At 47.9% G+C, this 494,748-nt stretch overlaps 1 protein-coding gene and 1 long non-coding RNA gene across 4 annotated transcripts; one reads left to right on the top strand and one right to left on the bottom strand.

Moving 5' to 3' along the window:
• The first annotated feature begins 28,942 nt into the window (after positions 1-28,942).
• ca8 (carbonic anhydrase VIII) lies at positions 28,943-136,647 on the top strand. Of its 3 annotated transcripts, XM_038809435.1 has the most exons (11): positions 28,943-29,079; positions 29,343-29,487; positions 30,278-30,504; positions 31,011-31,202; positions 37,665-37,789; positions 41,597-41,692; positions 64,326-64,388; positions 77,197-77,245; positions 77,361-77,473; positions 97,617-97,783; positions 134,537-136,647. In XM_038809435.1, exons 3-10 carry the CDS (start codon positions 30,429-30,431, stop codon positions 97,749-97,751), a joined length of 849 nt encoding a protein of 282 aa, XP_038665363.1. In that variant the 5' UTR covers positions 28,943-29,079; positions 29,343-29,487; positions 30,278-30,428; the 3' UTR covers positions 97,752-97,783; positions 134,537-136,647. The 3 variants fall into 3 exon arrangements, with proteins under 3 accessions (XP_038665363.1, XP_038665365.1, XP_038665364.1); XM_038809437.1 differs by lacking the exon at positions 31,011-31,202; XM_038809436.1 differs by lacking the exon at positions 97,617-97,783.
• A 69-nt stretch (positions 136,648-136,716) lies between these two features.
• LOC119972553 lies at positions 136,717-284,262 on the bottom strand. The gene is made up of 4 exons (XR_005462076.1): positions 284,152-284,262; positions 205,209-205,269; positions 139,891-139,993; positions 136,717-137,231 (listed from the first exon to the last, which is right to left on the bottom strand). It is a non-coding gene; the product is annotated as an uncharacterized LOC119972553 (long non-coding RNA).
• Positions 284,263-494,748: the final 210,486 nt, after the last annotated feature.

The following is a 494,748-nucleotide window of genomic DNA, read 5'->3' as shown; positions in this document are numbered from 1 at the left end:
CCAGTAACAGTCCCTGGAGAGCTCAGGTGGTGGTCGTCAAGACCGGGGGAAAATTCCGCATGGTCGTCGATTATAGCCAGATCATCAATCGCTTTACGCTCCTAGACGCGTATCCCCTCCGCAGAATTGCAGACATGGTAAACCAGATCGCCCAGTATCGGGTATTTTCCACGGTGGATCTGAAGTCTGCATACCACCAGCTCCCAATCCGCCCGGAGGACCGGTACTACACGGCTTTCGAGGCCGATGGCCGCCTCTTTCATTTCCTATGGGTTCCCTTCGGCGTTACTGACGGGGTATCGGTGTTCCAACGAGCAATAGACCGAATGGTAGACCAGTACGGGCTGCGGGCCACGTTTCCGTATCTGGATAATGTTACCATCTGTGGCCATGACCAGCAGGACCACGACGCCAACCTCCACCGTTTTCTCCAGACGGCCCAAAAATTAAACCTTACATATAACAAGGAGAAATGCGTGTCAAACAGACTAGCCATCCTTGGCTACGTTGTGGAGAACGGAGTCCTGGGCCCCTCCCCCTTGGTCCCAAGGCCCTCAAACGGTGCTTGGGGCTCTTTTCGTACTACGCCCAGTGGGTCCCCCAATATGCGGACAAAGCCCGCCCACTCTTCAAGGCCACACTATTTCCCCTGTCTGCTGAGGCACGCCAAGCCTTCAGCTGCATCAGGGACGACATCGCCAAAGCAGCCATGCGGGCGGTGGATGAATCCACTACCTTTCAGGTTGAGAGTGACGCCTCAGAGGTAGTGCTAGCAGCCACTTTAAACCAAGCAGGGCGGCCTGTTGCATTTTTCTCCCGTACCCTATCCGCTTCAGAACTCCGACACTCCTCAGTCGAGAAGGAAGCACAAGCCATCGTGGAGGCTATCCGACACTGGAGGCACTACCTCGCAGGTAGGAGGTTCACCCTCATTACCGACCAACGGTCGGTCGCCTTCATGTTCGACAGCTCGCAAAGGGGCAAAATTAAAAATGACATAATTCTTCGGTGGAGGATTGAACTCTCCACCTACAATTACGATATCAAATATCGACCGGGGAAGCTCAACAAGCCCTCGGATGCCCTATCCCGCGGAACATGCGCCAGCGCGTAAATCAGCCGCCTAAAAGCCATCCACGATGACCTCTGCCACCCAGGGGTCACCCGGCTCGCCCACTACATCAGAGCCCGAAACCTGCCTTTCTCCAATGAGGAGGTAAAAGCGGTCACCAGGGACTGCCCGATCTGTGCGGAGTGCAAACCGCACTTCTATAGACCAAACAGGGTCCACCTGGTCAAGGCTTCTAGGCCCTTTGAACGCCTTGCGATCGATTTCAAAGGGCCACTCCCCTCCACTAACAAAAACATTTACTTCCTTAACATTATTGACGAGTTCTCCCGATTCCCCTTCTCCATCCCATGCCCCGATATGACCTCCCACACAATCATTAGGGCCCTGCATAGTGTCTTCACCCTGTTCGGTTACCCCAGCTACGTGCACAGCAACCGGGGTGCGTCCTTTATGAGTGACGAGCTGTGTCAGTACCTGCTTGACAAGGGCATCGCCTCGAGCAGGACTACCAGTTACAACCCCAGGGGGAACGGACAGGTGGAGAGGGAGAACACGATGGTCTGGAAGACCGTCCTACTGACCCTCAGGTCCAGGAAGCTCCAAGTTTCCCAATGGCAGGAAGTCCTCCCTGACGCGCTCCAAGCAATTAGATCCCTCCTGTGTACAGCTACCAACCAAACCTCCTACGAGCGGCTCTTCATTTTTTCCAGGGGCACTACCACAGGGGTATCACTTCCGGCGTGGCTGAGGACGCCAGGCCCGGTTCTCCTAAGGAAGCACGTCAGGGCGCACAAGACCGACCCCATTGTTGAAAAGGTGCGCCTGCTTCATTCCAACCCACAGTACGCATTTGTTGAGTTCCCGGACGGTCGCCAGGACACAGTATCCCTCCGCGACCTGGCACCCGCTGGATCCAGTCCCCCATCTACCCCCACCGAGGAACTCCTTTCCCCGCTCCCTATGCGGCCGCCCCCTTGCGCCCCCGATTCTGCGAGCTCACCCCACCAGTCCCGAGTGCCAGCACCAGACCGCACCCGCGCCCCCAGTCTCCATTCGACCAGGAGGTGTATGAGGCTCGGACAAGACTCGCCCCGGAGCCGGCTACCGTACCCCAGACCTCGACGCCCGCCCAGCCGCCGCAAGAGGCTGCAACCCCGGTGCTCCACAGATCAAAACGGACAATTCGTCCACCGGACAGACTGACTCTTTGACCCATCACCCCCGCCGGACTTGATTTTTTTAACAGGGGGTGAATGTGGTGAATGTGATTCACACTATATATAGTTGCCAATATCACTCCATGTATATCTGTTCGTTATCTACCCGTTGTAAGATCAATGCTGTATATAGTTGCCAATATAACTCCGTGTATATATGTTCACTATCCACCATTGTAAGTGCAGGTGCACTATCCGACCACCAGGGGGAGTCGCTCTGGGAGTACGTGAGAGTTTGTACTGGGCTCCTCCCTTGGCTCCTCCCAGGACTCCTCCCCCTGGGACCGATGTATAAAGATCAGTGCCTTAGAGCCAGCCTGCCATTTCACCTGAAGTTCAACGACGAATAGGCTGGCTCTATTGTAAGTGTATTAAAGCCTCTGTTCAGATCCAACTACACGTGTTCCCTGAATTGATGGTTCCATCACACTGTGCTACCCTGCCGCCCTCCATGGACCATGCTGCACACTGGGGAGACGTAGTCATGGAGAAGTGGTCAGCTCAGAGGCAGGTGTGGGCATTTCACCTGGGAATGTTGGCAGACCCAAATTTTTTTTTGAACAAACATTTTATTGAGGCATTTATGGTTTTATAACAGCAAAATATATAAATACAAATGTAAATATGATTCAGTGCTAACACCCCTCCAACCAACAACCATACCCCGCCAACCTAGCTTATAGACACAATCCCCAAGACAGTCCATCTCCTCTCGCTGATCGCTCCTAAATTGAACTAACTCCCTCTGCCCCCCTTTATTCCCTAACCCCCTCCCCTTCTTGAATCTGCTGACAGTTTAGTTTTCCCCGAAGAAGTCAGTAAACGACTGCCACCTCCGAACGAATCCTGACATTAATCCTCTCAGGGCGAACTTGTTTTTTTCAAGCCTGAGAAACCCGGTCATGTCGCTAACCCATACCCCCAATTTTGGGGACTCCGAGTCCCTCCAGGAAATAAAATCCACCTCCGGGCTACCAAGGAGGCAAAGGCCAAAACGTCAGCCTTGCTCGCCCCCTGGACTCTCGGGTCTTCCGATACTCCAAAAATCGGCACCTCCCGACTCGGTACCACCCTCGTTTTCAGCACTGTGGACATGACATCGGCAAATCTCTGCCAGAATCCCCTGAGCTTCGGACATGCCCAAAACATGTGAACAGGTTTGCGGACCCTCCTGCACACCTCGCACACCTGTCCTCTACCCCAAAAAACCTGCCCATCCAGGCCACCATCATGTGTGCCAGGTGAACCACCTTGAATTGTATCAGGCTGAGCCTGGCACATGATGAGGATGTGTTGACTTTACTCAGACCATCCTCCCACAAACCTGCCTCTAGCCCCTTACCTAGTTCATCTTCCCACTTGCACTTTACCTCCCCTACCTGCAGTCTCTCCCACTCCATGAGCTCTTTATAAATTTCTAAGATCTTCCTCTCCTCCACTCCCATTTTTGGAACTACCTTGTCTTGTATTCCCTGTGGCGGTAGCAGCGAAAAGGTCAAAACCTACCTTTGCACAAAGTCCCTCACCTGCAGATAGCGAAACCCATTCCCACCTGGCAATTCAAACTCCTCTTCCAGATCCTCCAAACAAGTAAAGCTCCCATCGTTAAACAAGTCTCCCAGTGTCTTTACTCGCTGTCTGCCACCTCCGGAACCCCCCCATCCAACCTCCCTGGGACAAACCGGTGATTGTCACAAATTGGAGCCCACACCGATGCCCCCTCCACTCCCATATGCTTCCACCACTGTCCCCAAACTCTCAGAGCCGCCACCACCAACGGGCTTGTGGAGTACCGGGCTGGCGAGAACGGCAGAGGTGCCGTTACCAGTGCTCCTACATTTGTGCCCTTACATGATGCCGCCTCTACCCACTCCCACACTAACCCCTCCCCCACTACCACTTCCTGACATGGCTATATTTGCCCAGCAGTAATTCCTAAAGTTCGGCAGTGCCTGCACCCCCCCCCCCCCCCCCCCCCCCCCCCCCCCCCCCCCCCCCCAGGCTCCGCTCCAACAGCACTTTCCTTACTCACTGTCCGTCCACACAAACTCTTAAATCACCGTATTAACCTGCTTAAAAAAAGCCTTTGGTATAAAAATAGGGAGACACTGGAAAACAAACAAAAATCTCGGGAGGACCTTCATTTTTATGGTGTGTACCTTCCCCGCCAGCGACAAGGGAGCATGTCCCACCTCCAAATATCCTCCTTCATTTGCTCAACTAACCGACCCAGATTTAATTTATGTAGCTGCTCCCAACCTCATGCCACCTGAATACCCAAATAGCGAAAACTCCCTCCCACCACTTTAAACGGCAACTCCCCCAGTCTCCTCTCCTGCCCCCTTGCCTGGATCACAAAAACCTCACTCTTACCCATGTTCAATTTATACCACAAGAACCGGCCAAATTCCCCTAAAATCCGCATAATCTCTCCCATCCCCCTAAGGGTCAGAAATATACAAGAGTAGGTCGTCCGTGTACAACGAGACCCTGTTCTCCTCCCCCCCCCCCCCCCCCCCCCCCCGGACTAGCCCCTTCCATTCCTTTGACACTCTCAGAGCCATGGCCAATGGCTCTGTAGTGTAGCCATTTGGGATGGCCACTTTCAACATATAAAATGGACACGCTCAGAGCATACAGAGAAAAATGGACAATGCAAAGTAAACAAGCAGGCACAGAACTTGAATTTATATTTAGCAGACAGACTGCAGACAGAACCAAAACTCTTGGCCGATTTGCACATTGATGGCCCATCTCCGATAAATAAAAGACTAGTGCTCAGGTAGCCGATACCGTCCCAGACATTCCGGCACCACTACCTCAGCAAGAAGGTACAAACAAAGCAAGGCCAACAGCCACTTAGGACACGCCCAGCCATCAAGGCACCCGCCCCTTTATTGGCTCAGATCGATAGCGGTGATTGAGAAGCTGCCCAATTGATTGGGACCAAGTTTAAGGCCCGCCTAAAAGCGCGTGAAGCCCCCCCTCCTCCCCCGAGTATAAGAAGGAACCCCCGCCATGTGTTCTCTTTCTTGGAATCGGCTCTCATCTGGAGAGACCCCTCCACCTGCACTACCAGAAGCAAGTTCAAGGTCAACACTCGCTACCGGATGGATGATCTTAGCTGTACTCCTGCTACTTCTTCGAACCCAACAGCCTCAGATCCAAACAACGGCCACTGTTCCTCTGACCTAAGTGGGCACCCGAAGTTAAGTATAGGTGTTAGTGATAGACGTAGTTTAGCCTGTAGTGTTATTGTGCATGAGTAAATCATACTGTGTGTAAATGAAGTACCATTGACTTTGAACTAACTAACTGGTGCATTGGCTTTTTGATCGGTATTCGGTTGAACCTTGTGGCGTTATCGAGAGATACCTGCCAACTCTGAAAGCATATTCATAATTAAGATTAAGAAAGGTGACCTTATTAACTGCTATATTTATAGCCACAATAGAGAGCAACAATAGCCGAGGCAAAAAACAGTGGGGAGAGTGGACATCCCTGTTTGTCTCTCAGTGTAGTCTAAAGTAGTCCAAACTCAGCTGGTTCAAAGAACAAAGATAAGTACAGCACAGGAACAGGCCCTTCGGCCCTCCAAGTCTGCGCCGACCATGCTGTCCATCTAAACTAAAATCTTCTACACTTCCGAGGTCCGTATCCCTCTATTCCCATCTTATTCACGTATTTGTCAAAATACCCCTTAAACATCACTATCGTCCCTGCTTCCACCACCTCCTCCGGCAGCGAGTTCCAGGCACTCACTACTCTCTGTAAAGAACTATGGGCGCGATTCTCCGCAAATGCGGCGAGTCGTAAAGGCTGCCGTGAAACTGGCCGTGTTTCACGGCAGCCTCCGCGCCCCCTCCCAGGACCCGATTCTCCCCCCTGGGCGGGGCTAGCAGCGGGGCCCCGTGAAGCACGGCATCGCAGGCTTAGCGACTGTCGCTAAGTCTGCGCGCCAAGCGTCATGCCGGCTGACGCGCATGATGACGTCAGCCGCGCATGCGCGGGTTGGACGGCTCCAACCCACGCATGCACGGATGACGTCATCATGCAGACGCGTCAAACCCGCACATGCGCGGGCCGTCATACCCCTCAGCCGCCCCGCGGACTGATCCTGCGGGGCGACGGAAGAACAAATAGTGCGCGGGTATCGGACCCGCTGCCCGCAATCGGTGCCCACCGATCGCAGGCCCATGCCACCCTTGGCACGGCCGTGGTGCCATGGTTGTCCGGGACGGGCACTTTGCGGCCGTTTTCACGAACAGTGAGAGCAGGTGTGATCGCGTTTGTGAAAACGCCGTAAAGGCCTGGGAACTCGGCCCATCAGCCTGGGGAGAATCGCTGTTTGCCGTAAAAAACAGCGAGCAGCGATTCGTGTCGTGGGGCGGCCTGGGGGGGGGGGGGGGGGGGGGAGAGAATAGCGGGAGGACGTGAAAATTGTCGGGAAGGCCCTCCCGCTATTCTCCGACCTGTCGTGTGCAGCGGAGAATTGCGCCCTATTTTCTTTCATAGAATCATCGAATTCGTACAATGCAGGAGGCCATTCGGCCCTTCGAGCCTGCACCGACCCTCCAATAGAGCACCTTAACCTAGGTCCCCACACCACCCTGTAACCCTGCCTCACCTGCACATCTTTGGACTGTGGGAGGAAACCGGAGCACCCACACAGGCACAGGGAGAAAGTTTAAACTCCACACAGGGCAGTTCGATCCCAGCCCTGGATCACTGTCCGTGTGGAGTTTGTACATTCTCCCCGTGTTTGCGTGGGTCTCACCCCCACAAACCAAAAAAGATGTGAAGGGTAGGTGGATTGGCCACGCTAAATTTCCCTTTAATTGGATAAATTTATATATTAAAAAAGCAAACACCAGACAGTCACCTGAGGCCGGAATTGAACCCGAGTCCCTGGCGCTGTGAGGCAGCCATACTAACCACTGTGCTGCCCTGGTCAGTATTAAAGTACAACCCCCTTAAGAGTGGCTGCACAATTGCCACTGGCGCCTGGTACAGCAACCGGACCCAGTCTACAAAGCCCTGCCCAAACCCAAACCACCCCAGGACCTCCCACAAATACTCCCACTCCACCCAGTCGAAGGCCTTCCACGTGTCCATAGCGACCACTATCTCCACCTCCCTCCCCTCAGAGGGCATCATGATGACATTCGAGAGCCTCCTGATATTGGCCGTTAACTTCCTGCCTTTGACAAATCCCGACTGGTCCTCCCCTATCACCCCCGGAACACAACCCTCCATTCTCGAGGCAAAAATCCTAGCCAGCAATTTGGCACCAACATTTAATAGGGAGATTGGCCTGTATGACCCGCATTGTTGTGGGTCCTTATCCCACTTCAAGATCACTGAGATGGAAACCTGTGATATTGTTGGGGGAAGAACACCTCGCTCCCTTGCCGCATTAAATACCCTCACCAGCAGTGGATCCAGCACCCCAGAAAATTTCTCATAAAATTCCAGTGGATAAGCGCCCGATCCTGGGGCCTTGCCCGACTGCATGGCCTCCAACCCTCCACTACTTCCACAATCCCGATCGGGTTACCCAGGCCCTCCACCAACCCTTCCTCCACCTTCGGAAACTCCAAACCCTCCAAGAATTGCCTCATCCCTTCCACCCCAGCAGGAGACTCCGACTCATACAACTGCCTGTAAAATTCCTTGAACACCCCATTCACCCTCTCTGGGTGCAAGACCGTGTTGCCCCCTCTATCCTTCACTCTTCCTATCTCCCTGGCCGCCTCCCTTTTCCTGAGTTGGTGTGCTAGCATCCTACTGTCCTTCTCTCGATACTCATATACCGCCCTCCTGGCCTTTCTCATCTGCCCCACTGCCTTCTCTGTGGATAACAGACCAAACTCCATTTGCAGCTTCTGCCGCTCCTTCAACAGTCCCGCCTCCGGGGCTTCAGAATACCTTCCGTCCACCTGGTGTATTTCCCTGACCAGCCTATCCATCTCTGCCTGATCCACCTTCTCCCTATGAGCCTGTATCGAAATCAGCTCCCCCCTAACACCTTCTCTGCCTCCCATACCGTTGTTGCTGAAACCTCCCCTGTGTCATTTATCACCAAATAATTTTGGATGGCCTCCCTCATCCGCCCGCACATCTCCTCATCCACCAGCAGTCCTACATCTAATCTCCAGTGCGGGCGCCGGCCCCCCTCCTTGCTCACCCGTAAATCCACCCAGTGTGGGGCATAGTCCAACACAGCAATCACTGAATACTCGGCATCCACCACCCCCGCCAGCAAGGCCCTATCCAAAACGACATGGGAGAGAAAAGAAAATTCCTTTGCCCTTGGTCATCCGAACCTCCACGAATCTACCCCTCCAATCTGTTCCATAAACCCCTTTAGCTCCTTTGTTGTGGCTGGCACCCTCCCTGTCCTCGAACTCGACTGATCCAGCCTCGGATCTATTACCATATTAAAAGTTGCCCTCCATGACTCTATGTGAGTCTTCCCCAGCACCCGCCACATAAACCCCACGTTGTCCCTGTTTGGTGTATAAATATTTACTAATACCACCGGCCTCCCCTCCAACTTCCCGTTCACCATAATGTACCTACCTCCCGAGTCCGCCACTATACTCCCTATTTCGAGTGACACCCGCTTATTGATCAAAATCGCTACCCCCCTAGTGTTAGAGTCCTGCCCCGAATGAAATACCTGCCCGACCCACCCCTTCCTCAGCCTAGTCTGATCCACTATCCTCAGGTGTGTGTCTGTAGTATTGCCACGTCCGCCTTCAAATTCTTCAAATGCGTGAACACGTGAGCCCTCTTGACCGGTCCATTCAGCCCTCTCATGCTCCATGTGATCAGCCTGGTCAGGGGGCAACCCGCCCCCCCTGCCGCGAATCAACCATCACCCTTCTTAGGCCAGCCTCCAGCCCGCGTCCCGTGCCTCCTCAGACCCAGCCTTGGCCGCTCGACATTGACCTCCAATTTGTCTCCACGTGCCAGTCCCTCACCTGTCAGCAGATCAATACCCCACCTCTCTCCCCCCTCCAATAACAAAATAATCATCCCAACCCCCCCCTCAACAAACTGGTCACCTGTTTTCCCCCCACTGCACTTCTGTGAGCTAGCCTGCCCAGCTAGCCTGGTGGCCCCCACCCATGGTGCCAAGCATCCTGCCCCCCACTGATCTCCCCCTGCCACGCTCAAACATGCATATGCAAACATTGTAATCCCCAACAAACACAAAGAAGAAAATTCCACCCACCATCCCGTATTAAAGACAAAGTTAACCTGAATACAAAACTGAGCCACGTCCCAAAACTTAGTGCAAAACAACACATACAAAATCCAAAAAGAAATTTAGCAGCATAATAAGAACACAGCTACTCGCCCCCAAGTTCAATGTCCTCCATCACCTGCCAGTCCCCTGTCCTTAACAAAGTTCATCCCCTCATCTGGCGATCCAAAATAAAGTTCTTGGCCCTCAAACGAGCTGGGTACAGTACGCCAAACTTGACCCCCTTCTTAAAGAGGGCCGATTTCATTTTATTAAAACTCGCCCTTCTTTTAGCCAGATCCGCACCCAAGTCCTGGTAAATATGCAGCTCGCTATCTTCCCATTTACAGCTCCTCGTCTGTCTGGCCCATCTCAAGATCTGTTCCTTGTCCAGGAACTGGTACATTCATACCATCATTGCCCTCGGCGGTTCATTCCTCAGCGACTTCCTCATCAGTGCTCTGTGCACCCTGTCCACTTCTAAGGGCCGAATAAACGCACCTTCCTCCAGCAGATTCTCGAATATACGCACCACATATGCACCTGCATCCGATCCCTCGCTGCCCTCCGGGAGGCCAACGATCCTCAAGTTCTGCTTGCATGACCTGTTCTCCAGATCCTCCATTTTCTCTTGCAGCCTCTTCTGGTGGTCCTTCAACAACCCCATCTCCGCCGCCATCGCGGCTAACTGGTCATCATGCTCAGCAACCGCTTCTTCCACCTTCTGGATCATCTGTCCCAGGGCTTCCAATCTCTGCTCCACACGGTCAATCCCCGTCTTAATCGGATCCAGGCATTCTTTTCTTTGCTGAGCAAAGCTCTCCTGGAGAAAGTCCACCAGCTGCTCCATTGACCACTGGGCCGGCAATTTCGATCCTTGACCCTTCGCCATATTCTCCTGTGCTGCAGACTCCACTCCCTTCTTCGACCAATAAACTCTCCTTTTCAGACCACTTCTGGTCGACAAATCCATACACTGTGGGAAATCCTATTCCTCTACCTCATCACCTCCTGTTTTGTCAATCAAATCCCCCATAAATCGGGGAAAAAGGACCCAAAAGTCCACCGTGAGCGGGAGCTCCCATATAAGCGACCACTCATTCCATGGCCGCCACCGGAAGAGACAGACTCAAATTTTTGTATCAAAATGGGGAGGATGATTGAGGATTACATTGGGTTCAATAGGAATGGAGAGGTCTCACCGTCAGTGGTATGGAAAACATTGAAGGCAGTAGTGAGGGGCAAGGTCATCCCATGTAAGGCACAGGTGGACAGGGAGGCAAGAGAGGAACAGCAGCGGTTGAAAGAGGAGATTTTGGAGCTAGGTGGAAGGTGCACGGAGGATAAAATGCTTAGTCTTCTGGTGAAGAGGAAGGAGCTATAGGCGTGGTTTGAACTTCGGTCCATGGTAAAGGCGGTTTGGCAGTTGAGCGAGGGGAGCTGTGTATGAGTATGGGGAGAACAAAGAACAAACAAAGAACAAAGATAAGCACAGCACAGGAACAGGCCCTTTGGCTCTCCAAGCCTGTACCGACCATGCTGCCCGTCTAAACTAAAATCTTCTCCACTTCCTAGGTCCGTTTCCCTCTATTCCCATCCTATTCATTTATTTGTCAAGATGCCCCTTAAATGTCACTATCATTCCTGCTTCCACCACGTCCTCCGGCAGCGAGTTCCAGGCACCCACTATCCTCTGTGTACAAAAACTTTCCTCGTACATCTCCTCTAAGCCTTGCCCCTCACACCTTAAACCTATGCCCCTTAGTAATTGACCACTCTACCCTGGGAAAAATCCTCTGACTATCCACTCTGTCTGTGTCCCTCATAATTTTGTAGACCTCTATCAGGTCGCCCCTCAACCTCCGTTGTTCCAGTGAAAACAAACCGAGTTTATTCAACCTCTCCTCATGGTTAATGCCCTCCATACCAGGCAACATCCTGGTGAATCTCTTCTGCACCCTCTTTAAAGCCTCCACATCCTTCTGGTAGTGTGGCGACCGGAATTGAACACTATACTCCAAGTGTGGCCTAACTAAGGTTCTATACAGCTGCAACATGACTTGCCAATTCTTATACTCAATGCCCTGGCCAATGAGGGCAAGCATGCCATATGCCTTCTTGACTACCTTCTCCACCCGTGTTGCCCCTTTCAGTGACCTGTAGACCTGTACACTTAGATCTCTGACTGTCAATACTCTTGAGGGTTCTACCATTCACTGTATATTTCCTACCTGCATTAGACCTTCCAAAATGCATTACCTCACATTTGTACGGATTAAACTCCATCTGCCTTCTCTCCGCCCAAGTCTCCAAAAGATCTAAATCCTACTGTAAGTCTCCAAACAATCTGAATCCTGCTGTTGGCCAGTCCCTTTTTGGTGGGCCAGCTCCGCCAGCAGGCATCTGCAAGAGAGATTGTTCGGGTCAGGGATGGGATGGGAGAGCTGGTGGTGACACTGGAACAGGTGAACAACATTTTTGAAAAGTTGGACAGGGATTTGTATAAGTCAGAGCCGCTGGAGGATGAGTCAGTATGAGGGAGTTTTTGGGGCTATTGGAGTGTCCTGAAATAGGAGAAGAGTAGAGGGCAGGATTGGAGGAGCCAGTGGGGGTGGAGTAAGTGCAGGTGGCAATAGGGAGATTGCAGATGGGCAAGACACCAGGGCCGAATGGTTTCCAGGTGGAAATATGTAAAACGTTTAAGGGTAAGTTGACCCCGTTGTTGATAGAAATGTTTGAGGACGCGATGACCAGGGGTGCATTGCCACAGACAATGGGTCAGGCATCCACTTCATTGCTGCTTAAAAAAAACAAGGATCTGGTGGAGTGTGGGTCATACAGGCTCATATCTCCGTTGAATGTAGATGCCAAGATATTGGCGAAGGTGCTGGCGCTCAGAGTGGAGGAGTGCCTCCAGAAGGGGAGGATCAGACGGAGTTTATAAAGGGCAAGCAGTTATCGTTGAATGTGCGGCAGCTGTTGAATGTGATGCTTTCTCCGGCAGGAGGGAAGGAGTTGGAGGTGGTGGTGGCATTGGTTGGGGAGAAGGCATTTGATCGGGTGGAGTGGAGCTATCTGCAGTGTTGGTGAGGCTTTGGATTGGGCCTAGGTTTATGGCATGGGTGAAATTGCTGTATAAGGATCTGATAGCACGTCTGCACACAAATTAGATCCGAGCTCTTCTGTGGGGATATATTAGGACTGCTTAGGAGATTTGGGGCACTTTTGGGCTACAAGCTGAACTTGGGTAAAAGTGATTGTTTTGTGGTGTCTTCTCCAGGGGCGGGAGTCAGAGTGGGGGGTTGCCATTTCGGGTGACAATGGCCCACTTCAGGTATTTGGGAGAGAAAGTGGTCCGGAATTGGGCCCGGCTTCGTAAGTTGAACTTTACAAGTCTGGTAGGCAGGGTTAAAGCGGATCTACGGAGGTGGAATAGTCTTCCCCTGTCGATGGCCAGTCAGGTGCAGGCGTTGAAGATGAATGTTTTGCCGTGGTTTTTATTTTATTCCAGTGCCTGCTGTTCTTTTTGCTGAAGTTGTTCCTTAAGGGGGTGGATAGGTTGGTTTTGTCGTTTATTTGGGCAGGTAAGGTGGCTATGACTCTGGTGCTTCAGAGAGGGTGGCAGTCGGAGGGGATTGGGCCTTCAGAACTTGTACTATTACCGTCCAACAAATGCGAAGAAGATGTGCGGTTGGAGTAGGGAGACGGAGGCTTTGTGAGTGAGGATGGAGGCAGGGGGGTTGCAGTTGAGGCCCTGGCAACTGCGCCGCTCCTGTTTACCCCAGGTAGGTATTTGGGGAGTCCTGTGGTGGTGGCCAGACTGAAAATATGGAGGCAATTTTGGCAGCATTTTAGGTTGTGGGTGGGGCCAAAGTTGATGTCAATCTGAGGGAACCAAGGGTATGAGCCTGGGAGGATGGAGGTGAGGTTTTGGGGATGGGAGGAAAGAGGGATGATGGAGAGGAAGGATTTGTTTTTGGAAGGGTGGTTTGCCATTTGGGGGAGTGGGGGGTGAAGTTTAGATTCCAGTTTGGGGAGGGTTTTAGGTACATGCAAGTGCGGAGCTTTGCGAAAAAGGTATTTCCAACCTTTCCAGTAGCACCTTCTATTCGTTGCTGGAAGAGCTGTTGTCAGTGATGGGGTTGGAGAGTGGGCTCATCCCGGCAATTTCTGGAAAGATTTTGGAGAAACATAAGATGTCTCCGGAGGAGGTTAAGGTGAAATGGGAGGAAGAGCTGGGGATAGTGCTGGAGGAGGGATCGTGGTGTGATGAGCTGCGGAGAGTGAATGCCTCAACCTTGTGTGCGAGGATGGGGTTGATACAGCTAAAGGTGGTACATAGAGCATACCAGACAAAGAGGATATTTGTGAGCGGTGTGGGAAGAGCCCAGCTAATCATGTACATGGTCTGGTCCTGCCCAAAGTTGGAGACATTTTGGAGGTCGCTCTTCAGCATCATGTTGATGATCAGCATGTGGATTTGGAGCCAAGTCCCCTGGGGGTCATATTCAGGGTGTCTGACTTGCCGGAATTGCAGGTGGGAGCGGGGACAGATGTTTTTGCCTTTGCCTCGCTGCTTGCTCACAGGCGGGTTCTGTTGGGGTGGAGGTCAGCTTCTCCATTCTGTGCCTCAATGTGGCTGGGGGATCTAATGGAGTTCATGTATTCAGAGAAGGTGAAATTTGCCTAAGAGGGGCGAATGAGGGGTTCCACAAGAGATGAGTTTGTTTATTCTGCATTTTTGGAGAACTAGTTACTGTCAACTGTTCAGGTGATGGGGGAGATGGGGAGGTTGGGGGTTGGGGGGGGGGGGGGGGGGACCGGGGTTTTGTGTGGGGTTTATTTTTCTGTTGTAACATTTTTCAATTGTTAAAATGTAAACAATTTGAATAAAAATACTTTAATGTCCTCAACTTGGGCTTCCCAGGTGTGAAATAACCAGATACATTGTAACAGCACAATCTTCTCCTAATTTAGTGTCAAAAGGATGTAGCCCCTTTTTTGTCCTTAAAGGAGGATCAGCTAACCATGTCCACATGTTCTGGTCATGTCCACGATTAGTGGGGTTTTGGACCTCGATACTTGAAATATTATCAAAAATTGTGGTGGTCGAAATATTACCGGGGCCTTTTAAGGCAATTTTTGGAATGTCGGAAATACCAGGACTAATAGAAGGGAAAGGAACGGATGTGGTGGCCTTTGCCACACTGATTGCTCAGAGGCAATTTTTTTTAGAATGGAAATCTGATGTTCTGCCAAAAGTATCGACATCGACAATTTGGGGATCTTGCAGAGTTCCTTAAAGTTGAGAAAATTAAGTTTCCCTTTTGTAGCTCAGATGGGGAATTCTGGACGAGAAGGAAGCTGTTCTTGTCTCTATTTACAGATCTATTTGTTGCCAGTGGGTAAAGTGAGGGGGTAGGGGAGATGGGATAAGGGGGAGGGAAAAAGGGACAGGTTTAATGGGAATAAGAGAAAGCATCTCAAAAATTAGGAGGATCGTATTTTGTTTATTTTGTTATTGATTGATTGTTTGTATGTTGTGTACATCCTTATTTGAATACAAATATTTAAAAAAAGAAATGTAAAGGGTGTCGTTGGAATTTGGTTTTCTGCATTTACAAGGGGTATTAGCACATCTTTAAAGGTAACAAGTCCCTGCTGGTTTCTGAAGCACAGAAATTCCTTTAGTATTAATCATGACGAGTCAGGCATGTCAGGGTAAAGCCTTCTTCCATTGTAAGAATAAAATATAAATTTTATAATGTAGCCAGGTTGAAGTAGAGATCTATTTTTTTCTTCCGGCCTTCTGAATGCGATAAGGTACAGACAAATAAACAAGCCAACTGCGATCGTACACTCCACACTCCACAAGAAATAACAAATGTGACCAAAACAGAGTCCACAGATTTTTCAACTACTACCCTGTCGTCAGTAACACTGTGAATCAACCAATCTCACTGAAACTCTGTCTCTCTCATAAAGGATTCTAGTCTTCACCTTCAAAGACCTTGCCGAGTACAGTGAGAGCTCGGGACGCCATTTCTAAATGGCATCCCAATCTCTGAGGTCCTCGAAGTGATCCCTCACCACCCCCTCCCACCCAATATAAACGCACCAAGGGGCAGCACGGTGGCGCAGTGGGTTAGCCCTGTGCCTCACGGCGTCGAGGTCCTAGGTTCGATCCTGGCTCTGGGTCACTGTCCGTGTACAGTTTGTACATTCTCCCCCTGTCTGCGTGGGTTTCGCCCCCGCAACCCAAAGATGTGCAGGGTAGGTGGATTGGCCACGCTAAATTGCCCCTTAATTGGAAAAAACTAATTGGGTACTCTAAATTTATTTTTAAAAATATATAAACGCACCATGGAGGGTCCCCAGCCCCTGCACAATCGCGCATGCACAAAAAATGCCAGATTGGCACCTTGGCTGTCCCAATCTGACACCCTGGCAAGGGACTATGCCAGCTGGCAGTGTTACCTGGGCATCACCAGACTGGCATCCAGATGGCACTGACTAGGTGCCTAGGTGGCACCAGCAGTGCCAGAGAACCACACTGCCCAAAGGGCATGCAGCTGGAGGCCTCCAATCCCCTGGAAGACCCCCATGAGTGCTGTTCTGCCTGGTCTCCGTTTGTGGGGACCAGTGCTCATCCGAGGTCTCCAAGCCGAAGGGGATGAATCCCAAAGCCTCAGGTACGTCAGGAATCTGCACATTAAAGTGAAACTAATATGCAGGTTTGCAAAAAGCAATCCCGCCAAAATGGGTGGGATTTACATTGCAACTTCTCGCAAGATCATGTTGGATAGCCACGTCACCAGGGGGTGGGGTGTGACATGAGGCCCCTCAAAAAGAGAGAGAGCGCAGGGCCCCCGAAAGTGTATGTCCGCCTCTGGCTGGTGGGAAGGGCTGGAAAATCCTGGCCACAGCATCAATTTTCGCATGTACACAATAATGTTAACAAATCACTTCATGGCCTCATCACTGCCTAACTCTAGAATCTCTGCCTGGCCTGAGATATGTGCAGTTATCCATTTTGGGACTTTTTTGAGTATCCCCAATTTTAATAACTCAGCTATTGGTGGCTGTGCCTTCAGCTGCTGATGCCCTACAGTCTAGAACTCCCTGCTTAACATCTCCAGCTCTCGTTCCTCTTCTCCAGCTCTTTGTCTGGCTGTTTTCATCCTTAAAATAGGTCTCCGAGCTCAATCCTATTATGCCTGATTTTCATACGTGCAAATATCAAACATCAGAAACCTTAGCCAGGAAATTTCTTAGAGCTGCTTCCACTCCCCTAGGGTCATTTTGCCAGGAATGTGGCAAAAACCCTGAAGAATTTCCCACAAAAGCCTTGAATTTCAACACAAGCTAATGGAGATCTCATTAAGGCATGTTTGCAATGGGGAGTGGATGGAAACACAGGCTGCCTAATTTCCTGGATCCTGGTCAACCAAGCTCTACTGGTGGTAGCCAAATCTTGTTTAGAAAATCTATCCTGCTGGATACACACGTGGATATTAGGCAAGCTGTCCTGAGAGGTTCGGATTGTGTACAGCTTTGGATGCTGATTCCAGGGAGTGGCAATAATATTCGGGCATTCTGCCATAGCTGCTGGCTTTATAGTGTTGTTTATGCTGCCAGAGCTTTGGGAGTTGCCCAATGGAATTTAACGTAACGCAAATGATTAGTATGTGGACTATATGGTGAGTGCTGTTGTCTCAATCAGCTCGTGCAATGGACCAATACTCAAAAACATAATGAATGATATAAGGATATGGGAACAATGCAAACACCTCTGCTTGATCTACAAGTGTGACCTTGAGCTTCAGGTCATCTGTCATTTTAATTCTCAGTCGTCGCAGAATAATAAAATGCACGCAGCACAGAAGAAGGCAGTTTGGTCTCTCATAGCTTTGCCAGTGCTCTGAAAGAGCAATTCAGTTAGTCTCACTCCCCACCATTTCCCTGGAGCACTGCAAATGCTTTCCTCTTCAGATGCTTATCCAACTCCATTTTGAAAGCCATGATTGAATCTGCCTTCATCAGCCTCTCAGGCAGTGCAGTCTGTGGTGATCCAACACTGTGTAAATATGTGCGTGCCTGTATTAGGGGACGTACAGCAGTACCTGTATTACAGGTTTGTCGGTAGTCCCTGCCGGCTAGCTCCGCCCACAGGAAGCAGTATAAATATGCATGAGTTCTCCTGAGCTGCCATTCTACCAGCTGCAGTCGAAGGATAAACATCTCATGGTAATAAAGCCTCTCTTGTACCGATTCGAGTCTTTGCGTGCAATTGATAGTGCATCACAGTCCAGGTCCTAACTATTTGCTGCAGGAAATAAATTGCAACATTTCCTTCTACTCTGTTAACATGTTTATTTCAGGTGAGACAGTGGTGATAGAACTGCAGCATTGTAAAAGGCTTCCTACCTTGCAATTTTAGATTCCCAAACGTTACCTGGGTTCTGTGGGTGCAAGTTCTACAACTGCAATCAGCCCTGACCAAAGTGAACGGGTCATTAGTGTGGTGGGGTTGTATAGATAAAAAGCTCTAATTATCACGTGTGTTTTGTTGACAGGTAGAATATTCATATTTTCTTACAGGCGGTCTGTGTGGAAATGCCGAAATCAGTCACAAAACATCAAATTGAATATTAATGTAGATCTCTTTATAAAGACTCAAACATATGCTGTAATACATCCATTGCTGTCTGACCTGTTCCCTGTATGTCTGTTCTCAGTTAACAGACACCGGGACAGAGCCTTCAACCTCAAATGGATAAGCAGGAAAGTGGGTAGGAGGTGCCTACCGGCTCCTCATGACATGGGAAACAGGCCAGTTGCCTGCGTGTGATTTCATGGCAGCAGACTGGGTAATAGCCCAATGCTCCAAACAGGCTTCGAGGCCCACCCCCAATTACTTAGATATACACCCTCCATGAAGGTGGCCTAGCAGCTGTGACCATTTTTAATTTAAAAGTTATAAAAGTTGAGGTGCCCTCCATCTGGAGGTGCCCTCTCTCTCTCCTATCTGAAATGGCAGACTGAAGCTCCATTTGTGTTGGAAAACCTTTCATTGGCTCTCCAGCTTTGAGAATCCACCAGCCACCCTCAACTGGCCAATTTAGGGAAAATCACTGCTGGATGACTGTTCCCTATACAGTGTGGGGTGTGATGCACGATCAAACACTACTGAAGCGAGATTGTAGTCCAATTGAAGGCTTTAATGAACAAGTAGTTACCCCAGCAACTCCGGTACAGAATGACTGCTGTGGGTGAAACACAGACTATTATGCTCCGCCTGCTGGGCGGAACCAGCAGGCAGGTTCCAGGACTCATACTACAATATAAGGTACATCCCACCTAGGTACCGCGATACCCCTAATATAGCCGACCACATTCACCCCCTGTTTAAAAAAAAGTCCGGCGGAGGAGGTGGCCTTGCTTTTAAAGTGGTATAGGTTATAGCGGTACCCTTTGGTGCCTTTACATGCAATACACATATTTACAGACAGTTATTTACAAGTTCATTTTACAATGAAACTATTAGTCGGTCGGGGGCCCTGGTCGTGCTCTGCGATCGTCGCAGTCCGGGCGGCGATGCTGGCGTCGGTCGGGCATCCGTGGCTCTGGGAACATGTTGTCTTCAGCTTCATCGCATCTGGATGGGGCCAGTGGGAGGACGGATCCTCCTGGGAAGGGGACTGCGGTGGTGTGCACCGGTGAAAAAATGGTTGGGGTTGGGGGGGGGGGGTGAGGGTGGGGATCCAGCGGGGGCCAGATCCCGGAGGGAGGCCGTGTCTTGTCGGCCATCGGGGTGCGCCACATAGGCGTACTGGGGTTAGCATGGAGGAGATGTACCCTCTCGACCAGTGGGTCCGACTTGTGGGCCCGTACGTGTTTGCACAGTAGGACGGGTCCTGGGGCTGCCAGCCATGTTGGGAGCGGGGTCCCCGAGGAGGACCTCCTAGGGAAGGCCAGGAGACGTTCATGAGGTGTTTTGTTGGTAGTAGTGCACAGTAGGGATCGATGGAGTGAAGTACATCGGGGAGGACCTCCTGCCATTGGGACATTGGAAGATTCTTGGACCGTGGGGCCAGTAGGATGGCCTTCCAGACTGTCTCATTCTCCCTCTCTACCTGCCCGTTTCCCCGGGGGTTGTAACTGGTCGTCCTGCTGGAGGCAATGCCCTTGCTGAGCAGGAATTGACGCAGCTCGTCACTCATGATGGAGGACCCCCTATCGCTATGGATGTCGGAGGGGACACTGAACAGGGTAAAGATGCTGTGGACGGCTTTAATGACGGTGGCAGCCATCATGTCGGGACAGGGGATGGTGAAAGGGAACCGGGAGTACTCATCAATCATGTTTAAGAAATACGTGTTGCGGTCGGTGGACGGAAGGGGCCTTTTGAAATCCACACTGAGGCGTTCAAAGGGGCGGGAAGCCTTCACCAGGCGCGCTTTCTCTGGCCTGTAGAAGTGCAGCTTGCACTTCGCGCAGATTTGGCAGTTTCTGGTTACGGCCCTGACCTCCTCGATGGAGTAGGGCAGATTGCGGGTTTTAACAAAGTGGAAGAACCGGGTGACCCCCGGGTGGCAGAGGCTGTCGTGGAGGGTCCGGAGTGGGTCTACTTGTACACTGGCACAAGTGCAGCAGGATAGGGCATCAGGAGGCTCATTCAGCTTCCCGGGATGGTGCAAGATCTCGTAACTATAGGTGGAGAGCTCGATCCTCCATCGTAAGATCTTATCATTCTTAATTTTGCTCCGCTGTGCATTGTCAAACATGAAGGCTACCGACCGTTGGTCAGTGAGGAGAGTGAATCTCCTGCTGGCCAGGTAATGCCTCCAATGCTGCACAGCTTCTACTGTGGCCTGGGCCTCCTTCTCGACGGAGGAATGGCGGATTTCTGAGGCGTGGAGGGTGCGTGAAAAGAAGGCCACGGGTCTGCTCGCCTTATTGAGGGTGGCAGCCAGAGCTATGTCTGATGCGTCGCTCTCGACCTGGAAGAGAAGGAACTCATCGATTGCATTCATCGTCGCCCTGGCGATGTCTGCTTTGATGCGACTGGAAGCCTGGCGGGCCTCTGCCGATAGGGGAAAAACCGTGAACTGGATTAGTGGCCGAGCCTTGTCCGCATAATTGGGGACCCACTGGGCGTAATAAGAATAGAAGCCCAGGCAACGTTTCAGGGCCTTGGGGCAGTGGGGGAGGAGAAACTCCATGAGGAGGCGCATGCGTTCGGGATCTGGGCCTATGACTCCATCATGCACTACGTACCCGAGGATGGCTAGGCAATCAGTGCTAAACACGCATTTGTCCTTGTTATAGGTTAATTTAAGTATTTTTGCGGTATGGAGGAATTTGCGGAGGTTGGTGTCGTGGTCCAGCTGGTCGTGGCCACAGATGGTGACATTGTCGAAGTACGGGAACGTGGCCCGCAGGCCGTACCGGTCAACCATTCGGTCCATCTCCCATTGGAAGACTGAGACCCCATTTGTGACACCAAAGGGAACCCTTAGAAAGTGGTAGAGCCGCCATCTGCTTCGAATGCAGTGTACTTGTGGTCGTCCGGGGCGAATGAGGAGCTGGTGATAGGCTGATTTAAGGTCTACTGTGGAGAAAACCTTGTATTGCGCTATCTGGTTGACCATTTCAGATATGCGGGGGAGAGGGAACGCGTCGAGCTGCGTATACCTGTAGATAGTCTGACTGTAGTCTATGACCATCCTATGCTTCCCCCCGGTCTTTACAACCACCACTTGAGCTCTCCAGGGACTGGTGCTGGCCTCGATAATGCCTTCCTTTAGTAACCGTTGGACTTCCGACCTAATGAAGGTCCGGTCCTGGGCACTGTGCCGTCTGCTCCTGGTGGCGACGGGTTTGCAATCGGGGGTAAGGTTTGCAAACAGGGAAGGCGGGTCGACCTTGAGGGTCGCGAGGCCGCAGACAGTGAGGGGGGGGGGGGGGGGTATGGGGCCGCCGAATTTGAACGTTAAACTTTGCAGGTTACACTGGAAGTCCAGTCCCAGGAGTGTGGCAGCGCAGAGATGGGGGAGGACATAGAGTTGGAAGTTATTGAACTGCACGCCTTGGACCGTGAGGTTGGCTATGCAGTACTCCCGGATCTCCACAGAGTGGGACCCAGAGGCCAGGGAGATCATTTGTTTAATCGGGTGTACAGCGAGGGAGCAGTGTCTTACCATATTGGGATGGATGAAGCTCCCCGTGCTCCCAAAGTCGATCAAGCAGGATGTCTTGTGCCCGTTGATGAGTACCAACATCGTAGCGGTTGAAAGCATTCGGGGCCGGGACTGGTCCAGTGTCACTGCGGCAAGTTGTGGCAGAAGATGAGCGACCTCGTCGGGCAATACACGGTCACCCAAGACGGGGTCCTGAGATGTTATCCAAGATGGCTGCCCCATGAATCGCACATGGCCTGTGAGGAGAGGAATGGCAGCGGGCCTGGTTCACCTGTGGAGACAGTGGTGGCCAACCGGGCTTGGCATACTGCCATGAGGTGACCCTTCTTTCCTCAGCCTTTGCAGATTGCGGATCGGGCCGGGCAGCATTGCCGGGGGTGTTTGTTTTGCCCGCAAAAATAGCATCGGGCACCCCCCCCCGCGGGGTTTTCTGGCTGCCGCACTGCAGAAGCTTGTGGGGAGTCTAGGGGTGCTGGGGTGCTTTGGAATTGGCCACGGGTGGGATCCACCCTGTCCATGTGGGTACCGCGCGGTTGGGAACTGTGGTGAATGTGTAATATAAATTCACACTGTGTATCACTGTGTCCCTGTGGGCTCCATCTGTGAGCCGTTGTGCGGCTCTGCCCACAGGGGGAGAGGAGGAGCATGTACAGGGCTCCACTCTTGGCTCCACCCATGGCTCCTCCCACAACCGGAAGTATAAAGTGCTGCGGTCTTGCAAGCCTGCCTTCAGTTCATCTAGTCACAGGCAGTCTCAGTTGTAAGTCAATTAAAGCTACAGTTTACTTCTATTCGTGTCCTTGAGTGAATTGATGGTCGCATCAGGAATGTAGGCCTGGGCGTTGCGGGAGACTACATCTAGGGAGTGGGCAAGTTTCTGTGCCTCTTTAAGCCCTAGCGTGTCGTTTTCCAGCAGTTGCTGGTGGATTTTAGAGGACAGCATGCCCACAACAAAAGCATCCAGCATTAAGAGTTCGGTGTGGTCATTGGCTGAGACTTGTGGACAGTTACAGTTTCTACCTAACACTAACAATGCGCGGTAAAAATCGTTCAGTGATCCAGTGCGGACGTAGTGCACTTTTAACAAAGTCATTGTGTCCTCGAAACCGTCCGCGTCTTCGATAAGCGTGTAGATTTCTGGGCTCATCCTTGAGTGGAGGGCTTGCATTTTCTATTCCTCTGTGGGGGTAGTCGGTGCCATCCTGATGTACCCGTTGAAACATGCCAGCCAATGTTTAAAAGTTGCTGCTGCATTTGCTGCATGGGAGTTGATTTGTAGACACTCTGGCTTGATGCGGAGAGCAGCCATTCTTCAGTTTTGTTCATTAAATTCATGCACGATCAATCACTACTGAAGCGAGATTGTAGTCCAATTGAAGGCTTTAATGAACAAGTAGTTACCCCAGCAGCTCCGGGACAGAATGACTGCTGTGGGTGAAACACAGACTCTTATGCTCCGCCTGCTGGGCGGAACCAGCAGGCAGGTTCTGATGGAACCATCAATTCACTAGACACGCGCTTTAAGATATGAACAGTGGTTTTAATCTACTTACTACAGAGCCAGCCTGTTACCCGTTGAACTCTCGATGAACTGCAGGCTGGCTCTGGACAAAGGTATTTATACAGTAGTCCGGGGGGGGAGTCGTGGGCAGAGCCAAGGGTGGATCCCTGTACAAACTCCTGAGCATTCCCAGAGCTACTCCCCCTAGTGGTTGGATAACGCTACTGCGCTTACAATGGTATTGGTAAATACAGTGTGAATTACTAAGTTACATTCACCACAATCACCCCCTGCAAAAAAATCAAGTCCAGCAGGGGTGGTGGTCTACAAAGTAAGTCTGTCTGGTGGTCGAACTGTCCACTGTGATCTGCGGAGCACCGGGGTTGCAGCCTCTTGCGGTGGCTGTATGGGTGTTGTGTGCTGGGGTACGCCGGGGACTGGGGGCGCTGGGGGCTGGCCGGCGCGGAACTGGTGGAGCGAGCTCGTGGGCTCGGGAGCGCGAGGGGGCGGCAGCATGGGGTGTAGGGTGAGGGGTCCTTCTGTGGGGGTAGAGGGTGCACTGGGTCCGGCGGGTGCCAGATCCCGGAGGGATACTGTGTCCTGACGGCCGTCAGGGAACTCGACAAAGGCGTACTGGGGGTTGGAGTGGAGCAGGCGCACCTTCTCAACAAGGGGGTCGGTTTTGTGTGCCCTGACGTGTTTCTTCAGGAGTACGGGGCCCGGTGTCCTCAGCCATGCCGGAAGTGAGACCCCCGTGGTAGTGCCCCTGGAAAAAATGAAGACCCTCTCGTGAGGGGTCTGATTGGTCGCTGTGCATAAGAGGGACCTAATAGCGTGGAGCGCGTCTGGGAGGACTTCCTGCCACTGGGCGACTTGGAGCTTTCTAGACCGGAGGGTCAGTAGGACAGTCTTCCAGACCGTCGCGTTCTCCCTCTCCACCTGCCAGTTCCCCCTGGGGTTGTAGCTGGTAGTCCTACTCGAGGCAATACCCTTGTCAAGCAGGTACTGACGCAGCTCGTCGCTCATGAAGGACGAACCCCGGTCGCTGTGCACGTAGCTGGGGAAACCAAACAGGGTGAAGATGCTATGCAGGGCCCTAATGACTGTGTGGGAGGTCATGGTGGGGCACGGGATAGCAAATGGGAAACGGGAGAACTCATCTACGACGTTTAGAAAGTAAACATTCTTGTTAGTTGAGGGGAGTGGCCCTTTGAAATCAATCGCGAGGCGTTCAAAGGGCCTAGAAGCCTTGACCAGGTGGGCCCTGTCTGGTCTATAGAAGTGCGGTTTGCACTCCGCACAGATCAGGCAGTCCCTGGTGATCGCTTTTACCTCCTCGTTGGAGAAAGGCAGGTTTCAGGCTCTGATGTAGTGGGCGAGCCGGGTGACCCCCGGGTGGCAGAGGTCGTTGTGGATGACTTTCAGTCGGTCAATCTGCTCGCTGGCGCATGTCCTGTGGGATAGGGCATCCGGAGGCTCATTGAGCTTCCCGGGTCGATATTTAATATCGTAGCTATAGGTGGAGAGTTCGATCCTCCACTGAAGAATTTTATCATTTTTTACTTTGCCCCTTTGCGAGTTATCAAACATGAAGGTAACCGATCTTTGGTCGGTGATGAGGGTGAACCTCCTACCTGCGAGGTAGTGCCTCCAGTGACGGACAGCCTCCACAATGGCTTGTGCTTCTTTCTCGACTGAGGAGTGTCGGAGTTCTGAAGCGGAGAGGGTACGGGAGAAAAATGCGACTGGTCTCCCTGCCTGATTTAGTGTGGCTGCTAGAGCTACCTCTGAGGCGTCGCTCTCAACCTGGAATGGAGTGGATTCATCCACCGCCCGCATGGCCGCTTTGGCGATGTCCTCCTTGATGCAGTTGAAGGCCTGGCGTGCCTCAGCTGACAGGGGAAATCGTGTGGCCTTAAAGAGTGGGCGGGCTTTGTCTGCATATTGAGGGACCCACTGGGCGTAGTAGGAGAAGAAGCCCAAGCACCGTTTGAGGGCCTTAGGGCAATGGGGGAGTGGGAGTTCTAAGAGCATATGGTCCAGGTCTGGGCCCAGGACTCTGTTTTCACCGACATAACCGAGGATGGCTAGTCTGTTTATGCGGAAAACGCATTTCTCTTTGTTGTAGGGTAATGTTTACTTTCTGTGCCGTCTGGAAAAAATGGTGGAGGTTGGCGTCGTGGTCCTGCTGGTCATAGCCGCAGATGGTGACATTGTCCAAGTACGGAAACATGGCCCGCAGCCCGTACTGGTCCACCATTCGGTCCATTGCTCGTTGGAACACCGAGACCCCATTAGTGACGCCGAAGGGGACCCGGAGGAAATGGAAGAGGCGGCCATCGGCCTCGAATGCCGTGTAGTGGCGGTCCTCTGGGCGGATTCGGAGCTGGTGGTATGCAGACTTCAGATCCACCGTGGAAAAGAGCCGATACTGGGCAATCTGATTTACCATGTCTGCAATCCTGGGGAGGGGATACGCGTCGAGGAGCGTAAATCTATTTATGGTCTGACTATAGTCGACAACCATGCGGAATTTTCCCCCGGTCTTAACGACCACCACCTGAGCTCTCCAGGGACTATTGCTGGCCTCTATAATCCCCTCACTGAGAAGCCTTCGGACCTCTGATCTGATAAATACCCTATCCTGCAGGCTGTATCACCTGCTACGAGTGGCTACGGGTTTACAGTCCTTTGTGAGATTGGCGAAGAGAGGAGGGGGGGGGGGGGGAGATTCGCAGCGTAGCGAGGCTGCAGATGGTGAGTGGGGGCAGGGGCCCGCCGAAGCTGAGTGTGAGGCTCTTAAGGTTACACAGAAAATCTAGGCCTAATAAGAGTGGCGCGCAGAGGTCGGGCAAAACGTAGAGTTGGAATTTTGAGTAGCTAGCGCCTCGGATTGTGAGTGTCGCGGCGGTGCGCCCCTGGATCTGGACAGAATTGGGGGCCTGAAGTGAGCGAGATAGTTTGCCGCACGGGGAATACGGGGAGCGAACAGCGACTTACCAGGTCTGGATGTATGAAGCTCGCCGTGCTCCCGGAGTCAAAGAGGCATGGCGTGTTGTACCCGTTGATTTGGACCTCTGCCATCGAATTTCGCAGATGCTTCGGGCATGATTGATCCAGGGTGACTGCGCCGAGTTGTGGGCCGCGTGACGAGCGCCCGGGGAGAACGTACTCTTCCGATGAGTTGTCCGAGCGTGGAGATGCAGGTCGGGGTGGATGGAACGTGGCGGGCCGCGAGGAAGATGGCATCCAAGATGGCGGCCCCCATGAGTCGCACGTGGCCGGCCGCGTGGTGGAGGTTTGCCAAGATGGCGGCCCCCATGGATCGCACGTGGCGGGAGGGGGCGGGGTCGGGGCATTGGCCGCAGCGTTTCGGGCCCCGCGGGTGTGGGGAGCAATTACTTTGTGCTGCTGGGGAGTTGGAAGCTGGGGCCCTTATTGCGAGGCACACTCTCGCGTAGTGGCCTTTCCGCCCACAGCTGCTGCAGGTCGCGTTGCGGGCCGGGCAGTGCTGCCGCGGGTGCTGGTTCTGGCCGCAGAAATGGCAGTCTCGAGCAGCATAGTGGCTGGCTGGAGCAGCATAGTGGCTGGCTGGGGCAGCATGGTGGTTCGGCGGCCGCGTGGCACAAGCCTGGGGGAGTCACTGGTCGGGGGCCCATGATTGGGTCGCGGGGTCCGCGGGGAACACGGTGAGGCTGCGGAAGGAGACCTCCATCGTGGTAGCAATTTCCGCAGTTGTTTCTAAGTCTTGGGCCCCCTTTTCCAGCAGTCGTTGGCGCACATAATTAGACCTGAGGCCCGCTACAAAAACATTGCGTACAGCAAGTTCTCTATGTTCAGCCGCGGTAACCGCTTGATAGTTACAGTCATTTAATAGATTATTGAGCTCTCTTAAAGATTCAGCGAGTGATTCTGTAGGCCGCTGGCGGCGAGTCGTGTACACATGGCGTGCGTAAACTTCGTTAATGGGCCTTACATACATCTTATCGAGTATCGCTAGCGCTGCAGTATATGAACCGGCCGAGTTTAGTTGCATAGAGATTCTGTGGCTCACCCTCGCGTGCAGTAGACTTAACTTCTGTTCCTCTGTTGTTTCGGCTTTGCTCGCTTCTGCCAGGTAGGCCTTAAAGCACCGCAGCCAGTGGGAGAAGATTTCTTTTGCCTCTGCATCCTGTGGGTCGAGTTCCAGGCGTCCAGGCTTGAGGGCTGATTCCATGATCGATCCTGACTGTTCTTAAGTAGATTAAATTGATGGAACCATCAATTCACTAGACACGTGCTTTAAGATATAAACAGTGATTTTAATCTACTTACTACAGAGCCAGCCTGTTACCCGTTGAACTCTTGATGAACTGCAGGCTGGCTCTGGACAAGGGTATTTATACAGTAGTCCAGGGGGAGGAGTCGTGGGCGGAGCCAAGGGTGGAGCCCTGTACAAACTCCTGAGCATTCCCAGAGCTACTCCCCTAGTGGTCAGATAACGTTACTGCGCTTACAATGGTATTGGTAAATACAGTGTGAATTACTAAGTTATATATATAGAACAGTACAGCACAGAACAGGCCCTTCGGCCCTCGATGTTGTGCCGATCACAGGTTCCAGCACTCATAGTACAGTATAAGGTACATCCCACCTAGGTACTGCGCGATACCCCTAATATAGCCGACCACAGGGTGCAACCCTCATTTGATCCAACCCAGGAACATCCTGCCCCAGGAATCTACAGGCTGGCCAAACCTCATATTCAGCTGCTAAATGTCCCTTTGCCTTCCAAAGTTCTGACAAGTCCAAGGTTCCTCTATCACACTGATACAAGATTAAAGGACTCACCCATGCTGCCAAAAAACACCAGCAGCTTCGCTGAAATGCTGTCAAGTTTCAGTTTTCCGAAACAATTTTGCTAAAATCCTGGACCATTTCCTAGTGTAACTGAAGCCCAGTTTCATCCAGCAGATAGCTGCCTAGTGTTCCTCTGCCCCATTCCCCTCTCCAGTATTGCTAATTCCAATTGATGCACTTTACATGCTATCTATTTTTGCATTCTCAGCTATTAAATGGCAAGGGATAAAAAATAAATATGCAATTAAAATAATAAAATAAGATAGAGGCCACTAATTTCCATTAAAAATAAATAAATTTAGAATACCCAAATATTTTTTTTCCAATTAAGGGGCAATTTAGCATGGCACATCTTTGGGTTGTGGGGGTGAAACCCACACAGACATGGGGAGAATGTGCAAACTGCACACGGACAGTGACCCAGGGCCGGGATTCGAACCCGGGTCCTCAGCGTCGCAGTCCCAGTGCTAACCGCTGCGCCTCATGTCACCCTCTTTCCATTTTTCACAGAATAATTACTCAGTTATGGAATTCAACAGCCAAAGCACCAGGAAAGCACTATTTAATACAAATAGTATGCAATTTAGTTCATTATTATCAGCCAATGGTAAGAGGTTTGTCAGAAAGTAGCCTTCTCTGACTATGTACTGAAGATAAACAAAGTGCTTTTTGGTGACAGCAACACTATGGTGCATTAAATTAAGATATGTGTGTGCCTATGAAGGAGAGAGAAGGTACTGCTGGAGTATCATTGATGTTCAAGTGTTTACATATACGTTACCTGGGTTATTGGTGGAGTCATTTAATGAATAACATGTTAGGCAGCACAGCCAGATTGCAGATTCCTCACAGTGGGAAGTTTCAGCTTCCTCTTAACTGTGGAAATCAATGAGCTTGCACACAAAGATTGTGTGAGTTGATAGCAGAAAGGCCAAGTGTTGGCAAAAACAGGTGCACGAGTTAAACAATTCACATCGCCTAGTTGAAGTGGGTTGGTAAGTAAGATAATTCCAATGAATTTCATACAATTCTGGCACAACTGTGCTCTGCGAGTCCTTTTCGCTTTAGCTGTTGGAAGCAGCAATTCTTGAGTGGAACCCAGTCACTGACGTGGATTATGTATAGTGTAGTTAAATCAGAAAATCATTTGCACGCTGAAAATTTCAGAGTGTAAGATGCTGTGTAAACTCAGTGCAAGATATCATAGTACGACAGCGGATGAAAGATTAACAATTGTGACATATTTGCTAATTTACAGTTTATGGAAAGATCTCGGATACGTTCTGAGTATTTTTGGTAATCTTTTGCGAGGTAGAGACTTCAGTTTGATAACGTGACTGCTAGACTTCCTGCCGGGGAATTATTCATCTAACGTTTTGCAGCGAAGAGGAAGTCTTCTGAAGGTAAGCCCTAGGTGAACAAATGCCGTTTGACTTGTACAATGTTGTTCTGTAATTGGGCTAGAAATCCGTAAAGGGTAATTGTTCAATCATATTTCTTAATAAAATATGCTGGTTTACAAAATAAAAAGACTTGTGGTGGGGATATATACTTGGGAGAGTAATGTTGAATTTGGTTGCATCTTTGTTTCTTTTTGAAACTTCGCTTTAAGATTATCGACATTAAATTGCATGATGCGCAAACTTACTACCACATTCTGTATCTGCTAGCTAAATGGGTCGATCTGATCAGCGACCACAATACAGCCTATTTTACTCTCGTTTCACTCCAATGGCCTGCAATCTGTTCAGTGACACTCGTTCCCCCGCCACTAACATCGCCCGACAACGAAGTCTCGGGTTGAACCCGTTAATCTGCTGGAAGAGTTAATAAACCTGGCAGATTTGAATGGTTGCACGGTTCCACCTACTTTGAATGCAACCTAGAAAAGTGGGAGGAAAAGAGCCATATCTGTGCTTGCTGTTGTCTTACTGGTGGGGTGGTGTGGGGGTTGCAGTTTCAAAGTACACAAACTCCTTTCCCATTAAGTTGCACCGTACTTGGAAACGCTTTAGCGACTGAAACGGGAAGCCTGACATTTCTGCTTCTCCCAAGGTGACAGATAACGTGCGGCCCTGTTTGTTTTGCAACTCGCCCGGAATGCTGTTTCCGCTGCGTTGGTTATTTGTGTGAGTTTGTTTGAAATCTCGATTGGGGCCGTCCGTTTTATATCACCATAAATGTTTTGGCTAGGGCACAGCACAGAACCTTGGAGCCAGTCTGCAAAGTGCAGCTTGGATTGTTTCCTGCGGGTGCCTGTCAATCGGTGAAGGAGCCGGACACGCGCGTGCGCGCGATCAGCGGCCGGCAGCTCGAGCCCGCTTCATTGCTGCTCCCCATCCAGATGGCTGACAACACCTTCATTGAGGAAACCCACATTTATGGGTATAAGGAAGGACTGGAATGGGGATACGAAGAGGGTGAGCTTTTTAACATTGTTTTTTAAGAAGTGTGAAAATGAAACGATTCTCTGGCAAGATTTATATTCATCTTCTTAAAGGAACTAGGAGTAATGACGTTTCCACAAAGTTATACCAGTTTTAAAAACCCTGAGGCTTGTTTCTTTTGGCGAGGGAATTATTGCAAACAGATATGACTGTCTTTTTAAAAAATCAATTTCAATTTGGTAGCTAGTCCCTTCAAGGGTATGTGGTAAACTCTGGTTGAGAAGGTTGGCGTGCTTATTCACAAGTCACATCTGAGATGCTCAACTAATGTAAGGAATAATTAATTGTAATCTGGCATCTTGCAAGCAGTCGAGCTTTTCATGTCACCTGCTTGAAATGTAACCTGCAGAAATGAAACTTTGCTTTTTGATTCAAAATTTTCATGTTTAATATTCTTAAAAGCTGTCAAAGTTATTATGGTATCGTATGGAGTGCTGAGCTGAAAACCGACACACACCATTTCAATTGCTCTATTTTAGGCGTGGAATGGGGACTATTGTTTCCTGAAGCTAATGGAGAGTATCAGTCTCCTATAAATTTGAACTCGAGGGAGGCAAAATATGACCCTTCATTATTGGAATTGCGTTTATCACCAAATTATGTGGTTTGTCGGGATTCTGAAGTAATTAATGATGGTCATACCATTCAGATACTACTGAAGTCCAAATCGGGTATGTAAAACAAATATGTAAGTTGTGCAGTGGATTATGAAATGTTTGCTTTTGCGTATTATCTCACTTTAATGCATTGTTTATTCCTGTCAGATTGAATGAATAAGCACTTGTTTATAGTGCCGATGTTCAGAAGCCTAAACTGATGTTTATGACACAACATAAACAGAAACTTCCTTTTCATACTCTTTGTAGTCAGGTCATAACAATGTTTACTGCTTTTTATAGAATCCCGACAGTGCAGAAGGAGGCCATTCGGCCGATCGAGTCTGCACTGACCCTCTGAAAAGGGATCCCAACTAGGGTCAGGCCCCCACCCTATCCCTGTAACCCCACCTAACCTTTGGACATAAAATGGCAGTTTAGCATGGCCAATCCACCTAACCTACAGCAAGGAAACTGGAGCACCCAGAGGAAACCTATGCAGACACTGGGAGAACGTGCACCCTCCAGACAGTTACCCGAGGCCGGAATTGAACCTGGCTCCCTGGTGCTGTTGGGCAGCCGTGCTAATCACACTGCCACAATGCTGTCCAAGCCCTCAGTTGGCTAGACAACTAGTTTGTGATGCAGATCAAATGTGGGTTCAAGTCCCGTACTGGCTGAGTTTGGTCTTGACTGCCCGTCTTCTCAACTTTGTCCCTTGCCTGAGGTGTGGTGATCCTCACGTTAAATCACTACTCGTCAGTTAGTCAGGGGAGTGCAGCCTATCATCATCTGGAACTATGGCGACTACTTTTACATGTAAATTGGAGTCTAGAGTCTACATCTAACTTTTTACACTAGAGTTGGTCTGAACAGACACATTTGACTCTTAATCTAAAGCTGTCCCATTGTAAGATGGCACCAACTCAGCACGTATAATTTATAGTTTTTGATTTGTCAAGTGAATATCGCTTTCAGAAGCATCTGGACTATGAAATGGTACTTAGGCTTGTGTTATGACACATCTTGTGGCTTTTCAGTCTCTATTAAAATATTTGGAACAATATAATACAGGGGGGGAAAAAAACAAACATGCTCTACAAACTGAAAATTAATAGGATCATCTGTGACGATTGTTAAGGTCCAAACCAAAATATGAAACAAAAGGTTTTCACTGTTAATTGAACCTGATTCACTTAGTGCTTTGCATCTTTTACACAATAAGTACACAATTTATAAATGGGCACTTAGCCTCACTCGCTTGGAGCACAGATCAGTCCTCTCCATTTTTTTTGTTGTACAAAAATATTGACTGGAAAATCAGAAGCATGTGAATTGGGTGCACTTGCTTCAACACCTGATTCACCAATTCATTCTTTTCACCTTTCACTATTTAATATTACCCCTTATTATTGGCAAAGCTTGTTGAGTTTCTCCATACAGATTGCCATTTCTGTTGTACACATTGTTAGTCATTCATTGTGAACTCTTCTGCCCGATGTACTTTTGAAACAAATTTTAGAGTACCCAATTTTTTTTTTTGCAATTCAATTTAGCACAGTCAATCCACCTACCTGAGCATCTTTTTTGGGTTGTGGGGGTGAGACCCACGGAGACACGGGTAGAATATGCAAACTCCACATGGACAGCGACCCGGGATCGAACCCGGGTCAGCGGTGTCATGAGGCAGCAGTGCTAACCAGTGTGCCACCCATGCACAGCCAATGTACTGTCGGTGCACCGCATTACTTCACTTGTGATACCACTTGTTATGTAATGACAGAATTAAAGAAATGTACAACTGCAGTAGTTACCAATCTTTTTTTTTAAAAAGCAAGGCCTGGAAATGCTTGTTGTTTTACCACTGGAATTGGACAAGCTGAGATTTCTGCCTTTCAGTCTGCCTTGTACTGACATCATACAAATTCCTTAGGAGGCAGTATTATTAGCATTTCAAGAGGCTGGTGCCCACAGTATTTAGGGTACTTGTGTATTCACCTCTCGGAGAATCTGAAACTTCTTGCAGCTCCATACGGAAAGGATGGGGTGGGAGGGAGAGTCTGATCTAGCTCGAGAAGAATTTCCTGTTCTGAATTAGTCATTGATGTCGTTGCCATTTTTTAAATGGAGGTTGTTTAAATGCAGCTGTTGGGAAATTATGTTGGGTACCTTGTGCCTGTTGTATGGCAAGCTTCACTGCATCAAGAAGAGGTATTGGTCCATTAATCTGGTCTTTGGGACTGGCAGGTTTACCTCGCAAGGTGCACGATGCCTTTCATTGTCCATCTCTCTGAAGTGACCTTTGTATAATGGATGGAAATCTATTGGGTTTGAGTTCTTTTGCAAACCTCCCCATCAGCTAATGTGTATAGTTTCCATGCCAATTTTTTTTCCCACTTCCAAGTTTTCTTCACTTCCCAACAGCACTCAATAATACCTAACATTTGCTTCTGGCAAGGATCATCAAATGACTGGAAACCGTACTTTCTGTTTGAATGTCCAACATGACTTCTCTGAGCCTTGCCTTAAGCATGATCCCTTCAAACCCAAGACCGATTTAAGATGAATCTACTTGAATTTTTTGCTTTTGATTTGTTCTGTTTAAATGACATGCAAATTTTGAAAGGGGTCGCTCCCTCATACCTTGCCTCACTGATAAACAAACCCAACATCACAATGCTATGATCTGCTAGTGTCAACGACCTGAGATATAGGCAAATTAAATAAGAATATGTATTAAAATTTTATGTGGCCCCTGAGGCTCCACAGTGAATATCTAAGTGATACACAAGGATGAAGTAACCCAAAGGCTTGGAGCCAATATTATTCTTGCGTTTGTTGATTCAGCACACGGCCGCTACCATCTAGAACAGGGGTGGGCAAACTTTTCCGTGCAAGGGCCACATTCAGAAATTCACAATTTTAAAGGGCCGCATAGTATATTAAGTAAAATAATTAATATTTAAAATAGCCAAAATAAAAGGTTTTTAAAGAAAAAAAAGCAATTAATTTTTATTAATTAATATTTTAAAGTAGAAACTTCACATGAAACACATGTTGTGCCGAGCAATGATCACCCTACTCAAGTCAACGTATCCACCCTATACCAGTAACCCAACAGCCCCCCCCCCCCATTAACCTTATTTTTAAAAAAAATTTTTATGACTTGATCTTGGTGGGCCGCATAAAGACCTTTGGCGGGCCGCATGCGGCCCGCGGGCCGTAGTTTGCCCACCCCTGATCTAGAAGGACGGGAAACGCCACCATCAGGAGGTTCCCCTCCAAGTCCCTCATCATCCTGATTTGGAAATATATTGTCATTCCTTCACTGTCGCCAGGTCAAAATTCTGGAACACCCTCCCTAACAGCACTGTGGCTGTACTTACACCTTTGGGACTGCAGCTGTTCAAGGAGGCAGCTCCCCATCTCCTTCTGAAGAGCAATTAGGGATGGGCATAAATGCTGTTCCTGTCAGCTATGTCCACATCCGGTAAATTAATTTAAAAAAAATGTCCGAGATGGATCTGGGACCATCTTGCTATTTAATTTTCCAACTGATGGAATGGATTCATTGACTGTCAGGAATACATATTTGATTTCAACCTACACGTTAAAAGAAGAATTAGCAGCAGTTTGCAAAATGTTGCCACCAAAAATAGTAAAAAGCAAGAAAATCTACTTTTGTGTCACAGCACCTGGTAAGAAGCAAGTCAGGAAAGAAAGAACTTGCCTTTTATTTAATTTATTTTAAAAATGCTTTTATCAGTTACAAAGCCAAAGCTCAGTGGACAGGGGCAAACCCCCAATCAATCACCCTGCCCGCTCCAAACACCAACCCAAAATGAATCCAATTCATGGGCCCCACAAGAGAGACATACCAGATCCAGGCATTACACCTGACCTCCAGCTTGATCAAGTGATGAACTTGCATTTTATAATACTTTGCAAACATTTGAGCATGCAAAAATGAAAGACCAGAAAATATCAGCTGGGCTCATTGTGCATTTTTTGTTTCTGCACTACATGACCTTAATCATATTCTGTAATGCTCACCCCTTTCAAATAACGAGCGAGACTCCAGGAAGTACCTTTTTACAATTAACTTGATTATATGCTTATAACTTTCATTCAATCCATTTAGTCCAAATATAATTAATTCTCGCATTATTTTGAAAATCTCTAAGCAATGAGAGCAAGAAACAACCATCTGGCACCTTGACCCAGTTCTGCCACTCAATACATTCATGACTGATCTTCTGCCTCAGCATCACCTTTCCCATCTATCCCGCCCCGTAGTCTTTGAATCTTTGAGAGACCAGAAATCTGTGTCTCAGCATTAAATATATGTGCTGAAGGCTATTGAGCAGGAGAAATAGTTGGGTACTGCAACAATGGAGCATCCACAATCCTCCACGATAGAGAATTCCAAGTATTCACAAGCATTTTGAAAATGCTGAAATTTCCCACCACCCATGTTAAATGATCAATTTAAGACTGTGCCCCCATATTCAAGATTCCCGAGCTTGGAGAAACGACTGCTCCCTTGATGTCTACGTTTACTTTTAAAGAAAAGATCCCCAATTATATTGTGGTAACTAAATGCCTCTTAAATATATGTTAATCTTATAACTGCCCACTTAACCTTTCTCCGGACACTATAATCTTCCACATGAGGGGACTGAATCTGGATACACTATTCAAATGAAGGCCTGGTTCAAAGACAATACAGTAATTTTTTTTTGTATTTGATTGTCCTGGCAAGACATCAGCATTTACATATAATTTGGATTACTTACGTGACACCAGTATTGAACCTTCAGCAATTTATGTACCACAGTACCCAACTATTTCTCCTGCTCAATAGCCTTCAGCACATATGCTGGTGTTGGGCTAAGTCACATGGCTAACATTATATATTTGATGGCACTTGCAATACCTGGACCAATTTCCTCCATTGCATCTATGTCCACATGTTGGATCTATTTTTCTCATCCCAAGGTCTAAACACTCTCTCAAATCATTATATCTTCTATGTTAACTTGCCTGACGCCTGCATTCAGGTGAAGGTGGTGAAAAGCAATTTCCCTACACAGGAAAATGATTCCTATGCTGAACCACTATCGTTATTAATAACCTTTTACCTGTGAGAATGGAATAATTCCTTATTAAATCCAAGTCGCCCTTCTAATATCAAGAACTGAATCTTATTAACTACATTTATGTTTACACCTTATCAAGGTGTTCCAAAGTTATTTTACAATCAATTAATTACTTCTACGGAGTGTTCACTGTTTTTATGGAGGCAAACATTGCAATCAGTTTGCACAAAGCAAGGGCTCAAAAACATTACGTCTGACTTTATGGCCTTGTTAGTTGATGGACCACTGTTTGACCAGGACACTATCTTTGCTTTTCCTAAAATGATGCTGTGGTTTCCGAAGTTCATCTGAGTTGTCTTTTAGATCTTCGTTTAGTGTCTCATTCAGAAGAAAACTCTTGACGATGTAGTACTCCCTAAAGGAGCATCAAGCATTTAGGTTTGAGTTCATAGAATTTACAGTGTAAAAGGAAGCCGTTTGGCCCATCGAGTCTGCACCGGCTCTTGGAAAGCGCACCCTACCTCCACCCTATCCCCGTAACCCCACCCGACACTAAGGGCAATTTAGCCTGGCCAATCCACCTAACCTGCACATCTTTGGATGTGGGAGGAAACCGGAACATCTGGAGGAAACCCACGCAGACACAAGGAGAAAGTGCAAATTCCACACAGTCACCCGAGGTCAGAATTGAACCTGACTCCCTGGAGCAGTGAAGCAATTGTGCTAACCACAATGCTACCCTGATACCCGTGCTGATGCTATCCAGAATCCAATCAGAAGAAAACTAATTATGGGCAGTAGCAGATGAAAAATCAAATTTCTATGACCCAATTGGTACAAAACATAACTCCCTATCTTATCTTACTATCCAGGTTGAGTTATCGCACAATATTTCTCATTTTTGTGTTGTCAAAAGGAGGAACCAAACTTATTAAAGTGGGACATGATAAACCAGAAGAGAATTTGTTCTGGCTTTACAAAAGTTCCACATGGTTAATGAGAAAAGTGGTGTACAATTTACAGTTTAAATTCTGAGCTTAATTACCTGGTCTACTTTTGTCACATTTTGATTTTAAAGCTCTTAATTAATGTGCTATTTTTAACTCTATTTAATGTGGATGAGTGCAGGGACTGCATTTTCCTTTGTCCTAGCCTACTTTCTAGGCCACTTTATGACCTTCCTTTATCCTAGCCTACTTTCTAGGCCACTTTATGACCTGAAAAATGTAGCTTATTTTGAGTGTTTTTATGCAACTTCGAATGCTTTCGATGTATTTGGTTCAATTAATGTTTATGAAGTATTTTGATTTGTGTTCGCGTAAGGATGACTACTGTAAATTAAGTTCAGTGACTTATTTATTTATATTTTGTGCATAATCTGATATCCGTGGACAATTAAAATTTTACATTTATAGCAAAGTATCTTGGTCTGTTGCAGTTTTAACTGGTGGTCCATTGCTTAACAATCATGAATATGAATTGCATGAAGTTCGATTTCATTGGGGTAAAGAGAACCAGCGTGGCTCTGAACATACTGTTAATTTTAAAGCGTTTCCCATGGAGGTGAGTGCTGATCAAAGGTATATGTGAATTGTTAGTGCAATGCTGGAAGTTTTTGAAAACACCCCTTTGGTAATCGTATTGTTTTCCCAGTTGAAAATAGAAGTATCAAATCCCCAAATGTTTTTTCATATGTTTGTGGGGAGTCAATACCACGGGCTGGATTCTCAGCCCCGCCACATTTCTGTTTCACTCCGCCGGCGGGATGCTCTGTTACACTGGCTGGTTAATGGGGTTTCCCATTGTGGGGCAGCCCCAAATCATCTGGAAACCCCTGGGCTGCCAGCACAATGGAGCATCGCCGGTGGAGAATCCAGCCCCATGTCTTTGCTTGTTACTAGTGCTGAGTGCACGTTTTCTCAACTAGTCTTGAGGAATTAGATACTGAATTCTGGGTAGCTTTGTAGAATGTTATAAACCTGGGGGCAGCACAGTGACGCAGTGTATAGCACTGCTGCCTCACAGCACCGAGGACCCAGGTTCGATCCTGGCCCCAGGTCACTGTCCCGTGTGGAGTTTGATAATTCTCCCTGTGTCAAACTCTATGACATGTAAAATAATGGAATTAATTATTGGTAGTAAGCATGAGAGTCTGTAAAATATGGATTGAGAAGAGGAAGGACCTGATTAGCCTCTTTTGAGAAAGTGATAATCCAAGTGGATTATAAAGTTCTATGACATGGTGTACCTAAAGTTCCTTCTGATAAGAATACCATGCCTCTTCCAGATACTACAATAACTTGTTAATTAAAAAAAAAATTAGAGTACCCAATTCATTTTTTTTCCAATTAAGGGGCAATTTAGTGTGGCCAATCCACCTAGCCTGCACATCTTTGGGTTGTGGGGGCGAAACCCACACAAACACTGGGAGAATGTGCAAACTCCACATGGAAAGTGACCCAGAACCGGGATCGAACCTGGGACCTCAGTGCCGTGAGGCAGCAATGCTAACCATTTGCGCCACCGTGCTGACCCAACAACTTGTTAAAAAATGAATATTTCCCCAGGTGCTTCACAGGAGCAATATAAAGCAAAATATGACGACATATCCCAAGATATTAAATCAGATGACCAAATCTGGGCAGAGGTAGGTTTTAAGGAGAGTCTTAAAGGAAGGAAGTGATGTAGAGAGTCAGATGGGTCATGGTCATGAGGGAGTCGAGGTCGGGGCTTAGGCAACTGAAGGCATGAACATCAATGGTGGAACAACTATAATTGTGAATGCACAAGGAGGCCAGAATTCGAGGTGTGCTGATATTAAAGGGTTTTGGGGCTAAAGCGGATTACAGATTGGGAGGGGCAAGGTCATGGAGGAATGTGAAAACAAGGATAATCAAGACATTGCTTGACTGGAAGCTATATAAACCAGTGAGCTCTCGAATAATAGGGGAAATAAAATTTGCTACGAGTTAAAACATGGGAACTGAGTTTTGGGCGAAGGCTATGGAGAATAGAGTTGAGCAGACCAGCCAGGTCTGCATTGGAGTAGTCAAATTTGGAGGCAACTAAGTATAAATGAGGGTTTTAGCGACTGATGAGCTGAGACTGGGGCAAAGTTGGGCAATGGTAGGTAGTTGGAAATAGGCGGGTGTTGTGGTGTTTGGAATACATGGTCTGAAGTTCATCTCTGGCTCATCTATGACAGCAAAGTTGTAAGCAGATATTTGCTTGATGTCCGATTGTTGCCAGGGACGGGGATGGAGTTGGTAGCTAATGAACAGAATTTGGATTGGCCTGAAAACAATGGCTTCAGTATTCCCAATGTTGAATGAAGGAAATCTGTTCTCGTCCAATAGTATTTGTTGGATAAGTGGTCTGAATTTGGCAACAGTGGCAGTGTCGAGAGCGGTGATGATGGGATGGAGCTCTGCTATCGGAATACGTGTGAAAACAAATGCTGTGTCTTTCAGATGATGGAGATGCGAAATAGAAGGGGGTCAAGAATAGTGGGCATCGCGGCACAGTGGTTAGCACAGTTGCTTCACTGCTCCAGGGTCCCAGGTTCGATTTCGGGCTGGGTCACTGCAGAGCCTGCACGTTCTCCCCGTGTCTGCGTGGGTTTCCTCCCGGTGCTCCGGTTTCCTCCCACAGTCCAAAGATGTGCGAGTTAGATGGACTGGCCATGCTAAATTGCCCTTAGTGTCCAAAAAAGGTTAGGTGGGGTTACTGGGTTACAGGAATAGGGTGGGGGTGTGGGCTTGAGTAGGGTCTCTCTCCAAGAGCCGGTGCAGACTCGATGGGCCGAATGGCCTCTTTCTGCACTGTAAATTCTATGAAGAATAGATACTTTAGGGGACGCTAGGGCAAGTAATTCTCTGGCTGTGATCAGATAAGAATGAAATCAGTTCTACCTAGCTGGATGGCAGTGGAGAGTTATTGGAGGAGGATAGTATGGTCAGTTGTGTCAAAATCTGTAGACTGATTGTGAAGGGCAAGGAGGGGAAGTTTACCATTTTTCGTAGTCACATAGGTTGTTTGTGATGTTGATAAGAGGCGTTTTGGCACTATGGCAAGGGAGAAAACCTAATTGGAGATATTCAAACATGGTGTTCTAGGAAAGATGGGAATGGATTTTGGAGATGATGACAATTGAGGACAATGCTACTACGCCTAAAAGATTCTAGAGAAGGGCAGCACAGTGACCTAGTGGTTAGCACTGCTGCCTCATGGCACCAAGGTCCCAACTTCTATCCTGGCCCTGGGTTGCTGTCCATGCGGATTTCTCCCCGAGTGAGTGTGGGTTACGCCCCCACAACCCAAAAGATGTGCAGACACGGATGCTTTCTATGGTACATCTATAAAAATTGATAAATCATTGTGGACCTGTCAAATTGTCTGAGGAAGTAAAAGCGTGTTGTGCTTTCTTAGTCGTAGCGTTTTGCGTGGGTTGACCAGGACAGATTGGTGATATTTACACCTAAGAAGCTGTCGACCATCTCCACCTCAGCACCATTGATACAGATGGGTGCGCGTACGACACTGCTTCCTGAAATCGATGACCAGTTCCTTTGTTTTGTTGACATTGAGGGAGAGATTGTTGTCATTGTACTATGCCACTAAGTTCTCTACCCCCTCCTCTACTCTGACTCGTCAATGTTTCAGATCTGATCCACTACAGTCATGTGATAAGCAAACTTGTAGCTGGAATTGGAGCCAAACTTTGCCACACAGTCGTGTATGTATAAGGAGTATAGTTGGGGGCTAAGTACGCAGGCTTGCTGGGCCCCGATATTGAGGACTAATCATCGAGGAGTTGTCATTGTTTACCCTTGTTAATTGTGGTCTATGGGTCAGGAAGGTGAGAATCCAGTTGCAGAGGGAGGAGCCAAGTCCTAGGTTTCAGAATTTGGATATTAGCTTGGGTGGGATTATGGTGTTGAAGGCTGAGCTGTCGTCTATGAATAGGAGTCTGATGTGGTGTCCTTGTTGTCGAGAAGCTCTTGGGATGAGTGAAAAGCCAGGGAGATAATGTCTACTGTGGATCGGTTGTGGCAGTAGGCGAACATGCAACTAAATTATTTGTTGGCTGATCTCTTGAGCTGCTGAAGCTTGACACTCATTCAGAAACAGTGGGGTCAACACTGGTGTGCTGAATTTCAGTTGCAATAATGATACGATTAGGTGGTTTTATTCTCTACAGATTTTTTGATTCAAATATAAGATTAAAGATTCTGATTTTCTTTTATCTTCAGTTCAGTAGACAATATGTATGCTAAGTCTTTTTCTTAAGCAATCTAGGTTAAAAAAAGCAAATGGACATTGAATTTATAATTTTTTAAACTTGCATTTCTGTAATTTTTATATTCTCAGCTCCATCTTATCCATTGGAATTCTACTTTGTTCAAAAATATTGATGAAGCTTTGGGGAAGAAAAATGGAATCGCAATCATTTCCTTGTTTGTCCAGGTAACTTTCCATTATCGACCAGCATACTATTTACCCGCGGCCTAGATAGTGAGCTGAAGTAGAAGACAGAGTGCTTGGCTGCACTTGGTATATAGTTGCAATAAAGTAACTAAGTGACTTTTTTGACATCTGGTGGCAGATCACCCGATGACAGCTTCAGCTGGAAAATGCTGCAAAATGTGGGAAATAGAAATGTTAAAATGTTTGGGATGAGGGGAAAAACTGAGCATGAAATTAGCGAAGTACTATAATTTGAACAGTCCATTGGCAAATGCTCCTGTGCAGGCAGTGCACAAATTGGCCCATTTAAATTGGCATGTAAGTGCAGCCAGACAAAAAGGTTTAAAGGGATTGCAGGCTTAAACAAATTGCAGTTGTGGATCAAAAGAAAAGGCGACAATGTTGTTTTGGAGGCCAGAATTGGAGAAGCACGGTTATCTCGAAGGGTTGTAGGAGTGGAAGGAGATTACAGATGCAGGGATGGTTAGGTCATGGACATATTTGTAAGCCAGGATAAGAATTTTAAAATGTTAACCATTGGAATATAGATAGTTGCAGTGGGCTGCCAGAGTTTATTTTTCTTTTAAGGCTCACTTTTGCACAGACTAGTTTTGTACTACAGTAGATGTCCGTCTTTGCTGGTGTTTATTCTGTGGAAGCTACCAAGCAAAACTGAATTGACTGCACCAAAGTAGGCACCACAATTAACTCTGCTGTACAGAACAAACCTGATAATTTCAAATCAAGATTTGGATGCCTTAGAAAACAGGTTTAAAGACAGATTTTTTTTTCTGCTGCACATTTGTTGAAATTTGGGTTTAGGCAATCTGAAGTAATTCCTGATTTTGGTGAGTGGAATCTATTTCTTTTGGCGAGAGGTCCATGTGATTTACATGGTAGTAGGGCTTGAAGGTGTGGAGATTAGAACCTGTATTTGAGCAAAAGGACAAATGTTTAGAGAAAAAAATGGAATTGCAAGAATTTCCGAAGTGATCATCATTTGTTCAAAAGAGGAATCGGATACAAATTTGAAGGGAATTTTACAAATTAAATACCACAAGCTAACACTAAACAAAAATACATCTGTCAGCATCCACTACGCCACTACGTGACGTGAATGCCACAGTGGATGAACAGAAATTGTGGAAGAATTAACTTGCACACCCCAAAATAAATAATGAGCATTTTATTTTATTGTTTTTAAAATATTTTATTAAGGTTTTTGAAAATGTTTCCAACAGTGAGATAAACAATTACATCAACATGGTAAAATCCGCCCCCCCCTCCGGAATACTGCATCTGCTGACATTTTAATTTTCCCCGAGAAAGTCGACGAACGGCTGCCACCTCCGGGAGAACCCTAACACTCTGAAGGCAAAGTTTATTTTCTTGAGGCTGAGAAACCCAGCCATGTCACTAACCCAGGTCTCTTCACTCGGGGCTTTGAGTCCCTCCATGATGAGACCATCAATTCACTAGACACGTGTTTTGAGATATGAACAGTGGTTTTAATCTACTTACTACAGAGCCAGCCTGTTACACGTTGAACTCTCGATGAACTGTTTGGCTGGCTCTGGGCATCGATATTTATACAGCAGTCCAGGGGGAGGAGCCATGGGCGGAGCCCTGTACAAACTCCTAAGCATTCCCAGAGCTACTCCCCCTAGTGGTCGGGCAACGCAACTGCACTTACAATCCTACGGTCTCATATATATATCACAGTGTGAATTACAGAGTTACATTCACCACACTCCACATTAACAAGATCCGTCTCCGGGCTACCAGGGAGGCAAAGGCCAAGACGTCGGCCTCTTTCGCCCCCTGAACTCCCGGATCTTCCGACACTCCAAAGATCACTACCTCCGGACTCAGCACCACCCGTGTTTTTAGTACTGTGGACATTGCCTCAGCAAAATCCTGTCAAAGCCCTCTTAAGCTTCAGGCATGCCCAAAACATGTGGACATGATTTGCTGCGCTTCCCGCGCACCTCGCACACCTATCCTGTACCCCGAAAAACCTGCTCATCCTGGCTGGTGTCATGTGTGCCCGATGGCCTACATTAAATTGTATCAGGCTAAGCCTGGCGCATGATGAGGAGGTATTAACTCTGCATAGGGCATCCGTCCATAGACCTGCCTCTACCTCTCCTCCCCCTAGCTTGCCCTCCCACTTGCCCTTGAGCTCCTCCACCGGAGTTTCCTCCGCCTCCGAAAGCTCCTGGTAAATATCCGATACCTACCCCTCTCCCACCCAGATACTGGAGACTACTCTATCCTGTATCCCCCGTGGCGGCAACAGCGGAAAGGCCGGCACCTGTTTTCTCAGGAAGTCGCGCACCTGCAAATACCTAAACCATTCCCTGCTGGCAATTTAAATTTATCCTCCAAAGCTTTCAAGCTGGGAAAGCTCCTGTCTATAAATAGATCCCCCATCCTTCCAAATACTGCCCTTGGCCAACTCCGGAACCCGCCATTTATCCCTCCCCCGACTGCGCTCCAGCAACACTTTCTTCACTTGCGGGGTTTTACTCGCCCACACAAAGCCCAAAATAATCTTATTCACCCGCTTGAAAAAGGCCTTGGGGATGAAGATGGGGAGGCACTGAAAGACAAACAGAAATCTGGGGAGTACCGTCATTTTCACGGTCTGTACCCTCCCCACCAGTGATAGCGGGAGCATGTCTCATCTCTTAAAGTCCCCTTTCATTTGTTCTACCAACCGGGATAGGTTTAACTATCAGCCCTTTCCAGTTCCTACAGGCTCTTAACCCCATGGCCAATGGCTCTTATGGCTCTTATGGGAGAGGAGGCACCCTTGCCTTGTCGCTCGGTGTAGTTCAAAATACCCTGATCTGAGCCGGTTCGTACGCACACTCGCCTGATAGAGCAACTGCACCCAGTCAATAAAGCCCTCACCAAACCCAAACCTTCCCAGCGCCTCCCACAGGTAATTCCACTCCACCGGATCAAAAGCCTTCTCCGTATCCATCGCTACCACCACCTTCGCCTCCCCGCCTTCTGAGGGCATCTTAATAACATTTAGAAGCCTTCGAACATTGGCCTTGAGTTGTCTGCCCGTAACAAATCCTGTCTGTCTTCCCCGATCACCCCCGGGACATAGCCTCTATCCTTGTGGCCAATACCTTAGACAGCAGTTTGGCATCCACATTCAGTAGAGAAATCGGCCTGTATGACCCGCATTGCTCCGGATCCTTCTCCCGTTTCAGGATCAATGAAATCGAGGCTTGCGACATTGTTGAGGGGAGGACTCCCTTCTCTCTTGCTTCGTTAATGTCCTCACCAGCAGTGGGCTCAATATCTATGAAAACTTCTTATAGAATTCCACCGGGTAGCCGACCAGCCCCGGGGCCTTGCCCGACTGCATGCCCACCAGTCCCTCCATTATTTCCTCAATTTCAATTGGGGCTCCCAGCCCTTCCACCAGATCCTCATCCACCCTTGTGAACCTCATCTAATCCAGAAATTGCCTCATCCCCTCCACCCCAGCCGGGGGTTTCAACTCATATAATTTACTGTAAAAGTCCTTAAACACCTCGTTCACCCCCGCTGGGTCCAGGACAGTATTACCGTCTCTACTCTTTTTATTTTACCTATCTCCCCGGCCACCTCTCTTTTCCTGAGCTGGTGCGCCAACATCCTGCTTGCCTTTTCCCTGTATTCCTAGATCGCGCACTTTGCCTTCCTCAACTGTTCCACGGCTTTCCCAGTCAACAGCCCAAACTCCACCTGTAACCTACGCCACTCCCTCAGTAGTCCCACGTCCGGGCCTTCCAAGTATCTCCTGTCCACCTGGAGTATCTCCTCCACTAATCTATCCCTCTCAGCCCATTCCACCTTTTTTCTGTGGGCCCGTATTGAGATTAATTCCCCTCTGACTGCTGCCTTCAAAGCTTCCCAGACCGTTGCTGCAGAGACCTCCCCGTATCATTTGTTTCCAGGTAGTTCTGGATGGACTTGTTAACCCTACCACAGATCGCGTAATCTGCTAGCAACCCCACTTCCAGTCTCCACAGCGGGTGTTGCCCTCTCTCCACACTAAACCGTAGATCCACCCAGTGCGGGGCATGATCCGACACTGCAATTGTCAAATACTCCATATCCACCACCTAGCGCCCTGCTCAGAACAAAAAAGTCGATGTGAGAGTATACCTTGTGGACATGTGGAAAAAAAGGAAAATTCCTTTGTCCTCGGCTGTGCAAACCTCTATGGGTCTACTCCGCCCATCTGTTCTGTAAAACCCTTCAATTCCTTTGCCGCAGCCGGCCTCCTCTCTCCCTGTCCTGGATTTTGACCGGTCCAATTCCAGATCAATGACTGTGTTGAAGTCCCCTCCCATGAACAGGTTATGTGACTCTAGGTCTGGGATCTTACCTAATACCCGCCTCATAAATTCCACGTCATCCCAATTCGGAGCATATATGTTCACAAGTACCACTTGCACCCCTGTCAACTTCATACTCACCATTATGTACCTACCCCCAGTGTCTGATACGATGCTGTCCCGTGTTCCCAGCTCTGCTTACGTCTCCCTTATCGGACTTTGTCATCTCACACGGCCACTTCTTCTGCTCCAATTCTCCATACATCGGAGGGGGATTTCTCCTTACTGTCTCACTCTTCACTGATAAAATCCGAAAAAAAAACGGGAGAAAAAGGTCCAAAAGTCCTTTATAGACGGGAGCTATCAAATGTGTGACCTACTCCTCCATGGCCGCCACCGGAAGTCTCATGAGAATTTTCTATAGGGAGTAAGAAATTAACTTTAAAAGTAGCAGAATATAATTGAAGCTGGACCAATAAAACATAACCAGCATAAATACACCAAACTCATCAACATTTTCAGTCATACACACTACCTCTTTCCCCCTCTACCACACACCACACTAAAATGAAGGCTGTGACCACTTCTCATGGGGAGACACAGTGGTTAGTACTGCTGCTTCACCGAGCCAGGGATCCGGGTTCCATTCCAACCGAGAGTGACTGTGTGGCGTTTGCACATTCTCTCTGTACCGGCGTGGATTTTCTCCTGACCCATGATGTGCCTGTTAGGTGGATTGGTCATGCTTAATTTCCACTGGTGTCCAAAATGATAGGTGGGATAACGGGGATAGGGCGTGCACTTGGGTGGGGGGCTCTTCTGAAAGTTGGTGCAGACTTGATGGGCTGAGTGTCCTCCTTTTGTACTGTAAGGAGTCTGTGATTCTAACTACAACTCGTCACGCAAGCTAACTGAAACTTCATTTTTGGATTATAATGGAACCAACAGCTTTGACTTCACGAAAGCTTCTTTCACTTCATTGTCTGCATTTTCACATTCTTCTGACCAATGTCATGCCTGTTTGACACATAGCAACATGTATAAAGTCTTCAATCGTGTTGCTAAATTTGGTACTAATTTACACTAAAAACTACCTTAATTGTGTCACATTTTGAGGACGTGATTCTTCTAAGATTGCTGACATTTCCTTTGTTTTTGGTCTAAATTGTCTTTGCCGACCAATATGATCAAGGTAACTAATAAATGACTTGGAAAAAGTCACATTTTTCCTTAACTCTCAGATTGTGGCTTTGTAACCGCTTCAGGTTAACTTCCAAATTTTCCAAAGTGTTCCTGTTCACTCTAATCAGTGACGATTGTGTCATCTAAATAATATTGCACTCCATTCAATCCATTGAGAATTTGATCCATGGATCTTTGACAAAGAGCAGGAGCAGATGCTATTCCAAAAGGAAGTCTACTGTAATGAACCAGACCGTTGTGCATTATGAGGGTGAGAAGTGGCTGTGAATCAGCAGCCACATTGATCTGCAGATATACCTGTGAAAGATCAATTTTACTGAATTTCTGCCCTCCAGAAAGTCCAGCAAATTGGTCTTCAATCAACGACAGTGGATAATGATCTACGCACAAAGCTGTGTTAATAATAGTTTTTAAATCTCCACAAATTCTGTATGAGCCATCTCCTTTAAATATAGGAATGATTGATGTTGCCCAATCACTTGTCGCAATAGGTTCAATGACTCTTGTCCTTGCTATTCTTTCTAGTTCTCCAGCTTTAGGCCAAATGTCACATGATACAGTTCTAACTTTGAGACATTTGGGTATGCTGTCTGGCTTCATTTTTAGGTGCAGCTCAACTCCAGTCATTTCATTTGATTCATTGTCACATGTCCCAAAGTACAGTGAAAAGTATTTTTCTGTGTCCAAGTCAATGTACACAATACGTCCATAGTAGACAAAAAAAGAATAATCGACAGAATGCATTGACAAATGGTACATCGACAAACATTGATTGGTTACAGTGTGGAACAAGGGGCCAAACAAAGCAAATACATGAGCAAGAGCAGCATAAGACATTGTGAATAGTATTCTTACAGGGAACAGATCAGTCTGAGGGAGAGTCGTTGAGTGTAGCTGAAGAAGCTGTTCTTGTGTCTGGATGTGCAAGTCTTCAGACTTCTGTATCTTCTGCCTGATGGAAGAGTCTGTAAGAAGGCAAAACCTGTGTGGGAGGGGTCTCTGATAATGCTGTCTGCCTTCCTGAGGCAGCGGGAGGTGTAGACAGAATCAATGTGGGGGTGGTAAGCTTGTGTGATGCATTGGGCTGAGTTCACCACACTCTACAGTTTGGTGATCTTGGGCCGAGCAGTTGCCATACTAGGCTGTGATGCAGCCGGATAGGATGCTCTCTATGGCATATCTGTAGAAGTTTGTGAGAGTTGATGCAGACAAGACGAATTTCTTTAGCTTCCGTAGGAAGTAGAGACGTTGTTGGGCTTTCTTGACTGTTGCATCAACGTGAGTGGACCAGGTCAGACTATTGGTGATGGTGACCCCCAGGAACTTAAACCTATTGACCATCGCCACTTCAGAGCCATTGATGCAGACGCGGGGAGGGGGAGGGGGGGGGAGAGTGGGGAAACGGTGTTGTGTTACGCTTCCTGAAGTCGATGATCTGTTCCTTGGTCTTTCTGACATTTAGAGAGAGATTGTTTTCGGTACACCCAGCAACCAAGTGATTTATCTCCCTTCTCTCGTCTGATTCATTGTTGTTTGAGATACGACCCACCACAGTTATATCATTCGCAAATTTATAGATTGAGTTGGAGTTAAATCTTGTCACACAGTCATGTGTATAGGGAGTACAGTGGAGGACTGAACACACATCCTTGCGGGGCCTCAGTGTTGAGGACTATTGTGGAGGTGGTGCTGTTACTGATCCTGACAGATTGCGGTCTGTTGGTGAGGAAGTCAAGGATCCAGCTGCACAGGGAGGGGTCAAGTCCAAGATTGCAGAGTTTGGTTATAAGTCTTGTCAGGATAAGCGGGTTGAAGGTGGAACTGAAGTTTATGAACAACAGTCTTGCACAGGTGTTCGAGTGCTGATGGTAGAGTCAGGAAGATAGCATCTGCTGTGTACCAGTTACGGTGACAGGCGAACTGCAATGGATCGAGACCGTCTGGAAGGCTGGCGTTGATCCGTCTCGTGACTAGCTGCTCCAAGCATTTCATGATAACAGACGTCAGGGCCACCGGATGGTAGTCATTGAGGCAGGCTACCTTGTTCTTCTTTGGTACTGGTATTATGCTGGTCTTCTGGCACAGGGCTAAATCACTGGCTTTTAAAGCAGACCAAGGCAGGCCAGCAGCACGGTTCAATTCCCGTACCAGCCCCCCCAAACAGGCGCCAGAATGTGGCGACTAGGGGCTTTTCACAGTAACTTAATTTGAAGCCTACTTGTGACGATAAGCAATTTTCATTTCATTTCATTTGAAGGAGGTGGGGAACGTGGAGTGAGGTGTTGAAGATGTTTGGGGCAGCAGGGTAGCATGGTGGTTAGCATAAATGCTTCACAGCTCCAGGGTCCCAGGTTCGATTCCCGGCTGGGTCACTGTCTGCGCGGAGTCTGCACGTCCTCCCCCTGTGTGCGTGGGTTTCCTCCGGGTGCTCCGGTTTCCTCCCACAGTCCAAAGATGTGCGGGTTAGGTGGATTGGCCCTGCTAAATTGCCCGTAGTGTCCTAATAAAAAAAAGTAAGGTTAAGGGGGGGGGTTGTTGGGTTACGGGTATAGGGTGGATATGTGGGTTTGAGTAGGGTGATCATGGCTCGGCACAACATTGAGGGCCGAAGGGTCTGTTCTGTGCTGTGCTGTACTGTTCTATGTTCTATGTCTGCGAATACACTCGCCAGCTGGTCTGTGCAGGCTCTGAGTGCTCGCCCAGGGACTCGGTCGGGGCCCGTTGCTTTTCGCGGATTGACTTTCAAGAAGGCAGCTCTTGCCTCTTGAGGCTGTAATAGTGAGTATGGGTGTGTCCAGGGCTGTTGCGGGGGGGTGGCACTGATGCATTGGCTGACTACTCAAAGCAGGCATAGAACTTGTTCAGTTTATCAGGGAGGGATGCTCCAGCCCCAGATATTCTATCTGGCCTTGCTTTGCAGCCTGTGATCTTGTGTAGGCCCTGCCATAGTCGTTGTGGGTTAATGACGCTGGCCTGGGACTCTAGTTTGATGCAATATTGTCTTTTGCATTCCTGATGGCTTTCCATACATTGTACCTGGATTTTTTGTATTGGTCAGGGTCATCAGATTTGAACATCACCGTCCGGAACTTCAGCAGTGAGTGAACCCTTTGGTTGAGCCAGGGTTTCTGATTGGGAATACTCCTATTGTCTTCTTTGGTACACAGTCCTCGACACACTGATGAAGTTTGTGACGGTGGTTGCGTATTTGTTCAGTTAGCTGCCACGGCCTTAAATATGGACCAGTCCATAGAGCCTAGTGAAGCTTCGCACACCTTCTCTTACTACTTCAGAAGTTGCTCTTTGAATCCACTAATTGATTGACTTCCTCAGTTGGGCCTAATCTTTGCCAAACATGCACTGTCACATAGAGCAGGAAAGTTTCCACAGACAACTTGAAAGAGGCAACTTTGACTGCCCATTTGCTTCTACTTTCACCATAATTCATCCTTTTAAAGGTATGACCTCTTCAGTGTATGTCTTTAGGATCACATTTGATGGTTTTTAGGCAAGTGCTTCAGCTTTTGATAAATTGTATCCAGTTCAAGTGACACTGTTGCTGCTTGCATCCACTTCCAATTTAAATTAATAATCTTCAAGTTTTGGATACGTCCAAAACTATTGTTGATTGCCCTGCCTTGACAAAACACCTAGCTTTAAATCTTGTAGCAGCGCAGTTCCATTGTCTTTTGAGTGATCCTCAGCTTCATCCACTAATTTGTAGACATGACTAGATTGTTAACTTGTATTGTTCTTCCTGCACTATCTTGGTGTAGAAGACATTTTCTGCGCCAAGCATACTTGGGCACTAGGGCCCTTGCCACAATTCTTGCATGTATTTGATTTACTCCAGGAGTGTCCAACCTGTGTACAATGGTGACATGGTTGCACCGTTGCAGTCTTGTTCCTTGAGGTATCCATTGTTTTGGATCTTTGCTCCAGCCCCTATCTGTAAAGCTTCTCTCATTGCTAACTCCATAGATGTGGCAACTTCCGCAGCAGCTTTGAGTTAAATCGTTTACAGGAAGTAGCTTCCTCTGAACTGTTTCACTGCGTAACCCACAAACCAGTCTGTCTCGAAGAGTGTCATTCAGTGTTGTACCAAATTCACAATATCTAACTAATCTTCTTAAAGACGATATAAACTGGAAAATGGATTCATCTTCTTCGTTACTGGTGGAATCTTAACCTTTCTGCAATCCATAACGGCTTAGGAGAGAAATGTCCCTCTAAAAGGTTCATTGATTTACCGAAGGACCTGTCCCTTGGTTTTGCTGGGTGAACAAGATTCTGTAGCAGCATAAATATTTTGTGGCCAGCTGAGCCAAGAAATGTTGCAAACTTTTAGGTCCTCCGGTATCTGATTATCTGTTTTAAAAACAATTGGAGACTCTCTTTTAATGAATTTCATGTTTCATAATCTTTGTCAAACAACTCCATAATACCCGTTTTTCCCGCCATTTTTGGATTCTGGCTGCTAGGATCTACATTTCTTCCCTTTCGAGTTTGTGTTGGAAAATATGGCACCAACAATCCCTTGGTACTGAACATGCCTGAGTACTTCGATTTTTCTATGCAGTTGTGGTCTGTGCAGAATCGGCAGACTTTGAAATCCTCATTCCCCGCAGCCCATGTCGCTTTGCCACTTGTGCGTTCCCTGCAGCCAAGATCCCACTCACTTCAATCCAAGCAAGTCTTTCCCAACTGTCAGTTATCTTACTCACATTTGCTGTCAAAAACTTTTGTTAAGCCTTCATCGGCATTGCTTCGCCCGATGTCTGTGTGTGCATGAGTCCGATTCTAAGAATCATCCGTTGATCTCAATGTCATCCCACAATTTTTGACAAAATCTTTCCACCAATTTTTCTGCCTCAATTCTCGTTGCCAATTCTATCTCCTTTCCTGTTATATTTCTTTGTTGTGGCGGAGAGGAAAGATATGGAGGTGCTCGTACTCTGGATTCTTGTAAAACATGGTGTTATGGGCCAGGGTTTAGAGAACCCCAAAGTGTATCATGGAATTCACCTGACCCACAACTTTTAATAGATTGTGCTATGGGGAGCACATGGCCCACTCTACAGCAGAAATGGAAAAGTATTTTTTAAAGCAAAACCATGTTTATTCTATGAACTCAAGTTAACCTTTTTAAAACGTACAGTGAACATCTTAGCAACCATCAATTCAAATACAACCCCCAAAGAATACAACACAAAGTAATCCTTTAAGCTTTCCTTTTAACATCCATAAGACTTTTAAAAAACCCTTTAAAACACAAAGATCAGGTTTAAATTCACTATTGAGAGCAGTTATTAGTTATAAATCACCAAAGGATCGATTTACAGTCTTTAGATTACAGAGAGAGAGAGACTAATACACCTTGGCTTTTCACAGTAACTTCATTGAAGCCTACTCGTGACAATAAGCGATTTTCATTTCATTTTCTAGCTGTGACTGCAGCTGTCCAGCTCTGAAAATGAAACTAAAATACAGCCTGCAGCAAACTGCCTAAAACGAAAGCAAAAAGCTGACAGACAGCCCAGCTCCACCCACACTCTGACATCATTGATAAACCCCATTTCTTAAAGGTACTCTCACATGACGATGGTGAGAGGTTTATTAAGGGTGTTGCTCATACAATCATGATGATCTACTCAAAGCCCACGCAAACACTTTGCTGTCGTCACTACATATAAAAGACCAAGAACCAGCAAAAAATGTATTCCCAGATACATAGCACAAACATTAGATATAGTTTTTGTGACTTGAGCAACATTTGTTAAATAATCCCCAGTGTGCTAAGAATTACGCTGACAACCAATTTATGATCATCGGTGGGGCTCAGTGTGGTGCATCTCTATGTACTGGAAGCCAAATATTAGGGTCCTGTTTTTTAAATTTATTTTTTGCAGGATGTGACTTCGCTGGCTAGGCCAGTATTTTTTGCCCATCCCTATTTGCCCGTGAGAAGGTGGGGGCGAGCTACCACTTTGAACTGCTGAGGTCCGTGGTGTAGGTTCACCTACTGTGCTATTGGGGCGAGAGTTCCAGGAATTTGACCCAGCGACAGTGAAAGAATGGTGATATATTTCCAAGTCAGGATGGCGAGTGATTTGGAGGGGAACATCCAGGGGATGGTGTTCCCATGCATCTGCTGCCAATGTCCTTCTAGATGGTAGTGGTGATGGATTTGGAATGTGCTACCTAAGGAGCCTTGGTGAGTTCCTGCAGTGCATCTTGTAGATGGTACACACTGCTGTCACTGTGCGTCGGTGGTGGAGGGATTAAATGCTTGTGAAAGCAGTAATAAACATGCGGGCTGCTTTGTCTGGTGCTGTCGAGTTTCTTGAATGTTCTTGGAGTTGCACTCATCCAGGCAAATGGGGAGTATTCCATCATGCAAGTGTTTGGTGAGTTCCTTTGTGAAGTTCAGAGGACTAAACACAACATGGGCATAACAACAAATACAGTAAGGTCCCAATAAATCTAATCCCAGGGTATCTGTACAAATTCTTATTGGTGATAGTTGAGGAGGTCCATTCCATTCCTACAACCTTGTGTATCTCCCAAGTGCTGTCTACATCAAAAACAACAGATTCAAATGCCAAATGAAAACATGGTAAATCAGTACATGTGGAAAGTGTCGTTATTCAATTAGTTCGCACCTTCCAATGAACTGACCTTATAAAAGACCGGAGCTTTGCATTGACAAATGTCGAGGGTTAACTCTGGGGAAAGTGTCTCTAATCTTGTATATGCTTGGCATGCTGTCTTTGGACGCGTGCAATGCAGTCCCCATCGTTAATGGCACATGTTTTTGTCGGTTTCATGCTGCCATGCAAAATTCTGGCGTTTCTCTCTGGCCTTTTTTCTCCTTTGGTTCGGGAGACATTGGTGGGAAAAACACACAGGCACTTATTATAGGTTTAGCCATGTTTGCAGTATTTGAATGTCCTTTTCACTCTGAGATCCTGATGTCGAACAAAGACTGCTCAGCGCTCCATGGTTTTTGGCTCTTTTATGGTCGAACTGGAGTGTCAGCACAGTTATATGACAAGTTACGATGAATTCAGCCAATCCAGGGTTGCAGTGCGGAATTTTGGCTTATTACAGGCAGCATTCTCTGGGATTTCCTATTCTGCTATAGGGACTGGTTGACAACTTTGATGTGACCAGAATTTTGTGTTGTCTGTGTTTCAGTCATCGTGGCGCACAGGGTGTGATATCAGCAGACACATGGTATGAAATTTGGGGCAGAAAAATATGAAGTGCTGCATTTTGGTAGGGAGAATGAATGGATGCGATAATGGCATTATTTTGATAGAGGGTGTAAGAGCAGAGTGACCTAGAGGTCTTCATATTTTTGAAATTGAGAGGAGAATTTCAAGACTTTTAAAAAGAAGCGTACGGTATCCTCCCCTTTATAATAGAGACATGGGTGGAATTTTCCATTCCTTCCAGCAGTGGATATCATAGTGGATGCGGGCACTTAATTCTTGTGGGGGTAAAAATCTGTTTTTTGACAGGATGGATGGTTGTGTTTTCGTTCTCCTGGCTTTAAGATGGGTGAGGTGATTCGACCTTCCCAAACATCAATGTTGGGAACCCAGTTGGCATGCATTAGCACCTCATGCATACTAATGAAAAGGCTGATGGAATAAAGTTTGCACTCAAAATGAGTTCCCTACCAGTGAGAATTTAGAGCATGAAGTTTTACCATTGTATACTAGTGTGCACCTGTCGAGATTCACCCCTTCTGACACTTGAGGCCCATAGATGTTGGTTTCTTCTTGGAGACCTCCCATAACCACTCATTATTGAATGCAATTAGCACATGCTGTGCCAATTCTGGACAAGGGAGGTAGCCAAAGGCTGGACGTTTGAGGGGCTGGGGGTGGTTTGTACCAGCGGTGATGCCGAGTGAGTGTCAGGAGAGTCTCTTCGTGGGCAGGGTCGGTGTTGACAGTGTGGTCCTCACGGGAGAACGCCGGATATTTGTGATGAGAAGCAATAGTCGCAGTCAGAGTTGGGAGTGGAATACGGTACGGTGGCACATCCTGGATGAGTGGTAAGTGAAAGTCTTATTTTGTGGATCACTGAAGTATACACTTCAGTAATGGAGAGGGATAGGTGTGTGCAACAGGGCAAGGTTTACAATTGGGGGAAGGGTACATACGATGCTGTCAGACAAGAACTGAAGTGCGTAAGTTGGGAACATAGACTGTCAGGGAAGGACACAAGTGAATTGTGAAACTTGTTCAAGGAATAGGTACTACGTGTCCTTGATATGTATGTCCCTGTCAGGCAGGGAAGAGATGATCGAGTGAGGGACCATGGTTGACAAGAGAGGTTGAATGTCTTGTTAAGAGGAAGGAGACTTATGTAAGGCTGAGGAAACGAGATTCAGACAGGGCGCTGGAGGGATACAAGATAGCCAGGAGGGAACTGAAGAAAGGGATTAGGAGAGCTAATAGAGGGCATGAAAAATGTTTGGCGGGTAGGATCAAGGAAAACCCCAAGGCCTTTTACACATATGTGAGAAATATGAGAATGACTCGAGTGAAGGTAGGTCCGATCAAGGACAGTAGTGGGAGATTGTGTATTGAGTCTGAAGAGATAGGAGAGGTCTTGAACGAGTACTTTTCTTCAGTATTTACAAATGAGAAGGGGCATATTGTTGGAGAGGACAGTGTGAAACAAACTGGTAAGCTCGAGGAGATACTTGTTAGGAAGGAAGATGTGTTGGGCAAGTTCCTTGAAAAACTTGAGGATAGACCAGTCCCCCTGACGGGATATATCCAAGGATTCTATGGGAAGCAAGAAATTACATTGCAGAGCTGTTGGCAATGATCTTTTCGTCCTCATTGTCAACAGGGGTGGTACCACGGGATTGGAGAGTGGCGAATGTCGTGCCCCTGTTCAAAAAAGGGAATAGGGATAACCTTGGGAATTACAGGCCAGTTCGTCTTACTTCGGTGGTAGGCAAAGTAATGGAAAGGGTACTGAGGGATAGGATTTCTGAGCATCTGGAAAGACACTGCTTGATTAGGGATAGTCAGCACAGATTTGTGAGGGGTAGCGATTGCCTTACAAGTCATATTGAATTCTTGGAGGAGGTGACCAAGCATGTGGATGAAGGTAAAGCAGTGGATATAGTGTACATGGATTTTAATAAGGCATTTGATAAGGTTCCCCATGGTAGGCTTATGCAGAAAGTAAGGAGGCATGGGATAGTGGATTTGGCCAGTTGGATAACGAACTGGCTAACCAATAGAAGTCAGAGAGGTGGTGGATGGGAAATATTCAGCCTGGAGCCCAGTTGCCAGTGGCGTACCACAGGGATCAGTTCTGGGTCCTCTGCTGTTTGTTATTTTCATTAATGACTTGGATGAGGGAGTTGAATGGTGGGTCAGTAAATTTGCAGACGATACGAAGATTGGTGGAGTTGTGGATAGTGAGGAGTGCTGTTGTCGGCTGCAAAGAGACATAGATAGGATGCAGAGCTGGGGAAGTGGCAGATGGAGTTTATCCCTGAAAAGTGTGAGGTTGCCCATTTTGGAAGGACAAATATGAATGCGGAATACAGAGTTAACGGTAGGGTTCTTGGCAATGTGGAGGAGCAGAGAGATTTTGGGGTCTATTTCATAGATCTTTGGAAGTTGCCACTCAAGTGGATAGAGCTGTGAAGAAGGCCTATGGTGTGCTAGCGTTCATTAGCAGAGGGATTGAATTTAAGAGCCGTGAGGTGATGATGCAGCTGTACAAAACCTTGGTCAGGCCACATTTGGAATACTGTGTGCAGTTCTGGTCGCCTCATTTTAGGAAGGATGTGGAAACTTTGGAAAAGGTGCAAAGGAGATTTACCAGGATGTTGCCTGGAATGGACAGTAGGTCTTACGAGGAAAGGTTAAGGGTGCTAGGCCTTTTCTCATTAGAACGGGGAAGGATGAGGGGCGACTTGATAGAGGTTTAGAAGATGATCAGGGGAATAGATAGAGTAGACAGTCAGAGACTTTTTCCCCGGGTAGAACAAACCATTACAAGGGGACATAAATTTAAGGTGAATGGTGGAAGATATAGGGGGGATGTCAGAGGTAGGTTCTTTACCCAGAGAGTAGTGGGGGCATGGAATGCACTGCCTGTGGAAGTAGTTGAGTTAGAAACATTAGGGACCTTCAAGCGGCTATTGGATAGGTACATGGTTTACGGTAGAATGATGAAAATTAAATGAAATGAAAATCGCTTATTGTCACGAGTAGGCTTCAATGAAGTTACTGTGAAAAGCCCCTAGTCGCCACATTCCAGCGCCTGTTCGGGGAGGCTGGTACGGGAATTGAACCCGCGCTGCTAGCCTGTCTTGATCTGCATTAAAAGCCAGCGATTTAGCCCAGTGTGCTAAACCAGCCGGGTGTAGGTTAATTTGTTCTTAATCTAGGACAAAGGTTCGGCACAACATATGCAGCTGACCTATGATCACCAAAAATAGATTATGCAGATCTGTGTAAGATACCCTGGCTGCTTGCCTAACTTGTGCATCTTTTGAGTCACTCTGAGATCCTCAAGGGTTCAGGGTTGGCTAATTGGTGATAAGGCCACCCCCAAAAGACATGGCTAATGATTCTTGTTTGGTCGCAAGAGTGCTGCAGAGGAGAGGTACAATGTGGCTCATTCTGCAACATGCTACTTGTTTGAGCAGATCATTGGCATATTGAAGATGCGTTTCTGATGTCTTGCCTAGTCAGGTGGCACTTTCCAATACCCTTCCCAGAGGGTGTCTCATTACTATGGTTTTCTGTGCTCCTCACAACCTGGTGATCCAAAGGGAAACGAGTTGCCAGATGGAGGAGCTGCACATCTCCTCTGATGAGGAAGACAATCGACGTTGAAAAGGATGAGTTTGATGAATACTTGACAGGACAGATACACACATATTTGAAATTTAACTTTAATTACAAGTACATCTTAATGTGCTACAATGGTTTCATTAACACACAAAGTTCTTGTTAAGAACACATTGGCTGGGATTCTCCAACCCCGCGCTGGGTCGGAGAATCACCGTGGGGGCGCGTGAATTGCATGCCGCCGCTCCAACACTGGCTCGCTGATTCCTCGGTGCCGATTTCCGGGTGCCCGTGGGATTGCTGCTGTGCCAGTCGGGGGCCGTTGAAAGCGCCCCCCCCTCCCCCACACGCCCAGCGATTCTCTGGGTCTAGACAGATCAAGTGCCCGTCGAGTTTGGCTGAGTCCCACTGGCGGGGTTACGTATGGGCCCCCCGGCGGGAACTCTGAGTTCTGTCACGGTGGTCAAACTGAAGGGGGGGGGGGGGGGGGGGGGGAATATGACCCTGGGAGGGGTGCTCCACGTGGCCTGGCCCGTGGTTGGGGCCTTCCGATCAGCGGGCAGGCTAGTTCCGTGGGGGCCTATGCTCCTCTGCACCAGGCCCTTGTAGGGCTCCGCCATATTGCCCAGGGTCCGGCGCGGAGATGGGAACCCACGCGCATACGCAAATTCGCATTGGCTGTGGCATGCATGCGCGGACTCGTGCCGGCCCTGGCGCGCATGCACAGACTTGCCATGGCCCGCCGGCTTTCGGGCACCTGAGCTGCGGACACCACTCCGGTGCCATACTAGCCGCCCAGGGAGGGGTGGATAGCTGCCAGTTGAGGCCCATTGACGCCAGAATGGCTCGCGCATTTTTCACCCTGGTGTCAGAGCTTGGCCGCAGGATTTGAGAATCCCGGCCAAGGTCTCTGTGGTCAAATACACACTCTGCTGGGAACCCAAGTTAGTGTCTACGGTTTCCTCTGTAGAATCCCACCCAGATGATTGCCACACGAAAGTTTCCAAACTCCACTCCCAAAAACACACTTTAAAATCTTCTCTCATAATCATGTTTTCCAGGTTTTACAAATGACATTTTAAAACAAAACTTCAACTCCACTTTTAACTGCGAATCCGGTCCAGGAGTTTACACCATTCCTTTAGGATTTATTTGTCTTCACCAGCTTCTAAACAAGCTCTGAGATCCAGCCACTGACTTCCATACTTATTTTAACTTCCATTCCATGACTGTAGTAACAGCTCTCAGATCTGAAAATCGCTTTGGATGTCTTTCTGGTGTCTCTGCCTTCCCCTCAACTCTGTCTTTACTGAATGGATCTCTGTTCTAGTTCAGTCTTTCTGGAAACTTAACTTAATTTCTCTGGTTTCCTTAACAAGCTTCATTGTTTGGTTTTTCTTGTAGCAAAAGAGAGAGGTGTTCATCCTTTAGCCTTCTAAGCCAACTGCCTCTATTACAACTGAAAGCAGCCTTCTCGTGCTTTACATATCTCCAACTGCTCTCAAATTACCTAAACTAAAACTGAAACAATTTTTACTGTACGAGGACCTCTAGACCACATGCTTCTGTTTTTAAAATTTTAAAAAATTTTGTACACCATAGCCCTCTCTAAGCACAATAGAAACCCAGTTGGAACTGTAATTAATACCACACATACACAACACCTTTGTCCAGCATGAATCTAACTATAGATTTTACCCTACCTGGCACAGAAACAGTAAATTAAACACATCTAAAACTATACCTTATGTTTACCAATACAAATATATAAATCCTTTAAAACTACCTTGTTTTTCTAACGCATCACCCCCCCCCCCCCCCCCCCCCCCCCCCCCAACCCACTCCTGTCTGGGATTGCTACCTGATGCTGTGGGTGATCTTGTTCTGCAGAAAGATAGATGGACAGGCTGCAAGCAGAACAGCTGCCAAAGCAAATATCATGCATGTCTTTTGTGTGTGTAGCTGAAGCTATGTAACAGCTGAAGTCATGACTTGCATAGGATGTGACCAGAGAGGAATATGTAAAGGTGTGTATGAGAGCATCAGTGATGTCCCTTGTGCTGGTTGTGTGAGAGATCTCTGTGAACTGTAACCATCTGAATGCCTGATGGCATTATAAGAGTGAGGAGAAGGTTAACTTACCCTAGTGGATGTAATTAATAATCCACTTCCTGCCTTGGAGTGTGGTCCCATTCTGGGAGGATTTTGGTGGTGAGATTGCAGGACCCCTGGCTCCCATCATGGAGGTGGAGGACCTCCTGCTGGTCCTCGACTGCAAGGCGGTGTTGCCTGACACTTTTCACAAAACTTTGAGGCACAATAATTGTCTGGCTCCATCACACCCTGGGCTACAGAGTGAATGCGTGGGCGAGTGCCTTTTAACTATAGTGCCCGGAATTGTGACATAACAGCAAGGTGGACAAATCGCAGTCTGCCCCAGCACTCAATATGTTGTTCATTTCTGAATACGTAATGAGCGAAAAGCAGACTACTTGACTCGGCAAACCAGCTTGCCAGCCAGTGGGAGCTGGGCCACCTTTCCCATCTGCCGCTGCACTTAGCCTCCAGAGTGGAAAATTCTGCTGGTAAGAGTGAAAAAGCAAAGTTATGCTAAACCTTGGTTAGGCTCCTGCAGGAAAACTGTGGCTATTCCTTGGCATCATGCTTTAAGATGTCCAGGTCTGAGAGTGTGTCAGATGAGATTTACCAAGGATGAGCGGCTGGGGAAGTTGAGGCTGTTCTCCTTTTAAAGCAGAGAAGGAGAAATTTGGTAGATGTTCAAAATCTTGAAAGGTTTTGTGCTAGTAAATACGGAGAAACTCTTTTCAGCGGCACAGTGGTTATCACTGCTGCCTCACAGCGATAGGGATCAGGGTCAATTACGACCTTGGGTGAATGTGTGGAGTTTGCACATTCTCCATGTGTCTGCATGGGTTTTCTCCCATAGGCCAAAGATTTGCAGGTTAGGTGGATTGGCCATGCTAAAACTGCTCCTTTTAATGTCCAAATGTTTAGGGGGGGTTACGGGGATATGGCAGGGGAATGGGCCGAAGATTAGGGTGCTCTTTTGGAGGGTCAGTGTAGTGTCGATGGGCTGAATGGCCTTTTACACTGAAGGGATTCAGATTGGTTAGACTTAGACTGCCTTAGACCTGAACCTGCAGAGCTGAGGCGAGCCAGAGGAATGGAAAATCACGTGGAAACATTACTTTTTCTGCTCCTTCACCAGTTAGCGACTGAATCAGAACTTCGCCTAGATGTCTGCAGAAATCAGACCTTTGGCTAAATGGCGGCAAAATGCTTGCTCGGCCTCTTAATCAGAGCATGGTGTGTGGCATAAGGAGCTCTAGAACACAAACAACTTAAGGTTTTGGTGAGACCACATCTAGAGTACTGTGTACAGTTTCTGTCCCCTAATTTATGAAACTACATCATTGCATTAGTCAGTTCAGCGAAGGTTTGCTCGACTGATTCCTGGAATGAGGGGTTTATCCCATGAGGAAAAATTTAATTAGTTGGGACTGTATCCGTTGGCGTTTAGAAGAATGAGAGGCAATTTTATTGAAACATGTATGATCCTGAAGACACTTGATAGGGAGGATGTTTTCCCTTTTGTGGGAGAACTAGAGGACACAGTTTAAAAATAAGGGGTCTTGCATTAAAGACTGAGATGAGGAGAATTTGTTCTGAGGATTGTGAGTCTGTAGAATATGCTTCCCCGCAGTGGTGGAGGCAGCGTTATTGAATATCCTTTAAGCTTATTTCAACATCTTGATTGACAAGGGAGTCAAAGGGTATCGCGATAGGTTAATCTTGAATGGCAGAGGTGGCCAGAAAGGCTGAAATATCTTCTGCTGCTCATATGTTCATATGCATGAGTCGATCTTTGCGATTTACAAAGAAGCAAGTCATGTAACTTGGCTAACAATACTTACCCAGAGGTTTTGAAAAGTAAGATGATGTCCCTTAGTGTCCAAAGATTAAGGTAGGGTTGTGGGGGTAGGATGCTCTTTCAGAGGGTTGATGCAAACTCGATGGGCCGATTGACCTCCTTCTTCACAGTATGGATTCTATGATGATATGTTCCATGGGGCATTCTTCACAGCAACTCCTTGACCAGAGTCCAATTGCCAACTAATATGCACCCGTTTCTCATGCAATCTAAATTGCTGTTACCTTTGGTATTCTTGCATCTATCTTGAGTTCGAGATGAAAAGCTTCAACAGCACGTATTTTTGTCAGCAATACTCAAATTTTCTACTACCAATCGTCTAAATTTATATTTGGTATAAAATAAATTTTATAAAAACACGTTATTCATGTTGAGAATCTGCTGAATATGACCCCGCAATACTATTGGTCTTAATATAAATGTTTGAAAAAGGAGCTCTGTGTCAACTTCAAAAAATATAGTAAGAAGTCTTACAACACCAGGTTGAAGTCCAACAGGTTTGTTTCAAACATGAGCTTTCGGAGCACTGCTCCTTCCTCGGGTGAATGGAGAGGTATGTTCCAGAAACATTTATATAGACAAATGTCAGAGATGCTGGACAATGCTTGGAATGCGAGCATTTGCGGGTAATCAAATCATTACAGATCCAGAGAGAGGGATAATCCCAGGTTAAAGAGGTGTTAATTGTCTCAAGGCAGGGCAGTTGGTAGGATTTTGCAAGTCCAGGCCAGATGGTGGGGGGTGAATGTAATGCGACATGAATCCAAGATCCCGGTTGAGACCGCACTCATGCATGCGGAACTTAGCTATAAGTTTTTTTTGCTCGGCAATTCTGCCTTGTCGCATGTTCTGAAGACCGCCTTGGAGAACGCTTACCTGGAGATCAGAGGCTGAATGCCCTTGACTGCTGAAGTGTTCACCGACTGGAAGGGAACATTCCTGCCTGGTGATTGTTGCACGATGCCCGTTCATTCATTGTCGCAGTGTCTGCATGTTCTCGCCAATGTACCACGCTTCGGGACATTCTTTCCTGCAGCATATGAGGTAGACTACATTGGTCGAGTCGCACGAGTATGTGTCGCGTACCTGGTAGGTGGTGTTTCCACGTGTAATGGTGGTATCCATGTCGATGACCTGGCATGTCTTGCAGAGATTGCCCTGGCGGAGAAACTACGACATCTTCTTTGCAGCCTTCAACACATCATCAATGAAGATGAACATCTTGCCAGGGTCATCCCCACACCCCCACTACTGGCCTTCAAACAAGCGCGCAACCTCAAACAAACCATTGTTTGCAGCAAATTACCCAGCCTTCAGAACAGCGACCATGACACCACACAACCCTGCCAGGGCAATCTCTGCAAGACATGCCAGATCATCGACATGGATACCACCATTACACGTGGAAACACTACCTACCAGGTACGCGGCACAGACTAGTGCGACTCGACCAATGTAGTCTACCTCATACGCTGCAGGAAAGGATGTCCCGAAGCGTGGTACATTGGCGAGACCATGCAGACACTGCGACAACGAATGAAAGGGCATCGTGCGACAATCACCAGGCAGGAATGTTCCCTTCCAGTCAGGGAACACTTCAGCAGTCAAGGGCATTCAGCCTCTGATCTCCGGGTAAGCGTTCTCCAAGGCGGTCTTCAGGACACGCGACAACGCAGAATTGCCGAGCAAAAACTTATAGCTGAGTTCCGCACGCATGAGTGTGGCCTCAACCGGGATCTTGGATTCATGTCGCATTACATTCACCCCCCACCATCCCGCCTGGACTTGCAAAATCCTACCAGCTGTCCTGGTTTGAGCCAATTCACACCTCTTTAACCTGGGGTTACCACTATCTCTGGATCTGTAATGATTTGATTACCCGCAAATGTTCACATTCCAAGCATTGTCTGGCATCTCTGACTTTGTCTATATAAATGTTTCTGGAACATACCTCTCCATTCACCTGAGGAAGGAGCAGTGCTCCGAAAGCTTGTGTTTGAAACAAACCTATTAGACTTTAACCTGGTGTTGTAAGACTTCTTACTGTGCTCACCCCAGTCCGAAGCCGGCATCTCCACATCAAAAAATATACTTCAGTTGTGTCACTGACCTCCAGTTCTGAAAATATTCAAGGCCATTATGTGTAACATGTTGAAATATTATTAATCAAACCAATATTGAATTATAAGGCTACCTAATTGTTGCTGTATGAATAATTTTAAGTTTTTCTAATTATTTTCATATCCTGGATGCCAAAATGGCAACGGTGCATAAATACTTATTTTTGTGTCTCTTAGATCGGAAAGGAGCACTTCGGCTTAAAGCCTGTCACTGACATCCTTCAGGAAATTCAGTACAAGGTAAGTTATGAATCATTTTTTTCTCTGGAATAAACCAAAACATATTTGCATCACTTCTAGCGACTCAACATCTGTATAACCTAAATAAGACAAAAGAAGATGACATAAACTGGCTTTACGTATGTTTGTATTCCTAGACCGAGAAAGTAAAGCAATATTTGGTGGTCTAAAAATAACACAAAAAGTGATTGACACATTAATTTTGCAAGTAAATCCAGCTTCACTAATGATTCACATTAGAAGGCCTGTCATGCACGTGCTGTATAGTGGCGTACCATAATTGTTCACATAGCTTAAATGAATGTCCAGGATACTAATATACATAATAATAAGCTCTCTTTTTCAGCCATCTGCTCCCCCACAGATCAGAAGATATGATCTGTTGTAAGCTCTATTCAAAATTTCACTGGCGATAGTGGTTCAGCTGCTATCACTTTATCTCTTCATCCATTGAATCCCTACAGTGCAGAAGGAAGCCATTTGGCCCATCAGGTTTGCACCGACCCTCCGAAAGAGCACCGTACCTAGGCCCATTCCCCTGTCCTATCCCTTAACCTCATAATCCTATGTAACCTGCTCCTCTTTGGACACAAAGGGGAAATTTCTAGCATGGCCAATCCATCTAACCTGCACATCTTTGGACTGTGGGATGAAACCGGAGCACCGCCAGGAAACCCATTGATGAGCCATCAATCGAACGCGAGACGAGTTGCTGTACAAAAGTTAGGCTTTAATAAGCTAGAAGTTAGCCCTGCAGTCGACTACAGTAAATGGACGACCGCCGGGCGTTCTGGGTATTTATACCTCGCTCTGAGGCGGGGTTAACTCAGCCTCTCGACCAATCGGGGAGCTGTCACATGACTGGTCTCCACCAATCGTTCGAGAGGCACATGGCTGACCAGGGCCAATGGTAAGCCAGTGTTCTGCACCAATGGCAGACAGCTATGCAAATCATACCACCACATTCACCCCTTGCGGAGAAAGAAGCCGGGGGGGGGGATCAACGAGAGCCGGGGGGGGGGGGGGGGAAGAACTGGTGGTATGATTAGCAGCCAGAGAAGGGAGAAAAAAAAAATTTGGCTTCCCACTGGCCCAGACAATTAACAATAGTACATATTGTCCATACAAGGTCCATGGAGTTGTTGAAAATTAAATAGACTCAATCAGCCTTTTCGTTGCCCGTGACGTCCTGGCAGACCGCTGCAGAGGAGTTGGTGACGCTGATTCAGCCGATGGTGGTGGTTCCGCTGATGTCCTGGAGTCCGGGAGTGATGGTCCTTGAACAGTCTCCGTCACCCGGTCTGCTGGTGGAGACACCATGGATGGGGAAGGGGTGGCCTGGGAGGGGCGCTGGGGGAAAAAAAACAGGGGTGGGTCTGTGGTGAAGGGGGGGGAGGGCCGCACGCCGGCGAGTGCCAGGTCCCGGAGGGAGACCGTGTCCTGCCGACCGTCTGGGTACTCCACGTACGCGGGTTAGCGTGGAGTAACTGGACTTGTTCCACCAACGGGTCGGACTTGTGCACCCGCACATGCTTCCGGAGCAAGATGGGTCCGGGGGCGGCCAGCCATGTCGGGAGAGGGGATCCGGAGGACGACTTTCTGGGGAAAACAAGGAGTCGTTCATGAGGTGTCTGATTTGTTGTGGTACAGAGGAGTCAGCGGATAGAATGTAGGGCATCGGGGATAACCTCTTGCCATCGGGAAATAGGGAGATCTCTGGACCGGAGGGCCAGTAGTATGGTCTTCCAGATGGTACCATTCTCCCGCTCGACCTGTCCGTTACCCCGAGGGTTATAGCTGGTCGTCCTGCTAGAGGCAATGCCCCTGTTGAGCAGGAATTGACGCAGGTCGTCGCTGATAAATGAGGACCCTCGATCGCTATGTATGTATGCGGGGTAGCCGAACAGGGAGAAGATGGAGAGGAGGGCCTTAATGACGGACGATGTGGTCATGTCGGGGCAGGGAATGGCGAAGGGGAAGCGGGAGTATTCGTCGATTACCGCCAGGAAGTAAATATTGCGGTTGCTAGAGGGAAGGGGCCCCTTGAAGTCAATGCTGAGACGTTCGAAGGGGCGGGATGCTTTGATCAGATGTGCGTGCTCGGGGCGGTGGAAGTGCGGTTTGCACTCTGCGCAGATGTGGCAGTCACGGGTTACTGTCCTGACTTCCTCGATGGAGAAAGGCAGGTTGCGGGCCTTAATGAAACGGTAGAAACGGGTCACCCCTGGATGGCAGAGGTCCGCGTGGAGGGAGCGGAGGCGGTGGCGCAGGTACCGCGGGACAGGGCATCAGGAGGCTCATTGAGCTTCCCAGGACGATACAAGATCTCATAGTTGTACGTGGACAACTCGATCCGCCACCGTAAGATCTTGTCATTCTTAATCTTGCCCCTTTGTGCATTATCAAACATGAAGGCCACTGACGGTCAGTGAGGAGGGTTAACTTCCTGCCGGCCAAATAGTGCCTCCAATGTCGCACAGCTTCGACTATGGCCTGGGCTTCCTTTTCCACAGAGGAGTGGCGGAGTTCGGAAGCCTGGAGGGTTCTGGAGAAGAAGGCCACGGGTCTGCCCGCTTGGTTCAGGGTGGCCGCCAGAGCTACTTCTGATGCGTCACTCTCGACCTGGAAGGGGAGGGACTCGTCGATGGCGCACATCGTGGCCTTTGCGATGTTCGCTTTGATGCGGCTAAAGGCCTGGCAGTCCTCTGTCGACAGCGGGAAGGTCGTGGTTTGAATGAGGGGACAGGCCTTGTCGGTGTAATTGGGAACGCATTGGGTGTAGTAAGGGTGTTGGGGAGAGGGAGTTCCATCAGGAGGCGCAAGTGTTCGGGGTCGGGGCCTATCACTCCGTTACGCACTACGTAGCCGAAGATGGCTAGACGGTCGGTGCTAAACACGCACTTATCCTTATTGTAAGTGAGGTTAAGGAGTTTTGCGGTTTGGAGGAATTTTCGGAGGTTGGTGTCATGGTCCTGCTGGTCGTGGCCGCAGATGGTGACATTACCGAGATACGGGAAGGTAGCCCGTAATCCATACTTGTCGACCATTTGGTCCATCTCCCGTTGGAAGACCGAGACCCCATTTGTGACACCGAATGGAACCCTAAGGAAGTGGTAGAGGCGCCCATCAGCCTCGAACGCGGTGTACTTATGGTCACTCGCGCGGATGGGGAACTAGTGATAAGCGGACTTAAGGTCCACAGTGGAGAAGACTTTGTATTTCGTGATATCGTTTACCATGGCGGAAATACAGGGGAGAGGATTTGCGTCCAGTTGCGTAAACCGGTTGATGGTCTGGCTATAGTCGATGACCATCCGGATTTTCTCCCCAGTCTGGACCACCAGCACTTGGGCTCGCCAGGGACTGTTGCTGGCCTCGATGACCCCTTCCTTCAGCAACCTCTAGACCTCGGACCTGATGAGGGTCCGGTCCTGGGCTCTGCTCCGTGTCGCGACGGGTTTGCAATCGGGGGTGAGATTAGCAAACCAGGAGGGGGGGGTCCACTTTGAGGGATGCGAGGCTGCAGACAGTGAGGGGGGTATAGGGCCGCCGAATTGGAAGGTCAAGCTCTGCAGGTTGCACTGGAAGTCCAGTCCTAGGAGTGCCGGTGCGCAAAGGTCAGGGAGGACAAGGAGTTTGTAATTTTAAAAAACCTTCCATTGGACCGTGAGGTCCGCGATGCAGCAGCCGGTGATGCGGACGGAGTGCGAACCTGAGGCTAACCCGATTTTGTGTTTTACAGGATGGACAGGGAGCGCGCAGCGTCTTACCGTGTCAGGGTGAACAAAGCTTTCCGTGCTCCCGGAGTCCAGCAGGCAGCCCGTCTCGTGGCCGTTGAGGTGGATCAGCGTCGTTGTTTTGGCGAGCGTGCGTGGCCGTGACTGGTCGAGTTGAATGGCCGCGAGCCGTGGAGAAGAACCATCGGCGTAGTCGTCGTCGGCCGAATAGTTGCTGGCAGAACCTTGTGTGCCAGTCCAGGATGGTGGTGCTCAGGATCCGCACGTGGAGTCGGGGTCCCAAGATGGCGGCGCCCAGGACCCGCACGTGGAGTCGGGGCCCCAGGATGGTGGCACCCTGGACCCGCACATGGAGTCGGCGCCCCAAGATGGCGGCGCCCAGGACCCGCACGTGGCGTCCGGGGCCCAAGATGGCGGCGCCCGCGGGACCTTCGTGCTTGGTGGGGGCGGGGTTAGCGGTGCCGGCGGGCCGATCGGAGCGGCTGAGAGCGGGGGCAGAGAGACACGCAGGGGCCCGGGGGCGGGGGGGGGGGAGAGATTTGCGCGGTGCACTGGAAGGGCCCGGAAGGGCCAGGATGAGAGGGGGAGGCGCACAGGGGCCCGGGGCCGGGGGGGAGAGATTGGCACGGTGCGCTGGAAGGGCCCGGAAAGGCCTGGAGGGAGGATCCCCGGTCGCTGCGCGGTACAGAGCGACCGATTTGGCCTGAGGTGGGTCGGGAGCGGCGGATGGCGGTGGGGAAGCGTGCCAGGAGGCCCAGGGTGCTGCAGCGCGGCTGGGGACATAGGCGCGGGCATTTAAATGGGCGACCTCCAGGGAGGTGGAGAGAGTCCGTGCCTTAGTTAGGCTGAGGTCGTCTTTCTCCAGCATCCGCTGGCGGATAGCGGCAGACTGCATCCCAGCCACGTAAGCATCTCTAATCAGAAGTTCCATGTGCTCCGTGGCTGAAACTTGGAGGCAGGAGCAATTCCTCCCCAGGACAGCGAGGGCCTGGTAAAAATCATCTAATGACTCACCGGAGAGCTGTTGTCTGGTAGCCAGCAGATGTCGGGCGAATACTCTGTCCATTCAGCTTAACCATGGCCGCATCGTAATCTTTTTCCTCCGCAATCATCGCGTACCCACGCTGGAGTGGAGGATGTGAAGCTTCTGTGCCATGGTGGGGGGGCTGTTTGCGGACGCCAGGTATCCATCGAGACATGCCAGCCAATGTTTAAAGATTTCTGAAGCGTTCTGAGTTTGCGGGCTGATGCGGAGGCATTCGGGCTTGATCCGGAGCTCCATCTTCAAAATTCTAGTTTATTAAATTGATGAGCCATCAATCGAACGCGAGACGAGTTGCTGTACAAAAGTTAGGCTTTAATAAGCTAGAAGTTAGCCCTGCGGTCGACTATAGTAAGTGGACGACCGCTGGGCGTTCTGGGTATTTATACCTCGCTCTGAGGCGGGGTTAACTCAGCCTCTCGACCAATCGGGGAGCTGTCACATGACTGGTCTCCACCAATCGGTCGAGAGGCACATGACCGACCAGGGCCAATGGTAAGCCAGTGTTCTGCACCAATGGCAGACCACTGCCAGTGTTCTGCACCCATGGCAGACAGCTATGCAAATCATACCACCACACCCATGCAGACACTGAGAAAATGCAAACTCCACGCAAGACAGTCACCCAAGGCTGGAATTGAACCCAGATATCTGGTGCTGTGAGGCATCAGTGCGAACCACTGTGCCTTCGTGCCACCCTACAGATTGAGTTCAAATCCTACCCCAGGGCTTGATTATAAAAGTCATGGCTGACGTTCCAGCAGAGTACTGAGGGAGTACAACATTTTCAGAGGTGCCATCTTTCAGATAAGATGTTGAGGCCCCATCTGCCCTCGGGTGGATATCAAAAAATCCCATGGCACTATTTTGAATAAGAGCAGGGGAGTAATTTCTGGTATCCTGGCCAATATGTATCCTTCAATAACTTAAAAAAAACCCCTCAAATTATCTGGTCATTATCACATTGTTGTTGCGGAGCTTGCTAGATGCTGCTGCGTCTCTGATATTGCAACGGTGAATACGCTTTAGAAATGCTTCAGTAGTCCTTTGGGACATCTGGTGGTTGTGAGAAGTGTTCATATGAATGCAAGTCTTTCTGATATTTTATATAACTTCCATAATCTCAGGATATTCCAAAGTGCATCGCAGCTAACAAGTACCCTTGAGGTGCAGTTACTGTCTCAATACAGGAAATATAGCGGCCAGATTTGCACACAGCAGAGTGTAGCAAACAGCAATGTGATATTCACCAGCTATTCCTTTTTTTTCTATTTTAATGTTGCTTGAGGGATAAATGTTAGCCAGAATTTCCCAGTTCTTATTTGAATGAGCGTCATGGGACCTTTTTATTAACAAGAGCTGTAGAAGTTAACAATGGTCTCCTGGGACACATTCTCCAAATATGTCTTTAAATAAACTGGGTGCAGAAAGTTAGCAGAGCATGAAAGTATTGTGCTTGTTGTATGGGAGATGCGCATTAACCTGATTGTGCTACTGATTAATGACCAACTGGACTTGTGGAAACACTAGTTGTTTGGAATTACCTTTGACCGCATGGAATCATAGCAGGAGATACTGGCTGCAGGGATTCCTATAAATCAGAAGAATTCGAATGCCTGTCATTACACTGTTATTTTCCAGGGTACAAATTATTTAAGGTGTTTACCAAATAAACAAAACATCACTGGGTCAATCTGTATGTAGGTTGCCTGATATTCCCTGCGCTAATTTAGAAAGAGGTGTAGAAGTTGAGGACTATTAACCCAGCAAAGCTATATTTTGATTGAGATTATCTTCAGGTTAGCTTGTTCTGTCACTTTCTTCTTGATGAGCCTTGGACTGAGCTTACCTTTTTCTGGTAGCTGTGCCTGGGGTTTTAAACAGCTTAAGGACAGGGAACAGTTTGACTGTGATGTATTTCTTTCTTTCTTTCTCCTCCAACACAATGTGATATTAGAGCACTGAATGTTACATTCATTACGCTATTTTGTTTGCAATAATCTCAATTCCAGCTGTTCAGCTTTAAGATGTTGCTTACATACGATTAAGTGATGTGACAATAGCAGACAAGACCCTCTGATCTGTTCAGCCTGTCCTTCACAAGTAACACTTATCATTAAAAGCTATGTACTCTCCTGGGAGAAGCAAGTAAATGGATAAATACTGGGCCAATTAGGAAAATGTCCTCCGGAAAAGGTCTTCAAAAGATGAAGAATTTAATATTGATTTTATATGAAAGAATAAGATGTGCAGTGGTAAAAGGTCAATTGGAAAAAGTGCACTATTCAAGCCCAGTGGGAAGCTGGCAGAATTTAAATTCTGCCAATTTTACATCCTTCACTCGTTTGAACTGTATTGAAGAGAATAATCCCTCTGGTTAAAACACAGGGCCGATTGAACGTTTAATCATAGCACATGTCACAACAAAGCTTTTACCTTGATCTCCGCAAATGTATATTTGCCAGCAATGCCATTGGGTAGCAATTAGTTTAATTTTCCATCCTCTTGCTATAGTCCTGTGATCTTTCTTATTGTGAGGAAAAAAATACACTAAATGTGAGTGACAGTAAATTGTAAGCAGTGACATTCCTAATTAGACTATCATATGTGATTCCAATAGGGTGCAAGTGGGTGCACTCCAGCATTCAATTGACACTGTCCAGAAAGGAAGAACACAGGTGAAAATTGACTGGAAAAAGTACACTGTTATCAGAATTAGGCAACAGTACAAAAATGTATGAGTGAAGTTAAATTGTGAAAATGATATATTTCAATGGGCAGAATTTAATGAAGATCCTGGGAATGGGAAACTTGGCAGGTGGGGAGAAACTCTTAATCACAGTGCTGGGTTCAAAATGAAAAATTAAATCAGTGGTGTGGCAGCCCTCGCACCATCCCAAGGTGGATTCCTATCTGTACTACATTTGAAATGAAAGCATTATATTTAAGTTCTACCTTCACGATTACGTCCACAGAGCATGGGAACCTCATGGCATCTGCTTCATGCTCATTTAATGGTGACGTGCACCACTCAGCTTTGTGCTGTTCTGCCTGAGGTGAGCGGTTGTCTTTGTTAATCCTTGTCGCGCAAAGGAGGGGAGAGGGAGAATGGCAGCTTTGTGGAAGCCTGGGATTGGCAAGGTCGAGTTGGGGGATGGGGATTTTGGGTGCGGATATGGAGGAATTCAAGACTGCTTTGAGTCTGTTCAAGTTAATGGGTGTCAGGCTGTTGGGATGTGTGCAGTGCGAAGCTGCCTTGAGTATGGGGCAGTCAGTGAAGATGAACAAAATGAGGGGCCTGAAGTGTGGGGTCAGTACTGTTCACATTTGGGTCATGTAGCTCAAACCTGGTGCTGGCTAACAGAGGGAACATTCACAGTCACCGGAGGGATTTCTTTTTGGTATGGGAAGCGGTACAAGCTGAGGTATTTGGAAGTCTTGTCGTGCAGCTCACAAGATTTAATGCAAACGGTAAAGATGATGCAGGGTGGTCTCTTATCAGTGGAGGAATCTTAATGGGGAGTGTGATAGGCTATGGGGTGTGATGACATGCACAAGTCCATGATGACAAAGTCCAGGGTGATGGAAGAAGCTGAAAGGGAAACAGTAGAAATGCGTGCAGTGATTTTGAGAGGTTCGAGGGTGTTGGGAACACAGTCGAAGGTGACGGTGAAGGGTGTATGGCCATGGGTTGCAAATAGCGTCACTCAAAATCCAACTGTTCATGTCCAAAAACTTGATTGCAGTTGCCAGATTGCAGGTTGAAGTGTGAGGATTCCCATGAAGGGTGGGTTGAATTTTTGGTGTGGACAATTGGAGTAGAAAATCAGCTACTGTTTGGATGAAACCCATGGCCTTTTCCGCACTGTTCACTTGTTGGAGCCACTGTTCCATTGCAAGGGCAACTTGATCTGCTCGGAATATCTACCAATCTCTGCCAGCCTCTACTACCCCTACCCACAGAGCTACTACCTCAGAGCCTGCATCCTTTGTATGCGGATCAATACTTTTCATTGTACCTCGGTATACGTGACATCGCAATCTCTACCACCTTGAATAGCAAGCATACATCTGTCAAATGCACTTGCTATAATGACTGTAGCTCAGGTTTTAAAATTTTTTTTAGAGTACCCAATTCACTTTTTTCAATTAAGGGGCAATTTAGCATGGCCAATCCACCTAGCCTGCACATCTTTGGGTTGTGGGGCCAAAACCACGCAAACACGGGGAGAATGTTCAAACTCCACACGGACAGTGACCCAGAGCCGGGATCGAACCTGAGACCTCAGCACCGTGAGGTAGCAGGTCTAACCCACTGTGCCACCGTGCTGCCCTCATAGCCCAGGATAATAACTGGTCAATGGGCGCGCCAAGTGGGCATGTCAAAAGTCGATCATGACTGAGATCTCGATGTATTCCATCGTTAGAGGCCCTTAACATAATGTGAAACATAATCTGGTACAATTTTCTTGACACTACATAGAGTATCTGCAGAGCCTGCATGTCCCTCTGTCCCATAAACTGGCAATGAACATTAAATGAAGACTGATCATAAACACACAACACCATAGTCGTCTATGCAGAGATATCGGGCATGATCCAACGAAAAAGTTTTGAAGTGTGGTAGTGAGTGGGAACAGCTGGGTGTTTCCCGACGGCCGTTCTGGTGAGGCCATCACCAGAATGATGCAACACGGGCTTCACGCTGGGAAAGACTGTCCTGCCAGCTGATTCACCTGGACCGCACTGGGCAGCTCCCTGCTAACGAGGGGGAGCAGCTCTTAAACCGATCCCGCAGAGCAAACCAGACAGCATGCAGCCATGTCACTGCGCAGACCAGCCCCATGATTCAGAGGTGCTGACCTGGCCAAACTGTTGGACAACGTGTTGGAGTCCAGACGGGATATCCTGTCTCTCTTCGCCCCCCTCCGCCGTCTAAGATAACACTTCTCGGTGGGCCCCCAAGGGGGTCGTAGGATTAGCCACAGGGCAGCCAGTGCCGCAAGGGAGGCAGTGGCATTGAGGGTCAGCGCAGGCGGTGTCACCAGGAGGACTGTCACCCATTAAGAAGCGAAACTACCTCCATTGGGCCACGCGAGTGAGATGGTATCGGCCTCCTGGCACTCCCACAGGATCTCCGTCTGATGGTGCCGGTCCATCTGGGGTGCCCCAGGCTCTCCAGATGACACCCGCCAGTGGCATCAAAGGCCACAACGCGTGGTGAGCAGCAGGCTTCCTCCATCTCTGATTTGCCTGCCAGGGACATACTCGGATGTAGTATCAGTGCACGGAAGACAAAGAAAATTGAGGATGACTGAGAGGGCACTGGGGGGGGGGGGGGGGGGGGGGGCAGCACCATCAGCTGAAGTTAGGATTGCTATTGTAAGCCATTAACAAAATGGGACATGTGAGACCTCTGTCACGAACTGTGGGCCGGCCTACACCACCAGCCCTTCAGGCATGGTGCTCCTGGGTTAGCTCACCCCCTCCCACATGCAGATGATGAGTATCAGCAGACAGACAGGAGTCGACTATGGTATAGATTGAGGAGCACCACTACCCAGCTCACAGCAGGTTATCATCACTCTCCTGCCTTGGAGATTGACCCGCTGACTGTACCAACACACTCCAAGCACCCTTGAGTGATATAACATAGACTCTGGGATGGTGGAGCAGGATGATTGGTAGGTGGGGAAGGAGAGGTGGATCATGTGGGGGGGGTCTAGTATAGATGGTGGGATGGGAAGAGGTGTTGAGATGGTGGACGAAGCCACATCCTACGAGAGGCGAGGATGAGGGTCTCCCTGTCCTTCTGGGCATGCCGGATCTGTGCCGCTGCCTGTCTCCCCTATCCTCCAGCCACTCCTGTGGGTCCTCGCTGCGCTCAACCCCCAGCCCTCCTGGTTCTGCTCCTCCTGTCCTCCTAGTCTAACTAGGTTGCATGTTCCTCCCCACCTCCAGCACATCACTCCGCTGATGTGCCAGGTTGTGAGTGGCACAGCAGACCATCACAAAAGTGGGTGACCCTCCGGGGATGCAGTGCACCATGAGAGCAGTCGAGGGTTCGGAACCACATTTTAAGCAGTCTCGAGCACTGATCATTGACAGCCCAGGTGGCCACACGGGGCCCATTAATCGGGTGTCCGCATTGGTCTCCAGCCTTGGTACTGGCGTCATTAGCCAGGACCTCAGTGGGTACATCTTATCCCCCAAGAGCCAAGCAATCATCCTGGGGTGTCCTTCGAAGGCGCCGGGGATCTCCGACTGCCCCAGGATGTAGCTGTCATGCACAGTCGCTGGGCAGCATGCATATACGTGCATAAACTTTGGGTGGTGGTCATACGTAAGCTGGATGTTCAGGGAGTGGAACCCCTTCCTGGTAATGAAGGGTGCCCCAGGGCACCCCCCCCACCCCCCCACGTGTTTCCCTGGGCTGTTGGTGCCCCTGGGCTGACTGCCCATTTTCCAAGATGTTTACTCAGTTCTTCCGATCCCCACAGCAGCAATTTTGCTCGCTTTGTGTTTTTAAATGGATGTGTTGGAAGGGCTCCCGTGTGACCGCTTGCTGGGGAGCCAGTTAGATCACGGGAAGCTGTTAGACAGGAGGTCCTTCCCGTTACTAGGATGGAGATTGGAATTAATTGATGATTCTTGGTTTCTCGGCATGCAGTAGCAGGATCCTGATATCACCAATGGGAGCGGGCCGGTTAGATTGGAAACCGATTGGTGCCTATCACGGTACCTGATTTTGGACTGGTGCAGACTTTATTCAAAGGCAGCTCCACGTGTCTGCACAGAATAATAAAAAGCACTAAGCTCCTTTTGCACTAGTTTTGAGGGCAGGGCCTATCTGGCAAATCAACAATCATCTGATGTACCGGCTTGAGCAGTTGGGTAGTGAGATGATGGGAGAGGGTCGATTTCAGCCCCTCAAATATTACTTGTGTGTAATTTGACTCCCTATCTTTTGGCTAAAAATTTGATCGTGAAGCCCGACATTTATACCAGTGTATACAGTATCATGCAGTATTTACATGTAACAGTGAATTTTGTAAACACATCTGGATCATCAAGCGCTGGCAAATTTTCCCTACCACAACACCTTGGTGTGAACTTGACATCATTAGCTTAATTGAAATCTCCCTGCTGATTGTGTTGTCTTTGGCATGCATCCACTGGGGTCTGAGGCTTTGGGGACTCTCTCCTACTTAGCATGTGCTGCTCAGGTTCAGAGAGCAACCTCCTTGGTCATGCCTGCTGGAGTCAATGGGGCCAGTGGCAGAGGAGAAGATGAGGCTGCTAGAGTATCCAGAGAGGAAGCCATGGGGGCAACTGGGCTCCTCCTCCGTCTGGGTGCACAATAACACCTCCTTGAGACCATGAGGAGAAAGAGGTACATGGAGGGAGGATCTTCCAATGGAAAACTGGCCATTTCACACAACTGCATGTGTTTTAAGTGCCTTCTGTCAACTCCTTCAATTTTCTATGACTCATGAATGTTCCCTCTTGACACAAGTGGAAGTGGCATCCATGTCTGGCTGTGCCATCGGGAACGGAAAGCCAATGATTCAAATTCTGCCTAACATGAGATTCAATGAGGAAAATGCCTTATGAACTTGGATTAACTTCCAATTATGAATCAGGAACTTTGTTGGAATGCCAGTTTAATTGGCTTGAAAAGAATAGGTCAAAATTTTGGAATGGTAGGCACGATCTACCGGCTGTTCACGCTGGTAGGATATTCCGGTCCCATGCCAGCGCACGGATTTCTCGGCGACGAGGGGTGCAGTCATTGGGAAATTCCATTGACGACAGTGGGATCGGTAAATCCTGCTGGCGGTCCACCTCCGCTGCTGAAAAACACGCAGCGGAATGGTCAGTAAATCCCGCCCGATATAAGGCTATCTATAATTTTCTTCACTTCGCTGTACTGTGCAATTATTCTTCATGGATATCAAGATTTTCTTCTTGCAATTCTTACAATAAAGATTATTATTATTATTATTATTGTTATTTTTGTTTTGTTTAGGGAAAATTGAAAACCATACCATGTTTCAATCCTAATACCCTCCTTCCTGGTAAGTATTTTCTCCTTCATCATATTCTTAGTGTCATTCGGGATATTACACAATTCAACAGGATATTTGCGTCTCTTTCACGTTTCTAATTTCATAATTTTTGTCAATGTTTTAGATCCACTCCTTCGAGATTACTGGGTATATGAAGGTTCTCTGACCATTCCTCCATGCTGTGAAAATGTGACCTGGATATTATTCCGATACCCTTTAACAATCTCTCAGCTGCAGGTACATAATGGACTTCATAAAGTTTGTCTCTGAACATGAAAAACTTTGAATGTCAGTTTTTAATGTCTTTCAAGTCAAGGTGACAGCCTTTGAATCCATACTGGCAGCAGAATCCTAATAAAAGGTCAAAGATGAAATGATAGTTGGCTTCTATCACAAATCGATCAACAGGAGTCTGGTAACCAACTCGATATGAGACAAAATGACTGCATGTATTTTCCACTTTGGTCTAGCTGTTAAATGCCATGGTTTGAAGTTGTTTAGTTAAAAAGAAAAGTTATTTAACCTGAACATTTTAAACACATAATTAGATATTTGAACTAAAAATACTCATACGACTATTATGTTGTCCAATTTTACCCAGGTTAATTTTATTATTAATTCAGCACAGTTTGCTTAACTATGTAATATTATGTAAATGCACAACATTCAGGTGTAAAATATATCCACATTTGAAAGAAAGAACTTTCATTCATTGATTCACTCATTCATGTAATGCGCGTCCCAACCACAGGACATCCCAATTACTTTTCCTTCAATTAAATACTTTGTAGTCACTGTTATAATTTAGGCGGCATAACAGCCAATTCTGCACATGGTAAAGTTATACAAACAGCAATGAGATAATGAACGGATGTTGACGTGAATGATCCGATATGGGGAGGAGTGGAAAATTACTCAACTTAAATCATTGATGAGCCGTGGCATCCTGAGAAATTCCTGTGCATGCAAAGCTCAACAACCCCTCCAAACTTGCTCCGCACTCTGCCACGAGACTGTTCAGTATCCCCTCTTCTGAAACCATCTGGAATTCCTGGCTCCAGTTCAGCTGATGTAGAAATAGTCAGAAATATGGGGAGGGAGGTGGCTGTTTGTAAGGAGAGAGTAAGCTGGGATGGGGGTAAGCATCGTCGGGGGTGGGGGGTGAGGAAAGGGGAGAGCATTGGTGGGGGTAAGCATTGTCAGGGGGGTGGGAGCAATGTCAGGTGGGTGAGGGAGGGGTGGCTGTTGGGGGGGGGGGGGGTGGGGGAGAGGTGAGCATTGTCAGGAGTACATGAGATAGGATGAGCATTGTTGGGGGAGTGGGGGGTGGGCGGACGGCTGTGCTGTGTGTCGTGACGGGCTCTGCAAATCCATGAACTGAATACAGACCATAAGAGGCGCATTCATGTTGAAAAAGGGGTCTTCACTCTGCTGTAGTTACGCTTTGCTAGCCAATCTCTGACTCTGTTTGTCACTGGATCAAAGCTGGAGCCAAGGACCAGAAGCTTCTCAAGGCTCCAGCCTATATAGGTAAGTCAAGTGGGCAGCTTAAATCACAATCAGTGATGGACATTTCCGTTATGCTGCTGATTGGAAGATCACAGCCTATATGTTTTAATGAAGTTGGTTATGGAGTAAATATTGGCCAAGACGCCAGGGGGTAACTTTCTTGCTGTTCTTTGAATGCTGTCACAAGTTTTATGATCTTTGGGGAGGGCAGGTGCTGAAAAGAGTAGTGATGGTTTCTGTAAAGACATGACGAGAGTTCTGAAATTTGGCAGTAGGAAGAAATCAAATTAATGCGACCATATTCCCTCATTAACTTTACATCAATAAAATTACCAAGAAAACTGAAAGTTTACAACAGAGAAGGGAAGTATTTGGCCCATCGTATCTATGCCAACTCTTTGCCTCCCGAACAGGTGCCAGAATGTGGCGACTAGGGGCTTTTCACAATAGCTTCATTGCAGTGATAATGTAAGTCTACTTGTGACAATAAAGATTATTATTATGTTGCGTTCTATGCACTCTTGTTTCAAAGCAACTTTCAACTGAATTGAATCAAGCATGATATAGATTTCCAATTATCATTAGAAATGTTTCAGCACTGCTGCTTCACAGCGCCAGGGACCCGGGTTCAATTTCAGCCTTGTGTGCACTTTTTCCTGGTGTCTGCAAAGGTTTCCTTCAGTGCTCCGGTTTCCTCCCACTGCCCAAAGATGTGCAGGTTACATGGAGTTATGGGGGTTGCGGGGGGTGGGTAGGGTGGTCTTTTGGAGGGTTCGTGCAGACTGGATAGGATGAATGACCTCCTGCTCTGGAGTGATTCTATTTGTACAGTACTGTGCCTGACCCCTTCCATATTGAATTCTGGCATCCAGACATTATCTCAATTGGCTTGGATTTCTGAATTCAAGTTATTATCATATTGTTTGTTTGTCAGCAACAGGTCTGCCCCCTTGCTCTTTCAGAATATCTGCCAGAAGGCTTACCACTCTTGTGGAGAGGCTATTTTCCTTTTTTAATAAAAGAGATGGCACTTAACGTTTCAGGCCTATCTGCCTGCTGTCTAGAGAATGTATAGGGCAGCATGGTAGCACAGTGGGTAGCACTGTTGCTTCATAGCTCCAGGGTCCCAGGTTAGATTTCCGGCTTGGGTCACTATCTGTGCGGACTCTGTACGTTCTCCTTGTGTCTGCGTGGGTTTTCTCCGGGTGCTCTGGTTTCCTCCCACAAGTCCTGAAAGATGTGCTCTTGGGTCATTTGGACATCCTGAATTCTCCTCCTGTGTACCCTGACAGGTGCTGGAATGTGGTGACTTGGGGCTTTTCACAGTAACTTAATTGTAGTGTTAATGTAAACCTACTTGTGACAATAAAGATTATGATTATATATACTCCTAAAACCTTGCCATAATAAGGTTCCAGCATGGTCATAATTGTCTTCTGGTGTTTCTGTCCAAGAGCATGTAAGGGAGTGTATGCCTGTTGCCTTGAATTATGAGGTGATATTTGGTTTTGGTTGAAGCTGTCGATGCTATAACTCCTGACAGTTGCTCCATGCCAGAGCACCTTTTAAAAAAAAAAAAAAAAAATGTTCTCCAGGATGTGGGTGATGTGGAGTAGGCACTTCCTAGTTGCTCTGAAACTACAATGGTGATGGAGAGAGTGGACATCAGGTCTAGTAGTGGAGCATCAATCAAACCAACTGCCCTGTCCTGGAGTGTTGCTGCAGTTTCACCCATTGAGATGAGTAGTATGTATTCCATTGCAATCTTTTATTGAGCTTGGCAGTGGTCAGGATGTGAACTATTCAGTTACCTGTGTTTTGAAGCCATTGTGTTGATATGGCTGATTCAGTTTCCATTTATCTTGTGGTCAATGGTCCCCCCAAGGTGGTGATGGTGGAAAACTTGACTATAATGGTGCATAGGAAGATTGACAATAACAACATATATTTCAGTGGAATTACCATGTTAACCACCTTGAGATGATTTACGAAGAGTAATATAGGGTGGATCAGTGACGGTGTCAGTTATTATGCTTGTACCTGTTGAGGTTATTGATTAACGGCGGTGTGTTATATACTCTTGGATAACACAGGCTGCAACTTGATGCACCTTTGACCAAAAGATACTCCAGACTTTGAAGTAAGTTCAGTGTGATTTATTGAACCATTAGCACAGTTCTCTGAGTTTGACTCTCCTGCTAATCTTGCTATTGTAACTCAGTCTAACTAACCAGTCTGCTCTAAGCCACATGATGGGTGTGATGCTTCTGATCTGCCCATGTCCTACTTTAAGTGTCGCCTGGTGAAAGAGACAGAACATGTGTGCCCTGTCCTTTTATATGGGTTGTGTAATGCCACCTCTGGGTGTCTTGACTGCTCATTGGTTGTGTCCTATTGCACGTATTCATTAGCTGCATGTTTGCATATCATGACATCTCCAGTGCTCCCTCTAGTGTTTACTTAGTTGCAGTATATTTACGTTAGCCCCTTGTGTATGTACAGTGATGCATATCACCACAGGCGGTGTTTCATTGAATGATGGAATTAGTGCAAGAGAATTTACTAATTTTCATCCTGTAGGAGCTTCTACAAGTATATAAAGGGAGAACAGCAAAAGTAATTGTTGGTCCCTTGGAATATAAAATGGCAGCTATTATAATGGCGTTAAGGAAATTTAATGGAAACTGAATCAGATGGGCCTTTACTCCAGAATTTAGAAGAATAAGGGGGTGATCTTGTGGAAACTAAGATTCTGGAATGTCTTGACAGGGCAGATGCTGCAAGTCTACTTCCCCTGGCTAGAGATTCTAGAATTGGGGGGGTCATTCGAGGCATTTCTAAAGGAATGGAGACAGAGTTGGCTGCAGTGGACTGGGAAAATAGGTTAAAAGTTAAGAATGGTAGATAGTTAAGGAAACATTTCATATCTCTCAGCAAAGATGTGTACGATTGAGAAAGAAAGATGCACCATCCAAAGCAAACAAAGAAAGTTAAGGATGGTTTCAATTTGAAAGAAAAGGCATTTGTGAAGATTAGTGGTAGATCAGAAGATGGGGAAATTTTAAAAACCTGCAAAGGATATCGGAAAAAAATCAGGGAGAAATTGGAATAGGAGAGTAAAGTAGCAAGAAATATAAAATTAATAAGTATCAGCTTCTACAAGAATATAAAAAGGAAGAATGGCTGAAGTGAACATCTTTGCCTTGGAGGGTGAGACTGGGGAAGTACTAATGAAACCAAGGAAATGGCAGAGACATTGAACAACTATTTGTATCTGTCTTCACGGTGGAAGGCACAAAAATATCTCTGTAATAAATGTAAAAAATCAAGGGGCAAAAGGGAAGGAAGAATTTGAAACTTCACTGGAGGAAAAGTATGAGGAAAACTAATGGGACTAAAGACTGACGAGTCCCTGAACCTGATATTCTGCATCCTGGGGTCTTCAAAGAAGTAGCTGCAGAGATGGTGAATGCATTGGTTGCAATCTTCAAAAATTCCTTAGATTTTAGAGACGTCCCAGTGGACTCATAAACTGCAACTCTAACACATTTATTCAAGAGAAGAGGGAGACATAAAGCAGGAAACTATAGGCTGTAGCCTTTCAGTGGCCATTGGGAAAATGCTGGAATCCATTATTAAGGAAGTAGTAGCAGGACATTTAGAAAATCAATATACAATCAAGCAGAATCAATATGGTATTATGAAAGAGAAATTATGTTTGACAAATTTATTTGGTGTTCTTTAACAACCAGGATGGATAAATGGGAATCAATAGATATAGCGTGCTTGGATTTCCAAAAAGCATTTGATCAGGTGTCATATAAAAGGTGATTTCACATGGTAAGAGTTCATGGTAATAATTAATATATAAACATAGACTGAGGACTGTCTAACTATCAGGAAACGAGTCGGGCTAAATGTGTAATTCTCAGGTTAGCAAACTAACTACTGGAGTGCCACAGAGGTCTGTGCTGGAGCCTCGACTTTCTACAATCATATTAATGACTTTGGATGTTCATGTTAATGTTAAAAATCATGAGTGGGCTGGGCAGAGCAGATGGGGAGAAACTGTTTCTGCTTATAAAAGGATCGAAAATGGGAGGGCGCAGATTGAAAGTGATTTGCAAAAGAAGCAAATGTGACATTTTCAGAGTGGCTCGGGTCTTGAATGCATCGCCTGGGTGTGACGGAGGTTGGTTCAGTCGACACATTCAAGAGAGCATTAGATTGTTCTGAGGTGCATTAGATTGTTCCTATTCAAGTAATCATGTTGAGGGGAAAAGGCAGGCTAATGGCACTGTCATAATGCTCGTTGGAGAGCTGAAGCAGACACAATGGGCTGAATGGTTTCCTTCTGTGCCCTAACAATTCAAGTTTGCTCACAATACAAAGGTAGGAAAGCAAATTGTGAGGAGGATGCATAGTCTATAAAGGATATATAGATAGGTTAAGTGAGTGGGTGAAATGTTGACAGATGAATTATAACATGGGAAAATGTGAGGTTGTCTGGTAGGAAGAATAGGAGAACAGGATGTTATTTTTAAAAATATTTTTATTAAAGGCATTTTGCATATATACATAAAAATATCAGAAAACCATAGATACAAAAACAAGCCAACCATGGACACTGATACCAAGCCCACAACTCTGCCTGTTCCCTTAGTTTCCCACCCAAAATGAAACCATAAAAAGACAAAAACAAACCTTAAACCACCACGCTGATCCCTTAATTCACTTCAAAGAAGTTGATAAACAGTTTCCATCTCCGGGTGAACCCTTCCTCTGCTCCTCGTGAGGCAAACTTAACCTTTTCCAAGTGCAGGAATTCTGCCAGGTCGCTTACCCACACCTCCACCTTTGGCAGCTGAGTCCTGCCAAGCTCAAAAGAATCTGTGTCCGGGCTATTAGGGAGGCAAAGGCCAACACATCGGCCTCTCTACCCACCTGGACTCCCAGCTCTTCCGACACTCCGAATGTCGTCACCTCCGGCTCTGGGTCACCCCTACACCTAGACTCTTGTACGTAACATCCGAGAACCCCTGCCAGAACCCCCTCTGCTTTGGACACGCTCAAATGTGATTTCCCCCCCCTTCACGCCTGCAAAGGACCGGCTCATCCTAGCGACCATGGGCCCTATGCACCGCCTTAAATTGGATGAGGCTTAACCTCGCACACAACGAGGATGCGTTCACCCTCCACAGGACTTCTTTCCACAGTCCAGCCCTTGTACCCTCACCCAACTCCTCCTCCCATGCGTGCCTGATCTCCTCCACCAGTGTGTCTTCCCTCTCCAACAGCTCTCCATAATGTCCAAAGCTCTCCCCTCCCAATGTCATAGAACATAGAACATAGAACAGTACAGCACAGAACAGGCCCTTCGGCCCTCAATGTTGTGCCGAGCCATGATCACCCTACTCAAACCCACTTATCCACCCTATACCCGTAACCCAACAACCCCCCGTTAACCTTACTTTTTTTATTAGGACACTACGGGCAATTTAGTATGGCCAATCCACCTAACCCGCACATCTTTGGACTGTGGGAGGAAACCGGAGCACCCGGAGGAAACCCACGCACACAGGGGGAGGACGTGCAGACTCCACACAGACAGTGACCCAGCCGGGAATCGAACCTGGGACCCTGGAGCTGTGAAGCATTTATGCTAACCACCATGCTACCCTGCTGCCATGCTACCATCTTCGGACAACTTATCTTGCAGCACCAGAGGTGGCAGCCCCGGGAAGGACAGCGCCTCTCTCCTTACCTGCAGGACCCAGAACCCATTCCCCTTAGGCAATTGATATATCTCCTCAAGCTCCTCCAAGCCTGTAAACTTATTCCCTACAAACAAGTTCCTGAAGTACTCCAACCCCACCTGCTGCCACCTCCGGAACTTCGCATATACCCCGCCACCACAAACCTATGATTGTCGCATATCGGCGCCCATAGAGACATGCCTTCTAACCCGAAATATTGCCTGCATTGGTTCCAGACTCCAAATGTGGAGACCACCACTGGGCTCATGGAGTACCAGGCTGGCGAGAATGGGAGGTGTGCCAACAACAATGCCCTCGGATTTGTCCCCAAACTGACCCTTCCTCCACTGCCCATTTCCTGACCATTACGATGTTCGCAGTTCAGTAGTAATTCAGCAAACTTGGCAATGCCAGGCGCCCCCTACCCCACACCCTCTCCAAAAATGCCCTCCTCACCCCTAGGATTTTCCCCGCCTGCGCAAACCTCTCAATGATCCCATTCACCTTCCTAAAAAAAACATGGGAACAAAGATGGGGAGGTTTTGGAACACGGGCAGCACCATCATTTTAGCCACCTGCATGCGCCCAGCTAATGACAAAGGCAACACATACCACCTCTAAAAGTCCGATTTCATACCCTCCACCTGTTGCCTAAGTTCAATTTATGCAGCTAGGCCCAGCCCCACGCCACTTGTCTCCCAAGATACTGAAAGCTCACACCCACCACTTGGAACGGCAATTCCACTAGCGTCCTCTCCTGCCCTCTAACATTAATTGAGAACTCCTCACTTTTCCCCATGTTCAATTTATACCCTGAGAAATGGCCAAATTCCTTCAGGGTCTTTATAATCCCATCAAAACTCCCCATCAGAGATATATATAGCAGCAGATCCTCTGCATACAACAAAACTCTGTTCTCGACCCCTCCTCTATCAATTCCTCTCCAATCCCTCGATGTCTTAAATGAATTGCCAACGGCACTATTGCCAGAACAAAAAAACAGCGGGGAGAGTGGGCACTCCTGCCTCGTCCTCCAATTCAACCTGAAGTACCCAGAATTCATCCGGACACTAATCATCACTGCCTATACAGCAGCTGAATCCAATCCACAAAACCCTGGCCAAACCTAAACCAGCCCAGCACCTCCAACAAATACGCCCCTTCAAACCGATCGAAAGGCTTCTCCGCATCCGAAAGGCATCTCCGCATCCGTTGCCACCACCACTTCTACCTCTTGCTCCTCAGGTGGCATCATAATGACATTCAGCAACATGCGCACATTTGTCGATAGCTGTTGCCCCTTCACAAACCCTGTCTGGTCCTCTCGTATCGCCCTGGTGCACAGTCCGCGATGCTAACACCTTCGCAATCAACTCCGCATCCACACTTAACAACATCGGGTGGTATGACCCATACTGTTCTGGATCCTTAACCTTCGTTAAAATCAACAAAATGGATGCCTGCGACAATATGGGGGAGCAACCCCCCCCCCCCCCCCCCGACTCATTAGAAATCCTCACAAGCAGGGACCCCAGTACCGCACAAAGCATCTTAAGAATTTGGCTGCAAACTCACCCGTCCCAGTGGCCTTCCCCACCTACATCGAGCCTATGCAGTCCATCACCTCCCTCAGCCCAATCGGGGCCCCCAACCCCTGCACCTTCTCCTCCACTCTTGGGAACTTCAGCCCATCCAAGAACCGTCTCATCTCCTCCCCAGGCGGAGGCTCTGACTCGTAAAACCTTTTGTAAAAGACCTCAAATACCCCATTTTCCATCTTTGGGTCTGTCACCATCGTGCCTCTCTCATGCCTAACCTCTCCAGCCTCTTCGTTGCTGCTTGCTTCCTCAGTTGATGCACCAACATCCTGCTCGCATTTTCCTCGTACTCCTACACTGCCCCTCTAGCTCTCCGCATTTGCTCTGCCGCCTTCCCCATGGACACCAATCCAAACCCCATGGAGCCTCTGTCTCTCCTTTATAGTGCCTCCTCTGGCATACCGAGTACCTCCGGTCCACCCTCAAAACCTCATCCACTAGCCTCAGTCTCTCCTCTCATTCCACCCTCACCCCCATTAACTAGCCCAACCAGCTTGCATGGTGGCCCTTGCCTGGGGCCTCTGGCTACCCTGCATCCCACCCATTCCGCCCTTCAACCCCCCATCCCCCTCACACGTACAAAAAAAAATCAAAAGACACGGGCCTTCTGATGGTGGCACGTAGGTGAATGTCTCATGTTGGGCGGCTCCTGCTCGAGGCTCTGGGTTTTGGATTTTAATGCCTGGTTTCAGAGGCCGTTTTTGAATAAGCTGGTGCAGGAAAGCATAAGCAAGGTGGGCAATGTCTAAGACCCAGAAGAAAGCCGCTGGGAAGAAGGGGGCGAGCGGAAGTTTGCCGTCAAGTGAACAGGTTAGCCCGGCAGCAGGACCGATGGCTGAGGCTGGATCGCTGGGTGGTGCTGCTCTCCTCACAGTGATAACCGTGACCGAGGTGATGACCAGAGAATTCAGAGGCAGTTCGCCAAGCACATGGAGATGCTGCAAAAGAAGATCATGGCTCGATGAAGAATGGGAGGAGGAGGCGATTGCCCCAGTGAAGACGGCAATGCCGAAGACAGCCGAGGTACGGGAGCAAGAAGAGAAATTGAAAGGGGTGTAGGAGGCTCTGTCGCAGCATGTGACCCATTCACCTCGATGGGTGAGGAGCTGCAGAGGGCAGCGGAGGCTAACAAAGGTTGAGGCGGCAGAATTTACGGATTTTGGGCCTGCCTGAGGGGGTGGAGGATCCGAGACCGACTGAGTACTTTGTGAAGATGCTGACATGTGAAGATGCTGACATGGGGAGGGGGAAGAAGCCTCCTGATATGAGCTGTACAGGGTGCATTAGTTGCTCAGGCCCAAGCCACCAAGGGAGGCTATAATTTGCTTTCACAAGTTTCACGTCAAGCTGAAGTTCCTGAGTTGGGCAAAGCAAAGGCGTGATGGTAAAGTGGGAAGGAGTTGGTATTCAAACATACCAGGACTTGACAGTGGAGCTGGCGAGAAGGAGTGAGGGTTTCGGACATGTGAAGGTGACACTCTACAGTAACGGCGTGCAGTTTGGCGTGGTCTACCTAGAGAAGCTGAGGGTGACCTACAACTTGAGGGACTTCTACTTTGAGTCAACGGAGGCAGCTGAGGCATTCGTGAAGGCTGAAGGATTGGGACTGAAATGAGGGACGGGACTGGGATTGGGACTTGGACTGAAGGGAGAGGAGCTGTGCTTAGCCTTTATCTCTAGTTTTGAGTTGTATTTTGTTCTGTTCGTGGGGGTACAGCTGGGTTTTTCCGTTGGTTGAATGGGAAAGGGCAGTTTACCTTTGTTATAGCCTACAATTGTTTACAATTATATTGGGCTTTGGGGTTATAGCGGTTTTCTGGGGCACAGTTTTTGCACTGGCTTTATTTGTCTTTGTTTTCAGGGACTGGGTCATGAGGAGGGTATTGGGAGGAGGGGGGCCTCCTCACTAGCTAGTGAATTGGAGTGTGGTGGGGGAGGGGCAGCAGTCATTGGAGTCAGGTCGAACCGGTTTTGGGCCTCAAGAGATGTGAAAGGTGGGGGGGGGGGTATGCGATCGATACTGTGAGGATCAAGAGGAAGTGGATGAGGGGGAATCTGTGAGCGGGAGGAGGGTTTGACAGTAATAAAGGGTGGGATGGGCCAGGCCCGAAAGGCAGGGCATGGGGCTGTGATGATGGTGCGTAGGAGGGGTGGGGAGGGTTTAAGACTCCCGGTCAGAATAGTGACATGGAACGTGAGGGGGTTAGGGGGGACCGTTGAAGAGATCGAGCTAAAAGGCCGACATGGTGATGTTTCAGGAAACCCACCTGAGGGTGAAGGATCAGGTGAGGCTTAGGAAGGGTTGCGTGAGTCAGGTTTTCCGCTCTGGGTTCGATAGCAGGGCTCGGATGGTGGGGTGTGTGTATGTAGCGGTTTCGGTGGCCGAGAGAGAGTGAGGTTTCAGATGGAGAAGGTGGTGACGGACCAAGGGTGCAGGTACGTGACAGTGATGGGGGTGGGTGGGGGGGTTAGAGGGGAGGTTGGTGGCACTGGTGAGTGTTTGTGGCCCCAACTGGGATGATGCAGAGTTTGTGAAGAGGGTGATGGGTGCCCTCAGATTAAAACCCACGAGTTGATAATGGGGAGGGATTGGAATATGGTGCAGGAACCGAGGATGGATAGGTCTGAGCCTCGCACGCTGGACAAGTCAAGTGGGGTGAAGATTCTGACTGGGCTCATGAGGGAGATGGGAGGAGTAGACCGGTGGAGGTTCTGACACCCGAGGAAACAGGAGTATTCATATTACTCCCTCGTACACAAGGTGTACTTAAGGATAGATTTTTCATGGTGGGGAAGGTGCTATTGGCTGGGGTTAGAAGGTTGGAGTACTCAGGAATAGTGATTTTGGAGCATGCTCCGTATTGGTTGGATATGTTTTTGGAGAAGGGGATGGCCCAGAGACCTGGTTGGAGAATGGATGGGGGTTGTTAGCAGACTGGAGCGTTTGTGATAAGGTCAGGAAGGTGATCGAGGATTGCATGGGGAGGTTTTACGGTCAGTGGTTTGGAAGGCTCTGAAGGCAGTGGTGAGGGGGGAGATGATCTCGTTCAGAGCTAAGGTGGACAAGAAAGAGCTAAAGGAGCGCCAAAAGCTGATGAGAGGAGATTCTGGAGGTAGATGGGAGGTAAGCAGGGGACCTGGATCTGGGTCTTTTGGCCAAGAGGAAGGAGTTGCAGGCGAGGTTCAAACAGTTGTCCATGGGGAAAGTGGTGCACCAGTTGAGATGGGTGAGGAGGGCGGTTTATGAGCACTGGGCAAAGGCAGGGGGTATGTTGGCAGGCCAATTCCGGAGCGAGGCAGCGGCGGGGAGGTAGTTTGGGTAGGGGATAAGATGGAGAAGCTGGTGGTGGTCCTGGAGCAGATCAATAAAGTATTCAGAGTTTTATAAGGATCTATGTAGATCAGAGCCACCGGGGGAGGAGATGATGGAGTTCCTGGACATGTCGGAGTATCCGAGGGCTGGGTGAGGAGGATAGAGCAGGTGGAGGGGCCGGTGGGGGGAGCCGGAAGTGAAGGAGGCAATTGGGAGGATGCAGGAAGGGAAGATGGCGGGCCTGATTGGTTCCCAGTTCACCTCTATGAGAAATTGAAAGATAAGTTGGCGCCACTGATGGTAGGAATATTTGAGGATGCGATAGGCACGGGTTCTTTCTGCAAATGATGGGGCAGGCTTTGATTTTTCTACTAAAGAAGAATAACGATCCAATGGAGTGTGATTCGTATAGACCCATATCCCTATTCAATGTAGATGCCAAGATATTGGCAAAGGTACTGGCGTCAAGATTGGAGGGATGCCTTCCGAAGGTGATTGGGGAGGATCAGAAGGAATGGCAGGCAGTTGTTCTCCAATGTGAGGAGGTTGTTCTGTCCCCGGTGGAGGGAAAAAAGACTGAGGTGGTGGTGGCACTGCACGCAGAGAAGGCATTTGATTGAGTAGAGTGGAGTTGCTTAATGGCAGTATTGGAGAGATTGGAATTCGGTCGAGGTTTGTGATATGGGTCCGGCTGTTGTGTAAGGAACCGATGGCGCGTGTTCGCACAACAGCATGAACTCGGTGCTTTACACTGCACAGTGGTAAGGGGGCAGGGGTGCCCCATGTCTCCCCGGTTTGCATTGGCTATAGAGCCCTTGGCCATTATGCTAAGGAGCTTGAGCTGTGGAAGGGGATAGTGGGGGGAGGGGGTAAGTGGTGGAACATAGGGTGTCCATATACATCAGTGATCTGCTTTCCTGTATCTTGGAACCAGGCATGTCAGTGGGGAGTTTAATGAAGCTGCTCCAGAGATTTGGGATGTTTTCGGGGTATAAATTGAATTTAGTCTCCCAGCCAGGGGGGGGTGGAGGGGGGGAGGGGGGGGGGGAGGAGGGGTGGCTGCCATTCAGTTTAGGGAAACCCATTTTAGGTACTTGAGGCTGCACGTGGCCCAAGATTAGGGAGGGCTCCAAAACTAAATTTCATTAGTTTGGTGGGGAGGGTGAAGGCCAATCTGTCGAGGTGGGACAATCTCCCTTTGTCATTGACAGGCTAGGTGCAGGCAGTTTTTATGTTTTGCCACGATTCCTGTTTCAATTCCAGTGCTGGTGTTGTTATCGAAGTCGTTCTCCAGAGGGGTGGACATGCTGATCATGTAATTTATCTGTGGCTGGAGCAAGGAGGGGGAGGGGGGGGGGGGGGGGGGGGGGGGATGCCCGGTGGGTTAAGATAAGAGTCGGGCTCATGCAGAGGGTTGGGGTTGCGGGTGCTGGCAACCGCTTCTGATGGCTCCAGGAAAGTTCTCAGTGAGTCCGGTGGTGGTGACAGCATTGAGGATTTGGAGGCACTTTAGGCAACATTTTAAGCTGGGGGCCGGGTCAGGGGGGTTGTCGATTTGGAGCCGTAGGTTCGAGCCAGGAAAGATGGATGTGAGGTTTCGGAGATGGGATGAGAGGGGGAATCAAGGAAATTAAGGACTTGTTCCTTGAGGGGCAATTCATGAGCCTGGAGGAGTTGGGAGAGGATTTAGCGCAGGAGGAAGGATTTGGGTACCTGCAGGTTCGGGATTTTGCAAGAAAAGTTATCCTGACCTTCCCGATTCCGCCGACCTTGTTGCTGGACGCGGGACGCGGTGCTATCCGCGGGAGGCTGGAAAGGGGGGGTTGTTTATATTGGAGGATCCTGGTGGAGTGCAGGGTGTCTATGGAGGGGATTAAGACAAGTGGGAGGGTAAGCTGGGGGGTGCGTTGGAAGAGGGCTTGGGGTGTGAGATGCTGCGGAGGATGACTTCGTGTGCGCGGTTGGGGCTGATGCAGCTGAAAGTCGTGCATAATGTGCACCTCACAAAGGCAAGGATGAGCTGGTTGTTCCAGGGGTGGAGGATGTCTGTGAGCAATGTGGGAGGGGCCCCGTGAACCATGTTGTTATGTTTTGGCCCTGCCCGAAGCTGGAAAGGTTTTGGAGGACGGTACTTAGCACAATCTCGGGGGTCTCGTATATGGATGTGGAGCCCTGTGCCTAGAAGCCATATTCGGGGTGTCAGACCAGACTGAGTTGCAGGTGGGACCGGGGAAAATGTTTTAACCTTTGCCTTGCTGATCATTCGTAGGCAGGTCCTGTTGGGTGGAGGTCATTCTGTGCCTCGGCATGGAGGGGGGGAATCTGCTGGAGTTTCTGACCCTGGAGAAGGCAACATTTGAGAGGGGTGGGGGGTGGCACAATATCTACAATTGTTGGGGTTTATTCATGATGCATTTTTGGGAGTTAGTTACCATTGACTGGGGGGGGGGTGGGATCGGGTAGAGGGGGGGTTTCTTAGGTTTGGGTGGGACTGTTTCTTTTTATATATTGTTGGGTTTTTCTTGTTTTTCTTTATGATGAAAACTAAGAAAATATGGCGAATAAAAATATTTAAATGAAAAACAAAAGGGACACTCGCCCTCTCCGCTGCCCTCACTTTAACCTTCGCCTATCCACTCAACGTGTGTGCCCACATTCTATACATAACCCAAACTTCAATTTCCTCATACACCTCCCAGTCCATTATCTCTCATAAAGTCCTTCACCTCCTCCGGCGAGTCAAAATAGAAGTCTAGGTTCTGGTGCGTAACCCACAGATGAGCGGGGTACAGAACCCTAAACCTTGCCTCCTTCTTGTAGAGGACAGTCTTGATCCGGTTGTAACCAGCCCTCGCTTGGCCAACTCCGCTACCAGGTCCTGATAAATACACAGCTCGTCTCCCCCCCCCCCCCCCCCCCCCCCCCCCCCCCCCAATCCTCATGTGCACTTCTTAGTCTGCCTTGCCCACCTCATCATCATCTCTTTATCGAGAATATTATGCAGCCTCACCACCATCGCCCCCGGCTGTTCCGCCACTTATGGCCTCCTCAGGGCCTCTGTGCTCTGTCCACCTCGAGCGGGTGGTCAAAGACCCCTTCCCCCATCAGCTTCTCTGATATGTTTGCCACCAACTTAGCAGCCTACGCTCCTTCAATACCCCCGGGTGTCCCCAAGATCCGGTGATTTTGCCTCCTGGAGCGGTTTTCAAGATGCTCCACCTTCTCCCTCAGACTTTTTTGGCTGCTCGTCACCATCCCCATCTCTGCCTCCAGCGAGGTCAGTCAATCCTCATGCTCCCCCACAGTCGCCTCCATTTTTTGGATTGCCTGACCCTGTGTCCCCGCCTCTGCTTTAAATGAGCAATCGTGCCCTAAGCGGCTCCACCACCGTAGCCAGGTCCTCTGAGGCCTCCTACCGTTGCTACTGGAACTTTCTGTTGAGAAATTCCACCAGCTGCTCCATAGACCACTGGGCAGGCAGCGCTGCCCTCCTATTCTCCGCCATCTTCTCCTGTGTCACACCTCTATTATTCTCTCATCAAACTGCTGCCTCTTGCTCATTGCACCCCTCGTCCGATAAGCCATAAACCAGTCCTGCAAGAGGAGTATTACATTCCCTCAGTACTCATGCACCTTTTGCCATCAAACGCCACTCAAATCGGGTGGGGAAGGACCAAAAATATCCACCTCAAGCAGGAGCCACCAAATGTGACCACTCTCTCTATGGCCGCCACTGGAAGTCTCGAGGGGGATATTATTTGAATAGAGAAATTGACTGTAGAATTCTGTGGCACAGGGACCTGGTTATCTTCAAATGTGAATCACAAAAGATTAGTATGGTGGTACAGCAAGTAATTAGGAAGACAAATAAAATGTGAGCCATTATTCTATGTGGAATGGAGTATAAAAGTAGTACAGTAGGAAGTGTTACAACACCAGGTTAAAGTCCAACAGATTTGTTTGGAATCACTAGCTTTTGGAGTGCATCAGGTGAATGAAGAGGATGGTTCCATAAATACATATATAGACAAAGTCAGTGATGCAAGATGATAATTTGAATGCGAGTCTCTGCGGGTAATTAAGTCTTTACAGGTCCAGAAGGTGCGACTGGAGAGAGGGATAATCACAGGTTAAAGAGGTGTGAATTGTCTCAAACCAGAACAGTGGTAGGATTTTGCAAGCTCAGGCCAGATGGTGGGGGGGGGGGGGGGTGAATGTAGTGCGACATGAATCCAAGGTCCTGGTTGAGGCCGTACTCGTGCGTGCGTAACTTGGCTATCAATTTCTGCTCGGTGATTCTGCATTGTCGCGCGTCCTGAAGGCCATCTTGGAGAAAGCTTACTCGAAGATCAGAGGCTGAATGTCCTGAATGCTGAGGTGTTCCATGACTGGAAGGGAATATTCCTGCCTGGTGATTGTGCATTATGTTTGGGCCCTCAGTTGGACCGATCTAGATCAGAGTTTCTGATCCCATCTGGGATGGCAAAGGCATTATTGATTTTTACGGAGCAGATTTGGTTGGGGGAGGGGGAGGGGGGGGGGGGGGCAGACCTGTGGCAGTTTTGCATCGAGTGATAAGGATTTTTCTTTTTCCTCCCATGTATATCAGATTTGTTCTCGGATTGACTTTTTGTTGTGGGTAGGCCTCTCCTTCCTTGGATGAAGAGGGCAGGTTACTCGGCCATTGTGATCTGAGCCATGTTCCACATTTTATGGACTTGGTATTTCATCCGGGTCCCCCTCCATGCCCACCCAGGAGATTGGACATGCATTGTTGGCAGGCAAAGGATTTTGCGAGCACATTTCCTCTGCCATTAGGGAGTACATTATGTTGAATAAGAGTGATTCTGTCTCACCTATGTTGTGGGAGGCCATTAAGGTGGTCATTAGTGGGGTGGGGTGGGAACATAATCTCCAGAAGGCACACCAGGAAAGGATTGGGAGGGTGGAGCGACAGAGGCTGATGGATTCCATCCTTGAGGTGGACCATCAGTATTCACTTGCCCCTACACTGGAGTTACTGGCGAGTAGGAAAAAGCTGCAGATGCAATTTGAGTTACACTCAGTAGTCATGTGGAGAGCCAGCTGCAATGTTCAAGGGGGACATTGTGTGAACACTGGAAGAAAACCAGTTGGCTTTTAGCGCATCAGCTGAGGTGGCAGGCTTTCTCCCAGGAGATTGTGCAGGTAAGGGGCTCAGGTGGCAGTTTCGTTTCTACCCCATTGAAGGTTAACACTGTATTTGAAGCCTTTTTATCTAATCTCTACAGATCGGAGTCCCTGGAGGAGAGTTTGCTCATGATGCAATTTTTGGATGGGTTACCCTTCCCAGGGGTGGAGGGGAAGAGAAAGGAAGAGTTGGAATCCCTGTTAAGCCCTGAGGAGATAATGAAATGTATTGGTTTAATGCAGTCAGGTAAAACTCCGGGCCTAGATGGGTCCCCCATCAAGCTCTATTAGAAATATGCGGGGCAGTTGACCCCATCTCATTGTTGAATGCCAATGTCGGCCAATGTACATCAGTTATTAAGCACCGTCCTCTTTCCTCTCGCCAGTGCCCGAACCGGAGGTGATCGTCTCAGTGGATGCAGAAAAAGGTGCCTGATGGGGTGGAGCGGGAGGTATCTCTTTGAGATTCTGGGATGGTTTGGTTTTGGGCCAAAGTATATATCTTGGATTCGTCTTCTGTACAGGGCCCCTACGGCAAGTGTTTGCACAAATGCCTTGAGCTCTGGTTACTTTCAGTTGAGTACGGATACGAGGCAGGGCTGTCCATTGTCTCTGCTTTTGTTTGCTTTGGTTATCGAATCACTGGCCATATCATTCAGATCTTCCACTGATTGGAGGGGGATAAAGTGGGGAGGGAGGCAGCATAGGGTGTGCTTGTATGCAGATGATCTTGTTCTTTATATTACGGACCCAGTCTCTGCCAGGAATGAGATAATGAAATTGCTTGGGAGCTTTGGCTCCTTCTCTGGGTATATATTAAATCTGGACAAGAGTGAATACTTTCCCATGAATCCCCCAGGGAGGGGAGCAGATCTGGGGTTCTTGCCTTTTCGCCGTGCCAGATCTAGCTTTCGTTATCTGGGTGGCCAATGATTGGGCCTCGCTTCATAAATTGAATTCTGCTAGTCTAGTGAATGGGGTTAAATCTACTTGCAGAAGTGAAATAGCCTCCATTTGACCTTGACGGGCAGGGTCCAGGCTGTTAAAATGAATGGTCCTCCAAAAGTTTTTATTTCTTTTTCAGTGTCTCCCATATTTTTCTCCCCAAATCTTTCTTTCAGAGTCAACAAATTGATAGCTTTTATTTGGTGGGCAAGGCCCCAAGGATTTGTGGGGCGTTTCTTCAGCAAGAGACAGTTGGGTGGCTTAGTGTTACCCAATTTGTTATTTTATTACTGGGCAGCTAATTTTGAGAAAGTACTGGGATGGCTCAAGGAGCCGAAGTCCATATGGGGCAGATGGAGGTGAGCTCTTTTAGTGATTCTAGCTTGGGGGCCTTGGCAACTGCCTCGCTTCTGTTTTCCCCTGCACAATCTGCCTCCAATCCGGTACTAGTGTCAACTCTGGGGGTTTTGAGGCAGTTTAGGCAACATTTTAAGCTCTGCTCCATTTCATTGTTAGCCCCTATTTGTAGTAATCATCTCTTTGAACCAGCAGGTTTAGACTCAACGTTCAGGTCATGGGGTGTGTGTGGGGGGTGGTCTGGGGAGATTTGTGCTCCTGTTTGTGGAGAGTAGGTATATCAGTTTTGAGCAACTGTTGGCCAAATTCCAACTCCCAAGGGCTAATTTATAATTTATTTAGGTACTCCCAGGTTTGTGCTTTCTTGTGTATGCTGTTTTCTTCATTCACCTTCGTGCGCTCTCTCTCTCTCTCTCGAATCTTATCGCTGGCCAATGTGGGTGAGGGGAAGATTTATGGCCAGGTCCTGTCAGTGGAGCAGGCTCCATTGGATGAGGCGAAGAGGAAGTGGGAGGGTAAACTGGGTCAGGTTTTGGATGGGGGAGACGTGGAGTGAGGCTCTTCACAGGATAAACTTTGCTTCCTCGTGTGCTGGGCTCAGCTTGATTCAGTTCAAGGCCGTGCACAGGGCAAATCTGACCAAGGCGAGGACGTGTTTTTTTTTTCTTGAAGGTTGAGGATAGTTGCAAGGATTGTTCTCTGTTTGAGGGGGATGGGGTGAATCATACCCACATGTTCTGATCGTGACCTAAACTTGAAAGATTTTGGGTGTCCTTTCACACAATGTCAGAGATTCTTGGTATTGATCTGGAACCTTGTCTGCTGGTGGCCATCTCTGGGGTTTTGGACTCGACGGGGGTGAAGGCAGAAGTCCCCATCTTTACCTTGTTGATAGCCCGGAGGCAAGTTCGGCTGGGGTGGAGATATCCTACTCCCCCAGTGTCTTGGCCTGGTTGGGTGACCTAATGGAGTTCCTATATCTGGGAAACGTCAAGTACATCATTTGGGGGTCGGTGGAAGGGTTTTACTCAAGATGGCAACGATTCATTTCCTTTTTTCAAAGAGTTAGCCACCGTCAATTGTTAGGGGTGTTTTCTAGTTGTATATTTGAAGATTTGAGTTGAGTATTGATTGTGTTATTTTTGCATTGTATCTTTATGTATTGGTGGTGTAGTGTGGTATTTTGTAATAATAACATTTCTTCAACAATTAAAAATAAATAAAATCAGGATGGTGATGGAGCACTGCAACAACACTTGAAGATCAACGCGATTAATCGACACCCCGTTCATTAAACATTCATTCTTCCACCACCACACAGTGGCAGCAGTGTGTACTGTCTACAAGATGCACTGCAGCAACTTGCCAAGTTTCCTTCGTCAGTACCCTCCAAACCCCTGATCTCGACCCCTGGCAGGGCAAGGATAGTAAATGCATGGGGACCCCACCAACTGCAAATTCCCCTCCACTTCACACAATTGTGCCGAGGAACTATATCACTGCTCCTTCGTGGTCATTGAGTCAAAATCCTGGCATTCCGGACCTAACAATCCTGTGCTTGCACTGACACCACATGGACTGCAGCAGTTCAAGAAGCTGACTCACAAAAGGCAGTTGGGCGATGAACGATGAATTGCCAGCTTACATACCCTGAGCAAATTACAACAAACCTAAAATAACCCAGTCATTTATAAAAGTTGTGTTTTCTTATCTAATTGCATTTTGCATCCTAGATAGAAGAGTTTAGAAGGGTACGGTCCCACATAAAAGGAGCAGAACTACCTGAAGGATGCGATGGGATTTTAGGAGACAATTTTAGACCGACACAGCCTCTCAGTGACCGAATCGTCAGAGCTGCATTCCAATAAGAAACTGTAATAGTGAACGGAATCAATTTAAGGTAATCATAAAGCCAAATGTTTCTTTCTGCTGTATAAACAGACTAATAATAAAATTTGTGGATCATATAAATATGTAACTGTGAAGTGGCAGCTGCCGTGCTATAGATTTATCGAAATTTTTGAAAAGATTTGCACTTTTAGATGAGTTTGAATACACATACCGCAAACGTGATTGCCTTTAAATTAAGCAACAATACATTTTATTCCAAGATCACCCTGTGGGGAAAAAACAATAGACTTACATTTATACAGCACTTTTCACGACCAGCAGGTATCTCTGCTGCTTTACAGTCAATGCAGTACTTTGAAGTGTAATTACTGTTTTAATGGGGGACATTAATTTCAACATTGCTCGGTTGCTAATTTGCCTCCGCAAACTCTTTGAAACTACTATCTGATAATGATGAGATAATCTGCATTTTGTGATGTTGAATGAGGGGTAAATAATTGCCGAAATAAAATGCTAAAATTGGCTCGATAAGTGAAGGGACACCAGGATATCTCCTCATCTTTTCTTCTTTGAATAGCCTCATGGATAAATCCCCCCCGCCCATCAGCCAATTTCTTTGCTGCCAACTGATTTCTTAAACCCCACCCCTACAAACCTCCTCCATCCTTACCTCAAGTGTAAAGAGCACTTTGAGTTCTTGGTCACTAACCTCAAGACCAGGTGATTAGCTACCTTTGCTGCTTCACTCCCTTCCATTAGCCCACCTAGCCACACTGCCACTACAGATCCCTCTGACCCTCGCACTGAACTTGCATATTTCTCAGTTTCTTGGTCACCCCTCATGCCATCTTTGAACTCATCTCATCCATGAGACCCACCACCTGTTCCCCCGATTCTCTTCGCATGAAACTGCTGACCACACACCCTCCCTACCTGGTCCCAGTTTTGGACGATCTTTGCTGACAGTTCTCTCTTTTCTGATACTGTTTCTTTCTCCTATCTGCCAAGTTAGCCCATCTCCTCAAAGAAAATCAACCCTTGAGCCCACCTTCCTTGCAAACTGCCACCCATATCCTTATTTTCCTTTTCAAAGTCCTTCATTTTGTCATTGTCTCCCAAATCTGTGCCCATATGTTCCAGAACTCCCATGTTTGAAAACCTCCACAACAATCCCCCAGTCAGGTTTCCATTACTGCCTCAGCACTGAAAATGCTTTTACCAAAGTCAAATTATGTACTGTCTGTGACTGTGACAAAGGTAACTTTTTCCTCTTGATCTTTCCCAATCTGTCAGCTCTGGAATTCCCTCCATAAATTTCCGTGCTCCTCTCTCTTGCTTCCTTTAACATACTTCTTAAAACCCTCTGGCTGTCTGCCAGAATAACACTCGTGTAGTTTGGTGTCCAATTTTACTTCATAATGGCTCTCCGAAAGAGCTTGGGATGTTGCATTGAATTAAAGGCACTGAAGTTGTTGTTTGGAATCCATATTTATTTTGTTAAAATAGTATGAATAAATTTAAATTAATAATTTTTATGCACACTGGAGCAGCAGTATGCCTTTTGTAACATTAGTTGTGTATGCTGATTTTATGCCCATGGCCATGAAATTCTGCATGAACATTTTATATAGAGCACATAAATTGCACACTGCTTTTATCCCTTTGCCACCACCTACTAAATAGGTAATTCAGTCCTGAGGGAATGTTATCCAATTTTGGAAATCAGGGCATTGTTATTAAAATAGAAAAAGTGATTATTAATGAATAGAAATCCCAAATACACTAGGGGACTTTGTTCTATAGATTTTTTTTGTTAACCTTGTGTCCACTGGACTCACTTACAATAACAATTTTACAGTTGGAAATGATGGTCGCGATCTACCGGCCTTGTCGCACCCGACTCGGGACCTGAAACCTTACGAGATCTTGCGAGGCATCGTGATCTGGATATCGCCTTCAATGGGCATGATCCAGATTTTCATATTCAAATGAGTAGTTCATCTCGCTTGAATATATCTGCGCAGGAGTTAGGCTTTGTCTAACCTGCCGTGGTACCGTTTAGCACTGGTTTCCACAAACATGGACCAGGCATAATGGCACTGGGAGGGGGGTTCGCCCAGGCGATAGGAAGACCCTGGGTGGTCGGGCTCTGGACAGGATGGTACCCTGACACTCCTAATGCCATCTGGGTGCCCAAGTGGCACTGCCAGGGTGCACAAGTGACACTGCTAGGCTGACATGGGCATTGCGAGGCTGGGTGTGCCAAGGTGCCAGGTTCTGTGCCAGGGATTGGCTCCAGAGGTGCCCTGTCATATTGAGATGCAGGAGGGGGGAGTTGAGGTGTTAGAGGACCCCTAATTGGTAAGTTGGGACATTTTTAGGGTGGTGGGGGAAGGGCAGCAGGGGATCTGGAGACAGTGGTGTGGAATCGAGATATCTGGGCACCATTTAAAAAATGGTGCCGCGATCTCTTCCTGCAATGGCGAGCTGAGCTCCTCCGTGCAGGAAATTAATCTCAGTGCGGCCGTTTAATAGCAGGATCGCTCTCAACGCTTCAAGCACGGGGAAACATCCCGCTAAACACGTTGAAAACGGGACTCTTTTTGTTCATTAAATCGTGCCAATTGTTTTAGTTACAGTCACTCCACTCAAAGTAATCCATTATTGTACATGAAGTACTTTAATATTTTTGGAAACTGCACTATATTTTAATTCCGGTGACATGGAGGTTGCTAGCTAGAAGAAGAAATAAGATTGGTACGATTTAATCACATTGTGACTGGTACGGATCTGGTCACACTCATTAAATAGCGGGAAAGGCCAAAAGTGAGATTTGCGCCGGGCGTGTTTCAGTTTGCCATCTAACCGGTCCGTTCCTGCTGTCGATTTCCGGATCAAACCCAAATATGGCGAGGATATCATTAACCCCAATTTGCATTAATTTCAATGTCATTAGCGAGATTGACGTCGAAAGTAACGGCCTCTCGGGAATTAACCGGCTACCCAACGAGAAGTCACATGGGTATTGTATCGTACTCTTTTTTTTTTTAAAAACATGAAGCTGATGCAATGGCTGCTGAAGGGAACTGAGTTCAGTAAACATTTGCATTTTCAGATGTGCAGCTTGAGGGCAATGGAGGGGGAGGGGAGGAGACTGGGATCCAGCAGACCTCTGACTGCTGACTTCCCTTGGATGTTCCTGCATCCACCATCAGCGACTGTGTGTTGCCCACCAGATTGTGCCCTGAAAACCTATCCACTAATGTCGCTCACTGTGTGTCTCTCTGCTGGTGGAAGGTGGGGTTTATAGTGGTGACGCCTTGCTGGTGGTCTCCTCTGACCTCTCCTCTGAAGTGGTTTCCTGGGTGGCAGGAGAGGGGGACAAATCCGGATGGCCCGGCCCCATCAGATGGAGATCCTGCGAGATGATGGATATGTGGTCAGTGAGAGGGAAGGATCATTTAGCCTGACATGAACAACTCACTTGAGACAGGTCATCTGGGTGAAGGGACAGTGGGTATTTACCTCTGTGGCACAGGCCAACTCCGCTGTCAGTGACTACTCTCTCCTCGAGCAACCCCTTGATTTCCAGGGGCTGAGGACTTTGATCTCTGGAACCCATCCTCCCTGGGCATTGTGAGCCACACGCTTGATGGATTGGAGGGAGCCTATAGCAGGTGGCTTGTGTGGACACCGCAACTGGATATGAAGGGGTTGTGCTGGTGGGTGCCAGGGGGTGCTGAGGAACCAGCACGAAGATAGAATGTGGGAAGGGTGCGAAGTGTCAGCTAGTGATTTGTTTGTGGTGGGGGTGGAGGAATCGATGCCAGGAGAGAGATGGTAACTTACCCTCTTATCTTGGTGGAGGGTGTTGGTGATCTACCGATATGGCGCGCTGGTGCACCTTGTGGTGCTGCCCGTACTGACAGCCACTGTCACTTCCTACCAAACTCCAACACCCTCAGGGGGAATAGACTGCCCTATCTCTCACTGGTGTTGAGGAACCTGGCCAGGTTGGCATCGCCAAAGCCAGGAGCAGGTCTGCATGTGTTGACTGGGAGTGAGTGGTGAGCGAGCAATTAAAAATAAATCCCCTAATTAGCGGCGAGATGCTGAGGAGGAAGTCTGAAGAATCAGATGGCAAAACATCAATAATTGCAAGAATGGTGGCTCATTTTCGGCACCAAGTGCCATTGAATACAGGCCGCAATATTGGCACTGCAGGCTTCGAGGAACACCCCTCCAATCGTGACCAAAATGACACTTCAAAATGTTTCTATTAATGTGTCTAAAATGATGGTGTGTAACTTGGAGAGAACTTCGAAATGGTGATGCTCCCATGCACCTGTTGCCCTTGTCCTTTTAGACGCCGTGTTAGGGGTTTGTGAGTGTGATATAATGAAATTATTTATATTCCTTGGTTTGTTCGATACTTTCCTATAGTTGTCATGATGTACTGAAATGTTCTAAATTTTTGGTTTTTTGATTTTCCATGAGGAAGATCGCAAACCGAGCGGAATAGTACATTGGAGCATGCAATTGATTTACATGCCTCCAGCCAGCCACAGGTGCCAAACGGGACTCAAATGCAACCCACCACTTGTGTGAGGGGAGGAAACCAAGTAGCAATGCATAAGGGCTCACATTTTGGCAGAGACTCGATGGGCTGAATGGCTTCCTTCTGTGTTGTACTGTTCTAATCTCTTCATTGCGAGAACATGCTGTCCCCACATTGAGTAGATGAAACTTTGGGGATTGTGTGAACACGGATAGTTGGTAATGAACCCAAATGTCTTGTATTCCTCCTTCTGTCTCCACCAAACTATAAATGTGCACATTGTTTGAGTAGCCTATAGGGTTTGCTTTCAAGAACTCGGTGTATGTCATAGGACCCCAGTTTGAACATTACAAATGGCCTCCTGCCTGAACAGACATAAGCACACATTGCAGAACCCTGCACAAGAGGATAGTGGCTGGAATTTCAGCATAATAAGGCATAGGTGATGGGTCACTATTTGTTTAATTTATGTTGGTTGCCGTGGGTTAAAATTGAAGGTGGGAGTGCAGGTTTAAAAAGGCCACAGAGGAAAATGGGACTCTGGGTTTTTTGTGTTAGATTATTAAATTTTTAAAAACCTACATTGAATCGACCACTATTGTTAGTATTTTATGCAGCTTCTTTTGGGACAGTAAAGGTAAAGTCGCCAGAGTCCCAGATGACCATAAACTGCTTTCCCCTTGGTGGTGGGATTAACCTGAGGATCACTACACCTCAGGTGAGGGCAAGGTTGAGAAGGTGGGCCTTCATGAACAATCTCAGCAGGTACAGGAATTGAACCCGCGCTGCTGGCCTTGCTCTGCATCACAAACCAGCTATCTCGCCAAGTACAAGAGCAATGAAAAGCATGCAGGAAAAATGAGTAACCTTTTGTTAGATATCAGTGAATATAGTTATGAAGAAACAGTATTTTCATTGGAATGGAGAAGGTTAACAGGGCATAGAAGTTTTCAGAGTTCTGAAAGCTTTTAAATAGATTAGGAGTGAAATGTTTTCATTGTGAATCAGTAACCAGCAGTCAAAGATTCAGGATCATCATTAGAAACATGATAGGAGCATGTTATAACACTGTTGCTTCACAGCGCCAGGGAACTGGGTTTGATTCCCGGCTTGGGTCACTGTCTGTGCGGAGTCTGCACGTTCTCCCCGTGTATGCGTGGGTTTCCTCCGGGTGCTCCGGTTTCCTCCCACAGGTCCCGATAGATGTGCTTCTTAGCTGAATTGGACATTCTGAATTCCCCCTCGGTGTACCCGAACAGGCGTCGGAGTGTGGTGACTAGGGGATTTTCACAGTAACTTTGTTGCAGTATTAATGTAAGCCTACTTGTGATAATAAAGATTATTATTATTTTTTAAAAACCAAGGCGTTATTAGTGAATATAATGCTTCATGACAAGTATCCATTAAGGTGGAGACTTCACTGTCTTTTGAAGGGAAGTGGATAAGTGTTTAGCAAGGAAGCATGTACAATTATATTGAGACATGTAGAAAAAGTGAACTGCAGTTGTTTGCTCTGGCACCAACATATTGTACAGCATGGTGGGACAGTGGTTAGCACTGCTGCTGCTTCACAGAACCAGGGACCTGGGTTTGATTCTGGACTTGGGTGACTGTCTATAGTTTCTATGTTCTCCCTGTGCTGCCTGGGTTTCCTCCAGCTGCTCTGGTTTCTCCCCACAGTCCAAAGATGTGCAAGTTAGGTGGATTGGCCATGCTAAATTGCCCTTTCTTGTCCGAAGGTTTGGTGTGGTTATGGGGATAGGGCCTCGGTTAGGCTGCTCTTTCTGATGGTCAGTGCAGACTCAGTGTGCCTAATGGCCTCCTTCTGCACTTTTGGGATTCTGATTGTGCTGTCATGATGCAAAGTTAGTAGTAGAAATTTTGGTTCATATTTGGTTTTTTTGTTTGTGTGCATGCAGATGTGTACTCTGTTCGCAATGATCAAACTATGAACTAATCTCAGTGTTTCAATTTAAAACAGAATTTTTATTTGTCGATGTCCTGAAACTAAATGAAGTATTTGAAGATTGTGAACCTGTTCTTTTTCGAAAAAGGAACTGATGTAATTTATGAATGCTGGCGTACTTTTAGACAAACTACAATAATCCTAGTTCTATCCTTACCTGTAGGAGTGGGCAGATACCTAGATCTGCATGTTTATAGGGTGGCACGGTAGCACAGTGGTTAACACTGTTGCTTCACAGCCCCAGGGTCCCAGGTTCAATTCCCACTTGGGTTGCTTATCTATATGGAACATAGAACAGTACAGCACAGAACAGGCCCTTCGGCCCTCGATGTTGTGCCGAACAATGATCACCCTACTCAAACCCACGTATCCACCCTATATCCATAACCCAACAACCCCCCTCCCCTTAACCTTACTTTTTAGGACACTACGGGCAATTTAGCATGGCCAATCCACCTAACCCGCACATCTTTGGACTGTGGGAAGAAACCGGAGCACCCGGAGGAAACTCACGCACACACGGGGAGGACGTGCAGACTCCACACAGACAGTGACCCAGCCAGGAATCGAACCTGGGACCCTGGAGCTGTGAAGCATTTATGCTAACCACCATGCTACCGTGCTGCCACTAAGTGCTGCCACTAAGAGTCTGCATGTTCTCCCCGTGTCTGCATGGGTTTCCTCCGGGTGCTCGAGTTTCCTCCCACAAGTCTCGAAAGACATGTTGATTAGGTGAATTCGACATTCAGAATTCTCCCTATGTGTACCCGAACAGGCGCCGGAATATGGTGACTAGGAGATTTTCACAGTAACTTCATTGCCGTTAATGTAAGCCTACTTGTGACTCTAATAAAGATTATTAATAATTATTATATTTAAATATGCAGTGCCATTTCTTGTATTCCAATCTCAATAGCTTAATATTTCCCAATTTCTGCAGTCCTTTCCAGTCCCGCAAATCTCCGAAAACTGCAGCCATCTTACTCCTGGCCTCTTGAGTATCGCTAACTTTAACCACAGTAAAATTGGTGGCTGTGCATTCAGTTACTTCGATCCTAAATTCTCGAACTCCCTCCTTCCATTTTTCTGGCTCTCTACTTTGCTTTCTTCTTAAGACAACCCTTAAAATCTGTCTCTTTGACCAAATTTTTGGGCATCTGACCTAATATCTCCTTTCATAACAGGTACTCTTGTGAAGCCTTGTGACATTTTATTGTGTTAAAGGTGCTCTATAATACAAGGTGTTGTCGTCGTCGTCGGCATCTGCGTCTGTCTGAACCTTGAGTGGCCATTGGACCCTCACTGGATGGTGATCCATTAGGTGGACAGAATAGAAAGGGAGAAACTCTTGGGAGAAAGGATTGAGAACCAAGAGCACTGATTGAAGGTGATTGGCAAAAGAAGTAACACTACATGATGCACTCCCTGGGAACGTTGTGGAGGCGGATTCAATCATCGCTTTTGAAAGACAATTAGATAATTAAGCTAAGCCCTGAAAATTTCTTCAGGATTCTACGTTCCTGGAACACATAGAACAAGATGCATGATTAGACCGTGGGGGGGTGGGGAGGAGTGAGAGGGGGGAGTGATAGTGGGTGTGGGGGGGAGTGAGAGTGGGGGTGAGGGCGGTGTGAAGTGGTGACGTTGACATCGAGGCAGGATACGTGGACTTCCACGGTAGCAGAACTGGCACGACACCTGGACAGATTCAGTGACTGTTAAGGGGCTAGCACCAGCACCACGTGGAGCACAAACTATTCCAATGAGAAACTGTGCGGGATCCGCCAGGTTTGCCATTGACACTCAGGAGGCTAACGAGCTGCAGCCAACAAGATGGCAGCAAGATGCGTGTCCCCATGTTTTACAGACTCTGAGCTTGAGATCCTTCTGGACGCCATGGAGGAGAGGCAGGCCACCCTGTACCCCGGCCGGGGAAGGAGGCTGCTAGCCCTGCCTGGCAGCAGGTGGCAGAGTCCGGTCCAGGAAGAAACCGCATGACCTCCTCAGGGCGGCCAGGGTGAGTAGGCAGCACTGCCCCTGCCCCCCACCCCGATGTGGGCCACTGATTTCCCATCACAGCTGTCTCCAACATCCTCCACTATCCCAGAGGTACAGAGGCAATTCCCAGAGGAATTTGTCCAGTGAATCTTTGGTGCATTCCATATAGGGCAATTATGTCCAGCTTTGGGTTAGGAGAGAGAAACAGCATATACTCGGGTATAGATTCAACAATGCCCTGATTAAATTGTAGAGATATTTCTTTACTGTTGTCTTCCATCCCTTATTTTAAAAAGCTAACGTAGTATTTTCCTTTTTAATTGCTGGCCATTTGCCTTTGATTTATCTGCAAGGACACCCATATCATCCAGAATGCAAATTCTTCTGGTAGTTCAACATTCCAAAATATATCTTGCTTTTATATTTTTCCTACAAAAGTGGATAGCTTCACATTCTACCTTTATCACATTCCATCTGCTTTGTTCTTGTTCCTTCACCCAACCTGGCTCTGGACAGAATTCTCCCATCTGTCATGTGCGGCATGCTAACTTCTGTGATTAATGTATGCGGGCACCCAGATCCCCTTTTACCACAATATTCTGCAAGTTCTCTATTATGGTAATCTACTGCTTTTCTATTCTTCCTGTCAAAGTGGACAATGTCACAGTTTCACACGTTATCCTCCATCTGCCAATTTTCTGCCTACTCACAAAACCTATCTATATTCAGGGCAGCACGGTAGCATGGTGGTTAGCATAAATGCTTCACAGCTCCAGGGTCCCAGGTTCGATTCCCAGCTGGGTCACTGTCTGTGCGGAGTCTGCACGTCCTCCCCGTGTGTGCGTGGGTTTCCTCCGGGTGCTCCGGTTTCCTCCCACAGTCCAAAGATGTGCGGGTTAGGTGGATTGGCCATGCTAAATTGCCCGTAGTGTCCTAAAAAGTAAGGTTAAGGGGGGGGGTTGTTGGGTTACGGGTATAGGGTGGATACGTGGGTTTGAGTACTTGAGGGTGATCATGGCTCGGCACAACATCGAGGGCCGAAGGGCCTGTTCTGTGCTGTACTGTTCTATGTTCTATCCCTCTGCAGACTTTGTGGCCTATTCACAGCTTGCTCTCCTGCCTATCTTTACATTGTCATAAAAGTTGGCTACAATGTACTCAGTTCCTTCAACCAAGTCATTAATATAGATTGTAAACAATTGAGGCTCCAACCCTGATTCCTGTGGTACTCCGGTAGTTACAACATGAAAGTGAGTTATTTATCGCAACTTTGTTTCCTATTAGTACTACACTCCTGTATGCTTCACCCGATGCCTGCGTCTATGTATTTACATTGTGTATTTTATGTTTGCCCTATGTATTTTCTTTTCATGTATGGCATGACCTGTCCGAACTGTACGCAGAACAATATTTTTCACTGTACCTCGATACACGTGACATTAAACAAATCCATTCCAATCCAGTTAGCCAATTCTCTCTCTGAGTTAATATATTATCCCCAGCACCATGAACTCTTGTATTGTTTACCAGCCTTCTGTTGCACCTTATCAAATGCATTTTAGAAATCCAAATACCTCTGCATGTTTCCACTTTATCCATCTTAGGAGTTACAGCCTCCAAAAAGCAGGCTTGTTGAACATGACTTCCCTTACTCAAAACCATGTTGACTGTTCTTAATCATATTATGATTTTCCTAGTGTCCCATTACCATTTTGCTAATGAAATATTCAAGCAATTTTCTTACTACTGGTGTTAGGCTAATTGGTTTATCATTCCCCATATTCTCCCTTTCTCTTTTCTTAAGTATCCAGGTTATGTGTGCTTCTTTCTAATCCTGAGGAAGTGCTCCAGAAATTGGGGAATACATGAAGATGAAAACCATTATATCCACCATTTCTGCCGTCAGTTATTTTACATTCCGATGATGCAGGGTCATCTTCTCCTAATTGCAATAAAGATTGTCTACTTTTGACAAGCTCAGATCAGGAGTGTAATGGGAGTGCTCTCCGCTTGGCTGGATGAGTGGAGGCCCAGCAAGAAGTTTGACAACATCCAGGACAAATCCTGTTGATCGACACTCCATCCACCAAAGCTCACAAGTGGCAAAACTGTGTACCACAACTTGACAAAGCTTCTTCTGCAACACCTTCCAAACCTGTGACCTCTACCACCTAGACTGAAGAACAAGGACTGCATGGAAACACCACCCTCTGCTATTTTCAGTCCAAGCCAAACATCATCTGAGGTGACCTGCATCATCTGACTTGGTTCCTTCAATGTCACTTGGTCAAATTCATAGAACTCACCAACCCGGTATCCTGTGATGTCACTCTTTGATTTTTTTCATTAAATTTTTTTGCTGTTGATTTTTGAAGTTTCGGCCCCCAGCTCTCTTCTCTTGCATCTCTCCCCACATTGGCCAGGTCACCTTGTCTCTCTCTTCCTCAACTGCCCAGGTTACCTCACATCTCCCTTCAATGCCACCTCATCCTGCCCTTTTCCTCCAGGCTGCACTGTGCCTTTAGGCTGCCTTGCTCTGTCCTTCCTCATAATGCCCAGTGTCTTGGAACACATTGGAAACAGGAACACATTGTGCCATAGCGCCACCATTGGTGAAAGGCCTGCAACAGAGTTGCCCAGATTTTGGATCGAGGTGCTCAACTTTATTATAGAGAAAATAGGATGATAAACCTTCAGCCTCCACATGTGCACATTTCATAAATTCATGAGATATTGGAGCAGGATTAGGCCATTTGGCCCATCGAGTCTGCTCTGCCATTCAATCATGGCAGATCTTATCCTGGTCTTAGCTCCACTGTCCAGCCTGTTCTCCATAACCCTTCAATCCAATTAAAAATCTGTTTAATTCCTCAAATTTACTCACTGTCCCAGCATTCATTGAACTGGGAGAAGTAATTTCTCCTCCACTCCATTTTTAAGTTGCTATCTCTTATCCTAAGACAATGACCTCTTGTTCTAGAATGCCCCACAAAAGGAAGCATTCACTCCACATCTACTTTATCCATACCTTTTATCATCTCGCATACCTCAATTTGATCTCCCCTCATTCTTCTTGAACTCTAGAGAGTAAAGGCCTAAACTGTTCAATCTCTCTTCATATGACAAACCCCTCATCTCTGGAATCAATCTAGTGACCTTCCTCTGAACTTCTTCCAATGGCGCTTCATTTTTCCTTAAATAAGGGGACCAAAACTGTGCACAATACTCTAGGTGCGATCTCACCAATGTTTTGTACAGTTGCAATAACACTTCCTACCATTATACTCTATTCCTTCAGCTAGAAATGCCAACATCCTATTTGCTTTCTTTATTACCTGCTATATCTGCATGCTAGTTTACTGCGACTCATGAACAAGGGCCCCCAGATCCCTCTGCAACGGAGCATCCCAAAGTCTCTCCTCATTTAGATAACAAGTTGCCTTCCCATTTTCCGACCAAAATGCATGACCTCACACTCATTAAACTTCAACTGCCACATTTTGGCCTACTCTCTTTATATCCATTTGTAAGGTTCTACCTATCTATATCCATTTGTAAGGTTCTTATTTCCTCATTGCAACCTATTCTTATTTTGTCTGCAAAAATAAAACCTTCTATCCCAGTATCCAAGTCACTTATGTAGATTGTTAATAGCTGGGGCCCTAGTACCGCACCCTGTGACACCCCACTAGTTACATCTTGCCAGAAAAAGACCCATTTATCCCAACTCTGTCTTCTGTCTGTCAGCCAGTCTTCTATCCAAGCTAATAAATTACCCCTATTCCTATGTGATCTAATCTTGTGAATTGACCTTCTGTGCAGCACCTTATCAACATCTCCGGAAGTCCAGATACACTACATCTACGGGATCACCATTATCCACTTTGCTTGTTACAAGGAAATCTGTAAATTGCTGTCAGAGATACTTGGATCTCCACAGATGCATTGTAACAGTGTTCACTGAGATTTGATGCAATTTGGGATCTTTGGGTGCTTGCTCGCGAGAAAGCTATGACTGGTGCATTCAGGATTAAGTGAATGTTTAATTGCCTGATCATTACTGCCAAGCAACTCTTTTGACCTGAAAAAATAATTTTTAAGCTGTGGAATGTGCTTCTGCAGTGGTTGCTTAGTGTTGGTGATTTAATTTTTTTAAACTTTCGGGCTGTCTCTTTGATATCTCTCTCTCTTGGTTGCATCTGGTTTTTTTTGCAATATTTATCCTACTTTCTGTACAGTTAAAGTTGCTGATTAACAAGTAAAATCATCTGTACCTATCGATATCAATTTTGGTACAGGTGATTTTACCTTTTAAATTCAGTTACTGAGAATTACGATTGCCACAAACTTGCACTAATTCCTGTAGCTTTTATTGAGAATGTTGAACAATACATTTTCAATCACAGTGGCCAATCTGTGACGACTGTAGGTTGCTTAGAAGAGATCTGTGACTGAGAACTTCCTGTGTGCTTCACCGGGATTCTTTCTGTCATTGCGTATTTCTGCTTGCTTTCTTGTGCACTCCATGAGTGACTTTTCCAGGGGTTTTTAAACAGAATACAGGTTGTGAAAGAACAAGTGTACAATTCTCTCCTGAATATGGATTGGTTCATTGGGTGCTTAATCACCTGTTCATTGGTTAGCATATTCTTAAATTGCCTTCCATTGGATTAGCCGTATATGCACTTTTCTCTGTCCCACTGTTATTACCTGTTTGATTTCGATTAGTTTGCTGTGATTAACCGTTCTGTTTCAATTCAGATTGACCTTTTTGCTGTAAATTGTTCTGTTCAACACACGTTCTTTTCAATTCAGCACATATCACTATTACACTCATTCTATATCCACATACTAAGCACTGCTGTGATCTGAGTCTTTTAACCTTTCCTTTAAACTGGGCTTGGTTTTTACTTGATCTATGAACCAGACATGGGAACTAGTTCTGTGACCAATCCTGCACTGATTGCTTTAGGTATGCTTGTGGAGATTTTCAAAGCTCCAGCCAGTTAAGGTGCAGGGACAAGTGAAGCAAATTTCACCTGATGTTTCAAAAAGTCACATGATTCCAGAGAGGCCGCTCCTCCAGGGAAAGCCAGTGACCATTATGGGTTGTGCCCATGTGCGCTGCATGCTGGTCAACTGGATAATCAGTTGACCCTGGAACAATGAGCGTAATTCTCCGGCACAATGCGCCTGAAAAGCAGCTCAGCTCAGCTAGAGACCCTGCTCCTGAGATCTTCCCGGCTTGCCATGCCTCACGAGATCCAACACGATCTTGCTGGACGTTGCCATGTAAATCCCGCCCACAATGGGCAGGTCATTTTTTGGAAAATCTGCATATTAGACCGAGGCAGTAAACCTCACTTCAATGTGCAGATTCCCGAGCTACCTGAGGCTTTGGTATTCAATCCCTTCACCTCAGACACTTCAGGCGAGCGCCGTTCAGCACTTGTCCCCACAAACGGTGCGAATCAGAAAAGCTCCAGATCAAATCTGGAGTCAGGCAGGGCTGCCCACTCTCCTCGGTCCTGTTTGTGTGCTGCATAGAACCCTTTGCCGAGTCCATCAGGAAGGATCCGGGTATAAAAGGAGTGATGATCCCAGACAGCGGAGGCGTGTAAGTCAAGGCCTCCCTGTACATGGACGACGTCGCCGTTTTCTGCTCGGATCCCACGTCTGTACGCAGACTCTTGAATGCCTGCGATCGTTTTGAACTGGCCTCGGGAGCCAAAGTAAACCATGGCAAGAGCGAGGTCATGTTCTTTGGGAACTGGGCCGACCGGTCCTTTGACCCCTTCACCGTCAGGTCAGATTACCTGAAGATGCTGGGGATATGGTTCGGAGCGGCTGGGACGTGCACCAAAAACTGGGAGGAGCGCAATGCCAAGGTAAGACAGAAACTGGGCTGGTGGGAGCAATGCTCCCTCTTCATTGTGGGCAAAACCCTGGTCATCTGGTGAGGTACACTCGGTGTTACTGCACGTAGCGCAGGTCTGGCCCATTACCCAACCCTACGCCGCAGCAGTCACCCGGGCCATCTTCAAATTCATCTGGAGATCCAAGATAGACCGTTTTCCGAAAGGACACCATGTACAAATCTCTGGATAAAGGAGGGAGGAACGTGCCCAACGTCGCCCTCATCCTGATGGCCACCTTTGTGTGCAGCTGTATCAAGCTGTGCGTGGACCCCCGGTATGCAAACACCAAGTGTCACTATATACTGAGGTTCTACCTGTCCTCGGTGTTACGAAGGATGGGCCTGGCCTCATTGCCGCTGAATGCTGCAAGTAGTTGGACCGTGACGTACCACCTGTCCCTCGTGGAAATTTTTTTGAAGAGAAACACCTTTGACCACAAGGCAATGAAGCAGTGGTCAGAACGTAACGTCCTCGAGGCCCTCGGGGAAAAGGAGACTGTGGAGGACGTTGGATGGCTCCCTGAGCAGACTGTCAGAGTCATCTGGCAGAACGCCTCATCACCAGAACTTACAAACAAGCACCAAGACCTAGCTTGGCTGGTGGTGAGAAGGGCCCTCCCTGTCAGAGTTTTCATGTACACCCGAAGGCTCAGCACGATTGCACGCTGCCCTCGGAGTGACTGTGGGGGAAACGAGACGGTCACCCACCTTGTGAAATGTGCCTTTGCAACGAAGGTCTGGAGACAGAAACAGTGGTATTTGTCAAGGTTCATCCCGAACAGCTCTGTGACACAGGATTCTGTGCTCTAGGGACTGTTTCCAGGGACACACACTGAGACAAACATCAACTGCTGCTGGAACAAAGAAAATTACAGCACAGGAACAGGCCCTTCGGCCCTCCCAGCCTGCGCCGATCCAGATCCTTTATCTAAACCTGTCTCCTATTTTCCAAGGTCTACTTCCCTCTGTTCCCGCCCGTTCATATACCTGTCTAGATGCCTCTTAAATGATGCTATCGTGCCCGCCTCTACCACCTCCGCTGGTAAAGCGTTTCAGGCACCCACCACCCTCTGCGTAAAAAACTTTCCATGCACATCTCCCTTAAACTTTCCCCCTCTCACCTTGAAATCGTGACCCCTTGTAACTGACACCCCCACTCTTGGGAAAAGCTTGTTGCTATCCACCCTGTCCATACCTCTCATAATTTTGTAGACCTCAATCAGATCCCCCCTCAACCTCCGTCTTTCCAATGAAAACAATCCTAATCTACTCGACCTTTCTTCATAGCTAGCACCCTCCATACCAGGCAACATCCTGGTGAACCTCCTCTGCACCCTCTCCAAAGCATCCACATCCTTCTGGTAATGTGGCGACCACAGCTCCACGCAGTATTCCAAATGTGGCCGAACCAAAGTCCTATACAACTGTAACATGACCTGCCAACTCTTGTACTCAATACCCCGTCCGATAAAGGCAAGCATGCTGTATGCCTTCTTGACCACTCTATCAACCTGCGTTGCCACCTTCAGGGTACAATGGACCTGAACTCCCAGATCTCTCTGTACATCAATTTTCCCCAAGACCCTTCCATTGACCATATAGTCCGCTCTTGAATTTGATCTTCTAAAATGCATCGCCTCTTATTTGCCTGGATTGAACTCCATCTGCCATTTCTCTGCCCAACTCTCCAATCTATCTATATTTTGTTGTATTCTCTGACAGTCCTCCTCGCTATCTGCAGCTCCACCAATCTTAGTATCATCTGCAAACTTGCTCATCAGACCACTTATACCTTCGTCCAGATCGTTTATGTATATCACAAACAACAGTGGTCCGAGCACGGATCCCTGTGGAACACCACTAGTCACCTTTCTCCATTTTGAGACACTCCCTTCCACCACTACTCTCTGCCTCCTGTTGCCCAGCCAGTTCTTTATCCATCTAGCTAGTACACCCTGAACTCCATAGGACTTCACTTTTTCCATCAACCTGCCATGGGAAAACTTATCAAACACCTTACTGAAGTCCATGTATATGACATCTACAGCCCTTCCCTCATCAATTAACTTTGTCACTTCCTCAAAGAATTCTATTAGGTTTGTAAGACATGACCTTCACTGCACAAAACCATGCTGCCTATCACTGATGTCTATTTTCTTCCAGATGTGAATAGATTCTATCCCTCAGTATCTTCTCCAACAGTTTGCCTACCACTGACGTCAAGCTCACAGGTCTATAATTCCCTGGATTATCCCTGCTACCCTTCTTAAACAAAGGGACAGCATTAGCAATTCTCCAGTCCTCCGGGACCTCACCCGTGCTCAAGGATGCTGCAAAGATGTCTGTTAAGGCCCCAGCTATTTCAACCCTCGCTTCCCTCAGTAACCTGGGTTAGATCCCATTCGGTCCTGGGGACTTGTCCACCTTAATGTCTTTTAGAATACCCAAAACTTCCCCCTTCCATATGACAACATGACCTAGAGTATTTAAACATCCATCCCTAGCCTCAACATCCGTCTTGTCCCTCTCCTTTGTGAATACCGATGCAAAGTACTCATTAAGAATCTCACCCATTTCCTCTGAGTCCACGCATAAATTTCCCTTTTTGTCTTTGAGTGGGCCAATCCTTTCTCTAGCTACCCTCTTGCTCCTTACATATGAATAAAAGGCTTTGGGATTTTCCTTAACCCTGTTAGCCAAAGATATTTCATGACCCCTTTTAGCCCTCTTTATTGCGCGTTTGAGATTCGTCCTACTTTCCCGATATTCCTCCAAAGCTTCATCAGTTTTGAGATGCCTCAATCATATGTATGCTTCCTTTTTCATGTTAGCTAGTCTCACAATTTCACCCGTCATCCATGGTTCCCTAATCTTGCCATTTCTATCTTTCATTTTCACAGGAACATGTCTGTCCTGCACGCTAATCAACCTTTCCTTAAAAGACTCCCACATTTCAAATGTGGATTTACCCTTAAACAGCTGCTCCCAATCCACATTCCCTAGCTCCTGCCGCATTTTGTTATACTCTGCCTTTCCCCAATTTAGTACTCTTCCTTTCGGACCACTCTTGTCCTTGTCCATGAGTATTCTAAAACTTACGGAATTGTAATCGCTATTCCCAAAGTAATCACCGACTGAAACATCAACCACCTGGCTGGGATCATTCCCCAATACCAGGTCCAGTATGGCCCCTTCCCGAGTTGGACTATTTACATACTGCTCTAAAAAACTCTCCTGGATGCTCCTTACAAACTCTGCTCCATCTACGCCTCCAACACTACATGAATCCCATTCAATGTTGGGGAAGTTAAAATCTCCCATCACAACCACCCTATTGCTCCTACATTTTTCTATAATCTGTCTGCATATTTGTACCTCTACTTCATGCTCGCTTTAGGGAGGTCTGTAGTAAAGTCCCAACAATGTTACTGCACCCTTCCTATTTCTCAGCTCCACCCATATTGCCTCAGTGCTCGAATTCTCCATCGTGCCCTCCTTAATCACAGCTGTGATATCATCTCTGACGAGTAATGCAACTCCTCCACCCCTTCTACCTCCCTCTCTATCCCTCCTCGGTGAAAGACGCTCTTTGGTCTGCCCGAAACTTGCTGATCTTCCAGTGCAAAGAATTGTCCTCGACAGTGTTGCAGACTGGCACATTCCAAGGTCCAGGACTATGTGCGGAGGGATGCACTCAAGCTTGGGGTAGCTGCCGCCAAGGCGCAATGGGGAAAGACCACTGTGGAAGGTCTTACCAGCAAATGTACACCGAAGGGTGGGTAACAGCGTAAATGAAAAATGAAAATTGCTTATTGTCACGAGTAAGCTTCAATGAAGTTATTGTGAAAAGCCCCAGTCGCCATATTCCGGCGCCTGTTCGGGGAGGCTGTTACGGGAATTGAACCATGCTGCTGGCCTGCTTGGTCTGCTTTCAAAGCCAGCGATTTAGCCCTGTGCTAAACAGCCCCTCGGTCCAGGTCTTCACTACTCCAATGTAAATATTTAAGAAAAAACTGTTAACATGAAGGATATGTGTGTAATGTCATCCCATTTGAATTGAAGAAAGACAAGTGAATGTGTAAATTTGATGGAAATGTACAGTCAAGACAATTTGAAATGTTCTGTAATGTTTATTAGAGATTTTATGAATAATGTATATTTTTTGAAAAAAAAACTTGTCCCCACAAACGGGGACCAGAGGGAATTGGCACTTGTGGGGGTCCCCCAAGGGATTGGAGGCCCCAGATGCATGCCCTTTGGGCAGTGTGGTGCCCTGGCAGTGCCACCTGGGAACCCTGGCAGTGCTTCCTGGGTGCCATCCTGGAACTGCAAGGTACTCCGCTGCCATGGGCTCTGGTAGGGTGCTAGGTTGACATTTTCTATGTGTCTGGCATTGCCTGGCAGGGGTTTTTGGGGGGCAGGAGGCTGCGGGATGGGCCGGGGACCCTCCCATTGTGTGTTCTGGCTTGGGGGTTGTGGGGGGGGGGAGGAGGTTGGGGATCGCTTTGGGGGCATTGGAGATCGGGATGCCATTTAAAAATGACGCCCGGATCTCTCGTTAGCCTGCGAGCTCTGGCGAGCAGAACACCCCACTGTACAAAACGGGGCTATGTGCGGCCTCAACTGCACTTTGTTCAGGCTCCTTTATTCAACGCGAGTCGTGTTGAATAACCATGTCTTTCGCGGCACTGCAAGCGCTGGGAAATGCGCTCGCTAGGGGACTTTGTGCATGATTCTCCCCAAAGGGAACAATGTCTTAATAGGCCTCTTATCTGGAAATAATTGGCCTTAGTGGGCTACTGGTTGCTTGCAAAGTGCAATTGCGAGGCTCATTGCTTCCTCCTCTGCTCAAAGTCACCACAAAAGCCCTGTTGAAGGCTGGATCATAAACTGGATTTGAGAATGCCTATGCCCAAAAGCCTGCAGAAACAGGTGGGTAGCTGGGGAGTAAACTTCCAATGCTATTCCTTCACTGACTGTAAAATCAGTCAGTATTGTTATGTTCTATGTTATGTTCTTATGCTTTGGCTGTAGTACAGATGCACACACAACAGTTGGTTCTTTAACTAGTAGAATGATTTATTAACAAGCACGTAGAAAGACAACTAACAAACTATAATACAGACATCTATAAAATAAATGAATTTGGTGAATTCTCCTGGAGCTACTCTTAGTGCGACTATCCTCTTGTAAGACTTGCTCCCAACTGATTGATATATCGAGTCACATGGTAGATCTCTAACGCCACCAACTGTTTCAAGGTCATGTCGATAATTACATACATAGATAGACAACTATATACAAAACTGTGCACAGGCATATCACCACATTCCCCCTCCCCCCACCCCCTCCTTTGGAGGTGCTAAAGTTTACATGCAAATTTAGCTGTGCTTTACAAAACATGATTTGCGTTATGATTTTAAACAGGTCAAGTGTACAAATATAACTGCTTTACAGAACATGACATAGATCATAGAATTTACAGTGCAGAAGGAGGCCATTCAGCCCATCGAGTTTGCACCGGCTCTTGGAAAGAGCACCCTACCCAAGTTCAACACTTCCACCCTATCCCAATATCCCAGTAACCCCACCCAACGCTAAGGGCAATTTATCATGGCCAATCCACCTAACCTGCACATCTTTGGACTGTGGGAGGAAACCGGAGTACCCGGAGGAAACCCACGCACACACGGGGAGGATGTGCAGGCTCCGCACAGACAGTGACCCTAGCCGGAATCGAACCTGGGAACCTGGAGCTGTGAAGCCATTGTGCTATTCACAATGCTACCGTGCTGCCCAGTCTGACATGTCTGACGATTTTAAACGTGACCCTTGTGCACTGCTTATTACATGTTCAAAATGACAGCGTCCCGTTTGTCTCTTCAGCCTTGACCGGATACACTCTTGTTTCAAAATTCGGAAGACCAGGAGCGGAATTCTCTAATAATGGGGCTATGTCCAGGGTGATTCTCCATTTTGCAGGGGGCTAGCAGGGCCCCAGAGTGCTCCTCACAGCTCCGGCTGCCGATACAGGACCCTGCACTTCCGGCCGCGGGTCCGTGAATGCACATGGCGGTCGCCTACGGCGGAGGCCCCGCGCAACATGGTGGACCCACACCGCGGGCCGCTCCCGACCAATATAGCTTCCCCCGAGATCATGCGTGCTCGCCGATTGGTGGTCCCCGATTGCTATCCTGGCCATCCTGGAGGCCCCCCGGGTAACGGATCCCCCCCCGCCCACCACCAGGGCGGCCGCAGACTGAGTCCGCAGCCGCCACTCTTAGCTCCTGCCGGCGGGAACTTAGCCAGTTGTCGGCGGAGAATCACTACGGGGTCTCTTTCAATTTCCCTCGACTGGCACAGCGTCGACTGCGGGTCTGACCCCCATTCTCCGCCTCCGTGCCGAACATGATTGCGGCACGGAGGCTCGGAGAATCCCAGCCCAGTTTTCTGGCTGGTCTTTTTTTGCGTCACCAATTGTTTTGAATCTTTTGACGTGATGCTTCCTACTCCATCTCCGTGTATGTTCTTGCATGTTGGGCTTCTTGTCAATGCTTGTGCCTTCAATGTTGCGGGTGCTGCCCGGTCGGCCATCATGCTAACACAGCGGTTAGCACTGTTGCTTCACAGTGCCAGGGTCCCAGGTTCGATTCTCGGCTTCGGTCACTGTGAGGAATCTGCATGTTCTCCCTGTGCCTGCATGGGTTTCCTCCAGGTGCTCTGGTTTCCTCCCACAGGTTCCGAAAGACGTGCCGTTAGGTAATTTGGCCATTCTAAATTCTCCATCTGTGTTCCCAAACAGGTGCCGGATTGTGGCGACTAGGGGCTTTTCACAGTAACTTCATTGCAGTGTTAATGTAAGCCTACTTGTGACAATAAAGATTATTATTATTGTGTCCTCAATCCTTCTCTTCCCCTTCCTTCTCTTCCCCTTCCACTCATTTGAATGATCCGCTGATTGTGTCTCCTTTTCTTTTTGAGTCGAGTGGCATCCTTCTTGCTGTTGGACTCTGCCATAGGAGTAGCTGGTTCTGGATCCCTTGTTGCAATGGCTGCTTCTGGATCTTTTCTGACAATAGCTAATTCTGGGGCCTTTTGCTGAATTGAGGCGTTTTGGTTGACCATTGTGCTTGTGCTCGAACACTGCAGGATGCTCAACTGGTAGGGAATCCACTGTCGGCATACTTTTGGATGCTTTCGCAGTTGCAGGCAAGTCTGCGATTTCAGGAATTATCTGTAAACCTTTGCATTCCTGTGTCCTAAATGTCCTCAAACTGAGTGTTGCTTCTGCACTTTGCATTTCAGCCTCAATTGGCGGCACATCCTCATCTGATATGACCATACATATCTCGTCTTTTGTTGGAGAACTGGACGAAGATGTATCCATCTGTTCTTCTTGCAAGTCTTCTGGCAGACTGGCCTAGAATATTGGGGAATCCACTGCAGGAACCATTCTTTGGGCATAGGACAGGGGTGGGCAAAATATGGCCCGCCAAAGGTCTTTATGCGGCCCACCAAGATCAAGTCATTAAAAAAAAAAAAATTTTTTTTTAATTTAAAAAAAAAAAAAATTTTTTTTTAATTTAAAAAAAAAAAAAATTTTTTTTTTTTTTATAAGGTTAATGTGGGGGGCTGTTGGGTTACTGGTATAGGGTGGATACGTTGACTTGAGTAGGGTGATCATTGCTCGGCACAACATCGAGGGCCGAAGGGCCTGTTCTGTGCTGTACTGTTCTATGTTCTATATGAGGCGCCCAGAATCATAACTGGGTGAAGCGCCATTTTTGAAAAGTAGAGATAAAGAGGGCTGAAGGCAGGATGCCGCCGGGGGAAGCGCTGAGGTATATGCCGCACGCTAATTGGTTACAACCGGGACTATTAATACTATGCGGCCCTTTAAAATTGTGAATTTCTGAATGTGGCCCTTGCACGGAAAAGTTTGCCCACCCCTGGCATAGGATGATTCATCCTATGTCTCTGAAGCCAGTTTCTCCAGAATGGGGATTATTTCTTCAGTTACCAGTCTGTTCACAGTTGATTTGCTCTCACCTGAGTGACCTGTCATTGCCTCTGCACACTTCATCTTAGAGCTTTCACACTTATCACTGTCCTGCGCAGATTGGGTGCCCCTTGTGACCACCTCGTCACTATCAGCAAAACAATTGAATAGAATATTTACAGTTCAGAAAGAGGTCATTCAGCCCATCGAGTCTGCACCAGCCCTTGAATAGAGCACCCCACTTAAAGCTCCCACCTCGACCATATCCCAGTAACCCGACCTAGCCATTTTGGACACTAAGAGCAATTTAGCTAGGCCAATCCCACATCTTTGGACTGTGGGAGGAAACCGGCGCACCTGAGGAAACCCACGCAGACACAGAGAACTTGCAGACTCCGCACAGACAGTGACCCAAGCCGGGACTCGAAACTGGGATCCTGGAGCTGTGAAGCAACATTGCTAACTACTGTGCTAACATGCCCCCCCAATAGTGTTTCATACTGCCGGATATCTCGAGTCACATGGTAGATCTTTATCGCCACAAGCTGGTTGGAGGTCGCATCAATAACTATATGCAAAACTGTGCACAGGCATATTACCACAAGTATGCTAGGCAGATAGGGTATTTAATGGGCACATTGCTAAGGATTCCCATTGTAAATGTTTAGAAGCTTCACTTTTACCCATGGGCTTATGCGTCATTAATCTCCCAATTGAACCCGTAGGTGGGAATGAGATGTCAAAGGGCAAGAAGTGGTAGCCTGGCATGTGCAATTGTTGATAACGGGGAGGAAATTTCTGAAGGCTTTGGGAGAAGGGGTGGAAAGCACAGGCCAGGGAATGCAAAGGTTTACTTGTGGGGCCCAAATGTACACACCTGCTACTCCCCTACTTGAAATTTTATTTTTAAATTATCATTTTGGGTTCCTCGTATTGCCAGGTTGGCCTCTGGGAACACAATGGTTCCCCTCTGCAGGTCTCTGGTGTAATTGACCATTGACCCTGATTACTGAGCCCATTCTGCACATTTATTGAAGAAACCTGCTGTCTATTGCCAGACACTGACATCTCCTCCGTTGCACAAGCTGTTGAGAACTTGACTGTTGCTAAATTCTTCTTGCTATTTCCAATCCATCACTCATTATGATATCCTCTCCCTCACTGCCAAACTTTGTAGCCGCACCTCCACAAACACTATCGTCAGACCCAGAGAATCATTGTGTAAATTGAAAGGTGGTCTCCAGGTAACCTGCCCTGCCCAGTGGTCTCAAACTGTGGGCTTTATTTCACACACAGTTGTTCATGCCCAACTTACTTTTTAACTGTGTTATATGCTCAGTTCTATCCTTACTACTAAACCTCCTTTCGCTGCTGCATGGTGTCTTCGCTCTTCTGATGTACCTTGAGCTTTTCTAAAAAAAAGAGTAAGGAATATATTCAAATACAAAATCAAATACAAAGGTAAAAGAACAATGTATGATCATAGCAACCATTTATTTACCATTGCCATGCAAAAATGGAAACCCATGGAATTCAATCTCCAACGTACGAGTAAAGGATTATATTATAACAATTTAATTTTGATTTACTCTATCACAGTAAGTCTGTGTGATATTACATGTGCCATAACTTGAGCAACACCATAGGCGATCCTCCAGTATAATAAATAGATAAACGTTAAATAACTTGTTCGCAGTTGGTCATGCATGAAAAGTAACATTGTTGCATGTTTACTTTGTGCAACCATTGAGAATTTTCTACATCTGTGCTTGACTATTTATTCGAGCTGGTGTGTTGACCGCTTTAACTATGTTAGCTTGCTTTGACTACATCAAATTTCACCCAGTGAGCTACATATCAAAATCTGTTTTTTCAGGAATAGTTGTGTATACCTAAAAGTTGTCCTTTCTCTTTCATATGTATTTAGCATGAGAATGTGATGTGTGTCAGAATTAAGAAAAAAATTTAGAGTACCCAATTTTTTTTTTTCTGGCACATGCGGTAAACATCGTTTGCATATTAGCGGGCTTGACTTGATATTTTCCGGGGCCTCCGTGATTCTTCTCCGATGGGCCAATTTCCCGACGGCGCGGTTCACTTGTGCTTTTAAAAATCGGGAAACCGATGTGACTGATGAAGGAGAGAGAGGAGTTGGGACACATGGAGGAACAACTGTGAGCTGCCGGGCCGGACACTGGTGGGCTGACTGGGATGGGAGGAGAGATGAGATGACGAGGGGGGAGGCACAGGCCGAGTGGCCAGTGTGACCACCCACGGGACTGGGGCAGTGGCCAGGCATGGACCCGCATTAATGCGGACAGTTTGGAGCGCACCGACTGACCACTCACCTTGGCCCCTGGTTCTGCAAAGTGACACCGGCCATATGAGTGCCCCCACCCTTGTATCCCAAATTCTGCCCCCCCTTCAACCTGGCTGCCACCCACTCACGGCCCACCCAGGGCAACACCATCAGTAGCCCCTACGGGGACTGCGGTGCATACCCCTGGTGGGGGCAGTGCCAGCCGACAGTACCCTTGGCATCAGCAGAATACTGGAGGGCATTAGGGTCAGAGGCCGCCATGGTGCCGGCCACCACTGGGCCGATGAGGCGGGGGGGGGGACCATGCAAGGGCAGAGCCCGTGGTGCCAACTGGGGCCATCATGTAGCCATTGGACCTGGTTGGGCATGGGGTTCGCACCATGCTAATATATTGGCCTTTCACTCCCTTCGGACAATGGATATTGGAATTCAGCCAACAATGGTGACCTTCCTGCAAGTCGCTGTAGTCCTGGGGGATGCTCTGTGGCTGAGCCAGCTGGAGCTGTTCGAGGAGGAGGAGAAAGCTGTAGTAGCGGAGTGTGCCGCAGAGGGACAAGTGGCAGTGCCCAGTATGGAGAGCGAACCACTCAAAAGACGAGGAGGAGATGCCAAGGAGCTGACACATGAGGCCACAGGTGTACCGGAACTGCCTGTCATTCGAGGACCTGCCGGGTATGCCATTGAGGACTCCAGCTGGGGGGTTGGCTCCTGGATGACAGGGGTTATCCACTATGGCCGTGGCTGATGACGCCTCTCTGGAAGCTACAGACCGACATGGAGACCCGCTACAAAGGCTCGCATGCAGCAAACATTAGCGTGATCGAGCGGTGCTCTGGCCTCCTGAAGATGCGTTTCAGGTGCGTGGATCGCTCTGGAGGGGCCCTCCAGTATTCTGCTGAGAGGGTCACCTGCATCATGGCGGCCTGTTACGCCCTCCACAACATCGCGCAGCAGAAGGCGATGTGCTGGAGAAGGAGGAGGAACGTCTGGCCTCCTCTGATGAGGAGGATGTGGTGGAGGATAAGGATGGGTGAAACATGGGGCCCAGGCAAGCATGGAAGTCCGCACGACACATGCGCCAGGGCCAACGCACACGGGATTATCTGATCGACTCCAGGTTCACCGACTGAGTGTGTGTGTGTGTGTGTGTGGGTGGGGGGGGTGGAGCCCAGGTCGCCCACAGGGTCTGCTCAATCCCCTTGCCCACCCGAGCTACTGCTGAGACCCGCCTGGACGGCAGATAGTTCCTCGGGTCTGCCTGTCCTCCGACCGTCCGCCCCTTTGGCAGTTCCTACCTCCACCTGCTGTACCGGAGCAGCTGTATAGTGAGTACTAGATAGCATGCCAGGAGCCTCTTCATTAAAGTGCCTGACTGAGGGGAGTGTCTCTGGGACGGTGGAGGGTGTTGGAGACAGCTGTGATGTCAAATTACTGTCATCCTCCGTCCCGAGATCCGGGGTCTCCTGAGTCTCTGGCGGAGGGCTGGTGTCAGAGCTGCTATCCCCGTCACTGCTCGGCTCATGAGGGTGGTGTGGCGGGGAGGGGAGGTTGACACATGTGTCAGAGGGAACCGCAACAAAGTGGGGTCTCACTTCCTCACCTGCAGCCGAGCCCCGCCTCGGCAATTTCCCGTTCCTCCGGGCTGCCAACTGCGTCCAGGGCCCTCTGCTCGGGGCCGCAAGACCGGGATCCCCTGACCATCTTCTCCCACAGCGATTGTGCGCAACCTTTTCCTGGCTGGGGGGGGGGGGGGGGGGGGGGGGGGGGGGGGGGGGGGGGGGGGGGGGGATAGAAAACAACGGTGTTAGACAGCCTGACTCATGCAGCCCAGGGTTTGGGCAGCTGGTGGCCTCAGTGACCAGGGCACCCAGCCTTTGCGGCCATTATGGGTACTGGCATGTGGGGCAGGGTGGGGGTTTGGCCGCCTTCCGGGTTGGGGGGTTAGGGTATGTGGGACGGCGGTTAGTCCCAGTGCTGGCTAGTCACCCTGGACGCCCTGTGTAGGTTGTGCAGTTCTTTTCTTCACTGCTGGCTGATCCGGACTACGTTGCTCAAGGCGCTGACCACCTCTGCCACCTGCGCCCAGATAAATGAACGGCGGTGGCTGGCTGCCTCTTTCCCGGGCTGGGATACAGGATCATCTTCCTCTCCGCCATGGCGTCCAGGAGGGTCTCCAGCTCAGTGACCGTGAAGCATGTCATCTTGTTGGCTGGGTTGGTGTGTATAGGGAGTCAAGTGTGTATACGTGGCTGCAGCTTGTCCGCCTCCTGTCCACACATTCTGTGTTGGCATCGACACGTATGGAAGAATTCTCCGATCCCCGACGGCGAAATTGTGTTCAGCGATGGGGCGGAGAATCACTGATGATGACAAAATTGGGGGCGTTGCCGCTTTCACAATGTTCCGCCCCCTGAAAAGCAGCATTGTCTAAGAGTACGCCGCATGCCGTATCCACAACCTCCGAACGTTGGCTGAAGCCCGCCCCGCGGTGCTCTGTCCCCGACTGGCCGAGTTCCTGACGGCGTGGGTCGCACGCCATAATAAGGCTATGGGCCAACGGCTAGCAAATGGGATTAGGTGGGCAGGTCAGGGCCTTTCATGCATCAGTGCGGACTTGATGGGCTGAAGGTCCTCTTCTGCAATGTCATATTCTGAGATTCTGTGACCATGGCTGAGATCCTCTACATGTCCCAGTTGCTGGTGAACATTACCGAGACACTGCAGAGCGTGGCCCAGTCACAGAAGAGCATCGCTGCAGGGGTCGACACCATGACTTAAACAAAGGGGAGCCTCCAGATTTCACAAAGCCAAATGACTCAGGCCTCTGGAGATCACCGCAGCTGCCATCCATCCCATGGGCACCGTCGGAGAGGGAAGTGCTGGAGTCCAAATCGGAGCTTTCCACAAAGGAGATGATGGTGGTCTTCAGTTCAACTGAATCCCCTTCCTCCTGACACTGACGCATTTTTTTCTTTTTTCTTTTTTTTAAATTTAGAGTACCCAATTATTAATTTTCCAATTAAGGGGCAATTTAGCATGGCCAATTCACCTAATCTGCACATCTTTGGGTTGTGGGGGTGAAACCCACGCAGACACGAGGAGAATGTGCAAACTCCACACGCATAGTTACCCAGGGCCGGGATTCGAACCCAGGTCCTCCGCACCGTAGCCAGCAATGCTAACCACTGTGCCAGGTGCCACCCTACACTGACATCTTAAGCGCAGTGGGCAGAACAGGGTGGCATGGCGACGCCAAGGACCAGTATGTCACCACCCCTCGCCCCCTTATATACACACACATACCAGGCTCCATGCCCTCCAGAGGACGGTCCTCTAAGGACATAAAAGGCTACAGGGCATGGAAAGCAGCAGGCTGCCTCCACGTCTGATGTGCATCCTGGGAACACACCTAGATGGCACAGTAGACCACGAAAAATAATCTTCACAGGGGGCCTCCCTGACCAGCTCCCCCCTCCCCCATCCTTGGGCACAATGGTCAAGTGCCCCAATGCAGACAGTGTTCATTGGACGGGTGTGAGCCCACTGAAAGCATAAAGACAGGAGTCAAACTTTGGCATAAACTGAGGAGTAGCGAGTTATCATCGCTCTCCTGCTGTGTATGTCATGCATCCTGTTGAGATCCTGGAAAGGTCCGTATTTGGCGCTTAGAAGGATCCCGTGGCGTAAAAGTTCAGGGTGACCGTCACCTTGACAGCTACCTGGAGCGGGTGCATGTCCTCAAATGTCAGGCGCTGCCGGTACCCACGAGGCTGAATGCATTGCCTCCTTCCCACCTTCTCCTCAGCCTGGTGGGTGGCCAGCTCTTCATCCTCATCGGCTTGTTCCTGTTCCTGTGGGGCAGGTTGCAGGGTCCTCCCAAAACAGCTCCTGCTTGTACAGCCTTCATGCTGTACAACCTTGCACCCATTGCTGCCAGCAGAATATCGGTGGCTGGTGTTACCCATGCCAGCAGTACGTTCCGTGGCCTTTGTCTGGCATCCTCCTGTAGGGGCTACTGTGGGCATCGCCCTTGGGTGAGCTGTGCGATGTCCTGCTGACGGGTTGTGGGAGAATGGGGCTGTTGGTGGGGTGGACTGCAGGGGTGGTTTGGTGGGGGCACCCATATGACTGAAGTCACTCTGCACAACCATGGGATACAGTGGACGGCCAGTGGGGTGCGCAACAGGATGGCTGCCTCGCAGGCTGTGGCAATGGTGGTGCTTGCCTGGACACCCCGGGGCGGACGGGGGGGGGGGGGGGGGGGAGAAGAACCCCCCCCCCCGGCAGCCCATGGTCCCGACTCTGGGAACATGTCCTACCTTCTCTCTGTCTCCTTCAGCCACGGTGCCTGTTTCCTGATTTTTAAAACCAAGGTGAACCTCGCCATCCCTCCTGGCACACATGGAGTATCGTGAAGGTCCCGGAGAATACCGGGCTGGGCCCGTTAATGATATGCAAATGGCGTTTACTGTATGTGCGGAGCAGAATGCATTGAAGCTGCTGTCATAGTATCATAGAATCTCTGCAGTGCGAAGAAGGCCATTTGCCCCATTAGGTCTGTACCAACCCTCTGAAAGAGCACCCTACCCCTCCCTGATCCCCCTAACCCCACCTAACCTGTACATCCCTGGACACTAACGGGCAATTTTATCATGGCCTCACCTGCACACCTTTGGACTGTGGGGGGGAAACCGGAGCACCCAGGGGAAATGCGCAAAGACACGGAGAGGAAGTGCAAACTCCACACAGTCACCTGCGGTCGGAATTCAACCCGGGTCCCAGGAGCTGGGAGTCAGCAGTGCCAACTACTATGAGGAACCAGAGCATGGCATGCCGTTGGGCGCTTGGCGCCAGCCACTATTTTCGTCTCCCGTACGATTTTCCACCCAATTGTGTTTCGGCAATTCAGCGTCGCTGGACAGAAAATTCCGCCCCTGAGCTTTGAAGGGAACATTAGGGAGGCCGTACTCCGGTGCCCTCTCCTGATCCACACATTTACCCTTTTCACAAGAGGATCAACAGTGCTGAAGCTGAGCTCTTTAATGTTTGATGGTTGGCTGCTGTCTCTCTGGTGCTGAAGCTTCTAAAGTTCAGGCACAGTGTTCAGGCGTCAAAACTTCCTAAGGTGCTATGCATTCATCATCCTCTGAGGCCTAGCACCTGTACCCTGGAGTAGGCACTTGAGAGTCACAGAGTGCGAACTGCTTTTGCAACTAATGAGGCTAATTTGTCATTTGCGATAACCTTCGGCTGTGCAGCCGGAGACTGGTCACAGTCAAAGGGAGTGAAATTGAATTTCAGTATTGAACCACAGCAAGGTTCTGTCCCGGAAGTGTTTAGTTGGACAGACGGGCAGATGCTCCTGCCACAGGCCAGCAGCCCTTAACTGAATGCCAGAAAATGGAAATAGCTACTCCCCCTCCTCACTTCCCCTCGGTTGTCATTGCGTCAGATTCACTTTAAAAATAAAAAGGAGTACTAAATGGCACCCGCCTGATTTCTCGCTGGTGAGCTGGCTAATTCCTGGCAGGTCGCAGCGTTTGACTTCAATCTCACTCATGAGATTGAAATGAATGCAAATCAGGGTTAATGATAAGTTCGCCATTTTTGGGTGTGATCTGTAAATTGCCAACGGGAGCAGGCCGGGTGAATTGAGAAGTGGTTTATGCCCGGCGCGAATCTCGATTTTGCCCTTTCCCGCTATTTACCTGGCACGTCCAGATCTAACGAGGTAGTTGAATCATGCCCAAAATCAGCATATTCAAATGATCCATTAGACTCATTTAAATATACATTCCACGGGTTCATTCGGCACCAGGGACTCGGCGGCTGCACCTGTGAGACCTCGCCAGCGAACTGTTTAGTACTGGTCCACAGAAATTTGGACCAGCTTTAACGGCACCTGCGGGATCACCCAGGCCATTGGAGATCCCCAGGGTGGTTGTGGACAGGGCAGGGTGGTACCCTGGCTCTCCCTCTGGCACCTTGGCACTGCCAGGGATTGGGCATGGGGGGCCTTATCAGGTAGCGGGAGGATTCTCGGAGGGCTCCCCTAGGTTCAAGGTTTGGGGGGACGGGGTTAAAAACAGAATGGGGGTCAAAGAGGGGGGGGGGGGGGTCTTCAGCTTGCCAGCGGGAAATCCCTCCAGGTGAGGCCTCGGCGGAGAGAATCCCCGCAAAGTCAAAAAAAGAAACAAAGCGCTGTTGAATAAATGTGCTATTCAGTGGACTTCAACTCAAGCCCACTGAGTCATGCCCGAGGTTTAATTGGTTGAATCGGTCTGCTCTTAATATTGTTAGAACTAATTTCTCAACCCTGATTGCTCTTATGCCCTTAAAGCGAGAAAAATGTTTTGGAATTTTAATTCTACTGAAGAGAGAAATAAGGTGGTGTGGGCTGCATCAGCCCCAGCATTTTATCCGTAGCTTAAAAAAAAACCTGTACTTTATCCAAAATATTCAAAAAATACAAAAACATAAATAATCTGGGGAACATTCTCCTCAACTCAGTTTTACAGTCTGAACAAGTTTTACCCTTCTTCACCACTCCTCTCCTCTTTGTCCCCCCCCCCCCCCCAACGCGACGAACAGCTCCTCAAACATGGTCACAAACAATCCCCACCGTGCCTCAAAGTCCTCTGCTGAACCCCTCAATACAAACTTAATCTTCTCCAACCGGAGGAAGTCATACAGGTCCCCTAGCCAGGCCACCACACCCGGTGTTGTTGTTGACCACCATTCCAGCAAAATTCTTCACCAGGCAACCAGAGAGGTGAAGGCCACAACATTGGCCTTCCTCCCCTCCATCAGCTCCGGCATTTTCGATACCCCAAAAAGTGCCACCACACGGTCTGGCCCGACCTCTGCCCCCACAATCTTTGCGAGCGTCCCGAACACGCCCTCCCAGTATCACTCCAACTTCTCACACCCCACAACATATGTGCGTGGTTTGCTGGTCCTCGCCCACACTTCTAATATTCGTCTACCACCCCATAAAATAACTCATTCACCCTCGCCTGAGTCATGTGTACCCTGTGTACCACCTTAAACTGTATCAAACTCATCTTCGCACATGAAATCAAATTCACCCAGCGCAACGCTTCACTCCACGCTTCCCAACCTATCTCTCGCCCCTAACTCCTCCTCCCATTTCTCCTTGATCTTCACCACTCATGTTTCCCCCTGCTCCCCTAGCCACCCATATATATCCCCAATCCTACCCTCCCCTTCCACGTTCTAACAGGGCCATACTTTTGCAAGCCGGTAAACCCTTACACACCTTCCATTGCGAAGGTCCCTCACTGTAAATACCTACCTAAATTCACTACCCTTCGGGAGCTCTACCCTCTTCTGCAGCTCTTCCAGACTTGCAAAACTCTCCTCCCATAGAAATCCCTCGCAGCCACCCACCCCACCTCTCTGCACTCCTGTACATTACCAGCACCCGTGGTTCCCACACAACGGTGTCACCAACATCCCCTCCATCCTAAAGCGTTTCCTCAGCTGGTTCCACATCCTAATAGTGGGCTGTACAACCGGGCTCTCCATATATCTCCTTCATACCAGCGGTAGCACTGCCGTCACCATGACTCGCAGGCTAGATCCCCTGTAAGACTCTTCCTCCACCCTAATCGATTCTGACCCCTCTCCTTCCCATCGCCTCACTTCCTCCACACTCGCTGCCCGATAGTGGTGCAGCACGTTCGGTAACGCCAGCTCCCCTTTCTGCCTCTGCCCTGTAGCAGAGCTCTCCTTACCTTTGGCACCAAATCCGAAATAACTGCGTCCAGCTTCCGGAAAAAATGCCACAGAAATAAAATTCGGGTATGTCTGGAATACACTCATTCATTTTCACCATTTGGACTCTCTCCCGCGCCCCCGCCCCCCCCCCCACCCCCCCCCCCCCCCCCCCCCCCCCGCGCCAGCGTCAGATACAATGTATCCCACCTCCTAAAGTCGTCCTTTATCCCGATATACCTGATATACCTCCTTTATATTTGACAAACTTGTGAAGCCTTACAATCACTGCTGCGATTTTCAAGCATTTTCTCTTTCGTTTCCGATTCCAGCATCTGCAGTAATTTGCTTTTGTCCTCCTTTATCCCCTCCATAAACTTTGTTAAGTTCTATTTGTGCATCGTTGTCCACTCCTCAGTCTCCTGGATCCCCAGATAAATGGCAACACCCCTAAATTATCTCCGCAACCTGCCTCGTTCACCGGAAACACCTCGCGTTTGAGCACGTTCAATTTATGACTGGGGAGGCACATGGCACAGAGGTTAGCGCTGCTGCCTCACAGCTCCAGGGACCCAGGTTCAATTCTGACCTCGGGTGACTGTCTGTGTGGAGTTTGCACTTTCTCCTCGTGTCTGTGTGGGTTTCCTCCGGATGCTCCGGTTTCCTCCCACAGTCCAAAGATGTGCAGGTTAGGTGGATTGGCCTTGCTAAATTGCCCTTAATGTCCAAAAAGAGACACACGGATAGAGTGGAGGCTTGGGCTTAAGTAGGGTGCTCTTTCCAAGGGCCAGTGCAGACTCGATGGGCCAAATGGCATCCTTCTGCACTGTAAATTCTATGATTTATTCTAAGATAACCCGAGAAGGCCCCAAACCTCCCCAATAAACCCACAATTCTCCCCATACTCTCCAGCACGTCTGACACATATAACAGTAGGTCGCCCACATACAGCAACACCTGGTGCTCCCTACTCCCCCTCCTAATCCTCTGTCACACTGCTGGCCCACTGAGGGTCATTGCCAAGGGCTCTATTGTTAGTGCAAACAGCAGCGGCGACAGCGGACACCCCTGCCTCATTCCCCTATGCAACCCGAAATTCCGTGACTTCAACTCATTGGTTCGTACGCTTGCCACCGGAGCCACGGGCAGCAGACACCCCCATGCCTCATGGTTTGACCCAAATCCAGGACCTCAAACAGGTACCACCACTCTACCCGATCAAGTGCCTTCTCAGCGTCCCTGATGTCCTCTGATGCCCGTCCTCTCGACGGGGTCGTGGTCACATTCAATAGTCGGCATATTACTCGAGAGTTCCCTCCCTTTGCGAAGCCCGTTTGATCCTCTGCAACCACCCCCAGAACGCATTCTTTCATCCTCCGCACCACTAACTTAGCCAACACTTTCAATAGCTATATGGGCCTGTATGACCCACACTCTACCGAGTCCTTCCCTTTCTTTGGTATTAGCGTAATCGTCACCTGTGTCATTGTCTCGGCAGCTCCCCCTTCTCCCGTGCCTTGCTAAATTCCCCCAGCAGGTGTGGTCCCAACTCTGCCGCAAACTCCTTATAAAATTCCGGCAGGTAACCTTCCAGCCCTGAGACCTTCCCCGACTTCATCCCTCTTATGCTATCCATCACCTCTCTCAGCCCTAAAGGCTCCTATAGGGCTTGCCTCCTTTCCTCTTCCAGCCATGGGCATTCCAGCCCATCCAAAAAATGCCCATATTCCCTTTCTCACCCCCCGGATTTGCCCTGTACAAGTCATCAGAATAGTCCCTTAACGCATCTTTATCCTTCCCGGCTCCGACCTACCTCCCCCTTCCCTGCCCGTACTGTCAGGATTTCTCTGGACACAACCTGCCTGCATAGTTGGTGGGCTAGCATGCGGCCCGCTTCTCTCCATATTGATACTGCACCCCACTTGCCCTCGTAGCTGCCCCATTGCCTTCCCCATCACCAACCTATCAAACTGGCCCTGTAACTTCTTTCTCTTTGCCAATCCCTCAGTAGGGACGCTCGAATACTTCCGATCCACCTTGACTATCTCGCCCAATAATCTATCATACTCCTCACTCCTTTTCCTATCTCCGTGGACCTTGAATGAGATAATCTCCCCCCGAACCACCACCATCAATACCTCCCAGAATGTGACTGTCGATACCTCCTCATTTTGGTTCAACTTCACGTACTCCTTAATCACTGACTGCACCTTTATTGCAGAACCCCCTTCCACTAACAGCCCCGAATCTAACCTCCATCCTGGCCTCTTCTCCCGCTCTGGGCTACGTCGAACCTCCAACTAGTGCGGCGTGCGGTCCGAGATTACAATTCCTGCTTACTCTACCCCCACCGACACTTCACGGCTTACCACAAAAAATTAATTCTGGAGTATACCTTGTATACCTATGAGAAGAAGGAGTTTTCTCTCCCTCCCTGGGTTCTTAAATCTCCAGGTGTCCACCATACCCATCCATTCCATAAATCCTTCCAGCCTTCCCATTGACCTGGGGCTCGACCTGTCCACCCTTGGCTCCAACACATAATTAAAGTCCCCTTCCATAATCAACTGATGCATGATCAAATTCGGAATCTCTCCCGGCAACCCCCTCGCAAACCTTACGTTGTCCCAATTCAGTCTGTATACATTCACAAGCACCACTGACGGCCCTTCGAACACCCCACTCATCATCACGTGTCTCCCACCAGTGTCCCGCACTTAGAAACCCCGAGTGAAATGCCTGACCCACCCATCCCTTTCTCAACCTAACCTGACTCATCACCCGGAGGGGGGTCACCTGCAGAAAGACCACCCCCGTCTTCAAACCTCTCACCTACAGTTTCACCGGATACAGATGGCCAAACCTGATCTGCCGACGATAGAGAGCCGTCTTGGCCTTGTTAAACCCAACACTTCTTTTTGCCAGCTCTGCTCCAATGTCCAGGTATATTCGGACCTTGTTCCCCTCCCTTCATAGTTCCGTTTCGCCCTGGCCCACTGCAGGATCTTTTCCTTCTCCACAAACCTGTGGAGCCTTACAATCACGGCCCGCGACAGCTCCCCTGCTCTTGGCTTCTGCCTTAGATACCTGTGAGCTCCATCTACCTCTGGGGCCTTGTCCAACACCCTCTCCGCCACCAGCCCCGCCAGCATCCTCGAGAAGTATCTCGTAGCACTCGTGCCTTCCACACCTTCAGACAGGCTGACGATATGCAGGTTCTGCCGTCTAGATCCATTTTCCTGCTCCTCCACCTTTGTTCTTAATGACTTGTAAAGGTCCCCCAAGAGCCCCAGCTCCACCTCCAATGCCACCACCCGATCACTGAAGTCAGAAATCACCCTCTCCATCTCCCGATCTGCGGCCCCTGTGCCGCCAGGCACTTTTTGACTCTCTCCATCGAGCCTTTCAGGGGTGCAACCGCTCCTTCGATGGCCTTCGATCGGTCCTCCTGCATTTCCTTTCTTTGTTAGCGGATCTCGTCTTTGATAATCAGCATCAGCTGCTCCATCTGGGGTTGTCCAACATGTGACCCTCCCCCCACCGCCATCTTTCCAATTGTTGCTACACCACAGATCTCTGCCAATGCCTTGGCCAGGTCTTTCACCTGCCAGGTCTGATGACCAGCAGACATGCCACTCCCGGGGCGGGAACTTCTCCACACCTTCAATTTAACATTCCTGTCAAAATACTTCCATTTTCGGGTAAAAAGAGCTCAAATCTACACCTTCTTTGAGCCGGAGCTGTCCTGTGTGTGACCACTCACTCCATGGCTGCCACTGGAAGTCCATTTTATCCATAGCTGATGGGGAAGTGTTGACATGCCATGTGATGCATAGCTCCTGAACGCTATGGGCGAGATCGTCTGGCTGTTCATGCCAGCGGATGTTTTGGTGCTGCTGGCGGCGCACCACTACTGCAAGTATCCCGGTTGCATGGGTTGGATTCAATGGGAAATCCCATTGACAGCAGCATGACCATAAAATCCCATCGCCAGCCAAGGGTGCCCCCCCCCCCCCCCCCCCCCCCCCCCCCCGCCTCTGACAAACACTCGCTAGGGAGGCCAGAGAATCTTGCTCAATACGAATTATGTATTGTATCACAATGATTGTTTCAAACTCAGTTGGGCTGCACAACGATAAAATTATTGTACTGAGTAATTTGTCAGACAGGAATAGTACAGTGGTAAACTCCACTTATATGATGGAACTGTTTTCTTGTTATGCCATATGTCTGATCAGTCAAATGAACAGAGTGAACCTTCTCCTATGGAATTTCTCAGGCATGAATGTCCCATTCTCTTTTAACAGGGTGAAGACAATGAACCCACAGTATCCCACTGTATGAGAAATGGATCTTTCTGAAGCTGCTGCTCCTTCAAATACAAAGCATGTTTTGTGTTGCCTTCTATAATTAAAGCAGTCTTGAAAAGCAGCTGTGGCAGTTGGCTTGTTCTCATAGCCCTGTTAAATATTCCAGAAAAAAGAGCTGATGCACAAGAACAAGAGTTCATTTTAGGTGCCCCATGCTTCACACAATTTTTGTAGACTGCTTCTGCATTTGCCTTTTGTAAATTTGTTGAACATTTTATTGGTGCAAAGGTTTTGTCATGTATTTCACATAATTTAATAGTGATATGTGTTTCTGAAGTTTTTTGAGTTTGTGTTTGCTAGCTCTGAACTGCTGGAAATAGTTTGACTTTACATACTGTGGTTTAGGAGCATTAAAAAGGAAAATGTTTGCTCTTGGATAAAGCAGTGTGACTTGAAGGTTATCTACATTACTGAATAAAACTGCATTGTTTGTTGGTTCTTACAAAGATTTAAGTAGACAGTTGGTCTATCCTTTACAAGGCAATTGTTTAATTTGGCTATTTCTGAGCATGCTACATTTTGAAGTGTTATTTTCTGATGAGCTTCATAAACTGCAGTTACTTTAAATTTCATGTCCATCTGGAAGAACATATATTTCTTGCATTTATCTTTTATGAAAAGAAAGGGCTTCTATTATGAATGTGATATGTGGATTTTGCTCAGTTCTGAGAAACTAAAACTAGTCTGAACAGCATTATTTGGAAAAGTCTTGTACATTAAACCAATCTGCCCCTGAATTGTTGCAGAAATGCCCTCCTTTACTGTGAAGTTTGCTTTAAAGTAAATGTTGCTGAATGTGTTAGATTAGTCCAATTTCTCTATATAATGCGTAGTTTCAATAAGCTTTGATCATTTGTGCATTATTTAACGGACAGTGGAACTGTGAATTTACTCGTGTGTTCCAAATATAAATCCAACTGAAGATAAACAATGTTACAAGTGCAATCATTTTTAATGCAGTTGCATTCCAAATATGTTAGTGAGCTCAATGTGAAGAAAATTGAAGCAAAATGCTAACACAATTTAAAGTGAATCTCTGAAACTTTTGATGATAATTCAACTCATGACATTTATGTAAAGGTAATTATGTTTCTTCAATGTACTGAATTTAAACCTTTGAATATGTAATCGGTCTATATAACAGTTCATATTTTTGTTGTTCCTCCATTCTTTGCATTTCCCGTTTTATGTTTCCTTTGAGTACTAATTTATTTTAATTTCACTTTACTTTTTCCTCCCCATTTGGTTGTGCAAAACATACATTGTTAATGCTGTTGACAGAGTCCTGCTGTCAGATCAATTGGCTCCAAACTAGTGCTGAGCAATTTATCAGAGTTTCTACTAAATTTAACTGTAATTCTTATTTTAATTCATCGTGATCATTTTGGAATCTTTGTTAAATTACTTAGCCACAGAGAAAATAATTATTCTAGTATTATGAAAAAGCTTCAAGTTTAATAAGACCTCGCAGTTGAATATAACTGAAAGTTACAGGATAGATGATAATGGGATATTGCATTCTGCTGAAATATCTGAATGATATCTCTGTCACATTTTAACTAGTGAAGGACTGCACAGTTCAACCAGTGAAACAATAATAATTAATCTTTAACTGATCATGTATCCTGCTATAAATGTTAAAACCAAACTTTTAATAGTTTGTGTGGAGTTCAGTTTTGTATATTCTTGTGGCTAATATATGGCAACATTTGACAAGGCAATGTTCAACTCAAATATATGAAGTATTTGACTTATTTGTTTTAAATGAAGCTATGCTTGCCACACAAGAACTGAAATTGAAATAATGCTTTCCCTTGTTATGTCGAAGTAATTTCAATGAAAACTCTTTAGATTAACATTCTTGGTACTGCAGATAAAGAAGATAACGTTGGTGTCATTATCTTGCAAATTGATGTCTGAGTTCTGTGTTCTGGTACAAATTTTTGTAATGCAGTAAGACATGCTGTGAAGACAATGTCCAAAGCTAACCGCGAGTATTTCCAAAACTGAAAAATAAATAACTCTTTATGTGAATATATTGAAACATTTCCTATCTGTAGAATCTAGGAATTTTTCCTTATCAAAGCTCTGTGCTGCCATTGAGCCTTTGGTTAACTATTCGTGTGTTGCATTTTAAATTAACATTAAATGTAATATATAGTATACGTTCAATCAGACAATCCCCTTTTGACTGATTTGTCCATATTCAGTAAGGTTCTTGTGTGAATTGGATCCTGTACAGTGGCAAAGTTAAGATGTCTCATTTGTAAAATGAGACTTTAACCAGCTTTTACAATACAAAAACACTGGTTTGTTCTCCACATTAGTGCAACAATTCCATTATGATTTTTAAAAAACTATTATTTATGGATGTTATTCTTGCTGTGAATATATAATTTATATTTTACATCCTCAATTAAAACTCCTTAAGGTTTTCTCCTCTCAATAATATCTTGGTGTTTTTAGCATTAGTAACTGTTGCCAACTCTCAGGGGACATGTATCTGATTTTCACCATGGTTGTGCAAGAGAGTAAATCAGTTCAGTGCGAAAAGGCACCTTGACACATCTTGCACCAGTCACATGTTTCATGTCCTAAACTTCTGTTTTTTTTGTAGATACTTCCATTGGTTCTGCAAGTAAAAATGCAAATTACATACTTTAGATGATGAACTCAATGCATGGGGACAGGTCATATTTTGAAAGAGCACGTCATCTAAAAATAAATTCAACAGGTTGGTTTGGTTCTCTGTTCCTTCACGTTGGTGGGATTCTCCATTCCTGCTGCAGTGAATGAAGATATGAAGATATGGAGATTTGGCTGAGTTCCAAATTCTCCCTCCTTGCTGGCAGTGGAAGCGACGTGGACTCTGGAGAACCCCAACCAGAATCCTGCCCAATGTCTACAAGTCAAGGAACAGAGAACAACAAAAAAGACCTGCAAAACCACTGAAAATATTTTCAAAATGTCTACTGTTGCCATCTTCATCCTCCTTTCATACAGTTCAAAACTTAATAATAAAAATCTTTAGTACTAAAATGGCTTTTTGAACATGAATTCTAAACAGTGTCATGAATTAGATTTTCATAGGAACATTTCTCTCTGCCGACCTGGCACTCTAAAGGGGCTGGGACTTAAATTCTATTGTTTCGGGAACTTGTAATAACTTTTCTGCTGATATGTAGTGTTAGTAAGCCTTGAATGCACATGCGTTACTTTGAATAACAGTGCCCAGAATTCAGTTTAAAATATGCCCGCAATATGAACAGGGCTTGGTTTGGGAGAAGATATGGGAAACAAAATGCAGGATATGAGCTGTGGTTTGTGACGTGGAAGATCAGAAGCCAGTCAGGTTAGATAAAGCAGAATGAAAAAGGCAGGAATTAAAGTTAGAGCAGCAGAAGAGCTGTGGTTTAGTTAGAGACAGATGATGGAGAAAATCTGAGGTCAGAAGTTCAGGTTGCGAATGTTTGAAGCAGTCTGGTTCAAACGGAGATCATGGTTGAGTAGAGAAATAGAATTCAGGAAGTAGAATTTATGATGGGGGATGAAAGCAGCAGCTTTGTTTTTTTTTATAATGTTAAATGGAGGAAATTGTGGCTTATTCAATACCACATGAGCAGTCTGATGGAACAGAAGCAGTGAGTGTCAAGGGAGGTGTGGTTAGTAAATGTTTGGAAGGTTACTGCAAAGTGTTGAGATGGTTGATTATTATGGCTGTGGGGAGACAAGAAACACCTTGGGCAGGATTCTCCCCTACCCGGCGGGGAATCCTCTGCACCTTCAAGGGCTAGGCCCACCCCGGAGTGGTGCACGTCACTCCTCGGCGCCGGGACCGGCGGGGAAGGGGCTTGGCACCATGCCAATCTGCGCGAGTTGGCGCATGAGCGGGAGCGCCAGCGTGTGCTAGCGTCGTCCCCGCGCATGTACTGAGGGCTTCGGCTCTGCATCGGCCACAGCGGAATGCCCCCGCAGCCGATGCGGAGGAATAGAGTGCCCCCATGGCACAGGCCCACCCGTGGATCGGTGGGTCCCGATTGCGGGCAAGGCCACCGTGTGGGCACCTCCCGGGGCCAGATACCCCCGCGCCACCCCTCTTCCCCCCCCCCCCCCCCCCCCCCGAGAACCCCGGAGGCCGCACGTGCCGCCAAGTCCTGCCGGTATGGATCTACTCTAATTAACGCCGGCGGGACCGTCAAAAAAATGGGCGGCCCGTTGCGAGCTGGAGAATCGCCGGGGGGGGGGGGGGGGGTGGGGGCGCTGCTAGTGGCAGCCAACCGGCGCACCGTGATTTGCCGGGTTGCCAAAACCCCGGCACCAGAGAATTCGGCAGCCGGCCTGGGTGGGATTCACGCCTACCCCCGGCGATTCTCTGACCCGGCGGGGGGTCGGAGGTGATTACAGTTTCCCTCACAGTACTTTACCTAATCTGGTACTTTAAAGTCCCATCCTGTTGCAGCATAAGAATACAGATTTTCTTTTATGCTGTTGGTGTGGAAAGCATTTTTTTTTTCCAATCTTGTGTTCAGTATTGAGGAAGAAATTAGAAGTTCAGTCGCAGATGTGCTGTAGAGGCATACCACTGCAGCAATATGCCACTGGTCACACACACTACAGTGTTGCAGCAGAAGAAGAGAGCATTCAGATGTGTGCCCCACATATACTGGAAGATTGAATCAGTGCTATGCTGTCCTCGCACTCTTATGTGACACCCAGATTCCAAATCTGGACCATGTAGGTACTTGTATATCACTCCTTGGTGTGGGACTACAATATGGGTCTTGTACTTGCCTGAAACTATACTTGAAGGGTCGTGATAGTGATTGTGGAAAGGATGTTTCATCTTGTAGGAGAATCTAGATCCAGGGATTACTGTTTACGAATAAGGCGTTGCTCCTATAAAACGGATGGAATTTTTTTCTTAGAAGGTCCTGTGTGTTTGGACCTCTTGCCTCAAAAGGTGGTGCAAGTAGAGTCTTTGAAATTCTTAAGGCATAGATAGATTGATTCTTGATAAGCAAGATGGTAATGGGGTAGGCGGGATGCAGATTTAAGGTTACTATCAGAAACATTATTGTCGCAGGGTCAAAATCCTGGAACTTCCTCCGAAACAGCACTGTGGGTGGATGTACATTGCTAGCGGTTAAGGAAGGCAGCTCCCAACCAGCTTCTCGAGGGAAATTAACGCTCATGGGCAATAAATGCTCACCTAGCTAGCAATGCTCACATCCCATAAACAAATAAAAGCTTCACTGGCCATTGCTACAACCATTCAAATGAGGTGGGCATACCAAATTTGTGTGTTGACCACCTCGAGTCTTGCGGTTATCCAAATTCCAGTCCAATAGATTCAAATGTCACCTTTTATGCCGGAGACCATTGTATCTTCTACTCCTGATGTACAAGAAACATTTTGCAAAATTAGTGTCACAGACTTATCCCTCTAGTGCATATTGTATCTGGCCCATTGTGTATGATTTTGTAAAGTTGTTTGCTAAAGAGTTGTTTTCTGCTTCCAAATTGTATCCCATGGGTTCATACACCACAGGTGAAAATAATGGGGGTAATGTTTAACTTTAATGGAAAGCAAAATTGAACAGAGTGTACAATGGACGTTCAATCAGATACTCTCCCTGTTGAGGTGGAAATTCACTCTCCAATATCTTTGTAAAAATCAGACATTGCATCAAATCTCTATCACTTTGTGAACCTTCTTTTGCTAATGTATAATTAGCATTTAGTGACAATCTCATCAAAATTATGTAAAAAACATTTCACTTGGATTCAAATCTCTTGTGTCAACTTTGAAGCTTTTGAAAATTAGCTTTTTTTCTCTTTCAGTGATAGTTTTGGGGATCATAACTATTAGAAAATTGAGCTCTTGTGATTGATCTACACTATCTTTGTTCTCAGGAGAAATTCCGAACAATTTTGAATTAATTCAGTCACCTTTCCTTGATCTCATTAAATGTGACCCAGAAGAAGTTGAAAAATGCTTTTATAATTTCATTATATCCAATGACTAGGGCTTTGGGTTTAATTTCCAAAATTGCTAAACCATCTTATTCTTTTGTCGATTTAATGATATAATGGCTGGGATTTCCCAGCCCCACCGTGGTGGGATCTGCTGTGGGGGATGTGGCTGGCCAGCCGAAGGTTGCGTTCGGTGGGACTGGATGATACGGACTGGGTTGGGCCAGAAATTCCCACTGAATATTCTGTTACTACCAGGTGAGAAGGGGTGAACTGGTCCTCCTCTATTCAACCTGCTTGGTCAGTCGCAAAAGAGATTTAAGTGTATTTTTAGCAAGGATATGCCATTTCCAAATCGTAATGTATTTAACCATTTAAACTGCGAGAGGTAAGCTGCCAAGCAAACAAAACTTTCTTGAGTCTTAAGAGCAAATTTGTGAGCCACTAAACCTGAGAAAAATAATAAAAACGTGACATCAAGCATTCGACCCTTATGCTGTCATTAGGACCTACACACATGCACACGAGGTATCAGAAATAAAGCTAGTTGGAGTCCAAATAAAAAGTGGTAAAAGAATGTATGGTTTAGCTTGATTGTCCAGGTGGTGTAGATTTTATCATTGCTGATGAATTGGGTTGGATGTGGTCAGATGTAGAATGTGTTGTAATCATTACGAGATCTTGGTTTGTTGGTAGGATTGGTTTCTTAAACGAGGCAACTTGTTTATTACAAAAAAGAGAGGGAGAGAGCCTGTTTCCTCTGTTGAAGCCTTTCTTGATACCGCCTGTGTTGCAATTTACTTGTAATTTATCTCTAGTGACTGGATTGCTGGATTTGGCTGATATTAGCTGTGATTTTCTGGGCCTATTTGCTGTGGGTACAAATTCCGTTATGGCTGCTAATTTTCACGAGGGCCAGAATGGGATTTGCGGCGGCAAGTTTAGGTTCATGCCCAGAGAGGCATGTCATAACCATGATAACTAAATTTAAATATTATAAAATGGCTTAATTTCGTTGCTTCCGGCATCATCAGATACCCACGGCAGCGGAATTCACTACTGGTTTCCAAAAATGGAACCCAGTTGTAATGACCATGCTGGGGCCTCTTGGGTGAGTACAGTCCCTGGTTGGTGAGGGACATGGTCAGGCAGTGCCAACTTTCCGGGACAAGGTTAGCATTTCCCGGGCAGGACCTCGAGTGAACGCCATTTGGAGGGGGGGGGGGGGGGGGGGGGAGATGAGCGCTGATGAACCATTAATTTGGAGGGAGGGGGTTACCCGAACATTGAGAGGTGGAAGGGGAGGTTACTCCTCAGTCTTCTGGGGTTAGGGGTGTTTTCCTTGTCTGCCATGGGCCTCAATCCGTGGGGAAGGGGGACCTGGGGCTGGATTCTCTACACCCCAACGGCGAGAATGCGTTCGGCGCCGGGGCTGAATCCAGCATGAAAGCGGGCCCGGCGCTGGTTCCGCGATTCCCCGTCCCCGAGCAGCAGCGTACTCGGAGTACGCCGCGCTGAGAATACACCACCTGAGACCATTGCCTGAGGCCCGCCCCCCTATTCTCTGTCCCCAACCGGCTGAATTCCCGATGGCATATTTCTAATGTGGTTCTGTCGTTCGGGAAACTCACGAGGCTGTTGCAGACCCTGTCTGGCCGCCACAGTCGGGAGCGGGCCGATCGGAGTGCTGGGAGGGCCTCTTTCGGGACTAGGGGCAATGTGTGTGGCTGGCCCGGGTCGGGCGAGCGGCCGATCTGTGGCACTATTTCTGTGGTCCAGGTCCGCGATCTGAGTCCACCATGGAGCACGGCGCAGCCGCTGGAGGCCGCCGCCGTACACATGCGCAGCCTCTGACCCGGAAGTTTAGGGGGCTGTATCGGCAGCTGGAGCTGCGAGCTCCACAACAGCTGCCTGTTAGCCCCCTGTAAGGCTGTGAATCTGTGGCCTTTTGACCCCAGTTTTCCTGGCATAATAGAGCACAGTTTTCACCACGCTGTGGGGACATAACCCCAAAAACGGAAAATCCAGCCCTTTGAGATCGGGGTGCCCTTTATAAATGGCACCCTGATCTCTCTGGAGCCATGTTCTATCAGTCCTCGTCCCGCCAGAATGAAGGCGCAACGCACGGCCCCTGATCTTTTTTGACAGAATGCTTGAAGATGTGGAATGGAATGTGGCTGTGTATCTGGGGAGAATTTGTCACTGTCATTTGGCAGCAAAATTCTGCCCACTGTTTCAATATCCAATACTTTTTAATGTCTCTTCCTTAGACCATTATGAGTTTTGATGGGTGTCTGGATTTTGGAAAATGTCTCTCTTCACATTTCCCGGCGGGGGGGGGGGGGGGGAATTTGGTTGTTTCTCACCTTCACTGTGGAATGTGGCCTTGCATTTTAAACAATTTGCTCTGTCTCACTTCAAATTGCAAAATTTCAAGTCAGTTGAAAAATCATGGGCAGGATTCTACATCTGACCAGCCCTGGTTTCCTGCATGCCATGCCACTGCTGGCTGTGAGATTCTTCGTTCCCTCAGCCGGCCAGTAGGGTTTCCCATTTTGGCCAGCCCACACCGGCGGGAAACCAGCGGGAGTGGGTGCATTGCCGATGAAGCGGAGGATTCCGCCGGCGGAGAATCCCGCAGCATGTTTTCAAAGGGACATAGCTTATGTGTTTGTTTTCATTTGCAAGCTGAAGCATCTGGTTTGTAAGAACTTTCACATTTCAACATGGGGTAGTGCAGTACAAGTTAATTTCAATATTGATTTCTCCCTACTGTGAATGACATTGAACAAAATTCTATTGATGTTGGACAGCTTGCCCTTTTCTGGAGACTAAGACAGAAATGACTGGACGGTCAGAATTTATACAATGTTAGGTTTGGTTCACAACAGTGAAGGTAACATTAGCTTACGGTAATACTAAGATAATATCCAGTTTCAGCTGATAAGTTGAAGGTAATATTCAGGCCACTTAATGTCAGGCATTGACAATTTTCAAGAAAAAGCCCACGCCTTCAATACAATTATCACCAAGTTTTCAACTACCAAAAATCCTTGGGGGTCACCACTAACCAGAAGCTTAACTGGAGTGGTTATATCAACACAATGAGAGCAGACTGGAGGTAGGGTTTTTACAATGGGGGGGGGGGGGGGGGGCAGCGGGATTGGGGATGGGTGCATTGTGGTTATCCTCTGATGGATTTAAACCCTCTGTCGGCTTCTGCGCCCATGTCAGGATAGACACAGCTGTCAAAACATTTCAGCTTAATACCACTTAAGCCCAAAAGTCCCTTCACCAACAGCACACTGTGATTCCATGTATGAAATATAGCTTGCACTGCAGTGACTCACTTGACTTACCCCGGCTGCACCTCCCAATACCACCTACTAAAAAGAGTAGCAGCATTGTCATAGACCATAATACACAGGAGCAGAATTAGGCCACTTGGCCCATCGAGTCTGCTCTACCATCCTCATTTTCCTGCCTTCTCCCCATAACCCCTGATCCCCTTATTAATCAAGAACCTGTCCATCTCTGTCTTAAAGACACTCAGTGATTTGGCCCACATAGCCTTCTGCAACAAAGGTTTTCACAGATTCACCACCCTCTGGCTGAAGAAATTCCTCCTCCTCTCTGTTTTAAAGGATCATCCCTTCAGTCTGAGGGTGTGCCCTAAGTTTCTAGTTTTTCCTACTAGTAGAAACATCCACTTCATGTCCACTCTAACCAGGCCTCGCAGTATCCTGTAAGTTTCAATAAGATCCCACTTCATCCTTCTAAACTCCAATGAGTCCTCAAACGCTCCTCATATGGCAAGCTCTTCATTCCAGGGATCATTCTTGTGAACCTCCTCTGGACCAGCACATCACAACCTGACCAGCCTGACAGAGGAAGTTAAAAAGGACCTGCAGAGAGGGAACACGCTCCCACTCTCCTTGGCAGGGAGAGTGCAGTCGACCAAGATGAGCATACTGTCCAGGTTCCTCTTCCTGTTTAGATCCATCCTGATCTACATCCCCAAGGCCTTTTTCAGTTCACTGGACAAACTGACTATGGTGTTTGTGTGGGGAGGGAAGAACGCAAGGATCCCAAAGAGAGTACTGCAGAGAACGAGATCCATGGATGGCCTAGCCCTCCCAAACCTGCAATGTTACCACTGAACAACGACTGCGGAGAGGGTAAAGGGATGGATAATGGAGCAGAATCCGAGTGGGTGCATGTGGAGGAGGGCTCCTGCAGAGGGACCTCCCTCCTGGCCCTAGCTACGGCGGCACTCCCAGTCCCACCCAATATTCAACAGGCCCAGTGGTGTTAGCAACACTCGGGTCGTGGAACCAACTTCGACAGCATTTCGAACGAACCAAAATGTTCGGCAAAGCCCCTATCTGCGACAACCACAGGTTCACACCTGCGACTATGGACGCCACCTTCAAAGATGGAGACAGGACGGGGGGACACTGCCAATTAGGGACGTTTACACCAACAACAGACTGACAACGCTCGAGGAACTGACACAAAGATTCCAGTTGACTGGGGGGAAATGAACTAAGGTACCTACAGGTCAAAAGTGTTCTATGAAGGGAAACAAAGATGTACTCATGACCACCACAAAAATCACTGCTGGAGGATCTGCTGAATGCAGACATCCTAGGGAAAGGAAACTGTGGTGACATGTATGGATCACTGCTAAGGGGGGGCCAACACCCAGTTGGACGAGGTGAGGGAGAAGTGGGAGGAGGACTTGGCATTTGAAATAGGGTGAGGACTTTGGAGCAAAGCATTGTACAGGGTCAACTCCACTTCCACATGCAGAAGGATAAATAAGCCTAATGCAGCTAAAAGTAGTACACAGAGCTCACTTAACCAGAACCCATATGAGCTGGTTCTTCCCAGAGGTGGGGAATAGATGTGAATGATGCCAAGGAGGCTTGGCCAACCATGCCCACATGTTCTGGTCTTGCTCAGACTTGTTGGGTTTCGTACAGCCTTCTTTGAGGCAATGTCCAAAGTGTTGGGGGTGAGCGTGAAGCCGAGAATGGCGGTCTTCGGGGTATCAGAACAGCCAGAATTTTTCATGGGAAGAGGGCCGACACCCTTGCCTTTGCCTCTCTAATTGCCTGCTGGAGAATCCTGCTTGGCTGGCAGTCAGCAAAGCTGTGGACTGGCTGTCCAACCCATCGGAATTTCTTCAAATGCAGAAAATTAAATTTGCCGTCGGAGGAGGGCTTCCACGAAACGCAGGAGCCATTCACTCGGTTGTTCCAAGACCTGTTTGTAGCCAACGACTAAGAAGTTAAAGATCAGGAGAGAGTAGAGAGAGTAGCCATGGCAAAGAAAGGAAGTGGGGGGGGGGGGGGGGGGGGAGAGGGGGAGTGGGAGGGAGGGCAGGGAAGCACGGAAACCAGCCATGCCCAAAAAAAGAAATATGAGAAGCAGTATCACACCAACATAATGGGAGAAAGGTACAAGTACAAATAAATGATACAGTTGGGGCGCGGGAAAGGATAGGAGCAGAGGAAACAGCCGGAATCAAATAACTAATGGGGATCGAAAAACGGGAAATCGCAACCACCACTGCAAATAATACAAGAAGAATGACGATGTATGTATGTAAATAATTGAAACCAACCTATGTGTAAATAGGTTTCTTTATCCTCTGTTTATATACCACAAAAAACTAAATAAAAACATTTAAAAAAAGAAGTTCTGGCGAACGTTTATCCCTCAATTAACACCAACAAAAACAGATTACCTGACTATTCATCTCTCTGTGGGATCTTGCTGTATTTAGTTGGCAGGTTGACTAATTCCTTTTTCATTGCAGCCCATTTTCTGCAAGGAGACCTAAAATTGGCATTTGATCCCTTATTTATTCACGTTAAGGGATCTAATGCCTGTTTTAGGTAGCCAGTTGATTACCTATAAAATAGCTCAAGGATCTTGGAATCATGGAGACTGGCCCCCACAATTGGACTTGTTCTCTACAGCTTTTGATAATGCGTCTATCGGATTTTTAAAACTCTTGCGCTCAGGAACCATTTTCTTTTTTTTAAAATAATTTTTATTGAAATTTTTTGAAAAATATATATCAACAAAACAATATAATAACAATAACAATAATAATAATAAACACCCCCCGGCACCCGTAACAACGCATATAACAAACCCCCCCCCAACCCCAGTAAACAACAGAATAAATTAACAATAAGCAAATTAACTTAAACACTATCCCCCTAAACCCCCCCCCCCCCACCTTCCCCCCCCCCCCCCCCCCCCCCCCCCCCCCACCCCCCCGGGTTGCTGCTGCTGCTGACCTAGTACCTTATCGTTGAGCCAGGAAGTCGAGGAAAGGCTGCCACCTCCTAGAGAACCCTTGTACCGACCCCCTCAGGGCGAACTTGACCCTTTCCAACTTAATGAATCCCGCCATGTCATTAATCCAGGTCTCCACACTCGGAGGTCTCGCATCTTTCCACTGCAGCAAGATCCTCCGCCGGGCTACTAGGGACGCAAAGGCCAAGACATCGGCCTCTTTCGCCTCCTGCACTCCCGGCTCCACCCCAACCCCAAATATCGCGAGTCCCCAACCTGGCTTGGACCCTGGATCCCACCACCCTCGACACCGTCCCCGCCACCCCCTTCCAGAACTCCTCCAGTGCCAGGCATGCCCAGAACATATGAGCATGGTTCGCTGGACTCCCAGAACACCTGACGCACTTGTCTTCGCCCCCAAAGAACCTACTCATCCTAGATCCGGACATGTGGGCCCGGTGCAGCACCTTGAACTGGATGAGACAGCCTCGCACATGAAGAGGAGGAGTTCACTCTCTCCAGCACGTCCGCCCATGTCCCCTCCTCAATCTGCTCCCCCAGCTCCACCTCCCACTTAGCCTTCAGCTCCTCTACCGACACCTCCCCCACCTCCTGCATTACCTGATAGATGTCAGACACCTTCCCATCCCCGACCCACACCCCTGAAAGCACCCTATCCCTTACCCCCCGTGGGGGCAGCAAAGGGAACCCCTCCACCTGTCGCCTAGCAAACGCCTTGACCTGAAGGTACCTGAACATATTCCCCGGGGGGAGCTCAAACTTCTCCTCCAGTTCACCAAGGCTCGCGAACCTCCCGTCAATAAACAGGTCTCCCAACTTCCTAATGCCCGCCCTGTGCCACCCCAGGAACCCACCATCCATGTTCCCTGGGACAAACCGGTGGTTCCCCCGCAGCGTGGCCTCCACCGAGCCCCCCACTCCCCCCCTGTGTCGCCTCCACTGCCCCCAAATTTTGAGGGTGGCCGCCACCACCGGGCTCGTGGTGTACCTCGTTGGAGGGAGCGGCAACGGAGCCATTACCAGTGCCTTCAGGCTCGTGCCTCCACAGGACGCCATCTCCATCCTTTTCCATGCTGCCCCCTCCCCCTCCATTACCCACTTGCGTACCATCGAGACATTAGCCGCCCAATAGTACCCAGAGAGGTTGGGCAGCGCCAGCCCCCCTCTATCCCTGCCCCACTCCAAAAAGACCCTCCTTACCCCCGGAGTCCCATGCGCCCAAACAAATCCCAGAATGCTGCTGTTCACCCTCCTGAAAAAGGCCCTCGGAACGAAAACGGGGAGGCACTGAAACAAAAACAAAAATCTCGGGAGCACCGCCATTTTAACGGACTGTACTCTACCCGCCAACGACAACGGCAGCATGTCCCACCTTTTAAATTCCTCCTCCATCTGCTCCACCAACCTAGTAAAATTGAGCTTGTGCAGAGTCCACCAGCTCCTAGCCACCTGAACCCCCAGGTACCTAAAACTCCTCACTGCCCTCTTTAGCGGGAGCCTACCAATCCCCTCCTCCTGATCCCCCGGGTGAACGACAAACAGCTCGCTCTTGCCCAGGTTCAATTTATATCCCGAGAAACTCCCCGAACTCAGCCAGAATCTCCATCACCTCCGGCATTCCCCCCACCGGGTCTGCTACATACAACAGCAAGTCGTCCGCATACAGCGACACTCGGTGCTCCTCCCCACCTCGCACCAAACCCCTCCACCTCCTCGACTCCCTGAGAGCCATGGCAAGAGGCTCTATTGCCAGCGCAAAAAGCAAGGGGGACAGGGGGCACCCCTGCCTCATCCCACGGTGGAGCCTGAAATACTCGGACCTCCTCCCATTTGTCGCTACACTCGCCATCGGGGCCTCGTACAGCAACCTCACCCATTTAATAAACCCCACCACAAACCCGAACCTTTCCAACACCTCCCACAAGTACCCCCACTCAACCCTGTCAAAGGCCTTCTCCGCATCCAATGCCACCACAATCTCCGCCTCTCTTTCTGCTGCCGGCATCATTATCACATTTAGCAGCCTTCGCACGTTAGTGTTCAGCTGCCTCCCCTTCACAAAACCCGTCTGATCTTCATGTATCACCCCTGGCACACTGTCCTCTATTCTAGTGGCCAAGATCTTCGCCAGCAACTTGGCGTCTACATTCAGCAGTGAAATCGGCCTGTATGAACCGCACTGCAAGGGGTCCTTATCACGCTTCAGGATCAGGGAGATTAGTGCCCGAGACATCGTCGTGGGCAGAACACCCCCCTCCCATGCCTCGTTAAAGGTCTTGACCAACAGGGGGCCCAGCAGGTCCGCATATTTCTTATAAAATTCAACCGGGAACCCATCCGGTCCCGGCGCCTTCCCGGACTGCATGTGGCCAATCCCACTGACCAGCTCCTCCAACTTGATCGGCGCCCCCAGTCCCTCCACCTGCTCCTCCTGCACCCTTGGAAATCGGAGCCTGTCCAGAAAATTCTCCATTCCCCCTCCCACCGCCGGCGGCTCCGACCGGTACAGTTCCCTATAGAAGTCCCTAAAGACCTCATTGACCTCTACCCCTTGCCGCACCACATTTCCATCTCTATCCTTCACTCCACCAATCTCTCTAGCCGCGTACCGCTTACGCAGCTGGTGCGCCAGCATCCTGCTCGCCTTCTCTCCATACTCATAGACCGCTCCCTGCGCCTTCCTCCACTGTGTCTCCGCCTTTCTGGTGGTCAATAAATCAAACTTGGCCTGCACGTTACGCTGTTCCCCCAGCAATCCCTCCTCCGGGGCCTCCGCGTACCTCCTATCCACACTCAACAGCTCCTACACCAGTCTCTCCCTCTCCCCCCTCTCCCTATGGGCTCGGATGGAGATCAGCTCCCCCCTAATCACTGCCTTCAGAGCCTCCCACACCATCCCCACCTGGACCTCCCCAGTATCATTGACCTCGAGGTACCTCTCGATGCATCCCCGAACCCTCCTACACACATCCTCATCAGCCAACAACCCCACGTCCAGACGCCAAAGCGGGCGCTGGTCCCGTGCCTCCCCCATCTCCAGATCCACCCAGTGCGGAGCATGGTCCGAAATCGGGATAGCTGAATATTCGGCCTCCTCCACCCTCGGGACCAGTCCCCTGCTCAGAACAAAGAAATCAATGCGAGAATAAACCCTGTGCACATGGGAGAAAAAGGAGTACTCGCGAGCCCTCGGCCTCCCGAACCTCCAGGGATCCACTCCTCCCATCTGGTTCATAAACCCCCTCAATACCTTGGCCGCCGCTGGCCTCCTGCCTGTCCTTGAACTAGAACGATCCAGTAGGGGATCCAGCACCGTATTGAAGTCCCCCCCCCCCCCCATGATCAAGCCCCCCACCGCCAGGCCAGGAATGCGGCCCAACATACGCCTCATGAAACCAGCATCATCCCAATTTGGGGTGTACACATTAACCAACACCACCCTCTCCCCCTGCAGCTTACCGCTCACCATCACATATCTGCCGCCACTATTAGCCACAACCTCAGACGCCTCAAACGCCACCCTCTTCCCCACCAGGATCGCCACCCCCCGGTTCTTCGAGTTGAGCCCTGAGTGGAAAACCTGCCCCACCCACCCCTTCCTCAGACGGACCTGGTCCGCCACCTTCAGGTGGGTCTCCTGGAGCATGGCCACGTCCGCCTTCAGCCCCTTCAGATGCGAAAACACCCGGGCCCGCTTAACGGGCCCATTCAACCCCCTCACGTTCCATGTAATCAGCCGGATCAGGGGGCACCCCGCCCCCCTCCCCTGTCGACTAGCCATAACCCATCGACTGCTCACCCCTGGCCATCATCCATTCGGCCCGTTTCCCACGGCGATAGAACCTCACCCCGACCCCCCCGAACTCCTCCCTGGCCAATCCAGCAGCAACCCGGTATCCCCCCCCCCCCCCCCCCCAGGCTAGGACCCCTCCTAGCCGCGACTCTCCCTCCACTGTACTCCCGTGAGCCAGCTGACTTCTGCTGACCCCGGCAGCTCCCGCTCTAACTCCGGCCCCTCCCGATATGAGGTCCCCCCTCCTCCCCTGCATCAGCTCCTGGGCACTGCTTCAGCGCGGGAAACCCGGTCTAATAGCCACGCCCCCCGCCACCAGCTCCACCCCCTCGTCCCGCAGCACGGGAAACCAGAGAAAAGCCCGCGCTTTCACACTGCCCCACCCCACCAACGTAGCTCCCAAACCGCAGTCTCCACCCAACCACCAACTCCGTACAAACAAAGACACAGATCAACCACAAACCCCAGTACCCCCCTTAGAACACGAAACCATAACCCACATCGTCTGAAAGCGAGAGAAAAAACAAAAACAAACCGAATAACCCGCTACAACCTAAACAATTATACATGAATAGAGTAGAAAAACTCCCACAGCCCCCAATCTTTAGTTCAAGTCCAGCTTTTCAGCCTGCACAAAGGCCCACGCTTCCTCCGGGGACTCAAAGTAGTGATGCCGGTCCTTGTAGGTGACGCGCAGGCGGCAACATGCCGAACTTCACCTGCTTTCCATGGAGCACCGCCTTCATCCGGTTAAACCCGGCTCTCTGCTTGGCCACCTCTGCACTCCAGTCCTGGTAGATACGCACTATCGAATTCTCCCACTTACTACTCCTCGCCTTCTTGGCCCATCGGAGAACACACTCCCGGTCACTGAACCGATGGAACCGCACCAGCACTGCCCGTGGGGGTTCATTCGCCTTAGGCCGCCTGGCCAGCACTCTATGGGCCCCCTCCAGCTCCAGGGGCAGATGGAAGGATCCTGCCCCCACCAGTGAGTTCAACATCACGCCACAAAGGCCGGCAGGTCCGACCCCTCCAACCCCTCCTCGAGGCCCAGGATCCGCAGGTTCTTCCTCCGTGACCGAAGCTCCATCTCCTCAAACCGATCTTGCCACTTTTTATGAAGTGCCTCGTGTATCTCCACCTTCCCCACGAGGGCCGAAACCTCCTCCTCGCGCTCAGAGGCCTGCTGCTGCAACTCGAGTATCGCTGCGCCCTGGGTTGTCTGGGTCTCCAGCAGCTTACTCGTCGTCACCTTTAGGGATTCCAACAACTCCCCTTTCAGCTCCGTGAAATAGCGCAGAAGGGCTGCCTGCTGCTCCTCAGCCCACTGCCTCCACTCCTCAGGGGCTCCACCAGCCGCCATTTTGTCCACCTTCCCCCGCTTTTCCAGGGGAGCTGCTGCCGTTTTTCTCCTTGCCCCACTTCGAGTCCGAACCATAAATCCCGGGGGGTTTTGCTCCAGACCCCTTTATCCACCGGGAATCGTCGAATCAGCGCCGTTTGGGGCCCTTAAAAGAGCCCACAAGTCCTTTTAAAGTGGGAGCTGCCGAACGTGCGGCTTAGCTCCGCATAGCCGCAACCGGAAGTCCACAGGAACCATTTTCAATTATACATTTTCAGCCACGTTTCAAAGCCATCAATTTGAAATATACAGCAAAGTAGTATTTTTAAATTGCTTTTTGTTTGATAATTTGGTTCCAATTAAATGCATTATACATCCAAGGAAATGCCATCTGATAAATTGTCTTGGATTTACAGCTTGTGTTTAATTGGGAATTATGTCCGATTGGTACTTAGCATAATCTAATTTAATCCATTTTTAGTCTCTAATTTTAATTTTCCTTTGAATTCTACTTAGCAGTTTTTCTTCAACCTCTAGTAGAGTTCTATTTCCCTTTTCATACTAAAGCTGGTCAATAAAGGATTACATTTTTTTTAGGATTTCAACAAAAATTCATTTTCTTGTATATAAATAATTGATCGAATGCATTGATTAATTTGTAATGATCTACTTCTGAATGTAAATACTTGCTTTCAAATTCTTTAATTTCCTATCCAATTTTTATAATTATTCAGTGATCAATAGTTTCACTCAGAAATGGTTTCACTGAATAAATAAAAGGTCTCGTCGCACCCGACATGGTTTTGGGTTGAGGGGCTGGATTCTCCGCCCCCCCCAACGCTGAAATCGCGGCTGGAGCGGAGGCGGAGAAAACATTTTCCCGCAAGAAATTGGGACCAGCACCGGTACCCCGGTTCTGCAGGCCCCTGGGACCTTTCTGGGGCCATTGCCAGAGGCCTGCTCCACCATCCTCTGCCCCCGACCGGCCGAAGTCCCGACGGCGTGGAACTAATGTACTCCAGCTGGTTGGCATACTCGCATGGCGACTGTGGACTCAGTCCATGGCCGCCCTGGTCAGGGGCGGGCCGATCGGAGGGCGGGGGGGGCCTTATACGCGGCCACTAAATGCTTGTGCAGGTGTTGAGGGTCGGGCGCATGGCAGATCAGGGGGTTTCTTTTTTGGGTCCAGCTCCGCAGTCCGAGTCCTCCATGGAGCATAGCGAGTCCGCCACTGTGCGCATGTGCGACCTCCGACCCGGAAGTGCAGGAGCCCGTATCTGCAGCTAAAGCTGCTAGATCTACGCCAGGTTCCTGCTAGCCCCCTGCAGGGCCAGGAATTTGTGTCCCTTTAATGCCAGTTTTTCTGCCGTAAAACTCTACCATTTTGATGCCAGCATGGGGGACATAGTCCCAATACTGGAGAATCCAGCCTGTGGTCTTTGAATCTCACAAAAGGCCTCCATTGAGAATTGCGACGTTCAGAACATCTCAAGGTCCTGTGGAGTCTAGCGAGGCATCGCGTTCAGCGGGCTGTGCCCGGGTACTGCCTTGGCATGTCCTGTTTTCTTCCCACCCACCATCACCCGGTGGCTATACTTACCTGTGCACCCCCGGTGGGTTTCCTTCACCTGGTTTACGTTTTTAAAAAGCATCACATCGCAAGGGGAGAAATCCAAATGTGGGGAGCAATGTGGCGGTGAAGCATTCTAATTATTTTAAAATTTATTGAAATTATATTCCTGACCTTCCTGAGTGGGAATCTCATTATGTCGCTGGTGAAGGGTGGGAAGAATTGGAAAATGAGATCTAGCTAGCACGATTCTCAATTTCTGAGCCTTGCAATATTTTGACAATGTCGACATCGCCATTTGAATTTCCAGTGTACGCGGGTGTAAAATTGCGACCAAAGAGTCGACAGAGAGATAAAGACAGATAAAGTGAATGGGCAAAAACTTGGCAGGTGGAATATAAGGAAGGTAAATGTGAAGTTATGCACTTTGGTAGGAAGAATAAAGGAGCTAAATATTATTCAAATTGAGAAAAACTGCAGAAAACAGCAGCACAGAGGGTTTTGGGGGGTCCTCATGCATAAATCACAAAAAGAAACTAGCATGCAAGTTCAGCAGGTAATTGGGAAGGCAAAAGGAATGTTGGCCTCTATCGTAAGGGGAATAGAGTATTAAAGTAAGGAAACCTTGCTAAAACTATACAAGGTAGATAGACCACATCTGGAAATGCTGTGAACAGTTTTGCCCCCCTTATCTAAGGGAAGATATACTGGCATTGGAGGCCATCTGGGGAATGTTCTTTAGGTTGATCCTGGGTATGGAGAGATTTTGTTAAGAGGAGAGTTTATGTAGGTTGGGTCAAAACTCTGTTGTTTAGAAGAATGAGAGATGACCTTATTGAGCCATATAGGATTCTCCGAGAGCTTGACAGGGTAGCTGCTGCGAGATTGTTTCTCCTTGTGGGAGAGCCAAGGGCCAGAGGGCATAATCTCAGAGTAAGGGGTCACCGATTTAAAACTGAGATTCGGAGGAATTTCTACTCTTGAGGGTAGTCAGTCTTTGGAATTCTTTACTAAAGAGAGCTGCAGAGGCTGGATTGTTAAGTGTGTTCACGGCTGAGATAGACTGATTTTTAATCAATAAGGGAATAGAGTTATGAGGATAAGGTGGGAAAGTGGAGTTGAGTGTAATCAGATAAGATCAGTCATGATCCCATTGAATAGCAGAGCAGACTCAATGGGCCGAATGGCCTACATCTGCCCCTATATTTTATAGTCTCGAAAAGAAAAGTTTCAAATGGCTTTATTGTCCCAGTGTAGTGAGACATATGGAGATAAGGGATGAAATTCTCAGTGCCCATATCCTGCGGGCTCAAATCAGATAATGGCTGCTAAATCTCACGATAGGGCATGCTCCTGATTTCCATGAATTTAAATGTATTTAAATATCATTAAATGGCTTAATGTCAATGCTTCCAGATGCATTGGATGTGTGTCTCCCCATGCAGCACGGTGGTGCAGTGGTTAGCACTGCTGCCTCCCGGCCCGAGGTCCCAGGTTTGATCCCAGCTCTGGGTCACTGTCCGTGTGGAGTTTGCACATTCTCACCGTGTTTGCGTGGGTTTTGTCCCCACAACCCAAAAGATGTGCAGGGTAGATGGATTGGCCACGCTAAGTTGCCTTTTAATTGGGAAAAATGAATTGGGTACTCTACATTTATTTTTAAAAAGATGTGTGTCACCCCACCCCCACCCACCAGCCGGCGTGACATCACACCAGTGGGAATCACAACTGGGATGACCATACTGGGGGCATGGAAGTGAGTATAGCCCCCGGGGGTGAGGACTGTGGCCGTGCAGTGCTGGGAGAGCCCTGTGTAGCCCCATTGGGGGGGTGGGGGGTTCCCTTGCGTGTGGAGGGGGGGATCAGAAGTGCCAGCAGAGGTGGGGGAGGGATGGGTCACCCCGATGCTTACTTGGTGTAGTGGGGGGGAGGGGAGCCGATCTTCCAGTGCTGGGAGGGGGTTGCGGATATTCCCTTGAGAGCAAAGGTCGGGGTGTGCCCCATGTTGACTGGGTGTCCTGATGTTTGTGGAGGTGTCCCGATCTTTTTGGGTGGTGGGTGGGGGCAGGGTCTTTAAGTTTACTTCCTTGATGTTCACTCTGACAAAGGAAGGTTCAGACATGGAGACAACTTCAACACGCTTATTAAACTATTTACAATTCTCCTACTCGGATTCGTCACTACTGTTAATCCTTCTATAGCTACGCAGACTGACGAACCAGTCTGCTACAATCCAGGTGGTGGGTGTGATGTTGAATCAACCCTGTGTCTGTACTCACCGAGTGTCTCCACTGGAAAGAGGAACATCATGTGTGCTGTGTGCTTTATATATGGGTTGGTGTAATGCCCCCCTGTGGTAGTGTCACCTCTGTGTGTATCGTGAATGCCCGTTGGTCGTGTCCTATCTTACTGACCTATTGCTTGAGTGTCTGTGTGTCATGTCTCTGGTGCTCCCTTTAGTGTCTAGCTAGTCTACGTGTACTTACATTAACCACTTGTGTATCTACAGTGATGTATATCACCACAGGAGTCTTTAAGTTTACTTTGATATCGGCACCCTGATTTCGGAATCCTGGCTTTGCAGGCGTGTTTTAGCTCCCTCTCACTAGCTGGCTGCGATCCTCGCCAGCACTTTGAAATTGCACAGAGTGCTGTTTAACCTGGCTAGGAAGCTGCCCAGTTTCACACAGCTTTTCTCATCTGATCCAACACTCTGGGTGAAATTATCCCCAAATTGCACAAGGTGCACATCTACATCCATAATTACCCAAACAATTTGTACAAATCTGAACCATGCGAACAAAGTGTCTGCATCAACTCGAGCATTTCTATTGAGGGAACATCAGTAGGGTAAGTTTCCCAACAACAAAGCTTTTCAGAGATGTTTAGCAGCAGCTGTCGCCCTTTTGATCAGGAATCGTTACTTCCATTAAACCCCACTTAGATGCATTCACAGCTGTAAAGGGAGTTCGATAATGCACTTTTCCTCTGCTTTTTAGCTATTCACACAAGTATTGAATGAATAAGTACGATGACTAATTTCTGATGACTGTTTTCTTCCTATCTGCCCTGAAGTGAGGCACTTAGTGCGTCTGTCTTAGCCAAGTTTAGGACCCAACTTGTTTACTGTGAGTTACAAAGATATCCATATCTGGTTATACTGATGCAGCAATCTAATATGTTCCACCACCAGGCTTTCTCCTCAATCCTCTTCAAGTGACTGACAGCTGTTAAACCTGGCACTGAGTCAAATGAGTTGTTTAAAAGGGGGATTCAAGCTCTGTCAACCCTGCAAAGTTCACATTACTAATATCTGGGCGTTTATGCCAAAATTGGGAGAGCTGTTCCACAGACTAGTTAAGCAACAGCCTGACATATACTTATGGAATCATACCTTACACACACTGTCCCAGACGTCAATATCCCTGGATATGTCCTCTCCCACTGTCAGGACACAGCAGAGTTGGTGGCATAGTGGTATATAGTAAGGAGGGAGATGGCGTGGGAGTTCTCATCATCAACTCTTGATCTCATGAAGTCACATGGGATCAGGTCAAACATGGGCAAGGAAATCTCTTGCTCACTACTTCCGCCTGCACCCCCCACTCCCCCCTCACCTCAGCTGATGAATCAGTGATCCTTCATATTGATCACCACGTGGAGGAAGCTCTTTGGGTGGCAAGGGCAAATAATGTACTCTGGATAAGGGGACACATAAGTAACAGGCAATGAGATCTGCAACAAGAGACAATCTAACAATTACCCTTTGACATTCAATGACATTACCATCGCTGAACCCCCACTATCAACATCCTGGGGGTTACCTTTGATCAGAAACTGAACTCGGCTAGCCATATAAACACTGTGGCTGCAAAAGCACGTCAAAGACTAGGAATCCTGAGGCAAGTAATTCACTTCCGTCTCCCCAAAACCAGTCCACCATCTACAAGGCACAAGTCAGGACCAGCCTCCCCGAACAGGCGCCGGAATGTGGCAACTAGGGGCGTTTCACAGTAACTTTATTTGAAGCTTACTTGTGACAATAAGCGATTTTCATTTTCATTTCATTTCAGGAGTGTGATGGGATACTCTCCATTTGCCTGGATGAGTGCAGCTCCAACAACACTCAAGAAGCTCGACACCATCCAGGACAAAGCAGCCTCTTGATTGGTATCACTTCCCCAAACACTCACTTCTTCCACCATTGATGAACAATGGCAATCCTGTGTACGATCTACAAGATGCACTGCAGGAACTCATCAAAATTCCTCAGGGAACACCTTCCAAGCCATCCTGACTTGGACATATATCGCCATTTCTTCACTGTCACAGAGTCAAAATCGTAGAACTCCCAACAGCACTGTGGGTGTACCTAAGCAACAGGAATTGCAGCGATTTAAGAATGCAACTCCACCACCACCCTTCAAGGGCAATAAATACTGGCCTAGATAGAGATGCCCACATCCCGTAAATGAATTAAAACAAAATCTTCGGCCAGAAGTATTTTCTAAAAAAGATTTTTTAATTCTCCTTTTTCACATTTTCTCCGAAATTTACACCCACCAGCAATAAACAATAATCAGTAACAAATATGTCAATCCCCATATCAATAACAACGATCCCATCCTCCCACCAAACCACAAATATTAGTCCGCATGTTCACGCAAACAATTGACAAAAAGGAATCAGGAATCACCCATAGTCGCCATTAACACACACAGCACCCTTCCCCCCAACTCTCCCACCCACACGCCCCAACTAATGTTCGATGTTATCCAGTTCTTGAAAGTGCATAATGAATAATACCCATGAATTGTAGAACCCCTCCATTCTTCCCTTCAGTTCAAACTTAACCTTCTCAAGAGTCAAGTATTCCAACAGGTCCCCCCGCCATGCCAGGGCACAGGGTGGAGAGGTTGATCTCCAACCTATCAGGATTCGCCTTTGGGTGATCAACGAGGCGCAGGCTACAACATCTGCCTCCGCACCCGTTTCCAACCCTGGCTGGTCCGACACCCCAAATGTGGCCTCTCGGGGGCCCGGGTCCAGTTTCACGTGCACCATTTTAGAAATTACCCAAAAAACCTCCTTCCAGTAACCCTCTAGCTTTGGACAGGACCAAAAACATATGAAAGTGATTAGCCACCCCCCCCCCCCCCCTCCCCTCCCCGCAACGCTCACACACATCTTCTACTCCTTCAAAGAATCAGCTCATCCTCGCCCTCATGAGGTGTGCTCTGTATACCACCTTCAGCTGTATCAACCCCAACCTCGCGCACGAGGTGGAGGCATTCACTCTCCGGAGCACCTCACACCAGAACCCTTCCTCCATATCCTCTCCCAACTCTTCCTCCCATTTTGCTTTGATCCCTTCCAGAGGTGCCTTCTCCTCTTCCAAAATAGCTCGGTAAACCGCTGACACTACCCCCTTCTCCAGTCCCCCTGCCGTCAGCACCACCTCCAGCAATGTGAAAGCCGGCTCCACCGGGAAGCTCTGTATCAACTTTCTGGAAAAATCTCGAACCTGCATAAATCTAAACATTTTCCCCTGCCCCAGCCCATACTTCGCTTCCAGCTCCTTCAATCCTGCAAACCGACCCCTAAAAAACAAATCTTTTAGTGTCTTAATCCCCTTCTCCTCCCATTTCCGAAAATTTTCATCCCACCTCCCTGGCTCAAATCTGTGGTTTACCCGAATCGGCATTTCCCTTGACCCTGCCCCCCAACTCGAAGTGTTGGCTAAACTGCCTCCAAATTCTCAATGAAGCCATTATTACCGGACTCCCTGAGTACTTCCCCGGGGCTATCGGGAGTGGCGCTGTTGCTAGTGCTTTCAATCCTGACCCCCTGCACAAACTCTCCTCCATTCTGACCCACTGGGAATCAACCCCTCTGACCCAGCTCCACACCTTCTCCACATTCGCCGCCCAGTAATAATACATCAGGTTCGGAAGACCCAAACCCCCTGCCTGCCTTCCCCTCTGTAGCAGCAGGGTTCTAACTCTGGCCACCTTCCCTCCCCATATGAACAAAGTAATCCTTCCCCCAATCTCTCTACAAAAAGCCTTTGGCAGTAAAATCGGCAGGCATTGAAAAATAAACAGAAATCGCAGCAACACGTTCATTTTAACCGCCTGTACCCGCCCGCCAGTGACAGAGGGAGACCATTCCACCTTGCCAGGTCAGCTTTCACTCTCCCCACCAAACTAGAAATGTTGTACTTGCGGAGACCCCCACCTCCCCCACCCGGTCAACCTGCACCCCCAGGTACCTAAAGTGAGTCCCTGTCCTACGGAATGGCAGCCATCCCACCCCAGCCCCCACCCCCGGCCGATACCCCACAAAATACTCACTCTTGACTATATTTAGTTTGCACCCCGAGAAAGACCCAAACACTTGAAGCAGCTCCAATATTCCCCCTATCAACACACTCGGTTCTGATACGTATAACAGCAAGTCATCGGCATATAAGGACACCCTGTGCCCTATCCTGCCCCCGCACTATTCCTTTCCATACCCCCAAACTTCTTAATGCGATGGCCAATGGCTCAATCGCGAGTGCAAACAGCAGGGAGGACATGAGCTGATGTTGTTTGTGCGGACACTTGCCCTCGGCTCCTTATATAGTAGCTTTACCCAGTTCACTCGGCCAGAAGTGTTGAGTGGATGATTCCTCTCGGCCCTTTCCTGAGGTCCTCAGCATCAAAGATGCCAATCTTCAGCCAAATCAATTCACACCATGTGGTATCAAGAAATGGCTGAAAGCACTGCATTCTGCAAAGGCTACAGGCCTGACCACATTCCGGCATTCGTACTGAAGATTTTTGCTCCACAACTATCTGTGCACCAGTGCAGCTACAGCATTGGCATCTACCTGGCACTGTGGGAAATTGCCCAGCAATGCTCTGCGCACAAACAGCAGGACAAATCCAACCCGGCCAATTGCTGCCTCAATAGTTTGCTCTCGTTCATCAGCAAAATAATGGAAGGGGTCATCGACTGTGTTATTAACTTGTACACACTTAGCAATGACCTACTCACTGATGAACAGTTTGGGTTCTGTCAGGGGCAATTGGCTCCTGACCAGATTACAGCCTAAGTCCAAACATGGACAAGAGAGCTGAATTTGAGGTGAAATGAGAGTCACTGCCTTTGCGATCAAGGCACCATTTAATGAGTGTAGCATCAAGAATCCCTAGTGCGGTGGTATGATTAACATAGCTGCCTGCCATTGGTGCAGAACACCGGCTTACCATTGGCCCTGGTCGGTCATGTGCCTCTCGACCGATTGGTTGAGACTAGTCATGTGACGGCTCCCCGCTTGGTCAAGAGGCTGAGTTAACCCCGCCTCCAGGATGAGGTATAAATACCCAGTACGCCCGGCGGTCGTCCATTTACTGTAGTTGACCGCAGGGCTAACATCTAGCTTATTAAAGCCTAACTTTTGTACAGCAACTCTTCTCGCGTTCAATTGATGGTTCATCAATTTAATAAGCTAGAATTTTGAAGATGGAGCTCCGGATCAAGCCCGAATGCCTCTGCATCAGCCCGCAAACTCAGAACGCTTCAGAAATCTTTAAACATTGGCTGGCATGTCTTGATGGATACCTGGCTTCCGCAAACAGCCCCCCCACCATGGCACAGAAGCTTCACATCCTCCACTCCAGCGTGGGCATGGCGGCCTACGCGATGATTGCGGAGGAAAAAGATTACGACGCGGCCATGGTTAAGCTGAATGCACAGTTTCTTAAACCGGTAAACAGAGTATTCGCCCAACATCTGCTGGCTACCAGACAACAGCTCCCCGGTGAGTCATTAGACGATTTTTACTAGGCCCTCGCTGTCCTGGGGATGAATTGCTCCTGCCTCCAAGTTTCAGCCACGGAGCACATGGAACATCTGATTAGAGATGCTTACGTGGCTGGGATGCAGTCGCCCGCTATCCGCCTGCGGATGCTGGAGGAAGACGACCTCAGCCTAACTGAGGCACGGACTCTCTCCACCTCCCTGGAGGTCGCCGATTTAAACGCCTGCGCCTATGTCCCCAGCCGCTCTGCAGCACCCTGGGCCTCCTGGCATGCTTCCCCACTGCCATCCGCCGCTCCCGACCCCCCTCAGGCCTGCGCCGCGGGACGCCCCGACAAGTTCGCGGGGCCCCGATGCTATTTCTGTGGGTTCGCTAAACATCCTCGCCCGCGCTGCCCGGCCCGTTCCGCCCTCTGTAAGAGCTGCGGGAAGAAGGGCCACTTTCCGACGGTCTGCCAGGCCAAATCGGTCGCTGCTGTAACGCGCAGCAACCGGGGATCCCCCCCTCCGAGCCCTTGTGGGCCCTTCCAGCACACCGCGTCAATCTCTCGCCCCCCGCTCCCGGGCCCCTGCGCCCGGCCTGCGCGCCTCCCCCTCTCCTCCGGGCCCTTCCGGGCCCTTCCAACGCACCGCGCAAATCACTTCCCCCCGCCCCTGGGCCCCTGCGCCCGGCCTGCGTGCCTCTCTGCCCCCGCTCTCAGCCGCTCCGATCGGCCCGCCGGCACCACTAACCCCACCCCCAGCAACCACGAGGCCCCCACGGGCGCCGCCATCTTGGGCCCCGGACGCCACGTGCTGGTCCTGGGCGCCGCCATCTTGGGGCCCCGACTCCACGTGCGGGTCCTGGGTGCCGCCATCTTGGGGCCCCGACTCCACGTGCGGATCCTGGGCACCACCATCCTGGACTGGCACGCAAGGTTCTGCCAGCACCTACTTGGCCGACGACGACTACGACGATGGTTCTTCTCCACGGCTCGCGGCCATTCAACTCAACCAGTCACGGCCACGCACGCTCGCCAAAACAACGACGCTGATCCACCTCAACGGCCACGAGACGGGCTGCCTGCTGGACTCCGGAAGCACGGAAAGCTTCGTCCACCCTGCCACGGTAAGACGCTGCGCGCTCCCTGTCCATCCTGTAAAACACAAAATCGGGTTAGCCTCAGGTTCGCACTCCGTCCGCATCACCGGCTGCTGCATCGCGGACCTCACGGTCGAATGGAAGGTTTTTAAAAATTACAAACTCCTTGTCCTCCCTGACCTTTGCGCACCGGCACTCCTAGGACTGGACTTCCAGTGCAACCTGCAGAGCTTGACCTTCCAATTTGGCGGCCCTATACCTCCCCTCACTGTCTGCAGCCTCGCATCCCTCAAAGTGGACCCCCTTCCTTGTTTGCTAATCTCACCCCCGATTGCAAACCCTTTGCGACACGGAGCAGATGGTACAGCGCCCAGGACCGGACCTTCATCAGGTCCGAGGTCCATAGGTTGCTGACGGAAGGGGTCATCGAGGCCAGCAACAGTCCCTGGCGAGCCCAAGTGCTGGTGGTCCGGACTGGGGAGAAAAACCGGATGGTCATCGACTATAGCCAGACCATCAACCGGTTTACGCAACTGGACGCGTATCCACTCCCCCGTATTTCCGCCATGGTAAACGATATCGCGAAATACAAAGTTTTCTCCACTGTGGACCTCAAGTCCACCTATCACCAGCTCCCCATCCGCGCGAGTGACCGCAAATACACCGCATTCGAGGCAGATGGGCGCCTCTACCACTTCCTTAGGGTTCCATTCGGTGTCACAAATGGGGTCTCCGTCTTCCAACGGGAGATGGACCGAATGGTCGACAAGTACGGATTACGGGCTACCTTCCCGTACCTCAATAACGTCACCATCTGTGGCCACAACCAGCAGGACCATGACACCAACCTCCGGAAAGTTCTCCAAACCGCAAAACTCCTTAACCTCACTTACAATAAGGATAAGTGCGTGTTTAGCACCGACCGTCTAGCCATCCTCGGCTACGTAGCGCGTAACGGAGTGATAGGCCCCGACCCTGAACACATGCGCCCCCTGATGGAACTCCCTCTCCCCAATACCTCAAATGCTGCCTGGGTTTCTTCGCTTACTACACCCAATGGGTTCCCAATTACGCCGACAAGGCCCGTCCCCTCATTCAAACCACGACCTTCCCGCCGTCGACAGAGGCCTGCCAGGCCTTTAGCCGCATCAAAGCGGACATCGCAAAGGCCACGATGCGCGCCATTGATGAGTCCCTCCCCTTCCAGGTCGAGAGCGACGCATCAGAAGTAGCTCTGGCGGCCACCCTGAACCAAGCGGGCAGACCCGTGGCCTTCTTCTCCAGAACCCTCCAGGCTTCCAAATTCCGCCACCCCTCTGTGGGAAAGGAAGCCCAGGCCATAGTCGAAGCTGTGCAACATTGGAGGCACTATTTGGCCGGCAGGAAGTTTACCCTCCTCACAGACCAACGGTCAGTGGCCTTCATGTTTGATAATGCACAAAGGGGCAAGATTAAGAATGACAAGATCTTACGGTGGCGGATCGAGTTGTCCACGTACAACTATGATATCTTGTATCATCCTGGGAAGCTCAATGAGCCTCCTGATGCCCTGTCCCGCGGTACCTGCGCCAGCGCGCAGATAGACCGCCTCTGCTCCCTCCACGCGGACCTCTGCCATCCCTGGGTGACCCGTTTCTACCATTTCATAAAGGCCCGCAACCTGCCTTTCTCCATCGCGGAAGTCAGGACAGTAACCCATGACTGCCACATCTGCGCAGAGTGCAAACCGCACTTCTACCGCCCCGAGCGCGCACATCTGATCAAAGCATCCCGCCCCTTTGAACGTCTCAGCATTGACTTCAAGGGGCCCCTTCCCTCTAGCAACCGCAGCATTTACTTCCTGGCGGTAATCGACGAATACTCCCACTTCCCCTTCGCCATTCCCTGCCCCGACATGACCACATCGACCGTCATTAAGGCCCTCCTCTCCATCTTCTCCCTGTTCGGCTACCCCGCATACATACATAGCGATCGGGGGTCCTCATTTATGAGCAACGAGCTGCGTCAATTCCTGCTCAACAGGGGCATTGCCTCTAGCAGGACGACCAGCTATAACCCCCGGGGTAACGGACAGGTCGAGCGGGAGAATGGTACCATCTGGAAGACCATACTACTGGCCCTCCGGTCCAGAGATCTCCCTATTTTCCGATGGCAAGAGGTTATCCCCGATGCCCTACATTCTATCCACTCACTCCTCTGTACCACAACAAATCAGACACCTCATGAACGTCTTCTTGTTTTCCCCAGGAAGTCGTCCTCCGGATCCCCTCTCCCGACATGGCTGGCCGCCCCCGGACTGATCTTGCTCCGGAAGCATGTGCGGGTGCACAAGTCTGACCCGTTGGTGGAACAAGTCCAGTTACTCCACGCTTACCCGCAGTATGCGTACGTGGAGTACCCGGACTGTCGGCAGGACACGGTCTCCCTCCGGGACCTGGCACCCGCCGGCGTGCGGCCTTCGCCCCCTTCACCACAGAACCCCCCCTGTTTTTTTTCCCCCAGCGCCCCGCCCAGGCCACCCGTTCCCCATCCATGGCGTCTCCACCACCAGCCCGGGTGACAGAGACAGTTCAAGGACCATCGCTCCCGGACTCCAGGACATCAGCGGAACCACCACCATCGGCTGAACCAACGTCACCAATTCCACTGCGGCGGTCTGCCAGGACGTCACGGGCAATGAAAAGGCTGATCGAGTCTATTTAATTTTCAACAACACCATGGACCTTGTATGGACAATATGTACTATTGTTAAATGTCTGGGCCAGTGGGAAGCCAAACCCTTTTTTTTTTCTCCCTTCTCTGGCTGCTACTCATACCACCAGTTCCCCCCCCCCCCCCCCCAGCTCTCGTTGATAACTCCCCCCCCCCCCCCCCCCCCCGGCTTCTTTCTCCGCAAGGGGTGAATGTGGTGGTATGATTAACATAGCTGCCTGCCATTGGTGCAGAACACCGGTTTACCATTGGCCCTGGTCGGTCATGTGCCTCTCAACCGATCGGTTGAGACCAGTCATGTGACGGCTTCCCGATTGGTCGAGAGGCTGAGTTAACCCCGCCTCCAGGGCAAGGTATAAATACCCAGTACGCCCGGCGGTCGTCCATTTACTGTAGTCGAACGCAGGGCTAACATCTAGCTTATTAAAGCCTAACCTTTGTACAGCAACTCGTCTCGCGTTCAATTGATTGTTCATCACCTAGCAAAACTCAAATGGGAAATGAGGAAAACTCTCCACTGATTGAAACCATACCTAGCAAAAAGGAACATGGTTCTGGCTGTTGGAGATCAATCATCTTAGTTTCTGAAGGTAATGTCCAAAGCCCAATCATCTTCATCTGTTTCATCAATGTCTTTTCCTCCATCATAAAGTCAGAAGTGTGGGTGTTCATTGATGATTGGCCAACACCATTTATGACTCCACAGATACAAAAGCATTCCATACCCATAAGTAGCAAGACATGGACAGCATTCAGGCTTGGGCTAATGGGAAATACTATTCATGCAACACAAGTGCCTGGCAATGACGATCTCCAACAAGAGAGAAACCACCATCTTCAATTGGTAGTTACATGTGCATGTGGGCTCAGTGTTCACCCTGGTTTGCCACTTGATTTAATTCGCTATTGCTGAAAATTCATGTTAGGAGCTGGTATTAAATTGGACCAACACTGTCAGTGCTGCAGAAGAAGCACTGCTGTATTCATCAGAGCATTTGTGCCAAAATGTCTCATCAGTGATACTTCACTGAACTTAGTTCTGAGGGAGCTGTTGATGAAATGTCAGTGAGCTCTGCTAAAACCTTTGATGGTACAAAGGACGGCAGTTTAGCTTCAATGCTCTCACCTGGGGTGGGATTCTCCAATAATGGGGCTATGTCCCCACGCCTGCGAAAATACGCATGCAAACCACTCTGGAGGGGCCCTGCACTTCCGGTCGGGGGTTCACGCATGCACATGGCAGCAGCCTATGTCGTCCACCCCATATGACATGGCCGACCCACATCGCGGACTGGCACCAATAAATTAGGCCCACGCCAGATCGTTCACACCCGTGGATCGGTGGCCCCTGATCAATAGCCTGACTATCCTGGAGGCCCCCCTGGTCAATGATCACCCACCCCCCCAACCAGGGCAGCCGTGGACAAAATGATCCTTCCCTCTCACGGTTTTGAAGAGGAAAACTTAACGTCGCCTGTGCGATATCTCATTGGCCAGTCAGGTAATTCCCAGGAGGCCGCTGCATTCAACTTCAGTCTCGCTAATGAGATAGAAATGAATGCAAATGAGGGTTAATGATATGCCCTCCATTTTTGGGCGAGATCAAGAACTCGCCATCGGGAGCAGGCCAGGTGAACTTCAAACTGGTTTGATCCTGATGTGAATCTAGATTTTGGCCTTTCCCATTATTTACCCAGCATGCCCAGATTCGTGCCGGACATAAATTGGTGGCGAATCGTGTCTATTGTTTCACCTTGCTAGTGAATTGAGCTTTTTGCAAACCAAAAACTCTTATTTGCTCAGTCCACAGATACCAAGTAAATCGGGCATTTTAGAAATGCCTGTGGATTCATTGAGTTGTATAGCAAAGTCATTGTTATACAGCTGATCAATGCACTGTAAGACTATGTTTTCTGACATTGAATCCATCTGTCATTTGACAGTTTCGTTTAAAAGCAGTATATTTCTTTTCAGTTCTTTGGCCTTCTGCTCTCCAAACATTTCTCCTTATGACTTCAGTGTCACACAGCATTATCCTCAACAATCGTCGTATATTTCTATTTTACTTCAGGAATTACCTGTGCCATGCAGTAGGATCTTTTAACATCTGCAGTAATTGTGGATTTCGTTACTGCTTTTGCACCGAGTAAATCACTAGCCTTTTGCTCAAAAAATATATGTTGCTTCTCTGACAATTTATGCTTGGTAATTAAACATCTCTGTAATTTAGGGCAGCACGGTAGCATTGTGGATAGCACAATCGCTTCACAGCTCCAGGGTCCCAGGTTCGATTCCGGCTTGGGTCACTGTCTGTGCGGAGTCTGCACATCCTCCCCCTGTGTGCGTGGGTTTCCTCCGGGTGCTCCGGTTTCCTCCCACAGTCCAAAGATGTGCGGGTTAGGTGGATTGGCCATGATAAATTGCCCTTAGTGTCCAAAATTGCCCTTAGTGTTGGGTGGGGTTACTGAGTTATGGGGATAGGGTGGAGGTGTTGACATTGGGTACGGGGTAGGGTGCTCTTTCCAAGAGCCGGTGCAGACTCGATGGGCCGAATGGCCTCCTTCTACACTGTAAATTCTATGTAATTCTATGTAATTTGGGTGGGATCAGAGATTCATAGGTCAGTATTTGTGCATAAATTACTGATTGTTGTTGAGCTATGTCTCCCCTTTTAGTACAAAAAGAAACAAGGTTCAAGTCACCTTCTTAATATTTGCGAAAATTCAGGTTTGTAATTTCTCTTGCTCTTGAAACAGCTTTACTACACTTTGTGTAAAGAAGAACTTATTTAGCCCTAAATTTACATTATGTGCTCATATACTCCCATGGTATGCTGTATCTCATCAAATATTTGCTTAAATGGAAATTAACCAGGTGCATCAAGTTCAGTGCTCATTGTAGGCTTGTTTGCGCCCACTCGGTCAGACAGGACTAAAAGTCCAGATCCACATCTTTCATTTTGCATACCGAATTTCCCTGTGATTTTGATATCAAGGCCAACATGGCAGTGAAAGCTAGCTACTGCAGTTAACAGCACCGGCAATGCCAGAAATAGACAGCACATGAGAGAAATGGAGAATAAACAGGGCCACCTCAAAGGCTGCTACACAAAATCAGAGCTCATGATGCAGGGGATCACACATTAGCATGGGTAGTGGATTGGATACCTAACAGGAAGCAGAGGGTCGGGATAAATTGGCCCGGGCCCTCAATATCCAGGCCCCCCAAGAAACACCCGCCAAGGTCAGCTCAGGCAACAGGGCTTGGAAGACAGCAGGCCACCTCAACCTTAGCTGTGGATCTTAGGGATGCACCCATACGTAGTGGGCGGGGGAGGGAGAGTAACAAATTATCAGCACTTAGTGGGCACAGGTGAACCTAGGCACTAGTACAGATAAGTCACCATTGTAATGTTGTTCTTGCACTAAACATCACTTTGTTAATGCATACAGTACGTCCACACTGCAATTTCATGTCACCGTGCTCCGCGAGACATCTGCGCACACTTAGTGCATCATCTCTGTAGAGTGTGAGAAGGGCAGCTCTAAGTCTCTCCCACCACTCATACTGACGATGTAGTGAAGCTGCTCTGCTGCTGGCAGTGACCCCCCACCTCCTCCCCAGCCTCCTCCCCAACCCACCATCCATGGAAGGTAACACCTTCCCCCATAACATCAACGCTCAGGTCTCTCATGTCTGCCACTCATCCCTAATGATGAGGATCTCACGGACTCACAACACGTGCTGAGAGAATCAACTGGTTCGGACAAGGCTTAGGTCTCTAGTTCAAGTTAGCATTATTTAGACCCACAGTCATCGTGTGTTAGCTAGTTAGAAGTAGTTAATAAAATTGAGTTGAACCTTCATCTGTGTTGGAAGTGTCTGTTCATCTCTCAAGCCTACACAAGACAACACAACAAGCGTATCAATGGGAAGAGAATAACCAGGGAAAGAGTGGGGCAATCTGTGGGTGGAGCCAGAGGACACTGATAGGGTGTTGAACAAATACTTCACATTTGTCTTCCCCCAAGAGAATGAGGAGGTAGTTATGGAACTTAGGGTGAGAGACTGTGAGGGCCTTGAACAAATAGGGAGTGACAAGTTATTTGAGGTGTTGGTACGCTTAAAAGTGGACAGATCTCCAGGTCCGGATGAATTGTGTCCCTAGTTGCTGTGGAAGGCAAGGGAAGAGGTTGCATGGGCTCTGACCAAGTTTTTTAATTCCTCTCTGGCCACAGGGTAGGTGACAGAGGACTGGAGAACAGGAATGTGGTTCCACTATTTAAGAAGGGTTGCAGAGACAAGCCAGGGAACTACAGACCAGTGAGTCTCACGTCATTAGTTGGGAAACTATTGGAGAAAATTTTGGAGGAGAGAATCTATCTCCACTTAGAGAGGTACGGTTTGATCAGCGATAGTCAGTATGGCTTTGTCATAGGAAGGTTATGCCTAACAAATTTGATTACATTTTTTGAGGAGGTGACCAGAAGTGTCGATGAGGGTGGTGCAGTTATTGTAGTTTATATGGATTTCAGCCAAGCCTTTGACAAGGTCCCACATGGGAGACTTATAAACAAGGCAAATGCACATGGGATACAGGGTAACTTGATAAAGTGAATTAAAAATTGGCTTAATTGTAGGAGACAGAGGATGATGACAGACGGCTGCTTTAGTGACTGGAAGCCAGTGTCCAATGGTGTACCACAGGGATCTGTGCTGGATCCCCTATTATTCATCATTTATATAAACGATATAGATGACAATGTGGGGTGTAGGATCAGTAAGTTTGTGAATGACACAAAGATTGGCCGGGTGGTTAACAGTGAGGTTCAGTGTTTTGGGTTACAGGAAGATATCGAGGGGCTGATCAAATGGGCAGATAAGTGGCAGATGGAATTTAATCCAGAAAAATGTGAGGTGATACACTTTGGAAGGAGTAACGTGACAAGGAAATATTCAATGAATGGCCTGACACTGGGAAATTCCGAGGAACAAAGAGACCTTGGCGTGTTTGTCCATGGATCTCTGAAGGTGGGAGGACAGGTTGATTGGGTGGTGAAAAAGACATAGATTACAAAAGCAGGGATGTCATGATGAAGCTGTATAGAATGTTGGTGAGGCCACAGCTGGAGTACTGTGCGCAATTCAGGTTGTCACATTACAGGAGAGGCCTCTTCTGCCTTTTTTTCCTGTGATACTTTGGTTCTGTGAGCCTCATGATAGTCCCATTCATTGGCAGGACACGTTCAGCTCTCTGTCGGACAGGAGTCAGTCGCTGAGGATGAGAGGAGCTCTGTCCTCAATGCAAGCCATCATCATTTTCCTGTAGCGTGCAGCTAATGGTTTTAGCACCCTGCCCATAAATGTAGGAAACATAAGGAGACCATCCCGCAGGCACCAAATTATATATAATATATTAATCTTAATTATCACAAGTAGGCTTACATTAACACTGCAATGAAGTTACTGTGAAAAGCCCCTTGTCGCCACATTCCAGCTCCTATCTGGGTACACGGAGGGAGAATTCAGAATGTTCAAATTACCTAACAAGCTCATCTTTCGGGACTTGTGGGAGGAAACTGCAGCACCCGGAGGAAACCCACGCAGACACGGGGAGAACGTGCAGACTCCGCAGACAGTGATCCAAGCTGGGAATCGAGCCTGGAACCCTGGTGCTGTGAAGCAACAGTGCTAAACATTGTGCTACCGTGCCACCCAGTGTGAGGCGATATCAGAACCCATGGTGGGAGAGCTCTTCACTCCCTAATCCTGCTCATCCACAAACCGAGATGCTGTGAGGACATCCCTAGCCCTTCACCCCATGAGGGCCCTGGCCATCATTCAAGGTCCTTCCTCCTCCTTATCCGCTCATTGACCCTCGCTGCCCTCCTCCTTATCTGAGGAGATGTGACGCTTCTCCATCTCCCCCTCATCCAGCTGCTCTCCCCGCTGCAGTACCAGATTTTGCAGCAGACCACTATGATGTGGGACATCTCTGGGGGTTGTACTGCAGAGCACCCCCCGACCGGTCCAGGCACCAGAACCGCATCTTCAGCAGTCCAATTGCCTGCTCAATCAACGCACACATTGATGCATGAGCCTCATTATAGTGAGTCTCAGCAGGTGTTTGTGCCCATGGCTGGCATCATCAGCCACCTCCATGTGGGTACCCTTTGTCCCCGAGGAGCCATGACTCCAGCTGTTGCTCTCCCTCAAAGTCGGAGAGGGTGTGGTATCCCTTCCGGCTCATAAATGGTGCCCATGTCACCATTGCAGAGTCACATCTAACATCATTCACCCTGTGAATACTATTTTCTTTTTGAGCACCAAACACAGTTTTGCATTAAATTCTTACTTAAGAAGTTGGTCTTGTTCTTGGCAAATTAAACCAGAATAATGTGTTAGTAGCAGTAAAGTGATTGATTAGAGTAAGAGCTGTGAGGAATCTCCTTCTGAAACAAATGCTAAATGGTAGTAATTAAGTGAGATGTATGTCAAACATCATTATGAAGTAATTCTAAAATTAGCCTGGAGTCTTAAATCTCATTTTTACAGCAAATTAAATCAGTGTATGGATCAATTGAATTTGAATTAATTAACTCTACTCCATTTCTCTCTACATTTATAAACCTCAAAGTCAAGCTGGTTGGATGGAAGCCATGAAATTTCTGCTCTGCCAAACATATGTAATAAAAACCACATTTCTTCATTATGAGTATTAATAAAGACTGTAAGGGAATTAATGGAGGTTTCTGGAACAGGGCGTTTTAAGTGATTTGTAAGTTGGAGGATAAATGTGAAACAGAAGGACATTCTATCAATGGCACATGTGTTTAATTAATATCACAATGTCTAATAGATGATTACAATATGTTAACTGTTACGAGAGTGAGAAAAACACAACTAACCCTTTTGAGCGTTGTGAATATATAAAAATGTTATTGATACATTTAAATGGAAGCATTCAATTTAGAATATGTGTCAGCTTGCCATCAAACAAATTAAGTGAGGAGGTGGCAAGCAAGTGAACAATTTCAGCCATTGTATTGCCCTCTGTGTATTTTCAATCATTCCCAACTTAAAGAAAATTCATTCTTGGGATGTGGGCTTCGATGGGTAGGCCAGCATTTGTTGCCCATCTCTAATTACACTTCGGGAGGTGGTGGTGAGCTGTCTTCTCTGTTTTTATATAAATTGAGAGTACCTACTTATTTCTTTTCCAATTAAGGGGCAATTTAGCATGGCCAATCCACCTAACCTGCACATCTTTGGGTTGTGGGGGCAAAACTCACGCAAACACGGTTAGAATGTGCAAATTCCACATGGACAGTGACTCAGGACCGGGATTTGAACCCGGGTCCTCAGCGCCGTAGGCAGCAGTGCTAACCACTGTGCCACGTGCCGCCCTATGAGCTGCCTTCTTGAACCGCTGCAGTCTATATGGTGTAGGTACACCCACAGTGCTGTGAGGGTGAGAGTTCCAGGATTTTGACCCATCAGCAGTGGAGAAACGGCGATATATTCCCAAGTCAGGATGCTGAGTGCCTTGGAGGGCACATCCAGATGCTGGTGTTCCCATGTATCTGCTGCCCTTGTCTTTCAAGGTGGTAGTGATCATGGGCTTGGATCGATTTGTCTGAGGAGTCTTGGCGAGTTCCTCAGTACATCTTGCAGATGGTACACCCTGCTGCTACTGTGCATCAATGGTGGAGGGAGTGGATGGGTGTCTTCTTGAATTTGTAGATTTGTGTAAATGTGTCACCATATTCCACAAGCCACAGATTAATGGGTCAGAGGGCGAGAATCTGCATTAACATCTCCCTGGTTTGTTTTTTTTATTTAAATGCAGTTTAATTCTTTCTAACTTTGCAGAGGTTTAAGACACAGAAAAAGTAGCTCTGTGGCATGACAGCGCCACCATCTGTCTATACAAGTTACATCTAGACAAACACTTTATGTAATTTTCTTAATTTCCGTTTCCATATTTATATCATAAAAATAGGGTTAAAGCATGTCTCACTACATTGCAAGTCTATTTAATGATTATAAATCATTAACAGTTATCAGCAAAACATTGACAACCAAAAAGAAACTCAAGCTATTTTATCTAGAGAAAACGACTACTGGAGTGATGATTCATTTAATGTACATTTGAACAACTTTCATTACAGTCAGGTAAGAACTAACAAGACTATCAAATTATGGAGTAATTTATTGTAATGATATAGTAATAAATGGATTCAGCCTATAAAAGTTTCAAACACGAATGTCAAATTGAAATGAGAAGAGTATGGGCGTGCAGATAGTGGTCTTCCTTCCTTCTCAATTACATGTTAGAGTTTGGTGAAGCCATGGGCTGGATCCTCCCAAAATGAGACTATGTCCGCACGCCGGCATTAAAACGGTGGAGTTTTACTCCAGAGATTCCTATAAAAAAGTTGACCTAATTCAATGCCCTGCAGGGGCCCGGAGTAAATCTCTCAGCTTTAGCTGTGAATATGGTCACCTTCCGGTTCGGAGTCCGCGCACGTGGACGACGGCGGCCTCCAGCAGCCACGCTGAGCTCCATGGCGAATTCGGACCACGGAGGCAGACAGAAAAATGAGACCCCCCCAATCAGCCGCCCACTTGAGCATCTAACCCCGCAGATCTAATCCCCAGCTACCTATACAAGCCCCCGTCCCCGATCTCCGATCCCCCCACCTCCGATCAGGGCAGCTGCGGACTGGGGTGAGCACAGTAAGAAGTCTTACAACACCAGGTTAAAGTCCAACAGGTTTGTTTCAAACACGAGCTTTCGGAGCACTGCTCCTTCCTCAGGTGAATGGAGCGGTATGTTCCAGAAACATTTATATAGGCAAAGTCAGAGATGCCAGACAATGCTTGGAATGCAGGCATTTGCAGGTAATCAATTCATTACAGATCCAGAGATAGGGGTAACCCCAGGTTAAAGAGGTGTGAATTGTCTCAAGCCAGGACAGTTGGTAGGATTTTGCAAGTCCAGGCGGGATGGTGGGGGGTGAATGTAATGCGACATGAATCCAAGATCCCGGTTGAGGCTGCACTCATGCATGTGGAACTTAGCTATAAGTTTTTGCTCGGCAATTCTGCGTTGTCGCGTGTCCTGAAGACCGCCTTGGAGAACGCTTACCCGGATATCAGAGTCTGAATGCCCTTTACTGCTGAAGTGTTCCCCGACTGGAAGGGAATATTCCTGCCTGGTGATTGTCGCATGATGCCCGTTCATTCGTTGTCGCAGTGTCTGCAGGGTCTCGCCAATGTACCACGCTTCGGGACATCCTTTCCTGCAGCATATGAGGTAGACTACATTAGTCGAGTCGCACGAATATGTACCACGTACCTGGTGGGTGGTGTTTCCACGTGTAATGGTGGTATCCAAGTCGATGATCTGGCATGTCTTGCAGAGATTGCCCTGGCAGGGTTGTGTGGTGTTGTGGTCGCTGTTCTGAAGGCTGGGTAATTTGCTGCAAACAATGATTTGTTTGACGTTACGCGGTTGTTTGAAGGCAAGTAGTGGGGGTATGGGGATGACCTTGGCAAGATGTTCATCTTAATTGATGATGTGTTGAAGACTGTGAAGAAGATGTCGTAGTTTCTCCGCCCCAGGAAAGTACTGGACGACGAAGGGTACTCTGTCAGTTGTGTCCCGTGTTTGCCTTCTGAGGAGGTCGGTGCGGTTTTTTGCTGTGGCGCGTTGGAGCTGTCGATCGATGAATCGAGCGCCATATCCCGTTCGTACGAGGGCATCTTTCAGCATCTGTAGGTGTCTGTTACGCTCCTCTTCGCCTGAGCATATCCTGTGTATACGGAGGGCTTGTCCATAGGGGATGGCTTCTTTAATGTGTTTCGGGTGAAAGCTGGAGCAGTGGAGCATCGTGAAGTTATCTGTGGGCTTGCGGTAAAGCGAAGTGCTGAGGTGACTGTCCTTGACTCGCATTCCAAGCATTGTCTGGCATCTCTGACTTTGTCTATATAAATGTTTCTGGAACATACCTCTCCATTCACCTGAGGAAGGAGCTGCGCTCCGAAAGCTCGTGTTTGAAACAAACCTGTTGGACTTTAACCTGGTGTTGTAAGACTTCTTGCATAGATTTCCTACAGTGCAGAAGGAGGCTATTTGACCCATCGTGCATGCATTAGTGCTCCAAAACTGCACTCTCCCTATGCCCGCTCCCCTCTCCTATCTTGGTAACCAGGAGCTTTAATCATGGCCACCTAACCTGCACATCTTTGGAGACTAAGGGAAAATGTAGCATGGTCAACCACCTAACCTGCACATCTTTGGACTGTGGGAGGAAACCGGAGCACCCGGAGGAAACCAACGCAGACATAGGGAGAATGTGCAAACTCCGCACAGACAGTCACCCAAGGCCAGAATCAAACCCAGGTTCCTGGCTCTGTGAGGCAGCATTGCTAACCACTGTGCCACTGTGATACTAGACATTTACATGGGAAACTAATAGTTTTATATTTCAAAGCTTGCCATAGTTATCTTCTATAATACAGTAAAGCTTGCATTGGACCCACAACTTCATTATAGAAGCACAAATTAGGAACAATATGATGTCGAAATTTGTAAATTGCATTTCAATATATACAAATTGAAGTATTGTAGTAACAAACTCTTGCTCTGAAAAAATAATATTGTGACATAAATTAAGGAACTTTCTCAGAAAAATAGTCTACATTGCTAGTCTAATAAGTAACCTAATATAGCAGCAATAGTTTGTGACCCTTATTCATCATTGCAGGAACCATAGGCACAAGATTTGTGGCAAATCTTATTTATTCTGTCTGGCTACACAAGTTAAGTTGACTATATTTGACTTTCTATAATGTAGGACATAGATCTTCCAACAATTTTTCACATTTGGAAGCATATGGAAATGATATGCGTAATTAAACCTACACAGTTCAATTAATAGGACCCAGTAGAAGACTGCTTCACAAAATGGTATGGTTATGAGGCCTTACTCACAAATTACAACATAATAATGTAGAATATTGTAAGTAATTTACAAGAAAATTATTTAGTTTTTATTTTCCCAACTACAATAGGGAATCACTGCAGGCGTGATTTGACGAACAAAAAAACAGAGTCCCATTTTGGGCATGTTTAGCGGGGTGTTTATTGGCACCTGCTGTGCCGAGAACAACCCCGCTGTCAGGCGGGACTTTTTTTGGCCATGGCGAGGAATATCCCGCTGCGGCCACATTTAGCTTCATTTCCTGCATTGCCGGTAGAGATCGTGCATGATTTTTAAATGCCGCCCCATTCTTCCTGATTTCTGAACACACCCATCGCGGCCTCTGGACCCCCCCTTCCCCAACTCCCTAAGTTATCTGCTAGGGAGTCCTCGAGCCCCCCTAATCCCACCTCAAAAGAGCAGGGCAACACCGGGCTCGATCCTTAGCAGTGCCAACCTGGCACCCGGGCACCTTGGCATTGTCAGCCAGGCATCACCACCACCATAGAACCCTGGCCGTGCCACAAGAGTACCCTGGCACTGCCACCAGAGCACCCTAGCAGTGCCAGGGTGAGAATGCCTGGGTGGCAGTGCCAAGGTGCTGGGCTGGCAGTGCCAAGGTATCCAGGTGGCAGCAGGAGTGCCAGGTTTCCATCTTGCCTGAACCCTGACCACCTGGGGTCCTCTGATGTCCTGGGAGACACCCCCCAGGTACTGTTATACCTGGTCCACGTTTGTGTGGACCAGTATTAAATGCTGCCACGGTGAGGTCTCCCAAGCGTGGGTGTTCGATCCGTGCCTTGGAGGTCTCCGGTGCAGACATATTTAAGTGAGGCTAACTGCTCACTTCAATATGCAAATATGGATCCCGTCCAGTGAGGCTGAAATCCAGATCGATATGCTTCAAAAAAATCCCACTGGTGGAAAATTCCATCCTCTGTCCCTATTCCTCAATTCCACAACCAGCAACATTAGTTTCTTGCTCTCAACCCTAACTGTTTCCCTTAATGTCTTGAAAACTTCAATGAAATCATCCCTCAATCTTCCAAATTCCAAATAACCCAACCATAGGTGGGAATGTTCTAGCCATTCATAGTGGCCTTAATTTCCTGTCTCACCGCCGACGCAACCCGGCCAAAGATTTCCTGGTAGTGAGGGGCCCATTCAGCGGGAAATCCCCCCCCCCCCCCCCCCCCCCCCCTTGAAACAGTGGGATTAGATAATCCTGCCACCAGCCAATGGCGGTTTGCCTCCGCATAACATGTGGCTGGTTGGGTGGAAAATGCTTCCCGTGGTTTATCTCCTCATAACTTAACCCTTGGAATCCAGGTGTGATTCAGGTATAACTACGCTGCACTCTCTCCAAAGCCAGTGTATCCTTCCCAAGATGTGGTACCTGGATCTACTATCAGTATTCCAGATGCATTATAACCAGGGCTTTGAATAGCTGAAGCATGACTTCCACCACTTTGCATGCTATTCCTCTAGATATGTAGGCCAGTATTCCATTAGCCTTAAAAGAAAATATTTTCTGTACCTATTCATGTCATTTTAGTGATCTGTGTACCTGGATCTCCATTCTCTTTGGACATCCACTGTTCCTAGCCTTTTGCCATTTGAGTAAGATTTGAACCTTTGAGACTAGGGAGTTCTGGATTCAAGTCTCACTCTAAAAAATGAGCACAAAAATCAAGCTTGACACTCGATTGCAACACTGAGGTGGTGCTGTATTGTTGAAGGTGCTGTCTTTTGGATGAGACATTAACCCAAGGCCTGCCAGCCTGTTAGATGGATGTGAAGTATTCCAGGGCACTTTTGAAGAAGCGAAGAGTTTTCCCCATGCCTTGGCCAATATTTACCCTTTAATGAGTTCTGCAGAAACTGATTATCATATTATTTCACAAGAATAAAAGCTTGAGGAGTAAGAATAAGTCACTTGGCGCTTGCTCCATCTTTTGATAAATGGCTGATCTGATTGTGGCCTCACCTCCACTTTCCTGCTGCCCCCCCCCCCCATAATCCTTGACTTCCTGTTGATCAAAAATCTATTGAACTGAGCCTTGAATATATTCTGTAACCCAGCCTCCAGTGCTCTGTGGGAAGACAATCCACAGATTGAGAGGGAAAGAAAAATCTCCTCATTTCAGTGTTAAATTTTAAACATTGATTCCGAAAATCATGTTAGGAGCCTATATGTTTCAGTAAGGTAATTTCTCATTCTTGTAAACCTTTCCTCGTTAACTAACTCCTTTGTTCCAGGAATCAGTTGAAGGAACCTTCTCTGAACTGCTTTCGATGCTATTATATCACAGTACTCCAGATTCAGTCTAACTAAGGCCCTGCATAGCGGCAGCAAAACTTCCCTACTTTTATACGTGATTCCCCTTGCACCAAATACCATGGGCGGGATTCGCCGTTAGCGGGATCCTCCACTTCGCCTGCAGCGCACTAACGCCGGTGGATTTCTCGACGGCGTAATGGTGGCCACAATGGGAAACCCCATTGTCCGGCTGCCGGGACAGAGGATAAAATAGGTCTGATGGGATGGAGAAACCCCCCCATTTGTCTTTCTAATCACTTGCTATACCCTACATGCTAACGTTTTGTTCTTCATGTACCAGGACAAGCAGATCCCTCTTGACTGTAGAACTTTGCAGTCTGCCCATTCGATTAGTATTCTACTTTTCTATTCTTCCTACCAAAGTGAACAAATTCACAGCTTTTCCACATCATACTCCATCTGGCAGATTTTTCCCACTCACTCAACCCATCTAACTCCCTTTGTAAGCTTTTTATGACCTCTTGTTGATTTACTTACCACCGATCTTTGTGTCATGAGCACATAGAAACATGGAAAAAAATCTGAGCAGTAGGTGGCCATTCGGCCCTTCAAGTCCACTCCACCATTCTTTCTGATCAAGGCTGATCATCCAACTCAATAGCCTAATCCTGCTTTCCTCCATATCCTTTGATCTTCTTTGCCCTAAGTGTTATATCAAACTGCTTCTTGAAACCATATAATGTTTTGGACTCAGCTACCTTTGGTAATGAATTACACAGGCTCACAACTCTGGGTGAAGACATTTCTCCTCATCTCTGTCCTAAATGGTCTACTCTGTATCCTCAGACTGTGACCCCTGGTTCTGGATACCCACTATCGGGTTCATCCTTCCTGCATTTATCCTGTCCAGACCAGTTAGAATTTTATAGGACCCCCTCATTCTTCTGATCTCCAGCGAATCCATTACTAATGATTCAGTCTCTCCTCGTACATCAGTACTGCTATCCCAGGAATCAGTCTGGTAAACCTTTGCTGCACTCCCTCTAGATTAAGACCATCCTCCCTCAGATAAGGAAACCAAAACTGCACACAATATTCCAGGTGTGGCCTCATCAAGGCTCTGTATAATTGCAGCAAGACACCCCTGCTCCTGTACTCCATTCCTCTCATAATGAAGGCCAGCATACCATTTGTTTTCTTTACCGCTTACTGTACCTGCATGCTTACCTTCAGTGACTGGTGTACGAGGACACCCCGGTCTCGTTGCACATTCCCCTCTGCCAATTTATGGCCATTCAGATAATAGTCTGCCTTCTTGTTTTTGCTACCAAACTGGATAACCAAATTTATCCAAATTATACTGCATCTGCCATTCATTTGCCCACTGACTCTACTTGTCCACATCACACTGAAGGATTTCTGCATCCTCCTCACAGCTCACCCTCCCACCCAACTTGGTCTTATCTGCAAATTTGGAGATGTGGCATTTTATTCTCTCATCTAAATCATTAATATATATTCTGAATTGTAAAGGTCCTAGCACCGATCCCTGTGGTACATCAGTAGTCACTGCCTGCCAATTTGAAAAAGACCAGTTAATTACTTCTCTTTGTTTCCTGTCTGCCAACCAGTTTTCCATCCATCTCAATACACTACTCCCAATCCCATGCACTTTAATTTAACACACTAATCTTTTGTGCGGGACTTTGTCAAAAGACTGCTGATAGTCCAAATACACCACATCCACTGGTTCCCCTTCATCAATTCGACTAGTTACATCCCCGAAGAATTGCGTAGATTTGTCAAGAACGATTTCCCTTCATAAATCCATGCTGACTCTGTCCGATCCTGTCACTGTTTTCTAAGTGCTCTGATATAAAATCTTTGATAATGGATTTGAGAATGTTCCCCACTAATGACATCAGATTTATTGATCTAAAATTCCCTGCTTTAACTCTACCTCCCCTTTTAAATAGTGGAGTTACATCAGCCACCCTCCATCTGCAGGAACTCTTCCGCAGTCTATAGAATCCTAGAAGATAACCACCATGCATCCATTATTTCTATAGCCGCCTCCTTCAGTACCCTGGGATGTAGATTATCAAGCCCTGGGGATTTATCAGCCTTCAATCCCATCAATTTCCCCAATACTATTTATCTACTGATATTGATCAGCTTCAGTTCCTCCTTCTCATGAAACCCTGCATTCCCCAACATTTCTGATATCTTATCTGTGTCCTCATTTGTGAAGACAGAACCAAAGTATGTATTTAGTTGCTCCCTCATTTCTTTCTCCCTTATTATACATTCCCCTGTTTCTGACTGTAAGGGACCTACATTTGTCTTCACCAATCATTTTATGTTCATATAGCCATATAAACTTTTACAGTCACTCTCCATATTATGGTTGCTCAATCCCAAGGGTTCTCGCACAACTAGATTGCCAATGATTCCATTCTCATTACACAGTACCCAGTCTCGGATGGCCTGTTCTCTGGTTGGTTCCTCAACATATTGATCCAGAAAACCATCCTGCATACACTCTAGGAATTCCTCCTCTATGGCATTGTGACTAATTTGATTTTCCCTATCTATATGCAGATTAAAATCACCCATAATTATAATCATTCCTTCAGCACATGCACCCCTAATTTCCTTTTTAATGCCATTCACAAAAATATCACTGCAGTTTGGGGGTCTATATATGATGCTCACTAATGTTTTTTGCCCCTTGATGTTTCTTAGCTCTACCCTTACAGAATCCGCATTGTTGGAGCTAATATCCTCCCTCACTATTGTGTTAATTTCCTCCTTGACCATATTTAACGATAATCTTCATCAGTGTCACAGTTAGGCTTACATTAACATTGCAATAAGTTCCTGGTCGCCACACTCCGGTGCCTGTTCGGGTACACAGAGGTACAATTCAGAATGTCCAATTCACCTAACAAGCACATCTTTCGGGACTTATGGGATGAAACCGGAGCACCCGGACGAGACCCACGCAGATACGGGGAGAATGTGCAGACTCCTCACGGACAGCAATGCAACCCCACTGCCTTTTCATTTTTGTCTGTGATTCTGAATACCCCTGGACATTCAGTACCCATCCCTGGTCACCCTGCAGCCATGTCTCTGTAATCCTGACTATGTCATATCTGTTCACGTCTATTTGTGCGATTAGTTCATTCACTTCATTGAAATTGCTTCACGCGTTAAAGAACAAAGCCTTTACGATTGTCTTTTTAACATTACTAGTCCCGCTCCCAATATTTTTCACTGTGTCTTTGAATCAGGCTCTTGGTTTATCTGCCTATCACTTTTCTTATTCCTCTTTCTGTCTTTTGTTTTTGTCCTTATTTCCTCCTCCTCTGACTCCTTGCATAGGTCCCCATCTCCCTGTCATATTAATAATTCCTCCCCAAGCACTCGAGCAAATACTTCCCCCCCTAGGTAATCAGTTGTCATCCTGCCCAGTTGTAACCCGTCTAGTTTATACTGGTCCCACCTCCCCCAGAACCGGTCCCAATGCCCAGGACTGTGAAACCCTCCCCCTCACACCATCTCTTCAGCTACGTATTTATCCGATATATCCTGATATTTCTATTCTGATTAGCACGTGACACTGGTAGTAATCCTGAGATCGCTACCTTAAAGATCTCAACATTCTTCCTATTTCCCAATACTTTGCTTTTCGGACCTCATTTTATTCTACCTATGTCGTTGGTACCGATGTGTACCATGGCCACAGGCTGTTCACCCTCTTTCTCCAGAATGTCCTGTAACCACTCCGAGACATCCTTGACATAAGCGCCAGGGAGGTAACATGCCATCCTGGAGTCTCGTTTGTGGCCACAAAATGTCTATATATTCCCCTTACATTTGAATCCCCTTTAACTATTGCATTCTCACACTTTTTATTCCTCCACTTTGCAGCAGAACCAACCACAGTGTAACAAATTTGGCTGCTACTGCTTTCCTGTGAGAGGTTATTCCCCTTAACAGTATCCAAAGCGGTACATCTGTTTTGCAGGGGAATGGCCAGCTCCGAAACCTGGACTTCCAGGAGCTGCAGCTGGAAACACTTCCACTGCACATGCTGATCCTGGGCACTGTTCCCGGTCTCCCACACTCATGTTACTCTCTTCTTTTTGAATACTGTAGAAGCTCTTGGGCACGGTTTAATCACCATGTTGCTCGAGGCGTGGATCTGCGCGCGCTGGTTAAATAGCAGGAAAGGGCAAAATCAAGATTCGCACCAGGTGCAAATCAGTTTGCTACCTAACTGGCTCCCGATGGCGAGTTCCGGATCATGCCCAAATATGACGAGCATATCATTAACCCCAATATGCATCAATTTCCATCTCATTAGCGAGATTGAAGTCGAATGTAACAGCCTCCCGGGAATTCGCCCCAGTGAGAAGTCACGTGGGCATCGTTTCGTACTCTGTCTTAAAAACATAAAACTGCCGCAATGGCTGCTGAGGGGAACTGAGGTGAGGAACCATTTCCATTTTCTGGCATGCAGCTTGGGAGCACTGGAGCTGCTATGCCAATGCTTGGAGGGGTGTAGGGGACCCCTCAGGAGGGAATCAGGCTTGTTCGGGGGAGCTGAAACGTTCCAGGTCGGTCGTTGGCCTTGGGCTGGGGAATAGGGGTGGGGACATTGAGGGGCTTTTCGTCTCTGAGACAACTACAGTGGCTGCCTGTCTGTCCAACCAAACACCTACAGGAAAGAGCTCTGTTTTTGATTATTGGCTGAATGTCGCTTTAACTCCCTTTGACTGTGGCATTAGTTTCACAGCTGAAGGCTATTGCTGATAAGGAATTAACCTTGTTAGTTGTGAGAGCACTTCACAGCTGCAGGTTGTGTTTGCTGCTTGCTCCTGCTTGTGGCTGCAAATACTTGGAGGCTGCTGTTGCTGTTTCCTTCCTTTTTTGCAGCCGGAGAGAAGGACAATTTTTTGTAAGATACCTGGGTGTTAGAACACCAGGCTCTGGGGGCCATATGCATTCAAAAGGCAATCCGGTTGAAGCAAGAAGATGCTGCAGGACCTGATGTGTGACATTGTTCCAAATGGGCCACCTGATAACGCTGTTGAAGAAATGCTTTTGCAGATTGCTGATGCTTTTGTTGCTGGTGTGGTGAGTGCTGCGTGCCATCGAGGGTTAAACACGCTGGAAGTCAATGATGTTCAACTGCACCTTGAGCATCAGTGGAATATGTGGATGCCAGGATTTGGTTCCGGTCAGATTGGGCCGTGTGGGAGGGCCTGCACAGCTGCGGCTCCTGGATGGAGAATAGCACTGATGGATCAACCATTTCCACAACAAGGTTCTGGACATGATAACACATTCTCAGGCTTATCCTCCATTTCTGTTGAGGGGTGATGCCTTGTGTTTGTTTATTTTTGTGAAAATTAGCTGATATTGCTTTGTATTGGTACCAATATGGAACGGTGACTTTTCCTTGTTTACTGGTTAGTGTGATATATGGAATGTTACATAGTTGATTTTCAAATCTTTGTTAATGTTGACCGTTTTTGCCAATAAAATATTACTCAAGTAGATTCCCATGAATTCATGCCCTGTCTCAGACAATGATAATTGCACCACATTCCAATCAAACTTTGAAATCTGAACAGTTTGGAAATATAGAAACAATTCGAAGAGTAGGCCATTCGGCCCTTCGAGCCTGCACCACCATTCAATATGATCATGGCTGATCATGCAAATTCAGTATCCCACTCCCATTTTCTCTCCATATCTTTTGATCCCTTTAGCCGCAAGGGCCATGTCCAGCTCCCTGTTGAATATATCCAATGAACTGGCCCGAAAAGCTTTCTGTGGTAGAGAATTCCCCAAGTTCACAACTCTCTGTGAGAAGTTCTTCCTCCTCTCAGTCCTGAATGGCTTACCCTTTATTCTTAGGCTGTGACCCTTAGTTCTGGGCGTCCCCAACATCAGGAACATTCTTCCTGCATCTAGCCTGTCCAGTCTGATCAGGATTCTATATGTTTCTATGAGATCCCCTCTCCTTCTAAACTCCAGTGAGTACAAGCCCAGTCGATCCAGTCTTTCTTCATATATCAGTCTGGGAATTAGTCTGGTGAACCTTTTGAAGGTCCAGATGCACAACATCCACTGGTTCACCCTTGTCCACTCTACTGGGCACATCCTCAAAAAATTCCAGAAGATTTGCCAAGCACGATTTCCCTTTTGTGAATCCATGCTGACTTGGACCGATCCTGTCCCCACTTTCCAAATGTTCAGTTATTTCATCCTCAATAATTGAATCCAGCATTTTCCCCACCACCGATGTCAGGCTGACTGGTCTATAATTCCCTGTTTTCTCTCTCTCTTTTTTTTGAAAAGTGGAGTTACATTAACTACCCTCCAATTCATTGGAACTCTTCCAGAGTCTATAGAATGCTGGAAAATGATCACCACTGTGTCCACTATTTCTAGGGCTACTTCCTTAAGTACTCTGGGATGCAGAGCACCAGGCCCTGGGGACATACCTGTTTTTTAATTCCATCAATTTCCCCAATATAATTTCCTGACTAATAAGGATTTCCTTCAGTTCCTCCTTCATGCCAGACCCTCTGTCCCCTAGTATTTCTGGAAGGTCATTTATGTCCTCCTTAGTGAAGACAGATCCAAAGTAATTGTTTGCATGACCTCTGGAAGTGTCAGAACCATACAGACAGAAGCCAACAATCAAACACTCAAGAGCTGGGCTTCAGCACTGGGGATATCCTATGTGGATCAGGGGAGGACACCTTAGCATAGTTTCCTTAATTGTCTTGACAGAGGGCCAGTGTCTCGGGGCTCCTGATGTGGCTGGGGGTGAGTTTAAACAGCAAGGTTCTCCAGCACAACTGACTCACTGGATGGCAATCTGACAGAAGGTAGGACACGTCAGAGTGGGGAGGCTTGGGGGATTTGAGGGTCCAGGATGGAATCCCTAACTGATTGTTGGTCTCTCTCGTTCTCCAATTCCTTACAGATACCAAAATGGATGGTGGTGTCGGTCCCGCAGAGGATGCCCTTGCGGTGATGCTTTCAGCCTCGGCGGCCATATGCTGGAGAAGGCCACAGCGTTAACACAGACTGGAGGCACACACCATGTGCAGGAGGTCACCACACATCAGCCATCAGGCTGAGGGGAACCCCAGAGGGCGAGGCCAGCGATGGCCCAAGGTGTACAGGCATTGTTGGTCATTCGAGGAGATGACAGATAGCATGTGCCGCAGGAGACTCCATCTCAAAAGAGTCAGTGCGGCCTCTGTGCTATGTCCTCATTGAGTTGGCACCCCGTGGAGGAGGACACCCGCTCCTATTGGCCGTGAAGGTCACCGTAGCCCTGAACCTCTATGCCAACAGTTTGTTCCAGGGCTCGAGCAGGGACCTATGCAGCATTTCACAACCTACAGCCCACAAGTGTATCCGTGAGGTCACAGATGCCCTGTATGCCCAGGCAGCTGACTATATCAACTTTGAGCTGCACCAAACCCATCAAGATACCTGGGTTGCAGGATTCTCTGCCATCACCGAGGTGCCCGAGGCCCAGTGGGTAATTGATGGCACACATGTCACTTTACGCACACCAGGGCAATAGGGAGCACCCTTCAATAACAGGAAGGGGTTCCACTCACTGACTGTACAAATTGTGTGTGATCACCACCTCCGGATCATGTGCATGTGTGCACATTTGCCAGGGAGTGTGCGTGACAACTCCATCGTGTGACATTGGGAAATCCCATGCACCTTCGTCATCCCCAGGATAAGGGGTACCCATTGAGGTCCTGCTTGATAAAGCCAGGGCGGAGACCGAGGCAAAAACCTGATATAACAAGACCTGTGCTATCATTAAGTGGTGCTTTGCACTGCTCAAAATGTGGTTCCGATGCCTTGACCGCTCTGGTGGTGACTACAGTACATTCCCCCAGAGGGTCTCCCAATTTGTGGTGGTCTGCTGTGCCCTCCACAACCTGGCACAGCAGTGGAGCGGCATGCTGGAGGAGGAGGGGGAGGAGCCGCAAGAGGATCAGGAGGGTGGAGGACATGTGATGGTCAGTGTCTAGCATACCTGGAGGACCAGGGAGGCCCTCATCCTTACCCGCTTCTCATAGGACGTGGCTTTGTCCGTCAGCTCACCCCCTGCACCCCCCATCCCCTCCTCGCCCCCATTCCCCTCCTTCTTCCCCATTCTTCTCCTTCTCCCCCATTCTCTAACCCTCTCACCTCTCCCGAGTACCGTGTTCCATGCCCCAAGGGTCTGTGTAACATCATCGCAGGGTTATGGGTCTATGCAGCACTGTCAGCAGACCAATATACAAGGCAGAGGATCACTCACTGTGAGGTAAGCTCTGGTGCTCCCCAATTTAGGTCAAAGTCTGACTCCTGTCTTTCTGCTGACAGCATGCTCACACCCATCCTCTGAACAGGGTCTGCATTGGGGGTGTTTGATCTTGGACCATTGCCCCCGGGGGGTTGGGGATGCGGAGTACGACAGGGGGCGGTGGTGCAGGCAGGCCCTCTGTAAAGATTACGTGAGAGAGGCTTTAATAGTGAATATTGGACATTTCAATTCCCCCTACCTACAGACTGTGACACCTCCAATTCTCCCCCTGCCGAGTGCCCACTCAGTAATCCTCAATTTATAGAATTTACAGTGCAGAAGGAGGCCATTCGGTGCCACACAATCATCACTTCTGCGATTATAGCCTTTGTGACTCCTCCAATTGGCTATGCATTCACTGGAATGTCGATTACAACCCCTCCTTAATCTCATGGCCGTGTCTGAGCTGAGTCCTGGGATCCAGCAGACCTCCGACTGCTGAGTACAGGTCATGATGTCGCCATTACTGCCGGCACAAACATTCCGCCAAACTCGCCCAAAATTACACTCATAATCATTTCTGTGTGAATTGCGCCCTTTACCTTTGCTATTTTAAAAATCTCTATCTAAACTTATTTTACATCTCAATCTTCTGAATTAAAGAAATGAAATGAAAATCGCTTATTGTCACAAGTAGGCTTCAAATGAAGTTACAGTGAAAAGCCCCTAGTCGCCACATTCCGGCGCCTGTTCGGGTGGGCTGGTACGGGTATTGAACCGTACTGCTGGCCTGCGTTGGTCTGTTTTCAAAGCCAGCGATTTAGCCGTGTGCTAAACCAGCCCCAAAATGTAATCTCTCACGACAATACTAATGTTATCCTTCACTTACAGACTCCTTTTCCTCGCTTCCTATGTTTCTAGAGTGTCAAATATATAGAGGGATACAACACAAGAAAGTGCTGAGTGTTTTGGCCAAGGTTAGTATCATGACCAGTACAGGCTTGGAGGGCCGAAGGGCCTGTTCCTGTGCTGTATTGTTCTTTGTTCTCTTTGTTCTAATCTTGAATATTTAAATCTCAGCCTTGGTCATCTTGCAACCTTTCTCTTCAATCAGGTCATACATATTTATTTCTAATTGCTGTTAATTCATTTGTTATGAATGCTACTGACATTCAGATGCACAGCCTTTAATTGTGACTTCTTGTCATGGGCTTTTCACAGTAACTTCATTGCAGTGTTAATGTAAGCCGACTTGTGACAATAAAGATTATTAAAAAAAATTATTGCAAACTCAGGCCTTATCTGCTGATGCACTGCTATATGCTTTGCCCTTTTCTGTCACTTTGGTTATCATTACCCTTATCACTACCCTGCTCTATTGCCTTGTCCTTTTTCTTTACTTTACCACATCTCTCTCCTGATCCCTCCCATCTCCACCATTTAGTTTAAACCCATCATTGCTGCCCTAGTTATCCAACTTGCCAGAACACTGGTCTCCGCAGGATTGAGGTGAAGATCATCCTAACAATATAGCTCCCTCTATTCCACTGTACTGACCGTGCACCATGAATCAAAACTCATTTCTCCCACAACACCCTTGGAGCCATGTTTTCAACTCTTTAATCTTATTTAATCTCTACCACTTCACTTTTTGTACACGTAGTACCTGAATTCGCCCTCTCCCACTGCAAGTTCCTCTCCATCCCCGGGTAGTGGCTGGATTCTCCGCAGCCTTGCACCAAAATCACGTTTGGCGCGGGGGCGGAGAATTGCCGTTTATGAAGAAATCGGGACCGGCGCCGCTGAAGATATTCAGGTCACCAGAGAATCGCTCGGGAATTGCTTGTGTGCGAGCTACACGGCGAGGCTAGGGGCCATTGACAAAGGCCCCCCCGCGATTCTCCACGCAAAACTGGCCGAATTCCTGACGGCGATGTTCTAACCATGTATCGGTCTCAGTCCGTGGCCGGCCTGGTGGGGGCAGGGGGTTCAATCACTGGCGGGGGGGGGGTGTCCTCATGGATGGCCAGGGGAACGATCGGGCGGCACGGATCCGCAGGTGTGCGCGATCACGGGGAGGACCTACATTTTGGATGACGGTCCGAGTCCCGATCGGAAGTGCGGGGCCCCGTATCCGCTGTCGGAGCTGCGAGGAGCACTCCGGGGCCCTGCCAGCCCCCTGCAGATGGAAGAATCACTCAGAACTTTCTTAAGGAAAGTCCAGAGCAAAACACCAGCGTTTTTACGCTGGCGTGGGGACATAGCCCCATTATTGGAGAATCCAGCTCAAGATGTCTCAAACTCCGGCAGTGAACAGGCAACACAGTCTCGCTCTGACTCTGCTGTGAACTGCAACTGTCCCGTGACTGTACTCTACACCATTACCATTACATTTCTATTTACTCCCCATAGCCTGAATGGCTCCCTACACCATGGTGCCGCGGTCAGTTCACTCACCCTACATGCAGGTCTGCTCTTGTCCATATAGGCTGCCAGAACCTCAAACCTGTAGGACAATGGCAAGGGCTGAGGCCTCTCCCCTTCTATCTTCTGGATCCCCGTATCTCACTCGCACCCTTCTGTCTCAGACTATGGACCAAGCCGGAAGTCTCTGGACAAAGGGGTGTTGCTGCCCTCTGGAACAAAGTGACTAGGTTGCTTTCTCCCTCCTGATGCATTGCAGTGCCTGTAGCTTGGACTCCGGCTAATTAACTCTGAACCAAAGTTCTCTTGAACCATAGACTCTTACTACAGATAGAGTTGCCATGGATCACACAGAATCCACTAGCTCCCACGTAGTGTAGCTGCAACACATCACTTGCCCTCCCATCTGTATCTGGATTCACACGTAGTCCAGATCGGGCATGGACAGCTCCTGACCTCATTACAGCCTTGATTCAAACATGGACAAAAGAGCTGAATGCCAGAGATGAGGTGAGAGTCACTGCCCTTAACATCAATGCAGCATTTGACCGAGTATAGCATTAAGGAGTCCTAGATAAACTGGAGTCAATGGGAATCTGGGGAAAACTCTCCGCTGGTTGGGGTCATACCTGGCACAGAGGAAGATGGTTGTGGTAGTTGGAGATCAATCATCTCAGCTCCAGCGTATCACTGCAGGGGTTTCTTGGGGTAGTGTCCAAGGCCCAACCATCTTCAGCTGTTTCATCACTGACCTTCCTTCCATCATAAGGTCAGAAGTGGGGATGTTTGTGGATGACTGCACAATGTTCAGCACCATTCACTACTTCTCAGATAATGAAGCAGTCCATGTCCAAATGCAGAAAGACTTGGACAATATCCAGGCTTGGGCTAACAAGTGGCAAGTTATATTTGTGCCACACAAGTGCCAGACGATAACTATCTCCTACAAGAGAGAATCTAACCATGTTTGTCACGCTCTCAAACTCCTCTAGAAGTTTCCAGCATGCTCCCTTCTCCCTGTTACATCAGGACGAGTCTTCAAGTGTCCTTTTGAAAGTTGTTTTACTCAAACTTCCAGCAGCGAGGCACACTCTGGCCAATCCCTGGTTCTTAAGCCTCTACAATTTCTGTCTCTTCAAACAGAAACTATTTCTCACTCGCATTCTGCTTGGGACTAACACAACTGTCTTTTACCCTCTGTTTCTCACAGGAGAGTCTCTCTCTCTTTCTCTTTCTCCAGAGGGTCTCAAGTCTGCAAGTGTTCAGAAAGATCAGCTGTCCCTCTTTTGTGTCATGGTGTGCAAACTGGCACTTGATCTTCTTTGTGTTTCAGTCTGGGCCTCTCTCCCAGTGCAATTTGTCTTTGGGCAGAGTTTAATATGGGCCGGAATTCTCCAGCCGTCCACTAGTGGCGGGATTCTCTGGTCTTGCCGGCAGCGCAGCCCCACCCATGAGTTTCCTGGTGGCATGGGGTGGCTTCAATGGGAATTCCCATTGGTAATGGCGGAAGCAGTGAATCCTGCCCACCAACCAATGATGTGCCGCCTCCCATTGCAGAGAAACATACGGCTGGGAGGCTGAAGAAACCCACCCATGATTTTGTCATTCCCCCATTCCAGGACAGTCTGTTTCACCTTAAATTTAAAGGGACAGTTTAAAACAATACTGTCTCAATACATTTTGTGCTCATAACCGTAATGATAAAGGTATTTAATAAGGCGGAAATAGAGAACCTATTTCCTCTGGTGGGGAGTATTCGAATAATAGAGTGTAATCTGAAAATTAAAGCAAAACATTCTGGAGGGAAATTAGGAAGCACTGTTTCATACAAAGGATAATAAAAATCTGGAACTCTTTCAAAATCTTTGGATGCCAGGACATTTGGAACTTTCAAGCTTGAGGTTGAAGGATTTTTTTGTTAGGCAAGGGTATCAAGGGATATGGTTCAGGTGAATGATTCTGAGATACAGGTCAGCCATGATCTAATTAAAAAGGCACACAGTGGGCTCCTTTTGTTCCTAATTAATTTTGAAATGCAGTCATTATTTTATGTCTGCAAATATGACAGTCAGTTTGCACACATGAAGTTCCCCCAAACAGTAAGATAAATGGCCAGTTAAACTGTTTTGATGAAGTGAGTTGGACACCAGGAGAATCTGACCAGCACTATGGGATGTTCATGTACTCCCAAACTGGCAGGCAATGCTTTTGTATACATCTTGTCCAAACGTCTATGCCTCTGACAATGCTACTATCCCTCAATACTACGTTGAAGAAGGGCAGCACGGTGGCCTAGTGGTTAGCACAACCGCCTCACGGCGCTGAGGTCCCAGGTTCGATCCCGGCTCTGGGTCACTGTCCGTGTGGAGTTTGCACATTCTCCCCGTGTCTGCGTGGGTTTCGCCCCCACAACCCAAAGATGTGCAGAGTAGGTGGATTGGCCACGCTAAATTGCCCCTTAATTGGAAAGAATAATTGGGTAATCTAAATTAAAAAAAAAAAATACTACGTTGAAGTGTCAACCTGGAATACTCAAGGTTTTAACTTAGAAGCAAAAATGCTGCAATTGGAGCAAGCTTATTCCTGTAATGTTTATTATTATTAATAATATAGGTAAATACCTGAGATTATTTTCTTATTGATATCATTTATGGCACAGACCGAGAGGTTTCAGATAATTATTACTGTAATTATGTCCATGGGAACAGGGAGCAGAATCTGAGGCTATAAATTGGAGTGATTGCTAAAACACTTATTTCCAGTAGAGGGCAAAAGAAGCACATGCTTCTAAATGGGCTATGAGTGAAACCCCTTATTTATGGAGACTATTTTTGTTGCTAATTCTCATGCAGTCCATATATTTCTCTCTTTCATTTCACCCAATTTGCTACTTGTGTTACTAATGCTTTCCTGAAAGTGAGGGCTTTAAACACAATTAAGATGACAAAATAAATGTAATTTATAACACGTAAAGATAAAAAATATACAATCTTTGTTAAAAGGGAGTAATTATAACATACGTTTAAATAGCTGAGAATATTTATTTCAGTAACTACACAGCATGGAATTCTTCACTGTTGTTACAGATGTACTTACGCTGACCATATAGATTTCCACCATTAACTACTTGAATGAATTATGCAGCATATTTAGCATTTTGATTGACTGCTGAAATGAGATGGTTTACTGGCCATGGTATGGAACTGCACTGAGCTCTCACTTCTGAATCAAATGTTTTGTGGGATGTGAGCTTTTCAGAAGAATTCGTTTTCTGCAAAAGACATTTTTGATCTGTGTGTTAACAAGAATTATTTTTTAAAATTGCTGCAGCTCGACCAGTTCTTTGGCAAGAATAAATTAGCAGCAGAGAGGAAGCAGTACAGCAGCAAAGGTGTGTGGGTGTAATGTCTTAACCATATGGTAGTAGTCTTGCAACATAGTATGCTTTTAGACACCCACTTGGAGAATGGAATGATGTGAACAGGCACCGTCATGCGCTTAACGCATCAACTATTCCTTATTTGCATATTAGCTTCACATGTCTTTGCAATGCCCCTCGACTTAACAAAATATGTTGTATCCAAAAAATGTGGTATTACGCAACCACAGAAGTATAACATAAAAAGTTAAGCTCCAGGCTTAATAGGTAGTTCTGGAACTTGAGAAAACTATATTGAGAATAGTTTGTAAGAGAGAGCTCAATATATATTGGGCACAATTCTCCCCAAAAATTTCGAAGAGTGGTCTCCAGCAGGAAAGGCGATGGGCGCAATTCTCCGCACTTATGACGGTGCGGAGAATAGCGTGGCTCGTAAAATTTTACGGCCACGCTCGTCCGACGCCCTCCCGCTATTCTCCCCCCCCCCCCACGCCCGACTCCCGATACGAATCGCTGCCGCCGTTTTTTTACGGCCAGCAGCGATTCTCAGCTGTCCGATGGGCCGAGTTCCAAGCCCTTTACGGCTGTTTTTACGAACGGCAAACACACCTGGTCTGGCCGTTCGTAAAAACGGCCGTAAAGTGCCGATTTTTAAAACCATGGCACCGATTGGCACGGCAGTACCACGGCCGTGCCAAGGGTGCCATGGGCCCGCGATCGGCGGGCACCGATCGCGGGCAGCGGGTCCGATGCCCGCGCACACTTTGTCCCTCCGCCGCCCCGCTGTATCACTTCGCAGGGCGGCTGAGGGGCATCCCGGCCCCGCAAATGCGCGATGACGTCATCCGCGCATGCGCGGGTTGGAGTCTTCCAATCCGCGCATGCGCGGCTGACGTCATATGACGCGTCAGCCGGCGCAAACTCTGGCAAGCGGGCTTAACGAAATTCGTTAAGCCCGCGATGCCGGAGTTTACGGCGGCGGCATGCTAGCCCCGATCGGGGACCAGAATCGGTTCCCGGTCGGGGAGGGGGGGGGGGGCTGGCGTCAGACCCGCCCGGATTTGACGCCAGCCTTACGATTTCTCCCCCTCTGGGAGAATCGCACCCCATGTGTTTCCCACCAGGTGGATCAGCACAATCCAGTTCGCAATCCACCCACACTGATGGCGGGATTCTCCGTTGCCCGATGCTGAAATCGGGGCCGGTGCCGGTTTGACGCTAGTTTGTGATTCTCTGCCCCCCCCCGCCCAAACTGGCGACATCATGATGAGTGTCGCGTGCAGTCGCAATGCCGTTGGTGCCTCTTTGATCGGCCCACTCGTGATGCTCTGCCTCCGAAGGGCCGTGTCCCGATGGCACGGGACCCGCGTGGTCTGAGCCGGCATACCGGCTGCGGACTGTGTCCAGCGCTGCCACACTCGGCCGGGATCAGTGTCGCTGGCCGGGATCAGTGTCGCTGGCAGGGATCAGTGTCGCTGGCCGGGGGGGGCGTCTGTCAGGGTTGGAGGTACTGGTGGGGGGTGGTTGGGGGGTGGTCAGGGGGTAGGCTGTGGGGCCATGGTCGATGGGTTAGGTTTAGCGCACGGCTGGTGCCATGTTGCACGGCGCGCCAGTGCATGTCGTCAGCCATGCGCATGCGTGGCCAGGGACCCGGCCATTCTCCGGCCATTTTCGGCACGGGCAGTGGGTGTTTCACTCAGCGCCGCTGCTAGCCCCTCACCGGTACCGGAACCGGTGAGGGGTCAGCACCGAATTTCCTGTCGTTAAAGTCGACACATTCTACACTGGCGTCAGCAATTAGCCTCCAAAATGGAGAATCCAGCCCTTAGACATTTCTTTGAAGGGGGAGCCGGTTTTACGCCAGTACTGAGATGGGTGGGGCCTAAACACACCAGCAAGCCTGGCTTCACAGATATCAGTAACCTGATCTCTTTAAAAAGGCCACCCTGTTCTCAAAGTGTCAGTAAAGTCTACCCTCCACCAACATCTCCAGCATCGGAGCTTCAATGCCTCTCTCCACCACCATCATTGGCATCGGAGCTTCATCTGCTACGAAAATACTTTGTAGACAACATTGTCAAGTGAAAACAATATTAAGCATCCAGGTGACAGTCCACGGTGCTGATTTCTCTCTTATTCTGTTATTCTTATGTGATGCACCTTTAATAGCTGAAGCACGGGAGGTACAAGGGTACTGATTTTCAGATGGTGCCTTCTGAGATGCTTGTGGTTGGTGACCTTTAGGGGCTCAGCCCTCCGAGTGCCCAGCTGCACATTATAGCATCTTGGCTACTCTTGGGGCAGTTTGGCCATCAGGCTTCCTAACATGATGGTGGGCATAGGTTAGGGGATGAGAGGGGAGTGGCATCATATGCGCCACTCCAACTGGACCACTCCAATTCCCATGGGGCTGCATCACATCACTCCCAATGATCTACAGAAGTGCCGTTTCCTGGAGATCTGTAATCCGACTAATGTCTCTACAATAGTGATCTCAACCTTTTAAAAGTGACGGTAGAGCCCAAATATTGGATTGTGTTTTTTACGTTTATCCTGATGCTATCCTAGTCAATGGGCAAGTTGTTGTGTTCATAGAGGTGATTACATGATCCATAGAAACTGTAGAGTCTTGATGCTTGACAAGGTCTCTTTAAGTAGGTGTACTGGAAATGCCAATCTCTAAAGTGATGAATTACAAATTAATGCCACTAACATACAGGCAGCTCAGCTTTGAGACATAATACAGCAGCACCAGCAAACTGAATTCTATCTTGCATTCATAACATTGGGCAGGATTTTTGATCACCTTATCGCCATGTTGTGATTAGCACCGCGCAGGAATGTCGACCCCATGATGTTTGAAACATGCTGCACAGGTAATGGAAATATGTACTTCATTTGTTGTTCAGTTTTAAATTGAAGAGTATTGCTGTACCGATTCTCCGGTCCGCCAGCTGTGTTTCTCGGTGGAATACTGTCTGCTGCCGGGGGATTCTCCCTGCCGCCGCTTGTCAATGGGATTTCCCATTGAAGCCACCCACATCGCCGGGAAATCCGCGGAGAATTCCGGCCATGATATTTGTCATAATATACACACAAGTATATGATGGTGCACAGAAAGACATTGATTGACACACAGGATGACCAATGAACACACAGAACACAGCAGCCAATCACCAGACAGGACACGGCCACTATAAAGCCAGAGGGCACTAGTTTTCCCGCTCTCTTGGGATGCAGCCTCTGAGACAGTCAGAGCCCGTGAGCAACAACTAGAACATCCACCATGTGCTAGCAGGATAGTCTGGTCAGGTTAGCCTCACGTCTCCAGTCAACTCAGCATAGTGTCAACCCACAGTTAAAGTATGTTTAACAGTTGGTAGTTCAATAAAATAGAGTTGCATTTCAACAAGTGTTGGAAGTCTGTCTCTCTCATTGCTCTGGTAAATGCAGTCCTCGCAGACCCAGCATACCCAACGCATCAATATTCACAAGTCCAACTGAAATGTTCTAAAATTCCCAATGAAGACCTGATAAGATCATACAGATGTGACAGATGCGGAACTGAATTGTGAGGAAATATGAGGCTTTTATTTCTTGTGTTCCCCTCATCCCAAGTGTGTCGGGATAAAATAGGAATTTCAAAATTTGCCACATCAAAAGATCTGTTATTAACTAATAAAACTTTGACTATTTTATTCTCATTTTCATTCCGTTTCACTGTCTCCAAGTAGGCTACCAGTAGTCATGCTTGAATCAACACCTTCATCGCAAGCCATTTTCTTAAAACTCAGAAGGGATGAAATTGGCACTGCCAGAGGACTCACAACAAATCGACAGCTGATTTTTCATTGCGCCAGTTCTTATTTTCCATTAGCTTAGAAAATTTTCCAAGGTCTTTAGTTTCAAACCAAGTAAACTTGACAGTGACTCCAGAAAACAATTCTCCAAAGAGAGTCTGAATTGTTGTTCTGTGATCTTCAGTAAAAAGTTTGGGTGCAGTGAAAACCAGCTGCTGATTGACTATGGGCCCGTTTGCACTGCTGGCTCAGAACAAATTAATTCCCAGAGTGTCTAAATATTTTGATTAGCAGAATATCTGAGTTTCAAAGATATCCAGTTCCCTTTCTGCATTTTCCAATTCATATAAAATAGATAATTCTTGCGATTTATTTTTCCACCAGCTACTTTTTGTTTTGCATTAAAAAATAGGATCAAATTACTAGAACTTGTAAATGGTTCCTTTAAAGGGTATAATCTAACTTGCTGATTTCAGTCCAGTAGCTAAGTGCACCAGCCAGAACCACAGGCACCTAGATTATTTTAATTAAACTATATGGCAGTATTATCTGAAGCAAATTTATGCAATTTGCACTTTCTAACATTTAGATCATAAACTATAATAAAGCTAATGCTATTTGAAATGTATTTAACGTTTCAGAATAGCTTATTGTGTTTCATTGAGAAAACAAATGACAACTTTTAAACGTTAAATAGGCCTGGGTGTGAAATATATGTGCCACAGTGCTGAAAGGCTAATTAAATTGACATCAATCCATGTTAAGCTCTTCTGCATTCCTCTGAATGTTTACTATTGGAAGAGTTGTTGCAAGATGCTATGTATATTATACCAGAGGAGTAACTCAGTTTGAAAGTAGCAGTTGTTCTGTAGCAAATCTGGTCTTGATCCAGTGGAAGCTGTTGTCCAACAAAGAGACCATTAGCACATTAAACAAGAAGTATCCATCAGCCTGTTTTGATTTTCAGATTCTCATATTTGTGCCAGACTGCTTCTCTCTCAGCAATAACATTCTGAAGAGCAGTTATATTTCTGCAGAATTTATTTTACAAAACATATCATTGGGCGTGATCTTCCAGCCTCGTTACCCTCCCTCTCAAGCGTAACAAGGCCGGTGAATAGCGGGAGAGAGTAAAAACGGGAACCGCACCAGGCGGCAAACAGTTTGCGATGCAACCGGCCCGCTATTGTAGACAAATTCGGAATCTCGCCTCAGCATGGCGAGAAACCAATTATCAACACTTAAGCCCCATTTCCATACAATTAACGAGAGCCACCTGTCATCCAATGGCCTCCTGTCATTCACTGGCCTCCCCAGCAGGTGCACATGCTGGTACCGATTAATGCTCCCTTTTAAAAACGTTAACCTGATGGAAGGGCTTCAGTGGGGAGCCAAGGAGGTGAGTAGCCATCTTTACTCACAGGCAAAGAGACCGAGGGCACTGACCTTGCCATCCCAGCGCTTGGTGGGAGGTTGGGGGACCTTCCACAGGGGTGGGCCACTATGGGAGGGTGGGGGTGGAGGCACTGGGGGGCAATTGCTCACGGCACCACCATGCCAACTCTTGAATCCCAACCCCATTCCAGGGGCAACCCCTGCCCCTGCCTATCTGCCCCACTGATTACCCATAATCTCTACTGACTGCTGAGGCCTCTGGCTGCGCTGCTGAAGGCAATCGCTAATAGGGTATTGGCAATTGTCATGTGAGAGTACCTTTAAGAAATGCGTATTTATAAATGGGTGTGTAGATAAATATCTGTAGTGAGAGTACCTTTAAGAAATAGGTGTTTACTACTAGAGTGATGTCAGAGAGTGGGTGGAGCTGGGCTGTCTGTCAGCTTTTTACTTTAGTTTTTGAGCAGGCTGCAGGGTGTGCTTTAGTTTCATTTCCAGACAGCTGCAGTCACAGCCAGAAGGTGCATGAATCTCTCTCTGTAATCAAAAGACTGTAAAAAGGAAAGCTTAAAGGATTACTTAGTGTTGTATTCTTTGGGGGTTATATTTAAATTAATGGTTGCCAAGATGTTCACTGTATGTTTTAAAAAGGTTAACTTGAGTTCATAGAATAAACATTGTTTTGCTTTAAAACCTGTAGAGTGGGCCTTGTGCTCCCCATACCATCTATTCAAAGTTGTGGGTCAGGTGATCTCCATGATACACTTTGGGGTTCTCTAAACCCTGGCCCATAACAAATTGGGGGCTCGTCTGGGATAAAAGTCTATCTATTGGATTGGCTTAGTGAACTTAAAGACAGTGAGGAGTGAGCATATTGTGGTTGCTTTTCAGCTGTGATATTCTAGTTTAAGTAGGGAGTGTGTTGTGGACAATGGCTCTTTCAGAGGCTCTGAAGTTTTTGAGGGTGGAGATGGTCACACACAGTACCTTACGGACAGAGACTAAAAGTAGACTGTTAAATGTGGCAAAAGCATTGCAGTTAAGTTTATCTGACAAAATGCGAAAAGATGAGGTAATTATGGTGGTGGCTGAGCATTTAAAGTTGCCTGAGATGCAGTTTGACTCATTGGAAATAGCAAAAATTCAGTTGCAAATTAAACAAATGGAACATGAGAAATAATTAAAGCAGCTTGAATATGAAAGAGAGAGAGAGAGGAAAGAGAGAAGAAAGGAAAACAGAAAGAATAGCCCTAGCAGAACAAAAAGAAAGAGAAAGGGAGATACAAATCAGGGAAAAAAATAAAGAGAGAGAGAGTTTGAACTTCAGAAAATGGCCATGAAACATGACAGTCAGTTAAAATTGGCAGACGTAAAGGGAAATGTACGGTTGGTTGATAGTGATGAGGATAGTGAAAAAGAGCGTCAGAGTCAAAGGCTTGGTGGGGATCTATTTAAATATGTCCAAGCATTGCCAAGGTTTGATGGGAAGGAGGTAGAAGCCTTTTTTCATTTATTTTCAGAAGGTAGCTAAACAAATGAAATGGCCACAGGACATGTGGGTATTACTGATTCAAACAAAGCTGGTAGGTAGGGCTAGTGAAGTGTTTGCATCACTACCGGAGGAGATATCTGGGATGTATGAGGAGGTGAAAAAATCCATCTTAGGTGCATTTGAACTAGTGTGTGAAGCTTACAGGCAAAGGTTTAGAAATTTAAGGAAAGAATTTGGTCAAACATACATGGAGTTTGAAAGGATCAAACAGTAATTTTGATAGGTGGATAAGGGCTTTGAAAATGGACTGAAAGTATGAAGCTCTCAGAGAAATTATACTTTTGGAGGAGTTTAAAAATTCAATTCCTGATGTAGTGAGTACTCATGTGGAAGAACAATGGGGTGAAAACTGCAAGGTTAGCAGCAGAAATGGCAGATAATTATGAATTAGTTCATAAATCAAAGCTTGATTTCCGACATCAGCTTCAGCCTGTGAAGGATAGAAACTGGGGACATGAGAAATACTCAAGTGGTAGAGGTAAAGGAGATCTGATGGGAGATAATGAGGAGAGTGTACCTCAGATTAAAAAAGAAATCCAGGAGGGTGGAAAAGAAATGAAATGTTTCAAATGTTTTCACTGTAATAAACTAGGCCATGTAAAGTCACAGTGTTGGTGGTTGAAGAAAAGCACTGGGAAGGCTGATGTGGTAAAACAGGATAAGACAGTAGGATTTGTTAAAGTGGGAAAGGAAAGCCCAAGGGAAGCGAAGGAGGTGCAAAAGATTGTACAGCCTGATCAAGAGCTGATTGATAAGGTGCCAGATCTCTTTAAAGAATTTACTTGTGTGGGTAAAGTTTACTCGTGTGTATCAGGAGGAGCAGGTAAAGATGTCACAATTTTAAGAGATACGGGAGCTAATCAATCTTTAATGGTTAGAGATGAGGAGTTATGTAGTCTGGGAAGAATGTTGCCAGAAAAGGTGGTAATATGTGGAATTCAGGGTCAGAGGAGTAGTGTTCCATTATATAAGGTAAGGTTGGAAAGCCCAGTGAAGAGTGGTGAAGTGGTAGTAGGAGTAAGAGAGAACGGGAAGTAATGCTATTTCTTGGCATGAGTGGATTTGATCGATCATTTGTGAAATGGTTTTGTAGCGTGATTGCTCCACTGATGGACTTGCTGAAGACACGTCGAAAATTTCAGTGGGCAGCGGACTTTCAACAGGCATTTGACGGCCTGAAAGCTGCGATAACCAATGCTCCTGTGTTGGAGAATTACAAGGGACTCTGTGATCAGATTGAACTAAAGTATCTGACTTTAAAGAGAAATGCTGAGGTGTAGAAAAATGGACGGATCGTGCAGAGACCTTCTTGTTCAAAGAGACTGTCAATCGAGAAGGATTTCAGTTGGAGGAAAAACAAAAATGGACTATATTATTATACCTGTTTGCATGTGTTGCTTTATGAAACAAAAAAGTATATTTACTGTGTGCATTTCTTAAAGGATGGTGAAAAGGTGAAGAATGAAACCATCTTGAAGTTGATGGTTTCTTTTTTTTCCTTGGGGGGAGGTTTCATGTGAGAGTACCTTTAATAAATGGGTGTTTATAAATGGGTATGTATATGAATATCTGTAGTGAGAGTACCTTTAAGAAATGACTGTTTACTACTGCAGTGATGTCAGAGTGGGTGGAGCTAGGCTGTCTGTCAGCTTTTTACTTCCGTTTTTGAGCTGCAGGGTGTGTTTTAGTTTTGTTTTCAGAGCTGGATAGCTGCAGTCACAGCCAGGATGTGTATGAATCTCTCTCTGTAATCGAAAGACTGTAAATCGATCCTGGTGATTTAAAACTAATAACAGCAATGACTTTAACCTGATGTGCTTCTGGTAAAAGGTGTTTTAAGTTTTGTGGATGTTAAAAGGAAAGCTTAAAGGATTAATTTGTGTTGTATTCTTTTGGGGTTATATTTGAATTAATGGTTGCTTAGATATTTTAAAAAGGTTAACTTGAGTTCATAGAAACACATCTTTTTGTTTGAAAAAATACTTTTCCATTTCTGCTGTACCACACCTATAGAGTGGGCCGTGTGCTCCCCAAACCACAATCTATGCAAAATTGTGGGTCAGGTGAACTCCATGATACACTTTGGGGTTCTCTAAACCCTGGCCCATAATAAAATCGTGGTTAAATGAGCACTTGACACATGCCAAGTGGATTCCCGTGGGTAGGTGGGCAATGTAGCATGTAGGAATCATTGCCTAGCATTCCGATCGCAATTTAATGCCTGGACACTGTGTGGGAGGTAACATCACACATGCCGCAGCCAACATCCAAACACCCTGGGGATGAGACACAGCCCCCTGGTCATGACCATGGCCAAAGGGTGGGTGGGTGCCACGGGGAGGGGGGTTGCCTGGAGAGACAGGAAAAGAGTCCAGGAGTCAGCCCGCATTGCGGAAGAAAGTGATAGAGGCATCATAATGGCTGTGCAAAAAATTGTTTAATGTGCTGTATAATACTCCATTTCCGAGAGTGCCACCCCCCCCCCCCCCAACTCCACCGTCTCCAAACCCCATCCCCTCCTCACCCCCTACTTAAGCCCTCCCCCCTACCCCAGTGCCCTCAGTAATGCTCAACTGAGGCCTGGCCCTCCTAACCCTACATCTTGGTGTTTCCTGGGATTTCCAACCTGAGGTGGAAGCAGCCAGCTGCTTAACTCGTCTCGTGGCCTTCGAGGTCCTTGGCAGGTGTCCCCTGGAGGGCGCAGGATAGGGGCAGCAGAGCGTACTGTTGACATGAGTAGAGCCAGCCACCAATATCCCTGCCGGCAAGGACAGGTGATGAGGTCAGAGATCCCCCCGGTGCCAGGCGCCAAAGAGGCCAGAGATGTCTGGCAAAGTGCCAGGGGAAATAGCTGAGAGTGGGGGTGGGAATGGAGATGGGAGGAACATGTGGGGACAGGGGCTGCAAGCAAGGGCCAGCATACAGCCTAGTTGGGCATGGGAGTATTCACCATGCTAACATGTCTGCCTTATCCTGGCTGGCCTAGGAGGTTGCCCATCCTCACCCAGCACTTCGTCCGATGAGGAGGATGCAGAGGAGGGCAAGGGTGGACAGGTCACGGGGCCCAGGTAGCCACAGAAGACTGCACAACATGTGCGCCAGGCCCGGTGCACATGCAACAATTTAATCACCTCCAGGTTCGCCATCTAGAGGTCCACCGGCAGCTTGAACGTCCCGTTCACCCTGCACACAAGTTCTCCTCCCTGACTTGCACCCGCACTCCCCTTCCGTGCTTCGCACCTGCTTCACTACAGGGTGCTGGCCCTAGATTTACATTATAAATGGGACTTGTCCATGGGATGCAGAATGATGATGACCCATTTCACGATGAGTTCTGCTGCTCTGCACCGTTTGTCGAAATCTGACTCCTGCCCACGATAGCACTGTACACCATCTGCCTGGGTGATCCCTGCATGCGTGCTGGCCATTCCATCTCATGGTGTCATTGAACCCCTGGGGTGGCGGGTATGAGGATGGGGTCTAGATGGGGGTCAGGGGACCAGAGTGGGGGGGGGGGGGGGGGGGAGTTGGGTGCGGGTTTGGGTACCGGGCAATCTATGGTGGTATGGTGCCCCCATATATCTGTCCCCTGCCCAGGAGTGGCTTCCAACTGCACAGGGGGTCCTGGCCCATGTCCATCTCCAACACCTGTACCCCACACCACCGGCCTTCCCCCACCCGTCACACCCTCTTCTCCCGGCACAGCCAATCCCTCACACCCTTCAGTCAGAGGGCCAATGCAATTTGGAACATTGGTTATCAGGTGTTTATTGTGATATAAACAGGTATTGTGCACCAGCCCCTATAACTAACCTATGTGTTTCACTCAATCCAACTTAACTGGTGTTTAACTTTCTAACCTTACGTGCCATAATGCTCCTTCTTGTGGGTCCCCCAGGCAGTACATCGAAAGTGGAGGCAGCCTGCTGCATATCTCGCCCTGCGACCTGGGTCCCCTTTGTTGGCCACCCTCTGGAGCGACCAGGCACTGAAGGACCCAGCAGTCTTCCATATGTCACAAGTGTGGTGGTGCCATCCTGTTCTGCATGCCCCCCCCCCATCGCTTGCGCGTTTAATCCCTGCTATCGCCATCACCCTCCACCATCCCAGAGACACTCATCTTGACTTGGCATTTTAATGAAGAGGCTCCTGGGGCACGATCTGCTGTGCGCCACACACATGCAGCAGTACATCAGGTGAAGGTAGGAACCCCCAAAGGGGCAGACAGTCGGAGGGTGGGCCTACCCCAAGGACTAGCTGTTGACATGGCGGGTCCCAGGTGTCTGGAAAAGGGTGGTCCCATCAATGGTGGAATGTAGACAGATCCCCCCCCACAGGTGCTCAGGTGTTCATAGAACATAGAACATAGAACAGTACAGCACAGAACAGGCCCTTCGGCCCTCGATGTTGTGCCGAGCAATGATCACCCTACTCAAACCCACGTATCCACCCTATACCCGTAACCCAACAACCCCACCCCCCTTAACCTTACTTTTTTTTTAGGACACTACAGGCAATTTAGCATGGCCAATCTACCTAACCCGTACATCTTTGGACTGTGGGAGGAAACCGGAGCACCCAGAGGAAACCCACGCACACACGGGGAGGACGTGCAGACTCCGCACAGACAGTGACCCAGCCGGGAACTGAACCTGGGACCCTGGAGCTGTGAAGCATTTATGCTAACCACCATGCTACCGTGCGACAGGAGTCGCTGCACGGGCCCCATCACCTCCCCTCATGCCCCCTCAGGGTGTCCCTTGTGCTACTCCTTGGGACAGAGACGTGACCGGACAAAGCTCCAGGAGCTCCCCCACCACCAGGAGCTCCCCCACCACCTACCACTGCCAGTCCTGGAGACCCACTCTCATCTCGACTAGGGTGGCATCTTCGTGGCTGGATTGAGTGTGTGTGGGGAGTAGTGTGCTTATATGCAGCTCCAGCATGTCAGGCTGTCCAGTGCCCATCCTGACCGCAGAAAATTTGACGCCAGCATTTTTTGAAATCACATTGGTTCCACGTGGTGCCGGTACCGGCTGGTCCATTAGCATGTCCTGAATTGTTCCAGGACCGGTGCCGCTATCGAGGAAATTCAGTACCGGAGTCAGCACTGAAACAGAGAATCTGCACTCAGTAAATGGACAAAACCCTGCAAATGGATTTAAATCTGGATAAAGCTGAGGCCATTATCCACTTTGAAGCTATGAAGGATAGAATCTTCTCAATGGTGACCAGCTGGAAACAGTGGAGGTCCAAAGAAACTTCAGCACAATGTATATCCACGTAAGGTCCATTTTAGGGTCCAAGTGTGAGGTTTGGCCAAAAAAACTAGAAAGTCAAATTATTATCTAAATGGAAAGCAGAATCACGATGCGACTGGGCAGAGGGATCTTGGTGTCTTTGTTCATGAATCGCAGAAAGTCAGTGTGTAGGCACAGTATGTAATACAAAATGCAAATGGAATGTTAGTGTTGTAGCGATATGCATCACTGTACATACACAAGGGATTAATGTAAATACACCACAACTAAGTAATCACTAGAGGGAGCATCAAAGATGTATATAATAGACAAACAGGAAGTCAAGGGGCACTCTTCACAGGAACGGCAGCCAGTGAGCAGGACACAGACAGACAGCTTTCATGGAACATCTAGTATAAGCGCTGGAGAGAAAACAAACTCACACAATAAAGCATCTACTTCAACTGGAAGATTACAAGCTTTATTCAGACACAAGGAATAATACATGGTACCAGGACACTCCAGGAATGCTTACTAGTCAGATTACACAAGATACGGACAAAGAAAGATCGCAAACAGAAGAAAATTCATACCGGACATTCGACGTAGGGAGACTTCGCTTATTCGATGGAACTTATTGGAACTACACTGCAGCTGAAAAACAACCGGTAATTTAAGTCATGGAAAGAAAAATTTTAAACAAATGTTTGAATTATATATTGTAGCTAATGATTTGAGCAGGCCTCTGAAGAAACAAAAATAGCACTGCTACTGGCAGGACATGCAGCTAGAGAAAGCTATAACTGCTCTAATTACTTGAAAGGTGAAGACAACACCAAATTAGAAGTAATACTCAAAAAATTTGAAGATCACTGTAACACCAGTAACAATACTGCTTTAAGACATTCAATGCTCAGAGACCAAATTGTACAGGGCATAAGTGATACAAATCTCAAACAATTATTATCAGAACACAAAGGTTTAACACTGGAAATCGCAGATCGCAAGAAGGAAATAACATTCAGTGTTTACCTAGAAAGAACACCGAAAAAGGTCTTCTCCGCAGGTCTAAAAAATTTTAAATGGCGTCTAAGCACATTTTAAACTGTCCGGGGAACAAAAGATGCAAATCTGTTTCTGCGCATGCGCAGGAAACAGCAGCCGCGCATGCGCAATTAAAAAAAGACGTTTTGGACGCAGATCGTTGTGCGCATGCGCAGTCAGAAGAAAATCAAACACCATTTGAAGATGAATCTGCGCATGCGCAAGCAGCACATGCGCAGTTTATGAAAAAGCGCACAGTAAAGGAAAATCGATTCCCACATGCGCAATCGATTCCTACACTTTACTTCACGAGCATCATGACGTCAAAAGACTCAGACCACAGCCACTTAAAGCAAAACTGCCCGAAAATTAAAAATAAGAGTTTTAAAACTACAAAACAACATTTTTTTACCTCGAAAGACAGAACAATGCCTGACCATCAACCAGCAGTTGAAACTAACCTCCACAGCACCCTGGAACAAGCAGTTTGTACCAGCCGAAGTGAAGAGCACAATAACAAATCCGAAACAAAAAATGATGATTTGTATATTGAAGAATACTACTCAGAAATGACTGAGTTGTTCGGATATGATCATAAAAGCATCTGTGACACGGTTGAAAAGCTCAATACGACTCTACTCATGGTAGATGAATCCAACACCATGATGCAATGGCAGATCGCTGATACATTGGATGACAGCTTCCTGTCAAATACCCAAGAAGAAAATGACGCCACACAGAGAGTACTGGCCGCGTCCGTTGAGAGAGCACAGATTGACTCCACAGAGAGAATACTGCACGACTCCACACAGAGAGTGATGAAAGACTCCACACAGATAGCGATGCAAGCCTCCACAGAGAGCTCGTTGACAGACTCCAAAGTGGAAGCAACTAAAGACTCCATAGCGAAATCCATGTATGAACAAGACCATGAAGGTCTATCCACCTATCTGAGCAACCAGAAGCAGACTATGAAAGACGACCCAGCTCATTTAATCAACAAGATGTCAATGAATGTCTACCCACTGTATGTGAGAACAGTGACAATGATCACAATCGACGTACAAGATGTGCAAGATTAGAGCGAGACTGACAGATCTCAGCTCATCTATACAGAAGCACTCAATAATCAAAATAAACCTACTCATGAGTCCAGTGAGACCACATCAATTGAACCCTCATCTACTCTAACCTACCAACAAGGAAATGAAATCTTGAAGATTTTGACTCCAAACGATGATTCAAATGAACCAGAAATGACTACAGAAGAGGAGCACCAAGGAAGCAAAGAGGAATAAAATCCACCACAAATGACCACAGGTCATTCTCACAATCCTCAAAACGAAACGCTCAATGAAACATCAGATACCACAAAGGACACTGACACAAGTAACTTTGAGAATAACTCAAATTATCCACACTGAACAGTCATTGAGCGCAACAAGAGCAACAAAAACTACAAGAAGCACAACAGAAACAAGAACAACAACAGCAACAACAAAAACAACAAGAAGCTCAACAACAAAAACTATAAGAACAACAACAAAAACAACAACAAGAAGCATAACAAAGACAACAACAGCAACAGAAAGCACAACAAAAACAACAAGAACAACAATGAATTAACGACATGTACAACAAGGTACAACTCTGCACATGAAGGACAATTGAACAGCACATTCCAACACAATGACAAGAGTACAAACATACCATGGCATGACAATGAATCTCACAAATTCAATTTTGCTCCAGAACAAACAAGCACTCCAGCTTTAAAGGCAGATGACATGCTAAATCGATACCAAAAGTCCACATCAGTCAACATAAGTGGTTCAACCATTCAAACGCCTCGTGATGACTTGTTGGTTACTTAAACACAAGAACACTGACGAAATTCACAAAGAAATGGCAACATCAACATCACCACGTCAACAACAGAAGAAGAAAAAAACCTCAACCAAATAAATTCATAAAGTTGGACACATACATTTTTTATTAAGATTGGACTCATAAATATTAATTGGCTTTGTATAATCATCAATATCATCACAACTTGTACATATCATTATTTATCTACATGTTTTGTACAATTTTTTTAACAAAGTACAGGAAATACGTAAAAAGAAAAAAAGGGGGATGTAGTGATATGCATCATTGTATATACACAAGGGGTTAATGTAAATACACCACAACTAAGTAATCACTAGAGGGAGCACCAGAGATGTATATAATAGACCAATAGGAAGTCAAGGGGCACTCTTCACAGAAACGGCAGCTAGTGAGCAGGACACAGGCAGGCAGCTCTCATTAACATCTAGTATCAACGCTGGAGAGAGAATGAACGCACACAGTAAAACATCTACTTCAACTGTAAGACTACAAGCTTTATTCAGACACAAGGAATAATACAAGTGTTTACTGCAAAACATGTCCACGTGCAAATGCAACACGACTTGGACAATATCCAGGCCTGGGCTGAGCAGTAGCAAGTAACATTCGCGCCACACAAGTTCCAGGCAATGACCATCTCCAATAAGAGGGAAACAAACCATTGTCCCTTGACAATCAATGGCATTACCATCACTGAATTCCCCAGCCCGGGGGTTACCATTGGCCAGAAACTGAACTGGACTAGCCAAATAAATACTGCGGCTACAAGAGCAGGTTGGAGGCAAAGAATCCTGCTGTGAGTAACCCACCTCGTGACTCCACCATCTACAAGGCACAAGTAGGGTGTGTAATGGAATACTCTCCACTTGCCTGGATGATGCAGCTCCAACAACACTCAGGAAGCTCAACACCAACCAGGACAAAGCAGCCCAACTTGATTGGCACCTCTTCCACAAACATTCATTCCCTCCACCACTGAAGCACAATTGGAGCAGTGTGTACAACCTACAAGATGCACAGCAGTATCTCACCAAGCCTCCTTCGGCAGCACCTTCCAAACCCACGACTACTACCATCTAGAAGGACGAGAGCAGCAGATACCTGGGAACACCACCACCTGGAGGTTCCCCTCCAAGTTACTCACCATCCTGACTTGGAAATATATCGTCATTCCTTCACTGTCGCTGGTTCACAATTCTGGAACTCCCTCCCTAACAGCGCAGTGGGTGTACCTACAGGGCATGGGTTGCCAGAAAGTGACTCACTATCACGTTCTCAAGGCAATTGGGGATGGGCAATAAATGCTGGCCTAGCCAGCGACATCCACATCCTGTAAAAATGAATTTTCAAAAAGAAGTTATGCTTCAGCCCACATAAAGTCCTGGCCTGACCACACATTGAGCAGTTCTGGGCACCACACTGTAGGAAGGACGAAGTGGATCATAGATTTACTAGAATTATTCACGTACTCCCAGGAATTTAGACGGCTGAGGGTGAATTAACCAATGTTGTCAGCATATTAAGGGGCCAATTAGCATCGATTGGGAAAACCTATTTCTGCTGGTTATAACATTGGGATCATAGTCAAATAATAGAACCAGGAATTCCTCACGCTAAGAGTGATAGGAGCTAGGAACTCCCTTGCACAAATAGTAATTGATGATAGATTAATTATTAATTTTAAAGCTGAAATGGATAGATTTTTGTTGGTCAAATAAAACAAGGGATATGGGGCAAAGGTGGGCATATAGAGTTAGTTTGTAACATAATCTCACTGAAAGACAGAAGAGGTTTAAAGGGCTAAATGGCCTATTTCTGCTCCAGTGTTCCCCTCTAACAGCTACGAGACACCAGTCAGGAGTGTGATGGAGTACTGTTTATTTGTCTGGGGGAGTGTAGCTGTAAGAACATTCAAGAAACTTTCTATCAATCAGGATAAAGCACCGTACAAGCACTCTATTCCCCATCTTAAACACCCACTCCCTCTACCTCCAGCATGCATTAGCTGCAGTTGTGTGCCAAGCCCAGGATGCACTGCAGCAAGTTACCAAAGCTCATGCAGAAGCACTTCCCGAATCTGCAACCTACACCACAAGGATAAAGGCAGCAAGTGCATGGAAACGTAACCACCTCCAACTTCCTTTCCTGGTCACACACTATCCCAGCTTGGACACCTTAACTATTACTTCATTTTTGCTGAGTTCAAATATGGGAAGACCCGATAGAACTATGGGAGCACCTTCACCACATGGAAGGCAGCATTTCAAGAAGATGGTGCATGGTCGACCTCTCAAATGTCAACCAGGGATGTCGATGACGCCCATATCCTGAGAATGGATTCAAAGATGGGCTGGATTCTCCGCCCCGCCACGCCACATTTCGGCCTCGACCCATCGGTGGGATTCTCTGTTACGTCGGCTGGTCAATGGGGTTTCCCGTTGTGGGGCAGCCCCATGCTGTCGGGAAACCATCGGTGCCGGCAAAACGGAGAATCCGGTCAGTGGAGAATCCCGCCCATACTATATGCATGGCACAAAAAAATCTTCCCCTCAATTGCCTTAAGTCATTGCAAAGGGAAAAATTGTTTCAAACACAGATCAAAACCAACATATCAACGTTTACACCAAAACAGATTAGACCTTCTATCTGCAAACCTCCTACGGAATAGACATTATTTGCCACAGATAAAAGCTGAATTTAACATTAAAAAATAAATGTAATTTACGTTGACAGGAAGGGAAACAAGATAGAAGTTAAATTACTAATATTTTTAGTATTGCAGAACATTTACTTAATTTAAAATCTTCCCCCGCCCACATGCATGCTAGATCTGATATCACACAAATATATCTTGACCTATGATTTGCATATAGCATTTTCAATCTTACTCCCTCGGGTCATTTTAAGTTTTGAAGATGACGAAAACTATCGAAGACTTTCTAAATGAATTGTTTCTTTATAGGTATTTACCTAGAGCTTCACAGTGTTGGGGGAACCAGAAAGCAAAGCTAAGGTGTTAAAAGCGTTGTGGAAACTTAAAAAAATTGGACAAGGAAATTAAATAAAAGTATCGATGATGAATCGGTGGGTGGTGGGGGTTCAGTTGGTAATTAAAGCACAATATGTGTGAATTGTAACATATAAAAATAAAACCATTAAAGTTATTGACCTGTAGAAATGATAAGTAGATCACAAACTATAAAAAAATTATCATTACCCGAAAGAATGAAGGAATAAATTGTCCCGATCAGAATTTCCCTCCCACTGTCCCTACCTCATAGAATAATAGAAATTACAGTGCAGAAGGAGGCCATTTGGCCCATCGAGTTTGCACTGGCCCTTATAAAGAGCCTACTAAAGCCCACGTATCTAACCTATCCCGGTAACCCCCACTTAACATTTTTTTGGACACTAAGGCAATTTAGCGTGGCCAATACACCTAACCCGCACATCTTTGCACTGTGGGAGGAAACCGGAGCACCCGGAGGAAACCCACGCAGACACGGGGAGAACGTGCAGACTCTGCACAGACAGTGACCCAGTGATCGAACCTGTGACCCTGAAGCTGTGAAGCAACTGTGCTATCCACTGTGCTACCGTGCTGCCCACCTAGCCGATCATGAACTATTCCTTCCCAATCTGGCGTTTGCAAGTGGCTGCAAAGAATGTGTCTCAGAGCCCAGCAGATTTTCCTCCTTAAACCTAGTTGCCACCATTTTCTGAGGCTAGAAAGTAACAAAAAAAGGTCCCAAAATCAGTGCCAACAGAAGGGGAGTCCTCAGTGGGGCTTCCTCTCCCTCCAGTTAGCCCAAGCACTAGCCAGCCAAAACCTTCAGTGAGAGTGCTCCTTGCCTCCATCTCCTGCAGAACTGGCACTGGCAAATTTCTCCCAATAGCACAATTATTGCCAGGACCACAGCCTCAAACAAGAAAAATGGGGTGAGATCGGCCAAACAAGTGATGCCCTGAGGAAATCTTCTCCAGAAAGGAGAATTCTCATCATGATCTCTAAATCCAACACAATTAAGTCCGTTTTGTGTCTAGCTTTCCCTGCAGGAAGAAGGTGAATTTTTTGACTTAAAGGTGTAGAGGGTATGTGGAGAGTGTGGGAGTATGGTGTTTAAATAGAAAATCAGCCATGATCATATTGAATGGCAGAGCAGGCTTGTAGGGCAGAATGACCTCCTCTGCTCCGATTTTCTATGTTTTCAATGTTTCTATGTATTGGCTGGAGAGTTTATTTATTAAACATATAACTGTTACCTAGGTCCCCACTTTAATCTTTTCTATTTCTCCTAGTTTTGAACTCAATATTTCTTGCAATTTACTCCATATTTAATAGACTCTTTTTATGTCTGAATTTCACTTTGGTGGCAATATAAAATTTACCCTTAAATGTAACTGCTTTAAGAATAGCTGCCTGTTTGGAAGGATCTCTCCTTCTGTTCCCTTAACCCTATGTAAATTGGAAAGACTGGAACATAGTGGGACACTATGAGCAAAGGAAAAACAAAATATTTCTCACACTTTATGACCTCAGGAGGTCTTGAAGCATAGTGGGTATGATCCCTGCCTCTGAGTTCCACCCCAGGAGTTGATGACCAAGGAAGGTGTCTTCATAAAGCAGTCAAACAGGTTGAGCGTCAACTTGAAAATCCTTCCAACATGCTAATGGCTGGTGGTAAGAGTGGGAGAGACTCCTGGTTAGCCATGCTTGATGTGGAATTGTGCCTTTGAATTGTTCACATTCACCTCAACCATTGGAACAGGGGACTCAGTTTAACATCTCATTTAGAAAAGTATCAGCTTCATCTGTGTTCAGATCCTAAAGTGCGACATGAACCTACAATCTTCTTACAATCATGGCTGACACTACTATTATCTGAAACAAGCTGACTGTGGCATTCTTTGTGTTGCTTGTTTAGGATGGTTGGCGTAGTGTTCCACAAAACCTACAGCCAACCTTCTCACACTAACTGCCCTTATGGCTTCACGAGCTGTGTCCTGCATACACTGCCCCCCACCCTGCCCCAAGGTTCAGCATCACTACTTTATATAGTGGTATCTACAGCTCCCTCTAGTGGCTACTCATGGTACTACATTAACCCATGTAATGCTGTCAGTTATGATCATACCACACCGACAACCTAACAAAAATTTGTGTGCATTTAATTAGCATTTAATTTAACCATTTTTAATTGTAAACAAGTCTGATTTTTACTTCTGAATGCAAATGTTTAAGCCCATTTGTTTCAGTTAATTTCCCCCAAAATACTTACTCACCTCTTGCTCACATTATGTTCCAAAGGAGTTCCACATGATTTCAGGATTTATTCCGTTCATCTATCATCTCAGGAAGTATTAGTGCAGGATCCAATAAAATTTTAAAAGAAAAATAGGTTCTACAATTTTTCAATCCAACAATTCTCTAGCTAGGAACAGCTCCCTATTATTAGCAGGTGAGTTTGTTGGCCATGAGTCTGCATATGTCTGGATTAGCCATACAGTCATAGAAGTTACAGCACAGAAAAGGCCCTTTAATCCATCATTTCTGCGCCAGTCAAAAATAACCACCTAACCATTCTAATCCTATTTTCTAGCACTTGGCCCATAGCCTTGTATGCCTTGGCATCGCAAGTTCGCATCTAGATATTTCTTAAATACCATGAGGGTCTCCGCCTCCACCACCCTTTTAGGTAGCGGGTTCCAGAATCCCACCACCCTCTGGGTGAAGATGTTTTCCTCACATCCCCTTTCACTTGGAGGACATCTTGGAGGGCTCATGGTGCGAGGCAATATGGGTGTAGCTCAGGAATAGAAAGGGTGCATTCACAATGTTGGGGGTTTACTACAGGCCTCCCAACAACCAGTGGGAGATAGAGGGACAGGTATGTAGATAGATTTTGGAAATATGTAAAAGCAACAGGGTTGTTGTGGTGTGTGATTTTAACTTCCCCAATGTTGACTGAGGCTCACTGAGTGCTAGGGGCTTGGATGAGGCAGAATTTGTAAGCAATATCCAAGAGGGCTTCTTGAAATGATATGTAGATAGTCCAACTAGGGAAGGGGCCATACTGGACCTGGTATTGGGGAACGTGCCTGGCCAGGTGGTTGAAGTTTCAGTAGGGGAGCATTTCGGGAACAATGACCATAATTCAGTAAGTTTTAAGGTACTTGTGGATAAGGATAAGAGCTCAGCTGAAGGTGCTAAATTGGAGGAGGGCTAATTATAACAGTATTAGACAGGAGATCAAGAATTTAGATTGGGTGCGGCTGTTTGAGGGTAAATCAATATCTTATATAGATGAGTCTTTCCAACGTCAGTTGGTAAGAATTCAGGACCACTTGTTCCTGTGAGGATGAAGGATAAATATGGCAAGTTTTGGGAACCTTGGATAACGAGGGATGTTGTGAGCCTTGTCAAAAACAGAAAAGAAGCATTTGTACAAAATGATGGGAACAGGTAAAGACCTTGAGGAGTATAAAGAAAGTAGGAAGGAACTTAAGCAAGGAGTCAGGAGGGCTAAAAGGGGTCATGAAAAGTCATTGGCAAACAGAATTATGAAGAATCCCAAGGCTTTTTATTCGTATATAAAGAGCAAGAGGGTAGCCAGGGAAGTGGTTGCCAATTCAAGGACAGAGTAGGGAATCTATGCATGGGGCCAGAGGAAATGGGTGACCTACTGAATGAAGACTTTGTATCAATATTCACCAAACAGAAGTACTTGGTGAATGATGAGTCTGGGGAAGGGTATGTAAATGGTTTGGGTCATGTCAATATCAAAAAGGAGGAGTTGGATGTCTTGAAAAACATTAAGGTAGATAAACCCCAGGATCTGATGGGATCTACCTCAGGACACTGAGGGAGGCAAGGGAGGAAATTGCTGGGGCCCTGATAGAAATATTTGTATTCTCATTGGCTACAGGTGAGATCGCAGATGACTGGGGAAAAGCCAATGTTGTTCCTTTGTTAAAGAGGGATGGCAAGGATAATCCAGGAAATTACAGACCGGTGAGCCCTACGTCAATGGTACGGAAATTATTGGAAAGGATTCACTCCCATTTGTAAACAAATGGACGTATTAGCGAGAGGCAGCATGGTTTTGTGAAGGGAATGTTGTATCTCACTAACTTGATTGTGTTTTTTGAGGAAGTGACGAAGATGATTGATAAAGGAAAGATAGTGCATACCGTTTACATGGACTTCAGTAAAGCCTTTGACAAGGTCCGTTATGGCAGACTGGGACAAAATATGAAGTCATACTGGATCAGAGGTGAACTGGCTTGGTCATTGAAGACAGAGGGTAGCAGCAGACGGTGCTTTTCTGAATGGAGGGTTGTGGCTAGTAGTGTTCTGCAGGGATCAGTGCCTTTGCTGTTTGTAGTACATTTAAACGATTTGGAGGAAAATGTAACTGGTCTGATTAGTACGTTTGCAGATCACACAAAGGTTGTTGGAGTTGCAGGTACTGATGAGGATTATCAGAGGATACAGCAGGGTATAGAGTGGTTGGAGACTTGGGTGGTGAAATGGCAGATGGAGTTTAATCCGGATAAATGTGACGTAATGCATTTTGGAAGATCTGATGCAGGAGGGAAGTATACAGTAAATGGTATACCTTAGGAGTATTGACAAGCAGAGAGATCTGGGCATACTGGTCCACAGATCACTGAAAGTGGCAATGCATGTGGATAAGATCAAAAAGGATATGGCATGCTTGCCTGCATCAGCTCGAGCATTGAGTATGAACATTGGCAAGCTATGCTGCAGCTGTACACAACATTAGTGACGTGACCATCAATTCACTCGAGCCACGAGAGGAAGTAAACTGTGGCTTTAATAGACTTACAACTGAGCCTGCCTGCAACCAGAAGAACTGAGGGCAGACTCACAAGACCTCAGCACTTTATACATCCTGTAGTGGGAGGAGCCATGGGCGGAGACAAGGGTGGAGCCCTGTACAAGCTCCTCATATCCCCCTGTGGGCAGAGCCACGCAACAGCTCACCGACAGAGCCCACAAGGACACAATGATATATAGTGTGAATTAAGCATTATACATTCACCTGTAAAAAAAATCAAGTCCGGCGGGGGTGACGGGTCTACAGGTTGAGCCGGTCCGGTGCCTGAGTCGTCCGCTGGGATCGGCGGAGCACTGGGGTTGCAGGCGCTTTGGATGGCTGTGTGCTGACGGGCGGTGTGGATCTGAGGGTGGACTCCGGGGGTGGTTCGTTCAGAGCTTCGTTCCTGACCGGTGCGACGGGCGAAGGGGGGCGCAGGAAACCTGCAGGCGTGGGGGCGCAGGGTGTGGGGGGTCAGGTGAGGTGTAGTGTGAGGGGTACCTCGGTGGTGGTGGATCCTGCAGACGCCAGGTTCCGGAGGGAAACGGTGTCCTGACGGCCGTCGGGGTGTTCTATAAGGACGTAGTGTGGGTTCGAGTGTAGCAGCAGTACCATTTCTACTAGTGGGTCCGTTTTATGTGTCCGGACGTGTGTCCGGAGAACCGGGCCCGGTGTCCTCAACCAAGATGGGAGCGAAGCCCCCATGGTAGTGCCCCTAGGGAAAACAAATAATCGCTCATGAGGGGTCTGTTTAGTGGCCGTACACAGGAGGGACCTAATTGCATGGACCGCGTCGGGGAAGACCTCCTGCCAGTGGGAGGTCAGGTGATTCCTGGACCGTAGGGTTAGTAGGACGGTCTTCCAGACCGTCGCGTTCTCCCTCTCCATCTGCCCGTTCCCCCTGGGTTTATAGCTGGTAGTCCTGCTCGAGGCGATGCCCTTGTCGAGCAGGTACTGACGCAGCTCGTCGCTCATGAAGGATGAACTATCGCTGTGTACATAGCTGGGGAAGCCGAACAGGGTGAAGACACTGCGCAGGGCTCTGATGACTGTATGGGAGGTCATATCGGGGCATGGGATAGCAAACGGAAAACGGGAGAATTTGTCTATGACGTTGAGGAAGTACACATTTCGATTGGTCGAGGGGAGTGGCCCTTTGAAATCGATACTCAGGCGTTCAAAGGGCCGTGAAGCCTTTACCAGGTGGGCCTTGTCTGGTCTATAGAAGTGCATTTTGCACTCCGCGCAGATCGGGCAGCCCCTGGTGATGGCTTTTACCTCCTCGGTGGAGAAAGGCAGATTTCAGGCTTTGATGTAGTGGGCGAGCCGGGTGACCCCCGGGTGGCAGAGCTCATTGTGGATAGTCTGTAATCAGTCGTCTTGCGTGCTGGCGCATGTGCCGTGGGACAGGGCATCTGGGGGCTCATTGAGCTTCCCCGGCCGATATATGATGTCATAATTATAGGTGGAGAGTTCGATCCTCCACCTCAAGATTTTATCGTTTTTTATTTTGCCCCGTTGCGAGTTGTCGAACATGAAGGCAACCGATCTTTGGTCGGTGATGAGGGTGAACCTCCTACCTGCGAGGTAGTGCCTCCAGTGCCGTACGGCTTCCACAATGGCTTGGGCTTCCTTTTCGACTGAGGATTGTCGAAGTTCTGAAGCGGAGAGGGTTCGGGAGAAGAAAGCTACTGGTCTCCCTGCCTGGTTCAGAGTGGTGGCGAGAGCGACCTCCACCGCCCGCATGACGACTTTGGCGATGTCCTCCTTGATGCAGTTGAAGGCCTGGCGGGCCTCTACTGACAGTGGGAAGAGTGTGGTCTTAAATAGTGGGTGGGCTTTGTCCGCATACTGGGGGACCCACTGGGCGTAATAAGAGAAAAATCCCAGGCACCTCTTGAGGGCCCTGGAACAATGAGGGAGAGGGAGTTGTAAGACTCCGTCCGGGTCAGGCCCCAGGATTCCGTTTTCCACGACATAGCCAAGGATGGCTAGTCTGGTTGTGCGGAAAACGCATTTCTCCTTGTTTTATGTGAGATTGAGTTTCTGGGCGATTTGGAGAAATCGGTGGAGGTTGGCATCGTGGCCCTGCTGGTCATGGCGCAGGTGGTGACATTGTCCAAGTACGGAAACGTGGCCTGCAGCCCGTACTGGTCCACCATTCGGTCCATTGCTCGTTGGAACACCGAAACTCCATTCGTGACGGCAAAGGGATCCCGGAGGAAATGGAAGAGGCAGCCATTTGCCTCGAACGACTTGGTAGTGGCGGTCCTCCGGGCGTTTTGGGAGCTGGTGGTATGCAGACTTCAGATCCACCGTGGAGAAGATGCGGTACTGGGCGATCTGATTTACCATGTCTGCAATTCAGGGGAGGGGGTACGCATCGAGGTGCGTGAACCGGTTAATGGTTTGGCTGTAATCAACCAACATCCAGAACTTTTCCCCGGTCTTGACGACCACCACCTGAGCTCTCCAGGGGCTATTACTGGCCTCTATGACTCCCTCACGTAGGAGCCGTTGGACTTCGACTCTAATAAATACCCTGTCCTTCAGGCTATACCGCCTGCTGCGAGTGGCTACGGGTTTACAGTTAGCCGTTAGGTTAGCGAAGAGTGGAGGGGGGTCGATTTTTAGAGTCGCTAAACTGCATATAGTGAGAGGAGGTAGGGGTCCACCGAAGCTGAGTGTGAGGCTTCAAAGGTTGCATTGAAAATTGAGCCCGAGTAGGAGGGGGGCGCAGAGGTCGGGGAGTACGTACAGCTGGAAATTAGAGTATCTGGCGCCCTGTATTGTTAATGTCGCAACGGTGCGCCCTTGTATTTGAACTGAGTGCAAACCAGAGGCGATTGAGATAGTTTGCCGTGCAGGGAAGATAGGGAGCGAACAGCATCTTACCAGGTCTGGATGCACGAAGCTCTCGGTGCTCCTGGAGTCGAAGAGGCACGGTGTCTTGTATCCGTTGACCTGAACGGACATCATGGAGCTCCTGAGGTGCTTTGGCCGCGACTGGTCCAAAGTGACTGCGTTGAGTTGCGGGTAGTCGGTGGCTTGATCAGCAGTGCTGGAGTGGCCCTGTGATGACTGTCCGCGTAGGTCGTAGTCGCCGAGATGAACATCGGGTGATGGCCAAGATGGCGGCCCCCGTTGCTCGCACGTGGCGGTCGATGAAGAAGATGGTGTCCAAGATGGCCGCCCTCGTGGATCGCATGTGGCGGGCTGCGAGGAAGATGGCACCCAAGATGGCGGCCCCCATGACTCGCACATGGCTGGCCGCATGGGGGAGGATTGCCAAGGTGGCGGCCCCCATGAGTCGCACATGTCGGGTGGAGGCGGAGCCGGCAGACACGCTGCAACATTGCGGGGTCTGCGGGCCTGCGAGTTGGGGAGTGCTTGCTCTGGAAAGCGGGAGAGTTAGAGGGTTTAGATTTAGACAGGCATACCTCAGCAAAATTTCCTTTTCGACCGCAGCTGCTGCAGGTCGCATTGCGGGCTGGACAGTGCTTCCGTGGGTGTTGGGGCTGACCGCAGAAATTGCACGTTGGCGCTCCATCGTGGGTGGGTGGCCGCGCGGCGCAGGCCTGGGGCAGTCTCTGGTCGGGGGTCCACGATGGGGTCGCGTGGTCAGCGGGGAACGAGTTCAAACTTTGAAACGCGACCTCCATTGAGGTTGCTAGCCTTACCGTGTCCTCCAAGTTCTGGGCCCCTTTTTCGAGGAGACGCTGGCGCACGTAGTTAGACCGGACCCCTGCAACATACATATCACGGACAGTGAGTTCCATATGCTGGGAGGCAGTTACAGCCTGAAAGTTACATTCCCGTCCTCTAGTGACTCTGCGGGTAGTGAAAATATGTATAGACTTCATTTACAGGCCGCACGTATAGTCGGTCGAGTATAGCGAGGGCCTCGGTGTACAAGTCGGTACTATCAAGTTGTGTAGAGATGTGATGGCTCACCCGTGCATGCAGTAGACTGAGTTTCTGCTCTTCAGTAGTAGCGGAGGTAGTTGACGCAGCCAGGTAGGCCCTGAAACACCAAAGCCAGTGTAGAAAGATTTCCTTCACTTCTGCAGCCTGCGGATCGAGATCTAGTCGATCAGGTTTGAGGGCTGATTCCATGGTGGTTTTTTAAGTCTATTAAATTGATGTGACCATCAATTCACTCGAGACACGAGAGGAAGTAAACTGTGGCTTTAATAGACTTACAACTGAGCCTGCCTGCGACCAGAAGAACTGAGGGCAGACTCACAAGACCGCAGCACTTTATACTTCCGGTAGTGGGAGGGGCCATGGGTGGAGCCATGGGCGGAGCCAAGGGTGGAGCCCTGTACAAGCTCCTCATCTCCCCCTGTGGCAGAGCCGCGCAACGGCTCACAGACACAGCCCACAAAGACACAATGATATATAGTGTGATTTAAGCATTATACATTCACCACAATTAGTTAGGCCACATTTGGAATATTGCATACAATTCTGGTCGCCGCACTACCAGAAGGATGTGGAGGCTTTGGAGAGCGTACAGAAAAGGTTTCCCATGATGTTGCCTGGTCTTGAGGGTATTAGCTATGAACAGAGATTGGATAAACCCAAACTGTTTTCACTGGAACAACGGAGGTTGAGGGCGACCTGATAGAAGTGGACAGAGTGGATAGTCAGAAGCTTTTTCCAAGATGGAAAAGTCAATAACCAGGGGAGATAGGTTTGAGGTGCGAGGGGCAAAGTTTAGAGGAGATGTTCGAGGCAAGTGTTTAACACAGAGTGTGATGAGCGCCTGGAACTTGCTGCCAGGGGAGGTAGTGGAAGCCGTACGATAGTGACATTTAAGAGGCATCTTGACACATTTATTTATTTATTTTTTAATAAGTTTAGAGTACCCAATTAATTTATTACAATTAAGGAGCAATTTAGCATGTCCAATCCACCTAACCTGCACATCTTTTGTGTTATGGTGGCGAAACCCACAGAAACACGGGGAGAATGTGCAAACTCCACACGGACAGTGACCCAGAGCCGGGATCAAATCTGGGACCTTGGCGCCGTGAGACTGCAGTGCTAACCACTGCTCCACCATGCTGCCCTTTATTACATTTATTAATAGGATGGGGATAGAGAGATACAGACCCAGGAAGTGCAGGAGGTTTCAGTTTAGACAGGCATCATAATCGGCACAGGCCTGGAGGGCCGAAGGGCCTGTTCCTGTGCTGTACTGTTCTTTGTTCTTCTTTGTTCTAAACCTCCTGCTCCTTACCTTAAATCTTTAAAAAAATTCATTTATGGGATGTGGCCATCGCTGGTTAGATCAGCATTTATTGCCTCCCCCAGTTGCCCTTCAGAATGTGGTGGTGTGTTGTCTTGAACCGCTTCAGTCCCTGAGGTGTAAGAACACCCACTGTGCCGTTAGTTCCAGGGTTTTGCCCCAGCGACAGTGAAGGAATGGCGAAAATTTCCAAGTCAGAGTGGTGAGTGACTTTGAGGGGAACCTCCAGATGGTGGGGTTCCCAGGTAACTGCTGCTGTTGTCCTTCTAGATGGTAATGATCGTGAGTTTGGAAAATGCTGTCTGAGGAAATATGGCGAGTTACTACAGTGCATTTTGTAGATGGTACACACGGCTGCCAATGTTCGTCAGTGTTCGAGGGTTTGGATGTTTGTGGAAGAGGGAGAAATCAAGCGGGCTGCTTTATCCTGGATGGCGTTGAGCTCCATGGCTGCACTCATCCAGGCAAGCGGAGAGTATTCCATTCCACTCCTGACTTGGGGCTTGTAGATGGTGGACAGGTCCCTTGATCATTGATTTTTCCACCCAGGGGAAATGTTTCTTCCTGTGTAGTCTATCTATATCCCTTTTAATTATACATCTCAATAATGTTCCCCTTCAGCCTCCTCTGCTCGAAGGTAAAAACCCCAGTCTATCCAATCTATCTTCACAGTTACAACTCTCCAGCCCAGTTAACACCCTGATAAATCTCCTCGCCACCTTTTCCAGTGCTATCACATCCCTCCTATAATGTGGATTCCAGAGCTGCACACAATACTCTTGATATGGTCTAACCAACATTTTATACAGTTCCAGCTTAACCTCCTTGCTCTTAAACTCTATGCCTTGGCTAATAAAGGCAAGTATATCATATGCCCTTTTAACCACAGTATCCACCTGCTCTGCTAACTCATGGGCAGCACGGTAGCACAAGTGGATAGCACTGTGGCTTCATAGCGCCAGGGTCCCAGGTTCGGCTCCCTGATGGGTCACTGTCTGTGCGGAGTCTGCACGTTCTCCCTGTGTCTGCGTGGGTTTCCTCCGGGTGCTCCGGTTTCCTCCCCAGTCCACAGATGTGCAGGTTAGGTGGATTGGCCATGATAAATTGCCCTTAGTGACCAAAAAGGTTACGAACTCCAACAAGTCCCACGGCTTTCCTTTCAACTTCCAATATGCTGGACAAACGTGTCCCAGCATGTTGCAATGGTAACACACAGGCTTGCAAGTCTCACCATCCTCAGTACTTTCCTTCCAGGTCTGAGGAGATCTCGGAGCACTCCCAGCTACCCCTTGCTTACCTTGGCTACCTGACTCGCTTTCACTCACACACTTCCTATTATTTTCAAAAGTATCGGGGTGATGGAACAAATGTTTAAATTTATGGATTAGCTCATAAGCATCAGCCATAATTGCTGCCTGCCTAGCAGTCTTCACCCTCTGGGCTTCAACATGGGTTCTTACTATAGAAGGGAGGGAATTCTTGAATTCCTCCAAGAGAATGACCTCGATTAGAGTCTCATAGGTAGTTTCAACTCTCAGTGCTCGTACCTCCTATCAAAATTGTTCTGCTTAACCCTTTTAAATTCGACATAAGTCTGTCTCGGCTGTCTCCTTAAATTCCAATGATGGAAAGCTCAGTTCCTGAGGCTAAGTGCAGTTATTTAAAGCAAGATTAATGGTGAAATATGTAGCAGATACAAGGTTAAATATTAATAAGTACCTAACTCCCACTGTAATTTTCCTCCCCCGACCCTCTACACACTCACACTAGACAGTCAAATTCAGAGGGGGGCAGAAAGGGAAAATATGTAAATAAAAGAGAAAAGAGTCTTTCTGCTGATGAGTCCTTTGCAGGCTTTCTGCATAGTAGCCTCAGAATCATAGTCCTTGCTTTACAGCCTGTACTCACAACTTTCCTGGTGAGATAGAGTTCCTGCTTCATCAGGCTTTGTTCTCAGTTCATGACCTGCCTTTAGGTTCTGTTTTCAAGAATTCAACACCTACAGACTTATTGGAGAGAGAGAGTTAACTGAATATTCTTTGGAGAGGCCTAGCAGCCATTTTCAGTAGAGGATTTTGCTGGATCTTTCACCTCCTCTGCCAGAATAAAAAGTGAAACTAAAATGGAATCTCATGGCCCTGAGAAACATTCCAGAGGGATAATATCCAAACATAAGTCTGAAACAGGACAGCCTTCTGGAATCTGCTTATTTGAGTTACAGACTGCTTCTTGCAGGCTGCTTTGCCTTCAAGACACAGGTCTATTAAACATCCAAGAATCAAAAATGTAATACATAAGTAAAAGAAAAAGGGAAACAAGTGACTAGGCAGGGAATAAACAAGAAGGAACGGGAAGGACCCTTACAATATCTTTAAATTTATCACAGCCCTTCTCCCTGATTTCAATACCCAAACTACCCCTCTCACTGGTGAACACTGCCACAAAATATGAATTTAGAACTCTATCTACATCTCTGGCTCCACACACAAATTACTACTGTGGTCCTTAATGTGCCCTACTCTTTCCATAGTTATCCTTTTACCCTTAATGTACTTGTAAAATAATTTAGGATTTTCCTTTATTTTACCAGCCAGTGTCCTTTCATGTCTCCCTTGCAATGCTGACAGTTATGATAATACCACATCCCCCTTTTTTGGTAAAAGAAAATGATTATATCATTGGTTGTGATATTTTCTTTAACCTTAACATTTCAGGTGTGAAACTGACTATTAGCTAGCAATTATCATAAACTCACTATAATCCTATACATTAATTAATGAACAACTGTTACATCACTTAGATGAGCAAATGTTTCATTACGCAGTCATCACAAATTAAGTCTCTCTTGCGGTCTTCTTCTTCTTGTCGACCTTCCTAACGTAATGCTCAAGGTATTCGATTGCTCTGCCCCATCTTCTTGCTGTGTCTGTGCTAAGTAAGGATTTGGAAAGGCAATATCCTTGAATCTGTTATCAGGTAGTACAACATTTGAAAGCTGAGGTTGAACTTTATGCTTGACACGCAGCAATGCTCGTCTGTTTCTCCTGAACAGCGATCTCTGTTCTGTTTTTACTAAGTATGGCCTTGGTGCTACTTGTTTCAGAACTTTGCAACGTGTTGCCATCCTCCTTCTGGATTCTGAAATCATATGCAGTCACCTTCTCGAAGTTCAAGCAGAGGTTTGGTTCATTTATTGTAGTCCTCTTTTTGCTTCTTTTTTGTTGCTGTGACACATTCACGTATCTCTTTATTATTCATTTCAGGAATGGTAATCTCAGGTAATGTGCTTCTTACTCATCTATCCATTAACATCTGAGCATGTGATAATCCAGTTGACAGTGGTGTCGCTCTGTAAGTTAACAATACCAACGATATGTCTTGACCATCATCAATTGCAGAATAACTTCTTTATTATTTCTACTCCTTTCTCTGCTTTTCCATTTGACTGAGGATAGCATGGGCTGGAAGTAATATGATTGAAATTATATTGCTCTGCAAACTGTGTCCACTCCCAACTTGAGAAACATGGACCATTGTCAGGGGCAACGTTAAGTGGTATCCTATGGCGTGCAAAAAATTGAACAGGCAGTTGAATTGTTCAGCATCATCACCTCTGGAAAGTTGGAGTAATAGTCTATGACTATCAGATAGTCATTGCTTCTCAAAACTGCTCCACCATTTAATGCATAGTCGCAGAGTGGTTAGCATTATTGCCTCAGAGCACCAGGGACGTGTGTTCAATTCCCGGCTTGGTTCACTGTCTGTGTGGAGTGTGCACGTTTTCCCCGTGCCTGCGTGGGTTTCGTCTGGGTGCTCCGGTTTCCTCCCACAAGTCCCGAAAGACGTGCTTGTGAGGTGAATTGGACATTCTGAATTCTGCCTCTGTGTACCCGAACAGGTGCCGGAATGTGGTGACTAGGGGATTTTCACAGCAACTTCATTATAGTGTTTATGTCAGCCTACTTTTGACACTAATAAAGATTATTATTGTTATTAATCATAGAAAACCTGCAGTGCAAAAGGAAGCCATTCGGCCCAACGAGCCTGCATCGGTCCTTGGAAAGAGCTCACGCATCCATCCAATCCCTGTAATCCAGTAACCCACATAACCTTTTGGACATTAAGAGGCGATTTAGCATGACCAATCCACCTAACCGGCACATCATTGGACTGGCGGGTCAGTAGCACAGTGGTTCGCACTGTTGCATCACAGCGGCAGGGACCCAGGTTCAATTCCCGACTTGGACCACTGTCCGTGTGGAGTTTGCACATTCTCCCCTTGTTTACGTGGGTTTCGCCCCCACAATCCAAAGATATGCAGGATAGGTGGATTGGCGACGCTAAATTGCTCCTCAATTGCAAAAAATGAATTGGGGGAAGATTCTCTCAGCCCGGACCTGGACCAGAGAATCGCGGCGGCCGACGCAAATCGCGCTACGTCGCCCCGACGCCGGGAAGCGATTCTCTACAGAGCGGAGAATTGGCGCCGTTGGTGTCGGCGCGTTCAGTGTGGCACCGGCCGGGGGCCGCTCTACTGGGCCCCCCCAGCAATTCTCCGCCGGGTAGGGCCGAGCGGCCGTACCGAAAAACCAGAGTCCTGCCGGTGCCATTCTAACCTGCCCTGAGCCGGCGGGACCTTGGCGTGGAAGGGTCCGGGGCAGCCTGTGTGGGGGGAGGAGGGTCAGACCCCGGGGGGGGGGCCTTCACTGTGGCCTGGCCCACGATCGGGGACAACCGATCGGTGGGCCGGCCTCTCGGGCTGGGGGCCTCCTTTCTTCCGCGCTGGCCCCTGTAGCCTGACGCCATGTTGCGTCAGGACTGGCGCGGAGAAGGGAGCCAGTGTGCATGCGCGTGTTGGCACCGGTGCTACTGCTCATACACGGACCCCGCGGCGCCCAGTTGACGCCGGGATCGGCAGCTGGAGCGGCGTGTGTCGCTCCAATTACGTGCTGGCCCCCTGTAGGAGTCAGAATTACTGATCCTGAGGCCATGTTGACGCCATCGAGAAATGCGATGGCGTTAACAACAGCGTTATAGCACTTAGCCTCAGGATCAGAGAATCCCGCCCTGGGTACTCTAAATTGATTAATTGCTTGTTAGATGAATTGGACATTATGAATTGTCCCTCTGTGTAGCCAAACAGGCGCCGGAGTGTGACAACTACGGGATTTTCACAGTAACTTCATTTCAGTGTTAATGTAAGGCTGCTTGTGACACTAATAAAGATTATTTTTCGAAGGGGGGGGCCGAAACGAGATACAGGAATGTCTGAAAATGGGGGCCCTCAGCGACCCACGGCAGGGTGTATCACTTGGGTGGGTGTCGGGTAGTGCCCATGTGTTGGGGGAGTCATTGCCCATGGAAGGGATTGTGGGGGAACCATCATACCGATTTAGAGATCAGGGCACCCTTTCAAAATGGTGGTGTGGTCCCTGAGGAGTAGGTTTTCCAGTGAGTTCAGCTCCCCAGTGATGAAAATAACGTGGGCTAGCCTAGCGAGAAACTCTCCAGGGCCCAAAAAAGGGAATAACTGTGGTTAGAAAGTGGTGGAGAACTCGCCAACAGAGCTGAAGAGAAACACCCAGCAAAACCCACCACAATGACTCTTAGAAACTTTTTGGTTAAATCACATCCTATATATGCTTCTCACAGATCCAACTAAACCTTTTGAAAGTGTGAGCTGATCTTTTCTATAACAAAACTGGAGTCAATGGGAATCAGAGGGAAATCCCTCCACTGCTCAGAGTCATACCTGGCACAAAGGAAAATGGTTGTGATTGTTGGAGACCAGCTATCTTAGCTCCATGACATGATGCCAGGTGTTCCTCAGGGTTCTAGGCCTAACCATCTTCAACTGCTTTATCAATTACCTTCTTTCCATCATAAATGTATAATAAGGGACAAAGAAATGGCTGAGCAATTGAATACATACTTTGGTTCTATCGTCACAAAAGAGGACGCAAATCAGATACCAGAAATGTTGGAGAATGAAAGGTTTTGTGAGAGGAAAGAACTGAGGGAGATCAATGTTAATAGAGAAATGGTGTGGGGAAAATTGATGGAATTAAAGGTGGATAAATCCCCAGGGCCTGATAATCTGCATCCCAGAGTGCTTAAGGAGGTGGCTTTGGAAGTAATGGATGCAATGGTGGTCAGCTTCTGGGATTCTATAGACTCTGGAACAGTCCCTGCAAATTGGAGGGTAGCTAATGTTATTCCAATATTCAAAAAGGGAGTTAGAGAGAAAGCAGGGAATTATAGAACAGTAGCCTAACATCGGTAGTGAGGTCAATTCTTGAATCCATTATCAAGGAATTTATAGCGGGACATTTAGAAAGCAGTGGCAGGATCAGTCAGAGTCAGCATGGATTTATGAAAGGAAAATCAGGCTTGACAAATCTGTTGGAATTTTTTGAAGATGTAACTAGTACAGTTGACACGGGGGAGCCAGTCGATGTATATTTAGACTTTCAGAAGGCGTTTGACAAAGTCCCGCATAAGAGATTATTGTGGAAGATTAAAGTACATGTGATTGGGGGAAGTGTATTGAGGTGGATAGAAAACTGGTTGGCAGAGAGGAAACAAAGAGTCGGAATTAATGGGTCCTTTTCAAATCGGCAGGCAGTAACTAGTGAGGTACCACAGGAATCGGTACTGGGACCCCAGCTATTCATAATATATATTAATGATTTGGATGAGGGAACAAAATGTAACATCTCAAAGTTTGCAAATGATACCAAGTTGGGTGGGAGGGAGAGCTGTGATGAGGATGCAGGGATCCTACAGCATGATCTGGACAGGTTGGGCGAGTGGGCAAATCAATGGCAGATGCAGTATAATTTGGATAAGTGTGAGGTTATTCACTTTGGGAGCAAAAAGAGGAAGGCAGATTACTACCTGAATGATTGTAAATTGGGAGATGCGAGTGTGCAGAGGGACCTGGGTGTCCTTGTGCACCAGTCACTGGAGGTAAGCATGCAGGTGCAGCAGGCGATAAAGAAGGCTAAAGGTATGTTGGCCTTTTTTGCGAGAGGTTTCGATTGCAGGAGCAGGGATGTGTTGTTGCAATTATACAGGGTCTTGGTGAGGCCACACTGAGAATATTGTGTGCAGTATTGGTCTCCTTTTCTGAGGAAGGATGTTCTTGCTCTCGGGGGAGTGCAGCGAAGGTTTCCCAGACTGATTCCAGGGATTGTCATATGAGGAAAGATTGACTAAGTTAGGATTGTTCTCGATGGAGTTCAGAAGAATGAGGGGGGATCACATAGAGACTTATAAAGTTTTAACAGAACTAGACAGGGTAGATGCAGGGAAGATGTTCCCGATGGTGGGTGTGTCCAGAACCAGGGATCACAGTCTGAGGATTCAGGAAAAACCATTTTGGACAGAGATGAGGTGACATTTATTCACCCAAAGAGTGGTGAGCCTGTGGAATTAATTACCACAGGAAGCAGTTGATGCCAAAACATTGAATATATTGAAGAGGTGGCTAGATAAAGCACTTAGGCCGAATGGGATCAAAGGTTATGGGGAGTAAGCAGGATTAGGTTATTGAATTGGATGATCAGCCATGATCATGATAGATGGCGGGTCAGACTCGAAGGACCAAAAGGCCTCCTCCCACTCCTATCTTCTATATATCTACGAGGTCAGAAATAGAGATGCTCGTTGATGACTGCACAATGTTCAGCACCATTCACAACTCCTCAGATACTGAAGCAGTCCCTTTCCAAAATGCAACAAGACCTGTACAATATCCAGGCTTCATCTGCCAAGTGGCAAGTAAAATATGAGCCACAGAAGTGCCAGGCAATGACCATCTCCAATAAGAGAGAATCAAACCATCACCCCATGACATTCAATGGCATTACCATCACTGAATCCCCCACTATCAATATCCTGGGGGTTACCATTGACCAGAAACTGAACGAGGCTAGCCATATAAATACTGTGGCTACAAGAGCAGGTCAGAGGTTAGAAATCCTGCAGCGAGTAACTCACCTCCTGACTCCCCAAAGACAGTCAACCATCTACAAGGCACAAGTCAGGAGTGTGCTGGAATACTTTCCACTTGTCTGGATGAGTGCAGCTCCAACAACACTCAAGATGCTTAACACCATCCAGGACAAAGCAGCCCGCTTGATTGGCACCCTTATCCACAAACATTCAATCCCTGCCACTGTCGAACAGCAGCAGCAGTATGTGCCATCTTTAAGGTGCACTGCAAGAATTCACCAAGGTTCCATAGACAGCACCTTCCAAACCCATAACCATCTAGATAGACAAGATCAGCTGATATGAGGGAATGCTACTACCATGAGGTTCCCCTCCAAGTTACTCACTATCCTGATTTTGAAATATATCATCGTTCCTTCACTGTCACTGGGTCAAACTCCTTCGCTAACAACACTCTGGGTGTACCTACACTTTGGGGACTGCAGTGGTTCAAGAAGGCAATTAACCACCACCTTCTGAATGGCAACTGGTGACGCCCACATTTCGTAAATGCATTTTTAAAAAACTTGCTCTCCAAGTTTGGATGTCCAAGTTTGTCAAAATCCTGTGCTTACTCCTTGATTGCATGGTTTGACATGTCTACACTTGTGGTTAGATATCAAATGTTTTTCTGATACTCAGAAATGTAAAGCAAGGAAGTGTTGTGGCTCTCCAATTCTTCAATCCCTTCTTTGCTGCAATGCTTAAGGAAGCCACCACAGACTTGTTTGCAGGCATGAACATTAGGTTTCAATCAGAGAAGCTCTTCAATCTTTTGAGACAGTGTTCCTCCACCATAGTCACATAATTAGGGAGTAATCAGAGGGCTTCTGTCTGCGGGCAATGATGCCCAACCTTCACACAACAAGGAAAACATCCAGATTAGGGAAAATAAATTCTTGGGAACTGTCAAAATCCTTGGTATCCAGATCAGGGTCTAAAAGGTAGTTGTTACGTTGCCAATCTCTTTCTTGTATTGATGTGAAAAAACATGGACACTCTTTAGAGAGCAGGCTCTCAATAATCAGAATGGTTTCACTAAAGACACTATCGAACCTTATTTTATTGTAGATGGCAAGACAAGATCACTAACAACAAAATACTGAAATGTGCTGACAGCACCAGCATTGAGCTGATTATAATCAATGCTCAGCTCCATTGTGTTGGGTATGTTGAAAGGATGGATGATATATGGCTAATGAAGCAGATGCTTTCTAAAAAGCTGATGGATGACAGAAGAAATCAAGATAGACAACAAAAGTGCTGCTCAGGCATACTGAAGGTTCACTTGAAGCATTGCAGCACCGTCACTGGCAATGCAACATAGTCAATCCCACTGACAGACTACAATGGCAAGTTTAATCAAGAGAAGGCTGAAGGGCTTTGAACGAGAATGTGGATACAAGTTGCAAGAGGTGGAAGGATTGGCAACAAAGGAATCAAAGGAGAATGTCCTTCCCTTACCAGGAACATAGATGTGTAAGGCTAATAGAAGACAATGTAAGTAATGCAAGTTGCCAATATGCCCATCTAACACTCACTCATGTTCCCTTGTTTGTTGACATTATTCTCCTTCAGTACAAGTATTATTGATCTTATATATTTTAAGATATTATAAGATTTAACAATTGGGTGTATGTTTTAAATTTCTTCTCAAGATGTGGGTGACGCTGGCAAGGTCACTTACATTGCTCTTTTCTATTAGCTCTGCAAAGATGGTGATGGACAAATCAATTGAACCTCTGCATGCTTATGGCGATGGTGTTCGTACAAACTATTTTGCTAAGCAACAAAGAAGGACCCGCAGTGTCTGTCCAAATCAGGGTAGTATGTGATTTGGAGGGGAATTTAAGAGGTGATGGTGTTAATCCCATGATATTTGTCACATAATTGTATCTGCGGGAATGCACTCCAGCTGCCACTGAAAATGTATTTTCAGCAGAAACAGATAAAGGGGTTCTTTGTGACAGAACCAATAACAATTTTACAAACTAGATTACTTAAGCTTGTGAATTAAAATATTGCTGCCATTAAAAGTCGCAAAGGAATCTCTTCATCAGGAAATCGAAAATTAATTAAGGCGCTGCATGATAATACAATCAAATGACTAATTTAAAATTAGTAAATAGGTCACCAGCACAGCAGTACATTTCTATGAATAAAATTTAAAAAGGCTAAACTATAGGCTATTGCAGATGATTAATCCAAATAATGAGAGGCTGCGCTGACAGATCATTTCACATTTGCTGATATGTTAACATTAAATTCCAAATGTTTCCAGTAAAACATAACCACAAAGTGGCAGTGACATTATAATTACTATTTACAAACTGAAAGTCAGCTGATGTGTGTACCTGCTTTGATAATCTGAGGGAAACTATTGAAATTATTCAAGGTAAAATACATTACTACAAATTAAATATTTAATGATACAGCTTATTCATGAGCCTAAATCTGTTTCTTTCTCAACAACACTGCCTTTGTGCTTCTTCATTTGTTCTTGATCAGGGTTTTCCAGCCCCACCTGCCCCAGGACTAAACATTCCTGCCCAAAGTCAATGGCCCTTTGGCTGGTCCGTCAAATTTTCTGCTCCACCTGCAATGATTCCCACCATGGGCAGACCTGTAAAATCCCAGCTCTTGTCTTTTCCTTTATTGCCCTTACTCTTTTCACTTCAATAGATAAGGGGGAAGAACCAGTTAAAACCAGTTATTTGGAGGATGCAGAAAGACAGAGGATGAGCCGTTGTTACTTGCAGTTTCTGCTAGTTTCTTTAAGAATGTCAGTCGAGCTGCCATTTTGTTTCTCACAGGGGCAGGGGGAGGGGGCGTGGGGGTGGAGTGGATCGAATACTTGTGGGAGAGCCTGTTGTAAGATGCTGTGTGTAGTTTGGTAGGTCTCACAAAGAGGTTCTGAGTCTTGTACAGTTTAACAATAAATATTTATTAACTACTTACATCCGTGTACATACGTACAGCCAAGCTCATGTGAAAACACCAAAACTGAGGACTTGGCTCCTCCCTCTGCAATTGGATCCTCAACTCTCTGAGCATAGACCACAGTCAGTAAGGATAAACAAAAACACCTCCTTCACGATAGTCCTCAATACCAGGGTTCCGCAAAGCTGCGTACTTAGCCCCCTACTATACTCGCTAACACACATGACTGTGTGGCAAAATCTGGCTCCAATTTCATCTACAAGTTTGCTAATGATGCGACCGTGGTGGGTCGGATCTTAAACAACAATAAATCAGAATATAGGAGGGAGGTAGAGAACCTAGTGGCGTGGTGTAATGACAACAATCTCTCCCTCAACATCAGCAAAATTTAGAAGCTGGTCATTGACCTCAGGAAGTGAAGTATCGTACACACCCCTGTCTGCATCAATGGTGCTGAGTTGGAGATGGTTGGCAGCATCAAATTCCTAGGTGTGCACATCACCAACAATCTATCCTGGTCCACCCACGTCAATGCTATGACCAAGAAAGCCCAATGGTGCCTAAACTTCCTCAAGAAACTAAGGAAATTCATCATGTCCACATTGACACTTACCAAGTTTTGCAGATGCACCATAAAAGCATCCTATCAGGCTTCATCACAGCTTGGTATGGCAACTGCTCAGCCCAAGACCGTAAGCAACTACAGAGAGCCATGAACACAGCCTAGTCCATCATGCGAGCTTGCCTCCCATCCATTGACTCTGTCTAAACCTCCTGCTGCCTTGGGAAAACGGGCATCATAATCAAAGGTCCCTCCCACCAGGGTTATTCTCTCTTCCAACCTCTTCCATCAGGCACAAAATACGGAAGTTTGAGAACCCACACCAATAGATTCAAAAACAGCTTCCTCCCCGCTGTTACCAGACTCCTGAATGACCCTCATAGGGTCTGAACTGATCTTATGGAGTCAACTGATCTTCCTATGCATCTTCTGTACAGTTGTAACATATTTATACATAACTTATACTTCACCCGCTGTCTATGTTTATGTATTTTCGTTATGCATCCTCATGTATTTATCATATGTTCTATATATATGGTGCGATCTGCCTGGACTGTAAGTAGAACAATACTGTACCTAGGTACACATGACAGCCTAAATCTAGATTGCCATCTCCAAATCTCTATGTTTTGTTACGATACCGGACCAGACCCCAACAGTTGTTAGTTGTAAGAACTCCAAACAATTTTTTTAATGTGAGGAAAGCATACTTCACCTCAAGAATAATGACTCTGACCAACAGGTATATTTTATGTGAAGTAAGCTTTAATTGAGGGGCGGCACGGTGGCACAGTGGTTTGCACTGGTGCCTCACGGTGCAGAGGACACGGGTTCAATCCCAGCCCCGTGTCACTGTCTGTGTGGAGTTTGCACATTCTCCCCCTGTCTGCATGGGTCTCACCCCCACAACCCAAAGATGTGCAGGATAGGTGGATTGGCCATGCTAAAATTGACCCTGAATTGGAACAAAATAATTGGGTAGTCTAAATTAAAAAAAACAAGCTTTAATTTAAGTACAGAATTAACCACATTAACATCAAAGTAATTACTTTACAATTATCAGTTAAACTGTTCTTAAACACAAGGAAAAGTTTAAACTTACTATCTATACCCGCTACTATCTCTAATTAAGTAACCCAAAACAGTTCAAATGCAACTTATAAATAAAGTTAACAAACAGTAACTGGCTTAATTGTGTGGAGAGAGAGACCCATTCAGCAGCAGAACCAGTACACTTCTGCTTAACCTAGCAGCATTTGGCAAAACGCTGTTCAACCTAAAATCCTTCTGTCTTGTCAGACTAAAATGCTATGGAAAACTGCAAAACTACAGACAGACCTGGCTCCTCTCATTTATTGCATTTTCTGTTTCCCACTAATATCATCATAGTCATAGAATCATAGAATTTACAGTGCAGAAGGAGGCCATTCGGCTCATCAAGTCTGCACCGGCTCTTAGAAAGAGCACCCTACTTAAGCCCACACCTCTACCCTTTCTCCGCAACCCAGCAACCCCATCTAACTTAAGGGAAATTTAACATGGCCAATCCACCTAACGTGCGCATCTTTGGACTGTGGGAGGAAACCGGAGCACTTGGAGGAAGCCCAAACAGACACGGGGAGAACATGCAGACCCCGCACAGACAGTGACCCAAGCAGGAATCGAACCTGAGACCCTGACGCTGTGAAGCCATGGTGTTAACCACTATGCAACCATGATGTCACTGACCTACTGATCTAGGGCTAAATACACCCCTCATAAATGATCAACTCTCCAGGGAATCTCCAGAATTCATAACCATATCAATTAGCCCTCTATATGTAAACAAGTCATAAACAAGTAATTAGTTAAAATCAATCATGACCTAGCCTTTCACAACTTCATACAGATTTAGCAGACACACAGTCTGGATACCTTACCCTAGATTTTTTAATAATATTACTGCAACAAATACATACCTCAACCCAGACTTTTAATAACATTCCTGTCACAAATAAAAATATAATGACCCAGATTCTCCATTTGAGAGGCACTGGGTAGGATTCTCCGCTGTCTGACGGTGATATCATAGTTGGCAATCAGGCGGGGAATCCCTTCCGATGCCCAAATCGGGGGCTGCGGCGGCTTGACTCTGGTTTTTTGAGTTTCCGTCCCCTCCAAAATGGCATTATCATGTTGTATCCCGCTCGCCGTTGCAACAGCGTTGGCGGATCATCAACAGGCCCTCCCACGATGCTTCACCCGAGTTCTGCGTGGTTGACGTATGGTCTGAACGGCTGGGAACCCGTGTGACGGCTGCGGACTGTGCCCAGCGGCGCTGCACTTGGCTGGAATCCGTGCAGCTGGCCGGGGGTTCTTCCACGAGGGTTGGGGCGACTGGTTGGGGGGTGGCCAGGTCTGTCATGTATGGTCGCGGATGGGGGGGGTCGGGTCCGCGCACGGCCGGCGCCATGTTGTTCAGTGCGACTGCTGTAGGTCGTCACCGTGTGAATGCGCAACCAGAGACCCGGCCATTCTCCAGCCATTTTTGGCATGGAACCGGGAGTTTCACCCGGCACCGCTGCTAGCCCTTGACCGGTCCGAGAATCGGTGAGGGCTGGGCGCTGATTTTGGCATCGTAAAAGGCCTGCGAATTCTCCCTCAGGATTCTCCACTTAGGGTGGTGCCTAAGGCACACTGTACATTGTCTGACCATCCCCCTGACCCCAGGAGAAAGCGGCCCATAACAGCAGGGAGAGAGAGAGGGCCGGAGGGGGCCCACCGGAACAGGGCATTGGACCTGGTCGGTGGGCCCGGAGAATGAGTAGCCGTCGAGGCCGAGGTCAGGTCAGCATCAGAGAAACAAGTGAGCCTCCGATGGATTGTGGTGTCCCGACGGCACGTGTGGTACCCCCTCCAAAACCCACCCCATCCTCCCACTTCCCCCCCACAACACTCACAACCCTCACCCGTCAACAACCCCACTCCTCAAAACTACCCCGCCCCCTCACCACCCCAACAGCCCAAGCACCGCCACCCTCCCTCCCACCAGCCCCACCATCCCTACCCATGGCCTAATCATGCGTCATATCTTTTGTCTTGCAGGATCACCCTGTGACGAGGCTGGGCCATCGGGCTTCGCCCACCCCCAAGTCTCATCTGGCGATGAGGCAGGACCCGCTTGGCCCCATACGGAATCCCGTAAAACCCCAGAGGACACAATAGAGGACAACACTGATCTCACCGCACTGCTATCACCAGCACCATACACCACCCCAGAGACACACATCTCCGTTGGGCACTTTAGTAAAAAGGCTCCTGGGGTACTATCTGGTGCGCACCACATACATGCAGTGGTAGATCAGGTGGAGGTAGGAACTGCCAAGGGGCAGATGGTTGAGGGTGGCCACACCCCAGGGACCAGCTGCCATCCAGATGGGTCTCAGGCTTTTAGAAATGGCAGTGCCATCGATGTCGGAGATGCAGGCGCAGAGCCGGGAATTACAGGATGGGCTGTCAGCAACCATCCAGCGCCTGAAGGTGCAGTTGGAGGTGCTAACTGCCTGCAGGGGCAGATGGTGTTGCCATCCATTCATGCCACCCAGGCCAACACTGCACAGGTGGCATCTGCAGTGGAGGCCTTGGGTGTGACGATCTCAGCCATGGTGTCTGTGCGGGTGGTGCCTAAGGTACAGGACAGTGCGGCCATGTGACAAGCAGCCATGTTCCAGGTCCACCTGATCATTGCTACGGCACTCCAGAGCATGGCCCAGTCACAACAAGTCATGGCTGCAGCCATTGACCGCATTGGCCTGGAGCTGGCTGACCTCAGCGACATGGCATGGTCCCAGAGGAATATTTTTTAAAAATAAATTTAGTGTACCCAATTCATTTTTTTCCAATTAAGGGGGAATTTAGCGTGTTCAATCCACCTACTTTGCACATCTTTGGGTTGTGGGGGCGAAACACACGCAAACACGGGAATAATGTGCAAACTCTACACGGACAGTGACCCAGAGCCGGGATCGAACCTGGGACCTCAGCGCCGTGAGGCAGCAGGGCTAACCCACTGCACCACCATGCTGCCCGTCCCAGAGGAACGTTGCGAGTCGCTATGCTCCATGGCCACGAGCATGGAGATGCTGGTCGATAGGAGAGTGGGCCTCGTGGACTGGCAGAGCCAGGTGATGGCAGAGCCCCCGGAGCTTGTTCCGGCCGTGTCCTTGTCCCAAGGTGTAGCCCATGGCCATGGGGCACCGTGAGGGAGGAAGAGGTGATGGGGCCCATGTTGGTGACTCCCACAGTGGAGGTGCCAGAACATCTTAGCACCTCTGAATCCCCCCCCCCCCCCCCCCCCCCATCTCCATGGTGCATTCGCTGGGGCAGCGGGCAGAATAGGGTGCCACCACACCACCCGTGATACCCGGAACGCAGCCAGGCCAGGTCGTTGCAGAGGACTCTCGCCAAAGGGACTCAGGTCACAGGGTGGGAATCACAGCAGGCCCCCCTCCACTCCTGATGTACCACCTGCGCAACTATCCAGATGTAGCGTTAGGGCCCGTAATGCCAGAAAGGTAGGCACCAGTGAGGTTGGCACAGGTGAAGCACACAGGTCAGCGATAGGGGCTAGGGCGCAATACCTGTAAAAAGCACAATACACACATGTTCACCAACGTTCCGAACTGCCTTAGTCCTCTGTTAGAAGGATGTGAGGGATGGGCTGGGATAGGAGCTGAGGGTATGCTGGGTGGGAAGGGGCAGGGGATTGGGAGACTGCTGATATGGAGTGCAGGCGTTGGAGGTGGGCATGGGCCAATGCTCCAGGGCAGCTACTGCATCCCGCCCTTTAACACGTCCCTCCCACACTCTACACCAGACTATGTCCCCACCCCCGCCACCCCAGACCCTGTTCCCAGCCCTGCCACCCCAGGTTCGATGGGACCATGAGATGGAATGGTCAGCACACCTGCAGGGATCACCTGAGTGGACGGTGGATGATGCTACCGAGGGCAGGTATCAGACTGCATTCAATGATACAGAGCACCAGGGCCCATTGTGGAGCCGGTCGTCATCATCCTACATCCCATGGACCAGATGCTGCAAACCCAGAGTCCATCCCCTGTCGTTCAGCACATAGGGTGCACAGGGAGGGTTCAGTTGCCGGCGAGGGGCTGGGGGGGTCACTGGGTGCAGGGTGTGTGGTGGATGTGTGGGGTAGGGAAAGGACGGTCGAGACTCCGGTGGCCAGGCCTCTTAGTTCGTGAACCAGGTGGGAATGAGAGCATCACGTGTATGGCAGCACATGCGGACATATTTTGCGGCCTCCAGTGGCTGTCAGGGTCCCATGCCCTGCCCATACTAGCCCTCCTCTGCACCCTCCTCTTCGGACAAGGCCTGGTGTTCAGCCTCCTCCTCCAGCATGTCGCCTGTCTGCTGTGGAATGTTGTGGAGGATGCAGCAGGCCAGCACGATGTGCGGGACCCTCCTAGCGTTATACTGGAGGTCCCCTCCAGAACATTCCAGGCACCTGAACCACATCTTCACGATGCCAATGCACTGTTTGATGAGCTGGTGCTGTGTCGTTGTAGCGGTTCTCCGCATTGGTCTGTGGCCTCTGGATAGGCATCATAAGCCATGACCACAGAGGATAACCCCTGCCGCCCAATAGTCAGCCCCTAACCAGGGGGTGCATCTCAAGGTGTCGGGTACCATCAAGTGTGCGAGGATGAAAGCATCATGCACACTGCCTGGGTCTCGGGCGTAGACGAGCGTGATGAGCAGCTGGTGGTCACACAAGAACTGCATGTTCATCACACTCAGCCCAGAAGGTCCTAGAATGACAGGTGCTGCCGGTACACATGAGGCCTGATGGGGCATCGACTTCCCACCTCCTCCTCGGCCTGTTGGACGACCAGCTCTCCACCCCTACTGGCTGGTTCCTGCTTTGCAGGGGCCTTACTAAGCAGATCCTGCAGATACAGCCTCATGGCATCCACAAGGGCTGTGACGGATAGGCAGATGCCAACCATTCCCAGTTGGATACATAAATTAATTATCTGTAGGGGATGTTAGACATGTTAGCATGGTGGTTACTCCCGTGCCCAGCCAGGTCCAACGGGCTACATAGTGGCACTGTCTTGCACTGCCAGCCTTGCCCTTGCATGTCCCCCTCCCTTCTCCCCTCCCACTCCCACCCTGGCCACGTCGCATCCACACGCTTGGCCCCATCGATGCCTGACACTGGGGCCCTCTGACCCCGGCAGCAGTCCCTGCTGGCAGAGGTACAGGTGGCTAGTTCTACCCGTGCCAGCGGTACACTCTGCAGCTCCTACCCTGTGCCCTCCAGTAGACGTCCTCCTTGGGCGGGCCGTGTGGTGCCCTACTTGCTTGTGGGGGTCTGGGGTCTGTGGGCTCCTCGAGGGGGGGGCTGCCTTGGTGGGGGGGGGGGGGGGCACCCATACGGCTGGTGGCGCTCTGTACAGCTACAGGCCATGGTGGGTGGTCAGTGGAGTGCGCTACAAGATGGCTGCCTAGCGGGCCGCAGCAATGATGGCCTGTGACTGGAAACCCTGGTTTTGGGGGTCACCCCGGACCCACGGCTATCTCCTGGTCATGCCCCGCTACTCTCTCCAGCCCTGGCAGCACCCCCCGCCCCGCCCTACCACGTCAGCTGCAGGACTGGCAGTCCATGGTTGTGCCTTTGGGATAACGTCTTACCTCCTCTCTCACGCTCAGTAGCCATGGTGTCTGTTTCCCGATTTTAAATTTCAGAAGTGAATGTTGCCTTTGGTAATTTGTACTGGCTGATGTGGAGCGCCGATGGAGGCTTGGAGAATGCTGGGGCAGGCCCGTTAATGATATGACAATGGCGTTTACTGTATGATTTGCATGCCCATGCCGGCCTGCAGGATAGAACGTATTCACACCTCTGTCGAGGCACCGCAGCATGGCGTTCCATGCGGCGTCTGGCACCGGCCTTGATTTTCGTCACCGGCCTGGCCACCCCCCACCAGTCCCCCCAGCCCTCGCGGCCTGCAGCATGGCTCCCAGCCGACTGTGGTGGTGCTGGCCACAGTCCGCAGCCGCCAAGCTGGGTTCCCGACTGCTGAGACCACACGTCACCCACGAGGTCGGGAACTTGGCCCATCAAGGCCGGAGTATCGGGGGAGGGCCTTCGGGTAACGTGCGAACGCCATTCCAATGGCATGCAGCGCGTGATGCACGAAGCCATTTCAGAGGGGGTGGAGGATAGAAAACCGGCATTAAACTGGCGCCGCTCCCGATTTCGGCATCGGACGGGAATCTCCGCCTGACTGCCGATTACGATATTGGCGTTGGGGATCTTTTCAAAAGTGTCCTGGAAAGAAACAAAATACGATTCTGTTGTGATTTGACCTTCACCACCTTAGTGCTAATTTAATGGACTGAGTCGCCCGCACACTTTAGAACCTGTCTGATTTATGTTCCAGTGAAATCAGGGGCAGCATTCTCCCCTACCCGGCGTGACGGAGGGTCCCGGAGTAGGGGAGTGGCGCCAACCACTCAGGGGTCGCGCCTCCCCAAAGGTGGGGAATTCTCCCCACCTTTGGGGGCCAGCCCCGCGCCGGAGCGTTTGCCACCTGAAGACCGGCGCAAAAAACCGGCGCCCCCGGCAGCGGGGCTGGCCGAAAGGCTTTCACCGGTCCGCGCATGCGCCGGCAGTGACGTCACTGCCGGCGCATGCGCAATGTGGGGTTCCCTTCCGCGTCCACCATGGTGGAGGCTGTGGCGGACGCGGAAGAAACTAGTGCAGCCAGGGCACTGGCCCGGACTCTGAGGGGGGGGGCCCCGATCGTGGGCCAGGCCTCCGTGGGTGCACCCCCTGGGGTTCGATCGCCCCCTGCCCCCCCAGGACCCCGGGGGCCTGCTCGCGCCGCTGAGCCCGCCGTTCCAGAGGTGGTTTAAACCTCGGCGGCGGGAGAGGCCTCCCAGCGGCGGGACCTCGGCCCATCCGGGCCGGAGAATCGCCGCAGGGGCCTCTCCGATCGGCGGGGTGAGATTCCTGCCCCCGCCACTTCCTGGGTGGCGGAGAATCTCTGCCACGGCGGGGGCGGGATTTTAGGCGCCCCCAGGCGATTCTCCGACCCTGTTGGGGGTCGGAGAATTTCGCCCCAGGTGTGTTAAAATAAGGTGGGGAAGAGCGGAGAGTGGGAATCTGGGGTTGGCAGATTACTACGAGGCAGTGAATATTCAGAAATGTCTCTAAAATGCTATGATAGAGTTGTTTCAATGCACTTGGGCACCAAGATAACCCGGCAGTCCGGGATGAATGATCACCATATTGTCATAAACATCGCGATGACATGTTAATGTCTCAATCACATGGCTGGGGGCTAATTTTAAGTTTATTAATTGCAAACTGACAGGTACTTGCTGTGCCAACACAAAACCTGGAAAGAAAATTAGATACAGCATTAAAGTTTAGAAATTTGGCAACTCTTTTCTTCATTAGGTGTGTCCACTTTCTACTCATCCATCCATTGCATCCTGTGAGAAAAAAAAAATCATCTTGTGCTACATGAAGAGTGGAATTGTCATTCAAAGAATGACGGGGCTTGAAGGTGATGGAAGAGTATGTGAAGAAAGAACAAAGTGTCAATGAAATGAAATGAAAATTGCTTATTGTCACAAGTAGGCTTCAAATGAAGTCACTGTGAAAAGCCCCTAGTCACCACATTCCGGCGCCTGTTCAGGGGAGGCTGGTATGGGAATTAAACCTTGCTGCTGGCCTGCCTTGGTCTGCTTTAAAAGCTAGCTCTTTAGCCCTGTGCTAAACCAGCCCCTCTTTTCCCTGAACCCTTTTATATTCATCGTAGAATAGAACCACAGAATCGTAGAATTCCTACAGAGCAGAAGGAGGTCATTCAACCCATCGAGTCTGCACCAGCCCTCTGAAACAGCACCCCACCTAGCCGCAAGCCCCAACCCCCAACCCCGTAACCCCACCCAACGTTTGGGCAAGAAGTGGCAATTTAGCATGGCAAATCCACCTACCCTGCACATTTTTGGACATCAATGAGAACTAGATCCATTTTCACAAGCATTTTGATAAATCACTGCATTCTTTTCCTTGCTTCAGTTTAATGCTCAGCTCATTATTTCCACATATTTTTATTTGTATGATGCAATTTTAAGAGGAGCATTTCCATTGTTGTGAGTATATGTAAGTGTCTGTGTGTTTATATTACATATAAGTAAAGTAAGTGATGTATTGCATATAATCTCTATAGGTCTATATGTAGCATTCGCATAAAAATGTTGAAGATTTCCTTAATTTGATATTGCCAGGCAAACAACAGGGTTTCCTTTAGAGTCTACCTAATATTTATTATTGTGCTCCTCTCTTCCTTTATTCATATATTTCCATCACAAGCTCCATATGAAATATCAAATATTGTTATTGATACTTGCAAGGTAGTCTTTACATTCCCGAAGGATTTTTATATTTATTTGACTGTGTGTTTCGATGCCACATACTCTCATTAATACATTGTATGTTTCACTGCTTCCAGAGATGTAGGGCAACAAGATTTTACATGTGGATTAGTGTCATTGAACACTGATTGTGTGTGACAATTATTTCAAAGTTGTTGTAATCCTGTGTACTGTTCTATCTCAACATATATCAGACATTTCAAACAATGTCTTTGTGCTGTGGTAAAAGCTTTACCATCACTATCTGTTCATTACTGGTTATGACACAGTGCAGGCAAAACACAGATGATTGAAATAAGAGTTTAAAATGAGAAATACATCCGAGAGAAGCACTAAAATTGACAAGTTCATGCAGAATGTATCTTATGGCAAATTGAACAAAATTGACCAGTTCATAGTACGCAAACTATAATTAACTACTGTTTTCCACACAGTAAACATCTTTTCAACTACCAACACTGATAATCCCCACAGATACAATACTCTACAGGTAACCCTTAATAACTTTCCTAACAACATCCATCAGTTAAAAAAAAACCTCTTTAACAAAGACAGTGGGTGGAATTCTCCACTCCCGCGGGGCATCGCGAAGGCCTTCGTGAGCTCGGCCGAGTTTCACGACGGCCTTGGAGGCCGCTCCTCGCACCCTATTCACCCCCCTCAGGTGTCTAGGAGCGGCGTTCCGTAAATCTCGGCCACTGGGACTTGCCGCTTGCGTCAAGGCGACGCGCCGAGAATGACGCGACGGCGGCGCCTAAGTGACATCAGCCGCACATGCGCATGTTGGCTGGCTCCAACCCGCGCATGCGCGGTTGCCGTCTTCCCTTCCATTGCCCCGCAAGACATGGCGGCTTGATCTTGCGGGGCGGCGGAGGGGAAAGAGTGTGTCCCTTGGAGATGCCGGCCCGACGATCGGTGGGCACCGATCGCGGGCCAGTCCCCCCCCCCGAGCACGGCCGTGGTGCTCACTCCCCTCTCCGCCCCCCACAAGCCACAAACGAAGCTTTGGCGCCATGTTCACGACGGCAGCGACCAGGTGTGGTTGCCGCCGGCATGAACAGGTCGGGAACGTCGGGCCGGAGAATCGGCGGTTGCCGTGAAAAACGGTGAGCGGTGATTCTCCAAGTGGGGGGTGGGAGAATCGCGGGGTGTGCCAGGGCGGCGTGTGGTGAGTCGCCCGGCCCTCCAGCGATTCTCCCACCTGGTATGGGGAGCAGAGAATCGGGCCCAGTAGGTCTGCATTCCTTACAGAAACAGGTATTACTTTGACAACATCAAGTGATCTGGAGACATTCTTTAGATTGCAGGGAAAGAGATCAATACACATCTGCTTGGTTTGAATGCAGCTCTCCAACTGAAAACAAAACTGAAGCACAGAGCCAAAAAAACTTCCAGCTCAAAACGAAAGTTAAAAAGCAGAGACAGAGCGCAGCTCCACCAACACAATGACATCATTGCAACCATTTGATAAAACACACTTTTCTTAAAGGGACTCTCGCATGACACACAGCCTTCAGTTGTCCGACCCCTAATCCTATCTGCTCACTGGAAGCATAACCAAATGTGGCAAACTTTGGCATTTCATGCCACCTGGCACCTCACCCCAATATTATATTGCTCATAATTCAGGCTCCAATGACCCACTGATCACTCATTATCCGCTCTTGCCACAGTGTCTTGCAGACTGTAATGATGATTCCCCCTACCCTGCACACAGCTGATCCAGCACTGGTTCTCCGATGCCCACTCACGAGCGTCAACTAATATCCAGCTGGACACATGGATTGTGGGTTGGATTCTCTTCGGCGATTGGGCGGAGAATGGTCTCCGATGGCGAAATCGGGGCTGACGGCAGTTCGACGGCGTTCAGCCATGTTTGCACCTCCAAAATGGCATCACCGTGATGCACGGTGCGCGCAGTCGCAATGCTGTTGGTGCCTCATCGGCCGACCCACCCACGATGCTCCGCCACCAATAGGCTAACTTCCCGATGGCACGGGTCATGTGTGGTTACACAAATCATGAACCCGGCGTGGTGGATGCGGAATGTGCCCAGCGCCGCCACACTCGGCCAGGATCCATGCTGTTGGCCGGGGGGCTGGCTTCTGAGAGGGCTGAGGGGACTGGTGGGGGGTGGCCAGGGAGTGGCCATGGGCTGGGCTTTGGGCTCATGGATGGGGGGTTGGGTCCACGCACGGCCGGCGTCATATTGTACGGCGTGACCGCCACAGATCGTCAGCCGTGTGCATGTGCGGCCCGTGACCTGGCCCTTCTCTGTCCATTTTCAGCGCAGGAGGCGGGAGTTCCAGTTGGTACTGCTGCACATCGATAGGTTTTCGCACACGATTAGAGCTGGGGATACTAGGTGAGGCACACTGCACTAGAGTGCAGAAGAAGGTGCCAGTCAAAGGCCTCCATGCACAGCTCCTCTTGCAGGAGTGAGGGAAGTCACAATGGTGCTCCAGCATGCAGTAGGGAAGAGCCTGAGGAGTCACTGTTTGCGGCTTAGACTTGGAGTAGCTACAGCAGATGTGTGGACAGATGATGGAGTTCCCTGAGGCAATGCAATCACATGCTCTGCGAATGGAGGCATCCAGCGCACAGCTGAGCTCACTCATGCCAATTGTTTTGATGTAACCTCTTGCGAATTCTCCGTTCGAGCCGGCACTTAGCTGCATGAGGTGTGCACACGAGGTGTGCTTACATGTGCTTTGTTGTCATTGCCTGAAAATCCCAGAAGAGGACATCAATAGCGAGCCAGGTATTGAGTGCATCTACATTCAGTGTCCAGGATTTGGAACTCCTGGCGCAGTCGATCATAAAATTGACAGTGCAGAAAGAGGCCATTCGGCCCATCGAGTCTGCACTGCTCTAGGAAAGAGCACCCTACCCAAGCCCACACCTCCACCCTATCCCCAGAACCCAGTTACCCCACCCAACACGAATGGCAGTTCTGGACACTAAGGACAATTTATCATGGCCAATCCACCTAACTTTCATAATATATACCATATATTATGGTGCAGACAGACACTGATGGACACACACAGGGACCAATCAACATGTACAAACACCGCAGCCAATCACCAGTTAGAATACACACACTATAAAGGCAGAGGGCACCGCGGTTCCCGCTCATTCTGGGTGCTGCCTCTGAGTGTAACAGGAACTTATTCAGCCCAGCATGAACTCACACCACGTGCTGAGAGAATCAACTGGTTCGGACAAGGCTTAGGTCTCTAGTTCAAGTTAGCATTATTTAGACCCACAGTCTTCGTGTGTTAGTTAGTTAGAAGTAGTTAATAAAATTGAGTTGAACCTTCATCAGTGTTTGAAGTGTCTGTTCATCTCTCAAGCCTACACTAGCCAACACATCACTAACCTGCACATCTTTGGACTGTGGGAGGAAACATGAGCACCCGGAGGAAATCCATGCACACACGGGGAGAACGTGCAGGCTCCACACAGACAGCAAGCCAAGCCGGGTATCGAACTTGGGACCCTGGAGCTGTGAAGCAATTGTGCTAACCACCATGCTACCATGCTTGCCAGTCAGAGAATGGCAAGAAGAACACCCTGTAGCCAGTAGGCAGACAGTTTTCCCCAACCATCACAAAACAAGCATGGCTAGAGATCACAATGATAGTGAGTACCTTGGGTGAACATAGGCATGCCTGGATTAAGTATCACAAGCAGTTCCATGACCTTCTGACATCTGACAAGGTGAGTGGATCCTTCAATAGACCAGAGATTGGCATTGAAGATCTCTTAGCAGCAGCCCAGTTTTGGTGGGTCACACATATTGCACATTGCCTGTCCCATAACCAGGAGGGCTATGGGCACATGAGACAGTCAGAAGAGATGCCACTCATGTTGAAAAATGTGTACGACCACATTGGTTCAAGCCAGATTGATAAGCAACCTATGTCCACATAGGAGCACAATGCCTTTCACACAATGTCCTCTTGTTCTCACAGGTAAAGAGGGCAAATTAATGCCAGGGAGATGGCCCAGACTGGTAGTGCGAAACCACAGCTGAGGCCAGTGTGGGCCATGGAGGAAAGAGTCATGGAGATAGTGCCCAGTCATCAGAGCATTGGAGTTGCAATTAGCCACGGACAATTCATACTACAACATTTTTCATTGGTAGGGATCTTAAGTACCAGTGGAGGAGAGGGATCTGCCAGAGCTGATGGTGGGAAGGGAGAAAGTGGATTAGGGGTCATAGGAAGGGGTTGATACATATGGCTGCATGCAATGTCCTTAACCGAGAGTTGTATCGCTGCATGTCGAGCACTGGATGGTCTGGATGGTGACATGATTCTTTAGCTATTTGGGTATCAAAGGATACAACGTTCATTGTCACCTCTTGTGTTTCACAAAAGTCACAGCTGTGTGCAGCAATCCCCATGAGCCGGATCATCCTTTGTACATCAGGAGGAGGAAGAGATGTCCAAGGGTGCAGCTTCATATCAGTTGAGCACACCATTCCCCAACTCAGATACTTGCACATCGATAGGTTTTCGCACACGATTAGAGCTGGGGATACTAGGTGAGGCACACTGCACTAGAGTGCAGAGGAAGGTGCCAGTCAAAGGCCTCCATGCACAGCTCCTCTTGCAGGAGTGAGGGAAGTCACAATGGTGCTCCAGCATGCACTAGGGAAGAGCCTGAGGAGTCACTGTTTGCGGCTTAGACTTGGAGTAGCTACAGCAGATGTGTGGACAGATGATGGAGTTCCCTGAGGCAATGCAATCACATGCTCTGCGAATGGAGGCATCCAGCGCACAGCTGAGCTCACTCATGCCAAGTGCATCAGCTCTTTCCAGGAGAGATTGGCCAGCCTCATGGTGAGCCACATTTGGTATCACCGAGAGTTCATGCTTCTGCACCATGAGATTCTGCACATGGTACAAGGTACAATCAGTAGCCTGGACCAGTCCGTTCATAAAATGATCTCTTCTGCAGCATCCCCAGACCGTATGTCAGAACCAGCATCTGTGGCATGGCTTCCAGTGACCCTTCTTGCTCATGCCTCTTGAGCCTCTGCCTCCTGCTGTCTGAGGACCCTTGCTCTTGCAGCACGAAGCTGCTGCTAGCCTGAATGGCAGAGCTGCACCCATTTTATAACTGGAGGCTTTCTTCAGAGAGACATAATTTCTGTGATAGCCTGGCAGGGTGACCTGATGCCCACTTTGCTGCCAAGTATTGTTGCAGCAACTGAAGTGACCCAGAACTATTCACTCCCTTTTCTCCCCTCCTGACTTTAAGGCTAGCATTTTGAAGATGACGTCCAGATGACGTAAACAAACTATTAACGGTTTGGGATAACTTTGTGTACAGTTTCCACATCTTCATTGAAAGACAGCATTATGACTCCTTGCTGAGGACATTCTTCAAAAGTACTTCAGTGCAGCATCGAGAATATTTTCCACTCCAAGTGCTGGTTCCTCTAATGTCTCTCAACCCTCCCAAATGAACAAAAAATATGCAGATCCCTAAATTCAGCAGCACTTCAGCATCAGCATCCGTTTGCTATTTTTTCCTTTGGGCCGCCTCTGTTCGACGCAGATGGAGGCACAAACATCCAGGTAAAAGTCTCTGTGATGTAGGTCGAAGAGACAGGGCCCTCGAGTGGAAAGCAGGGCTGTGAAGCCTCTCAAATGGGGCTGCAATATTTGGCCGATCCATCACTTGACTTGAGATTTTGTTAATATTTGATACAAATCATCTACTGTTAAATATAATTAAACTTAAACCTGTTGGTGTTTTATTTTTCTGCTTAAAAACAAACTATTTTAATGATCAGTTCCCCAACCACACATTTTCTAATCTATGGGGCTATAGGTATTGCTATATAAGAGGAAAAAAGGGTCAGAATTTTTACTAGGGATGAATGCCACATACTTCACCCACATTCCAGAGATACCTGTCTATCACCAAAGTGCGGAAAATCGGTCTATTACTTTCTTAACTGCTAATTTATGAACAAAAATGTGTGGATGGGGAGTTTCCACAAAGTTAAGAACCACACACATGCTGTCAACGGCATTACATTTACAAATACCCTTTAGAAAATGTTAGGAAATGTTTGATTTCCTGGTTTCATTTACCAAGAGATTTGAGAGTGTTCAAGAGTAAAGGATCAAATGGCATTGCATTTGGTGTTTTTTGATATTTAATAAGTAATTATGTCTATGTTTTGTATTTGGCGTAATTTTACAAATGGTTCATGCCTGCCAAAATATGCAACATTGTCTATTTTCCCTGTTGCCTCTGCACATATTTATGAGGTATGGTTAAAATGTCTCTTCAAAAGAAGAAAAGGGTTTGTGGTTTAGCACATAAAAGGTTAAAAACTGGAGCTTGCTAGAGTTGAGTAATTCAACCGAAATGTTGGTGCTAAATCAGATAAAGGCTTTGTTCTAGTTTCCACTGGAAATGATGCTTTGCAAAGTTCTAATACAGGAGCTTCATTGAGAACATGAAACCAAATGGAATTACTCTGCCAGGACTTTGTTCAGTGAATTAAGAGGTTTTAGGTTTTATACAAAGCATATTTTTACAAATGCTAACTGAGCGTTTACAGAATGTTCGAGGTGCATGTGTGTTTATGTATATTATACTTATGAATTCTGATTCACTACTCTCTGGGTGAAGAGATTTCTCCTCATATCAGCCTAAAAGGTTTATCCCTTATCCACAGACTATGACCCCTAGTTCTGGACTCCCCCAACATCGGGAACATTCTTTCTGAATCTACCCTGTCTAATCCTGTTAGAATTTTATAACTTTCTATGAAATCCCCTCTCACTCTTTTAAACTCCACTGAATATAGTCTGAACCAATTTAGACTATCCTCATATGACAGTCTCGCCATCCCGGAATCAGCCTGGTAAACCTTCGCTGCACACCCTCCATAGCAAGAACTTCCTTCCTCAGAAAAGGACATCAAAACTGCACACAGTACCCCAGGTTTGGCTTCACCAATGCCCTATACAATTGCAGTTTAACATCTCTATTCGTATACTGAAATCCTCTCACTATGAAGGCCAGTTTACCAATGCCTTCTTTACTGCCTGCTGTACCTGTGAGCTTATTTTCAGCGACTGATGCACGAGGACACCAAGGTATCACTGTGCAGTCATCAGCGAATGTCCCCACTTCTGTCCTTATGATGGAGGGACAGTCATTGATGAAGCAACAAAGATAGTTGGGCCTGAGATACTACGCTGAGGAATTCCTGCAGTGATGTCCTGGAGCTGAGATGATTGACCTCCAAACACCGCAACCATCTTCCTTTATACCAGGTAAGACTCCAACCAGTGGTGAGTTATCTACCTGATTCCCATTGACTCCAGTTTTTCTAGAGCTCCTTGATGCCATATTCAGTCAAATGCTGCCTTGATGTCATGGACAATCACTCTCACTTCTGGCAGAAGCTCTTTAAACCATGTTTGAACCAAGGCTGTAATGCGGTCAAGAGCTGTATGACCCTGGCGGAATCCAAACTGAGCAACCGTGAGCATGTTGTTGCTGAGTAAGTGCCGCTTGATAGCACTGTTGATGATCCCTTCCATCACTTTACTGTCGATTGAGAGTATACTGAAGGTATGGTAATTGGCTGGGCTGGATTTGTCCTGTTCCTTATGCACAGGGCATACCTGGGCAATTTTCAACATTGCCAGGTAGATGCCAGTGTTGTAGCTGTATTGGAACAGCTTGGCTAGGGGTGCGGAAAGTTCTGGAGCACAAGTCTTCAGTACTATTGCCGGAATATTGTCAGGGCCCATAGCCTTTGCAGTATCCGGTACCTTCAGCTGTTTCTTGATATCACATGGAGTGAATCATATTGGTTTGAAGACTGACATCTCTGATGCTGGGGACTTCTGGAGCAGACCAAGATGGATCATCCACTCGGCACTTTTGGCTGAAGATTGTTGTGAATGATTTAGCCTTAACTTTTGCACAGATGTGTGTGGTGAATGTAATATATATATGTATATATGAAATTCACACTGTCTTTGTAAGCGCAGTAGCGCTATCCTACCACTAGGGAGAGTAGCTCTGGGAGTACTCAGGAACTTGTACTGGGCTCCACCCTTGGCTCCGCCCACAACTCCTCCCCCTAGTGCAGCTGTATAAATACCCTTGTCCAGAGTCAGCCTGAGTTCACTAAGAGTTCATCAACGGGTAACAGGCTGGCTCTGAAGTAAGTCGATTAAAGCCTAGATTCATATCGGAAACACGTATCTGGTGAATTGATGGTTCCATCAATGTGCTTAACTCCTCTGTCATTGAGGATGGGGATATTTGTGGAGCTTCCTCCTCCAGTGAGTTGTTTAATTGTCCTCCACCATTCACAGCTGGATGTGGCAGAGCTTAGATCTGGTCCTTTGATTGTGGGATTGCTTAATTCTGTCTATTACTTGCTGCCTAGGTTGCCTATGCTGTTTGACACACCAGTAGTCCTGTGTTGTAGCTTTACCAGTTTGCCACCTCATTTTTAGTTATTCCTGGTGTTTATCCCACAATGCTGCCATGCACTCATCAGAACATTCAAGACAACAAGGACACATCGGCAGAACTTTTCAAATATGTACAATTAATCCTATTAGAAGAATAATGTCAGACATAAAGTTAAATTAAGAGGACTTGTGGCATACATTTGGTGTTTTAATGGTTTAGAATGTTAAGAGGTGATCTAATTGAGATGATAAAGGAATTCAATAATGTCGGTAAGAGGAAAGTATTTCATCTGGTGTGGGAGAATCTAGAAAATGATACAAATAAACCATTTAGGAGTGAAATCAGGAGGCAACTTTTCACCTAGAGATTGGTCGAAAGCTGTTACCTGCTCTTCCACACAGAATTGATACTGGCTCAATGGAGATATTCAAGGTTCAGGTCAATAGTGAAGGATATCAAAGTATATGAACATAGAACATAGAACAAACAGTGCAGAAGGAGGCCATTCGGCCCATCGAGTCTGCACCGACCCACTTAAGCCCTCATTCCACCCTATCCCCATAACCCAATAACCCCTCCTAACTTTTTTTGGACGCTAAGGGTAATTTAGCATGGCCAATCCTCCTAACCTGCACATGTGGGAGGAAACCGGAGCGCCCGGAGGAAACCCACGCAGACACGGGGAGAACGTGCAGACTCCGCACAGACAGTGACCCAGCGGGGAATCGAACCTGGGATCCTGGCACTGTGAAGCCACACAGTTTTAATGGTTTAGAATGTTAAGAGGTGATCTAATTGTGCTACCGTGCTGCCCTTAAGCAAAGGTGGGTAAATGGTGTTGATGCATAGATCATTCATGATCAAATTGAGCAGTGGAATTAATAGGGGTGAATGGTCAACTCTTATTCATTTCTTATTGCTATACTCACTGCCATAGAAAGATGGGAGCCTATAGCTCCCTCAACTTGACCGAAGAGAAAATGCAGAAAAAGCTAATTCTCATGTTTCGCCCACTTTGGGCTTGGTGGGCATCTGCTGCCAGCACATTAAGGTTCATTACTTCATTAAAAAGTTTTCATACTTATACCAAGTGTGTCAGAAATTTAGTTCGCACAACACAAAGGCCATTGAGGGATGACATTCATTCATATTCAACAGCTACACAAAAACTGCCAAATGCTATCATTTACTTAAAGATTTTCTTTCATCTGCTTTACAAGACATAAGAGGAAGCAAACACAAGCTATTAGGTGAGAAAAAAGAAGCCATTTAAGCCACATTGTCTTTTGCCTGCATGTCATCAATCTTGCACTGCATATTGAAAAGTTCCAATACAAAGTATGTCATTGATTATTTAACAGTGTCAAAGTTCATCACTTTGAAATCAGACAGTAGTTCAATTAATCATCATTTTTACCAATGGTATATGTTATAACTTACAATGAATACAATGATTCTTCTCCAAATTGCCACCTGAATTCATGAAGCTTTCTGACAGGATTAACAAATCTTTTTATTTTATTGAATATGATGCCAAATATTTAAGGTAAATCTAATTTGAAGTTTAGCTTTGTCCAGCTGTGCCTCTGGGAGGAGCCCATTCTTTTGTGGGAATCAAAGCTTCAGTCAGATTCTGACAGCTATTCAGCGGCAAACATCTGTCCCAAATAGGGCTCCTCTTTTGTACAGGTTATTTGTTCAGAAACTAATTAGCCTGGATTCATCTTGGCTTTAGTTCCATCATTGGATGTACATTGTGACTTCCAGCTGGCTCATTTTCTGGGATCACTGGGGACAATTTTTGCTTTATCTTCACTGAAGATTTTGAAATTCTCTTTTTTAGTAAGAAACTAATCATTTAGCAATCAATTGCCTTAGTCATTGTGGCGACTTAAATTTTAAATCTGTTTGTTGGCCTAGCTGATCAGCGTTGGGCTCGGAAACTAATTTGTTCTTTCCTGATGCTCAGTATCTTCTTCCCTGGCTGCCCAGCTTAACGTTGAAGAGGAAATTCACCCATTTTTGGACATGTTAACTACTGGAAGATCTGTGCTCTGGCGAGGAGCTTGCACAGACATAATTCCAATTCTCTACCCTCACCTAGTGGTGCACTAAGGCAGACATTTGTCTGTTTCCACAGCTAGCTATTCCTGGAACAGATTGGAAGTCTGTCTCCAGAGGCTTATATCTGGAGTGGTGCCACTCCAGATTAAGCATGGATAAATAGGAGTTCCTCCCTCTCTTACCGCCAGCCATTAACATGTTGGAAGGATTTGCAGGTTGACACTCAACCTGTTCAACTGCATTGTGAACGGGCCTTCCTTGACCATCAAGTCTTGTAATGGGACCCGAAGTGGAAACTTTTAGCCCCAAGGCATCGGCACTACAACTGTGCCATCAGACCTCCTACAGACATAATGGCTTGAGTGGTCTCCTTCTGTGCTGCAAACAGTTATGGATCTGTTTCAGATTCCAGCATCAGCAGTAATTTGCTTTTATCTATGGAAATTTGCCTTATTATGTTTCATTCCCAGCGTCTCCTGACTCCTTGTGCTTCGTACCTGATGGACTGCTGAGGGCTGAGGCATCTTCCAGGGATCCTTGGTGTTGGCCTGAATTGTTGCTCCCAATTGCCAACCAGGTACTGATTTCTGCCGAGCGAGAGAGCGGGCCAGTCGGTTAGATAGCGGAAAAGGCCGAAATCGGGAACCACGCCATTGCCAATCAGTTTCCGATCGAACCGGTCCACTCCCATTGGCGAGATAAGGATCCCGCCACAGTGTAGCGAGGAACCAATAATCACCAATTGAGACCAATTTCCATCCCATTGACGGGAAGGACCCCCTATCAAATAGCCAGCCATGATCTAACCACCTCCCCAGCGAGCAGTCACACGGGCGCTATTTAGTACATCTTTTTAAAAACATGTAGTTGGCGGAGTAACTGCTGTGAGAATCCAAGGAGGTGAGGAGCCATCTTCGAAATCGGGCAGTCAGACTTGTCCATGGTGAGACAGTGATGGTCACTTTAACTCCCATTGACCGTAATGGCTGCTGGCTATGTGGCTGCAGACCATTGCTTATGGGGAATTGGCAATTCAAGCAATGTGAGCACTTCACAGCTCCCAAATGGGTTCCCAATGGTAGGCATGCCGCATGCAGGTGGTTGTTAAAGCCTAGCATTCTAATCAGCCCATGAGGCCTGGATACTCTGCCCGAATCCCGGAGGCAGCAGCCAACATTCAAAGACCCAGGAACTGGGTCACAGCACTGTGCAATCCTGTCGGTTGTGGCAAGGCTTAAACAACATAATGGGGTACAAAGCAAAGTCGAGTAGAATCTCTGGCAACAGCGCACACCTTCCCGATGAGCTGAATGCATTCTATGCTCTCTTCGAGCAGAAAATCTGCAAACCATTGTCAACTGCCCCAGCAGCCTCGGACATGCCCATACCCACCGCCCCAGCAGCCTCGGACATGCCCATACCCACCGCCCCAGCAGCCTCGGACATGTCCATACCCACCGCCCCAGCAGCCTCGGACATGTCCATACCCACTGCCCCAGCAGCCTCGGACATGTCCATACCCACTGCCCCAGCAGCCTCGGACATGTCCATACCCACTGCCCCAGCAGCCTCGGACATGTCCATACCCACTGCCCCAGCAGCCTCGGACATGTCCATACCCACTGCCCCAGCAGCCTCGGACATGCCGATACCCACCGCCCCAGCAGCCTCGGACATGTCCATACCCACTGCCCCAGCAGCCTCGGACATGCCCATACCCACTGCCCCAGCAGCCTCGGACATGCCCATACCCACCGGCCCAGCAGCCTCGGACATGTCCATACCCACTGCCCCAGCAGCCTCGGACATGCCGATACCCACCGCCCCAGCAGCCTCGGACATGTCCATACCCACTGCCCCAGCAGCCTCGGACATGCCCATACCCACTGCCCCAGCAGCCTCGGACATGCCCATACCCACCGCCCCAGCAGCCTCGGACATGCCCATACCCACCGCCCCAGCAGCCTCGGACATGCCCATACCCACCGCCCCAGCAGCCTCGGACATGTCCATACCCACTGCCCCAGCAGCCTCGGACATGCCCATACCCACTGCCCCAGCAGCCTCGGACATGCCCATACCCACTGCCCCAGCAGCCTCGGGCAGCCTCGGACATGCCCATACCCACTGCCCCAGCAGCCTCGGACATGTCCATACCCACTGCCCCAGCAGCCTCGGACATGCCCATACCCACTGCCACAGCTTCCAAAGTCAGATCAACCTTCTTGAAAGTGAACCCTCGGAAAGCAACGGGTCCTGATGGAGTCCCTGGTCGTGCACTCAGATCCTGCGTGGACCAACAGGCGGGCGTGTTCACGGACATCTTCAATCTCTCCCTTCTCCGTTCCGAGGTTCCAACTTGCTTCAAGAAGACCACCATATATCAGTGCAAAAGAAGAACCAGGCAATGTACCTCAATGACTACCGTCTGGTGGCCTTGACATCGATCATTATGAAGTGCTCACCAGAATGTGCCCCAGAAGCCTGTCCACTACTTTGGCCCACCACGTGTGCCTCTCCGCTGGTGGAGGATAGAGGTGACAGCCCTGACACGTGATGGTGGCATCCCCAGACATTGCCTCCGAGTTATTCTCATGGGAAGCTGGGGGAAGGGGCGACCCTAGATGGGCCGGCACTGCTAGGTTGCCATCCTGTGGGAGAATTGACATGTGGTCAGTGTGAAGGAAGTATCATCAACCATACATGAACAAATCACATATGACAGGTCACCTGGGTGGGAGCCGACGGATCCTCACCTCCACAGCATAGGCCAATCTCGACGTTGGTGACCGATCTGTCCTCAGCAGCCCCCGCTACCTCCAGGGGCCATTCCTCAAAGGGGGTGAGGACCCTGACGACCAGTACCCCACAACCCATCTGGGCCCTCTCCCGTTGGTTGTGGGCCAACTTCTCCTGCAGGGACTGAGAGGGGCATTATAAGCCGCACACGTCATGCATCGTGGTTGGGGGGGGGGGGGGGGGTGCTGGTGGGGGACAGGCGAGTGCACCATTGCTGGACATGTGTGGGTGTGCCAGTGGATGCCAGGATGTGCTGGGGCATGTGGTGGTATTGTGCTGGGAGGGGGCAGGTGTAGGGTCATTGGAGGACCCCTGGGAGTAGCAGGGAAGACCAGTGCCAGGGGGTCGATGCCAACTCACCCGTGCGGCCCAGTGGAGGTTGTTGAGTTTCTTGCGGCACTGCCTAGTGATGCAGTCCTCCTGGTCACACTCGCTGGGCTGACGGTCCCTGCCATTGCCTCCCTGGCCGCACTTGCTGCACAGTGGCTGACCCTCTGACTCCTCAGGGGAACAGCGTGTCCCATCTCGAGTCCACCGTGTCCATGAGCTGACCAGGTGGGATCCCCCAATTCTCCTTGGTGGCTTGGCTCTGTGCTGTCTGGTGTTTGCTCTGCGGGACCGGTATAAGTGCTGCTCCCTTTCATGAGCAGGGAGCTGCTGAACACAGTCCCGGCGAATCATTTGTGGCATGAAGCTTGTGGGGCCTCGATAAGAGGCCTAATTAATGTTAGGTACCGGTGACGGCCTCACCGGGTCAGCTGTTGTTAAACATATGGCATTTCCTGCTCGCTACCACACTTAGAACAAATTTGGTTAGATTACGCCCTCTATTTCGTTCCATATAATCTCACTGCTCATCCTGGTCCATGCACAGAAGGAACGCACTCAAAAATAAATTTGGATCATTGAGTTAGAACAGGTACATACAACCAACATGAGGTTCAATCTTGTGAAGTATCTCCTTACTGATGATTAGCTAACACTTCCAAACTGTGAGAAGGAGATGGTTACAAGATTAGATCATGTTTGATACAGGACATTCACATAAGGGACCACAGTGCTCCAGAACACTTGCACCCCTAGCCAAGTTATTCCACTACATCTACAACACTGTCATCTACCTGGCAATGTGGAAAATTGCCCAGATATTTCCTGTCTACAAAAAGCAGGACAAAATCAATCCGGCCAATTACTATGTCATCAGCCTGGAAGGTTGGCAGTGCTATCAAGCAGCATTTACACAGCAATACCTGCTCACTGATGCTCAGTTTGGGTTCCATCAGGGACACTTGACTCCTGACCCCATTACAGACTCAATCCAAACATGGACAAAAGAGCTGAATCGAGAGGTGAGGTGAGAGTGTCTGCCTTTAACATCAAGGCAGCATTTGAACAAATGCAGCATCAAGGAGCCCTAGCAAAACTGGGGTCAATGGGAATCAGGGGGAAAACACTCCATGATTGGCATCATACCTAGCACTAACAAAGGAGGCTGTGATTGTGGAGGTCAATTATCTAAGTTCCAGCACATCATAACAAGGTACCTAAGGGTAGTATCCTCGGCCCATCAGTCTATTCTCGAGCATCAGCAAGGTTATGGATATGGTGATGAACAGTGGTATCAAGCGGCACTTGCTTAGCAATAACCTTGCTCACTGATGCTCAGTTTCGGTTCTGGCATGATCACTCAGCTCCTGACCTCAATACAGCTTCTGGCGCAAACCTGGACAAAAGAGCTGAGCTCCAGAGGTGAGGTGAGAGTGACTGCCCTTGACATCAAGGCAGCATTTGACCGAGTATGGCATCAAGGAACTCGAATAAAACTGAGGTCAATGGGAATCAGGGGAAAGCTCTATGCTGGTTAAAGTCAAAGGAAATGGTTATGGTTGTTGGAGGTCCGTCATCTCAGTTCCGAGCACATCACTGCAAGCTTCCTCAGCCTGATGTTCTGGGCCTGAGGTCTCCGAGGAGAGGGGGATGAATCCCTAAGCCTTGGATACCGTACGAAACTACATATTAAAGTGAGACTAGCTGTCTCACTCTAATGCGCAAATTTGCTAAAAAGTGATTCCGCCCTCAATGAGCGAGATTTACATCACAACGTCTTGCGGGATCGAGTTAGATCTCATGAGGCTTTGTGAGCCGGGTAGATCTTGGAAGCGTGATCTCTCTGCTTTTATCGGCAACGCTGTCCTGCGGAAAGCTGCTTCTCAGGCGCAGCGTGGTCTTTGGTCGTGCTTTATGTTCTCCCGCCGGAAGTAATTCAGTATCCTTCACCATGTACATTTATGCACGGTGAAGAATAGGAGGGATTCCTGAAGGAATCCCACTGTCGGGTCGCCATTTTGAGCAGGCGGCCCGGTAGCGAGGTCCCGCGGCCAGCTACCTCCCACCAGCGTTGGAAAACAAGCCCGCCCCTCACATCGTGGATTAACTCCCGTCCCCATCCCGCATCATGACTCGGCTACCCACTCCAAAGCTTTCTGGGTCCCCCACCCCCCCTTCCCCAAGTAGGGGAGGTGACCCAACCTGCCCACCCGTAGAGACCTGCTGCATAGGGGGACCTCCCAAGGCCCGCTGGATAGGAGGACCCCCAAGAGAGGCCTTGGATAGGGGACTCCCTAGAGACCCGCTGAAAAGGTGGACCCCTGGAACATACTGAATAGGGGGACCCTCCAGAAACCATATAATTAAAGGTACCTCCCGAAGACCCCTGAATAAGGAGCCCCCCACACAGAGACTGGAAGAGCTGTAACCATGATGTTCACAAACACCAACCACTTCAAAGAGAGTTAAATACAATCAATTTCTAGCGCAGCACTTCAAAATCACTCAAGCGTGAAGGGGGATGATTGGAATGCACTTAATTCCCCTTGATGTGGTTGATGTTTGTAAACATTGTGGTTATAGCACTTAACATAACTTATCCATGAAGAAAGGTGAATGAAGTAAGACTAACATTTTGTTTGTGGAATCTGTCAATCACTGCCCACTAAGGGAAATGAATGAATGGCTTGCAGGTAAAAGATCTGAGGGGTTTAAACACACGTCACTGCCTTTCTTTCCATGAATGGAAACGTGGTGCTCTGCCTGAGCCAGCAGGTGTATGCTGAGGTGAATGTTGCAACGGTAAATGTTTTCACAGCTCTTGGCTGGACTGCTCTCTAGCTTCCAGATAGGGATCTCTTTTCTGCGGGTTCTGTGTGTGGGGGGGTGGGGGGGGGGAGTTACTTTAGCTAGGGGGTCTCTGTGGGAGGTTCCTTTAGTTAGGGGGTCTCTGGGGATGCCCCTTTAGTATAGGGGTCTCTGGGGGAGGATCCTTTCAGTTAGGGGGGTCTTGAGGAGATCCCTCCATTCAGGGGACCTTGGGGGGATCTCCCTATCTAGGGCGTTTCTGGGGGGGTCTCCCTATTCGGGGATCTCGGGGGATGCTGCATCAATAGGGTCTCTGGGGGGTTTACCTATCTAGTAGTTGTCTGGAGTTGTCTCCCATTTTAGGGGGGGGGGTCTCTGGAGGGGCAGTGGGAGAGGTCTGGTTGGGGAATGGTGGGCAGGTCATGCATTGTTGGGGAGGGAGGGTGGCCCTTGGGTGGACTTTAGGGAGCAACTCCCTTAAGGGTTTAACCCCATGGCCCAGCGGACCGGAGAATCACGAGGGCCCAGAGACTCTGGTGCCGGGCTGTTGGCCATTCCCTCAATACAAAATGGAGGAACACAAAGCTTGCAGGTTAAAATGGTCAATGTTTGCAGCACAAGCAGGCTGCACCAAGCCAATGTGCATTCTGTCTGCTAAGAGAGCAGACAGCACCGAAACGAACATTCCGCATACTAATGAGGCAATCTCCAGGACAGTTAACATAGTAATGGAACGATCCCAGGGACAATGGACACAAATGGGGAAGTGATTGCAACATTGTATAGGATACCAGACACCCCGGCACCAGCGGGGTTCGAAGACAAAGCACCTGAAGGCCCGCCCAGTAGCCGAGAGACAGCCTCAGTATTGGGGGGATTCAAACAAATCGATTGGGAAGAGACCCAATCGATCCCCAGCAGATAGAGCAGGGGTGGTAAAACTACGGCCCGCCAAAGGTCTTTATGCGGCCCACCAAGTCATTAAAAAAAAAAAAAAAAAAATTTTTTTTATTTATTTAAAAAAAATTTTTTTTAATTATTTTTTTTAAGGTTAATGGGGGGGCTGTTGGATTACTTACTGGTATAGGGTGGATACGTTGACTTGAGTAGGGTGATCATTGCTCAGCACAACGTCGAGGGCCGAAGGGCCTGTTCTGTGCTGTACTGTTCTATGTTCTATATGAGGCGCCCAGAATCATAACCGGGTAAAGTAATTATTTTACTTAATATACTATGCGGCCCTTTAAAATTGTGAATTTCTGAATGTGGCCCTTGCACGGAAAAGTTTGCCCACCCCTGAGATAGAGGGTCCGCCCAAAAGGGCGCGAAGCCTTGGGACCTATAAAAGACAGGTCCCAAACTTAGTTTGTTCTTATTGACCAGCCCTCCTCTCTTGACCAGCCCTCTCGACCAGCCTTTACCGAAGAAGACCTTGACTGAGAGAGAGGAGAGGTTCGGAAAACAGTCGCCAGCAAGTAAGTGTCTCACAACGATCGCTACCAGAGATAGACACTCCTGACCTCTTTTTAACCTGTACCAACCTGATGTCTGCGGACCCAGTACAGAGCAAGAGGCCTTGTCCCCTGATCCGGCAGTTCCCTTTAAGATAAGTATTGGTTTATTTAGTGGTAGGAATAGTTTAATCATCTTAGCGTGTGCATGAGTAGTTTATAATTGTATTATAATAAACTCATTTGTTTGAACTTACTAATTGGTGTATGGTTTTATTGCTTTGAACTTGACCTTGAAACTTGTGGCGGTATCTTAACGATACCTGGCGACTCCAGAGCTAAGTAACAAAACAGAGCCAAGGTGAGTGTTAAGCACACTCACCCAGAACGAGCAACAGTTAGCGGCAACATCCGACGGGACTCGATTAGAAGTGGCCCCCCCACTCCGAGAGAACCCAGAAATTTGAATTTGAAATCCAATTGGGAAAAGGAAAAACCACAAGTGTTCAAGGAGTTCAAATCAATAGTCATAATTCGGAAGTGTGTTTTTGCATGCGTAACTAACAGGGTTGTAAGGTAAAACCGAGAGATTTTTGTTGCGACAAACTGTCGGGAGTTTATAAGTCGGAACATAGTGAAAGCCGTACCCGTATTTTATAAGCATTGCCTTATTATCCCTAGTTCCAAATTAAAAGAGAGCATAGGAGAAAAAGAAATGGCCATGCAGGCAATGGGACGCCTCATGAACCCAGAGCAGTTCGTGGTCGCAGCGACCAACAGTAGCAGAGTAGGCCAGTGTCCGGTGTGGGAGCTGGAACTCAGGAAGTACCTCATAAGGAAAGGATGGCCCCTTTGGAGTGAGTTTTGTTTGAATGAGGAGACAGGTCCCGGGAGTATAGGTCATACTTGATGGGAGAACCTATCTCAAATTCATGAAAAGAAGTTAGGAAAAGCACGCAAGCCGATGGCAATTGTGTCCTGCTTGGCACAATTGCGAGGGACAGAGGAGGTCGTTCGGACGCTCCGCAAAGAATTAGAGGAAAAGAATAGAATGAGCAAAATCGAAATTTGCGATGTCGAAAAGGATAACATAGAATTAAGAAGGAAGTTGGCAGAGAAGGATAGAGAGGTGGATGATGCCAAGAGGGCACATCAGTCTTGTCTAGCCCATCTGAGCAGTTCCCAAGCCCAGTATGAGAAAGCCTATCAGGATGTGCAGCGCGCAGTTGTGATAAGAGAAGATTCAGAGAAGCAGGTAGAGGCACTGCAAAGGCAATGCTCTGACCTAAAGGCAGCTTTAAGGGCACTCCATGCTGCCACCACTGAGCAAAGGCAAAGCACAGTGGATCATGCGAAATGTAGGAAGCAGATTGCGCAGCTGCAATCTTTGCTTTCTGTACAGAATGGGTTCCAAGAGACATTTGGGACACAATTAGATGAAGAAAATGCCCCAGATTGGCAGGAATTGAGCGAAACCGCGCAGCGCTATGTTCAGGGAACATGTGCGCCAGCAGCGCAACAGAAAAGGAAAGCGCCCCAACCCCCCACAGATCAGATAGCACCCGCACCAATGAACCCAGTCACCACCCAAAGAAAAGCAACCGCAGAAGGCGCACCCGAGATCACATACACCACCCCCTTAACCGTAACACAACTAAGGGACGCGTGTGAGAAAATCACCCCATTCCTCCCCACTGCAGACCCCCACCAATTTTTCGCACGAATGAAACAGCAGGCGACCATGTCCGGCCCGGATGAGCGAGAGCAGGTTAAGCTCACGGTTTTGAGTTTAGATTCATCGGTTGTAGCAGCCCTCCCCGACCCACAGAACAATGGAGGAGGCACCCTCGAAGAGATGCATACATCTATTTTAGACGCGATAGGGTACAACAGAGGAGACGCAGTCGAAGGCCTAAATAAGTGTAGGCAGAAAAGGACCGAGCACCCCACAGCATTCGCAGGAAGGCTGTGGATTCATTTCACTGCCGTTTTTGGTGATTTAGACTGCGCACATTTAACCCGCGATAATATGGTTAAATGGACCCGCACCATAATCTCCCACGCCACAGATGCAGGACAGAATGTCTGCAGCAGTTATGACCCCTCAGAAGAGGCCCATAATGAAAAATGGGTAATGAAAAGATTGTCCCGCGCTTGGGAGCAATCTGTCCAAGGCAAGGTAAAAGTAACGACCCCAGAAGAAGCTCAGGCTGCAGCAGATATTCAGGCAGTGAGAGCGCACCAAAACCCCGCATGGGTAAATGAAGACAAGAACAGCCCCCCACAGAAATCACAAGAATGTTACAACTGCGGACAGTTAGGGCATTTTGCTAGGGAATGCAACGGCCCGCAGAAATCTCAGAGAGGCCAGCAGACAGGCACTCTGACCAGGAACAAAGCAAAGCCAATCCACAGTATAGCGACGCAGTCAGGACAGACCAATGTGGACGGAACGGACTGACGGTGTTCGGGCTCCCCCACTTGGGTCTGTGACACCCTCTGGGACCGATCTGGAAGACCGGTGGTCACAGCGAAAATTAGAGGGAAGCCCATAGAATTACTTTGGGATACAGGAGGGTCCCGCACTACCATTAATTCCTCCACTACACCACAGGCAGACACGTGGCCCACTACAGCTTCAATAACCCTCAGCGGCTTTACAGGTCATTCACAGCAGGGACACATTACAGCCCCTGTATCAATCCAACTAGGGAACATCTCCACCAGCCACCCTGTTGTTTTAGTTAATCTGCCCCGCACAGCAGAACACAGACTGGGCATTGACTTCATGAATGCCCACAGCCTGTCGTTCAATCCAGTAAATCAGTGTGTCTGGCAAATGGCGAAATTTGGCAGAGCACCCGCAACGGTCACAGTAGGAGAGTATGCGAATAGGATTTGCGCAGTAGGCGACTATTGTTTTGACCCAACCACACTTAGCACGGACAAACAGGTTAGGACAGTTTTGAATAAGCACAGGACAGCATTTGCCAGTCACCGGCACGACTGCGGCAGAATGACTGGACAAGTTCAAGTTACTGGACCTGACCCGAGACCACAGAGACTGGTCAGATTTCCCCTAGAAGCAGAGGGAGAAATTGGAAACGTTATAGAGAGCTTATTAGAGCAGGGTGTACTTAGGACAGTAGCCTCAACTAATAATGCCCCTATTTGGCCAGTGAGGAAGCCCGACGGATGGCGTATGACCATAGATTATCGGGAACTCAACAAAGTTACCCCAGCAGTAGCCCCCACGGTAGCAACAAGTCCCGAGACCATGCTTAAGCAGGGACTCCACTCCAAATATTTCACGGTATTGGACATTAGCAACGGCTTCTTGTCAATCCCATTGGCAAAGGCGTGCCAGTACAAATTACTTTTGTACTGGCCTTCACTTTTAAAGGACAGCAGTATACGTGGACATGCCTCCCACAAGGATTCCACAATTCCCCCTCCATTTTCCACCGACAGCTGGCAAATGGACTAGCAAAATGTTCCCGACCCGAATGTCTGGTACAGTATGTGGACAACCTATTACTGCAGACAGAAACCAAGGCAGAGCACATCACGCTTCTGTCCAAACTCCTGGAACTATTGCAAGACATTGGATGTAAAGTTAACCCCAGAAAGACCCAAATATTGGAGAATCAAGTGATGTATTTGGGTACAGTCATCACGCATGGCAAACGCAAGATTGAGTTCAAAAGAATTGACTCGATCGTCAAATTACCCCTTCCCCTGGATGTTTCCGCCCTCCGGTCATTTTTAGGACTGGTTGGGTATTGTCGGAACCATATCGATGGTTTTGCGACCAAGGCAGCCCCACTATCAGACCTCCTTAAGAAAGGAGCCCCTTGGGAATGGCTTCCACAGCAAACAGCTGCTGTCGACGATTTAAAGAAGGCCCTTAGCGCAGCACCCGCGCTACAAGTTCCAGACCAACTCTCCCCCTATGCAATACAGGTAGCTAGCACCGATCGGACCTTCTCGGCCGTGCTCCTTCAGGAACGGCACGAGCAGCTACGACCAGTGGCTTATGCTTCACGACTGTTAGACCCCGTGGAGCAAGGTTTCTCAGCCTGCGAAAGGCACGTGCACGCGGTATTCTGGGCAGTACAATATTTTTCGTACATTACCGGACTCAATCCCATCACCATTTTGACCGAGCACACCCCCACACAGTTACTTTTGGACGGTCGACTGAAGGACGGTTCAGTGAGCCAGATAAGAGCAGCTAGGTGGACACTTCAGTTACAAGGACGGGACATAACAGTTAAACGGACCAAGACACACACATTTTTAGCGGACAACCTACAATATCCAGGACAACCCCATGATTGTGAGATAGTAGCACCCCTACGCAACACAGGACTATTCATTGCTAAGACGCACCCCAGGAAGATAGGGAACTCAAGCCAGAGCCCCCAGAACACAGACACGTGTGCCCCCTTAAACATATATGTGGACGGTTCATCCACAGTTTTAGATGGCAAACGCATCACTGGATGTGGAATTTATGTGGAAGGTGCGCAGGGACGCTCACTAGAGATAGCACTAAAGTTACCAGGTCACTTAGGTGCGCAGGCAGCAGAGCTCGCGGCCATTGCATACATAGTGGACCACCCAGATTTGTTCCCCAGCCCAGCAGACGTATAGTCGGACAGTTTATATGTCTGTAACAGCCTCACAGACTTTCTACCCCTGTGGAGGACAAGAGGTTTTGTCTCTGCGGACGGGATGCCCCTTCCATCAGCCCCATTACTCCGCCATATCCTAGAGAAGGCAAAGGATAGGACGTATGGCATCATTAAGGTTAGAAGCCACCATCAATCATCCACCCCTGGAAATGTGAAAGCCGCAAAGATCCTGACCCACCACATCTTTACGAGATGGGGGACTCCCCAGAGGTATAGAATCAGATCAGGGATCTCATTTCACAGGACGGGTCATGAAGAACGTCCTGACCATATTCGGCATCAAACAGAATTTCCACATAGTGTATCACCCCCAGTCAAGCAGCATAGTGGAACGCATGAATCGGACTCTAAATTCGACCCTCAGGAAAATGGTACAGGAGAACAATTTGACTTGGGATTCCGTGCTCCCATTCGCTCTTATGTTCATAAGAAATACTGTTTCACCATCTACAGGTTTCACCCCACACACACTCATGACCGGACGCCCTTTGAAAGGATCAGAATTCCTTTTAGGACTCGACATGACCAGCACAGAAGTGACGGCCCTCACACACGAGAAAGCCATTAAAAAAACTAGTTGAGACTATAAGGTCTGCTCAGCTAGCAGCCGCAGTAAAATTGGGTAAAAGGAGGAAACAGAGCAAGGCCTGTTTCAACAAAAATGTCCACACCACAGAATTTCAGGTTGGGCAACAAGTGATGTTATCTGTGTATAACCCCAGCACGTTTTTGGCCCCAAAATTTTCAGGCCCGTACTCAATTTCGTACAAAATCAGCCCCTCAGTATAAGGATAAAGTACCCCAACGGTAAGACTGCGTGGTTCCATATTAACCAGCTAAAGGCTTATGGAACACAGTCAAACCACTCGCACTATGTCCTGCTAGATGCAGCAGAACACCTCGCCCCGCCCACAAGAGACACATTTCCACCCTCCCCCTCACAAACCAGTTCCTCATCGGACTCGACCTCGACTCCGCCTACTGACTTCAGACCACGCCCCGGAACGCCCACAAGCTGCCACAGCAGAGACAGTAACAATGACTGTGAAACTGAGGACAGCCAGAGCACTCCACCCTACAGCCCCCACTTCAGCGACTTCGACCCCGACTCCACTGACCCCATGGAGATCACTTACATTAAAAATCCAGACCCACACCCAAACCCACCGCCCAACTATGACGACCCCGACAACTTTCCTTCACATTTAGACCCCACGATTTGGCACAGGGACAATTCTTGGAGACTTGTCCGAAATGATGAGTGTGACCGCCGGTCACACAATGCCAAAATTGCATGCCTGATCCATACAAGGGTATGGGATCTGGGAGATGACTCTGAGTCTGACTCCCGACACGGCAACTCCTTTGTGACCCTGTTCGCAGAGGATAATGAATGAGGTGTCCAGATGATGAAGTATAAGGAACCGCTTGAGAGAAGCGCTGTCCTTTCTGATGGAACCTGCAGAATGTTTAATGTTTGTTTGTTCTATGTTTGTCTTTCATTCAGCTCAGAACGCTTAGGAGGATTGGCCACAAGACTTTCAGCTGAAAAGTTTGTGACCATCTCACATTCCTCCGCCATATCAGTTGAAATGTCTTCTGCTGAATCGATCAATGTTCACGACTTGTCTTCTGTTTACAGATGTTTTGTCCCTGACAACATTTAATCTGAAATGTCTGAAGCCCAGCTCAAGGCTTCACCCTTCACCCCACTAGGAGCATCTTGGCTCCCCCTTTTTTTTTAGGTGCCCCTCTATTCTGGGAATAGAGGCTGCAAATTCCACAATGAATACATTCTTGCCCGTTCATTCCAGGTCGCTCAGGCAGTGGAGAAACGGCATTGAGGACCCTCTGGTCAGCTAAGCTCGGATACAGCACAGCACGCCCTACCCGGGGATCCCATTCAACTCTTACCCGTCGCGGCCCATACGCAACTCATTCGACCGTTTTCATTTCTAAAGCTTAGTTTCATTTTTGTTTAAGGTAGCCCTTCGGCCGCCACTCCATATGCTATTTACATCCAGGAACATTTTGGGATGGTAAATTGCAACACTCTGCGAGACGGTTCGCACTGGTTTAAGATAAGTACATGTCTGGTCCTAAATCCGTTTTTGAAAAAATAAATGAGGGAGTCACATGGAGGTGACCATCATAAAGGGAAATTTGGAACAAGAGGACAGATATACTTAAAGTCAAGATATTAGGCTGAACACTAACAGGGGCAGCAGGGTAGCATGGTGGTTAGCATAAATGCTTCACAGCTCCAGGGTCCCAGGTTCGATTCCCGGCTGGGTCACTGTCTGTGTGGAGTCTGCACGTCCTCCCCCTGTGTGCGTGGGTTTCCTCCGGGTCCTCCGGTTTCCTCCCACAGTCCAAAGATGTGCGGGTTAGGTGGATTGGCCATGCTAAATTGCCCGTAGTGTCCTAATAAAAGTAAGGTTAAGGGGGGGGGGTTGTTGGGTTACGGGTATAGGGTGGATACGTGGGTTTGAGTAGGGTGATCATGGCTCGGCACAACATTGAGGGCCGAAGGGCCTGTACTGTTCTATGTTCTATGTTCTAATATGCTTGATCCCATAGCTTTCGGACGTTTGAGAGAGGAACCGAAGCAACAGCACAGCAAGATCCCAGGAAGAAAAGAAAAGAGAAGACAAGAGAAGAGAGAAGATGAAGAGCACTCCAATTGCTATGTTTTTAGCTATTGTGGCATCTGCGTGGTTGCGCGTGGACGCAAACCGCCTTTCCCACAGTTCAACGTTTGCTAACTTCTCCCAAACCCAGACCACCCCCAGCCCAGTCAATGGTAACAGTACCCCGACCTGGTGTACCAGATTTCTGACATGGTACTCCTTGTCGTACGTTATAGAATCACTTTTAGCAATAGCGATCATCTGTATTCTGGTCCAAACCCTCAGGATGAGGAAATGGAGAAGGAGAGCCTACCGCTCTCGTGCCTCAACAGTGTATAGAGTGAGATCCACTATTTTTGGATTCCACCAGCCCCCCGAACCCCTGGAAATGTAATCAAGTATTTATTTTTACACTCGATGCTTTGGTAAAATAAAGAGATTCTTTCTATTAATGATGTACCTCTGAGCTCGACTGCCGAGTCAGAGAGAATGAAATGTAATAATGCTGCTGTATGAATGATTAAGGATTTAGAATGTTGTAGAATGTTTAAATATGAGATGAGAGTAATTTATTGAGGATAGTTGGAGGTTCCTGATTCCAATTAATAATGCATGTCCTGTAGCCACCTAAGATGGACACTGGGCTAACAAAATGGAGAACTGCTAAGGCTGCAGGGAGAAAACAGTTTAGCCAGGACAAGCAGTTTGCAAAAGGCTAATTAGCATTCTGCACATATCGAAACCAGTTTATGGCCAGGTGCAAGATCTCAACCAAAGGTGTAAATAGCAAAACGCTTTGCATAGTAATGAGGCGATCCAGATCTGGGCCCACACAATAGCAACATTTGAGTTTGAATGGATACTTTGAGTGGACGCCCAGACGAAACGGCACCAGAAGTATCCATCACAAAAGACCCTAGAGACCGCCCCACCCATCGAGAAGAGACCCTCAGATTGGGGGATTTGTAAAATATCGATTGGGAAATGACCCAATCGATACATGGCAGGTAGAGGCCCGCCCCGAAGAGGCACGGACATTGGGGGACCTATAAAGGTAGACCCCGCACATGGTTCTCTCTGTTTTTGTGCTCCGGCTTGGACTGCTGTTTTGACTCCGACTCCAGCCTCCAGATCCTGTCTTTCATCACCGGCTGTTGAGCACCAGCCATCGTTCAGTAAGTGCCAAACGACGCTCGCTATGTGACCCCGGCATTACCTATACTCTAGCCGACTATTAGAGAACAGAAGGTGCAGAACAAAGGCCTTGTCCCCTGACCTTGCTGGTTCCTACTTAGATAAGTATTTAGTCGTTTAATAGTAGAAATAAGTATTAGTCTTTAGCGTATGCATGCGTATTTATTATATTTGTATAATAAATATTAATCGTTTGAACTTACTAATCCGTGTATAGTTTTATTACTTTGAACCTGACCTTGACCTACTTGTGAGGTGTCTAAATACGGCACCTGGCGACTCCGAGCTGAAAATACATACACAGAGCTGTAGTAGTGTTAAGCACACGGCCTTTAAACGGAGGCGTGTTAATTCACTCCAATAAACGCGTAATACACTCAAGTAAAACGTGCAACATTCCACTGTATATTCTGTCTGCTAAGAGAGGAGATAGCACCGAAACGAACATTCCGCATACTAATGAGGCAATCTCCGGGACAGTTAACATAGTAATGGAACGATCCCAGGGGCAATGGACACAAATAGGGAAGTGATTGCAACATTCTATAGGATACCAGACACCCCGGCACCAGCGGGGTTCGAAGACAAAGCACCTGAAGGCCCGCCCAGTAGCCGAGGGACAGCCTCAGTATTGGGAGGGATTCAACCAAATCGATTGAGAAGAGACCCAATCGATTCCCAGCAGATAGAGGGTCCGCCCAAAAGGGAGCGAAGCCTTGGGACCTATAAAAGACAGGTCCCAAACTTAGTTTGTTCTTATTGACCAGCCCTCCTCTCTTGACCAGCCCTCTCGACCAGCCTTTACCGAAGAAGACCTTGACTGAGAGAGAGGAGAGGTTCGGACAACAGCTGTCAGCAAGTAAGTGTCTCACAACGATCGCTACCAGAGATAGACACTCCTGACCCCTTTTTAACCTGTACCAACCTGAAGTCTGCGGACCCAGTGCAGAGCAAGAGGCCTTGTCCCCTGATCCGGCAGTTCCTTATTCAGATAAGTATTGGTCTATTTAGTTTTAGGAATAGTTTAATCATCTTAACGTGTGCATGAGTAGTTTATAATTGTATTATAATAAACTCATTTGTTTGTACTTACTAATTGGTGTATGGTTTTATTGCTTTGAACTGGACCTTGAAACTTGTGGCGGTATCTTAACGATACCTGGCGACTCCAGAGCTATGTAACGATACAGAGCCAAATCGAGTGTTAAGGACACTCACCCAGAATGAGCAACAGGGCCCGCTTAGCATTCTCCCACTGGCATGACCCCAATCCCACTGCCAGAGGGGGGCCAGAGCATAGCAGTCAGTTCGACGCCCATAGTGAACCTTAATCTCAGCCAGACCCCTGATTCTCCGCCCGATAGCAATCCGGATGGCAACCACCATAGCACGGAGAATCCATCCCAATATTTATACTTCCGATCCAGTTCAGTTTCTGGACAATGGTAATTCTCTGGATATCAATAGTGGAGAATTCAGCAATGGTAATGCCATTGAAAGTCAAGGGTCAATGGTTTCATCGAATCATAGAATCCCTACAATGATCATTTACAGCGTTCAGTGCTTTCCACCTAAAAATTTATATTTTTAACTTCGAACGTCAGGTAAAATACATTATCCTTTCCTAAATTAGTCCTTTTTTAAAATCCTGAGGGTACATGATTGGTATTATCTTGAACAGAATACTCAAGGCATCATAAATAATGCTGTGCAATCTTCGAGAACCATGTCACACTCCGAATGCACTCTGTGCATTCTGCAGAGGCAGAGTCTCAGTGCTACAAATCGCACTGCGTATTTGTGATGAATATTCCTTCTAACCATCATGATAAAATGAGATTAACGATAGCTAGGTTTGGTGGATTGTTGTTTATTAATGACACCCTGTCAATAAGCAGGTAAATTCCAATCATGACACTCGCTGGCAAAATCGCAAAAGAATCAAGTAATTTTGAAAGTGTATTCTTCAAGGAATGATGAGGAAGCAGCTGTCTAAAAAACAAGGCAAAGAGAAAAGCACTGGGAGTAAACAAGTCATGGGTTTTAGTGTTGAATAGGTCTGGAAAGAGAGCGAGTTGTGTGAGATGTAGCCATTATTACACAAGGGGTACCAAATACGATTCAGCATTCTGCCGGGAGCCTGCACCAGATTTCCCTGGTTGCTAATTAAACTTCACAAGACCCAGCCGGACGAAAGTACAAGCTGGCCTTATTTTCTTCCATGTGTCCAGCAATTACTTGAAATGAATAGGTGACTTCATCTTCTCCTCACAGCGTTTGTAATTTTAGGACAATTGCCAAAGAACCATGTTTCTCACTATTCAAAGACGTCATTCAAGCTGTGTTTACATAAAAACTACCAGAGCTAACATTCACCTGGAATATAGTCACTCTTTCTTTGAGGTCAACGGCATGCATCAAATGGTTGGGGGATTTGTGCAGCAATTAATTGGAAATTGCAGCCATCCATCATCTTTACTACATTTTGCAACAAGCAATATTCATATCCACAAAGAAATGTTTTCAAATGACCAAGGTCACTTGCAATGGTTTTCCGGAAACTTTAACGGACTGTTAACATTTCTAATCGTTTGTCAGTAGTGGTACCAAGTTTTCTCTTGTTAACTGACAACTGCAAACACAAGTGCAGAACTGAGGTGAGAAATGATGATAAACTGTCTCACAAATTGCCTTAGTCGTCTGGTTACATTGAATCAATGGTCATTTTACATCTGCAAAAATATTGTGAAAAAGCTCATTTTATTTGTGCTGAACTGGAGCAGCAGGGCTTCTTGGCTGTCAGTTCCAGGACTGAGATATATTGTTAAACTGCCCCGCCGGGAATTGGATTGAAACCTTCTGTAAATGAAGACATTAAAAGTTAAATTTGCTTTACAAGTTCCCGTACACGCAATAATAAAATCTGCTCTCATAAGGATTTGCCAGTTTTGAAAATATATTAAAATCATGGAACAATACAGATGAGATAAAAGCAAAATATTTCCATAGTAAAGGGTGTTGTAAATTTGACAGATTTATTAGCACCTGCTATAAATGTATCTATATTGAAAATGTGGAGTGAAATATAAGAATTGTGTTATTCTAAATTTGAAAAAAATAGCTAAGCTATCTAAAATTAGTCACATATAAAACACATACAACCCATTACACCAGTAAATTATGGTAAGCACTCAGTGAAGTAAGAAAAGAACATTTGCTTTTTGATTACATGATCTGTTCAAATTTGAGTATGAATTGCATTTCATGTGCTGGGAATTTGCATGTGCATTTCATTTACGAGGGAATATCTTACTGCCTACCATTTTTCACAAGTTATGAATAAGTGCAGCTTAGACTGGTGAGGGTACTGTTGTGATTTACTTATAATTATTCATATCTTTACCAAAATTCTAGTATTTTTATTGTATGTGGTAACTCATCTTTGAATGTTATAAAGATATAGAATGTACATTATGCATTACTCTAGAAGACAAATTTATGTTGTGTCACAAACCAGAAGTCTCAGCCTAAAATTTAGAAGGTACCGATGCAAAGCAAGCCTTTAATTTTTAAATTGAATTAATACCCGACCAATCTGTACTGTAAATGGGAGTGAGTCTCCCGAGAGTGTCATGCACTGTATTTAACCAAAATGATCTGTATTTCACTTTGTGAACTGCCACATTTGAATTGCAATGTAAAGTATCTTTACAAGAATCAAAATATGGTTACAGCACAGAAGGCCATCCAGCCCTTCATGTCTATGCTGGCCCTCTGAAGTTTCACATAGTGCTACTCTCTGTAGCTCTGCAAATCTTTCCGTTTTCAGCTGATGATCCAAAATTCCCTTTTGAAAGCCTCAGTTGAGCCTTTCTCTACCACACTCTCAGACAGTACATTCCAGATCTGAACCACTGACTATGCGGAAACGTTTTTCCTCACATCACCATTCCTTCATTTGCAAATTACCTTAATTCTCTCCCCTCTGGTTCTCAACTCATCTAGGAACAGTTCTCCCCATCTACACCACCCAGACCTCTCATTATTTTGAATACAATTTTGAATCAAATTCCTTCTCAATCTTCTCTTCTCCAGGAAGAACAGTTGCAACTTCTCCAATCTTTCTATGTAACTGAAATACCTCGCCCCTAAAACCATTCTCATGAATCCTTCTCTTACGCCTTCACCTCCTTCCTAAAGTATGCTGCCCACACCTTGGTGCAATGAACCAATTGATGCCATACCAGTGTTTTATACAGGTTGTCATGACAACAGAGAGTGACCTCAAATTACTTGCGGACATACTGAACTTTTAAGTAAGACACATTGAGTGGAATTCAACCAAAAAAGTAGTGGACGCGATTCTCCAGCCTTGTCGCGCTCTCACTCGAGCGAAGCGAGGCTGGTGGATAGTGGGAGAGGCCGAAATCGAGAACCGCACCGGATAGCAAACAGTTTGTGATGCAATCGGCCCGCTCCCCTAGGCGATATCGGGGTAGCCTGGCGAGAAACCAATTATCACCACTTAAGCCCTATTTCCATACAATTAACGGGAGCCACCCGTTATCCAATGGCCTCCTGTCACTTAGCGGCCTCCCCAGCAAGTGGTCACGCTGGTGCCAATTAGTACTCCTAACGATGCCCCCTCTGTGACTACTCAGGAAATGCTCCCCCACAATTGCCGGGAGGGCCCAGACTGGCGGTGGTGTGCCAGCCATTGGAATCTTCACCACCTTCGAGAAGCTTGCCCTGGAGGTGACCAGTGTGGCTGAGGACAGGGCGGTCACTAACAAGGAGACTGGCGGATGCCACAGAGGTGAGGAACCACTGGGTCTCACCCGGAGGACCTGTCAAATGTGAGTTGTTGGAGCTAGAATTACCACGGCTGCTGACACCAGACTTGCCCTCCGATAGCTCCTCGTTAAAGGATTTAAAGTGTACTCATTCCAATTACAGGGCCTCGAAAGAGTCCTGTATTGTTATTTTTTATCACTACCTTCCTGAATTGGGAATGGATAACTTGCGCGTCTGCTGCCTTCCTTGGATGTGGTAGCTGTTTCTCAGGCTCCCTCTCCGTAATTGAACCCTGATTCCCCATTACCTGTGGTCACCACGGTAGACACAGAAACTACCATGGAAAGTTGATAGGGCAGACATTCGAATGAGCCATCAACGTCACGAGTACGTGCGCTCGGCCCGAGGTTATCTAGAGTCAGCAAAGCTGCCCGCAGGGCCCGGATTGGCTTTGGTCTGATAAATGCTCGCAACCCCACACGGGTTTGTGCACGCTTGCATGTATTACCTCTAGAATTATCACAGTTATCCAAGTCACGTCATTGCCTTACTGACCCATCCCTCTCACTGACCACATGTCCATTCTTCCGCAAGTCCTCCAGCCGACGGTGCCGGCTCATCCTGGTAGCACAGTAGCATAGTGGTTAGCACAGTTGCTTCACAGCTCCAGGGTCCCAGGTTCGATTCCCGGCTTGGGTCATCGTCTGTGTGAAGTCTACACGTTCTCCTCGTGTCTGTGTGGGTTTTTTCCGGGTGCTCCGGTTTCCTCCCACAGTCCATTGATGTGCAGGTTAGGTAGATTGGCCATGCTAAATTGCCCTGAGTGTTCAGGGATAGGGATGTGTGGGTTTAAGTGGGATGCTCTTTCCAAGGGCCGGTGCAGACTCGATGGGCCAAATGGCCTCCTTCTGCAGTGTAAATTCTGTGATTCTATGATCCCGAGTGGCACCCTGTCCAGCTTCCCAGGAGACCACCGAAGAGGAGAGCTTTGAGGATGCCACTGTAATAGTCGCATCACAGCTGACATCAGCCCCTCCACCAATGCAGATACACACACCTCGGTGGGAAACGTTAATGGTTAGGCTTCTGCGGCACAATCTGGTGAACACCACACTGCTGCTGGTGTACATCAGGTGGAGGCAGGAACCCCCAGGTGAGACAGCAGTCGGAGCAGCCTGATGCTGAGCCTGTGGAAGTGGGTTACCGGAGCTAATGGAGATGATACGGTGTGGCCGGAAATTCAGAGGAAGGTGTCAGTGACACTCCAGCAGATCCACAGCCACTTTGAGGAGTTCCAGAGGCTACGGGCACAGGAGATGTTGCCGGAAATACGTGGCACCAAGGCCAACACTGTTAGGGTGGTGACCGCAGTGGAGAGCCTGGTGCATGACGTCGGCACCATTAGTGAAGGTGTCCAAGGTGACGTGCAGTTGGTGACGGCCATGGCTGTGGGTCTCTACAGAATGACTGCCTCACTGGAGGATGTCACCCAGTACCTTGGTGATGTTCTGTGGGACATGTCCCGCTCTCAGATGGGAATGACTGTGGCGCAGCAGAGCTTGTCCCAGTTTCAGGTGGGCAATGCTGAAGTGCAGCAGCGAATGTACCAGTCATTGAACAGCATCACTGACGGTGTCGACATTATAGTGTAGACCATGGGCAAAGCCAGGGTTGGCAGAGCCGGTCGACACAGCCGGGGCTCGAACCAGCTGCCTGTCTGTTCCAAAGTGAACCCCAGGGCTGTATTGGCACCGAGTGGGAGGAGGGAGCATCGGGTGCCAACCCGGCCCTGTCCCAAGGGGTGGCAAAGGTGGCCACCAGCTGCCCCGTGTTACACCCTCTGATGAGGCTTTGTCTCGAAGTCAGCACACGGGACAGTGCAGCACGGCTGTTCATGTGCTACTGACAAGTGAGCCTGGGCCCTCCGGCCTCATAGCCCCCAGACACGACGGCCAGGGGCATCGAAGGCCACGGAATGAAGTAAGCAGCTGGCTGACTCCGCCTCAGATGTGCATCCTGGGGACACATCGAGACATGGTGGTAGAGCTAGGAGGGCGAAGCAGATCGAGGACCACTGAGGGTACCAGGACATGGGGAGAGGAGGTGGGGGGAGATAGGGGCTGAGGGGGCTGGGGGTGAGGGAGGGGCAGCACCATCGTGAGGGCGGGGATTTGTCAATCACAATAAAAACCTTTGTGCACAATCAGTATGATGCCTCTGTCACCTTATTCCGCAATGCGGGCTGACCCCCGAACCCTTGGCCTATCTCTCCAGGCATCACCCCCTCCCCGTAACACCCACCCACCCACCATCCGGCCGTGAACATGTCCCCGCAGCTGCGTCCCATCCTCTGGGTGTTTGGATGTTGGCTGCTGCGTGTGTGATGTTGCCTCCCACAGTGTTCAATCACAGTGTCCAGGTATCAATGTAGGATTGGGATGCTGGGCAAAGACTCCCGCATGCTACATGGTCCACCCACCCACAGGAATCCACTTGGGATGTGAGAAGTGTTCACGTAACCATGATTGGCAATTCCCTATTCACGATAGCCTTCAGCTGCACGGCCAGAGGCTTCGGCAGTCGGTGGGGCAGACGGTAAAAGACAAGGATTGCCCCAGGAAAGGGTACACACAATTCAGGGGTTGGCATGGTGGTGCCGCAAGCGGTTGCTGCCCCAGCGCACCCCCCACCCTCCCATGGCGGCCCACCCATGCGGTGGGACCCCCACCCCAAGCCGAGGGTCCCCCACTCCCACTCCATACTGGGGTGGCAATCCCTGTGCTCCCCGGCTCTTCGCATGTGATCAAAGATGGCTACTCAGCTCCTCGGTTCCCTACAGAAGCCCTTCCGCCAGGTTCATGTTTTTAAAAAGGAATACTAATCGGTGCCAGAGTGAGCACTTGCTGGGGAAGCCACTGAATGACTGGAGGCCGTTGGACATGGGGTGGTTCCTGCTAATTGTATGGAAATGGGGCATAAGTGGTGATAATGGTTTCTCGCCCCGCTACGGTGAGATCCCGATTTCGCCTACAGGAGTGGCCGATTGCATCGCAAACTGTTTGGCGCCTGGCACAGTTCTCGCTTTTGGCCTCTCCCACTATTCACCGGCCTCGTTTCGCTCTCACTCAAGCGAAACGAGGCCAGAGAATTGTGCCCATTGTGTTAGAAATGTTAATGTTTAAGCTATTAGCACAATTATTAGAGATCCCCATGACATTACCCTTTTTATTTTGTTCAATTCTATGAAGGAGCTTGCTTTTCTATCAATGTTTATTTCTGATAATGGATGAGACTTGAGATATGGACCTATATGCTGTCAGACTTGCTAAGTATTTTCAGCATTTTCTACTTTCATTTCTGATGGCATCAATATCAGGCCCAGGCTGGCAGCGTGAATGGGGCTGGTAAGTAACAAATCTCAATGACAGAATGCTATGGTGTTCCCATAGGCCACCTGCAACTTGTTTTCATATATTTGCTAAGTGTCAATTCTACCACTGTAATAGAAGAAAATGTGGAAGTGTGTAAATTAAAGTTTGCATGTTGAGTTGATAAAATATATGAACAATTACTTATTTTTTATTGTCCTTGAAATTAAAAATGTTATATCCATTTTCTGCCCCACATGCAGTACAGCCTCATTATAGACGGAAGCATTCAACTTAAGCATGTTAAATTTGTTTCCTAAGCCTGCATGACCAGTCATTCCACTTCACACACGGGTCGGAATTTATCTACCGTTGGGATTCTCTATTCCCGCCGGCAGGCGACAGGAGTAGAGAATCCCGCCGCCAGTGAACAGCACGCCACCGAGAAATATGCGGCTGGGGGATTGGAGACTCCAGCCCATTATCAATTATTTGAATACTATTAAATAATATGACATGATAAAGCACAATATGAAGTTTTGTATCTAAAGATCCAGGCTCGAAAATCAGCCTATATCTGAACATAGATATTGGGCGCGATTACCCGAAATGGAAAGAAACAGCTGGCGTCGGAGGCCGCTCCTCGCCCCCTATCCCCCCCCGGGGCTAGGAGCAGTGTTGTGCGAATCTCGGGCGCCGGGCCCTGACGATTGCGTCAAAGCGGCGTGCCGAGAATGACGCGGCCGGCGGCACCTAAGTGACGTCAGCCGAGCATGCGCAGGTTGGCCGGCTCCAACCCGCGCATGCGAGGTTGCCGTCTTCCCCTCCGCTGCCCCGCAAGACATGGCGGCTTGAACTTGCGGGGCGGCGGAGGGAAAAGAGTGCGCCTCTTAGAGACGCCGGCCCGACGGCCGGTGGGCACCGATCGCGGGCCAGACATCTGATGAGCATGCCCTTGGTGCTCGATCCTCTCTCCGCCCCCCACAGGCCCCACACTTACCTGCCGCGCGATGTTCACGCCGGCAGCGACCAGGTGTGGTTGCCGCTGGCGTGAATCTGTCGGGGTCGTCAGGGCCGCTTGGCCCATCTGGGTCGGAGAATCGGCGGTCGCCGTGCAAAACACAACACGCCATTTTGGGGGTGTGTGGGAGAATCGCGGGGAGTGCCAGGGCGGCGTGGCGTCATTCGCCCGGCCCTCCTGCTATTCTCCCCCCCCCCCCAGCGTGGGGAGTGGAGAATTGCGGCCATTGGGCGGGATTTTTTGGCCACGCCCGCCACAAGAATCGTCACGGACGGGACATGGACTGTTAAAGGTCCGTTGACGTCGGGCAGGATTTCTGACCTCAGGACAAGCAAGGCTGAAAAATCCTGCCCATTGTGGTTGAACTAACCTTCTTCACTAGATCCAGAATGAAACCAGATTGAATAGAAAAGGCAGAATGGAAACCAAGAGTAGAGGCACAGAGAAGGGGACAATTCTAAATCTACTTACTTGATGAGCTTGCCAATTCAGTTAGAAACTTCAAACTCTGAAACCACTTTGCACTTGAATCACCCGAAATCCCTTGGGCATTAAAGTCTAACCCAGATTTTTGCCACTGAATTAAGAACGATTTTTAAGTGCCAATTTGGCTTGGGTTTAGTAGAAGTCAACAGTTCTTTTTGGGTGATCTGGTTTAATAGGAGGGTTACCAACACTATAGGATTGTCCCTGAGTCTCCAGAAATTAAAATTAATTTCCTGGATACTGCCACAAACAGGAAGAAAAAACATTTTCCTTTTTCTTTGAACACTTTTATTTATAAGTTATAACAAACCCTTGCCTGGAGCAATTGGAGGTGAGGTGACTGAATGAAATCTCCAAGAATGCGTCCAACCAGAAATGGCATCTCTATTCATGGTATGATTTATTAGAAACCTTTACATGTTAGTTAGACAATCATTAGGCATGCTCTGGAATCACAGTAGATTGTCTAGAATAGGTCATCTGTAATTATTATTTTTTTACTTTGCTTTGTTTCCCAGCATAGTAATTTGCCACTTTGCTGGCATATTTATTATAATGAATTAATAAACTAAATAATTCCATTATGAGAATTAATACTGCGCAAAGTCAATTCTTGATGCCCCTATTAGTAACTTCAATGGTTGTATTGTTAATTATGTAATTTATTTTCAAGCCTAGAGCAACCAAATATTTACCATGACATTATCCTTGTGCTTTAATTAATTATATTTTGTTAAATTATGCTTCGCTCGCAAAAAATGCATTACAAAAAAATACTGGATAACATTATTTATTGAAAGCATTAATAAATTAAATAATATCCAACTCCTTTTTTTAGTGTTTAAATGTTACAATTTTGGTAATTAATATATTTAAACAATTTTAAAATTAGTTTTGATGTATATTAAATATTCATTAATATATAATGTCATTTAGCCTCCTGTAGCATTCAAGAAAGATCAATCAACATTGCTTTTTACAAGGCACACGGGTAGGCACAATTAAGTCATTACTTATTGAATAGTTTGGAGGTTAAACAATAGCTGCTGTTAAAAATATTTAAACCTAAATAATTTCATGAGCTTATTTGACTTCAAGATGAAGAATTTAATTCAAAAAGCATAATTTATAGACATCTACTTGTGAAACGGTTCATCACACTCCCAAATAACACCTATTCAATCAAGTTGTACCACAATATTTCACACCTTGTATTAGTTCCATTAACAAATTTCAGAGAGAAAGAAGAAAATGTTGTATTTATATTGCACCTTACACAGCTTCAAGATGATCCAAAACACCATATTCAATGAATCACAGGGGTCCACCTTCCTGGCATTTTGTGGGTAGATAAGCAGGGGCAAAGTGCCAAGGGCAGTAGGGCAAAGAGCTAACCACAAAGAAGAAAACAGCTGACAGTGGGGGCACAAGTCTTAGATGTTGGGCTCAGTGGTGTTGAGGGGGAACACCCTCCACCGGTACTAGATGGGCAAGGGAGAGTAATGGGATACAGGAAGAAAACACAGGCCATACCTTCCTCACAAGATTTACCGGCAAAGAGGAACTACCTGGAGTAACCAAGACCCAGTGCCCACAGACTCTCCAGGCAGGTGGTCCCAATTATAAAGACCTTACCTCATGGCACTGGTCACCATGCTCTGCCAGTAATTGTGAAAATCACTGAGGCATTCAACTTCTTTGTTTCTGGCTCCTTCCAAGGATCAGCTGCAGACTTTAGTGGCATTTCAGAAACAGCTGCACACTACTGCATCTCACACATCACTGATGCTGGAGATGCATTTGTTTCATGACAAATGAGGCAAATAGAGTGCAATGGGATTTTCCACCATTAGTGGATTCCACAAATCCATTGCGCCAATCTGATCATCAAGGCACCCAGTGACCGGCCAGTGAGATGAGGAGAAACTACTTCTCTCTGAGGGTGGTGAATTTGTGGAACTCACTGCCCCATAGTGCGGTGAAGTCTGAATCATTAAATAGTTTCAAGAAGGAGTTAGATATACTTCAGATAAAATAAATGGGTTAAAGGGATTTGGGGACCAGGTAGAGAGGTGGATTTGAGACCAGGTCGAGATCAGCCAGAAGGGCTGAATTGCCTATTTCTGTTCCTTATCCCTATGTTCCTATTACTCAACAGGAAGGGTTTCCACTTCTGCAAGGATCAGATGAAGAAAAGCGTCCTCCATGTGTTTGAGTGTTTTCCTGGCAGCTGCCATGACTCCTTCATCCAGTGCTAAACCAGGCTGCTGCAATCTTCACTCCTTCCCCCATAGACTGTGAATAGATCCCAATGGACAAGAGGTAGCCCTCATCCCTCTGAGAAAGGCACAGAAATAGTACAACCAATGCCATCTGTTCGCTACGGCAACCATTGAGCAGGCAATTGGGTTTCTCAAATGCAATTCCACTGCCTAGATTAGTGAGCTGTCACCCTACAATAAACTCCTGTAGTGGTCTCACCCATTGTGGTACAAACATAGGTACATAAGTAATAAGAGCAGGAGTAGACCATATGGCCCATCGAGTCTGCTTCACCATTCAGTATGGCTTAACTCCACTTTCTCGCTCACTCTCCATATCCCTTGATTATGAGAGGCCAAAAATGGGTCTACCTCAGCCTTAAATATATTCAGTGATATTGTATCCACAATATTGTACCCCCCGGAGTACAAAATTCCAAGGATTCACAATCTTTTGAGTGAAATTTCTCTTTATCCCAGTCCTATATGATCAGCCCTTTATCCTGAAGTTGTGCCACCTTTTTCTAGGAGCTATGTCTTAGTATCTAACTTGTCAAGCTCCTTATGATCTTGAATGTTTCAAGGAGATTACCTCTTATTCTTCTAGAGACCAACATGTCATTTGCTCTTCCAATTGCTACCTACATGCTCACTTTTTATGTTCCTTGGAGAAGTATACCCAAGTCTGTCTGAACATCAGACTTTTTGAGAAATATTCTGCTTTTCTATTCTTTTGATGAAAGTAAATCATTTCACACTTCCCTGCATTAAACTTACTCTCTGATGCAGTATTACCGTTAAACTATCTTTCCTTTTCTGCCCCACTTAGTTTGTCTTTACCTACATCGATATACTTTACTATTGCCTCAATTTTTATCTTTGCATATCTAAATCTCCCCCTATGCTGGTCTAAAGCCATGTCCCCCCATTCTGACCATATTTTAAAGTGCAATCTTCTTGGTACTTCCTGTCACACTCTGGCGACCATTATCTTATCCTATCTCTTTATCTTTCAAAATATAACCTCATGTGAACACTTCCCTCTATTATTGAGTTCACAGAATTATAGAATTTACAGTGCAGAAGGAGGCCATTGGCCCATTGAGTCTGCACCGACCCTTGGAAAGACCACCCTACCTAAACCCACACTTCCACCCTATGCACGTAATCCAGTATCCCCACCTCACCTTTTCGGACACTGAGGGCAATTTAGCATGGCCAATCTACCTAACCTTCACATCTTTGGACTGTGGGAGGAAACCGGAGCACCCGGAGGAAACCCATGCAAATACAGGGAGAGCGTGCAGACTCCGCACAGACAGTCACTCAAGCCAGGAATCGAACCTGGGACCCTGGAGCTGTGAAGCAACTGTGCTAACCACTGTGCTACCGTGCTGCCCTTATTTATTATTTATTAGTTATTTGACTTACCAGAGCACTGGTACCAGCGCAGCTGAGGCAAAGGTCACCCTAACAGTACAGCTCCCTCTTTTCCCACACTGGTGTTAGTGCCCCATGAATCAAACCTATTCTACACTAATCTTTGAGCCATATATTTGACTCTCTGCTCTTATTTAGCCTATGCCTATTTGCTTTTGTCTCATGTAGCCCTTAGTTGCTCATATTCCCTCAGCAAAAACCCTTCCTTCATACAACCTATGTCATTGGTACCCATGTGGACCACGACAACAGATCCTTCTCCTCACATTCCAAATTCCTCTTCAGCTCAGAGGAGATGTTGTTAACCCTGGTACCTTTCAGGAAACACAGCCTTTGGGACCTTGCCCTTGGCTGCAGAGAACAATATCCATCTTTCAAACAGTGCTGCACCCAACTACAACTACGTTCCTTTTTGCATCGCTTACCTTGAATAGTTCCTGCACCACAATGCTGTGGTCAGTTTAATCAACAGACCCTGTTCTCATCCACACAAATTGCACTCCCTTGAACCTGTTGGGTAACTGCAGGGCTAAGGCTCCTCCATTGCTATCTTCAGGGTCCAAATACTTGCCTCACTTAGAGTCACATGTTCCTGTCCTTGACCTTCAATTACCCAACATAAGGATGCATACAGTGCCCAACTCTGAACCGAAGTTCTTGAACTGCAGACAATGACTGCAGATGTGGATGCTATGGATGACACTAGTGTCCATGCAGATCCCAGGCACTGCAATTGCAATACATCACCAGACCTGACATGTTTTTATTTATTTAATTAAATTTCAAGTTTATAAATATCACACAACTATAAATATACTAAAATATTTATATCTCCCTGTAACAGTTAAACCTATTCCCCAGTAAATTAATGCTGCTAGATCTGCTCTGTTCGTCTATACACTTCCTCTTTTACGTACCCGATTGAAATTTATAATTTCTCAGTTTAGAGTTTAGAGAGAGGAGAAAAACAGATGACGGTCTCTGCAGAGATGGGATTTGGAGGATAGGCTTTATAAAATAAAGGATAAAGTTTGACGGTTTTGATGTTCTCGATCTGGAGTTCCCTCATGTGAAGACGGGCCACTGATCCCAGTAGATCCAGTGTGGAAGTTTTCACCTACGGAGCTTTGGCACAGAAGAGAATGTAACCGAATCTCTCCCTCTTGTCTCTGCCTCTGGCTTTCCAAAGAGAGACAAGTTCCACTGAGGTGAGGAGTCTTAGCTTGACACAGCCACCACTTTATTACAGACAAGGCGAGGAGAAGGCAAGCCAGGCAACTTTTTACTTTCTCAGTTCAGCCGCAACTGAATTCCAAAATACAAGTCCAAAACTTAAAGCTCATTCCGGTCATTTGATTTCCAGAAAATCACTAGCCTTTGCCTTTAAGTCAGTTTTTTTTTCATCAATTAAAATAACTGCAGTGCAAATAAGAAAACAGCTCTACTTCCTCAAGTACCATGCCGATCAGATGATTTCTTGGAAATGGCATTGTTGCTCCCAGTCATAGAAATCATAGAAATCAAAGAATCCCTACAGTGCAGAAGGAGGCCATTTAGCCCATTGAGTCTGCACTGACCTCTGAAAGAGCACCTCACCCAGGCCCCCACCCTACCCACTGCATCCCCGTAACCCCACCTAACCAGCACATTTGTGGACATGGGAGGAAACTGGCGCACCGTGAGGAAACCCACGCAGACACGAGGAGAACGTGCAAAGTCCACACAGACAATCACTCAAGGCTGAATTGAACCCAGGTCTCTGGCACTGTAAGGCAACAGTGCTAACCACTGTGCCACCGTGCCACCCTGCCGCCCGTGCTGTCCAAAGGTGAACTCATAACTTTTTGTAAAAAACACCTAAGTGTTCAAATAACGCAATGCCCTTCCAAATTTTAAAAGGAAAATGTTTGCAATGGTACAACTTTCCCAACAATAAGATTTTTTTTTGACACAGCTGGTGGGCTCTGAGCCCCCGCACTTCCTGCTAGTCTTCTTTTGTTCTCGCTCTTTTTGCTTCCTCTGCACTTTTATGCTCACTGTTGGTGTCACCTGTTCTGGCTCTCACTGCTGTCACCACTTTTTTATATTCCCTGCTGGTCTCACAGTGTTCTGGTGGTCTGCTGCACTCACTATAGTGTTATCCTCCAGAGAGAAGTGGAGCTTGAAAACAGAGTGGCCCTAAAGCCAGATATCTCATGAGAGGAATTGAGAGGTGGGAGAGGAGGGGGTTGATGCCAAACACTGAGGTGGCCGGATGTAAAGGGAAGTGGCTGGGCAGGACGTGGAATATGGACATCTCATCACAATACCATGAATGTCAGTGATCATTTGATTCAGGAACATTTCAGCTGAGGCCCTCTGTTCTGGGATGAAAGGCACACTGGGGAATCAGTATGAAGTTACTGGGCGAACACATCCGTTGAAGATGCAACCATGAACATCTTAATTCCAATGAATATCCGCCCACAGGCTTTGCCATCACCATGGCGGGTTAACCCCTGATTTCTTTAACTATCTCATCATACTTGTCATGCCAACAATCAAAGGAGCTTGAGATCCGTGGCTTAAAGAATTGATTTTCAAACTTCTTTTCCCACGACACACTTTTACCAACAGGCCGATCTGCAGGACCCCTCCAGCCGACTTTCGTGACCCACGCTGGCCTACCTTTGTCGCCCAATCTTTGCAACCCACACCTGCTGGCCTTCGCGACCCATGCCGGCTGACCTTTGCACCATTTCTGCTTACCTCTAATGCGACAGGTAAACCTGCTTTATCCTCATGATCTCACTTGCTTTGTCATTCAATGATACATTTCTGCTAAGGACTTCAGCTGATGATTTAAGTCCTCGTTGCATCTGTTGAAAAAAAATCGAGAGGTTTGTCCTCAAACTCACCATGCTTAGTCTTCAAATGCTTTTGAGGTTTTGATGGTTTTAAACTTTCATTTGGCAGCACTTCGCTACATATAACACACATGACCTTTCCACTGGCACAATTAACAAAGCCATACCTCAATAAATCATCTTTATACTGCTTTGTTTCCGATTTCAGTCTCGTCTTAATGGGTTGTTCACCAGAGACACTGGAGCTCTGTATACAGCTCATGCCGGCCCTGCTTTGTCCTGACGTGGACTCTCCTGCAGAGCTCTCTTCAGCAGATTCAGTTATGAGATCCTCACCTATTGTGGCTCTGGCTCCCTCTTACTTATTACAAAATGATGCATCTTCAGTTCTTCACAGTCCTGTTGCTTGCTTGTTGGCAAAATGGAGGAATCTCTCTTCCAAGATTCTGCACCCAAAGCACGGACATTCAGGGCACATGGCGTCAGTGTACATGCTGGGTGCATGACCTGCTCTCTGCCACACTTCTGGCGGGAAGACTCTATCATTCACATTTAAAGGTCTGTTGCGGCCGGCATTCCCAACTTAAACACTGGTCACGACCAACATTCTTAAAAGCCGGTCGCAGCTGTTGGGTGCTTCTCCTGCGATCAGGAATGTTGCGACTGATTGCTCCGCAACCCTCCTCACACCTGCATGTGATCCACCAACGGGTTGTGGCCTACAGTTTGGAAAACCCTGGCTTAATGCGTCATTGTTTCTACAATTTAGAAAGTGAAATAGTGCTGAAGGCAATAGGAAAAAGTATCAGGAGCCTACTCAGTGCTCCACACGACACGGCGGCCTCCGCGCAGTACTCCCCTTGTGGCCTTGGCAGATGTGGAGACAGCCTGTTTACTTGTTCTTGCTCTGGCTCAGATCCATGTGGCAGTTATCCTTATTGTGAAAGTTCCTGTGGTGGTATCTCCAATGAATATTTGCACCACAAAACTAACAGGAAATGACCATCTCCAACAAGAGAATGTTGGGAATGGTTATTGCCTGGCAGTTACATGGCATGAATGTTGCTTGTCACTCATCAGCCCAAGTCTGGATGTTGTCCAGATATTGCAGGATATGAGCATAGACTGCTTCAGTGTCTGCAGAGTTGCGAGCGGTATTGAACAGGGTGCGATCATTAGTGAACATCCTCAATTCTGACTGAATTGGAAGGTCATTGTTGGAGCAGCTGAAAATGGCTGGACCGAGGACACTACCCTGAGAAACTCCTGTGACAATGCTCTGGAGATGAGATGATTGATCTCCAAGATCCACACCACAACCACCTTCCATTGTGCTAGGTATGAATTTATCCAATGGAGAGATTTTTCCTTGATTCCTGATTACTTTAATTTTGCGCGGGATCCTTCATGTTTCATTCAAAAGCTGCTTTGCTGTCAAGAGCAGACAGTCTCTCCTCATCTCTTGAGTTCAAGACTATAATTAGGTCAGGAGCTGAGTGACCCTGGTAGAACCCAAAGTGAGCATCTCTGCGCAGATTATTGCAACAGTGACAATGGCTGGAACCTTCCATTGCGGAGTCTAAGATTGGTGGCAGGTGTGACGATGGGAATTGCACAGAGCCCATCGAGGCCTAATAAAAATGAAAATGCTAGTTCGAAGATACATTTGTGACCCAGAATAGATAAGGATATTGAACGCATGGTGCGCTGTGTGACCACTGCCAGACACAGCTTATGTTTCCACCCAAAGCCAACCTCCACCCTTGGAGTGGCCTTGTCGCCCATGGATGAGGATACAAGGGCAATTTATCATGGCCAATCCACCTAGGGGATCAGGGGCTGGGTTCTCCAATTTTGAGACTAAGTGCTGACGCCGGCGTGGTAACAGTGGTATTTTACGGTGTCCGGGCAGGTAGCCCGCAGTCACTCCACGACATTTGCTTCCGCCACTCTCTCGCTCAGCAGCCAGGACGCCAGGTTTACGATTTGTGAGAGCACAAGTGAACCATGCCGTCGGGAAATCGAGACATCGGAGGTGCTGAAACGGGAAGGTCCCAGAGCATCAGGTGTCAGGTCCGCTAAAGATATTCCGACTGTATTTTTAGTGCACGGCGAGCGCCGCATTGATGCCATTTTAGGGGTACCGGAGCATCCCGTTATGGCATCAAACCGGCTTCTACCGCTATTTCGGCGTCGGAAGTTATTCTCCGCCCAATCGCGTTTTACGATTTTGGCGTCGGCAAATGGAGAATTCACCCCTCTGCGGAGTCTGCACGTTCTCCCTGTGTCTGTGTGGGTTTCCTCCGGGTGCTCCGGTTTCCTCCCACACGTCCCAGAAGATGTGCTGTAGATAACTGGGACATTCTGAATTCTCCCTCTGTTTATCCGAACAAGCGCCGGAATGTGGCGACTAGGGGGTTTTCACAGTAACTTAATTGCAGTGTTAATGTAAGCCTACTTGTGACAATGAAGATTAGTATTATTATAAACTCCACTGCATCTCGTTCCATGGGCGGGATTCTTCAATGCCGTGTCAGATTGTCCGCGCCATTGTGAACGCCGTTATGTTTCGTGGCTGCACCCTTTCCCAGCCCTACTGCCCCCCCCCCCCCGAGCATGGCTGCACCCTTCCCCACCCCCTCCTCCCCCCCCTCCCCGAGCATGGCTGCACCCTTCCCCACCCCCCTCCTCCCCCTCCCCGAGCATGGCTGCACCCTTTCCCACCCCCCTCCTCCCCCCCCCCCGAGCATGGCTGCACCCTTTCCCACCCCCCTCCTCCCCCTCCCCGAGCATGGCTGCACCCTTCCCCCCCCCCCTCCCTCCCCCCCCCCCCCGAGCATGGCTGCACCCTTCCCCACCCCCCTCCCCCCCCCCCCCACCGAGCATGGCTGCACCCTTCCCCACCCCCCCCCCCCCCCCCCCCCCCGAGCATGGCTGCACCCTTCCCCACCCCCCTCCTCCCCCTCCCCGAGCATGGCTGCAACCTTCCTCATCCCCCTCCTCCTACCCGCCCCTCGGAGCATGGCTGCACCCTTCCCCAGCCCCCTCCTCCCCCTCCCCGAGCATGGCTGCACCCTTCCCCACCCCCCTCCTCCCCCCCCCGAGCATGGCTGCACCCTTCCCCCCCTCCTCCTTCCCATCCCCGAGCATGGCTGCACCCTTCCCCCCCCCTCCTCCTCCCCCTCCCCGAGCATGGCTGCACCCTTCCCCACCCCCCTCCTCCCCCTCCCCGAGTATGGCTGCACCCTTCCCCACCCCCCTCCTCCCCCTCCCCGAGCATGGCTGCATCCTTCCCCCCCTCCTCCCCCCTCCCCCAGCATGGCTGCACCCTCCCCCACCCCCTCCTCCCCCTCCCCGAGCATGGCTGCACCCTTCCTCACCCCCCTCCTCCCCCCTCCCCGAGCATGGCTGCACCCTTCCCACCCCCCTCCTGCCCCCCCCGAGCATGGCTGCACCCTTCCCCACCCCCCTCCTCCTCCCCCTCCCCGAGCATGGCTGCACCCTTCCCCACCCCCTCCTCCCCCTCCCCGAGCATGGCTGCACCCTTCCCCACCCCCCTCCTCCCCTCTCCCCGAGTATGGCTGCACCCTTCCCCACCCCCTCCTCCTCCCCCTCCCCGAGCATGGCTGCACCCTTCCCCACCCCCCCCCCCCCCCCCCCCCTTGGAGCATGGCTGCACCCTTCCCCACCCCCCTCCGCCCCCCTCCCCTGAGCATGGCTGCACCCTTCCTCATCCCCCTCCTCCCACCCGCCCCTTGGAGCATGGCTGCACCCTTCCCCACCCCCCTCCTCCCCCCTCCCGGAGCATGGCTGCACCCTTCCCCCCCCCCCTCCTCCCCCCTCCCCGAGCATGGCTGCACCCTTCCTCATCCCCCTCCTCCCACCCGCCCCTTGGAGCATGGCTGCACCCTTCCCCACCCCCCTCCTCCCCCCTCCCCGAGCATGGCTGCAACTTCCTCATCCCCCTCCTCCCACCCGCCCCTTGGAGCATGGCTGCACCCTTCCCCACCCCCCTCCTCCCACCCGCCCCTTGGAACATGGCTGCACTCTTCCCCAACTCCCTCCCCCCCTCCCGCAAGCCCCGGGCGCGGACACCACAACATTCTGCTTCTGAAAACGCTGGCCAGTCAACTCCTCCCCCCCGCATCGCCAGCCAGCACGACTGGCTGACGATTTTATTTTGCAGCTGTGAACCACAACCGCGTGACTTCGGCCCCCCCCCCCCCCCCCCGGGCCGCTAAATACCGGGGGGCCCGGAGAATCGCCAAACTTAGCCCCCCCGGGTGATTCTCCATGCGGCGCGGCGCCGAACTTGATGACACCATTCTCGCCAGTTGAGAGAATAGCGGAACGACGTTGGATCGGCGTCGCGCGAAAATCCGGCGGGAACGGCAATTCTCCCAAACGGCGCGGCATGGGAGAATCCCACCCCTTATCTTTGAAACTTCCTCCCGCCCTCCAACCCGCTAAAATCTTGTGTATCCCTTATATTAAATGCTGCAACAGTGGTCACTGTACCTAGCTGTGTTTAACTGCTGAAGCCCTCTGGAATTCTCTCCCTCTAATTTGTGCCTCTTTACCTCTTCCCCCTCCTTTACAATGTGGTTTAAACCTATGTCTTGTCAAAACTTTAGGTCATTTGCCCCAAAACCTCTTTATGTGGCTCAATGTCAAATTGTCTTTGATAGCTGTTCTGATAGCTACATTAAAGATGTGATATAAAAGGACCTTCTTGCTGCTGTTGTTTTTTCTTTCCTATCCATGTGACAATACACTCAGCTATGCACAACACCAAATGGATAATCAGCAAATAAAATGACATTGCCTGAAAGTGTTTTCCATTTAGTTCCATTAGTTTTTGAACCATGTATCTTACTTTGAAGGTTGTAGATGTTGGAATAATTCATCAGCTGGTAAATGAGCTAGAAATTCATCATCTTTGTAATGGTTCTCTTTATCCAAGTAGAGGGTATGTAAGGGTTGTTATGAGTCCTCCAATTACTGATGGCAGTCAAAATGTTGATTTTTTAAATTACTGGGTGAAATGTTTTTCTTAAATGCAAAGTAGTTTCCCTCTTACAGATTCATTAGTCAACCAACCTATGTTCCAATCTTTCTACGTAGTAACATTTTTATGAGCTTCAATTTCTTGTCTGTTGTTTTATTATTTTTGAATTTGCTTTTCTAAATTACACCGTACTTTCTCATCATTGTTGTGTTTGCAGTGATGCTGTTTATCAAAGTCATGTTTTGTAACTGCTTCCTAACATATGTAATTCATTTCCTGACCACTGAATGCCAGGTGTAGGCCTTGCCCCTTGTAACAAACATATTCTGATTATGGAGTCTATAAATTTGCTAATCTGCCTGATTAAATTAAACAACGTGGAGCAGCAACTCCCAATTTACTCCAATTCCCAAATTAAACTGTCTAAGACAGGGGCGCGATTCTCCGGCCTCGTTGTGCTCTCGCTCGAGCAAAACAAGGTTGGTGAATAGCGGGAAACCAGGCAGAAAACCCGATGCAACCGGCCCCGCTGCTGTAGGCAACATTTGTTTCTTGCTATAACATGGCGTGAAAGAAATTATCACCACATAAATCCATACAATTAATGGGAGCACCCCCATGTCCAATGGCCTTCCATCATTCAGCGGCCTCACCAGCAAGTGCTCACGCTGGCGCCCACTAGTACTCCTTTTTAAAAACGTGAACCTGGCGTAAGGGCTTCAGTGGAGAGCTGAGGAGGTGAGTAGCCATCTTTGCTCACAGGCAAAGAGCCTGGTAGCGCTGGGCTTGCCACTCCAGTGCTCTGCAAGGCGTGGGGGACACTCGACTGGGGGTGGGGGACCCTCCGCAGAGGTGGGCTGCCATGGGAGGGTGGGGAGAGGGAATGGGGGCGGCAACTGGGGGGGCAACCGCACACGGCTCCACCATGCCAACACCTGGATTGTGTGTATCCATTCCAGGGCAACCCTTTCCCCTGCCCATCTGCCCCACCGACTACTCATAACGCCCACAGACTGCCGAAGCCTCTGGCCGTGCGGCTGATAGCTATCGCTGATAGGGAATTGGCAATCGTGGTTAAGTAAGCACTTCACACAAGCCAAGCGGATTCCCGTGGGTGGACAGGTCATGTGGGAGTCATTCCCCAGTATCCCAATCAGACCGTGATAACTGGACACTGTGCCTGAACACTGCGGGAGGCAACACCACACACACAGCAGCCAACATCTGAACACCAAGGGGATGGGACACAGCTCCGGGACATGTCCATGGCCGGAGGGTGGGTGAGTGCCACAGGAAGGGGACCAGCACTCGTTCCAGGTGATGTTATGTGCGGCTGTCCGGGTACAGGGCCTGGAGTCTGGTGAGGGGGAGTCCGCTGCGGCCGGGAGTGCTTGGGCAGGGCATTCTGTGTGGGGAGGAAGGGGGAGATCAATGGGAGGATGGAGGGTTCCGGGGTGGGAGCCACCGCTGTTTGTCAGTCTAACATCCTCTCCCAATTCCTTACGTTACGCAGGGTTTTGGACCCATCAGAACCTGCCCTAGTGGTGGTGGGCAGCCAGACCCCAGAGACGGCGGCAGCAATAGAATCAGCAGATGCTTGAGGTGGCAAAAAATGTGCCGGACCCTGCTGCACATCCCGAGGACCCAGCTGCCCATCAGGCCAGGGAGGGACCCAGAGGGGGAGCCCCACGGTGGCCCAGGATGTACAGGTGTCGCTTGTCAGTTGAACAGATGATGAACAGCGCATGCCGCAGGAGGCTGCACCTCAACAAGGACACAATGCCGCACTTATGCCATGTCCTCGCGGGCTTGGCGCCACATGGAGGAGGAGGACAGCCGATCTCTGTGTGGCCGTTAAGGTCACTGCACCCCTGAACTTTTACCCCCAAGGATAATTCCAGGGCTCGAGCAGGGACCTGTGTGGCATCTTGCAGGCCACAGCCCACAGGTGCATCCGACAGGTCAGGGATGCCCCACTTGCCCGAGCAGAAAACTACATTAATTTTGACATGGACCAAGCCCAACAGGATGCCCAGGCAGCATAATTCTCCGCTATCGCCGAGATAACCCAGGTCCAGAGGGTAGTGGATGGCATGCATGTCGCCCTGCACTCACAAGGCCATCTGGGATTACCCTACGTTAACAGGAAGGGGTTCCACACCCTGAACATACAGCTGCTGTGCGACCACCACATGAAGATCATGCACATGTGTGCATGCTCCCAGGGAGCGTGCATGACAACTACATACTGGGGCAGTCGCTCATCCCCGGTATCTTCGAGGACCATCCCAGGATGGGCGGCTGGCTCTTGGGGATAAAGGGTATCGACTGACGATCTGGCTAATGAAGCCAGTACGGAGGCCAGAGACCGAAGAGGAGACCTGGTACACCGAGGTCCATGTGGCCACTTGAGCTGTCATTGAGTGGTGCACCAGGGTGTCAAGATTCTCCAGTACACCCCCCGGAGAGTCACCCGCTTTGTGGTGGTCGGCTGTGTCTTCCACAATCTCGCACATCAGCGGGGCAACAACCTGGAGGTTGGTGATGAGGAACATGTGACCACTGAGGAGGAGAAGGAGGGGGACGAGGACAAAGAGGGTGAGGATGATGAGGCAGCCCTGGACCAGCAGGGGCTGGAGGAAGATTCCATGGAGGAACCGGAAAACCAGCCGGAGGCTGCAGGACAAGCGGCAGCAGTGAGGGCCCTGCACGTTCGAAGGGCCAGTGAGGCCCTCATACTGCCCAATTCACATAGGATGTGGCCTGGTCCATCATCGCCACCCACTCACTCCCATTTCCCACCCTCACAGGGTATGTGTTAAATTACTCCAGGATACTGGGACTGTGTCAGCACTGTCAGCAGGTCACTGTTGAGGGCGGGGTGGGGGGGGGGGGGGGGGGGGTGATGATAACCCGCAGAAGGCTGAGCGAGGTGCTCCTCAATCTATGTCTTAGTCTGACCCCTGCCTGTCTGCTGAGTGCTTGCCCACATCCATCACTGCATGCGGTGTGCCCGGGGCAGATGGGGATGCCTGGAGAGATGGGCCAGCGGTTCGGAGGTTGACCCGCATTGTGGAAGAAAGTGACAGAGGCATCATACTGGTTGTGCTCAAGGGTATGTAATGTGCAATACAATTCCCCACTCCCCCGATGGTGCTGCCCACCCAACCCCCTTCCCCCCCTCACCCCTTACCTACCAACACCTCCCCTCCCAGCTGCTTACCTCGTCTTGTGGTCTTCGATGTCCCTGGCGGGCATCCTCTGGGGCCGGCGTGTGGCACATGCACAGCTATATCATCCTGTTGCGGGTGCTGGGTGCGAGGTGCGGCTTCATCAGAGGGGTGGAACTCGGGAATCTGGTAGCCACCATCACCACCCCATGGGACAGGTTCAGGTTGGCACCCAGCGTCCCCTCCTCCCGGTGGTTGCCCATGGGACCCTGGGGCTCACCTTGGGATGGAAGGGCAGCTGGTTCGAGACCCGGCTGTCCTCACATCAGCTGGCTCTGCCAGCCCTGGCGGATTCCCGATGTTTGCACCATCATGTCAATGCCCTCGGTGATGCTCCTCAGTATTTGGGCCATGCTCTGCAGCACCTCAGCCGTGTCCATCTGAGAGCAGGACATTTCCCGCAGAACCTGATCAAGGTCACCCTGGTAGTGGGTCACATCCCCCCAGCGAGCCGGACATTCTGCCGAGACCCTCGGCCATGGCCGTCACCGACTGCACAATGCCATAGACACCTCCATTAATGGTGCTGACGTCGTGCACCAGGCTTTCCACTGCAGTCGCTACCCTTGCAGTGTTGGCCTCAGTTCCATGCATTGCCAGCGACAGCTCCAATGCCCATAGGCTCTGGGACTCTTCCAATCAGCTATGGACCTGCTGGAGTGTGGCTAACACCTCCTTCTGAATATCCTGACCGCACCCTAATGTCTCCATCAGCTCCAGGTAATCCTGTACCAGAGAGCCAGCATCAGGCTGGGACTCAGCTGTGTCCAGGGATAGCAGACCTCCAAATGCTGCCTTGTCTGGAGATTCCTGCCTCCACGTGATGTACATCAGCAGCAGTGTGGTGCTCACCAGATTGTGGTCCAGAAGCCTGACCACTACCGAGGTCCACTGAGGTGCGTGTATCTGCGCGGGTGGAAGGTGGGGATTACAGATGTGATGCCTCGATCGTATCATCCTCGGAGGTGATCTCCTGGGAGACTGGAGAGAGGGCCACCTGGGATGGGCCGGCATCGTCGGCTGGAGGACCTGCGGGAGAATGGACATGTGGTCAGTGGGAAGGATGGGTCAATCAGTAAGGCAATAATAACTCACGTTTGACAGGCCCTTCAGACGGGGCCCAGTGGTTCCTCACCTCTGCGGCATCCGCCAGCCTCCGCGTGGGTGACCAATCTCTCCTCGGTCACCCCACTCACCTCCAGGGCCCGTTCATCGAAGGAGGTGAGGGTTCTTATGTCGGCACCCCACTGCCAGTCTGGGCCCTCTCCCAACAAATGTGGGAGAGCTTTTCCTGAGGAGACACAGAAAGGGCATCAGTAGCCGCACGTGTGGTTCACAGTGGTGGGAGGGGGGTGTAAAGGAAGGGTTGGGGGGGGGGGGTTAAAGGAAGAAGGAGGTGAAGGGAGCATTGCATGCCACATGGAGAGTTGGGAGGGTGGATGCTTGTGTGGGGGGCGGAAAGGTCTCGGGGTGTGGGTGTCAGGGGGTTGGTGGGGGGGGGGGGGGGGGGGGGTTGGGGGGGGGGGTTGGTGTCTACTCACTTGTGCTGCCCGGGGTAGGTCATTGACCTTTTTTCATCATTGGAGATCAGTCCTCCTGGTCACATTCCCAGAGTTTACAGCTGCCCCATCTCATCCCAGGAATCATTGGCTGCCCTCTGGCTCACTTTCGAGGCCCCTTGGAGTAACAGGACATCCTTCCTTCGCCTCCATTGCGTCTAGGAGCCTCCCCAGGTCTGCATTGCCGAATCTTGGGACCGGGTCCTCGGTGCCATTCTGATGAGCTGACTGGGGTTGGCTGAGGAAGTGCAGCTTAAGTGCTGCTTGACCTTGTTAGCGGGGGGGGCTGGCGAGCCTTCATTAGCGGCGAGAAGTCCGTAGGGCCTTGTTAAGTGGACCAATTAATGTTGAATAGTGTTCCCGGCCTTGCTGGGAGGTGCGGCGGGATGTACACGGCCGTTCCAGCTCGCTACCACATTTAGAAACCTTTGCGGAGAATTGTGCTCAGGGTGACAGGTAAAGCAGCACAGTTATTTTACTGGACTAGTAATCCAGTGGCCAGAGACCTGGATTAATAATCTAAAGGATGTAAATTACCGTGGTTCTTTGAGAATCTGAATTCAATTTACAAAACTTGGAAATAAAAAGAACGTATGTGTGAAATTGACCATTAAGCTGTTGGGTTGTCCCAACTGGAATCACTGATGTTGTTTGGGAAGGAAAGTTCTGTTCTTACCTATATTTGATCTATATTTAACAAGAAAATGGTTGACTCTTATGTAGCCAATCAATTACTGCTAGAAAGGAAAATGTGAATAAAGCCGCCACTTGCTGCAGCCTGGGTGTGTAAAAGGGACACCTAGCCTAACTAGCCCTTCTCACTAACATCTTGGTGACTTGTGCTGTCCCACAGACTAGTCAAGCAACAGTCTGCAGATCTCTCCATTCTCACCCTGGGTATGTCATGTACCACCAGGCGATCAGGCCCCACCAAAGATGGGGCACAGAAGTATATAGTTAAGGGGAAGTGGACCTGGGAGTCTTTAATGTTGACATTGTTCCCAATGAAGTTTCATAGCTTTATGACAAACATGACCAAGAAATGACCAAGAAAAAGCAGCTGCCATCCACCCTCAGCTGATGAATCAGTACTCCTCCATGTCGAACACCACTTGGAAGGATCACTGAGTGTAGCAAGGGCACTGAATGGACTCTTACTGGCGGGGTTCAATGCATCAAATCTCTCATTATACTGCTTCTGGCAAAGCTAGCCGAGTTCTAATCATTAGCATTGTGTTCAATTGGATTTGTTAAGGACAGATCTAGGAGCTCAAACGTTGGTATCCATGAGGTGCTGTGGGCCATCAGCAGCAGTAGAATTGTATTCAATCACATCTGTAACCTGATGACCCAACATATACTTCACGCTACTGCTACCATCAAGCCAAATGGTCAACAATAAAGAATAAATGAAACAAAAACTGCTAATTTGATGAAGTTTCAACATGCACACTCTACAGCATACTATTGACAAAGTTCAGCGAGCCCACTGGTCGGGTCAAAGCTATGGAGTCCTGTCACACCTGGTTCCAAATAGTGGTGAACAATTAAACAACTAATAGGAAGAGGATGAGCATCCCCATACTTAGCGGTGGCAGAACCCTTCTCAAAAATATTGACATCATTTTCATTTTCATGAGTACTCAATGCTCTCAATTACCATTTGTCATCAATAGTTCTCATTTGGAAGGAATTTGATATCAAATGTGACATGCTCAAAGCTATCCCCTCATGCTCAAAGCTATTCTCTGCACACTCAAAGCTATCCCTCGTGCCCAAAGCTATCCCTCATACTCAAAGCTATCCCTCATGCCCAAAGCTATCCCTCGTGCCCAAAGCTATCCCTCATACTCAAAGCTATCCCTCATGCCCAAAGCTATCCCTCGTGCCCAAAGCTATCCCTCATGCTCAAAGCTATCCCCTCATGCCCAAAGCTATCCCCTGCATGCTCAAAGCTATTCTCTGCATACTCAAAGCTATCCCTCATGCTCAAAGCTATCCCCTCATACTCAAAGCTATCCCTCGTGCCCAAAGCTATCCCTCATGCCCAAAGCTATCCCCTGCATGCTCAAAGCTATTCTCTGCATACTCAAAGCTATCCCTCGTGCCCAAAGCTATCCCCTCATACCCAAAGCTATCCCTCGTGCCCAAAGCTATCCCCTGCATGCTCAAAGCTATTCTCTGCATACTCAAAGCTATCCCCTCATGCTCAAAGCTATCCCCTCATACTCAAAGCTATCCCTCGTGCCCAAAGCTATCCCTCATGCCCAAAGCTATCCCCTGCATGCTCAAAGCTATTCTCTGCATACTCAAAGCTATCCCTCGTGCCCAAAGCTATCCCCTCATACCCAAAGCTATCCCTCGTGCCCAAAGCTATCCCCTGCATGCTCAAAGCTATTCTCTGCATACTCAAAGCTATCCCCTCATGCTCAAAGCCCTGCATGCTCAAAGCTATCCCCTCATGCTCAAAGCTAACCCCTCATGCCTAAAGCTAACCCCTCATGCTCAAAGCCCTGCATGCTCAAAGCCCTGCATGCTCAAAGCTAACCCCTCATGCTCAAAGCTAACCCCTCATGCTCAAAGCCCTGCATGCTCAAAGCTAACCCCTCATGCTCAAAGCTAACCCCTCATGCTCAAAGCCCTGCATGCTCAAAGCTATCCCCTGCATGCTCAAAGCTATCTCCTCATGCTCAAAGCTATCCCCTCATGCTCAAAGCTATCCCCTCATGCTCAAAGCTATCCCCTCATGCTCAAAGCTATCCCCTGCATGCTCAAAGCTATCTCCTCATGCTCAAAGCTATCCCCTCATGCTCAAAGCTAACCCCTCATGCCCAAAGCTATCCCCTCATGCTCAAAGCTAACCCCTCATGCCTAAAGCTAACCCGTCATGCTCAAAGCCCTGCATTCTCAAAGCTAATCCCCAATGCTCAAAGCTAACCCCTGCATGCTCAAAGCTATCCCCTCATGCTCAAAGCTAACCCCTCATGCCCAAAGCTATCCCCTCATGCTCAAAGCTATCCCCACATGCCTAAAGCTAACCCCTCATGCCTAAAGCTAACCCCTCATGCTCAAAGCCCTGCATGCTCAAAGCTATCCCCTCATGCCTAAAGCTAACCCCTCATGCTCAAAGCCCTGCATGCTCAAAGCTATCCCTCGTGCCCAAAGCTAACCCCTCATGCTCAAAGCTATCCCCTCATGTCCAAAGCTATCCCCTCATGCCCAAAGCTATCCCCTCATGCCCAAAGCTATCCCCTCATGCCTAAAGCTAATCCCTCATGCCTAAAGCTAACCCCTCATGCCCAAAGCTATCCCCTCATGCTCAAAGCTAACCCCTCATGCTCAAAGCTAACCCCTCATGCTCAAAGCTAACCCCTCATGCCCAAAGCTAACCCCTCATGCCCAAAGCTATCCCCTCATGCTCAAAGCTAACCCCTCATGCCCAAAGCTATCCCCTCATGCTCAAAGCTAACCCCTCATGCCCAAAGCTATCCCCTCATGCTCAAAGCTAACCCCTCATGCCCAAAGCTATCCCCTCATGCTCAAAGCTAACCCCTCATGCCCAAAGCTAACCACTCATGCTCAAAGCTAACCCCTCATGCCCAAAGCTATCCCCTCATGCCCAAAGCTATCCCCTCATGCCCAAAGCTATCCCCTCATGCCCAAAACTATCCCTCGTGCGCAAAACTATCCCCTCATGTTCAAATCTATCCCTTCATGCTCAAAACTATCCCCTGCGTACTCAAAGCTATCCCCTACGTACTCAAAACTATTCCCTGCATGCTCAAAGCTATCCCCTCATGCTCAAAGCATGCTCAAAGCTATCCCCTGCACGATCAAAGTTATCCCCTCATTCTCAAAGCTATCCCCTGCATGATCAAAGCTATCCCCTCATGCTCAAAGCATGCTCTAAGATATCCTCTGCATGATCAAAGCTATCCGCTGCATGATCAGAGCTATCCCCTGCTTGATCAGAGCTATCCCCTGCATGATCAGAGCTAACCCCTGCATGATCAGAGCTATCCCCTGCATGATCAAAGTTATCCCCTGCATGCTCAAAGTTATCCCCTCATTCTCAAAGTTATCCCCTACATGATCAAAGCTATCCCCTGCATGATCAAAGCTATCCCCTGCATGATCAAAGCTATCCCCTGCATGATCAAAGCTATCCCCTGCATGATCAAAGCTATCCCCTGCATGATCAAAGCTATCCCCTGCATGATCAAAGTTATCCCCTCATTCTCAAAGCTATCCCCTGCATGATCAAAGTTATCCCCTGCATGCTCAAAGTTATCCCCTCATTCTCAAAGCTATCCCCTGCACGCTCAAAGCTATGTTAAATGAAAGCGGTTGAAAACAAATTGTGTCAAATGATAAGAAACATTTTGGGTGGGGAACCCAACAGATTGAAGTGTTCTCAATCATCTTTCGCCAAGTGAATGATCCTTTTCTGACTCCTCCTGAAGTATCTATCTTCCAAGGTGTCAGTCTTCAGCAAATTTGATTCCTTCTCTGTGATATCAAGAAATTCATAGATTTTACACTGCAGAAGGAGGCCATTCGGCCCATCGAGTCTGCACTGGCTCTTGGAAAGAGCACCCTACCCAAGGTCAACACCTCCACCCTATCCCCATAACCCTACCCAACACTAAGGGCAATTTTGGACACTAAGGGCAATTTATCATGGCCAATCCACCTAACCTGCACATCTTTGGACTGTGGGAGGAAACCGGAGCACCTGGAGGAAACCCACGTACACACGGGGAGGATGTGCAGACTCCGCACAGACAGTGACCCAAGCCGGAATCGAACCTGGGACCCTGGAGCTGTGAAGCAATTGTGCTATCCACAGTGCTACCATGCTGTTGAGTGCACTGAACCCTGAATAGGTGATGAGCCTAGCGAGAGTGAAGAAGACCCATGCTTCAAACCTAGTACAGCCATAACACTGGCATCTACCTAGCAATATGGAAAAACTATGCTCTATCCATCAAAAGTAGAACAAATAAATTTGGTTAGTTAGTGCCCCATCAACCTAATCTCAATTGTTACAATACCAGTTGATGATATAACTAGATGGGAAAATCCCAAAATGGAGCCCTGGCACAAAAGATCACAACTCTTACTTTTTTTAAATCAAATATGGAGGAACAAAGTCAGAGGTTAACTAATTAGTTTTAACAACAAGAAAAGCATTTATTAATTATGGAAAAATTGGATTATAATACAATACACTTTTATCCCTCTTAGTTTAACAAATGCATACAGATGTTAGGATTAACATGAATGACACAGTATATTTGAAGCTACAATGGTCTTATTGACACACAAAGTCCCCTTTTTAAGGCACATTGATTGGCTGTGGTCAAATACACACTCTGCTCTGAAACCCCAAGTGAATGTATATGGATGCCTCTTCAGAATTCCCCAGATGATCGTCATATGAGATTGTCCAAACTCTACTCTCCAAAACATACTTTAAAGTTTTCTCTAATAATAATGCTTTCCCTTGGCGGTTTGCATTCCGAAATCCAATCCAGGTTTTCCAAAAGACTCATGTGAACAGATCCACTTTTATCAGTGAATCCATTCCAGGAATTTGCACCAGCCCTTCAGGGTTCGTTTCTCATCTGACTTCTGCTGTTACACGAACTCTGTTATTCAGCCAATACTCTCTTCCCAATTACTTTAAAATTAGTTCCAGACTGTAGTAAGATATTCGAAACTTTAGGATTACTTTAGAAACTTATCTCCTCACCAGTCGATTCTTTCTCAGTTTTGTCTTGGATGCCCATGAACAGTATCCTGTTCTATTTTCAGTTTTCCAGATCCAACTTTAGTTCCTTTGAAGCTTTCTTTCTTTTTTTTCTTTTTAAAAAAAATTTAGAGTACCCAATTCATTTTGTTCCAATTAAGGGGCAATTAGCGTGGCCAATCCACCTAGCTTGCATATCTTTTGGGTTGTGGGGGTGAAACCCACGCAAACACTGGGAGAATGTGTAAACTCCACACGGACCGTGACCCAGAGCTGTGATTCAACCTGGGACCTCGGCGCCGTGAAGCAGCAGTGCTAACCCACTGCACCACTGTGCTGCCCTTGAAGCTTTCTTTCTTGCATATTACTGCATCGTACAACTTTGCCAGCTCCGAGGAAAGCGATGAGAGCTACCTTCTTGATCCGTCCCTGTCTCCAACTGCTGCGGCTTTCAGTTAAAACTACGAACAATATTTCTCTCCGGGAAGTGGTCTCCTGTCACTAAGCAACACCTATTGGTTCATTTATTTTGCCCACCTTAACTCTCTCTAAACACAAAGAATCCCAGTTGGAATTGACACCAACCCCCACACATACAAACCCCTTTGTGCAGAATGAATCTAGCTAAGTCCCTTCCATGCACAGAAAAAGTTATTAAACCCACCTGAAACTAGAGCTTATTTATAATGTTTACCCATACAAATATAAATCCCTTAAAACAACCTTTGTTTCCCTAACACAATCATCAACAAAATGATGCAAAGAGTCGCCAAGAGTGTTATCAAGTGTAAGGGTCCTTCCTGTTTATTTCCTTTCTTTTATTTTGCCGTTATTATTTTTGATCCATAGATGATTATAGAAATGAATCTTTAAGTCAATTAACAGAACTCAGAAGTTAAAGGAGAGAAGACTAGTGGTTTGAACAAGAGGCTTCAGTCTTGTCGGCACCAGGGAGAGAGTTAGGCTGGGAATTAGTTTGAGTGATTGTGGGGGCCAATTAATTGGTCCAAAAGGCTGTACTGTGCCCAATAACAGGTGGTGATTGGATCCTATCCCAGTGGATTGGTTCTCAGAGACTTGAGGGCTTCAGTTTAACTCCTGGCTGCTTATAGACAAGATCTTATTCTCTTCCATCTGTGTTTTTGAAAGGCAGTATTTCTGGGGCTGCATAGAACCTGAAGGAGGGAATTTACAAGGAAACCATTGCAGACTGCAGACAAAACTAACACCTTCTCTCTTTCGCTCCAAGAAGGCTGTGGGTTTTGTTTTTCTGAAACTACAGAGGCTGGAATTAACCTACATGTGAAATGACGAACTGAAAGCAAGGTTTTAAGAGGAATAAAGTGCTAAAAAATATCTGAAACAAGGACTATTTTTCCTTTTGCTTATTCTTTACCCCTTTCCACCCCTCTGTCTTTGCCTGTCGTGTGTGTGTATGTGGCTGTATAGAGGGTGGGGGGAAAGTGAAATGGGGAGTTAGGAACTAGTTAATAGTTAACTAGTTGTATTTTTTGCATATTTCATTATAATTCTTATTATAAATAAACATGATGTGGAGATGCCGGCTTTGGACTGGGGTGGGCACAGTAAGAAGTCTTACAACTCCAGGTAAACGTCCAACAGGTTTTATTTGAATCACTAGCTTTCGGAGCGCAGCTCCTTCCTCAGCTGAATGAAGAGGTGGGTTCCAGAAACACATATATAGACAAAGTCAATGATGCAAGACGATACTTTAAATGTGAGTCTTTGCAGGTAATTAAGTCTTTACAGGTCCAGATGGAGCAACTGGAGAGAGGGATAATTACAGGATAAAGAGGTGTGAATTGTCTCAAGCCAGGATAGTTTGTAGGATTTTGCAAGCCCAGGCCAGATGGTGGGGGGTGAATGTAAGGCTACATGAATCCAAGGCCCTGGTTGAGGCCGTACTCATGCATGCAGAACTTGGCTATCAGTTTCTGTTCGGCGATTCTGCGTTAAAGGCTGCCTTGGAGAATGCTTACCCGAAGATCAGAGCTGAATGCCCTTGACTGCTGAACTGCTCCTTGACTGGAAGGAAACATTCCTGCCTGCCGAATAATTCAAAGTATCATCTTGCATCATTGACTTTGTGTGTTTTTGTGTTTCTGTAACCCACCTCTTCATTCATCTGAGGAAGGAGCAGTGCTCCGAAAGCTAGTGATTCAAAAAAAACCTGTTGGACTTTAATCTGGTGTTGTAAGACTTCTTATTATAAATAAACAGTAATTGTTTTTTTAAAATAAATTTAGAATACCCAATTATTTTTCTCCAATTAAGAGGTAATTTAGCGTGACCAATCCACCTATCCTGCACATATTTGAAATGTGGGGTGAGACCCACACAGTCACGGGAGAATGTGGAAACTCCACACAGACAGTGACCTGGGGCCGGGATCGAACCTGGGTTCTCAGCGCCATGAGGCAGTAGTGCTAACCACTGCGCCTCCATGCCGCCCAAATAAGCAGTAATTGTGTTTAATATTACAAACCCGGTGACTGTAATTATTGGACAGACAATAGCCAAAGACTTTGGGTATTTTTATAAGAATTATTGGTTAACACTTATGTTGCGACTCTGGGTTAAGTGGGGCTTAAATTGACCGTGCACAGGCCAAAAGGTTAGGTGGGGTTACTGGATAGGGTTGAGGCATGGACCTAAGTAGGGTGCTGTTTCCAAGTGCTGGTGCAGACTTGATGGACTGAATTGTCCTCCTTCTGCACTAGAAGGATTTTATGATTCTATGACTAGCCCAGGGTGTCGTAACACAAGCAGCATTATTCATCAATAACCTGCTTGCCAGTGATCAGTTTTAGTTGCCCCAGAACCATTCATCTCCAGACCTCATGACAGTCTTGGTCTAAATATGAACACAAAACCTGCATTTCAAAGGTGAGGTGAAGGTGAATGGTCTTGATATCATTTGACCTAAAGTGGCACCAAAGGATACTAACAAAAGGGAAGTCAATGAGAGTCAGATGAAAAACTCTCCTCTGTGGGCCAATTATCTCAACCCTGGGACAGCACTGCAGGAGCTCCTCAGGGCAGCATCCTAGGCTCAACCACCCTCGTCTGTTTCATCAGTGATCTTCCCTCCAACATAAGGTCAGAGTGGGACCGTTCACCAATGATTTCACAAATAATGTTCAGCTTCATTTACAATCCTTCAGAAAATAATAATAATCTTCATTAGTCTTAGAAGTAGGCTTACATTAACCCAGCAATGAATTTACTGTGAAAATCCCCTAGTCGCCACACTATGGCGCCTGTTCGAGTACATTGAGGGAGAATTTAGAACGTCCAATTCACATAACAAGCACATCTTTCGGGACTCGTGGCAGAAAACCGGAGCACCCGGAGGAAACCCATGGAGACACAAGAAGAACGTGCACACTCTGCACAGACAGTGACCCAAGCTGGGAATCGACACCGGGTCCCTCGTGCTGTGAAGCAACAGTGCTAACCACTGTGCTACGTGCATTCCAAGACCACATGCAGCATCCAAGCTTGGACTGATACGTGGCACGAAACACACCTGCCACTCAACTGTCAGACAATGACCTCCTCCATCATCAAGACAGCATACCTGAAGTAATCCAGGAGACATGAAGAAGAAGGCAAAACAAGTTTATTTAAATTAAGAGGCTAAAGAGGCTGCCGCAGCATACAACACTAATGTCCCAGTCCAGGACTATCGGACTCCTACTCCAGGTCTGGGAGCAGTATTTAAAGCAGGGGTGGGCAAACCTTTCCGTGCAAGGGCCACATTCAGAAATTCACAATTTTAAAGGGCCGCATAGTATATTAAGTAAAATAATTAATATTTTAAATAGACAAAATAAAAGGTCTTTAAAGAAAAACAAGCACATTTATTGAAAAACAAAGTAACTCAGTAACAGAACAATGTCAATGAGAATGATGCATCTGACTGCAGTCATTTACCAGTTTGTTGAAATCAGGTGTCAAGTTGCTTGTGCTGATCCTTGACACTGACAGAAGCACAGCCTAGCCGAGTCAACGATAAAAAAGCGCGTAGTGGGGTGGATGAGTGGTGCTGCCTTATTGGTCGGTTTAGTTTGGTGTGCGACCAATAGGAGTCCAGGTAACAAACAATAATAAGGCTTATTGTCTGTAACCTGGACTCCTATTGGTCGCACACCCAACTAAACCGACCAATGAGACAGCCCCACTCATCCACCCCACTACGCGCGTTTTTATGCGGCCCGCCAATGAGGTGCCCGGAATCATAACCGGCATTTTTGAAATGCCGCCGGGGAAAAGCCGCTGAAGTAAATGGCTTATTGAATAAGCGCATTTACTTCAGCGGCTTTTCCCCAGCGGCTTTTCAAAAATGCCGGTTATGATTCCGGGCACCTCATTGGCGGGCCGCATAAAAACCTTTGTCGGGCCGCATGCGGCCCGCGGACCGTAGTTTGCCCACCCCTGATTTAAAGGGTTTACTAATGAGTTCTAGCTGAGTGGGCTTTCACTCACTACCACGGGAGCTCGGACTCTACGAGGCCCATTAGGAGATCGATTAGTCATACGCCATGATCATTGTAATGGTTATTACATCCGTCCTCAACTAAGTCAAGATCATCCTCCCCCCCCCCCCCCCCCCCCCACCCAACTCCCATGACGCTGAGCGCTCCTTCACCTTTTGCCGCATAGCCTGGGGTCAGCCATCAGTGGTGCCGGATCGGGGGATGTGAAGTGGATAGGGGATTATTGCTTCCTGGCAGTGCCGAAGGGCCACTGATGGGGGCTCCTCTTTGACGCTGACCTCCGGCTGAGGTGAGAGCCAGAGGGCCTAAATTGTAAAGAAACATCTGGGACAAAATCCAAAGAACTCAGATGGGCCTCTGAAACAGCCTGCCTCAGGACTTGGCATCCCTGTGGTCACCTCTGATCTGCATCAGGGAGCAGCCAGCCTGACTCCATCCCTCACTGGCACCCCCCCAAGAGTGAAAATCCGGTCTGCTGGGACGCTTTCTCACTGGGCAAGTACAGTGAGCCAGGAAATTACCTGACTCACATTAACCACCTCGGGAACAAAATTCCAGTCCTATACATCAGGTCCAATAATAGGTAATAGACTTTTATATTGTTTATTGATTGTTTTCTAAATTGATTGATCAGTAAGAATCATAATGAAATGAAAATGAAATGAAAATCGCTTATTATCACGAGTAGGCTTCAAATGAAATTACTGCGAAAAGCCCCTAGTCGCCACATCCTGGCACCTGTTCGGGGAGGCTGGTACGGGAAGCTACTAGATCGCCTTAAAAACACAATTAATTCACTAATGTCCTTAGTCTGTAGAATCTGTGACTCCAATCATGTATGAATATGATTGGCTCCTAACTATTCTTTGGAATAGTCTGGTGGGGCAGTACGTGGCGCAGTGGTTAACTCTGGGACTACGGCGCTGAGGACCCAGGTACGAATCCCGGCCCTGAGCCACTGTCTGTGTGGAGTTTACACATTCTCCCCGTGTCTGCGTGGGTTACACCCCAACAACCCAAAGACGTGCAGGTTAGGTGGGTTGGCCACACTAAATTGCTCCTTAATTGGAGAAAAAATAATTGGGCACTCTAAATTTATTAAAAAAAATAAATAGTCTGGCAAGCCATCAGTTATAACAAACTCCTATTGAGAACATAGACTGTAGTGGTTCAAGAGAAAAACCTACCAGAACCTTCTCAGGAAAATTAGGGATGGGCAATGAATGTCGGCCTTATCAACAATGTCTACATCCTGGGACTTTTATTTCAAAAAGAGCTTTATTTTCTATTTGAATAGATTTTTGATCTATTTTAACTATAGACTTTATGAAATAACCATCATTATTACTCTTGTCTGTATCCTGTTTGAATATTATATTCAGTTTTATATTTTCTGCTGTTACTCATTAGCACTTGCTCAGTCTATACTAATATAATTATTATTCATTATTTTAGCTTGTATTAACTGAAAACATCATTAACTGAATGAGAACTATGAAGGGTTTAACCTGTTAATCATACCGAGCAGAATGGTATATGAGGGGAATAAGATGGTCAGACGGATTTAACTCTTATTTCTCTTTCTATAGATGCTGCTAGACCTGCTGAGGATTTTCACCACTTTCTCTTTTTGTTGTTGAATAAAATGACATGGAGTGCTTTAGACTGCTGTCCTGGCAAGTTCCCAATATGCACCTGCAGCCTGCCACAGCGGCCATCCCTAACTTGTCTGAGTTTAGACATTGGTAGGCTGCGCACTCCAGCGAAGCAGGGAGCCTAACTTAAATGGCAAAGTAGTATTGTCATGGCACTGGGGCGTGCACATTTTTATTTAGGTCTGACTAATGGAATCTCAACCGCACACCCACCAGCTGCCAATGGACAGCAGACAGCATCTTCACACAGGAGGCACAGGCAAGTTACATTTTTGTTCTACTTCTCAACGGCTCCTTTTGCTTCTCATTGCACCACATGAATGGTGTGGGCCTCCTTTTCCCCATGCATGCACCCCTTCCTTCTGCCATGATCACAAACTCTCTTTATGTCCCCCATATCACCCTCCCTCCCCCGCCTCCCATATTTCTTACTTCCCTTGCAAGGAACATTTTCCATCCTGTGGTGACCCCCCCTCCTTTTCAACACATTCCCATCAAAAATGATACAACTTACAACAAATCTTGGCAAGAGTCAGTGTTACGATTGTATCCAATTTAAAATCTCTCTGGACTTGGGGGTGGGGGTGGGGGGGTGGAGGTGCAGGGAATGAGGGGGTTGGGGGGGGGGGGGTGGAGGGAAGTACAGGGAATGAGGGGGTTGATGGATGGATAGATCAGTGCCTGGTTTATAACCTGGATTCCTGCCCAGATCAAAATAGGTTTAACTGGAAAGGGATACATTTCTTCTGTTGGTTACTTGGGACAAAATCACATGCACAAGTATTAAGAACGTATCTATCATTTCACTGTAAATTACACCGTTGATATTTCTTTTAAGCGTGTTCTAGGCGAATGGAGACTGACAGCCTGGAGGACAGACTGGCAGAAAATGAAGAACTGGCAGAGTGGATCATCCCAATAGATAGGAACCCTATGGTAAAAAAGATCAGAATAATCCTGAGCCCTTCTGCCAGTGTGCAACGAATAACAGGAGCACTTCTTAAATGTTCCAGTTAGATTATGGGAAACCAGCCTCATTTGTATGAAAGAAATGAGCCCACTGTCAAAGTGCTGCTTCCTAGCTGCACAGTCAGTCCAATTTGTGAATAGGCCTCTGTGCCTGATAACTCAAGGTCCTGCATACAGCAGTAGTTTGGATTCCCAGATTTTTATTATTGACTCCGATATGTTGCCTGTTCTGGTTTGAGAACTGGAGAAGCTGCCAAGTGGTTTTGCATCGGGCAAATGATAAATTAAACTGATAAGTCACCCTGAGAAACTCCCATGCATCTTTCAAAGGCCAAAGGGTTAAATTTACCATCAGAGCAGTTGTATTACAAATGTGATCCTATTGGATTCATGGCTCCACTGTTGTTTAAAATAAATTTAGAGTACCCAATTCATTTTTTCCAACTCAGGGGCAATTTAGCGTGTTCAATCCACCTACCCTGCACATCTTTGGTTTGTGGGGGCGAAACCCACGCAAATACGGAGAGAATGTGCAAACTCCACACAGACAGTAACCCAGAGCCGGGATCGAACCTGGGACCTCGGCACTGTGAGACTGCAGTGCCACCACTGTGCCACCGTGCTGCCCAAGGCTCCACTGTTTTAATGGACGCAATGATCCACTTATTTTGAAAAAGCAAAGTGAATTATTTAATACAAATGCATTCGGTGCTCAAATGAAAACATCACCATAAGTCATTTCTACCCTTGCATTAATAGTTACCTGACATTAGTACAAAAGATACCTGAAATGTAGCCAGTTGGTGTCTGGCTCCAAAATAGTAAGAAACAATAGCTAAAATGTTTTTTTTTCAAGATTGCAATATTGAACAGTACACAGCCTTAATTGTCTCTGTTACAGCAATGACATTTTCAACTTACAGCATTGAAATAAATTACAACCTGTTCTGAATGTGCTGCTGTATATTTTTTTCACGGCTATTACAAGCTAATTAACTTCATTTTCACTGCTTACCTTAATTGTCTTTGAGATCTAGCACAAGGTGCATGTGACAGTTTTCCATATAAGATTCAACAAATCCATTTCTAAATCAAGCCAGATAGCATTTCATTGTTCTGTAGTATTTAAAGTCTTTGTTATTATAGTATTTACAAAACAGTCAGGTGTTGCACTTGTATGCTATTAAGTTCTCACAATTCTTTGAACAAAGGCTTGGCTGTTCCATGCACAAACATAATGGGCCATTGTTGTATTTGTTTCAAATATTCCAATCTGCAAAAAAAAAAGGGTTTCTGTACATTTTCTTGGAAAAATATTGCTACAATTACCGCTCAATATATTGACGCTAATGGAAAATGCAATTGATAAGATTAACCCTTTGTGTGGATTCATTATACAATGTCAGATAAACTTACCAGTATACTTGAGTCTCACAGATACACAATATAACTAATGTCATCATTATTCCATGTCTGATCGATTAAATCAGAAGAAACTGTATTCAAATCTTAGACAATTACATTCAGAATCTGATATAAACAAACATAGCGCAGAATGCTTTTCAGAGCGAAAAGCTAGAAGACATTTTTATATACATAATCACAATATGCCAGCGATCTCATGACTGAAACTTTTTTTTGCCTGGCTGTTTTTTTTCTGATGTAATAATGGTTTCTATTGTAGAAAAGAATTATAGTTGAAGACAGATTAAAATTAACAGGATAATAAGAAACCACTGGAAAAAGCCAGCTCAAGACATACTGTGATACAATGCAGAATGGGCGACAGGCCTGTCATATTACAATTTAATACTTAGTATTATTCACTAGAAGTCAAACAATGATTGCATTCTTTCTGGTAATTCTGATGCAGCCTGTAAAGTATGTGATATGCTGTAATGATGAAGTAAGAATCTAATTTAGGGAGACGCATTGTGGGTTATAAATGCTGTGCTTGCTTGGTGTATGGATTTTTAAAATAAGTAATAAACCTTCATCATTTCCTGTTTCCTTAGAAAATGGACAATGATTTTAAATGAATGGCTCTGTGGTAGCATGATGGCACACTCATAAATCTAACAAATGGGTAGCATGCTGTTATCACACCTGTTGACCAATGTGTTAACCCTTTCAAAACCAAATGCTATAAAGTCCACAATTCTCCGAGGGATACACATAGGAAAAGCAAAATAGGCATTGATTTAAATTATGAAGCAGGCGCACCAAGCACATAGACACTAAGGTCTATATCATGGATCCCAAAGAGAAAATGCTGGAAAATTGACAAATTTGACAAAGGGTCAACTAGACTCAAAACATTAGCTATTTTCTCTCCCTACAGATGCTGCCATACCTGCTGAGATTTTCCAGCATTTTCTCTTTGGTTTCAGATTCCAGCATCCGCAGTAATTTGCTTTTATCTACATCATGGATGTTCAGTTTCATGGCAGTCATAGAGCCAATCATAATTTTTTACTTGTTGACATCATACCCCCACCACATATCCCAGCCCCTGCAAATTAGAGAGCCTTGTCCATCGGCCCAAATAGTCAAAGACCTCTCCCATCTGGGTTATTCATTCTTCCAACCTTTTCCATCGGGCAGGAGATACGAAAGTTTGAGAACACGTACTAACAGATTCAAAAACAGCTTCTTTCCACGCTGTTACCAGACTCCTCAATGGCCTTCTTATGGACTGAACTGATCTCTCCACACATCTTACCTACTGAGTAGTACTACATTCCATATGCCTCACCCGATGTTTGCACCTATGTATTTACATTTTGTATTTATCGTATGTCCAATGTTTTTTTTCATGTATGGAGTGATCTGTCTGGGCTGTATGCTGAACAAATCATTAACTCGACACCGGGGTCACGTGCAGAAACCACCAATTTTGAATTGCCGCGCAAGGTGTTGACGGAAGAATTGGAGACTGAAGTCAAGAAGCTTCGGGGAATCCAACAGAATTGTTACAACAAACAGGGAGACTTGGATCGATCAAAATCAGAAATAAAGAGTGACCGAGACTCAGACAGTCACAGATCCTGATGTTGCAGAACTGACCATGAATCTGTCCAATGTATCTCAACTTATCGAGAAGAGACTGAGTGAATGGGAAAAGTTTCACTCTGACATATTTTGAATCATCGTGTCAGCTCCCACAAAATACAAAGAAGAGAACCCATTGAATGAAACTCCTCCAGAAATATCGGCTGGGGTACCGCTGTCCCAGACAATGTGCTCAAGCCATTGACTGAGATTGATGAAAGAGCAGAAGTACCTCAAAAGAGAAGCTCATTGAGCCTGGATCCAAACACAGCAAACAGCAACTTGGTCTGATGATCTGAGATCATGAACATGGACTGAAGATGAACAGCCCTACGCACCCCATCAAGAGAGGTTTAAAGACCGGCCACAAGTTTTCTGCTCCCAGAGCTTCTCCTCAGGATTGCAATCCTGGGATGTGGAGACTGATGGTGATTACTGGAGAATGGGGTTGTGTATAGTAGCTTAGAGAGGGGTGGGGGGGGGGGGGGTGGGGGGGGGGGGGGGGTGGGGGGGGGGAAATCTCTTACCTTGGAAACAATAGTAAATCCTGGAATTTGGATTTATAGCTGGTTACCTCACAGCACGGCACAATTCCCAGTTTACAGTCCTCTCATGGATTCCATCTCAGAGCAGGATCCGGGTCCAGTTGGACTTTGAGGCTGGGACTTCGTCATTTTACCGTGTCACTGACTCACTGATACATTTACACACATTTCAAGCTACATTCACTGAAGCAGTGTTTCCAGCATTTCCAGCTCTTTCCAAGGACTGGTGCCGACTAGATGGGCTGAATGGCATCCTTCTGCACTGTAGGGATTGTATTCTCAAACCACATCATTAACTCAAGCATATACGCCCTCCATTTTTGGATTATTCATTTAAATCAATGATCAGAATGTTGTGCTGGACTCTCCCAAAATGAGACTATGTCCCCACGCCGGTGTAAAAATGGTGGAGTTTTACTCCCAAAATTCCTTGAAAAAAGTTAAACGAATTCTTAGCCCTGCAGGGGGGCTAGCAGAGACCCAGAGTGAATCTTGCAGCTTTTGCTGCAGATACGGGCCCCCGCACCTCCGGGTCGTAGGCCGCTCATGCGCATGGCGACGATCTCCAGCGGCTGCGCCGAGTGCCATGGCGGACTCGGATCGCGGAGCCATACCGAAGAAGGAAACCCCCCCGATCAGCCACATGCCCGAGCCTCAACCGCCGCACATTTAATCCCCGGCTGCCTAAAAAGCCGATCCTGGTCCCCAATGCGCCTGCCCCCGATCAGGGAGGCCGTGGACTGAGTCCGCAGCCGCCACACAAGCATCCCGACTGGCAATAGGTGGTTAGTTCCACGCCATCGGGAACTCAACCGGTCGGGAGCGAAGGATTGAAAAGTCACAATTGGGTCGTCACATGTGTGAAACAGGAAAGACCAACAAATGTCATAATGCTGGCCGTTGTTCGAGCAAAGAGCTCACCAGATTTATTTCTTTGTATATAGACAAGAAGGTTGTCCTGTCCTATGCAAATTTCTGAAGCATATTTAAGTTCTGTCTTTCAAAATGTGATTTAAACTGACTTGGTCACACTTCTATAAGGTGGACTTTTGAAATCAGTAAAGCGAACACAATAAATGTGTATATTTACAGGCCAGTAGATGTCTGAACACTGTCACCTCTGACGTCTGTGGATTTGCAACATCTAAAGTATGCTGAAATAAGTTGCCATCCTTGTGCACTCAGGCAATATCATTAAGCAAATATGAGTAACCATTTAGTCAAATCACTGTAATGTTAACTCTGTTCTTCTTTCCACAGATGTTGTCTGACCTACTAAGTATTTCCAGCATTTTCTGTTCTTATTTCAGGTATTCAACATCTACAGGATTTTGTTTTTGCTCCTTTTAGAACTCTAACCAGTGAGCAAGGAAAAGCAGTTTACAAATACCACCTGCCAAGCTTTATCTGCTGAGAACAATAATATGGATCCCACTGTCCCAATTTTCTCTTTTTGGCGGATGAAAACTCTTTGGAAGAGTATCTGTAATATATCAGAAACATAAACGTGCTAATAGAATACTAACCAGTCTTTCCACCAGACTCATAGGGTAAGTCAATTTAGATGTATGACCATAACACCAGCTCTTCTCTTAGGACGAGATTGACGAGATTCTCCGCAAATGCGGAGAATCGTAAAGGCTGCCGTGGGACATGCTGTGACGCACGGCAGGCTTCACGCCCACTTCCGGGGCCGATTCTGGCCCCCGGGCGGGGTTAGGAGTGCGGTCCCCTGCGTTACGGCGGCGCGGCCTTGACGACGGTCGTCAAGGCTGCACGTCAAACGTCACGCCAGCTGACGCGGCCGATTACGTCAGCCGCACATGCGCAGGTTGGACAACGCCAGCCCGCGCATGCGCAGTTGGCGTCTTTTCCCTCAGCCGCCCTGCAAGACGTGGCGGCTTGATCTTGCGGGGCGGCGGAGGGAAAAGAGTGCGTCCGTTGTGGACACACGGCCCGCGATCGGTGCCCACCGATCGCGGGCCTATGGCCCCCTTGGCACGGCCGTGGTACTGCCGTGCCAATCGGGCCCCCAGATGCCCCAAACGGGCATCTGCGCCCGTTTCACGACGGCAGCGAGCAGGTGTGTTTGCTGCCGTGTTGAAACGGGCGTGAAGGTCAGGCTGCTCGGCCCATCGGCCTCGGAGAATCGCTGCTCGCCGTAAAAAACGGCAAGCGCCGATTCGTGGCGTGGGTCGTGCGTGGGGGTGGGGGGGGAGAATAGCGGGAGGGCGTGAAAAATGTCGGAAGGCCCTCCCGCTATTCTCCCACCTGGCGTGGGGGCTGAGAATCGCGCCCCATATACCTTGATCTCTTTAGCCCCAAGCACCATATCTAATTCCTTCTTGAAATCAAAGAACGTTTTGGCCTCAACTACTTTCTGTGGTAGTGAATTCCACAGATTCACCATTCTCTGGGTGAAGAGATTTCTCCTCACCTCAGTCCTAAAAGATTTACCCCTTATCCTCAAACTATGACCCCTAGTTCTGGACTCCCCCACCATCGGGAACATTCTTTCAGAATCTACCCTGTCTAATCCTATGAGAATTTTGTCAGTTTCTATGAGATCCCCTCTCATTCTTCTCAACTCCAATGAATATAATCCTAACTGATTTAGTCTCTCCTCATATGACAGTCCTGCCATCCCACGAATCAGCCTGGTAAACCTTTTCTGCACTCACTCCATAGCAAGAACATCCTTCCTCAGATAAGAACACCAAAACTGCACACATTATGTATGCAAGTGTCCCCAACAGACCCACTCTCTCGATGGTGAGGCCCCGCTCTCCCAGATCCACCCACCACCCTTTCCCCTGCACCCCCCTTACCCCCAGCCCCCCTTACCCACTACCCCTCAGTGTCCTCTCAGTGATCCTTGAGGTGCTCAGCCTTCTGTGTTCTACCGCTGCATCTGGGTGTGTCCCCAGGATGCACATCAGAGGTAAGCTTGCTGCTTACCACATCCTGAGGTCTTTGATGCTCCTGGTGGGCCCCCTCTGGGGGCTCTTGGGTTGGAGGGCCCAGGTGCACTTGTCAGCAGCACATGCCCCACTGTACCAGGTACTGACGCGCCATTGTCAGGGGGGAGGAACTCGGGAGAGCTGGTGGCCGCCGTCGCCATGCACATGATGGCTCCGGATTGACACCCAGCAGCTACTTCTCCTTGTCAGTGCCCATAGGGCCTTGGGTTCACCTCAGGACAGAGGGGCAGCTGGATCGAGCCCCTGCTGTTCCTGAGTCATCTGGCTCTGGCGGTTCTCCAATGTCTGCAGCATTGTGTTGATACCCTCGGTGATGCTCCTCAGTGAATGTGACATGCTATGGAGTGCCACAGCAATGCTCACTTACTATTGGGACACATCGCCCAGGGACTAGGTTATACTCCGCAATGTCTTGGCAATGCCCACCTGGGACTGGGACATGGACATGTTCCGCAGTGCCCCCTCAAGGCCCACCTGGTATTGGTGATGTCACACAGAGACTGGGACACGCTGTCGAGGCACTTGGCCATGGCCGTCACCGACTGCGTGACGCCTTGGACACCTCCACTCATGCTGCCAACGTCGTGCACCAGGCTCTCCATTGCAGTTGCCACCGTAGCAGTGTTGGCCTCGGTGCCACGCATTGCCGGTGCCATCTCCTGTGCCCATAGCCTCCGGGACTCCTATAATTGGCTATGGATCTGCTGGAGTGTCGCTTTCATCTCCCTCCGGTTGCTCCCTATTGCCTGCATAAGCTCCGGGTAAAACTGGTCCAGAGGCTCAGCTGGGATCCAGCTGGGTCCTGGGATCTAGCAGACCTCTGGCTGCTGTCTCGCAAGAATGTTAAAGCCTCCATCTGACTTGCATCAGCAACTGTGTGGTACCTCACCAGATTGTGCCCCAGAAGCCTGTTCACTACTATCGCTCACTGTGTATCTACATTGCTGGAAGGTGGGGATGCCAGCTGTGCTGCAACAATCATGGTGACATCCTTGGAGCTCTCCTCTAGAGTGTTCTCTTCAGAGGCTGGGTGTGGGGGGGGGGGGGGGGGGGGCACCCTGGATGAGCCAGCACCATTGGCTGCTGGTCCTGCGGGAGGATGGACATGATGTCAGTTGGAGGGATAGGTCAGTCTGTATGGCATTAACAACTGACATTTAACAGGTCATCTGGGTGGGGGCCAATGGATCCTCACCTCTGCGCCATGTGTCCACCTCTACAGTGGTCACTGCTCAGTCCTCGGCCACCCCTGTGACCTCCAGGGCCTGTTCCTCATGGGGGGGGGGGGGTGAGGACTCTGATGTCCAGCTACCCACCGCCTGTCTGGACCCTCTCTTGTTGGTTGTGGGCCAACTTCTCCTGCGGGGGTAAAGAGGGGGCATCATTAGCCGCACATGTGGTTACTCATGGCGGGGAGAGGGAGGGCTTGGGGGTTGGGGAGGGGGCTTGGGGAGATGGGCCATGCAGGGAGGGTGGAATTGGGCATATGGGGGGGGGGTATGGGGAATTTCAGGAATATGGGGAGGATTGGGGGGATGGGAAGTATGGGGGAATGGAGAGTATGGGGGAGAGTATGATGTGGGGAGTATATGGGGGAGTGTGTGGGGGGGAAGAGTATGATGTGGGGAGTATGTGGGGGGGAGTGTGTGGAGGGGAGGGTATGATGTGGGGAGTATATGGGGTGTGTGTGTGAGGGGAAAGAGTATGATGTGGGGAGTATGTGGAGGGGAGTGTGTGTGGGGGGACAGTATGATGTGGGGAGTGTGGTGAATTCATACTGTATTGTAATTCACACTATTGCATTGCATTGTATTAGGTCCTTGTGGGCTCTGTATGTGAGCCGTTGCGCGGTTCTGCCCTAGAGGGAGATGAGGAGCTTGTACAGGGCTCCACCCATGGCTCTGCCCATGGCTCCACCCATGGCCCCTCCCACTACCGGAAGTATAAAGTGCTGCAGCCATGAGCCTGCTCTCAGTTCCTCTGGTCGCAGGCAGGCTCAGTTGTAAGACTATTAAAACCATAGTGTACTTCCAATCGTGTCTCTAGTGAATTGATGGTCACATCAATTTAATAGTCTTAGAAAACTTGAAGAAAAATACTATGGAATCAGCCCTCAAACCTGATCGACTAGAACTCGACCCGCAGGCTGCAGAGGCGAAGGGAAACTTTCTACACTGGCTTCGATGTTTCAAGGTCTACCTGGCTGAATCAAGCACATACGAGACTACAGAGGAGCAGAAACTCAGCCTACTGCATGCATGGGTGCGCCATCGTATCTCTACGCAACTTAATTATACTGAGGCCCTGCTATGCTCGACCGATTGTACTTGCGGCCGATTAACGAGGTCTACGCACGGCACATTTTCACGACCCGCCGCCAGCGCCCCACAGAGTCGCTAGAGGACTTTCTGCGTGATTTAAAAGCTCTTGCTTGGGACTGTAATTTTCAGACTGTAACGGCCTCCCAGCATATGGAACTCGCTGTCCGTGATGTATACGTTGCAGGGCTCAGGTCTAACTATGTGCGCCAGCGATTACTTGAGAAAGGGGCCCAGAACTTGGAGGACATGGTAGAGTTAGCTACGACTATGGAGGTCGCGTTCCGCAGACTGAACTCATTCCCTGCGGACCAAGCGACCCCATCATGGGCCCCCGACCAGCGACTGCCCCAGGCCTGCGCCGCGGGTGGTGAATTCATACTTTATTGTAATTCACACTATTTGCATTGTATTATGTCCTTGTGGGCTTTGTATGTGAGCCGTTGCGCGGCTCTGCCCATAGGGGGAGATGAGGAGCTTGTACAGGGCTCCACCCTTGGCTCCGCCCATGGCTCCACCCATGGCCCCTCCCACTACTGGAAGTATAAAGTGCTGCAGCCGTGAGCCTGCCCTCAGTTCTTCTGGTCACAGGCAGGCTGAGTTGTAAGACTATTAAAACCACAGTTTATTTCCAATCGTGTCTCTAGTGAATTGATGGTCACATGCTCCTACGTGAAAGAGTCATAGAGGCCAGTAACAGCCCCTGGAGAGCTCAGGTGGTAGTCGTCAAGACCAGGGAAAAGTTCCGGATGGTGGTTGATTATAGCCAAACCATTATCCGGTTGACGCACCTCGATGCGTATCCCCTCCCCAGAATTGCAGACATGGTCAATCAGATCGCCCAGTACCGTATATTCTCCACCGTGGATCTGAAGTCTGCTTACCACCAGCTCCCAATCCGCCCGGAGGACCGCCACTACACGGCGTTCGAGGCAGAAGGCCGCCTCTTCCATTTCCTCCGGGTCCCCTTTGGCGTCACGAGTGGGGTCTTGGTGTTCCAACAAACAATGGACCGAATGGTGGACCAGTACAGGCTGTGGGCCACGTTTCCGTACTTGGACAATGTCACCATCTCCAGCCATGATCAGCAGGACCACGATGCCAACCTCCACCGATTTCTCCAAACCGCCCAGAAACTTAATCTCACCTACAATACGGAGAAATGCGTTTTCCGCACTACCAGGCTAGCCATCCTCGGCTATGTCGTGGAAAATGGAGTCCTGGGCCCCAACCCGGATCGTATGCGCGCCCTTTTACAACTCCCTCTCCCTCATTGTCCCAGGGCCCTCAAGAGGTGCCTGGGATTTTTCTCTTATTACGCCCAGTGGGTCCCGCAGTATGCGGACAAAGCCCGCCCACTATTTAAGACCACAGTCTTCCCACTGTCAGCTGAGGCCCGCCAGGCCTTCACCTGCATTAAGGAGGACATCGCCAAAGGAGCCATGCGGGCGGTGGATGAATCCGTCCCCTTTCAGGTGGAGAGCGACGCCTCAGAGGTTGCTCTCGCTGCCACTCTGAACCAGGCAGGGAGACCAGTAGCTTTCTTCTCCCGAACCCTCTCCGCTTCGGAACTTCGACACTCCTCAGTTGAAAAGGAAGCTCAAGCCATTGTGGAAGCCGTACGGCACTGGAGGCACTACCTCGCAGGTAGGAGGTTTACCCTCATCATCGACCAAAGATCGGTTGCCTTCATGTTCGACAACTCGCAAAGGGGCAAAATTTAAAATGATAAAATCTTGCGGTGGAGGATCGAACTCTCCACCTATAATTACGATATCATATATCGACCGGGGAAGCTCAACGAGCCCCCAGATGCCCTGTCCCACGGCACGTGCGCCAGCGAGCAAGACGACTACCTAAAGGATATCCACAATGACCTCTGCCACCCGGGGGTCGCCCGGCTCGCCCACTACGTCAAAGCCCGAAATCTGCCTTTCTCCACCGAGGAGGTAAAATCCATCACCAGGGACTGCCCGGTCTGCGTGGAGTGCAAACCACACTTCTATAGACCAGACAAGGCCCACCTGTAAAGGCTTCCCGGCTCTTTGAACGCCTAAGCATCGATTTCAAAGAGCCACTCCCCTCGACCAATCGAAATGTGTACTTTCTTAACGCCATCGATGAATTCTCCCGCTTCCCCTTTGCCATCCCGTGCCCCGATATGACCTCCCACACAGTCATCAGAGCCCTGCATAGTGTCTTCACCCTATTCGGTTTTCCCAGCTACGTACACAGCGACAGGGGTTCGTCCTTCATGAGCGACGAGCTGCGTCAGTACCTGCTCGACAAGGGCATCGCCTCGAGCAGGACTACCAGCTATAACCCCAGGGGGAACGGGCAGGTGGAGAGGGAGAACGCGACGGTCTGGAAGACCATCCTACTGACCCTCCGGTCCAGGAATCTCCCGACCTCCCATTGGCAGGAGGTCCTCCTCGACGCGCTCCATGCAATTAGGTCCCTCCTATGCACCGCCACCAACCAGATGCCTCACGAACAACAATTTTTTTCTCTAGGGGCACTACCACGGGGGCTTCGCTCCCATCCTGGTTGAGGACACCGGGCCCGGTTCTCCTCCGGAAGCACGTCCAGACACACAAAACAGACCCGCTAGTTGAGAGAGTGCTACTGCTTCATTCGAACCCCCAATACTCCTTTATTGAAAACCTCGACGGCCGTCAGGACAACGTTTCCCTCCGGGACCTGCTGCCTGCAGGATCCACCACCACCACCACCGCCGAGGTACCCCTCACACTACACCCCACCCAACCCCCCACGATCTGCGCCCCTGTGCCTATAGGTTCCCTGCGCCCCCCGTCGTATTATGTCCTTGTGGGCTCTGTATGTGAGCCGTTGCGCGGCTCTGCCAATAGGGGAGATGAGTAGCTTGTACAGGGCTCCACCCGTGGCTCCGCCCATGGTTCTGCCCATGGCCCCTCCCACTACCGGAAGTATAAAGTGCTGCAGCCGTGAGCTTGCTCTCAGTTCCTCTGGTCGCAGGCAGGCTCAGTTGTAAGACTATTAAAACCACAGTTTAATTCCAAACGTGTCTCTAGTGAATTGATGGTCACATCAGGGAGTATGTAGGGGGGAGTGTCTGTGGGGGGAGAGTATGATGTGGGGAGTATGTGGTGGGGTGTGTGTGGGGGGGGGAAGAGTATGGGAGGGAGAATATTGGAGGACCGGGGATCTGGTGCAAACTGACTGCCGCTGCCACTTCCTCCCAGGCAGCAGTGGCTCCCCTGTGTCTGACCCTCCGTGACCCTTGGCAGAACAGGGCATCCCGCCTGCACCCTAGCGCTTCCAATAGTCTATCCTGGTCAGTATTGCCCAGTCATGGTACTGGACATCGTGGCGGCAAGACTCTGGGGTTGACTGTGCAGGATCAGTTTAAGTGCTGCTCTCCCTTGTTTGTTGGGGGCTGGTGAGCGCTGTCCCGGCAAATCAGCTGGCAGGACTATGGTTTGCCGCGAGAAGCCTGTGGGGCCTTGTTAAGAAGACCATTTAACATTTTATAGCCGTGGCCGCCTCGCCGGGCCAAGCGTCTGGAAGTTGGCGACAGTTCCCGCTCGATACCACACTTAGAAACTTTTTGTCAAATCACACCCAATATTCGAGATGCAGTCTCATCAATGCCCTATATAACTAAAATACAATATCCTTATTTTATGTTCAATTCCTTTTGTAATAAAGGATAGCATTCCATTATCCTTCTTAAATTACTGGCTAAACTTGCATACTAACATTTGGTGACTCATGCACTGGAACACCTAGATCCCTCTGCCACTCAGAATTCTGCAGTCATTCTCTGTTTAAGTAATATTCTGCTTCTTTTGTTCTTCCTGGTGAAGTGAACAACTTGGCATTTTTACTCCATCCGCCAGATAAACTTTGATGTGACAACTTATCAAATGCCTCCTGGAAATCCAAGTACACCATATCTAGAGTTCCCCTTTGTCCACATCACATATTTCTAATTCTCATTCAAAGGAATCCAATAGAGTTCCCTTTCACACACCATGCTGGCTTTTCCTGTTATCTTGAGTTTTTCTACTAACTGGCCTATAATTTCTTGTTTTCAGCCTCCCTCCCTTCTTGAATAAGCGGGTTATATTTGCTACTTCCCAGCCTGAAGGAACCTTTTCAGAATCAAACGCATTTTGGAAAATTAACACCAATGCATTTACTATCTCATTAGCCACCGCTTTTCAGACCCAAGAGACTTGTCAGCCCGCAGTTCCATCAGTTTGCTCAGTACAGCTTCTATCGTGATTGTAATTTCACCAAGTTCCTCTCTCCCTTCCACCTCATGATTTACAACTATTGCTGGAATGTTTTTGTATCTTCTACAAAATCAAAATATTTGTTCACAGATTTAGAGACTTCTAGGTGGTAAAGCTTGCTGGTTTGTAAGGTGCTATCGAAGAAGACTAGGTGAGTTGTTCAAAAGCATATCAGATGGTAGGCACTGCAGCCACAGTGTGCTAAAGGCGGACGCAGTGAATGTTTACAGTGGTGAATTGTCCGTTAGGCAAGCTGCTTTTCCTCGGTTAGTGTTGTTGACCGAGACCCTGCTCAATTAGCTTCGGCAGACACAATAAAGACACTTGAATTTAATATAACTCTATTCAGAAGAACTAGCTTAATCACGGTTTCTGAGAATCTAGTACAGAGACGAGTCAGACTCACTGTTGAGATCTAGATATTAATTGTGCGAGTGAAGGAGCTGACCAGGCTGCGATCAGTCGATGTGGATATCTTCTTCTCTGAGCTGACAGCTCACAGTTGTTCTTCTGCGATGGTTGCTCCCAGGTTTTGCTAACAATGTGCTCCGATGTCCCTTCTTTTTCCCAGTTCCGTTAGCGCTGAGGCATGACGCACACACACCTGACCTGAGTTCTATTGTCTCATCAAGATTTAAACTCATTCATAGAAAGAAACAGGGTTCTCCTGTTTAACCAGGGTGATTTGATCAAGATCCGTTGTCCCCTGAGACTTTCTTGTCTGATAAGCTATTAGGCAATCATGGAGTCTGATGGCCTCTTTATTTATCATTCTTCCTGTTGCAAAGTTCATCACTACTGTCTCAAAGCAAGTTAAATATTCATAGCATGGTCTTTTTGCCCTTCCTGAGCACTGAATAGCCCTCAATGTTTAGATCCCACCCTTGATCACCTTGGAGCCATGTATCTGGAATCCCAACTATATCATACCCCTTTACATCTACTGCATAACTGATTCATCCATTTTATTTTGAATGCTCCGTGTGTTCAGATACAAAATCTGAAGGTTGGTCCTTTTAACCTTCCTTATCCCGTCCATACTTTTTTACAGTGTCATTATCTGATATAGGCCCTTAATTTTTCTGCCTATCACTTTTCTTATTATCTTTGCTATCTTTTTCTCTTGTTCTTGATTCCCCCTATTCTGAATCATGACATAGGTTCCACCTAAACTCTCCCCAGCCACTCTAGCAAGTACCCCCCCCCCCCCCCCCCCCCACCCCTACCCCCACAGGACATCAGTCCCAGACCTGTCCAGGTAACCCGTCCAGTTTGTACAAGTCCCACCTTCCCCAGATCCAGTCCCAATGCCCCAGGAGACTGAAATCTCCCCCTCACACCATCTCCTCAGCCAAGTATTTATCCAACATATCCTTCTATTTCTACTCTGACTAGCACGTGGCACTGGTAATAATCCTGAGATTGCTACCTTTGAGGTCTGACTTCTCAACTTTCTTCCTAATTCCCTATATTCTGCTTTTAGGACTTCATCCCTTTTTTTTTACCATGTTGTTGGTACTGATGTGTACCATGACCACTGGCTGTTCACCATCTCCCCCCCCCCCCCCCCCCCCGCCCCCAGAATGTCCTGTAACGGCTCCGAGACATCCTAGCACCGGGGAGGCAACATATCATCCTGGAGTCTTGTTTGCGGCCACAGAAACACCTACATGTTCCCCTTGCAATTGAATCCCCTATAACTATTGCATTCCCACACTTTCTACTCCTCCCCTCTGCAGCAGAACCAACCATGGTGAAAAGTGAGAGAGAGGTGAGAGTTGGTTGATTATGATATGACTCAGTTAGGTTTTTGTATACTGTTTATCGGGTTATATTATGCTGTCCATAGGAACCCAATGATATTTATGCACCTCGTTCAGTTAGACATGATGGGGAAGAAGCTGAGGTCCCTAAGCTGAATTCTCCTTTGGGTATCCAAGAGGTTCATTTGAGTCTGAGATTTCTTTGGAGTGCTGTCAGTGGTATCTTGCCCATGTGAGCCTATCTTGGTCCGGAAGTGGGTAACAACAGAAAAGTGGATGCAGCAGAGTCATATGGTTAAGGTATTCTAACTCCACTGTCACTTTCTTTCAACCATCACAGAAGTGAGGGGTCTAATGTAATTCTAACAGAAAATCTCAACTTTTACATCCCTTGCCTTGTCTCATTAATTTACATTTATACATATCATATGTTATTTGCCACGCCTCAATTCACTATCCCAACCTGCCCAGATCTGTTTGTATTTACCCTCTGCCCCTTCCCTCTTATTTGAGACCTGTCCTCAATTTGATGTCAGCTGCAAAGTTAGATAGCTTTATTTCCTTCCCCAGTTGCGAATTTAGATAAACTGTAAATGAGAAGGACTCCAGCATTGATCCATGTGACTCTCCAATTTCGACCTCTTGTCATGTCAAGCCCCATTCATAGTAATCCAGTTTAACCGGTCTTCAATGTACCCCAGGGGCTTTCTTCTATTCCATACCTTCCTAATTAGTGGACAAATCACTTAACCTGGCATTGTATAAGAGGTGTTTTCTAGAGCTGTTGGGGAGGGTTTAAACTAATGTGGCAGGGGGATGGGAACCGATGCAGGAAGTTGGAAGGTAGTAAAACAGGGACAGAAGGAAAAGGAAGTAAGGGGAAAAGTGCAAGGCAGAGAAGACATAGTCAAAAATCTAAAAGGGCGACAGTACAAGGTACAGTGACTGAGGGGAGCTCAGTGAATAGGCCCAGTAATAACAAAAGGAATAAAACTGGAGATGTTAAGATTCAAAACAGAGGTAAAAAAACCAACATAAGTGTACTTTACCTGAATGCTCGTAGTATTCGGAATAAAGTAAATGAGTTGATGGCACAAATCATCGTAAATGACTATGATTTAGTGGCCATTACTGAAACATGGTTAAAGGATGGTCACGACTGGGAGTTAAATATCCAAGGGTATCAAACTATTCGGAAGGACAGAGTGGATGGTAAGGGAGGTGGTGTAGCTCTGTTATTTAAGGATGACATCCGGGCAATAGTAAGGGATGACATCGGTGTTATGGAGGATAAGGTTGAATCCATTTGGGTGGAAATCAGGAATAGTAAGGTGAAAAAGTCACTGATAGGAGTAGTCTATCGGCCACCAAATAGTAACGTTATGGTGGGGCAGGCAATAAACAAAGAAATAACTGATGCATGTAGAAATGGTACAGCAGTTATCATGGGGGATTTTAATCTACATGTCGATTGGTTTAACCAGGTCGGTCAAGGCATCTTGAGGAGGGGTTTATAGAATGTATCCGCGATAGTTTCTAGAACAGTATGTAATGGAACCTACGAGGGAACAAGCGGTCCTAGATCTTGTCCTGTGTAATGAGACTGGATTGATTCATGATCTCATAGTTAGGGATCCTCTCGGAAGGAGCGATCACAATATGGTGGAATTTAAAATACAGATGGAGGGTGAGAAAGTAAAATCAAATACTAGTGTTTTGTGTTTAAACAAAGGAGATTACAAGGGGATGAGAGAAGAACTAGCTAAGGTAGACTGGGTGCTAAGACTTTATGGTGGAACAGTTGAGGAGCAGTGGAGAACCTTCCAAGCGATTTTTCAGTGCTCAGCAAAGGTTTATACCAACAAAAAGGAAGGACGGTAGAAAGACGGAAAATCGACCGTGGATATCTAAGGAAATAAGGGAGAGTATCAAATTGAAGGAAAAAGCATATAAAGTGGCAAAGATTGCTGGGAGATTAGAGGACTGGGAAATCTTTAGGGGGCAACAGAAAGCTACTAAAAAAGCTATAAAGAAGAGTAAGATAGAGTATGAGAGTAAACTTGCTCAGAATATAAAAACAGACAGTAAAAGTTTTTACAAATATATATAACAAAAAAGAGTGGCTAAGGTAAATATTGGTCCTTTAGAGGATGAGAAGGGAGTTTTAATAATGGGAAATGAGGAAATGGCTGAGGAACTGAACAGGTTTTTTGGGTCGGTCTTCACAGTGGAAGACACAAATAACATGCCAGCGACTGATAGAAATGAGGCTATGACAGGTGAGGACCTTGAGAGGATTGTTATCACTAAGGAGGTAGTGATGGGCAAGCTAATGGGGCTAAAGATAGACAAGTCTCCTGGCCCTGATGGAATGCATCCCAGAGTGCTAAAAAAGATGGCTAGGGAAATTGCAGATGCACTAGTGATAATTTACCGAAATTCACTAGACTCTGGGGTGGTCCCGGTGGATTGGAAATTAGCAAACGTGAAACCACTGTTTAAAAAAGGAGGCAGGCAGAAAGCAGGAAATTATAGGCCAGTGAGCTTAACTTCGGCAGTAGGGAAGATGCTGGAATCTATCATCAAGGAAGAAATAGCGAGGCATCTGGATAGAAATTGTCCCATTGGGCAGACGCAGCATGGGTTCATAAAGGGCAGGTCATGCCTAACTAATTTAGTGGAATTCTTTGAGGACATTACCAGTGCAGTAGATAACAGGGAGCTGATGGATGTGGTATATCTGGATTTCCAGAAAGCCTTTGACAAGGTGCCACACAAAAGGTTGCTGCATAAGATAAAGATGCATAGCATTAAGGGTAAAGTAGTAGCATGGATAGAGGATTGGTTAATTAATAGAAAGCAAAGAGTGGGGATTAATGGGTGTTTCTCTGGTTGGCAATCAGTAGCTAGTGGTGTCCCTCAGGGATCCGTGTTGGGCCCACAATTGTTCACAATTTACATAGATGATTTGGAGTTGGGGACCAAGGGCAATGTGTCCAAGTTTGCAGATGACACTAAGATGAGTGGTAAAGCGAAAAGTGCAGAGGATACTGGAAGTCTGCAGAGGGATTTGGATAGGTTAAGTGAATGGGCTAGGATCTGGCAGATGGAATACAATGTTGACAAATGTGAGGTTATCCATTTTGGTAAGCATGCCGCTGTGCAGAGAGGCTTGGGTGTGCTAGTGCATGAATCACAGAAGGTTGGTTTACAGGTGCAACAGGTGATTAAGAAGGCAAATGGAATTTTGTCCTTCATTGCTAGAGGGATGGAGTTTAAGACTAGGGAGGTTATGTTGCAATTGTATGAGGTGTTAGTGAGGCCACACCTGGAGTATTGTGTTCAGTTTTGGTCTCCTTACTTGAGAAAGGACGTACTGGCACTGGAGGGTGTGCAGAGGAGATTCACTAGGTTAATCCCAGAGCTGAAGGGGTTGGATTATGAGGAGAGGTTGAGTAGACTGGGACTGTACTCATTGGAATTTAGAAGGATGAGGGGGGATCTTATAGAAACATTTAAACTTATGAAGGGAATAGATAGGATAGATGCGGGCAGGTTGTTTCCACTTGCGGGTGAAAGCAGAACTAGGGGACATAGCCTCAAAATAAGGGGAAGTAGATTTAGGACTGAGTTTAGGAGGAACTTCTTCACCCAAAGGGTTGTGAATCTATGGAATTCCTTGCCCAGTGAAGCAGTTGAGACTCCTTCATTACGTGTTTTTAAGGTAAAGATAGATAGTTTTTTGAAGAATAAAGGGATTAAGGGTTATGGTGTTTGGGGGGGAAAGTGGAGCTGAGTCCACAAAAGATCAGCCATGATCTCATTGAATGGCGGAGCAGGCTAGAGGGGCCAGATGGCCTACTCCTGCTCCTAGTTCTTATGTTCTTACATTCTAAATCTTGAAAAAACAAATCTAAAATTTGAAAATAGATTCTTAATTTTCAGCCATTTCCTCTAGTGATTTGTTTTGGGCAAAGCCACCCTCCCATAAATCCCTGCTCTGACTCAGTTATTTTTTATTTTTTATTTTTTTTAAATAAACAATTTTATTGAGGTAGTTTTTGGTTTTGTAAACAGTTACAGACATCAACAGAAAGAAAGCAAAAAAGTGCAAACATCCACATATATTCAATACTTCAATCGTAATATACTGCACAAGCCCGCTCCTCTCCCACCGGTACTACCCGCCATATTTTCCCTCCTACTCTACTCTACTCTACTCTACCCCCCCCCCCCCCCCACCCCCTGCTGACGTTCACTCCCCCGCAAATAAGTCAATAAATGATTGCCACCTCCGGGCGAACCCCTGTACAGATCCCCTCAAGGCGAACTTAATTTTTTCCATACCCAGGAAACGCGGCATGTCCACAAGCCACAACTCAGTCTTCGGGGGCTTTGAGTCCCTCCACGCCAATAGTATTCGTCGCCGGGCTATCAGGGAAGCAAAGGCCAAAACATCGGCCTCTTTTTCCCCCTGGACTCCCGGGTCTTCCGAAACCCCAAAAATTGCCACCCCTGGACTCATCACCACCCTTGTTTTTAGCACCCGGGACATGATCCCCGCAAATCCCTCCCAGTACCCCCTCAGCTTAGGGCATGCCCAAAACATGTGAATGTGGTTCGCTGGTCCTCCCGCGCACCTAGCGCATTTGTCCTCTATCCCAAAGAATTTGCTCATCCGAGCCACCGTCATATGGGCCCGGTGAACGACCTTAAATTGGATCAGCCCGAGCCTAGCACATGTCGCGGTCGAATTTACCCTACTCAGGGCCTCTGCCCACAGCCCATCCTCCATTTCCCCGCCTAGCTCCTCCTCCCATTTAAGTTTCAGTTCCTCTGTCTGGGACCCTTCCTCCCTCATGAGCACCTTATAAATACCCGAGACTCTACCCTCCCCTTCTTCCCCCCTAGAAACTATTCTGTCTAGGATCCCCATTAGCGGGAGGCATGGGAAAGATGGGACCTGTCTACGAACAAAGTCCCGCAACTGTAGGTACCTAAAATCATTTCCCCTTACCAACCCAAATTTCTCCTCCAAGCTCCTCAAACTCGCAAAGCTCCCTTCCAGGAACATATCACCCACCCTTCCCACCCCCGCCCGCCGCCATACTCGGAACCCCCCATCCATACTGCCGGGGGCAAACCGATGGTTGTCGCAGATTGCCGCCCAGACAGACGCCCCCATCTCCCCTACATGCCTCCTCCACTGGCCCCATATCCGCAGGGTCGCCACCACTACCGGGCTGGTGGTGTACTTGGCCGGCGGCAGCCTCTGACTCAGTTATATGCAATATCTATCTAGCTCGTTCATTACTTGTCATCTTAGGATAAAACATTCACACTATTGTTTATACCAATAGCTCTATTCAATCCCATTTTGTGGATAGATTCTTGGCATGCCTTCATTCTATTTTTTCATCCAGTTCACCAACTCCAATTTCAACAATATTTTCTCTCTCTCCGATGACTAATAGCTTCATCATTATTTATATACCCTTTGGTGCCAAAGTAAAATGCTTTTGTCCATTATTCTCAGGTGTCATGTGAGAGTGCCTTTAAGAAATGGATGTTTAAGCAATGTACCTTTAAGAAATGCAGTGATGTCAGAGTGTGGGTGGAGCTGAGCTTTTAGCTCAGCCATTTTGAAGTTTTTAGTTTCAGTTTGAGAGAGCAGCTGAAAAGTGCCTGGCTGGTTTGCTGAGAGCTGCATGAAGGAAAAGAGCTGGTCTGATGATTTCTGCAAATCCAAAGACTATAAATGTATTGAATGTAACCTGTTGTGCTCCTATATTTGAAGGGTTGAAGTCTTTTGGAGGTTTAAAAGAACAGTTTGCAGGATTGGGTAGTGTATTATTTTTGGGGTTATCTTTGAAGTAAGGGGTGTTAAGAGATCCAATGTTTATTTTAAAATGTTAAGTTGAGTTCATGGAATAAACATTGTTTTGTTTTAAAAACTTGGGTCACTGTGTGGAGTCTGCATGTTCTCCCCATGTCTGCGTGGGTTTCCTCCGGGTACTCCGGTTTCCTCCCACAAGTCCCGAAAGACATGCTGTTAGGTGAATTGGACATTCTGAATTCTCCCTCAGTGTACCCGAACAGGTGCCGGAGTGTGGCGACTAGGGAACTTTCACAGTAACTTCTTAGTAGTGTTAATGTAAGCCTACTTGTGACAATAATAAAGATTATTATTAAAATCATAAACTGCTCCTGCTGGAATAAATCTCAAGGTCATCACACTGAACTTTGAGTTCCTTAACATTTCCCTGAAGACTAACAATGCACTCGGTAAGAATTTCAATACAAAACAAATGCGCCTTCTTCTATTTGATTTTCTATTGCCACAATACTTGATGTGAGACTATTGAAACTGTCTATATATGGTATCAAGCTTTAATGAGACACCATAACTCAAAGCTCAGTTAGGTAGCGATTGTCTCCAACATGAGAAACGTGTTTTCATTCTTTTGTTCCAGCATTATCTTGACATATTGATTTTCTCCTGGTTTACGGTGATTGGGCATCAAATCACTCTTATTTTGTAATAATTTATTTTCAACTCAGGTTTGACGGACAGAGAGATACGAATGATATGATGGTGCCAGATCTCGAGCTCAGCAATCATGCTCCATATCTTTTGATATGATCTCACATTATTTGGGGATTCTAAAGCTTTGTATGAGGAGAGCTGTTCAATGCAAACTTGTGTCAATATATTATATTGGACACGTTTGACATTAAGACAGTAACATTATATCAAATGCCAATAAAAGATTCGAGGGTCCAAAGTGTTTGTTTCCTGCTGCATTCCAAAATGTTTTACAATTTAGAAAAACAGCCACAAAACAGGAAGGCAATAAAGAATTTGTATCTATATTTTGCATTGTTATATTCTGAGGCAAACAGCAAACTGAAATTGCTTATAATATTTCAACAGCTTCCCCCATTATATCAGCATTCATGAAGTTAAAGTTTTTATCATTTTGTATTGATATATCTGCAGCTCAGCCAGAAAGCTTTGATTGTATTGATATATGACTGCTAAATACATATCAAGTACTCAAGAGAAAATGGCATTATTGATTTGCAGTGCTTTTCAAAGGCATGTAAATGAAAAATCTTACATGAAAGATTATAGAAGAAATGGGAACGATCCTTAATTAAAGATCTTAATTCAGTATTAAGGTGGAATTGCTACATATTATCGATCGGAAAACCTTGCAGAGTTAGTGGGGCAAAGAAAGGGCATCCTATTAACATGGTCAGGTGGACAAACGTATTTGCCTAAGACACCATGGGGGATCTCTCTTCAGCAGTTATGAAGACAAGCTGGTCAAATTCTGGACTATTTATTCAGAATGATAAGATCTTTCAGAAGAATTAAGGTTGTAATGACGGAAGGAATGCAAGCTTATCCAACCGTAAGACATGTATGCCTAAATAGATGGTGTTGCCATGGGTTCCCTCTAGGCCCTGCTCTCACTAACATTTTCAGCGATTTCTATGAGAAATGCATTTTTGATGGGGCGAACCCTAACCTTCTAACCCTTCCATATTTCCGATACATAGATGATGCACGTGTTAAATGTGAATCGGCAGCCACATGTAAAAATTCCCTTACTCACTTTAATGGGCTCTATCCTGTGCTCAAGTTCACCTTTGAAATGAAAAGCCTAATGAGCTGCCTTTCCTCAATGTGCGGGTTGCGAAATCCACCAATGCCTCCTCTACTACTGTCTACTGCAAGCCTACCTTCACTGGAACACGTTGGGACAGCTCCACACTGTACAGGATTGGCCTTATCAGCAATCTTGTAAATAGGGCCTGAGACATTTGGTCAATATGCAAGCTTGATGGTGGAATAGGGCGCAGCAAAGCTATCCTTTTAAAAAATGTTTTTATTGGGTTTTGTTACACACAGCACAGTATAAATACACACAGAATGAAAAGGTTTTACAAGGGGGGGCGGGGGTCACTGGGTGGTGCCCCTAATGTTATTTACATTTCAGTCATTTTTTTGTTGTTTATTTACACGTTTCGACTTTGGACCATATCTTCTTCTCATTATTTTGTTCTCCTTCCGTCTTGCTGTATTCGTTGCGGCTGTCATCTTCCCCTGCGTATCCTTTCCCACTTGTGTCCTCTTCTTTTTTCTCCCTCCTGGTTATCCTCCGATGTTTTCTACGTCTGGTGATCAGGGAGGCAAAGACAAGGGCGTCGGCCATCCTCTCCATGAAGAGATCTGGCTGGTCTGATACCCTGAAGACTGCCACTTTCAGGCACGACTTAACCCTCATCCCCATCACTTTGAAGATGGTAGCCTCAAGGAAGCCAATCACATAGAATTTCAAGGTGGTTGTAACCTTCACCTAGAAAAGTTGTATATACCAAGTCTTGGCAGTGGCCTGCAGTGTTCCAGGAGGCGGCTGCAAAGCTAAACAACTGCATCCCTTTTAGATTTCAGTTGCTGAGGCTCAACTCTGTTGACATCTGGGCAGGACTATACTTGGGCCATTCTACCCACAATCTTAGGTCACCTCCTTCAGTGCTGATCCCTTCAGTGAAGCAGATACACCTGTTCAAAAGGCTGGTCTATTTCCTTACCATGCTTCATCTCTCATGGTGCCCAAGTTAACCCTTAGAGATTTTCCTGAATGGAGTCCCAGGCATGTCAACGATTGGTACGTTTGGGTGTACAATGATAAAGGTCTCTGAAATAGGTCAATTGATGGTTGCTGTTCTTCAAATTAGATGGATGTAAAGATTTCAGAAACAAACAAAATAATAACTGTGACTAAACTCACATTTATGAAGTATAGGTGGATATAAATAAGATAGGGATAAGAACTGGTGGGTGATGTAGAATAAAGGGTTAACATCAGAAACATGCATGGTGCTGATATAATAATGATATCAGGTCAGATGGCTGAGAAGTAAGAGAGATCGTGAAGCTCCAAACTCATGTGGAGATCCAAATGTGTAAATACTTGCTGTAAATAAAGAGAAAGCATTTTGAGAAGTTATAGACTCGAGCAGCATACTTTGGGAGAATCGACAATGTCCAAAAGCGTGTGTCTAAGATATGGTGACAGCGAGTAAAAGACCGAACAGACCTTAAAAAGAAGATACAGGACTGGTAAGAAAAGAGATCTTCAAAGGAAGGACAAAATAAAAAAATGTAAGACTCCCCATCATGTTGGAATATCGCAGGAGCAGCAAACACAAGCGGATACACAGACACAGAGACCATACCGTAGTGAGCACAGGTTGGAATCTGCAAACAGATGCCTAGAAACAGGAACAATTCCAGGGCTCACAGAAGCATGGAACCCACACCAGCACTCCCAGAATCATTTCAGAGAGCTGAAGGGTAGCAACAAGCCCAGAACTGGGACAACTGGAAAAAAAAGTTTGCAAGGTACAGAACTGCTTCAAGATTACATTAAAAGGGTCAAAAAGACCAGATCAACATGCTACTTAATGCAGTAGGATCTATTGCTGATGACATGACAGCATAGGACTTCAACTTCTTATGAAGAAATCAATTGATGTTTATTTCAGCATCCATCAGAATTTAATAATAGAGAGGGCTCAATTTAATATTAGAAAGCAAACACCAAGCTAAAGCATGGATTCATTCATCAACACACTCTATAGGCTGGCAAGAATCATAGAATCATATCATAGAATTTACAGTGCAGAAGGAGGCTATTTGGCCCATCGAATCTGCACCGGCCCTTACAAAGATCACCCTACTGAAGCCCACATATCTACCCTATCCCTGTAACCCAGTAACCCTCACTTAACATGTTTTGGGCACTAAGGGCAAATTAGCATTGCCAGTCCACCTAACCCGCACATCTTTGGACTGTGGGAGGAAACCAGAGCACCCGAGGAAACCCACGCAGACACGGGGAGAACATGCAGACTCCTCACAGATAGTGACCCAAGCCGGGAATCAAACCTGGGACCCTGGAGCTGTGAATCAACTGTGCTAACCACTAAGCTACCGTACAGCCATGGTATGATTATGGAATCTTATAGGATGATCTGATTCACAACAGAATCGTAGTCAGTGTCCTAAACAAAGCATTATCAGATCTCTTACAGACAAGAAAGGGTTTAATTCCATCAAAAGCAGTGTAGATTGTGAAGCAAACAGAACTCAGGAAACAGAATCAGGTGTATGTTTGTGTGGAAGGTGAGGTCCCATGGAGAGTATCAACTGAGATCATTCAGTTTGTAGGCCACAAGAGGAAAAGCAAGCCTTTCAACATGTGACAAAGCACACCAAATGCCATTTTGAAATACCTTTGGTAGGTTGGGAACAAATTTCACAAGCAAGATGCATGTCCGGTATGGGGTGGCAGATTACCACGATTGTGGATAAATAGGCTGCTCCAAAACTGTTGGTCACTCAAAAGTGATGACAACTTGTGAAAAGAGTGAGAGACAGATACGAGAACTAGAAGAAGCTCAAGGAAAAGAACTAACTTTCTGGGGTGGGAAATATTGGAGTATTAAACTCAAAGTGAATGAACACCCCATAGAGTTTAAAAATTAGACACAGGAGCAGGGATTTCTGTTTTATCAGATGAAATTAAATGGCTCAAATAGATTAAATTGCAATCTTCATCTCTCAAATTACAAGGGCTTGATGGGACAACTTTAAAAGTCAAAGACCAGCTCATGGCAAAGCTAAAATAAAAAGACCAAGTAATCTTTGAACTTCACGATGTCATTTAAAATTAAGAGTGCTCTCCACAAAACAAAAAGAACACGTGACAATTAAATTAATCCATAAAGTGGATTAAGTTGCTGATAAGAACTACAGCGTACATTTCAAAATGAATATTCAAAGTTGTTTACAGGCGGGAGGAGGGGGAGCTAGTGATTAAATATCATATCACCCTATGAGCTGATCTTAAACCAATTTGCCTTTTTATATCAAGGAAGGTCCCTCACCCACACTTGGATAAAGTCAAAGGTGAAATTCAAAAGATGCAGCAGTCAGGGGTATCTCATTGGTCATTATGCCAACAAATGGTGGTTCAGGAATAGTTGGAGTCCCAAAGCCAAATGTGTGGATTTAATTTAACTAAACAAATCAGTGGAAAGTGAGAGCCAACCGATGTCCTTAGTGGATGAGAGCCTGGCTGAACTTGTCAATGAGTACTTAATTTACCAAATTGGATACGGACTGTGGATTTTGGCAGTTGCCTCTGGACAAAGATATCTGACCACATTTATAAGTTAAGTGAATGGGCAGATGCATGGCAGATGCAGTATAACATGGATAAATGTGAGGTTATCCACTTTGGTAGCAAAAACAGGAAAGCAGATTATTATCTAAATGGCTATGGATTGAGAGAGGGGAATGTGCACCAGTCGCTGAAGGTAAGCATGTAGATGCAGCAGGCAGTAAAAAAGGCAAATGGTATGTTGGCCTTCATAGCGAGAGGATTCGAGTAGACAAGCAGGCATATATTGCTGCAATTATACAGGGCTTCTACAGAGACAGCACCTGGAATATTGTTTGCTCTTTTGGACTTCTTGTCTGAGGAAGGATTTTCTTAGTATGGAGGGAGTGCAGCAAAGGTTTACCAGACTGATTCCTGGGATGGCTGGACTGCCGTATGAGGAGAGATTGAATCAGTTAGGATTATATTCACTGGAGTTTAGAAGAATGGGGGGATCTCATCGAAACCTATAAAATTCCAACATGTCTGGACAGGGTAGATGCAGGAAGGATGTTCCTGGTGGCGGGGGAGTTCAGAATCAGGGGTCGTAGTCTGAGGATATAAGGTACGGTGAACGGTTTTGGTCCCCTTATGCAAGGAAAGATATACTGTCATTGGAGGTAGTCCAGAGAAGGTTCACTAGGTTGATCCCGGGTATGGAGGGATTTTTTTTATGAGGAGAGGTTGAGTAGGTTGGACCTGTACTGATTGGAGTTTAGAAGCATGAGAGGCAACCTTATTGAGACATAGAGGGGGCGGTTTTGAGCCCTCTCTCTCCATCCGAGAGAAACGTGATTCTCTCCGGCATGATTGACTTTTGGAATCTTACTCCGCTCCCGCCACCCACTCCCCCCCCCCCCCCCCCCCCCCCCCACCCCTCACCAGTGGAGGAGTACGAATCACACCACAGGAACCCAGGAATCTCATTTTAATACATTAGCATGTCATTAACGAGCATTCTCTTGAGACCTTCACCCCTCACCCCTCCGGGACTGGCACCGTTTCTGTGGTCGTAGAACACCACCGATGCAGATCCGGCGTCAGCACTTAGTCTCTGAAACGGAGAATCCTGCCCAATGTTCTCCCACTGGAGGAAAATTGCAACTGATCTACGATTCTCCTGGGAGCGCAAATCAGGAAGCAATACTGTATCCCTTGTCATACAAATTTATGTATGGTGAGGAATATGTGGGATTCCCGAGGGAATCTCGCTATCGGGCTGCCATTTTGAGTGGGCGGCCCGATAGCAAAGTCCTGCGGCCGGCCACACCACACCACATTGCAAAGTAGTCCCCCACCACACCCACCCCCCACACCGCATAGCAGTCCCCCACCCTCGATTGCCTGGGTGCCTCCCCTTCCCCCAAGTATGAGGATTACCCAACCCCTATGGGACTCCGTAGCTAGGGAGACCATCCAGGGACCTCCCTTAATCGGGAGACTCCCCAAGGGACCTCACTTAACTGAAGGAACCTCCCCACAGAAATCCCCTGACTGAAGGAACCACTCATAGAGACCCCTTGACCAACGGGACCCCTCACAGAGACCCCTTAATTGTGACCACCTTCAAGAAAGAAAACACATCTGACTGCGGAAATTACAGAGGGATTTCCTTACTCTCCACTAGAAAGATCAACACAAGAATACTCCTCAATTGCCTCCTCCCAGTGGCTGAACAGCTCTTCGCTGAGTCTCAGTGCGGCTTCTGCCCATCAAGAGGCTCAATGGGCATGATCTTCAGCATGCAACATATCCAGAGAAAGTGCAGGGAGAAGCATCAAAGTCTGTACATGGCCTTCTTCGATCTTGCAAAGGCCTTCGACTCTGTCAATTGCGAGGGATTGTGGAACATCCTCCTCAAGTTTGGCTGCCGGCAGAAGTTCGTCACCATTCTCCACCTGCTCCACGATGACATGCAAGCCATGATCCTCACCAACGGAATAACCACAGACCCAATACATGTGCAAACTGGGGTCAATCAGGGCTACGGCATCGCACCAGCGCTCTTCTCCATCTTCCTCGCAGCAACACTCCACCCCTCCACCATTAAAACTTCTGCTAGAGTGGAGCTAACCTACCAGACAAGCAGCAAACTGTTCAACCTCCTAAACCTTTAGGCCAGATCCAAGACCATCCCAACCTCTGTCATCTCGCTACGGTATGCAGACAACACCTGTGTGTGCGCATATTCGGAGGCCGAGCTGCAAACCATCATCGACGTATTCATCGAGGCACATGAGAGAATGGGCCTCAGGATAAATAGCCAGAAAACAAAGGTTCTCTATCAACCCCTGTAGTGATCTCTGTATATCAATATACATGATCAGTGTATGTAAAACTAGTACAATAAAATTCAACAGTAGATGTCTCACTATCAGATGATATAAAAAGGACTTTCCCGCTCTTTCTACGAGAGTGTGCATCAGGAGAGTGAACAGACAAGACATAGAATAGCTAGAGAGAACTATGTTCTAAGTTATTTTATTATTATATTGTATAGTTAGTTATTTATCTTTACTATATTTTATTTGTTTACTAGTTTTGTATTAAGTAAAAAGAACTCACAAATATAATTTATATTACTCAATAAATTAGTTTATCTTTACAAGACTACTGTTCATTTCATCAACTTGGCTGGTTCAAAAGAATATACTATATTACACAAGGTAATATAACATTGTACCAGAGTGAATTAGGCTTTTAAGAAAGACTAGTAAAATATCTGAACAAAAAAGAAGAAAAATCGGACTCAATTATTCGACTGCAGAAGTCTTCGCAACACCGGAATCTTCGACGAAATCTTTGATGGACCAAGTTCAATCAACAAGACATCTAAAGACCACTGGTAATCTTAATTTGAATTGGAAGTTGTTCCAACAACAGTTCCAGCTTGTTGCTCGTTCTGGTGAGTGTGCTTTACACTCAATTGGCTCTGTTTTATTCCTTAGCTCTAGAGTCGCCAGGTATCCTTATGATACCACCACGAGGTTCAAGTTCAAGTTCAGATCAATGACTCAATACACCAATTAGTAAGGTTCAAAACAAGACACGTTTATTAATACACAGTTATTCGCTACTCATGCATATAATACTAAAAGACTAAACTATTCCTACCACTAATAGGCCAATATTTATCTGGATAAGGGAAGCCGCCGGATCAGGGAACAATGGCCTCTTGCTCTGGACTGGATTTGCAGGCTTCCAGCTGGTATGGACTAAGGGGTCAGGAGTGTCTATCTCGTAGCGTGCGTTGTATGACACTTACTTGGTGGTGCAGCAATTGGCCAGGCCTCTCCTTCTTACGGTCAAGTTCTTCGAGAGCTGCTGAGGTGTTCTGCTGGGAGGGCCGACTGAGAGCGAACTGGACTTGGGACCTGACTTTTATAGGTCCCAGGGGCTTCGCGCCCTTTTGGGCGGACCCCGAGCTTACTGTCAATCGATTGGATCTCATACCAATCGATAGGTATGAATCCCCCCAATACTGGGGATGTCCCTCGATCGCGGGGCGGTTCTTCCTGGCTTGTTTGTCTCCTTTGTTTCAGACTCCCGTTGGCGCCGGGAAGTCTGACCTGCTATAGAATGTCCCAAATGTAGCTAATCGCTGTAACCATTATTCCCGGGGATCGCTTCATTAATATGCAAACTGCTGGTTTTGGTGCTGTCTGCTTTCCTTGCAGGCAGAATTCACAATAAGATTCTGCAACCTGCTTGTCTTTCTTAAATTGTCCAATTTTCCCTGCGTGCTTTGTAAATCGCCATTTTGGGTCGGTAAGTGGCCAACTTCGGTGGCTACACTCCCTCCTTGTGATCCTAACGCGAAGCGTGAAGGATCACATAACTATGTTGTCTTCATTTCCTGACCTCAGCGAGTTCCATGGCCTCTGCACTTTCCTCAACTATGCAGAAAAATCTTACCTAACAATTCCTAAGTGGCGCTATGTCATAAAGGGACATGCATTACCAAATCACAACGGAACCTCTAACTATCCTTAATAAACTATACTCAACTTACATTCAATCATTCTAACTTCCTATCAGTACAACAATAATGGCAGCCTTCATGGTTCATTTCTCTGGCTCGGCAGTCAAGCTCAGAGGTACATAAGCATTCAAAAGCACATTTCTTTATTTACAGTACAACAACAATGAAAAAAATCCTTTATTACATTTCAAGGGGTTCGGGGACTGGTGGAAACCGAAGATAGGGGACCTCATCCTATATACCGCCGAGGTACAAGAGCGGTAGGCTCTCCTTCTCAATTTCCTCATTCGAAAGGTCTGCACTATGATGCAGATTATTGCTAACCCTAAAAGTGATTCAACTACGTATGACAAGGAGTACCAAGTCATAAATTTAGTGCACCAGGTCGGGGTACTGCTACTTGTTACTGGGCTTTGAGTGTTCTGTGGAAGTGAAACATTAACGGCCGGTGGAGTGGGGGTAAGGGGGTTCGCGTCCGCGTGCAACCACATGGATCTTATAATCCATAATACAAAAATGAACAATGTCATCTTCATCTCTTCTCTTTCTTCTGTTCTCTTCTCTTCTCTAGCTTTGATCCCTCCTCGGAGCGTCCGAAATCTATGGGATCAAGCATAGTGTCTGTTAGTATTCCGCTTAATATTTCGAATTTTAGTATGTCTGTCCTCTTGTGCCAAGTTTCCCTTTATGATTGGTCACTCTCTGTGACTCCCTCATTTTTTTTTTGTCAAAAGCGAAATTTAGGACCAGACATACTGTACCACTGCGAGCCGTCTCGCAGCTTTGCGTTTTACCATCCAAATGTTCCTGGATGTAAATAGCACGGGGAGTTGGCAACCAAAGGGTTATCTGAAAACAAAGTAAGCAAAATCAAATTTTGAAACCAAAAGAGCCAAAATGAGGTGTTTATGGGCCACGACTGGTAAGATTTGGGTGGAATCCCCGGGTAGGGCGTGCTGTGCTGTACCCGAGCTTAGCTGACCGGGGGGGTTGATCCTCAGACAGGGCGGGTCCTCAATGCCGTGTCTCCACTGCCTGAGTGACCTGAAACGAACGGGCAAGAGTGTAGTCATCATGGTGCTTGCGGGGCTGCCTCTTCTATCCTCCAAACAGAAGAGCAGTTATGAAAGGGAAGCTCGCAAGCTCTCAGAGGTTTCGGCCGAGAAGCGTGCTGGCAAATTCACATAGGTATCTGCGGACAAACTTGGCGTCTGGCCGCAGTGCTTTCTGAACGGTAACAAAGAACGTACAAAACAAACCAAACAAACATGCAACAACATAGTGCAGGTTCCATCAGAAAAGGACACCGTTGCTCTCTCAAGCGGTTCCTCTTTTTACATCATCTGGACACCTCAATCATCATCTTCTGCGAACAGGGTCGATAAGGGGTTGCCGTGTCGGGAGTAAGACATAATGTCATCCTCTTCTCCCGGATCCCATACCCTTGTATGGATCAGGCGCGATAAGGCTGCATTGTGTGACCATGGGTCAAGCTCGTCATTCCGGACGAGACTGTATGAGTTGTCTCGGTGCCAAATGGTGGTATCTAAGTTGGTATGAACGCTGTCGGGGTTGTCATAGTTGGGCGGTGGGTCTGGGTGTGGGTTTGGTGTTTTAATGTAGGTGATCTCCAAGGGATCACTGGAGTCGGGGTCGTAGTCGCAGTGTGTGTGGGTTGTGGTTTCGGGGCAGTAGAGAGGAGTGCTGTGGCTGTCGTCAGAGTCACAGCCGCTGTCTCTGCTGTGGCAGCTTGTGGGTGTGTTGGGGCGGGGCCTAATGTCAAGGGGCAGAGTCGAGGTCGAGTCCGTGGAGGTGCTGGTCTGTGAGGGGGAGGGCAGAAAAATGTCTCTTGGGGGCGTGGTGTGGAGGTCTGCTGCGTCAAGCATAACGTGATGAGTATGGTTGGACTGATCCATATGCCTTTAACTGGTTGATATGGAACCAGGCAGTCTTCCCGTTGGGGTACTTTATTTTTTAAACGGAAGGGCTAACTTTATCTGCAATGGAATAGGAGCCAGAATATTTGGGTGAAAGGAATGTACTAGGGTTGTAGACAGAGAGCATAACCTGCTGCCCTACTGCAAACTCAGTGGCCTGTACCGTTTTGTCGAAACAGGCCTTGCTGTTTCTTTCTTGTCCCTAACTTTACCACGGCTGCGAGCTGAGCCGATTTAATGTTCTCTGTCATTCGTTTGACTGCCTTCTCGTGTGTGGGGGCCGTCACTTCTGGGCTGGTCAAATCTATTCCAAATAAATACTCAGTGCCTTTCATGGGCCGTCTGGTCATGAGCGTGTGTGGTGTGTAACCTGTAGAAGTCGAAACAGTATTCCTTAAAAACATTAGCCCGAATGGGAGGACCGAATCCCAAGTCGTGTGATTTTCCTGGACCATTTTACAGAGGGTGGATTTTAGGGTCCGATTCATGCGCTCCACGATACCACTCGACTGAGGGTGGTATGCGATGTGGAATTTTTGTGAAATGCCAAATATAGTCAGGACGTTCTTCATGACCCGTCCTGTGAAATGAGAACCTTGGTCCGATTCAAGCTATTCCTGCACGGGGGCAATGGACCTATAAAATCGATCTGGAGGTTAGTCCAGGGGCCATTAACAGGGTGAGTGTGACCGAGCTGTGCTTTCCTTGAATATCTCTCCAGGTTATTCTGTGCACAGATAAGGCAATTTTCAATGTAATGTGTTACATGGTCTTTTAAACTCGGCCACCAACAGAGCTGTCTGAGGTGGGCCGTGGTGGGGTCTATTCCCTGGTGTCCATGACCATCATGGAATAAACAAATTAGCTGATTCCTGTCCTGTTCAGGAACCACATATAAAGTGTCTTTTAAAACAATACCCTCATGGGTGGTCAGTGATCTTTTAAATCTTTCGAACGGGGCTGGGTACTTTCCTTTAACAATCTCCCTGAGGTTGCTATCCTGTTTTTGGGCTGCGACTAAATCCTCAATATTAGTCTGTGATATCTGTACTGCACTAACTGGGGCGCTTTCCGGGGCGCATTGGGGGGGAATCCAGAAATATCCATGCCTGGAATCTGCTTTTGCCAATGCGTCGGCTTTCACATTTCCAGGGGGGGATGAACGGTGGTGACTTCTAACTTTTATTATCCCGAAAGTCCTATCTTTCGCTTTCTCTAAAATATGTCGGAGTAATGGGGCTGATGGGAGGGGCTTACTGTCTGTGGAAACAAAACCTCTTGTCTTCCACAGGGGTAGGAACTCAGTTAAACTGTTGCAGACATAGAGGGCGCGATTCTCCACACCTGGGGAAAATCGCGAAGTCGGCCGTCAAAACGACCGACTTTGCCGACGACCCGACACGGCCCCGTTCCCGAGGGATTCACGCCTGGGAAATGGGCTAGGAACGGGGCCGCGGCAATTACGTTCCAGATGACGTCGGAACATGGCGACGCCACGAACACGCCCACGTGATGCCGCCCGACGTCGTAAAAAGGCGTGGGCGAACACAGCAACGGGAGGCCAGAGATGTCGGAGCCACGGAGGGCAGCCCTGAGGTTCACAGAGGCTGACGTCGAGACGCTGCTCGATGAAGTTGAGCAGAGGAGGGGCATCATCCTCCCGAGAAGAGGGCATCGCCACCCTGCAAGCGTGGTGCGCCAGGCCTGACGAGAGGTGGGTGCTGCCGTCAGTGCTGTGGGGCAGATCCCTCGCTCTGGGGAGCAGTGCCGCAAAAAGCTGCACGACCTCACCAGGGCTGCCAGGGTAAGTGCCAAGAGGGTGCCCCCGGGTCACAACCATCCCTCCCCCCCATTTACTTAATCACCCACCTCCCCCCCCGGCACGGGGGGTGGAGGGGGATTGGGGCAGAGTGAGTGGAGGGTGGTTCACTAAGTAGTCACAAACCCAGCGCTCTGGCCCCCCTGGAGAGATGCAATGGTCTTGTTATAACTTGACCCCCAACCTGTACCAGTATCTGAACGGACTGCTGATACCTGCCGTACTGTAATGATCTACATATGCCCCCCCACCAACAGGACAAGACCGCTCACAACAACCGTGAGCGGAACAAGACTGGAGGGGGTTCGCCCATCCTGCACCCCCTCACCACGTTTGAGCAGAGGGCACTGGACCTTGTTGGGGAATCTGCCACCCGGGAGGTCGCGCAATGCGAGGTTGGCGGAGCTGCACCAAGTGACACAACCCTGCATGGCAAACACCCCCCTCCCCCATCCTCTGTCCCTTCACACCCTGCCCACTGGGACACGCCCCCCCCCCCCCCCCCCCCCCATCCTCTGTCCCTTCACACCCTGCCCACTGGGACACCTTCCCCACCCTCTGTCCCTTCACACCCTGCCCACTGGGACACCTCCCCCATCCTCTGTCCCTTCACACCCTGCCCACTGGAACACCTCCCCCATCCTCTGTCCCTTCGCACACCCTGCCCACTTGGACACCTCCCCCATCCTCTGTCCCTTCACACTCTGCCCGCTGGGACCGTCCAGCGCCCGGCCGAGCGAATCTAAATAACTCGTTCCATTCTCTTCCGTAGGACGTGATGCCGTACGACCAGGACCGTCTGCCTCCAGGCGGAGACAGGCATCTGCCCCCACCGCACCCAGGGCCGCACGACAGAGGGTGCCCGATCAGCGGGGAGTCCCATCCTCCCCCACCAAATCTGTGGAGCAGGACGCCCAGAGGGCGGCGAGAGAGCAAGAGAGAGAAATGGCCCGCGAACGCCCTGCGGCCTCTCAGCGGGCCGATGACATAGAGGAGGTGTCAACCCAAGACGACCTCGAGCTTGCGACACAGCTTTCTCCCACACCATCCACCATCCCAGAGACACTCACCCCGGTTGGGCTATTTAGTGATGAGGCTCCTGGGTCACAGTCTGGGTCGCACATCACAGCTGAGCAGGTACAGAAGCTGGAGGTCGGAGCAGCCGAGGGCCCGGACTGGCGGAGGGCAGGCTCCCAGACGTTTTCCGAGTTCCTGGAGTTTCTCAACCCACCCGCACAGCCGATGCATCAAGAAACCCAGGAACACAATGACGGGATGAGGGCTGTCTTCCAGCATCTGTAGACGCAGTTAGAGGAGTCGAACCGCATCCAGGAGCAGGGAGTGGTGCCGCTCATGGCAGCAAACCAGGCCAACACCGCACGGGTGGCATCCGCGGTGGAGACAATGGGTCAGGTTATGCAAGGCATTGGGCTTAATGTGCACGCGTCATCCTCGGCCCTGGACAGGGTTGCCCTCTCACAGGCAGCAATGCGCCAGAGCCAACACGACATTGCCGGCGCGCTGCGGGCCTTGGCCGAGTCTCAGCAGGTCATGGCCCAGTCGCAGCATGCCATGGCCCAGTCACAGCAGTCGATGGCACAGTCCCAGCAGTCAGTCGCGGAGAGCATCAACCGCCTGACACATGTGCTGGATGGCGTCGTGCACTCACAGGTTGAGATCGCACAGTCCCTGGCGGGAATGTCTAACTCCCTGGACTCCGTCTCTGCAAACCTTCGGATCCTGGTGGAGACCGTTGCAGGCCTCCAGGACTGGGAGCGCCAGGTGTCGGTGGCGCGACGGGGCACCTCCCCGCTCGCACCTCTGTCGCACAGTGAGGACCGGGGGCCACCGGGCTCCCCGAGGGAGGAGGAGGTTTCGGGACCTGTCCCATTAACTCCAGCACGGGACGCCCCGGAATGCTCGGCCTCCCCCCGTCCCATCCCTGGTGCATCGGGTGGGCAGCGGGCAGAGCAGGGTGGCACAATGTTACCCGAGACGCCCGCAGAGCAGACTGACCCATCAAGGCCGGGTCACCCCAGGAAACGCTTGCCGAAGAAGAAACAAGTCGAAGGGGGCGATTCGCAGCAATCCTCCTCCACTCCTGGCTGTATCATCTGGGGAATTACTTAGACGTAGTGGTAGGGCCCGTAAGGCAACAAAGAGAGACACTGAGTAAGTTGGCACGGGTGAAGGGCACAGTTTAGTTGTAGGGGCTAGGGCATCTGTAAATTATTGTTAACATTAAACGCAATGTTCCACCTTACTTGTAATACCGTGTGATTGTTCCACAGCCACAGGAATCGTGATGGTGACCGAGTGCCGCTGGGGTTGACGAGCGGTGAAACTTCGGTGCCGGGTGTGTAGTCCCTTCCCCCCCCTCCCACCCCCTCCCATAGCTAGCCCACGCGGGCACGAGATGGAGTGTCCGTGACGAACTCAGCGGCCACCAAGGTGGATGGTTCAGCTATTGCCATGGGTCAGACTCTCTCTAACGATTCTGAGCTCACAGCTCTTCGCAGAGCGGGCTGTCATCATTCCACATGGCACTGATCACACCCGCTGACACAGCCATCAATGTTGTGCTATACCGTTGTGCCGCAGTGGTAAGGGTGATGTCGAAGTGGAGCAGTGTACATGGAGAGGGGGTGTGGGGGGGGGGGGTGGCAGTTGTGTGTTGACCCTCTGCGCAACTGGCGATGCAGGTGGTGGTTTGGTGTTCAGCGGGAACGTCGCATGCGACACATGAACCGTGCTGCCACCAAGGCATCGCGTGCCCGCCGTCCTCGCCGGGTCCGTCGTGCCGTCTCCAGGGCATCACCAGCACCTGGGTCGTGTCTGCGTGCTGCGCCCGCCACTCCGCCAGCCTCCTCCTCCTCCTCCTCCCCCTCCTCCCTCTCCTCCTCCTCCTCCTCCTCCTCCTCTGTGCTGGCACCACTGCCACTGGCTTCTCCCTCCACCTCCTGCAGCAGGGCATCTCCCCTCTGCATCGCGATGTTGTGCAGCGCACAGCAGACTACGACAATGCGAGCGACCCTGTCGGCCTGGTACTGCAGGGCCCCCTCCGGAGCGGTCCAGGCACCTGAATCTCATCTTCAGGAGCCCAAGACAGCGCTCCACCACACCCCTGGTTGCTGCATGGGCCTCGTTGTATCGGGTTTCCACATTGGTCTGAGGCCTCCGTATAGGCGTCATCAGCCAAGACCTCAGCGGATAACCCCTGTCGCCTAGCAACCAGCCCCTCAGCCGGGGGGGATGTCCCTCAAACATCGCAGGGATGTACGACTGCGCCAGTATGTAGGAGTCACGCACACTCCCTGGGAACCTTGCACAGACGTTCATGAACCACAAGTGGGGGTCGCATACCACTTGGATATTCATGGAGTATGACCCCCTCCTGTTTGTGAACACCTCCCTGTCCCCTGCAGGCGGGCGCATGGGGACGTGAACACAATCGATTGCACCCTGCACCATCGGTATCCCGGCCACGCTGGCAAATCCACGAGCTCGTGAATCTTGACTTGCTCGGTCCTCGGCGATCGACGATGGCATAGAGGGCGTCGGTCACATCACAGATGCACCTGTAGACCGATGACTGGGAGATCCCGGAGAGGTCCCCGCTCGGAGACTGGAAGGAGCCGGTCACATAGAAGTTAAGAGCGACCGTCACCCTGACGGCAACCGGGATCGCGTGTCCTCCCCCCGTTCCACGTGGGGCGAGGTGCGTCACGAGGTGACAGATATGTATCACCGTCTGCCTACTCAGCCGGAGTCTCCGCCTGCAGGTGATGTCCCTCATTATTAGGAAAGAGACCCGGGCACGGTACACCCTCGGCATTGGTCGTCGCCTCTGGCGCCGTGGCTGCACCCTCACTCTCTCCTCTTCCTCCTCCTCCTCCTCCTCCCCCCCCCCATGCTGCTCGACGACTGGCAACTCCTCGGCCCTTCCCTCTGCTGCTGCAGCTGGCCCTGCATCCACTGCGGGTTGTGGCTGTGGATGCTGCTGCATCTCCAAATGCAGTGCAGCGGCCCCAACCACTGCGCAGAACATAGCTGTTCTGTTCGCAGACATTGTGCTAACCTACAGAAGGGTGATGAGGGGCAGAGAAACGGGACATGTTAGACGGAGGTTAGTTGACACCTCGGCAGCCGCCAGCCACGGGATACCTGTATGTCCCGGTGGCCTGGACGCGCTGCTGACACGCGGGCAGCCTAACCCCTGGTCACTTTCTGCATCCAACGGGCAGTTAACTATGTCCTCCTCACTGGTGCGTCAGTGGCCTGTGGCCGTAAGCCACAGGGCAACCAACGGCCGTGTCCTCGTGACTGGCACGCTATGGCATGGTGGCAGACATTTTGTAACCGGGGTTGGACGAGTCACTCGCTCACTCTCTCCTACCCCCCCACTCCCACTCCCCCCCTCAGTCTCCCACTCCCCCCTCAGTCTCCCCCACTCCCCCCTCAGTCTCCACCTCTCCCCCCTCAGTCTCCCCCACTCCCCCCTCAGTCTCCCCCACTCCCCCCTCAGTCTCCCCCACTCCCGCCCTCAGTCTCCCACTCCCCCCTCAGTCTCCCCCACTCCCCCCTCAGTCTCCCACACTCCCCCCTCAGTCTCCCCCACTCCCCCCTCAGTCTCCCCCACTCCCCCTCAGTCTCCCACTCCCCCCTCAGTCTCCCCCACTCCCCCCTCCGTCTCCCACACTCCCCCCTCCGTCTCTCACACTCCCCCCTCAGTCTCCCACTCCCCCCTCAGTCTCCCCTCTCCCCCCTCATTCTCCCCTACTCCCCCCCTCTGTCTACCACACTCCCCCCTCAGTCTCCCACTCCCCCCTCAGTCTCCCCCACTCCCCCCTCAGTCTTCCACACCCCCCTCCATCTCCCATCCTCCCCCACTCAGTCTCCCCAACTCCCCCCTCAGTCTCCCACACTCCCACCCACAGTCTCCCACTCCCCCCCTCAGTCTCCCCATTCCCCTCTCCATCTCCCACACCCCCCCACTCAGTCTCCCCCACTCCCCCCTCAGTCTCCCCCACTCCCCCCTCCATCTCCCACACTCCCCCAATCAGTCTCCCCTACTCCCCCCTCAGTCTCCCCCACACCCCCCTCCGTCTCCCACACTCCCCCCTCAGTCTCCCCCACTCCCCCCTCAGTCTCCCCCACAACCCCCCTCCGCCTCCCACACTCCCCCTCTCCATCTCCCCCACTCCCCCCCTCCGTCTCTCATACTCCCCCCTCAGTCTCCCCCACTCCCCCTCTCCATCTCCCCCACTCCCCCCTCTGTCTCTCATACTCCCCCCCTCAGTCTCCCACTCCCCCCCTCAGTCTCCCCCACTCCCCCCCCCCCGCTCTGGACCCCCCTCCCGTTCTCGGGGATGCCTTCCCCGTTGTGGCCAGACTCCAGCAGTGGGCTGAGCTGTGCGCTGAGCGGTGCGCTCACCTCCTCGATGCTCTCGTCAGCCAGCACGACTGGTTGACGAACTTGAAAAGCAGGTGTGTTGGCCGGCGTTAAAACATTGCAAATTGACGTCGGGACTTCGGCCCATCCGGGCCGGAGAATAGCGGGGGGCCAAAAAGTCGGGCTTCTGGTCGTGTTGGGGGGTCTGTCGAGGCCTTTGCTGGGAATGCCGATGTGAAGTTTGCGCGGGGTTCGGAGAATAGCGGGAGGGCGTCGGACCGGCATTGCCGTGAAAATCGGCGCAGCCCGCTATTCTCCGAACCGGCGTGAGAGCGGAGAATCGCGCCCATAGACTATCCGAATATATATCTGCCGGGCTGGGGAACGAATCTGGGTGGTCCACTATATATGCGATTGCAGCTAGTTCTGCTGCCTGCACGCCTAAGTGACCTGGAAGTTGCAATGCGATCTCCACGTATATACCGTATCCAGTAATATGTTTGCCATCTAAAACGAGGGATGAACCATCCACATAAATCCTCAAAGGTGCGCACGTGTCTGTGTGCTGGGGGCACTGGGGTGAACTTCCTATCTTCCTGGGGAGTGTCTTCGCAATAAAGGGTCCTGTATTGTGAAGTGGGGATATGATCTCACACTCATGGGGTGTTCCTGGGTACTGGAGGTGATCTGCCAAAAAGGTGTGTGTCTTTGTCCGTTTCACTGTGATGTCCCGTCCTTGCAGTAGAAGGGTCCATCTAGCTGCTCTAATTTGACTAACTGTACCGTCCTTTAGTCGTCCGTCTAATAGAAGCTGTGTGGGGGTGTGTTCGGTTAGAATCGTGCTGGGGTTCAGTCCGGTTATGTACGAAAAGTACTGCACTGCCCAGAATACCGCGAGTAGGTGTTTCTTGCAGGCTGAAAATCCTTGCTCTACTGGGTCTAAAATTCTAGAGGCATAAGCCACCGGTCGTAGCTGCTCGTGCCGTTCCTGAAGGAGCACGGCCGAGAGGGTCAGATTTGTACTTGCTACCTCAATTGCATAGGGGGAAAGTGGGTCTGGAACTTGGAGTGCAGCGGCTGCAATAAGGGCTCTTTTTAAATTGTCCACAGCATCCGTATGCTGCGGAAGCCATTCCCAAGGGGCTCCTTTCTTTAGGAGATCTGAAAGGGGGGCTGCCTTTGTCGTGAAACCATCAATATGGTTCCGACAGTACCCAGCCAGTCCTAAAAATGACCGGAGGGCTGAAACATTTTGGGGAAGGGGCAATTTGACTATCGAGTCAATCCTTTTGTACTCAATCTCGCGTGCATGATGATCGTACCCAAATACATCACTTTACTTTCCAAAATTTGGGCCTTTTTGGGGTTCACTTTACATCCAATTGACTGTAGTAGTTCCAGGAGTTCAGACAGAAGCGTGATGTGCTCTGTCTTGGTGTCTGTCTGCAGTAATAGATTACTGGACCAGACATTCGGGGCAAGAGAATTTAGATAAACCATTTGCCAGCTGTCGGTGGAAAATGGAGGGGGAGTTGTGGAATCCTTGTGGAAGGCATGTCCACGTGTACTGCTGTCCTTTAAATGTGAAGGCAAATTTGTACTAGCACGCCTTTGCCAATGGAATGGACCAGAAGCCGTTGCTAATGTCCAAAACCGTAATGAATCGTGAATTGAGTCCCTGCTTGAGCATGGTCTTGGGACTTGTGGCTACCGTGGGGGCTACTGCGGGGGTGACTTTATTGAGTTCCCAATAATCGATGGTCCGTCGCCATGATCCATCGGGCTTCCTCACTGGCCATATTCGGGGCATTATTAGTTGAGGCTACTGATCGGAGTATGCCCTGCTCTAATAAGCTGTCGATAACTTTTGTGATTTCTCCCTCTGCCTCTTGGGGAAATCCATATTGCCGTTGGGGTCTAGGGTCAGAACCTGTAATTTGAACCGATCCAGTCATTCTACTGTAGTCGTGCCTGTGACTGGAAAATGCTGATCTGTTGTTTTTCAAAACTGCCCTAACCTGTTTGTCTGTGGAGAGCGTGGTCGGATCAAAGCAATACTCTCCTACTGCTCTAATCCTGTTTTCGTATTCACCTACTATGAGCGTTGCGGGGGCTCTTTCTGACCTTACCCTTCGCCAGACACATTAATTGACTGGGTCGAACGACAGGCTGTGTGCATTCATAAAATCTATGCCTAGTATGTTTTCTGCTGTGTGGGGCAAATCCACTAAAACAATGGGGTGTTTGGTGGAAATGGTCCCTAGCTGAATGGGTACAGGGACTGTAATGTGTCCCTGCTGTGGATGGCCTGTAAAGCCGCTGAGTGTGATTGTGGCTGTAGTGGGCCACGTGTCCTTTTGGTACATAATGGAGGAATTTATGGTCGTGCGGGACCCTCCTGTGTCCCAGAGTAATTCTATGGGCTGTCCCCAGATCTTTGCTGTGACTACCGGCCGTCCGGACCTGTCCCAAAGGGTATCACAGACCCAGGTGGGGGAGCCCGAACACCGTCAGTCCGTTCCGTCCACATTTGTCTGTCCTGAATGAGTCCCTATACTGTGAATGGGCTTTGCTCTATTTCTGTTCAGAGTGCCTGTCTGTTGGCCTCTCTGAGATTTCTGCGGGGCGTTGCATTCTTTTGCAAAATGTCCTAAATGTCCACAGTTGAAACATTCCTGTGGCTTCTGTGGGGGGTTGTTCATTCCTTCATTTACCCAGGCGGGGTTTTGGTGTGCTCTGACTGCCTGAATATCAGCCTCTGCCTGCTGATCTTCGGGTTTCCTAGCTGCGGGCTTACTATGGACAGATTGCTCCCAAGCGCGGGACAACCTTTTTAGTACCCATTTCTCATTATGTGCGTCTTCCGATGGGTCATAATTAGCGCACGCTTTCTGTCCTGCCTCTGTGGCATGGGAGATAAAGGTGCGGGTCCATTTGGCCATGTTGTCTGGGGTTAGATGGGCGCGATCTAAGTTCCCAAATACTGCCGTGAAATGTATCCACAGCCTTCCTGCAAATGCTGTGGGGTGCTCGGGTTTCTTTTGCCCACACTTGTTTAGGCCTTCTACGGGGTCACCTCTGTTATATCCGATCACATCGAGGATCGATGTGTGCATCTCTTCTAGGGTGCCTCCTCCAACGTTCTGTGGGTCTGGAAGGGCTGCTACCACTGAGGGGTCTAGACTTAAAATGGTGAGCTTCACCTGCTCATGCTCATCCAGGCCGTACATGGTCGCCTGCTGCTTTACTCTCGCAAAGAATTGGTGGGGTCTGAGGTGGGGAGGAACGGTGTGATTTTGGCACACGCATCCCGTAATTGGGTCACGGTTAAGGGGGTGGTGTAAGTGAAATCTGGTGCGCCGTCTGCGGATGCTTTGCGTTGGGTGGTGACTGGATTCATGGGTGCAGGTGATATCTGTTCTATGGGGGGGGGGGGGTTGGGGTGCTTTCCTCTTCTCCTGCCTTTCTAGCGCACATGTTCCCTGAACATATCGCTGTGCTGTCTCGTTCAATTCCTGCCAATCTGGGCCATTTTCTTCATCTAATTGTGTCCCAAATGTGGTTTGGAACCCATTTTGAACAGAAAGCAGAGATTGCAGTTCCGCAATCTGCTTTCGGCATTTAGCGTGGTCCACTGAGCTTTGCCTTTGCTCAGTGGTGGCAGCATGGAGTGCTCTTAAAGCTGCCTTCAGGTCGCTGCATTGCTTCTGCAATGCCTCTACCTGCTTCTTGGTTTCCTCTCTTATCAAGACTGCACGCTGCATATCCTGATAGGCCTTTTCGTATTGTGTTTGGGAGCTGCTTAAGTGCGCCAGACAAGACTGGCATCATCCACCTCTACATCTTTTGCTGCAAGCCTCCTTCTTAACTCTATATTCTCTCTTTCGACATCACTGACGTCCACTTTACTCATTCTATTTCTCTCTTCTAAATCTGCGCGGAGCGTCCTGACGACCTCCTCTGTGCCTCGCAATTGTGTCAAGCAGGACACGATTGCCATCGGCTTACGTGCTTTACTCAAACACTTTTTATGTATCTCAAACAGGTTCTCCCACCAAGTATGTCCTATACTCCCGGGACCTGTTTCCTCATTCGAACAGAATTCGCTCCAAAGGGGCCATCCTTTCCCTTTGAGGTATTTTCTGATCTCCAGTTCCCAAACGGGACACTGTCCTGCTCTGCTGCTGGTCGCTGCGACCACGAATTCCTGGGGGTGCATGAGGCATTCCATTGCCTGCATGGTCATCTCTCCTATCTCAATGCTCTCTCTTAAATTTAGAACAAGGGAGGCTAAGGCGGTGTTATAAATACGGGTACGGCTTTCGCTAATTTCCGAAGTATAAACTCCCGACAGTTTTACGCAACAAATCTCTCGGTTTTACCTTATAACCCTATAACCCTGTTAGTTACGTATGCAAAAACATACTTCCGAATTGTGAGGATTGATGTGAACTACTTGAACACTTGTGGTTTTTCCTTTTCCCAATTGGATTTCTGATTCAAATAATTGCTGGGTTCTCTCGGAGTGGGGGGGGGGGGGGGGGGGCACTTCTAGTCGAGTCCCATCTGGGTCGCCACTAAATGTTGCTCGTTCTGGTGAGTGTGCTTTACACTCAATTGGCTCTGTTTTATTCCTAAGCTCTAGAGTCGCCAGGTACCCTTATGATACCACCACGAGAAGTTCAAGTTCAGATCAATGACTTAATACACCAATTAGTAAGGTTCAAAACAAGACACGTTTATTAATACACAGTTATTCGCTACTCATGCATATAATACTAAAAGACTAAACTATTCCTACCACTAATAGGCCAATACTTGTCTGGATAAGGGAACCCGCTGGATCAGGGAACAATGGCCTCTTGCTCCGTACTGGATCTGCAGGCTTCAAGGTCCGGCAGCTGAGTTTCCCGCAACGTCGCTCCTAGCCCCCCGTGGGGGGGGGGGGGGGGGGAGATAATAGGGGGCGAGGAGCGGCCTCCGACGCTGTCATGAAACACTCCGGGTTTCACGCCGGCGTAGGCCGTTGCGGAGAATCGCGCCCATAGTCTCCCGTTGGGAGAATCGCGCCCATGATTTCACTCTCCAATATACTCCAGGTAAAGAGATCATCATAGCTGACCTTTATCTAGATCAGTCAACACTGAAATTCTTCAAGAAGAATCAATCAACGATATTGATTCTCAACTGTAATTATTCAGAGAGTTACTTCCAGCCTCTGATTCAAAACTACAACAAATTTGCATGGAAACACTAAAAGATGCTACTTTGATGAATCATACATCATCTTCACCATGGATGGCCAAAAGGTAATTGTCCGCAATACCAAAGCATTCGGTCAGAACTGACTATTGTGGATGGTATTTTGTTGAGACAAGATTACATTGTTATTCCGCACAGCATAAGATCTGAAATGTTTTCTATACTTCACGAGGATTGTTTCGGCATTGAGAAATGTAAACGTTGTGCTAGACAATCGATCTATTGGCCAGGTATCAACAATTATATCTCGGACATGATCTCATCATGTTCAACATGTCAGTCACATCAAAATCATCAATGCAAAGAACCAATGCAACCACATGATATAGTTACATCACCATGGATTAAGGTTGGTGCTGATCTCTTTCACTCATTTGGCAAGGATTATCTACTCGTCATTGACTATTTTTCTAATTTTCCTGAACTAGTGAAATTGAAAGATATCACATCCAGCACTGTCATAAAAGTATGCAGAGAAATATTTGCCACGCATGTTTTATTCCTTGTTTCGTCATGCCTGACAATGGTCCATGTTTTTGAGTCTTGAATAGAAAGAATTCTCATTGGTTTACAATTTTAAGCCCGCATTTTCCACAGTCCAATGGAAAAGCTGAGAAAGGCATCCACATTATGAAACAGCTGCTTAGCAAATCAAACGATTCACAATCTGACTTTTATCTAGCTTTACTCAATTACAGGACATCACCTTTATCAACAGGATTATCTCCAGCTCAGATGTTATACAACAGGAATTTAAGAACAACTCTACCTCAATTACATATTCCTGATCCTGAACAACATCGGACTATGAAGAAAATTCAATAGCAGAAAATTAAACAAAAGCAATATTTTGATCTACATTCAAAAGAATTGTCTACTCTATCAGAGAATTATACTGTTAGATCAATACTTCCTGAAGGAGGTTGGTCTGACATTGCTTGCATCATTAGGCAATTCTCTCCAAGATGGCAACATTCTTAGAAAAATTGTAGAGATCTACGTCAAGTCACAGATACTATGAAGACTTCTCCTAATTTTGATTTAAATCACACAATTCCAAAACAAATTGAACAGCAACTGCATTCAAATTTGATGATCAACAAAGACATTAAAACTTCTTCATCACCCTTGACACTAAGAAAATTGGCGAGGAGAAGAAGACTAAATTGTCTGAATTTGTGAACTTTTACGTAATTCAAGTAATTGCTATACAATAGACACTGCATTTTATATGTAAAATTTTCTTTTAATATTTGCAAGAAAATGTTATAAAAGGGGGATGTAGTGATCACTGTATATCAATATACATGATCAGTGTATTTAAAATTAGTACAATCAATTCAACACTAGATGTCACACTATTAGGTTATATAAAAAGGACTTTCCCGTTCATTCTAAGAGAGTGTCAGGAGAGCGAACAGACAAGACATAGAATAGCTAGAGAGAGAGAGAAGTTATAAGTTATATCATTATTATATTATATAGTTAGTTGGTTATCTTTACTATATTTTATTTGTTTACTAGTTGAGTATTAAGTAAAAAAACTCTCAAATATAATTTATATTACTCAATAAATTAGTTTATCTTTACAAGAAGATACTGTTCATTTAATCAATTCAGCTGGTTCAAAAGGCTGAGATTGTTAGGTTTTTAATCAATCAGGGTATTAAGGATTATGGAGACAAGGCAGGAAAATGGACATAGTGAGTGTTAAATCAGCCATCTTCTTGCTAAATGTTGGAACGGGCTCAAAGAGCTGAATGGCCTATTCCTGATGCTATTTTTCATGGTCTTATGGAGAACACTTTGGCTTAATATTCTTTAAAGATTTCACCAAGGTCATCTAGGGATTGCAAAATGTCATATAAAAGCACAATTAGTGTGAGTGCTGGGCTTTACTCACTCCACAGAAGAAATTAGTTCCAACTGTTTTAGTTATGCCATAAATTGACAGGAACAAAATCTCAAAACCAATATCAGCAGGAACGACCGTGAGAGGGAAAAATGTGAGGAAGAGCAGAGTGGTCACAAGGCCCGGAACTTCAATCACAGGCATAGAGTATGGGAGTTACCAGTGCTGAAGTCCGGGGGAGCTATGTGGGTCTGAGAGCAACAGTAGGAAGGCACAATCATTGAAAAAGACTCCACAACCAAAATCATACAGGATTGAGACAAGACCAGAGCATGATATGGTAAAACAGTAGTGCCTTAATATCATATAGAGAAAACCAACAGAAACTTGTGCTTTCTTCTTAGATCCTGAGAAAGAAGAAATACTTACTATCTGCTCTACAGCCCTGCAGGAGAAGGACACTCGCACCAAGAGAAGGGAGAGTATAGAATATCCTGGACCTCAAAAGAAGATGAGGACAAGTTTAGGGAGTTTGGTCAAGGCACCTGGGACACTAACCCTATGAAATCTGAGACTTTGCGTGGAGATGCAGGAGGACAGAAATATGATAAGGAGAAAGACTTGGTAGGGGGTGGGATATAAAGGGTTAACATCAGAAGCATACCTGATGCTGATGTGATAATGTTGTCAGATCATATGACTGAGAAGAAAGAGAGATAGAATCATAGAATCTTAGAATAATAGAATCATAGAATCAAAAGTGCAGAAGGAGGCCATTCAGCCCATTCAGCCCTTGGAAAGAGCACCCTACTTAAGCCCATATCTCTACTCTATCCCCGTAACCCAGTAGCCACACCTAAATCTTTTGACACTAAGGGGCAATTTAGCATGGCCAATGATCTGGAGACCTGAAAGGAGGTGAAGCTCCAACCTCATGTAGAGGTCTAAATGTAAATAGTTGCTATAAATAAAGAGTGCTGGTTTTGTGAAACTATAGACTCTAGCAGGATACTTTGGAAGAATAGAAAATCCCCAAAACACCCATCTAGACTCCAATCACACAACAAAACTGGTCAGTAATGAAGAAATCCAAGAGAAGGGCTGAAATACTCCGGCCATTCGGCCATTACTGCTGGCAGGATCTCCTGGTCGGGTCGATGGTGAATCCCCCGGTATGTTTCCTGGCGGCCACCTCCGTTGCAGCTAAATACGCTGCTGGGGTGGGGGGGGGGGGGGGGGGGGGGGCAGAAAATCCCGTCCAGGATGTTCCAGAGTGAGACACCTTGCAAGCTGTTTTGCACACAGAGCAACACATCAACTTTAGAAATGAATCCAAATTTTGGAAAATCATCAACAAACTCCTCTATGCCCTAAATGCATATTGAAATTAAACTTGCCGACTGGAGCAACGCAAGCTCCTGATTCAGTGGCAAAGAACCAACATACTCTTTACATGAGCAGGTTCCAAACCTGCAATGCTATAGAATGTCTCATTCTGCATTTCCTCAGTGCTGCAATTGTACCAGTAGCACAAAGGAGGGCGATTTCAGATTGATCGTTCCCTATTAGAAGCTGAAAATAGTTGAAACAGCAGTGAGAATTTAATGTTAATAATTGGAATGATCTTGTTTTAATTCCTTAAATCTGATATATCTCACTTTAAATACATATAAAGATCTTGAGATTATATAAAGAACATTAAAATTTTATACATAGCTTATAAAAAATCTTGCACTACTGGTGTCATATTTAATTCATGGATGTGTTGGAACAATATACACTATCATAATTGTTCGAATCAAAATGCATTGTGTTTTGACATTTTTACATGTGTGAATTAAACATTTGTGTTTGCATGCTTGCAAAGCTTTGAAGGGAAAAGAAAACTTCAATGCAGTTGTACCATCAGAGCAAATACTGCAAGCCAGAAACAAGGAAGTCAGTGTTCATCAGACATGGCACGAGAGTATTTAATCATGATGTGAAAATTTCAAAGATATTACCTCTCTGTGTGTTCATATTGTTGCATTTTGGCTTATTTTACAGTAAACAAAACATGTCTCCAAAAGATGAAAACAGAGGAGGTCCAGAAGAACCCTCACTATCTTAAACACTGGTTTGGGTTTCAGTCTGACTGAAATATAAAGCAAATGAATAGACCATTGTCCTCACAGAGCAGTCTCAATAACTGGGCATTTTCTGGGTCTGTGAGCTTTTACAATGAAATATCAAATCCAATCTATGTACATAATGCTCCAGTGACTACCAGGAATGGAGTTAATATTGATTGCCTTCAATATAGATCACATCATTGGTGGAATAATGTTCCATAAATGATTGTTAACAAGTTTAATAGAATAACAGTAACATTGAAAGTTAAAGCAAAGCAAAAAAACATTTGTTATATGCATCGCCAGTGCATTAGTCATCAACAAATGAATACTGATAAATTTGGTGCATTATTATAAACATTTGGGTTATTTATGTGAATCCATCAATGTCCGTCCATTCTTTGATGGTATAATTGGTTTTAAGTTAGTTTTTTATGGCATTCAAATATCAGAAAAGCAATGTTTAGCTGCAAAGAATTTTCAGTCACTAGATCCATCCATATAAACCTATCTGGCCAAATCTGGTTCATTCCAGTTTCTTTCCACTTCAACAGTAATATGCGAATCAACTGAAACAAGAGGACTGCATTGCATTTCTCATCGGAGGATTTTGCAACACACAATGGATATTTAAAATGAAAATAATATTTTTCCATTTGCTAATTTAATGGATAAATTTTATTATGTGAACAAATATTCTTTTTTAAATACTTGATGCAGATATCAATGGACATTGAGGTATTTTCTGAAATTATAGACTGCCTTTTAATCAGACTAGTATTTGATACAATAAAGGTGACAAACATTTGGTTCTACTTTATCCTTCTTTGAGACTTAAATTAAGTCTACACAGGTGGGAAAAAAAGTCTTCTTCCCAGAAGCTCAGCATTCTTAATGACTCAAGAACAATTGTGAAGAATTTAATTTGTCAATAAAGTCCTGCATGTGCAGGTATTCTTTGTTATTAAGAAATTTGCAAAGTTTTCGGAGTGAAGAAGAGATTTTCCAAGTTAAATGTGTTCAGACACCTTGGGCTAGTGCGCAGTCAATTCCAGCCCCATTTCTCCCAGAATCACAACAAAGTGAATTAACCAATAATTCTTAGAAAATACCCTACGTCTTTGGCTTCCCATAATTACAGTCACCAGGTTTGTAAATTAAATCACAATTACTTTTTATTTATAGCAAGAACTGTAATGAAATATGCAGCAAGTAAAGCTGGTTAACTATTATCTAATTCCTAATTCCCCACTTTAACTTGTCCCTCACCTGCTACACACATACACACACGAGACTGACAAACACCGAGGGGATGAAAGGGATAGAAAATCAAAAGTAAAAGGAAGAAAGAGTCTTTGTTTCAGGTGGTGGTTTTTAGCACCTTACTCCTCTTCAAATTTTGCTTTCAGTTCGAGGTTATATTGCAGATTCATTCAGGTCTCTGTAGTTTCAGAAATACAACACTCACAGTCTTTCTGGTGAGGGAGAGAAAGCAGGTCCTTGTCTTCCTGTGTCTAGGGCTCAAATGCTCCATCAGGTCTCTGAGAACCATCCTACTGCAATAGGATCCAATCACCAGCTGTTACCTGGGAGAGTACAAATCATTTGGCCAAATCATTGGCCACCAGCCAATCAATCAAACCAAGTCCCACCCCAACTCTGTCTCTGGTGTTGAAAAGTCTAAACTTTCTGTTCAAACTAGCAGAGACTAGCAGCGTGTTCTCTCCTTCCGAATTCCGAATTCTCTCTGCTGCTTGGCTTAAAGATACATGTCCATTAATCATCCATGGATCAAAAATCATAACGGAAAAATAAAAGAAAGGGGAAATAAGAGAATAAACAGGAAGGACCTTTACAAAAGCAACATGAGGCATTGGCAGGGTTGATGGGCTGTCAAACAATTGAAAATTGTTTTCTGTGAGGCCTCCGAAAGCAATCAGGGTTTGCCTGAGAAATTCCTGGGTTCAGCACGTGGGCAGAAGTCCTGGCATACCACGCTCATGAAGGTCTACATACCAGTTAGGAAAATCTCAGTCCAACACATTGAAGTGCTGCACCATTGCATGTTTATCAGAATTTGTCATTTTATCAAATCAATGCCATCAGAATGGTATCCAGCCAAAAGATGTTGCTGTCTCTGGAAAAGTTAAAATGTTCATCTAGATCAAGAATTTCAGCTTTTCAGTAACAATAAGTTAGGCTGAATGGAATATCAAAATTGTATCTAAGTAGACATGATTATAGCAATGTTGACAGGTAAGTAACAAAGAAATTGTACATGGTGATCATTTATTTGTCTCAAGACTGAGTCTATTTATATTGGTTTCAGAACATTTATTAATGCAATGAAATTCACTCAAAAAGTAGGTAGTTCAAAAATATAGGGCGCGATTCTCCGCACTCACGACGGGGCGGAGAATAGCGGGCGGCGCAAATTTTTACAGCGACGCCGGTCCGACGCCCTCCCGCTATTCTCCCCCCCCCCCATGCCCGCCCCCCGACACGAATCGCTGCTCGCCATTTTTTTACAGCGAGCAGCGATTCTCCCCTGGCCGATGGGCCGATTTCCAAGGCCTTTACGGCCGTTTTCATGATTTTTAATACACCTGCTATACCAGTTCGTGAAAACGGCCGCAAAGTGCCGTTCTGCACAACCATGCCACCGATTGGCACGGCCGCACCACGGCCGTGCCAAGGATGGCATGGGCCCGCGATCGGTGGGCACCGATCGCGGGCAGCGGGTCCGATTCCCACACACTCTTTCTCCCTCCGCCGCCCCGCAGGATAAGTCCACGGGGTGGCTGAGGGCCATTACGGACCGCGCATGCGCGGGTCTGACACATATGCGCGGATGACGTCATCCGCGCATGCGCGGGTTGGCGTCGTCCAATCCGCGCATGTGCGGCTGACGTCATCATATGCGTCAGCCATCGCTAACTTTGGCGCACGGGCTTAGCGAAATACGTTAAGCCCGCGATGCCGGAGTTCACGGGGCCGCGACGCTAGCCCCGACCGGGGAGCAGAATCGGGTCCCGGGAGGGGGCATGGAGGCTGCCGTGAAACACGGCCGGTTTCGTGGCAGCCTTCACGACTCTCCGCATTTGCGGAGAATCGCGCCCATATTTCCTTTGCACCTTCTCTTGTTTGATTAAAAGTTAAAATCTATTGTCATTTCTATATAATTAGCAAACATTGAGATGATTCTGTTAAAGTAGACTTGCAAGGAAAAAAATCAATTTAGACTAAAGCCAAAATATCCATCAAAAATTGGTGAACTGGTGATTTAAATATCTTGGAACATATTCAAAATACAATCTGGATAAGAGAGGAATTAATGTTGTGTTTGATGGTAAAATATGCAAGGAATGACTCAGAGAAGACTTTTGTATATGTATGGGATCTTGAACTGAAATTATTTGCATGCACAATATGTCTTACAAGACTGTGTGCAATAAATAATTGCTCTACGTACCAGCATGTTATACTTTTTAATTTAAATAAAGGGAACAGGAAAGAAAAATAGCATCTCTCTATATATATATTAGGCCATTTGTGGTCATATTTATATTTCATAAGGCCAGTATATAATTTGCATAGAAACTGCAGGTAAGTTGAATTTTTGCTGTGTGGTAGCATCGTGGATAGCGCAATTGCTTCACAGCTCCAGGGTCCCAGGTTCGATTCTGGCTTGGGTCACTGTCTGTGCAGGGTCTGCACATCCTCCCCGTGTGTGCGTGGGTTTCCTCCGGGTGCTCCGGTTTCCTCCCACAGTCCAAAGATGTGCAGGTTAGGTGGTTTGGCCATGATAAAATGCCCCTAGTGTCCAAAATTGCCCTTAGTGTTGGGTGGGGTTACTGGGTTATGGGGATAGGGTGGAGGTGTTGACCTTGGGTAGGATGCTCTTTCCAAGAGCCGGTGCAGACTCGATGGGCGGAATGGCCTCCTTCTGCACTGTAACTTCTATGATAATCTATGATAATATACACTAAGAGCAGGCCTAAGGATCAAAACAATTTGGATATGTCCCTGGGTTACAATGTGCAGCATGTATTGGTTCCTAACAATATTGTTTGGTGGGTTAGGCTGCTGATTTGGTTAGGGCACCACTGAGAATTTATGTACGAGTCTTGGCTGGTCTGCATCCATCTCCTAAGAGGCACAGGGAAGATGTAAGTGTAGTTGTAGACTATGTACATTTTCAGTACATTCCAACTGCAGCCAGAGGGAGAACACCATTTATTTGATTATTATATGGCATAGTTGTTCCATTTAAGGGGACGCAGTGATAATTCAAACAGGTACCACCAATAAAAATTTAAAATCTTCATGCTTTTTCTGTTCATTTCAAGGAAGGTCACACTCCAAGGAACAGATCCATCAAGCATAGGGCTAGGCTGGGTCTCCATGGCATCTTTTGAGGTCAATCAAAGTACTTGTGGCTTCTAAAATTGTTTACCAGAATGATCAACTGCAGTGTAATGATCAAACACATGCTGCACCATACATGTTAGGCCACAACCTCTCCGGTAGCCATCTGTTTGCAAAGATAGAAATGTAGAGGACTTCCTCTCCTCCAGAATGCAATAGGCACTTTTGGACAAATTTAGCCTGAAAATGCGGACTTATTTTACTCACAAGCAAGAAAGGGAGAGGAAATGTGCAGAATGCCAGCGAATGGGAGCTCAAGAAGCCGCAGAGAAGGTAAAAACGGGAGAAAAGGTCATGACCAGCGGGCGAGCGAGTCGGCAGACCCACGAGGCGAGGGGTCTCCAGCCATCACGGAGAGAGGGAGACCGATGACCTGAACAGAGGTGTTGGTCGCTATGCAGACGGTGATCGATGGTATGGGGAACAAACTGGAAGCTTGGAGAAGACGATCCTGGAGCTTGAAAAGGTGTTGACGGACAAGAGCGACAGGACTGTTGCTGTGGAGGAAGAAACAAAAAGGTTGGTGTCGACCCAGAGGCCTGGAGGGTAATGACGAGGATCAAGTGGATCAGTCTCGACGCCAAAACATCCGATTCGTGGGCCTGCCAGGGATCAAGGGCAGGGATCCGACAGACTATGTGGCCCAGATGCCCCCTACAAGTCGGAGGGGCAGCCATGGGCAATAATCGCCAAACTATACAGATACCAGGATCAGGAGAAGATCATGCGGTAGGCAAGACAGACAAAGGCAAGCAGCTGGGAAGAACATAGAATTTGAATGTACCAGGACATTGGGGCAAACCCCTGGCAAAGCGCAGAGCCGAGTTCAACCATGCGAAATCGGCCCTGTACAAGAGCGGGGTGAAATTTGGAAAGTTCTTCCCAGCCAAGCTCTGGGTTACATTCCAAAACAAGGAACACTATTTTAACACCCCAGCAGAGGCAGACAAATTCGTGTGGACAAATGGCCTAGGCAAGGGGCAGACAAGGCTGCGTTGAGGAGGAAGTAGAGAAAGAAAAGGGAAAAGAACTGTGATGGATTTGAACAATGTTTGTGCGGAACAGTACTGCTTCACTTTGAGCAAGAACACCAGATCACAGGAAAGGGCAGCGAAGCGCAGGAAAGGGTGAAGAGGAGACAAAGGGAATCGCTATTGATAGGGCTTAGGAAAGGGGTAAGATCAGCCCAGGGAGAGGGGCCCATCACACTCGCGGGAAAGCTAGCCCTAGGAAGCATGAAAGCAAGGGGAGCTGCGGTGCACCTCCCGCCAGGGTGGGAGTGTCTGGCAGGAAGGGGGGGACACAGGAAAGGGAAGGGAGGGAGGAAATGGGACAGCGAGGGGTAGGGGGACCATGAGGGAATACAAGGATAAGGAAGGGATGGGTTTCAGATTGGCTTCAGCAAGTAAAGTGCAGTTTGTAGGAACAAAATTGCCGCAAGCAGCCATTTTTGAGGGTCCCGAAACAAAGGGAAACTCCGGAGTGCAGGGGCGTACCCACGTAGCATAAACTCAGTTGGCGGCCATGTTGGGTTCCCCCTGGACAAAGGGAAACCTGAGAGTGAGGGAACCCATCCACGAGGTAAGTATCGTTGATCCTGTAGGAAGTGAGGGACAAAAGCCCCCCATCAGGATTATCACCTGGAATGTCTGGGGACTTAACGTCCCAGTGAAAAGATCCAGAGTCTTCTATAACTTTTATTAGTGTCACAAGTAGGCTTTCATTAACACTGCAATGAAGTTCGCTCATTTGAGAAGTTTGAATGCTGACATAGTCTTCCTCCAAGAGAAGCACCTGAAGGAGAAGGACCAACTGCGGGAAAGGAAGGGCTGGGTGGGACAGACATACCATTCCTTCAACGGGATGAGGTCCAACAAGGTAGCCACTTTGATCAGCAAGAGGTCGGTGTTTACAGCGACAAAGGTGGGTCTGGACCAAGGGGTCGGTATGTCATTGTCAGCGGTGTCCTGGACGGGCCACCGGTAGTCCTGATAAACATAAAGGTGCCCAACTGGGACGACATGGATTTTATAAAGAAGACCATGATGGAAATCCCAACACCGATGCACACCAACTGATCATAGGGGGAGACTTCAACTGCGTACATGACCCGTGGATGGACCGATCAAATTCCAGAATGGGGGAAAAGGACAGGCATGGTTGCGAATTAGGAACGTTCATGGAGCAGATGGCAGCAGTGGACCCATGGCGGTTCCTGCAACCAGGTGAGAAGGGGTGCAAGTATCGACTTCTTTGCAGGAGGGAAATCGGTGCTTCCAGAAATAGTCAGGGCGGAAGACGCCACAATTGTAATCTCCGACCATGCTCCACATTACATGGATTAGAGGTAGGAAACAGGTCGTGCCCAACGCCCCACACGGAGGTTGGACATGGACCTCTTGGCCGACAAAGACTTCTGTTAGAAGACATCATAGGCTATAGGCGAGTACATTACTAACAACCAGAATGCAAAGTCTAACCTTCCACGTTCTGGAAGGCACTGAAGGCAGTGATCAGGGGAGAGAGATTATGGTCTACAAGGCTCATACAGACAGAGAAGAGAAGGCGGCCAGGCAGCAACTAATCCTGGAGGTCAACAGACCGTACTCTGAAGCCCCGACAGTGGAGCTTTTTGTGGAGAGGAAAAAGCTACAAACAGACTTAAACCTGCTATCCACCAGAAAGGCAGTGCACCAACTCCAGTAGACATTGGGGACCTTTTATGAACCCGGAGAGACGGCTAGCTGACTGTTGGTTCACCAGCTGAGAAGGTAAGCAGCCTCAAGGGAAATAACTGAGGTAAAGGACAGTAGAGGCAGACAGGTAGCCGAACCAAAAAAGTCGACCAAGCAGTGGAGGCCTTCTACTAGGGACTGTATACCTCCGAGTTCCCCAACAGGCACTCAGGATGAATGAAACGGTTCCTTGATGGATGGGACATGCCAGTCGTGGGGGACGATAGATGGAGCTAGAAGCAACAATAGGACTGGGTGAGGTCATGGAGAGCATCAACTCCATATGGCACGGTGGCACAGTGATTAGCACAGTTGCTTCAAAGCTCCAGAGTCCCAGGTTCAATTCCCGGGCTTGGGCCACTGTCTATGCATTTTCTCCCCGTGTCTGTCAGGGTTTCCTCCGGGTGCTCCGGTTTCCTCCCACAATCCAAAGACGTGCAGGTTAGGTGGATTGGCCATGCTAAATTGCAATTACGTTAGGTGGGGTCACTGGGTTACGGGGATGGGGTGGAGGTGTGGGTTTAATTGGGTGCTCTTTCCAAAAGCCAGTGCAGACTCGATGGGCCGAATGGCCTCCTTCTGCGCTGTAAATTCTATGCAGGTGGGGAAGGCAGACTTCTGCAAAGAATTTGCACCAGCTCTTGCCCCACACTTACAGGAGATGTTTGCAGACTCTCGCAAGGGGCACCCTGCCTTCTATACTAACACAGGCCACGATATCACTGATACACAAAAAAGACAAAGACGCGACAGAATGCAGATCATATAGTCCCATTTCGCTGCTGAACAAAGATGTGACAATACTCGTGGAAGTCCTGGCCAAGAGACTGGAGAACTGTGCAGCAGAACCGGTCGCAGAGGGCCAGACGGGCTTTGTCAAGGGTAAACAGCTAACTGCAAACATCAGCTGACTGCTGAATGTGATACTGACCCCATCCGGAGAGAGAACACCAGAGAATTCCCAGTGGAAAGAGTAGACATATTTCTGGGGAATGATTTAGCGGGAGTGAAGGCTGTAGCTTCACCCATGGCTACAGAGAATCCGAAGGAAGTGCTGCACTGTAGCACAAGTGATTAGCACTGTGGCTTCTCAGCACCAGGGTCCCAGGTTCAATTCCCTGCTGGGTCACTGTCTGTGCGGAGTCTGCACGTTCTCCCCGTGTCTGCGTGGGTTTCCTCCGGGTGCTCCGGTTTCCTCCCACAGTCCAAAAATGTGCAGGTTAGGTGGATTGGCCATGATAAATTGCCCTTAGTGACCAAAAAAGGTAAGATGGGGTTATTGGGTTACGGGGATAGGGCTTAAGTGGGTTGGTGCAGACTCGATGGGCCGAATGGCCTCCTTCTGCACTGTATGTTCTATGTTATGTTCTATGATATCTAGTTAGCGCCTGAAATGCCGACAGAAGGGCATGCAGGATCTTGGAAAACCCATTGGGTGCCAAAGGACTTTGTGAAAGGTGTTGATGGCTGTTGAGCATGTCTCAAATGACCATCGTAGTGAACCAGGTCCTCAGCATTTGCAGACTGATGGTGACTGTAAGAATGAGAGATTAGACAGGAGCCTTGTCGTTGATTTTGGTTTTAATTATGAGGTGCTTGTAAACAGTTGTTGCAAGAATGTTGGTGAGGAGGAGTCAGACAAAAGTTTTTGACTTCGACCTAGGTCCTGGTTGCAAAGTGATGGTGAATAATTGTTGTAAGAGTAGGGAGGAAGAATGAGACAGCGGTCTTATATTTGATCTCAGGTCTGACAATGATGTGATGATAGACAGTTGTTCCCGAGTAGACTCGTCACCAATTGAGTTTGAACCACTAACAAGCAATTCTTCCAGAGCTAACAAAAGAGTTAATAGCCTGGAGGAGGTAGGTAAAGTGGACTTGCCAAAAGGTAGGTTGTTCCACTTCTTGAGTTAAATCGATTGCCACTCCCTTCAGGTGAAAGAAGTTCCCAGAGCAGGCTTGCTGTGAAGGAAAATATACCTGACTGCCCAGCATCAGTTAGTCAGGATGAGGACAGTACAGACTGGGGAGTGATACCATTGTGGCGCTAACAATTGCACACAAAAGACTCGATAAGGTACAAGAGAGGCTTTATTACAGTGAGATGCTATTCCTCTGGCTGCAGCTGTAGAATGGCATCTCAGTGAAACTCAGGCATATTTATAGTGCTCCCTGGGGGCGGAGCTAGCCGGCAGGGGCTTACCAGCAAACCTGTAATACAGGTACTGTCATACATCCCCTAATGCACGCACACTCATATATACAGTGGTAGAGATCACCATATTCACCCTCTGTAAAAAAATGAGTCCGGCGGGGGTGACGTGAAACTATAATACATAGAAGTGATATAATTACAGAGGGGGGGGGGGAGAAAAAAATCAAGAGTCCATCAGCAACCCAGTGCCCGTCACAGGTTGAGTCGGACCGGTGGTCAGACGTTCCGTTGTGAGCGACACAGCAGTGGTGGCGACGTCTGCACAGGCGGTGTCGGCGACGACGGCGTAGGAGCTGGCGGTGTTGGTGCTGGCCAGTGGCGCGATGACTCCGGGAGCGAGCCGGAATCCTCCATGTCCTCTAGTGTGGGCAGGGGAACGTGGGATGGACCTGGTGGGGCTGAATTCGGGTGCGCCAGGGAAAAGGAGGGTGGCACGACGGTAGGGAGGTGCGTGGGTATGGGATCGGCACCCGAGGGAGCCAGGTCCCTGAGCGAGACTGTATCCTGGCGGCCATCGGGGAACTCCACGTCGGCATACTGGGGGTTCGCGTGGAGCAGGCGTACCTTGTCCAACAGGGGGTCTGCCTTGTGGTGCCGGATCTACCTACGAAGAAGAACTGGCCCTGGAGCAGCGAGCCTAGTCGGGATCGACACCCCGGATGTAGACTTCGTATGGAAGGCAACAACACGTTCATGGGGTGTGTTGTTAGTTGCGGTGCATAGCAGTGACCGAATGGAATGGAACGCCTCCTTTTCAACAGAGGAGTGTTGAATTTCGGAGGTATGGAGGGTGCGGGAAAAGAATGCCACGGGTCTGCCTGCCTGGTTCAGCGTGGCGGCAAGGGCGACATCTGAAGCGTCGCTCTCTACTTGAAAGGGCAGTGTTTCGTCTACTGCATGCATCCCTGTCCTACCAGCGAGCGGCTCGGAACTTCCTGGACCGTAGGGCCAGCTGGACGGCCCTCCATACCGTCCCGTTCTCCCTCTCTACATGCCCGTTTCCCCGGGGGTTGTAGCTGGTCGTCCTGCTGGAGGCGATACCCCTGCTGAGCAGGAATTGACGCAGCTCATCGCTCATGAATGAGGATCCCCTGTCACTGTGGATGTAGTCGGGGAAACCGAACAGGGCGAATATGGAATCGAGGGCCTTGATGACGGTGGCAGACGTCATAACCAGGCATGGGATGGCGAATGGGAACCTAGAGAATTCATCGACCACACTAAGGATGTATGTGTTGCGGTCGGTGGAGGGGAGGGGCCCTTTGAAATCCACGCTGAGGCGTTCAAAGGGGCGGGACGCTTTCACCAGGCGCGCGCTGTCTGGCCGGTAGAAGTGCGGCTTGCACTCCGCACAGACCTGGCAGTCTCTGGTGACAGTCCTCGACGGAGTAGGGCAGATTGCGGGCTTTGACCAGATGGTACAACCGAGTGACCCCCGGATGGCAAAGGCTGTCGTGCAGGGCACGGAGCTGGTTCACTTGTGCGTTGGCACATGTACCTCGGGAGAGGGCATCTGGGGGCTCGTTGAGCTTACCGGTGCGATACAAGATCTTGTAATTATAGGTGGAGAGTTCGATTCTCCACAGCAAGATTTTATAATTTTTGATCTTGCCCCGCTGCGTGTTGTTGAACATGAAGGCTACCGACCGTTGGTCAGTGAGGAGAGTGAATCTCCTACCGGCCAGTTAATGCCTCCAGTGCCGCACCGCTTCAACGATTGCCTGGGCCTCCTTTTCAACAGAGGAGTGTTGAATTTCGGAGGTATGGAGGGTGCGGGAAAAGAATGCCACGGGTCTGCCTGCCTGGTTCAGCGTGGCGGCAAGGGCGACATCTGAAGCGTCGCTCTCTACTTGAAAGGGCAGTGTTTCGTCTACTGCATGCATCCCAGCCCTGGCTATGTCAGAGCGAATACGAGCGAAGGCCTGTTGTGCCTCGGCCGTGAGGGGAAATTGTGTGGACTGGATTAGTGGGTGGGCTTTGCCGCATATTGTGGGACCCACTGGGCGTAGTACGAAAAGAACCCCAGGCAGCATTTGAGGGCCTTGGGGCAGTGGGGGATTGGGAGCTCCATGAGGGGGTCATGGGGTCGGGATCGGGCCCCAGTAGTCCGTTCTGGATTACGTAGCTGAGGATGGCTAAGCGGTCTGTGCGGAACACGCACTTCTCCTTGTTATACGTGAGGTTAAGGAGAGATGCGGTGTGGAGAAATTTAGCAAGGTTGGAGTCATGGTCCTGCTGGTCATGGCCGCAGATGCTGACATTGTCTAAATACGGAAACGTGCCCGCAGTCCGTACCGGTCAACCATTTGGTCCATTTCTCGCTGAAAAACCGGGACCTGTTGGGTCAATCAACTTTTAGAGGACCGATCTCTCAGTGGCCCTTGTTGCTGACGGTTGCCCTGTGAAGGTCAAGAGAGACTGTAAGGCTTGAAGTGTTCGCTAGTGTAGACTTGAGAGATGAACAGACACTTCCAACACTGATGAAGGTTCAACTCAATTTTATTAAATACTTCTAACTAACTAACACACGATGACTGTGGGTCTAAATGATGCTAACTTAAACTAGAGACCTAAGCCTTGTCCGAACCAGTTGATTCTCTCAGCACGTGTTGTAAGTCTGTGCTGGGCTGGATAAGTTCTTGTTACACTGAGAGGCAGCACCCAGAATGAGCGGGAACCGTGGTGCCCTCTGCCTTTATAGTGTGTGTATTCTAACTGGTGATTGGCTGCGGTGTTTGTACATGTTGATTGGTCCCTGTGTGATATACTGGTGTATACTATGACAAGGCTGGTGGGGTTGAAAAGTGTCTGTTGGTTTACAGTGAACCCTTTACTTCATTCAGCGTTTACAATCCTACTTGCAGTGTTTACAATCCTACTTTACAGCGTTTACAATCCTACTTTACAGTGTTTACAATCCTACTTGCAGTCTTGTTGTAGGAAACCCTCCAGGTTTGGTAGAAGTTCACCAATTTTACCTGAAGGACAGCAAGAGACTGGTCTGGAGCAGGTGCCAAAGACTATAGACAAAATGACAGGGAAGCTTGAGGGGCCATTCTGTTAACTACTCCTGGTGTGGACCTCCTATCTTTTGAAACACCAAAGTCACCTCCGTCTCATCTACAACCACAGAGACTGGCTCAGTTGGAAACTGAGAAGCAATGCATGTTGAAGAGGTTACAGGAACATGCAACTCTGTTATGGTCCATGGAACACCAAGGAGCGTCTGGAAAGTCAACGGCCATGTTGGAGGACGAATCGGCACTGGCCGGCCCGGATGTTTACTGACCGCTGACTACTTGCGTTTCTAGAGACATTTAAACCCCAGAACACAAGAGTTTTTGTCAGAATCATTGTTGCAATCATTTGTTGTAAAGACTGTATATGTATATTTCTGCAAGTGACAAAGTTTTTGCAAATGCTTTATCATGTGTTTAAAAGCCAAATCGATATTGATGACAAAACTGGGCAGGGGATTGGGCTGGAACTAGGTTGGACAGGGTTGTATGTCTTTCATATCTCGTAATGAAACGTAATGATGGCACCGGAGCGTGGCGACTCCCTGCGGGCTCTCTCTCACAGATACTCTTCCTACATGTCTTATAACTGTACTGACATTTTAAAACTTAATTCTAGCACTAACACTATCTCTAACCTTTCTTTTTTATGTTTACTTACAGGTCTGAAGATCCTTCGACATCCGTGGGCTGGCCCACATGATCTGACCCGACCCGGCAGGGTTCCTCCAATGACCCAACCCTGGCCTCCACCTGGAAGTGGAAGAGGCCCGACGCGGAAGTCCGACCCCAACCTCGCGTAGAAATCGACCTGACTCCCTGAGCCCCAACCCGGCCTGGGAAGCAACCCGGCCCCCGGAGCGACCAACTCGGCTCCCGGAATGCCCGACCCGGCCCCTGGACAAGAGTCCCGCCCTGACCTGGAGAGGCCAACCCAGCGCTCCAACTTACCGGCAGATGGAGGAAAGGAGGAGAATCCATGTGAGGCCGGACCAGACCTATTCCAAGGCCCAATTCTAGGAATGCCTGAGTAGACCACCAAACTGGAACTGAACATGTGACCCGGCTCAACCTGACCCAGGAAGACTCGGCTAGTGAACAAACCCGGATCAAACACCCACAAAACGGCGGAGATCCATACGAGGACCAGAACAAGCCAAAAGGTAGACCCATATCGTGGAACCCCGGGGCCCTACCGCAGTGTTCTTCAAAGTCGGGGGTGCGACACGCAGTGGGTCGCGGGCAGGTGCGGATGGGTCGCGGAGCCGTTGTCTGCGGCACTCCCGATCGCGCAAATCCCCGCGCAGCAGCCGGCTTTTCATAATGGCGGCTGCAAGCGGCGCGAACATGTTAAAAAAAAAATTTGGCCACATTGCGCATGTGCGCCGATAATCGTGCACGGATGCACAGTGCGGCCGTGATTTTTTTAAATGGTTGCAGCTTTTTGTTTTACAAGTTCTGTAGTGGTTTTTAGTCAATTATTCATTTATTTTATTCATTTAATTTTTATTTTTTTCATTTATTTTATTTTTTACAAGTTCGGGGGGGGGGGTTTATTTGATAAAATTTTATAGGAAAAAAATTTAGAACTTTGGACAGATGGAGACTCCATACTTTCCGACACCAGAAGGCTCCAACTTCATCCAACAGGTTCCATTGGAGGAGTGTGTACGAGGGCCAATGGGACCCAAAACTATTTCCTCCATTTTTGTCAGCAGCAAACAAGGTCAGAGAAAATGATGGGTCGCGCAGGTCGGCCGGCGTGGGTCGCGAAGGTCGGCCGGTTGGTAAAAATGGGTCCCTGGAAAAAAGTTTGAAGAACACTGCCCTACCGGATTGTAGTACTACACTCAGACGTGACAATAAACCTAAATCCAAATCCATATTGTGATGTTTCATTCCTTTATGGGGGGAGGTATGTCCGGATGTTGTTGTAAAACCTTTTGTTAGCCCTTGTCCCTTTTTTTTAACCCCGCCCTGCTGCCTGCTTTGATCTATAGCCTTCTGGTTAGCTGCTACAACATTACTGCACCATTTTGGATTTCTGATAAAGTACAGCGTTTAGGCAGAGTTGGGACCCCCTATCCTGATGACCAGGCCATGAAGTCTCCTCTAGGTTCTATGCCAGAACCTGTGATGTCATTTGATAGATTTGACAAGCAACCAATTGGCAAATGTACCATTCACAACCTTCTCCTGTGGATGCCTGTGATTTGTGGAGCCAGTCAGAAAGTTCCAGAAGGAAGGCAGGTCTTCTGAAGAGTTCCATTTTGTCTTGCGTTCTGAGAAGAGATCCAATCTTGAGGCATCTCTAAAAATCTCTCTATCTCTCGCGCTGCGTCTGGTGATTTAGAGAGCATTCTAAAGCCTGCAGGTTCTTGTCGAAGACATAAGGAGATCACTGGCTACAATGACCACTACCTCGGCAGCAAACAGCAAATCTCATAGCTCATAATCCCTGTTAATTTTTAAGCTTCCCCGCCCCCACCCCCATATCCACCATGTGTCTGCCTTGTGTGTGTCTGGGTGGAGGGTGGGATGGGGTTTTGCGAGTAGGTAGATTGTTGGACCACTGTTCATAAATTTATCTTTTCCTCTTGTTATTAACAGTTTGTTAATGTTTTACAGAGTATGTGTATCTCATTGGCGCAGTCTGGGGCCAAAATCTTGATGGGTTAATAAGAATTATTTGTTAATTCACTTATGTTGCGACCCCAAGTCGAGGGGGACTGGAATTGACCACGCACCCGCCAAGAGTGTCAGAACACAGGCTCGAGTAGCCTACTCCTGTTCCTAATTTGTATGTTTGCATAAACCCATATTGGTCTTATTGGATGAAGGGGTGCTGCCTCGTGAGCTGTTAGAAGGACATGGTCTCCCTGTCACACAGGTTGTGACCTTTATTAATACCTTCTTCATGCCAATCTTCAATACTGCGCTTGGAGATCATTTCTGGAAGTTTCTCATTGCTCAAGACTGAGGAGAGTGTAGATAGGCAATGGTACCTTCTGGCTGATCATGACTCCTTCCAGTCTGACAAGGTTGCTTCCCAAAAAGGTAGGAGTTGTTTCTGAACACAGTTTTTTGAAAGTCTGTGAAACATTTGCCTGTCAAGAAGAGGCCATCAGTTTGTTAACACTCCTCCAGAGACTTACAACTCTTTTGTGCATCTTACTAAGACAGTCAGGAGGCAGGGACTCATTAAGCTGTGTGGCCTTCTACTGGGTGGCCTGAGATTAAATGTAGGATTTGATGTACTAATCATGGAATTCCCCATTGATATTCAGTGCTTATTTATTTGACATATCTGCTCTGCGTTTGTTATCATAGATCAAATGGGAGATGTTTCCCAGGTTTGTTTTGTTCAGTCTGCTTTGTCATGAGTTTAGTGGAAGGAGTTTCCTTGCAATCAGTTAATAATTTTCAGACCTTTCTGAATGAGGTCATCCAGCAAATGTTGCGATAGACCCGTAAATATTGCACACCACCAGAGACTCCTTTTCAAGAATTGATGGGCTCCCAGGACATTTATTTCTAACTTCCAGGAACAGATATCACCATACTGAAAAGGAAAATGATACTCCCATTGTAGGAAAATGTTTTAATTAATAAATAGCAACATAAATAATACACCAATAGATCAACAAAAAGAAATATAACAAAAATGGGTGGAACGATGGAGCGGTGGTTAGCACTGCTGCCTCACGACGCTGATGACCCAGGTTCAATCCCGACCACTGGTCACTGTCATCTGGAGTTTGCACATTCTCCCCGTGTCTGTGTGGGTCTCAACCCCACAACCCAAAAAGATGTGTAGGTTAGGTGAATTGGCCAAATTGCCTCTTAATTGGAAAAATAAATTATTGGGTGCTCTAAATTTATTTTTTTAAATATAACAAAAATATAGAATTCTCAAGCTACTTCTACAAATCTAGAAACACAGAAGGAAAACATATGTTGGAGGTGATGAGCATTGTTCAGCCTCTGTGTAGGATCACTCAGGGCTCCTTACACACTGAGCTCCATCTCAATTGTGGGAATATAAGAATATTACAAACTTGTGCAGGTTATTCTGTCCCTTGAATGTGATCCACCATTGAAATATATTGTAAGGATCCTCCTAGAATCATAGATAGTGGAAGCAGGCCATTCGGCCCATCTTGAGTATGCCAGACGGTGGACATCTAGTTGCCCTTTCTAATCCCACTTTCCTGCACCTAGTCCATAGCCCTCTAGCTTAGAACATTTAATGTGCAGATCCAGGTACATTTTAAAAAGATTTTAGGATCTCTGCCTCCACCAGCAACTCAGGCAGTGAATTCTAGACTCCCACTACCCTCTGCCTAAAAAGGTTCTTCCTCATGTCCCCTCTACACCTTCTGCCACTTATCATGAATGCATTCTCCTGCTTCTAGAATTCTCTGCCAAGGGAAACAATTTTATCCTGTCCACCCCATCTCTTCCCCTCTAATTTTGTACACCTCAATTATGTCACCCCTCAGCCTTCTTTGTTCCAAGGAAAATAACCCCAACCTATTCAATCTCTCCTTGTAGCTATACTTTCCCAGCCCTCGCAACATTCTTATAAACCTCATCTGCACTCTCTCCAGAGCAACTGCGTCCTTCCTGTAATGTGGTGACCAGAATTGCACACAATATTCCAGTGTGGCCTCACCAGTGTTTTATACAATTTCAGCATTATATTCTTACTTTTATATTCTGTACCTCTACCAATAAAGGAGAGCATTCCATATGCTTTCTTAACATCCTTGTCTACTTGAATTGTTGCCTTTAGGGACCTGTGTACTTGTTCGCCAAGATCTCTTACTTCATCTACCCGTCTCATTCCTACTTATTGTGTACTCCTTATAACTGCTTGGCTTCCATAAATGCATGACGTCACGCTTCTCTGTGTTAAATTCCATCTGCCACTTTTATCAGCCACCCCACCAATCCATCTGTGTCATTTTGGAGATTGCATACTCTACATTGTCCGCCAATCTTTGTGTTCCCAATCCTGCTCCCCACATTCACATCTCACTCGTTAATATTTAGAACAAACAGTAAGGGTCCCAACACCAAGCCTTGTGGAACACCACTTGAAGCAATTTTCCAAATGCAAGGGCAGTGATTGACCACGACCTTTTGTTTCCTTTCACTAAGCCAACTTTGTATCCAGTTTGCCACATTGCCATACGTATCTGATGGGTTTCACTTTCTTGACCAATCTCCCATGTGGGACTTTGTCAAACGTCTTCCTAAAATCCATGCACACAATATCCACTGTGCTGTCTTCATCAACCCTTCTTGTCACATCCTCAAAGAATTCAATCAAATTTGTGAGGCAAGACCTTCCTTTAACAAATTCATGCTGACTATCCCTGACTAGTCCGTGCCTTTCTATGTGACAGTTAATCCCATCTCTCAGGATTGATTCTACTAATTTGTCCACCACCATCGAAAGACTAATTGGCCTATAATTGTTTGTCATTTCCTTTGATCCCCTTTTAAACAATGGTATCACATTTGAATTTCTCTAGTCCTCCAGTACCTCCCCTGTATCGTACAGTTTTTAAATCATCCTCAGATCATCTGCTTTCTCCTCCCTGACCTCTTGCAACAGCCTCAGAAACAATCCATCTGGTCCTGACTTATCAACTTTCGAGGACTTCAATCCTTCGAGTATTTCCTCTCTCTTTATAATGATCCCATCCAGTATCTCACAGTGTTCCCCCTGGACTACTATATCTGCATCATCCATTTCCTTTCTAAACACGAAGACAAAATATTCATTTAAAACCCTTCCCACAGCCTCTGCATTTGCATGCATGTTCCCTTCTTCATCTCTGATAGGTCCTACTTTTTCCTTAACTTGTGACAATAATGATTATTATTATAAAAAGTCCCTTCTCATTTGTAGAAAATTTATTTTCCCCCAGTTCAAAATTTTTACTCTTGCTTTATCTCTGTCGTTTTCCAGGGTAATACTGAATGTAACTGAATTGTGATCACTATCCCCGATATGGTCGCCAGCTGTCACTTCGTCCACTTGCCCTTCTTCATTCCCCAAGACTAATTCTAGAATTGTATCTCCTCTCATTGGATATGTCACTAATTGGTTGAAAACATTTTCCTGGACACACTGCATGAATTTTTCTCCCTCAGTTTCCCTTATATGTATACCCTGTTTTCCACTTTCTTTTATTTTATTTTGCTATTAACATTTTACACTTTGATCCATGGAAGGTTAATGGAACTGTGCCTTTAATTTGAGCAGATACCTGGACTGGTTTAAACTGGAGATTTACCTGTGACTTTACAAAGGCAGTCTGCATGAAGCAGCCTTTAATTCAAACAAGCAGATTGCAGAATGATTTGACTGACATCAACGATGACTCCGATTGATGGACTTGGCTGGTGGCAATGAACTGACTCAAGATGATGGGCTTTGCCGATAGCCCATCATGATTGGTTCTGATTTCTATGGAATATATCTTTCTCCAGTAAGGCTGGGTTGTAGTTTCACATTCAGTTCAAAAGCTGGAAGAAGTTCCTCTGGTTTTCTCTCTATGAAATCTCTCTGAAAAATCCAGTGTAAGAATGCATTTCTTTCCCCAGTACAGTTGGAGGTCATTTCAGTGAAAGTGCAAAGGATTGAGATTAAAATCTCAGGCTGCATTTGATGCAAAACCAACAGAAGCAGTCTCAAAGGTGGACCTTTGATTTGAAGTCCCAGTTTATTAAAGGCTAAAGTGTCTTGCCAGACAAAATCCTATTGCCTGTGTGTACGGAATGAATATTGCTGCCAGAAGGTCATTGCCAACTGTACACTGGTGACTTTGATCACTGAGCATGCTGGGAGGAAAGGCTGTAGCAAAGAATTCAACTTTGAAAGCAAGAACTACTATCTTTCCTTTTATTTTAATCCATATTACTTTTACCCTTTTCCACCTCCCTGTGTTTGTTTGTCTTGTGTGGGTAGAGAGTGGAATAGCTGAACGGGGGTAGTAAGTTAGCTTGCCATTATTCTGTTGTAATTACTGCATATTTCATCTTTATTTCTGTTATAAATATACAGTAATTATGGGCAAGATCAAACCAAATGGGGACTGTGTCCCACATTTAGCGCATTTAGCCACACATTTCCCGGCACTTGCAGCACTGAGAAATATAATGCTATCTAACGTGCCTTCCATTAGATACAGGGCGTCAGAGAACACATGGCTGAGGCTGCGCTTAGTACTATTTCCTGCACTGAAGAGCCCTGCTCGCCAAAACAGCTCAGTGCAGGGAGCGATCGGAATGACAGTTTTAAATGATACCCAATCCCTCGAGCTCCTGATGCAACCCCCCAACTCATTGTAACCCCCCTCCCATATGCGCACAGGACACCCCAGCCCAATCATTGTCACGCACAAAGTGCCAGCTTGGCACTGCCAATGTTTTAAGGTGGCACTGCCAGCTGGCAGGGAACTGCCAGCCTGCCCAGGTGCTGAGCTGGCATTGCTTGCTATTTTGGGCAACATGTCAGTGTCACCTGAGCATCCTGGCAGTGCCAGAATGGCACATAGGTGGGGCCAGCAGTGCCAGGGTACCACCACCCCTGCCCAGAGGGCATGCACCTGTGGCCTCCAATCCCCTGGGAAACCCCCAGTGGTGCCATTCTGTCTGGTCCCCATTTGTGGAGAACAGTACTAAACCCACTCATTCGAGGTCTCCCAGGTTAAGGGGATAGAACCCAGGGAACTGGATATTAGAGTGAGACAGGTTGTCTCGCTAATATGAAGATTTGTCAAAAATGATCGCACCCACAATGGACGGGCTTCACATTGTGCCATCCCGCGGGATCACGTTAGATCTCATGAGGTATTCCAAAACGGGTAGACCCTGAAGGCAGGGTCTCCCAGCAGTTACTGACCATGTGGCACCTTGGCATGCTGCTTTTTGGGTGCAGCGAGGCCGATAGATCGCGCCCTCTGTTTCAACTTACCAACCTGGTAACTGAAAATATTGGGCAGCCAAGAGCCAACATTTTCAGGAATGTTATACGAATTATTGGTTGCTTCACTTGTATTGAGACACCGTGGCCTGTGGGCCTGGAACTGACCACGCATTAGCCCAGTATCATAGCTGATCTGCACTTCAATGTCATTTTCTTGTTTTTGCTAGTGTCCTTTGATATCTTACTGAACTAAAATTCACCTACATCAGTCTCAAAACCATTATCTTGATACCTTATGTTCCATGAGTGGAAGTTCATCATAGATCTACCAAACTCATGCTGTTATGTTATTCTCAGAATACTGTGGCAGACTGCATTGGGCACTTTAATAAGAAGCGAGGTCAGCATATCTTCTGTGCGAGGGGAGTGGTAAAGTGTAGAAGAGTACTTTTTTAAGGAATGTTGTAGCCATCTAAGATGGCCACCTGCAAAGGTCCATGGGAATTATGGCCAACCCAGGACTCAGACAGTTACAGAACCTATGAGTATTTGAAACACAGGTAACTAGACCTGATTGAACCCCCCCCCCCCCCCCCCCCCCCCCCCACCCCCGCCCCCGCTCGTTTGCATTTTAATGGCCCATTTTCCCAGGACAATAGAACTCCAATCAAGAAACCGGTGCAGCCACAGACTGATCAGCGCCACTCCCTTTACTCAGAAAGTCCAACTGCCAAGGTCAATGACCGCTAAGGACCCGCCCAGCTACCAAGGTACCCGACCCTTTATTGGCCAAAATAGAAGAGAGTGATCAGACCCCTGTCAAACTATTGGGTCCAAGGTTAAGGACCGCCCCAAAGAGCGCGAAATCCCAGAGGGATAAAGGAGAGCACAGTTCTGTCTCTTTTGGATCCGGTCTGTGCCAAACCAATTGTAGCAGAAACAGCCAGCCAAGTTCAAGCCCAATGATCGCTACCTGATGGATGAGCCCAGCAGAGACAGAACCACTTTCTTCAAACCAGCCAAGTGAAATCCAGATAAAGGCCTTATCCATTTGCACAGTGCCGATCGCCCTGAAGTTAAATATAGGTGATTGTAGTTGATAGGTGTAGTTTAACTCGTAGTCGATATTGTGTTTGCATGTCAAGGTAACTCTTGTGTATGTAAATAAACCATCTTTTGAACTAACTGGTTGTGTGGTCATTTGATCGATACAAGGGAAGGCTTGTGGTTCACCAACATTATCATTAATATTAGCAACAGTATTGGCGATGCTGTTGGGATTGAAAACGAGCATCAATGTAAGGGAGTCAAAATGTTGCGACCAACTACTCTTGAGATGGGTTTGTACGGTAGAGTTAAGATGCCACTTGCTTACCCGCCTACCCTTGGATGAATGGGCAATAGCTAGTGCATTTTGTGTTTATATGTTTTGGGCAATGAGTCTTCTGTTGCAAAGTTATATCTTCATGCACATTCTGAGGTAAAGGAAGGTTTACAGTTCAGCTTAGTGTTGACTTTCTGGAATTTAACCTTGAGCTCAGCAATGTTGAAGATTATGTTACTCTGTCTCGCAATTGTTTCTCTTCTTCTGCCTCAAGCTGTAGATTGGTATCAGAGTAATGTACCTGAGCATACAAGGATGTCTTCCTAAACTAGAGCTTAAGAGAGATTTTGCACTTACTTCAATTTTAAGACTTCTTGGATGGTAAGCAGGAGCTAATGTTGATGTCCTCGGTCATGCTGGAGTCATGAGCATCCTTCTTGCTGCTACTTACACATGATGGTCAGAGGTGTGTTGGATAGAAGGGAAGTGAGTAACTTCTTGATCTGAACATTTCCATTTAAAAGTCAGCTTCTTGCTTCTTTGGAACTCTCCGATGAGACATTCCGATGAATGCTGCGCCTGTTTTCTGGTTTGCGTGGTACGTTTTGCAGGAAATTCAAATCAATGTCTGGAGGCAGCTGGCCAGGTTCATGATGACATCAGAAATGTCTGCATATATTTTTACATTCATTCTTTCACCACACCATAAGGCTACCTGTAGTTCAAGTGGTTACATTAAATGCATTAAATGGTGTAGCATTGACTAATCTTTACCGTACACATATACATACTTAATGGATAAAATGACTGAGTGGAAATATATTGACGGAAAATTATTCTCTTCATGAATGAATGCTCATGACAGTCACAAGTGTTCAAAAAATCCCTATATTGTATCTACAGGCTATATCGTACAAGGATTTTGGGGATTGGAAAATATGCAGGTCCCAACCCCGATGGTGTTTCAGCTCCACCCACCTACGTAAACCTCCTGGAGATAGCCAATTAACAGGCCATGACTGGGATTCCTGCCCAATTAGGGGCTGTATGCGGGATCCACAATTGGGAGGGCTGCTCAGAGCAGCCCCAGCAGGAGAGCTGGACACATCGATGCAGGTGAAGCCTGCTAGGGCATCTCAAAATGGAGGCAACCTCTGAAAAATTGTTAAGTTGTTAACTGTAAGTGTGATCAGAACTGCCAGGCTATCTGTGTGGAGAGGCCCCCATCCACAGAATGGCCTGCAGCCACAGCTCTGACCTCTGGTACCCTTTGGTGCCAAGCCTGTTGCTGGGAGGCATCAGGCACCTGCCAGGCCTCTGCTGTCAGGAGGATCCCAGTAGCCTCACCGATTTGCCCAACCCCCCCCAAGGTAGACTTCCCAGTGTACAATTTTCAAAAATTCCCCATCTTCCCACCTGCAGGGCTGATAAGATCCTGCCCTATGTGTTTAAAGGTGAGTTTTTCCATTAGTGGGAAGGGAGAAATTTCATGAATGGAATACGATACAAACATAGAAAAAAATAGGAGCAGAAGGAGGCCATTCGGCCCTTCAGATCTGCTCCACCATTCATTATCATGGCTGATCATCCAATTCAATAGCCTAATTCCGCTTTGCTTATCCTTTGGTCACCTTCGCCTAAGTGCTGCATCGAACTGCTTCTTGAAGACATGTGTTTTGGACTCAACTACTTCCTGTGGTAACAAATTCCACAGGCCGACCACCCTCTGGATGAAGAAATTTCTCCTCATCTCTGTCCTAAATGGTCTATCCTGTATCCTCAGACTGTGACCCCTGGTTCTGGACACACCCACCATCGGGAATATCCTTCCTGCACCCACCCTGTCTAGTCCTGTTAGAATTTTATAGGTTTCTATGAGATCCCCCTCATTCTTCTAAACGCCAGCAAATATTATTCTAACCGATTCAATCTCTCCTCGTACGTCAGTCCTGCCATCCCAGGAATCAGTCTGGTAAACCTTTGTTGCACTCCCGCTACAGCTCGAACATCCTTCCTCAGATAAGAGTACCAAAATATTCCGGGTGTGGCCTCACTAAGGCTCTGTATAATTGCAGCAAGAAAACCCTGCTCCTGTACTCGAATCCTCTCGCAATGAAGGCCAGCATATCATTAGCCTTCTTTACTGCCTGCTGCACATGCAGGCTTACCGTCAGTGACTGGTGTACAATGACACCCAGATTTTGTTGCACATTCCCCTCTCCTAATTATGGCCATTCAGATAATAGTCTGCCTTCTTGATTTTGCTACCAAAGTGGATAACCTCACATTTATCCAAATTATACTGTGTCTGCCATTCATTTGCCCACTCACTCAAATCACACAGAGGGATCTCTGCATCCTCCTCACAGCTCACCCTCTCACCCAACTCGGTGTCATCTGCAAATTTGGAGATATGACATTTTGTTCCCCCATTTAAATCATTAATCTATATTAGCTATATTATGAATAGCTAAGGACCTAGCACTAATCCCTGTGGTCCCCCACTAGTCACTGCCTGCCAATTTGAAAAATACCCATTAATTCCTACTCTTTGTTTCCTGTCTGCCAAATAGTTTTCTATCCATCTCAATATACTACCCCCAATCCCAAGCACTTTAATTTTACACACTAATCTTAAATGCGGGTCTTTGTCAAAAGTCTTCTGAAAGCCCAAATACACCACATCCACTGGCTCCCCTTCATCAATTCTACTCGTTACATCCTCGAAGAATTCCAGTAGATTTGTCAAGTATGATTTCCCCTTCATAAATCCATGCTGAATGTCTGATCCTGCTACTGTTTTCAAAATGCTCTGCTATTAAATCTTTGATAATGGATTTGCATGTGCTTATGATTGATGCTCAGCTTAGTGCAGATGGTTTGACCGTGCCCCTAAAAATGCCAAAAGAATGATTTCCCATATTGGCTAAGATCGTTGTTGAGCCTGATTCTTCTACTTACCCCACTGGGCTATCATAACATCATGGAAAGATGGCTAGAAGTAGTGATGTGTGGTGAACTATGATTAGCAAATCTCAAGGACAATTGGGAATGCAACATAAAGAGAGAGGCAAGTTGCTTTTTCACCTGTTCATAATAGGTTGTGTTGTGCAATTTGGCCTTTGTCCCAGGTACCAAATTGTCTCTTTCAATTTAATCTTTCACCAATGTTTGTAGGACATAGTTTTAACGGCAGACAGAGCTGACAAATGAAGAGCTGATGGGACGTCACAAGTTGCTGTGCATAAATTGCAACCTTGTCAATGTACATGGGCAGAATAGAAATGGAAAACGATACATCTGTAAAGTGCACATGGTACAAAGTAAAAATTCAATCTCATGTCACGTACGATATTATCGATGAACTGGCTGACAAAAATAAAAATGAGCTCTGTAAGGTTTGAGAACCGATGCAAATGTTTTCTATGGAACAATAGAAATCAAGATAAGTGTTCATTAAAGAAAAATACATAGTTACTGAGATAAACAAAAATCCAGACATGAGAGCTGGAATTGTTGCCTTTTCTCCTTTTACTCTTTTACTCTGTCCTTCCTGTGGCTCTGTTCCAATTATGGCAATCAGTGAATTTGCCTTTCTTTCTGTGTTATCTATGTCCTAATGCTTAGAGTCGCCAGGTATCAAATGATACCACCACAAGTTTCAACCGGCTATCGATCAAAGAGCTAAACACCAGTTAGTTAGTTCAAGGTCAAGGGTACTTTATTTATAAACAATTAGTCATGCAACATAAACACTAATAGTTAACTACACCTATCGACTAAGACAGCCTGTACTTAACTTCGGGTACCCGGCTTAGGTCAGAGAACAGTGGCCGCTACAGAATGTCGTGCAGTGATATAGCTGAAAGGTTTGGCATCAGTCATATGATCGCAAAACATTTCCTGGTGTCTCCAATGCAGCTTTCTACTAACTTCATCTCTCCTAATATTAAAAAAACACACCTGTTTATTTATTGGTCTTGATATTGGTACAAATAGCAAATGTTTTCCTCAAATACACCAAGTAAATAATGGTGCTGGCCTATTATGTGTGCCTTATTAGCACATCATTCGCATCTTGCAGTCTCAAGCACAATGTATCAATTCAGTAATTTGACACAGCATTAAATACCAAAAAAACGACCAGCTGTGTTATATTTAGCATGCATTGTGAGTGGTAGAAAATCAGACCTGGAGGTAGAAGTGAAATCAAATTGTTCTCTATTGCTCTATTTTCAGAAGATGAGCATATATGTAATAACTTTGGCTCACCAGTTAGGTATGAAGCCACAAGCGTTTATTTACAACATACTGTTTTACAGAGTCTTGCAGCTTTGTGGCTGTCAGTCAGCATTCGGATTCAACCTAAGGCAAAAGCTTGCTCGGTGAGCCCCCCACAATGATCCCCTGATTGGTTTTCACTGTCATGTGACCCTATCAGCCAGTCACCCCTTAAAGAGGCCAGGCACCACAATATATCTATTAACTTTCCAGCAGGGTATTTCTGTCAAAGCCTACTGGGAGGCTAATAGGAAAGTAGGAAGTTTCACAGTGATACATTTAAGGGCCAAATTTCCCTCTATGTGCTGCTTTATTCATAGAATCCCTACAGTGCAGAAAGATTCCATTCGGCCCATCTAGTCAGCACCAACCCTCAAAATGTGTTACCTACTTCGGCACCACACCCCTGCCCTATCCACATAACCCCGCGCATTGATCATGGCCAATCCACCTAACCTGCACATTTTAGGACTATGGGCGGAACCGAGAGCACCCAGCGAAAACCTACACAGACACGGGAGAATGTGCAAACTCCACACAGTCACCCAAGCCGGAATTGACCCCGGGTCCCTGGCACTGTGAGGCGGCAGTGCTAACCACTGTGCCACTGCACCTCCTTTTTTACAAGTAGATGCAAGTAAACATATTAAAAGGACAAGCAGAAAGCACCAATGGTCTCTTCTCCTGTTTTTACCTGAAACTATTCCTCCCCTTGCTAAAATGTGTTGGTGAAAATTAGCCCAAACGTGTGTTTATTTGGTCCTGTAATTGCTTCGTGAAAGGCAATGAAGAGAAAATCATGACCATATTACACAGAATAAAAACTAGAATTCAGCTCTTACATTCAGACAAATGGGTGACACGGTAGCACAGTGGTTAGCATTGTTGCTTCACAGTGCCAGGGACCCGGATTAGGTCACTGTCTGTGCAGAGTCTGCACATTCTCCTTGTGTTTCCATGGGTTTCCTCTGGGCGCTCCAGATTCCTCCCGCAAGTCCCGAAAGACGTGGGGCGGAGTTCTCCGCAGGGGGCCAAATTCGTGAAGGTCGTCGTGAACTCGGCCGAGGTTCACGATGGCCTCGGAGCCCGCTCCCCGCACCTAATTCACCCCCACCCGGGGGGCTAAGAGCGGGCCTCCGTCTTTCTCGGCAGCGACCTCGTCACGCCGAGAATGTGAAGTCATCCGCGCATGCGCGGTTTGCCGGTTCCAACCCGCGCATGCGCGGATGACTTCATGGCGCAGACGGCACGAACTCGCGCATGCACAGTGGCCATTTTTCTCCTCAGCCACCCGGCAAGACGTGGCGGCTTGATCTTGCCGGGCGGCGGAGGGGAAAGAGTGCGTCCGTTTTGGATGCTGGCCCAACGATCGGTGGGCACCGATCGCGGGCCTGTCCCCTACCGAGCACAGTCGTGGTGCTCCCGTCCCAATCAGGCCCCTAGATGCCCCAAACGGGCATCTGGTGCCCGTTTCACAAATGCAGCGACCAGGTGTGTTTGCCGCCGTCGTGAAACGGGCGTGAAGGGCCGGCCGCTCGGCCCATCGGGCTCGGAGAATCGCCGTTCGCCGTGAAAAATGGTGAGCGATGATTTTTCCGAGCCGGGGGGGGGGGGGGGGGAGGGGAGAATCACAGGGGGAACCAGGGGGCGTAAAAAATGTCAGGGGGCCCTCCCGCGATTCTCCCAGGCTGCGTGGGGAGCGGAGAATCGCGCCCGTGCTGTTAGGTGAATTGGATATTCTGAATTCTCCCTCTGTGTACCCGAACAGACGCTGGAATGTGGCGAATAGAGGATTTTCACAGTAACTTCATTGCAGTGATAATGTAAGCCAACTTGTGACACTAATAAAACTTATTATTATTATGAACTTGTAAAATGGCTGACAAAGATTTCTAAGCTTCCAAACATGACTAGGATAGTTTGTTATTGGTCTAGCGATTCAGGGATTCGGATACAGCGTCATATCGTGTGTTCATAGCCATAAAAACTTTCAACATTTACTCTGGATTCCATGAAGTCTCATGGCCTGAGGGCAAAGCAGATCAAGAAACTTTCTGCCAACTCCCCTCCCCTAACAGATGAATAAGCAGCCTTCCATGTTGAATGCTGCTTAAAGGAAAGTGAAAGGAAAATTTACTCTTGATAGGAGGCTTCAAAGTTGATTAATCAGCAGTTCCACCAATAACTGGTGCTGGTTTAGCTCACAAGGCTAAATCGCTGGCTTTGAAAGCAGACCAAGCAGGCCAGCAGCATGGTTCGATTCCCGTACCAGCCTCCCCGGACAGGCGCCGGAATGTGGCGACTAGGGGCTTTTCACAGTAACTTCATTGAAGCCTACTCGTGACAATAAGCGATTTTCATTTCATTTCATTTCAACTGAGTTGACCAAGTCCTGAGTGACATTTCTGCCAAAATAATCTTCAGCACAAGGAAAGAATCCACCTGACCTTGTTCCCACCATCCTATTTGTCACAGACAAGCCTAAAGTTTGACAGAATAGCCACTGTTAAATTCCTGTGAAAACAAAATCTCAGCTTTGCAGTGGGGTTACCTTAGAACATTTAGTGCAGCCTGTGCTAAACAGACAGATTAAAGATACCAGCCTAAAACTGAACACCCAAGATATGCAGAGAGAGAGAGAGAGAGCATAAACAGCAGAGTGATTCTTGAAGATGGCTGGTGTTATATCAGTGTTACATTACAGAATCCAATTTCTCCCCATGATGCTGAAGCCATTGGGTGCGATTCTCCGGAAAATTTCCAAGTGCTGCAGCTAGTGGGAATTGTTGTGAATTCCCTGGCGCTCGCCCCGGTGAGGCCGGCAACGCTATTCAACGTTAATTGGCCCACTTAATGAGGCCTCACGGGCTTCCTGCCCCGAATGCCGGCTCGCCAGCTGATTCACCGGGATTGAGCTCGCCAGCCCCCCGCTAACAACGCCGAGCAGCCCTTCGGCTGCACTTGCTCAGCCAACCTCAGCCAGCTCGTAATAATGGCACCAAGGAGACCGGCCCCAAGATTCGGGGATGTATACTTGGGGAGGCTCATGGACGCGGTGGAGCCAGGAGGGATGTCCTGTTCCCCACAGGCCCGGAGGGTGAGCCACAGGCAGCCAGTACTGACTGGGCTGAGGTGGTGGTAGCAATCAGCTCGGGCAGTGTGACCAGGAGGACTGGCCTCCAGTGTCGAAAGGTCAATGACCTACACATTCCAGCCAGAGTGAGTAGACATTAACGTTTCCCCCACCCCCCAATCCCCCAACGGAGTATCCCCCCAGGTAACACCCAACGTTCCCTCCATCTCCCTCCCCTTCAAACCTCCCTCCACCCCAACCCTCCCTTCACACCCCTCCCCCCCCCCCCCCCCCCCAACAACTATGAACCACATGTGTAGCTGACAATTCCCTCTCTGTGCCCCATCGGAAAATCTCTCCCATAATTGGCGGGACAGGGCCCAGACTGGTGGTGGGGTGTTGGGTTTGAGACTCCACATCTCCTTCGAGAAGCGGGCCCTGGGGCTGACTGTGTGTGGCCGAGGACAGGTTGGTCACCAATGTGGAGGCTGGCGGATGTCACAGACGTGAGGGACCACCAGGCTCAACCTGAATGGACCTGTCAAATGTGAGTAGTGATTGCCTTACTGAAGTAAATGGCAAAGGGGAGTCCAAGGAGTTCCTAAGAAATACATTTATTCAGCATAACAGCAGTAATTGCACATGACCCAGTCACACATCTCAGGATCCTCGCTCCTTCCTGTTATACTAGCGCTGGTTAACTCATAACCCAATCAGCACGAGGGAACAATCATCCCCAGTTGATGAGTCCCATGCAGGTATATGACCCCCCCCCCCCCCCCAAGTCCAAAACTCACAAAAATGATCATGGAGGAGAGGCTCAAAAATGTTTTTCAACAGAACATAGAAGAGAAAGCTGTAATGGCCAGATGATAAGAATAAAAAGAGGCACAGGCCCAACAAGGCATCACAAAAACGGGGGAAAAGGGCCGATCGGTGTACACCCTGCCGAACATTACATCTGATCCAACACCCCCAACAACCACACAAAGGGGGAAGCTGCTCATGGCCGAGCCTGGGGACAGTGCACACCATAGCGTCTGACCAATCGACCGAAGAGTTTACTGCATGACGTTAAGGGTAAAGTAGTAGTATGGATAGAGGATTGGTTAATTAATAGAAAGCAAAGAGTGGGGATTAATGGGTGTTTCTCTGGTTGGCAATTAGTATTAAGTGGTGTCCCTCAACGATCAGTGTTGGGCCCACAATTGTTCACAATTTACATAGATGATTTGGAGTTGGGGACCAAGTGCAATGTGTCCAAGTTTGCAGATGACACTAAGATGAGTGGTAAAGAAAAAAGTGCAGAGGATACTGGAAGTCTGCAGAGGGATTTGGATAGTTTAAGTGAATTGGCTAGGGTCTGGCAGATGGAATACAATGTTGACAAATGTGAGGTTATCCATTTTGGAAGGAATAACAGAAAAAGGGATTATTATTTAAATGAAATAATATTAAAATATGTTGCTGTGCAGAGGGACCTAGGTATCCCAGTACATGAATCGTGAAAAAGTAGGTTTACAGGTGCAACAGGTGATTAAGAAGGCACATGGAGTTGTGTTCTTCATTGCTGGAGGGATGGAGTTTAAGACTAGGGAGGTTATGCTGCAACTGTATAAGGTTAGTGAGACCACACCAGGAATACTGTGTTCAGTTTTGTTCTCCTTACCTGAGAAAGGAAATACTGATGCTGGAGGGTGTGCAGAGGAGATTCACTAGGTTAATCCCAGAGTTGAGGGGGTTGGATTATGAGGAGGGGTTGAGTAGACTGGGACTGTACTTGTTGGAATTTAGAAGGATGAGGGGTGATCTTATAGAAACATATAAGAACATAAGAACTAGGAGCAGGAGTAGGCCATCTGGCCCCTCGAGCCTGCTCCGCCATTCAATTAGATCATGGCTGATCCTTTGTGGACTCAGCTCCATTTTCCGGCCCGAACACCATAACCCTTAATCCCTTTATTCTTCAAAAAACTATCTATCTTTACCTTAAAAACATGTAATGAAGGAGCCTCAACTGCTTCACTGGGCAAGGAATTCCATAGATTCACAACCCTTTGGGTGAAGAAGTTCCTCCTAAACTCAGTCCTAAATCTACTTCCCCTTATTTTGAGGCTATGTCCCCTAGTTCTGCTGTCACCCGCCAGTGGAAACAACCTGCCCGCATCTATCCTATCTATTCCCTTCATAATTTTAAATGTTTCTATAAGATCCCCCCTCATCCTTCTAAATTCCAACGAGTACAGTCCCAGTCTACTCAACCTCTCCTCATAATCCAACCCCTTCAGCTCTGGGATTAACCTAGTGAATCTCCTCTGCACACCCTCCAGCGGCAGTACGTCCTTTCTCAAGTAAGGAGACCAAAACTGAACACAATACTCCAGGTGTGGCCTCACTAACACCTTATACAATTGCAACATAACCTCCCTAGTCTTAAACTCCATCCCTCTAGCAATGAAGGACAAAATTCCATTTGCCTTCTTAATCACCTGTTGCACTTGTAAACCAACCTTCTGTGACTCATGCACTAGCACACCCAAGTCTCTCTGAACAGCGGCATGCTTTAATATTTTATCGTTTAAATAATAATCCCGTTTGCTGTTATTCCTACCAAAATGGATAACCTCACATTTGTCAACATTGTATTCCATCTGCCAGACCCGAGCCCATTCACTTAACCTATCCAAATCCCTCTGCAGACTTCCAGTATCCTCTGCACTTTTCGCTTTACCACTCATCTTAGTGTCATCTGCAAACTTGGACACATTGCCCTTGGTCCCCAACTCCAAATCATCTATGTAAATTGTGAACAATTGTGGGCCCAACACGGATCCCTGAGGGACACCACTAGCTACTGATTGCCAACCAGAGAAACACCCATTTATCCCAACTCTTTGCTTTCTATTAATTAACCAATCCTCTATCCATGCTACTACTTTACCCTTAATGCTATGCATCTTTATCTTATGCAGCAACCTTTTGTGTGGCACCTTGTCAAAAGCTTTCTGGAAATCCAGATATACCACATCCATCGGCTCCCCGTTATCTACTGCACTGGTAATGTCCTCAAAAAATTCCACTAAATTAGTTAGGCATGACCTGCCTTTTACGAACTCATGCTGCGTCTGCCCAATGGGACAATTTCTATCCAGATGCCTCGCAATTTCTTCCTTGATGATAGATTCCAGCATCTTTCCTATTACCAAAGTTAAGCTCACGGGCCTATAATTTCCTGCTTTCTGCCTACCTCCTTTTTTAAACAGTGGCATCACGTTTGCTAATTTCCAATCCACCGGGACCACCCCAGAGTCTAGTGAATTTCGGTAAATTATCACTAGTGCATCTGCAATTTCCCTAGCCATCTCTTTTAGCACTCTGGGATGCATTCCATCAGGGCCAGGAGACTTGTCTACCTTTAGCCCCATTAGCTTGCCCATCACTCCCTCCTTAGTGATAACAATCCTCTCAAGGTCCTCACCTGTCATAGCCTCATTTCTATCAGTCGCTGGCATGTTATTTGTGTCTTCCACTGTGAAGACCGACCCAAAAAACCTGTTCAGTTCCTCAGCCATTTCCTCATTTCCCATTATTAAAACTCCCTTCTCATCCTCTAAAGGACCAATATTTACCTTAGCCACTCTTTTTTGTCTTATATATTTGTAAAAACTTTTACTGTCTGTTTTTATATTCTGAGCAAGTTTACTCTCATACTCTATCTTACTCTTCTTTATAGCTTTTTTTGTAGCTTTCTGTTGCCCCCTAAAGATTTCCCAGTCCTCTAATCTCCCAGCAATCTTTGCCACTTTATATGCTTTTTCCTTCAATTTGATACTCTCCCTTATTTCCTTAAATATCCACGGTCGATTTTCCCTCTTTCTTCCGTCCTTCCTTTTTGTTGGTATAAACCTTTGCAGAGCACTGTGAAAAATAGCTTGGAAGGTTCTCCACTGTTCCTCAACTTCCACCATAAAGTCTTAGCTCCCAGTCTACCTTAGCTAGTTCTTCTCTCATCCCCTTGTAATCTCCTTTGTTTAAACACAAAACACTAGTATTTGATTTTACTTTCTCACCCTCCATCTGTATTTTAAATTCCACCATATTGTGATCGCTCCTTCCGAGAGGATCCCTAACTATGAGATCATGAATCAATCCTGTCTCATTACACAGGACAAGTTCTAGGACCGCTTGTTCCCTCGTAAGTTCCATTACATACTGTTCTAGGAAACTATCGCGGATACATTCTATAAACTCCTCCTCAAGGTTGCCTTGACCGACTTGGTTAAACCAATCGACATGTAGATTAAAATCCCCCATGATAACTGCTGTACCATTTCTACATGCATCAGTTATTTCTTTGTTTATTGCCTGCCCCACCATATCGTTACTATTTGGTGGCCGATAGACTACTCCTATCAGTGACTTTTTCGCCTTACTATTCCTGATTTCCACCCAAATGGATTCAACCTTATCCTCCATAGCACCGATGTCATCCCTTACTATTGCCCGGATGTCATCCTTAAATAACAGAGCAACACCACCTCCCTTACCATCCACTCTGTCCTTCCGAATAGTTTGATACCCTCGGATATTTAACTCCCAGTCGTGACCATCCTTTAACCATGTTTCAGTAATGGCCACTAAATCATAGTCATTTACGATGATTTGTGCCATCAACTCATTTACTTTATTCCGAATACTACGAGCATTCAGGTAAAGTACACTTATGTTGGTTTTTTTACCTCTGTTTTGAATCTTAACATCTCCAGTTTTATTCCTTTTGTTATTACTGGGCCTATTCACTGTGCTCCCCTCAGTCACTGTACCTTGTACTGTCGCCCTTATGGATTTCTGACTATGTCCTCTCTGCCTTGCACTTTTCCCCTTACTTCCTTTTGTTTCTGTCCCTATTTTACTACCTTCCAACTTCCTGCATCGGTTCCCATCCCCCTGCCACATTAGTTTAAACCCTCCCCAACAGCTCTAGAAAACTCTATATAAAGTTATGAAGGGAATAGATAAGATAGATGTGGGGAGGTTGTTTCCACTGGTGGGTGAAAGCAGAACTAGGGGGCATAGCCTCAAAATAAGGGGAAGTAGATTGAGGACTGAGTTTAGGAGGAACTTCTTCACCCAAAGGGTTGTGAATCTATGGAATTCCTTGCCCAGTGAAGCAGTTGAGGCTCCTTCATTAAATGTTTTCAAGATAAAGATTGTTGGTTTTTTGAAGAATAAAGGAATAAAGGGTTATGGTGTTTGGGCGGGAAAGTGGAGCTGAGTCCACAAAAGATCAGCCATGATCTCATTGAATGGCGGAGCAGGCTCGAGGGGCCAGATGGCCTACTCCTGCTCCTAGTTTTTATGTTCTGATGTTAATACTCAGACCAAACAGGCAGCAAAAATTTTCATAGGTATCTGGCTTGAGTTATGGGGACTATGCCTAATGGATATGGAAAGAGAGTGGATTTAATGAGTTTAGTTTAAATTATAAATACCCAAGTTCAATAATGTTACCATAACTGACTTTAAAATAGAATGTAGGTATTAAAATTCATGTTCTTTGATTTTGGTGTAATTAAATTATTTTGTTTTAAACAGTGAACATAAGGCTTTATTTTTTTAGTAAATGCTTGGGATTTTGGATTCTAAAGAAACTAAATGTGTTAGTGGTTTCTCCCAAGATCAGAACATTTTTAAGCAAAGAGAAGTACTGCACTGCACTGAAGTGTCAACACTTAGAGATCAGTATTTTGTAGCATCAGATTAGGCTGTAAAATTACTACTTGTATACCAACATATTTGCTTTTAAACTTGTGACAGCGATACCAAACATCAATCATTGAAAACCAACAATCATACTGTAATTACTGTTACATCATTCTATTTCATTCAGGAAACATAGCTTGATAGATTGTAATTTGGAAACAGTACTTCTGGAAGAAGCATGCTTTTGGAAATAGCACCTAACTATGGTCGAGCCCTCTAATTTACAATCATTTCTTTGCAGCAATAACAGGCATCATTTTAAATTAATTCCAAACTACAACTCTATTTGCTGCTGCAACTGTTGTGTTTCACTGTTTTTCAGCTATGCCTTAGTTTTTATTCAGTGCATGAAGCGATTACGTCCTGGAATAAAAATATGTTTTACTTGTTTTTATACTGCCTTAATACAGAACTGGCAGATTCTGTATTGCATGAGCACATTTTAAATGTTAAGAAATACCCTCCACATAAGAACCCTAGAAGTCTGTTTTCATTCCCAGTTTTGAATCCCAGGCCTTTTCCGGTGTTTTTCAGTTTTCACATTTTCACACCAGAATTTGAATCCTGGCAAATGCAGACCAAGTGTGACGTGCTAACAACATGAGGTTACTCTGTAATCAGGATAGTGCACAGCATGATCATCTAGTTCCTTGTCAGCTGAACGCAGTATCACTTGGCTTGGAATTTAGTACCCTTTATTCCTGCTTAAGTATTCAAAATGTTGCTTTCCAGACAGCGCCGGCCCTAGGGTTGCTGGCGCCCCGGGCAAGCTGAACTTCGGCGCCCTTCGGGGGGAGGGGGGTGCGGGGCCGGGGGGGCGGGCGGGGGGGGGGGGGGGGGCGGAGGGGGGGGGGGGGGGGGGGGTGGGGGGTGTGGGGGGGGGCCGGAGGGGGGGGGGGGGGGGCGGAGTGACCACCGGCGAGCCTGGATCCATCCGCCATGTTTGTGCGGGGCGGCCTGAGGGAGGGCGGCCACCGCGCATGCGCTGGTTGGCACCGGCCCAACTGCGCATGCGCGGTACCCAAGTCTTTTACGCGGCGCCCCTAGCACATGGCGCCCCGGGTGACTGCTCGAGTTGCCGGTACCTTGAGCCGGCCCTGTTTCCAGAGCAAGTGGACACATAGGTTGATGTCCACAGTGGGTGGCGAGAGGGAGGATGGATGGGAAGCCTCAGCACTTCCTCCACGGCAAGGCAGATATTATTCTTGCCTTCCTCTGCTTGAGAGGTGTGGTGCCTTCTCCTTGTTTTCTGGGAGCAGTGCAGAGTAAGGGCGACCTTGATTTTGTCTGAGGCCATCTGCTCCACACCCTCCCTCCCATTTTTGCTGCGGCACTTGAGTCCAGCCCTTGGATGTGCAGCTCCCACGGCAGCAGGCATGGCTTCAGGCTCAGGGGCATTGCTGGGGGATGGCCCATGGGTGTCGGGGAATTCAGCAGCTCGCTTGTAGGCACATGGACACTTATGGACATAAGATCATGTGCAGTCTCACTGGCAATCTCAGAGGCACAGAGTAACACTCAGGTTTACAGATTGCTGATTGTTTTCTTTAGGGCTCGCATCTATATTTTTAGATCTGTGCACCCACACCTAGTCCCTGGTTTAACAACAGCCTCACACTGCCCAGAAAGACATTAAGATATAAGGAATAAGGACCTTTCCTTAAGAAAGAAAATTGGAGTGTTCTCTTTCTTTCTGCACAGTCCAAGGACTTCTGTATCAACATGCCAAGGCTAAGAATAGAACTTACCTTCCCACAAAATAAAGAGAGAGAGATAGAGAGAGAAAAAGAAGTGAGGGAGGAGGGTCATAAACTAGGTGGGTGTTGTGGATTTGCATAGCTGCACCTTTTCAATGCTATTACATGTTGCTCTTTCTTTAGGGGAGAACATATTTTAATCTGGGGCAGCAACAATACACTCTCCATCTCTCTTTGCAGATATTTCTCTCTCTGTCTCTATTAGTTGTGTACCATAGCTTTGGCTCGTGAAACACTGATGTTCAGAGAAGTCGATGTAAAACGTTCTTCATGCACGCTGGTGAGTAGGTGTGACCATGTAGGAAAGGGTCACATCTGTGAAACCTGCCTTTAAAGTGCCTTCAAGCTAGCTGAGTTTATCCATGATCTTCTTGTCCTCCTCCTTCTCCACTTCATATCATAATAGAGATTTTACTGTGTTCAATGGAAGATCTAACAAGCAGGCCGAATTGCATGCCTACCATAAACCCCATGGTTGAACAGTACATCATGAAATCTATTCTTAAAGAGGTTTTTAAAAACAGCATTATAATTATTTGCAACAAGCGTGGGTTTTGATTCTGCTTCGCTATTATTCAGATATTTCCAGTTTTGGATATGTTTCCGTATAATTAATCATTTATAACATTGCCAATGCTTTCATTGTTGAAAAAGCTGACAATGCTGAAAAGTAATTGAATCAACTCTTAATCTGTTATAGAATATAATTCTTCATGAATTCCAACCATTTTCAATCACCGCAGCACATTCAAAAAACGACATCTACATGGAACATGATATTGTCAACACAGTTATTTAAGAGTATGGATAAACCGAATAATCCTTGGAAAGGAAAACTGTTTTGTAAAGAAAATGTAACCATAGTAATAGCTAATATTTAGTTTCTATATATTGTTGGATAGAATGCAGTATAAAATGGAGGTAATTCTATGCATCTAGTCATCATCCTGAAATGCAGAACAAGCAACTGTGAATAGTACTGGCTTTATTGTTAATTTTTAATGGATTAATTTTCAAAAAATATAATTGTGTTTCCATTTCACTTTCAATTTTTGGAATACAGTCACCTCCACGCAGTTTCCATCCTCCAGTAGAATGAGATGATCTAGTCAATACATGTCTTCATGACTGCTGTTAATGCCACTCTAACTGAAAGCAACAGGAGGTACACTTGAAATTAGATGAAAGAATTGTTCATCTGCACCTACCACAAACACAAAATGGAAACTATAGTTTGGAAAAGTGTAACTGAAGATTTCATTTTTTTAAGAAGGGATAATGACGTTGCTTTATTTTTACTTACATTTTCCCATCAAACTAGTTTAATTTTTCACAGTTTTTTTCAGTACTTGTGTGTAAGAAAAGTTCTGGCCAGTAGATGCCTGTATGTCAACAAGGTAGAGGCATGCAATATTAAAGTAAATTGCAAACATCTGTTGGTACAAATTTGAAGTGTGTAAGATTGTTATGTTTTGGGCCTGTCTTCTTAATTTAAGGTAAAATAGAGTAGTGAAGATGGTCATGGAATCTGTTCTGTATTCTGTCCACGAAGAGGCTTGGGTCATTTAATTGTTCAAGGCTGAAGAGGGGTCCAGGTTGTCTTACTGGGAAGAAGGTGCAATGTGATTACACCTATTGGCAATGTCAAGAGCATTTATGTTGACTGAGGGTTGACTGTTAATCTCAGCTTCACAGAGAGGTGTGTTAGGAATGTCAGGTTTTATAAACAGTTATACTTTAAACTGTCTATTTAACTCCAAGACAAAATGGAGATTGGAATCCAGGGGAAAGCTAATTAGCATTTCTACCTGGATATAAGGACGATGTGATTCATGTTGCCATGGAGATGGGCTTTGTCAGGGGAAGAATCCATAGCTAATGATAGTAATATTGTCTTGAAGAATTTGGTAGGATATCACTGAACTTGACAGAGACAAATTAGTCTTTAATATGATGAAGAAATCATGAGGAATCTCTAGAGTAATATGCACCATGAAAGTCAGTCCTGCAATTAGAAGTTACCCAGCTGGGAAAGGAAGAAAGCAAGAAGGCCATTGGGCACAGAACAAAGCTTTGGACTGGCTCTGAGAGAACAAAATACCCTCTTAAGGGATAGCATACATTATAGTTAAAATGGCGTGAGATTTTTGACTATTTAAAAAAATTAAATGGGGGCAGCATGGTTCGATCCCGGTCCCAGGTCACTGTCCGCGTGGAGTTTGTGCATTCTCTCCGTGTCTGCGTGAGTCTCACCCCCACAACCCAAATATATGCAGGGTCGGTGAATTGGCCATTCAAAATTGCCCCTTAATTAGAAAAAAATAATTGGGTACTCTAACTTTATTATTTTTTTGTTAAAACTAAATAAATAATTAAATGGGAAACTTTCTGTTGTCTAGAGTTTAGGTTGCCTCAAATATGTATTTAATCAATATTGTTATTAGTCTGCTTGTTGCAATAATAGCCCCCAAACATGCAGTTTTTGTCATGTGAGCCTTTCAATCAGCCCTTAGAAATTCACCTATCTTTTTAAATGTTATCAGGTTCTACAGGGATTGAAATGGTAAATGTATTTTATCATCTTGTATTAGATATTTTTAGTACAATAATATATATAACTGATAAAGTAAAAATAAACATGCAATCAACATCTCTGGATTCATATAAGTCCATATGGTTTAAATGGATTTCACCCATCCATGGGCGCGATTCTCCGCACTCATGCCGGTTCGGAGAATAGCGGGCCGCGCATATTTTCATGGCGACGCTGGTCCGACGCCCTCCCGCTCCCGCTATTCTCCGAACCCTGCACAAACTAAACGTCGGCATTCCCGGCGAAAGACCCCCCGACACGACCAGAATCGCAACTTATTGGCCCCCCCGCTATTCTCCGGCCCGGATGGGCCGAAGTCCCGTCGTCATCACGCAATGTTTTCACACCGGCCAACACACCTGCTTTTCAAGTTCGTCAACCAGTCGTGCTGGCTGACGAGAGCTCCGAGGAGGTGAGCACACCGCTCAGCGCACTGCTCAGCGCACTGCTGGAGTCTGGCCACAATGGGGAAGGCATCCCCGAGAACGGGAGGGGGGTCCAGAGCGGGGGGGGGGAGTGTGGGAGACGGAGGGGGGAGTGTGGGAGACGGAGGGGGGAGTGGGTGAGACTGAGCGGGGGAGTGGGGGAGACTGAGGGGGGGAGTGGGAGAGACTGAGGGGGAGAGTGGGAGAGATGGAGGGGGGAGTGGGTGGGATTGAGGGGGGAGTGGGGGAGACTGAGGGGGGGAGTGGGGGAGTGGGGAAGACGGAAGGGGGAGTGGGGGAGTGGGGGAGACTGAGGGGAGGAGTGGGGGAGATGGAGGGGGAGTGGGGGAGACTGAGGGGGGAGTGGGGGAGTGGGGGAGATGGAGGGGGGAGTGGGGGAAAGGGGGAGACTGAGGGGGGAGTGGGGGAGACTGAGGGGGGAGTGGGGGAGACGGAGGGGGGAGTGGGTGAGATGGAGGGGGGGAGTGGGAGTGGGGAGGGGTATAGGGAGAGAGTGAGCGAGTGACCCGTCCAACCCCGGTTACAAAATGTCTGCCACCATGCCATGGTGTGCCGGTCACGAGGACACGGCCGCTGGTTGCTCTGTGGCTTACGGCCACAGGCCACTGACGCACCGGTGAAGAGGACGTAGTTAACGGCCCGTTAGATGCAGAAAGTGATCAGGGGTTAGGGTGCCCGCGTGTCAGCAGCGCGACCAGGCCACCGGGACACACAGGTATCCCGTGGCAGGCGGCTGCCGAGGTGTCGACTAACCTCCGTCTAACATGTCCCGTTTGTCTGCCCCCCACCACCCTTCTGTAGGTTAGCACGATGCATGGGAACAGAACGGCTATGTTCTGCGCAGTGGTTGGGGCCGCTGCACTGCATTTAGAGATGCAGCAGCATCCACAGCCACAACCCGCAGTGGATGCAGGGCCAGCTGCAGCAGCAGAGGGAAGGGCCGAGGAGTTGCCAGTCGTCGAGCAGCATGGCGGGGAGGAGGAGGAGGAGGGATGGGGAGGAGAGAGTGAGGGTGCAGCCACGGCGCCAGAGGCGACGACCAAGGCCGAGGGTGTACCGTGTCCGGATCTCTTTCCTAACAATGATGGACATCACCTGCAGGAGGAGACTCTGGCTGAGTAGGCGGACGGTGATACATATCTGTCACCTCGTGGCGCACCTCGCCCCACATGGAACGGGGAAGGACACGCGATCCCGGTTGCCATCAAGGTGACGGTTGCCCTTAACTTCTATGCGACCGGCTCCTTCCAGTCTCCGAGCAGGGACCTCTCCGGGATCACCCAGTCATCGGTCCACAGGTGCATCCGGGATGTGACCGACGCCCTCTATGCGGACCTCTACATCACCTTTCCCGAGGACCGAGCAACTCAAGACTCACGAGCTCGTGGATTTGCCAGTGTGGCCGGGATACCGAGGGTGCAGGGGGCAATCGATTGTGTTCACGTCCCCATGCGCCCGCCTGCAGGGGACAGGGAGGTGTTCACAAACAGGAGGGGGACATACTCCATGAATATCCAGGTGATATGCGACCCCCACATGACGTTCATGAACGTCTGTGCAAGGTTCCCAGGGAGTGTGCATGACTCCTACATACTGGCGCAGTCATACATCCCTGCGATGTTTGAGGGACGTCCCCCCCGGCTGAGGGGCTGGTTGCTAGGCGACAGGGGTTATCCGCTGAGGTCTTGGCTGATGACGCCTATGCGGAGGCCTCAGACCAATGCGGAAACCCGATACAACGAGGCCCATGCAGCAACCAGGGGTGTGGTGGAGCGCTGTCTTGGGCTCCTGAAGATGAGATTCAGGTGCCTGGACCGCTCCGGAGGGGCCCTGCAGTACCAGCCCGACAGGGTCGCTCGCATTGTTGTGGTCTGCTGTGCGCTGCACAACATCGCGATGCAGAGGGGAGATGACCTGCTGCAGGAGGCGGAGGGAGAAGCCAGTGGCAGTGGTGCCAGCACAGAGGAGGAGGAGGAGGAGGAGAGGGAGGAGGAGGAGGCTGGCGGAGTGGCGGGCGCAGCACACAGACACGACCCAGGTGCTGGTGGTGTGTCCAGGAGGCGGCACGACGGACCCGGCGAGGACGGCGGGCACGCAGCGCCTTGGTGGCAGCACGGTTCACGCATCGTATGCGTCGTTCCCGCTGAACACCAAACCACCACCTGCATCTCTAGTCGTGCAGAGGGTCAACACACAACTGCCACCACCACAGCCCCCCCCCCACCCCCTCTCAGTGTACACTGCTCCACTTCGACATCACCCTTACCACTGGGTCCAGACGGTATGGCACAACATTGATGGCTGTGTCAGCGGGTGTGATCAGTACCATGTGGAATGATGATAGCCCGCTCTGCGAAGAGCTGTGAGCTCAGAATCGTTAGAGAATCTGACCCAAGGCAATAGCTGAACCATCCACCTTGGTGGCCGCTGAGTTCGTCATGGACACTCCATCACATGCCCGCGTGGGCTAGCTGTGGGAGGGGGTGGGGAGGAAGGGACTGCACACCCAGCACCGAAATTTCACCGCTCGTCAACCCCAGCGACACTCGGTCACCATCACGATTCCTGTAGCTGTGAAACAATCACACGGTATTACAAGTAAGGTGGAACAGTGCGTTTAATATTTACAATAATTTACAGGTGCCCTAGCCCCTACAACTAAACTGTGCCCTTCACCCGTGCCAACTTACTCAGTGTCTCTCTTTGTTGCCTTACGGGCCCTACCACTACGTCTAAGTGATTCCCCAGATGATACAGCAGGAGTGGAGGAGGATTGCTGCGAATCGCCCCCTTCGACTTGTTTCTCCTTCGGCAAGCGTTTCCTGGGGCGACCCGGTCTTGATGGGCCAGGCTGCTCTGCGGGCGTCTCGGGTGACGTTGTGCCACCCTGCTCTGCCTGCTGCCCACCCGATGCACCAGGGATGGGACGGGGGGAGGCCGAGAATTCCGGGATGTCCCGTGATGGATTTAATGGGACGGGCCCCGAAACCTCCTCCTCCCTCGGGGAGCCCGGTGGCCCCCGGGCCTTACTTTGGGACAGAGGTGCGAGCGAGGAGGTGCCCCGTCGCGCCACCGTCACCTGGCGCTGCCAGTCCTGGAGGCCTGTAACGATATCCACCAGGATCCGAAGGTTTGCAGAGACGGAGTCCAAGGAGTTAGACATTCCCGCCAGGGACTGTGCGATCTCAACCTGTGAGTGCACGACGCCATCCAGCACATGTGTCAGGCGGTTGATGCTCTCCGCGGCTGACTGCTGGGACTGTGCCATCGACTGCTGGGACTGTGCCATCGACTGCTGTGACTGTGCCATGGCGTGCTGCGACTGGGCCATGACCTGCTGAAACTCGGCCAAGGCCCGCAGCGCGCCGGCAATGTCGTGTTGGCTCTGGCGCATTGCTGCCTGTGCGAGGGCAACCCTGTCCAGGGCCGAGGATGACGCGTGCAAATTTAGCCCAACGCCTTGCATAACCTGACCCATTGCCTCCACCGCGGATGCCACCCGTGCCGTGTTGGCCTGGGTTGCTGCCATGAGCGGCACCACTCCCTGCTCATGGACACGGTTCGACTCCTCTAACAGCGTCTGCAGAGTCTGGAAGACAGCCCTCATCCCGCCATTGTGTCCCTGGGTTTCTTGATGCATCGGCTGTGCGGGTGAGTTGAGAAAGTCCAGGAACTCGTAAAACGTCTGGGAGCCAGCTGCATGCTGGGCCCGGCCTGCCCTCCGCCAGTCTGTGGCCTCGGCTGCTCAGACCTCCACCTGCTGTACCTGCTCAGCTGTGATGTGCGAACCAGACTGTGACCCAGGAGCCTCATCACTAAATAGGCCAACCGGGGTGTGTCTCTGGGATGGTGGATGGTGTGGGAGATTACTGTGCCGCAAGCTCAAGGTCGTCTTGGGTTGACGCCTCCTCTATGTCATCGGCCCGCTGAGAGGCCGCAGGGCGTTCGCGGGCCATTTCTCTCTCTTGCTCTCTCGCCGCCCTCTGGGCGTCCTGCTCCACAGATTCAGTTGGGGAGGATGGGACACCCCGCTGATCGGGCATCCTCTGTTGTGCGGCCCTGGGTGAGGTGGGGGCAGATACCTGTGTCCGCCTGGAGGCAGACGGCCCTGGTCGTTCGGCATCACGTCCTAGGGAAGAGAATGAAACGGATTATTTAGAGACGCTCGGCAGGCCGCTGGACGGGGGCAGGGTGTGAAGGGACAGAGGATGGGGGAGGTGTCCCAGTGGGCAGGGTGTGTGAAGGGACAGAGGATGGGGGAGGTGTTCCAGTGGGCAGGGTGTGTGAAGGGACAGAGGATGGGGGAGGTGTTCCAGTGGGCAGGGTGTGTGAAGGGACAGAGGATGGGGGAGGTGTCCCAGTGGGCAGGGTGTGTGAAGGGACAGAGGATGGGGGAGGTGTCCAAGTGGGCAGGGTGTGTGAAGGGACAGAGGGTGGGGGAGGTGTCCCAGTGGGCAGGGTGTGTGAAGGGACAGAGGATGGGGGAGGTGTCCCAGTGGGCAGAGTGTGTGAAGGGACAGAGGATGGGGGAGGTGTCCCAGTGGGCAGGGTGTGTGAAGGGACAGAGGATGGGGGAGGTGTCCCAGTGGGCAGGGTGTGTGAAGTGACAGAGGATGGGTGAGGTGTCCCAGTGGGCAGGGTGTGTGAAGGGACAGAGGATGGGGGAGGTGTTCCAGTGGGCAGGGTGTGTGAAGGGACAGAGGATGGGGGAGGTGTCCCAGTGGGCAGGGTGTGTGAAGGGACAGAGGATGGGGGAGGTGTCCCAGTGGGCAGGGTGTGTGAAGGGACAGAGGATGGGGGAGGTGTTCCAGTGGGCAGGGTGTGTGAAGGGACAGAGGATGGGGGAGGTGCCCCAGTGGGCAGGGTGTGAGGGGACAGAGGATGGGGGAGGGGGGGTGTTTGTCATGCAGGGTTGTCTCACTTGTTGCAGCTCCGCCAACCTCGCATTGCGCGATCTCCTAGGTGGCAGATCCCCCAACAAGCTCTGCTCAAACGTGGTGAGGGGGTGCAGGATGGGCGAACCCCCTCCAGTCTTGTTCCACTCACGGTTGTTGTGAGCGGTCCTGTCCTGTTGGGGGAGGGGGCACAGGTAGATCATTACAATACGGCAGGTATCAGCAGTCCGTTCAGATACTGGCACAGTTTGGGGGTCAAGTTGTAATAAGACCATTGCATCTCTCCCCGGGGTCAGAGCGCTGGGTCTGTGACTACTTAGTGAACCACCCTCAACTCACTCTGCCCCAATCCCCCTCCACCCCCTGTGCCGGGGGGGGGGGGGGGGGGGGGGGAGGTGGGTGATTAAGTTAAGGGGGGAGGGATGGTTGTGACCCGGGGGCATCCTCTTGGCAATTACCCTGGCAGCCCTGGTGAGGTTGTGCATCTTCTTCCGACATTGCTCTGCAGAGCGAGGGGTCTGCCCCACAGCACTGACGGCAGCAGCCACCTCACGCCAGGCCTGGCGCACCGCGCTGGCAGGGTGGCGCTGCCCTCTATGCGGGCAGATGATGCCCCTCCTCTGCTCGATTGATTCGAGCAGCGTCTCCACGTCAGCCTCCACGAATCGCGGGGCTGCTCTCCTGAGCTCCGACATCCTGGCCTAGTTTCTGTGCTCGCCCGCACCTTTTTACGGCGTCGGGTGGCGTCCCGTGGGCATGTTCGTATCGTCGCCGCGTTCAGGCGTCATCGCGCACATGATTGACGCGGCCCCGTTCCTACCCCATTTCCCGGAAGGGAATACGTCGGGAACTGGGCCGTGTCGGACCGTCGCAAAAGTCAAAACAAAATAACAAAATCAAAATTTAATAAGCCATTATTTTACTTCAATCATTTCTATCCCTAGGAACACAGAAACATAGGAATTAGGAGCAAAAGAAGACAATTCAGCCCTTTGAGCCTGCTACACCATTCAATCAGATCATGGCTGATCTCTTCCTGGTCTCAAATCCACGTCCCTGCCCTCATAGATACACTATGTACATTTTACTCCATCTGCCAAATTTCTCCTAGCCTATCTATATCCATGTGTAAAATATTTATCTCCTCTTCACTGCTGCTTTTCCACCTATTTTAGTATCATCCACAAATTTTGCTATGTTACTTTCTATCCCTGCTTGCAGATTATTTATATTGATTGTGAACAGTTGAGGTCCGAGGACTGACCCCTGCGGCACCCCACTAGTTAGGTTCACCAGCCAGAGAAGGACCCATTTATCCCAACCTTCTGTTTTCTGTCAGTCAGCCAATTGTCAATCCAATCTTGTTCTCTACCCCAATCCCCAGCGATCTCACTTTCTGGATCAATCTTTTATGCGTTCTTTGTCAAACGCCTACTGGTAGTCTAGGTAAATCACGTCCACAGGTTCCCCATTATCCATCTTACTGAATATATCCTCAAAGAACTCAAGCAAGTTTGTCAAGCGTGACTTACCCTTCACAAAACCATGCTGACAATGGTGGATTGAGCTTTGACTTTCCAAATGTTCAGTCATCTACTCCTTAATGATTGATTCCAGCAACTTCCCCACCACGGGGGCAGCATGGTGGCGCGTGGGTTTTGCCCAAACACGCTGAATTGCCCTTAATTGGAAAAAATGAATTGGGTATTCTAAATTTTAAAAAAACTTCCCACCACACAGGTTAAGCTAACCAGTCTATAGTTTCCTACTTTTTACCTCTCTCCCTTTTTGAATAGGAGAGTTATATTAGCGTGTTTCCCACCCACCGGACCCCTTCCAGAATCCAGGGAATTCTGAAATATCATAACCAATGCGTCCTCCCTTAATTAATTTATTCAATACCGTCTCCCTAATGTTGTTTATTGCACCACGTTCCTATGCATTAACTATAGTTTTTAGACTTTTAAACATCATCTTCCAGTTGTGGAACAAGGTACCTGTTGATGGGGAGGGGAGTACCTACAGATTCAGAATGGTTAGAAAGCCAGATAACATTGGATAAGAAACATTCCAGACTATGTAAGCTAAAGTGCCTTATAATATTCTGCATTGTACGCTCCCACTCTATTTTCTGCATGGATCATAATTTGTAGTCTTGGTCCATATATTATGTAACAGCATCAAGCTATCTATCTACCAGTAGGTGGGAATCAGTTAGGAAACAAGATGTGTATTATTATTATCTAGAAACAATAGAATAATATGATGTGGTGTGCTGATATGATGGCAATACACTTGTGTAAATGCATGCGGATACTACAATAACATGCTGAAAGGTAGTAATTTACATTAGATCTATAATTGTACCGTTAGTACCCTACAGTAAGTATTCTTTAAACATTGTGGTGCTTCCTCTGTGGATCAGTCATATTCCTATTTGCTAAAAATTTATTTGCATCAAGTCAGGCGTATTGGCACTGGGGAACAGAATACTTGCCCATTTAGGGCACTTAGTTTCAGCCTTCAGTATTCCCATGTCAGATGCAGCAAATGCTTATCACCCCTTTGCTCTGCCCAGTATCAACTCTTAGCCCCAAATTAAGAACACTGCCTGCTACTTTGCAAATGTGATAATAATTCTTCTCCATACTAACCAACGTTGTTGTTCCCCTTGACTGAGATTAACATTTTCAATATTGTTTGGTCCCAGGGAGTCATGCTGAGGGAAAGCTGGTTTATACTAACCAAACATTCACAGCAGGGATCTCTTCATATAGTTTGGCAGTGTTGGGATGCCAGCGGAGTGCCATGTTTCACACCGCCCTGTCCCCATCCACTCAGACGCCTGAGAGACCCCCCAAGGTGCCGCCACACTTGCTCCATATTTGTGGAAACTAGTGGTAAACTGGTCTGACGTTTCGCAGGCACAGCCATTGAGTCCCAGGCGCCGGATGAATATGTGGCGTCCGGGTATTTAAATTAGCCTAATATCTCATTTAATTATGCTGTTCTGCATGTTGCCCAGTGAGGGCTTGATCCAGATCGCACTGGTCAGAACACGTCGGGTGACTTGCGATTGGCTCTGCACCTGGTGCAGCACCCAATTTGGAGCTCTCACGGGATTTACCCGTTTCACGGGTGCAAGGCAGCAGCTAAATGCACCCCTCATTTCTCTCTCTAATGTATTGTACCAGGAATTGCAAAATAATCATTCTGAGAAGGGAAATCTACTGCCAACCAAGGTCTTTGGGAATAAAATGTGGAGAACCTCTCCACCCAACCGCACCCAGGAAAACAACTGAACCAATTGGCCACAAAGTGGAATCACGGCAAAGGACAGTTGATCATGTATTCCTTTGATTATTTAACTTCTCCAAAATCTTTAAGCCTATTCCCTTATTCTACCATCTGTGCAATGTTTGTGATGTATGAATAGTGCTTGTGATTTACCGAGTTTTTAAAAAAATATTCAGGAAGTAGTATCATTAAATTTATCTTGTTCTGTGTTTAAACTCAGAACACCTGTCTGACTAATTCTTTATAGTCTGAGAGTGTACAGAGTGGGCCTCCTGCCATGTTGACATAGCTAAATTTGTGTCAGACGTAGAGTGGTAGGATTAAGGAATCATTTTTACCCCTTCTCACCTAGCTGTAACACATCTTTTAATCAAAAAAATGTCTCCTAACTCTCTTCTCACACTTTTAATGACAGTTTAAGTTTGTCTCACGCAGGCTGGGTGTGGCGCCAACAATTGTACACAAAGACTCAAGTGAAGTACAAGAGAGGCTTTATTGCTGTGAGATGCTATTCCTCCGGCGGTAGCTGTAGAATAGTATCTCAGTGAAGCTAGCGCATATTTATACACAAACTCCCTGTGGGCGGAGCTAGCTGGCAGGGGCTTACCGGAGAAACCTGTATTGCAGCTACGTCCATACATCCCCCTACTGCAAGCACACATATCTACAGTGGTTGTATCACCACATTCACCCCCTGTAAAAAATGAGTCCGGCGGGCGTGACGTGGAACTATAATACAAAAGGTGATCTATGTACAAAAGGTCCAAACAGCAGAAAACCAAGAGTCCATCCAGTTAGCAGGTTACAGGTTGAGCCGAATCGGCAGTCGAACGTTCCGTTGTGATCGGCGTAGCTCTGGTGGCGACGCCGGCACAGGCGGTGTTGGTGACGACGGTGCAGGTGCTGGCGGTGTTGGTGCTGGCCAGTGGCAGGATGACTCCGAGAGCGAGCCGGAATCTTCCGTGCCCTCCAGTGTGGGCAGGGGGACGAGGGATGGACCTGGTGGGGACGAATACGGGGGCGCCGGGGAAAAGGAGGGTGGCGCTGGGGGGGAAAAGGGCGTGGGATCGGCACCTGAGGGAGCCAGGTCCCAGAGCGAGACTGTGTCCTGGCAACCATCGGGGAACTCCACGTAGGCTTACTGGGGGTTGGCGTGGAGCAGGTGTACTTTCTCCACCAGGGGTTCCGCCTTGTGGTGCCTGACATGCCTACGGAGAAGAACTGGGCCCGGAGTCGTGAGCCAAGTCGGGAGCGACACCCCGGATGTAGACTTCCTAGGGAAGGCAAAAACACGTTCATGGGGTGTACTGTGCGCTGCACAGTAGTGAACAAATGGAATGGAGCGCATCAGGGAGGACCTGCTGCCAGCGAGCGGCTGGGAAGTTCCTGGACTGTAGGGCCAGCTGGACGGCCCTCCATACCGTCCCGTTCTCCCTCTCTACCTGCCCGTTTCCCCGGGGGTTGTAGCTGGTCGTCCTGCTGGAGGTGATACCCCTGCTGAGCAGGAACTGACGCAGCTCATCACTCATGAATGAGGATCCCCTATAACTGTGGATGTAGGCGGGGAAACCGAACAGAACAAAAATGGAATCCAGGGCCTTGATGACGGTGGCAGACGTCATATCCGGGCATGGGATGGTGAAGGGGAACCTAGCAAATTCATCGACCACACTAAGGATGTAGGTGTTGTGGTCCACGCTGAGGCGTTCAAAGGGGCGGGACACTTTCACCAGGCGCGCGCGATCTGGCCGGTAGAAGTGCGGCTAGCACTCGGCACAGACCTGGCAGTCTCTGGTAACTGTCCGTACTTCCTCGACGGAGTAGGGCAGATTGCGGGCTTTGATTAGGTGGTACAAACGAGTGACCCCCGGATGGCAAAGGCTCTTGTGCAAGGCACGGAGCTGGTTCACTTGTGCGCTGGCACATGTACCTTGGGAGAGGGCGTCTGGGGGCTCGTTGAGCTTGCCGGGGCGATACAAGATCTCGTAGTTATAGGTGGAGAGCTCGATTCTCCACCGCGAGATATTGTCATTTTTGATCTTGCCCCGCTGCGTTTTGTTGAACATGAAGGCTACCGACCGTTGGTCAGTGAGGAGAGTGAATCTCCTGCCGGCCAGGTAATGCCTCCAGTGCCGCACTGCTTCAACGATTGCCTGGGCTTCCTTTTCAACAGAGGAGAGTCGAATTTCGGAGGCGTGGAGGGTGTGGGAAAAGAATGCCACGTGTCTGCCTGCCTGATTCAGTGTGGCGGCAAGGGCAACATCTGAAGCGTCGCTCTCTACTTGGAAAGGCAGTGTCTCATCTACTGTGTGCATCCCGGCCTTGGCTATGTCAGAGCGAATACGGGCGAAGGCCTGTTGTGCCTCGGACGTGAAGGGAAAATGTGTGGAGTGGATTAGTGGGCGGGCCTTGTCCGCGTATTGTGGGACCCACTGGGCGTAGTAAGAAAAGAACCCCAGGCAGCGTTTGAGAGCCTTGGGGCAGTGGGGGAGGGGGAGCTCCATGAGGGGGCGCATGCGGTCGGGGTCGGGCCCCAGTAGTCCGTTTTGGACTACGTAGCTGAGGATAGCCAAACGGCATGTGCGGAACACACACTTCTCCTTGTTATACGAGAGGTTAAGGAGGGATGCAGTGTGGAGGAATTTAGCAAGGTTGGCGTCATGGTCCTGCTGGTCATGGGCGCAGATGGTGACATTGTCTAAGTACGGAAACATGGCCCGCAGTCCGTACCGGTCAACCATTCGGTCCATTTCTCGTTGAAATACCGAGACCCCGTTTGTGACGCCGAAGGGAACCCTAAGAAATTGGTACAGACGACCGTCTGCCTCGAAGGCAGTGTAGGGACGGTCCGATTTACAGATGGGGAGCTGGTGGTAGGCGGATTTCAGGTCAATTGTAGAGAAGACTGGTACTGTGCAATCTGATTGACCATATCAGATATGCGGGGGAGGGGGTACGCGTCGAGCTGCGTGTACCGGTTGATGGTCTGGCTGTAGTCCACGACCACCCTGTGCTTCTCCCCAGTTTTAACCACTACCACCTGGGCTCTCCAAGGGCTGTTGGTGGCCTCGATGGTACCCTCCCGAAGCAGCCGCTGGACTTTGGACCTGATGAAGGCCTTGTCCTGGGTGCTGTACCGTCTGCTCCTGGCGGCGACGGGCTTGCAATCTGCGGCCAGATTGGCAAAGAGGGAGGGAGGCTCGACCTTGAGGGTCGCGAGGCCGCAAACAGTGAAGGGAGGTAGGGGTCTGCCGAATTTGAGGGTGAGGCTCTGGAGGTTGCATTGAAAATCCAGGCCTAGTAAGAGTGACGCGCAGAGGTTGGGGAGAATGTACAGGCAGAAACGGTCGAATTCAACATCCTGTACGGTAAGTTTAACCAGGCAGGAGCCCCAGATCAGGACAGAGTGGGAACCGGAGGCTAGGGAGATCTGTCGGTTGGCGGGGTGGACCGCAAGGGAGTAGCGCCTTACCATGTCCGAATAAATGAAGCTCTCGGTGCTCCCGGAGTCGATGAGGCAGGAGGTCACGTGACCGTTGACAAGCACCATCGTGGAAGAGGGTGCCAGTTTGCGAGGACGGGACTGGTCGAGCGTAACGGAGATGAGTAGCGGGCGATCGTCCGACGAGTCTGACGAGTCCGACGAGTAGCGGCAGCGACCCGGGTCCCGTGGTCCCGTGGTCCCGTCCCGAAGGGAGGACAAAATGGCGGCGTCTGGAGTACCTGTGAGGAAGAAGATGTCGGCGGACAAAATGGCGACGCCCATGGAGCACATGTTGTGGGGGCGGGACAAGATGGCGGCGCCATGGGACGCACATGGATGCGGGGGTGAAGATGGCGGCGCCCATGGTGCGCACATGGCGGGGGCGGCAAAAGATGGCGGCGCCCACTGATCGCAAGTGGGGTCGGGGGCAGCGGACGGCAGGGCCTATTGTGCGATCGGCTGAGGCGAGGGGGGGAATGCGGGCGCGATAGTGGCAACCGTTCGGGACTGACACAACGCTACAAAGTGGCCTTTCTTGCCACAAGCTTTGCAGGTCGCAGTGCGGGCCGAGCAGCGCTGGTGGGGGTGCTTCTGCTGGCCACAGAAGTAGCATCGGGGACCCCCAGGGTGCGCGGTGCGGCGAGCAGCGCAGGCGTAGTGTGCGGGGGCGGCTGCTGGGGGGGCGGTTGCGGGGTCCACGAGGGTTAGGACGGGTGTGCCTGGGGGGCTGTTTGCGGGGTGAATGAGGGGTAGGACGGGTGGGCCGAGTGGCCAGCGGGGTAGGATCGCGCACTATGGGAGGCGGCTGTCATTGATAGCGCCAGAGTCTTTGTAGCCCCGAGATCGATGTCAGCCCCTTCCAGCAGTCGTTGCCGGATGGGGTCCGATGCAATACCCGTAACAAAGGGATCCCGCATGAGTAAATCGGAATGTTCTGTGGCCGTGAGGGCCTGGCAGTCGCAGTCTCGTACTAGAGGTATAAGGGCCCTCCAGAAGTCCTCAATCAACTCACCCGGCTGTTGGACGCGAGTAGAGAGTAGATGTCTCGCAAACAGGGCGTTTGTCGACTGTGCATAGTTTTCCTTGAGCAGTTCCATGGCCCTGGCGTAGTCAGGCACATATTGAATGAGCGGAAAGACGCTGGAGCTGAGTCTTGAGTAAAGAAGCTGTCGTTTTTGAGCCTCCGTTGGGGGAGGGTCCGCTGAAGAGATGTAGGCCTTGAAGACTGCAAGCCAGTGAACAAAGTCTTTCTTGGCATGGGGCGACTGCAGATCCAGCTGCAGGCGGTCAGGTTTGATCCTGATGTCCATGGTGTAAGGAAAATCTCACAGCAATAAAGTGTGGCGCTAACAATTATACACAAAGACTCGAATGAAGTACAAGAGAGGCTTTATTGCTGTGAGATGCTATTCCTCCGGCGGCAGCTGTAGAATAGTATCTCAGTGAAGCTAGCACATATTTATACACAAGCTCCCTGTGGGCGGAGCTAGCTGGCAGGGGCTTACTGGAGAAACCTGTATTACAGGTACAGCCATACATCCCCCTATTGCAAGCACACATATCTACAGTGGTTGTATCATCATATGTATCACCATACTGGGTGAGACAGGAGCAGCTAAGCGGCCCCTGGTTGTACCGGCATGGAGCAACTGGAGCACAGATTGGTAAGAAACGTTCCCTTTTTACAGTGGCAGCTGCTGTAAAGGAGGTATTTAAAGGGGCAATCAAAAGGGAGAAGGTATATTTAAAAGGCCAATGGTTCAGACAATTAGGTGGGGTCAGACATGAGGAGTGGGGGGGTTCAGTTTGGGAGAAGCCGGCAGTTTGGAGGGTGGTCGGACTGGGGGATGGATGGGGGTGGGGTGGGGGGTGGTGTCAGTCCATGGGGACGGGGTCAGTCTGGAAGGGGGTTGGGGGTCAAACTGGGGGTGAGGCAGTTGTGTCAGGAGGAGGGGGATCCAATTGGGAAGAGCCAGGTCTGGCCGGGGCACTGTCAGACTGGATCCGTGTCAGACTGCGGGGGGGAGGAGGTTGGATCTGGGATGCTGGTGGGTCGGTCCGGAATTGGGTTAGTCCATGAAGGGTATGTGTAGGAGTGGAGGGGAGGCAGTGGTCGGGTCAGACCGGCAGGGGGTATTGGTCCGGAAGGGTCAGTCTGGGAAGGGGGTTGGTGTCTGGGAGTGGGGGGTGAGGTCAGACTGGGAGGGGAGGTTAGACCGGGAAGGGAGGTTGGACTGGGAGGGGAGGTTAGACCGGGAAGGGAGGTTGGACTGGGAGGGGAGTTCACACCGGGGGGGGGGGGGGTTCGGACCGGGTCGCACAGGCAGGGTTGCTGGGTTGGGGAGGGGGGGAGGGGTTAGGCTGGAGGTGTTCAGGTTGAGGGGTGGGTCAGATTGGACCGGAGTGGGTTGGGTCATGGGGGTGGGGCGCACTGGGGGGAGCTGGGGGCTGTGCCGTACCTGAGGGAAATGGTGTGGTGGGTCCCCTGGGGGGTTCTGTGTGTGCGGGCTGTCCTGTGTGAGTCTGGGTCTGTGTTTTTTTAAACTGTTAATCTGATGTTAGAAGTGCTTTTTTTCCTTTAACTCTTCAGAGTAACTATCAGGGTAAAAATGGCAGAACCATCCGAAGTTAGCGATTTAAATCACTTCTGTCAGAAGGCTCCCAGCCCAGCATAGTTGTCTGGAGGAAGTTTACACTTCGTGGGAACGTCCCAAAGAGTTACCCCAATTTATCATTGGCGTACCTCCTAAATGTGACGCTGGGGAATCAGGATAATGAACCAAGAAGTTATGGGCCAGTATTTTTCTCATCAACCGATCAATGCCAACATAATTTAAAAAGAACACTGTTGATTTTTTCTTTTTCTGCTCAAGTCAAATGGTCCCAGTTTCTCAAGTCTCTTTTCAAAACTGGTATCATCCTGGTGAACCTATGTTGCACTCATCTATGGCCTTAATGTCTCCACAATCGGATGTCCAAATCTACACACGGTAATCAAACTGTCGTATAATGAAAGTCTTCAGTTATTTTGCCATTACTTCATTATTAATATGTGTTAAGCTCTATTTGCAAACCTATAACTTTGCTCGCCTTTGAAAGCTTTATCTATCTGTGTTTTGATCCATACCCTTCAATATAATTCCATTGAGTATATATATGGTCTTTGACTTTTATTCCCCCAAAATTATATTTTCTTGCATATCCCGTCATGAAATTACAGCCTGTGGTTACTCATTCCACATCAATGTTGTAACATTGGATCAGCCCATGTCTGCAAAAGTTCCAGGAAATAAGTGAACACCATTTGCTGAACCTGAATTTTTGGATGCCAAAGTAAACTGTGGACAGTTCCATTTGGCTTCTATGTTTCCCATTACAAGCTCTACAGGTCTTCGAATACTCCCTTCAACCATCAGAACAAACCCCATGTGCTACCAGAGGGGCTCCAGCTAAATTCTGTAAATACATTTGAGATTTTAAAAAATAATTATATGATCCTGTTTATACTTTCCACAAAAGGTGCTTCTTCTCTTTAAATGTCTGCTTTTACCCATCAAGCAAGGGATGTGCATTGGGAAACTACTGTTGCAGTTCCCCAACCAGGAATCAATGTTTTCCAGAGAGAGGTGGGAAGCAGAGAAAAAAAGTGGGGAAAAGCTGGTTTATACTAACCAAACATTCACAACAGAGATCTCTTCATTTAGGCTGGCAGTGTGGCTGGAATCCTGGCAGCAGGGCCGAGTGTTCTGGGCGAAGCCATTTCGGCCAGTGTGGGACCCGAAGAGGCATATTCCTGGTGGTGCCCACTGCCAAAACTGCTAATTAAGGACATTGGCCCACCCTAAGGAGCTGTTGGTCCACCCAGAAGGCTGGCATTTCAGCATCTTCAGCTGTATGGTGGCATTGCTGAGGCCTCAGCTAGAGGGAGAAGGCGCCTCAATGTTGAGGTCCCCGAGGACTGCGTGGGGTTAGGGTTTACAGGCCAGACAGGCATGCACATGGGGGAGGGGGGGGGGTTACATGGTGCAAAGGCAGCACCATTGGCGCAGGGGTGGCCATTGCCACCTCGGACCTTCTGCGAGTACTCCAAAAAGTGTCTAAAAAGGAGGAATTGTCTTGGAACCCACTGGGAGGCTGCCAGGTTTCATTGAACAACCTCCCCATATGTACTGGGTACTCCCAACATGGGTAAAATATCTGCAGAGGCAGTAAGAGGCCCTCTGCTGTCCATTTAAGTGGCTCAATTAGGCTCTGGGTGGGTGATCAATCAGCCACCTTTCCCGCGACTGGCCAAACGGCCTGACAACAAAGAGACATCTCCCCAAGCCATTTTGTCATTCTTCCTGCCTCCCAGCCCACCCTCAAAGGCCTGGTAAAATGCCGGTTATATTCTTTGTAAGTGAGCTAAATAATAAAAATTGTTCAGTTAAAATAGTTTTAAAAAGGGGCGGGATTCTCCAGTCCCCCAGCCGCATGTTTCTCGACTGCACACCATTTGCTGGTGGTGGGATTCTATTTTCCCACTGCTTGTCAATGGGATTTCCCATTGAAACCACCCCACACCACCAGGAATCCCGCAGGCTGGGTGGGAGGGGGGGGGGGGGTTGAGGGGGGGGGGGGGGGGGGGGGGGTGTACATTGCCGACAGAAAATTTGAATCGCAACAACTGGAGAATTCCGGCCATTGGTACCAAAGCTTTTCACTGTTGTCCACTGCTTTTCTGGACAGCGATTCAATTTGATGTGTCTCATTCCCAGTAGATCTTTCTTCAGTGGTGTTTTTATTTACATAGTCATTGAACTCATTTTCAAAGCAGTAATTGGGAGTCTGACAGAATTACCAAGATCCATTCCTTGTTGCAGCGTTTAATAACTCTGTTCACCCTTCCAGTGAAGATGTTTAAAGTCTGTTATATTTTAAAGCTGATTAAAATATTTACATTTTAATCTAATGCTAAAATTGTTGAACAAACATTAAATTATCCTCACTTCACAGCAGTGCAAATTACACAGATTACATAGCTTTATAAATGCAAATAAAATACAATTGCACATAAAAGGGTAAACATTTGCATCTGCATGCTGCTGTGTACTGATAAAATAACCCTCAATTAAATGGTGTGCAGGCGATGAAGCAGAAACTGCTTATGAGAGATTTGCTTTATTCAGTGATAATTGCAGACAAGGCAATGTTACAAATGGTTTTAACATATGAGCTCACCGTAAAGTTTTAAAGTTAAGCTTCGGTCTTAAAATTATCTACTGTATCTACAAAATTATTGCTTTTAATTAAAAAAATGACTGGAAGTAAACAGATGGCTAAAGGAGTCGCGCGGGAAGAAGGGGTTTCTTTTCTTGGGGCATTGGCATCAGTATTGGAACAGGAGGGATTTGAACCAATCTAGGAACAGTGTCCGAGCGAAAAGGATAAATAGGGTGGTCTCAAGGACTTTAAACTAGCAAGTGAGGTGGGGGTGTGGGGTGGGAAGGGTAACACTACGGGAAGTAAAATGGTTAATAGGAAGCAAAGCAGCAGGTTAGCACAGGGGAAGATGGGTTCAGCTGCATCAAAAGTTATGAAAAAAGAGAAAGGGAAGAAGAACTCTGAAATGTTATTATGGAGATGTTAGGATTCAAAAAGAAGGTACTATAACTAGCATAAAGGCACTTTCCCTGAATGCTCGTAGCATTTGAAACAAGACAAATGAGCTGACGGCACAAATCATCGCAAATGAGTATGATTTAGTGGCCATTACAGAGTCATGGTTCCAGGGAGGTCACGACTGGTAGTTAAATATCCAGAGGTATCAGACTATTCGGAAGGACAGGCTGGAAGGTCAGGGAGGTGGCGTAGCTCTGCTATTTAAGGATGACATCAGGGCGGTAGTGAGAGATGATATGGGATCTATGGAGAAAAAGGTTGAATCTATTTGGGTGGAAATTAAAAATAGTAAGGAGAAAAGGGCACTGATAGGTGTAGTCTATAGGCCACCAAATAATAACATCATGGTAGCATGGGCAATAAACAAAGAAATAATTGATGCATGTAAAAATGGCACAGCAATTATCATGGGGGATTTTAATCTACATGTTGATTGGTCAAATCAGGTTGGTCAGGACAGCCTTGAGGAGGAGTTTAATGTATCTGCAATAGTTTTCTCAAACAGTTTGTAATGGAATCTATGAGGGAGCAAGCTATCCTAGATCTGGTCCTGTGTAATGAGACAGGAATAATTAATGATCTCATAGCTGGGATTCTCTGAGAAGGAGTGATCACAGTATGGTTGAACTTAAAATACAGATGGAGGGTGAGAAGGTAAAATCCAATACCAGTATCTTGTGCTTAAACAAAGAAGACTACCATGGGATGAGGGATGAGTTGGCTAATGTACACTGGGAGCAATGACTTTACGGTGGAACAATTGAGGAACGTGGAGGACTTTTAAAGAAATTTTTCACAGTGCTCAGCAAAAGTATATGCCAGTGAAAAAGGACTGTAGGAAAAAAGATAATCAGCCATGGATATCTAAGGAAATAAAGGAGGGTATCAAATTGAAAGAAAAGGCATCCAAAGTGGTAAAGATTAGTGTGAAACCAAAGGATTGCCAAATCTTTAAAGGGCAACAGAAAGCCACAAAAAAGGTACAAAGAAAAGTAAGATAGATTATGAGAGTAAACTAGCTCAGAATATAAAAACAGACAGCAAAACTTTCTTCAAATATATAAAATGAAAAAGTGTAGCTAAGATAAACATTGGTGGTTTAGAGGATGAGAAGGGGGATTTAGTAATGGGAAATGAGGAAATGGCCAAGGCATTGCACAGGTATTTTGAAATACTTCACAGTGGAAGACACAAATAACATGACATTAAATAATTGTTGGCAAGGAGGCGATGGCAGGTGAGGACCTAGAAACGATCATAGGGGTAAAGGTAGACAAGTCTCCTGGCCCTAATGGAATACATCCCAGGTGGCGGGGGAAATAGCAAATTCACTCGTGGTAATTTACCAGAATTCGCTGGACTCTGGGGCACTTCCGGCAGATTGGAAAACCTCAAATGTGATGCCACAAAAAAATGAGGTCGACAAAAGGCAGCCAACTATAGGCCAGTTAACTTAACGTCTATGGTGGGAAAATGCTTGAATTTGTCGTTAAGGAAGAAATAGCAGGACATCTGGATAAAAATTATCCCATTGGGCAGACGCAGCATGGGTTCATGAAAGGCAGGTCATGTTTGACTAATTTAGTGGAACTCTTTGACAACATTATGAGCGCGGTGGACAATGGGGAACTGGTGGATGTGGTATATTTGGATTTCCAGAAGGCATTCGACAAGGCGCCCCACAAAAGGCTGCTGCATAAGATAAAGGCGCATGGCGTTACAGGTAATTAGCATGGATAGAGGATTGGTTAACGGACAGAAAGCAAAGAGTGGGGATAAATCGGTGTTTTTCTGGTTGGCAATCAGTGGCTAGTGGTGTGCCTCAGGGAAGCGTTAGGTCTGCAATTGTTCACAATTTACATAGATGATCTGGAGTTGGGGGCCAAAAGGGTCACTCAAAGGGTTGTGAATCTGTGGAATTCCCTGCCCAGTGAAGCAGTTGAGGCTACCTCGTTAAATATTTTAAAGGCAAAGGTAGACAGATTTTTGAACAGTAAAGGAATAAAATGTTATAGTGAGTGGGCAGGTAAGTGGAGCTGAGTCCACAAAAAGGTCAGCCATGATGTTATTTAATAGTGGAGCAGGCTCAAGGGGCCAGATGGCCTACTCCTGTTCCTAGTTATAATGTTCTTATGACTGAGGAGCTAGGAGCTGTGGATGAGCAGAGGTTTAGGGGTCCAAGTATAGAAATCACTAATAGCTAGTGGACAAGTACAAAAACATTTAGAAGGTCAATAGAATGTTAGTCTTCAGCTTAAGGGGGTTGGAATACAAAAGGTTGGAAGTTATTTACCAGCTGTCCAGAGTTCTGGTTACACTCCATCTGGAGTACTGCATTCGGTTCTGGGCACTGCACATCAGCATGGATATATTATCAGAAGAACACAACAAGTAGGAGCAGAAATAGACCATATGGCCCATCTAATTTGCTTTCAATATGATAATGGCCGATCGGCATCAACTCCACATTCGCGCCCATTCCCCATATCCCTCGAATCCCAGAGAGACCAAAAATCTAACTTTCCCAGCCTTAATTGTTGGAGCATCTACAACCTCTGGGGCAGAGAATTCCAAAGATTCACGACCCCTTTGCATGAAGACGTTTCTCCTCAATGATCGGTCCCTTATCCCGAGACTCTGTCCCCTCATTTTGGATTCCCTAACCAGTAGAAACAATCTCTCAGCATCTACCCTATGAAGCTCCTTCAGAATCTTGTAAGTCTCAATGAGACCACCTCTCACTCTTCTAAACGCCAGAGAAAATAGACCCAGTTTGCTCAGCCTCTCCTCATAGGACAACACCTTCCTCCCAGGGACCAATTTAGTGCGCCTTCACTGGCCCGCCTCCAATTTTCTTAAAGGTAGGGAACAAACCTGGACACAATACTCCAATCTCACCAAAAAAATTGTACAACTCATCACAAGACTTCTTCATTCCTGAAGTCCCCTTGCAATAAAGCCCATCATGTCACTTGGCTTCCTGATTACTTGCTCTACCTGTATGCTAACTTTTTACCTTCCTTGTATTAGCACAAGCTTTTTGAACATGGACATTTCCATGTTTCTCATCTTTTACAAATATTCAGCTTTTCAATCCTTTCGAACAAAATGATTAACTTCAAACTTCCTTACTCTATAACCCATCTGCCATCTTGTTACCCATTCACTTAATTGGTCTATATCTCATTGTAGCCTCTCTGTGTCCCCCCCACAGCTTACTTATCCACCTTGCTTCATCAGTTGCAAACCTAGATACATTACTCTCTGTCTCTCCAGCACAGTCATTAATATAGATTGTAAATAACCCTTAACGGGGATACAGAACAAATTCACCAGAATGTTATTGAACATAGTTATGAACATAGAACATACAGTGCAGAAGGAGGCCATTCGGCCCATCGAGTCTGCACTGACCCACTTAAGCCCTCCCTTCCACCCTATTCCCGTAACTAAGGGGCTAAATTAGGATGACAATTTGAATAGGTTAATCTTGTATTCCCTTGAAAAAAAAAAGATCTAATTGATGGGTTTAAGATTATTCTAAAGTAATTGCAAGGATGGACAGAGAGAAACTTGTTCTGCTGGTGTGGGAGCCTCAGACAAAGGAACATTGGCCGGGATTCTCCATTTCAGAAGGCATGTTTTGACTCCGGGCCTGAGTCGGTGGACTGCCTCAACAAGTAAATTGGGGCCGGTCCTGGAGCAATTCATGAGCTAGTAATGGGCTAGCAGGCTAGTACCGGCGCCACATGAAACTCGATAGATTCCAACGAAAACCGGTGTCCGATATGCCGGGGTCATGATTGACACTCTAGAGACTGACAAGTTGCAGCCACATATTAACACCACTCCCCACACACACTCATCCCAGCCAACAAGATGGCAGCACAGAGAGCGGCACCCCAGTTTGCTGAGCTTAAGACCCCACTAGACGTTATGGAGGAGAGGCGGGCCGCCCTGTTCCCCAGTGTGGGAAGGAGGCTGGCACCCTACGCCGTACACCAGGCTTGGGATCAGATAGCAGAGGCCTCATCGCGAGGACTGGACAGCCTTGCAGGGAGAGGCTGCATGACCTCCTTAGGGTGGCCAGGGTGAGTAACCGGCACTGTACCCCTGGCACCAACCCCCAACCCACACACTCATAACCGCCCACCCAGAGGGCATCCAAACCCCACCCACCAGCAGTCTGCGTGCTCCCCACCCTGCACCACATACCAGCAAGCATACCGCCTGCCATGGCCAGGTGCCCTGTACACGAAGGTCGCCAGCTGCCAACCCCCTGGGATGTTCGCATCTGACTGCCTAACACTGAGTACTTTCTATCTCTCCCACCCCCACCCCCGCCCGCCCCTCCACAAGAAGATGGTGCATAATCGCAGAGAGAGATACAGAGAAGACCAGAGGGGGGTTGCCGGACCTGCGGTCCCTCACCATCGCAGAACAGCGAGCACTGGACGTGGTCGGTGGGCCAGGAGAGACTTGTCAACTTTTGCCAAACCATGACACTCTACCGTCACCCCTCATATTTTCCATGCCAATTCATTGTGCCCCCAATGGCCTCTCATAGCTTTTCTTTATGGTTTGCTGATTACCAATCTGTTGCTTTCATATCAATAGTCTGGAAGTATTTTGAATGCATTGTGTTAAAGCACCTTTTACATCTTCTTGTTTCACATATTGATCCGTTACAGTTTTCCTATCAACCTGATAAATTATTGGATGATACTGTTCTGACCAAGATCAATACGATTCAAAAGGACAAGGCTAGATTAGGCAACTCTGCTCACACTGCTTTTGTTAATTTGTCTTCAGCTTTTAAGACCACGCAACCATTCAAGTTTGGAGAAAAATTGAAAAGTCTTGGCATTAATCCTACTCTCATACTATGTATCAGTAATTTCTTTCACAATGAGACTCAATGGGTGTTACTGAACACTGGGCAACCTCAGTGCTGTGTACTTTCATCTTTACATTTCATCCTCGATGTGATTATTGTCGATCAGAGTGTGATGACATAATGATCATGAAGTATGCTGGTGATATGATGCTTGTAGGTCTCGTCAGGAATAATGAAGGAAACTATTAGATCTTAGTGGAGAAATTCATAAACTAATGCAATCGCAATTCTCTCAAATGGAACAAAAACAAGACAAACAAACTAGTTAGACTTTAGGGAAATGTCAGTTAATGATATTGTGAAGATTCAAGATGTGGGGCGAAATTCTCCGACCCTCAGCAGGGTCGGAGAATCGCCTGGGGCCGCCGTAAATACCGCACCCGCCGTGGCAGAGATTCTCTGCCACCCGGGAAGTGGCAGCGGCAGGAATCTCGCCACTCCGATCGGCGAGCCCCCTGCGGCGATTCTCCGGCCCGCGATGGGCCGAAGTCCTGCCGCTGGGAGGCCTCTCTCGCCGCCGAGGTTTGAACCACCTCTGGTGGCGGCGGGATCGGCGGCGCGACTGGGCCCCCGGGGTCCTGGGGGGGGGGGGGCGCGCGGGGCGATCGGACCCCGGGGGGTGCCCCCACGGTGGCCAGGCCCACGATCGGGGCCCCCCGCTCAGACTCCGGGCCAGTGCCCTGGGTGCACTCTTTCTCCTCCGCGGCCGCCACAGCCTCTGCCATGGCGGAAGAGAAACCCACATCGCGCATGCACCGGAAGTAACGTCAGCGGCAGCTGGCCGCTGACGTCACTGCTGGATCATGGGCCGACCGGCGAAAGCCTTTCGGCCAGCCCCGCTGCCGGGGGCGACGGTTTTTTGCGCCAGTCTTCTGGTGCCAACCGCTCCAGCGTGGGGCGAGCCCCCAAAGGTGCGGAGAATTCCCCACCTTTGGGGAGGCCCGACCCCGGAGTGGTTGGCACCACTCCCCTATGCTGGGACCTCCCGTCACGCCGGGTAGGGGAGAAACCCGCCCCTGGACACTGAAATAGTTACTAACTACACGTATGTAGGTGCCAAAATGGATGAAAAGTTGCAGTGGAGAGAACAGTTTATAGATGTAAGGGTGGCACTGTGGCACAGTGGATAGCACTACTGCCCTCACAGCACCAGGAGCCTGGGTTTAATTCCAGCCTTGCGTGACTGTCTGTGTGGAGTTTGCACATTCTCTCCATGTCTGAGTGGGTTTCCTCTGGATGTCCCGGTTTCCTCCCACAGTCCAAAGATATGCAGGTTAGGTGGATTGGCCATGATAAATTGCCGTATAGTGTGCAAAGATGTGTGGGTTGGGTGGGGTTACGGGGATGGTGTGGGCCTCGGGAGGATGTTCTTTCAGAGGTCAGTGCAGACTCAATGGGCCAAATGGTCTCCTCCAGAACTGTAGAGAATCTGCTATATGTTGTGGCCAAGGGACATATATGATTATACTACCTCAGAAAATTAAAATCCTTTCAATTTGCTTCTACAATCATGAAACTCTTCTGTACGGCTGTGGTTCAGAGCACTATGCTTTTTGATCTCTCGCCTGGTACTGTTGTCAAAGGTAAGCAGACTCTTTAAGTGTACAGAGATTACTGAACTAGGCAGCAAGGGTATTTGGTGTGTGGCACTTTTTTGACTAAATCTGCTCTTGAAGAATTTTTTTTAAAAATTGAGAGTACCCAATTCATTTGTTCCAATTAAGGGGCAATTTAGCGAAGCCAATCCACCTACCCTGCACTTCTTTGGATTGTGGAGGCGAAACCCACGCAAACACGGGGAGAATGTGCAAACTCCACACAGACAGTGACCCAGAGCCGAGATCAAACCTGGGACCTCGGTTGCCGTGAGGCAGCTGTGCCAACCACTGGGCCACCGTGCTGCCGTTTCTTGAAAAATTTTGATGAGATTAAAGAGTCTTATGTGTCATGAAGCTACAGCTCCTTACGTTTTGAAAAATAATTTTTAGTTTTTAAAATACCTTCAGCTGAAATTTTGGAATTTGAAATGATACAGAATAAGGTGCCTTAAATGCGAGGCCACCATCCAAGGTGAAGGTGAGAAAAGCAAACATGGCTCAGTCTAAGGAAGTGCGGTGTAGCCACCTAAAATGGACGCTGAGCTGCAAAGTAAGCCAAGCGCTAAGACTGCAGGGAAAAAGGCAGTTTAGCCAAAACAGCAGTCTGCAAAGAGAGCATTTTGCATTCTGCAAGTAGCAGAAACCAGTTTGGGCTCAGGTGAGAAGACCTTAGTTAGGTGCAAATGGCAAAACGCTTTGCATACTAATGAGGCAATCAGACCTGAACACCCACACAATAGAAACATTTGACTCTGAATGGACACATTTTGAACCAAGGCCCAGACATCGAGGCACCAGAAACCTCCAAACAAAAGGGCATAAGAAACGCCCCCCCCCATCACGGAGACCCCCTCGCATTGGGGAATTCAAACAGTATCGATGAGGAATTGACCCAATAGATAACCAAAGGTAAAGCCCGCCCAAGAAGAGGGAAGGACATTGGGATCCCTATAAAAGACAGGGACCTCGTGTTGTCCGGTCTGTTGTTTCGTGCTCCGGCCCTGACCAAGAACTTGAAGCTGTATCCGGACTCCAGCCGTTGAGCACCAGCCGCCGAACCGTAAGTGCCAATACGACGCTCGCTACGCGAACTAAGCCCGCTAAACCCCCCAGTGACCAGAACGCTTGCTGAAGGTTGCAGCCCAAGACCGGGACGAAGGCCTCGCTCCCTGACCTTGCCTGTTCCTGTGTAGTTAAGTATTCTGTTTGCTTAGTTTAGTCATAGCTTAGTCCCTTAGTGTGTGCATGCGTATTTATTATAATTGTATAATAAATATTTATCGTTTGGAACTTACTAATCGGTGTATCGTTTTATTACTTTGAACTTGACCTTGGAATATATGTGAGTTGTCTATATGGCAACTGGCGACTCCTAAGCTAAAAAATACATAAGACAGAGCCTAGTGGTGTTAAGCACTTGGAAGTTAATACACCCCAATAAACGCGTTTTACACTCATAGCAAAACGTGCAACAGCGGAGAGAGAGAGAGAGACATTATGGGTAAATAGATATTGAAGCCCAACACTACTTAAGAAAATATAAAAAATGTGAAATAGTGGATTTTAATCAACAGTAATCCTATTAAGATAATGGGAACTGCTAACAAGCCAAAATATACAATGAACAGAAACTCAAACCTCATGTAGAGGCTGAGGGAATTCCATCTCCTGTTGGTTTATTGAAATGTGTCAAATGTCTCTGAGATAGAACATCAAAATTTGATGGCTTGTTAGTCAACAATGATTACAGCAGACATCAAATTTCTTTGGAATATACAGCAAGTAGTGCTTTAAGAACTGCGTTTTCCAAGCAGAAACAGAGGAATCTGGAGAAGCTGCTAATGGAGAGATAGGGAACCCTTCTCTCTCTCCGGGAGTTATTTTGTGCCGTGTTTGCCATGAGTGTAAACAGCGATGCAGTGTAAAATCCCACGAAAGTTAGAAAGCCAGATTCCCCATGGCGAGATCCCATTTCACGATTTTCCCCACCCCTCACCTGTGATGTAACAAGGTCCCGCCCTCAAAGAGCAGGAACCTCATTTAAATGCATTTTAATAAATTTGGATATTATTCTCGCGCCTCAACACCCACATGATATCCTCCCCTCACTAAATATTCAAACAGGGTTCACAACTACTCAGAAGAGCAGAATTCAGTTGAGGAGATCCAGCTAGGGGTGCCAAGATAGGTATAGTCCCCAGGATGAGAGTGGTGCCCGGTGCCTTGGCACACGCTGGCATTGCTAGTGAAGGGAGGGACTTGCAAGTCAAGCTTAGGGGGGGTGGTAAGTTTCACAATAGGGGTATCGTATGGTCAATGAAGGGTTAACAAGATTTGCTGGTACCATGTGAGAACCATTCCTGGTACTATGTGAGAAACCAATCCTGCCGGGCAGGAGAATCTATGGGTTTGGCGTGAATCCCGCACCGCCGCGCAGGTTTAGGGAGAGGAAAAAAATTCTCTGTATAAAAAAAACCTTGCGAAAAAAGAAGAAAAAATAAATTCTACCAGGCTCTGATCTCAATGACTGCCTGAAGCTCGTAATGTTGAAGAAAACTGCCCATTTGAAGCAAGATGGAAGGTAAACTCCACGGCACTATCGAACATCGGTAAAGTTGATGTTAACTAGAAAAATTTCAAACAGCAGTTTGAATTATATATCTCTGCCTTGGACATCTCAGCGGCCAGCGACCAGCGAAAAATAGCGCTGTTTCTAACATTGCTGGACCGCAAGCATTAGAAATATTCAACTCATTTTGTTTTGAGAATGAGGATGATAAAAAAATGTATAGCAAAGTAATCAAAATGTTCGACAAGCATTGCGAGCTTCAGATAAATGAAACTTTTGAAACATGGATTTTCAGGAAAAGAGTCCAGAAAGCAGGTGAAACTGCTTTATCATAGATCTCAGGCTTAAAGCACAGACCTGTCACTTTTCAATTCTTTTAGATTCCCTGCTGTGCGATTAGATTTTATATGGAGTTAAAAACGAAAAACTGCGTGAGAGATTACTGAGACAATCTAAATTAACGTTGGCAGATACCATTAGTATATTTCGTGCAAGCGAACTGGCGAAAAGTCAATATTCTGAAATGTTGGTCTGTGAAAGTGGCGCAAAAATGAATAACGTGGCTGACGCCATTGATGCTCTGGCGCACTTGAAAAAGAAGCAAGCTCAAGACGGCAGTCATTTTGCGCATGACGACACGAGCGTCAGGATGTGCAAATGTTGCGGCCATGCCCACCAAGTTAAAAAATGCCCTGCCTTCGGTAAAACCTGTGTGAATAGTCACAGACAGAATCACTTTGCTTCTCAGTGAAGAACGGGAACTGTATCGCAACAATTTAAGAAGATGGGTACAGTCACTAGAGGAAGAGCGGTACAGGAAATAAGTTGAAACAAACATGAAAGTAAAGCGAATCAACCTGACTTTGCAAGATTAATACAATTTCAAAGATTCTTTCTTTGTCAATATAGTTGAAAGTGTAAATAAAGTTCCGCAGGCAATTTATGATGCGGACAATTTAAAACTGATCTCATTGGTTCACGATCATGATGATTGGACGATTCCATTAAAAATTAACAGAACCAATATTCAAATGAAGCTGGATACCAGTGCACGTGCTAATTTGATAAATCAATCAGACTTAGCCAAACTAAAAGCAAAACCTCAAATTGATGACAATGACTGACAGTTGCGGGACAATGTTATCTCATGATTCAGGTCAAAGACATGAAGATTCCCATCAAATTTCAGATTGTAGGACCAAAATGATCTTCATTGTTGGGTGTACAGGCATGCGGACTACTGCAGCTGGTGAAGTGCATTCACAGCTCAGACAAGAAAATACCAAAGGAAAAGACCAAATTGAAGACATTATTAACAAATTTCCTAATGTTTTTCATGGAATGGAAACATTACCAATCAAATATGGAATACAGCTTAGAAAGAATGCCAGGCCAGGCATACATCCACCAAGAAGGGTACCAGCTCCCTTGAAGGAACGCTTGAAATTGAAACTTGACTGTATGCAGCAGCTGCGGATAGTCGCAAAAGTGGAAGAACCAACTGACTGGGTTAGTTCGATGGTGCGCATTAAGAAAGTAAATGGTGACCTAAGAATCTGCATTGATCCAAAGGATATATAGAGGAAACACTACCCGATTCTCAAACATTAAGAGATCACGAGTGAGATGTCAGGTGCCAAAATATTCACAAAAGTCGATGCTTCCGGAGGCTTTTGGCAGCTCAAGCTAGATGAAGACAACTCTATACTTTCAATACTCCATATGGAAGGTGCTGCTTTAAATTGAATGCCTTTCGGTATCATATCAGCATCTGAAATATCTCATCGAGCGATGGAACAAATGATAGAATGTATTGCAGTCATCAGTGTATGTGTTGACGACATCATATGGCCAGCGAATGAAGAAGAAGACAACGCACGACTTCTTCAAGTCATGCAGCGAATTGAGAAGTTTGGGTTAAAACTCAATAGAGCTGGGCAGCACGGTGGCGCAGTGGGTTAGCCCTGCTGTCTCACGCCGCCATTTTCCCAGGTTCGATCCCGGATCTGAGTCACTGTCCATGTGGAGTTTGCACATTCTCCCCGTGTTTGCATGGGTTTTGCCCCCACAACCCAAAGATATGCAGGCTAGGTGGATTGGACACGCTAAATTGCCCTTTAATTGGAGAAAATGAATTGGGTACTCCAAATTTATTTTACAAAACTCAATAGAGCCAAGTGTCAATTTGGTATCTCCAAACTCACGTTTTTAGGTGACTAAATTTCAGCTCAAGGTGTGCAGCCAGACACTGAAAAAGTTACAACTATCAACAAAATATCTTCTCCTAAAGACAAAAAAACGGTTCTTTGAATGCTCGGCATGGTAAACTTTCTGGGAAAGTTCATTCCGAATTTAGCATCACGTACTACGGCTCTGAGACAGCTATTACAGAAAAATGTCATTTTCACATGGTCCGAAGAACACAAGAGGGAGTGGTCTGACCTAAAGACAGCACTCACCACAGCACCAGTTCTGTCCTTCTTTGATCCCAAGAGTAACACGAAGGGCAGCACCATAGCACTGTGGATAGCACAATTGCTTCACAGCTCCAGGGTCCCAGGTTCGATTCCGGTTTGGGTCACTGTCTGTGTGGAGTCTGCACATCCTCCCCGTGTGTGCGTGGGTTTCCTCCGGGTGCTCCGGTTTCCTCCCACAGTCCAAAGATGTGCAGGTTAGGGGGATTGGCCATGCTATATTGCCCTTAGTGTCCAAAGTTGCGCTTAGTGTTGGTTGGGGTTACTGGGTTATGGGGATAGGGTGGAGGTGTTGACCTTGGGTAGGGTGCTCTTTCCAAGAGCCAGTGCATACTCGATGGGCCGAATGGCCTCCTTCTGCACTGTCAATTCTATGATAGTATCTTCTATGATATCTACAGATGCTAGCAAAGGCGGCATAAAAGCTGTGCTGTTAAAGCAGACTATGATGTGCAATGGCAACCAATTGCATATGCCTCGAGGGCGATGACACCATCCGAAAAGCACTATGCACAAATTGAAAGAGTGTTTGGTCTCCTCACTGGTATGGACAAATTCCATACCTATGTATATGAGTTACCCACCTTTACAGTGGAAACAGATCGTCATCCTCTTGTCTCCATCATAAAGAAAAACATGAATGACATGTCTCCCAGATTCCAACGTATGATAATGAAACTTCAGAGGTATGACTTTGAGCTAGTATACACACCGGGCAAAGAAATTGTTGGAGTGGATGCACTGTCACATACAACTGAAGCTAAAGGGACGACCGACATTGTCCAGGGAATCGAAGCTCAGGCAACCCTGATTCAAGAAAGTCTACCTGACTCTGACGAAAAGATGAAACTCATCAAGGAAGAAATATTCAAAGATGAAACAACCCAATGTGTGTTGAATTACGTGTGGCCCAAAGGAACTTGTTCCAACTACAGGAACATTCGAGCGGATCTGAGCAACGTAAACGGATTGCTGCTCAGGCAAGACCAGATTGTAATTCCAACTTCGATGAGAAGCATGATACACAGCAAGGGTCATGAAGGCCATCTGGCGATGTTAAAATGCAAACGAAGAGCTTGTCAATCCGTATATTAGTCAGGTATTAATGAGGATATCAATAACCTTGTCGCAGCATGCAAAACCTGTCAGAGGAACCAGTCCCATCGGCTGAAGCAAACACTTACGATGCATGATATAGTCACAACTCCATGGTCAAAGGTCGGCATTGATCTGTTTTTCTTCCACGAAAACGATTAGTTGTTAGTCATAGACTATTTCTCGAACTGCCCCGAGGTGATCAAGTTACCCAATTCCAGTTCGAAGGTGGTCATAAAGGCTACAAAAGAGGTGTTCGCAAGGCATGGAATCCCATTCACCATCATGAGTGACTGGACAGAGTTCTTAAAATAATACAATTTTCAGCATGTCACTTCCGGCCCACTTCATCCACAATCTAATGGGAAGGCTGCAAAAGGTGTACATACAAGGGTGTGCTAATGCATGAGTCGCAAAACGTTGGTTTACAGATGCAACAGGTGATTAAGAAGGCAAATGGAATTTTGTCCTTCATTGCTAGAGGGATGGAGTTTAAGACTAGGGAGGTTATGCTCCAATTGTATAAGGCGTTAGTGAGGCCACACCTGGAGTATAGTGTTTAGTTTTGTTCTCCTTACCTGAGAAAGGACGTACTGGTGCTGGAGGGTGTGCAGAGGAGATGCACTCGATTAATCCCAGAGATGAAGGGGTTGGATTACGAGGAAACGTTGAGTAGACTGGGACTGTACTCGTTGGAATTTAGAAGGATGATCTTATAGAAACATAGAAAATTATGAAGGGAATAGATAGGATAGATGCGGGCAGGTTGTTCCCAATGGTGGGTGAAAGCAGAACTAGCCTCAAAATAAGGGGAAGTAGATTTAGGACTGAGTTTAGGAGGAACTTCTTCACCCAAAGGGTTGTGAATCTATGGAATTCCTTGCCCAGTGAAGCAGTTGAGGCTCCTTCATTACATGTTTTAAAGATAAAGATAGATAGTTTTTTGAAGAATAAAGGGATTAAGGGTTATGGTGTTTGGGCCAGAAAGTGGAGCTGAGTCCACAAAAGATCAGCCATGATCTCATTCAATGGCGGAGCAGACTCGAGGGGCCAGATGGCCTACTCCTGCTCCTACTTCTTATGTTCTTATATAGTCGAGCAACTACCCAAAAAAGCATTGGATTCCAGAAGCAATCCATACTTAGCTTTATTAAGCTACAGAGCGACACCACTAGAGACTGGATTCTCGCAAGCACAGCTGCCAATGAATCGACAGCTATGTACTACATTACCATTGATGATCCGGTACAGAAAATCAAACAAAGCAAACAAAATCAGCATCGTTACAATGACAGGACAGCGAAGGATATAGCAACGCCTGAGCCGTGAGATCATGTGCGAGTACAGATTCCAACAGGAGGATGGTCCTGCATGGCACGAGTGATTCACCAGTCAGCTCCAAACTCATACATCATTCTGACAGACAAAGATTTAATCCTACAAAGGAATCCTAGAGCGCTTCTCAAAGTGAAGACAGCTCAACTGTTTTTCCACACATAGAGCTTGACACAGATCCACTCAAGACAACTTCTCAGCATGACAGTGAGATGATGTGACTGCAGTCAAGACAACAACATCTGTTGAATCATCATGATTGAGAAGGTCCACACGTGTAAAAAAGGAACCAACAGGCTCAATTCGTGAACGTTAAAAAATTGTTAACAAATGGACAGTAACCATTCAACCATGTATGGCACATACAATGCTCACACTATCTAACTATGTATGTACAAGTCTCCAAACAAACTCAAAGGAAGGAGATGTGACAATATGGATATTGTATGGTCAATGAAGGGTTAACAATTTTATGTAAATACATCTAACCACCACATGGTGATCAGGAGCAATCACGTAGATCATGTGACACCCTTGATTCTGGGTGGTGGGGGGGAGGTGAGGGAGTTTAACTTCAGTGCTGATTGGGACACTCTTTAATGACGGCGCCTTGCCAGCTCTATCATGCCCCACCCTGCCAGACTGGTGACATAAACCATACCGCCAGATTTCTTTCTGTCAGCGTGGCTGAAGATCTGGTCTGAAAACTCGGCTGTGCATCTGGAGAGATACAAGCCAGATTTCAGTCAGAAATTGGCACTGACAAATCATGGAAAAATTCTGCCTCTGTCCCCCTCTCTCCTGGAATAAGAGCATCTGGTTCAAGTAATCTACTACATCTGACCGCATCCTGGAAAACAGCTGTAATGTTCAAGAATCTATCCCTCAAAAACAAGCAAAGGACTTAACAGATACTTTTTTACCTTTTTACTTTCCTTACTTCTGATGACTGGGTGTGTGCATTACGTATTTTATTATATTTTCCCTTGAGTTTAGTTGATAATAAACTTGTTTTTTCTTTGGCTCAGGAAAACCTTGTGATTCACTCCTTATTGTCCATCATATGGATAGGGCGGAATTTGGAGCCCACGTCAGCCATTAGCGAGAGGAGCAAAATTGGGCGCAAAATCTTGGGAGATTTGGGCCAGCATGGGGGGGGGGGGGGGCGCTGCTGGAGAGTTGGGCAAAGGATCTGGGGTCATCACAAATTGCAGAGGGAAGTGACAGAGGCATCATAATGGTTTTGTGAAGGTGTTTAATGTGCTGTAAAAACCCCACTGCCGATGGTGCCTGCCCTCCCCCACCCCCTCCAACTCCGTACCTACCCCCCCCCCCCCCCCCCGCCACTCACTTCCCCCTCTACCGGTGTCCCCAATGGTCCTCGAAGTGCTTGCTCCAACTAGCTCTACCACTACATCTTTTTGTTTCCCCAGGATGCACATTAGAGATGGAGGTAGCCAACTGCTTACCTCATCCCGTGGCCTTCGATGCCCCTGGCGGACGTCCTTTCTTCACAGGAAAGCCTCCCTCCTTTCTCTCGAATCAGACTCTTGTTCACTCTTGTGGCACCAACATGTTAGAGGGTGTCCTTAGAAAGGGCCCCTTAGCCCAGCAGAGCACTCTTCCCACACTGCCTCAGACTCCTCCTGATCAGATTTACTGGTACTTTCTATTTGATACAGCACCAATACTGTGGTACAGCACTGCCCCTCTCTCCCTCACCACCATCAGGAGAGCTTTATTTTCCACTGCCTTCCTTTATCATGCATTTCCAATCCACAGGCTGCAGATGCCTCCAGTTGCCATCACCATTCCATCTACAGCCCAGTACAGAGACCCAAGCCCAGAGGCAACCCTGCACACCAAGCTGTGCTTTTTCCCTCTCGGGCACACAGCCCTTGCCCTCCCTGCAACTAGAGTGCACCATGCTTCCAATGATTGTGCCGATTACATGTCCGCTGCACACCTGGATCATCACCTATCTCTGACTTCTGACTATGAAGTCTGCATAGCCCTGGACTGATTCTACTCTACTTTCCTCATTGCCACAGGAATGCATGTACTCTGCGAGTACTGTGAGCCCCAAACCAAGGACTTGGATTTCCATAGGGTTTCCCAATGCTCTGATGACTGAGGACAACAGTATCCCTCCCAAACCACTCTCCCACTTTCTGAGCCTCTGTCTGATCCATTTCTCTTGTGCCACACAAACAACCCCCACGTCCTATTCCAAAGTTTCCATGCACCCCTTTCATTCAAACCTGTGTTACCCCCTGGACATTCTTGTTTGTCAGTGTATCATGCAGCTTTGTTGGCCTCCAACTTCCCACCCTTCGGACTACCTTCTGCCTTCCATTGTTTTCCGTCCTTCTCCACCTCCTTGCCCCTCTGCCTTCCGTTGTGCCTATTTCACAGCCCTTGTACAGCCTTGTGTTCATCATTCCCACCCTCCCCTCACCCCCCACACCTGGTCGAAATGCTAGTTTTTGCAAGTGGAGTTCAGCCTGAGCACCTGTTCAGTGGTGTCCTTGTGGATAATGGTATCAGCCACTGGGCAGAGAAGACCCTTGCATTCCCCAACCTCAAGCACTGTATTGGTCAGTGTCTGAAAGCAGAGGTTTACCTGAGTACCATAGCGCAGTGGTGTCCATCTGGAGAACTGCAGCAAGGGGCAGAAGGAGACCAACCCTACAGCCTCAGCAGTGTGGCATTCATCACAGCAGGACTGGTGCAGCACTGTGGCAGGAAGGCTCTGTAAGTTGCACTCATCTCCATGTTATGAGCGAACTGAGGTCCGGCATGTGTACGCTGCACCGTTTCAAATGGGTTTGAGGCCGATGTAACTTCAGTGACAGATCAAAAACAGCTTCTTCCCCGCTGTTACCAGACTCCTTAATGACCACCTTATGGACTGATCTGATCTCTTCACACATCTTCTCTACTGAGTAGTACTACACTCCTGTATGCTTCACCCGATGCCTGTGTCTATGTATTTACATTGGGTATTTTATCTTTGTCCCATGTATTTTCTTATCATGTACGGAATGATCTGTCCGAACTGCACGCAGAACAATGCTTTTCACTGTACCTCAGTACACGTGACAATAAACAAATCCAATCCAATTCATTGGTTTGACGCAAGATTGGAAGGAGAAGGAGATTCCAGCCAGCAGCTGATTTAATGAGCATTCATGAGATGTTAGTGAATGCAGATGGCATTGATGCCACTAGCAATGGGCAAAATCGCAAACTATTTTTATGCTGGTGGGTTTCTGTCTTTCCGCCTGTCACAGGATTCTCCACTCCCCTGCGCCAACATGTCAGAGCGGGTAGGGAAGGAAAATTCCACCCAATGTGTCTGCTTGAAAATGCTTTTGTACCTCAAACAATGGCTCAAACCTTCCAGCACCCACATCTTTGAAATCTGAACTTATGGTGGAAGATGCACATAAGGGCTCTGCAGAAGTCCTGAGCAATGTGCTGAATTTGGCCAGGAAGTATAAGCTGCTGATTGGCTGAATTCCACACCCCTGAACCCACTGCGGAAGTCTCCAGTACTGAACTCAGTGTCAGATTTAGATCAGATATGCGGGACATACTTACCCAGGGCATGTTACATTGATTAATATCGGGGTAGCTCAGTGATCAGCCAGCATAACTGAACTGAGCATCACAACCGACCATCCTCCACAACTACCTCCTGACTGGTCTACCCTTCTGACCTGACCCGGCACTCTCCTACCAATGTGCCACACCTCGACTAACCTGTCCGGACCTGACCTAACTCTCCATCTCGTGGACACCACCATCGTCCTGACGACCTCCTTAACCTGATCCAACTTGACCCGACCCAACTCTAATTCCTCCACACCAGACCTGGCTCAACTATCACTCATACCATCAACACCCCGAGACAATACAAGTGACCCCCCCCCATGGCCCAATATGACCTGACTTTCTCCCACCATCAGTCCCCCAACGTGACTACAGGTTCACTCACCTAATTTGACCCAACCAGACTCTCTCCCCCATCATCGCATCCCTGGCACAACTAAATCCTGCTGACCCAACCTGAGCTGACTGTCTCTTCCTTCAGCTCACCCCCAGATCCAACACGAACATCTCCCCAACCCAACTTGATTTCCTCTCTCATCACTCACTCACCCATGCACACTCACTCACTCACTCACCCACTCACTCACCCACTCACCCATTCAACCAGACACTCAACCAGAGACTTATTCATTCAACCACTCTCTCAATTATTCAGTCACCCAATCGCTCACTGAATCATTCAGTCATTCACCCATTCACTCAACCAGAGACTCATTCATTCACCACGTACTCATCCATGGATTCATCCACACACTCTCCCACCCATGCACTCACCCACCCACACACTCTATCACCCATACACACACCCACTCACTCATCTACATATTTACCCACTCACTCAACCATTCACTGACTGAACCATTCACTTGCCCACCAAACCACACTCTCACACACACACTCGCCTAGTCACTGAGCCACTGAAAGACTCAAGATCTTTAAAAATGTACCTGAAAATAGCAGCTAATGCGTAAAAACATATGTGCCCACTCCTTGACATCTCTGCTTGTCACACTTGTCTTGTTGAGGCTGCATTTGCCCAATTCTGCTGCAGCCGATATTGATGGTCTCAGATGAAAATGCAGATTATATTCAGGGAGCTGAAAACTTCGGGGTTAGCAACAATATGTCCAGTATCGCCACTGACCAGAAGAACTGGGACGGGATTCTCCGACCCCCCGCCGGGATCGGAGAAACGCCAGGGGGCCGGCGTGAATCCCGCCCCCGACCCCACCCGAAGTCTCCGACACCAGAGATTCTGCGGGGGCAGGAATCGTGCCGCACCGGTCGATGGGCCCCCCCCCCCGACGATTCTTCGGACCGCGATGGCCCGAAGTCCCGTTGCTGTCATGCCGGTCCCGCCGGCGGAAATCAAACCACCTACCTTACCGCCGGGACCTGGCGGCGCGGGCGGGCTCCGGGGTCCTGGGGGGGTGGGGGGGGGGGGCGCGGGGCGATCTGGCCCCAGGGGGTGCCCCCACGGTGGCCTGACCCACGATTGGGGCCCACCGATCCACGGGTGGGCCTGTGCCGTGGGGGCACTCTTTTCCTTCCGCGTTCGCCATAGTCTTCACGATGGCAGATGTGGAAGTGACACCCTCCCCTGCGCATGCACGTGGATGACGTCAGCAGCCGCTGATGCCCCGGCGCATGCGCGGACTTCTGTCGGCCGGCGAAGTCCCTTCGGCCCCGGCTGGCGTGGTGCCAAAGGCCTTTCCCGCCGGCCAGCGGGGCGCCAACCACTCCGGCGCGGGCCTAGCCCCTCAAGGCCCCTAAAGGTGCGGAGAAATCCACACCTTTGGGGCGGCCCGGCGCCGGAGTGGTTCACGCCACTCCATCCCGCCGGGACCCCCCGCCCCGTCGGGTAGGGGAGAATCCCGGCCCTGGTCTCTGATAGGACAAGAAAAGAGCAGCCTTTATTATCATATGTTGAATTACCAAATAAACAAAAAAAATGTTTATGTTACTATGAATTCAATTTGTTTTTATGGCATAAGTCTTTTTTTATCTGAATTGTAATAAAATGACAGGCAATTACAATACCATCTATAAGTTTTCGCATCAGTGCATACATCACCTTTGTCACACTTACTTCCTGATGTCATACTGTTGCCATCGCACAATTTTGAATGGCTCAAATTAAAAGAGCCACAAATCAGAATTGATTCTTGCATCTAAGCAGAACTGGAACCAATTTCTCTGTGGGGCAATTTGCTTGCGCTATTGGGGATGGTATAAATTAATTTGGCAGGAGGATGGGTTCTGGGAGGTAAAGCTAGAGAGGGATATCAAGGTGCAAAGAATATAGGAAGAGACAAATAGTACTACCGTGGGAAATAGTAAGGTATTACGTTGGCTCAGTGAAAGATGGAATGTAATACAGTGTAAATTAGGGTTACAGTGCTTGTACGTGACTGCACTGAGTATGATAAATATGATTGATGAGTTGTAGACACAAATTGTCACCTGGAAATATGATGTTGTGGCTATTACAGAGGCCTGGCTCAAAGAAAGGGAGGACTGGGTATTAAATATTCCTGGATACAAGGTGTTCAGGAAAGATAGGAAAGTAAGGAAAGGAGGAGGTGTGGTGGTATTGATTAAGGTGAACATTTCTCTGCTGGAGAGAGAGGATGTCCCAGAGGGGTCAGGGACACAATCTATTTGGCTAGAGCCAAGGAACAGAAAAAGGTGCAATTGCATTGCTTTCAGTGTATTCTCCAGCCCACCAACTTTTGGGAAAAATATAGAAGAACAAATTTACAGGAAAGTTACTGAGAAGTTCAAGAATTACAGTTGCTGTAATGGGGGACTTTAATTATCCTAATATTACACTATAGTAGTAGCATAAAGAGAAGATAAGGTAAGTGTTCCAACAGTGTGTTCAGGAAAATGTTCTGCAGCAGTATGCTCCCAGTCCTACATGACAGAAGGCGCTGTTAGTTATTGAGATTGAGGTGGGCCAAGTGGATCATGTGTCAGTCAGCGAACATTTTAGGATAATGATCATTGTATGATCAGGTTTAGATTGGCTATGGAAAATGTCACAAGAACAATTCAGAGTAAGAAGGAATAACTGGGGGAAGCCAACTTAAAAGGGAAAGAATGGATCTGGCCCAAATTGGAATCAAATATTAGCAGGCAAAACTGTAACTGATCAATGGGTTGTCTTTAAAGCAGAGGTAGTTCAGGTACAGTCAAGATATATTCTGACAAAGGGAAGAGGTATGGCAAACAAATCCAGAGCTCCCTGGATGGCAAGAGAGGTAGTGATTTAGATGAAGCTGAAAAAGGTGCTTCTGACAGATGACAGGTGGATAATACAATTTAGAGCTGTCATAATATACACACAAGTATATGATGGTGCATAGACACACACTGACTGACACACTGAAAGACAAATCAACACACAGAACACAGCAGCCAATCACCAGACAGGACACGACCACTATAAAGCCAGAGGACACTAGTTTTCCCGCTCTCTTGGGATGCAGCCTCTGAGACAGCCAGAGCCCGTAATCAGTAGCACGAACATCTACCATGTGCTAGCAGTATAGTCTGATCAGGTTAGCCATAGGCCTTCAGTCAACCTAATATAGTGTCGACCCACAGTGCAAGTATGTTTAACAGCTCATAGTTAAATAAAATAGAGTTGTACTTATACAAGCGTTGGTAGCCTGTCTCTCTCACTGCTCTGGTAAATGCAGTCCTCGCAGTCCCAGCATACCCAACACATCATGGTACCAGTACGTGATGTTAGAGTTTGATGGACCTACCCTCAAATAATCTGCCTTTGACCAGCGATCACCCATCCGGTAGTATGGACAGCGTCCGCCCTCCCCTGCTGCCCCGCATCACCGGTAACCTCGGTGCGAACTGGAAGATTTTTAAACAAAGGTTTCAACTGAACCTCGAAGCTACAGATCTGGAAGCTGCCTCAGACGCCAGGAAGATTGCTCTCTTCCTCTCCATGGCCGGGGACCTCGCCATCCATATTTTCAACTCCACATTCGCTGAAAGTGAGGACAAGTCCAAGTTCAAGACAGTTCTGCTCAAATTCGACAGTCACTGTGACATCGAAGTCAACGAAAGCTTTGAACGCTATGTCTTTCAACAGCGTCTGCAGGGTAAGGATGAACCTTTTCAGTCTTTCCTCACCCACCTTCGTATCCTCGCGCAATCCTGCAATTACGGCTCCACCTCCGATTCGATGATCAGTGACCAGATCATTTTCGGTGTGCAATCGGACCCCCTGCGCCAGCAGCTCCTCAAAGTTAAACGGTTCACCCTTGCTATAGCCATCGAGACCTGCGTTCTGCATGAACATGCCACTAACCGATACTCGCTCATTCAAGCGGCAGAGATGGCGCGGCAAGGCCCCCACGAGGCAGAGTGGGTGCAGGCCGTAAAACAGCTCCAGGACCTGAGCCTGGATGAGGGTGGCCATTTTGCGCGCTTTTCCCGGGCTCCCGTGCATATGCACAACGACCAAGGGGACGGCGAGGCCGAAGACCGAACTGTGCAGGCGCGCACTACGTACGACCGCACCGCACATGCACGGTGGCGCACTGAGTGTTCTGATGTCACGACGTGCAACAACTGTGGCTCCGCCTACTTAAAGGGGCAAAGTCCCGCGAAATCTCGACGCTGTCTCCAGTGTGGCAAGCTTGGCCACTATGCAGCCCTATGCAGGTCTGCTCAAACAACCACCTCTCGTCGCTCCCACCAGCTGCGCAGGGACGTCCGGACCGTCCAGTCACCGGTCACCGATTCCAACTCCGACTTGGTTCCAGACCCTGACACCGAGGATCACAAATCACCATTCCAGGTGGGCATCATCACCAAGCACAAGGTGCTTCAGAAGAAAAAAGCCAAGTCCTTCCTGGTGCTGAGCATTGATCCGGATGACGAGTGATGTTCCACCCTCACGGTCAACAAATCTCGCATCCGATTCCGGCTGGACAGAGCCTCAAAATAAGGGGAAGTAGATTTAGGACTGAGTTTAGGAGGAACTTCTTCACCCACAGGGTTGTGAATCTATGGAATTCCTTGCCCAGTGAAGCAGTTGAGGCTCCTTCATTACATGTTTTTAAGGTAAAGATAGATAGTTTTTTGAAGAATAAAGGGCGAAATTCTCCCCCCCCCACGACGGGTGGGAGAATAGCGGGAGGGCCTTCCCGACTTTTTTGACGCCCTCCCGCTATTCTCCCCCCCCCCGCCGAAATCCCGACACGAATTGCTGCCGCCGTTTTTTTACGGCCGGCAGCGATTCACAGCTGTTAGAAGGGCCGAAGTCCCAGCCCTTTACGACCTTTTTACGAACGGCAAACACACCTGGTCCTGCCGTTCGTAAAAACGTCGTGACCACCTGGAAAAAAATAACCATGGCACCGATTGGCACGGCAGTACCACGGCCGTGCCAAGGGTGCCATGGGCCCGCGATCGGTGCCCACCGATCGCGGGCAGCGGGCCCGATGCCCGCGCACTATTTGTCCTTCCGCCGCCCCGCAGTATCAATACGCGGGGCGGCTGAGGGGCAACCCGGACCGCGCATGCGCGGGTTTCGCGCAAAAACGCGATGACGTCACCCGCGCATGCGCGGGTGGAGTCTTCCCACCTGCGCATGCGCGGCTGACGTCATATGACGCGTCAGCCGGCGCTAAGTCCGACAAGCGGGCTTAACGATTTTCGTTAAGCCCGACTTGTCGGAGCCTCCGACGTCGGGCTGCTAGCCCCGACGGGGGACCAGAATCGGTCCCCCGTCGGGAAGGGGCGCGATGCCGTAAAACCCGCCCGGGTTTTACGGCAGTTTGACGATTTCTCCCGTTTTGGGAGAATTTCGCCCAAAGAGATTAAGGGTTATGGTGTTCGGGCCGGAAAGTGGAGCTGAGTCAACCAAAGATCAGCCATGATCTCATTGAATGGCGGAGCAGGCTCGAGGGGCCAGATGGCCTACTCCTGCTCCTAGTTCTTATGTTCTTCAGCCAACCTCATTGCGTGGTCTGACCTGACAGCCTCCACATTAAGCCAACCATCCTGCCATCCACCTGCCAGCTTCTCGACTATAATGGCAATGCCATTGCTGCCAGTGGCTCATGTCAGCTTGTGGTGTTGCAACGTTCCTTAAAGGCCACCCTGCCCTTCGAGACTGTAGGGTCCACTAAAGCTTCCCTGCTCGTTGCTCAGGCATGCAAGCTCCTAAACCCCGTCCAAAGGGTTCACTCCTTGTCACCCGCTGAGGCTTCAGCATCGCCGGAGGCCGACTTTCAAACACAACTGAACAACATCATCACTCGATACCACAGTGTCTTTGAGGGCATGGGCACACTCCCATACGCGTACAAAATGATTTTGAAACCAAATGCCATGCCTGTGGTTCACGCACCTCGCCGGGTCCGCCGCCCCTCAAGGACCGCCTCACACAGCAGCTGCAGGACCTCCAGGACCAGGGCGTCATATCTAAAGTAACACAACCAACTGACTGGGTTAGCTCCATGGTGTGTTAAGAAACCATCCGGCGAACTACGCATCTGCATCGACCCCAAGGATCTGAACCGTAACATTATGAGGGAACACTACCCTATCCCAAAGGGCGAAGAACTCACCTGCGAGATGGCTCGCGCCAAATTTTTCACCAAGCTAGACGCATCCAAGGGGTTCTGGCAGATTCAACTTGACACATCCAGTCGGATGCTCTGCACCTTTTACACCCCATTTGGTCGGTATTGTTACAACCGGATGCCGTTTGGCATCATCTCCGCCTCGGAGGTGTTCCACCGAATAATGGAGCAAATGATGGAGGGCATCGAAGGGGCCTGCGGGTATATGAAGACGACATCATCGTCTGGTCTACCACCCCGCAGGAACACACTGATCGCCCCCAACGATGTGCATGGCCTCCACCTCAACAGAGCCAAATGCTCCTTTGGTCAAACAGAAATTTAATTCCTCGGCGACCACATTTCACAGTTTGGTGTGCAGCCGGATGCAGACAAGGTGTCGGCCATCAATGCCATGAATACACCGGAGGACAAGAAGGTGGTCCTCCGCTTACTGGGCATGGTCAACTTCCTGGGGAAGTTCATCCCCAACCTTGCATCCCACACCACGGCTCTCCGCAATCTGGTGAAGAAGACAACCGAATTCCAATGGCTCCCTGCCCATGAACAAGAATGGCGAGAACTCAGGGCGAAACTCATCAAGGCCCCGGTATTGGCATTCTTCAACCCTGCCAAGGAGATGAAGATCTCCACTGATGCCAGCCAGTCCGGCATTGGAGCAGTGCTTCTTCAACGCGACGACGCCTCCTCATGGGCTCCAGTCGCATACGCATCGCGTGCAATGACACCCACCGAGCAGCGATATGCGCAAATCGAACAAGAGTGCCTGGGCCTTCTCACGGGAATTGCCAAATTCCATGACTACGTCTATGGACTCCCTAAATTTACGGTCGAAACGGACCACAGGCCGTTGGTCAACATTATTCAAAAGGACCTTAATGATATAGTTAACCTTAAAGTTGGCCTCACGGTAGCATGGTGGTTAGCATCAATGCTTCACAGCTCCAGGGTCCCAGGTTCGATTCCCGGCTGGGTCACTGTCTGTGTGGAGTCTGCACGTCCTCCCCGTGTGTGCGTGGGTTTCCTCCGGGTGCTCCGGTTTCCTCCCACAGTCCAAAGATGTGCGGGTTAGGTGGATTGGCCATGCTAAATTGCCCGTAGTGTAAGGTTAATGGGGGGATTGTTGGGTTATGGGTATACGGGTTACGTGGGTTTAAGTAGGGTGATCATTGTTCGGCACAACATCGAGGGCCGAAGGGCCTGTTCTGTGCTGTACTGTTCTATGTTCTATGTTCTATATGAAGCTGCGCCTGCAACGCATCCTCCTTAAACTCAGGTGGCATGACTTCAAACTGGTCTACACCCCGGGTAAGGAGCTCATCGTCGCCGATGCACTCTCCCATTCTGTCACCCTGCCCTGCGAGCCGTCGGGCTTCGTGTGCCAAATTGATGCTCAGGTAGCGTTCTGCGTGTCTAACCTGCCCGCCACGGACGAACGACTCATCCAGATTCGTCGTGAAACAGCCAATGATCCTCTGCTCCAACGCGTCATGCGCCATCTGACAGATGGATGGCTCCATGGCCAATTCCCGCAATTCTACAACATCAAAGATGACCTGGCAGTGGTAGATGGAATTCTGTTAAAGTTGGACAGGATCGTCATTCCGCACAGCATGCGGGAACTCATCCTTGAGCAGCTCCATGAGGGTCACCTGGGGGTGGAGAAGTGCCGCCGGCGGGCCCGTGAGGCAGTGTACTGGCCTGGCATCAACCAGGACATCGCCAATGCCGTTCTCAACTGCCTGACATTTCAATGGTTCTAGCCGGCTCAGCCAAAGGAGACCCTGCAGCCACATGAACTGGTGTCATCCCCCTGGACCAAGGTTGGCATTGATCTTTTCCATGCACTAGGCCGGGACTACGTCCTCACAGTGGATTACTTCTCTAACTACGCAGAGATAGTTAGACTACATGACCTCACGTTGACAGCGGTCATCCGTGCGTGCAAGGAGACTTTTGCTTGCCATGGCATCCCACTCACGGTCATGTCTGACAATGGCCCGTATTTTGGTAGTCAGGAGTGGTCCAATTTTGCCCGGCGATATAATTTCACGCACGTCACCTCCAGTCCCCCCTAGCCCCAGTCCAATGGCAAAGCTGAGAAGGGGGTGCACATTGTCAAACGACTCCTGTGCAAGGCAGCCGAGGTGGCATCCGACTTTTACCTCGCACTACTTGCCTACAGGTCGGCTCCATTGTCCACTGGCTTGTCACCAACTCAATTGTTGATTAACCGCACATTACGAACTCACCTCCAGTCCCCACTACCCCCAGTCCAATGGCAAAGCTGAGAAGGGGGTGCACATTGTCAAACGACTCCTGTGCAAGGCGGCCGAGGTGGCATCCGACTTTTACCTCGCACTACTTGCCTACAGGTCGGCTCCATTGTCCACTGGCTTGTCACCAACTCAATTGTTGATTAACCGCACATTGCGAACGACGGTGCCTGCCATTCACGTCCCAGACTTGGACAACATTCCGGTCCTGCTTCGAATACAGTTGTCTCGGGCCCAACACAAATCGGCGTACGACGCCTGTGCCACAGGTCTCCCTGCTCTTGTTCCTGATGACCAGGTTCGAGTACAACTTCCTGAAGGTGGCTGGTCTGCCGCCGCTGTGGTACTCAAACAAGTGGCCCCCAGGTCATTTCTGGTTCGTCTGCAGGATGGCTCTCTTCTTGGCTGAAATAGGCGGGCACTACGGCTCCTTCCACGCTCGCTGCCAGATCGCCATGCCTCGCCCTCAGGACAGGCACATCACAGAGCTTGCCGATCTACCTTTTGTGTTGCCACCCTCTGCGACTGACACAGTCCCGCCCGTTCCAGAGCAGGCGGCCCCTGACCCACCCTTGAGGCAGTCAACCAGAATCCGTCGCCCACCACAGAGACTGAATTTATGAACTGCCTGAATTTATGGACTCTCTAAACTCATGGGCTGATTGTTTCATTATTTATTCGTTCACTAGTTTGTACATACTGTTATTCATGTTCCGTGTTATGTTACATACGGTCTATCTGCACTAGACACCTTCCCCTGTAAATATGTTAGAAATTTTGTATATAGTCCTGTAAATATGCTCACGTATTCCCCACATAGTCAGGAACATTCACATACCACACTATTTATTGGCACGTACACATATTTGTTTTTAAAAAGGGAGATGTCATAATATACACACGAGTATATGATGGTGCATAGACACACACTGACTGACACACTGAAAGACCAATCAACACACAGAACACAGCAGCCAATCACCAGACACTATAAAGCCAGAGGACACTAGTTTTCCCGCTCATTCGGGATGCAGCCTCTGAGACAGCCAGAGCCCGTAATCAGTAGCACGAAACATCTACCATGTGCTAGCAGGATAGTCTGGTCAGGTTAGCCATAGGTCTTCAGTCAACCTAACATAGTGTTGACCCACCGTGCAAGTATGTTTAACAGCTCATAGTTAAATAAAATAGAGTTGTACTTCTACAAGCGTTGGTAGCCTGTCTCTCTCACTGCTCTGGTAAATGCAGCCCTCGCAGACCCAGCATACCCAACACATCAAGAGCCAGGCTGAATATAGTGCTTCAGATGCTAATTGGAAAAACAAATAAGAGAAGCAAAGAGAGAGTATGAGAAGAGACTGGTAGCTAATGCAATAGGAAATCCAAAAGTCTTTGTCAGGCATATAAATAATAGAAAATTGGTTAAAGGAGGAGTGGGACTAATTAGGGATCAAAATAGAGGATTTATACATTGGAGCAGGATCACAGTTAAGGTATTAAATTAATACTTTTCATCTGTCTTCAGCCAGGAAGAAGATGCTGTCAGATTATGGTGTAAGAGACATTTGACAGTTGAAGGGTTTAAAATTGATAAGTAGAAGGTATGTGTATGTTTACTGTGTTGTAAGCAACCTATGATTCTACAAATCAGTGTTACTCACTACAATACAACCAATGAGAAGATAGTGAGGACTTATGAAGACGACCACGCCCAAAACAGACAGTAAATGTTCCAATAATTAAAATATGAAAATGAAATCTAATTGAATGGCTAAAAGCGCTTTATTAAATGATCAGCTATTTCCCAAGCACAAAATTAAAATTTGAAGATGTCCATGTCCTCTCTTATGATCTGATGATTTTACCCCTGGTAGATACATGTGGTTTGTTGTAGGATTCCTCAGCTGCTTTTCTTGTTGATACACAGAACTAGATGGAAATTTCAAGGCAGGAATATACCATTTGGCTGAACCAGTCCACCTTTGGGTTTATGCTCTGTGCAAATTCTTAGTGAGATCATTATCCATAGTAATAAGGGACACAACTCTTCGCCCACCAGCCATCCATTTACTTGACATTTTCCCTGAATTGGTCAATGATGGCAAGGTTCCAGGGGATGAATAACATTATCGCTATTTCAAGAAAATTCTCACATCTACTCGGAAATTCTTTGCCCAGCTTCACACACCATGGACAGTGGCAAAGAGGTCCTTATTTAATGGAGCTCACGATGCTATGCACAGTCCATTTGCTGCAGCCTTCTTTTAGGGAATCCTTGGTCTTGCCAAGTTGGATACATTGCACAGCTTTCCATAAAAGGATCCGTGTGACCTGGTGATAAATGCATATCCAACAGATTCATTTTTGAAAAAATAGATTTAGAGTACCCAATTCACTTTTTCCAATTAAGGGGCAATTTAGCATGGCCAATCTACCTAGCCTGCACATCTTTGGGCTGCGGGGGTGAAACCCACGCAAACACAGGGTGAATGTGTAAACTCCACACAGACAGTGACCCAGAGCCAGGAACTTGGCGCCGTGAGGCAGCAGTGCTAACCACTGCGCCGCCATGCTGGCCTATCCAACAGATTCCTGGTGCATAGTACACAGATCCCTATGGCTCCGTGACATGAGGCAATTGCAGAAAAGTGGAGTGTGGTCACTCTTTCACAGCCACTGGAAGAGCCATTTGGACAGATGATCTTGCCCGTTGGTCATCCTGCAACAACAACTCTATTGAATTTTTTTGGTGGTGCTTGCTTTTTGCATAAGCTCTTCACTGAGATCTTCATATAATCTGTTAACTTTAATATGTTGTGAGCTGTATGTATCTCATACAACTGTCTGATTTCCTCACTCCAGTACCCTGCTCCCTTTTTATTAAATGTACAAACAGAAGAATGCCATAGGGCTACTCAGAGCTGTTAAATGGGAACAAAAATATTGCAGATGGGGCTCACAGACACTTGGACAGATCTATCTCTAACCAAGTGCAAGAAAGTAACACTTTAAAATTGTTTCTGGAATTCCAGCAACTTCCCTGATATGTTTATTTGGGTGGCGGGCTCCAAAGTAAGTCACTTGCTTTAATCGCACTGATGTTGTCAATAGGAATCCCTTTCTCATTTTATTCCAAGTTTCCCATGGTGCATTTGGAGTGCAAGTCATCGGTTTTGCAAACACCAATGCTATTCACCCTCATTTAAATAATCCTCCTGCAGCATTGCCACAAGCTGCTTGTGAGGAGTTGTTAAAATCGAACCAAGTATTTTTAAATTGCCGAGCTGATAATTTGCATTTATCAGCTCATGCATGGAAATGTATTCAGTGTCTTATGAAAGGAAGTCAATTGGAAAATTCACTTGAATCTGATAAATAGATGTTTTAGTCTTAAATTAATAAATCAGTGTTCACGGGTGCATAATTAATAACATAACATAAATTTCTTCCTGTTCTAGGAACCAGGAAAATTAAAAATCATGGGGGGAGTTTTCATTTTCACTTGGCAGAGTGGATTGGCTGTCTTTTGTAAAATCTGCCGAATTTTCATACCATTGATTTCAATATGAAAAAAAAGCATGGAGGTACTACTGCCAGTTACTGCCCAGGCAATGGAAGTCAAAATGATCCTGCCTTTGTTTTAAATATGAAATTGGTGTTTCTGACGTTTTTCTATTTATTAAAGGTTTTGTTAGCCAGAAAATCCTTTGTTTGAACAAAATACGGCAAAGTTTTGAATACGAAGCAATTTTAAAAATGATGGCTTAAAATATTGACTAAGTGTACCATAATAAATTCCATCCTTGGATGATGTATGATGAAAAAGCAAAAGGCTTTTTTGCATAATTTTGCACACTGCATAATTTATCAATGAACTGGTTAAAAGCAACCATGTGCAACTAAGTCATTGTGACATTTCGCCATTCCGAGTATTATCAATCAAATGCAAAAACCAACAAAGCGATCAAACATGCTACTACTTTAATGGCTATTCTGTTGATATTAATTGGGGCAAGTTGGTCGGCCTGGTCTTGCTTATTGAAAAAAGAATGTCATTGAATTTATTTAAATGGAAAACAGTAGTTAATTATATTTTGCGTACTATGAACTGGTCAATTTTGTTCAATTTGCCACAAGATACATTCTGCATGAACTTGTCAATTTTAGTGCTTCTCTCGGATGTATTTCTCATTTTTAAATGTTATTTCAATCATCTGTGTTTTGCCTGCACTGTGTCATAACCAGTAATGAACAGATAGTGATGGTAAAGCTTTTACCACAGCACAAAGACATTGTTTGAAATGTTTGATATATGTTGAGATGGAACACTACACCGGATTACAACAACTTTGAAATAATTGTCACACACAATCAGTGTTCAATGACACTAATCCACATGTAAAATCTTGTTGCCCTACATCTCTGGAAGCAGCGAAACATACAATGTATTAATGAGAGTATGTGGCATCGAAACACACAGTCAAATAAATATGAAAATCCTTAGGGAATGCAAAGACTACCTTGCAAGTATCAATAACAATATTTGATATTTCATATGGAGCTTGTGATGGAAATATATGAATAAAGCAAGAGAGGAGCACAATAATAAATATTAGGTAGACTCTAAAGGAAACCCTGTTGTTTTCCTGGCAATATCAAATTAAGGAAATCTTCAACATTTTTATGCGAATGCTACATATAGACCTATAGAGATTATATGCAATACATCACTTATTTTACTTATATGTAATATAAACACACAGACACTTACAGATATTCACAACAATGGAAATGCTCCTGTTAAAATTGCATAGTACAAATAAAAAATATATGAAAATAATGAGCTGAGCATTAAACTGAAGCAAGGAAAAGAATGCAGTGATTTATCAAAATTCTTGTGAAAATGGATCTAGTTCTCATTGATGTCCAAAAATGTGCAGGGTAGGTGGATTTGCCATGCTAAATTGCCACTTCTTGCCCAAACGTTAGGTGGGGTTACGGGGTTGGGGGTTGGGGCTTGGGGCTAGGTGGGGTGCTGTTTCAGAGGGCTGGTGCAGACTCGATGGGTTGAATGACCTCCTTCTGCTCTGTAGGAATTCTACGATTCTGTGATTCTATTCCATGATGAATATAAAAGGATTCAGGAAAAAGAGGGGCTGGTTTAGCACAGGGTGAAATCGCTGGCTTTTAAAGCAGACCAAGGCAGGCCAGCAGCAAGGTTCAATTCCCGTACCAGCCTCCCCGAACGGGCGCCGGAATGTGGCGACTAGGGGCTTTTCACAGTACCTTCGTTTGAAGCCTACTTGTGACAATAAGCGATTTTCATTTCATTTCAAATAGATAGCACCAGCTGGAGAACCAGTATAATCGGCTAAATAGATTCTTTTCATAATGCAAGTTCTATGGACAGGATTTTGGGAACCTGAGATTTTTGGCAAGCTGATTGCTAAATTCTTTGGGAAGCCCATAGTGTTAGTCTATTTTGAATTTTACCATAACTGTTGAAATTCTAAGACAGCTGAATGTGAAATAATCAGTCTTAAAAAATATGTACTGGAGCTATATAAAAATCCTGCACTCTACCTGAGGAATGAAGCAAAAACATTGGGATGCAAAATTAGATTTGGGAGTTCCTATAGTTTCCGCAATATAGGCGTGATTAAAACTCTTCATCTCACCCGATGTGATGTCGCGTCAAGGCCGTTGAATCTGACAAGATTCCTCTCATTAGATTCTCGATGCTCGAAATGCCTTTTGAGATTTGATGAAATCTCGTAAGATGTCATGATCTGGATCTCGCAAGATCCAGATTAAGATATTTAAGTGGGCCATTAGGCTAATTTATATATGTCTGTGCCGTATTCTCCTGGGACCCGAGAACTAACAGCCTCACCTGGGAGACCTCGCCCTGGCGTTCATTAGCACTGATTTCCACAAACGTGGACCAGACGTGACAGAACTTGGGGGGTCTCCCAGCCATTAGAAACCCCTGGGTGGTTGGGCTCTGGGAAGGATGGTGCCATCACACTCCCGCTGACACCCAGGCATCTTGGCACTGCCAGCCTGGAATCTTGGCAGTACCATCCTGGCATCCTGCCAGGATGCCCATGTGGCATAGCCACCCTTTTGCTACCAGGTTGCAGTGCCAAAGTGCCCATGTGCCAGGTTGCCCATGCCAGGGATCGGGCCTGGGGGTGCCTTGCCCTTAAGAGGTAGGTGGGGCGGGGGGAGGGGCTCGAGGGCCCCGTAAGAAGTAAGTTGGGTGCAGTAGGAAGTTCTGAGAACTGTGGTGGGGTGTCTGAAGGGGGTCAAAAGATCAGGGAGGTGTTTAAAAATGGAGCTCTGAACCATGAGTGCAGGAAATAATGTAAGAGTGGCCTCGGCGCGGCATTCCTCGTCGAGGTCAGAAGAAATGGCAAAGCGGTGTCCTTTTCAGTGCGGCAGGCGCCAAGAAGCATCCCGCTAAACGTGCACAAAACGGGACTCTGTTTCTGTCCCGTTAAATCGCACCCATGGATACTGTTTTGATATCAAAATGGCTTTTATGCAACTGACCCTCACTTCCAACGTGGCCCACACTGGCCATTAACACATACTTTGGGAGCATTCACCAGAAGTATACAGAGTAGGCAGATTCTCAGATCAGTAAATGTATAACGTCAATTTGACACCAGGGCTGCCATTTTCAGCCTTGTCAAGACCTTCTCTTAGCCTGGCACATTTGAAAATGTGTTTAGCAGCAGGAAGATTTCTCCCTTCACCAACCTTTGCATCATATAACCTCCAGGCTGAGACAGGCAACATATCCAATTCCTCCCAGTTGGTGATTTATTGCTGCATCAGAGAGGTATCAGAAGCAATTTATGCCAGGAGAGGAGCCTTCATTATAGCCTATCTGAATAGAGAAAAGCGTGTGGAAAGGCCCGCTCAGACTTTTCCATGGTTAGACTGCCACCGGTTACATATATGTGGCTTTGTGGGTGGAGCATCTAAATGCAGAGTTTACCACTTGCTGAATGTGTAGGTGATGTGTAACCACTCTCAGCGTATCGTTATGTCATGATGCTTTCTTTCTGCGTCAGTCCAATATTCCATCAAACTTTCAGGCAAATCATCAAACCAGAGGGTGGCTGCTGGGTGTTCAGGGATGCCCCACCTACCCCTAAAACCTGGCTACCTTGAGAACACAGCCCTGCCACCAGGAATGTGATGAACATCCCAAGAGCAGAAGGAGGAAGAAAAGTGGAAGAAGGAGCAAGAGCAAGGGGAGGAAGTGAGGGGGCAGCAGGCAAATCCACATGCTGGATGGATGTCTGTGATCACCTTACTCAACTTTAGTTTTTGTGGATACAATTCCATATCCTCATTGTATAACAATCCCACATCCAATTCCTGACCAGGTAGTACATCTTGATTATCCACAAGCGTAAAGGCAGGAGAGTCGGGTTGGTGTGAAGGAAGTGTGGAAAGCAGCAGATGTGTGTTTACACTTTCCAAGGGCCAGTGCAGACTTGATGGGCTAAATGACCACCTTCTGCACTGTAAATTCTATGATTCTATGTGAGTGAAGGGAGAGGTGGTGAGAGGGGCGGCATGTGAGGCCAGCGGTTCATTTGTAACGAAACGACATGTGAAGATGCATTCACTGATCTTGACCACTTGTGACCACTTGACCACATTTTTTGTGACACTGTGATATTGCTGCCATTGCCTCGACAGCTTCTTTCTCTTATTCCCTTGTTAGTGTCAGCTTGCAGGGTCCCTTTAGAGAACAGGACCTGTCTCCTCCTGCGAATATTCAGCACTAAGGCCTCCATTGTGGCATGGGGAAACCTTGGGGCATGCACTCTGGCCTGTTCCATAATTTTTCAAGGTTCTCCCTGCTTATTAACATCTCTATCACTAGTTCTAATTCCTGCTGCAGCCAAAAACATCTTGTCATTAAGAGGCGCAGCTGTCTTTAAGTCGTACAGATGAGCTCTAAGTATTGCTAACCTTGCAGGAATTTGACTTCAGCTGAGGAATGTGACCACTCAACAGTTGTTAAGCATGAGGCTGGACATCATTTAAATGAGTAGACAGCATGAAGTTTGCATGCTGCCAGCATTATTTTGAACGGGCAGGGGTTAATCACGCATCACAATCCCTCTGCCTGTTGTCAGAGACTATTGAATTTTTAGCCCTTGATATTTTGACATTAATAGAAATGAGGCATGAACTAAGAACCGTAGACCAGTTAATGTAACATTGGTAATGGAGAAATTGCTCTTCAGAACATTTCAGTAGATGTTATTGATGTTCATTTAAAAGGGCAGTCAAGAGTGGTCAGCATATAAATTAGCAAAAAAAGAATATACAGAGGATAAACTGTACCTGTATTTTCAGAATGTATTTGATAAAATTCTATTTGTGAGAATTTTTACAAAGTTTATGATTCATTAAATTAATAGTTAATGTGTTGAACTGAATCAACACTTTCATTTTTAAAACAATAAAGGAAGGAAATAATGAAAAATAGAAATAATTATTTGCAGAAAATAGGTTGCAGAGTTCTCCTGTGGTATGCTGTGTTTTTTCTGATGCTTAACCTATTCACAATCGATGTGCAGAAGGTATTGCTTTGAAAATAAAATTTCCTGTTGCTGAGTAGTGAGCACTGCTGCCTCACAGCGCCACAGAGACCCGGGTTCGATTCTGACCTTGGGTGACTGTGTGGAGTTAGTACTTTCTCCCCATGTCTGCTTGGCTTTCCTCCAGGTGCTCTGGTTTCTTCACACAGTCCAATGATGAGCAAATTAGATGGGTTACGGGAATAGAGTGGGGGAGTGGGCCTGGCTGGGGTGCCCTTTTGGTCTCTGTAGACTCGATGGGCCAAATGGCCTCCTTTGGCACTTTAGGGATTCGATGGGAATTCTATGAAGTTAGGTGACTGGTGTGAGAATAATTCATAGGATTCAAATGGATAAATTAAATAAATGGGCTAAGGAATGGTAGATTGTAATGTAAATAATGCAAGAAAGATGAATGATATATATACTAATGAAAAGGACTTGTCAGCTTGGGTGAAATTTTGATGTACTTGATTATAACCTGAAGTATTTTCGGGCTCATATTGATCTTAGCCAATCATATAAAATAGGCTCCTGGTGAATTGGCAGCAATTATTTTTAACCACACTCGATTGACTTCCATGGAAAAGAAAATCAGACTGCTCCTTCATTATGGCCCCACTTAATGTTACTGCCGTGAGCAATTTCGGTACCCCTACATACTCACCACTTACTTAGCTCCTTAGAGTCCATGTATGAATTTAGTAGTAAGTTAGTATTTTGATTATTGTGGCAGCTTATGCCATGTTGATTACTTTCCTTAAAAAGAATTGAACAAGTATCTGTCTAAGAAGGAAGTTGGAAATTCCCAGTGTACGCGTAGATGATCAAATGGATCAGAACGGCTCAAGTGATGACAGGACCATGGAAATGTCATCTGTGAAATATGATAAGCCAGGTTTAAATAATATAACTTGTCATTTGAAATTGATATCCTGGAGTTTCCAAAATTATTCTAGAGAGTCAGGGAGAAATTTTAGAGTTTTATCCTGTCGGATGTGTTATTCAACTCCCTCAAAGGCTTGAATATAATAGGCACAGTTCATGATACACCACGGTTCCCAATTGTACATGGTGTAGCCATCTAAGATGGACACTGGGCTACAAAATGGAGAACTGCTAAGGCTGCAGGGAAAAACAGTCTTAGCAAGGACAAGCAGTTTGCAGAAGACTAATTAGCATTCTGCACGTACAGAAACCAGTTTTTGGCCAGGTGCAGAGTTTCAGCCAAAGGTGTAAATGGCAACAGATCTACATAGTAATGAGGTGATCCAGATCCAGACCCCGCACAATAGAAACATTTAAATATCAATGGATACTTTTGAGTAGACGCCCAGACAGAATGGCACCACAGTATCCAACACAAAGAACCATAGGGACCGCCCCACCCATCGAGGAACGACCCTCAGATTGGGGGGTTTAGAAGATAGCGATTGGGAAAGGCCCAATCGATACATGGCAGGTAAAAGGCCTGCCCCAAGGGGGCACGGACTTCTAAGACCTATAAAAGTAGACCCCGCACATGGTTCGGTCTGCTTTTGCTCCGGCTCCACTTTGCTGCTACATCGCATCCTGACTCCAGTTCCAACACCAGCCGTTGAGCCACCAGCCATCGAACTGTAAGTGCCAATACAACGATCGCTACGTGATCCAGACCTTGCTAGATCCTGACAACTTTAAGTACCTGAGAGTTGCAGACCAAGAACGGGATGAAGGCCTTGTCCCCTGACCTTGCCTGTTCCTGTCTAGATAAGTATTTTAGTTGTTTAGTATTAGAAGTAAGTTAGTCTCTTTAGCGTATGCATGTGTATTTATTATATTTGTCATAATAAATATCAATCGTTTGGACTTACTAATCGGTGTACAGATTTATTACTTTGAACCTGACCTTGATATACTTGTGAGGTGTTTAAATACGGCACCTGGCAACTCCTGAGCATAATTACATACACAGAGCCATAGTAGTGTTAAGCACACGGCCTTTAAACGGAGGCGTGTTAATCACACTCCAATAAAACGAGCAACAATGGCCTGTGAAAGGAAAGGGTATGATTTGCTGAAAATCTGTTTTATTCCAAATTTTGATCTTATCAAGGAAAATTTTAAATCAGAAAATCAAGAAATGTATTTCTTATATTTAAGTTACTAATATTTTCAACATTAAAATGAACTGGAGCTATAAAGCAAGCTCTCTTCCTCAGTGATCACCCACTAACGAATTTGATTGTCCACCTTAGAAACTCCTTGTCACTGGTCATGGATTTTGTGGGTTCCTGTGTGGCTGATGAGCCCGATCCCAGAGCAGCACACTTGGCAGGTGTTTCAAGAAGGTGGGATCGGTCCTTGCACTTTAGATCACGGGTATTCCTTTTTCAGTCTTCTTTTCTGGACCTCCTCTTGGCGTCGGGTGTCCTCGAAGAATTGTGTCCCTTCAATTAGGAGGTTCCTCCAAGTATGTCTCTTCTGAGCAAAGGTCTCCCAGGTGTTGATGTCGATGTTGCATTTCTTGAAATAAGCAGCTGGAATTTAACCCTGAAAAGTATGAGGTGATACACTTTGGAGGAGTAATGTGAGAAGGAGCGTCATTCAATGAATGGCCCACACTGGGCCATTCCGAGGAACAAAGGTACTATGGAGCCATAGATCACTGAAGGCAGAAGGGCAGGTTAATAGGGTGGTGAAAAAGGCATATGTGTTACTTGCCTTCATCAATCGAGGCATAGATTACAAAAGCAGGGATGTCATGATGGAGCTGTATAGAACTTTGGTGAGGCCACATCTGGAGTATTGTGTGCAATTCTGGTCACCACATTATAGGAAGGATGTGATTGCACTGGAGGGTGTGCAGAGGTGATGCATCAGGATGTTGCCTGGAATGGAACATTTAAGTTATGAAGAGAGGTTGAATAGGCTTGAGATGCTTTTACTGGAGCAGAGAACATTGAGGGGTGACCTGATCGAGGTGTACAAGATTATGAGGGGTATGGACAGGGTGGATAGGGAGCAGCTGTTCCCCTTAGTTGAAGGGTCAGTTGAGAGGGGACACAAGTTCAAGGTGAGGGGTAGGAGGTTTAGGGTGGATTTGAGGAAAAGCCTTTTTACCTAGAGGGTGATGACAGTCTGCACTGCCTGGGAGGATGATGTGTTCCCTCGCATCCTCTAAAAAGTACCTGAATGAGCTCTTGGCATGAATACTATTCAAGGCTATGGGCCAAGTGCTGGCAAATAGGTTTGGTAGGCAGGTGAGGTGAGATTCGATGGGCCAAAGGGCCTCTTCTGAACTGTATTATTCTGTGATTCTGTGTCCATGAAACCTTCAGGGTGTTTTTGAAGTGCTTCCTTTGTCCTCCTCTTTTTCGGAAGCCTTCCTTGAGCTGGGAAAAGAAGACTTGCTATGGCAGTCAGGACACTGGCATCCTAGGCGCATAGCTGGCCCGGCAGAGTTGGTTTGGGATGATCATGGCCTCGATGCTGGTGCTCTTAACTCCTTCTAGGATGCTGATGTTAGTATGCCTGTCCTCCCTGATGGGGTGAATCCATCTTAGGCAGCATTGCTGGTGCCTCTCCAGGGCCTTGAGGTGGCGCCCGTACATAGTCCAATTTTCTGAACTGTGCAGACGTGTTGGGAGGAGGACCACCTTGTACACGAGGATCTTGGTGTCAGCATAGATGTTTCCATCGCCAAAAACTCATCCTTAGGCATCTGAAGGAAATATTTTCTGTCCATCCTGTAGATGATGTTCACTACTGGGAAGTTGCTCTTGACAAGGTGAAGGATGGTAATGCTGAAGATGGAGAAAAGGGTGGGAGTGATGATACATCCCTACTCGATTCCAGTCTTGAGCTCAAATGCTTCTGTCTTATTTTGTCAGCGAGGCCTGTTGTCAACATCTTGTCTTGGAGGAGTCGGAGGATGTTAATGAATTTCTCTGGACAGCCAGCCTTTGATAGGGTCTTCCATTGCACAGGGCAGCACGATAGCATAGTGGTTAGCACAATTGCTTAACAGCTCCAGGGTCCCAGGTTCGATTCCTGGTTTGGCTCACTGTCTGTGCAGAGTCTTCATGTTCTCCCTTTGTTTGCATGGGTTTCCTCCGGGTGCTCCGGTTTCCTCCCACAGTCCAAAGATGTGCAGGTTAGGTGGATTGGCCATGCTAAATTGCCCTTAGTGTCCAAAAAAGGTTAGCTGGGGTTACGGGGATAGGGTGGAGGTGTGGGGATAGGGTGAAGGTATGGGCTTAGGTTGCGTGCACTTTCCAAGGGCCAGTGCAGACCCGATGGGCCGACTGGCCTCCTTCGGCACTGTAAATTCTATGAAATCTATGAAACTTCCCAATTGGCAGAGTCAGATCGATGAAGGCCATGTAATGTGGTTGATGTTGCTCCCGGTATTTCTCTTGGAATTGCCAAGTAGTAAAAATCATGTGCTGGATTCTCCGCACCCCGACACTGAAATGGCGTTCGACAACGGGGCGGAGAATCCAGTTTCCCACATGAAATCAGGACCAGCACCAGTTCCGCGATTCTCCGGCCCCGATAAACGGCGTAGTCGGGGAGTACGACACGCTGATTATCCACCACCTGAGGCCATTGCCTGTGGCTCGCCCCACTATTCTCCACCCCTGACTGTCTGAATTCCCAATGGCGTGCACCACTCAAGGTCCCGCCATTCAGGATACACGCGAGGCGGCTGCGGACTCAGTCCATGGCCAATACAGTCGGGGGCGCGCCGATAGGAGGCCATGGGGGCCTCATTCGGGACTGGGGTATTTTTGAGCGGGTGGTCCGGTTCGGGCACGTGGCCAATTGGGGGCACTATTTCCTCGGTCCAGGTCCGTGGTCTGAGTCCGCCATGGAGCACGGCGCGGCTGCTGGAGTCTTCCGCGGTGCGCATGTGTGACCTCTGTCCCGGAAGTGCGGGGGCCCGTACCGGCAGATAGAACTGTGAGCTCCACTACAGGTGCCTGCTAGTCCCCTGAAAGACTGTGAATTTGTGGCCTTTTGACGTTAGTTTTTCTAGTAACAGACCACAGTTTTCACAACGGCATGGGGACATAGTACCAAAAACGGAGAATTCCACCCCATGTCTGATTTAGTCAGAAGCCACACTGACTTTCTGGAAGGATTTCTTCAGAGACTGGGAGAACGCGGCTAGCGAGGATTCAGGCAATGAACCTACCAGCAATGGCGAGTAGGGAGATTCCTCAGTAGTTTTCACAGTTGGCTTTGTCTCCTGGCGATGATGGCATTCCTGAGGTTGGCAGCACTTTCTTCTCTGCCTCATATTTTCAGCAACAGCTGATAGAGATGGCGGGTGATCTCTTCTCCTTAAAGTTTCAAAATCTCTGCTTGGATCTGGTCCACTCTTGTGGCTCTTCCATTCTTCATGTGTTTTATGCCAGTTTCGACTTCGACTTGGTGTGGAGTCCAAGATCATCTTCGATGGGGCGTTGGGGGATTTCCTCAAAAACAGCCTCATCTACGGCTGCATCACAGTTTAGGAGTTCTTTGAAGTGTTCTCTCCATCAAACGTCAATATTTTCTTTGGGCCCGATTCTCCCCAAAAATTTCAAAGTTAATTTGTGGCGGGTTTTTCAGGGAGTTTCCCGCTGGCTCTGCCCCGGAGAGGCCCGCCCAATGGCCCGACTTACCAGCAGCTGCAGGAAAGGAGGAGAGTCCACGTGGAGGCCGTACCGGGCCTATTCCAAGGCCCAATTCCAGGAACGCCCGACCAAAACACGAATGCTGGAACCGAACATGGGTCCCCTCCCAAACTGACCCAGGAAGACCCTGCCAGTGACCCATACCCAGAGTAAAGACCCCCAAAAGGGCGGAGCCCCATGAGAAGACCCGAACGTGCCTAAAGGGAGACCCGTCCTTGCAGAATCCCAGGGTCCAACTGGATAGGGACCTCGAAATTGCAAGTAGCGCCCTGAACCCCACCAGAAGCGACCCCGAAATCGCGCCTGGGACCCCGCCAGACGCAATCACTTACCTTCCACAAGGTCAGACTTTTCCCATCGGATCCTAGGACCTCCAGAACCAGTCGCTGACAGAGTAAGTGAGGGAAACGCAGCGGTCTGCAGGTGAGACTGAAGCAATGTGGTTTCAATTCTCCTCCCCCCAGCATACTCCTAGTAAAAGATGGACTCCACGGCATCATCGGGCAAAGCGAAGGTTGGAGGGGTTTGCCTCTTTCTGGTGCTCGGACGTGGCAACCCTGGCGACCTACTGCTGGAATATCTGACTGTGAAGTGCCGCCCATACTACCTTCCAGGTGAAGATAGGAGCAGGAGGAGGCCTTTTGGTCCTTCAAGCCTGCTTCGCCATTTATCACGATCATGGCAGATCATCCAACTCAACAGCCTAATCCTGCTTTCTCCCCATAACCTTTGAATCCCATTCACCCCAAGTGCTATATCTAGCCTCCTCTTGAATATATTCAATGTTTTAGCATCAACTACTTCCTGTGGTAATGAATTCCACAGGCTCACCACTCTTTGGGTGAAAAAATGTCTCATCTCTGTCCAAAATAGTTTACCCTGGTTCTGGAACCACTCCACATTGAGAACAGCTTCCCTGCATCTACCATGTCTAGTCCTGTTAGAATTTTATAGGTCTCTATGAGATTCCCCCCTCATTCTTCTGAACTCCAGCGGGAACAATCCGAACCTGGTCAATCTTTCCTCATATGACAGTCCCGCCATCCCTGGAATCAGCCTGGTAAACCTTCGCTGCACTCCCTGAAGAGCAAGAACATCCTTCCTCAGAAAAGGAGACCAAAACTGCACATAATATTCTAGGTGTGGCCTCATCAAGACCCTGTATAATTGCAGCAACATATCCCTGCTTCTATACTCAAAACCTCTTGCAATGAAGGCCAACATACCTTTAGCCTTCTTAACCGCCTGCTGCACCTGCATGCTTACCTTCAGCGACTGGTGCACAAGGACACCCAGGTCCCACTACACAATCCTGTCTGCCAATTTACAACCGTTCAGGTAGTAATCTGCCTTCCTGTTTTTGCTTCCAAAGTGAATATCTTCACACTTATCCAAATTATACTGCATCTGCCATTGATTTGCCCACTCGCCCAACCTATCCAGATCTTGCTGTAGGATCCCTGCATCCTCGTCACAATTCACCCTCCCACCTAACTTGGTATCATCTGTAAACTTTAAGATGTTACATTTTGTTCCCTCATCCAAATCATTAATATATATTGTGAATAGCTGGGGTCCCAGCACCGATTCCTGTGGTACCTCACTAGTTACTGCCTGCCAATTTGAAAAAGACCCATTAATCCCTATCCTTTGTTTCCTCTCTGTCAAACAGTTTTCTATCCACCTCAATACACTTCCCCCAATCCCATGTGCTTTAATCTTGCACAATTATCTCTTATGTGGGACTTTGTCAAACGCCTTAAATCCAAATATACCACATTGACTGGCTCCCCCTTGTCAACTTACATCTTCAAAGAATTCCAACAGATTTGTCAAGCAGATTTCCCCTTCATAAATCCATGCTGACTCTGACTGATCCTGCCACTGCTTTCTAAATGTCCCACTATAAAGTCCTTAATAATGGATTCAAGAATTTTCCCCACTACCGATGTTAGGCATTCTGGTCTATAATTCCCTGCTTTCTCTCTACCTCCCTTTTTGAATATTGGAGTGACGTGAGCTACCCTCCAATCTGCAGGGACTGTTCCAGAGTCTATAGAATCCCAGAAGATGACCACTAATGCATCCACTATTTCCAGAGCCACCTCCTTAAGTTCTCTGGGATGCAGATTCTCAGGCCCTGGGGATTTATCCACCTTCAATCCCATCAATTTTTCCAGCACCATTTCTCTACTAATATTGATCTCCCTCAGTTCGTCCCTCTCACTAAACCTTTCATTTTCCAACAATTCTTGTATCTGATTTGTGTCCTCTATTGTGAAGACAGAACCAAAGTATGTATTCAATTGCTCAGCTATTTCTTTGACCCTTATTATACAGTCCCCTGTTTCTGTCTGTCGGGGGCCTACATTTCTCTTTACCAATCTCTTTCTCTTCACATATCTATAGAAGCTCTAGTGTCAGTCTTTATGTTCCCTGCAAGCTTACTTTTGTACTGTATTTTCCCCTTCTTAATCAATCCCTTGGTCCTTCCTTGCAGAATTCTAAACTGCTCCCAATCTTCAGAGCTATTGGGCTGGATTCTCCGATCGACAATGCCGCAATCGTGTTTGGCCGGACAATCCATTTTTATGCAGGAATCGGGAGCGGCCCCATTTTCTGATGCTCTGCCCCCTCAAAAGCAGCATACTCTAGGAGTACGCAGCATGCTGTGGGATGGCCTTAGGATGTCACCTGAAACCCTTCCCCATGCTCCTCCCCCGATGGACTGAGTCCCCGACAACGTGGGACACATGTCCTTTCACTTTTCGGGGACCTTGCCTGACCTTGACCTCGTCTGTGGACTGTGTCCAGCGCCGTCACAGTCAGGGAGGGGAGCCATTCCGCTGGCAGCGGGGGCTTCGGCGGGGGCTGGGAAACTGGTGGGGGTGGTCCGGGGGGCTGGCGAGGGGTTTACCGGGGACAGTTATTTTTTTTTAAATTTTAGATTACCCAATTATTTTTTCCAATTAAGGGGCAATTTAGCATGGCCAATCCACCTACTCTGCACATTTTTTTTGGGTTGTGGGGGCGAAACCCACGCAGACACGGGGAGAATATGCAAACTCCACACGGACAGTGACCCAGAGCCGGGATCGAACCTGGGACCTCAGCGCCGTGAGGCAGTTGTGCTAACCACTAGGCCACCGTGCTGCCCTCGGGGACAGTTATTGGCAGGCCGGGGCTGCACGCGGCTGGCACCATGTTGTACGAATTCCATGATGGATGAGGGGCTAGCAACGGCGCTGGATAAAACCCCTGACTCCCGCGGCAAAAACAGCCAGAGAATGGCTGAGTCGTGGCAGCGCATGCACATGGCGACGACCTGCAGCGATCGCGTCGTACAACATGGCGCTGGCCACGTGCGGACCCGACCTGTCAGATAGTACCCCGTAGATCCCCTTTCGCCACACCCAGACCACCCCCCACCAGCATCCCCAGCCCTCGCCAAAGCCCACCCCGGCCAGCGGCACAGCTCCCCCCACCATTTGAAGTTCACGAAAACTGAGAGCACAAGTGAACCGCACCATCATGAACTCTGCCCAGCTGGGGCGGAGCATCGGGGGACGGCCTTCAGGTAACGTCCTGAGGCTGTCACAATGGCGTGTGGCATGATCTCTGATGATGCCGTTTTGAAGAGGGCGGAACATCTGCAAACTGGCGCCGCCCCCAATTCGGTCGTAAAAAGGGATCCTCCACCCAATCACCGATTATGAAATTGCCATCGTCAAGCGGAGAATCCCACCCATGGTCCTTGACTGAAGGTAGGTCCAGTTCCAATGGCAAGGGACCCTCGACAATTTGGGATCTCTCGGCTGCTACTGCCTTCATCCATCATCACATCCTATGAGTATCCTCTGCCTGAACCGTCATTGAGGACTTGTTTTGGATTACATTTTGCCTGGTTCTTCCCCTCTGACCGAACCATCATGGCGACCCTGCCAGAGGTTTTTATTGACTGTAACCAATTTGTAAGGCCTGAGGGTATTAATGGTGCTATAAAAATATCAGCTCTTCCTTTTGTTCAGCCAATTACAAAAGTGACTTCTCCCATTCAGGAGTGAAAGAGATGCTGGAGCTACAAAGTTAATTTTGGACCCAAAATATGAAACAAAAGGAATAGGATTCAGAAACCATTGGAGGTCCATGTCAGTTACGTGGTTCCTTTTGGGAAGTTTCCTGTTGAATGGTTTACCATTAGTACTTTATTTTTTATCAAGTGGTTACTGAAAATTGCATTTTGTAAGTAGATTTTTAATATTATCGCCAACTTAATTTCACTTGGACTGTTGTAAATGTGATGGGTTAATTCCCGAAACCTTCTGAATGACATTAGATACCATGATGAAAATCTCATTCTCAGGAATCACAGTAATATTTAAAATGATGAGCAGGTACAGTGCCAAAATATACTTTTTCATAAAATCAGGCTGATATTCTATTTTTTTGCCACTGCAAACAATAGCAAGCACCTATATAAAAGTGAGCAATGCTGCCAATTTTTCCAAAACTAATTCATTCCCTGCTTGTTACTCCTGAACCTGGCAGCATTAGCACCTTATACCTACAACATCAATGAAATAAGTAGAGAAACACAAAGAATAGGGCTTTGATTATTTAAAATAAATGCTATTTTGACAGCAATTTACAGCAGTTACTTCTGGCAATTGCATGCACATCTGAATCAATGATTCCAGAAGGAAGACAATTATCACAAAAATATATTAACAATCTGCACTCCTTGCAATGAACATGATTAGTACAGCATAGGATTTGTGCACCCATATGGCCAAAGCATGTTGCAGAAAGGTGTGGGGCGGGATTCTTCGCTTCAGAGACTAAGTGTTGATGCCGGGACTGGATCTGTGGACTTCTCCGACAACTAAAATGGCACCAGTCCCGGAGCAATTCAGGATCCGTTCATGGGCTAACACCAGCACCATGTGGAACACGATTGATTCCAATGAAAAACGGTGCCCCACCCTTCCCCTTGCCTCTAAATGTCTACCACTCCACCCCCGCACCCCTTCCCACCTCCACCAATCCAAGTATGGATGCCCCCACTCCACCATCCCCACATTTGCACTCCCAGCCCCCTCCATCCCACCAACCCCCCCACACAACTGGGTGCCACGCCCTGGCAGATGTGCCCCCCCCCCCCCTTCCAGCCAACCATGACAGCGGCAGGATCGGCAGTCCATGGTTGCGCCTCTGGGAACATGTCCTACCTCCTCTCTCTCTCAGAAGCTATGGTGCCTGTATCCATTTTTTGAAACCACAAATGAAACTCACAGGCGGTAATTCCTCTTGCCGGAGGCGGAACATCGCGGAGACCCCGGAGAAGACCGGGTTGTGCCCGTTAATGATATGCCAAACACCTTTACTGTACTGGCAGAGTAGAATGCACTGATGCCGCTGTCGAGGCACTGGAACATGGCATTCCGTCGGGCACCATGCGCTGGCCACAATGTTCGGCTCTTGCGTGATTCTCTGCCCAATCGCATTACCCGATTCCAGCATCGCTGGACGGAGAATCCGCCCCACGGATTTTAAGATGCAAAAGGAGAAGAGGTGGGAGAGCCGACGAAAAACATTTTTGAAGTTGTTGACTTTGAGGAGTCTTTCAGCCAACATCTGAATTATGGGAAAATTATGTCAATGTCTGCATGACATCACTTTGCCATTATCGTTCTATGTTTAGAAGGTTCCTGGCTATTCAGACTGTTACCTTTTACAAATCCCATAAGAAATTTGGTAGTTTCACAAATGGGTAGAATCAGGCAGAACTGATCACCACCCAATTTTTTGCTCCACAGTATTCTATAATATCCCGAAACGTACTATATTCAGGGTTACATCCAAACCAAAATTGGTTCCATTGCTAATGATGTAGTGTAACACTCTATAAATAATCTTTATTAGTGTCACAAGTAGGCTTACATTAACACTACAATGAAGTTACTGTGAAAATCCCCTCGTCGCCTCCAACGTGGTTCAGGTACACTTTGGGAGAATTCAGAAAGTCCAAATGACCTAACATGCAAGTCTTTTGGGACTTGTGGGAGAAACAGGAGCACCCAGAGGAAACCCACACAGACATGGGGAGAACATGCAGACGCCGCACAAACAGTGACCCAAGCCGAGAATTGAACCTGGGTCCCTGGCGTTATTTCATAGAATTTACAGTGCAGAAGGAGGCCATTCAGCCCATTGAGTCTGCACCGGCTCTTGGAAAGAGCACCCTACCCAAGTTCAACACATCCACCCTATCCCAATAACCCAGTAACCCCACCCAACACTAAGGGCAATTTTGGACACTAAGGGCAATTTATCATGGCCAATCCACCTAACCTGCACATCTTTGGACTGTGGGAGGAAACCGGAGCACCCGAAGGAAACCCACGCACACACGGGGAGGATGTGCAGACTCCGCACAGGGAGTGACCCAAGCCGGAATCAAACCTGAGACCCTGGAGCTGTGAAGCCATTGTGCTACCCACAATGTTACCGTGCTGCCCTGTTATGAAGCAACAGTGCTACCCACTGTGCTACTGTGCTGCCTCTGCCGCAGCCTGAAAGGCTACTTATAAAGATGAAGAAACAAATTCTCCCACTCACACTGAACAATGCTACTGGGTGACCACCTGCTGAGATTTTAGATAAATTTAATCAGGCATGAATTTTGTCTCTTACACAGAATAGGATGTAGATTGGAAAAGATAGTGTGATGTGCAAAGTGTGAATTATTCTGAAGAAGGGTCTATGCAAGAAACATTGGGTGGGATTCTCCGTCCCACCAGCTGGCCAATGGGGTTTCCCATTGTGGGCACCCCATGCTGTCGGGAAATCCACGGGCGAGAGTGCGCTGCCGATCAAATGGAGAATCCAGCCCATTGTTCTCCCCATAGACATTCCCTGACTCATTCAGTGTTTCTAACATTTTCTTATTTTATCTCTGATTTCCAGTTTCTCCAGTTTTTTCTTCTTGTTTGCCAAGGAAAATAATTGATTTGGGTTAATTAACATCTTTTAAAAGGAGTTGTAATTACATCTGTTGAGAAATAGAATGACGCAGCTTGATTCTTTTCGGGGAAGTCAGAAGAAAATTCATGTACCATGAACAAGGAGGGGGGGGGGTGCGAGTAGTAAAATGTGAGGAGAGAGCCTGTGATTGAATAATTGTACATAGACTGGTGGTTTGCTGATAGTTTCTAGTTCTGATTTCTCAATGTTCCTATTAGTGTGATTTACTTTGAGCTCTAACAGAAGCTACAGATTTAACTAAATAAATTGTATCCCTCATTACCTTATCTCTGAAATGGATCCAGAGACAGGGGTTATATGTTTACCTTAAGATTGCTGAAATGCAAAGGCAATATGATACTATGGCACCAGAAGTGTAGATTTGACCTGAACAGACCAGTGGTCACTCCCATCCCTATGATGAAGCCAAAAAGGATTGTTCTATTTCTAAGTCTTGGTTCATCTAGGTGATGAAGTGGAGAGCAGATTCCATTTGCCTGAGTGACCATCCCAGTAAGAAGTGCAGGATTTACCACGTTCCTCCACCGACTGACTCTATCTTATATACTCAGAATGATTTTGCTCAGGAAGGAATGGATCAGCCTGATGATGATGCTTGCCCATGGATGATTTTACTAGTAATTTTAAGAGATCAGTCAACAGAATCTGAATTTCAGTGATTTGCCTGCTCTCTATTAACACAACTTCCAGTGTAAAAGCTCAAAGAAGATTTGTGGGCAAGTGGAAGTGCCATAACCGTCAGGCGCTGGTTGTTCGCTGCCACATGTCCCTGTCAATTGCTATTATCGCTTTAAAGGAAAAAACATTTAAAAATCTATCCACAAGAAGGGAAATATGTCACACGACAACAACCACAGCTTTGTCTCCCGAAGTGTCAAAGTTCATGATTATGAATAGTTAATAAGTCAACATATTTCTGTGAGATTATTCTATTTTATCAAAGGTTGATCTAAAATAAGCAGGCTAATGCCTCCATTCAAATAGCGACAATGGAATGGCATGCAAATATATTAATATGCTTGTTACTGATATTATACAGGACAATTTCAATGCATGAAATCTATAACAAATATTTATGTACATTTCAGGTGTCAGAATAAATTGCTGAATTTATGACAATCTCGATCTTATCCCCTGAGTAATGAAGTTTCTCCTGAATCCGTAATTGGATTAATTAATGACTATCTTGTATTTATCCAAAAATGTAACATCTTCTCTACGTTTCGTCGAGCAAATCTTTTCATAAGTTTAATGTTCTTTATTAGGTCATCCCTGAATCTTCTCTTTTTCATTCAGTCTTTTCTGTTACCTAAGACCCGTCGATTCTCATGTTGTTCTTGAGATTCTTTTTCGGGCTTTCTCCAATTCCTTTATATCCATTTTATAATATGGAGGCCAGAACTGAGTGCAGCACTCCAAGAGTGATCTAACTAAAGTTTAATTCATAATTTCACTGCTCTCCAACCCAAACCCTGTGGAAATCAACCTCACTGCTCTGTTTGCAATTTTACACCCTGTTAATGTAAGACATAAGAAATAGGAGCAGGAACAAATCATTCATCTTCTTCAGCCTGGTCCACCTTTCTGTAGTCAGGGCTGATTTCCTGCCTCAACTCTATTTTCCTGCCCTCTCACACCCCACCTCCTTTGATTCCTGACTGTGAGCCTGTGTTCTAAATGGTACAGCAAAGGGGAATGATTTTTCAGTGTCTACCCTGATACACCTCTCCAGAATCATGTATGTTTAAACGTGATCTCATTCTTCAGAGCTCCAGATAATATAAGTCCAGTTATTCATCCACACACCGTAAGATAACCCTCTCATCCCAGGAACCATTCTAGTGATCCATCACCGGCTCCAAAGCAAGCAAATGCTTTCTTCCATATGGAGAACAAAACCGTGCCCAAGACTCCAGATGTGATCTCACCAACACATTATACAATATGTGATGAAACGTGAATGCTTACCTCACTTTTAAATTGGCAGTCAGAGGTCAGAGCTTAGGGCCTTCCACACATGAGTCAGCTGGGAAATGGCTGCAGATGCACAGTTCAGGCATTTTTTAACGTAATTCACGCCTTTCACACAGGCACTAGCCGATATAGCTGCACATGTGCGGTTAGTCTTTTAATGTTCTTCTAGCTGGGAAAAGCCGGTCCTGCTCGCCTGGGCAGAAGGAAAAAAAGAACAAACGGCACGAAACTCCAGATCAGGTGACCTGAGCCGGAGTACCATTGTAGAGAGGGCATCCCAGGGAGCAAGACATGGATGAGGGGGTCCTTCTCCCCCCCATGAGAGGTCCCATAAGAAAGTCCTGAACAGGAAGAGCAGCAGGGATGAGAAAGAGGTCCCAGGAGTCAAGTTAAAATAAAGGATCAGAGCAACAGGCTTTGAGATAAAGAGAGCTGTGAGAAGCAGACATGAAGCAAAACGAGTCTGAGAAAAACCCTGAAGGTCCAAGGAACCATCCAAATGTTGGTGACTCTTTGATAGAGCGAAGATACTCCTTTGGAGCAGTGGTGTTCTACGTAGCACAGCCGAGGATCAGAAATCGTGCTTGGAAGGTGAAGGCTGATGGTACTTTCAGATTTAGGAAAAATAAAGCTTCGGTGAGATTGAAGCCTTGGAGGTGGATCCTGATTGAAGTCATATGGAGAGGTCGATTGAAGAGAATTAAAAGACAAGTTCTTCAAGTTTGGAGAGTGGAAATTATCATGATAAAGACAAAGGGCACGATTCTCCAGAACTGCGACTACGTTCTCCCACTAGCGGGAAAATCAGAGTGCACTTGGAAAATATTTTTAGCTGAATCACCTTTTCTGTGCCATTCTATGGCACACCAGGGCCCACACTGCGAGGGATGAGAGGGAACTGAGAAGGGCAGACCTAATCTGTCTGACAGGTACTGCTTCTCTGAGATCAGAGCGCCTTTTAAAAAGGATGCTCCAATATCAAAAGCCTGCTGCAGCACCCCCGGGGTCACTGGCAGCGCCCTCTGACCTAATGCTGGAAAGCCTCACATCCCATTCCCACCCTCCCCCCGAACCTCCCTTCTGCCACCCCAGCCTACCCTTCAGTCCTCTCTCAGTGTTCCCCCCCGTCAACACCCTCCCTCAGTACCTCATAGTCTCCCAAACTCCCTCCAGTCACCCCATCAGCCTCCCTCTGTACCCCCCTTCAGGCCCGCCACTTGGCAGTGCCAACCTGGCATATTGCAGGGGTGGCAAGGTGGTAAGTGTTTTGTTATGCTCTTAACGTAGCATAAGCTGCTTTCTTGATGTGCACTCTGACAAAGGAAGGTTCAGACTTGGAGATAGCTTTAACACATTTATCAAACTGTTAACGATTCTCCTACTTGGATTCGACTCTCCTGTTAATCCTGCTATAGGTACTCAGACTGATGAACCAGTCTGCTACAATCCACGTGGTGGGTGTGATGTGTTTCAATCAACCCTGTGTAGTCAATGAGTGTCTCCATTGGAAAGAGGAAGATCATGTGTGCTGTGTCGTTTTATATGGGTTGGTGTAATGCCCTCCTGTGGTAGTGTCACCTCTGTATGTATCGTGAATGCCCATTGGTCATGTCCCATCTTACTGGCCTATTGGTTGAGTATCTGTATGTCATGTCTCTGGTACTCCCTCTAGTGTTTAGCTAGTCTAAGTGTATTTACATTAACCCCTTGTGTACTTACCGTGATGCATATCACCACAGTAAGTACCCTCCCAACAATTGCCGGCAGGATACGGAGGGGGGTCCATTATGGGAGTTGGGGGTCAAGGGGGCTTATGCTGAGCTGGTGGGACTCAGGTCCAGGAGTTTTTCCTGGGATGGGGCCTGTTTGGCTGCTATCCCCATCTGCAGCTTTTAAACCTTTAAACAGTCAGTCAGTATGTAAACAGTAACATTTTCTCATGACAAAGTGGATGTGATCCCATCTAGACCCCTAAACCCTTTCAAAAGTCACTCAGCATTTCAAAAATACACATCCCTCATAATAAAGTGACAGTGTTCCCATCTGTGCCCGAAAACCCCTTAAAAGTCTGTGTGCCAAGTAAAGGTCTGTAAGATGAAGGTAAAAGTAATCCATCTAAAGTGGTGGAAACCTTTGACATGGTTTTCAAACATTCAATTTTATTATCCTTTAAAAGTTAGAAGTCTGTGTGTAAGCCCAGAAAACTGAAAGCTTGCTCTGCATTGTTTGCACTCAATTTCATGCATCATATCCTGCTAATAATTTTCTGCTTGACAGACCAAGACAGTTTCAAAGTGGAGATTCAGATTGTTTACTTTTACATCTCTGCAGGGATCCATTATCTGAGGGCAGCAGGTGTTTCCCTAACCTCATTATTTTATGCATCTGCTTCTTTGTTCTCAAGTGCTTTCTGGAAAGTGCAGGGTTAGCTCACGAAACACATTGCAGGTTGTGTCAGAAATCCCACCCAGAGGACTGCAATGGCCTGAAACAATAGTAAGAAGAGGCTTTGACATATTAATGAACCAAGAGGAACTTTAATAAGAATTTACATAAGGCAGTAAAAAAGTAGTTTAGAAGCGGTTTGTTTGAATTCAATTGAGGACAAATATGTGTTGTGAAAATTGTAAGTAAGTGAGGCAAAGATAGGGTAAGTTTACTTTTTAAATATAGGAGTTAAAGTAAAGAAAGAAGTTTGATCAGTTCTGGGAAAAAATGCACTTCTGAAAGTCTCGGTGAAATGATAGAGGATAGAGAGATCAAAGGGAAGGAACGCATTTAGGAAAACACTGACACCTGTGTGAGGAGATAGCCGATTAGATCTCCCAGAAGACAACACTGTAGCTGGTCAGGTCTCCCAGAAGACAATGTGGACAGGACCAGACCTGGAGAACAAATTGCTGTCAGCCTCAGAGGACACCCCAAGAGCAAAAGGGGTGACAAATTTACTTGAAATCTATAGAATTAAAAATCTATAAAGATTGCTGCCAAGCAGAAAAGGGAAGGTTAGCTCTCAGTGTAGTTTCAGTTAAGAGCTAAAGTACTGTTAACTGTGCAAAGTAATTCTTGTATTTACGTGTATTTTTTACATTTTCTAATAAAAATTGACTTTAATATAAAATCGTTACAGTTGATCGAAGAATTTCCTGATTTCTGAACACCTCACAATGTACAAATTATAAAAACTATTTTGGCAGCTGTTTGAAGTTCCCTTTGGAATTTGGTCAGCCCGACATTTACCATCACCCGGGTCTTAACAAAATTGGGGCTCCTGTAGGATATTAAAATAATAATTCCTTGATTGGCTTGGAATTGGTGAATTTAATGGCAATGAGAATGAGGAGAATACTGAATCAGGAGTAGTATTGTGAGATTTGTGGGAGACTGCAAAATGGCTTTGGCAATTGCTAAGACTTGTCTGCAAATGGAAGATATAACCTTGGGTGGTTTACAAAAGGTAACTAAAGCTAAGTTAATAGAATTGGCAGATAAGTTCCAATTAGGGTTATCTACAGGGGTACAAAAAATCAGTCATAATTGAAATAATAGAACAGCATTTAAAATTGGAAGGAATACCCAAGTGACTTAGACTCACTGGAATGGGCTCAGGCCCAGTTACAAATGAAACAATTAGAAAGGTATCGGGCGCAATTCTCCGGACTTACGAAAAATCGGAGAATAGCGGGCGGCCTAAATTTTTACGGACACGCTGGTCCGACGCCCTCCCGCTATTCTCCCCCCCCCCCACCCACGCCCGCCTCCCGACACGAATCGCTGCCCGCCGTTTTTTTACGGCGAGCAGCGATTCACTCCTGGCCGATGGGCCGATTTCCAAGGCCTTTACGGCCGTTTTTACAAGAGTAAAACACACCTGCTCTGACCGTTCGTATAAACGGCCGTAAAGTCCCGTTCTCGGGAACCATGGCAACAATTGGCACGGCCGTACCACGGCCGTGCCAAGGGTGCCATGGGCCCGCGATCGGTGGGCACCGATCGCGGGCAGCGGATACTTACCCCCCGCACTCTTTCTCCCTCCGCCGCCCCGCTGGATCCATTCGCGAGGCGGCTGAGGGGCATACCGGCCCGCGCATGCACGGGTTTCACGCATATGCATGATGACGTCATCCGCTCACACGCGGGTTGGAGTCGTCCAATCCGCGCATGCGCGGCTGACGTCATCTGATGCGTCAGCCGTCGCTAACTTTGGTTAGCGGGCTTAACGAAATTCGTTAAGCCCGCGATGCCGGAGTTCACGGCCGCGCGATGCTAGCCCCGACCGGGGAGATGAATCGGTTCCCGGTCAGGGGGGGGCGGAGGCTGGCGTCAAACGCGCCCGTTTTTGATGCCAGCTTCCCGAATCGCGCCCATCATTTGTAAGGGAAGAATCTTTTCATGTGTCCGGCGGAAGTGACAAAGGTGTCAACATTTTAAGGGATGCAGGGGCTAGTCAGTCACTAATGTTATGGTATATTGATTTCCAGGGGGAGATTGCAAGAAAAAGTATTACTCAGTGGAATTCAAGGAGAAACAAAATATTCCATTCTCCAAGGTAAATTTGAAAAGTAACTTGAAAACAGGAGAGATAATTATAGTAGTGGAGAAATTGTCTATTTCAGGGATGAAATGTATCACAGGAAATATTATAGTTGGGGCACAGATGTTGATGATGCTGGAGGAAGAACATTCTGATTTGTTTCCAGACTGTGTGGTAACACAAACACGGACTCATAAATTGAGACTGGAGGAGGAGTCTAGGTGACAGGGCAAAGAGTCTGAAGTGCACTTAGCTGAGGCTATGGCTTTCTGCTGTGAATAAGAGGAGTGAAACCACTTAACACCTTTTGATATGATGAGGAGCTGTTAATCGCAGCAAGAGTGTTTCTAAATAATGTTAGCATCAAAGCAGGGTAGAGGAAATGTATTCAAGTGTGAAGGGAAAGATAGATTTTTAAATTTTAGTTTATAAATTTAGAGTACACAATTCATTTTTTCCATTTAAGAACAATTTAGTGTGGCCAATCCACCTATCTGCACACCTTTGTGTTGTGGGGGAAAAACCCACGCAAACACTGGGAGAATGTGCAAACTCCACAGGGACAGTGACCTAGGGCCGGCATCGAACCTGGGACCTCGGTGTGATGAGGCAGCAGTGCTAACCACTGCACCACCATGCCACCCCTGGATTTGGAGCCCTTTCAAGTGTACTTGGCTAACAAAGAAGCCTCTGACATTTGTAGGAGCTTTAATCATGTTTGTCTGAGGCAGCATATGTTAGGGAAAGGTAAGTGAAAATGCAGTGATCTTGTTCTACCTGGACTGTTCTTCAGCTTTCAGGAAGGAATGACTGATGTGGGTCTCTGATGGGGTCACTGATGTGGGTTTTTGTAGGGGGTTCCTGATGTCAGTCTCTGATGGGGGGGTTCTGATGGGGGTGACTGATGGGGTGCCTGATAGGGGGTCTGATACTGTCAAGCATAACTGACGTGTGTGGGCACAGGCGGCCGGAATCATGCCCAAGCTCAGATGTCTCATACCCTTTGAGGAAAGAGCCTTTGAGTTAGTGTGAGGAGCAGGACCGCACCTGCAAAGAGGGCAAAGAGATGGGCAGCAGACAAAAGTGAGAACTCTCAAGACATGCCGTCATAGTCCAAGCCTCAAGTGAGTTAACTTTCTCAAGTCAGTTAACCTCGTGTTGCACTGAGGCCATCCCCCTTCCCTTGCACATCAACCAGCCTGGACCATCCACGTGCTCTCTGGAGACCACAGACCCGGGCAACTCTGAGGGAGACGATCCGGAGACAAGCTCCGAGGGAGACGTCACAGCTGTCACTAGCAACCTCCATTTACCCACAATACGGTGAGAATAATTGGTAGGCAGGCTTCTCGGGCACTTGCTGATGAGTACCACACACTGATAATCCACAGCAGGTGGAGGCAGGGACATCCCAGGGATCTGACACTCTGAGGGATGCTGGAGATTTAGATACTGCTCAGCCCAGATAGATGATATGCCCCTGGGTCTGGTCATCCCAGAGCTGCTGGAACTTCAAGGGCAGAGGCTCCAGCATCTGGAAAGGATGACAGCAACCCTCTTTGGGCTGCATGGCTGACTGGACGAGTCCCATCACCTTCTCTCCGAGGAGATGTTGCTGTCAGTCCGATGCAACAAGGCCAACTCTGCGACGTGGTATCAGCTATGGAGATCTTGGAGCAGGACGGGGGATGGAGGGGAGTGTCCACTCCATGGTTCTCTCATGATCTCTATGGTGCAGGCCAGAGGACAACAGGGCTTCTGGACCTTGCTCCAGCTGCCTCTCCATCCCATGCAGGAGCCCAGGGCCCCAGGCACCTGAAGAGAAGAGGGTTGGCAGCAGCACCACCTGGGGCCTTCCACCTAGTCGACCCTGAGGGTATCCAGCCTACCAGACACACCCTCCCTGTGAGTGACACATCTCCAGCCCCGCACACTGAAGAGGGCAGCATTGCATCACCTGCGCAACATGAATGTAGACCCAGATCCTCAATGTCCAGGCCCCCCAGGGAACCTTCGCCAAGGTCATCTCAGCCAACATGCGTGGAAGACAGCTGGCTGGCCCTAGCTCAGCTGTGGACCCTGGGGATAGTCGTAGACATAGCGGGGGTGACGAAGAGTAAGAAACTGCAGGCACCTAGTGGGCACAGGTGAAGATGGACACCAGTAAGGATAACTCATCATTGTAACATAGCACTTCAGTTAAACAGCACTTTGTTCACCCATACAGATCCTCTACACTGTCATTTCATTGTACCATGCTCCACAAAACTCCGCGCACACTTGTGCTTCATCCCTGTAGCGTTTGAGAATGGCAGCACAATATCTCTCCCACCTCCCAAACTGACAATGCAGTGATGAAACACCACTATTGGCATGGTCTTCCCCCAGCCCCCTCCCCAACACCCATCTATGGAGGGTCATACCCCTCCCCACAACATCAAAACTCATGCCTCCCATGTCTGCCACTCATCTCTAGTGAAGAGGATGCCAAGTGCTGTCAAAGTGTTGAGAGGTTGCCCAACTTGAACGTAAGGTAGTGAAAAACACCAGGACACCTGACTTTAGAGGGGCCAATAGCAGCTGATATTTGTGTAAGAATCCTTCTGTTAATTACTGTTTGTCCCTTGTTTGTTTCCCTTTACATTTAAATTTTGCCCCTTCCCTTCCCTCTTTCTGTGTCTGTCTTGTGTATGTTTGGGTAGAAGGCGGAATTGTAAAAGGAGGGAGTAGTAGATCAGCTGGCCGTTGTTCTGTTATAATTATTGCATGTTTCAACAACAGTGCTGTTATAAATAAACAGTTGTGTTTAACTTACACATCTGGTGCCTGTAAGTCATTGGAACAGTCAAGGTTCAAAGATCTCAGAACTTTAATACAAATTATTGCTTAGTTTAGGTGTTGGGACTCAGGGGCTTGTGGGGCTTGTATTGACTGTGCACTGACCCAGGGTGTCGTAACATTTGTCATCCAGTGTCTTTCAAACCCATGATAATCCCATTCAGTGGCAGGACACGGTCAGCTCTCTGTCAGACAGGAGTCAGATATATTGCTGAGGATTAGAGGGACATGGCTCTGTCCTTATTGCAAGTCACCATCTTTCTCCTGCAGCGTGTGCGGCCAATGGCTTTAGCTCCCTGCCCATGAATATAGGAATCATCACGAAGACCTTTCGCAGGCATCACAATAGTGAACGGATGACAGATCCCACGGTGGGAAATCTCTTCATTCCCTAATCTTGATTGTCCCTAAATTGGGGTGCTATGAGTGCATCCCTAGCCCTTTGCCCCATGGGGCCCTGGCCATCGTCCGACAAGGGAAACCATATGTGATTCTGCGCCCGGAAATGGAATAGGCACAGCCTCCCTCTCGTCTACAGCGTTCTGGTCCTGGCCACGTGTAGCGGCATGTCAAAGTTGCTGCTTGATAGCAATCAATAGAATAATCCACTCAGCTGGCTCCATGAGTCTCCAGAATCATAAACTAAAGGAATAAAACATCAAAGTGAGTGATGAAGATTCCTGACAGGGCCCTTTTCTCATTCTGTTACACTCCTGGGACATCCACCCATGCACTTCCCCGTTCATGAGTGCGTCTCCACTAAACCTCACTCTCTCCCCTTTAACACAATAGCCACTTCTCCACAGTTGTTCCACTCAACTCCACCTGTGTGAAGCGCACTGACTCTACAGAGTCTCTGTGGTACGTAACCCCTAACTATTCCAACCCCCCACCAAAACCCAAGTGTTTGGTGAGAGGGCAGTTGAGGGCATGTATTGGACCAGTTTTCTTTCCTCACGGGGGACCTCAACAATACTCCCCGTCATGACCTTGAATGTGGTGAGTGATGAGAGACTTCACCATAACCCTTGCATTTGGGTCCATTAGTGTGATCTCTCTAATGTAGATGTTAGTCCGAGCATTGGAGTGTAATGCTTGTGGCCAATGCTTCCAACTTTTTAATAACATTTAAATTCCATTCGTTGTCATGGCGGGATTTGTACCCATGTCACCAAAGCATTATTCCGGGTCTTTGGATTATTTGTCCACTGACATTACCATTGCACCATTGCCTCCCCTGCTAGGATCATGACAACCACTGACTGAATGGTTAAGATTTTGGCTCCAATCAGTGGCACACTCATGTATTGCTGTGCTGACTTAGGTGGCACAGGAGACTCGTCAAGGAAGGGTCAGGGATCTGATCAGGCAACTGGATTCTTCTTCTGGCAAGCGAAGCACATCTGATGCACGGGAAGACTGAAATTAGCATGTCAACTTCATCCTTAGATTTCACCTTCATCCCAGTTCACGTGGCCTGTGGAGACTCGCAATTCCATTGCTGAGAGACTGCTCCAGGCATTTGCAAACAAGAGAGAGAGAGAGAGGCAGGGCATTCTCTCTGGTAAGGCCTGGCCTTGGGTTCAGACTGAGGCTGGATTTAATGATTGCCTGCCTCCTTTTCTGCTTGTTTAATGGATTATTGTTGCTGCCATTTGGAGGAAGGAGCAGAGCTGGCTGGTTTATCTGTATAACTTGTTGCAGGAGAGGAATAAAGTCAGGTGCCCTGCTGCCGGTGCTTTTGGAGGACGGGCGGCGGCCCGAATCAACTGCAACATGCTGGAGGTTTGAAGGACTGATTTACCATCTGATGCTGCTTTAGTTTGGACTGCTGCCTGTTTACCGTTTCTACGTTTGGAAGCCATGTGTTATTCCTGCCGCTCCAACTTCTGCGCCTGGACTGGGGGCTAGCTTTAGCAGGTGACTGGATGTTGGGACCACAGGAGGAGGGTGGTGGTGGCTCACCTCAACTAGACATGGAGGCCGTAATGACGTGTCCTTGAAGGCCATTGGCTGCTTCCGTGTAATAATGAGTGTTCTTGGTTCAAGTTTGGAAGGCCATGTTATGACTGCTGTCTTTGTACTGTTGCATATTGTTCTTTAATGTCTGCTCATATGCTTGTTATTGTATTGGTGCTGGTTTTTTGCCTACTGTCTGAGCTGGTGTTTTTGTTATGTTTATTACCGTTTTTTTGTGTCTTCTTTCGGTGCACGTTACTGATGCTGGTGGGGGTGGGGATATTCCCTCTCCTTCCGTTCTACCCCGTGTCAGTGAGACCTTTTCCAGTGAGTTGTGCTGCTAGTTTTCATGCACGTACTCAGACAGGCGCGCATGTGTAGTCAGTCACGCATATACTCTTTATGCATGCACGCTCTTATGCCGATATGCATCCACTACTTTCACTGCATTCTTTCCCATACATGTACTGAGCGCCCTGCCACCGATCTGGGTCTCTGCGGCCGGGTGCGGGGGAGGGTGGTGTGGTGGAGGCACTGCCTCAGCAGCTGGTGGCGTTGTTCCTTGTCTTTTGATATGCTCTGTACGGTTTGGTTTATGATGTGCCGGGGTTATTCCGGGCTGAATTATGCCTGTCATGAGAGGGGTGGACTGTTCTTTCTCTCTCTCTCTCTCTCTGCCGCCATGCTCCGTGTTGGAGTGGCCTACTCTGGTAGGTTGGGCTGGTGCACCTTTCCGCTGATGTAGGTCAGGGCAGGGAGGAGGTGAGGTGGCAAGTGTGTTCTGGGGTGCCACGTGTTTGGTGTCCTTGTTGTACTGTTTTCTGTATTTTGATAATGTTATTAAACTAAAATACACTCCAGGGCTGTGGTGACTCTCAATTCCATTGCTGAGAGACTGCTACAGGCATTTACAAGCAAGAGAAAGAGAGAGGGGCAGGACATTCTGCTCGTAAGGCCTGGCCTGGGGTTTAGCTTGAGGCTGGATTTAACAATTGCCTGCCTCCCTTTCTGCTTGTTTGATGGATTACTGCTGCTGCCATTCGGAGGAAGGAGGAGAGAAGGGTGCTGGCTGGTTCATCTGAATGACTTGTTGCAGGAGAGGGAGGAAGTCAGGTGCCCTGCTGCCGGTGCTAACCATTGTGCTACCGTGCCACCCACAGTACATTCACACACCCCACTTCATCCATACACACCTTACAGTGCTGTCAGTCTCACACCCAGCTCTTGCATCTCCACATATCTCCAGCTATGCAATCATGGCAGGAATAACGCCCAAACACATTCTGCAGCCATTCTCCATTTAAGTACGACTTTGCTTTTTTATTTTTTCTGTAAGTAAACAACTTCACACTTTTCCACATCATACTCCATCTGCCAGATTTTTTGCCCACTCATTCAAACTATCCACATCCACCTACAAACTCCATAGGCATATTTCCGCACCTGTGTGGGGGTTCCCTTCTCCGCGCCGGCCACCGTGCAATATGGTGGGGCCCTACAGGGGCTCGGCGCAGAGGAACATAGGCCCCCACGGAACCAGCCGGCCCGCCGATCGGTAGGCCCCGATCGTGGGCCAGGCCACCGTGGGTTATCCCCCCGGGGTCGGATCACCCCCCCCCCCCCCACCCACCCACCTCCCCCCCCCCCCCCCCCCCCCCCCCCCACCAGGACGGGCCCCGCAGACTCACCTTCCAGCTCCCGCATCTGGGACCTGAGTAACCCACGCCAGCGGACTCGGCCATTGGGGCCAGGAGAATCGCCGGGGAGGGGGGGTGCTTTCAAAGGCTGCCGACCAGGACGGTGGGAATCCCGTGGACGCCTGAGAATCGGCAGGGGAGAATGAGGAAGCCGGCACTGGGGCGGCAGGGTGTGATTCCGGCGTCCCACCGGGGATTCTCCGACCCAGCGTGGGATCGGAGAATCCCAACCCATACGTCTTCTTCACAACGTACTTTTCTAACTATTTTTGTGTAACTAACAAATTTAGCTACAGTACCTTCTTTCCCCTCATCTAAATCTTTGATGTAAATTGTAAAACATTGAGGCCCCAGCACAGACACCTACGGGACTCGACTCGTCACTCTGCCAATCAGACAAAGACCCATTTTTGCATAATCCTTATTTTCTGCCAGCCATCCAATCAATCCAGGCTCAAATGTTACCCCCTATACCATGAGCTTTGTTTTGCAACAACCTTCAGTGCAACTTTCTGTAAATCCAAGTACAATACATCTACAGGTTATCCTCTATCCACAGTGCATCTTACTCCTTCAAAGAACTCTCGTAAATTGGTTAAACATGATTTCCCTTCATGAAACCATGCTGATTCTTCCCAATTATCTTGAGATTGTCTAAGTGCCCAGCTATAAGTCCTTTAATGATCGATTTTACCACCTTCCCGATGACAGATGTCCTAGAATTTCCGGTTTTCTGCCTCCCTCCCTCCCTTGAATAGAGGGATTACATTTCTGATGGAACCTTCTAGTTTCTACCGAATTTTGGAAAATTATCACCAACACATTTACCATCTCATTAGCCACCTCTTTTGAGACCTTAAGATGTAGTTCATCAGGAGCCAGAGACTGGTTGGCCCACAGTTCCATCAGTTTGCTCAGTATTGCTTCCCTAGTGATTGTAATTTCACCTCTCCTCTCCACTTCCCCATTTATAGCTATTACTGGAATGTTTCTTGTATCCTCTAAAGTGAGGACAGTGCATGCAGGGGATGCAAACTCATGTGAACTCCCTTCACAAGATGTTGCACTGCGGGACCCATGCCAGAAGCAGCTGCGGGTGCAGGAGGGCAACCTGCTTCTGATGGCATTATGGAAAGGACTTTCGCACCCAAATTTTCCAAAGAATATGTGGGGCGGGATTCTCCAACCCTGGACCGGGCCGGGTTGGAGAATCGCCGGGGGGGGGCGTGATTCACGCAACGCTGATCTGACGCCAGTCCACCGAATACTCCGGTGACCGTGCTGTACACTGCCCCCCCGGCGATTGTCCATGCGCATTGGGCCTAGTGGCCGCGGAGATAGGCCGGTGTCGTTCACCTGTGGTCCTACCCGGCAGGACCTCGCCGTTCATCCTGCGGGGGGAGCCTGGTAGGGGGAGGGGGGATCCGACCCCAGGGGGGGAGCCAGGCCATGGCCTGGCCCGCGATCAGGGCCTACTGATCAGCGGGCTGGCTTCTCCTAGTGGAGGCCGTTTGGCGCCGGTATCGGCAGCTGGTGTTGGCCCCCGTGAGGCGCAGGATCGCTGATCCTGGGGGCCTGTTGACGCAATCGTAAAATGCAACATCGTTTACGACGGCATCAACACTTAGCCTCAGGATCAGAGAATCCCTCCCATGGCGTCCCCATCCCTCCTAAACTCCATACTTTTCTATATTGAATTTAATGTTCCATTTACATATCCATTTTACAAGTTTGTCAATGGGCGTAATTTTCCAAATTATGCACTAAATGCTGCCACATTAACGGGTCCTTTTCCAATTGGCAGGCAGTGACACAGGGATCAGTGCTAGGACCCCAGCTATTCACATAGACATAGAATTTACAGTGCAGAAGGAAGCCATTTGGCCCATTGAATCTGCACCGGAACGACTGACCTACCTCAACCCATGTGTCTGCACATTTTTGGACAGTGGGAGGAAACCGGAGCACCCGGAGGAAACCCACGCAGACACAGGGAGAACGTGCAGACTCCGCACAGTGAGCCAAGCTTGGAATTGAATCAAGGACCCTGGAGCTGTGAAGCAACTATGCTAATCACTGTGCTACCGTGCTGCCCTATAATATATTAATGATTTAGATAAGGGAATAATTCTAATACCTGCAAATTTGCCTGTGACACCAAGTTGTGTGGTAGGGTGAGCTGTGAGGAGGAAGCAGAGATCCTTCAGTGTGATTTGGACAAGTTGAGTGAGTGGGCAAATGGATGGTAGATGCAGCGTAATTTAGATAAATGTGAGGTTATCCACTTCAGTAGCAAAAACAAGAAGGCAGACTATTATCTAAATTAGGAGAGGAGAATGTACGACGAGACCTGGGTGTCCTCGTACACCAGTCGCTGTAGGTAAGCACGCTGGTACAGCAGGTGGTAAAGAAAATGGTATGCTAGCCTTCATTGTGAGAGGGTTTGCGACAGGCGCAGGAATGTCTTGTTGCAATTATATAGGGCTTAGTGAGGCCACACCTGGAATATTGTGTGCTGTTTTGGTCTCCTTATTGGGGAAAGATGTTCTTGCTACAGAGTGTGGCGAAGGTTCACCAGGTTCATTCCTGGTATAGTGGGAGTGGCATATGGGGAAAGATTAAGTCAGTTAGGATTGTATTTGCTGGAGTTCAGAAACCTATAAACTTCTAACCGGACCAGACAGGGTAGATGCAGGAAGGATGTTCCGATGATGGATGTGTCCAATCCATAGCTCCACTTACTACACACCGAATGCAAGGTGGGGGTGGGGTTACGGGTATGTGGGATGGGGGTAGGTGCCATTGGCACAGTGCTGCCTACTCATTCTGGCTGCTCTGAGGAGGTTTTGCAGTTTTATCTACCACTGTTGGCTGGTCCAGACGGATTGATTGCCCAAGGCATTGACCACCTGCGCCCAGGCCTAGCGAATGGCAGCGGCTAGCAGCCTCCTTCCAGGCCCGGGGCACACGGTCGCCCGCCTCTCCTCCAGGGCATCTAGTAGGGTCTCGAGTTCGGCGTCCATGAAACAGTGTGCCGCTCTCCTTGCTGCCATCTTGTTGGCTGGGATGGTGTGTGTGGGGAGTGTAATGTGTATATGCGGCTGCAGCTTGTCAGCCTCCTGAGTGCCATTTGTGAACTGGGCGAATCCCGCACCGTTTCGCATTGGAATCGATTTGTGTTCCATGTGGCGCCTGCGCTCACCCTTTAACAGTCGCTGAATCGGTCCAGGTGCGGCGCCAACTTTGCTGTAGAAGAAGTCCATGAATCCTGTCCCAGCATCAACACTTAGGGCGGGATTCGGCGAACTCTGGAAACGCGATTGGGCGGAGAATCGCCTCCGATGCGAAATCTACGGTAGATGCCGGTTTGACGCCAAATCGTGATTCTCCGGCAGTCCGAAAATGGCGTAAATACGAAGCGTGCCACCTGGCGTTAAAACGCCATTTGCATATCATTAGCGGGCCTGACACGGTATTCTCTGGGGGCTCCGAGATTCACTGCCTTCGATGTGCCGAGTTCCCGATTCGTGAACCAAATGTGGTGGCTGCAGAGAGAGCGGGAGAAGAGGTAGGAGACGGAGAGGAGTGACTGAGGACTGCCGGGCCGAACACAGGCCATGCAGGATGGGTTGGGAAGGGGTCCTGCCAGGGTAGGTGGAGGGGGGGGGGGGAACAGGACGAGCAGCCAGGGTGACCCACCACGGGACTGGGGCAGTGCCCAGGCACCCACCGCCATTATGACGACCACCTTGGTGTACAGCCACTGAGCACCCATCCCGGCCTCTGGTTCCACACAGTGACACTGGCTGTATGGGTGCACCCACCCCCACACGTCTCCCACCCCAATCTCCCCGCCCATCCGGCTGCCACCCACCGGCGGACCACCCAAGACCCCACCCATGGCAGCTCCCAGCAAGGGCAGTGCCAGCCAACAGTATCCCTGGCATCAGGGACGGATGCGAGGGGTGGAGGCCCCATGGTGCCGCCCATCGACGAGGGTGTGGTGGTGGGGGGGGGGGGGGGGGGGGGGGGGGAGACATGTGGGAGCGGAGCCTGTAGTGCCAACCGGGGCCACCGCCTAGCCCGTCAAACCTATTTGGGCACGGGAGTATGCATCATGCTAACATGTTGGCCTTTCACCCCCTGCAGACAATGGCGTTTGGAGTTCGACCAGCAATGGTGGCCGTCCTGCTGGTTGCCGGACCTCTGCAGATGCCCTGCGGCTGTATGAGCGGAAGCTGCTTGAATAGGAGGTAGAAGCTGCAGAGGAACGGGCTGCAAAGGGGCAGGTGGCAGCCGAACAGAATGGAGGGCCGGCAGCCCAACAGACTGGCAAGGGGGAGGTACCAAGGAGGCCTCGTGTGTACCGGCAATGCATGCCTGACATAGAACATAGAACATACAGTGCAGAAGGAAGCCATTTGGCCCATCGAGTCTGCACCAACCCACTTTAAGCCCTCACTTCCACCCTATCCCCGTACCCAATAACCCCTTCTAACCACTTTTTGGTCACTAAGGGCAATTTAGCATGGCCAATCCACGTAACCTGCACGTCTTTGGACTGTGGGAGGAAACCGGAGCACCCGGAGGAAACCCACTCAGACACGGTGATGTACCATCAATTGGACGCGAGACACGATGAAGATCCAAACTGTGGCTTTAATCAGCTAATTGTTAGCCCGGTGGTCGACTACAGAGAAAGGCCGACCTCCGGGAACCCTGGGTACTTATACCCCGCCTCGGAGGTGGGGTCTACTTGCCTCTCGACCAATTGGTGAGCAGTCACATGACTAGTCCCAGCCAATCAGACGAGAGGCACATGACCAGCCAGAGCCAATGGGAAACCAATGCTCTGCACCAATGGCAGTGCTCCCACTCATATCACCACACACAGGGAGAACGTGCAGACTCCGCACAGTGACCCAGCGGGGAATCGAACCTGGGACCCTGGCGCTGTGAAGCCACAGTGCTATCCACTTGTGCTACCGTGCTGCCCAATTCGAGGACCTGCCGGACTGGGCATGCCATCGAAGACTCCGGCTGAGTAGAGAGACAGTGCGACACAGCTGCCAAATGATGGCACACCCTGCACCACGGGGGTATGGGGGAGGACACCCGCTACCAGCGGACGTCAAGGTGACGGTCATCCTGAACCTGGGTCCTTCCAGGCACCGAGTGGGGACCTGTCTGGAATGTTGCAGATCTCGGTGCACAGGCAGATCAATACAGAGCAGCGGGTTTCGCCATCATTGTCGGGATGCCCCGGGTCCAGGGGGCAATCGACGCGATGCATGTCCACCGACTGGCACCTGCAGACAACAGGCCGCTCTACACAAACCAAAAGGGGTACCACTCAATGAATATTCAGCTGGTCTGTGACCATCAGCTGCGCATCGTACACCTGTGCGCACCAAAACGGGCAGTGTGCACGGCTCCTTCCTCCTGGCACACTTGGCGATGCCTGACATGTTCAATGGTTACCCCCTGTAGCCGTGGCTGATGACACCTATCCGGAGGCCACAGACTGACGCTGAGACCCACGACAATAACGCCCATAAAGCGGCCAGGAGTGTAATCGAGTGGTTCTTTGGTGTCATGAAGATGCGGTTCTGGTGCCTGGACCTCTCTGGAGGGGCCCTCCAGTATGATGATGTTTAGAGGGTCACCCACATCGTGGTGGCCTGCTGCGTCCTCCACAACAATGCGCAGCGGAGGGTCGATGTGCTGGAGGAGGAGGATGAGGAGGAAGGGCAGGCCTCGTCCGAAGAGGAGGATGCAGGGGAGGGGGAGGATGAGCAGGGCATGGGGCCCGGGCAGGCACGGGGGGGGGGGGGGGGGGGGGGGGGGGCACACGACATGTGCACCAGGGCCAACAGGCACGGGGACGCTCTGGTCACCTCCAGGTTCAATGGCTATGAGGGCTGGGGTGGAATGGGGGGGTGGGATGACCAGGGGCATGGACAGTATATCCCAACCCCACACCCCCTCACCCTGCTAAACCCCCTCGCTTGCACCCTCCTTCCTTATACATACCTGCAGTGCTACAAGGTAAGGGCCCTGGGTTGGCAGTGACAGCGGGTCTGGTCCTCTGGATGGGGGTATTTGACAACCCGCTCTGCGATGAACTCTAGTGCTCCGCTCCGTGTGACAACATGAATGAAATGAAAATCGCTTATTGTCACGAGTAGGTTTCAAATGAAGTTACTGTGAAAAGCCCCTAGTCACCACATTCCGGCGCCTGTTCAGGGAGGCTGGTACAGGAATTGAACCATGCTGCTGGCTTGCCTTGGTCTGCTTTCAAAGCCACCGATTTAGCCATGTGCTAAACAGCCATCTGATCCCTGCCCAGCATTGCACCATCCACCTGGGTGATACCTGCATACGGCCTGGCCATTCCATCTCAAGGTCGCACCAAATCCCTGGGGTGGGTGTGGCGAAGGAGGATGGGAAACACAGTCCACCCACAGGGCCTGCACCATTCATCCACCACCCGCAGCAAGCTTGGACCAGTCCACCTCTCACACCCATCAGACAGAGTGCCAAGGCATGTTGTAACAGTGGTAACATATGTTTATTGTGAACAAATATTTATGGAAATGTGCCCGAGCCCCAAGACTAAGCTGTGCCCTGCACCCATGCCAATTTAATTGGTGTCTAACTTTCAGGCCTTACGGGCCCTAATGCTAGGCCCAGGTGGTTCCCCAGACAGTACAGCAGGAGTGGAGATGGCCTGCTGTGCCCCCTGCCCTGCGCCGAGGGTCGCCGTTGGCACGCATCTCCTGGGGCGACCCGGCTTGGATGGGCCCGGCCACTGCTGGGTGTCCCAGGTGGCGTGGACCGCCCTGTTCTGCCAGCTGCCCACCAGATTCACCAGGGACGGGGGGGTGGAGTCCGAGGTGCTGCGATGTTCCAACACCTCCCCTGCGGGAGTCACCTCCTCCTCCCTCGGGTGCCCAATAGCCCTTGGGCTATTCCATGGGACGGGATGCGAACGGAGCCCTCCCCTGGGGACCCCTGCCACCTGGCATTGCCTGGTCTCGACCAGGGTCTGCTTGTGGCCAATGAGCATAGGGTGTGGCCCATCTCCGACTGGGACGGCGCAACGTCACGCTGTGACTGTGCCACATCAGCCAGTGACTGGCCCACCTCCATCGGTGTCTGCGCCACGCCACACAGCACCTGGGCAATGCTGTGATGCTCTCATCCATGGCCTGCTGTAACTGTGAGCGGGCAGTCCTGTCCTCGGTCTCGGCCTTCACCTGCACAGAATGTCCCAGGCCTTGGACATGCTGACCCATATCCAAAATCGTCGGCCACCCCATTGCCTCCACCGCAGACGCCATTCGTGCAGTTTGACCTGGGTGGCACGCATGACCGGCACCACCCCCTGCCCCAGCACATGTATGGACTCCTCCATCTGCGCCCTCAGGTGCTGGAAGCCAGCCGTCATTCCCTCTTATAGTCGCTGGGCCTCTGACTGCACTGCACCGTGGCTGGGACTGGATGTTCCAGGAGGTCTGGTTGGCAGCTGGTTCCTGGGGGCGCCCTGCCCTCCGACCGTACGACCCCTCGGCCACTCCTACCTCCACCTGCTGTACCAAATCAGCTGTGTGGTGAGCATCAGATAATGTCCCAGGAGCCTCTTCACTAATGTGCCCAACCGAGGTGACAGTTGGGATGGTGGAGGGTGTTGGAGTCAGGAGTGACGGAAAGTCCGTGTCCTCCTTTGACCTGAACTCCGGGTTCTCCTGAGTCTCGGGCGGAGGGCTGGTGTTCGGGCTGCTCTCCCCGTCAGTGCTCAGCTGTCTGGAGTGCACCGGCTCCGACACTGGCTGGGTGCGGGGGGCTCCTGATGGACCGGCCCCATCTCCAGAGGGTCCTGTAAGACACAAGATGATATGTATGGTTAGACAGCAGGCCGGGGCAACGTGGGAGTTAGGGGTGAAGGAGGTGAAGGGGCTGAGGGGGTGGTGAGGGAGTTGTGGGCTGAGGGAGGTGCGGGTTTGAGGGTGAGGGAGGTGGTAAGGGTGACCGGTGTGCGGGTTGGGGTGGTGAGGGGGGTGACGTGTGTGGGGTGAGGGTGTGAGGTGGGGGGGGTTTCCTCACATGTGTCATGGGGATCCGCACCTAAGCAGGGTCTCAGTTCCTTGCCAGCCGCCGACCTCCATGTCAGCAACCTCCCTTTCCTCCGGGCCGCTGACCACATCCAGTGCCCTCTGCTCGGCCACGGTAAGGGGCCGCAGGCCTGGTGGCCCCCCTCCGTCTTCTCCTGCTCCCGGTGGTTGTACGCGGCCTTCTCCATGGGGGGGGGGGGGGGGGGGGGGGGGGGGGGGGGGGGGGGGGGAGAGGGGGGGGGCAGCACATACACATAGAATGATACTGTTAGACGGTCCAACGTATGCAGCCCAGGTTTTGGGTAGATGATAGCATCAGTGACCAGGGCACCCGGCCATTGCGGCTGGCATGGGTGACGGCATGTGGGGTAGGGTGAGGTTATCCCCCGGTGGGGAGGAGCCAGTTTGCGGGTATGTGGGGGGGGGGGGGGGTTGGTGCAGGGGAACAGCCTGCCTGCTCACCTTGGCTGTCCTGAGGTGATCGTGCAGTTTCTTCCTGCACTGGATGCTAGTCCAGACGATATTGCCCACGGGGCTGACCACCTCTGCCACCTGCGCCCAGGCATTGCGAACGGCCGTGCCTATCGGCCTTCCTCCTGGGCTGGGGTACAGGGTCATCCTTCTCTCCTCGACAGCGTCCAGGGAGGTGTCCATCTCAGCATCCCAGAACTGTGGCGCTGCTCTCCTTGCCGCCATCTTGTTGGATCGTTTAAGTGCGGCAGCGGATTGGGAGCCTCATGTGCGCCAATCACAGACCCATTGAATCTGGCCCCGTTTTGCATGGAACCGGTTGCGTTTCACAAAGCTATGGTGCTAGCCCATTTAGAGTTCCTGAATCAGTGTAGCAGTTGCACCGTTTTTCTTGTCCACTGTAAAACACCACTGTTCCCACGCTGGCATCAGCACTTCGTCTCAAAATCAGAGAACCCAGTCCTCTATATTTGGCCAGTTCATTCGCCCTAAGTTGAAATTTTGCTCAGTTATAGAACACGCTTCTGTTCATTAAGAAGTATTCTGGCATTGCATAAACTAGATAAAAGTCCATATAATCTTCCAAGTAGGATATTATGTGAAAATCTCAATGTATGAACTGGCAGAATGCTGTATGATAAAGACTTTATTTATTGCAAATCAATTGCCAGCAAAAAAATAAATAAATGATTACATCAATGTTAATTTTTACAAACCATCTGGTTTCAATTATGTTATTATAAAATATAATTACAATGTAATATTTTGGAAATTGCAAGTGGAGAAGAGAATTGGTGATGAGTTCACACTGTATTAATCCAATTAGTGATTAATAAAGCTAGATATGTGTTTAATAGCAAAGCTTACTTTACTAAATAGGTCAATTTTAACCTATTCATTCCACATAAAATTATTTCACTTGATTACTTCTACACAAATGCACTTCTTTATTTCTAAGGCTTACTGAACTGACTTAACTTTGCTGATGGCCATGGAGTTAACTTTAAAGGAAATATGTTGTGCATCCTCCAATAATAATCCAGGTTCTCCTTGTGCCTTACGTGGTGGGTAACTGAGAGTAAGAGAGGGAATCTAGTTGAGGAAGAATGTTCTGGATACTATGAGAAAGCAATGAGGAATCATTTCAAAGTAACATTTGCAAAGGCAGGAATGATATGTAGCATGTTTGTTTTGTTGTTCCTCTTTCTGCACCTCATGGTGCATAAGCCAGAGAAGTTCACCTGTTCCCAGAGCGAGTGTTTATCTGGAACAGGTCACAATCTTGTCGCCAGAAGCTTCTAACTTAAGGGACCCCACTCCGCATCAAGTATGTCTGACCAGGAGTCTCTCCCATTCTTAACACCAGTCATTAGTGTGTGTTGGAAGGATTTTGCAGATTGATGCTCAACCTGTTTAGCCGCGTTATGAATGCATCTTCCTTGGCCACCAACTCCTGGGGTGGGACTTGTAGCCAAACCTCTGGCTTAACGGCACGAACTCTACCCACTGCCTCACAAGATCTTGTATAGTGATAGGCAGTAGAGGGATTAAAAACCTACAAGGAGTAACAAAATAACATTCAAAGTACAGCGAGGGGGACAAAAATGTTCAGGAGCTAAAAGAACTATTTAACTTATTCCGTGTTTTAATGCAGGCATTATGTCAATTAAAATGAGTGTTAATAATTTTTCAAATAGCACAGACAGGAATTTACCTAAATCTGTTAACCAGTGTGCTAAAAGTAGGGCACAGGGAATATCAATCCAACTGTGATTTGACCTAATTGGATCTTAAGAACACAAGTTATTTTTGAATGTTATATGGTTATGTCAGATATTCTAATGTAATTCCAGGCAGTTTGCAGCTTTCAAAATGTCAAAAGCATTTACAAGCAATTGACTATAAAAGGCATATTGGGCTGGCTCTCACCAGCAGGAAATCGCTACTGGTCTCCCCCAGAGCTAGGAGCAGACCCCATGATAATTTATACATGGCGGAGAACTCACCAGATTCCATCGGAATCAAATTATTGGGCCACCATTGGAATGGCAGACCACTCTCTACCCATAATGCAAGTCCTGCACCCCTGCCACCCGTCCCCCCTACTGATAAGGAGGGGCTCCCTCCACCATGGGAATAATGGATCACTCCCCACACCAAACATGCATGAGGGTGACCCGACCGCAACTCCCCCCAGGATACCTCAAACCCCACCATCAGACTTCGCCCCAGTCCCCCAAAGCATCAGACCCTCCTTTCTGCTGCGAAAAAGGAGAAGTAAAAGGACTTAGCTGGAATTGATGTGGTGAGGAGCTGTCAATCATAGCAAGAGTGTTTATAAGCATTGTGGTTAACATAAAAGCAAAATGCTGAGATGCATTCAAGCGTGAAGGACAAGTTGGATCAACAATCCACCAAGCACCTGCCTTGGAGTAATAAAACTATCAATAACTGGCTAATGCTATGTGCTGCTGTGTGAAATTGAATGGAAGATTTGCATTACAAACACTTTTGTCAGAAGCAGCAGGTGTTCGGGAAAGGTAAGCGAAAATGCAGTGATTTTTAAATTGATTGCCTGGACTGCACTTCAACTATCAGGAATGGGTGACTGATGGGAGTCTCTGATTGGGGGTCTCTGTTGGGGGACTCTGATGGAGTCTCTGTTGAGGGTCTCTGATGGGGAGTCTGATGAGCGATCTAATGGGGACCCGCTGCGGGGTCCATAGCGTTAGGGCCACGCTTGGGCAAATTTTCACCAAAACCCACCCAGAGGCATAGAATTTAAGAGCAGGAAGTATATGCTGGAACTGTAATAAAACATTAGTTTGGCTACAGATAGAGTATCATGTGCAATTCTTGAATCCACATTATAGTAGGGTTGCAATAGCACTGGAAAGGATGCAGACAGGATTTACCTCAATGCCTCGGCTATTAAAGGCAAGTATATGATATGTCGGGCGGCATGTGGCGCAGTGGTTGGCACTGGGACCACGGCGCTGAGGACCCGGGTTACAATACCAGCCCTCGGTCACTGTCCGTGTGGAGTTTGCACATTCTCCCCGTGTCTGTGTGGGTTTCAGCCCCACAACCCAAAGATGTGCAGGTTAGGTGAATTAGCTATGCTAAATTTCCCCTTAATTGGAAAAAAAATAATTGGGTACCCTAAATTTATTTCAAAAACGTATACTGTCATGTGAGAGTATCTTTAAGAAATGGGTGTTTAAGAAATGTACCTTTAAGAAGTGGGTGTTTATCAGTGATGTCAGAGTGTGGGTGGAGCTCGGCTGTCTGTCAGCTTTTTACTTTTGTTTTAGGCTGTTTGCTGTAGGGTGTGTTTTAGTTTTGTTTTCAGAGTTGGGTAGCTGCAATCACAGCCAGAAGGTGTATGAGTCTCTCTGTAATCTAAAGAATGTAAATCGATCCTTTGGTGATTTAAAACTAATAACTCCTCTCAGTAGTGATTTTAACCTGGTGTGCTTCTGTTTAAAGGTTTTTTTAAAAGTCTTATGGATGTTAAAAGGGCAGCTTATGGATTACTTAGTGTTGTATTCTTTGGGGGTTGTATTTGAGTTAATGGTTGCTAAGATGTTCACTGTATGTTTTAAAAAGGTGAACTTGAGTTCATAGAATAAATATCGTTTTGCTTTAAAAAATACGTTTCCATTTCTGCTGTACCATACCTGTAGAGTGGGTCATGTGCTCCCCATATCACAATCTATCAAAAGTTGTGGATCAGGTGAACTCCATAATACACTTTGGGGTTCTCTAAACCCTGGCCCATACCAAATTGGGGGCTTGTCCGGGATAAAAGTCTATCTATTGGATTGGTTTAGTGAACTTAAAGACAGTGAGGGGTGAGCTTATTGTGGTTACTTTTCAGGTGTGGTATTTTAGTTTAAGTAGGAAGTGTGTTGTGGACAATGGCTCTTTCAGAGGCTCTGAGGTATTTGGGGGTGGAGAAGGTCACACTCCACCTTACGGACAGAGACTAAAAACAGACTGTTAGATTTGGCAAAAACATTGCAGTTAAAATTACCTGACAAAGTGCGAAAAGGTGAGGTACTTATGGCGGTGGCTAAGCATTTAAAGTTGCCTGAGATACAGTTTGACTCATTGGAAATGGCAAAAATTAAGTTACAAATTAAACAAATGGGACATGAGAAAGAATTAAAGCAGCTTGAATACGAAAGAGAGGAAAAAGAGAGAGAGAGAAAAAAGAAAGTGAGAGAGAGAGAGATAGAGAGGACAAAGAAAAGGAGAGAGAAGCAAGGAGAAAAGAAAGAATAGCCCTAGCAGAACAAAAAGAAAGAGAAAGGGAGATATAGATCAGGGGAAAAGATAAAGAGAGAGAGTTTGAACTTCAGAAAATGGCCATGGAACATGACAGTCAGTTAAAATTGGCAGACGTAAAGGGAAACGTACAGTTGGATGATAGTGATGAGGATAGTGAGAAAGAGCGTCAAATTCAAAGGCGTGGTGGGATCTATTTAAATATGGCCAAGCATTGCCAAGGTTTGATGAGAAGGAGGGAGAAGCCTTTTTCATTTCATTTGAGAAGGTAGCTAAATAAATGAAATGGCCATGAAGTGGGTGTTACTGATTCAAACAAAGCTGATAGGTAGGGCTAGTGAAGTGAAACATCACTACCGGAGGAGGTATCTGGGACATATGAGGAGAGGAAAAAATCCATCTTCGGTACATATGAACTAGTGCCTGAAGCCTACAGACAAATGTTCAAAAATTTAAGGAAAGAATTTGGCCAAACGTACATGGAGTTTGAAAGGTCAAACAGAGTAATTTTGATAAAAGCTTTGAAAATAGACCAAACAAATGAAGTTCTCAGAGAAATTATACTTTTGGAGGAGTTTAAAAATTCAATTCCTGATGTAGTGAGAACTCATGAGGAAGATGCAGAGGGTTAAAACTGCGAGATTAGCAGCAGAAATGGCAGATAATTATGAATTAGTTCATAAATCGAAGCTTGGTTTCCGACATCAGTTTCAGCCTGTGAAGGAAAGAAACTGGGGACATGAGAAATACTCAAGTGGTAAAAGCAAAGGTGATCTGATGGGAAACAATAAGGAGAGTATACCTCAGATTAAAAAAGAAATCCAGGAGGGTGGAAAAGAAATTTAAAATGTCAAATGTTTTCACTGTCACAAACTAGGCCATGTAAAGTCACAGTGTTAGTGGTTGAAGAAAAGCACTGGGATGGCCGATGTGGTAACATAGGATACGACAGTGGGGTTTATTAAAGTGGTGAAGGAAAGCCCAAGTGAAACACAGGAGGTGCAAAAGATTGTACAGCCTGATCAAGAGTTGATTGATAAGAAGGTGCCAGATCTCTTTAAAGAATTTATTTGTGTGGGTAAAGTTTACTCATCAGGAGGAGCAGGTAAAGAAGTCAAACTTTTAAGAGATACGGGAGCTAGCCAATCTTTAATGGTAAGAGATGAGGAGTTATGTAGTCTGGGAAGAATGTTGCCAGAAAAGTTCATAATATGTGGAACTCAGGGTGAGAGGAGTAGCGTTTCATTATATAAAGTAAGGTTGGAAAGTCCCGTGAAGAGTGGTGAAGTGGTAGTAGGATTAATAGAGAAACTATCTTGTCCAGGAATACAGTTTATCTTGGGTAATGATATAGCTGGATCGCAGGTGGGAGTGATGCCTACTGTGGTTGATAAGCCAGTGGACAATCAGACAACTGAAGTGTTGAAGGACCAATATCTTGGGATTTTTCCCGAATTGTGTAGTAACAAGGTCGCAAAGTCACAAGTTAAGACAGGAGGAGAAATCAAAGACTTAAGATGAAGCTGAAGTGCAATTATCGGAAACGATTTTTAATCAGATGGTTGAAAAAGAACAAGAACAGGTGGAAGATGCTGTGGATATTTTGAGTTCAGGAAAACTGGCGGAGTTACAACAGAAAGATGTAGAAATAAACCAGATGTATAAGAAAGCATACACAGAAGTGGAATCTGAGTGTATACCAGAGTGTTATTACCGTAAAAATTATATCTTGATGAGAAAATGGAAACCTTTACATATGCAGGCGGATGAAAAGTGGGCAGTAGTTCATCAAGTAGTACTGCCGGTAGTGTATAGAAAGGAGGTGTTGCGAGTTGCACATGAGGAACCGGTGGGAGGTTATTTGGGAATAAGAAAAACTCAAGCTAAAATCCAGAAACATTTTGAAGTGTTTCTTTCTCAGTCAATTTCATTTCCCTTAAACGTTTTCTATCCTCTGTGTATGCCTAGACACCCAAAAGCTTTGAACTGCATTGTTTTCATTCAATTTCACAGACTTGCCTTTTACAAGCTTCTGATTGTGAGGCACCGGCAGTTTCAAGGGCTCTGCAGGGACCCACTAACTCAGAAGTACATCATTTTTTGAACCACAGTTTGTTTTTTAAAGAGGCTGTCTTTTTGTTCTTAGCATCTGAAGTTCCATTTTGTAGCCAAGAGGTCTGCAGGGCCATTGTGCTCCAGCTTGTGCAGATATTTGGACAAAGGCATTCAATAAATCCATTGGAGAGATCTGTTGAATTTTGAAGTCTTTTCAATGGAATCTCCCAATAGATTCTATGCATTTTAATGCCCTGCCCAGACAAGTAAGCTAATTTTCAGCCTTGTGCAGTTCCATGCATATTGGCAGATAAGAAGAGAGGTCACCATCTTGCTATAAAGCAATTATCCATTTTTCATTTGATTTAAAAGGAATGTCCATTTCCCATAAGTCTGTGGGTCTAACAATGTGCGTGTGAGATCTCTCTTGATAAAATAAGGCTGATGGGTGACCTAATAGGGGTCTTTAAAATTATGACAGCTTTTGATAAGAGAGATAATGTTTCCTCTCTTCAGGAACAGCAAAACAAGAGGCTGTCAATATAAGACTGTCACCAAAAAATTCAATTGGGAATTCATCCAAATAGACTGAGAATGTGGAACCTGTTACCTGTTACCACAGGGAGTGGTTGAAGTAAATAGTTCCGATGCATTTAAAGGAAAGCTACATAAATGTATAAAGCTCATGGGTATACAGGGTTACAATGATCAATTTGGATGGGGAAAGCTACAAAGAGGCTTGAGGGGAACATAACCACTGGCCTTCACTGGTTGGGTAGAATGAATTGTTGCAGTGATGTATATCCCATGCAATCCTATAGACATTGCAAACTTTAGTGAGAGACTAGATATTAGATGACCTTCAGCCTCAAAGAAGAGCAAGGACGGCATTGCCAGTGGCTGTAAAACTATCACTGGCCATGAAAATCTTTGCATTGTGCTCCTGCCAGGCTGGAGCAGGAAATAGCTCACGGTTTGCCATGTACTTTTGCAGAAAGGATGTGACTAATACACTGTATGCAAAGAGAGGGGAATAGGCTGCCTCTCTCTTGAAGCAGGCAAAATGAACACATGGGTTTGCCAAGGTAGCAGGTTTCCCATTGACACAGGGTGCCACTGACTGCATGCGTAGAAACCAGCTATTTTCTATAGGTAAAAGATAGCTATTTAGCATTAAGCCCCTAGTCTATTAAATACATTTTAAAACTCACTCATAATCTCAGGTCTTTTCAAAACACATATTCAGCATTTCAAAACATAGTTTCAACAGAACACAGAAGCAGATAGATTAAAACAGCATTCCTATTCAGCTAACAAATACATTTGCAAGATAAAATAACCCAAGGACAAGGCAAGCTCCATGGCAATAGCATAGAGTCCATTGTCCTAACAAGCAAGTCATCAAGAAACTGATTCAAGCTGTATGCGATAAGGAAGCCGAATCACATTCCATAGCTCATACAAGAATACATTTAAGTTAATATTGCATATTAAATGACAGACAGCTAAGACATCGAATCAAACTTATTTGATGTTAACCCAAACTAATTAGCATTACATCAGGGTATAGCTATATGGCTAAAGTCTGATATGATTTGGTATAACAGTGATTATAAGGCCATTTTTACTTTCGTGAATCAATCTATACAATGACTTTACTATTCGCTGTCTCTTTGTTTTTCATATTTCACTTTCTGACTTTGACTTTTGAAGTTATTGCAAGCTGTTTGCTGTAAGCAAGAAAATCATTTCTATATTATTTGAAAGTTAAATAATCCACACGATTGCTTGTCTTGAGTCCTTTGCTAGCTGGACGTATTAGAGAATAAGACTTTAAATGACTCTCAATTGTAATCAATAGAGACAAATAAAATTATTCTTATTTGCACCTGAGAAGTGTTAACTTAAATTTCTACTGAGTTTTAGTGATCGCAAGTGCCGCTACATCCGCATGGTAGATCTCTACAACTGGCGTAGTTTGGCAAAAAGGGGAGGAGCCAGCCAGGAAGAAATCAGAAGACCAAAGAAAGACCAGAAGGACGGAAAACCCAAAGAAAACCGGCTGGACTGGGATAGGAAATCACCCATCAAAAGTCTTAAAGCCGCATCAAGCAGTGCTTCAACCCCTTAGAAACAACCTTTTTATGGACTGTGTTAATTCAATTGGGTGCCGGTCGTTGAAACTAAAATAAAACGGGACTGAAAAAATAGTCACGGTAATGTACACAGATTACACATAGTTGATGACCAAAAAATTGGGTGTAAGGTTGAATTTATGGCTGAAACAAATCCTAAGATAGATTCAGAACCTTTCACCGGCAGAGAACTACCCCCCACAATGTCCAAGGGAGGTAGTGCTGTCCCGGATGTCTCTATTGAAGATATATTGGGTGATTTTGGATCTTTGATTCGTAGACAATTTGGATTGTGTGAAATTTCAAGAGAAATTGAATCAAAATATGATATCCCCAGAGGACAGTGATCCCAATATCAAGAGGGCATGGGGAAAAACCACACGCTTGTATGGTGTAGAACGTGCAAAATGGTCCCTTGCAATAATGGGACAGCTACGCAGTCAGCAAGAAGTAACAATTAAAAATAAAAGTGATCATGAGCTTAGTCCACTAAAGATCAACTAACTGCAGTTGTTGAGGAATTACGAGATGCAAAATCCAAACTTGAGCATTATGATGAAATTAGAACAGGTGCGGAATTGTCCGACCCCCCCCCCCCCCTCCCCCCCCGCAGGGTCGGGGAATCGCCCGGGGCCGGCGTAAATCCAGCCCCCACCGTGGCCGGAATTCTCCGCCGCCCGGGAATCGGCGGGAGCGGGAATCATGCCCCGCCGATAGGCGTGCCCCCTGTGCCGATCGGCAGGCCCCCCGCGGCAATTCTCCGGCCCACGATGGGCCAAAGTCCCGCCGCTGTCAGGCCTCTCCCGCCAACGTGGTTTAAACCACCTCTGTGTCTGCGGAATTGGCGGCGCGAGAGGGCCCCCAGGGTCCTGGGGGGGCACGGGGCGATCGGACCCCGGGGGGTGCCCCCACGGTGGCCTGGCCCGCGATCGGGGCCCACCGATCGGCAGGCGGGCCAGTGCCATGGGGGCACTCTTTATCTTCCGCCGCCGCCACGGCCTCCACTATGGCGGAGGCGGAAGAGACCCCCTCTACCGCGCATGCGCCGGTGGTGACGTCAACGGCCGCTGACGCTCCGGCGCATTCGCGGACGCATGCTGACCGGCGAAGGCCTTTCGGCCAGCTCCAACGCCGGCCAGAGTAGCGCCAAAGGCCGTTGGCACCAGTCAGCGGAGCGGGAGCCATTCCGGCGCGGGCCTAGCCCCTAAAGGTGCGGAGAATTCGCCCCAGGATGGAAAAACAAATCCTTTGAAGTCCAGCAACAGACTTTTCAAATTGGGGAATTGCAATGTAAAGTTCTTGAAATGGAGTCAAAATACCAACAGTTGCAAACAAAAACTGAGTGAGTTGAAATTGAAAATTGCAGGTTAATCGAAGAAAGATGTGTTTTAGAAAGAGAAATGAACTATTTTAAAGGACACTGCAAAATCCTGGCAAACAGTCTTTCAGCTCATAATTTAAACCGAAGCACAAACGTGAATGTCAGTTCTGATGCTGGAGTAAGTACTCTCAGCAACACAATTCCAAATTCAGTTTCACAAACAGCTCAAATTCAGCAAGCAGCCCAGTGGCACAATTGACAATTGCACAGCTGAGATCAAGTGTCAGGACTAAATTAAAATCTAAAATTCATTTGCCAGTTGAATCAGATGAAGATAGTGATGCAGCAAGTTTTCCTGCAATGCAAAATGCTAAATTAATTTGACTAGCCCCATTAAAACGCAAACAGGTTAGAGTTGGAAGCAAAAAAACAGAGGAGGGAGGCACTAAAACCATATTTGACCACCATTGGATTCATGAACCAGCAGACCCTGAAAAATTGACAGTTGGTCCAAAGATCTTCAACACCCTAAAAAGGGTGGTATGACCACATGGGATCAACTTCACAGATTACAATCCATTTACCATCTCCACCCATTTGATGGCGTACAAATTCTGACTATTATGGTAGGCACTCGTGCCAGTGCAACTCTTGGAACAGAGGTAGAAGTTGCCCTTGGAAATGATTTGCAAAATTTAGAAGCTGGTTGGCTAGCTGTCAAAAATTGGCTATTAAGATTTTGCCCGCCGAGAACCGATTGGTCTAAGATCACATCTTGCATTCAAAAATACACTGAAGATATTCAGGATTTCGAGGAAAGATTTTTACATACTTGGATGGAACAGTCAAGAATGACATTCGAACATGAAACTGACACGTGGGACACAAGCACTTTAAGTCCATTAAAACGGCTTTTATAGCCGGCGTTAAACCTGAAGTTTCTGCTGCCTTGAATTTGATATTACCGGCTTGGGCCACAGCTGGTACATATCGCGACATAGTTGACCGATGCATTCAGATAGATCTGCACAATCAGGCAATCTTTAACACTGCTGTTGCTCAAATGCAGCCTATGGTACCTGCCCAAATGCAGCCTATGGTACCTGCCCAAATGCAGCCTATGGTACCTGCCCAAATGCAGCCTATGGTACCTGCCCAAATGCAGCCTATGGTACCTGCCCAAATGCAGCCTATGGTACCTGCCCAAATGCAGCCTATGGTACCTGCCCAAATGCAGCCTATGGTACCTGCCCAAATGCAGCCTATGGTACCTGCCCAAATGCAGCCTATGTTGCCGGCTCAAATTCAGCCTATCTTACCCGTTGCTCAAATCCAACCTGTGATGCCCACTGCTCCAGCAGCAGCTGTTGCATCGCCTGCAGGAATATCAGCAGTAACTACAATTTCACCAGAAGCGTCAGGGTAAACATGTACTCTTGCTCCATTAAAATCATGTAAGAAAATACCACAATGTCTTTTCTGCGGTAAAGTAGGACATTGGATGACAACATGCTATTATAAACAACGGATGGCGTCAAGAGATGACAATGAAGTAGGCAGTGATCACTACAATACGTGTCCACCTCGTGGACAATCACGTAACGTGCACAGACAAGAAGCACCTCGGGTTACGTTCCAACAAGACACACCCAGGCCTGCATACAGGGATTCTAGACCCTCCCAGCTGTTCTCACGTAAGGATGAGCCGCACGCACGTAGGGACGAGCCGTACCCACGTAGGGACGCACACGATGACGACAATGCTATGAACAAAATGTTAAACGGCTGTACTGCAGCTCAAAGAAGTTCTATGTTTGATCATTCAAAAAACTACTGAACCCCACTCTTGATGATTCATTCCATATTTCTCTACATGCACTTTTGGAACAGAAAGATGATGGACTATATATTTCACTAAGAGTGGGAGGTATTCATATCAAATTTCTATTTGACACTGGAGCTGACCTTACCTGTGTTACTCAACATTATGCTGCTCTCTTTCCCCTAGCTGCAGGAAAAAGCAATGCTTTTGCTGCAGGAGGAAATTCTATTACTCTTCAGAAAACTAAACCACTGCTTTTAGAATTTGGGCCACATCAACTGATGGCATCGATATGGGTACGTCCGGTAAAACAAGCACTTCTAGGTATGGACATCTTATCACAACTAAATTCTTCACTGAGTTTCAATAATGGAAAAATCACCTGGTCCATTAGACATAACAAAAAAGATGAAATACAAAATCATCCAATTTGGGCAAAAGATAAAAATGATTGTGGCCTTTTGAAAATGGAACCAGTCACTTTTATGGGATCCGCTCCACCTTGTACCAAACAATACCCTATTAATAAGACTTCAATTCAAGGTATTCTACCTATAATAGAACAACTTGAAGAAAGGGGTATTTTAGTGCGCATTCATAGCTCATCAAACAGCCCTGTATGGCCTGAGAAAAAGGCTAATGGCACATGGCGCCTTACTATTGACTACAGAAGAGCAAATCAATTCACTGTCAGAAAATCTCCTTCAGTAGCAGATGCATCTACAATCTTTAACTCTTTAACTCCTGACCTTCAATGGTTTTCAGTCATTGACATGGCAAATGGTTTCTGGTCATCATATCTAAATTAAGAGATGTAGTGCAACTGGAAAGTGTTTACAACATCAAAAAGCAGTTAGTGTGTGACTACTCAGTGCATCTTCCAAATCAATTGCAGATGAATCCTTACAGTAGTCGTGGCGCCTTTACTCTAAGCTCATTTGCTGTTCCATCAGATTTTGATGCACAGCAAGATACTGAAATGTGGCCCCAGGTGAGAAAGGCTATTTGCTAACAACCTGGCTTATGAATCTGGTGTACAATATTTGGTGAACAAAGGTAGTTTTGAGGGTATTAGATTTGTATTGGTAAACGTTAGAAATGCGATATAGTTTTATGTGTGTGTAATCTAATGTTTCTGTGCCTGGAAGAGTAAAACCTATAGTTAGGTTCATGCTGGAAAATGGTGTTTTATATGTGGCAGTTGGTTAAGTGCCACTGTGTTTTAATTGTACTTAGAGAGGGCTAATGTGCAAAGAATAAACAGACCAACAGAGGTATGTGGGTGTTGTTTAACATGTGGGGCCTTGTAAGGTAGAGAAGCTTTTAGATTTTAGTTAGCTAAGTTGATTGCAGTTGTAGATAT

The sequence above is a fragment of the Scyliorhinus canicula genome, chromosome 10, assembly GCF_902713615.1.
Source record: "Scyliorhinus canicula chromosome 10, sScyCan1.1, whole genome shotgun sequence".
Classification (NCBI taxonomy): Eukaryota; Metazoa; Chordata; class Chondrichthyes; order Carcharhiniformes; family Scyliorhinidae; genus Scyliorhinus; species Scyliorhinus canicula.
Note: the sequence above shows the minus strand (reverse complement) of the source record. Positions and strands in the feature narration are given on the sequence as shown.

Coding starts and splice junctions, on each gene's coding strand:
- ca8 (XM_038809435.1), top strand. CDS start 30,429: ATGGCTGACAACACCTTCATTGAGGAAACCCACATTTATGGGTATAAG. Junction 31,203..37,664: donor ACTACTGAAGTCCAAATCGG/GTATGTAAAACA, acceptor GGTCTGTTGCAG/TTTTAACTGGTGGTCCATTG. Junction 77,474..97,616: donor TAACAATCTCTCAGCTGCAG/GTACATAATGGA, acceptor TTTGCATCCTAG/ATAGAAGAGTTTAGAAGGGT.